This window comes from Triturus cristatus, chromosome 6 (assembly GCF_964204655.1).
Source record: "Triturus cristatus chromosome 6, aTriCri1.1, whole genome shotgun sequence".
In the NCBI taxonomy this organism is placed as follows: domain Eukaryota; kingdom Metazoa; phylum Chordata; class Amphibia; order Caudata; family Salamandridae; genus Triturus; species Triturus cristatus.
Genome location: NC_140589.1, coordinates 1,394,253,441 through 1,394,830,156, shown reverse-complemented (window position 1 = coordinate 1,394,830,156; position 576,716 = coordinate 1,394,253,441). Strand labels below are relative to the sequence as shown.

The 576,716-nt window shown below is 44.3% G+C and overlaps 1 protein-coding gene across 2 annotated transcripts; it reads left to right on the top strand.

Annotated features, from left to right (window-relative positions):
* The first annotated feature begins 140,355 nt into the window (after positions 1 to 140,355).
* On the top strand, positions 140,356 to 455,344 carry LOC146821451 (uncharacterized). Of its 2 annotated transcripts, XM_085612405.1 has the most exons (5): positions 140,356 to 140,601; positions 143,643 to 143,704; positions 423,347 to 423,529; positions 439,916 to 440,097; positions 455,024 to 455,344. In XM_085612405.1, the coding sequence occupies exons 1-4, from the start codon at positions 140,421 to 140,423 to the stop codon at positions 440,060 to 440,062; spliced, it is 573 nt and encodes a 190-aa protein (XP_085468531.1). In that variant the 5' UTR covers positions 140,356 to 140,420; the 3' UTR covers positions 440,063 to 440,097; positions 455,024 to 455,344. The 2 variants fall into 2 exon arrangements, with proteins under 2 accessions (XP_085468531.1, XP_085468530.1); XM_085612404.1 differs by lacking the exon at positions 439,916 to 440,097 and having other exon boundaries at positions 140,368 to 140,601.
* The last annotated feature ends 121,372 nt before the right edge of the window (positions 455,345 to 576,716 follow it).

Here is a 576,716-nt window from a genome sequence, read left to right as displayed (position 1 = left end):
GTTAGTGGCTGTGTGGGTGTTTAACTGGGTATGAGAGTGACTGTGTGGGTGTGTGAGTGCCTGTCTAGTGCCTGTGTGGTTGTGGGAGTGGTTTCTGGATCTGTGAATGGGTGTGTGTAAGTGGTTGTATGGTTGTGTGAGCAGCTGTGTGAGCGGTTGTGTGGGTGTGTAAGTAGTTGTGTGAGTCTGTGAGCAGGTGTGTGACTGGCTGTGTGGGTCTCTAAGTGGCAGTATAAATGGGTGTGTGAGTGGGTATGAGAGTGGTTGTGTAGGTGTGTGAGTGGGTATGAGAGTGGTTGTGTAGGTGTGTGAGTGGGTACGAGAGTGGTTGTGTGGGTGTGTAACTGGATATGTGAGCGGGTGTGTTAGAGCTTGTGGGGGCCTGTAAATGGGTGTGTGAGTGGTTCTCTGGGTCTGTACGTGGGTGTGTGAGTGGCTGTATTGGTGTGTGAATGGGTATGCCAGTGGTTTTCTGGGTCTCTGAATGGGTGTGTAACTGGATGTATGGGTGTGTGAGTGGTTGTGTGAGTGTGTAAGTGTGCGTGTGTGAGTGGGCACATAAGTGGAGTTGTGGGTATATCACTAGCTCTATGTGTGTATGTGGATGTGTGAGTGTGTGGGTGGATGTGTAAGTACCTGTGTGGGTCTGTGAATAGATATATGAGTGGGTCTCTGGGTCTGTAAGTGGGTGTGTGAGTGGCTGTAAGAGTGTGTAAATGGGTGTGTGAATGGTTTCTGGGTATCTGAGTGGGTGTGTGAATGGTTTTCTAAGTGGGTGTATGAGTGGCTGTGTGGGTGTGTAAGTGGCTGTGTGACTGTGTGAGTAGGTGTATGAGTGTTTATATAGGTCTGTGAGTGGGTGTGTGAGTGGTTCTCTGGGTCTCTGAGTAGCTGTATTAGTGAGTGTATGGGTGTGTGAGTGCATGTGTGAGTGTCAGTATGGATGTGTGACTGGATGTGTGACAGGCTGTATAAGTGTGTAAATGGGTATGTGAGTAGTGTTTGGGTCTCTGGGTGTGTGGGTACCTATGTGGATCTGTGATTAGGTGTGTGAGTGGTTCCCTGAGTGGATGTATCAGTGACTGTATGGGTGTATGACAGGGTGTGTGAGTGACTGTATGATTGTGTGACTGGGTGTGTGAGTGGTTCCCTGGGTCTCTGAGTGGGTATGTGAGTGGTTTTCTAAGTAGGCATGTGAGTGTGTGATGGGTGGGTGTATGAGTAGGTGTGTAAGTGGCTGTGTGGGTCTCTGAGTGGTATGTGAGTTGTACGGGTATATGATTGGGTGTATAAGTGGCAGCCGCTGAAGTCACTGGCCCACTAATTTTGAAAATTTCATGAAGATTCATCAAACGATTCCAAAGTTATTAGCAAAACCAAAAATGTTTTTCTCATGAAAACTAGGTCCTAACTATAACTACCTACTGGTGACCTCCAGTGGGATATATACACATTTTATACATATATATATATATATTCACTGAAGAAACCATAGGTTTCAGGCACGTTATAGTTATAAATGAGCATTTAAAAAACCTTAGAAATTCACTGAAAAAACCATAGGTTTTAGGGAAAGTTATAGTTAGTTGGACATTTCACTCGTACAAAACCATAGAAATTCCCCGTTATAGTTAGTACAGCTAACTATAACTCGCGCCCCTGCAATGCACTGCTGATGACGTCACATATTACACCACTCATGACATGCTCAGTGACCACTCATGACATCACTGATGACATCTCAAATGACATCACTCATGACATCATCCTGTGACTGTGTGTTTCTGTAAAGTTTAAATATGTTTAATATATATAGGGAAAGGCGTATTGAAGAATGAGCGGGTGTATGGATGATTTAGTAGGTGTGTGAATGACTCTATAAGTGAGTGGTTAAACATAGCTTACTGAATGCATGGGTTAGTGACTAAACTGTGTGAATGTCTGTATCCGTCTATCTGTTGGTGTGTAAGCGGCTGCATGGGTTTGCGAATAGCTACATGAGTGTCTATATGGGTTATTGATTGGTTGTCTGAGTATCTCTATGGGTGCCTGAGTGTTTGTGTGGGTGGGGTGTGTGTGACTCTGTGCATAGTTGTGTGAGTGGGTGATTCACTGGGTGCATTGTTTCAAGAGTGCATCTGTGATGGACTGTATGGGTGGGTGAGTGTGTGTATAGGTGTGTTGGTAAGTGAATGTATATCTCAGTGGTACATGCATGAGTAACTACATATGTGAAAGGCAATATATATGTGTGTTGGAGTATATAAATGGCTATAAGTGAGAGTGTGTGATTGTGTGAGTGGCTGTATGGATGAGTGTGTGCTTGTATCAGAAATTGTATAAGAGCGTAAGAATGTGCTAGTATTTGTATGAGTAATTGAGCTGGTGTGTGTATAACTGTATAGGTGAGTAAATGGCAGTGTGATTAATTATTTGCATGACTGACTAGGTGTTTGAGTACCTCTATGGATGAGTGGTCATAACAAATGCACTCTTTAGGGAATTCAAGATAGTGAGGAGAATTGATTGGGTAGGCAACAGCAGCAAACTCTACGAAGGAGACTGTATAGTCCTCTCGTTAGGATTACCGGCTTTGGTTAGGGAAATTACATCGAGAATACAACACTCAAACCTAACCAATACTAGTATCCAAGTTCGCCCACTGGGCTTTTTTCATCAACCATTAACCACAAATACCCCTGAAAATCATGGCCCTCTTAGACGGAATAGGGATGGCCCCTGCTATAATTTAGCAGTGTCAAACAGATTTGGGCCCCTAACTACTTTGGATGAGAACGACTGACAACCAACTAGCAGGTATCTGCCTAGGAATAAGAATGTTTTTACCGCTGAAAACCCAGGTGTATTAACCCCGCAGGACTCGATCCTAGATGAGCGAGTGGATGGAGGGGAAAGTAACCCAAATGGGGACGATGCTACTGAGGGGGACCTTACGGAAACAATTGACCATCGGGCAGGGGTATGTAGAATCCTTTTTTGGAATATTGCAGGTCTAAAGAACAAAGCGAATGACCTGGTTTGGTTGAACTTCATCAGTAATTTTGACGCTTTGTGCCTGCAAGAGACCTGGCTCATTGATAATGTACATATTATTGGGTTTAAAACATATCATACACCCGCAATTCAATCACCTAGCGGAAGGCCAAAAGGGGGGCTATGCATTTATGTTTCAAACTTGCTGGGGGCACATACCGTTGAGATGGTCAATTCAGAAATTTACTATCAAATCTTCCTAATACATACGGATTCTAATAGTACATTGGCTTTGATAAACTTTCATAATAATGTGGAAAGAGGTCAGCTGGGAGCGATACTAGAAAAGCTTAGCGAGGATATCAGCAGTTTAAGACTAAAAGGTGACATTGATTTCATTCCTATTTGGTGTGGGGATTTTAATACTAGCTTGTGTCCATTTGCTGAAATAGGGAAGTGTGGTTTAACTCTGGATAAGGATGACCCCCCGATTCACTTCCAACACACAGACAAAGGAGAGCTGTTCAATGATATTATGTTTAAACACGACCTTGGATTTTCAAACCGTTTATGTATGCCTAAAGCAGATTTTGGTCACACGTTTATTGGTAGAGGTGCTAAATCAACTATTGATTTTATTATTATGCCAAATCGCCATGCAAGTTATGTGAAAGGGTATATCCTCCATAAAAATGTTATGAGCGATCATTTTGCAATTAGTGTGAACATAGTTATCTCAAAAAGTGTATTAAGGAAAACTTGTAATAAAGCAGCATGGGTGAAGAATATAGAATTGGGAAGAAAAAATGGTAATGCAATCAATCCGCTGGGCTAACCGGGACTCAGCGGAGTTGAGTAAAGAAATAGTCATAAAGGCATTAGACCCAATTCTAATATGCTTAAGTGATAGTCCAAAACATGAAGATGTTTTAAAAGCTTTTAATTGTATTACTGAGATGGTCAAAAGCACGCTGTCAGTGGAACGTAAAGGCACACGTAACTCCAGGAAGGGATGATTCAACAAAAACTGTAGTAAAAGCTATTCAAATCTAAAGAACGCCCAACACAGAGTGGTAAGAGACAATAGTGAGAGCAGGGCCTGTAGAAAGTCGTATAATGCAGCCAGGAAAAATAGGATGGATGAGTTGAAAGATAAGGCGTGGAAGAACCTGAGTGATGCTACTGAGAGTAAAGACAGTCTGAAATTTTGGTCGGCAGTCAATGCCCCATTCCTTAATAATAATTTAGATGCACCATCAATTGAGGTGGCTATAGAGGAAAGAACCTGGATAGACTTTTTTTTAAATGTCTACTCGAAACAGAGTGTTATAGAGGAAGTAGACCAGAGTCAAGATATAGAGAGGGCACAACAGAATTTCACGCCTATCAATTTTTACATTTCACTCCTAGACGTTAATGCGGCAGTAATGGCAAGTAAGGGTGGCAAGGCTACCGGCCCTAATGGGATACCAATCGATCTCTACAAGTCAAACCTGGAGGTATGGGGCCCCATTTTAACCAGAGTTTTACAAGCGTGCTGTGAGAAGGGAGTTATAGGTACATGGTCTGAATCAATCATAGTCCCCATTTTCAAAGAGGATGAGCGGGAGAACCCTGCTTGCTGCCGCCCAAGATCTCTGTTGGACTCCCTAATGAAGGTAGCGGGCAGGATTGTTTTAGATCGATTACAGGCATGGACTTAATAAAATGGTATTTTAAGTGACGTCCAATATGCTTTTAGAGCCGGTTTAGGAACTAACTGCAGGATTTGAACCTCAGCATCTTAATTGGTAAATATACGCAGGCTAAAACAGGGAAATTTTATTTGGCTTTCGTTGACCTCACAGCTGTTTTTGATTGCGTAATTCATAATAAGCTGTGGGGAGTCCTTAACGAACTAAAAGTTGACCCAGCTTTAATTCAGTTTTTAAGGCAGTTATATTCTGGAAACCACCGCAAAAGTCTGCTACGGAATAAAGGGTGAGTGCACTGCGCCATTTAAAGTGGAGGGGGGCGTAAGGCAAGGTTGCGTTTTGGCACCACCCCTGTTCTCATTATACACTAACGCTCTGGAACAGGAGTTGGTGTCACACACTAGGGATCCGCCATCTGTAAATACTCGCCCGATAGCCTCTCTCCTCTATGCTGATGACGCGGTACTTATGGCTCGCACCCAGATTGGCCTACAGAGGGCTCTTTCTTTTTATACCAGTTTTATGGATAGGCTCGGTTTAAAACTGAATGCTAAGAAAAGCTTTGTTATGGCATGTGGGAGAGGAAAAAACAAGCATAGAAGTTACCAGGCGGGGGGAAGTAGGGTGGAAACCATCAACTTGTTTAGTTATCTGGGAGTCCTCTTTAATAGAACCGGTTCTTGGGCTCGAGCTGTTAAGGCCAGGAGCTTACTTTTTATGAAGTCCATCTCTGCCCTATTACATTTTACAAAAAAATTGGGGAAAAGGCCGACTGAAATTTTACTAAATATTTACCAAGCAAAATGCGTGAGCATAGCAGTTTATGGGGCAGGCATTTGGGGTTTCCAAGAATGCACATCAATTCAACGTATTGAAGATGCCTTCTTAAGGTTAATTTTAGCCGTCCCAGCTAGCGCCCCAGTTTTTAATTGTCACAGTGAATTAGGAGTTGTAGAAGTTGGACTTCGGCTAGTACTGGCCTTAACAGGGAAATAATAATGGATGCAACAAGATTAGATAATGCCTGCAAAATTTTATGGCTTAAATATGTAAAAAAAAATATGCAGGACATTGGACACCCACAGTTCTTCACCTCACCTGATAACATGAACTCTATCAACCGGAAGGATTTTAAAAAGTTTGTATGTCCCACCTAGTAGAAAACAGGTTAACTCTTGAGATGAATAAACCTATGGTGGTTAAACACCAAATAATTACTATAGCATCCGATATCCAACCATATTTGTTGTGTGTAATGGGCAGATACAATAGATATCTATTAACTAGATTTAGATTTGGGACTTTCCACCGCCTGATCACCCAACCAGCAATTAACGATTGGTCAAGGGAACTTTAGCGATGCCCTTGTGACAATATTTCATTACAATCTACATTACACGTAATCCTATTCTGTAAATTTTATAGCAACGAAAGGCGCAGATGGATAACACCCCTATTAAAACAGGGAGGATGGAGGCAATGTCGCCCTGCCTTCGTGCATTTACAGATGTTGGGTAATTGTTATTGCATTGGTTCCATGGTGGGTTTTCTAAAGAGTGTGATGAGGACTAGGAAATGCCTAAATAACTAAACTGCAAGATACAAAACAGGTTGGAACTATTTAGTGTGAGAAGGTTTGTTTTAGGAATTACAGATTGTCTATATGTACCTTATGAATTTTTAGGAACTTATACTTATGAGATGTGTATTGGTGAATTTTATATGTAATTTACGATGATATATTCTTTTATATGCCTGCTTTTATCATTTTAATGTTTAAAATGGGGTCCAACTAGCCCACCACGTACCTCCAGTAAGCGTCACAGAGCTGCATTGCAGAGTGGTGTAAAAAGGGGCGTGGCCTGGGCCACCTCTCTGCAACGCAGCGCAGTGGCGCTTACTGGAGGTACATGGTGGGCTAGTTGGCCCCCAGGGGCCCTCAGGATTGAAGAGGAATTAATTCCCCAACTTACAATGCAACAGGGGGCGCATATGCGCAGTGGTGAAGGGAGGGGGTGGGGCCTGTGGTGACATGTGTGCAAACATGCCCTGTGGCACGTTTTAAGTTGGGGAATTAATTCCTCTTCAATCCTGAGGGTCCCTGGGGTCCAACTAGCCCACCAGGTACCTCCAGTAAGTGCCACTGCACTGCATTGCAGAGAGGTGGCCCAGGCCACCCCCCTTTTTACACCACTCTGCAATAGCCAATCAGAATGCAGCGCGTGATCTGGTGGGTGCGCGGATCCACCGCGGCCATAGATATTGAAACTTTTTTTTTTATTTTCTCAGCAACTACTGAACGGATTTACACCACTTAAAAAGAAAGGCCGCTTTCTGAACCAAGCACTACCTTTTTGCCAAATTTGGTGTAATTCTGTTCAGCAGTTCGGGCTGTAGCCGTTAACATGGAGAAAACACGTTTTGGGACCACCCTTTTTTCTCGGCCCAAGCTTGCCGAATCACCCCAAAAAATTCAAGGTAGGAGCTGATTGTAACGGGCCATAAGTTTTGAAAAAATCGCGAAAATTCGTCAACAGGCGCCACAGTTATTGCAAAAACAAAAAATGAGTTTCCTATGGAAACTAGGTCCTAACTATAACTACCTACTGGCGACCGCCAGTAGGTAATATATATATATATATATTCACTGAAAAAACCAAAGGTTTCAGGGGCGTTATAGTTAGGAATTGGCATTTAAAAAACCTTAGAAATTCACTGAAAAAACCATAGGTTTCAGGGGCGTTATAGTTAGCTGGACATTTCCCTCGTACCAAACCCTAGAAATTCTCCTGTTATAGTTAGTTCAGCTAACTATAACTCGCGCCCCCGCAATTCACTGCTGATGACGTCACATATTACATCACTCATGACATGGTCAGTGACATCACTGATGAGATCACTGATGACATCTCAAATGACGTCACTGATGACATCACTGATGACATCATCCAGTGAGTATGTGTTTCTATACAGTTTTAATATGTTTAATATATATAGGGAAAGGCCTGTTGAAGAATGAGTGGGTGTACAAGTGTGTGAATGGATGATTTTCTAGGTGCGTAACTGACTCTATAAGTGAGTCATTAAATGTATCTTACTGCAGACTAGTGACTAAACTGTGTGAATGTCTGTATGTGTCTGTGTATTGGTGTATAAGTGGCTGCATGGTTTTGTGAATAGCTATATGAGTGTCTATATGGGTTATTGATTGGTTGTCTGAGTATCTGTATGGGTACCTGAGTGTTTGTGTGGGTAGGGTGTGTGTGACTCTGTGCATAGATGTGTGAGTGGGTGATTCTATGGGTGCATGGTTTTAAGAGTGCAACTGTGATGGACTGTATGGTTGGGTGAGTGTATGTATGGGTGTGTTAGTGATTGAATGTATATCTCAGTTGTACATGTGTCAGTAACTACATCTGTGAAACACAGTGTATATGTGTGTAAGAGTATATAACTATCTATATGTGAGAGTGTGTGATTGCGGGAGTGGCTTTATGGATGAGTGTGTGCTTGTATTAGTAATTGTATAAGAGCGTCAGAATTTGTTAGTATTTTTATGACTAAGTGAACTTGAGTGTGTTTAACTGTATAGGTGAGTAAATTGGACTGTGTTTAATTATTTGCACGACTGACTAGGTGAGTCAGTACCTCAATGGATGATTGGCGGTGTGTGAGTGTCTATATAGGTGTATAAATCCATATGATAGTCTTGTACGGAGTGACTGTAAGTATGAGTGACTGTACAGGTGAGTGAGTGGAGATGTATGTAGACCTAAGAGTCAATGAGTGGGTATGCAGTTATTGGTATTGGAGTATCTATGGTTTTCAAAATGGCCGTCTGAAATTTTGAGTCAGTGTATCAAAGGTTATATTAGGGTGTGAGAAGATGCACTAATTTATCACATGGATGACGTCATCAGTGATGTCATTAGTGATGTCATTTGAGATGTCATCAGTGATGTCATAAGTGATGTCACTGACCATGTCATGAGTGATGTAATATGTGACGTCATCAGCAGTGCATTGCGGGGGCCCGAGTTATAGTTAGCTGAACTAACTATAACAGGGGAATTTCTAGGGTTTTGTACAAGGGAAATGTCCAGCTAACTATAACGCCCCTGAAACCTATGGTTTTTTCAGTGAATTTCAAAGGTTTTTTAAATGCCAATTCCTAACTATAACGCCCCTGAAACCTTTGGTATTTTCAGAGAATTTCAAAGGTTTTTTAAATGCCAATTCCTAACTATAAGGCCCCTGAAACCATTGGTTTTTTCAGTGAATTTCAAAGGTTTTGTAAATGCTAATTCCTATCTATAACTTATCTCTAAAGATATCATGTTTAATGATTTTCGTTGGATTTCTATATTTTTCAATTTCAGTGTGTCAATTTCATTAATTATATTTTTTTGAAATACTATTTTATCACCATTTTTTAAACTTATTTTTTCAATTAATTCTTTTAAAAATTAAAAATATTATTTGTTTTTATTGGGTTTTTCAAACATATTTTTAAAAATATTTCTTTATCTTGACACCCGAGCACGTCGCTTGGGGCCTTGTAGTTGCTGTTACAGTTAGGGCGACAGATGCTTCAGTTCTCGAAGTATAGGGTGGGGGATTGGGGGGGGGTTTGGGTTTGTTGGGGTTTTGTTTTGCTGGTTGCTCCTCTTGGGGAGGGTGTTTCCTCTAGTTTGGGTCTGGTTCCTCTTGCTCGTGTCACACAACAGTTCCTTGCGTGCGCTGCTGCAGAGCTTCGCACTGACATTCATATGCGCTCCACTCGCTCCCGCTCCCCGCCTGGCCTCCCTGGCTCCCTTTCGATTGTCCTCTGCTCTCCCCGTACTGCCTGGGCGACCCTCCTTCACTCCCTGCGCATCGGCGCGGCCTCGGGTCCTCCCGACGCCACCCCGGGCGCTCGATTCCGCGGCGTACCCTGCCCGTGGCTTCCATGGCTGACCTAGCCCCCGGGGCTCGGCTGTGCATCATGTCTTGGAACGTGAACGGCCTGTTGGATAGGCTCAAGCGCACTGCAGTCCTTAAGTATGCTCACCGCATGGGGGCCGACGTGCTCCTTCTTCAGGAGACCCACCTTATCGGGGAAAAATGCCCCTTCCTGGCGCGCTATGGATACGATCGGGTGTGGCATTCAGGGTTTGCCCGTGGCTCCCGCGGGGTGGCGATCCTGCTGCGCCGCTCCTTCCCCTTTGTCCTTACACAGGTGACCCACGACCCTCGGGGCACCGGGATTGCTATCTGCGGCACGCTCGATGGTAGACCGATTAGCTTCCTCTCGCTCTATGCGCCGCCCTCGGGACTGGCGCAGGCTTTGTCCCACGCGGCCTCTCTGCTGGCAATGCTCCCGGGGGGCACTGTAGTGCTTGGGGGGGATTTTAATGCCGTCATGGCCCCTCAGCTGGACTCATCGGGACCGATTTCGGACTCTCGCGCAGCTCGCGTGCGGCAGCTGGCGGGCTGGGCCGAGGCTCAGGGCCTCTGTGACGCCTGGAGGCTCTGGCATCCTCAGGTGCGTCAGTACACTCACACGTCGGCCGCTCACCATTCCCACGCCCGCCTTGACATGATCTTCGTCCCCCCCACCAACTGCGGGGGCGTCCAGGACGTCCGCATTCTTCCCAGGGGGATTTCAGATCACTCGCCGGTCCTCCTGGGCCTAGGTCCTCCGCCGCATACGGCTCGTCCGGTGTGGCGGTTTAGCGCCTGGTTCCTCCAGGATAAGGCGCTGCGCGAGGCGGTGGGCACCGAACTTATTCAATACTACTCCGCCAATGAGGGCTCGGTCTCGTCGGCGGGTACCCTGTGGGAGGCCTGCAAGGTGACCATTAGAGGGGCGGCTAAGGCGCATGTGGTGCGGCACCGCCAGTCGCGGCTGCAGCAGCTCACTACCTGCGAGGCCCAGGCGCTCAGACTGGAACAGTCTCTCGCTGCACACGATGACCCGGCGGCGGCCCGGCAGCTGCGGCTCCTTCGCCAGGAAATTAGCCAGCGGTCCCTTGATGCGGCCAAACTCCTTTGGCAGTCCTCGGTGGCAAGGGTGTATGGATGGGGTGACAAGAACGGCGCGCTGTTACATCGCCTGGCGGCCTACCCCAGGGCGTCGTGTATCATCCCGGCGGTCACGGATTCCGCGGGTGTGCTCCGGTCCTCCTCTGTGGAGATGGCGGCTGCTTTTGCCCAGTTCTATTCTCAGCTCTACCGGGCTCGTGCACCGACTCTTTCCTTGGCCGCTCTACTCGCGTCTGGGGGCGCACACCTCGCTCGGCTTCGGCCGGCCGAGTGGGAGAGCCTGGAGGTCCCCCTCCCTTGAGGAGATTGGAGATGCCATTGGGCGTACATCCGCGGGGAAGACTCCGGGACCTGACGGGTTCCCCCAGGAATTCTACGCCACCTACAGAGACACCCTGGTCCCGCGGTTGCGCGCTCACTATGCGGAGGCGATTGAGAAGGGTTCCTTTCCCCTGGAGGCGGATCTGGCCACGATCGTGGTTTTGCCTAAATCCACGCCACCGTCCACCGACAGGGCGGCCTACCGTCCCATTTCGCTTATTAACACGGACGTGAAGCTCTATGCGGCGATCCTGGCCCAAAGGCTTAGGCCCTTGCTGTCGACCTTGGTCCACCCGGACCAATGTGGCTTCATGCCCGGTCGGGGCACCCGCCACTGTCTTCGCCGTCTCCATGTGGCCCTGGCCCACCGCCATCGGCTGTCCCCGTACCTCGCTCTCCTCCTCGCTGATTTCGAGAAGGCATTTGACTCAGTGGGGTGGGCCTACCTATTTGAGGTCCTGACTTGCATGGGTTTTGGCCCCCGGTTCGTGGGGATGGTGCGAGTCCTCTATGCCCATCCCCGAGCCAGGGTCTTGGTCAATGGAGTGCTATCGAGGCCATTTCGGATCGGCCGGGGGACGCGGCAGGGTTGCCCACTGTCGCCCCTTCTCTTTGCCCTTGTGATGGAACCCCTGGCCGCCCTGATTAGATCCGATCCCGTCCTTCGGGGCTGGGAGTGGCCTGGCCTGGAGGCCGACAAAATCGCACTCTACGCGGACGACGTCCTGCTGTACCTGAGTGACCCGGCGCACTCCGGACCCCGTGCCCTCTCCATCCTGAGCCGTTTCGGCCGGGCGTCTGGTCTATCCCTCAACTCACGGAAATCGGTGCTGGTCCCGCTGCACCCCTCCAGGGAGTGTTTTGACTGGCAGGAGACCATCCCTCTCCGCCGGCTATCGTTTCAGTACCTGGGTATCTGGGTCTCCCTCCTCCCGGAGCTGAGCTGGGCACTCAATGTCACCCCCCTAGTGAAGAAAGCCAAGGCGGACTTGGTGCGTTGGCACCAGTTGCCCCTCAATCCGCTAGGGAGGGTGGCTCTCTATAAAATGATGATTCTTCCCCGGTTTCTCTATGTGCTGCAAAACACCCCCCTCTCCTTTCCGCGTCCTTGGTTCCGCGAGTTGGACGCGATGGTGACGAGATTCCTCTGGGGCAGTGGGAGGCACCGGCTGGCTTTACCGACGTGCCGCATACCCACCTTTGATGGGGGCCTGGGCATGTCTGACCTCTACCTTTATTATCTTGCCACTCGCCTGCTGGTCGTACATGACTGGTTTGGGGGGGGTTGGTCTGACCCAGCCTACAGGGTGGAACTCGGTGATTTGGGCTTCTCCGGTATCCAGGATCGCCTGTATGGCGCGTCCGTCCCCGCCTCTTGCCCGGATATCACCATGGCCGTATTCTTGTCCTGGCGAGCGGCGCTCCGTCATACCCGCTGGACGGGGAGGCTGACCCGGGTCACGCCCCTGTGGCACGGGACATGGCTGCGTGAGGTCGCGGCGCTGGAAGGGTTTCGATCGTGGGACTTAATTGGCATTTCCCAGCTGGGGGACGTCTGGCGGGGCGGGCGAATGTGTTCCTTTTCAGAGCTGCAGGCGCGCTTCTCCCTTCACTCCTCCCAATTCTTTAGATACCTCCAGCTGCGCCACGCTATACGCACCCACACCCCGCTGGACGTCCGGCTGCCGGACCACAGCCCCCCGGAGGCTCACGTCATGCTGGGCAACTTGGGGAGGGGGGGCGTTTCTAGGATTTACCGCTCCCTCGTCAACTGCACACCTACGTCCCTTGAGGGCCTTAAGGAGCGCTGGGAGGGCTGGGTGGGTCCCCTGGACGAGGCCGACTGGCGGGACGCCCTTATGGCCCCCCGCTTGGTGACGGCCTCAGCTAGGCTACGACTTGTCCAAATTTATTACTTGCACACTGCTTATCTCACGCCGGTCCGCCTTCACGGCGCGGGCCTCTCCGGGGATGCGGCTTGCCCCCGCTGTGGCTCCGAGCCGGCTGATTTTCTTCATATGGTGTGGTCCTGCCCGGAGCTGGAGGGGTTCTGGAGGGGCATTGAGTCCGAGCTTACGGAGGTCCTGGGGTGGGAGGTGCCGCATGAACCTAGACATTCCCTATTGGGCATCACGGATGGGTTGGATGGCACGCGCCCAGAACAGCTGTTCCTCATGACGGCCTTGATGGTGGGTAAACGGGACATTGCAGCGGCATGGAAGCAGCCACAGCCGCCAACCATAGCTAAATGGGGCGCCGGGGTGGACTGGTGTGCGGCGCAGGAGCGGACTCTCTATCAGGCACGTGGCTGTCCCAAGAAATACCGGAAGGTGTGGGGGAAATGGCTGGGCAATATACCTTAGCGGGGTGGGTTGGGGGGGGGGAAGGTTTTGGGAGAGGGTGGAAATGTGATGTGTGGTGGGGACTTGGAGGGCCAGACGTTTTTTTTTGTTGTACTGCTAAAAACAATAAAAACTTGTTTATCAAAAAAAAAAAAAATATTTCTTTAATTATATGTTCAAAACTTTATTTTATGTATTTTTTCCATGTTTTTGGATCCGCGCACCCTATGCGCACCTTTCTCGATCCCTACGCGTTAGCATCCGCGCATGGTATGCGTTTAGTGCGCGATCGCAATGCGACCGGTAAGCGACTCCCAGCCTATACGCGACACGTTTGATGTACGTAACGCGACATTTATGCGCTTCCGCGATGCGTCATCTGCGTCTATGACGCAGTAGGTGTGTGGATCCCGTGAAATATTTAACATTTAAAAAAACATATATATGTATTTCATGTGAATATTAATTGAAGACAAACTCTAAACTAGTCTTAAAAGTAATATATTTTTACATGTAATCCTATATTTTTTTTTAAGTCAATTTCGCGGATGCGCGCTGGGTGCGTGATGCGTAAGCGCTGGGTGCGCGGATCCCATGTGACCTGCAAAAAAAGAGATTTGATTGGTTCATTACACTTCCTGTTCTAACTATTGAAAGACCCCACCCAATTCAATCATTCTTCTTTCACCTTCTTTGGAGGAGCATCTCTTTGCAGAGAAGAAGATTTTTTAGACTAAGTTTACACTTAGCTCTAACTTTTTCCAACTAAAAATGGCTTCAGGGCAGCAGGCATCACCTGCATCTCCTCATTCATCTGAGGATGAATTTTTGGAGGAGGCACCACCCACACCACGTTTTTCATCTGTGGTGTGGAAATATTTTACTTTTCCCGAGGGGCAAACTAAAACCAATGCCACCTTGGTCACGTGCAAGATTTGCAAAAGAGTGCTGTCGCGAGGGGATCCTAACAAGAAATACTCCTGCGGCACGGCAAGTATGATGAAGCACCTAAGGACCCTTCATCCGAACAATCGTGCACAAGAAGAGTGCAAACGGATGAGAAACACTCCTGCGCCTTCCACCTCATCGCAGCCGAGCACTTCAAGAGGTCATCCATCAGCCCAAAACTTGGACATCCGTCCTCAATTTCAATTTTTAAAAGTGCTCTGCACTAAGTGCAATGCGACTTTGCGCTACGGTGAGCAGTCGATCGATCTGATCTGCCGCCGGCAAGAAAGTCACAATTGCTAGGTTTTTTTTTTTGTTTTTTTTTGTTCCCTGAAGTTCATTGTTTGGTTCCTCCTGTTTTTTTTTATTTATTTTTTTTCCAGAAAAAACAAAAAAAATCACAAAATTGTTAGAAAACCCCCCAAAAAAATATAAAAGAAGAAAGAAGAAAAAAAAAGTTCTTCTAAGAACTAACTTTCCTGGTTTAAAAAAAGAGCTAAATTTCTTTGTTAGTGTGTGAAAGTTTAGATGAATGTATGTGTAGTACATAATTGACTGAATGAATGCATTAGTAGCGTATGGTAAATGTATAAGTGCAGAACTATGAGAAAGTGCTGCAGCATCACACTGTAACCTCTTTAACTGCAGTGTGCTGTAGTACTTCCTGTAGCACAGGGATGCAACATATGTACATAAATATGTTGCAAATCTATGCTTCTCTCTGCATGACTGCTTAAACTGCAGCCATTTGGTGACACGGGCACCCTTGCACCATAGTGCAAAGATATCTGTGTCATATGCTGTTCGTTTTTCTGCAGGAAGACACACCTTCCTGCACAGAAAAACAATGAGAAAATGCATTTTTCTCCTTCAATGTATGCTGAACATTTCAGCATGCATTGAAGATATAAAAATGTGGAGCAATGAAAACAATTCTCCTTGTTGTGCTTTCCTACACCAATTTTAAAATGATGCAGCATTCACACACATATCGAGATTTATGATTTCTGATAAATCTAGACATGTGTCTTGTTCTATGAGTATTCAGTGCAATCATGCACAACAACACTTATAGAACACCCTTTCAACGCAAAGTGGTGTGCATAATGAGGTTGTATGCACATGGAGTATAAAAAGTGCACAGAGTGCCTTTTCCTCTCTTTGTAAATATGAAAGACTGTCTTGCGCAATAACTATGTTACAAAAAGTGACATATTTCCGGTTTTAAAAGTCCTTGCAAATGATAGAAGGTAAGCACAGAGTTTTGTCTGCAAAGATGTTCAAAGAAGAATGATTGAAATGATTGCGGTCCTTCAATAGGTACAATGGGAAATATTATGAACCCCTCAAATCTCTTTTTTTGCAGGTCACATGATATCTGATTATGCTCAGATTTCAAAACTACATAGGTATAAACAGAGTGTTTTTAGAAACGTGTTTCAACTTTGTAGCTTCTTGCAGACCTCCTCATTCTGCATATTGAGACTTAGTTAAACTTACCTTCACAGTAATAGGAATAAAAAATGGTATACATTTTTTTCAGATTTTCATTGCAATCTAAATTCATATAAAGTGCTTATTTTAAAATTTGGATCTGTCAAAGAAAAGAAAACAACACAGCATAATTTCCACAAAGTAATTTGCCTTTTTTGCTGTTCTCAGAATATATTGAATTTCTCTAGCAATAGTGATTTCAATCGTACTCATCACTTAACAGCGGGCAAAAAAAAAACAATCAGAAAGATTGTTAAAAAAAACCCAACATGCTATTCTCAGTAAAATACCACAAGATACAAATCACACATATATCAAATGCTTATGGCTAACAACATTTTATACGTTTAACTTACAAAAACTGTAAATGTTCCCGCTTTAAAATATTCAGCATATCTAAGGATGAATTTTTGGAGGAGGCACCACGCCCACAATGTTTTTCTTCAGTAGTGTGGAAATTTGTAACTTTTCCCGAGGGGCAAACAAAGACCAATGCCACCTTGGTCACGTGCAAGATTTGCAAAAGAGTGCTGTCGCGAGGGGATCCTAACAAGAAATACTCGTGCGGCACGGCAAGTATGATGAAGCACCTAAGGACCCTTCATCCGAACAATCTTGCACGAGAAGAGTGCAAACGGATGAGAAACACTCCTGCTCCTGCGCCTTTCTGAGTTTCTTTTCTTTTTCTGCTATGATTTCTCTATTTTAACGTTGAAAAACAGTATCTGTAAAAAAGAATCACAAATAAATGTATATTAATAACTTTCAAATTTATACTATTCCATTACTGTACAAACACATTTTATATAAAAACTGACTAAGAAACTATAGCCCTGAACCACAAGCGTGACGATGGTTAAGACACTACATGCATAGTGCATACTACTTTGAAGCAGTTCATGCCCTAAAGCCTACCTCACTAAAAGACTACATGCTAACTGACTGAATGATTACAGTACTATAAGGAGACACACTGGGTGAGTAACAGGGTGTTTGCTAGAAGTGTATGAATACTGACTGGGGAATTGAAGGTGTGAAAGACAACTGTGTAGGTGCTTAAGAGGACTGCATACATACTGGATAGGCGTTTGAAGTAGTCAATGTACTAAGGCCTGGCTCACTGCATGAGTACTTGGGTACTGACTGAATGATTAGAGTACAGCAAGGAGAGTGCCTGGGTGTATTTATAAGTGGTTGGCTTTTGGCACAGTGAATGGATTAGTACTTGGTACTGAATGGGTCACTAGAGGAGTGCAAAGGGAGTGACAGGATGTTTGCTGGACTGTATGGATAATGACTAGGGAATTGAAGGTGTGAAAGACAAGTGTATAGTATGTTAGAAGACTGCATGCATACTGCATAGACATTTGAAGCAGTCTATGCGGTAATGTATGGTTCACAACATGAGTACTTGGAAACTGACTAAATCATCAAACTACTGCTAGGACAGTGCCTGGGTAAAACTTTTACATTTTCAGTTCTGGCGCAGTGAAGAGATTAGTACATGGTACTGCACTTTAGTGTCAAGCCCTGACTCATTTTATCAATGCATAAGCAAAGACTAGCTTCTAATGCTACTAAAACTTGACAACATGACCGGTTTTAAAACAGTTATCTGTCAGCAAATACACGATGTTACCAAATGCTTCTCTCACAATCCTTACCCAAATGCACACAGACTCACAGTGTGATTTTAGACAAGCAACACTATCCTAGGAGTTTACCAAAACTCATTCACTAGTCTAGAAGAGGTAAGGGTACTGCACACAATCTACATATTTAAGTACTGCGCTTTAGTGTCAAAGCCTGACTCATTTTACCAATGCATAAGCAAAGACTGGCTTCTAATGCTACTAAAACTTGACAACATGACAGGTTTTAAAACAGTTATCTGTCAGCAAATCCACGATGTTACCAAATGCTTCTCTCACAGTGGTTCCCAAATGCACACAGACTCACAGTGTGATTCTAGACAACAACCACTATCCCTAGGAGTTTACCAAAACTCATTCACTACTGTGGAAGTGGTAAGGGAACTGTACAAATTCTACATATTCAGGACTGCACGTTTGTGTCAAAGCCTAACTCATTTAATCAACGCATAAGCAAAGACTGGCTTCTAATGCTACTAAAACTTGACAACAAGACAGTTTTAAAACAGTTATCTCTCAGCAAATACACGATGTTACCAAATGTTTCTCTCACAGTGGTTCCCAAATGCACACAGACTCACAGTGTGATTCTAGACAAGCACCACTATTCCTAGGAGTTTACCAAAACTCATTCTCTACAGTGGAAGTGGTAAGGGAACTGCACACAATCTACATATTTCAGGACTGCACTTTTGTGTCAAAGCCTGACTCATTTAATCAAACCATAAGCAAAAACTGCCTTCTAATGCTACTAAAACTTGACAACAAGACAGTTTTAAAACAGTTATCTCTCAGCAAATACACGATGTTACCAAATGCTTCTCTCACAGTGGTTCCCAAATGCACACAGACTCACAGTGTGATTCTAGACAAGCAACACTATCCCTAGCAGCTTACCACAACTCATTCACTACTGTGCAAGGGGTAAGGAGACTACACACAATCTACATATTAAAGTACAGCACATTAGTGTCAAAGCATGACTCATTTTATCAATGCATAAGCAAAGACTGGCTTCTAATGCTACTAAAACTTGACAACATGACAGGTTTTAAAACAGTTATCTGTCAGCAAATACACGATGTTACCAAATGCTTCTCTCACATGGTTCCCAAATGCACACAGACTCACAGTGTGATTCTAGACAACAACCACTATCCCTAGGAGTTTACCAAAACTCATTCACTACTGTGGAAGTGGTAAGGGAACTGCACACAATCTACATATTTCAGGACTGCACTTTTGTGTCAAAGTCTAACTCATTTAATCAACGCATAAGCAAAGACTGGCTTCTAATGCTACTAAAACTTGACAACATGACAGGTTTTAAAAGAGTTAGCTGTCAGCAAATGCACAATGTTACCAAATGCTTCTCTCACAGTGGTTCCCAAATGCACACAGACTCACAGTGTGATTCTAGACAAGCAACACTATCCCTAGCAGCTTACCATAACTCATTCACTACTGTGCAAGGGGCAAGGGAACTGCACACAATCTACATATTTCAGGACTGCACTTTTGTGTCAAAGCCTGACTCATTTAATCAAAGCATAAGCAAAAACTGCCTTCTAATGCTACTAAAACTTGACAACAAGACAGGTTTTAAAACAGTTATCTGTCAGCAAATACACAATGTTACCAAATGCTTCTCTCACAGTGGTTCCCAAATGCACACAGATTTGCAGTGTGATTCTAGACAAGCAACACTATCCCTAGCAGCTTACCAAAACTCATTCACTACTGTGCAAGGGGTAAGGAGACTACACACAATCTACATATTAAAGTACAGCACATTAGTGTCAAAGCATGACTCATTTTATCACTGCATAAGCAAAGACTGGCTTCTAATGCTACTAAAACTTGACAACATGACAGGTTTTAAAACAGTTATCTGTCAGCAAATACACGATGTTACCAAATGCTTCTCGCACAGTGGTTCCCAAGTGCACACAGACTCACTGTGTGATTCTAGACAAACAACACTATCCCTTGCACTATACCAAAACACATTTCTTCATCTAGAAGGAGTACTACATTTTAGTGTAGAAACATAACTCATTTCACAAATTCATAAACAATGACTGGTTTCTAATTCTACCAAAATATAAAAACAGCACAGTTATCTGTCTGCAAACACATGAAAAACACAAATGCTTATCACAGAATGGTTTCTACATGCACACACACTGTCAACAAGATTGTAGAGAAAAAAGTACTACATACATCCCCTCACAATTAAATAACTCACCTTTCAAGTTGTTTTGTAGATTAAGAAGTATATCAGTCACACACCAGATTTTCTTATACAGAATCTCTGCACTGTGCACCTGTCAGCAGAACCAAAGAATGGCAAAGTTTCCCTCTCATTTCCCACACATATACATGTAAACATCAAATCAAATTCCTTCCCACATAAATTCAAAAGCAAACACACATTTCTATTGGTTAAACATTTCAACCCTTTACAAATGACATAAATTGGAACCCTTCCCCCAATCTGCCTTCTGCCCGTTAACATAGAAACAGGTCATGGAACACTGTACTGAGCACACAGGTCACAAGTTCAGCACACAATGTTGCTAATCAAGACAGCAAGTGTGCTTGACTTTTCAACATATTAGCTTATCATATATAATGTTCCTTACAATCAGTTTTTGTTAACCAATAAGAATCATGCGTTTAAAAAACAGAAATATGCACCCTACCTTTCAGTGTAGAAGGTTGTCAAACAACCAATGATTTCTTGTCTTTTTTCAAAACTGCATCTTAGCCACCATTTTAGAAACATTTTACTTTCCAAACTGCCATTTCATTTACAGAGACCATCTGAGTGCATCCAGACCTCCTTTCAAGATGCTTAGAGTGTGGATTGTGGGACACAGCTATATTTTCTGGAGCCAAAGGTATGCAGAAAACAAAGGCATTCACAAAGACCTAGGTTTGCCAAATGTAGACATTAAATGGATTGGACAGAGAGGGTTAAAGTGGCACCAATTGATGCCATTGGTGAAATCCTTCATGCATATCCAACACCCTGACCTCATAATAGTGCACTGTGGTGGCAATGACCTAGGCACTTTGACTGGGGTAGGTCTGGAAATCCTTATGAAGGACACCTTTTCAGAACTGATTTCACTTTTCCCCAAAACTGCCTTTGTGTATTCTAACATATGCCAAAGGCAGAAATGGAACTGGTCCGATCATTTTTGTCCACAAATTGAGAAAGCTAGGAAACATGTGAATAATCTGTTTCTGCTTTTCTCCGAGACTATAGAATGGGGTCCATTTACAATAACAATCTGCGCTTTCATATGCAAGAGATGTATAGGAGAGATGAAGTACACTTTACTGATGAAGGAAACAGAGTCTTCCTCAACAACTTTAGACTCTGTATAGGCACTTACTTATAAGTACCAAAAACTCTCAATGAACACAACAGCTCTTTTTAGAGCCACTCAAGAACAAAACACTTAAGCTTGATCTTTATCTCCCAAAAATGTCAATTTTTTTTCCTTGGATCCGCGCACCCAACGCGAGAGAATCCGTGCACCCAACGCGTTAGGATGCGCGCACCGTGCGCGCATTTCGCCGTTTTTTTTTTTTTTAAAGGGGGCCCCAGGGGGTCCTTCTGGGACCCCCTAAGCACCTCTAGAGGGTCAGAGTATTTCCACTCTGCCCCCTTTATATGTTTTACACACTTATTCCCCTTGCTTCTTCAGCCTCGCTTCTACCGAGGCAGAAAATGGCCGCCTACAGTTCCTGGTTTCGAATGTAGACAGACACTTGACAGCCAATTAGCATTCAGCGTGCGATCGGGAGGGTGCGCGCTCGGTTCGGGGAGGGTGCGCTTACGGTGCGGGTAGGGTGTGCGGATCCTCCCCGGCCATAGATATCACTAACTTTTTTATCCTAAATTTCTCAGGAACTACTGAACAGATTCACACCATTTATGCAAAAGGCACGAGTCTGAACTGAGGACTACCTCTTTGCCAAATTTGGTATCATTCCGTTCAGCGGTTCAGGCTGTAGCTGCGACAACAGATCCTATAGGAAATTGCATGGGGAAAATGCGTTTTGGGACCCCCCATTTTTCTCGGCCCCCGCTTGACGAATCACCACGAAACTTTCAGGGTAGGCGCGGAGCAGAGCTGGCCAAAAGTTTGGAAGATTTCGCGAAGATTCGTCAACCGGCGCCAGACTTATTGGGAATAGAATGTTGCGGATTTCCTATGGAAAATAGGTCCTAACTATAACTATCTACTGGCGACCGCCAGTAGATAATATATATATGTATATGAATATATATTTACCTACTGGTGGTAGGTCCTAGGAAGCTTGTTTCCGGTCTAGTGAAGGCATGGCTTGGCAGTTCGGGCTGGACTGTTCCCATGAGGCACAGGGTCAGACTGATTTGCATATGGCCATGTCTGAACTGGGGTGGCAGAGTGGGCTAAAGAACGGTGAAGGATCAAACCCAGATCTGTTGACTGGGTGTGAGTGTTTGATTGGTTCTGATGCTCCGTCCATCACCACCCCCTTTTGTACCGCTTTGTTCGCCATAAGTTGGCAGGGTATGCTCAGACGTGAGTCCCTTGCTCACTTTGCCACTGGATTCAAGCAAGCATGGCTGAAGACGGCTGCAATTCCAGAAACCGGTCCTAGGAAGCTTGTTTCCGGTCTAGTGAAGGCATGGCTTGGCAGTTCGGGCTGGACTGTTCCCATGAGGCACAGGGTCAGACTGATTTGCATATGGCCATGTCTGAACTGGGGCGGCAGAGTGGGCTAAAGAACGGTGATGGATCAAACCCAGATCTGTTGACTGGGTGTGAGTGTTTGATTGGTTCTGATGCTCCGTCCATCACCACCCCCTTTTGTACCGCTTTGTTCGCCATAAGTTGGCAGGGTATGCTCAGACATGAGTCCCTTGCTCACTTTGCCACTGGATTCAAGCAAGCCTGGCTGAAGACGGCTGAAATGCCAGAAACCGGTCCTAGGAAGCTTGTTTCCGAATCTAGTGAAGGCATGGCTTAGCAGTTCGGGCCGGACTGTTCCCATGAGGCACAGGGTCAGACTGATTTGCATATGGCCATGTCTGAACTGGGGTGGCAGAGTGGGCTAAAGAACGGTGATGGATCAAACCCAGATCTGTTGACTGGGTGTGAGTGTTTGATTGGTTCTGATGCTCCGTCCATCACCACCCCCTTTTGTACCGCTCGTTTAAGTTAAAGCAATTCTGTTTGTAATTAGGTGGCTTTTCAGCTTTGCTTTTCTTAGTGTTTTTCAAAATTTCATGTACATAACATGCATATATGTATATGTATGCATGCATTTATATTTGTATTTATATAGATATGCAGATTATATATATGTTGATATATGTATGTATATATACACATACATGTATATAAATGCATATGCATATATGTGCATATGTGTGCGTGTAGAGAGAGGTAGAGAGAGGTAGAGAGGTAGAGGTGTAGAGGTAGAGACGTAGAGGTAGAGAGGTAGAGGTAGAGAGGTAGAGAGTAGTAGAGAGAGAGGTAGAGAGTAGAGGATGTGTAATAGAGAGTAGAGAGTAGAGAGAGAGAGTAGTAGAGAGTAGTAGAGAGAGTAGCAGAGAGTGAGTAGGAGAGAGTAGTAGAGTGAGTAGAAGAGAGTGAGTAGTAGAGAGTAGTAGAGAGTGAGAAGTAGAGAGTAGCAGAGAGCAGTAAAGAGTGAGTAGTAGAGTGAGTAGTAGAGAGTGAGTAGTAGAGAGTAGTAGCGACTGAGTATTAGAGAGTGAGTAGTAGAGAGTAGTAGAAAGTGAGTAGTGGAGACTGAGTAGCAGAGAGAGTAGTAGATAATGAGTAGTAGAGAGAGTAGTAGAGAGTAGTAGAGAGAGAGGAGCAGAGAGTGAGTAGTAGAGAGTAGTAGAGTAGCAGAGAGTGAGTAGTAGAGAGTAGTACAGAGTGAGTAGTAGAGAGAGATTAGTAGAGAGTAGTGGAGTAGTAGAGAGTGAGTAGTAGAGAGTAGTAGAGAGTGAGTAGTAGAGTGAGTATTAGGGAGTAGTAGAGAGTGAGTAGTAGAGTGAGTAGTAGAGTGAGTAGTAGAGAGCAAGTAGTAGAGAGTGTGTAGTAGAGAGAGAGTAGCAGAGAGTAGTAGAGAGTGAGTAGTAGAGAGTGAGTAGTAGAGAGTAGTAGAGTAGTAGAGAGTGAGTAGTAGAGAGTAGTAGAGAGTAGTAGAGAGTGAGTAGCCGAGAGAGTCGTAGAGTAGTAGAGAGTGAGTAGTAGAGTGAGTAGTAGAGAGTAGTAGAGAGCAAGTAGTATAGAGTGAGTAGTGGAGAGTGAGTAGTAGAGTAGTAGAGAGTAAGCAGTAGAGAGTGAGTAGTAGAGAGAGAGTAGTAGAGAGTAGAATAGTGAGTAGTAGAGAGTAAGTAGTAGAGAGAGAGTAGTAGAGAGTAGTAGAGAGTGAGTAGTAGAGTAGTAGAGAGTGAGAGGTAGAGAGTAGTAGAGAGTAGTAGAGTGAGTAGTAGAGAGTAGTAAAGAGTGAGTAGTAGAGAGAGTAGTAGAGAGTGAGTAGTTGAGAGTGAGTAGTAGAGAGTGAGTAGTAGAGAGTAGTAGTGAGTAGTAGAGTAGTAGAGAGTGAGTAGTAGAGAGTAGTAGAGTGAGTAGTAGAGAGGGAGTAGTAGAGAGAGAGTAGTAGAGAGTGAGTAGTAGAGTAGTAGAGAGTGAGTGGTAGAGAGTAGTAGAGAGCAGTAGAGTGAGTAGTAGAGAGTGAGTAGTAGAGAGTGAGTAGTAGAGAGTAGTAGTAGAGAGTAGTAGAGTGAGTAGTAGAGAGGGAGTAGTAGAGAGAGAGTAGTAGAGAGTGAGTGGTAGAGAGTAGTAGAGAGCAATAGAGTGAGTAGTAGAGAGTAGTAGAGAGTGAGTAGTAGAGAGTGAGTAGTAGAGAGTAGTAGTAGAGAGTAGTAGAGAGAGTAGTAGAGAGAGTAGTAGAGAGTGAGTAGTAGAAAGTAGTAGCGAGTGAGGAGTAGAGAGTGAGCAGTTTAATTTAAAAGGAACACAATGAGGAGGTTCATTTTGCCATAGAAATTATGATTAGTGTGGAAAAAAGAAAATTAGGGCACATTTTGAGTGACTTCTCCAATCCTCTTCTATTTCATAAAAAAATTCTGACATGCAGACTGAAACATGCACTTTCAATAGCAGCAGACTTCCCTGGTGAGCAGTAGCTTTACTACAGTGATCTAATAAGCAACTAGAGTGCTAACATTCCGAATTTATGGCAAATGTGTGACACATCTGAATGCCTTCTTGATGGAATGAAAGTAAAAAACCTGAAAGTATTTCCTACTGAGGAGACTGTTGTAAATGAGGAAATTAGGAAACTTCATAACAAGTCTCCCAAGATGGCCACCAGAGACCAAAGAGCCCAAATGTAGCACAAATATCACCGAGATGTAGCCCAATTATAGCCCAATGACAGAATGTCCCAGAGTGTTTTAAAGAACAACTAGAGCGCTAACAGTCTTACTTATGACAAAAGTATGGCACACCTGATGCCATCTTGATTGGAATAAAGTGGTAACACTTAAAACATTTCATTTGCAAAGGAACAAAATGAGGGGGTTCATTTTGCCATAGAAATTATGATTAGTGCTGCAGAAAGAAAGATTAGGGCACATTTTGACTTCTCAAATCCTCTTCCATTTCATTAAAAAATTCTGACATGCAGACTGAAACATGCACTTTGAATACCAGCAGCAGACTTCCCTGGTGAGCAGTAGCTTTACTACAGTAATCTAATGAGCAACTAGAGTGCTATCATTCAGAATTTATGGAAAATGTGTGGCACATCTGAATGCCTTCTTGATGGAATCAAAGTAAACAAGCAGTGAAAATGCAATAGGTCTCGCCCTCGTTAAAGTTAAAGCAATTCTGTTGGTAATTAGGTGGCTTTTTAGCTTTGCTTGTATTAGAGTTTTTCAAACTTTCATGTATATACCATGCATATGTATGCATATATGTATATGTATATGTTTGCATGCATTTATATTTATATAGATATGCAGATTATATTTATATGTTTATATATGTACATATATATATATACACACACATATATATAAATGCATATGCATATATATGCATATATATGTGCATATGTGTGCATGTACAGAGAGGTAGAGAGGTAGAGGTGTATAGGTAGAGGTGTAGAGGTAGAGGTAGAGAGGTAGAGAGTAGTAGAGAGAGAGGTAGAGAGAGGTAGAGAGAGGTAGAGAGTAGAAAGCTAGTAATAGAGAGTAGAGAGTGAGTAGTAGAGAGTAGTAGAGAGTAGTAGAGAAAGTATCAGATAGTGAATAGTAGAGAGTAGTAGAGTGAGTAGTAGAGAGTGAGTATTAGAGAGTGAGTAGTAGAGAGTAGTAGAGAGTGAGTAGTAGAGAGTAGTAGAGAGTAGTAGAGAGTGAGTAGTAGAGAGTGAGTAGTAGAGAGTGAGTAGTAGAGAGTAGTAGAGAGTGAGTAGCAGAGAGAGAGTATTAGAGAGTAGTAGAGAGTGAGTAGCAGAGAGAGAGTATTAGAGAGTAGTAGAGAGTGAGTAGCAGAGTGAGTAGTAGAGAGTAGTAGAGAAGTAGAGAGAGAGTAGTAGAGAGTAGTAGAGAGTGAGTAGTAGAGAGTAGTAGAGAGAGACTAGTAGAGAGTGAGTAGTAGAGAGTAGTAGACAGTAGTAGAGAGTGAGTAGTAGAGAGAGAGTAGTAGAGAGTAGTAGAGTCGTAGAGAGTGAGTAGTAGAGAGTGAGTAGTAGAGAGTAGTAAAGAGTGAGTAGTAGAGTGAGTACTAGAGAGTAGTAGAGAGCGAGTAGCAGAGAGCAAGTAGTAGAGAGTGTGTAGCAGAGAGTGAGTAGTAGAGAGTAGTAGGGAGTGAGTAGTAGAGAGAGAGAGTAGTAGAGAGTGTGAAGTAGAGAGAGTAGTAGAGTAGTAGAGAGTGAGTAGTAGAGTGAGTAGTAGAGAGTAGTTGAGAGCGAGTAGTAGAGAATGAGTAGTGGAGAGTGAGTAGTACAGAGTGAGTAGTAGAGAGTAGTAGGAGTGAGAAGTAGAGAGTAGTAGAGTGAGTAGTAGAGAGTGAGTAGTAGAGAGAGAGTAGTAGAGAGTGAGTAGTAGAGTAGTAGAGAGTGAGTGGTAGAGAGTAGGAGAGAGTAGTAGAGTGAGTAGTAGAGAATAGTAGAGTGAGAAGTAGAGCGAGTAGTAGAGAGTAGTAGAGTAGTAGAGAGTGAGTAGTAGAGAGTAGTAGAGAGCGACTAGTAGAGAGTGAGTAGTGGAGAGTGAGTAGTAGAGAGCGAGTAGTAGAGAGTGAGTAGTAGAGTGAGTAGTAGAGAGTAGTAGAGAGAGAGTAGTAGAGAGTGAGTAGTAGAGAGTAGTAGAGAGTGAGTAATAGAGAGTAGTAGAGAGAGAGTAGTAGAGAGTGAGTAGTAGAGAGTAGTAGACAATAGTAGAGAGTGAGTAGTAGAGAGAGAGTAGTAGAGTAGTAGAGAGTGAGTAGTAGAGAGTAGTAGAGAGTGAGTAGTAGAGTGAGTAGTAGAGAGTAGTTGAGAGTGAGTAGTAGAGGATGAGTCGTGGAGAGTGAGTAGTAGAGAGTGAGTAGTACAGAGTGAGTAGTAGAGAGTGAGTAGTAGAGAGTAGTAGAGTGAGTAGTAGAGAGTGAGTAGTAGAGAGAGAGTAGTAGAGAGTGAGTAGTAGAGTAGTAGAGAATGAGTGGTAGAGAGTAGGAGAGAGTAGTAGAGTGAGTAGTAGAGAATAGTAGAGTGAGTAGTAGAGTGAGTAGTAGAGGGTAGTAGAGTAGTAGAGAGTGAGTAGTAGAGAGTAGTAGAGAGAGAGTATTAGAGAGTGAGTAGTAGAGTAGTAGAGAGTGAGTGGTAGAGAGTAGGAGAGAGTAGTAGAGTGAGTAGTAGAGAATAGTAGAGTGAGTAGTAGAGCGAGTAGTAGAGAGTAGTAGAGAGTGAGTAGTAGAGAGTAGTAGAGAGCGAGTAGTAGAGAGTGAGTAGTGGATAGTGAGTAGTATAGAGCGAGTAGTAGAGAGTGAGTAGTAGAGAGTGAATAGTAGAGAGTGAGTAGTAGAGAGAGAGTAGTAGAGAGTGAGTAGTAGAGAGTAGTAGAGTGAGTAGTAGAGAGGGAATAGTAGAGAGTAGTAGTAGAGAGTAGTAGAGAGAGAGAGTAGTGGAGAGTGAGTAGCAGAGAGAGAGTATTAGAGAGTAGTAGAGAGTGAGTAGCAGAGAGAGAGTATTAGAGAGTAGTAGAGAGTGAGTAGCAGAGTGGGTAGTAGAGAGTAGTAGAGAGAGAGTAGTAGAGAGTGAGTAGTAGAGAGTAGTAGAGAGTAGTAGAGAGTGAGTAGTAGAGAGAGAGTAGTAGAGAGCAGTAGAGTCGTAGAGAGTGAGTAGTAGAGAGTGAGTAGTAGAGAGTAGTAAAGAGTGAGTAGTAGAGTGAGTACTAGAGAGTAGTAGAGAGCGAGTAGCAGAGAGCAAGTAGTAGAGAGTGTGTAGCAGAGAGTGAGTAGTAGAGAGTAGTAGGGAGTGAGTAGTAGAGAGAGAGAGTAGTAGAGAGTGAGAAGTAGAGAGAGTAGTAGAGTAGTAGAGAGTGAGTAGTAGAGTGAGTAGTAGAGAGTAGTTGAGAGCGAGTAGTAGAGAATGAGTAGTGGAGAGTGAGTATTAGAGAGTAGTAGAGAGTGAGTAGCAGAGAGAGAGTATTAGAGAGTAGTAGAGAGTGAGTAGCAGAGTGGGTAGTAGAGAGTAGTAGAGAGAGACTAGTAGAGAGTGAGTAGTAGAGAGTAGTAGACAGTAGTAGAGAGTGAGTAGTAGAGAGAGAGTAGTAGAGAGCAGTAGAGTCGTAGAGAGTGAGTAGTAGAGAGTGAGTAGTAGAGAGTAGTAAAGAGTGAGTAGTAGAGTGAGTACTAGAGAGTAGTAGAGAGCGAGTAGCAGAGAGCAAGTAGTAGAGAGTGTGTAGCAGAGAGTGAGTAGTAGAGAGTAGTAGGGAGTGAGTAGTAGAGAGAGAGAGTAGTAGAGAGTGAGAAGTAGAGAGAGTAGTAGAGTAGTAGAGAGTGAGTAGTAGAGTGAGTAGTAGAGAGTAGTTGAGAGCGAGTAGTAGAGAATGAGTAGTGGAGAGTGAGTAGTAGAGAGTGAGTAGTACAGAATGAGTAGTAGAGAGTAGTAGGAGTGAGTAGTAGAGAGTAGTAGAGTGAGTAGTAGAGAGTGAGTAGTAGAGAGAGAGTAGTAGAGAGTGAGTAGTAGAGTAGTAGAGAGTGAGTGGTAGAGAGTAGGAGAGAGTAGTAGAGTGAGTAGTAGAGAATAGTAGAGTGAGAAGTAGAGCGAGTAGTAGAGTAGTAGAGTAGTAGAGAGTGAGTAGTAGAGAGTAGTAGAGAGCGAGTAGTAGAGAGTGAGTAGTGGAGAGTGAGTAGTAGAGAGCGAGTAGTAGAGAGTGAGTAGTAGAGTGAGTAGTAGAGAGTAGTAGAGAGAGAGTAGTAGAGAGTGAGTAGTAGAGAGTAGTAGAGAGTGAGTAATAGAGAGTAGTAGAGAGAGAGTAGTAGAGAGTGAGTAGTAGAGAGTAGTAGACAATAGTAGAGAGTGAGTAGTAGAGAGAGAGTAGTAGAGTCGTAGAGAGTGAGTAGTAGAGAGTGAGTAGTAGAGAGTAGTAGAGAGTGAGTAGTAGAGTGAGTAGTAGAGAGTAGTTGAGAGTGAGTAGTAGAGAATGAGTCGTGGAGAGTGATAGTAGAGAGTGAGTAGTACAGAGTGAGTAGTAGAGAGTGAGTAGTAGAGAGTAGTAGAGTGAGTAGTAGAGAGTGAGTAGTAGAGAGAGAAGTAGAGAGTGAGTAGTAGAGAGTGAGTGGTAGAGAGTAGGAGAGAGTAGTAGAGTGAGTAGTAGAGAATAGTAGAGTGAGTAGTAGAGTGAGTAGTAGAGGGTAGTAGAGTAGTAGAGAGTGAGTAGTAGAGAGTAGTAGAGAGAGAGTAGTAGAGAGTGAGTAGTAGAGTAGTAGAGAGTGAGTAGTAGAGAGTAGTAGAGAGTGAGTAATAGAGAGTAGTAGAGAGAGAGTAGTAGAGAGTGAGTAGTAGAGAGTAGTAGACAATAGTAGAGAGTGAGTAGTAGAGAGAGAGTAGTAGAGTCATAGAGAGTGAGTAGTAGAGAGTGAGTAGTAGAGAGTAGTAGAGAGTGAGTAGTAGAGTGAGTAGTAGAGAGTAGTTGAGAGTGAGTAGTAGAGAATGAGTCGTGGAGAGTGAGTAGTAGAGAGTGAGTAGTACAGAGTGAGTAGTAGAGAGTGAGTAGTAGAGAGTAGTAGAGTGAGTAGTAGAGAGTGAGTAGTAGAGAGAGAGTAGTAGAGAGTGAGTAGTAGAGTAGTAGAGAGTGAGTGGTAGAGAGTAGGAGAGAGTAGTAGAGTGAGTAGTAGAGAATAGTAGAGTGAGTAGTAGAGTGAGTAGTAGAGGGTAGTAGAGTAGTAGAGAGTGAGTAGTAGAGAGTAGTAGAGAGAGAGTAGTAGAGAGTGAGTAGTAGAGTAGTAGAGAGTGAGTGGTAGAGAGTAGGAGAGAGTAGTAGAGTGAGTAGTAGAGAATAGTAGAGTGAGTAGTAGAGCGAGTAGTAGAGAGTAGTAGAGAGTGAGTAGTAGAGAGTAGTAGAGAGCGAGTAGTAGAGAGTGAGTAGTGGATAGTGAGTAGTATAGAGCGAGTAGTAGAGAGTGAGTAGTAGAGAGTGAATAGTAGAGAGTGAGTAGTAGAGAGAGAGTAGTTGAGAGTGAGTAGTAGAGAGTAGTAGAGTGAGTAGTAGAGAGGGAATAGTAGAGAGTAGTAGTAGAGAGTAGTAGAGAGAGAGAGTAGTAGAGAGTGTAGTAGAGAGTGAGTAGTAGAGAGTAGTAGCGAGTGAGTAGTAGAGAGTAGTAGAGAGTGAGTAGTAGAGTAGTAGAGAGTGAGTGGTAGAGAGTAGTAGAAAATAGTAGAGTGAGTAGTAGAGAGTGAGTAGTAGAGAGTGAGTAGTAGAGAGAGTAGTAGTAGACAGTGAGTAGTAGAGAGTAGTAGAGCGTGAGTAGTAGAGAGTGAGTAGTAGAGAGTGAGTAGTAGAGAGTAGTAGCGAGTGAGTAGTAGAGAGTGAGTAGCAGAGTAGTAGAGAGTGAGTAGTTGAGAGTGAGTAGTTGAGAGTGAGTAGTAGAGAGTAGTAGAGTAGTAGAGAGTGAGTAGTAGAGAGTAGTAGAGAGTGAGTAGTAGAGAGAGAGTAGTAGAGAGTAGTAGAGAGTCAGTAGTAGAGTAGTAGAGAGGAGTCAGTCAGTGTCAGTCAGTGTCAGTCAGTCAGTGTCAGTCAGTCAGTCAGTGTCAGTCAATCAGTGTCAGTCAGTGTCAGTCAATCAGTGTCAGTCAGTCAGTGTCAGTCAATCAGTGTCAGTCAGTCAGTGTCAGTCAATCAGTGTCAGTCAGTGTCAATCAGTGTCAGTCAGTCAGTCAGTGTCAGTCAGTCAGTGTCAGTCAATCAGTGTCAGTCAATCTGTGTCAGTCAATCTGTGTCAGTCAGTGTCAATCAGTCGTGTCAGTCAGTCAGTGTCAGTCAGTCAGTGTCAGCTAGAGCAGCTCTGCTGACCTGGTTCTCTGGCTCTAAAGCAGCTCTGCTGACCTGGTTCTCTCTCTCTAAAGCAGCTCTGCTGACCTGGTTTCTCTGGCTCTACAGCTTGTCTGCTGACCTGGTTCTCTGGCTCTAGAGCAGCTCTGCTGACCTAGTTCTTATGCTACAGAGCAGCTCTGCTGATCTAGTTCTCTGTCTCTACAACAGCTCTGCTGACCTGGTTCTTTGGCTCCAAAGCAGCTCTGCTGACCCAGTTTTATGGCTCTGAAGCAGTTCTGCTGACATGGTTCTCTGGCTCTAGAGCAGCTCTGCTGACCTGGTTCTCTCCCTCTAAAGCAGCTCTACTGACCTGGTTTCTCTGGCTCTGCAGCAGCTCTGCAGACCTGGTTCTCTGTCTCTAGAGCAGCTCTGTTGACCTGGTTCTTAGGCTCTAGAGCAGCTCTACTGGCCTGGTTCTCTGAGTCTAAAGCAGCTTTGCTGACCTGGTTCTATGGCTCTAAAGCAGCTCTGCTAACCTGGTTCTCTGGCTCTAAAGCAGCTCTGCTGGCCTGGTTCTCTGGCTCTAAAGCAGCTCTACAGACCTGGTTCTCCGTCTCTAGAGCAGCTCTGTTGACCTGGTTCTTAGGCTCTACAGCAGCTCTGCTGACCTGGTTCTCTGGCTCTAGAGCAGCTCTGCTGACCTAGTTCTTAGGCTCTAGAGCAGCTCTGCTGACCTGGTTCTCTGGCTCTACAGCAGCTCTGCTGACCTGGTTTTCTGCACTCACGATGCACGCACCGACTTCCCGAAAATATATTTAAAAATAATATAAGTTTATTATAAGTACAAATATATTATTTTGATGAATATCTTACATAATCTCTTGCCTTAATATGTATATTAAAGACACATACATATAATTTTGGAACATCATTTTTTTTTGTCGGAGTCGCGCACCCAGCGCGCCCCAGCACATATATGATGTCACGCGGGACCCGCAACCGCGCAAACATCTCGTACCGTAATGCGCATGTGTCGCAAATGCGCGGGAGCAGGAGTCGCAGACTGGTCGCATACCAATCGCGCATATCACATGATATTAAATGTATATGATGTAACTGAAAGACACGTAGCCGTTGCAATTTTCAGAAAAATATATAATGTTATTTAATCAATAAAATATTTATAAATAAACAGTTAAAAAACTGTAGAAAATCAGTACAAAAAAATAGATATACTTACTATCACACTTAAAAGTTAGCATTTGAAAAACCTTTGAAATTCACTGAAAAAAAACATAGGTTTCAGAGACGTTATAGTTAGAAATTAGCATTTAAAAAACCTTAGAAGTTCACAGAAAAAACCATAGGTTGCAGGGGTGTTATAGTTAGCTGCCCATTTCACTCATACAAAACCATAGAAATTCCTCCGTTATAATTAGTTCTGCTAACTATAACTCACACACCCGCAATGCACTGCTGATGATGTCACATATTGCATCATTCATGACATGGTCAGTGACATCACTGAAGACATCACTGATGACATAACTGATGACATCTCAAATGACATCACTGATTACATCATCCACTTGACAATCTGATACACCTCATCATACACTAGTATAACCTTTCATCACTCACTGTAAAATACAGAGTGCCATATTTGAAACCATTGATACACCAATACCAGTTACTACATACCCACTCACTGATTCCTAAGTCTACACACACAACTACCCATTCAACAACAGATTCATCTATCCATACAGTCATTAATTAATAGAACACTATCAAATGCACTTATACACATATATTAGACATTGACACATCAGCAGTCATCTTAGTCGGTTATGCAGTCATCCTACTCACTCATGAAAAAAATGTATCGCACTTAAATTTACTCACTTACACAATTATCCAACAGCACCTCATTTATTCAAACACATAGTAACTCATCGTTAATATGTTAAAAAAGCACCATTAAAATTATACACTCATTCATATAGTTACTGTCACAATCACTGACTCTTACACATACTTATTTATATACACCAACTCTCAAACACAATGCCTTTTATTTTTTTACTTTGTTGAAGATGAACAACTAAAACATATATTCGCTCACCAACACACAAATAAATACTCAGTCACCCAAACAACTGTTTCCACATGCACTCTTAAACCCATACACCTAGTCAATCAACCATTCACACATCTATGCATAGAGTTACACACACCCCATCCAACCACACACAAACTCAGTGTCCCATACAAATACTCACCCAACGAATCACTAACTAATATACACACTCATGTAGTTAGTGACCAACTGATGCTGCATGTTATACAACAACAGAGACAGTGCTGCACACATTCACATAGTTTAGTTACTAATCCATGTATTAAGTGAGACACTTTTAATTACTCACTTAAAAAGACAGTCAGACAGCTACTAAATCCTTCATTCAGACAGTTATATATCCACTCAATCTTCAATACAGATTGGTATATATATAATACATATTTAAATTTCAAACTAAACCACATTCAGTGGATGATGTCATCAGTGATGTCATCAGTGATGTCATTTGAGATGTCATCAGTGATGTCACTGACCATGTCATGAATGATGCAATATGTGACATCATCAGCAGTGCATTGCGGGCGCGTGAGCTATAGTTAGCAGAACTAACTATAACGGAGGAATTTCTATGGTTTTGTATGAGTGAAATGGGCAGCTAACTATAACACCCCTGAAACCTATGGTTTTTTCTGTGAATATATATATATTCACTGAAAAAACCATAGGTTTCAGGGGCGTTATAGTTAGCTGGACTTTTCACTCGTACAAAACCATTGATATTCCCCTGTTATAGTTAGTTCAGCTAACTATAACTCGCGCACCCGCATTGCACTGCTGATGACATCACATATTACATCACTCATGACATGGTCAGTGACATCACTGATGACATCTCAAATGACATCACTGATGACATCATCCAGTGAATGTGTGTTTTTCTGAAAATTACATATGTTTTATATATGTATATCTCAAGGTCGATGAAGAATAAATGGGTATATAAGTGTCTAAATGGATGATTTGTTTTTGAAAAAATTTATTGTATAACTGACTGATTAAGGGTATCTTAGTGAATACATGGCTTAGTGAGTAATGTTTAAATATGTAAATATCTGTATCAGTCTCTCACTTTGTATATAAGTGGCTTCATGGGTTGGTGAGTAGCTACATGAGTGTCTATATAGGTTATTAGTTGGTTTTTTGAGTATCAGTATGAGTGTCTGAGTGTCTGTATGGTTCGGTGGGGGGTATTATGTAGTGCATAGGTGCATGAATGAGTGACTCACTATTTGTATGTGTTGAAGACAGCATGTGTGCAGGACTGTATAGGTGGATGAGTGTGTGCATGGGTGTGTTAGTGAGTGAATGACTATCTCAATAGTGTCTTTATAAGTAACTACATTTGTTTTAAATTACTATATGTGACTATTGGTGTATATAGGTGAGTATATGTGAAAGTGAGAGATTGGAAGAGTTCCTGTATAAATAAGTATGTGTTTCTATAGGTGATTGTTTAAAAGACTAAGTATGTGTACGTTTCTGTAGAAGTAAGTGTGGTGGTGTGTGTATAACTGTATATGCAAGTAAATGGATGTTTGATTCTTTATTAGCATGAGTGACTATGTGTGTGAGTAACTCTATGGATGAGTGGCGTTGTGTAACAGGATGTATAGGTGTATGATTACATATGATGAGTGAGTACATGTATGAGTGACTGTATAGGACTGTTGGTGAATGAGTGGATGTGTATGTGGATCTTAGAATTACTGAATAGGTTGTTGTAACTGGTATTGGTATGTCCATTGTTTTGAAAATTTTAGTTTCTATTTTTGAATGTGTGTATCAAAGGTTATATTAGGGGGAGAGGAGGTCTGCCACTCTATCACAAGGATGATGTCATCAGTGATGTCATTTGAGATGTCATCAGTGATGTCATGAGTGATGTCACTGACCATGTCATGAGTGATGTAATATGTGACGTCATCAGCAGTGCATTGCGGGCGCGCGAGTTATAGTTAGCTGAACTAACTATAACGGGGGAATATCAATGGTTTTGTATGAGTGAAAAGTCCAGCGAACTATAACGCCCCTGAAACCTATGGTTTTTTCAGTGAATATATATATATATATATATATACACACATACACACACACACATATCTATATCGGTATATATATATATATATATATTAACTACTGGCGGTCGCCAGTAGGTAGTTATAGTTAGGACCTATTTTCCATAGGAAATCCGCAACATTCGATTCCGATTGACGAATCTTCGCAAAATTTTCAAAACTTTTGGCCAGCTCCGGTCCGCTCCTATCCTGAAAGTCTCGGGATGATTCGTATAGCGGGGGCCGAGAAAAAAGGGGGGTCCCAATACGTGTTTTCCCCATGCAATTTCCATAGGACCTTTAGCAGCAGCTACAGCCCTTACTGCTGAACGGAATTACACCAAATTTGGCAAAGAGGTAGTCCTCAGTTCAGACTCGTGCCTTTTGCTTAAATGGTGTCAATCTGTTCAGTAGATCCTGAGAAAATTACAGTTAAAAGTACATATATATCTATGGGCGCGGTGTATCCGTGCACCCTGAGCGCACCTTGAGCGCACCCTCCTGATCACGCGCTGAATGCTAATTGGCTGTCAAGTGGTTGTCAACATTCAAAACCAGGAACTGTTGGCAGCCATTTTGTGCCTCGGTAGAAGCGAGGCTGAAGAGTCTGTGGAATAAGTGTGCAAAACGTATAAAGGGGGCAGGGTAGAAATACCCTGACCCTCTAGACCTGCTTAGGGGGTCCCAGAAGGACTCCTAGGGCCTCCCAATTTTTTTTTTACACCGCAAAGTGCGCGCAGGTTGCGCGGATCCTGCCATAAAAAATAAATAAAAATAAAACAGAGCTTTTTTTTATAATTAGCCCCGGGGGGCCAAATCCCAGGGGGGCAAAATTATTAAATTTAAAGGGGGCCCAGAGGGGCCCCACAGCCCCGGAGACCGCCACCCCCCTGGGCTACAAAATAAGTTGGGAGGGGCTCAAAAGCCCCTCACAGTATAATTTGTGGGGGGGCTCACCAGCCCCCCAAGCCCTGGGGACCACCACCCCCCGGGGCTTTATGTATTGAGGGAGGGGGGCTGCGTGGCCCCCCTCCTGGAGCCCTCGAGGGCCCTGGGGACTGCCACCCCCCAGGGCCGGCTCCTGCAGTGTCCTGGGGTGCCCACCCCCAGGACACTGTTGTTTGCTATGAGAGGGCGGGAGTCTCCTGCCCTCCCATAGCAAACTTGGTTTGGATTTTGAAAGAGAGAGCAGGGTAACCTGCTCTCGCTTTCAAAATCCAAACCGTATTGCTTTTCCACACAGGGAGCTGCATGTCAGCAGCTCCCCATGTGGAAAAGCAATGCCGGCTCCCGATGGACGTGGGGAGCCGGCTGGGACCGTGGGGGCGTTGGGGCTCCCCCCACGGTCCCCAACGTTTTTTATAAGCCCCGGGGGATGGGGTACCCGGGGAGTCGCGCATCCAACTCGGCTCTCAGTGCGGCCCCCTGGTGTGCACGTGTTGGATGCATGACTACTAACCTGTAGGGTGCGCGACTCCAGCGTGTTTGGTGCACGACTTCTACGTGTCGGATGCACGATTCTAACGCGTTGGGTGCGCGACTCCAAGCAAAAAAATAAATAATATAAGTATATTTGAAAGAATATCAAATAATTAAAAATATACATATATTTATTTTAAAAATATATATTTTTTTTAAATATGTGTAGTGTAATTTTAAAAAAATATTTAAAAGTATGTAGATTCAAAAAATGTAGTTAAAGAATATAAAAAAATTAGAACAAGAAATACATTTTAAAAATATCATTTAAAAAACCTTTGAAATTCACTGAAAAAACCATAAGTTTCAGACATGTTATACTTAAGAATTAGCATTTAAAAAACCTTTGAAATTCACTGAAAAAACCATAGGTTTCAGACATGTTATAGTTAGGAATTAGCATTTTAAAAACCTTTGAAATTCACTAAAAAAACCATAGGTTTCAGACATGTTATAGTTAGGAAAAAACCTTAGAAATTCACTGAAAAAAACATAGGTTTTAGGGGTGTTGTAGTTAGCTGGACATTTCACTTGTACAAAACCATTGAAATTCCTCAGTTATAGTTAGTTCTGCTAACTATAACTTGCGCGCCCCCAATCCACTGCTGATTATGTCACATATTACATCATTCAAGACATGGTCAATGACATCACTGATGACATCACAGATGACATCTCAAATGACGTCACTGATGACATCACTGATGACATCATCTAGTAGATGTAATATGTGATGTCATCAGCAGTGGATTGCGGGTGCGCGAGTTATAGTTAGCTGAACTATCTATAACGGAGGAATTTCAATGGTTTTGTACAAGTGAAATGTCCAGCTAACTATAACACCCCTAAAACCTATGTTTTTTTCAGTGAATTTCTAAGATTTTTTAAATGCTAATCCCTAACTATAACATGTCTGAAACCTATGTTTTTTTCAGTGAATATATATATATATATATATAAATATATTTTGCAGGAAGGATTTCTTCGTCAGAAGAAACCGGAGGAACACAGCGGTGTTTACAGGAAAATTGCTTTATTTTAAACAGTTGGCATAACGCGTTTCGGCGTGTGTTTCCATTTTTCAAATGCCTTTCCATAACAAAGGAGTCACTCCAGAGGGCTTTTGTACTATCCACTCACTCCCGTGTTAATCGCTGTGATCCAGCTGTGCCGAGTTAACTGGAAGAAGCTGACTGCCAACCACAGTTCCCAGGAAGCCGCATTCTTGCTTTCCCAGTGAGTATCTTCCCTCAGATTAACATCTCATGGTGAGGGCTGGAAGATGAAACGAACGGAGGGTTTCAAAAGTTCCCAATGGTACAACCACCAAGCTTCTGCTAAAACAAGAAATCCTCCTTTGTCCCCTACGCCCAGCCGTATTTTCAAAGTCCAGGATGCCCTGAGGCTGCGATGCCGTGATCAAGCCTCCCACGAATCGCGGACTGCGGCTGCAGGAATGCCTTCCTGTCCTGGGTTACAGCAGTCTGGAAACTACTGAATCCTTTGGAACTTTGCAGACGTGTTGCCCATGTTGTTTCCGACTCATAGTGCACGGGTCCCCCAAGCATGCAATGGGACAGCACGCAAAGTATTGCAGGAAGGATTTCCTCGTCAGAAGGAACCGGAGAGACACAGCGGGGTTTACAGGGAATTGTTTTTATTTTAAACAGTTGGCATGACGCGTTTTGGCATGTGTGCCTTTTTCAAATGCCTTTCCACAACATATATACATAAATACACACGGAAAAAACATAGGTTTCAGGGACGTTATAGTTAGAAATGAGCTTTTAAAAAATCTTTGAAATGTACTGAAAAAACCACAGGTTTCACAAATTTTATAGTTAGATGGACATTTCACTCGTACAAAACCAGAGAAATTCGGCCATTATAGTTTGCTGAGCTAACTATAACTCGTGCCCCCGCAATGCACTGCTGATGATGTCATATATTACATCACTCATTGACCTGGTGTGCTCTTGGTTAGGGGATGAAGTCCCATTGTCTCCTGAAGGTCCCTGAGGTTCAACTAGCCCTCCTGTTACCTCCAGTAAGCCCCATACAGCTGGACTGCTGATAGTGGTCAGAGGCCACGCCCCCATTTTACACCACTCTGCAAACGCGCCTACTGGTGCAGTGCTGCTTGGGTGATGAAGTCCACTTTAGTCCTGAGGCCCTCAGGACACAAGGGGACTTCATTACCCCACCACCAGTGCGCCAAGAGGAGCGTTTGCAGAGTCTTGAAAAAAAGGGGCGTGGCATCAGACCACCTCTCAGCAATCCCACTATGTGGGGCTTACTGGAGGTACCTGGAGGGCTAGTTGCACCCTAAGGACCCTCACCAATGAAGGGGACTTCATCCCCCAACTCAGAACGTACCAGGAGGCGCGATTGCAGAGTGGTGCAGGGAGGGGGCTAGGCCTCCAGCGAGTTGTCGGTTTCTTGTTTTTTGGGGGAGAATTGGGGCTGTGCGGCCACCCTTTCCATGTCCCTTTTGGGCCCATGGACTTCTTTCCCCGGGACCTGACCCATTATTCTTTTTTTTAAATAAAAAGGGAGGGGGGTGTGTGGCCCCATCCCCAGGCCGATTTCGGCCACGGGGACCCCAGGGCCTATCCATTTTATTTATTTTATTGTTTTTTTTTTAAGAAAAGGGGCCACGTGGCCCCCCTTCCCTGGGCCAGTGTTGCCCCGGGGACCCCATCCCCCAGGGCCTGCCCTACCTTTAAAAAAAATATTTGGGGGGACACATGGCCCCCCTCCTGAGGTCAATTTTGGCCCCGGGGACCCCATCCCCCGGGGCCCAGCCTTATTTTTTTTATAAAATAAGTAAAGTACGGAGAGGAGTCAAGTGGCCCCCCTTCCCTGGGCCACTTTTGGCCCCGTGGACCCCATCCCCCTGTGCCTGGCCTCACATTGGGGACCTCCGGACAGCCCCAATGCCCCCATGGTCCCTGCCGGGTCCTCGCCTCCTGCAAGCCTTGCTTTTGGGCAAAGGGAATTGCTGACATGCAGTGATGTCATTTGAGATGTCATCAGTGATGTCACTCACCATGTCATGAATGATGTAATATGTGACATCATCAGCAGTGGATTGCGGGCGCGCGAGATGTAGGTAGTACAACTAACTATATCGGAGGAATTTCAATGGTTTTGTTCGAGTGAAATGTCCAGCTAACTATAACACCCCTAAAACCTATGGTTTTTTCAGTGAATTTCTAAGGATTTTTAAATGCTAACTCCTAACTATATCAGGCCTGAAACCTGTGGTTTTTTCAGTGAATTTCAAAGGTTATTTTAATGCTAATTCCTAACTATATCAGGCCTGAAACCTATGTTTTTTTCAGTGAATTTCAAAGGTTTTTTAAATGCTAATTCCTAACTATATCAGGCCTGAAACCTCTGGTTTTTTCAGTGAATTTCAAAGGTTGTGTAAACGACAATTTTTAATGTATTAATTGTTATACTGATTTTTTTAATACTGATTTACTACATTTTTTAAACTATTTATTTTTAGATATTTTATTTTTTTAATTACATTATAATTACATTATACATTACAATACAAAATATACTTTCTCAGAATGAATTACTTTAGTTGGAATACTTTCCAAATAGGCAATAGACTTTTAAGTTCAGTAGTTACAGTTGTTGCAATGGGCAACACAATTTCAAACACAATGCAACATTGAGTTCAATGTGAATTTCTAGTCAAATGCAATTAGTTACTTTATGGATTACTTTTCTAACCACAGGACTGGATCCCAGATTCAGTCCTTGGACATCTCCGGTAAACAGTTGAGTAAAAGCATTTTGGTTACAGTAGTGATTTTGAAGGAATATTATTGTATTTTAAAAGTTGACCCTTAGAAATCTTTTCACATAGAATCACCAATGTTATCCTATGGCAGAAAATTCACTTAGCAGGTAAGTGGTGTTATCGTTACTTTTTCTTACTCAGTGGTGGATCTTGGATCCAGCACTGGTGCATCTCCTGTAAACAGTTGAAAGAATGTGTTTAAGTCATACAGACGATTTTTTAGGAATATTTTTAGTTTGTGAAAATAGACACTTAGAAAATGTTCTGGTGAAAACCACACAATGGATTCCTATGGAAGGAAATACAAATTACTGGTAAGTACGGTTAGAATTACTTTTCAGGATCAGTACTGGGCTCAAAGAAGCAGCACTGAGGTATCTCCTGATAACAGGTGAGTAAATCGGAATTCGTAGTTCAGCTGATTTTAGAGGAATATTTGTACGTTTCAAAAATCGACACTTGGAAACTTTTCTGGTGAAAACCACACAATGGATTCCTATGGAAGGAAATACAAGTTACTGTTATTGATGTTGATCACCAAGTTATCCATAATCACTTGGGTCAGTTCCTCATTTATTGATTCCTCCCTTGATTCCTCCCTTTGCAACATGTTGAGGTCACGGAGCAAATTTACATCTGCGGCTGTGTATATATATACGAAGTTTGCCCCTTCTGGAAAATCTGAGACGGTAATTTAATCTGTCGAAAGTAAGCAGAGTGAAGCGCGCTCTCAGGCAAAAAACGGAGATGTGGAGCAAAGAAGATTTATTATTTCATAAATCTCAACGTGACGCAATTCGACCAAACATCCTGTCTTGAGCACACGGTGAGAGAAAATGCAAAGCGACAATAAATAGGTTCGGCAAGTACAGACATAAACACAGACACAGGACTCCAACTAGGCTATGAAAATCAACATAGGACTGCTTGTATTCGATAATGGTTGCCACCTTGGAGTATCCAAAACTGATAGTAAATGTTTTCTTATGCACTTGTGTTTAGGGTGACTCAAATGATAAGTGTGATGACTGGAGTTACAGTAGTCCAAGACAAGTGCTTCCGGGGTGCAGAAATGTCTGCCCAGGTCCGAAACCAAATATATCAGACAAAACTGTAAAATCATATGCAGATATGTTTATGGTTTGGAAGACTGAGGCATGCATATTTAAAAAGATGAAGGCAAAAAATGAGAAGTTGCTTTCGACATAGTGACATAGTGACATAGTGTCAGATCCTATCTCGTCATCCTTGTTGAGGTACAGTGTTGCCAAAGTAACTAAAAGCCTGTGCAGTCAAAGCAAATGCTCTCCCCCATTAGGTGTATACCAACATATCTAGACACAGTTGAGCAGTCTAATGTTTCACCTTAGTGGGTTATTTGACAGACCTGGGTGAGACGAAATCACCTGCGGAATGCTCGCACAAGAGACAAGTGCTAAACAGGTTGATGTGCTTGGTGAAGAAACAAAAGATAAATCAATCCAGTGCATGAGCATATAAAATAAAATTTGAAAAACCCAAACCCACCTAATCCTTAGCTGTGATGTGGAGAACACCAGATGGATGCTTCCATGAAGAAAAGGGTAGGGAACCTGAAAAAGTAACTGGTCCATATGGTGGGTCCCTTCCTTTCCTCCTGTAAGACAGAAAAATGAAATATTGGCAGTTACTACGATGTTTTCAAAACCTGAGAACGGTTCATCGCACATTAAGACATTAACAACAATGCGCTCATATGTCATAATCAAAATAAAAGCGCTCTTTACGAAAATTCATAGGCATATCAGGAACATGAATATAAATATCAAGTGCACACGATATGGCAAGAAAGTTACATAGCCATGAAACCATAGCAGCAAGACAGAAGATAGGGAAACTTCAATCCTCTTTTAGGTGTATAGCCATTTCCTCATCGATGTTGTGACCCCCAGGATAGAGGGTTCCAAGATCAATGATGTGCCTGGACTCCCTCTTCCTGAGTTGAAGCACTCTGTTACCTCCTCTGAGGTTGACATTTACCTGCTCAATCGCATAGTACTTCAGCTTGGAGCTATCTGAGAAATGGTGTGTCTCAAAATGTCCTGCATTAGGTTAATGTTGATACCTATTGGTAATGTCTCTCATGTGTTCGAGAACCCTTTTCTTTGCCATGAGTGTTGTGCTACCCACATATCAAAGATTGCATGGGCATTCGAGGACATATACTACAAAAGAAATTGCTGAATGGAAATGGTTTTCTTGGTAATGTGGTTCATGTATTCTTTTTTCATGCGGCTATTGCGGCAGGCCTTGAAATGTCCACAAGGAAAAAAGCTCTGTAGATTATGACCTTTGGTCTGATCAGCAATTGTGATGTTGTTATGTACCAATAAATCTCTAAAACTGCGTCCCTTCATGTAGGTAATTCTTGGTCTTTCAGAGATAGAATTGCCAATGATGGAATCATTGGCCAATATATCCCAATTACTGGCCAGGATTTTCTGAACGCCTTTAGAGTTGCCATTGTACGTGAGAATGACCCTGGTGAGCTCGTCCTCCTCCTCGATGGTTGCGTCATCATTACTGTTCAGCAAGGTCGCAGTTCTACTAATGCCTTTGACTTTTTCTAATGCCTTTCTGAGGACGAAACTGGGGAAGCCCCTTTCTATGAACCTGGATAACATGACAGATTGTTCGGACAAGAAAATCTCATCAGTGCTACAGTTTCTTTTTGCCCTCAGGAGTTTTCTGTATGGGATGCTCCATTTGAGATTATCGGGTGGCTGCTCATGGCATGAAGTAAACTGTTACTAGCCGTAGCTTTTCGGAACAGGCTGGTGCGGACCTCATTGTTGACAATTTCAACCCTAACATCTAAGAACTCAACTGAGGCTCTGCTCATGTTACTGGTTAGAGTGAGATTCCGGTTGTTGCTGTTCAGCTTAAGGACAAAATTAGTGGCTTCTTCCTCTGTGTCTTTCCAGATAACAAACAGGTCGTGAACTAACCTGAGCCACAGAACCACCCTATTGAAGTCCTAAATGAAGAGGGTGTCTTTTCTAATTTCATCCTCCTATGCCCCAAGGAACATGTTGGCAAAGCTTGGAGCAAAACATGTTCCCCTGGCTCTCCCCAGGATTTGTTTACAAAGAAAACCATTGAACATGAAAAAGTTATTTTTAAGTCAATACCTAATCATGTCCAAGATCATGTTGGTGTGATCCAGGTATCTGATCGGTCTTCTGGAAAGATACTTGGCGCAAGCTGTTATGCCCGCTTCGTGTTCAATGATTGTATATGATGCGTTGACATCCATGGTCAGTAACAGGTAATCACTGGACCACTGTAAACCCAGGATTTTGGTTAAAAAATCCTTGGTGTCTGGCAGAGTGATGACCTGGTCCCGAAGGAAGTGATTTATCATTATAGACACATGAGAACGAAACCAGCCCTAGTCCTTATGAGGACCCCTGATCACCAGTAGTTCCAAAAGTGTCAACAAGAACCATCAGGGATTTCCTCTTTCTCACCTTCATCAGTATGGACACTGAAAAAGACAGTGTGAAATCATAAACCTATCCATACTAGATGACTTTGAAACCTCAATGAAAGCATCAAGAGGGCCATGATATTTCAGAGTAATAATGATAAATCCCTCTGGTTCAAAAAATATCAGACTGGTCTAAACAATTGACTACAAATTGGTGTCTTTAAATATAGTAGCATTCTTTATCACTTGTTCGTTGAATGTAAAGCACCCCCAGTTATGTTAGTATTGAATGTACAACAATCATTGCACAGTGATTGTCGCACCCTTGTTGTTTTCAAGTCTAATAATGTGTTGTCACTGTCTTTTGTGTGGTACACTTGATTTATGTTAAAGATGAGTGTTTTGCCTTTTGATTACATATTTAAACCCAATGACCATGTTTGAATGAACTGTGAAATGAATACACAGGCTACGTCTATTGATTTACTTGTCCTTGTCCATGAGTAAAGTGACTTCAATTTACGTAGCCATCTCTCTTTCGTCTAGTGTACTTGTAGAAAGTTGGCATTTTCCTGTCTTAGCCATTTGGTGCCTGCAGCTTGGCTAGGTCTAATGATTGGGTGTAGCTGACAGGTGGGCTTTGTGTATTCCTCTTAGACAGCCACACACAATGGAAGCTTAGTTGTGACTGGATGGGCCACTGGTAGGATGGAAGGGTAGAGCTGGGCACAGCCCCACTTACACTTGAGTAGGCTGTGCCCTGTTTCCACACAAAGGGCCTAACATCTATGCATTGTCACTTCAGCCAGCTTGAAACCAGGGCAGGGGAGGTTGGAAATTTCATGCACTACATATGCACCGTCTAGAAGCTTCTTCCACCTTCCAGATCCAGGGCACCAGGGTATAAAATAAGGACCACAGACACCACCACTTCAGAACACTTCTGGACCTTTGGATACTTTGCCAGAGGAAGGACTGCTGCGTTGCTAAAGAACAGCCACTCTCCTGGACTACACTCTTCTGGACTTCTGCTTTGCTGTGCTGACCTACTGCCTGCTGCCCTCTTGCCAGGGTGAGAAGCACTGGACCTGCATCTCTTCAAACCAGAACCTAGAGTGACTTCAAGGGCTAGTTGGCTGGCCTCCTGATCTGAAGCCTCAGTGACATAACAGGCTTCCAACAACGTTGCATCTGCACCTGGACTCTGCCATCTGTGAGACTACCTTGCCAAGTTGTTCCACCCTAGTCCTGGACCTTTGGAAGTGGGGTTAATGTGCTTTGCCAGCCTCTGTGGATTCAGCAGAAGCGATGCATCACCTCTGCTGAAGAGCGCATCCCTGAGCAGAACCAACGCATCTCTGCTGCTGCATGGTTTGGACCTGTTGCAAAGACTCACTTCACCGCTGCAACCTGCATCGCCTTCGGAACCGCCAATGTGCGGCACATCCATGCCCCTGGTCCTTGCATCTCTCATCAAAGGCAGCCTTGACAATGGACTCCGCATTGCAGCCTCGACACTCTTCAGAACCGACACATCGTCCTGACTACGCACTGCACCGCGATTCCAGACTTTGCATCCCAAGCCCCGTCTACGGGATCCTAGACCTCCACAATGCAGCAGGACCACGAATCGCAGCCTCACCACATCTCGGAACCGACTGATCGCCTCGTCTATGGGATGCATCTTTGACGCAGATCCATGCATCGCTCCGCAACCCAGGATTTAAGGTACTCTGTACAGTGGGCCTAAATGGGTCCCTGTAGCTGGCACGCGCTCCTCCATGGTCAGCATGAACTTGTGACTTTGTCCTGGTCCAGCATGACCAGCTATCCAGAGTTGGCGCTTTATGCCTTTTGGCTATATTTTGTCTAAAAACTTTTAAAATTCAATATCTCTGATTCTACTAATTGGATTTTTATTAGTTTGGTCATTAATTAAAATCTACTCTATGTTTCTAACTGTTTTGGGCTTCTTTTGTGGTGTGTTTTCTCTGTGTTACTGTTTGAAGTGTTGCACAAATACTTTTCACATTGCCTCTAAGTTAAGCCTGACTGCTCTGTGCCAAGCTACCAAGAGGATGAGCACAGGGTAATTTGGGGCTTTCTTGGGTCCTACCCTGACAAGGATTGTGGTTGAGGCTTGATCAGGGCTCACACCCTAGTCAACCAGCAACCCGGTTACCTACATCTTGTTCACCCCATGCCACTCCACTCTATGCCACTCTAACCCACGCCACTTCACTGTAGCACAGTGTACAACACACTACTCTGTGACACACCACTCCACTCTACAACACCATACTCTACTCTTTGCCCCACCACATCATGCCAATTTACTCCACTATACGACACTGTATGACACACCACTCTATGATGTGTCACCCCACTCCACTCTATTGTACAACATGCAACACTATGACATGCCACTCCACTCTACTGTACCACACACCACTACACTCTACGCCACTGCAGTACACAACACTACTCCACTGTATGACCCCATATACTATGAAACTCTGCGACAATATATGATATGGCACTCCACTCCATTCTACAACATGACACTCGACTGTATGGTGCACCCTTCCACTGTTTGACACACCACTCCCCTCGACTAATTTCCGGGGGACTCCACTCCACTCTAGTCCACTCTATGTAACTCCACTGTATGACACTAAACTCTATAACACTCTCCTCCACTGTATTCTATGACAATCCACTTAATGACACTCCCCTCAACGGCACCCCACTCTGTGATTTGAAACACTCTTTCTATTAAAAAATAAAAATCATGCTAAGGGGTGTGGCCAAGATGATGTCAATGGATGTGCTTTTCCAGCGCTCCTTCCCCGCCCGATAATCAGCACTTTCAATAGCAACCCCCTCTGCTAAATTTGCACTGTGGGGGAGAATAGTAAGAGTTAAAAGTTATCCCCTTGAATTCAAAAACTTAAAACACACTCTCTTAGCCTCACTCAATATGGCAATTCGCAATGCATAAAAGGTACATATGGAATGAGACACCTGATCACAAGCTGAAATACCACCAAATTCGAAATGTAACATTAGGGGCTTTAATAACACAGAGAAAAATCACATCATAAAAGCCCAATTGTTTGCATCCATAAAAACATTTGAAAATCTAAAATTCATGTACAGTACATATTATACCTTAAAATAAAACAATGTGTACAAGGTTCAACAACCTCCCATCGAGGTTGAAAAACAACATTTGCAACATTAAAAAAAACTCACATCAAAATCCTTCTTCAGGACAAAGAGATAAGGGATTATTGCCTCCCTCCTTGGAGTACTAACAGCGTGAGTGATCACTGTTGGCGATGTGCGTCCCAATGTAATAGAAGAATCAATAAAATATAGTGTGGTTTGGCTTCGTCATACAAGTCCACTGCTTTATAGCCAATCAGGAAAATTCTTTCTGACTGTTCTTTACGAACAGTCCAATCTCGCTCTATGTACAAATGGACTCAGGATTTAATATAGATCAGAAGGTGTCTGCCTACTACTGGCGGAAGTAATGTTCAGATTCTGCTAACCAGGGAATTAGGTAATTCTTGGTCTCTATCCTCTTCCTGTTAAGCTGTAGTTCCACATTGCCTGTAGTTGTATTCCCAAACCTGGAATATGTTTTTTCAGAGTTTGGGAACTAGTTCCTGTGGTCAGGGTGTCAATGGCTACTTCGGCTACTTAGAATTCCATATGTACCTTTTATGCATGGTGAATTGCCAGATTGAGTGAGGCTGAGAGAGTGTGTTTTAAGTTTTAGAATCCAAGGGGATACCTTTTAACTCTTACCATTTGGTAGTGCCCTGTTCTCTTTGGGTGTGGGGCCAACTCTCTTGTATAATTAATAGTGGGGACAGAGAATAGCCAGAGGGTGTGCCCGGAATCGTGACGTGCTTACTAGGCCCCAGTTTGACGGAGCTCAGAGTGGGTGTTCACTGTGGCCTATAGAGGACGAAGCCAGCACAACCAGACAGGGCCTCAGAGGAGTAATGGCGGCAACAGTGGGCCCTCGCCCAATGTCGACCCCAGTCCACAGTGGACGAAACCTGACCTGCAGGTCGTTGCCCGGCTCTCTGTAGCCCCGCCGTAGCAGCAGGAGGAGGAGAGACTGCTGCCCTGACTCAGAGATTTCCATGCTAGTGGCCTAGCGTGCACCCGACGCCTGTGGGGCAGTGGCTTTGAGTGAACCTACGCCATCCTCAGTACCCGGAGACAATCACCGTTATAGCGCCAGCCCCCCCCGTCGCACTACATTTCCTGGCTCTCAGAAATCCTTGGGAGGGCGGTGGGGACTGTGCAGTGGTCGCCCTGTGCCTCAGCATCTTACCAGGCCTACAGTGGGGGTCTGGCCCTGAACGCTGGAGGTGCTGGTCGAGCGAGGGGCCTTATCCCGGGCCTGCTGTTTCCCATGAGGCTTCACTTGTATGAACTTTCCCAAGCCGCCTCACCCTTGATCGAAGACCTCCTGGGCCCAGCTTTCCACAGCCTCCATTGAACAGAGCCCGAGGGCTCATTTCTACTCCTGGAAGCGGGAGGCCCTTTCCATTGGGACCACGGCATACGGGGGCTTATCCCTAGCGTCACCTGACTCCATACCGTGGCCAGCGTCTACAGGCCTACGCCAAAGTATTGCTCAGTATTCTGGCTCTGGGTGGCTCCGTCAGCTCACTGGGCCTTCTGCTGGCTTGGGAGGCCACCTGAAGAAACACGAAGCAGACCTCAGTAACTTACAGGGGATTGGTCCTCCCCGGACCCCCGGACTTGAAGCTTCACAGACCCTGGTGGGATCCATTAGCACTGCTGGATACCTGAGGCTGGGAAGCTGAATGATCTTGGCATTCCAAGTTGGATGCCTGGCACACGAGGGATAGAGCCTGCGGCTCGGTGGGTGGTTCAAGGAGAGCCAAGCGGGACCTAAGAGCAAGGGCTGCCTGTACATAGAAGCTGGAGGGCAACTGATCTCGCTCTGGTGGATGCATTAGGAGGCTCTTTGGGGTTTCCTGCGCGCCATCGTGACTCTGCGCTTTTCTGATGCACAGGTGCGGAACCATGGCCTCCACCAAAGGCAAAAGAAGACAGATCTGTCAAGGACATGCTCATTAAAGGCGCAACAGATTCTCAACTTGAGAAAGCACCCCCAGAGGACACTAAACAGTCAGAAGTTGACTGAGGTATAGAGAGCTCAGTGACACGTGAGTGTCTGGAAGAGCTATTCGCAACGCTACGGATGGACCTTCAGACAGTTAAAAAAGACCTCACGATGGGGGCACGCCGAGACATTGATGAGGTGGGAGAAAGAGTGGCGGCCTTGGAGGAGGGCTCGCTTACTAGAAATGCTGATCTTAAAGCCCTACAACAAGAGATCATTCGCCTACAAGACCAACAGTTAGATCTCCAGGCCCACACTGAAGACCTTGAAAAAAGGTTGCGTAGAAACAACATTTGCATAAGGGGTTTCCCTACGGGCGCAGAGGGATCGGATCTAGAGGGCTATGTCCAAGCCTTATTTCGAAGCATCCTGGGAGATAGCACGTCGGGCAGCATCAAGTTGGACAGATTTCGTAGAGCAGGGCTCCCCAGGTCACCTCCTCATCCACCTGCGGATTTTCTGTTTTGTGTCCACAACTTTACAGAAAAGGAGGCAATCCTCAAAGTGGCCAGATCGAATCAGAAGGTTCAGTTTTGCAGCCATTCCCTCCAATTTTTTCAAGATCTACTGCATCTACCCTTCTGAAATGGAAGGAATTTCAGTGATCACCAGTCACCTCCCCTCGCAGGGTGTCTCCTACTTCTAGGGCCATCCATTTCGCCTTATTTTGCTGCTGAATGGCAAATCCTATCAGTTACGCTCCTTGTCAGAGGCATACAAAACCCTTGGGATCGCTCCTCCCGAAGCTGCCTCCTTGTGCCCCTCACAGGATGGGGGGTCCCGAGGGGAGAGTGAGCGGGAGTCTGAGGCGACTTAGATTTGCACCCTATTGGCTGGACCCGGCGGCTATGTCAAAGGAGAGTTCGGAGGTACTGCTTTCCCTCTCCGGTGGAGACAAGCAAGAGGCTGACCCCCCTTTTAAGGTACTGTGCATGGAATGAGGGGCTAAAGATTCTGGGTGGGGGCGGAGGCGTTGATTCATTTTCTTCTATGACGGTTCGCCCTGCCCTCGTAACCCCCAAGTATCCAGACTTCCAGGTCACAAACAACGTTATGGACTATTTCTTTATCTTTGTTTTTTATTGTTTGTTGAGGGATATGGGTTTTGTTATGGGGCTCTCCTTCCGACTGTCTATTAATTGCCCTAGCGTACTTGCTGTGCATTTCTCAAACTCTCTCCTGGGTATCCGGCCCTAATGCGCAGAGCAGCTAACAGCTTGGGCACCCTACTTTAGCTTACATAGCCTCAGCCACCATTCATATCATGGAGGTGAAATTAGTTCGTCTTAACTTAAAAGGTCTTAATAACCCCATTAAAAGGTCTGCAATACTCTCTCTTTTAGAACACTCACAAGTGGATATTTGTTTGCTTCAGGAAACACACTTACTAGCAAAAGACACCCATAGAATGCAGAGTAGGAAATTCCCACATCAGTTGTGGTCGGCGGGGAGGGGGAAGAGAGGGGGTTGGCAGTGCTATTCTCCAATCGCTTTCAGGTGACACTTATAGACACATGCTTCGAGATCAAGGGGCGCTTATTAGCAATTTGGGTACAATTAGGCACACTTCCCGTCATGATAGCCTCCCTATATGCCCCCAATGAAGGTCAGGAGAAATTTATTATGGAAGCACTTGCAGGGACCCTTCAAACCCCAGATCAGGCTATCTTTGTGGGTGGTGACTTCAATCTGGTCATGGAGGGTGTGACCGCTCAGGGCAACGGATGGGTCAAATGTGGGCCTTCACCCTTGAGGGACTGAAATGGCTAGCTGACTGCGGACTATGTCTTGAACATGCTGAAAATCGGGACTACATGTTTTACTCCGCAGCACATAAAACCTATGCGCCCCTAGATCATTTTCTGGCTGCTCCCTCAGCTTGGGCACAAATTACAGACTCTTCCATTGAACCTCGCTCACTTTCCGACAACGCACCTATCACACTCACCTTCACAACCCATACGCCCCCATCGCAGCGTCCACCCTGGCACCTGCGTGAGACACTACTGTACTCCCTTGAGGTTGTGTCCTCAATTAGACAAACAATCACTGACTACTTAGAAGTTTTTGACTCAGATAGAGCCCCCCCTCTCCGCGGTCTGGGAGGCCCTCAAAATGGTTGTCAGGGGTGCTCTTATAGCGAAGGCTGCTCATGACAATAAAGCTCGAAGGGAGGAGCTGGGAAACTCGCTTTTAGAACTTGAGTTCATCCATAAACGCATGGGAGCCCCTCGAATTTGGCGCAAACTGGAACAGGCGCGGCTTCAACTCAAGTGTCTTGACTTAGATAGAGCGGAATACTTACTGCTTCACCTCAAACACAAATTCCACGTTGGAACTACCAAAGGAGGTCGGATGTTATCTCACTGCCTTCGCAGTAAGCAGCAAGTAAACACAGTCAAAGTTATTCTCACATGATCGGGCCAAACGACTTCAGACGCCCTGGATATAGCAGCAGAATTCCGGGCGTTTTATGCCAATTGTACAAGGGAGTTCCTGGGACGGTGCAGTCCACTCAGCTCTATGTCCAGTGTGCTGCCATCACACCGCTTCCCTCCCTGGAATCTGAGGCAGTTGATCAACCTATAAAATAGAAGAAGTAATCTCTGCGATAGAGAGGCTTACGCCTATGAATTCCCCGGGCCCGGATGGGTTCAGTTCAAGTTTTTACAAGACATTTTGCCCTGAATTAGCACCCATTCTGGCCCGCCTTTTTAACTCCTTCACAGAACCTAGAACACTGACTGAATCTATGCTACAAGCCATTATATCGGAAATCCCGAAGCCCGGGAAAGACCCTCAGCAATGCAGCTCTTACTGGCTGATTTCTTTGCTTAATGTGGATGCCAAACTGTTTGCTGGCATCCTGGCGCACCGCCTTGGTCCTTTGATGCCGGGCTTGGTCAACCCGGACTAGGCCGGGTTTGTCCCCTCGCTACAGTGGGGCAACAACACCAAACGTGTGCCACCTCATTGATAAAGTTCAGTGCTCCTGCGAGGACGCCCTCCTGGCTATTGACACAGAGAAGGCATTTGATAGAGTGCACTGGCCTTATCTATTTGCGACCCTTAGGTGCTTTGGGATGGGCGAGCGTTTCATGAGCTAGATACACAGTATTTACAGCGCACCCAGCACCTCCATCTGAGCTAACGGCGTGAGTTTGGATGGGTTCTGTGTGGAGCGGGGCACAAGACAGGGTTCCCCGCTTTCCCCTCTCCTCTTCGCCTTATAAATGAAACCCCTCGCCCAGCGGCTGAGAGATGACCCCATTGCGGTAGGCATAAAGTTTGAAGCTGACCATCACTTGATTAGCCTCTATGCAGACGATATTATATTTTCAGTCGCCCGGCCCCTCTCCTCCCTCCCTGCCATTATCACAGAGTTGGACGAGCTTGGGTCTGTATCAGGCTTCGAGATAAAACTGGTGAAGTTGCAAATCCTAAACCTTACCATCCAACCAGATATGAAGCAAACCTTACGCTTACGTTACGCCTTCCAGTGGGTAGAAGCTGATCTCCCATACCTGGGAATCGTGCTGGCCCGGAGCCTCCCAAAAACAGCACACGCCAATTATTCAAAACTCATTGCCTCTGTTCGCGAGGACCTGGACCTGTTGCGGTGCCTGCCCCTGTCATAGCGAGGCAGGATAGCCGCACTGAAGATGAACATGCTACCCCGGGCCCTTTTCATTTTCCAGACGCTCCCTCTCTCCCCTCCCCCAGGAAACTGAGCCAACTTCAACGAGATATAGATTGTTTCATATGGGGAGGGATAAAGCCTAGATTGCAGAAACAACTGCTGCAATGTACTAAGCAGGAGGGAGGTCTGGGAGTCCCAAACATCCTGCGATACTTTCAAGCCGCCCAATTGCGATATATGATAGAATGGAACCGCCCCATGATAGAGAAGCACTGGGTCTTTATGGACCAGATGTTGGTGGGCTCACACATTTGGAGGGAGACCTGGCTCCCCCAGCCCCATAGATCCTGGGGACTCTATTCATCGTTGGTTACTAGCTGTACACTAAAAATCTGGGACAAGGTGGGCTCTCCTCGTTCCCCTCTCCGATGACCCCATTATTCGCAAATCCAGATTTACCTCCTGGGTCATCACCAGGTGTTGCTAAACGCTGGCTGGAGGGAGGCAGTAAGAGGATTAGCTGCTTCTTTGAACACACTGGCCTTATTCCTTTTGACCAATTAAACTACAATATTCTCTAGAGGACACCGACAGGTTCGCTCATACTCAACTCTCTCACTGGCTGCTCAGTCCGGACACCCACTCTAAAGCAAGTACATGCATGACTCCCTTTGAAAAATGGCTGTTTCTAAAGACTGACAACAAGAAACTTACCACAGAAATGTATCGCTTTCTCATGAAAGCGCCTCCTTTACACAGGACCCCGGGTCAACTTCGATGGGAAGCAGAGCTTGGGTGCAGTCTCTTTGATAATGACTGGGAGGACATATTCTATAGGGCCCACCACACAATATATAACACAGGCCACACTGAAACAGCCTATAAAATCAGCTCATATTGGTACTACTCCCTGGCATGTGTCCATAAATGAAATACGCTCTGTGATGGACTGTGCTGGAGGGGTTGTGGCAGCCCCGGGACACTAATACATCTCCTATGGAACTGTCCCAAGCTTACAAGATACTGTGAGTGAATCTTGAAACATAGACAGCACATTCAAAACAGAGCTGCCGCGATTTCCTGCCTATATTCTCCTGGGACTCCCCAATGCTCTCACTTACCCGCTCCGGTGCATCAGGGGATGACAGATAGCTATGGCACTCAATGCTGCGCATATGCTACTCCTGGTGAACTGGGGCTCAGACAAACTTCCTGACCATAGGCAATGGCTTCACCAACTATGGACATTGCTGGGTATGGAATGAATCTCGATGGCTGGCAATGTTGACCCCGCGCTCTATGTAAAAATCTGGTCCCCGTTCATTACCATCCAAGGAGTTTAGGGAGCTAACCTGCCCCACATACCTGCGCATTTTAAAACTACTTCCGCCTGAACAGGGAGATAAAGAGGCACTATAATCACAATGCCGCTGACCAATGCCGATCTTTCTTGCGATACTACATATTTTCTATGACCTAGTCAGAAGTGGTGAGGGTGGGGGGAGGGTGAGTGGTAGTTTCTTGTTTATTTACCTGTTATGTTTCATCTGTTTTTCTTTGATTCTAAATGGAAATGCAAAATCCACAATGCAGTCAGCATTGCCATACCATTGTCATGGACTTTCTAGCCACACCTGACAAGTTTAGCACAAATAGGGCACATGGTTAATCTTCACCCTCTGTCCCCCCATACGCAGCCATCACAGTCTGGGTTGTAGGCGACTAGCTGTGTAATCTATCCTTTGCTTGCAATAAATCATCTTTTACCTCTCAACACGTATTTGACTAACACTGCCGGCCAGAAAGAGGGTTGTAGGCGGCTTGCTGTGTATGTGATTTGCTTCACTATGCGTTGATAATAAAAAAGATTTGATACTAAAAATAAAAATGATTGAAATTCAATGAAAAAAACAAAAGTTAAAGCTTATTTATATTTAGGAAAACTTTATTTATTCTTTCTATAAAAACCAAACTTAAACTACATATACATTAGAAATTCTAAAGTAATACTTATACCTTAAAATTTATAATTTACGCACCACCTTCAAATTACTATAACTCGAGCACCTCCGTACATAATGTTCCTAATTCACTAGCCACACTACATTAACTATAACACGCACCTTTACGATGCACTGCTTATACCCTTTCATATTACATCACTTGTACCATATGAAACCATAGCATTCATAACATCACTTATGACAGCTCAAATCACATAATTTGTGAAAACACTGTGCATGGTAAAGTGGTGAATTATAGTTAATGTAGTGTGGCTAGCGAGTTGACAACAATATATTTTTACAGATATCCATATTTTTACACATATACTTATTTGAATATATTCCCTATCAAAATAAAGTTGAAGAGCTGTTTATTATCAGAGCGAAAGTTGCAAAGGGAAAAAAACCTAAAAATATATAAAAAATCAAATGTTAGCAAACACCCTCATTTGCATTTTTCAGCAACATTATCACTTAACAATAACATCCACCCATAATATATAGTGGTTAGATGTTAAATTTAGAGTTTTATAGTTGTTAATTTTTAACATTACTTATCCTATATTCATGAGTTTTGATAATTTCGTTTTGAGTGTTTTAATGATTAGCCTTGAGAAAGGTGTGAGTTGACTTAGAAAAAATATATATATATTCACAAGGGTATTGTGTATGTTTCTGAGATAAATGTGTTGTGTAATTTAAAATGTGTGAACGTTAATATAGTTAATGTGTACAGATACTGATTTCTTTAGGAGCTGTTATGAAACCTTTGGAAAGGTGACTTTACAATGAATTTTCAAAAATGTGAAATAACTTCATTAGGTGATTTTAATTTTCTTTCATAAAACTTCTACTGCTATGAATGTAAAAAGTGCGACGTGGATGGCAGTGTAATTTTTTTGTTCCAAAATGTTTAATTTGAGGTGCATTAAAAAGTGGGACACCTGTCACAGAGAGTAAATCATTGCATGGGATATATTTGTTTTTTTAGAAAAAAAATAAACTTGGCATTTGTATTTGTATATGAATGCTTGATAATTGGTAATGTAATTGTCAGAAGTTTGAAGTATGTGTCGTACAAGTAACTAATTGTAAACAAGCGCTGCACATAAGACTCTGGGGGAAACAGAGAAGACTGGCAGGGAAGGGAGAAACGCTGAAGTGGCCCTACTGACTAAAGAGGATACTACTATTCTCTATGGAATCGTCCACCATCTATGGTGAGACTTGCTGGATATTAGGTACAATGATATTAGGGGTGCCACAACATTTAATATATTGCACTGTGTATTGTAGTCACCACTGTAGGTTGCAGACGAGATGTCACCCACAGTAAAAGTGACACTCAGAGGCAGACTCAGAGGCAATGATGAGGAGAGTATGCCAAATACATGTGAGCAGGATTGCTAGCAGTAGATTGCTGGAGTGTAGTTATAAAGGACAAACATGTAGTCGACTATGGACTAAGAAATTGGAACATTTGTATGTGAAGTGTGGTATTAAATCTATGGAGCAAAATAAATGGCCAGCTTTGATAGTTTTGAGTGGATGGCTAGCAGAGTATTGGATGGCTAGCAGAGTTTTCAGTAGTAGTACTGAAATCTGCTTTGGACAGCTGGTGAAAAACCAGGACTGTCTCAGCAAATCCGGGATGCCTGGACACTCTGCTGCATCTATTCTTGATAACGCTCGAGACAAAGGCTTAATAAAAGAAGGAGTGTTCTGCAATTCCAGCTTCCCCGACACTTCACGAATTATCAACTGATCCACGGATCAAAGTGAAACCTGGGTGGCCCTCCTCCACACAATAGAATAAGTCATCTCGGCTCTCACTTACCACTTCTTGAAACTAGAGCACGAAATTGACCTCTTGAATACTCTAGATGTATTCGTGTCTGGTATCAACAGAAAATTAGAGGCCTTGAACAGCCGAGTTACAAGGTGTAGAGGGCGGCCTCTGAGGCCAGCGAAACCCTCATGCGCAGCGAAAGTTCTATGGGTTGGAGAGAGCAGGCACAAACTCCCAGTCTATGCTGGAGTGCAAATCGAGGGCACTCAGGCCAATCCTGAAGCTGCTCTCATGCATGAGAGCAGCTTCATGATTGGTCGCAGGGCAGGCTGGGACCCTGTGCCTTCGGAAGAGGAGAGTAGCAGAAGAGTGCGAAGTGATGGTGGAGGGCAGCAGGTAAATTCTTTTTTCTTTTTTATATTTAATTCCCTCGTCCCTATTTCCTCCTCCCCACCCTGCCCCCCGCCCACCTCTTTTCCTTGACACGATCCGCGATTCTACAACAAGAATCCAACCTCGCGTCCCTCCCCATCAGCCCTGAAATGGCAATCAAAACTGAAGGGGACGCACTCAGAGCCCCCGAATCCACAACCCCCCCCAATGAGGAAGAAGCCCGCACATCTACCTCCACATCCCTAGAAAAAGAGGACAACACAAAAAAAAAAAACTCTCCTTTCTCTGGAGGCACCATGCCCACCTGCAGGGACATTAGACCCCTTTCCAAAAGACAGTGCTTTAAATGGGAAAAAATAAGTGCAGGTACTCATTAAAATGAGCTAGAGGTGTGGTGAGTGGGCGGGGCTAGGGGCGGGGCTAAGAGCAAGACATGATGATACTTAACGACTTCTATAATAGTTGCAGCACACACCAAAACACATGATAAATGTGTTTATATAAACAAAGCAGGTTAACTCATTACACAAAATGAAAGAGAAATGCGATAATATGTTAACATTTCCTGTTTTTGCAATAGTTGCACCTTGTTAATGCCATACTGTTAATTGCTGTTGTTTGGCACAATACTATATATTTTTGAGCACATGAGTAGGAAGAAACTGAAAAGCAAATGAAGCAAATCATCATGACCCTACCCAGAAGATATCTCTTGTCTCTTCCATCGATCTATCCATTCATCCTTTCATCCTACCATTTACCTGCTGATGTCCCCCATTTAACCTTTACATTCTATTGTCTATTCAGTCTTTCATCTATCATTCAGTTTTTCACCATTCTGTCTGTCCACCCTTCATATCCAAACCTATCCCTCCATTCATCCATCTTTAAACCTATCCATTCATCCTTTCACTCATCCATCTCTTTATCCACCCTTTCACTCATCCATAAATCATTTCGCTCATCTATCCATCAACCCTTTCACCCCTTTATACCATCCACCCTTTCATTCCATCCACCCTTTCACTCACTCCCTCCTATCACTCATCCATCATCCACCCTTTCATCCATCCTCCCTCCCTTTCATTCATCCATCCAATCTTTCACTTATCCACCCATCATCCGCCCTTTTATACAATCGTCCACCCTCTTTCACCCATCCATCCATTCACTCATCCATCCATTCATCCATCTATACATCCACCCTTGCTCACTCATCCATCCACTCACTCACTCACTCACCCACCAACCCTCCCTTCTACATTATTTATGAACCTTTGTTGCCAAGCAGTCATGTACACACAAAGTGCCACCCATTTTCTTTAAAATACCTCCTGAGAGTGTCTTGATTCTCTCTCTCGCTCACTTTTTCTTACAAAAGACAGGTATACAAATGCAGGCAAACACACAAACATAAGCAGACACACAAAAGACTCCGGTATGTTAAAAGCCATGTTATAGTCTTCACCATGGCTTTTTTAATTTCCACTGCCTGGGGACTGCCATGATTCCTGTGTTTGCACAAATGCAGAGGATAGTGTGAATGTGGTTGACAGCACAGGGCCTGAATGGACCCCATGGCTGCCAAGTTTTCAGATTGCTATGTGTGACATTTTCATATTTTCATTGCAATTATGAGTGACATTTCAACGACTATGAGTGACACTTTCTCGCTAGCAAAATTAAGCAATGAAGACGAGGGATTCATATAAATATCAGAAATGACACCCATTTGAGTATAGCTGCTAATGTTTCAGATTGCTTATGTGTGACATTTTCATAGCTTCAGTGGATTTACGAGAGTCAGGCCACAACTAGATGTGTAACACTTAGAGTGGCACTTTCTTGCGACCGAAATCATGAAATGAAGTCAATGAAAATAGACAAATATCAGAAATCACACTTCATTTGAGCAACAAGGAAGTCAAACTCTGCAAAAGGTGCTTTTGAAGCTATTATTTAATTTCTAAAAAAATCAGCACCCTCCACCCCAACCTCAGCTTCAGGTGCGGCCAAACCACATGAAACAAAGAGATCTCTGTGACAAAAATAGCAACTCACTGAGCTATCCACATACAATACAGTACAACACAATATACTTTTTTGAAGGAGGCATATTAACCATCTACGCTACTTAATGGTGAGAGTGAAATCTGTCAGTAGAGAAAACTCTGACCTCTCTGCAGCGGGAACAATAATCACATGACTTATCTCTGACTTAGCAAGTCTAACTGTGCTGGGAAAAGAAAGGCTGCTGCTTCATAGTGTCACTGTCAAGCACGGATGTTAAATACTTTGAACTACTAATAAATCATCAAAACTGCTAGTTTAGACAAAACGTGTTGCATTTTCAGCTCATTGGGTCCCTTGCTCACTTTGCCACTGGATTCAAGCTAGCCTGGCTGATGACGGCTAATTAGCCAGAAACCGGTCCCAGGATGCTTGTTTCCGGTCCAGGGAAGACATGGCTTGGCAGTTCGGGCTGGACTGTTCCCATGAGGCACAGGGTCAGACTGATTTGCATATGTCTGAACTGGGGTGGCAGAGTGAGCTAAAGAATGATGATGGATTAAACCCAGATCAGTTGACTGGGGGTGAGTGCTTTCAATGTTCAACACTCCGTCCATCATCCCCTTTGGTTTTGCTTTGTTCGCCCTAAGTTGGCAGGGTATGCCCAGACGTGGGTCCCTTGCTCACTTTGCCACTGGATTCAAGCTAGCCTGGCTGATGACGGCTAATTAGCCAGAAACCGGTCCCAGGATGCTTGTTTCCGGTCCAGGGAAGACATGGCTTGGCAGTTAGGGCTGGACTGTTCCCATGAGGCACAGGGTCAGACTGATTTGCATATGTCTGAACTGGGGTGGCAGAGTGAGCTAAAGAATGATGATGGATTAAACCCAGATCAGTTGACTGGGGGTGAGTGCTTTCAATGTTCAACACTCCGTCCATCATCCCCTTTGGTTTTGCTTTCAGCTCAGACAGACAACTCTAGTGTGCCCATTTGCAAGGCCCTATACCGTGCTGGAGCCCCCTAATCATTTTCGTAACAAACATTTTAAATGTCAGCAGCAGGAGATTATTAAATTAATATCTGATTTACCTGAATCTCTTTATAGCTGTCAGAACGATCCACCGAGAAGAACTGGTGGCACGGCACCGCCAAGATCGCTAGCCTGTCTCTTCTTCTTCAGAGAGTCAGGAAGGTAGGTGCCTCAGTGCAGAAAGCAGTCTGATAAGCGCTCCAGGGGCCTCTTTGATGGCATTGTCTGGGCATTAACCCTCTCGAGAGAAAGTATGGGAAGTGTGAGAATCCGCCACCCTTGCCCCTGATAACATTTCTCTGTTTAAAGTATTACCCTGCACTGACTTTTCACTACCTGAAGTGCTGTGCTTTGAAAATCACATGCGCCCACTAGCAGGTAAAATGAATCTCGACCATGCTCTGTCAAGCACAGCGTGATAGTTAGCACCGAACACTATTCAAACGAGCCCTGCTGAATAGCTCAGCTGGGGCTCAGATCAGGGCTACAGAAGCGGCGCCTTGGCTGCCGGAGACACGTCCCACTCCTGCTCACCAGCACAGCTAATGAGCCTACCTTTTAATGAGTACCGGTACTCTCTAAGGCAGTAGAGAAGTGCCGGTACTCAGAACGATAAATATAAGAAGTGCCGGTACTCAGTACCGGCCCATTTAAAGCACTGCCAAAAGGGAAAAGAAACGGCAATGTAAAAGCTGAAACAATCACCTAACACTCAACTAATGGCCCAAGGGACAAGAGCCTAAATCTTTTCCTATGTTTACCCCCCCCCCCCTCCAAAAAAACAGCAACCCTGCACCAATGCTAAATTATAAGTAATTTCACATGGAAATTTGGAGGCATCCTCAAAACCCTCAAACTTCCACACAGGAACCCCGGGCACCACAGGAACAAATAGCGCTCACTGCCATTGGATGCACGATAAAGCACAAAAGCAGCCTGCAGCTTCCCAGCAAGGAACGTCAGAGTCACTGAGTGACGAGGCCCAACTGTTTCAGCCTACCTCCCGCCCAGACACACGACAAGTGGCACTACAGACAGACTCATCCGCATGGCCTCCCCTTCTACAGTGGGTGTCACAGGAGAAGAGCAACATCAAACACAACTATCCTGTCAGCCAGTGACCCAGCTAAGCATTCTCTAAATGTCACCAGCACCGGCTACTCAAATTCTGCAAGCCCAATGGGCCAAAGAATCTGCAGCGATTATGAAGAAAGAATTGCAACTAGTCCTCAAACAGCCCAAAAGCCAAAGAATCAGGGCACACACCTCGTGTTTTACCCAGAATATGAATCTAAATGCCCCCCAAGACATTTCAAGCCAAGGCAATATCCTAACATTGCTCCATGTGATCCCAGACCTGGAACACAAAAGATCCCATGACATTGAGTCCGCACAATTCGTGTTAAGACGTGTTAAGCAGGATAAAGAACCAACACTGATAACATGGGCCTCACCCACAACCACTACCCTTTTCCTGCTGAAAAAGGCCTATCTCAGAGACTGTGGAATCAAGGTAACGGATTACAGAAACAACATCTACTCCGCCCCCTTAAATCAGAGTACGGCTGAGAAACACAGAAACTGCAAAGATTGCCCTCTCCCCAAGAAACAAAAAGTACATTTTCAATTTCACAAGACGGGCAATTTCATACCCTGCCTCAATCACAACTACACTGCCCCTGAAAATCATCGTAACTAAAGAGGAAAATCATTACAACTCTCTGTTATCATACTCTAAGGGGTTACAGCTTGGTCAACATCCACAAACAGATGCCCCCCTTTTGTTGAGAAAGCGGCTAGTGAAACTCAATCAAGATCGCCCAAATGCCGGTTCCATCGCCTCCTCCTGGTCCTGGCTGCCATTGGTCCTGGACCCAAGGAACACTGAAGCCCAAACTGCAGGAGGCCCAGAAGCTGACAATCTGCTCTTGGAATTTCAGCAGCCTGAAACAATAGTGATGTCATACAATATCTCCAAAAATACGACATACCTACCTTTCAGGAGAAGTGGGCACTCGAGTCAAGGCTGCTAATTAGATTCATTGAACTGCTCAACCCAGCAAAAAAGACCAAGCTCAAAGGCAGACCGAATGGAGGAACCTCGAACTAAGGGCCTTATTACGATGTCAGGTAGACTTTCGTCCCCCTGACACTGTTGCAGAAAGGAACCAACCAACCTCAGGTCAGCCGTTCCGACTGCAGTATTTTGATTTGACCGCCAGGTCTCAGTGGAAGCTTGTGCGGCCGGATGAAAAGGCCCGCAGCACAAGCTTCCATTGAGAAATGGAGGTTTTCAAACATCCCTGCACTGTGTGGTAGGCACCACGCGGTGCCTGTCACACGCTGTGGGGATGTTGAGGGGGGCACGATAGGTGCCGTCAGGCCCCATGGCGGAGGGCCAGGGGGGAAGGGGGGCCCTACTAGTCGGTTTCTGAAAGCCAAGCCATGTCGGAAAGGCCCACATGGATTGGCTGTCAGAAACTAACATTGTAATCCCGACGGCGGAGCCGAGCCTGGCTCCTCTGTCATTATAGGGATTACTAACCCATTCCTGTTGCGAAGGGCTTACAGAGCCCGTCAGAAGAGGAGCAGAATCTGCCCACTGGTTTCCTTCCGACCGCCGTCATCAAAATACGGCAGTTGGAGGGAAAGCTAGGATGTCGGGCGGTGATCGTCCGACCACTAGTCCTAGGCTTTCCGGCCGACACCTGGATCGGGCCCTAAGTCTCGTCCAAGTTAGCCTTAAAAATCACCAAACTAGAACCAGCACTTTTCCTGCCTGCAATAGGTACTGCTCGAAATTGGACCCAAGCGGCCATCTTTTAAACTTTTAATCATGAGTTTCTATATAAACCCATTGAAAAAGCAAAAAAACGATTTCATCTGCAACTTACAATCAGTCATCATGGTGACCTCAGCAGAATATACGGATCCCCACCTACTGATTATAGGTGATTTAAACATGAATCTCTCTGCTAGACCTACGATTTACAAGATAATTACCTTGCACGACTCTAACTGAGGCATACCCTTCTAAGTAATATCAAAACACTTAAAAATAGACCACCTGGGCAAATCATTCATAAATCATTGTGCAATTCACAACCTAAGAGCCCTGAATGGCCGATTGAAGGAAGATCAGCCACCCCGCCCAACACACAGTTCTTCAAGCTCAAAGTCGATATTAGATTACACACTTGTGAATGATTCATTGTTCTCTCAAATCGAATAATTTAGAATCGAGCAGCGTATAGAAAGAGATCATTTCCCACAATGCATCAAAATTAACCTTGAATTTCCAAGGTAGTTCACCTTCTGGGAATCACACAACACACAATGAACATGAAGAGGTTATTCTGGAAGGACTCCATGGCAAACTCAAATGAGTTGGTGCTTGATGTCTTTCTAGCTATTCCATAAAAAAAAATCCAATCAATGCATGGAAGGACTTAGTAACAAACATATTCGCCTGTAAAAAACCATCAACCTGCAAAGCCCACCATTTGACTCTTAGTCCGGCAAGGCCACGCAGTCTCTCCCCAGCATTAAGATCCCTAAAAGAGGCTCTAAACAGGAAACTAAGACTATTGGCCTGCAACCGTTCAAACCAAGTCACCATGGCAAAAGTCAGGAGTCTATGCAGACAATACAAAGCGGCAAGCTCAGGGAGCACAAGCACGCCAACATATGTTGGGACAAACGGCTTGCAGTTAGCAACAGCACCAACTCCCCAAAAAATTGGAGAATAATAAATAACCTAAAAAATGGGCAGGTAGCCGCCAACAACGCCAACATCTCTGAAGATGCCTGGGTCGAAAAAGCCAGTGGGACCCCGGGATCACAGACTGCAGACTACCAGCATCCTTGCACCATCCTGACCACTTTCTGTACCGATTTAAGAATATAGTGCATCACCAGCAAAAGCAGGGCAGACAATGCCCCCAGCCCCATCCACGTCCCCAGGCACTACTCAAAGCCACCCCACCTATATGAGACAACATTTTAACACTGATCTGCAACCAGGCGTTCATGAACGGGCAGATCCCAGACTCATGGCAAGGGTCCATCATACACCCGATTTTCAATGGTGGAGACCCTTCAATTTCAGGAAACTACTGGCAAAATTCATTGTTGGACAATGAAGCAAAATATTACGGGGGCCTCCTCCTAGAGGATCGTGAGACCTGGGTATCTAAGAACAACACCATGCCAATAAACCAAACTGGATTCAGAAAAGGAATGGGCACCACCACCAACCTAATGGCCATTTCTCTAATGATTGATAACATTAATTCATACTGCACCCTCCTCTATTTCTGTTTTGTAGACTTCAAGGCGGCCTTTGACTTAGTCCCAATAACACTCTTATGGGCAAAACTGGACGCCCTTGGGATTCCACAACATTTTCTCAAGGCAAATATGGAGCTACACACAAACACTTGGTGGCACATAAAGGTAGGGGACAGGAGCACCGTCACTAGAACAATTCTAACTATCACTGACCTAAAGCAAGGATGAGTACTCACACCCTTTCTCTTCAACTTGTTCCTGGTTGATCTGGCAACTTCTTTGAACAACCTTCAGCCCACCCTCCCAAAATAGGCTGAAAGCATTTTGGCAGCTTGTTCTATGCAGATGGCGCACTCCTTATGAGTGGGAAAAAAATAGGCCTCCGGGGAATGTTAAACACCCTTCAAACATACTCTGTCAAGAACCATCTTGTGGCAAATTCACAAAAGACCAAATCAATGATCATAGGGAACAAAATCAAAAAGGGGGGTGCATGGTTCCTAAATGACAGCAAGATCCCCAAAGATAACACCTACATGCAGGATCCTTTCTGCCCCACAAGAAATACATCTGGACAGGGCAGGATCCCTTCAATATGCTTTTCGAAAACTGGCAAAGCGCTTGTCTTGGTCATCTGTGATTCCAGGGTCCCTTGGCTCAACAGCCTGATCTTAAGCACATACAGGTCTTCTCATTGCCCCCCGGGGCATCCGCGTCCCAAATACGGCTGGAGTTCGGACTCATCAGCCAAAAAGTAACACACCAGAGGTCATTAGTAAAATTCTGTCATAGACTTCGTAGCTCAAAACCCAACACATTAAATCAGCTCTTATGGACAGAACAGCAGGTCCAAGGACCCCCACTTATGGCCAGGGTATGCCTTGATCAGGCAATTTCAAACCTCCGACTAGGTGGTCATTGGACCTCAGCAATCTCATTCTCAGCCTTTAAAGCTGTAGTCAACAACGCCATGCGACATCTCTCCCTTATTACCGACGAGAGCACGCTGGCGAGGCGATCCCAGGACTACCCGGTCATAAACAGCTAGAAGACCCTGTCCCACAATCCTACTTGGCTACTGGCCTCTCTTCCACAGTTAAAAGGCAGCTCATCATTTATTGACTTGGTGAGCAACTGACTTTAGACCTGGGCCCGAGTTGGGGCAACCCGGACGGTAGAAAGAGATGCAGGTTATGTAGCCATCCCTGGGAAACCATTAAACAATCAATCAATCAAACATTTGTAAAGCACACTACCCACCTGTGAGGGTCTCAAGGTGCAGGGGGGGGGGGCGGCTGCTGCTACTGCTCGAACAGCCAGGTCTTGAGAAGTCTCCTGAAGGTCAGCAGGTCCTGGGTCTGCCGCAGGTGGATGGGCAGGGTGTTCCATGTCTTGGTGACGAGGTGGGAGAATGATCTGCCGCTGGCGGTCGTTCTGCGGATGCAGGGAATGGTGGCGAGGGCGAGGTCAGCGGAGTGAAGCTGGCGGTTCGTGGTGTATTAGGTGAGTGGTTCGTTGAGGTATGCTGGTCCGGTGTTGTGGAGTGCCTTGTGAGCGTGGGTGAGGAGCTTGAAAGTCATCCTCTTGTTGACGGGGAGCCAGTGCAGGTTTCTCAGGTTAGCTGTGATGTGGCTGTGGCAGGGGAGGTCGAGGATGGGGCGTGCAGAGGCGTTCTGTGTGCGTTGTGGTCGTTTCTGGAGTTTGGCCTTGGTTCCCGCGTAGAGGGCGTTGCCGTAGTCCAGTCTGCTGCTGTCGAGGGCCTGGGTGACCGTCCTTCTGGTTCTGGTGGGGATCCATCTGTAGATCTTGCGGAGCATGCGGAGGGTGTTGACCCAGGAGGAGGAGACGGCGTTGACTTGCTGGGTCATTGATAGCGATGAGTCTAGGATGAACCCCAGGTTGCGTGCGTGGTCGGTGGGTGTTGGGGCAGCTCCCAGTGTGGCCGGCCATCAGGAGTCATCCCAGGCAGAGGGGTTGGAGCCGAGGATGAGGACCTCGGTCTTGTCGGAAATCAGTTTCAGGCGGCTGTTCTTCATCCAGACGGGGACGGCCTTCATTCCTTCGTGGAGGTTGGTTTTGGCGATGGTGGGGGCCTTGGTGAGGGAGAGGATCAGCTGGGTGTCGTCGGCGTATGAGATGATGTTGAGGTCATGCGATGGGCTATGACTTAGTCCCAATAACACTCTATTGAGCTATGTTGGCGAGCGCTGCCATGTAGACGTTGACGTTGAAACACATAACATGCACCTGTCCTGCCCTACTGATGGAACATAGATATTGGCTCCAACCAATTTTTCTAACAAGAGGGATCCGACCTTGCAGAAGAGCTGTGATTGAGTCCCGGCTAGCCATAGACTTCAGACTAACTGCTCGCTTTGTTAAATTCTTGACTTGTGCAGCATAGAAATGTAATACTCTGCCAGCAGTGTCTCCTTACAAACCATTGTGTAAAGATGACAGCCATACTAATCTGGCCACCGGCACCCCGATTTACAGTGTGCTCCTCTTCAGCCCTTAGTTTGCACTTTTACTTAAAATATTTTAATCCCAGTGATTTGATTTTATGAATTATTGGTAAATATGCAGCTTTATCAGAGTAGCACTTATGCAATTTACTGCACTATTTTTAACGTTTTTTGTATGCAATGGTTTTTTTATAATTGTGCATGTGATAATAATGATAATAATAACTCTGCTGCACGTTTGCCCTGCGTCAGCCTTTCAACTTGATAGGGATAACTTTGGCTGCATAGTAGGACTCTCTGTTGACAGCTCGACACAACTTCAGCATGGTTTTAACTTGGATCAGTCCTCAGCCTCTTTTTGCATGTCATTCCTTACAATGGTGTGGGAAATGGACAGTTTATGAAAGAAGTTTAGGTAGGAACCATACAGATTTACAGCCAGCGATGACCAATGACTAGAATGATTTTTCATTAAAGTACTTGTCAAACATATTGGACCTGATTCACAAAGGGCCTCAGCACTCGTAGCGGAGGCCCCACAGTCATGGGGGAGTCTCCGCACTCGGGGCAGAATCTCTGCAATGAGAATTCTCATTGCGGGAATTCCACCCCAAGAGCATTCTAGTCATTGGTCATTGCTGGTTGTGAACCTTCTTGGTCTATACCTAAACTCCTTCATAAGCTGTTGCATATTTAAGACCTGATTCACATACGGCCTCCGCACACGAGGCGGAGCCCCCACAGTCATGAGGGAGTCTCTGCACCAGGGCGGAATCACGGCAATGAGAATTCTCATTGTGGAGATTGACCCTGAGTGCGGAGACTCCCTCACGACGGCGGGACCTCTGCCACGAGTGCGGAGGCCCTTTGTGATTCAGACCCACTGTCTTCCATACAAGCCTCTAGCATGGTTACAAGGTTATCCATGGATGTGTGTTCATTTGCATGGTATAATGGGAGATAAATTGTTCAAATCTGAAAATCTTCTGCAACAAATTATGTGTTCAAGCTGACTTTTAGTTTGTTGTATTTGACTTTCTCGGACTCTACAGTTCAGAAGCCCTATCTTTCAAAAGCCCAGATCCATCAAAGCCACTCATGACTCAGGATTCCAAGTGTGGAAGTGAATGGGACAGCTACAGCTAGCAGGTCTTAGCAATGGCTGCTTATGACTCCAGGAGGCGATGTAATTTTTTTGCTTCCCAGAATACGGAAAATGGTGCATCCTCCTCTGACGATGCTGCTGTATGTGGATAGCTTTTTTATGCCTGAAGATGATCTATGTTGTGGGTACAAAGATGCTGGAATGTCACCCAGTGCGCTCACTCCGCAATTATAGGGAGCTTCTCTCTGAGAATCAGGATTATTAACATGATAGACTGTTTCTATGGCAGTGAATAGTTATTTAAAATATAATCGTTCTGTGAGGAGCTAGGTGACCTGGCTACCACGATTGGATGTCACTTAAATAAAGGATTATGTATGAAACATCTCTTGTTACCCCCAACTAAAATGACTGCTTGTCTAGCTCCTTCAGTACTTGCATAGGTGTCGTAAGTTTAGCACGGATGTTGGCAACCAGGATGCATGGCCTGGTCTTGCAGCTCACTTAGGTCAACTAATTGCAACGTTTAAGGTTCATATATCTCCCATTTTCTCTTCCCCTGGGGAGGTGTTGCATTGGTTCTGGTTCCCTGACTGTCCTTAGGTGCCTAAGGATTGAAGCACTACATAAATGAATAAATGATTAATAATAAATGAATAGCAGCGCCACATCCTATGTAGCTAGCGTGAGACAGTAAATCAACATGCAAACCCCAGTTTGCTCTGTGAAATATATGGGTACGGCGGACAGTAACTTTTGGACTAGGCTTTGAGGGCCTAGAAGACTGTGATGTATGCAGCCTTAAGAACTTGCAATGGTCTGTCAGTTTCCAATGATTCTACGTATTACAACTACACCCGCTTACATTTGCCTCGTCGCCACTGTAGGGTCACTTGGTGGCAGACGTAAACACGGGTAACCAGACACAGGTTTCTTCCAATGGTGTTTTTGTTTTTTACTTAACAGTAGTGTGAATAGTTTAAACTCAGGACTAGTTTCCGAAATATTGTTACCATCTCTGGACGACTGGATGTGTCCCTTCTAACTTTCCCCACCCTGTAAGGTCAGCAGGGCAGAACATGAAGAAATTAAAGCCATTGTTCCCCTTTCCTATAGTGTTGAGGTTCCAGGGCAATAGTTTACCGTTCCCAGCACTGCCAATGCAGGTTCACCACCAGACAAGACGCTTTGACCCTTATGTCTGACGGTACTTTCACTTTGTGGTGAGTGAAGTACTTTTCTTTATTACCTCGCCTTAAACCTGTAGGCACCACCGTGCCTCCTCAAGAGGATTAGAGACGTCTACTACAACTGTACGTTCAGCTACTTGACGCTCACAGCTATCTGTGTTCACTTTTGTCGTCGCTTTTATGAATACTTCAAAGTTCATCTTCCTGAAGTGACTGCTGCATTGAAATATTAATTGCCTAGAACATGCCTGCAACATTGTTCCACGTCCCTTCAAACGATAATTACAATACCTGCCACAATACATCTTCCTGTTAAAATATCCTCCCGAGTCCCAGATCTGCCATGCCATGTAAGTGGGCAATTAGCAGCGTTCGAGCCAGATGTTGTGTTGAGTATACGCACTTCATACACGGTCGAGGATGTTTGAAACAACACATTGGTTGTAATTGATTTTCTGTCGCCTCCATTTCGCTTTTGCCTGGCTGCTTTCATTCCACGCCTTTTAAAATCCGGGGAGACGTTCTGTTATTTTATGAGTGAAAAACGCATTCCGACTCCCAGTGTCTCCCCTCTGTAGGTGCCCAAATACGGGGTCCTTTAAGGGGCATTTCGGGATATGCGGCTGTTCTTTTGAAGCGCTTAGAGCTCTCAACGCTTTGGGGTGTCATATGGTGGATAGCAGCGCTCTACAAAAACCCACATACATTTTTTTAAAATGAAATAATCCGATAGAATTATTACGTTGCATTATATTAAAATTGCCACTCTCACTTTTGAGCATAATTTCTCGAAATCAACTATGACATTAAAATATAAGGCGTTAATGCTCGGTCCAGTCTTTTGACATTCAACTGAGGTTCAGCTTGGCCTACTTCGTAGTAAAATCCAAGCAGGTGTTCCGAATATCAGCAATGAAAATACATGATGTATATTTATATATAAGGATTTTTCATTGAAATGTTTTGCGTATTTGTGGGCATTTTGAAAACCTGGCTGGATTTCAATATTCAGTGGATCGACTAGTCCAGCCCCATATATAACAGGAGTAGTGGGGTTAAATATAGCAATTTCTTTGTGCTATAGGGGAAAAACCTCCAATGCATCATTTATTTCCTAACAGAATACTGTGTCTGAAAATAAGTGTCTCGACTGAGAGAGTTTTAAGGCTGACCTTGCACTGCAACTCGCTGTGATGTGACAGGTCCACTGGACTTGCACATTATGTGCTCCTAAAACATATAGAGAGTTGGTCGCGAAGAATATTAGCAAAGTACAGAAAAAAGTAAAATACAATTTTAATAAAGCGAACTAGAGAAAGGGTAATGACCTTCAGAGATACAGGCTGAAAAGAAACACGAGTTATGTCACTGCCATTAAATAAAAGGCATTCATTCATTTCAATGTTCTGTAGCACATGAAGAATTATTATTCACAATCTTCCATTTAACTCCTGTACAAGACATACAAGGTTAAGGTGAGAGACAGAGTGCAAGGCAAAGTACACCTGGAACCTTGAACCTTCAATGCCAATGATGGCAAACAGAAGAAAGGAATATAATAACCTTTATTGAGACAATGTCTTCTTGAGCGGCAGCCGCATAAATAATACATTTAATCTAAATACGTGCGCGCAAACACACATACGCTCTATTCTTCGCAGCGAATAATTGATTTCACTTGATAAATGAATTCCAGAGAAAGATGTATAGAAATATGAAAGAAGTAAGATGCAACAATTTACGCAGTACATTTCTTTACTCTAAAGTCTAACACAATGGTGTCCAACATTGGCCCATTGAGGGCTGGATCCTTGCCCTATTTTCAGGATAGCCTTCTGGTCTGTGATCATGCGATGAATATAAAATTGATTTGATTTATTGTATTCTTGTTGAGTGCCCTCAGCACTAATAAACATTCAGGCCAAGGTATGTTTTACACCCTGACATGAAAGTAATGACAGCAGATTAGGTTTTGTCTGTCTTTTTAAAAGAGATGAGTGAGCAAATTGATCTGAGATGTGGAGAGAGATTGTGTCATAGTTGTGGACATAGAAAAAAGACTGTCCTTTTCCCAAGGTTGCTCCGGGTCAGAGATGCACTCAATAACTATAGAGTTAAGGGCCAGTCGGTGCCATGAAGCTTGTTAGAGAATACACGATGTCCCAGTCCCAAAGAACACTTTACATCAGGCCTTCAAAGTTAATCTTGCTTGAATAGCAGCTAATGGAGGCTGTTTCTTGCCTGTGAAACAGGATTGAATTTTCTGAGGCGGGCTACTCTACAACGTGTATATGCTTTATATCTATCAATAGGGGTTTCAGGTTGTCTAAGGTTAAATATACTGCAATTGTAAGTTCTCAAAATAACATAAGTGAAGACTACTTTGGCATGAAGCTCTATTGGCAGAAAGGCTAAAAAAAAATCTAAGGCCCTTGAGACACAAAACCAGAATGAAGAAGCAGTATTCACCTGCTTTTGTAAGACAGGATCCCTAAGAAGGATAATCCCCAGTCTTCTGACCTTAGCAACTAGCAGTGGGGTGCCACCCAAGGGGGAGGGCCAAATGCAGTGTTGCAGGTCTTTATCATTGCCTACCAGTAAAGTCTTTTCTATATTTGTGTTCAACTTGAGAAATATTTCAGATGTCCATGTCTGAACCCATAGCAAACATGTAGTCAGGTTAGTGGAAGACTCGAACGCATGATGGTCGAGGTACCCAATGGTAATCAATTAGATATTCAAGTTTTTTTCTTAGAAACTCAGGCATGGAACCCAGATTCATGGACAGCCCTGGACCAACACCAGTCTCAGATGTGACCTCCAAAAAAATGCAGTCTCTTCGGTTATCATCAGGGCCACTGAAATTATCAGATTGTGGAGCCCCAGCGATTTTTGCATAGTTAAAGATTTGCTGCGTTTGCCACATATTTCATCATCTGTTGAATAATCTGCAGATTTTAACAACAAAAAAATGTTGTTTCTAGCTTAAATGATTCAAAGGTTAATAACATTGCCGCATAGTGGAAGGCCCTATGCAAAGGTTGACTGGTCACATTTCTGTTGCTAATTGCTGTATTTGGGTGTTAACCTGGTACAAATGAGGTGTAGCCAATTCCCAGTCTTAACAGGTGTATAAAAGCCAAAATATTGAAGTAATATTATTACAAAATCTGCTGCTATAAATTGCATAATTTAGCTTTTCTTGTCGGTTAATTTACTCAACACTGCTGCATAATTTGTCCCTCCTCTGCCACATAATTCCAGTGGCCCTGTTTATCATAGGTCAGCATTACATGAGGGTAGCTACTAACCAGGTGAATGAACGACTGGATCGTAGTCCCAGGGTTAAACAAGCAGTTTTGCTATACAGATTTACCACAAGGTGACGAGTTGCCAATACAAAAGTGCACAGAGCGAGGGATCAGCATATCAATTTTATAACTCTAAAGGAATCAATGCACAATTATTTGAAGCATTGTTCTTGCTTGGCAGTTCGGGCTGGACTGTTCCCATGAGGCACAGGGTCAAGACTGATTTGCACATGGCCATGTCTGAACTGGGATGGCGTGGTGAGCAAAATAACGATGGATTAAACCCAGATCTGTGACTGGGGGTGAATGTTTTGCCAATGTGCAACATTCCGTCCATCATCTTGTGTGTTTTGCTGCTTCATGTAACAGATCCAGAAAGATCCGTTTCTGAAAAGAGGCATAGCTTTGTGGAGACACAAGGGGGCCACTCCCCACCCCCAATAAATGCATCGGTCAGTTGATAGTTTGGTCTAGGGACTGAGTGTTGGGTTTGGTAGCTTGGCGCTGGGTTTCCCTGACGCTCACCACAGAAGAATCCCATGCTACTTTACACCTAAGAAGCACTAATTTAAAGCAGTCCTCCTGCCTCTGTCCCGCACAGTACAAGGCAAAGATACACATAAGCAATTATTCAGCTGTGCAAACACTTGATGGATCTAACATGATCTGATCCAGAGCATCCTTTCAAGCTATAAAACTGTGCCTGGGCCCTAGAAGTAGAACATTTCACTATATTTTTTGATTGGGTACTTGGGGGCTCATAGACAATTTCAAAACAGATTTGCCTTGATGGAAAAGCAGAGAGCAGGGTGGGTAACAATGGTCTTCTGTTTAAGTAGTTCTTTCGTGTTAAGAGGAGGAGAGGGATGTTGAGTAAACAAGTAGAACACGACATTCCCCCTGTCATGCTGATGCTGCTGACCGCTTCGGTGCTCCTCTCCTACCCAACAGTTACTGGGGCAAAAAGCACAGGCTCCCCACCCAATCCAGACGCTGCTCTCATGCTATATCAAGCATGAGAGAAGCGCCGGGATTGGCCTGAGAGGGTTGGTCTGGCAATCGCTCAGGCATAGGGAGGCTGTGCCGTTTCCCCACCTGCTGTGCACCACAGCTGGGTTGGAGAAATGTAAGTGCACGTCAGTTTGACCCTCCTAAGACAGCCGGCCAAACCGAAATGCGCACTTACAGTGCCTATTACTCCTCCTCCCTGCCATGGCCAGACACCCCCACCCCCGTCCTAAATTCCGTGGCTCAGTAAGTCAGTGGGAAAAAAAAATGATAGTGGGGAAACGTTCTTTCGCAATTATGGAGGAGCCTCCCCTGCTCTCTGGATAGCATGGCAATTCCGACTTTCAGGTCTCTAACTGCAAATATGCATTTCTACATTTACATTTTTCATAAAAATCCAGTTGTCAAATATTGAAATCAGGGCCAGATTATGACCTTTAGAGACCCTAAACTCTTAAAAGATTTTGGTGCTCCCATATATATCCACAAAAAATATAAAAAAGAATAAACCGTAAAATAACATTTTATTTTTCAAAATGAAACAAAACTTACAGAGCCAAAATCTCTTTTGCTGTCATTGCTTTGTCAAAAGCACTCCATTACCACCATGAATGCACTTCCAGTTCTAGTACCAGGCTCTAAGGAATTACATTTTGTATAAAGAGCTTTAGATGTGTGCCCTCTTCCACCACTGTGAAACATACATCTCAGAAGTGCTTTCAATCAAGTGGTTGTGTTGTAGAAGGGCTTTATACCAATTCTTTTATGATCTCATGAACCATTCCAAATAACATTATTTGAAACATGTTTATGCAGCTCCTTATTTGATAAAATATCTTTTGCGTGGAGATGACCAATGAGGGTGGAGTTCGGCAGAGATTGGGCCCCATTCTTAGTTTACCTTTTGACAGACTTTTTCGACCTTACTTTTCCCAAGAACCAGTAAGTACTCCGCAACCTGACATTTCACAGCTGGGTAGCTTAACGAGGAATGAGGACTCAGCCGGTGTACCAAGTGTCAGGGGGGAATGGGCTGGTCTCCTAGATTCACACAGTGGGCAGTTCTGGATGCAGGTGGGTCGGGGGAATTAGTTTGTTCTTCATTTTTACTGTGTTCAGCTTTATATTGATGTTCTGTAATGGACTACAAAGTTCCTCTTGCCGTCCAATGGTTTCTTGTACAATTAAAATTCCAATACAAAAAGAGTTGATGCTACAACATCTCTTTGCATAATAATGCATCATTTTATGACGACCGATTAGCAAGGTTTGAGCATCAAAAATGTGAAAAGTTCCCACTGCCAAAAGCTTGCCACCAGTCTGCCTGCTCTATGGTTTTGCTTTCAGTGTCCTGCCACAGTTCTATAATCTGATGCCCAGAAATCCTGAAGATGGCAGCTTTGCTTGAAACATAATGGTCCTTTGACCACCTAGGCACTGAGCACGCCACCTCTGATACTTATAATACATTGCAATGGTATAGAATGATTACCTATTAAGTATTTTACGATTTGTATAACCTTTTATAAAAATTCAGATTACTAAATTATTTATGTTATAAGCTCTGGGGATAAATCTAGTGCTTTCTATTTTGAAATGTTTTGATGAAGGAATTATTAATAACAAGCTAATGATTCAAATAAATAGTCCTGTACATTTCAGAGATTTGCTGAGATAGGATGCGTGAGGTGGTAGCCCAGTAAATACTGCAGCTTCCAAAGAGTTAACAGTGCCCAAAAGTTACTCGTAAAGAATCCGGGTCTAAAAGAATGCAGAATAAGCACTATGTTGAATGCACGATTCGTGCTTTTGGGAAGTATGGATTCAGTCCCTGTGTTAGGGTAACCCTTTACATTTTGATTGATAAATGCTCCAAGGCAAGACCGACATCATGGATGAAAAGGGCTAGCTGTGGCAGGTCCTCCTCCCACCCCATCAGAAAGGAGGACTTTGTACAGCTGCTCATGGTAACCACAGCAATGGAGGATAACAAAAGCGAAAAACTAAGTTTCGAGAGCAAATCCTCTAGATGTGTCCACTAAACATAACCACATGCTTCCTGTACTGTGAGAAAAAACAGTCCAGTAGAGTCTCATCAGACCAGACAGCATCCACCAATCGGAGGGCACCTTCTGACCCCATGTATACCAGGCTAAAATATCTCTTTGTCATCAAGAATTGATGAAGCACTACTTTTAGCCAGTGCAGCCATATAAAATATAGTCAGGATCAAATAGGTGTGGTAAATAAAGATAAGGTCTATAAGTCTTGCATATTTTTGGATGCCTACTACTTTTCATAACCACAACTCTCTGCTCCTGAGAAAGAGATTCCTTGAGGGAACCCCACCACGAAGCCTAATTAAAAACCTGTGCCAAGTAGGGAAGTTCTTAATCTTGAAGAAAAGGTGGAAATGTAGTCAACCTCATCCTAAAGTTTCAGCTAGCAGTAAAAGTATACAATATTAACAATATTTTCAGTTTCTATGGAAATATAGAAATACCATGTTGTTTTGGCTGAAATGTTTCTGTTGGCTTTTTGCCAAACTGATTTGCATGCAGTTGGCAGTCTCGTTTTGTGCATATCTGAACACACAGAAGGAATGGAAGACAGTCCTGACGCTATTTCCCCAGTAATACCAAACACAATTGTGCACATTCTCACCACAACCTCTGGATTTTATTGCATATAGACAAGGCATGCATCAGTTTCAATAAAGGCATAGGTGTTTCAGGTATGAACGTAAAGAATTTAGAAATTATGATGTGCCGCTTCTTTGAGTTGTTGACACTCTTACACTGCCCAGGAACCTGTTTCTGTCTGAAAAATATTTTGGTTTTTTTAGTATCAAAGCTTGACCAATTCAAGCAGCAGTGAATTTAAGACTTCAGTTCGACTCTTTTTGAAGTTCATAAATCCAGAAAAAGACATAACCTCCCCAAAGGTAGGAGCCAAAAAGTAAAAATTTGCAGTGTTTAAAAATATGGCCTTTGGCTACGAAGCCTAAAAACACTCATCACGTGTCTTGGGGTGTACAGTCCACCACGAATCAACCCACCCCAAACCCTGAACTAGGGGCAATAATTTGGAGTCTGGAGTCTCGGTAACTCGGACCACAGCACGCCACCTATCTAGTGACGAGGACATAACATCATTCCAATCCTCCCAAACTAGAGTCAATACTGATGGAAGGTGAGTCCAGAGCATTGTCAATTTTTCCACTAGAGACCACGAGAGAGGGGGGGGGGGTTGTATACACTACCTAGAACAATGGGTTCCCCATAGAGTGTGCCATATATCACGAGAAACCTGCCTTGTGGGTCTGACCACGTTCGGCTAGGTACAAAGGGTACACTGCGATGTATGAGGATTGCAACCCCCCGGAAGCCTCTAGTGAAGCCAGCAGGATATGTGTGAGCAAAACCAAAGCGTCCTAAACAGGGCGTCTTAGTGCCTGCTAAGTGGGTCTCCTGTAGAGGGAGGACATCCGTCTTGTGTCGCTCTGCCTGGCGCAGCATGGCTTCAGGTTTAATCTTGTCGAGTAGACCATTGACATTCCAACTAAGGGCTTGGAGCTCTCTACTCCCGCCTCCCGCTAATTTCTGTGACATAGACGGTAGTGGCACAGATACAGGAAACTAACAAAGTGAGTGACATTGGCACTCTCAGGAGCACATATGGCGGAAGACCTAGTGGTAGTGACAAAAAACATTAAATAATTCAAAAAACCAAACCCCTCCCCCACCCACCCCACCCTTTACCTTAAAACCTCAGAAGTATCTGTTGCGGTGGGCAACGCACCACTGCCCCAATGGGGGCAAGGCACAACCCCACACCAACGGTTCCCCATAGAACTGTCCCAAACAAACAATATATCCTCAGATACTGAGAAAGATGGATGGGGGATGGCCTCACGTAGGCCCATGAAAAGTGACATCAGCAAAAAGATCGTATAGGTCCCAGTTTTTAGGCCTCAATACGAGTATAACACAGTCTAAATAGGAATATAACATAAAAAATGAAGAAGAGTTCACCAGCCAGTCTGGTCTGCAGAAGGACATTGTTTGTTAGGTTTCAGTCTCCAGAATGTCACGGCAATGAATCTTGTGGATCTCCATCCATCCAGGAGCTGGAAGCACCCTGAGAGTATGAGCGACACCGCGAACGTGATCTTTGGTTCACTTTTACTTTGGGCTTGACAGGTTGCCGCGTGGCCTCCCCAGAGGACGACTCTGAGTCAAAGCGCGGTGGGTGTGTGGTTTGAGTTTCTGCCTTTCATCCATCCATGCGAAAACCTCTTCAGGAGTATCAAAGAAAAGTGAACGTGAGTCGTAAATGACTCGCAGTCGGGCTGGAAAGAGCAGTGCATATTGGAGCTTGAGATCTTGCAGTCAGGCTTTAGCAGCTTCAAACGAATGCCGGCGTTGCAGAAACCTCGTTACACCAAAGTCTTGTGTAGTCAGGAAAGATGAGGATGTGATGGGAGTTATACTGGAGTTTGCCTGCCAACCTGGCCTGTGTGACGATCGCATCTCAGTCGTGAAAATTGAGGAACCTGGCTATAATAGGTCGAGGCCTGGCCCCCGGCAGAGGTTTTTGAAGCATAGCATGATGCACGCGTTCAATGATGAAACAGTTAGATAGAGACGTCTGGGGGATTCAGCTCATAATCCACGTAGGCGAGGAATTGTTCCACATTGTTATCTTCACAACCCTTGGGAAAGCCCACAAAGCGAAGATTGTTCCTCCGGGCCCTGCCTTCGGCATCCTCCGCTCGGAGTGCGAGGCCCTTAGTGATAGATTCCAAAGAGGACACCTTCTTATGGAGGGATGCAACCGTGTCCTCTGTAGTTGATATTCGAGCTTCGGCTTCTGTTATCCTATCCACTGCTTTGCGGAGGTCTTGGCAGATCAGCATCACATCCGACCCAACCGCCCCGATTTTGGCCTCCAGCATGTCATGTGACTGCGTTATGGCCACCATCAACACAGCGTTGTCTGGACCAGCAGAGCTCTGACTCGTCGGATCCGCTGAGTGTACCCCAGCACCGGCGTAGCGATTAAGGGTGCTCTGTTTGGCACGCGTCATGGTTAGTGGTGGTGGGTAGGTCCCAACAGCACCAGCAGAGTCCTGTAGAGGCTGGCAAGCAGCACGCCGCACCCAAATCAGCAGTTATGATGGTAATAGGACCAGAGGGGTGGAAGAAGGGAAGGACCCTCCACAGCGGGCAATGAATCCAAACAATGTTCCTCTATATGGTAGGCAGGGAAGCAGGTGGGGAGCCAACCCACACAAGCCACACCGGGGCCTAGCCCGGACGCCTCCGCATGCAGGCGACTCCTCACCCCCCTAATGTGTGCCGCTGCGCCATGTAGTTCAGATGTAGGAGCGCTCTGCAGGAATCGTGGTGGGGTCAGAATGGGCCACAGTCTACTTCAGCGGCAGCCCTCTCTTCCACGCCGTCCGGTGGGTGGGGGGCAGGTTCCTTCACAAGAACGTCGTGAAAAATGGCTGCGTGCTGAGTGCGGCATGGGCCAATGATCCAACCCCCACCACCTCCTCCTCACAGGGCCACAGGAGGGTCCAAATCTTGTAAGGCAAACAAAAGGGCTCCAAGGGGTGGAGCAGGTCGTGCGAGCAGCCCTGAGCCCGGCCCAACGCGACACCAGAGGAGGCACAACGTCTCTCAGCCAGCAATCAGGGGCCTGAAAGGAAAAGGAGGAAGAGACGAAAAGGCCTCCCAAGGACCCCAGTGAGTCAGGCAGCATGGGCAGTCTGAAGGCCCAGGCGGAAGGATGGTGCAGCAGGGAGGCATCAAGGGGCTCCTGGGACAAATCCAGCACAAGGGGGCCACACACTAACCTCAGGTGAGCCTGTCGGCTGCTTTGAGGAGCTGGTAGCACAACGAAGAGCACCTCACGTCCAGGCAGCCTGGTTTGGTCCCAGCGGCCACCAGGCCCGCCCGCAAGTGCGTCTCCCAGCAGAGGCCCAGCCCTGGAGCGGCCGAGCTCAAAACAGCACGTCTTCCCCAGGGGCCGCCCACAGCCAGGGGGGAAGCAAACAACAGGCGTCGCTGCCACCGGAGCTCCCCAGTCAGCAGGCGACACAGCAGGCCAGCAGCAGGGAATTTTAGGTGGAAGTCTCCGGCCTTAGTTCTCACACCACACGGGGCTGATAGCGCTACACCGCAGCTCTGGTGTATGCACCCAGCGGTCATCTGGGCAGAGATCTTGCAGGCACAATTCAGTACGGCCCTGGGGATCCCTCACACGGTTGTCGGCAGGTCGCAGGTGCACTCCGGTCTCAATATAGTGGAGAAGCCAGAATGTAACGCAGCAAAGGCCCGGATGGCAGGCTCGGGACTGGCAGGTGAGTTCGCCGGGTGGTCGCTCCATTGCCAATCAGCTGTGAAACGCCACCTCGGTAGAACGGGCGTAGGCAGGCACGGTATAGAGCAACTAGGGAGAAGAAAATTAGCTGATGGCACAGGATAATACAAGAATTGAAAATCGGGCCTTAGGAGCTCGTCTAAAGCGCACTCGCCATGTTGGACCACATGGCCACGCCCCCTATTTGTTAGGAAATTTGGGTATTAATTACACACATCTATTTGTTTATTTAAAATCTTGTTTACATTGTAAACAGTGAGCATTTACATTTGTATATAGTGTAACATGCATCACAACATAGTACCTACACAATCCTTCTTGACAATCCCTGGTCATTCCAGTGTAGATTGGGAACATTGGAAAAAAGGTTTTGAGGCGTATCTGGATGCAATAGATGGTGAAGCTTTCAATCATAAGAAAAAGTGTGTTTTGATAAGACACCGATTAGGTTCTGAAAGGAGAAACTATTTAAAACATCCACCGCAACAGTCTATCTTAGGTGACGGTGATGTAGTGAATGAGTATGCATCTGCATTAAAGATGTTGTGTAAGAGGTTTAACCCACACAAAAATGTCAGATTGGAAATCCATAAATTTTATAGACAACAGCAACTCCCTGGCCAACTTATAGAAAGTTTAGTCAGTGCAATAAATACATTAGCTTCCACATGTGAATATAAAGAGTTTGAGGATGAGGTGATTAGAGACCAGATTGTGGAACATACCAACAATAAGAAAATCCAAGAGGAATTACTGACTACATGCAATCTTACATTGAACAAAGCTGTGGAGTTAATTGCGGGTATTGAAAGTACTGCATCCTTCATAGCATAAATGCCCAATGTTCGAGAGTCCACGTTAGCTAAATAGTTGATAGCTGATATACGCACCTGTGATAAAAAGAAAAGAGTTGCAGATAGTGTTAAAACAAAAATGTTACTATGTTATTGGTGTGGGAGTTCTAATCATTTGGGAAATTCATCATCGTTCCCTGCATTTGATAAAGTATGGGTGGGTTGTAGGAAGAAGGGTCACTTTGTAAAGGTATAAAAGTCTAAAAAGAAAAATGGCAAATCAAAAGTGGTAACCAGTGTCAGTAAGCAAGAAGTTGAACATAAGTCTTCAGAGTCTAATCATGAAAGTGTTGTTTTGTGTATTGAGGTTCCAGAGGATTCACAGATTGATCAAAAATAAAGTAATGCAAATGGACATTACAACTATCAAAAGACCATTACTCCGATTGGAGTCGATGATTGGAAACGTTTTTGCAATATCGAGTTGAAGAAATCAGTAATTAGACCCCTAGTGTCTGGAGGGAAACCTATTGAGGTGCTTGGGGATTGTAATACCATTGCATCTTTTAAGGGTGATTCTATTCCTGCAGTTGTGTATGTGGCTAAGATTGCTTCATTAGTATTGGGATGATTGGAACAACGGAATAGGGATATTATTTTGGATCGGAACAATCCTGAGCATGTTTTATTCAAGAAAGAATGCTTGGGTGTATGGGCGATGCAACTTGCAGAGTGGGAGGGGAAATTTCCAAGAGGTTTTACAAATGAGCTTGAGAAACAGAAAGGATGTAAACACAAAATTCAACTCAATTCATGGGCAGCATCTGTGGTTCATAAAGAGAGAAGAGTACTCTTTAAAGTGAGAGCTGAATTACAGAAGGATTTAGACAAATTACAATAACCAGACATTATTGAACCCATAGAGGGCTCTGAATGGTTGTCTCCAATTGTTTTGGCACTCAAACATAATGGTAGTATTAGGATGTGCGTTGTTTGACCGTGGGGATCTAAATTCTAGAATTTGGGTGGGCCATCAGCCACTTCCTAATATAACAGAAGTGTAGTCTTTAATTAAGGGTGCCAAGTTGTTTTCCATACTCAAAATGGCTTCTGAATATTATCAAATAGTTCTGAATGAGGATCCCCGCCATGTGACTTCTTTTTTCACCCTGGAAGGTGCTTTTAATTTTAAAAGGATGCTCTTTGGATTAGGTTATGCATCTGCTGTGTTCCAATGGCTCAAGGATTGTTCAAGGATGCGGAGTGTGTCATTTGTTTCCAGAATGATGTGTTAGTGCATGGAGGTGACAATACTAGCCATGTTAGGAGATTAGCACATGTATTAACTGTTCTAGAAAAAAAAGGAGTTGCCCCCAAGGCGGATACATGCAAATTTGTAGTGACTCTAGTGGATTATTCGGGTCATAGACTGTCGGTGTGTGGTGTAGAACCAAGCAAAGTTTGGTCAAGGCCATTGTTGAAGGTACTGTTCCACAAGGGAAAGATCAATTCTGGTCTTTCATGGGACTAATGGAGTTTTACTCCCATTATATACAAAGGTGTGCTGAAAGAACTCATGCTATGAGCCAACGAGAAGTTTTTGTGGAGTGATGTATTAGAGAAAGAGTTTGATTACATTAAAAAAGGGTATAGCCAACGTGCTTCATCTCACACCTTTTGATACTAGGGATCCGAGTATTGTGATTACAGATGCTAGTCAGTACGGCTTAGGTGCTGTGTTGTTGCAGAGAGGAAATGGGAGCGAAGTGCTGGTGGCATTTGCCAGTCATAATCTTAAAGGGGCAGAGGCATCATATTCGGTTGTAGAACATGAAACTTTGGCTTGCTGGTGGGGAGCCAATCATTATTGTCATTATTTGTGGGCACAAAGTTTGCAGTGAGAGTGGATCAAAAGTCTCTGATTGACATGTTTACCACCAAAGGTGCTGGAAACGCTACCCATAGAATAGCCAAGTGGCAATATAGGCTGCAGGAGTTCTGTATCATATTGAGTATATTTCTCAGATAAAGAACATCGTTGCTGATTGCTTATCGAGCTTGCCTTTGGTTCCCAGTGAAGAGAATCATGAAGTGGGAATTAAGGAAGAGGAAGATATTGTAGTCAGCGAGTTGTCATGTGAGATGCCATTTCAGAGTCAGAATGGTTAGCGACTCTGGATCAAAATCTTATTTTGGCAGAGAAAATGGAGTAAGTTAATAAAGGATGACTGAAAGGCAAGCTTAATGATTCTTTGGTGGATGGTTTTTGACATATTGAATCTAAATTGTTTGTTGCTGATGGTATGCTTCAGAGGTCTGATCTTTTGGTGGTTCCTGTCTCTTTGAGATCAAAAGTACTGGTGTTTGCTAGAATGGCATATTGGCATGTGAGCCAAGAAGAAGAGTAAGAAAGTTGTTTTGGTTGCCAGGGATGGAAAAGGGTGTTGAACAGTTTGTGCATCAGTGTAGATTTTGTTTTGCAAGTGACAAAACTCAGGTCACGGTGCCTAGTCCGGTGATAGCTGTTCCTGTTCCAGAGAAGGCGTGGTCCAAGTTGGCCCTGGGCATTATTAGTCCTGTTCACTGACAGAATATCGATGTACAAAATATCATTGTTAAAAATATTGAGGACAAAATATAGAAGGTAAAAATATTGACTCCCTATACTTAAACAGGTAAGCACAAAAATATTGAGGAAAAAATATCGATGTAAAAAATATAGATGTACAAAATATTGATTTTTAAATATATTGGGGGAAAAAGAATACATATCAAATATGTTAAATAATAAAATTAATACAAAAAATAAAGTAGATCTAGTATACATTTTTACAAACATAACAAATAAACTTAGCTGAAAAAATATAAACACACATACATGATATTTAACCCCTTCAGTGCCACGCCCTTTCCCCCTCCTGTGCCGGGCGTTGCATTAGTGGGTGGGGTTCATGACAAGATAGTCTCGTCATGGGCACAGCGCAACCGTGCTCCATGACGAGACTATCTCGTCATGCGCACTGAAGAGGTTAATAGAAATATTTACTTTAAAACTGTTAATAAACTATTAATTTACATTTATTTTATCATTTTAAAATGATATAAAAATTTACAAATATATATATTTGTATATATATATATTTTATTATCTACTGGCGGTCGCCAGTAGATAGTTATAGTTAGGACCGTGTTTCCATAGGAAATCTGAAAATTCTATTTGGAATAACTTTGGCGCCGATTGACGAATCCTCGCGAAATTTTCAAAATAGGTGGGGCGCTCCGCTCCGCTCCTACCCTTAAAGTCTTGGGGGGATTCGTCAAGTGGGGGCTGAGAAAAAAGGGGGGTCCCAAAACGCGTTTTCCCCATGCATTTTTCCATAGGGACCTTTAGTCCAAGGTACAGCCCGAACGGCTGAACAGAATTACTTGAAATTTGGCAGAGAGGTAGTCCTCAGGTCAGGGATGTGCCTTTTGCATATCTGGAGTCAATCTGTTCAGTAGTTCCTGAGAAAATTGCAGTTAAAAGTACATATATATCTATAGGCGCGCACGGTGCCGTGCGCGAGCGCGATTCTGATTGGTTGTTAGACGTCAGTAAACATTCGAATCGGTCGAAATCAGGAAGTGTCGACCGCCATTTTGTCTCTCGCAGTCTGAGGCAGTGAAAAACAAAGATGGAGAATGTGAAAAGGGGGCAGGGTGGACAGTTCCTGACCCCCTAGCCTTTGTCAGGGGGTCACTGAAGGACGCCCAAGGGTGAAAAAAACCTATTTTTTTTTTCGAAAAAGCGAAAAAGCGAGGGGTGCGCGCACGGCACGAACAACGCATCGTGGGCGCTCGGTGCGCGAAGCGCACCGCGTGCCCACAGCGCGCGCACGGTGCGTGAAGCGCACCGTGCGCGCACGGTATGCGAAGCGCACCGTGCGCGCACGGTGAAAAACCAAAAAAAATATATATTAATAAATACATAACTTAGCATTTAAAAAACCGTACAAATTCACTTAAAAAACCATAGGTTTCACACACGTTATAGTTAGGAATTAGCATTTAAAAAACCTTGCAAACTCACTTAAAAAACCATAGGTTTCACACATGTTATAGTTAGCTGGACATTTCCCTCATAAAAAATCTATGAAATTCCCCCGTTATAGTTAGTGCAGGCAACTATAACTCACACGACTGCAATCCTCTGCTGATGACGTCAGATATTACATCACTGATTACATATGTGTCTTTCTGAAAAATAAATATTTGTACTATATGTATAGCTAAAGATTAATGGAAGAAGACATGGGTAAATAGGTGTCTAAATACAGTGATGTAATATCTGACGTCATCACCAGAGGATTGCGGTCGCGTGAGTTATAGTTGCCTGCACTAACTATAACGGGGGAATTTCATTGGTTTTTTACGAGGGAAATGTCCAGCTAACTATAACATGTGTGAAACCTATGGTTTTTTAAGTGAATATATATATATATACATACATATATATACACACACACATATATATATATGTTTTTATATACCAAATCTAATTAAAAAAACATTTTGTTATAAATTAAAACATTAAACTATTTAAAAATCTTTCAACTTACATTTCCCACTCCAGTAAGTGCAACAGTAGTGAAAGTGTTGAAGAGCAAAAGGGGTAAAAATGTCTATTCCCACTCTAGTGAGTCCAACAGTAGGGAAAGTATTGGATAGCAGAGAGGTAAAAATAACTATTCCCACTCCAGTGAGTGTAACAGTAGGGAAAGTGTTGGATAGCGGAGGGGTAAAAATTACGATTCCTACTCCAGTGAGTGCAACAGTAGGGAAAGTGTTGGATAGTGGAGGGTAAAAAATACTATTCCCACTCCAGTGAGTGTAACAGTAGGGAAAGTGTTGGATAGCAGAGGGGTAAAAATTAATAGTCCCATTCCAGTGAGTGCAACAGTAGGGAAAGTGTTGGATAGCGGAGAGGTAAAAATAACTATTCCCACTCCAGTGAGATTAACAGTAGGGAAAGTGTTGAATAGCGGAGGGGTAAAAATTATTATTTCCACTCCAGTGAGTGCATCAGTAGGGAAAGTGTTGGATATTGGCGGGATAAAGTGTACTATTCCCACTCCAATCAGTGCATCACTACAGTCAGTTAAACATTAAAAACAAACAAAATAATAACAACAAACATATTTTTTACAAAATATATATATATATATATATATATATATATATAAATATGTTAAAAATTAAAATACAAATACATTTAATATTAAACATTAAAAAAAATGTATAAGGTTAAATACATATGACAAATAACTACAAATATCATATTAAATAAACTAAAAAATATTTTTCAAATATATAAATATTTTTAATTACAAATTATTTAGAAACAAAAAAAGTAATTATTACATAAATTTACTGTTTTCATTTTCTACCCTATAACACCCCACAATTCATAAACCACATCTGAATTTAAAACAAAATGTACTTCCATAATTACCGTAATTAATTACCAATCAAATAAATATTATTAATTAAAAAACTAATTAAAACTCATAACAATTCATTAACTTCCCACACTTTACCCCTATAATACTGACAAGGCACAGCTAAAATTAAACTTTTATCAAATTAATTTCAAAATTAAAACTTATTTTCAATTAAAAAACTGATAGTATTTAACAACTAATTATAAAGTAAGTAAAATTAACTTACACACCTCCCTTAACCCCTAGAAAAGTAAAACCTACACACAATAAAATATAAACTAATACACTGATTAAATATCAATTAATTAATTAATAATAATGATCAACAAATTATTAGTTGATTAAACATAAATTACTTCCCACCCTTTACCCCTCTAAACTCCACAGCCCACACCTAAAATTAATTATGCACTTTCCATATTTAATATTCAATGAATTAAGTAATATTAATTAACAACTAATTAATAATTAATTACAAATAAATTACTTCCCTCCTTTTACTCCTATAATCCCCCAACACCCACCTAAAATTAATTACACAATTTCCATAATTAATTTGCAATCAATTAATCAATATAAATGATCAAACAATTATTAATTCATTAAACATGAATTACTTCCAACAATAAACACTATAAAATCTCAATTAAATAAATATTAATAAATAAAAAATATTCATTAATTTATCATAATTAAATTACTTCCCACCCTATTCCCCTATAAACCCACAACCCGCTACAGAACTAAAAAACGCAAATTTAAATTAAATAAAATTGATAACTATTAAAAAGTTAACACGGATATTAAAAAACATAAACAATAATTGTACAAAACACATATATCACATACATTTAAAATATAAACCAAAATACATAACACAAATTAAAAAATCGATATTTTAAACAACTATCTTTTTGCAAACTATGTTAATACCTTCGATATTTTTTAAAACAATATGTTTTACCCTGAATTCGATATTCTTGACCATGATATTCTTGCTGTCGATATTTCTGTGTCAGAGTATTTCTAACTCGGTATTTGTTTTGGTCGACATTTCCAACTCGATATTCTGTCTGCATACCTATTGGTCCTATGGGTGTAACCAATGGTCAAATCAAGTATGGTGTTCTAGTTGTTGATTATTTTTCTAGCTGGTTGGAAGTGGCATTTGTGAATAATATCACCGCTACCATGGTCAAAGGATGTTTTTGATAAATTGTTTTCAAGAGAAGGGATTCTGAATGAGTTTTACTGATAATGGTTCTCAGTTTGTTTCCCAAGAGTTCAAAGTTTTTCTGGCTGATTTTGGTATTAAGCATATCACCACTTCCCAGTATCATCCCAGGACCAATGGTTTGGAACACTATAACATAGGGGCTCATTATGATGTCCGCCCGCCATCATAGCGGTCCTGGGACCGCCCACCAGATGTGCAGCGGTCCCACCAGCCCAATTAAGATGTGCCCGCCAGTATGTCGGGCGCATCCTTGCCTTTTAACACGGAAAGGCCTCTTCCAGGGCATCTCATAATATGGCGGACGGTGTCTGCTAGGCACCGCCACCATATTAGTGGCCCATTTCCATCCGCCAGGCAATCGGTTAGATTGCCTCCGGCGGAAATGCGGCGGACGGACTTTGCATCTGCCGCGATACCCACCGCCATCCTAATTTGGTGGTGGATAAAATGCTCAGTGATGACGGAAGGACCGCCACCGCCGGCCCAGCAGTGGTGATCCTTTCGCCAACATACTGAGCACTATAGTTAGCAAAAAAAACTCTATTCCAAGCACTCAAAGAGTAATATGATAACGAGTTTGTTCCTGTCCACTTTTAATTCACAGTGCCAGTGCAGGATCATGTTCCTTTTCAATGCTAAATATCCATATGAGACAATCCATAAGATAGATGTTGATATCTTCAAAAATACATCTTCATACAGCCAAACAGCCAACACGTGTTTCGTAGTTAGGCAATATATACCTCAAACTCTTCAGGGCGCTGACAGTAATAGCATGAGTCAATGAATGTAGCAGTGGTTCTCCAATGTAATTTAGGACTGGTTCATCAAATAAAGACACAACATGGATACTCTCCGTGTTATACGCGGTATTTGCAGCATGATACCATGCGCTGCCGCCTTTTACTCTAGATCACTACTATAGCTGGAATCAAGCCGTGGGACACTATTAATCGTTTGCAGGTTGTTACTATAGTTTGTGTCTTTATTTGATGAACCAGTTCTAAATTGCATTGGAGAACCACTGCTACATTCATTGACCAATGCTATTACTGTCAGAGCCCTGAAGAAGTCGAGGTATATATTGCCTTACGACGATACACGTGTTGGCAGTATGAAGATGTATTATTGAAGATATCAACATCTGTCTCATGGATTGTCTAACATGGATATTTGGCTGAGAAAAGGAACATTGATCCTGCACTGGTACTTTTAATTAAAAGTGGACTGGAACGAACTTGTTAACATATTACTCTTTGAGTGCTCGGAATAGGGATTTGTTTGCTGTCTTGTGCTCTCTTCTTTGAAGAGACTTTTTGGGGTTGAATTGGTAACCGACCTCCCCTTCCTAGTAGCACCAACATCAATATTGTCAAATTGAATATCCCAAGACTTACTGCAGAGCGCCCTGTATGTTCGTTTAGTACCTGGTTACCATATTCTATAAATTTTGACTATAACATAGTTATTAAGGAAAACATTCAGTTGTATCTGATGAATGGATTGGTTTGGAAGCAAATAGTAAAAAACTTAGGGCCAAATTATCAAGACCGGCGATAACATAATCGCTGCTTTAGCGGCAGGAAACTGCCGCTAAAGCGGCGATAAGGGGCTTGATAATATACCCTTGTGAATTCCCATAGAACCCCAGGTTTGATGTCCTTCACACCAGAACCTGGGCTTCTCTGGGAATTCACAATGGCATATTATCAAGCCCCTTATCGCCGCTTTAGCAGCAGTTTCCTGCCGCTAATGCAGCGATAATATTATCGCCGGTCTTGTGTGTGTGATTGTGTGAGAGTCAAAGTACCTCTGAGGGGAGGGAAGAGTTCTTCTCTAGTTTTTCTGAGACAAAATAAGTTGTTCGCGTAAAGAAACATGCTGTGATTTTGGATGATGGGAAGTGCTGGAACAAAGATAAATTGTCAATTGTTTGAGGGCAACATGGTCCTGTGAAATTAAAGTGGAAGGCTAGCACAGAGCTTAGTGCTGGCTTAAGAAGGTCATGCAGAACATCAAGGGCATCATTACGATGGTGGGCGGACAAAGTCCGCCCGCCACCGCAACGGCAAAAGGGACCGCCCGCCATAGGTGCGGTGGTCCCGCCATGCCAATCAGGATACCTCCGCCACCATGGTGATCACATCCCGCATTTTTTACATTGCGGCGGGTGGTGCTGTAAGCAGCACCCGCCGCAATGTAAAAAATGCATGTTGTGCATTTGCATACATAATGTGACAAGCACCGCGCGGTGCCTGCCACCTTGTGCATGCAAATGTAGGGGGTACCATGGGTACCCCCCAAGTGCACCCCTCACCCCCCAACACCCCGTAAGAACGCATGCTTTTCCATGGCGGCAACGCTGCCATGGAAAGCCATATCTCCGCCTGCATCGTAATATGGATGGCGGTGTCTTGCAGACACTGCCACCATATTATGCCCCTTTTCCGCCCGGTCAACGAGTCGACCGGCAGAAAAGCGGCGGACGGTCTTTCCTTCCGCCGTGGACCCCTCAGCCATACTAATATGGCGGGGGTCATTCAGGCATGGAGGGCGGGCGGATCGCCCACGCCGGGCCATCGGTGGCTACCGCCGGCCCGGCGGGGGCGGTCCGCCTGCCATCCTAATGGGCCCCCTAGTTTTCACCTTAAGCTACTTTGTGATAAATTGATAATGGATGCTTCACCTCCATGTCAGAAATGGCAATTTTTATTACTGATTCATGGTTTTGTATTTTTGTTTTTTTTAAATATTAGGCTAAATTTGTTATTGGTTATTGCTATTGGTTATATGTGTCATAAATTTTATTAATTTGTGTGTTTTAGATGGATTGTTTTTACAATTGAATTTTGTACAGGGGAAAGATGTGTTGGGTTTTCTTTATGGAAACTTCTATCATCATTGTAGAATTGGAATGTGGGAGTGGGGAGAATATTTCTGCTTGACTGTAGGCAGATGCAGAGTTCCTGCTTTTGCTACCAGTCATGTACTTAGATGCTTCAATAAACTTGGTCTGATTTCACCATACCTGACTTGTGGATTTTTTCAATATATGTACACTTTGAGAACTATTGTTCATTGTTTTTTACTAAGTTTTAGAAATTGGGTTTTTGGTTTACAGAGGTATGCACCCTGTCCAAGCAGAAACAACAATCCTAGTCAGAGTAGAGTAAGTCAAATACACACCATAAAATAACCTGTGCTCACCCTCTGGTAGCTTGTCACAGAGCAGGTAGGCTTAACTTAAGGGGCAATGTGTAAAGTATTTGTGTAACACTTCAAACAGTAATACAGTGAAAATACCACAAAAACAAACATCCAATAATTATACCCAGAGTTAATAATTTTTAAAGAATAAATATATTATTTCAACGCTTAAAGCCCCAATCGGGGACATCAGTTCGCACTTGACCAGGGTAAATCCAAAAGTTCAGGCCAACCGCAATTAGCGAGGGCGGATACAGGGACCAACCTTAGCCTGCTGAAAAGTACCTGGGATGTGTCGAAGGCAAAGTCAAGATTCAAGAAGCAAAGAGACGATGCGTTGGCACCGAACTGCTAGATGAAAGGCGATGTGCCGTCATTGAGGCACGCAAATCGGAGATTCATATCATTGAGCCGCAGAAGGTATGTGATGTGTCGGGAACTGGAGGCAATGCGCTGTGCAGTTGACGATGCGCAGTCCACAGTCTATGCAGCGGTGGCGATGCGCCGGCATCGAGGGAGATGCGCTTGTTCCAATCAGCAAAATATTGTTGATGCATGGATTTTTAGCAGTTGCTGCACTTTATACCTACTTACAAGATTCCAGGACTGGATTGGAACCACTTGGCAAGGCAAGACTTGCAGCAAGCAAAGCCCAAGTGCAGTTGCAGTTGGATGAGAAGTGTTTGATGTCCCTGAGACTTAGAACAGTGGGCAAGCCAGCATGCCCTTGGAGTCACTCTGGGTTAAAGTGAGATAGGTCCACTCCTTCCTCAGCAGGGAAAAGGATAGCAGTCTGCAGGGAAGTACAGCAGAAAAACAGTTCTTCCAGAGCAGTAGTCCAGCAGAGTGGCCGTACTTGTTGCAGCACAGCAGTCCTTCCTCCGGCAGAGTTCTTCACAGGTCTGGCAGTGTCTGATTTGGTGAGGTCAGAGACCCAGTACCTATACCCAGTTGTGGCTTTGAAGTGGAGGTGACTTTAAAGAGGGGCTTTGAAGTGCACAGAGGTCCTCCCTCCCAGCTTTGGCTCCAGACTCACTACAAGCGAGTATGCAGCCCTTTGTGTGAATCCATGACATAGCCTATTCAGGTGTGAGTCAGCTCCTCCCTCCCATCCTGCCCAGCATGATCCATCAGGATGTGGATGGCCACTCAGTCACAGCTAAGTGTGTGATTGTCTAGAGGGAATGCACAAAGTCCAGCTGTCACCCACCTCATACGTGTATTGAAGGCTGGCTACAGGTACACAGGGCTAAGATCAGAAAAATGCCATTTCCTAAAATTACATTTTTAAAAGGGTAGTGATAAATTTATCTTTACCAGTAAAGAGAATTTATCATTAGCATTTCAATAACATTAAACATGACAGAGCAACTTTATCTCACTGAGGAATTACAACTTATAAGTGTATCAAATTCCGAATGTTAACGTATGAGAGGGTAGGTCTCATGGTAATGAAAAACAAATGTGGGTGTTTTTCACTACCAGGGCATGCAAAACTTAAAAGTACATGTCCTACCTTTTGATTTCACTGCACCCTGCCATATGGGCTACCTTAGGCCTACCTAGGGTGACTTATATGTAATAAAAGGGAAGTTTAAGGTTTGGAATGGGGTTTTAAATGCCAAGTCGACATAGCAGTATGAACAGCACACACAGGCTCTACAGTGACATGCCTGAGACATGTTTAAAGTACTACTTGTGTGGGTGATGCAATCAGTGCTTAAGGCCAACTAGTAGCATTTAATTTACAGGCCCTGGGCACACGTAGGGCACTCTCCTGGGAACTTACAGGTAAGTTAAATATGCCAATAGTGGAGAAGTCAATCAAACCATGTTTTAGTGGTGAAGCACATGCACTTTAGTACTGGTTGACAGTGGTAAAGTGCTTAGAATGCCAAGGCCAACAAAAACAATTCAGAAAATTGGAGGCAAGCAGATTAAAAAAGTTGGGGGAAGACCACTCAAAGGCTGTCAGGTCTAATGCTAAGGTAAATCGTTATGCAGAATTTAGACTTTCTACCTAGTACGTATTTAATTTTAAAAAAGGTATACTAAAGGTCATCTCTACACACTTGAGGCCACCTGGTCAAGACTTTTCGAGCCTAAGTCTATTGTTTTTATGCTTGCTTATATTAACATATTGAGCATAACCACAAGGGAAAGTGACCATCTGCTCTCGGGGCATCCCATAAGGGGCAAAGCGGAGGCAGTTGGGGGGTGAAGGGTGGGGGGCGGGAAGGTATCCTGTGCATGTTCCCGGTGGTCTTGAGTGTACTAATTTGTCACAGGCTGAGGTTCTACTTCTACATAAAGGCAAATGGACGGAGGGGATGCCGGGATAATGTAGTTGAAATTGATGCATTTTATATTTTAGAATTTGTGCTGGTTGCTTTTTTGGGGTATTTAGCCGTAGGTATGTATGTAGTTACACATTTGATTCTTTTCTGGGTTTCTTTCTCATCAGTTTCAAGTAGTGTGTGCCTCTTGTTGTTACTGGCTATTTTCCTAGCTTTTTGTAGTGCTTTCTTAGCTCGGAATTATAGGCGTGGGGGCTTGTTTATCATACGTGGTCAGTTCAGATCAGTTGGGCCGAATTTTCAGACATTGTTTGAAAAGAAGGTTATTTCTTTAATTTGACTGGAACTTAAAAACGGAATTCATGAACTTACTCAATGTATAATAAATACTTTGACGCAGTGCTTTAAATGGGCCGGTACTCACCGGTACTAAGTACCGGCACTTCTTAATTTTCTGTCCTTGAGTACCAGAACTTCTCCTTGGCCAAACAGAGTACCGGAACTCACGTGGCAGCAACACAGAAAGGAAATGGGTATGTGCTGAAAGAAGAGCAACACAGCTGACAATGAGTCGGCCTATTTTCGTGCAGCACTCTGATAATTGAGTGATAACTTGCACTGTCCTAATTCGGCACCAGACCCAGGCGCGCAACGCCTATTGGCACAATGGGCTTCAGCCTCCCCCCCCCTTGGTCGTGTGTGTCAGCCCGGGCTGAGACCGCTTCCTGGGCTCACACACAGCCGCACCCGAGTACTTCACAGGTCTTTAAAAGACCATTTACTTGTTAATGAGGCTTTGTTGTTCTTTCACCCCTTCTTCGAGCCCCTGCATCTTTACTCTGCTGACTTCTGGAAGAATTAGCCCCACCCCCCGAAATTTCACTCTAGTTGCACCTCTGCAGACCTATGCAATAATTCGGAGCTGCAAGGAGTTTCGAAGGGGCCGGAATCACACTGTGAATATTGACACAGTGTCCAATCAAGCTCAGTGGAGTCAATAGCACTGTAGGTGTGTGAGAAGGGCCTGCTAACAGCTATATCTTGTGACTTGAGGGGAATCAAAGTGACCTGCTAGTACATCAGAGTATGCCAACACTTGCCTGGAACAAGGTTGTAGAGAAGAGGCAGTGACAGAGACCCTGAGGCAGAGAGGGTGGGAATCAAGGTTTTGTAATGCGAGGCCAGCGAAAATAAAATTTTCTAAAAACAAAAGTATTGAATGCAGTTGACTGTTGAAATGGGTCGTAGCCAGTAGAAGACTGGATTCAGAGAGTAAAGGCAAATAAGCAATCAATGAAGCCCATTCCTTCATTATCAAATGTTGACAATGATAATCAGTTTCACTATTTTAAAGCAAGAATATTTTCTCAAGCTCCATTGTGCATGAGTGCTCGTGTGTCACTGTTTGTGATTTTGCATGCATGCAGTGTTGTCTGCAGTGTTTACCACAGCAAATGTATAGCTTCCATCCCGAAAAGCCTTGTATTACCACAGTCCAGTGTGAAGCGCATGTAAAAGGGTTCGCTTATAGCAAGTACTAGGCCACTCTCTCCCCAATGTAGATATGCTTTTCTGCAGTGTCTCAACACAACTGTATTTTGTTTTTCTCTGGGGTTAATGGAGTGGCTCTGGGGGAGGCAGAGGTGGGAAAACCAACAAATAAACAAGGATAGCAAGTCAGAGCCGAATCAAGGGTCCGGCTTGGCTTGAAGAGCCCTTACATAAATCAAGCCTTGAAATTATTAAAATTGAAATAAAAAGTGTATTCTTTAACATGTGGAAGCATTTTACCTTGGTACATAAGCTTACATCATATCATTGAGAGGAGTTTATTAAAAGTGATAGTGAAGTTAGAAACTTTTGAGCTCCCACCAAGACCACAATGCCACTAGTGAACTAAGAAGTAAGTCAGTTCTCATGTGTACATTATATATAGCCTATTTTGTTTTATGAATGAAGCAACATTATAGTGCATTAAATCTAACACAAGATTTGACTGTACAGCATACATCCTGAACTTGTGTATTTGAATTTACGATCATATGTGATAATGAAGAAAAAAGGAAGGCTTCTGTATCATTATGCACATTTGACACCAAGAAAATCTCAATAAAATTAAATATGTGCCCCAGGACATGCCCCTTAGTACCGCCCATAGCCCCGCCCACAAACCCACGCCTAGTCCACAAATCAATTTGGGGAGTACCTGCACTTATTTTTTTCCATTTAAAGCACTGCTTCGACGAACAAAAATGTTTATTAGAAACTCTTTGCAAGGCTGGCAGCAAAAATGACAATATCAGGAGAGATGTTTATGTGCTCAGGACTGCGAGCAATCTGCATTTCATTATAAATGGACTATTTTCTATCTAGATCTATAAATAACACAGACTATCACTGTTGTTAGCATTATTCTCGACTCACTAAAGCGCAGACACCTATTTAAGAAGACTTAATCCTACCACGTTTCTTCTTTAAAACTAAGAATAAGGATCTTGACAAACCGTGAATCCTGCAGTACATGCTTTTTCTACATTGGCCACAAGATGGCACTGTGGCACCGCGATTGTCCAACTTTTAGTCCTTTGCATCGTGCTTTGACGTGAGGAGCTCGCGAAGTAGGGTCAATTTGAACTCCTAATTCAAACTATTTTTAGCTTAAATGCGGTTCTCTCGTTGCAATGGAAAACTCCTCTTCCCAGCAAATGATTCTGGGACTGATTCTTAGAATAGGCTGGATACAGCGTAATTTTTGCATTGCACCGTGGCGGTGGTGGAGGGCGGCAGGAGTCACAATGCCACGTAAAGTGCCTCACTGTGATTCACACATCTAGCATGCAGCTGCTCCTTGTGATGTCCCCACCCTGCACAGACAGTGTAAGCTTATGCACGGCAATTCATCAAAATGCCTGGGGTAGCGGAAGTAACATCGCACGCCATTGGACCTTTACTTTGCCTTACACACACATGCTTACACATACTAACACTACTATAGTTACGCGACCCCCAGAGACAGTTATACTGGAGGAGTCTTTCTCAATTTAATGTAAGCAGAATAAGGACTTTTGGCGCACAAATCTCTGAACAGGGAGGAGAATATATTTTTCTTCATAGTTGCGCTATCTATAGACTATCTCCACTAGTGGGTTGTGTGAGAATTGTATGACACAGCCACTTTTGATTCACTAATAGGAAGACTTAGAGTAGTGAAATAATAATTGTATGGTACATGTTTTATGTATGTTCAAAGTTTAAGTATATGTTTATAAATGTTATGTTTGACACTAAGTAGAATTTACATTATCTTATGTGCAAGGAGTTAATTGTAACCCTGATTGTAATATTCTAAATAAATGCGCTGTAATTATGTTAAAGCACAAATGATTAATTAAAGTAATCTATGTGGAAAATTATTTATACAAATCTGTTCCCTCATCACTATTTTTTCTGTTCAAGTACACGTACTAACACATCCACACACTCTCGGGCACGTAAACACTTTCACCCGCAGGCATGCATACAACATACGTTTAACAGCAATTTTTACTTACTTTAGCTTCCAGATAGGGTCATATTCAAGCTAATGTACTCCATTTTGTATTACACTATTAGTGAATAATATTATTCACTATTATAATTAACAAATTGACAGAAACCAGGCAAGTGGAGCTCCAACCAGTGTCCATTAGGAATAACTGCCCCTGTGTTCCAGGCACTGATTTTGCCACCTCTGAGGCCAGGGGTCGCAAAAGCAGTGCCAGGGGTAGGAAGGGGCAAGCCAGGGGTCGCAGCTAGGACTCCTAAATGACGTCCATGTGTAAGCTATCAAATTTGGACTGCTTGCACTTTGAGGATGTTGATCACTGTCCTTGCTAGGTGTTACCCATTCAAGAACTTGCGATTTGAAAATGATAAAAGAACATTTGTGCATGACTTCGGGAATCACAAGAAATGAGGGACACCCCTTTTCCATTTGCTTTGCTAGGGCTTGAAATGTACACTTCACAAGGTCAGTTGCAGTTTATTGAGAACCAGGTACCTGGTCTGGTTGCACTTGTAAGTCTGTTCTTCACCATATGGGCTTTGACAGCAAGAGGCAAGAGACTGCCAAACTGTATCTGATATCTTTATTTCACCACTGCTTCCAGTTGTAGACAAATCTGCATTATTATCTGACAAAGGCTGTGTGATTGTGTGAAAACTGTGAGCCATTAAACGCGCTTCTCCATCAGAATAACAGATGTTTGAGCTTCCCGTCAGACTCCAACCTGGTTCCCCAGCTGCAAGGTCAGCTGCTCTAACCCTTTAGCCACATCTTCTCCTTCCATAGACTTTTAGCGAAGTTCATGTGCCTACACTAATGTATTTTGTCTGAATGAATGTGGATTATATCATCATTCGTTTATTTTCTGCATGTTTAGAGAAAACCTCCAAATGTGATATTGTATGGATGCTTTAGAAAGGTACAGCTTTTTCTGTGAATAAGCTCTCAGTGGTCCCAATGCACATTCCAGACGCAACAATATATGTGGAGGATCAAATGTATTGTCGTGGGTGTATTAGTCTCAGGCGCTGTACATGGAATACACCACTTCGTATCAACTGACTAAATTAGTGCGGTGCTCTCGATAAGGGGAGACACACCCTGCTCCCCCCAATTATCAATCAAAGGATTGAAACAACAATTCGCCAAATTCAAGGGACATGCTAATACAATCAAAACTATAATTCGTAGTTATTTTTTAGAAAAAAGATGCCGAAATTCTTGTTCTTATTTGTGTTCTTTATTTATTTTTTATCCATACGCCAACGTGTTTCCTCGCAGCGGGAGTATTCCCCTTACGACTTCCTCAGGGCTGCTAGACTTTAAGTGATTTCACAAGTGATCCTGCTAAGATCGAGTACGATTTTGGAGGATCAATCCAATCCGCTGATTCAGGTATTCAATCAATTAAAAGTATAAGATCAGGACTTCAAAATGAATTACCCAGTAGTAAAATCCACCACATAAGGTACTCCTGCACGTTCTTCCCTCGACGTTTTAGCGAGATCATAGAGGGAAAACTATAATTTCCTCCAGGTACTGATTACAAATGCCTCCAGTGTGTCCGACCTCCAGTGTACGTGTATCTCTGGCCTGATTGCAGTCGGACCGGAGATATGCGTATACAGGAGTGCCTTATATGGTGGATTTTACCACTGGGTAATTCATTTTACCCATTTTACCCAGGATCCCTGAGCAGGAATCCTTTCAGAGGAGGCACCATCAGAATGGGGGAATCTCTCCTGGGAGGCCTGGGGAGGGAACTCACACCCTCCACCCCCTGGGACCTGTGACTGTACTGACTGTTTTTTGCAGTCAGTAGCAACAATGCTTCATTTCCCTAAAAGCGCGGGGTGCATTCACAACACTAGTGTGCCACGGTACACCTTTGGATAGGTAGTATATGTGATTTTGCTACAGACTAGGGTAGAGGTACGGTGCTGGCCGGGAAACCACTGCAGTGAGCAAAATATGTCTTCCTATGTCATGATGGCAGGTTGTGTAGGTCATATATTCAGCACTACAAGAAGTTGTGCTATAAACGTGAACTCCACGGGCCAGATGCATCAAGCATTTTTCTCCTCGCAAACAGGCCGATTCACAGAATCGGCCCGTTTGCGATCGCAAAAAATGCTTTTGCGATGCATCAAACCCAATTTTGAGATTCGGTAACCTGTTCCCGAATCGCAAAATGGGTTTGCGATTCGCTATTTGGAAGGGGCGTGTTTAGGGCGTCCCTTCCAAATAGCGAATCTCAACAGTATGCATGAATGTTTTGTGACCATGAATGTGGTAGCAAAACATGTGCATATTACCACCTACTTCAAGTAGGTGGTAAGACACTTTGTGAATGTTTGTAAAAGCATTTTTAGGAGCAGGTAGTGGTCCCACGGACCACTGCCTGCTCTTAAAAAATTAAAAGAAAGCTTTTCGTTTTTCTTTTTGTAAAGCATCTTGTTTTCCTTTAAGTAAAACGGGTTGCTTTACAAAACCCAACTGTCCAGCTATGCACATATTTTTCAACCTTCATTTCTTAAAAACTACTGAATGGATATATATCGAATCCCCAAAGGCATGCTTTCTGAACCAAGGTCTTGCTTCCTGTCAAATTTGGTGTATTTCCATTCAGCCATTTTGACTGTAGCACTGTTCTAAAATCCCTATGGAAATTGCATGGGGATTTGGCGTTTAGGGATCCCCACTTTTTTATCTCGGCCCCTGCTTGTCAAAGCACTCTGATACATTCCATGAAGAAACTAATTATAAAAAAGAGCAATTAATAAAATGTTTTGTGAAGATTCATTAAATGGTGCCAAAATTCTTAGCAAAACAAAAAAGGCAGTTCCTATGGAAATGTAGACCTAACCAAAATAACTAGTGGCTATATATCTAAAAAAAACAAAGGTTACAGGGTCTGTAAAGTTAGGAAATAGAATTTTAAAAAACCTCAGAAATTCACTGAAAAAAACCAAAAGTTACAGGGACGTTGCAGTTAAGCTCAGAATTCACTCATACAAAACCATAGAAATTCAGCAGCTATAGTTACCCGAGCTAAATATAACTTACGACTCCGCAATGCACTGCTTATGATCTCACATATTACATCACTCATGACAAGGTCAGTGATATCACTGATGAAATCACTGATGATATCTCAAATGACATCACTGATGACATCATCCAGTGATTGTGAGAGACTAAATTATTGTTAGGGCTCCCGGTTTTATGGCATTTATTTTTTGGTCATTTCAGTCTGTATTTATCCATATTTATTTTTAGCTCAGGTAACTCTAACTGCTGAGGTCCTCTGGTTTCGTGCGAGTAAAATGTGAGCCTAACTATAACGTCCCTTTCAGTGAATATATATATTACCTACTAGCGGTTGCCAGGAGGTAGTTATAGTTAGGACCTAGTTTCCATATGAAAATTCATTTTTTGACTTGCCTATAAAATTTAGCGTCATTCGACCAATCTTCATGACATTTTGTCCCCACAAGTGTCAAGGTAGGTTGGGGGTGATATGTGCAGTGGGGAACGAAAATTTGGGGCACGAAATAAGGTTGCGTTTGTGATGTTAATTCCTACAAGAACATTTAGCCACATCTACAGCCTGAACCGCTGAACGAACTTACACTACATTTGGCAGGGAGGTAGATGTTGGTTAAAGGAAGTGCCTTTTGCTTATTTGGTGTAAATCCGTTCAGTAATTGTTGAGAAATGTAAGTGTAAAATTATAGTCATATCTCTGGCCACGGATATTTGGTAGATGTTTTGCGATGAATCATAAATGCACGTGCTAACGGGAATTGCCTGATTGGCTGGATGCAACAGAAAGTTGCGGCTGCCATTTTATCTATTGGGAGCTGTTCCTGATGCTGAAAATGTGTGTGAAAGCCCACAGAAGGGGTCAGGGTGGAGATACTCTGACCCCAAGGTTGGGAAATGGGGGTGTTAGTGACATAAGTTATGTGTCCAAATTTGATTTTTTTAATCGCGCATGATATTTGCGGCGATGACGCGCCCCCAGCGCAGCCCCCGTGTACCATTACGGGGACATCGCGACTATCAATGTGGTCACGAATATTGGTGGGAATATAAAAAAATATCAGTGAATCATTACTACGCATTGTTTTAGATAGTGAGTTATCTACTGTGATGGTTAGAATTAATTATATAGTTATCATTTTTAATGTGATGGTGGCCATTGAATTCCTGCTTTTGTTTTCCATTTGCACGACGTGTCCGGGGGGATCATGTTTACTGATGCCATTGCGATCTCCGGAGTCACAGCGAAAATATAAAATAGGTTTTAGAGATAGTTTTTATAGAAACTCTCGAGAAAAACATGAGTTTTGAGGATACTTTAAGAAACCCCTAGTGCGTAAAATACTGTAGTATGTGTGGATACATGTGTTTTAGACTTTATGAAAAAGGCGCGATTGTCGCGGTTAACGGCGTCATCACAATGCCCCAAATAACAGCAAAAAAGGAAAATAGGTCTGAAAGATGGCTTTTAAAGAAACTTAGTACAAAAATATGAGTTTAAACATGCTTTGAAAGAAGTATGTATATAGTAAGATGTGTAGTGCAATGTTCAGAATGGATTTTTTTACATATTTTTTTGGGAAGTGTTGGTGGCCATTGAATATCTGCTTTTGTTTTCTGTTTTCGCCAACATGCCCTCGGCGATCGCGAGGTTGTCATGAGGATCCACAAAAACTAAAGAAGAAAAAAGCTTTAGAAAAAAACTTCACAATATTTCAAGTACTAGGGTGGCTCTGACAAGAGCCGTTGTGTCATTTGTGGGTATATGGCTGCTATACATATGACCGGATGCAGAGTTTCAGGTTACTTAGAAACTCCCTGTTGCCTTCATCTGTAAAGTACACTCCATCATTTTTATAATTCCATGCATGTCAAAATGCAGATTGTTATTATAGATACAGTCCATGTGATGGCCTCGGAGGAATGCAGTAGCCGGTTTTATTATATGCTTCTCGGCTTTGTCAATCTGTGGACAGAATTTATTTTACCATTTCCATTTTTGTCTTTGCCATATGTTAGAGAACACCAAGACAGTGTGAAGGAAAAGCAACATCTGTTCTACAAAGGTTTCTTTCATTAGAATTTCCAGCCCTACTCCAGTCAATGCGCCTAGGTCATTGTCACCACAGTGCGCAGTCTAGAGGAAGGTTACAGGGACGTTATAGTTAGGAATTAGCATTTAAAAAACCTTAAAAATTCACTCGAAAAAAAAAGGTTACAGGGACGTTTTAGGAAATATCATTTAAAAAAAACCTTAGAAATTCACTGAAAAAACAGAGGTTACAGAGAAGTTATAGTTAGGCTGACATTTCACTCGTACGAGACCAGAGAAATTCAGGTCAGGGGTTGACTGCCCATGCGGATTGGGTGCAGTGCCAGGCCACAGACCAGGCCATGCTGCCAACCCCTGCATGCATGGTTAAGTGTATAATAATAAGATATTTCTTAACGTAAACAAAAAATAGAAATTGACAAAAAAAAGGTTAAAGTGGAGTTATACATAAGTAAGGTAGTAATATTTTATCTTACATCCACACAAAACTTTGAAATTCACTGAAAAAAACAAAACAACAGTTACAGTGAAGTTATGCATAGGTGACTGAAATTCACCAGTTATACTGACATAAATAGAACTTGCACTGCTTATGACTGCTCACATTATATTTCTGACAGTGGCGTAACGAAAGTTGAAGGTGGCCACTGCCACGTACATGTAGAGAGCTCCCCATGCCCTGGACCTGGTCCGGAGCTCTCAGGCTAGGGACCTACCAGTGCTGGAGGGGGTCTCCAAGCTCAGGGCCCCTCATGCATCGCGTGGCTTTTTGTTACGACACTGATCTCTGATGACATCTGAAATCTGTGCTGGTGCAGGTTATAGTTATGCAGTGGCGGCCTGTGCGTTTTGGAGGTAGGGGGGCAGGAGGGACACGCACACACTCACACACACACATAACACTCACAACCAGGCATTCACACATGCACACACACACACACACAAACACATCCATTCATAACACTTTTTACCAAACATTCCTACATCCATGCACGCCTGCACCATACATTAATTTAAAATAAAACAAAAGACACTTACCTGCAGCCTGCTCTGCCTCTGAGGTTCCAGGAGGCTTGGGAGTGCTGCCTGGCCTCATTGGCTAAGGTCAGCCAATGAGTGAAGGCAGCAGTCCCTACGTCATCACAGAGTGGGATGGGGCCAGTGTGGCTGCTGACCCCACCCCACAAACAGTGGAAGTTCGCCTCAATTCTCCCCTACTGAAAAAACCTAACCTGGATCCTAAAGATCCTAATAATTTCCGCCCAATATCTCGCCTTCCATTACCAGCTAAATTGGTCGAAAAAGCTATGAATGGACAACTCATGTCTTTTTTAGGCAAGACAAAAGGCTTAGATCCAACTTAATATGGATTTCGAGAGGGCCACAGTACAGAGTCCGCTCTTATCAAATCCACCGAAGAGATTAGAGAAGTTTTGGATGAGGAGGTAAGGCCGCTTTGATTATGTTAGATCTGTCAGCGGCCTTTGACACGGTCCATCATGTTTTACTGATGTTGTCAACATGCGGGGTCCAGGGTATGGCCTGGAAGTTGATAAAATCCTTCCTAACGGATAGGTCTCAATTTGTGGCATTAGATGAATTTTGTTCCAGACCCTTTTCCTTTCCCTGCGGAGTGCCACAAGGGTCCTCCCTCAGCCCAACACTTTTTAATATTTATGTCTCCTCTTTGGCATCTCTAATTGGTTCCTACGGTTTTAACCTTACCTCCTACACAGACGATACTCAAATTGTGGTCGCTCTGCATCCTGGTCAGAGTGCAAGCATAGACAGTTGATTTCACGACTGTATGGAGGCAGTAGGGAGGTGGATAGCACAAAACTGTTTAAAACTTAACTCAAGTAAAACAGAGGTCATTTTATTTGGAAATGACCCTAATTTCCGGGCCCCAAGTTGGTTGGCCAGATACTTTGGGCACCCTCCCCACACCTACTAGGAAGGTAAAGAATCTGGGAGTAATTATTGATGATAAGCTTAATTTCGCTGTGGTCTCAATCACTTTTTACACTCTGAGAATGATTAAGAAAATTCTACATTTCCTGCCGGCAGACAATAGGCGGACAGGAGTCACAGCACTTATCATGTCTAGGTTAGACTACTGTAATAGGCTCTACCTAAACTTGCAAGAACGATCCATGAATAAGCTGCAACTGCTGCCAAAGCTTGCCGCTAGATTGCTTACTAATACTCCTAAATCTATGCCTATTTCTAATAAAATAAAAAAACTCCACTGGCTGCTTGTGAGGAAAAGGGTGTGTTTTAAGGCCCTGTGTACAGTGTACAAAGCTCTGCAGGATACTGGCCCAGAATATCTTAAGCAGCGGCTGCAATGGTACCAACCTATAAGAACACTGCGCTCCCTGGGGGCAAAGTTGGTATCAGTACCAGCCACAAAAAAAGCTTCTTGGGGTGGAAGAAGCTTTATAGCTTGTGCAGCAAGAGCCTGGAACGATCTCCCCTTTTACTTGAGAAATTCCACGGATCCGTTAACTTTTAGGAAGCAATTGAAAACGTGGCTTTTTAACCTTTAATCCGTGTCTCTATATTAACGCCCAGAGGAATGCAGTTAGCGCCAGGACACCCTTGGGTAATCGTTCGCACTCTAGAAATACCAATAACATAACATAACATGACACTCTGTGATGAAGTGTCACAGATTGACACTCGACCCTGGGCGCTTTAGGGCTTAAACCTGAAGCGCCCAGGTGAAAGGCAATAAGTGATGCTACCCCTCATCACTGAGGTGAGGGCCTTTGGGACCTTTGCTAAGCTGAGGACGTCACGCCTACAGGAGCTGTGACTTCCTCAGCCCAGCAAAGTTCAGCTCAGCCAGCCAGGCACCTACGCATTTTGCGCATGTCTGGCTTCTGGCTGCTTGAACTGAAAGTGAACAGTGTCTGTCAGGCTGACCTTTGTGCAGCCTGACAGACACTGTTCCTGAGGGGCATGGCCCATCAGCCCCAATGAACCAGTCGGGCCTGTACTTATGTAATGTATGCATAACTGGTGAATTTAAGTGTTATTTGTTTTTTTAAATGTTAGGACAGAGCTTGTCATTGGATAATTAACAGTTTTCTTGGGTCAACGGGAGCTGAGAATATGTCTTAGATTCGATAGTTTGCATTTTGCCTTATTGGGGTAGAAATCATTTTCGTGTACTGTTAGCTTACGAACATCACTCAGTAACGGCCTTATTCACTTTTTCACTTCCCAATCACTCCAAGAAGTTTGCCCAGGTCTAAATTGGCTGGCGCACCTCTGTCTCCTGACAGTGTCCTCCTTTTATGAAGGTTACACAAGTGTTGGAGGTTTAATGAAGCGTTGTTGTCAAACACATGTAGAAATTAAGCACGTGGTCTTCAAGATACACCAGTCATCATAAAATCCCCAAATGCCAATTAAAAGTCCTGCAACAACTCTGACCTCCCATGGCAGGGCATTTAGAAGATGTAGTTTGTCCTTGATACTGTTTTATACCACTGGTGAGTTAGCTCTCCTTGGCATGCTGCTGTGTGCACTGATCTTGCACATGAGGAAAGAGGGGTCTCCCAGCCGCCAGTATGAAAGAATTAAAGGACATTTTGTCTTTGTGATTAAACTACAAGGCAGAATGGGTATGACATTAAAACAACTTTCTTGTGCAAAGCATTTGGCCGTCAAATGTGTGGTAAATAGTTTGGACCCACTTTTGAACCCCCCCCCCCCACCACCACTCCACTTGCCTTTCCAACTCAAAATGGGAAGAGTCGCTAAAAACAGGGGTCCCTTTAATCTGAATCAAAGCACCTCGTATGCTCCTTCCACATGTTCCTGCCATTTATTTTACAGTCCGCTTGCATCCCTCGTTTCATCTGACAAACATAAACACATCATTACCACCAGATGCCTAGAGCCAAAGGAATGGCAGCCATGAGCTCATCGCTATCTAAGTGGTTAACCCCAATTTCAAGCCACAAAATTGCATACAATATTTATTCTGGATTGCAGCACTTACTGCTTTGGAAAGTGTACAGTAGCTAACTGATTAATGCCCTCTAATAATGGTAATAACACATGTGCTGATAGAGCGCCATTATCCGTTGCGCGCTCGCGGGCAGGTTGCGCGGTCCTATTAACCAATTGTAATTGACGCTCCATTTGCCATTGATACCTCAAACTGCAATCCGAGTGGCATCCGAAACCGACTGTAAAAGGCATTGGATGATGGAAACTGAATCATCAGGCTGTCCAACTAGCCTTATGACTTAATTAATGGAATTAAGGTAGTATGACTAGGTCATAGAGAGGAACACTTTGTTTGCTGATGGCGAGCTAGTGAGTTGTCAACCCTCGTGGGTTATTAGCAGAGCTGAAACAATAAATCCTTGATAGCACGGTGTGCATTAAATGCAAACATGTAAATACAATTTAATAATTTGATAATGTACATGGCTCGAGCCTTCTATAACTCTTCAGAGCTCTGCGTGGTATTCGGCCAAATTTGTTAAGTATTCCACTATTACAAGTCTGGTCTCAACCAAAGGCACAAGTGTGTGTTTGCGTTGCCATCCAGCCCTCAACATGATGAATTAAACTCACATAGGCTGTGCTCAATGGCTTCATTTAATCCAAATCCTAAAGGAAGGCAAGTGACATCACATGCCACTTAACACCTCCTACCCCATGCCATCAAAGGAAATGACATCACATGAACGCTGAGCCTGTTGATCAGCCCTTGTTTACATTTTCCTTCAAAACCATATATTACCCTGGCTACTTTCATTGCAGAACCGGCACTTCCGGTGCCGGTGTGACCGAATTCCTAAAAAAAAGCCAGAAGAATTGCCTTTTTCTGTGCAAGGGGGAGCTGACATAGACAAGATGCCATTTTACTGGAGTGCTGAGAATTCCTAGGGCTGCACCTTTCTGCTATAAGAATACAACACATTCCTCAGCCTGAGGCCTTGTCCTTACATCTTTCAACAAAAAACAGAAATCTTTAAATGCCTGGAAATAAATGTCACGGTTGTGGATGTGATTATTTCTTTTATTGGGCCTATGCAACCAGCATGTCGATGCTACAGCTATATGTGTATGAGTCAATGAGGACCAAGAACAAAGTAAAAGTACATTTAGGGGATTAATACGAGGCCCCTGTTGTAAGGTCGTTCACTCCACTCCCACAATTACTACTAACACAGGGGCCACTCACAACAGAGCGCACAGGTAAAGGGGATTAAAAGTGGAACCCTGCGTGTCCCCTTAGAAAATGAAGAATTTCTGGGGAAGCCGTAGTTCCGGGGCCGATGTCTGTGGTAAGTCCTCACTTACCTGCAGAGTTTCTTCTGGCTTGTAACATCCACAGACCATGAATGTAAAACAACAGGTCTGTAGACCTTGCAATCTCAATGATACTGGTAAGAGTTCCACCTGCCCCACTGCAATTACTATGTCCCCTGTAATGAGGCCATTAATGTGATCTTCCCTGATCAAAAATCTGCAACACAAATACTTTCGGACTTATTTTGGAGGACTTGGTGGCTAATCTGGTGATACTTGTCCTCAAAGGGCAACAAATAACATTATGGGTGGTATTAGCCACAAGGTGCCCAGTCTCTGTCTGCGGTGCGGCGCACCTGTAACTTAATGCACTTGGCGCAGCTCAGGACAGTGTATTCTGTCACAGCAAACACTCTGGGAGGAGTGCATTAGTGGAAGGTGAACAGGCTGCCTTTGTTTATTGGCTCTGGGGACCTAGAATATGTTTCAAAGGAGAGTAGAGATAGCCTGCAGGCAGGGGAGGTAAGTGACTGCACCCACCTGCAATGGCATCCCTAATGGGGTCCCTGGGACCCCAGTCAGGGGCGTAGCTTCAGGGGGATGTTTGGGGTGTTGCACCCCCCCTAATAAATGTATTTTCTGAGGAATAGTTAGGTACAGGTACTTTCAGTCAGGTATGGTGAGGTATCTGCCGGGTTTCACCTGGGATGTTTAGATGCACACACTGACAAAAACACACACACTCTCTCATCTGTTTCTAAAGCCCTACAAATGTTGATTATTTAAAAAAAATATTGTGTTTCTCTCAGTTGGTACTCCTACCAATCCGCATTCCTCTCCCTTACCATTGCCTCTTAAGCCCCTCTCATGCACCCTATTTGTCCTATAATATATTTTAACATTATATGCCAGCATGATTGTCGAGAAATCTGAAGCTCACACCCCCCAATCTTACTGACCAATCTACACCTCTCACCCCATTGCCCACTTAACAAAGGATACTCAAACAGGGTGCACTGACTGTGGACCACCTCTAAATGTTGCAGAGTAAGTGCACCTCCTAACAGTCTATATGCCTCTGCAGCTGTGTCTGTAATATGGTTCAGGTGCAAGGACAAAGGACACCCACACGTTACTGTTCACAAACATCTGCCAGGCACTATCCCACCCTGGCTACAATAGGTTTGTGCATAAACTCCAATCAAGAGACAGAGTAAATATGTATCCAGGGTGTGAATGGAGGATAATACCCTAAAATAAGTCAAAGTGTAAGGTAAAGGTAAATATTTTTCTCTGTGGAGAAAGAGTTAGGAACGGTAAGCACATTTTTCTGTAGCATTCACTCATGTATATATGTTTACCATCTACATTTATGCATGTGTAAATGCTGTAGCGTACAAAGCATGCCTAGGGCCCTGGTGCAAAGAAAGTGTCCCCCTTGACTTCAGCTGGAGGTAGTAAAATTCAGCAATTATCAGAGTTCAATGGGCCCAGGTGCCACTGCACTTGCTGCACCAATGGTGGCTACACATACTTGTTAATGCGAGTACTGTATTTTTTGTGAACTCTCACAAATGTATAACTATACACCAAACAAAGGTGTATAACATTTTTCTCTGTGTCACAGAAAACATCCTTTTCTTTTATCTTAGCTTTCTGTCTATGCGAGTGCGTAGCAACATTTTTGCAGGCTTCTGGGAAGTTCCCCATCATAGTGGTGTTTCTGGCCTTTAGTTTCTCTCAGATTTCCGCCTTGCATTTATGTTTACTGTAATCTTATGCCACATGGGCTTAAAGGCATTTCATAGGGTTTCAAGTTTTCCTGCCATTACATAGAATTATTTATCAACTGTCCTACTTGTTTGTTCTCAGTCCAAATCTTGAAATGCAGTGGCGGCTCCTCAGCTATGGCGGTGGAGCATGGCCCCACTGCTTTTAAGCAATGCAAAGCACAAAACATAAAATGATAATAACTTTGCGTTATTATCATTTTATTCTTTGTGCTGCTTTGCGGGCAGGTGGGCGGGGCTGCTCTGCTCTCGGAGCAGGGCAGGGGTGGAGTGGTTTGCCAACTCCTAAGTGTGCATTGACTTTTTGCCCTGCCCTCTCTGGCCACCCAAACCAGTATTGGGTACTTTCCCTGTTATCCATGCAGGCTGCATTACAGCCTGCATGGAGAACATGCCCACCCCTCCAGCCCGTAGCTGAGCGTCGTGTCACAGCGCTCAGACCAATCACAATGCTGCATAGCAGTGTTGTGATTGGTCTGGGGAGCCTGGGTGCTTACCAATCACAACGCTGCTTTGCAGCATTGTTATTGGTTAGTGGGGCCTTGTTGTGCTTCCTGTTCGAAGATGAGGAGAGCAGGAGCAGAGACACAGGACCGGCGTCAAGGTAAGTTTTTTTTTATATTGTGCAATCAACCCCCCTGCAGGATACTCCCCATGCGACTCCCCCCCTACCACACCCCCCCTGCCCCGCCACCAGCAAGCCATGCCGGCCACCCGTGTTGAAATGTACATTCTCATATAAGAACTTTTTCTTTCAGGTCTTTTCATCCACCTTGTGGCTCCCAGGGTCTCTTCTGTCCACCACGATGCATTGCCAACAATAGTTGCAATTGAGAAAACACAGGTAATTAAGTGTGTCTAGTGTTGTTTTCTTCTCCTGGTCTTTTAATTCTTTCCTTCTCTCTGATCATGTTCCCTGTGCCTGCTGCAATTAATCTCGGGGAGCAAGGAAAAATGGCAAATTCACCTGCAGCGGTCCGGGCTTTCAAAACTGGTATTCAGTTGCTCCATCCCTCTGAGGAAATGCCCAATAGAACAAAAGGCAAGTCCGGCCCTATTCCCAACTTGTAACTTGGTTCTAGGGTTGCCAGCTTTTCTGGAGAGAAATATCGGCCATTTGTGCATGTTTTAAAATTCTGCCAAGGCCGGAAATGTTGCCTAAATAGAAATGTAGGAAAAATCATCTCCTGGACATGATACTTAATTAGAACTTCATGAAAAATCGTCTGTATTCATTTTTAACATGGATCTTCTATCTTTGTTTACTTTAATTATCAGTCGGGGATCAATCACCAAGGCAGCCCTAGAACACTTTTTTAATAGATTTTTTCTTATATTTACTTATTACAATTTATACTGATGAAGAGAAAAAATACGGGCATTAGGCAAGTTTTTTTGGGGGGGGGTTTATATAGCGCAAACTTGACCCGAAGGTATCAAGTATCAGAGCGCTATTACAATAGCACAAGTTGCGGTACAGATGGACACATTCATTTTTGTTAGGCACAGGGAGATTAAGTGATTTGCCGAGAATCATAAAATGTTGAGTGTCATTGCTGGGACTCGAACCCGGTTCCCCAGCTTTGACATCGACTGCTCTAGGCCCTAGGCCACATCCTCTCCTCTAATTTTGCAACTGGCAGGGGCTTGAAAATACTGGCCTTGTTCATAAAGGTCAATATTTTAAAGTTCCTGCCAGTTCAAAAATTAGGAAACTCGCCTAATGCCCGAATTTTCTTTTTAACTGTCCATGTTCATAAAGAATGGTGAAAGGCTTACAGATCTTTGTGACCTGAAAAGTCTGGTGATGGTCGGTAGTATATTCCCACACGAAAGAATACACAAGGCAATATGGGTGTCACCAGACCATTCAACAGCGAAGCAGATCGACCATGTCTGCATTGCTAAGACATTGTGGAGGACCCTGCAGGATGTGAGAGTGAGGAGAGAAGCGGACATGGAGTTGGGCCATCACCTTGTCGGGGCCAGGTTAAAACTGAAGAAAACATGGATGGAACCGACAAACCAACACCAGTGACATTACACCACCCTCCTCAGAGATGCACAGAAATTAAATGATTACTCACACACCCTCAAAAATAAGTTTCAAGTCCTGCAAGAACTAGAAGATGACAGAGACCCAGTAGAAAGTCAGTGGAAGAAGATCAAAGAAATTGTGATATTAACCTGTCAGGAGGTACTGGGTCCCAAGAAATAACAGCATAGAGAATGGATCTCCATTGCGACTCTTTGTAAAATCCAAGAGAGAAGGCAAAAGAAAGCTGCAGTCAGCACCTGCCGAACAAGAGCAGAAAAAGCAAAAGCTTAAGGTGAGCACACCAAAACCTGCAAGGAAGCAAAGAGAAGCTTAAGAGCAGACACGTAAAGATTCATCAGTGACCTTGCCACAGAAGCCTAGGAAGCTGCAAGCCATGGAAACTTGAAAGAGCTCTACAACATAACAAGAAAACTCTCTAACAGATAGATGAAGCCAACAAGACCTGTTAAAGACAAAGCCAAGAAGACAATCATGGGTAACGAAGGCCAACAACGAAGATTGGTGGACCACTTTGAAGAACTGCGGAATCATCCACCAGACATACTTCCAACTGACAAGGACTTGCCAATCAACTGCAGCAGACCCACCAAAGAAGAAATACGGCAAGCCATCAAAAATCTGAGCAATGGGAAGGCAGCAGGACCCAACAACATTTCTACAGAGGCATTGAAGGTAGAAATTGAAACATCAGTAGGCATTCCCTAACTCACGTTTGGAAGAATCTGGGAAGAGGAAAAGGTGCCATCAGCCTAGAAGGAGGGATATCTCATCAATATTCTCAGGAAAGGTGACCTGTGTAACTGTACAAACTACAGAGGGATAACACGTCTATCAACCCCAGGCAAAGTGTTCAACACAGTCATCCTGAACAGAATGAAGGAACAAGTCGATGTCCAGTTGTGAGATCAGCCACGCAAATACCCTATACAGAGCAGAATGCAGCACTGTGGTTCATCAATGAGCAGTCGATGGAATGGAACTCATCCTTCATTGTCAACTTTATCTACTATGAGAAGGCATTTGACAGTGTGGACAGAGAGACCCTGTGGAAACTGCTCTTCCGCTATGGTGTGCCAGATAAACTTGTAAGAATCATCAGGAACTCCTAAGAGGGAATAACCTGCAAGATAGTCCCTGGAGGACAACTCACGTAAGCCTTCCAAGTGAGGACCGGAATCTGCCAGGGTTGTTTGCTTTCGCCTTATCTCTTCCTGTTGGTCATAGACTGGATCATGAAGAAAATCCACAGCATGCAGAAGAAATGGGATCCAGTAGACACCTTGGATGCAGCTGGACGACCTTGACCCTGCAGAGTACTCTCTCCTATCCGTCTGCAGATGTAAGAGAAGACCGACAAGGTGGCAGCCACATCAGCACAACTTGGCCTCAACATTCACAGGGGAAAAACCAAGATCCTGAATGCTAACACAGCCAGCACAACTGCAGTCAATCTTACAGGCATTGCACTGGAAGTGGTTAAGGCCTTCACCTACTTGGGTGGTGTCATAGACAAGCAGGACAGCACAGATGCTGACTTCAAGGTAACAGTTGGCAAAGCAAGGCCTGTCTTCATTCGCTAAAGATCTAGAGCTCCAAGGACCTAATGCTGCAAACCATGATCAGGCTTTATAACACAAAGGAAAAATAAGCCCTTCAGTATGGAGCAGAAATTTGGAGGACAACAGTGACCACCACCAACAAAGTCCAAACCTTCTTCAATGCCTGCCTGAGAATTAACCTCCAAATCTGCTGTCCAAACACTATGTTCAACAACGACCTAGGGCAGCAGACTTTCCAACTCTCTACTCAAGAAGAAATCATAAGGGGGGTGGGAAACAACCTTTACAACGCAGCCATTACATCACACTACCTTTACAACGCAGTCATTACAACGCAACATCCTTTACATCGCATGCCATTACAATGCAGCCATTACATCGCATGTCACTACAACGCATGTCATTACAACGCATGTCACTACAACGCATGCCATTACAGCGCAATACAAGATAAGTAATGGGAAATAGTAAGTTTTTACCCCTCCCCTATCCAAAACTTATCCTACTGTTGCACTTACTGGAGTGGGTAAAGTAATTTTTACCCCTACACTATCCAACATTTACCCTACTGTTGCACTCTCTGGAGTGGGAATAGTAATTTTTACCCCTACACTATCCAACACTTACCCTACTATTGCCCTAAAAGTAATATACGTTGTAATGGTATGCGTTGTAATGGAATGCGTTGTAAATGTAGTTTCTAAAAATGCATTGTGATGGCATGCGATGTAAAATCATGCGTTGTAATGGATGTTGTGATGTAAAAACTGCATTGTAAAGGCATGCGTTGTAAATGTTTGCGTTGTATCGTCATACATTCTCAGGGAGCTGGATAGGTCCTATCCTCTGCAAGCCCGCTTCAAATATCGCCAGACAAGCCCTGGCCCGAACCAAAGAATCGCTGGTCATCGGGCCCTTCGAGGGGTTGCCCAAAGTTAGATTGCCCAGTCATTTGTGGGACATGTAGTCCTGACCTTCAGCCAGTTTCTGGTGGCTACCGTTTTCCCCCGGACCTCCAGACATTGAAATATCTTCACACTGACCTTACCGCTGCCAAGGCTTATTGGTGACCAGTCTGGTTACCATCATCTTTGTTCGATGCTGCAACAAAAGAGAAATTTGTAGCACCTACAGCTGACCAAAGCAGTGGCCCTTTTGTTGACCTTTTGCATCCGTTTCCTCACCAGCACCTTCTAAGCGGCAAACCCAGCTCTCCTGCGGCTCCCGTTCCAGCAACAAGGACAACTCTGCACCAGGCCTCTAAGGTCAGGTAAAATTGAACTGACTGTTGTGGCTTGGTCCTGGGACCCACATCACTTTAACCCCCATTGATTCTACGTAGCTCAACCTGCAAGTGACCAATAGTCACAAGTGCTTTTCCCCATTCATCACAATGTTAAAGTTTTGCAGTAGTAAAATGCACTGATTTATTTTTGCTTCTAAAATTCATAACTCTGATTATACTCATCCGAGAGTATTGATTTTGGTGTCTAAATTGATATACAAATCTGCTTTATTTTTATAAATTGGTGTTGGATTTCCTTCGAGTTGTGTCAATTACTTATTGAAGAGCACCAGGTTACCCACCCAGTCATATGTACCCATAGACATTAAAGAGCACCAGGTTACCCACCCAGTCATATGTACCCATAGACATTAAAGAGCACCAGGCTACCCTCCCAGACATATGTACCCATAGACATTAAAGAGCACCAGGTTACCCACCCATTCATATGTACCCATAGACATTAAAGAGCACCAGGTTACCCACCCAGTCATATGTACCCATAGACATTATAGAGCACCAGGCTACCCACCCAGGCATAGGTACCCATAGACATTAAAGAGCACCAGGTTACCCACCCAGTCATATGTACCCATAGACATTAAAGAGCACCAGGCTACCCATCCAGTCATATGTACCCATAGACATTAAAGAGCACCAGGCTACCCACCCAGTCATGTGTACCCATAGACATTCTTACGGAGAGCACCAAAAACAGACACGAGTAGTGAATCAGAGAGAACAAAGTAATAGTGAGACCAGCCCCCATATGGTGCGTAGCGAGCAAGCGCAGAGAGCAACCACTATTAGGGGGAGTTTGGGGGTTGAACTTGTCCCCCCCAAGAACATTTGGGAGTCAGAAAGGCCAAAACAAAGCATTTTTCAACACATTTTTCACTGGTTAGTGGTTGTAAAGGGCACTGAGCCCTAAGAGCCAACAAAAATTGCCTTTTTTGATGTAATAAAGCAGATCAAACCGGATTTTAATTTGGAGGAATCTGAGGCCGACAAGGACTTATCTAATTATGTCTCAGCAGTCATTATGAACAATATGTATCTAAAAAACATTTTACATGTGCTAATGGCGCTGGGACTTTTTCTGAGTTAGCTTCCTTCTATATCTCCTTCTGTACCTGAAGAAAAGGATGCAGTTTAGAATTCAGGCATTTATCATCAGTTAGTGTCCTTTCCAAGTTCAATCATGGCATTAATTACTTACATTGTTTTTCAGTCCACGAAGAAAATATGACAGTGTGTCTTAATTTATGTTTTTTTTACCAGAAAATGGCAGCCCCGAGTCCAACATATATTTTGGTGCACAGAAGAACTCCTCGGGCGCCCTTATAAAGCAGATATTTCTGTATCTATGTGTTAAATCTAATGCACATTACTCATGCCATCCTTGTTAGATCATTATACATCGTTAATACAGTAGTCAGGGTAGAAACAAAGCACCCAACAGTCCTTGAGCATATAATCAGTTCTACCCTCTTACTTGAACCTTATTGAAACCTGACCCACTCCCCTTTGTAATAATAGATTTAGTGTTTTTGATGGTTAATGTAAAGCGTCCTTCTCCATACAACTTTAAATTGGCAGCTGGAAAGAATATGTACAAAATTGGCAACATTCTCAGTTTGAATATTAAGTCTATTAAACCTTATGCCATGTTTTAAAAATCATATCCATGTGCCACTGTACTCCAGAACCACCCATCATTCTTAAGTCATGGTGCCTTATCACTGCAGCACAATTTGTTCCTCGTCTCGCTCCCAGTTGTTTTTCTTCTATGCTCTGGGTGCTGCAATGCCTTAGCACCCAAAGGCTGTGCGAGAAAGGCTCTGACAATGTTAACTTGCAGACTTGAGAGACTTAACTGTTGTTTGTAATACATCTCCTTTCACATCTTCCGTTGCATTTTTGTCAGATGAGCCAACCAAGTAACTTTATGAAATTCGCATGCAGAATATCTGCTTAAGGCTCAAGTCACTTAATTAAGATTTATGCCAATTACCTTTAAAAGCACAGTATTATTAAATCTTAAATTTAGTGCTGGTAATTAAACACTATTCAGAACTCGAGTTCCTTTGCTGCATGGCAGCCACTGGGAGATTTGGTTGGTATTTTAGCACAAAACACAATGATGTGAATGGTGTCATTGCTTGTTATACAGCAAATGCTGATCCCCACCATACGTTTGTAGGTGAATTAATATAAGTACCTTATCTCAGAGACTCTGGCTGGTAAGAATGAAACTCAGTTAGGGGTGGCCAGGAGTAGCAGCTCCCACCCCTGGCTTGCACTTGGATACCCGTGGTGGCACTGCCCTTGTTGGTTTCTACCCCTGCACCAGGGGTAATGAAGAAGGAAGGAGCAGAAATAGAAACTAAAGAAGGGTTTTTAAGGGCCTATTAGTGTGTGAAGAGCCCCATACCTGACGACTTCAAAAACGTTTGACTATAAGAGAGAGGAGGAGGAGGAGGAGGCATAAACAAGGAGAGGTATGGCAAGCGAGTAGCCTGAGAGCCACACCTCTCTCTCCCCTAAAGCTCTAGCAAAAGCTTCAGAGGCTACCACTAATTTCCTAGGGAGGTTGCTTTCAACCCTCTTTTTGGACGTCAGCAATGCAGATCCTCCACACACAAGCTGGAAGGCTGCTCTGTGCAAGGGTTTCCAGCTCACCTTGTCTAGCACTATGATAACAGCTCTTCCTGGGTGACCATGTGAAGGGAGCCAAAAGTGTGACACACGCTCACACCATGTGACGTAGCAGTTCTAGCTTCCACATCTTGCCCTTGCTGTCCCTGGGCTCTTAGGAGCAAGTAGGACTAGGAGGCTGTTGAAGGGGTTGGGCTGGGATCAGAGATCAACTCTATGATGTCATCAGAGGATTCGTGATGTCATTTGCCTAACACTGCGCCTTGTGTAGAGAACTCTGTGCAGCTAATTTGTTACAGATTGGAATCGATGCAAGGCAGACCCAGCCTTTTCAGGATTCTGAGGTCAAAACACACAAATACTATTCAGAGGGATAATCTGTTCCTTAGACATTGAAAACGAAACACAATAGAACACACAGGGATTGGGTATTACGAAACAGCAAGTCTCTTTCGAAAACTTCTGTCACATTGCACACTGGGAACTGCAGCTACCGTACAGTCACTGTGGCCCGATTGCATCTTTTAGAAGTGAACATCCGCTGAACACACAAGTATGTGCATTTTAACAGGGCAAACTCCTTTCTTGTGAAATCCAGACTGAAATCCGGACAATTTAAAAAAATATAGAGGTCACGAACCAACAGAGCCAGCGTCAAGGGTACACACCGAGGGCTCCTAGAAATGTACACGTTAGCCTAAGTGGCAAGTGCCAGTGGCAACAACACCAGTGGCCAGTGGAAAACAAAACAAAAGGACTCACTCGTGTAAAAAAAAAAAAAAAAGACACTAGAAAGCCATGTTGTCTTCTTAAAATATATTTTTCAGCACCAGCCCCAAGTTGGGGCTGGTGCTAAAAAATATATTTTAAGCAGACTTGCTGACCCCAAGCTTTGCCCCAGTTACAGCCCCCAAGAGTCAAGCAGCACAGCGCCACCAAAGGGAGCAGCACATGTATCCTGCCTGCTGGCTCGGAACATTTCAGCTGGCCTGGCCCTGCTCGGAGTCGGACACACACACGAACAACACCTGATGAAAAGAAAACCCATTTATACAGAATCTGACCTGAGATCATGTTTGAGGTCAGTGCTGCATTGCTGGGGCGGTGGCCCATGGGCTGTGGTAGGAGGAACCAAAGGGCTGCCAGTGCCATTGCCAGTCCGGCCCTGATCCACACTTAGGGGGCAAGGGCGCTAGAAGTGCGCTGTGCTGCCTGCGCAAAACCGGGCCGGGGATTAAACAAAAAGGTATAGGCCAAGGCCCTGGGCCTGGGCCGGGAATTAGTATTTTTTTTTTATGTAGTGTAAAATCACTCTTTCTAAAACATGTACTTGATGTTAAAATAGATAACGTCCTATCCCTGTCTTTTCTTACTGGCAGGATGTGCCTGTTATCCCTAGGGCCATTTCCTCAAATCTTCCTCATCACTGTAATAACGAATGTATTTGACGTTGACGTTGTCATACCTTATTAGAAAGTACATGCGATGCAGCGGTCTCGTTTGCTATTTCATCATCTCTGTGCCTCTGCTTGTCAGCTTTACGGGATGCCCAAAAATATCACACAGCAAAGAATGATGGTTCCGTTGATATGCAGTGCTTTCACGTGTAGCTCAGATGCACAGGCCGACTTTGCAAAGGCACAAGAAGCATATTTTAGCTCATTTAGAGGGCCTCGTCTAAGTCATTGGGGACAGCGCTGCGGGGGGGGGCCTATACCTTTTGTTTAATCCCGGCCCACAGTACCATGATGAATCTGATTGCAAATGCAATTTGCAAAAATGCAAACGACATCAGTGACTCACCTGCAGGCGGCGGGCGGCAGACAGTCGGCAGCAGGGACAGGCAGGGGCTAGAATTAAATAATGGGGTGCCTCTCGTCGACTCGTCTCAGACTGTCTCTGGCTTAGTTCTGGAATGCTCCTCTCGACCTGGGCTCATGAGTCACACGCAGGGTTTTATTGCGTGAGCCACAATGCGCATGTCACCACCAGCTGCCCCACCCTAAGGTGGGTGAACTGTAGAGACCGCGCAGACGCGTCACCGGAGACATCTGCGCGCTGCACGCACGCGTCACGACCCACCCCCTATTAAATGGTGCACAGTTCTCCAATGTATTTATGGATGATTACAGTAGAGAATCCACTCCAGAGATTGATGACAGTTGTGCTTTTTTTTGCCCCCGCACGGAGCGAGGAGAGACGCAGAGTAGTGAGTGACTACAGTGAGTGAACTTCTCTGATTTTCAATTCTAACGTAACGCCAGACCAAAAATCAGCCCCCAGAAACAAAACCGGCCCCGGACAAATAAACGGCCCCCACCCCTGGCAGCCTACCGGGGGATTGCCCGGTGCCCGGCATTGCCAGTCCGGCCCTGGTGTCTTCTCATGAAAATGCATGGCAGTAGTGAACAGACATTTTCTTTTTGAAGAAACAGGTTGGTGGAGTGGTGCACCACTTATTAAAACGGCACCCGTTCAGATTTTTCCTGAAGGAACGAGTCCTTCGTATCCCGGCGTACAGCACACAGCGCATTCAGGCCCTTATCAAGGTGGCCCGTGCGCTGTACTGTGCCCACCTAGACCTAGGTGTTTTCGAATCTATTGTGACAAGAGCGCCTTTATTTTGCCCTGAAGAAGTTCATTTTATGAACGAAACGCGTTGGCTGGCTAATCTTCTTTGAAAATAAAAGGGACTTATCACCTACTAAGGCTTATTTGACTCTTTAACCATTATTGACGTTTTAATAAGCGGTGCACCACTCCACCAACCTGTTTCTTCAGTTGTCTGCATAGCAGTTAGCACTCCTCAACGGCAAGTGCTGGAGTTTGTTTTGTGCACGCACTTTCCATTTCTGATGACTAAGTATTAACAAGGGAACTACAGAAGGTAATGCGGTCCCTGTGTCCGCCGTTGCCCGGTACCATAAACAGACATTTTCTTTTTGTATAAAGCTTGTGTTTTAATGCAAAAGGTAGAATGACGTTTTAGTGAATAGAAAGCGATGAAATACACTTTAGTTGTAAATAAATAAACAACAAGAAAATTCAGAGAAAGCTGAATCCCATTTAAAACACAACTATAGCTTAGACTAGTATTCGACATAGACATCTCCTAAACCAGGTCTCTAGTACCTTTTCTTTAGTGAAAGCTACTTCTGATCAGTGAAAATCATCCCAAGTTACCAACAAGTGTTGTCACTATTACACTTATGACCACATCAGCTCACATCTTGATAGGGACCACCCCATGTAGGATTACGAATACTAGCGGTGACCACACAAATGTCTCAGGTGGAGTTACCAACTATATATATAGAGAGTAACTTCAATTATGGGAAAACAAGAGTTGACGTATTCAGTTACATTCGCAAGCTCAAACTAAACAAATTCTTCACCATCAAAGAAGGCATCAAACAACAAAAGCACTCTGAAGGTCAGACAAGTAACATCAATGTATCTAGCAATACTCTCCAGGCCGCTGATGCCAGACTGTTATTGACACTTCATGAACTGAATAATGAGGCAATACATGGGCAAGAAAATCAAGACAACTTAGAGCCAACACAAGAAAGGCTACTTTCATTGAATTGAACACAGCCCAGCGCACGTCCATTTAGGAGAAAATCCACTTTCTACCCTATGATGCCAAAAGATGCAATCAACGTCTTTCACGCTAGAGTCACAGAGGACTTGGAACAACTATATCAAAAAATCAACTATGTGAAAAAAAGAGCCAAGTATCATGATACACATTATGAAAAATTAATACAAAAACTGAAAAATAATCAAAATATAGTTGTGAACAAATCCGACAAGGGTGGCAATGTTGTTATCTGGCCCCACAAAGACTACGTTCAAGTGGCAGAACGTCAGCTTAATGATGTGACATGTTATGTCAAAGTACCTATGAGTGAGTACAATAAAGCTAGAGAATCCCTCAAGTGTGACTTACTGGCATTTAAAAGACAAGGTCTAATATCTAATCAAGAATATCAATTCATGCATAATGACTTTCCAGTGATTCCGACCATGTACCTGATTCCAAAAATCCATAAAGGAATATCACCAGTACCTGGCAGGCCTATCACATCGGCAGTTGGAGTGAAAACATTGGCCAATATATTGACTTTTACCTTCAAAATCATGTTCAAAATCTTCCCACATATATCAAGGACGCTGAGGATTTTTTAAACAAATTGAGTAAAGCACAATGGGAAGATGGGCATTTACTTATAACTATGGACATAGAATCGCCCTACACGAGCATAGACCACCACACAGGATTATCAGCGGTCAAACATTACTTGGACACAAGACCTTTGATCTTCCATAAACGTAACATCATGCTACTAGAATTAATCAAATGGTGCATTTTTAATGATTTCTTCCTATTTGGTAAGGATGTGTACAAACAATAGCAGGGAGTTGCCACGGGAGCCTGTTTCTCCCCCAGCTATGCCTGTTTGCACGTTGGCTGGTGGTAGGAACAGGTTCTCAGAGGCACCCATATTACAACATACAACACACATGTAGCATATTGGTACCGCTACATAGATGATATTTTTCTAGTGTGGAAGGGCGATCAAGCAAGTGCAGAGATTTTTATTTCAGAAATTAATGACAACAGTATAAATTTAAGATTTACTTCACACATAAATCATTTTAGTGTTGACTTACTGGACACTACTGTTTACATTTCTGATGACAAGTTTCAGACAACATTACATAGAAAGCCCACTTCTCGGAACTCGACATTACATGCCACGAGTTCACACCCTAAACATTTAATCACCAGTATTCCCTATGGAGTACTGGTGAGATTGAAAAGAATCTGCAGTACTGAAGATGATTTTAACAAAAGCTCTCAAATATCTTTAGAGAGACTTAGACAGAGAGGATACAGCGAGAAAATACTCAATCTAGCGAGCAACAAAATCAAGCTTAAAACAAGGGAATCACTTTTAATACAGAAAACAAAGGAGACGGCTCAAACAGTCGGTTCAGAAATGACAACCTATGTAAATGACACAAGCACACCAAGATTGATTACTACCTACAGCAGAAAACAAAGGCAAATGAGGGCAATTGTCACTAAAAACTGGCCTATTTTACTAACTGATGGTGTGTTGGCACCAAGTTTACCAGCTAAGCCAACACTTACTTTTAGAAAAGCAAAATCAATGAAAACTGAACTAGTTAAAAATAGTCCAGAGGTAAGCGTCAACACGACATGGCTCACACCAAAACAAGGCTTTTATGAATGTTCTTCATGTCGTGCTTGCAAATTTGGCGTAAACACGACTCATTACACCACACCGTTCCCTTCTAGTGAGAGAACAATAAAGGGCCATTACACCTGCCGCACCGACTTTGCTGTATATGTGCTAACCTGTACATGTGGATTCAAATACATTGGCGGCACCAAGTTACAGGTGCATGTTCGTATCCTGCAGCACCTGCGAGCCATAGTCAATCACTATACCAACTACCCGGTGGCGCGCCATTTCAAAATAGCACACAATAATAACTTAAACTGCCTTAAATATTTTGTGGTTGACGCCATCCCAATTCTAAGACGAGGTGGTAATAGGGAATGGATGCTGAGGCAACTGGAATCACGTATAATTTTGGAATTTGATAGTAAAGCCCCTAATGGTTTGAACACCACAGAGGACCTCCACAATTTACTATGATCTGATTATTAAGCACACCACTTGTTCCTATATTGTTATATTAAGATAACAAAACATACACAATGTACATTCATACTACGAGTTATCTACATGTCTTGAGCAAGTAACAAGTACTATACGAGGCAACTGATTATACATTTTGTGCAGCCTCACACAACATTAGAAATCATACCACATTTTTATTATGTTTTTTAACAATAATATAAATCCCATAAAATTACAAAAAGATTTTTTTTATATGTGTTTTAATATTTTACCATTAACTTGCACATTTAGGTAATTAGTACTGTATAGCACAAGGCACTTTTGACTTGCATTTGCACTTGAATACATTTACTATTTTTAAGAACAAGTGTTTATACTTTCCTACAGCCTTCTGATGTTTTTAAAGAAAATAGCGTAAATAATAGGTTGAAAACTGTATACCAATTGGTATTACAGAAACATATTAGTATGGCATTATGGAATATATCAAATATTGGTGTAACAGTGATCTAATCAGTTATTGAGATAGAACATTCAATGGTGCATTTATGCAGATAGTAAACCAAACGGTTACATTATTTTCATTGTTAATGTTGGCACTAAACTGGTTTTTACAATATTTATTATTTATATTAATATTTATATGAACGTATAATTTTATATAGTTATATATTTAAGTTGTTGTATATCTCTTTATGCAATACCATTTGACATCAACCAAAATTCTTCGCATTACAAATGTCGGATTTCTGTTTACATTAGAATGCTATGCCGGCCGGCATAAATGTGCATGATTAAAATTAAGTAATGTATTTTAAACGTTAAGTCTTGTTTAAACACATAAAGAAAGACTATATACTTTAAGTCTTTCTTCACTGTTGTCTATGGGTCATGTGACACTTTAGGGTGGTATAAACACAAGCAAGGTAAAACAATTCCACATGTGATCAAGGCTGTTGTATCGGCCGAAACGCGTTATGACTCTTACCATTGTGGAATAAAAGAAAACTTGCCCAAACTTCAGAGGAGTTCGTGGTTTTCATTTCCAGCGCAGGATTGCAAGTGGGAGGAAAGTCGAGCCATTGTCGAGTCGTCATGTGATCAAGGTCCTTTACGAGCTGAAACGTGTCATGGCTGTAGAGGTCTAAGGGAAAAAAAGAGTTTATCTTGCTGCACCAAATTGTGGTCCGTGCTATATATTTATTTCAATTTTCACCTTCATGCACACCGCCCTCCAGTATCCAGCGCGTCTTGAGGGCGAGCAGAAGAACAGCGCCACCAACTCCTGTGTAATGAGGTAACTCGTTTTTTATTTTTTAAAGTTTCAAATGGCCTCCGTTACTCACGGGGCCATCACAAGCAAAGTGCAAGAGTGCATACAACGAGAAAAGATGACCTACGCGTTTCAGCTTGAGCCTTCTACTGGGTCTATATATATATATATGAGGAGTTCCCTAAATTTGGATCACGTTATCCACTTGCATTGATGTGATTGGGGTTCTAGAAATGTTAACCCAAAGAATGAGCAGTCATTGTAGAATGTAAAAATTGATCGCTTGAGGAAAGAAGGGCATGTCTTATTTGTGGCAAGATAATCTTATTTCAGGCTACTTTCGGATCATATCTATGTTCGTTTTTTTTTTATTAGAACTACTTTGACTTTTGGAGTTATGCATAAAGAATAAGAATTAGGAAACGGAGATAGATTGTTTTTTATAACCGATTCCGAATTTAGTATTATGACGATTTATTAATTAAGAATCAAGTATAATTGGTTTTTATGATTACAATTGTTTAAATTGCTGAAACACATGCCATTAGAGAAAGAATTTGTTACGTTTAACCCAGAACAGTATGTGCATCAGGTCTGAATTGCTATTATAAGAAGGCCGAATCCTTACTGAATAAGTAGTGCTTCGTATTTGCTTTGTTGTCCGCTTTTTATGTTTTTCACCTTTCACGTTGTACGTGACTTTGAAAGTGTATGTATTCAATGAAAAATGCAATGAACTCACCCGTGATCAAGGCGTTTTATGCCGAAACGCGTTGGGTTTTCCGGCTTGGTACCGTGAATTAAACTGATCCCAAGCACTTTGGAAATATACCTTATTTTGCGGAAGGAGTGTGCGCATGCAAGCTTTTGCGTGGTGAGTTGGAATTCAGTCAGGGCTGCCTCGGATCCTGGCATGGAAGTGGAAAGGTGATATATATATATATATATTACCTACTGGCGGTCGCCAGTAGGTAGTTATAGTTAGGACCACGTTTCCATAGGAAATCCGCAACATTCTATTTTGAATAACTTTGGCGCCGGTGGACGAATCCTCGCGAATTTTTCAAAATAGGTGGGGCGCTACGCTCCGCTCCTTCCTTGAAAGTCTCGGGGGGATTTGTCAAGCGGGGGCTGAGATAAAAGGGGGGTCCCAAAACGCGTTTTTCCCATGCATTTTTCCATAGGACCTTTAGACAGGGCTACAGCCCGAACGGCTGAACAGAATTACTTGAAATTTGGAAGAGAGGTAGTCCCTAGGTCAAGGAAGTGCCTTTTGTAGGTTTGGTGTAAATCTGTTCAGTAGAATCTGAGAAAATAGCCTTTTAATCAATATATATATCTGTGGCAGCTTACCGTGCGCTTACGGTGCGCTTACCGTACGCTTACGGTGGCGTGCGCGAGCACGATTCTGATTGGCTGTTAGATCTTAGTAAACATTCGAATCGGTCGAAACCAGGAAGCGGCGGCCGCCATTTCGTGTTTTTCACTCAGAAAAAAAAGAGTGATATCTTGAAAAGGGGGCAAGGTGGAGAGTTACAGACCCCCTAACATTTGTAAGGGGGTCAAAGAAGGACAGAAAAGTTCAAAGAAAACATTTATTATTTTTTTTTAAAAAATCGCGGGGTACGCGTACGGTAAGCTTACGGTAAGCTTACCGTACGCGTACGGTAGAAAAAAAAAAAAAAAAGAGAAATAAAATTCAGATTTAAGTGTTTAGATATTAGGGGGCTCTAAAAAGAGCCGTTGTGTTTATGAAGTGATTTTTTAGTGGTACCTACAACTAAGTACCGATGCAGAGTCTAAGGTTCAAGAGGAAGACTCTGTTCCCTTCATCATTGAAGTGTACACCATCTCCTCTATAAATGTCTTGCATGTCGTAACGCAAGTTGTTGTGGTAAATGGAACCCATACCATAGTCACGGAGGAAAGCAGAAACAGATTTGTTGACGTGCTTTCTTGCTTTGTCAATCTGCGGACAGAAATGATTGGACCAGTTCCATTTTTGCCTTTGGCATATGTTAGAAAACACAAAGGCAGTTTTAGGGAAAAGTGAAAACAGTTGTGCAAAGGTGTCCTTCATAAGCATTTCCAGACCTACCCCAGTCAAAGTGCCTAGGTCATTGCCACCACAGTGCACTATTATGAGGTCAGGGTGTTGGATTTGCATGAAGGATTTCACCAATGGCATCAATTGGTGCCACTTTAACCCTCTCTGACCAATCCATTTAATGTGTACATTTGGCAAAGCAAGATCTCTCACCATACCTGTTTTCTCTGCATACTTTTCACTCCAGAAGACATAGCTGTGCCCTACAATCCACACTGTGAACATCTTCCAAGGAGATCTGGATGCACTCAGGAGGTGTAATTCAGTAGAATGGGAAAATGAAATGAAAGACAGTTTGGAAATGGAGGCATACATATTTTTTTCAAAAAAAAAAGAACTGATTGGCTGTTTCATACCATTCTAGAATAAAAACTAGGCTGTATGTGTAAATTAATAGAAGCATGTTTTGTATTGGTACAGAAAAATGTGTTACCAAAGAACAGTACTTTGGATTTGCTGTTAGGTTTGAAAAGTCAAGCACTCTTGCTCTGTGGAATTGAAACATTGTTTGGCGAACTTCTGACCTAACTCCACACAGCAGTGTTCCATGAGCTGTTGCTATGGTAGCAGGCAGAAGTCAAGTTGGGGGAAGGGTACTAGGCAGAAGTCAAGTTGGGGGAAGGGTACTTTTGGAAAAGGGTTGGTTTTCAACCAATAGAAAGAGAATAGGAGAGAGGTGTAAAGAAAAGAGATCCTGGCTCTGATAATCTGCTGTTTGAGTGCCACATTTCTTTCACAGCTAACTAATTTTAAAGGTGAGTTTAGAGTTTGAGAGGGGATGTATATGGTAAATTAAGAAATGAATAATAGAAATGGAATTCCTTTTGTTGAAGTTGTGTTTATCATTTTCTGTTTTGGGAGAAATTTAAATGTGAGGAACATGTAAAATAATATGGACTATGTTTTCACGATAAATTAAGGTGTACTGGTATAAAAAAAGAATAGTTTAAGGGTTTGAGGTTGGACTCAGTAATGCAAATACATTCAGCATCACTAAGGCTGGTTGCCCTTGCTGGAATGTAGGCAGTCACCCAGGTTACACATGGTGGTGGTCTGAAAAAGCAGTTTGGACATGTGCAATTAAAAAAATCTGAAAAGTGGATTCATAATGTGTCAGTCTGTAAAAGTGATTATCACTTGTCAAAAAAAAGAGCAGTAATTGTGCTTTCAAATTGGCAAAGAAATTTCGTTTTGTGACTAATGTGAAAATATGACTCTGTGTGCATATAGGAATTACAGGCAGAGATTTATTGTGTACTGCTCTGGTGATTTCATAGTTGCATTAGTAGTAAAAAGGGGGAGTCATTTTTTGGTGCAGAAGCAGACTCTTAGCACACACCCAGCTGCTTTCCATGTGGAATCATGCACAGTATTTACAAGCGAGTGGGGTTTGAGGTTTCAGTCTGTAATGCAAATACATTCAGCATCACTAAGGCTGGTTGCCCTTGCTGGTATGTAGGCAGTCACCCAGGATACACATGGTGGTGGTCTGAAAAAGCAGTTTGGACATGTGCTTTTTTAAGAATCTGAAAAGTGAATTCATAATGTGTCAGTCTGTAAAAGTGATTGTCACTTGACAAAAAAAAGAGCAGTAAGTGTGCTTTCAAATTGGGAAAGAAATTTCGTTTTGTGAGTAATGTGAAAACATGACTCTGTGTGCATATAGGAATTACAGGCAGAGATGTATTGTGTACTACTCTGGTGATTTCATAGTTGCATTAGTAGGAAAAAGGGGGAGCCATTTTTTGGTGCAGAAGCAGACTCTTGGCACACACCCAGCTGCTTACCATGTTGAATCATGCACAGTATTTACAAGCGAGTGGGGTTTGAGGTTTCAGTCAGTAATGCAAATACATTCAGCATCACTAAGGCTGGTTGCCCTTGCTGGAATGTAGGCAGTCACCCAGGTTACACATGGTGGTGGTCTGAAAAAGCAGTTTGGACATGTGCAATTAAAAAAATCTGAAAAGTGGATTCATAATGTGTCAGTCTGTAAAAGTGATTATCACTTGTCAAAAAAAAGAGCAATAAGTGTGCTTTCAAATTGGCAAAGAAATTTCGTTTTGTGACTAATGTGAAAACATGACTCTGTGTGCAAAGAGGAATTATAGGCAGAGATTTATTGCGTGTTGCTCTAGTGATTTCACAGTTGCATTACATGGAAAGGGGGAGCCATTTTTTGGTGCAGAAGCAGACTCTTAGCACACACCCAGCTGCTTACCATGTTGAATCATGCACAGTATTTACAAGCGAGTGGGGTTTGAGGTTTCAGTCAGTAATGCAAATACATTCAGCATCACTAAGGCTGGTTGCCCTTGCTGGAATGTAGGCAGTCACCCAGGTTACACATGGTGGTGGTCTGAAAAAGCAGTTTGGACATGTGCAATTTAAAAAATCTGAAAAGTGGATTCATAATGTGTCAGTCTGTAAAAGTGATTATCACTTGTCAAAAAAAAGAGCAGTAAGTGTGCTTTCAAATTGGCAAAGAAATTTCGTTTTGTGACTAATGTGAAAACATGACTCTGTGTGCAAAGAGGAATTATAGGCAGAGATTTATTGCGTATTGCTCTGGTGATTTCACAGTTGCATTACATGGAAAGGGGGAGCCATTTTTTGGTGCAGAAGCAGACTCTTAGCACACACCCAGCTGCTTACCATGTTGAATCATGCACAGTATTTACAAGCGAGTGGGGTTTGAGGTTTCAGTCAGTAATGCAAATACATTCAGCATCACTAAGGCTGGTTGCCCCTGCTGGAATGTAGGCAGTCACCCAGGTTACACATGGTGGTGGTCTGAAAAAGCAGTTTGGACATGTGCTTTTAAAAAAATCTGAAAAGTGGATTCATAATGTGTCAGTCTGTAAAAGTGATTATCACTTGTCAAAGAAAAGAGCAGTAAGTGTGCTTTCAAATTGGCAAAGAAATTTCGTTTTGTGACTAATGTGAAAATATGACTGTGTGCATATAGGAATTACAGGCAGAGATTTATTGTGTACTGCTCTGGTGATTTCATAGTTGCATTAGTAGTAAAAAGGGGGAGTCATTTTTTGGTGCAGAAGCAGACTCTTAGCACACACCCAGCTGCTTTCCATGTGGAATCATGCACAGTATTTACAAGCGAGTGGGGTTTGAGGTTTCAGACTGTAATGCAAATACATTCAGCATCACTAAGGCTGGTTGCCCTTGCTGGTATGTAGGCAGTCACCCAGGATACACATGGTGGTGGTCTGAAAAAGCAGTTTGGACATGTGCAATTAAAAAAATCTGAAAAGTGGATTCATAATGTGTCAGTCTGTAAAAGTGATTATCACTTGTCAAAAAAAAGAGCAGTAAGTGTGCTTTCAAATTGGCAAAGAAATTTCGTTTTGTGACTAATGTGAAAATATGACTCTGTGTGCATATAGGAATTACAGGCAGAGATTTATTGTGTACTGCTCTGGTGATTTCATAGTTGCATTAGTAGGAAAAAGGGGGAGCCATTTTTGGTGCAGAAGCAGACTCTTAGCACACACCCAGCTGCTTACCATGTAGAATCATGCACAGTATTTACAAGCGAGTGGGGTTTGAGCTTTCAGTCTGTAATGCAAATACATTCAGCATCACTAAGGCTGGTTGCCCTTGCTGGTATGTAGGCAGTCACCCAGGATACACATGGTGGTGGTCTGAAAAAGCAGTTTGGACATGTGCTTTTTTAAGAATCTGAAAAGTGAATTCATAATGTGTCAGTCTGTAAAAGTGATTGTCACTTGACAAAAAAAAGAGCAGTAAGTGTGCTTTCAAATTGGGAAAGAAATTTCGTTTTGTGAGTAATGTGAAAACATGACTCTGTGTGCATATAGGAATTACAGGCAGAGATGTATTGTGTACTACTCTGGTGATTTCATAGTTGCATTAGTAGGAAAAAGGGGGAGCCATTTTTTGGTGCAGAAGCAGACTCTTGGCACACACCCAGCTGCTTACCATGTTGAATCATGCACAGTATTTACAAGCGAGTGGGGTTTGAGGTTTCAGTCAGTAATGCAAATACATTCAGCATCACTAAGGCTGGTTGCCCTTGCTGGAATGTAGGCAGTCACCCAGGTTACACATGGTGGTGGTCTGAAAAAGCAGTTTGGACATGTGGTTTTTTAAGAATCTGAAAAGTGGATTCATAATGTGTCAGTCTGTAAAAGTGATTAACACTTGCCAAAAAAATGAGCAGTAAGTGTGCTTTCAAATTGGCAAAGAAATTTCGTTTTGTGACTAATGTGAAAACATGACTCTGTGTGCAAAGAGGAATTATAGGCAGAGATTTATTGCGTATTGCTCTGGTGATTTCACAGTTGCATTAGATGGAAAGGGGGAGCCGTTTTTTGGTGCAGAAGCAGACTCTTAGCACACACCCAGCTGCTTACCATGTGGAATCATGCACAGTATTTACAAGCGACTGGGGTTTGAGGTTTCAGCCAGTAATGCAAATACATTCAGCATCACTAAGGCTGGTTGCCCTTGCTGGAATGTAGGCAGCCACCCAGGTTACACGTGGTGGTGGTCTGAAAAAGCAGTTTGGACATGTGCTGTTTTCAGAATCTGAAAAGTGGATTCATAATGTATTTTTCTTTTCCAGAGGGGGAGAAAAAGGTGAATGCTCAATTGGTCACTTGCATACTTTGTGGTCTGGTCCACTTTATCTCTAAAAGATTTTAAAAAATTAGTTATTAATTTCTCAAGGATCTTGAGATGTGGTAATTGATTTTTAGTGTTTTTAAAAAAAAAAAAAAATACGCTTACCGTAAAAAAAAAGTTTCAAAGAAAAAATAAAAAAAAGTTGAGAGGTAAGGTTGGCTCTTATAAGAGCCGTTGGGTTCATACAGGGATGGAGGAAAGAAAGAATGGGAGTATTATGAGCGTCTACAAACATGCTGGTCTATCTTATTGTTAATAAGGGTAAGACTGATCTCCCCAAAAACAATAAGACCACCACATTTTGTACACCTCATTTCAACGCTCCCAAATCGAGGGTTGATGTCCACAGGAGAAGAAAAAGGTGATGCTCCCACATCAGAGGAAGGGCTCAGCTGAGCTGCCGATGATGTACTCGGCTGAGCATCTGAGGCTGGGCTCTGGTGACTTACTGAAGGGTTTTCTTCAGCATGTCGAGCAAAGGTCCTTGGGTGTCTGTCCTGGAGGTGTCTCTTCATAGAGTGATTTCCAAAGGAGTATTTCCTCCTTGGATTTCCTCTTGATAAAACACGACCACAAAGTTTGCAAGTGACCAATGGAGCATTCACCTTTTTCTCCCCCTCTGGAAAAGTGAAATACTCCCATACAAAAGAAGTCTTTTGTTTCCTCCTTCTCTGGATCATGGTGGTGCTGCTGGCCTCACTCTCAGAAGAGGTCTGCTGTTCTGCCATTGTATCCCAATGTCAATCCAGCTCCTGCTCCTAGAGAATCACAAGCAGAAATGAGGGGAATGGGTGTGGTGTGGGAAGAATCTGGAACTGAAAGTAGTTTCAACCAATGAAAAGTGTTCTTTCAAGCAGTAATGAGGGGAATGGGTGTGGTGTGGGAAGTTTCTGGAAGTGAAAGTAATTTCAACCAATAAAAAGTGTTCTTTGTAAGTCACATGACCTGCCGTGCGCGCACGTGACGCTTACGGTGCGCTTACGCAGCGCGTATGTCACACTCGCGCATGCGCATTACATGCCCCTGCGTAACCGCGACGTTGCTTCCGGGTGTACGCATACGTCACGCACGTATTGCGTATCGCGCATGCGCATTACACGCCCCTGCGTACCCGCGACGTTGCTTCCGGGTGTACGCGTACGTCACTCATGTACGCGCACCATACTTATGACGTACGAAGCGCGTACCGTCAGCTTACCGTACGCGCACGGAAAAAAATGCATAAAAAAAAAAAAAAAAAAAAAACTTTCCATAATGCAGGATATAGTACATATATTATTTTATACAACGGGTTACAAAAAATGACAAAAAAAAATTTGCATTTAAAAAACCGTACAAATTCACTGAAAAAAACATGGGTATCACACACGTTATAGTTAGAAATTAGCATTTTAAAAACCTTGCAAATTCACTGAAAAAACCATGGGTTTCACACATGTTATAGTTAGGGATTAGCATTTAAAAAACCTTGCAAATTCACTGAAAAAACCATAGGTTTCACACACGTTATAGTTAGGAATTAGCATTTAAAAAACCTTAGAAATTCAATGAAAAAACCAAAGGTTTCACACATGTTATAGTTAGCTGGACATTTCACTCGTAAAAAACCAATGAAATTTCCCCGTTATAGTTAGTTCAGCTAACTATAACTCGCGCGCCCGCAATGCACTACTGATGACGTCACATATTACATCACTCATGACATGGTCACTGACATCACTCATGACATCACTGATGACATCTCAAATGACATCACTGATGACATCACTGATGACATCATCCTTGTGAAATAGTAGCAGACCTCTTCTTCCCCTAATATAACCTTTAATACACACATTTAAAAAAATGAAACTAAAATGTTCGAAAAAATGAACATATCAATATCAGTTACAACAACCTATTCAGTAATTCTAAGAACCACATACACATCCACTCATTCACCAACAGTCCTATACAGTCACTCATACATGTACTCACTCATCATATGTATTCATACACCTATACATCCTGTTACACAACGCCACTCATCCATAGAGTTACTCACACACAAAGTCACTCATGCTAATAAAGAATCAAACATCCATTTACTTGCATATACAGTTATACACACACCACCACACCTACTTCTACAGAAACTTACACATACTTTGTCTTTTAAACAATCACTTATAGAAACACATACTTATTCATACAGGAACTCTTTCAATCTCTTACTCTCACATATACTCAGTTATATACACCAAAAGACACATATAACAGTTAAAAACATATGTAGTTACTCATGGAGACACTATTGAGACAGTCTTTTACTCACTAACACACCTTTACACATACTCATCCACCCATATAGTCATGCACACATGCTGTCTTCAACACATACAGTGAGTCACTCATTCATGCACCTATGCACTACGTAATACCCCCCACCGAACCATGCAGACACTCAGACTGATACTCAAAAAACCAACTAATAACCTATATTGACTCCCATGTAGCTACTCACCAACCCATGCAGCCACTTATACGCAAAGTGAGAGACTGATACAGATATTTACATATTTAAACATTACTCACTAAGCCATGTATTCACTATGATACATTTTAACAATCAGTTACACAATACATTTTTCAAAAAAAATCATCCATTTAGACACTTATATACCCATTTGATCTTCCATCGAGCTTGAGATATACTTATATAAAACCTATTTAATTTTCAGAAAAACACACATTCACTGGATGATGTCATCAGTGATGTCATCAGTGATGTCATTTGAGATGTCATCAGTGATGTCATGAGTGATGTCAGTGACCATGTCATGAGTGATGTAATATGTGACGTCATCAGTAGTGCATTGCGGGCGCGCGAGTTATAGTTAGCTGAACTAACTATAACGGGGAAATTTCATTGTTTTTTTACGAGTGAAATGTCCAGCTAACTATAACATGTGTGAAACCTTTGGTTTTTTTATTGAATATATATATATATATATACACACAGACACACCCCTATATATACACACACACATATATACACACACACACACACGCATGTATATGTATGGAGAAGCCTCTTATCAATTGAAATGGTTTTGAAATGCTTCCACAGCCTCCAACAGAAGTATGTCTCCCCGGTTGTGCCTGGTGACCATAAACACAATAAGGCACTCAATATACCATGTATATTTTAGTATTATGCCAGGGCCACCATTATGCCAATAATGAGCACAGTTATGCCTGAGATGAACACTTATGATGGGCAGCAGCAAATACTTCAGGTGGTCTTTGACACTGGGGATAGCTTCCGGGGGTGGCCAATCTCTATCAGGGAGGAACACAGCTACAGATACACAAGTAAAAGACACATAAATGTGCATACATGCATGTAGACACAAAAATGCACATTTAAACAAATAGATACACACACACAGATAGATAGATACACATGCATGCCACACCCATTTCCTGTGAAACAAGTGAGTGAGTCTGTTTCCTGTCTATGATCTTAATTCAACCTGTCCTCGCCGCCTGGGCCTTTTTTTACACACTAGACTCACACTTTTCCATTTTGGCACCTGTCCTACTGCACTGAAACAACTCCACTCTGGCTACTGATGTCACACGTATTTCCAGCCTAGTGCTCACACGCACATTGTGACTGAGTAGCCGCAAAAATTGAACAATCTCGTTGCAATTTTGCTACATTGAGAGTGGAGACAGGTGGCCATGTTAAAGGCCCTGCAGACCTTCACATGTGTTAGTGTGGACCCTACTAATATGGGCTTGACAGGCTGCCAATCCAATGGTTTGGAGATGAGCAGTGCTACCTTCTTCAGTGTGCCCAAATCCTCTGAATGACAGACTGGGCTTCATTTCCACAGGCCACTGTCAGGGTTTAGGCAAGCCACCAGCAGCTCCTGAGCTATTAATTGGAGACTGCTGCATTAGTCTCACCATTACAAGCGTCAGCACTAGCATCCAAGTTGGCTATGACTGAAGTCAGAATACTAAATTAGCTGGGGCGGAGTAATGGTGAGTCTTTTTATATCTAGGACAGGATTATAATGATGAATCTGTTCATGGAATCTGGTCTTGGACCTTGTAAATCCCTCTTTCAAGGACTATCTGAAGAAGGAAAAGACTACAGCACATTCGGTAGGGTGCCACTGACCTTGCAAATGTGTAATGCTGTGTGTGGCCGTTCGATTAATGTATATTTGCTTCCTATGCAAAAGAAGCTATTTTTAAAGCTAAGGTTATGCCCAGATGTGAGTCCCCTGCTCTCTGCGCCACTGGATTTAAGCTAGCCTGGCTGATGATGGGTGATACCCCGAAACAGGTTCCAGGATCCTGGTCTCCAGCCTAGGGAGGACCTGGCCTGGCAGTCCGGGCTGGACTGTTCCCATGGTAACAGGGTCAAGACTGATTTGCATATGGCAGGGTCCAAACTGGGGTGACGTGGCGAGTAAAATAACAACGGTTTAAACCCAGATCTGTGACTAGGGGTGAGTGTTTGAAAAGTTTCAACACTGGCCATCGTATTATTTTGTGATGTTGCTATTTTTAGAACTGCCTGATGCCAGTCTTCCCTCCCTTGTGGCCAATACATTTAGGAAGTGTTGTCCCAGATCTAATCTTTGATCACCGTCTCATCTTTTTGCTGTTCCTCTTAATAGATGGGAAAAGAGACCGTTCTCCTGTCTGGGAGAACAGCTGAAAACTTTCATGCTGTAGGTTTTTTTCTCTGCCCAGCTCAACTCCATAATTCTGTATTACAAAGGCCGTTCGGGGCCGCCATGAGACCCTCTAGTTAGTGTATACGCCTTAGCTCCATAAAAACAGTTAGATCAGAAGCGTCATGGCAAAATACAGTCGAGTCACGTATACCACTTTAGTCGAAAGGCACGATTTCACAAAGATTTAGGCCAGCTTCGTGGACGCTTTCAAGTGAACATTAAAGAGATCAGGCTTGCCATAACTGGTAGGAGGCTTCTCAGGGGATGGGAAGGTTGTTAGCAGAAACGATAAAAGCAACACCACATAACGCCCTCTAGCCCTTTGAGACTTTGAGGCACACACATGATTTTTCCACGAAGAGCCCCGGGGTGCCTAGAATGTCGGCACGCGGTCCGCAGCGTTAGCAGTCTCCCAGCGGCAGCTCTCATTTGCTCGGAGCAAATTGGAATTGAGCGTTTTTTTCATCGACAAGGATCGTCGCAAAATAATTTTGTCCACACGATGGCAGTACATACTAGGGAATGGATACGCCAGCGCAAAGTAAGCCGCATTCTTTCTACTTTTTTGTTTGCTATGGGTAGGCACTCTTTCAACAAGAATCTAAATTCCGCCTTGTAAGAGAGGACTGGTGAAGCAAAACAGCATCAACCTAATCTGAACAAAACGAGAAGCGTTTTTTTTTTTTTTAACACAGGACAGTTTGTCTTAATGCGTTTACACACAAAACGACTATCAATTGCCATGCAAAGGAGAACACGGTCTCCTCAGCCTCCTTTTGAAGCTCTACAGTTAAATAATTTGCAGAGAGCGTTAGCTGAGTGTGCCATTGACCCTTCAGGATGGGGCACTCTCACGACAGGAGGGCCTCTCGTGCCTGCTGGAGAGGGCTGGCGTCGGTAACCAATATTTCCAGAGTAGCCGAGTGCCCCGGTCCTAATGTGGCATCTTCAGGCAGGGCAGGTTTTAAGCTAACACGATTTGACGTTCTGGGGTTCCTAGCTTGGACGCTTCTTTTATTTCTTCCGAATGTAGATTTGCTTTTCCCTTTTAAAATCGAGATCACGAAAGATAATAGGAACTAAAAGCAATTCATTCTACTTTAAAGCAGGATGGACCCCATTATCTATTATACTATCTTTTAACCTGGTATATTTAATTTAGAATAATATCAGCAATGTCTATCTATTTATGTAGCAGGTGCCAAAAAAGAACAGTAATTCGGAACTTGCATAAAACATTTTTTTTCTTCTTCATTGCTGCCTGGGTGCGCTCTATCCTTCTGACCCTCCATCACCCCGGGAGCCCTCACCTTGCACAGGAGGTGCACCTGTGCCCAATCATGTCCCTTCTCTTTTTGAAAAGTGTGATGTGTTACATGATATTCAGCGGCAGGGTGGACCAGTGTCCAATTTGAACTTCATTTGGCTGATGAAGGGTGCAATATTTAGACCCCTAGCTCTTCCCGGGACTCCCGTCACCCACATCCCAGGTAACAAAAGTGGTCTCCGGCTACTTTAAGTGGGAGACAAGCAATGTCCCCTCTCTTTGAAGAGGGACAATGGTCCAGATTCACAAAGCTAAATTTGGTCGTGAACATAAGTTTACGACTAAAATTATTTACTTACGTCTACCAGGATTTCACAAGGAGATTCCTAGCAGGCGTAAGCCCATTTATGTGTGAGGAGATTTCTGTCACAAATGCAGAGTTCTCTGCCTCCTTAAATCCAACTCATGGCATGAGAAAGTGGGGTATCCAAGGCATGCTTAGTCATGGCAACTTGTGAATGTCCACAAACATAGATGTTCGTCGACATACGCAAACTTCTCTCATCCCCCTTTCCACTCTGAAATGATTCAGACTCTTAACTATTGAGAACAAGATAGCACAAGGACTGCCACATGGCCTTCCCCGGAGAAAGATCGGAAATCTTTGCCTGATTCAACTTCCCAGGAGTATGTCTGTGAATTACAGAAAGTCGAAACATTACATGGAGATCTCCACCTGTAATTATCGTACTTTCTTTGTGAATAAGGCTCCTTATCTGTCCAGAAACTGGTGGTCCCATTTTATCTCTAGAATTTCCTTCCATTCTAATGTTCCCAGATGACTCCATGTTGCAGGGCCCACATGGTCCATAAATACCACTAAACCCAATCTCCATCCAGGCAGGACTGTTCTTACTGTCCATATCCCCATCATCTCTGTACTTTTACTCAGGATTCTCTTTCTATTGTTCCTGGGTTTCTCCTTACCCCTTTCTTCTCCAGAGACCTTTACCTTTCCGACAAGGCTAGTCTCCCTTGCCTCCACCTCCTCTGTAGATAGACTTCATGCTGCAGTGTACGGTCTCATGCAAGCCCTCACTCATAGGATGGCTTCACTTTCTTGACAAGGGTTTTTTTGACTCCTTTTTGGGTTTCCCCTGCCTCTCGGAACCAAAGGTTTCCTCAAGGCCTCTTCATGGGTCTCTCCAGGAAGACCATACCATGCAGTGCAAGCCTATAAACTATATCTTCTGTTAGGAGTCAATTTTTGCTGAAAACCAGATTCCTTCTTTCCTCCCACTTTCCTTTTTCCTCCAAATATTTTTTTTATTACAAACATACATAGCACAGATTTTAACTTTTGTTTCCACTTATACCTCCATTCCAGTTTTCCTTCAAAATGTATGAAGATTGCCACAGCTGTGGAAAATATTTTAAGGATTCTGTCAGCTGTGTTGATCTGTTATAAAACTAAATTTTATGTTATCCTTTCTGGTGGACTACTCTATGTAGTGGACTTCTGCTACTCGAACTGTGGACATTTCTTTGGAAAGGCTATCTCCGATCTCCAGGTACGTCTAGTTAAAAGTTTTTCCTGCATGCTGTATCACTTGTGTGTGTGAGTCATACATTACCCTGAGCACACAATATTGGTAGATTGCTGTTCGTTTCTTGATTTGCGATACTGTTTATTATGTACTGTTTTTTGTGTTTTAGATTTACCGACTGTACAGCTCTCAGACTACTTCTGGGCCTAACAACAAAAAAATGAATACATCAAAAATAGGGCACCCAGTTTTATGGTATTTATTTTTTGGACATTTCCGTCTGTATTTATCCATATTTATTTTTTGTTAATTTTATCTGTATTTATCCATATTTATTTTGGGTTTTGTGAAAACATTATGCTGTAATTAGTACATTTCCATATTTATTTATCCGATAAATATGCACTCATACTTGAATCTCTGCCAAGCTTCAATGCTGTGAACACCCACAGAAGATAAATTAATGCACTTATATGAAAATCTGCACATTTCAGTATTAACCTTGTGCATATCTACTGGTGCTAAAGACTCTTTACTAAAATTCCTTTCTTTTTTAACCCCCTTACCTATCAATCTACACAGCTATTGACCTCACAGTCATGGCAGACAGTATTTAGAATTACTCAAAAAGCAACCCAACTTCCGTTTTTATCCACATTTAAAAATAAATACAGATAAGAAAAGAAATGTTTTCTGTCTGTATTTATCTGTAAAAATCAGTAAAAATGGAAAGCAGGCAGCCTTATTATAAAAGGAATTACCAATGTCAATGTTATTCATTATATAACCCTCGGATGAATGAATAGCTGAACTGACCCTACAAGAATTTGTACCTATAATCTCCAGGTGTTTGTGTTGCACTAAACTCACTGAGCAATCTCAATATTAGAGGTAACAGATGCCTCCATGCCACAATAAACCACAGTGTTCCATTACTGGGTTTTTAGTGAGCAACTTAACAGATGCTGGGTCTTGTACTACTGGTTCACACAAACCGGACTAGGTATCAGACATCAATAGATTGTAAGAATGCTCCAAACTGAACCCTTGTGTTCCTTCTGAGGTAGAGCGATACCAAAGGGGATGATGGACGGAGCGCTTGAGCAAATCAAACACTCTCCCCCAGTCAACTGATCTGGGTTTAATCCATCATCATTCTTTAGCTCACTTCACCACCCCAGTTCAGACATGGCCATATGCAAATCAGTCTGACCCTGTGCCTCATGGGAACAGTCCAGCCCGAACTGCCAAGCCATGTCTTCCCTGGACCGGAAATAAGCATCCTGGGACCGGTTACGGGTTCATAACCCTCGTCATCCAGGCTATCTTGAATCCAGTAGTAAAGTGAGCAAGGGACACATGTCTGGGCATACCTTGCCAACTTAGGGCGAACAAAGCGATACCAAAGGGGATGATGGACGGAGCGCTTGAGCAAATCAAACACTCACCCCCAGTCAACTGATCTGGGTTTAATCCATCATCATTCTTTAGCTCACTCCACCACCCCAGTTCAGACATGGCCATATGCAAATCAGTCTGACCCTGTGCCTTACGGGAACAGTCCAGCCCGAACTGCCAAGCCATGTCTTCCCTGGACCGGAAACAAGCATCCTGGGACCGGTTTCGGGTTCATAACCCTCGTCAGCCAGGCTATCTTGAATCCAGTGGTAAAGTGAGCAAGGTAGAAGCACCTAGTGATATTGGGATTCAGATAAGATGACGACTTTGGGAGCAAACATAGCTGTGCGTTCTGACAACACTGATTCCAGTAAGGGATTTCCTTCTTTAGAATCAAGAGCTTTGGCTTTACCTTGTTTTTTTTATCATTCATTAAATAAAATGTCGGTCATAAAAGGCAATGTGGAATCATAGCAGTGGAGTGCATGACTAGTGAGTTTAACTAGAATACATATACATCGCATATATATTGCTTTACACCATACCCATTTGTTACTCCTAGCAACATCTCTACAAAAATAATACATTAATAGTCCTTCAAAACTACATTATATTTCAATATAAACGTAGTGTTTTGTTTTTTCAGAACTCTCAATATTAGCATGTAGACAGGTTTTAAACACTCCAAATTTGGGCATGTAAGGGCACATCCTCAAAGTAGCCAACATCACTTTGCATACTGGAACTTGTAGTTTCACCGTTCTTATTATATGTGTTGGCTTAAATGGCACTGCATACAACATACCAAAAATCCATGATTATCTGAAAAGGTTGTATGTGACATTACCCAGCCCCATATCTCTTCAGCTGTCCTCATGATACCTCAGATAAGCTATGTGGTGCATAGCTGCCAAGTTTCCCAGGTCCATGCATGATGTAATGGTCCAGTCCAGGGATTTTTTGTTTGAATTTTGGGACTTGTAGTCCTGGTTTGTAATGAAATAAGACTACAAGTCCTAGAATCCAAAGAAAAAACCTGGGTTGGAGCAGCACATCACGCATGGGCCTGGGAAACCTGCCAGGCCAGGGCTGGTGATGAAAAAAAAAAGATACTTGGAGATAAGATGATTGCCTAGTATAACAAAAATAACTACTAGGTCGATGTTATGTGGGACAGCTTTATCAATGTTAGTCCAACAAAACTTAGAACAATGGTATTTTTGAGCCAATACGTACAATGCTAAAAGTAATCACACAAATCCCAGAGTGCAACATGCTGTTGCATAAAAAACACACGACTGTCTTAGGGCATCACAATTTCCTTAGGGGCACTTGGCAGTAATGCCAATGCCTACAATGTTAAGTGAGGAATTTGAGATTAATCAGATTTCCTTGATATGCAGTCACTGACTTAGTCTCTAGCCCACATGTTTTTTTTTTTTAAATTAACACTCCAAGATTTGTCAACGCACACCATGTTTTTATTTAAAAAGACCCGCTCCCCGCGAGTTGAGAAATATTACGAGGTGCGTGGAGAACGGCTCAATGCTAATTGGCCCTATGCCAAGCGAAATTGACCCCCCCCCCCCCCCCCGCTCCTAACTAGCAATATTTAAACGTGAAACTAACTACAAGTCCCAGAACACGATGAGAAAATGGGTGTAAAGCCAAGACTGGCTGAAAGCTTCACACATGACCCGGCGCCACTTCGCAGCTGACAGAACGCAGGATTTCGGGCGCTGCTCGGCTGGTTCCAAAGTCTCTCATTTCCCAGCAGGCCATGCGTCCTGCTTTCCAGCCCTCGCCGCCTCTCCAGACGGGCCACTGACAGACTGTTCCGATATCACTCATTGGCGGCTGCTGTTCTGCCACGGTACTGTATTGATTGTCATGTCTGAGTTGTTTGCACGAGGGCCGTCTCTTTATACTGTTTAATGTGCCGGGCCAATAACCTGCTGATCACTCAGCTCGCGCGGCTGGGCCTATCAATGTCCGCCAGTGTTGCTGTAATTAACCTGATATCGTCGCTGCCTGACCCGCACAGCCCCCCGGCTTCAAAATCAATACCTGGATTGGCGGAGCTAACAGAGAGCCTGATTCAGCTGCCATTTCAGCTTCTCCGCCATTTATTTATTCAATGGAGTGGAATCATTATCAAGTTATTTTGCTCAACCTCCTGCCCCTTCTTAATTCTTCCGATCGATTAGAAAATCAAGCCTCCTTAGAGCAGCGCCTGGCATAGCAAATGTTGGGGGGAAGCAGCCATTTATTCTCCCTAAGTCAATTTGACTTGCTAGTTTCGTTTATTTGTTTTGTGTAAGACCAAACATGTCACCTCACACCGGGCCACGTAAAGGCTCTTTTGCCATAAGATGTAAACAGATAATTCAGCCAAACAAACTGGGTTAGAAATTCAGGGAGTCTAGACTTTTTACCCAACATTTAATGGTTTACAGAACCTTCAGGGTTCTCCAGTCCGTGTGATATGAGCTCTCCAAGATTTTAGTTTTTGTTGCAATATGCATTTTTTAATCCAGTTGATCCACTCTAAAATAAGGACTGCAAGTCACAGAATGATAGAGAAAAACTGGACAGGATGAGCTACTTAAGCACAGACCAGTGAAATATAAGAGCCCTGTAGTAAATATCCTCCCTCACGCTTTATCACACTTAAGTCGACAGACAGTCATCACAAAAAAGGAGTCCAAACAAGGTGAAACACATCTTTGAGAGATGGCTGAAAATGTGATGTTAACGTGAACCTGTAATTAGATTCTGGCATAATTTTTGAGCTTTACATTGGAACTCATGTGGCTAAACAGTAGGTGATCCTAGTTCAATGTCTGCATACTCCCAACTTTTGCGTCTGTGTTTATTTCTGGGTGATGGGTGTGTTTGATGCGCAGATTGCTAATAGCAATGTTTCCGCATGTAATTTATTAAGCACACAAGGTATTATTTGTAAAATATTTACCAGGGAAATCACTGTCCTAAAGTTCTGGGAATCCACCGAATACTAAGCATGGCTTTTAACTTGGCATGAACTCTGTGTTGATGCTATCATACCTGGAAAGAGGCCCAGTCCTCTCTCCCATTTTCAGCTTTTGTTCTGTCTTTATAGCCAACAGCACTTCTTGGATTTGTAGATTTGCTCTCCTCTTTTTGCTATGAGCCTATGGGTGCCAGCATCCCTGTCTCTGCTGGATAGAAAATCAGGACTGGCTGTAACTGACCCACATGACTGGAGCTATTTGGCTGCTTTGGTACCCTAGAGATCTCAAGTTTCCCATTTTCACGTAGGTGTAGCTCATCCAGTTCAGGTCTTTTCTTTGAATTGTGGGTTTTTGTGGTCCTAGTTGTATAAGGGGTTAAACTACAAATCTCAACACACAACAGTAAAATCCTGGACTGGATGCGCTCATTCATGGAATGGGAAATTTGAGAGCTTAATTATCCGTTTATCGTTTTTTTAACTCATAAGCCAATTTGTACAATTCCTTTGCATAACATACTTATTTTGATTTCATGAACATAGGGCTTGTCCTCTAAAGTGTTAGGGAAGTGGAGGCTGATTGACGTACTCTAGATTATATGACTAATATACTGTGACTACCAAACCCTAGTAGTTGGTCTGATCAATTGTTCAAGTCTATAAGTTGAAAGAATATTAATAGCTCTCTCATAGTTTCACATAACGGATATGAGTCGGGCACCCACTGGCGTTTTTATCTTTTTATTTCTGTTAAATACCCACCTTAAAGTAAACACAGATCTATAAGTAAATACCAGACTTCAAAGGAAATAAATAGAGTATCGGAAGATCTCACACAAGAGAGATTGAACACACATTTCTACTGCCTATTGTAGGGAATTTCCAGTCCCAGTTTTTTGTACTGATGTAGCTGTGATTGAATGTCATGAAAGAAAGTTATTGCAATAGTACAAAAGAGGTCCTTAGGGCAGCCCATCCTAGAACTCTTTTTTTTTATTTTTTGTATTCCTCAAAATAATGCTTCAACTGCAGTGCATCATGTGAAAGTTCACCCTGGGTCACATCTAGTGCAATGATCTTGTTGCATACAATTCCTTTGCAAAGAGCACATGTTTGATATTGAGAGAGAAAGAAGCTGCTTGTTCTTAATCACCAGGGCTGACAACGTTTGTCTATTTATTCTCTTTTCAGTTTCCATTTCCTGCTGTAGATTGAGTGGGAAGCAGACCCCATTGCTTCTTCCCACCCATAGGATTCCTTCCCTTTTCTCCACCCTTATTAGTGGCCTCTGATTCTGTAGTCCTTCTGTGGGGCCCCCACCCCTTCCAGGAGCTCTGAATGAGGTTTATCAATCAATCAAGCGGTATTACTAAAGCGCTGCTTCTCACCCGAGAGGGTATCCAGGCGCTTAATGATAAAAAATAAAGGCGCTATGGTGTGGTGTTAGTCAAAGAGCCAGGTTTTGAGTGCCTTCCTGAGGTGGGTCAGCAAGGGTGAAGTACGGAGGGTAAGGGCGTTCCCCTCCACCTTATGCAGGAGATCTGTAAAATCCTGCACGTACTCTAGAGCTCTCTCCGACTGGGATGCAGCTCGGGCATCCTAACTTTTTTGGCCTCGGTACTTTTCCCGGTGATCTATCTATCTGCTCTGTTTGTTAAGGAAACCTGCACTACTGTTTGCCTCTCTCTGTCTAGATTGTGCATTAGTGACACTTGTGAATGACTTTTCACTATAGAAAATTGGGATTATTGGCTTTGCCAGTGTTTGTTTCTCACTTGCCACAACACCAAGATTGCTTCCAATAACAAACGGTAAAAATAGACTCGCTGGAAATCTTCCACTGGCTTTAGAGGTTGTTATCGAATGCGTGTCATGGGCTTCCTGGAACTGCTAATATGTAACCTTTCAACTGTGATTTTCAGCCTCCGGGGAAAGAAAAGATCAGCTACAAGCAGACAGAACAGCAAACTCGACTTCAGGCATGGTGAGTACGTATTTTTTTCTCACAATATTTTGTCGTTTTTTTTCTTCACAGTATTAGGCTATTTTTTTTCTGGTAAAGAACAGGCCCTTGTATTCACTTGAAGGCCAAGACAAAGATGCCAAAAATAATTTATGCAGGTTACATACATGGAAGTCTGATACTTCCTCGTAGCCCTGCTTTTATTAAGAGGAGTGGAGAGAAATGCTTTTATTAAGAGGAGTGTATAGAAATCTAAAAATAGTAGAATGCATAGGAAAAAAACGTAGCGGGTGCACTCCCCATGTAGGGGGAGAACACCCCTTACTTTATCATCCAAAAATGTTGGTATTTCTGTATGCTTATGCATTTTGCCCCTAAACATAACGCTGTCCTAATTTTATGAATCAAAATATCCCTTTTATTCTCTGAAATTTAATTTACGATTACCTCCTGCCTTCCCCACTGACTGTCCTACGAAAAGTATTTTGGGACATGGTTGCTGAGCCTCAGCGGGAGAATTTGGTGACCTCATTGCCCTTTGACTGTGGACAGTGAAATGCTTACTAGTGTCTACTTTGAAAGATTATTTCTCTAGTGCTTTGGCCACCTTAAGACTGTCCCAAAGCACATAACTTGAGTGACCTCTCCCAATTGTTAGGTCTTCTTGGACTTGCACTAGTTGTGACCAAATTCCTCTCTTTAGCTTTGCTGTAGTTCTTCCGTACCGTTGGGGTCGCATGGATTGGCCAGGCTGATTTTAAGGGCAGGAGGATCGCTAGGGGTAGGAATGCTCCCAAACTCACCGCTACTTCCCTCCTACCCAGAGCACCCAGTATCAACTCTCTACCCTTGTGTTTGATAGATGGAAATCGTATTTTTTATTGAGTTGACTTATAAATTAGATAAGAGCTGATGTGCCGTAGCGACATATTCGTTATAACGCAACACAAAATATTTATGATAGTTCCTGTTTTGAGTTAAGTGTGCATTGTCAAGATAAAAGTGGAAACAAAAATGGCTTTTGTATGATGGAGTTAAAAGCTATTAAAAGGCAAACAGTACAGAATGGAACGCAATGGTGCAAGCTTTTGTCATACATAGAACTGAAAGCAACAGCAGTTAAAGCGTACTTCACCTACATAGAACAGGCATATGCAGTGCAAAATACCTTTGTCCTTGAGCATCTTGGAGGTCTCATAGTGAAGAAATCTAACTAGCAGAAAAGGGAAGTTGTGCGACAGTGTACACATGACTGGTATGACCCCATATGCAGTATTCTGTCTAGTTCTAAATGTATTTATATCAGCAGATGGAAATTACGTTTAATGACCAACCATGCCCTGTTCTTATATATGCTTACTGTAACAGAATTATACCAGTGAAATTACAAAGAAAAAATTGTCTGTCATGTTAAAACGCAATAAACCTTCATGTAATCCAGAGCAGAGAACAATGGTAACAGAAGAAATATAATTTAATAATCATTGGAGGGGTGCATTCTATTCCGTAAGAGTTTACACAACTATTAGCAGCACAAACCCTTTTTCTTCTACAAATTCAGCGTTTTGCATGAAGAAGCGAAGAATCCTAAATATGTTTTGCTCAGCAGTATAGAGCCTGGCACATGCTTTCTTTGAACAAGGCCTGTACCCTGGCTCTTTATCGAAACTCTGTAGCTTCAGTAGTTGGAACATCAAGAGAGGGGCCTAACTGCACTCCTCACATTTTAGGGGTGTTTCTTCCCTAGTGCTCGGTATGGGCAGTAGCAGACCTTGACACCAGTTACTGTGTGATGAATTCTGCAACTCACTTTGCCTTGCACTGCTAAATGCACAACGTTTGCGTGTGATGAGCAGAGGCAAGTCCAGCAGCAGACAGAAATAATCTCTTACTGGGCCCCGTGGAGTATTTAAAGAGGTTTCGTTTCACAAGAATCACTCTAGGTGTACCTTGAATACACTGCCTTTACAGAGGTACCCCTGGGGCGGTGCTCATGTGACCCTATCTTGTGCTTAATCTAAGCAGCATTAGATGGGCCATTATTTTCTAGGTGGAGCACAAAAAAAAACTGAAAAATATATTGTTGCAAAACTCACAAAACATCTATCGTTAAGGTTTTGTAATTAGTGACATCATCTTTGCAACAACTTTGGGGAAAGTAGCTTAACTGGGTAAGAGTATTGCAAACGTTTGAATCCAAAATGCAACTGCACTAATCATGCATGACTAACTTATGAGGGCTCCACCCTGAATCGTACTTTGCTGCGCTCTAGAAAATGCTACAAAATAATGTTTGTGCCTTCCAAAACAGAATTCGCTTGACTATTTTGAAAACAAATAAGAAGTTCAAGTAGAGGCATTTTGTGCATGAGCTAGTCCACTTAGACAGCACAAAGGTGGTAGATGGCAATGTTTGAGCCAAATTCATACAGTGGTAACAACACAACTCTGGGTGAACTAATTTCCACCATTTTATGGTTTGTCGCTCAGTTACTGACCGGGAACAACAATTGCGAATCCATCTTGGCCCGCACTGATGAGGGGCAGTTCAGTATGGACCGCTAGGCCACTTCCCCTGGGAAATGACTTTCACTCTTGTTGTCCTGATTTGAGTTCCTATTGCACAAAGAGCTGGGCGCCACATCTAGGCATACCTACACCGATTGTAGTTGTACACAATATACTGTTTTATCCTGTTACCCTTTGCACTGTTTAATTATAGAGGAACCTATTATAATTCCAGCAAGGACCATGGAAAGGACGAAGGGTCGTTCGATAAGGTGTTTTTTAGGAAGTCAGAGCGAAGGTTTGAGGGAGTAGAGCTGAAACTGCGACAGGTGATGTGGAGATGACTGCCCTGGCTGCAGATTCATGCGTGGAAATAGCACACAATGTAGGCACTGTTCCGGAAACCCCAAGTGACACTTGGGATGGCAGCACTGCTACTAAACGAAAACTGACCAATGGTGTATCCTTATGGAGATTGCTTAAATGAGCAGGTGCGAAGCCAAGCACTGCATCAATGACTAGCATTCTTTCACATCATGCTTTCAGTGGACAAGTAACAGATTTCACGTTCACACATTCACAACATTCCGAGTTGGCCCCGAAATTTGAAGACACTGATTTGAGTGGGGGTTAAAATGCACGGAACTAGCAAGGGTTGGGTGGGGTGGGCGTGTGGTACCTGGGTCAGCAGCAGCCTAGCCTCGACTCCTTTTGAAAAAGGATGGCTGAAAGAGGATAACGGGATACTTTACCATTCTTCGTTTTCAGTGATGGGTACTGTAGCCAGCATACTGACAGAAAATTAATTGGGTAGTAGTAATACATTGTACTATTAGCAATACTAAATCACAGTTATATGTGGTACCACGCACTATGTAATACTACTAGTGATTGTTATTGTTTCCAGCCCAGGAGACACAGAAGCAACAGCATATGTATCCGTCTTCATGTGGCTGATGGTGTGGGCATGGAAAATCTACTATGTCCTGTCCAAATTTTGCACACTTTTGGTCTCCGATATGGTAGTCCATGCGTACTTCCTTCGGCTTTCAATTTCCAATCTCTGCCTCCTTTGTCATTCTGCATGACCTATCCGACATCATTGTGGCCAGTGCCTATTGAATAAGATGGTTTGCAACAGCACTATAAGCTGCAGAATTGAGTATACTTAGTTTTTGGGAATTGCGAACTGTATCGACTCACTCTGATTGGTTTAAAAGAATGACTGAACATGAGTGCAGACTTGATGACCAGTCCAGTGCCTTTCCCATTATTTGGCAACACTGTCTAAAGACTTTGCATGATTGAACTGAGTGTGATCCATATGTTGTTACATCTCATTTGACAGTAAACAGTGCCTCCCCCCCCCCCCCCATATCCATCTATCCACCGACAAATGATCCACAGACTGTCTATATCTTCATCCCTTCAATGACAAGCAAAGTTTGGTCAGCTTACGTGTGGTGTGTTCTTATACCTGGATATCAGTGATGCCACTCCTGCAAACATGTGCCTCGTTAAGCCTCGCCACTTTAGCCGTTTCATTACCCGCCACACCGGGCTGTGACTTTGCTTTGTGCAGCCTTGCACCTCTTTGCCTTAGTAGGAATGCTGACCTGTATTGTTCTTTGTCATGTGTGGCTTACATTATGAACTCTGGCAGTGTTGTATGTCACCATAGGCTGCACCCAGCAACACTGTCCCTCCCCATCTACACTCTCACTGGGATAAACTGGGTGCGGCATGCCAGCCATGGATAAGTTATTCCTGCACCACATCACCTTCACTCGCACCCTTGTTGTCCAAGTCTGGAGTACTTCCTCTGTGTGTTATCCCCTTGGCAGACCCAGAGATGGGGAAGGACAGGTCTTCACTTTTCTAATCCCGCAATTTTTTTTACTGCAGTTCCCCTCCACCTATCCCACACTGGTGCCCTGGAGTTGCCATGCTGGCTTTGATCACGCCACTCTGAGTGCATATTGGTGCACACGTACAACTCCCTCAAACTCCCCCACACCTAGTGTCTATCCCATTGTGATTCTCTTGTATTTACTGATTATGATACCCGTGTGCAATACCCTATGGCCTGTGATGGATCCATTTGGTTATTGCAAAATCCAATAAAATAAACATTTCAAAAGCTGTTATGCCCCACTGACAAAAGACACAATTGCAATTTATAAATGTAATGGGAAAGGCATCCCATAGTCGCTGGTAGCGCCAATGGCACAACTCTTCATTAAGACCTCTACTGCACGAGCAATATAGTGAAGAATGATAGATGTATTTGAAAAGGAGGAATTGTATAATGCACTATAACAACCCATTTAAAAATGTTCTTTAGGCGGAAAATAATGAGGAACCCATGACAAAGAATGATAAAACGAAAGAAAAATAAGCTGTCAGCATTAATCCTGTCCCCAGCCTTTGCCCTACATTATCCCTAATCCTTAATTTAATACTAACCCTCATCATAACACTTACCCTAACTTCTGTAAAAGCAGACCTAACCCCAGGTATAACCCCTACCCTCTTATTTAACTATTGTACCATTGCAGTTTTTTACAATTTCGAAAGTGTACATCATTTCATTAATTTTTCTTCACTTTTTAATTTCTCCATTTTGGATTTATCGTTATGTTATAGTGTCCTAGTTTGTTTTCACGAAATTTCAGAGAACTGTAAATTGGTTGATAATCTCTCATTGTTTCAGCATTTAAGAACTTTTTTTTAAAACTTGACTTTATTGGTAACATTACATCGTACCACACAGTAAAAAAAGTTGTCATAAATGTTACATTATGTCAGCCATTTTTGTTTTTTACTCAGAACAATGTTCAACAATCTCCACTTGCCCAGTGGATTACTATATACTGCAATGCACATGATTTTTAAAAAAATCTTTCGCTCTCTTTTTTGTTTTGTTGGAATAGCGTCAAACAAAAAATATTAAGTAAACTGAAAATAATCTTCGAACATATCTAAGAACCTTAAATCTTTTATTTAAATAACATCCATTATGGTCCAGAACTCAAAACTTGTGTTTGGAATTTTATTTGTGCTTTCGGCACCAAAAATTAGCATTAGCTGTTCCACACCTTACTTTGTTCAATTGAAAACTATAATTCCTCTCTCTTCTCAATGGATGCACTCTTCAAATATCAACCTCTTTTCACACAGGAATATTTCATTTTTGTTAATCGATCCTTCAAAATTAGACTGTTGTTGCACAAAAACACTGGTCTGGTATACCTTTTGGTCAAGATCATACAAATCTTTAGCTACCTTGTCTTTCAATATATAAAAAAAAGACAAGGGACGCTCGCTCCTACTCATTTAAGGGGAATCTGCCATCACCACAGCCGCAGCCTTGGCTGATTGAGCCAAGACGGCTTATTGTATTCCCCACTTCCTGGTTGCTCCCAATTTCAGTCTGCCATTTTGGAGGTTGGTGGGCTAGTCTTCAGGTCGGCTTTGCCTATGTTAGATGCATTCCAGTGCAGACGTGCCACCAGACACAGGCATCCAGCATACTGTAAATTGTAATTATCGCCGCATTTTATTTAGTGGGACTATGTTTGGGGGGGTCAGCCATTTGGTCCGCCGCAGGCATGGCTGATTGAGCAGAGAGGGCTTATTGTATTCCCCTCTTCCTGGTTACTCCCAATTTCAGTCGTTTTGGAGGCTGGCAGGCTAGTCTTCAGGTCTGCTGCATCTATTTTAGTTATTTATTTATTTTTAATACATTTTTAGATATGCCAAATACAGAAAAAAAGACATAATATCAAAGTCAAGCACCGACCCGTCCCCCACTCCACTCTAGCCCACCCTATCCAACATGTTCCCACAATCAGTAGATGAATCCATTTGATATTTTAGCCATTTGCATCATTTAGGGCGACCAGAGACATAAAAGACAATAGTCACAAAGGAATCATTTTGGCCCCAATAGAAAAAGTGCATCGAGTACAAAATTACAATTTCTTAATTTTTCAGATATACATTCATTAAGAGAAAGTGACTAGTGCAAAAAAAGTGCAAGGTGCATAGCGCATATAGAACAGTGCAAAAGTTGTCTAAGAATAACCCAGCTGGTTAAAACAATTTTCAAATCTTCAATTAAAATAGATTGACCATCCCTCTAGTAGTTTACCATCCCAGCACAGAAAGCAGGGAGCCTACCCCCCTTCCTTAGGGTTGATGAGGATCTGTCTGTTGAAGCCAGCTGAACAGGGGTTCCCAAACAACCAAGCGTTTTTTTGGTCCAAATACCCTTCTTTGAATAGATAGCTTTTTCAAGGGTGCAGGTAGAATATAATCGAGCCAGTCACTGCGAAAATAGAGGAGGATTGGGATCTATCCAAGCCGATGTTTTGCACAACCTATGGATTGCCATGGCAATAAACTTTAGGGCCCCCCCTCTTTTCCCATCTACTGTTTCTTGTATACCCAATAAAATCGTCGTGGGAGTGAGTCGGATATCTTGAGATAAAACAGACCTGAGGTATCTTTGCATTTTAATTATCAAAGGCCCGAGTTTCTCACAAGTAGCAAACATGTGAACAGAATCTGCGATGTATTCGGAGCAGCAAGGGCAATAAGTACCTCTGCCAGTTCCCCACTTTGCTATTTTACTTGGTGTATAGTACAGGAAGAAACAAGTCTCATAAAATTGTGCCTGTAAATTAGCTGATAATAAATTGCTTTGAGCAAATTGGAGAGCTAGGCAGAGAACCCCATTAGTGATATCCAACTTCTGTTGCCATTTATCGGAAATACTGGTCAGGTCATCAGACATTAGGCTATTAAGCATATCATAAATGGACCAGATTCGGGGGATGGTAGGCTCAAGTAATCTTTCAATAGGTTCACATTTCGTAAACCCCAAGGGCCCTCCTGCCTTGGGTGCTAAATTTTTCTCAACGGCTAGATATTTAAAGCAAAAACAACAGTTGATGGACAGAATGCAGAACAATGTCATACATTCACCCCAGTACAGAGATCGGGGCCTAAATCCATTGTCTTTTTTTGCTCCCCATGCCATTCCAGTTTGAACCCAGCCATATGCAATCAGTCTTGACCCTATGCCTCATTGGAACAGTCCAGCCCGAACTGCCAAGCCAGGTCCTCCCTGGACTGGAAACAAGCATCCTAGGACCGGTTTCGGGGTTTCACCCCTCTTCAGCCAGGATAGCTTGATTCCAGTGACATGGAGAGCATATTTAAAGGCCTTGTTGTGACTTAAATCAAATTTCGTTTTAAGATACTCAAATGACAGGATGCCTTCAGGTGAGTACAGGCCCCCTGGTTTATTAATGCCAGAATTGTACCACTTTTGAAAATAAGATCCCCCAAATATACCTGGCAAATTATCATTGTTTCTTGTAAGGGTGTAGTGATTCAATCTCCTAATACTTAATAACTTACGCACGGCAGTGAAGACCTTGAAGGTTCCCATAAGGGTCTTGAATCTAACCTTCTTATAATATCCGAATTCTAGCTGGCGCCAAAAACACCCCCAAGCATCAGACCTGAGTAAAAGTTCAAATGGCAACAGGAGTTCCGTTATCGATGCTGAAGGTTGTCCTTGTACCAATACTAGGCAATGCAGGACTGTAGCCCAGATATATAGTTTTAGGTTTGGGAGCACCCAGGCTCCTCTTTCCTGAGGAAGGGATAAAAAATTGAAAGATTTCCTTGGCTGCGAGTAAGCCCATATGAATTGGGAGAAAAGATGATCAAATTTCTTTTAAATTGTATTTGTAAATTCGAGAGGGATGGATCTAAAAAAAATATAAAATTTTAGGGAAAAAGCTCATTTTTAGGACATTGCACCGGCCCACCATTGACAAATGTAAGTTATTAAGCCGGTTCAATGCCCTCCTTGTCTCCCAAGCGGTTGGATCCAGATTTTCACCCACAATTAAGGCCATTTCAGCCAGGATATTCACCCCTAGCCACCTTTCCTTGGCGACAACTCTATTGTCCGTCCAGCTGATTTTATTATTTACGATAATCTGGGTTTTTCCCTTATTTAACGCATTCCCAGAAACCTCCCCAAAGATGTGGGCTTCTCGTTCCATAGCTGTTATAGCTTTCTCAGGGTCTGGGGTCACAAAAGCGAAATCGTCTGTCGATATATGGCCGGTATTTCCAAATTGCTTATGAGTCTTTTGATAAAAGGGTCAATGTACATGGCAAAAACCAGCAGGGAGCAGGGACAACCCTGTTGGGTCCCGCGTGTGATTATAAGTTGCCCAGTAAGTTGCCTGTTTATCAAGACCCCAGCCGTAGGATTTAAATATAAGGCCTGAATGGCCCCGAACCCGAAGTCCATTCTCTGCATGACGGCCACAGAAACAGCCAGGAGACCCGATCGAATGCTTATTCGGCATCAAGAAGTATTAGCGCTTATGGGAACACTATACAACAGGGTCAAGAGAAACAACCTCACAGGCCCAACGGCACACACAATCCAAATCTGGTTCGAGGCACAACGAGCGCTGGGCTGGGAGGGAGTAATAACCCAGGCCATACCATTATGGGACACAAACAGATTCGCAACACCAAAGGCTTTCGACAATGGGACCTGATAGGAATCTCAAAGGTGTGGGACTTGTGAAATAAAGGGGCAATGGTCACATTTGCCCAATTACAGGTCACATATGGCCTGGCACAAACGGAAACGTTTCGCTATATGCAGATCAGACACGCACGCACAGCACTGATATCACAGGGTACGCAGCTTGCGGAATCTTCCCCACTAGAAGATAGGCTCTTAACCGACCACCTTACTAAAAAGGCCATCTCACAAATATATAGGAAAGTAATTAACAATCATCCAGACCCCACTGCAGCCCTCAGAACCAAATGGGAATCGGAAGTAGGTGAGTTAGACGATGCAGATTGGCAAGAGGCACTTGCATCCCCTAGGGAGGTGGCGATATCATCCAAATTCCAATTTATACCTTACTAAAAAGGCCATCTCACAAACATATAGGAAAGTAATTAACAATCATCCAGACCCCCTTGAGCCCTCAGAACGAAATAGGAATCGGAAGTAGGTGAGTTAGACGATGCAGATTGGCAAGAGGCACTTGCATCCCCTAAGGAGGTGGCGATATCATCCAAATTCAAATTGATACAACTAAAAATCTTGCACCGCACCTACTACACCCAGACACTCCTTCACAGAATTGACAAGACAGACACACCACTATGCCTTAGACAATGTGGCGCATTAGGCACACTCTTCCACACCCTATGGCTCTGTCCAGAAATTACGAGTTATTGGAGGACGGTAATGCGCACACTCTCACAGGTTACAATGGTCACGATTCTCCCAGAACCGAAAAGATGTCTTCTTAATATATGGGAGCCCACGGATCTCAACAATACAGCTCGGGACTGGGTAGCACTGGGCATGTTACTAGCGAAGCGAAATATTGCGCAGCACTGGGGATCCCGACAGACTCCTACCCTTCACCAGTGGTGCAAAGACATGGACAATACAAAGGTAGTGGAGAAATCAGTTTACATGCACAGAGGGTGTCCCAAAAAATGGATGCAGGTGTGGGGCGGATGGAATACCTACAGAGGCAATATATGTGAACCTCCACATGAGGAATCTGAATCTGATGCAAGTGAATGAATAGAACACAATGTTTAAAAGAAGGACTATGAGATATTAATGCATGTTGATTGCCCACTACCAATCATCCACTCTGAGCATTTCTAACTGTCGAATGTATGCCAGTAATCTATTGTATAATTCCCATATCACGCTACATGTACCGTCAAGTCCTATTGGATTATGTATAATTGTTACATCGCTTAAAATTTCAATAAAATGTTTTTTTTTAAAAGTATTAGCACCTTCGGGTCCCCTGTAGCCCATGTTGCATTAAACAGAGTAATGGTTCTCCGGATGTGGTCCGTGGTACTTTCTTTTAGTGATAATCCCGTGTTGCCACTTAGAGACGAGATTTTCGATTCTGGTAGAGAGCCGGGAGGCGAGGATCTTGGAACAGATCTTAGAATCTCCATTGATAAGTGTAATTGGGTGATAAGAGCCCATTTCCAATAGAGATTTATCTTTTTTAGGAAAGATAATGATCTTAGCTGTCGACCATGATGGAGGAGTAGTCGCGCTGTTAAACATTTGGACCATAAGAGTGTTAAAAATATCCTTAATCTGGGAGTAAAAAAGGTTATAAAATTAGACAGGTATGCAGTCCGTACCGGCCGTATAGCCTTCAGCTAGACTTGATACTGCCATAGCGATTTCGTCCCAGGAGGGAGGATCCTCTAGTTGATCATGATCCTCTGGACTGAGGCGTGTTAACACGACCGAATCCAGAAAGTTATCAATCTCTTTCTGCCTAGCCTCTTGTGAGTGAGTGTCATCTTTGGTATACAAGACTTGATAAAGTTCCCGGGAGGCTGTTTAAATAATATTCGGATCACTAGTGATCCCCCCCCCCCTACTGGGGCTCGAATAGAATGTATACCGTTATTTGTAATGTGCTGCCTAGTTCTCAAGGCCAGCTGATGGCTAATTTGCTTACTGCACTCAGATTTTTTTTTCACGTGCAGCGGCCCATTTCGCTGCAGCTTTTTCGGCCAAGATTGCATCTATTTCTGGTCTGATAGCTGCAATTTCCAGTTGAATTGGTTCAAACTCTTCCCCCAAACTGAACGGCGCCAATACGTTTTTCCTCTCCTTCTCTAATTTTTTCTGAAGCTCTAAAATCTGCAATTTCTCATTTGTTTTTCCTAAGAGAGAACTGTAATGTCTCTCCTCGAATACACGCTTTCAGAGGGTCCCAGACCACCATAATCGGAGCAGAGCCAACATTCCTTTCGAGGAAGTCTTGAATCCAGATGCTAATATAAATCTGATAGCCTGAATCAAACAATAGCGCCCTCTCAAAGCTCTAGGGCTGAGCTTCCCTGCCAAAAGCTGACCCCCGATACTTAAAATTAAGGGGTTATGGTCTGACAAAAGCTGTGGGGTAATCTCAATGCTACAATCCCGAATTAGAGAGGATGAAACAAAAAATAATCAAGTCTTGCAAATGAATGATGCGGTGTGGAATAAAAGGTATATCCAGGTTGATTCGGTGTTAAGCAGGACCAGACATCAACAAGCCCATGTGTATATAATAGGTTCTTCATGGCTTGTAAAACCTTTGGTTTCCTGCCAGTATACCGGAATTGGGTATCTATCCCCCAATTACTGGGTGGGTTAACGTTAAGGTCTCGGGGATCGTCAACTATACTCCCATAAATTGAACAAGGGTAAAAGAAGATTTGGATGGTAAAACCCATCTCCCATAAGGATCAGATTTAAGTCGGTGGATTGGAGCGAGAGATTGCGCTGGGTCAAAATAGCTACGCCTTTCGTACACGCTCCCTGAGATGTCCCTCCAATTAAAGTATATCCCATTGTATTTAAAAGATGTCTGCAATCCTTCAATGTGTGTCTCCGAGAGGCAGACCGCATCAGCCCCCAGTAAGCGTAAATCTTGTGAAACCCTCTGCCTCTTCCGAGCATCATTTAAACCGCACTTCTTGAAAGAAACAATTCTAAAGTGCATTGCATTTGCTATATTCCATCAATCTAAAATTCATATGTGGCATAGCATATATGAGAAACCTATATATCAAAACAAGCCTAATATCACAAAAAGACCCCAACAGGCAAACAAAAGGAAACCACCATCTGTTTTTACCAAGCATAGGCACCCAATTCTAATTCATCAATCCAAGAATGAATACTGGGAGTAGCACCATAGCACCAAACATGAAAAACACCCCCACCCTACCCCCCACCCCCACCACTCCGGCCCCCACCCCCCTCCAAAATAGAGCAATCAGGAATAACCTGAATGATGAACGCCTATGACAAAACCCCGCCACCTGATCCCGCCGTGAGCTCTGTGAAAGTTATTGAGCCTTTTTGGCCAGTAAATAGGAACAGTGTAGAGACTGGAGTGAAAGAGAAAAAAGGGCGACGACTAGGGGAAAGAAAGGTCCCCACCCTTATCTAAACGTATGGTCGCTCCCTTTCCCCATCCCCCTAAAGCCCACTACCCCCTAAAGCCCGCTTACCCCCCCCTTCAACCTGTTCCCAGACAAGAAAAGAGGAGAAAATAAAAGTAGTCTAGGTCTATCTACTCTTGTTCTAGTCCATCATTAACTCTGCCCTTTTCTTGTCTTAATTTCGCATAAGTATTCTTGGGCTTTAATTTCTGACGTAAAAATACGTGAAGAGCCACTCATAATAATTTTCAACTTAGCAGGATTCATGAGAAAAACTTGCGCACCCAGCTGTTGAACGGGGGAGAATAATTGGCGAAGACACCACCTATGCTCCACAGTAGCATGAAAAAAGTCAGGCTTTGAGGAAATAAGATACTCCCTCAAAGCCCTTTTGAGAGTTCGGTCGAGCATGTTCAAATACCATCTGTCTAAGTGAAAAGTTCCCAAAGAAAACCTGGAAAGCTCTAGGTTTCTCTCCGCCATTGGTATGTTGTTTCTTCAGGGTGTAGGGGAAGCCGTGAGCCTGCTGGATCTCATGATCCCAGTTCCACTCCGCATGTTCAGGGAAGGCTCCCTTCAAAAGCTTCACGATGTACTGGCAAGGGTCCTCCCCCCTCCACCCCTTCAGGGATCCCCAACAGGCGGAGATTATTTCGCCGTTGTCTGTTCTCTTGATCCTCCATTTTCCACATGAAGTCTGTCATGCAAGCCCCTTGGGAGAGCACAGGTCTTTTAGGATGGTGACTCCGGCTTCCAAACTCTCAGTACGGCCTTCCATCATAGTTACTCGTTCTCCAATATCTGATCAGGTTTTATTGAGCTTTGTAATTGTAATTTGTAATTTTTTGGCTGCCCCTTTAGCTTGCCTATTGTCTGTCCGCACCGCCTCCGGAAACTGTTTAATTGACAATAGGATAGCTGACAAGGAGGGTTCTTCAGGCCAGTCTGATGTTGCTCTCATATTTTCAGAGCCGGGGATCTTGCTGAGTTCTTCGCCATAGGGGAACATCAATTGTGATCCGGAGTAATCCCATTTTACTTGACTATGCTTTTCAAAGGATTTCTTCTTTTTTTTGTTTATTGGAGACGCTTTTCTGACCTTGGACCGTGCCAGTTTCTTTAGAAAAATGGCAGCAGCTGGTGTCCGATTGATCCCCATCATTTGATGTAAGTGAGCTCCCTTCAGCAGCAGAGTCCGAGCCATCCGAAACTGAGAAAAAATGCCAATTCGGGGGACAAGGTTTCCTGTGCGCCAGCGCCAATAGCATTTTGATTTACAGTAGTGGCAATAATGGCGGCAGTAAAGTCGCTTGTAATCTTACATTCCCATTAGAATGTGGCTCATCCTGTGCGACAGAGTCTCTAACAGTGATGGCTAGTGACGGAGCTACAGACTCCAAGCCCTCCGTGGTGCTCAATATACCAATAGTTGAAATCACTTGGCTACGGGGATCTGTTGTTTGCACTGGCTCAAGGGTTTCTAAAAGGTTGAGGTCCGTCTGCTCCGCCAAACTCGGTAAACTTGTATTGCCTACAACCAAATAAGTCATTTCTGCTCCTCCATCAAGGCTTGCTATTAAAGATTTTGAACCTGAGGCGCTCCCGATAGAATAGTTTGGCAATGGGAGGCTGGGAGCCCACACCATCCTTGAGCCCCCCCCCCCCACCCCCCCGCCCCCCGGTGGATTTCCCGGTGGCCTTTTTACTGCCCCCAGTCTCTTGTTTACCTCTTACCACAGGGTCCAAGTCGGAAATCAGTCCCTCCGTGATGGCAGGTCTGACGTTACCTGGTGCAGTCTTTTTGGTCCCTCTTGCACCACGGGCAGCCATACTCCACTTCAAATAGCGGTTCACTTCCTTGAATGTCCGCAGGAGCCGCGGAGAAAACCAGAAAGGCAGCCCCTGACCAGAGTGCAATGAGGTCCAGAGGCGTAATTGTATATGTAGCGGTTTGCAGAGTATTCGTGGCAGCGGTAAACGCCCGAGACAGGACGCGACGGCCGCGTTGTCAAGGGAGAGACGAAGGTTTGAAAAGCAGCGTCCCTGAGCCAGGCGGTATAGCCGATGGCTGAAAGATGTCTTGTGGTGCGGGAGGCAGTGTAGCAGAGTGTTACACAGGCGCCATCTTGCTCCACACCGGCTGTGTCTATTTTAGATGCATGCCAGTGCAGAAGCGCAGCGGATGCGCTGCTGGCATGTCAAAGGCGCACCAAATGCAAGACTGTCTGTGCCTGGATGTCGCCAGGGGCCGAGAATGCTGCCTGTTTCTGCCCAGATTACCCCAAATTCCACTTTAGTGTGTTACTCTTGGATGCAGCTCCGCCCTCGAGGAAGGATAATGATTGTACTAGGGCTGATTAAACTAATGAGAAACTCTTTAGCTGCCCCTGTTGTAACTTTGTTTAAGCTGTTGGTAGACATATCTACTCGGCCCTGCATTATAGGGAACTTCAAAGGTAGGGAAGTTAAACTTACTATTTGTACTCAAATTACATGTGTGTTACTTAAAGCACACTCTCTTTGTAAACATAACACTGAAATTCATGAGCTCATCACATCTCTCCATCTTGACTGCCTTTTTATCACTGAAACTTAGACTTTGGAGGTCTCTGGCCCTGATTTTGTAGCCGCTATTCCATGGGGCTATCCATATCCCAGCAAGATTGTCTTGGCTGTAGAGGAAGCGGCCTGGCAATCATTTTTAAGGACTTGTTTAATTTTACTTAAGAAGCTGTTACGCTATACGCCTCATATGTCATGGAGGTGATGTCTTTTAGATTGAAAATTGCGCATAAACCCGTATTCACTGCTTTTCTAATTTATCGCCCTCCGAACCAGTGTATTGATTTCCTTGAAGCTTGTTTTCAAGTGCTTAAGCCCTTCCTGGTCCATCTTGGTCCATCAGAATTTTGCATTTGTAGACGAATTACATTTTCATTTAGAACACCTATCTAACAAGGAATCTTTATCCTAAATAAAATCTATGCAGAACTTTGGTTTCTCTCAAGTGGTGAAAGCCCTCACTTACATAGCAGGGCATACTTTGGATGGCATTTTTTCTAATTCTCCCACCCTGACTTTCAATGACTCCACCCCGCTTAGTTGGGCGGATCACTACGTAGTCTCCTTTAAGTGAGCTGCCCAGTACTGATGCCTAAGGGTGCGGGCTTGGGACTATTTAAGCCAAAGAAAGTCTTTAATAGGAACTGGAGTAGAAACACTTCAGAAGGCCTTGAACAGGAGCTTATCTCAGCTCATGGTCCTGCCAGTACGTTTCTTGGCTGTCTTGGCTGCAGGATTTCAAAATTGGATTGGGGCCGCCCTTGATATTGTCGCTCCTTCATCAAGTAGGTGGTTCACCTGAGTCACACCTTCGGCGCCCTGGTTCACAGATGATTTTAAGAAGCTGCGTAGACGAGAACGTAAATGGCAACTGCATTGTGGCCCTATTGATAAAACAAGTCATAAAGTTCTTCTACATCAATATAAATGAATTATTGACAATACTAAATCTACCTTCTATACAGATAAAACTAAAATGGCTGGTAACTCCACTGCAGAATTATTTTATGTTGTCAAAGAACTTTCTTAGCCATCCACTTCTAGCCCTACTTGGCCCTTCACAAGAATTTTGCGATAGATTGACCATCTATTTCAAAGACAAAATTCTTAAGATCTACTCTGAATTTCCCTCGTCTGTTGAACTCAGTTTTTCGAGTTTTTGGCCATCTCTACAGAGTCATCTAAGCCCGCTGTCTTTCCTCCTATTTATGAGCAGAAATTCAAGGAGCTTCTTATGAGCCTTAAATTGGAGTCCCCTGTGGACCTATGTCCACCCAAAATGTTGCAGATGGCTCCTTATTGCATTGCTAAAACTCTACAGGAAGTATTCATTCATACCCTAGATTCAGGGATTTTATTAACCTTGGAAAGAAGCTATGATTATTTCACTTCAGAAAAAGCCCAATGTTGACCCTGATGACATGAAAAACTTTCGCCCTATCTTACTTCTGCCTGCACCTGCCAAAATCTTGGAGAAATACCTTAATCGGGAACAAGTGAAGCTCATTAACGCAAGTGACATCCTTGACCCTTCGCAAAACAACTTCAGAAGTGGCCATTGTACAAAAAACGACATTTGTTACTGCCACTGATTTTATCAGGCACCAGGTGGATCAGGGTGGGGTGGCTGTCCTGGTGCTGCTGGATCTGTCAACAGCCTTTGACACCGTCTCACATGTGCGCCTGGCTCAGCGTCGTTATCAAGCAGGTAGCAGTGGCAAACCCCTTAATCTATGCCATTCCTTCCTCACCAACAGGGTACAAGTTGTCATTGGTGGTGGCTTTAAAGCTAAGGCATTTAGTCTTCCATGCTGGCCCCTCTGGTCCTTGTTGAGTCCTACTCTCTTCAATCTGTATGTTGCTCCTCTCACTATACTGATACGTTCCTGTCATTTCCAAGCACTCTCATATGCTGACGGCACACAGATTATTGTATCCATCTCTGACAACTTGTTCTCAGTAGCTACCAAGTTTAATCTTTGCATGACCAGGATTAACATCTGGATGAAAGAAGATTTTCTTAAACTTAATGTGGAAAAAATGTAGGTGCTGGTGTCTGGTGCACAAGAATCTATTTGGTCTTACAGTTGGTGGCCAGTGGAATGTGGCCCTTTACCTACCTCCTATTAAAGCAGTCAAAACATTTGGTGTCATCTTTGATACCTCTCTGAATTTCGAGTCGCAGGTCAAACACACCACGAGCACCCGCTTCCACATAATTAGGACTCTTAGAAAAATCTTTCCATGTATCCCAGTTGAACTGCGTCACTCGGCGGTCATTGCTATAGTGTCTTCTAGACTCGCTTATTGCAATGCCCATTACCTGAATATAAAGCCTCCTCATTGAATGAATTGTAAGTGGTTCAAAACGCGCCCACACACCTTATTCTTAATACCCCAAAACGAGTGTCTGTCAGAAAGGGCATTAGAGTGCAGCACTGGCTCTCTGTTAGGAAGCATATCGCTTTTAAGGCTATTTGCCTGGTTTTATCACAAAGGGTCTAAACATCTCTCTGCCCTCTTCAACTGGTGTATTCCAGGCAGGTCACACAGATCATCTTCAGGTAAGAAAGTCATCATTCCCAGGTTTCGGAAAGTCAGATGGGGCGGCCTGTCTATTTCCGGGGCTGCTGGCAGGTTATGGAACTCCCTGCCTACTCACATCGCTAGACTCGATTATTTTGTCGTGTTCAAAAAAATCTCAGAAAACCTGGCTTTTCTCATCCTAAGTTACCCGAGCGTTGCTGTGGTTAATGACCTCTGTTTCTCGGTGTAGCGCTTAGATACCCTGGGGTTTAATGCGCTCTACAAATTTAAATTTTCATTTAATTTAATTTCACCTCTTCTGCTTAAATGCTGGTTGTCTAAATCCACAACGATCTGAATTAGCCTGGGGACTCGACTATCAGTGTACATCACAGGTCTTTCACCAGGTTTTCCAAATCAAATATCAAATAAACATCCATATCTGTGGCAGGTTTTTATTATTGTTATTTGAGAGAGAATACAATTATAATTACAAGCCTCCAGTTCCTTGATGCCAAGTCCTGTGGCAACCACCGATTAGAAGACTTGTTTTGATTGAAAACTACAGCTTCAAAATCATCAGACTTACCAGCATTTATATGACCAGAAAAGGCGCTGGGATGACGGACAGAGAGATTCAGAAGAAATGTTGGTTGACATAAAGAACTGATCTACGCACAATAGTAGAGGTCTCATGGCAACAATAAGTCCACATTTGTGGTCAGCAGTTCCACAGAGATCTCTTCTTTCTCCCACAATGTTTAATATTTTCATTAACCCTCTTCATCAGCTGTTTCATCATGACTTGCTATGTTGTGTGTACAGTGATACCATGCAGATTGTTTTGAAGCTCACATGTGGATTCTCCTTGGATAGTGCCAGGTTCCCTAATGTATGAGGATTAGAATTGGGTGGCCTCCAAAAGGCAGTGTTTCGATTATATAAAAATTTAGCTTTTTCCCTGTACTACTTCCTAGAACTCTGTTCTTCCTTTATAGTTAAGCGGACCGAGATCCTGGCATAGGACAGTGCAAAGATTTTTGGATGGCAATTCTATGTTATCCAAGATCTACCCAGGGTAATGCAGTAGTTAGCTCCTTGTGCGCCTATCTATGCCTGTTTCAGAGAATCAGTATGCTCCTTTCACCGATTCAGTTGGCTACAGTTACTTGAGCCATTATTGTAGCAAATTTGGACTATTGAATTTTAATCAATGTTAGATTTTCTGAGGGCTTGTTGCACTTCTTGCAGGTTATACAGAATCCAGCTGTCATTGGCTACTTCTTAAGTCTCAGATTACCTTTAAAGTCCTCTCAGTATTACATAAAGCTATTGATGATCACATTCTTTCCTCCATAAAGAATAAGATTGTGCGCTGTGTGCCCAGGTGAAAGCTGTGTTCAGCTGATAAGCTGCTATTAGTGGTACCAAAGAAGATAAAGCCTAAAGCGGAAGAGAAGTTTTTTTTTCCATCAATCCGCTCTGTTTAGAATACTACACCTGAAGCAGTGAAGTAATATTTATTCCAATGTTTTATGTAGTGATGTGTTCTGGCCAGAGGCCCATTCGAACCAGCAGTTAGTCTACAGAAATTGAGTCCATCCAAACCGTACCTTTCCGGTAAGTTGAAGGCAGTACAAAGGCTAAAGTGAGGGAAAGTGTGTGTCCTTAAAGACCGACTTTAGAGAAGGCTGGGTTGCATTTCAGACGAAGGCTCATGGAAAGGGGGCTGGGATCCGAGTTTTGTCAGTGGGGAGGAGAAGGCCTTTATGAAGGGGCTTTTCTTCAACATTTTGGCAGGCTGTTGTTCGACCACTGCATAATGAATAAGAGAGCAATGGAAAGCTTTTCTGTTCTTACTCTTTTCTGTTGCCTCTTTTTAATTTCTTGTATACCTTTTAAGTCACTGAGGTCCACAATCAAGATGATACTTTCCAAGTCAGATTAGAGGTGCGCAAACCATGAAGTCCACAGAAACTTTAAAGATGAAGCGGGGAACAGCAAGACATGACAGGATCAGGCACTTCAGGTTTTTCCCCCTTTAACCGGAAAGAGTTTTGAGGCATGGACAGCAAGTGAGCTGGTGGCCAGAATTGTGCACCCCATGGAACACCTTGACCTGCTATAACAGATTTCTTCTCTTTGCAGGTCTCCACAAACCACTCCTCTGTGTCCATGGTGAGCCAGAATTACTGAGATTATGTCCATAGTGAAAAGAGTTTTACAAACCAATGCTCTGATTTTATTATTAATGTATTTATATTCATAATTTCTGTTCAGTTTGAGTGCAAACAGATATACTACAACACTGTTCTATTTGTATCATGTGGTTGCACCAGGTAGTTAGCGTAAACAGATATATACACATATACACAGAAACAAAAGAAGGCTACATCCCAAAGACTTTACGTTGGGTAGAACGCGCCCTTTCAGAACCTCCTGTCACCTAGTATAGTTTTATTCCTGTGTGTCTTCTTAGTCCCTTCTGAATAGATTGTGAATGGTCTTACATTAATTCAATCGGAGCTTGAAAGGTGTTGTTGAAAAGGTCAGTTTATTCTCTGTTTCTTGCAACATTATGTTGGGAATAGTAAGGGAGCTTCCGCAAACTATAGAATGTGACTGACTATAGTAGCAACCGAGGAATACTAATAGAATTATAAATAAACACATTAAAAAATGTAACACTTGTGGTTTTGATGTCAGTTTTGTGGCCGCATGTAAAGGTCGATCATTCTTCATGTAATGTAACACCTTGGTCAAATTGGCTTGATTGTCTTTAGACATGAGACTGTTTGAGAGTAAAAGGAAATGGAAAACAAATCACTTTTCCTTTTTCTCTTCATTTTCTAACTTTCAGCTTCCAGGTTTGCCTCAGGAGACTAGTCGAGCAACTGAAAAAAAGAAAACTTTAGTAAAGTTTAGCGCATTGTTTTTTCTCGTATTGCTTTTAAAACATTTGTAGAGAACAATTACTCCTACAAACAGACATTGATATTTTTTCTTCTAAATCATAGGAATTTTGGGTTGACGGAATCCGTTTCAGCTTGACCTCTACTGTAAACAGAAGTGAAGAATTTACAGCAAATCAATTTTCCCAGACCGAAGGGGAAAAGGGATGAACACGCGTTGATTTGTATCGCTTGCTTTGTTGCATTTGAATCAATCGCTAGTTCCCATGGATGGCTGGATAATCGTGTTTTTTGCGGGGGAGGGGGCATTGTGCTGGTGTGCACACAGACTTATCTTCCTCAGACTCTGTCTCTGGACCTGCGGGGGAAAGTGTTTTGATCATTAACAGTTCCATGCTCTCATCCTTGCTAATTCTTTTTCTACATCTGCAAGTCTTGGTCTGAGCCTGGAGCAGAGCAATTATCCCCTGCTGCGGGGCCAGCGCGCTTCATGAAAAATACTTTCTTCAGATGAATTGACATTTTCACAAGAAATCACATGGAATGTGATGCATAATGGCAGTCAAACGCAAAATGAGATGGGGGGGCGGGGGGGGGGATCATCAAAACCCTCCACCCTTTCATATTCTTTGAAGCAAATTTAGGCGAACATATTGGTGACCTCGGCCTGTGTGGTATACGGATTTATGTTAGAGCAAATCCTTCCCCTCAAAGGGAATATTGAAAGAATTTTGGGCTTTTAATCAAAGAGAAAAGGGGATTTTAAAATTTAAAATATATTTTAAACAATCCCAACTTCAAGCACAGTGGTTTTGACAAAAGAATTTACACTGACACTTCTTTAATATAAACCCTTTTTATTTTTCTTAGGGAGCAACTTAATTTCCTAACGTTATCTCCTTATCTTATTTTTGTACCCCAAACAAGTTCAATTTTTCTATATCTTTCTATTTCAAGAAATACACCTTTTTCTTGCCTTCTTACCAATAATGTGCTGTTTTTGATAATGCATCATGTCCTTGGTACCATATGGTTCACTCATCTGCCCAGTGATGCTTTCTTTTGTATTTTTAAAATGGCTGTTCCTTTGCAGTGCAAACCCGAAAAAGGCATGCATGGAGAGTGGATGGTGAAAAGGAGGATGTTCTGATTCTCAGCAAATAAACCTACTATAATACAATGTGTTACTAAAATATGCTGTTTGTCACCAATGTTGGCTGTAAAAAAAGAGTACCTCTTACCTGCTTGGGGTAGATGTAGGAACTCCTTAACTATATTTCATGGGCAGGCCACAGCACCCACCTAGCGCTTTATTTGGTGCATTTTGGGGCAACATGCAAGTATAATAATTCAGCAAATGGCCCACTTCTAAATGCTCAAGAAAGGCCCAGGGAAATTGTGTTGTTTGCCAAAGTTCACGCATTGCATCAAGTGTAGGAACTGGGATAGAGCACCGATAGTGGATAACGTATACTCAGGATGATATAATAATAAAAACTGGAGAATGCAGCAGCATTGTGAGAATTTGAAGTGTGTAACACATTGGGATCATTTGAATGATGTTAAATTTGACACATTCTGTTCGCAGTCATTGCAAAGAATGTCTTTTTTAACCAAGATGCTGTGAAAAACACAAGCCACAAAAACCGAAGCACCCATCTTCCGATTTATAATTAAAAAGGAGCTTTATAATAATCGCAAACGTTAACAGCATGCCCCGAAAGCGAAAAAATACTAAGTAAAATAAGGATACATAAGATTTTACAGTGAGATAAATAGTCCTTCTGTAATTAGACCTGCACCTCTCTCCCTCCCCGACTTTGCGACTAGAGCCAATGCCCCTTTGTATTAAGGGCGATATTGCAGCACGCGCCCAACTCAACGGTTGAAAGTGAAAGGCAGGGGAAATCATATGTACTTCAGCAGTCCATTCTTTCGCGTCCCCTTTGTGTTGCGAGGATCACCTTCCCCACTTGCAAACAGTTATATTATTAGAAAGATGTTTCTGAAAGATACTAACCTTGGCCACCGTTGTCGAAGATAATAGTTTGACATTTCAGATCACCGGCAACTAATGAACTGAACATGGCAGCACATTTAAAAAACCCATTAAGGACGTACGGCCCAGGAGTAATATGTCAGCGCGAGCGCCAACAGCTGTTACGTTAACTGGCTGATTTTCTGTTTTTTCCCCGCTCTTCCCATCCCTCTTCTCCCACTCTGCTCTCCGCAGAATTGTCACTGGGCTACAGAAAACTGCATTTCTGAAGGATTCAAGAGCTTGCAATCAACGCGGTCTTTACTGTAGCCCGCCCTTCGGAATAGCATGTGTTTATCCATGTATTTATGCAAAGTTGCTATCACCGCTGACGAGGCCGCTACTTCTGCTTCCAGTTGGCGTGAGGTTTTTCTTCCGCCCCCCTGACCTCAATCAGAGCTCTTTAGAGGCCTTTTGTGAACAGTGTCACGCGAGCGATTTACGGCATCGCGTCACCGCCCGACATCTTAGGTGCGACGGGATTTGAGAGCCGTAGCGCGTTGCGCGTGCCCAACCGTCGATGGCGGGCTGGCTTTGCTGCAGTTTTACTGTTAACCTCTTGTATATTTTTGTAAAGAGGGATTCAGTGGACGAGTAAGCTGCTGAGGAAATAAGCAGGGAGCAAGCACCGCATGAATTGGCCGACCTAATGAGATACTTCGAATTGTGCGCTTTGAATCAACAAAGTAAATGGCTTGTTACGGAGTAAATAAACTTGCTTCTGATGTGGTAGCCTCTCGAGTATGAGTGGGCCATTTCTAGCTGAACGAAACGCAGTCACAGGTAGAATAGGCCTTGAAGGCTGGGCCTAGTGAACAGCCATTTTTCTGAAGGAGGTGGAACATGGCTTGGATGTTCATGCAAATCCAGGTTCCAGTGCAAAGCAGGGATACTTTAGCTTGCTGTATTGGTCCAAAGTGGGCGTCAACGCAGTTTGAGCGCATATTTGAGTATTCAAGCGAGCACAGACTGCTCTTGCTTTGCACAAGATGTTAAAATAAGCTTTTGGTTAGTGGTAAAAGTAAAAGCAGAAATAAAGCACACAAAATAAGCTCAAATACTGTTTGCATGGCTTCTTTCCAATCTTTCGTGTATTTCTGTAAACTGGACACAAAAATTGGGAGACAGCTAGTGCAAATATAATTTGTGCCAGGAAGATTTTACATATGATTTTTGGACCCTAAAGGGGGGGCAGCACAGACCACAGGCTAGCTTGTTGGTGTGAAAAAGACCGCTTTATTGGAAACAGGTGCACCTTACATAAAACATACCTTGGCCTGTGCCGTACAAAACGAATCCTCACTAAATATATCCTTCCTACCTGGCTCCCCACCCCCTCCCCTAAAATTGTTTTCCCCCCTGCAACCATCATAACACAACTTACAACTCCTAACTTTCCTACCCTATCTAACTAGGTAACTTCTTATGCTCTATCCCACCGTAACCATAACTCATTATATGTCCCCCATGACCTAGGAAAACCGCCCCCCAAATCCTTCCGCACCAGCACCTGTTCCAGCGACAGTCCCCCACAAAGCATTTCCCCCCCGATGCACCTGTCCCCAAGAAAACCACCCCGACTGCCAAGCCAAAACCGACACCCCCACCCCCAAAACAAGGGGTGGGAGCCCACAAGATCTTAGGGAGGGAGGGCGGGACAAAACTCGCGCCACCAGAAAGCCCAGCCGGCCGTTGTGTCACGATCCACTGAAATGGTGGGTCGCCACACAAAATGGCCGGCTAAATAGTTCCCCAGCCCAAAACGAGCCCAACCAGAGCCCAACCAGCCCAAGTAGCCCAAATAGCGCCCAAACCCGCCCCCGTGGTCCGGCTGCCCCCCCGGCCCAAAACCCCCCGGGGGAGCGAGCCTCCCGCTGGTTGGCCGCCCCCCCAAAGCCCTATTGGGCCCTAAAGGGGGGGCAGCACAGACCACAGGCTAGCTTGTTGGTGTGAAAAAGTCAGCTTTATTGGAAACAGGTGCACCTTACATAAAACATACCTTGGCCTGTGCCGTACAAAACTAATCCTCACTAAATATATCCTTCCTACCTGGCCCCCCACCCCCTCCCCTAAAATTGTTTTCCCCCTGCAACCATCATAACACAACTTACAACTCCTAACTTTCCTACCCTACCTAACTAGGTAACTTCTTATGCTCTATCCCACCGTAACCATAACTCATTATATGTCCCCCATGACCTAGGAAAACCGCCACTCGAAAGCCGGAACTGCCGGCTTTCGACCCCCCCTTTAGGCCTTTTGACACCTCGGGTACCTGCACACGCCCATTGCCCTGTCCAACGCCTCCTTCAGCTGAATAATATATAGCTCCAGGCCATTCCGGGACAAATACACCCCGTCATCTCTAAAAAAAAATACACTGCTGCATAGCGCAATTCAGGGTGTTCCATCCTACCTATCCCCTCCCTGTCACAAAAAACCGGCATGTCCCTATTAATCTTCCGGCGCGCCCTATCTATGGCCGCCGGGCGCGCAGCCCCCCTCCAAATTCTCCGCGGAATGAATTCTGACCAAATCACGTAGCAACCTGACCACTGTGCCCTAATCTCCATCAGATCCCTTTTCATCTGCTTCAACAGCGCCAGGCCTTTGCACTGCACCAAATCATTTTCCCCTAAATGGATGACCAAAACATCAGGACACACTCCCCCTCTCACCGCCCTGTTCAGTACCGGAAAAAGCTCATGCCATCTCATACCCCCTTGCCCCTGCCACTGATATCGAAACAACCCAGGATCCAATTCTAAATTTAGGTTCTTGCTCTTGTCCCATTCATATCGTTCCGCTCGCTTGACGAAAGAGTGGCCCAGGATGAGGATGGACAACCTGGCCACGTCCGGCCCCGCCACCGCACCTGGAAAGAGACACAAATGTCAGCACAAAGGAAATACTCCGCCTACTTTCACCCCCCCCCCCCTGAAGCCTGGGCCCAAACGTACGTCTGGTAACAATCCGACTTCCACCTCCCCAAACGCATAATGTCCTCCCTCCCCCACCCCAGGCGAGCCGCATCCGTTGCTGCCCCTATCCGAAAAGAATGCGTCCCGAAAAATTTAGGCTCCTCACCCATGCCAAGCAGGGCGTGCCGCAGGACCCATAGCAACTGGGCCGCCGTCACCCGTTCCCCTGCAACCCGGCGGAATATTCCCCCCTCCACCGACCGCAACCGGGCAGCCAACCTCCCCCCCCCCCCACACCGCCGGGCAGATGTCCTGCTCCGACGCGGGCCCCAGAAACACCCAGGTCCTTTCACCCTGCTGATCTGTCTTCGAGCGCTGCAAGCGCACCGCCACCTCCCCGGCCCGCAACTCCACCGCTTTCCAGCACACACCTGGCTGCCCCTCTGCCCCACCAGCTCGGACACCCTTAAAGCCCCAAAATACATCCACGACATCAGAGTGGAAAACAACAGAATCACTTCCCGATTATGGCAGAAACCCGGTAGGCGCTGTAGCACACCCCTTAGCAAGTGCTCTGTGATAGGACGACGCTGACGAGCTGTGGCCCCTCGTTCCCGCACCCAGCCCTCCAGTAAGCGCGCGCCCAACTCCCCCGCTGACGGCGCATAGCCCCACACCACAACTTCCCCATAAACGCTATGGCCGACAACTTTCCCGCGATCGTCGCCTTCGACATCCCCTTGTCCATCAATGTCGGCATGAACTGCACCACCTGCTCACAGCGAACCCCCCGATCACCCTGCCACCCCGCCCCTCCGTCCACGAACTCTCGCCACGCCTGCTCGTATGTCCTCCACGTTGACCTGGCCACCGACCCTCTTACCAGTTGTACGACCCTTTCTCTCCTACCGACCACATCCCCGCCGGCACCGTCGTCTTGCATTCGTCCGCCTCCGTGGTGAGCCCATGGAACCTCTGCCACTGTGAACGAGACAAAGCATCCGCAATGTCATTGTCCACCCCCGGCACATGCCGTGCTTGAAACAAGATGATATGCTCCAAACGACGCAGCACAAACACCCGCAACAACTTGAGCACCTGCAGATCTCTAGCGGACTGTCGATTGACGACATGTACCACTGACATATTGTCCACCTTGAAAATCACCCTTTTGTGCGCTAGCTCCCTCGCCCACACCGTCACTGCCACCACCAACGGGAACAATTCCAAAAACGCAATGCTCCTCCCTCCGCCCTGCCAATGCGGTGGCCATTCCTCCGCGCACCACCTCCCCAGCCAGAAAAGACCAAAACCACCCACTCCTGCCACATCCGAAGAGATGGTGACGTCCCACTCCCAGTCCTCTGGGGGCGCCATCGGGATCCCGTTAAACTGCGCCAAGAACGCCCGCCACATACGCAGATCCTCTTTTGTGCCCGCTGACAATCGCATATGATGATGCAGCAATGTACCTCCCGCCAGGGCCCGCCCCAACCGTCTACAAAACGTACGCCCTCCCCGCACCACCCGGCACGCGAAATTCAAATGTCCCAAAAGCACCTGCACTTCCCGCACCGTCACCTTCCTCTGCCCCAGCATGTCGTCCACCAAACCCAGCATGCACAACTTCTCCTCCGGTAACCGAGCCTCCATGGCCACCGAGTCTAGCTCAATGCCCAAAAATGACAGCACCGTGCTGGGACCTTGTGTCTTCTCTGGCGCCAGGGGCACACCCAGGTAGCCCATGAGCTCCGTAAAACTGTCCAGCTGTTTCTGGCAGTCCGCCGAACCGGGCAGTCCCACCAGAAAAAAGTCATCCAGGTAGTGCGTCATCGTCGCCTTCCCTGTGTACCATGAAAATGCTCACTGTAAGAAGGTACTGAACCGTTCAAACAACGCACAAGAAATCGAACACCCCATTGGCAGCGCCTTGTCCACAAAAATGGCCCCGTCGAACTGTATACCCAACAGTTGATAATCCTCCGGGTGGACGGGCAACAAACGGAACGCCGACTTGATATCGCACTTCGCCATGAGTGCGCCGGGCCCCACCGCTGTCACCAAACGCCGCGCTACATCCACAGATGCGTACGATACTGACGACAATTCCGCCGCAATGTAATCGTTGATTGACGCCCCCTCCGGCCAGGACAGATGCTGGATCAGGCGAAACTGTCCCGGCTCCTTCTTTGGCACCACTCCGATGGGCGAGATTATCAGATCCCGGATCGGTGCCTCACCAATCGGCCCCACCACCCGCCCCTCCCGTACCTCCCTGTCCAATTTTTCCCGGACCACTGACTTATGCGCCGCGACCGATTTCAAGTTTTCTGCCCACCGGGTGATGCGCGGACCCTCGTAGCCCAGCCGAAAACCCTCCCGGAAACCCCGCCGTATCAACCCCGCGTCCTCGGTTCGTGGATAAGACGCCAGTAGGGGTTCCAGCCGATCCTGTCTAACCGGCGTACGAGCCCTTTCCCACAGTCCCTTGTCCCCCCCGACCTCCCCGACTGCCCGCCTGTTGTCCCCCCGAACCGGGCTGCTGCCCTTGGTTGCCTCCCGTCCCCCAGCATTGTACCACCGGGTGACGTTTCCCGCACTTGGAGCATTCATGCCTGAACTTGCAATATTGCCGCGCACAAAGACCTTTGTTGAAATCCAAGCATGCTCCCACTGTGGTCCCTCCGTTATTGTCGCCTTGCCCCACCCCCCCCCCACGGGTGGGGCGGCTGGGAAAGGGGCGGGGCGCAAGAGGTAGCCCGCTCGCCGTATAGATCGTCTTACCAAACTTCGCCCCCCCATGGTCTGCTGGTACAGATCTGAATCGATCTCACCCCAGTTTGCCTCCGGATCCCAGGCCAAACACGCCCGAAACTCCTCATCGTAATGCGACCACGTGTAACCCCCATAGGTAACCTGTGCCCTTCGGACCACATCCATGTACTTAAAAAGGGTGACGGACCGTTCCGGATATTTTTCGCAGTAAACACTGGCGAAAATCAAAAATCCCGCGGACCAATTCTCTATATTCATGGGCACCCTCGGACGCTTGGCTAACTCCTGTTCTTCCTCTTTGGACCCCTCCTTCGCCGTCAGCTCCCTATGCAGGAGCTTCAGGATGTCTATGTAGTCCCCCTTCCAAATCTTTTCCTTAGTGGCCAGCGACAAATGCGCCCCCAACGGTTTCGTAATGCCCATATACGGCAGCTTATGCACCGGTAGCTCATGGCTCTCCTTCCCCGCCTTATCGCCCTTCCCCTTCTCCCCATCCTTGTCCGGAGCCGCGGAGCCCCCGGCGGAACCTGCGCCGTCCGGGCCCACCCCCGCGTCGCACACGTACGTGCCTTTACTCAGACGCACTCCCCCCCCGCATCCGTGCCAATCGAGACTGTGCGCATGTCCCCACCTGAACCCCTCCCTGCCCCGTTCTCCGCCTTACCTGGCGTCAAGGTCGGAGACCGCACCGGATCCCGCCGCCTCACCAGTGGAACAGGTGGGGCCGTCACTCTCGCCGCTTTGCTCCGACGGGGCGCCTGTAAGGTACTAGACAATGCATTAATCCACTCCCCCCCCCCCCCCGCTCCTCCCCCTGCCCCCGCTCACGGATTTCCCCCTCCTCTTCACTCTCCTCCTCATAATCCAGCGTCACTCCCCCATCCTCGGAATCTACCCCTGGGTCCTGCCATAGGCCGCCCTCCGCGGGCTCCAGCCTGCTCAAACCAGCCCACTCCCTACACGTGTGTAGCAGCTCACTAAGATCCACACTCTCCCTCCGCCGCTTGGTGTGCCGCTCTTCAGGGTCCCGATCTAAGTGGACGGACCGCTGCCCCCGTCCCCCAGTGGTCGCATCTACCCGTTGGGGTGGGGCTGGCGGGGACTTACCGCCCTGTCTTTCTTGTGCCACCGCTGCCAGGTCCCTCGTTGGAGCGCGACCGCCCGCATAAGGCAGAGCCGGCCCATCCCGTCGACAGATTGGAGCTGCATGCAGCTCTCCCGAGCGCCTTGCCAGCTGTTCCTGCGGAAACAAATAAGTGGAGTCCAACATGCCGGGGTTAAAATGGGCCGCCCCCCACCCTCCTGCATCCCCCCACGCTCCCCCGCCCCTCCCAACCCATGATGAATGACCCCCCTGCCGCGCAGGAGACGACCGCCATGCCCCCACGCCCCACCCCCCGCCCCCCACATACCCCCCGCCCCCCAGCCTCCCGCCGCTTCCTCCCCTTCACTCCACTCCAGTGAATCCAACTCCCGCCGAATAGCCCCACCCCCCGTGCCGCCCCCCACCCCCTCCCCCGTTACCACCCCAAGCCCCTCCCCCCTGCGCCCCCCCCCGCTCCCCTCCAAGTCCCGTTCCTCCCCCGTCTCGCCGGGCCGCCCGCGCAACACTTCCGGGACCACCCCCCCTGCCTCTCCCCGCCCCCAACCCTCTGTCACGGCTACCAACCCCCCCCCGGCAACCCCGTCCTGTTCCTCCTCCCCCCCCCCCCCCCGGGCTCCGCAACCTCATCTCCCACGCACCCCCCCTCTGGCCGCCGGGCGCTCCCTCCCCCTCCTCTGAGCTCTCAATTAGTAATGGGGAGGCCCCACCCCCACTCCCATCACTCCCCCTTGTCCCCCCCAGCCTCAAACCAGCATCCAGAGCACCCTTCCCCCCCCCCCCCCCCCGCGGGCACCACCTCCCCAGCCAACTCCTGTCCCTCACGCCCCCGGTGAGCCCCCCCCACCCCCCACGAACTGTAGCACGGGCCGCTGTGCCACGCCCCGCCGCCCCCCCACTTCCTGCGAGCCGGTGCCGCTACCGCTACGCCCCCCCGCCGCCACCCGTTTCCCAGCGCGCGGCGGCTCGCACGCGAGAACCGCCGCGGCGACTCCGCGCGCCGCTGAGGCCTCCCCTTTGTATCGGGCCGCAATAGGTCCGTGCGGCCCGCTTCCGCCAGGAGGCGAAGGGCCTCCACCACCCACGGGTCATCCCTACATGCCATACCGCCAGAAAGCGTCAACGTCCACCGCCCAGGCCCAACCACGACAACGCTTGCGACAAAACTTGCGCACCAGAAAGCCCAGCCGGCAGTTGTGTCACGATCCACCGAAATGGTGGGTCGCCACACAAAATGGCCGGCTAAATAGTCCCCCAGCCCAAAACGAGCCCAACCAGAGCCCAACCAGCCCAAGTAGCCCAAATAGTGCCCAAACCCGCCCCCTGTGCTCCGGCTGCCCCCCCCCCCCGGCCCAAAACCCCCCGGGGGAGCGAGCCTCCCGCTGGTCGGCCGCCCCCCCCCAAAGCCCTATTACACAAGTGTCCGAATAGCTCTTGATTTGAATGCCAGATTAAATAAAAAGGCCATGTGGCAGGTTACTGCCAACGGATGTGACTAGAATCTTCTAAGGGAATCACATACATTGAGGTACCCTGGTGTTAGAAATTGGGTCTCAAGTTGGCAGAGGTTTGCACCCTGTCCAAGTAGGGACCACAATCCTAGTCAGGGTATGCTAGATACACAACTAAAAGATAACTAATGCTCACTCTCTGGTAGCTTGGCACAGAGCAGTCAGGCTTATCTAAAGAGGCAATGTGTACAGTAGTTGTGCAACACACACAGTAACCCAAGGAAAACACCACCAAAAAGACTCCACACAGGTTTAAAAAAAACAGGGGTTTGGACATTGGACTATATGTGTCCAGCAAAAAGAACACAGTGAATTCTACTGGCTAACACAGACCAACTATAAAAAAAAATTGGATACCATCAGACTGAAGGAATTAGATTTAAGATGGCAGTCAGATTACATGGAATGTTCTTTATTTTAGCTCAGTACATACCAAAAAAGAAAGCCTTACGCTGCTCTATGGATCAAATAATAATAATTTGCAACAGATATAACTAAAATTTCCACCACCCAAAGCCCAAACACTCTCAATGTCATAGTGTCCAATTTGCTTAAAATTGAGAAAGCATACCTTTGCATGGATTATCTGATCAAATGTGGAACACGCCTCATGAACCGCAGCAGATTGTGGAGGAAGATGTCTGAATAATCATGTCTTTTAAAAAATATTTATTGAACAGTTAGCAGTGAAAAAATTCTTCTCCGTGCAATTAAATTTAATTTCAAATACTAAACCACCTTTTCGTACTTTGCAACTAACTGCTTAGTGCTGTCAGATAAATGTCTGTTAGCCTCTTACTACTTTCTCAGATCACTGGGAAGTTTCATTGCCTGCATCTACCCATGGGAGCACAGTATCTCAATGAAGCAGGCTGTGTGAGGACCTGCTTCATTGAGGTACTGTGTTTGCATTAGTGAAACGAATATGCTTTCGATTGATACCTCAGATGTGCTGTTATTGGTAGGTTATAACATGTAAACGTTATTATTTGCAGTGTGACAATGGCCAGAACTCACTTTATTTATTGGATGCTTTCGTTTGCATATATATGCGAGTCACTGGCCATTAACTTGCAGAAAACTAAATACATGCCACTTGATGGCAATTAAAAAATAAGCTCTAAGGTGTTTCTTCATGAGGCAAATATTGAAAATGTTGGATTATGACTGCTTGGTTATTTGGTTAATGTAATGGGCAATTGGAAACTATGGCTGCAGAACCTACTTGCTATTAACTATGAATCTACCCTCTTACTCCTATCCAGTGATCTGTATGGGGGATGAGCAGTGTTCGCTGTGAGTGTTGGATAAAATGCCCAAAGTTATCCTCTTGTTATTATGTGGCAGAAAATCTGCTATTAAGTCAATAACTCACATTTACAAGTGTTGCACTTTCTTGGGTAAGGTCTGTTTTATTGGGAGACGCACTTAATAATTGTAATATTTTAATGTTTTGTGATTATGAATGTTGAGCTTGTATTTTTGTTTATTGTATTACAGCATTTGTCTGAATTTTCCTTTTTCTGAAATTGTATTGTGTAAATCATGATACAGGGTTCAAACCTACCCCCTTGTTAATACAGGTGTTCTTCCTCACCAGGAGAAGATGTTTAGTGGTCTATAGTAAGTTCTGTATGCCTCCATACGTCCTCCTTAGTCCTCGCCATCTTTCTTTCAACTAGGATATCAAAATGGTACCCTTTTCATCTGTCTCCACTGTTTCTAATGTTGGTGCCTTAACATCTATGTCCATCTGTCTTATACCCTCACCCAGCATTGCAGGTGTTACAGAAAATGCTTTCCTAGCTTAGAAAAAAGTGGTAACTATCTGTGGAAGAAAAATGGGCTACTGGAATTTTCATAATCTACTGCCTTTTTTTAGAGAAACTACTCCATGTTCCTGGGTGCTACCTACCCACGAGAGAGTGATAGCTGGTGGTAGGCATCCTTGACTACGTTGTTTAGAAGTGGGAGCCACTCGTCAACTTCTATGGGGAAGTACATTTCAGACTTGAGCGAGTTTGCATAAATGCATGCCTCTGCAATGCTGGGTTCTCAATCTTGTCAGGGAGAGAGTAGCAAGCCTACACCTGAGAGATATCATTAAACCACTCACTACATATTTAATAAAGTAATGAAGCCTTGTGGCTGCAGGCACTGATGAACACAAGGGAACGTTCATGAGACTTCGGGGCATATCTAGAATGACGGCGATAAATAAACGCAAAGCGCGCTTAGCGCTTTATTTATCGCCGTCTATCGCTGGAATTTCTCGCCCTGGTAACGAGTTATTAACAACGCGTTACTCCAGGGCGATAAAAATTCCAGAGATAGGGAAATCGCCGTTTTGCAGGGAACATCGCTGGTTTTCCAGCGATGTTCCTTGCAAAACGGCGATAACCTTGCTGATACGACCCACAGGGTCATATCAGCATAATCCACCCCAATGTTAGGGATAGGTAAGTCTGCTTTTTAGCAGACGTTAGTTTTTGGAGCAAACAGCGATTTTCTCCAAAAACTAACGTGTGCTAAAATGCTGGGGCAGCCTTGTAAATATCGTGATGTGAACATCAGCGATATTTACAAGGTTGTCCTGCCCAGTGACGCCCACTTTGCATCTCATTAGAGATACAAAGGGAGGCGTTGGGTAAAAGGGTGCTAACATGCGCCCTCATGTTAGCACCCTCTTGTTGATAGGGCGATAGTTTTATCTCTGCTTCTTTGGATTTAAAAGCCAAAAAAGCGGAGATAAAGACCTTGTAAATATGCCCCTTCGTCTCTAGGATTTTATATTTCTTCCAAATGGCTTGCCAGTGGGGAATAATAACTACAGTAGTTTCACCCCCAACCTTCCTTGAGCTCATGACATTGGCTCAATAAATTTAAAATTCTCTCTGGATTCCCCTATAACCACGTATGCTTTGCAAGATTCCCACAGTCCCCAGGACCTTTATTACAAGAGTGTTGTGGCTCGTCTTTCATTATGATAGCATTTTTAATATTATCAATTGCTGCTGCATGCTCAATTTCGCTTGTCGTTTCTTCCCTCAAATGTGGAAGTCTGTTCTATCCCCACCAGAACATTTCCTTTACATCACAACGGTAATATAACTGAACAAGGCAGTGAGCCAAGAAACACATCTTCTTTTGGGCTTCTGCAATATAAGCTGTACATTTTCTAAACTTCTATGAAGGGTGGTAAACTGCGATTGTTTTGCGACAGCAATTGTGGTTGCAAAACAGTCATACATAGCTTCAGGAGTTGCTATTAGGAAGGGACGTCCTGTGAGTGCCCCTTCCAAATAGCGAGTCGCTAATCCTATTTTGCGAGTCGCAAAACAGGATTAGTACACTGACCACATGTTTTTTGCGGTCGCAAACGTGTCTAAAACCCATTTGCGCCCGTAAAAAATGTTAGTACATCTGGTCCTATGTGAGGTAATGACCAAAGATTTATAAATACAGGAGATACCTCCTTTTTTCTAGGGGCCCCATGGACACCTTGGCTGCTAGGGTTTATACTCTGGAATCTTTCCTAGGGAATCCCCAGAACACCTCAAAATGTGGTGGAACTGCAGAAACCCTAACATTGTGAGCTTTGAAGATTGAACTCACATGAGACCCCTGCCAGACATCCCCCTAGCCTGGAGATGCCGATCAAATCCCATTTGCTAAAGCCTTCTAAACAGGCAATCAATCAATCTCAACCAACACCCCTCCAGAGAGTAGTGGCCAAAATAATCCTTCCATTCCACCAAAAACCGCGCAACGCCGACCTCCAAGCCATACCACTCTAGAGTTACAGAAGAGAGTGAGGGATTGGCGTCCCATAAGCCATATCAACACTGGTATTAAATCCCATAAAAGGCACTTTGGTCTGAAAAGCTGGGTCCACCCGTCTCTCATGGATCCAATCTTTCAGGACCACCAGCTGGGAGGTCCCATAGTACAAACGCACCTACGCAACCACCATGCGCCCCTCATCAGGGGACTGAACACATTTGTCAAAAGCGATACAGGGAACCTTATTAGACCACAAAAAAGACTGCACTTTGGGCTGCACCTCAGCAAACCATTTTTTTGAGGGTCACAAGTGAAAAGTTTTGGAGGACATAGAGAAATCTCGGCAAGAGCATCATTTTAGAGGGTGGGTTATCCTGCAGAAGCTTTGGTAGCGCTCAAGCGGGTAGCCGCCTCCACAATGTCTTTCAATGAACACTTGAAAGTGAAAAAGATACAGGGTTGCCCCGTGAACTCAGCATGCATACCTACAAAACCTTTGCCAACAGAGCCAAATCCACCCCAACTGACACCCCTCTATCTGCCTTCTTTCCCACATTCCCCTGGGTCAAGCCATGGCCAGTTTTTCAGTTCCAGTTGCCAATTACTCCTGTGGTGAAAGAGAGTTCAGGCCGTTGCTGCATTGGCCATTCCCCGGCCACCTCCGGGGTGTCTAAAAAGAAGAATTTGGAGGCATAGAACAACCTGAGTTCAGTGGGGACCACTTTCATTGCCTACAAATTTTGTTTGCTAGTGTCACAGGATTTGTGTTGCTCTTGAAGACTGTAATTCGGAAATATGAGAATCTTGGTTGATTAGTACATCAGTTTGTCTTTCTTTCTGGCCACTCTAAAGATCAAGGCCCTATCCCTATAGTGGAGCACTTTGGTGATCATTTGGCAGTGGGGGGCACACAAGTGGGTGGCCTCCCACCAGCGATCTATGGGCCTGTTTGACCACAAAGCAGGCCAACAGCCACTCCCTTAGCACCCAGGTGGAGATCCACTGCTCCAGAATGACCTCTGGGGTGGCTCCCTCTAACACCACAGGAAAGCCTATGAAGCACAGATTACTCCTCTGTGTGCATATTTACACATCTTCTGTATGCTGTTCTTGGACTCGGTTGCAATGGTTAGGCACACCACCTCTCCCTTGAGCCTAGTGATGGAGTCCTTAAGTTCAGAGATGCGATCCTTGACTCGTGTGACTGTCCACAGCTGGTCCTGCCGTAGTAAGGCCATATCTACCCCAACCTCTCCAATCCTGTTCTCTAGCACCGATCGCGATGCTTGGACACCTTCTAATATCACATTGGTGTCAGCTAAATCTGTATGGTACTGTGCTTTCCCCATTCTCTTCGGTGATCCTGATGGCATTGGGCGCCTAGGTGGTATACCTGATGCTCTTTATTTGGACTTGGTGTTTTAGGGGGGGCCATCTTGCCCATGACAGGGCCACCAACCCTGCATCATGTGCCACCTTTATTGCAGTTGTTCGCCCCAGAGTGTGGGACTGTCTGGGAACTTGTCCATCCTATGTGCGGTCTCAGGCCAAAACCTTTTTTAACTGGGCCCACTCCAGTCAACCATGGGGGGTGCTGACCTACTTGCCAAAAGGCCACCACAGACCTGTGCAGCACGGGTAGTTAGGCCAGACTCCAACATGGGCCCCACGGCTCAATAGCACCCCAGGCCGGCTAGCATCACTGACAAGTCCCTCCTGTGACAAGAGTGGTATCGGCAACCTCAGTCCGGCAGAGATTGCAGAACAGGGGGAGGACCACCCACGACTTCCTACCATCTCAAACTGGGCACACCAGCAGGCCGGGTCATGCCTCTAAGTGTCTGCTGTATCTTCAGGTCAATCTGCCCTGCTGGCCTGGTCATCACACCTCATCCTCAGGAGCCGTCTGCTGCTCCCTGCTCTCAGGTCCGCCCCACCGGGCAGTGTTGAAGAGTGGAGTGGCCACCTCACCTGAGGTCTCCGCTGGGCCTTCGCAAGTCGTACCGTCCTTCACATAGCAACTGTCATTTTGAGAGCAGCTGCTCGCTCTCGGCCGCTCTGAACTGGTGAAGCTGTATATTTCTTGTTGCCAAAAAAGTTGTGCTATTTCCCAGTCCCACACCATATGCATGTTGTCTATTCTATCACAATTGCATTTGGTGCATTCCTCTCGTATTTTCCTGCCTGTGTCGCATACTTCCCATGTATGCAGATGAATTAGTTCAGCTCCTGTTCCTGGACTAGTTTGGTATGCATCCATATCATGCTCTAAACTTCCTCGGTAATGTTGACGTTCAAGTTGCACACCTAGTGGTGTGTTATTGAAGAGGGTCATAACCATAGGTGATGGACTATTGGGGTTCTTGCACAGCCTACTCAGGTGGTATGCTACTGTTCAGGAAATGAAGTTGGCTCAGTTGAACACTGGTATGTGCTAACAAAAAGACAGTGGGCATTAGGAGCAAAAATAGACATAGTGATAAGCTGCAGTTTAACAAATTGCTTCATCTTTTAGAAATAAAACTACATTTACAAAAGTCCAGACATTCCCATAAAAATGTCTGTTTTTTAAATTATTTTTTGCTTGTGAAATAAATATTTCATTATTTGTGTATTTGTTTACTCTATATTTGCTTCTGAAGTTTTGTGAATTGTTTTGAGGTTGAAATCATAGAAATTGCTTAGTCAGGGGCACATGGGTTCCATTGGTGATACACAGAAGTCAAAAGGTAAATAACCACTGTCTTTGTTTATGCAGCCCTATGTTTTTAGAAGCACTCTGTATAGCATGGATCTTTGCTTGCTATCCACCCCAAATTCCATATTGAATCTAAGAGCATTAATTTCCTTAGGGCACTACGAATGTTGGACCCACATTGTCTTTACTGCTCAGTCTAGTTTGCTATAGTGCAGACATTGACCCATTAAAATCTTTTTTTTTTTTTTTTTTTTTACATCAATCAGTCTTCCGCAGCATGGTGTTAATCTTCTTTTCTGCCTTTGCAAAGGGGCCCTGGGTCCCACCCAGGGTTTCAGCTATGTATGGGCATCCTAGATCTTACTTCTTTCATGTCTGACTCCTAGTCCATCTGGCTGCTGACACGGCTTCAAGCAGTTGTGTGTCTCGGGGCAGGTCTGCAGTCCTTCCATCACCTAATCACCGAAGCAATCTTATTTGCCAGTAGGCATTTTTTCTTGGGTGTTCTGTGCCTTACCACACTGCAGCAGAGTTATTTCATTTTTGTCAATTTTACTCTGCGGCCTCGTTACCTCAAGCTAACTTACTGAGCTCTTTAACTTGATCCCTACAGTTCTCTTCCGGAGAAACTGTGATACCCTCAAAGAAATATAACGGGTAAGGTATATATAAAAAACAATTTTATTGCAGATTGTGTTTACAGTGCCAGGACTCATTATTGTGATAAGCGATGACATCTGTTTATGGAGAGAAACACAGATTTCAACTTTGAGTGTTAAATGCCTAACTCCTCTACTACATGAGTATAGCAGGTGTTAGTCATTTTGTCCTGAATAGTCCTTCCTTCCATTAAATAGGCAATTTGTGTATTCTGCTTTTCTATTATTGGCAACAAGAGACAAGAAATGCACTTTTGCTCCATGTACTGCTGTGATGTTTTAAGGATTTTAACGCAAGGGATCAGGTATAAACAAAAAGTCTTTATTGGTCCACAAAGTATAAAAGCACTCTTTTCTTCTGTCCAGAGGTAGGGGAATCTTAAACTCTTCTTGTCCTCCACGAAAGGAAAGAGCGTTCCTCAAAAGAAACAAAACAGAAAAAATGCTATGTAGGACAACCCGTCCTGAGAAGATCTAACTAGGGAATTGGGAGCGAGGCGCAAGCTAAACACCTGGTTTCTCCACCACCAGTGTCGTGGTTTTTAGGTCTCGCCTGAGCCAGCGCTTTAGCGCTGCTCTCGCGAGAGCTTTTGTAAACGGGGGGATTTGAAAGTGCAAACTAGTGCTTTCAGGCCGCCAACTACAGTGCATGTGCGCCGGGCTGGCGCACCATTTGGCAGCCTGCGTGATCATTTCGCAGCTGCTTTGATGTTCTCAGTGAGCCGCGCGGCCACTGAGAACATCAAAGTGGCCGCGAAAGTGCACACCATTTGCCACCCCCTCCCTTATCCCACTTCCTGCTTGTTTCACAATGACGACAGCTTCTTCTGCAAGTGTTCATTTTAAAGAATTTTTCTCCCACAGAGCTTGAAGAAGTTAACATAATTTGCGCTCTTCACGACGTGTGAATGTGAACTTCACAACATTTAGAGAGCAAACTTTGCCCTCCTCTGTTGTGTTTATTGACTATTGCAGCTGGACATCGTTTGAAAACTGGAGATGAGCGAACATGGTTAAGACGCTGGGCGAGGAATCCTGGCTTCCCTGATCCATCAGCCTGTGTGATCTTGTGAAAACGGCCAGGTTCCTTGTCTGCAATGAAACGGCGCGCGAGCCAGGCCCCAGCATTAAGTCCTATGTAGAATAGCATCACATGTGTAATGTGAACGTGTTCCTCCGCGGGACAAGTGGTAAGAAGCCAGCTCTCTGCACACTCCTTCCTCTGGGATTCGTGCCGGAGTCGAGCACTTCAAGAGGCCTGAAGTGTGAAGTTTCTTCTCTATACCCCGCGGAGCTCTGACAGCGAGCTTCAAATAAACACAAGGGGACTTCCTTCCTTTTCGCCAGCCTGCCGCTGTTGATTCAGTTTTAATGAAAATATCTGGACGCCGAGGGCGCGTTTGACAACGTTCAGTTTCATATCTCAGCCCAGGAGCAGATACGACTATCAGCCCAACTGTTTCCTGCACTGCGTGATGCGCACCGCCCCCGTGGACGGGCAGAACGGCTGGAAATGTATTTTAATGCCGGGAGCGTCTATGCGAAGAAGAATGTGTCTTCCAAATAAAAACTCAAAAGAAGGCAAGGCGGAGGTGCTTATAATCAAGTTTAAGTTCGAGCCTTCTTCCTGAAAACAACTGATAGAGATACATTAGGCTGGACAAATGTGTTCGCCGTCATAATTTAGGAAATGTGCCCTTTAATTATAAGAAAGTTTAATTTGAAAAACTGCTACTTCCAAAAATGGCGACTTATTTTCAGAAAAATATTCATGGAGCAGATTTAGAACACAATCTAGTTTCTCCCTCGACTTACAATATTCGTGTCACACAAGCAAGGCATTTAACCCTTCACTATACCCTGTCCATCTTGTCAGAACACGGGCAACTTTGAAAATGCTTTTAAAAGGTTCTCTTTTTAGTTCTTTTATAGGTTTGACACTTATTAACAAGCATTGGCATAGCCAATAGGTCTCACCTTTGGGACCTTATGTGTTTAGCCATGCAACAGTTGCATAACTAAACACTTATAAGGTCCCAAAAGCGAGACCTATTGGCTATGCCAATGCTTGTTCTTTAATGCTGCCAGCTTTACACGCTCCCAGGCCCACAGCTATATTTCCGCCAAGCACGCTCAACCCCCTCCCTTCTCCTTTACTGACATCTCAACGTCTGAGGTTCCCTTAACAAACCACCCCTGAGGCGGCCATGTACCTCAGTGAGCCACGCTCCTCCAGGAACGCGGCTGGCAGTCTCGTGTTGCCGGATGGGTCCAGCTCACTCCTTGCACTTCTCTCCCAGCTCTTTGGTTCCAGGTCTAGTACGGGAGCCTTCCTTGTGAAGCCATCAATACTTCCGTCCCTTTCGTCTGGGGTTTCGGGGTCCCTTGTACGTTGGGTCTTAGTGCTGCCGTCGTCCTTCCTTGACTCCTCCTACTCACTCGGGATGATGCTCTTCTTACTCGGGACACTGGATATGTTGTCATTGTTCCAGACTTCGAGCGTTCCGATTGGATCATGTGACGAAGTCACGTGGGTCGGCTTCCAGGGTGTTGAGCCTTTTAAAGGCATCACCGATTTCACCCTCAGCCAGATCTATGGGAGACTGCAAATAGAGTAGAGGAGAGGCATAAGGGGGGAATACATCTTCTCTCTCTTCCTCACCCCGACCCCAACCAGACAAGTTGCGACAACTGCGTTTTTGCCTTATGTCTTAGTTGAAACTCCTTTTTCACTAAACTGTCTAAAATGTTGCCGGTTGTTCAACTTCTATCCCCCAAACATCTTTCCTTACAGTTATCACCTGATATTTCTATTTACTTATGAATTCTTCAAAAGGTGCTTCAGAATGTGATGGCAGGGCTCGACTTCTCGCAGGGGTGAAGAGCTTAGCTACCTGTGTTCCAGTACTTTAAATGGAAATATAGAAGTGCAGGTGCTCCTTGTCTGAGAGTGCCTGTTTGCTGATGAGAAGTGCTGCTCTCCCATTAAAAGCATTGGGGCAGTACTGAGAAGGGCAGGTAATATCCCTTCCAAATTAAATAAGTGCAGATACTGAGTACCTGATATTACCAAGCCCATTTAAAGCACTGCTGTGCCCTCGGTTAGGAGTTACTGTTAAAGACATTAGTGATGCACAAAAGCGATTGTACCATCATCGCAACACATTGCCACTCTATTTAAAGGTATGCTGGAAACAATAGCGAACTTACTGCTGGTACATTGTAGATGTTTACTGTGTATTTTTATGCACTCCTTTAGCTCCAGTTTCAAGTAGCTCATAATTACTATGGGAATCGATATAGTTACAGCCAATGTTAAATACAGAAGAGCGATGAAAAATGCCTTTTAACCCCTTGCGTGCTCATGAAGGAACCACTCCGTCATGAGCCACGGGCGCTGTGAGCTCATGACTGAGTGGTTCGGTCATGCTGCGGCCGTTGCAGCCGCTCCGCCCACGCGGCGCTGATTCCACGCCTGTGCATGAGCACAGCGCGCCCGTGGCTCATGACGGAGTGGTTCCGTCACGAGCATGGCTGCGCCAGTAGCTTTTATAAGCAGAATGCTGACCCCTAGAGAGAAACCTTGATCAGCTATTGAGAGGGAGGCCTTTGCTGTGGTTTGGGCCCTGAAGAAGCTGAGGCCATACTTGTTTGGCACTCACTTCATAGTTAAGACTGACCATAAGCCCCTCCTATGGCTCAAACAGATGAAAGGTGAAAATCCTAAACTGCTCAGGTGGTCCATTTCCCTACAGGGGATGGACTATACAGTGGAACATAGACCTGGGACCCAACATGCCAATGCAGATGGACTCTAAAGGTATTTCCACTTAGAACATGAAGACTCAACTGGTCAAGGTTAGTTTAATGTCCCTGCGTTTGGGGGGGGGGGGTTGTGTAGGAGAGTAGGATCTGCACTTGTGTTGCCCCCACTTTTTTTCTGATGTATACACTGGTTTCTGGCTATAGTCTGGCTGGGTCCCTGCTAATCAGGGCCCCAGTCTAACTGATCTCTCTAAACAACTTGGTGTGCATATTAGATGCACTAGTGATTGGATACTGTGGTACCTTATGAGCCCCTAGTATATGGTACCGTAGGTACCTAGGGCATTGGTACTTCACAGGCCTACCAGGGGCTGCAGCATGTATTATGCCACCCCTGGGAAGCATTCACAATCTGACACCACAGGCCTGCTACTGCAGCCTGTGTGAGGTAGTGTTAGCACTCCTCACTGAGATGTAGGTTTCTATATCTCACCATACACACACATATAAACCTATCAGTCACCCCTAGGGTAGGCCCTATCAATCCCAAAGGCAGGGTGCTTGGTTTCCTATGTGAGGGGGTGCTTCTGCCTGAGCAGGACCCCTCTGCAGCTGGCAGAGACTATTCTCTGCTGCTGTTTGTGGATGCGGTTAAACCATATACTCTTAAGTGCATTATAACCTCGCGGTAAATGCTAACTTTGGAATGACTGCATCAAAACATGTTGTGTTTGGTGTCAAACAACTTGGAATCCTACCCCCACACCAGTAACTGGTGTGGGAGTAGGATCCCACCCTTCTAGATGGGACGACATGTACACACTGTACTACACGGTAGAAATCATCTAGAGCCCTGGCATCACAAAATGGATGCCACCAGCACAGACACCGGGCTGCCCTCCTGCTGCTGACCGAAACTCGCAGTGGAGGGAGCCCAACAAAGGGTTTCCTGTCACAGGGAGGTGTCACCACCTCCCAGACAGGATTTAGTGTATTGGAGCTGGGTGGGTGCACTCTTAGAGTGCTTTGAAGTCCTGCACTGGGGGAGCAGTAGGCTCCTCTGTGCATATGCCAGCTCAAACCGGTTCAGGGGCTACCTGCCCCTGCTCTGGCGCAAAACTGGACAAAGGGAAGTGGGTGTAACCACCCACTACCCTGACCCTCCTAGATGAGTGGTCATAGAGCTAGTCCCTCCCATCTTTTCACTATAAGATACCACATATTGCCAATGCAATTTAGATTACACCTGGACGACGCTCTATGAAGAAGGATCCTGGCCCTTCAACTTTCTACTATCTCTAGAAGACCGAAGGATCTCCCTTGGAGTCAAGGAGTGACTCCCCTGCTTGGCAGGCACCAAAACTACTGAACTACGGTTGCAAACTTTACCGCTCCCGCCGGAGCCCGAAGTCCCTGCGTCCCCTGAAGCGGATTTCCTGACCTCTCGACGGCCATTTTGAGTCCCCAGCGAAGCTGTGGCATCTGGACCCCACGAGTGACGAGGAACAGCAATACCAGGGAACCGTGCACTGATTTCGAGTGCAAGCCCTAAACTACGTCCAACGAAGTTGTGCTTTGGACCACTTGTTGTTCAAGTCCCGAGCAGGTCTAGTACCGAAGATCAGCGGCCTACCTCGTCCCGAGTGACCGTGGGCTGTTGGTAAACTTTTCCTGCAAAGGTGTCTTCGCGGTTGCTTGCCCGTTGGCTAGTAACTCTCCAGAAGACTTCCACATCACCTTCAAGGGCTCGCCTGGTTGCTCTGGGCCTGCCCTCACTTACCCTCGCTGGGTAAGTCCATCAGACCTTGCTGGTCTGCTCCATCGACAATCTTCCATCCACACGAGACTTGCAGTTGCCAAAGCTTGTTGGCTCCAAACCGAGTGCCGACACCGTCAACAGCTGCAGACGTCGTGGGACCCTCCGAATCCAGCCGCTGGTCTTCATCGATACCTCCTGGATCTCGTGAGCGAAGAGACAAAGCGACATTAGCGACCTGAAGAGACGCAACAGCTGTGGTCATCCATCTTGCTGGCCACCGGTCACTGGCAAGTGACTTTGAACTCTGTCCCCTCAATTTCTAGGTCTTCTGCAACTCCAATCCATCTTCGGATTCCAGCGGACACATCTCTCGACGACACAAGCAGCAAGTCTTCAGTGATCTCCATTGAAAACAGCATCGCGACCCGACACCAAAGGACACGTATGCACCCGGCTTCCCTGGGTGAGGTAACTCTTGCATTACGGTGCCCAAGTGTGCATTGGCTCTCGAAATACTTACCCTGTAAGTTGTTTGCTTGTTGTCCACTCCGAAGTGCCCTAGAACTGTAAAATACAAACCGCGACATTTGCCATTGAAACGTATTGAAAACCTGCGTGTGTGTTTAGACACTGCACACATCTCCTGTGGGCTGATTACTTACCTGCTAACACTGCAGAAGTGAAGCCCCAGCGATTCCCAAGGCCCTAGACCTCTTACTTTTGCAAGTCGAGTTTGTTGAACCACTATTTTAGTATATGGTCTGGTACGCCCCTAGGGCTATAGCCATATTTGTGCTTAATTTATTGAGAACTGTTGATCTTTTGAATGTTTACCTGGCTCTATTTAGAAATAAATACATATATATTTGATATATATACCTGTGTGGTGTCTTTTCATTTGGTAATTCAAGAGATTATAAGGTAAAACAAGCTGCTTTACATTCCTCAGAGACTTAGCCTGAAGGCTGCTCTCCACAGCTACCACTAGGATAGCTTTCTTTAAAAGGTTGTCTGTAAACCTATCTACCAAGAGTCGAATTGGACTGGTGCAAGGTGGCCACTATAACTAGTGTCCAGCATATGCCAGGCCAACTTCTCACAGCTGCATTTTGTTTTTTGCTAGTTATAGGACTATATACACTTTACCACTGCTGACCAGTGCTAAAGTGCAAGTGCTCCCTGTGTAAATGTCATTGGTGATTGGTTTATCCATGATTGGCATATTTGATTTACTAGGAAGTGCCTACTAAAGTGCACCAGGTGTGCCCAGGGTCTGTAAATCAAATTCTACTATTGGACCTGCAGGACTGATTGTGCCACCCACATGCGTAGCTCTTCAAACAGGTCTTAGACCTGCCACTGCAGTGTCTGCATATGCAGATTTCAACTGTCATTTCGACCTGACAAGTGCCCCCACTTGCCAGGCCCAAACCTTCCCTTTTACTACATGTAAGCCACTCCTAAGGTAAGCCTCAGGTAGCGCAATGGGCAGTGTGTAGTGTATTTAAAAGGTAGGACATACGTGTTTTGAATGTCCTGATAGTGAAATACTGCTAATTTCGTTTTTCACTATTGCAAGGACTCTCTCTCCCATAGGGTAATATGGGGATTGCCTTGAAATATTTTTTAAGTGTAATTTCTCATTGGGAGCTGATGGAGATTTGGAGTTTGGGGGCCTCTGAACTCACAATTTAAACGTACATATTTTGATGAAGTTGGTTTTTCAATTGCGTGTTTGAAAATGCTGCTTTTAAAAAGTGGGCATTTTCCTGCTTAACCATTCTGTGCCTCTGCCTGTCTGTAGAATCCATGTCTGGGTTAGGATGACAGTTGGGCTCTTGTGCATTCACTGTATACCATGGGTACTCCCAAACATTTTCTCGGGGGCCAAAAAGCTTAGCCTGTGATGTGACCGAGGCCCGCATTGATGCCAGCAGGGTGGCTGCCGAGGGTGGAGGGGGAGGTAAGGTGGGTGTAGGTGAGGCAGAGGATGTACATCTAGTGGCTAAATTGCACAATGTGAAACCAGAAAATCTGGATTAATCCCGGCTTTCCCTCCCGATCAAATTGTGTGATCCTAGGCAATTGTTTTATTTTATTTTCCCTCTTTTTGCTTCATTATCACATATACGTGGACCTTCAAATACAAGACTTCAGGATTTGCTCTGTACAAAACCTTCTGGTTTAAAAAACAAAAACAAATAAAACCCCAACTTTTATTGAGAGTTCAGTTCCCAGTTGTTCATATACAAAATAAAGTGCTCACGTTGTACAGTTCCAATTTTGGTTGACACATTCATACAAACATGGTCCATCCTTAAAACATATCACTATCGATAATGCCATTAAAAAATACATAAAAGCACATCCAGGTAAGTAAAACCACCTGTTACACAATTTCCCTTTAACATTCCCTTTTCTCCATTTCACTGTCTAACTTCCTATGGGCTACCAATGTTTCTCAAATTTTATAATTGGTACCTGACCTTAGGGCGCAGCGTCTCTCCAGCTCTTTAACTTTGTGCAGTTTAGCCTGCCAGGCATGGAAAGTGGGTACAGTGTTACTTCGCCAATTCTGGAGAAATAATGATGTTGCCACAAGGGCCGATATAAATATACATTCCTCTTGTATTTTATTTGTCATTATGTTTGGTGAACACCCCAGAATTGCAATATGCTTGTCAATGGTTAATGCATGTCCTATGGTCGTTCTAAGGTGTTTCTCAATTGCTTCCCATAGTTGCTTGATCTTTGGACAATTCCAGACAATATGGGCCCAGGTACCTTCTCCCTCTTTAGAACAGCAAAAACACTTAGCTTCAACCTGAGGGTATATATTATGGAGAAAGGATGGAGTCCTTTATATTAACCATTTTGTATGGAAATGCATTCTCCTGAAATTGGCGCCTCTTATTGTTGTGGAATTAAATTTGTTGATTCTATTCCAGACCGCTCTTAAAATCTGGAGGTCTTCTTTCTTCTGCCATTTGTCTCATGCTTTTTCATTGACAGTAGAGGTTTTATTTTCATAATTTTTTTCACCCAGCTACTTAGTGACCGCTTGTTCGTTGTTTCTAGTAGCGCGTCACTTACAGGCACATGCATCAAGCTAGGATTTCGCGAATCCTTAATTGCGAATATTAAGGATTCGCAATTAAGGATTCGTAAAATCCTATGCATGCAGGAATTGCTATAATAATAGCGATTCCTACACATTGCTTATTTGCGAGTTGCAAATTGCGAGTCACAAATAAGGAATAGCTTCCCATTCATTCCTATGGGCCTACAGGCCCATAGGAATGAATGGGAAATTGCAAGCGCAATTTGCGAGTACCAATAGGTCCTCGCAAATTACGCATGCAATTTCAGGGTGCAAGGGTGTCAAAAGGACACCCTGTTGCACCCCTGAAATTGATCTGTGCACATATGTTGCGCACACACATGCCCTGAGGGCATGTGTGTGCAAAAACATGAAACTTTGAATAATGCACATAAGTGCATTTTTCAAAGGTTTTGCAAATTACTATGAAGTTCAACTTCATGGTAATTTACGCCCCCTATTGGCGAAATCGCTAATTCTTTTACTTTAATGCATTGCATTTAAGGAATCTCAATTTGTGATTCCTTAAATGGAATCGCAATTTAAGTAATCGCAATTTAGAGATTACTTAAATTGCGATTTTTGCATTTGGGATGATGCAACCCAAATGCAGAAATACAGTTCGCAAAGGGGCAGATTCTGAGAATCTGCCGTTTGCGACCGGTTTTTCTTTTGATGCATGTACCTGATAGTTCTAATCTTGCTCTTAGTGCTGTTAAATCAATATTTTCTAAAAAGTGCTTGATTTGAATAAACAACCACTTAAGCATATTTTTAGAATGAAGCAGCCTTTCTCTATCTCTGGCCATTTTTCCAGGAATCTGAGTTGAGAAAGTCTCCCACATGTCTGTACCCATTCTCCTCCCATTTCTTTAATAGGCCAGGTTGCAGCAACCTGTCTTCCCCGGCATATAAATCGGCCAAAGCCATTTAACTGAAAAATTCCATAATACTTTGACAATTGGGCCTTTTGTTTTAGAAACCACTGGAGAACCTTGTATCATACTTTTTTAGGGTTCTTCACTATCCTCATAGGATCTACGATTTTATATTTGTTCAATATTTTTATCATAAAAAAATTATCCACGTCTGACAAATTAAAATGGTTATGGAATCTGTGCTTATTATGTGCAAAATTTGCATAGTAATATTCCCTCAGGTTTGGGAGAGCTAACCTTCCCTCCTGGGTAGCTTAAAGTGGCTAGTGCAAGTCTTGGCACCTTATTGGCCCATAGGAAAGATGAGAATAGACCATCTAGTTCTTTAAAAAAGGATGTTTGTAGTGCATATGGGATTGCTGAAAATTAAAAACTAAATAGTGGTAAAATTGTCATTCGTAGCAGTGCCACCCGGCCTATTACTGAAATTGGAAGTTTATTTCATTTCGCTAATAGACACTTAACTTTTTTCACTAAAGGGACATAATTTAATGTATATAGCTTATCCACACTTTCTAACACATAAATCCCTAAATACCTCTTGGGTCCGGAGTTATGTAGTAATTGGAAACTTGGTAGTAGTGACTTATCTGAGCAATTGCATAATAAAATTTCAGTCTAAACTTTATTTATTTTATAGCCACCAAGTGCTTGAATTAAAAAAAAAAAATCCCAATATTTCCTTTTGAATGTTCTCCCCAGGTTTGAGAAACAGAACGATATAATCGGCATAAAGTTTTATATTAGTCATGCCTGGTAAAGGTGCAGTTTGTAACACTTTTTTGCCTGATGGTTATTGCCAGGGGCTCTATGAATAAGGCAAAGAGAATTGGAGGTAGGGGACATCCCTGGCTTGTACCCATGATTATTGTACAGCTGCCTGCTTTTCTAGAATTAATAATTATCTGTGCTATTGAGTCCAGTGACAGACTTTTCAACTATATGTATAAAACTTTCTGGGAAACCAAATCTAGAGAGAATTAAAAAGAAACACTCCCAGGACACCAGATGAAAAGTTTTTTCAGCGTCTAAAACCCACACCTGTGCCTCTGTTTTATTCTTGGTAAAATAGTCCATAGCTTCTATCAAACATTTTGTATTCGAGGAGAGTTGTCTACCTGCTACAAAACCACATTGATTTCCGTGAATTATTGATCCCACAATTTTATTAAGCCTATTAGTGAGAAGCTTTGTAAAAATCTTATAATCAGTGTTGAGAAGGCTTATTGGTCTGTAGGAATTGATGTTTTCCTGTTTTTACCCTTCTTCAAAATGCTAACTACCACTGCCCTATGGAAGGAGGCCCGAGGTTCACCCCCACTTAGTATATAGTTAACAAGAATAAGCAGTTGTGCATTTAGAGTTGGGGCAAACCTTTTATATAATTCTGCTGGCAGTCCATCCCCCCAGCTGATTTACAATTAGCCATTGAGCTCACAACTGTTTCTATTTCTTCACTAGAGAATTATGCCGTTATTATTTCGCTGTGTTCTTTGCTCATGGATTGAATTGGTAGTTTGTCTAGGAAGCTCATAATACAGTAGGCATTATTTGTTGATCTGTCTGATATATTTTCTCATATTGTCTAAAAAAAGGCCTCCCCAATCTCCAGGGGGCTGGTTATTTGTGCTTTAGAATCCTCATCTATCTTCGATTCTATTTTGGACCTGTTTCTACTTGGCCTGCTACGCAAGTAGTCTCCCCATGTATTCGCTCTCCTCATATGTCTCCTGGCGGTAGGCCATGTTAGCCGTGTCACCTTGTAGATTGTAATATTCCTGCATTTCTAGCTTCGCCTGTAGCAGCTCCTGTTTTGTTGCTAAATTTCTATCTTTGGTGTACTTTCTATTTGCTGCTCCAGCCGAGACTCAAGCTCCGCTCTTCTTTCCCCTTTTGCCCTTTGTTGTTTACTCGTTTTAAGACCATGTTAGATCAGATAAAAGTCTATTCTGGAAGCCGTATTTTGCCGAGAAACATGAAAAAGCATGTTTCCCAGGAAGCAAGAGGCGCCATGGATCTACTAGTCTAGGTCCCTTTTTCAGCTAGCCACAGCGATGGCCACCTGTGGCTTGTTTTGTTTTCGGGCTTTAGTGGAAGAATCAACGAGTGGATCCTGGAGGAAGTTGAAATCGCCACCCATTATGATAAAGCCAGTTATGCTGGTTTGGGCCTGTTTAAGCTGAAGCAAGGGGAATGGGTCATCCAAAACTGGTGCATAGATCATTGCTATGGTGAAATGTGATTGGTTCAATCTCCCATGCACAAAGACCCATCTTCCTCCTGGATCAGCCTGCGTGACTTTTGCTTTAAATGGTAAATGTCTACCTATGTAGATTCCCACCCCCTTTTGTGCACAGCCAGCGTTTGACAAGCAGTAGAAGCCGGCCAACTGCTGCAAAATCCTACTCACACTATTTATATTCTTAAAATGAGTTTCCTGGAAGAGTATAGTGTCCAGGTTGTGGCTTCTGAGCCAGCTTTCTATTGTGTGGATTTCACGTTTGTTGTTCAGTCCATTGGAATTGAAAGAGAGTACTGCAAGTTCTTCTTTACCCATTATTTGCTGGTAACTGGATTAAAGTGACTTATGCTGTTATAAACAAATGCTGTAAACACATAAACCCCCAACCTCTCAGAAAGTGCCTCATGCATGCGTAGCTTCATGTTTTGAATAGATACCATCCAGTTAAATACCATAGCAGCTTAGATGCAACCCATATAGGTCTAAAATGCATCTGCATTTCACAAAGTGACTTGTGCTGTTATAAACAAATACTTTAAACATATAGACCCCAACCTCTTAAAGTGCTGTGTGCGTACATAGCTTCATCTTTTGATTATATTCCATCCAGTCACATGGCATAGCAGCTAAGATACAAACAATTTAGGCCTAAAGTGCATCTGAAATTTCAGAAAGTGACACCAACATTTTTTAAATAAAGTGATATGTGCCTTCTTATTACCCCCTCCCTGTGATGCCTATTCCCTGTTCCATATGTCATCTCAAAATTTAACCTATGTGTCCTAATTTGTTTCATCCCGCAGGGTATTTAAGCACTTATGGTTGAACTCTCTTTTTTTTGTTTGCCTCACCCCCACCATCTCTCCCTCTACTTCCTCCCCCTGAAAGACAGAATTACCCACTGTTCCCTCTCCCCCCCCACTTGCTGCTGGATGTCATTGTATTGCATCCTTTTGTGCCCTCCAGCTCTCCCCCCGCTTGCCCAGTTTTGTTAAACGCTCATCCTCCCGCCCATCAAATGATCAAACCTTTCTGTTGAGACTGCCTACTTGGATTGTGCTCCCCTTCGAGGAATGAGCCTCATTTTTCCCCGCCAGCCATTTTTGATAACAATAGTTGAACTTCCTGAGTATCCAGAAGGCCATAAAATGTTCCTTTAGCTAGCACTTTAAGTTTTAATTGAAGGAACTGTCGAGGCCTGAGCCCTCCTTTCCTTAAACGAGTCAATCATCTTGACAAATTATTTTCGTCTCCGTGCTGATGCTGCAGTCCTATCTGAAAATATCTTAAATTGCGGAATTTCTGCAGTGGAGAAGGATCTCTTCGTTATAACAGACTTAATATTCTTTCCTTAACCCTAAAATCTGCAAAAGTGAGTAGTATGGTCTGTGGGAATTTTCCATTTGAGTGTCTTTGCGCTGGGACTCTATGGGCTCTTGTGATCGTAAGGTCCCCTTTTAACTCTGACATTACTTTCTTCAGCAGCGAGTCAGCCCATTTAATCACCTGCTTGCCTTTGCATCCTTCCGGAATTTCCACTAGGCAGAGGTTTGAGCGCCTATTATAGTTCTCTAGGTCCTGGAACTTCAATTCCATCTAGCTTTTGCTTTTACCAAGATCTAGCACATCTTGCTGTACGGCTGACAACTTGTTCTCTAGATTGGAGATGCGGCTCTTTGGCACACTAGACATACTCTCCTCCAGTTTAGCTAGCCTTTCGTGCAGTGAAGCAATCTCTGCGGCCTGGGGCACCTTTAATTCTCTAATTTCGCTCAGTATGGTTTGCAGCATTTTCTGGATTGATGTTTCTCCGCTCACCCCTCCTTCCTGAGTTCTTTCTTTCTATCGACGCCTTAGGGTTAGTCATTACATTTCTTTCTTCATTTTCGCTGGCTGTCTCCCATGCGATACTGGCTGCTGGTTGAGTAGCCTGAGAGGGGAGTATACCATTAAAAGTGCCTTGAGGAGGATCCTAATTTTCTTGCGCGTTTGCTGATCTGGCCTGCTCTTCTTTGGAAATGGCTTCATCCACTGGAGCCGGGGCTGTGGCTGAGATTGTAGTCTGATGCTTCAGGTATTTCTGGAAGAGAGGGTATTGCCTGGGGGGGATAGGGCTATTATTTGGATCCTGCACCTCCATTCTCCTATCTTGTTCCATGCTGCTCATTGTATCCAGCCGTGGTTCGGGTCTATGATTGTGTACGTCATCATCATTTTCCACCTCTTACATCTCTCAGCATTTGAGGGGTCGCCCAGCTCAGTTTGCTTTTCAATTTCGCCTAGCGTACAAAACCTTCTGTGATTGATTTTAATAAACTATAAGGTTGTTTTTGTATAATAGCAACCCAGGCTGGAAAAAAGGTGCACATAACAACTGACTTAACTCTTAGTTCACTACTGGCAGGGCGACTAGGTGTAGCCGACTCACAGCGTTACCATGCTGGGCTGCCAGGATGGGTGCTGGTTTTAGAGCTGTGGGGGCCGTGTTTGTTACTGGGGGCCAGTTTTGCAGCACAGCTGCAATATCGGCCCCCTGCAACAAAATCGCAAAGTGGCACAAAGCTTTCCACTAGCACCAGGACCAGCCGAGCTCTTTGCCAGGGCCGGTTTTGGTTCCCAGTCCGGCCCTGAGGTGAAATGGTTCTGCAGGTTAATGAAATGCACTTTTTGAATTTACTTTATCATATTTTACACATTTGCTGCGAGATTCAAGTAACATTTAAATAAATGCTTGCCCATTTAGGTAACCTCTTTTTTTTTTAGTTTAGTGGAGTTGAGTAAACAGCAGCCCAGTGCTTCTGTGAACGAAGGGGCCACATGTAAAGGTCATGAGGGCCGCATGCAGCCCCCATGGCCGTACTTTGAGTATCACTGCTCTAGACAATCACACAAAGGGAGCTGAGGTGTGCCTTGCATATCCTAATGGGCCATAACCAGGCTGATAGGCCTTCCTGAGCTAGAGTCGTGGGAGGAGTTGTCACTGACACCTGAATAGGAATGTGCCTGTCCTCACACAAAGCTGTCTCTTCCCCCTGTAGTGTGTCTGGAGCCAGGTCAGTGAAAGGCAGGGTCTTGTGCACTACAACGACTTTCCTTTGAAATGTACCTACTTCAAAGGCAGAAAGGGGTATAAGTACTGGACCTCTGACACTCTCAAATCACAATACTTCTGGACTAAAGGACCCTCTGCTAGGAAGAAGAGGTGGACTGACACTCTGCATGGTGCTTTGTTGTGCTGACCTGCTGCTTGCTGCTTCTGCTCTAGGAGTGAAAGGACTGGACTTTTTATTTTTCTGAATCCTGCTTCCAAGGGCTTGTGTGGTCTTGCCTCGGGTTAAGAAGCCTGGTCTTTTTTGTTGAAAGCCCTGGTTTGCCAAGTGGTACCAAACCCTGTTCCTGGGCCCTTGGAAGTAAAAACTTGTGAGAAAATCCATGCATTGACTTTCTGTGCCTGTTTTCGTGATGCCGCACCCCTGTGCGGATGAAAAATCATTGCATCACCGCTGTGTGACCAAAGAAATGATGCAGCGCCTGCTGTGCGGCTGAAAAATCACCAGGGCCGGCGTCCATGGCACCCTCTCTGACTCCGAAGCAGCTCCTGCTTTTGCAGCTGAAGAATCGACATATCGCCTGCTTAGTGGTTGTGAAATTGACGCATTGCCTGCTTTGCCGCCGCATCGACACAACACATCTGGATTTTTGACGCATTGTATGTCGATACTGTCTCTTCATTGACGTGCCCAGCAAGTAAGGAACCGAGGCCACGTGTCGGGAGATTGACGCATCACCTCCCCTTCTAGTAAGTAGCGGATGCATCACCTTCCCCGACAGTAAGGAACAGACGCATCACCTACACTGCATAGCCGTAAGTAACCAACACATCACCTCCCCTGGAGGTAAGGAACCGATGCATCACGTCCCCTGCGTAGCAGTAAGGAACCGGCGCATCACGTCCCCTGGCAGTAACGAACCAACATATCCCCACTTCTGGGAGTAAGGAACCAACTTATTGCTTTGTTTTTCTGGTGCCTCACCTCCCCTGCGCCTGTTTTCGTCTTTGTATTGTTACGCACCCTAGGTACTTCGTGCTAAAAGTGACACATCCATAGATTTCTATGGACTACATTTGTTTAACCTTTGTAAAGTGATATCATTGCTTATGTATGTTGGATTTTTGTTGTTTTGTTTTTGTTTTCATTAAGATATATATTGGCTACTTTTCTAAACTAGTGTGGACTAATTTTGTAGGTGTGTGTGTGTGTGTGTGTGTACACGTGTACACATGTACACAAATGCTTTACATATTGCCTCTGAGATACTCCTGATAGCTTGTGCCAAGCTAGCAAGGGTTATTTTAGCTGTGTGACTCCCTGACTAGAGTGAAGGTCCCTACTTGGGCAGGGTGCAAACCACTGCTAACTAGAGAGCCCATTTCTAACAGGGTGTCACCCACCACCTGTCCTGTGGAAGTGAATTAAAACAGTCTTAACGGTCATCTGCAACAAAGCCACCTACTAGCAACCCGCCATCCCCCTGCCACCCCTTAGTAATCGTTTTGGTTATAAAAGTTGTTGCTAGTAATGTTCAGTTATTAGCTAAATAAAAGACTATTAGCCCAAACTCACTTTTCGGTTTTGACATTTAAAAATGTACCACATACTTATATTTTGTGTTAAACCAGCATAATCCCATCAAATTAAATATTCCTTTCCCTCAGAAAAAGTGATTAATGTGGAAATAGAACTGTATACACACTCGCCATGATGCACAGAAAAATCTGTGTACTGGGCCGACCCCAAAAGGATATCTGAACCTTAGTAGTTAAGCTTGTTTAACACAAATTTGGCATGTGGAGCAGGGTGGGGTGGGGTTTTTTGCCCCCTGATGACTAGTGAGACTAGGCATGATAGTTGACCAAATTGCATCTCTGTTTCTTTCCTGGAGTGCGGCGAGGTGCCGTCAGTCAGCTCCGCTTCGTCGCTGCTGTGGGCTTGGTGCCTACTACTCCCATCAGCCCCAGCGGCAGACCCGGAAGCCGCCGGACCTTCATTCGCGCCTGGAGGCGCTTAAAGCTCACCAGTGCCACCGCATCGCGGGTTGGCGCCGGGAGAAGCCCGGGACAAGGGCGGGACCGTCTGTGGCCGTCCGGGGCCGACAAGGCCGGGCTGGGCATTCCCTTAGATATTAAGCGCAAGAAGTAAGTCATTGTAGTTATTGTTCCATGACCACTGACATTCGTGTAATTCTGATTGTCGTTACATATTGGGTCCTGTCTGGTACTGTGTTAAATGGCCGGAAAGGGGAAGCGTTCCACGGCCCCTCCTACAGTTTCCGGGACTATGGACCAATTCATCACTCGAGCTGTCTCGGTATTGGAACATGAAATAGCCATTACCGAAAGACGCCTTTCGATAGATCCCTTGTTTGTCAGTCGTTCATCTTTGGGCCCGCTAGCTCTTGCAAAATCACCAAACAAACTCAGAGAGCAGACGCGGGAGGAGGCACCGCCACTCATAGCGTCTGAAATACCCCAGCACTTGTTTTCTCCTTCCGGGAGGTTGTCAGAACTCCCAGTCATGACGGACGTTGCACTAGAGGCGGGAGCTGTATCTACATCCAAGTCCAATGTTTCCCGTCCCCAGACTAGAGCTGGGGCCAGATCCACTAGACCAGTTAACCAGAAAAGGAAAAGGGCTGGGGTTATGGATGGCGGTAGGTTGGCGAAAATATCCAATGCATCTAAAAATATGGTACTTCCTGACACCTTAAGCACCAGTGTTCGCCCCTCCATGACCGACGCCAGTATACACATTACCCCCCACCTGATAATAATGACATAGTCTCCCAGCTAGAACGTATTGTTCGCTCCTTAATTTCACCATTACTGGAAAGGATCGAAACAGTTGTAGCAAAAGTTGACAAATTGGAACAATCCATTCTGGACAATTTTTGCTCGCTAAAGAATGTTGTCAAGTTGTCTACTAGGGATATACCTAAATTTAATTGCACTAATGGAACGAATTCTACCCTTGTTGTACCAACCCCATCTGGCACACCCCCCGCCCCTGTCCCAACCAGCACAGGTATCGGTTCAGGCATAGATTCATCTATACCACCTTCAAATACTCATCAGCCACTAGGGCGGGAGGGAGTGCTACACAATAACCAGTCTCTGAGGCGGGAGGGTTGGCTAAGTGAAGCACCCCTGGGCACTAACACCAAGAATCCAGTGGGCCCGAGCACGTCTGCTGATACAGCCCCCCCAGGTAACGCACTCAGGCCATTCTCGACCCAAATACACTTACCACCAGAATCTCTTCCCTACGTTGTGGTTTTAACTGGTGTCCCTGAACTCCCCACTAATAAAAATGAATCCTTTGAGCAACTAAAAAATAAAGTAAGTCATTGGCTTAACATCCATAGACCAATCCCGAATCAATTGAATGGTCGGATTCTTTTCGCCAGAAGAGTACAATGGGTAGGTTCTCAACCCAAAAACATCCAGGGAGATTGCATCATTGTCAACTTCAAAGATCCACGCCTCTCTAGGTTTATTACTGATTACACACCCTATGGGCCTAGAACAGAAATAGAGGCCCATAACTTAAACTATTTTTATACCCCAGGTTTTTGTTATTGACAATCCCATAGCATGATAACTGCTTTATCTCCTAAGACATCGAGGGCAAATGATAGTACACCCACGGATGCCCAGGCTGCCACTTCTTTGGACCCGCTAGGATTGCACACAACACTTAGGGCCTTACTGCCGCCCCCACTTAAGCTGAGAGAGAGGACAAATGTATCTAGCCAGACTACTGCGCACCATACCCCACGGCCTAGTAACTATTCTGGCACTTTTTTGTCTTGGAACCTGGCTGGTATCAAGACTAAATTTGATTCACCCGAATGGGTTAGCTTTGTTAACAACTTCGATGTTTGCCTATTACAGGAAACATGGTCCTCTGAGGCTCGGTTTATGCCGGGATATTTGAATTTCTATGTTCCAGCAACCCAAGGCCCGAAAGGCCGTCCATCGGGCGGACTAATTATTTGGGCTCGCCAGGATTTATTCTCGAGCGCTGTTGTGATCGACACGGGGTCCCTGGATATCCAACTAGTGAGACTAATTTTTGATCACGAGGGCTCTTTGGATATTTACAACATATATCTTCGGGGCACAAAAGGGAAAAAGTCAAGGGAGCTGGACATCTTAACCACCCTTATAAAACTAAATCGTGCAATAGGGACCTGATCGTAGCCGGGGATTTTAATGTTACATTTGAACCCCTTCTAGATTCGGACTCAGAATGGGGCTTTGACCCCGATGAGGACCGACACTGGGGCATCCCAGCACTCTCGCTTCCCCCTATTAAAAGGTGGTCCACGGTAGCAGTGCAGGTAAACGCACTTTGCCTTGAAAGTGGCCTAAGGGCCCTGAATGGAAGAACCCAAGGAGATAAGCTGGGAGCATCCACCTTTGATAATGGCCGCTCAGTAAGTAGGATTGATTAAGTCCTTTGTTGTTTGAGGCTGTGGCGCCAACCTATAGATATGGTGGTTGAGCCAAGATTAGAGAGCGACCACAACCCCATCTGTGTTTCCCACAGCTGGTGGGGGGAAACCGCGCTCGCTGAGCGAGGAACCAACGCTGACTCCTTCGGCGTGCGTTCCAACTAACGACATGCGGAGGTTAAAATGGACCCTAGTAAAGACCAACGCCCCAGTAATGGCTAGCATCAATACCAATCTTTCCGCAATTAATGCGAACCTCGAGGAAACTTTGAAAATTAAAGATCATAATGAGCAAGCGACCAGAATACATGAGACATTTTTTGAGGGTCTACGTGCCTTCTTCTTCAAACAAGCAAGAAAGGGTAGCAAGCCACCGTGTAAGCGACTAAGGTGGTATGACAAACAATGTAAAAGTGCAAGAGGCATATTGGCTCAAGCCCTCTCTAGTGGGAGTAAGCCATCCATTCAATTAGCTAGATCCTCTTATAAGAAATGCCTTACCCAAGCAAAAAGAAAATGGGACGAATTGTTTCGCTTGATTTAAAGGAGGCTTGCCATGCCCGGGACACTAGACTGTTCTGGAATGTGATAAAGTGGAACAGAGGGGGCTTGCCTGAAAATCCCTCAAACCATGTTACCCAAGAAGATTGGCTGGGGTATTTCAAACCCCAATATGCTTGTGACCCTTTCTATAGAAACTTGGGCACAATCCCATATGTCTTTTACTCGTCTGGTCCCTTTAGCCCTAAGGACATCTTAGCTGCCTTGGCCTGTGTAGCCGCAGGGCGGGCTCCAGGCTTGGATGGTGTTCCATCCGATCTTTTCCTTAATAACAAAGCCTCTTGGAGCATGTATATCACCTTGATTGCGAACGCTGTGGCTGAAGGTGCCCCAGTGCCTAAATCCTGGGGGGGCGCCATCATAATCCCAATATATAAAAAGGGTGACAAAACCCTCCCAGGAAATTATAGGCCCATCAGCCTAATTGACACAATTCAAAAAGTCATTGGGAGGATGGTATTGAATGAGGTACTCATTTGGATCGAAGACAACCAGATCCTCTCTAGCCTCCAAGCGGGTTTTCGCAAATTTACCAGCACCGTGGACCAGGTGTTTCGCTTTAAACAATTGCTCTGGAAGGTTGTCGAACTAGGTAAAGGCAGTCTCTACGTCACTTTTGTGGATCTAAGAGCTGCCTTTGACCTCGTCCCCCAAGAGCAACTCTGGAGGGTCCTCGAAAAGCTCGGTCTCCCCTTGGAGCTATTGACTTTAATTAGGAGGCTCCATGAGCCTAACTTCGCAAAAATACAATGGGGAGGCCCGGGGGAAACAACCCCCGAGTTTCCGGTCGAACGAGGTGTGCGCCAAGGTTGCGCCATGGCCCCTACACTTTTCTCCTTGTATATTAATGGAGTAGTCGATTACATGCTTCAAGCTAACACCGACGCTCCCAAGTTGGCACGAGCTCCTATACCAATATTAATGTTTGCCGACGACACTCTCATAGTGTCTAAAACTCCGTGCGGCATGCAAAGGGCTCTGTCAATTTTCGAAGACTTTTGTAAAGATCTTGGCTTGGAGGTCAATGTGACAAAGACCAAACTTATGACATTCAATCCACACCCAAGTTACAGATCCGGCAAGCTTATAATGAACGGCCAAATTCTGGAGGAGGTAAAAAACTTTACCTATTTGGGCATTCACGTGTCCCAAAATAGCAGGTGGAACAGACATTTGGAACTGTCCACACTGAAACTTACCCAGACTACAGGAACGCTGGTTAAAGAGCATAAAAAATCCCTCACCAAACCTGTCAAACCAGTGCTACAAGTTTATGAGGCAAAGGCCCTAAACTCAGTCCTGTATGGGGCAGAGCTCTGGGGTTTTGATGCATTATCATCCCTAACAGCCGTCGAAAATACATTTTTTCGGTGTATTATTGGCTTACCACAAAGCACGCCAATGGTCCCACTACGTTACGACCTAGGTAGAAAGGCCATTAAGGATTTGGCCAATCTCCGTCCGGTCTTATACTGGAGGAGACTATGGACTACACCGGAGCTCCGATCTTACGCAATGGGTATCATGGATGTAATTCAAGTCGACAAGTTCCATAAGATTGGGTGGCTTAGGAACCTTCGCGAATCCTTGAAAGATCTGGGGCTGGAAGGTCTATGGAACGACCCAGTTGTCGCTGAGTTTCCTGCTAAAAAGCTATTGAAAGCGCTATACTGGGAACGGGTAAATCATAGGGTGTGGGGTGATTCTATTTCCCCCACGATGACCAGCCGTTTTTTAGAGGCAAAGGTCACACCTTTCTTTGAACCTTATTGGGATCTGATCACTTCACCAAGAGACAGGAAACTCTATTTTCAACTTAGAGCAGGATCCCTCCCACTCAGGGCCCTAACTAGTGGGTGGTTTGGTGTAACCACATGTACCTGCCCTGTTTGCGGTGCCAAAGAAGAAACCATTGCCCACTTTTTGTTTGTTTGCCCTGTATACGCCACTCCTAGACGTCACTGGCTTTCCCCTTTATGTGAATTACTGGGCACAAGGAGCTCTGCTGTAGCTATCAGAGTCCTACACACAAGGGGCCCGATTCACAGAACAAACTTAAGACAAAATCCTAAACTTAGTACCATTTTGGTATTCACAGAATGCACTTACTACTTCTGGTATTCACAGAATGAACTTACTACTTTTGCGATTCACAGAATAAACTTACTACTTTTGCTATTCACAGAATGGATTTACGACTCCTAACTTTACGTCCGCACTCTGGCCGGAGCTTCCGGCCCGGGGGCGGAGCTTCCGGCCCGGAGGCGGGGCTTCCGGGCCGGAGGCGGAGCTTCCGGGCCGGAGGTGGGGATTCCGGCCAGTGGCGGATCTCCGCCACTGGCCTGAATCCCCACCTCCGGCCCGGAAGCTCCGCCTCCGGCCCGGAAGCCCCGCCTCCGGGCCGGAAGCTCCACCTCTGGGCCGGAATTTCCGGCCCGAGTGCGGACGTAAAGTTAGGAGTCGTAAATCCATTCTGTGAATAGCAAAAGTAGTAAGTTTATTCTGTGAATCGCAAAAGTAGTAAGTTCATTCTGTGAATACCAGAAGTAGTAAGTGCATTCTGTGAATACCAAAATGGTACTAAGTTTAGGATTATGTCTTAAGTTTGTTCTGTGAATCGGGCCCAACCACTTTACCAGTCCATTCAATTGTCTTAGCCAAATACTTGGGGTGGGCGTGGTCTATTAGACGAAAAGCCCTTCGGGGTACTGAGGAGGCACATATGTAGGGCCCCAAAAACCGTTATTACTTGCTAGACATCCTTGTTTTACTTATCGTTTTTATCACTTATATGTATTGCACTTCATCTTAAGTCTGCTCCAATGTTTAATTCTTCTCTTATCTATAAATTTTACTTATTTATTGGAAGATTTTATATTATCTAGTGATTGTGATATTTTATAATTCTGTATTTGTTTGTGTCTTGTATGAATTATTTTTTTAATTCGAATAAAGACTATGATGATAATGCATCTCTATTTGTTTGGTTCATGTTGGGTGCCGAAATGTTGCCAAACACGCTTCTTTATTGGGAAGTGGTCTTGTTCATAAAGGGGTACATTTAATTGTTTCGATGGATAGCAATAATGTCTGTCAGCGAGTGCACCGACGTTATAATTTGCCAATCATCCAAGTTGTAGTCTAACAATCTGTTTATAAATAGCTGTACCGAGTGAGTCATTATTTCCAGGGCTTTATTGCTAAATTATCGGTTAATGAGTGTCACACACCTAATATCTTTTGTTAGTAATATTTATTGGTTGGAGCTCTGTCAGTGTGGACACGCGCAGCAAAAACACTCGGGGTGAACACAAAAAGATGCTCTGCCATGAGCCTGGGGGCTTTCCTCCAGCTGCCTGATGCAGCTGTAGAAGGCTGAGTAAATCATATTGCGCCCCATTCGATTTTGTGTACATTTTTTATTTTTCTGAAAATTTAGTCATTCGCATAAGATTTTCTGTCAAAGACAGTAAAGAACAAATAGAACAAATCTAGAGGAAGAAGAAACTGTAACCAAAAATCATGGTTTACTCGACAATGGCAACAAACCTGTTTGGCAAACTCACCACAAAAGTTCTATTGCAAGTTTTGCATCTCGAACCTGTTCTGTGTTCGATAAAAGTGAAAAGGCCAACACAGTGTCTACATTCAAACAGTAGTGTTTGTGCAAGATTCAAATTCTATGCCTAAACAGAAAAGTTGAATTGCATATCACATCTGCAGTAGTGGCTTCTGGAGGGAGTGCTGCGCGGCGGGGGATGGGCAGGGTGGGGGCTGCAACGCCAAACCGGCAATGCAGCGCGCAATGTAATTAGTTTTATTTATTTAGTTACTGAACTCCGTTCGGCCTTAATCCGGAGTTTACTACCCACTACCCTGCCCCTCCCGCGCCCCGCCTCACCGCCCCGTAGCACTCCCTCCAGGAGCCGCTACTGCACCTCTGTAGGATTGACCTGTCCTAATTTCGGCAAAGAATCTGCTACACCACAAGATGCCAAAAACTCAAAACTCCTGTTTCTAGGTGGTTGAGAACACTGCAGTAAGACAGATGGCTGGTAAAAGGGTCAGTCACCCTGGGACTCTCATCTTCCCAACCATAAAATCACTATTTATGTTTCCCAGCAATACCCAAATCAATGTATAGGAAGGCCCCAGTAATACTTGAGCACCAAACTAGAGCATCTACCCATATTTGTCAAACAAAAAACGTTCTGCAGATCCTCTCGGGAACACCACTTAATCCAGACACCGTGACTGTGGAAAATGGTTGCCACAGTCGAAGCCAAACACGTCACCGTCAAAGATCAAAGAAATAATAAAAACAAATCCTTTTTGAAACCTTTGAATGTTCTCTGCTTCGAATAGGAACTGTGGATTCAGCCTTCAGTTCAGTGCTGTAAATATAAGTTCATTGATTTGCTCATGACAGGTTGGGTATGTGTTTAAAGGGGTGCTTTTGTTGGGTTGCAGACTTCAGAAGCCTGAAACGTTGTTAAGCTGGGAAATGCAACATCACAACAGTGATGCTTGGATAAAGGGGAAGAACCTATAGGAAAATCAAGCAAGGAAGAATACAAATCAACTCAAGTAGCTGGAAAACAGACAAAAGTGAACTTAGAATAGTATTTAAGTCCGTCCGCCATCATCACGGGAATTGGGACCGGCTGCCTATATGACGGCGGTCCCACACATGAAACTACAATGCGATCGCCACGGTGTTGGTCGCATTGGGCATGTTTACCATTGAGGCGGGTGCGCAATGGTAAAAATGCAGGTTTTTTTTCCCCATCTTGCAGGCACCACGCGGTGCCTGCCACATGGTGCAGTAAAATGTTGCCCCAAGGTGCAAAACTGTAGTGCCCCTGCTAAAGGGTGTCCACTACAGGCCCCCAAAGTCCATCTCCTCCAGCCTTTAAATGGCGGTTGAACCGCCACTCAAGGCTGGCGGGGATGAAGCATCCTAATATGGCAGATGATGCCTGCTAGGCACCGTCACCATTCTAGGTATGCTTTCCGGGTCTGACAGGCAATAGTAACGATTGCCTGTGTTGCACCCGTGGCGGACAGACTTCCCGTCCACCAGCAAACCGCCCGCCATTGTAATCTGTCAGGCGGAGAATGGCCACACAATGGCCGGGAATCTGCCACCGGCAGGCTGCCAGTGGCGGATTCACTGCTATCGTAATGACCCCCCTAAGTAACCCCACATGCGAAAATTTATCAAGTTTAATTTCATGTAATTAGATGACATGTGGAAGCCTCATTCCATGTAGAACCAAAAAATTAAGAAAATCATGGTAAGGAGCTCAAAGTGAACACATAAATATAAATATGTCTTTGCTCTGACCTCATGATTCCTGCAGTTGTAGAGACCATGACTGACTGGATGATGGGTTTTCTACAGTCTGGGTGCCATCATAGTTTTTATCTGTGGTGGTGGTGGAGGAAAGGTAGTGCAGCCAGCGTTTTTTCTTACTACTCCGCATCAGAAGGCCGCCAAGTTTCAGCCATCTTAGATTGAGGAACCATACCCCGTTCCTCGGCTGTCTTGGATTGTGATGGCCACAGTGGCCATCACAACCATGCCGCAATAAGGAGTCCTCCAGTAGAAAGGGATAACATCCCCTAACGGCCACAATTTGTTCCAGACTGACAGGCAATCTCCAACAACCTCGGCAATGAGAATGATACAGACATCCGAACATTTCAGATGCAATAAGGGGCAAGGTGGGGTGGGGGTTAGGTTGCATATTTGCTGTTTTTTAAGATTATTTTTCTTTTCCACATTTAGTGATAGGTTAGCAGAGGTGGGCCAGGGAGGAGCCCCAACCAGTGCATCAACCGATATAACTTAGCCAAGATGACAAGATCGACTCAAGTTGAAGGGTGAGAGAACCATAAGTTACAATTCACGTAATATTAGCACAATTAGGATCAACATTTACAATATCTGCAGGCTTAATATTCCCACTAAAACAATAGGCATACCACTTGAACTCTATTCAAAAAATGAAGGGGGGGGGGTGTTGTAAATTGAAACAACGATGTGATTAAGCATTTACTAAAGACATTAATTCCCCTCCTATAGAGCATGTTTTCTCCGTTATGTTGACCGAAGTTCGGACTCCATTTTGTATTGTCATGCTTCCACGTGTTCCCCACGAGAAGAGTCCAACCTCTGTGTTAGTTGCTCTTGTAATCTGCCTAGTAACAGTCTATAAATAGCTTCTTTGTCCATCTGGCACATGCCCAGACTTGACCACATCTGTTATCAGTTAGCCTTGCTTGACCATGTTTTCGCGGGCTCAAGGAGTGTGTCAGCTCCGCCCACATATTGATCTTGTATCGAAAATGTCCATAAAAGGTAACATTCCTTGCCTCATGTTGTATCCGCCCACTTATGAGCCCCTCTGTTGTGTATAAAAGGGGACCGTGTACGCAAGTTCTTTGTGCTACTCTATGCAATACTGAAGAGTGTTGTGTGGATTGTAGGACCACCCTTAAGGGTTAATAAATGCTGTCTTTGTACTTTGCAGTTTCCGTGCCAACTTCCTTATAGATTCCATTACAGGAGAGCGAACCCTTGTGTCCTGCGGGCCTAGCTGGGGCCTGTATTCATCAATTGGCGCCCGTCACGTGGGGCTCATCGGCGACTCGGATGCTCGAAGGACTGGTCGTGACGAAGGTGAGGAACTTGGCCGGGGACGTGATCACTGCCAGCGGCGTCTTAGCCCTGGCATCCCGAGGTTTTTCTTCCTTCCCTTCCGAGCTGACCGTCTGGGTGGCGCCGGTCCCCGACTGAGACCTCTTCTGTCTGTCCTGCCGTGAAAGCCGTTTGGGCGATTGTGGAGCTTGGCAGTTGGAATCTGGGCTCTTGATTGGTAAGAACCGGTGTACGGTACTTGCTCCGAGTTTTTGAAGCCTGGTCCGGCTATTTGAGTTTGATTTGTGATGACTAGTCATATTTTGTATTTGTCTTTGTGAAAATATATGCGTTGCAACACATATAGGCAGGTAATGTGGAGAGATTTCTCCGGAGCTGTGTAACTTTGAACGGCGCAACGATTAAGTGCCATTTTTCTATAATATTGCATATTTTGCATTATTCCTGAGCATGCCTGCTTTTAGCGCACTCCGTAAGTGGTGTTGCTGTTTTAGAAACCGGTTGAACCTCGAGGAATCTGCTCCAGCTCCCCCAGAGGGGACTCCTAATAGGGATATGTACGTGAAGCATGGTCTTTCTTCCATAATGTACAGCACAGTATGGAGGAAATATACAAAAAAAGATCCTGAGTTGCGATGGCCTTTGTATGGATCGTTTGATATACGTAAGATTGAGTATGTGGAACAGTGTATGTGTAAGCGGCGTGCTCGTCAGGATATGTTTGAGTGTGTACGGTTGTGGGTGAAGGAGGTGCGTGAGCGAGAGAAGCGCGAGAAAGCGCTGTTTGATAAGGAACAACGGAAGAATGATCATGTGCGAGCCCAGGAAGCGAAGCGTCGGGAAGACAGAGAACAGACAGAGAGACAAGAGAAAGAGCGTAGGCTGCAAGTTTCGGGTCAATATGCTGTTCGGCAGCCACTCTATCCTGTCCTTAATAATCTTGATGATGATTTTTATTTACTAGATCGCTCTCCGCCCCCTTATGTTGGCGCATCTGCTCCGAGGCCGCAAGATTCTGTCCCGGGTCCGGGTAAGGTAGATACGCGGTCCATGTTATCGGCTGAGCATATGGCTGAGCTTCGGCAAATCTCTTTCCGTGCACTTAAGGGTAAGGTGTCCGTGGATGAATTGTTCCATACTTGGGGGTCGTGGCAGGATAGAGAGAGATTGTATTTTTTGAGTCATTTCGCTGAGGAAGTGATTGCTGCTTTTCGGAAATATTCTAGTGTCTTTGAGCCTGAAGAAGTGACATCGGATGCTAAAGCATTACATGATGGTGTTTTTTCTCCCTCTAAGGCTTCAGATACGGCTCGGCAGCTATTCGCCTTGCGGGACGCGGTGCTGGCCCATAAAGAAAAAGCGCGCCAACGAGCAGGGGAGGAGACGCAGGCGGATTCGTGTACTACAGAAGGCCACTCATCCACCTCTCAATCAGATAAGAGCGATCTAGTGCATGCTAAGCCAATGCGCGAGGCGGCGCCTTTGTATGTCCCTCCTAAAGGAGCGGGGACTAGCTCGGACATTACCTCCGCCGATGCTAAGGGATATTTTGTGTATAATTGGGCTTATACTCCGTGGCATAGAGCTGATGTGATGGCATTAAAGAATGCGCTGCCTGACCCCCGCAAGAATCCAGCGGCCTTCTACGAAGAAGTCGAGGGGGCCTTGAATTCTTGCGTTATGACTTTAGCGGATATAGACCTGTTCTTTGGCCTTATTCTACCACCGGATATGTGGCGATCTGTCCGAAAAGTAGATGATACAGTTGCCTTTAAGGCCCGGTGGTCTGACCTTGAGGATGAGGATAGGGAACGGAAGCCCGCGCAGAAACCGCCCCAGATTATTTTAGATCTTCCTGCTGCTATTGTGGCTAAGCTGAAGACAATTATTCCCCCTAAAAAGATTGACTGGAATATGTTAGCTGCATGTAAACAGAAAGCTGATGAGTCAGTTGCGGACTTCTTTACGCGCTTTGAGGAGACGTTTCATGATTTTAGTGGCCAGTCGCTTACTGACGATACGGGCCGCCACCTTTTTGCGGATAAATATGTGGCTAATCTGCTGCCGGCAGTTGCGGCCCGTCTAAAAGCGAGTGAAAGTTCTTGGTCTACCGCTACACCGACGGCCCTCCTGACTATCGCCCAGTATTATGAGCGTCAGGAGCAAGAAGCAAAGGGCCAGGAGGAAAAGAAATCGAAAGATTTGAAGACAAAGGTGATGTTGGCACAAGTCTATGGCCCGCCCCGGCGGGGTAGTAATAGAGGTAGGGGAGGATCTTATGGTCCTCCCTCGGGCCGATCTGATTTAAATAGGAACCAATGTGCGTATTGTAAGCAATCGGGTCATTGGGCTAGGGACTGCCCGGTGTTGCATGCATCGCGTCAGGGGCATACCTATGGTGGCCCGCGAGGTAGAGGGGGTTTCTCGAACTTTCGAGGGAAGTCTAACGAACAGGCTCGTTTTGACTCTGCTGGGCAGCACCGCGATAGATCAAACGTTTTTGATCGCCAGCATCAGTACCAAGCGTCGGGGATTGACCGGTCAGGGTACTATGACTCTCAGCATGCATAGGAATGCGTTGGATGGGGGTTAGAATCAGTTGAGGTGCCGGTCGATCAGAAGGGCCCTTATGTATCGGCGTCTAAGCAATTGGTTCCGGGGGCTCCCCCATCCGGCTTAATGGTCACATCGGTAGGGTTTGACGGAACACTCTCCCGAAGCCCTCTTTCGCAGCCCCTCATGTTTAAAGTTGACTCTTTTTCTGCACCCTGTCCGTTTCTGCTTGCCCCGTACACACCGGACAACATTATGGGTCTTGATATGTTAAAGCATTTTAGGGCTACGATCCGTTGCTCCCCTGCTGGTGTACGGGTAATATTGAATGACAATTACCCCCGATCAGAACGGATGTGTATGATGTCTGAGGATGCGCTGTTAGCTACCCTCCCTCGTGCTTTGTGGGCAACTTCGGATACTGATGTGGGACAAATGGTGATTCCACCGGTCCACATTAGCGTCAAGGAGGGGGCGGTGTTACCACGCCTCCCACAGTACCGTATTTCCCAGGAGGGCGAGGTGGCTCTCATACAGATAGTGCAGGATTTGATGGCGGTAGGAGTAGTGGAGGAAGTCCCCTACAACATTTGTAACAGTCCGATTCTTCCCATACTGAAAAAGGATACGGATGCCAGAGTTTATCGGTTTATAATTGATTTGAGAGAAGTGAACAAGATCGTGATACCTCAGTACCCAGTGGTTTCCGATATCACGACGTTGCTTACTTTGGTCCCGCCTACGGCGACCATGTTCTCAGTGATTGATTTGAAGAATGCCTTCTTTTCCATTCCTATTCACCCTGATAGCCGATATCTTTTTGGGTTTACATTAAATAATAGATCTTATCGTTTTTGTAGGATTCCCCAGGGCTACACAGAAAGCCCTAGCATTTACAGTCAGGCTTTGAAACGACAATTGGATTCCTTTGCTCTGCTTGAGGGTGTCGCCCTCATTCAATATGTCGATGACATCTTGCTGGCGGCTGACACCCTGGAGTTGTGTGAAAAAAGTACGTTATCCTTACTTTCCTTTTTAGCATCCCACAATCATAAGGTATCTAGGAAGAAATTGCAATTCTGTAGACCAAAGGTGACTTATTTGGGTCACCTTTTGTCTAAGGAGGGACGTGCACTCACACCGGATCGTATCCAAGTAATTCTGGATACACCAAGACCGTCCACACAGAAGGATGTGCGTGCATTTCTGGGTCTTGTTTCTTTTTGTAGACAGTGGATATTGGGGTTTTCGCACATAGCTAAGCCATTGTTAGCCCTCTTGACAAAGGACACGCCTATCCCAATCCCTTGGTCAGATGAGTGTGATACTGCTTTTCAGCAACTACGGCAGGCCCTTTGTTCAGCACCAGTGTTAGGGACCCCTGATTATGCAAAACCCTTTTCGTTGTATGTGCATGAAAAAGATGGATGTGCATTGTCAGTTTTAGTGCAGATGCACGGCGATAAGCAGCGCCCTTGTGCATATTTTTCGGCTGTACTTGATCCTGTCGCCCGAGCATTACCGGGGTGTTTTCGCTCGGTTGCGGCGACAGCTGTGTCAATACGCCAAAGCGAGGGAATTGTGTTATCCCATAAGCTGTTGGTATTAGTCCCCCATGCTGTCGATGCCCTGCTCAATCAAACGAAGACGCAGCATTTGACCAGCGCCCGTTTAACGGGATATGAGTTGACGCTTTTGGCTCCTCATATTACGATAAAAAGGTGCGTAACGTTAAACCCGGCAACATTGTTGCCATACCCCGAAATCCAGCCTGAGGCGCGGAAAGCGCATGATTGTATTCTCGTGACTGAGGAACAAACAAAGGGTCGTATTGATCTCCAGGATACGCCCTTTCCAGATGTAGATGGAGAACTGTGGGTGGATGGATCATGCCTGAAGCTACCAGATGGTACGACTTCAGCAGCGTATGCGATTACCACATTGCAAACGATAGTGGAGACAGCACGCATACCACAGAAATCAGCTCAAGCAGCGGAACTGATAGCATTAACACGAGCATGTGAGCTCAGTATAGGACTATGTGTGAATGTTTATACAGATAGCCGCTATGCCTTCGGAGTAGCGCATGACTTCGGCCTACTCTGGAAGGAGAGAGGGTTTTTAACGTCACATGGAGTACAGATAATGCATGGAGAGTTAGTTCACAATCTTTTAACCGCATTGACATACCCAAAGAAAATTGCCATTGTTAAGTGTAGCGCCCATAGGAAAGTAGTTGATAAAGTTGGAGAAGGGAATGCGTTGGCAGATCGAGTAGCACGGGAGACTGCGATGCAGCCCGGTGCTACTGCCGTGTATGTAGTAAAGTCACAGGTGGAAAGATGGCATGATGCGAAGGAGGAAGTGCGAGAAATGCAAAGAGCCGCTTCTGACAAAGAGCGGGAACAATGGGCTAGTGAAGGAGAACTGGATGACGAGGGCTGCTGGAGAAATAAGCAGATGGATAGATGGAAATTACCCACGGCTTTTGTACAGCCTATGGTTCAGATGGCACATGGGCTAGCACATGTTGGAGCTTCCGCAATTGTGAAATTGCTTACCCAAGTCTGGGAGCATCCAGAGATTGCTAGCACAGCAAAGAGGGTGGTGCAGACTTGTATGATCTGCCTGAGGTACAACCCAGGAAAGGGCACTCGAACTCCAGCAGGAGGGTTTGTGACACCTACTGCACCCTTCGAGGTTCTGCAGATGGATTACATCCAGCTTGAGCGCTGTAACAATCTGAAGTATGTTCTAGTAGTGGTCTGCGCTTTCAGCAAATGGGTTGAAGCGTACCCTACGAAAGACAATACTGCAATGACTACTGCGAAGTTGCTGCTGAAAGAGTTCTTCCCTCGATATGGCGTCTGTAGACTTCTGTGGAGTGATAACGGCCCTCACTTTGTAGCGGATGTTATAAAGTACGTCTTGAAGGGCCTGGGCATCACCCAGAAGTTCCACGCCGTGTTTCACCCTCAGTCTGCAGGCCTAGTTGAGAAGTATAATGGTACACTGAAGCTTAAGATCGCTAAGATTCAAGCTTCGACGTCTTTGACTTGGCCAGACGCTCTGCCACTGGCGTTATTGTCAATTAGATCGGTACCACACTCTCGAACTGGCCTTACACCTTATGAAATTGTTTTTGGACGCCCAATGAATATTTGGGGTCCACCAAGACCTAAGGCTATGTATGATGTACCTTGTGTAATGATGAGCGATTATCTGGCACAGTTAACGGATAACTTGGTTTCTATCCATCAACAGGTCCGAGAAGCGCTCCCTGATCGGTCTACCGGTGAAGGACATGGTCTCCGGCCTGGGGACCACGTGATGGTGAAAGTTTTCGACAGGACGAACAGCTTGGAACCAAGATGGGTGGGTCCTGAGCAGGTTCTCCTCGCAACGAGGACGGCTGTGTGAGTCTCCAACAGAAAGAATTGGATCCATTCCCTGCACTGTAGGAAGGTGCCGCCCGGATTGGTGGAACCTGCCGTGCTGACCGATCAACGAGAAATCTTGGCTGCAGAGACAGGCCGTGCTGCGGAGCCAAACGTCACCGAGGAGCTCTTTCCGGACCACGCGACTCCTGGAGGAAGGCGATATCATCTTCGACCAAGGAAGTGAGTTTTCCAGTACCGGGACATACTGTCAGAACGGCCCTTGGGTTAGTGAAACGGAGAGCCGATGAGGCAAGGGGGGGGGGGATCAGCCCTGCATTAGTGTAGCGACACCCGTCTTGGCCCGCTGGTGAAGAAATCAACCGCTGCCCAAGGGGAAGAGTTCTGACAGACTTTTAGTTTCAGGAAGATATTGGGTTTCATTTTTACCTTGACATGGAGAAAAAGAAAATCCTTTGTGCATTAGGGTTCATGTTGACAGTAGCCATTGTTGGGATAACCACATGGTTCGTGGAGGATGTAACTCCTGCTCGGAAGATTCTTGTGTTGACAACTCCGGTGCCTGAGGAGCACTACTTTTATACATTACCGTATCAAGAGTTGAAGCATCGACAGTCTTACTTGAATAACACTTTCATCCAGATGCTGCATCATACCCACGTTGCTACGAATGCTACGAACTGTTGGATATGTGGGATGATGCCAGCTCATCAGAAGAAAGGAGGAACGCCATTTATACCACTTCCTTTCTCTCATAATGGCTCTTGTAGAGCATGGTATACTTTGCTTTTTGCTACTCGGAAACCGACAGTGGGACGATTGCTCTTCAGACTCAATAAAGAATGCCATCAAGACAAAAATGGGTATCCACAAGCGAATGGGACAATTTGGGAGTGGGAAGAGTACCGACCAGACAATGAATCCATTCCCTACATCTTCACGAACACAAGAGACACTGTGGGAAAGGACAAATTTGGGATTCAAGTAGCACAAGCTCAAGCGGACCTGTGTGTCCAGAGTGTGGGTTTTATCCCTGTTGGTGTTAGTGATTGTATTACTGTTCTGAATATTGATGGGTTGAACAATAGTACCTTTTTAGCCTCCCATAATACGTACTTTGTGTGTGGAAATAAAGGTTATTACCGTCTGCCGGCTGGGTGGTCTGGGGTATGCTATGTATCATTTCTATTACCTCCTGTATTCCTAGCTCCCGCATCTTATCATAAGGATCTGAAATTATTGAATAATGTGACTGTAAATAGGTATAAACGTACTTTATCACTTGACGATGTAGATCAGACTGATACCAGTCTGCAGCAGTATATTGATTTTAACTTAGGATTGTTTTTCTTTGTTGGAGCTGCCCTGAACAGTAGAAAGATCCGAAGATTAACAAGAGTGGTAGAAGCGGTGACAAATCAGACCGCTGCTGCACTTGGGAATCTTACGGAGGAATTGCAAATTACTAGAATTGTTGCGTTGCAGAATCGTATGGTATTAGACGTTATGCTAGCTGACAGAGGAGGAGCATGTAAAATTATTGGAAGTAGCTGTTGTGTGTTTATCCCTGATCATACGCCATCAGTTTATAATGCCATCAATAAACTGCATAAAATTGCAGCTGAGATCCATACAGAAAACGGCACTTGGTCCTTTTCTGGATGGTTTTGGGCGTTAATCACTGCCTGGGGATGGAAGGTTCTAACTGGTCTCTGCATTATTGTAGCGGTTCTGTTTTTGTGCTGTATCTGCGTTCAATGTGGTCCCTCACTCTGCTCATTATGTGTATCATTTTGTATCCCCGATAAGAAAACTATTGCCAATGTTGCTCACCAGAACCGTTTAGCTAAAGAAGTTGAGGAAATGATGACAATTGACATACATGATGATTATCCTAGCAAGCCGGATGTCTTCAGTAAATGCTGAAAGGGTCGTCTGTTGTAAATTGAAACAACGATGTGATTAAGCATTTACTAAAGACATTAATTCCCCTCCTATAGAGCATGTTTTCTCCGTTATGTTGACCGAAGTTCGGACTCCATTTTGTATTGTCATGCTTCCACGTGTTCCCCACGAGAAGAGTCCAACCTCTGTGTTAGTTGCTCTTGTAATCTGCCTAGTAACAGTCTATAAATAGCTTCTTTGTCCATCTGGCACATGCCCAGACTTGACCACATCTGTTATCAGTTAGCCTTGCTTGACCATGTTTTCGCGGGCTCAAGGAGTGTGTCAGCTCCGCCCACATATTGATCTTGTATCGAAAATGTCCATAAAAGGTAACATTCCTTGCCTCATGTTGTATCCGCCCACTTATGAGCCCCTCTGTTGTGTATAAAAGGGGACCGTGTACGCAAGTTCTTTGTGCTACTCTATGCAATACTGAAGAGTGTTGTGTGGATTGTAGGACCACCCTTAAGGGTTAATAAATGCTGTCTTTGAACTTTGCAGTTTCCGTGCCAACTTCCTTATAGATTCCATTACAGGAGAGCGAACCCTTGTGTCCTGCGGGCCTAGCTGGGGCCTGTATTCATCAGGGGGACCGGGAGCCTGTTATTGGTCCAGTGCCCGTGCTTCACAAGGATAATATGTAAATCAAATAAGGGGCACTGTTCCAAGTTATGTGTATACAATTAGTAAACACGTAGTCCTCACACTTTGGGGGGCAAAAAAGAGAGAGACAAGGAAAGGGAGAAAAAGAGGTGTCAGGTCATGGGTGTGGGAGAGACATAACTTGTCTCTTGTAGCCCTCACACATCCCAGGGGATGTCATGCTTCATCATCGGGCAGTTGCTCCTCGTCGGGCCGGCGGTGCAATGCCTAAGTGTGAGGACTACGTGTTTACTAATTGTATACACATAACTTGGAACAGTGCCCCTTATTTGATTTACATACCACTTGAACTCCCATTATTACTCATCGCAACAGATTTTTACACGAAACACATCTGGTAGAAGCAGATTGGGGCAGTTGCAGGTCAAAACATTAACAGCTTCTTTACTTCTCATTTTCAAGGACAGACCTAATTGTGGGAGTGGACATCTTAATTAAAAAACATTTAAATTTCATAGTAAAACAAAAGGGGCACAGAAGTGTGGTGGATAGCAATTCAAGTAACACATAAGGAGGTCTTGATCACACTAGTATCCATCAACTTATCTATTATGGGGCAAAAGTCCTTTTTGGTGCAATACAACACACAATCCTAAACTGGGCACAAGGCTCTCCTATTGTAGGAGGAAACCTAATTATGGTAATGGACAAGGAAACATATTTGGAGGAACAGTGGCTAGAGGTAGTGATTGACAAGAAGGCAAAGGACTTGTCAACATATGGTGACATAGACACCCTCTTCTAGTGTCCTTGTTGCACTTCTCAAAGTTTACAAAAACGTTTCCCTTTTAGCCTACATCCTCATAGACAAATATTTACTTACCCCTTAGCCTCCTCTGATCATCACCCTATAACATGTTCTCTTGCTTGGTGAGGGAAGGGAAGACAAAGGTTTGGTTGTGTTTGGAAACTCATCATAGCGCATCTTCGAGACCCGGTGATTTTGAAACACATAGACCGCAAAATGTTATGTTATGTTTGTTAGAAAACCCCGGGCAACCGGGGTTTGCAGTCACCCGGTGTTTCCCAACACAAGGGGTAGCTTGGCTCGAGCGGTCGGGGGTCAAGCACCGTGTTAAGCGTACGTCACACCCTCACAATAACCATGCGTTCATCCGTTCCAAAAACGACTCTACACCGTAAAAATTTATGAAAATAAATCTGTGTTTATCTTGTTTTCTCTTAGTTGCAGGTTAAATAAACAATAACACTTACAGTACACAAAGCTTCTTCTGTAAAAAGGGTAGGTCAAATAAATAAGCTCAGATCATAAATAATCAATGAATAAATAGATGTGCATAAAATACATAGGCAAATAAATACTGCGAGGGAATAAATACTGTGAGACAATAAATAGGATAAATACAAAGAAAACAATACTCTCAATAAATATAAGCCATCAGTACACTTTCAAATCAGGTCATATTTGCGAGGTACTATGGGTTGATTTGGCCCAATCACAGCTTGTGGTTATGTGGATGGCCTGAGGGTGTCTCACCTAACTTGGATAAGGCTGAGGCTAAAACTGAGGTAGATCAAGGGTAATCTAGGAATCTGGCTCTCCCAAACTACACAACCCCTCACACAGGTCACTGTATCAGTCTCAGTCCACCCCTGGCACTCCCAGGCTGGTCATAACACCTCTCTAGCCCCTAGGATGGTCTCTTAGGGCTCCACAGGGCCTTAGGCGCCCTCTATTCCACTTACTGCCCTCTTTATGAACTTCCGACTCCACCGGAGTCGTGTCGACGCAGTGAGGCGGTTCTGGTTCGATGTCGCTAGCCGGCCTCGGCTCGATGTCAGTTCTTGTCGACGCCGTGAGGCGGTTCCGGATCGATGTCGGCGGACGGCCTCAGCTCGATGTCAGTTCCTGTCGACGCCGTGAGGTGGTTCCGGATCGATGTCGGCGGGCGGCCTCGGTTCGATGTCGCTGGGCAGCCTCGATTCGATGTCGGTCTCCGGCGTCACAGGGACACGATCTCCCTACTTCCGGGTGTCTCCGGAGTGCGACCTCCACTCCCGACCTCCGGTGCTCTTCCCTTCAGGTTTCGGCGACTCCGGAGTGCGATCTCCACTCCCGACCTCCGGTGCTCCTTTCCTCAGGTTCCGGCGACTCCGGAGTGCGATCTCCACTCCCGACCTCCGGTACGATTCACCTCGGTCTCAGGTGACTTTCTCCTCGACCTCTGGTGTCTCCACGACCTCCGTCGGCGCCCTCTCTCGACCTCTGGCGGCTCCGGGTACGACGTCTGCTTTCCAGTCAGCGCCGCTTCTTCACCTCCGGCCCCAGGTCTCTAGGCTTCTCGGCGTCGGACTCCAGGAAGATACCAATAGACAGGTCAGGAACTTGCTGTTCTTTACTTTCAAGGCCTGTTCCGGCTGTTCAGGTCCTTGAGTTGGTTCTTCTTGACTTTATCCCACACAGGGCTCTAGGCTGGGCTCAGTCAGTAGGGACTAGTATCAAGGGTGGGTTTCTGGACCCCACTCCAGGCACAAGTTTCCACCCCTGCTGCCTCACTCCTTCCTCCTTCAGTGTTATGATGCTCTCCCTTCACCAGTCAGGTGCCAACTGCCTACTCCAACTGCCAACTCTGAGCTGGCTTCCCAACATTCTAAACCTGCCTCACACTGTCACAGGGTTCTAGAATGTTCTGGAAGGTACTAGTAGGTTCCAGTGATGTCACAGGTGACAATGGGTGGCCACCATTTTGTGTTTCAGGCCCTCAGACAGAAGTTCCAGGGGTAGGGAAAATGGCTCCCTGACCCTGCATCAACACTAAAAAGTCTGGTGGTTCCCAAAAAGGAAAAATACTAACAGGGTTTGAGGCAAAAGTGGGACAAAATAAATAATGATGAGGAGGGACCACCCAAAGGGCCGACAGGTCTAACACGCGTCCCCCCCCAGCTGAAAGTGGGGAGAGCTACCCAACCCCTTGGGAGTTCTCATCACTAAGGCGGAAATACCTTGAGAGACCGTCTGCATTGGCGTGGTCCACTCCAGGCCGATGTTCCACCTGAAAGTCCATTCCCTGTAGGGAGATAGACCACCTTAGCAACTTGGGATTCTCCCCCTTCATCTGCATCAGCCAACGAAGGGGTCTGTGGTCGGTCTGAACTAGGAAGTGCGTGCCAAACAGGTATGGCCGCAGCTTCTTCAGAGCCCATACCACTGCAAAGGCTTCACGCTCTATTGCACTCCACTTCTGTTCCCTGGGAAGTAGTCTCCGGGATAGGAAGACCACGGGTTGATCCAGACCCTCTTCATTGAGTTGCGATAACACTGCCCCAATGCCATGTTCCGATGCATCCGTCTGGACAATGAACTCCTTGGAAAAGTCTGGGGCCCTTAAGACCGGGGCCTCGCACATGGCTTGCTTCAGTTTCACAAAGGCCTGCTGGCAAGCCTCCGTCCAGACTACCCGTCGAGGTTGTTTCTTGGACGTAAGCTCCGTGAGGGGGGCCACAATGGTACCGTATACCTTCACGAAGCGGCGGTAATATCCGGTGAGGCCCAGAAAAGCTCGGACCTCAGTCTGAGTCTTGGGGGGTTCCCAGGCCATGATGGCCTCGATCTTCGCCTGGAGGGGTTGCACCGCTCCCCTACCCACCAAGTGTCCAAGGTACACTACCGACCCCTGCCCGATCTGGCACTTGCTGGCCTTGATCGTTAAACCAGCTTGTCTCAGGGCCTGGAGAACAGCTTGCAGGTGTCGCAAGTGATCCTCCCAGCTGTTACTGAAGACGGCTATGTCATCCAAATAAGCAGCAGAGAAACTCTCCATTCCAGTGAGGATCTGGTTCACCAGACGCTGAAACGTGGCAGGTGCGTTCTTGAGCCCAAAGGGCATCACACAGAACTGGTAGTGGCCTTTGGGCGTGGAGAAGGCTGACCTTTCCCTAGCTCCGTCAGTCAGAGAGATCTGCCAGTACCCAGAAGTAAGGTCAAAGGTACTTAGATATTGGGCAGCTCCCAGCCGGTCAATCAATTCATCCGCCCTTGGGATCGGATGAGCATCAGTCTTGGTTATTGAGTTCAGTCCCCGGTAGTCCACACAGAACCTCAGTTCCGGGTGCCCAACCGGTGGTGCGGCTTTTGGTACTAGCACCACCGGACTGGACCAGGGGCTGCTGGAAGGTTCGATCACTCCTAGCTCCAGCATCTTAGTGACTTCACTGTGAATGCTGGCCTTCACCTTGTCTGACATCCGGTAGATCTTGGACTTCACAGGTGGGCTGTCTCCTGTGTCCACATCATGGACGCACAGGTGAGTCCTACCCGGAACAAGGGAGAACAACGAAGAGTACTGTCCCAGGACCTGGCGGCAGTCCTCCTGCTGTTCAGGAGTTAGGGATGGGGAGAGAATCACTCCCTCCACCGACCCATCCTTCTCTTGAGACGCAAATAAATCGGGGAGAGGCTCGCTTTCCACGTCCTCTGCTCCGTCAGTCACCATCATCAAAATGACTTCGGGCCTCTCGTGGTGGGGTTTGAGGCGGTTGGCATGCAGCACCCGTAGGGGCTGACGAGGGGTCTTAAGATCCACCAAGTAGGTAGCCATACCCTTCTTCTCCAATACCTCAAAGGGTCCTGACCAGCGATCCTGGAGGGCGCTAAGCTCTCCTGGTTCGATCACCCACACCTTCTGGCCAGGCTCCAATTCCACCGGGTGAGCGTTGTGGTCATACCACGCCTTCATCACTGCTTGGCTGGCTTCCAAGTTGTCAGAAGCTTGCTTCCACAACTTAGCCATTTGGCTCCGGAAGACCAGCATGTAGCTCACCACGTCCTGGGGAAGCTTTCTGGGAGTTCTTTCCCATCCGTCTCTCACCAGGCTGAGAGGTCCACGCACAGGGTGCCCATACAAAAGCTCGAAGGGGCTGAAGCCCACTCCCTTCTGTGGCACTTCCCTGTAGGAAAACAATAGACAGGGTAGGAGGACGTCCCATTTCCTCCGCAGGCTTTCAGGCAGACTTCTGATCATGCCTTTCAAGGTTTTGTTAAACCTCTCCACCAGACCATTGGTCTGGGGGTGGTAAGGAGTTGTGAACCGGTAGGTCACTCCACACTCCTTCCACATGGCCCGCATGTACGCTGACATGAAGTTGGTCCCCCTGTCGGACACAACGTCCTTGGGAAAACCCACTCGGGTAAAGATTCCCATCAGGGCCCTAGCCACAACAGGTGCTGTAATGGTCCTTAGAGGTATAGCCTCTGGATACCGTGTGGCATGATCCACCAGAACCAGGATAAACCTGTGACCAGCTGTAGTAGGCGGATCTAATGGACCCACAATGTCGATGCCCACCCTTTCAAAGGGGGTGCTAACGACAGGAAGTGGTTCCAGGGGAGCTTTCAGCTTCACCCCTGTTTTCCCACTGGCTTGGCAAGACACACATGTCCGGCAGTAGGTGTCGGACGACACTTTCATTTGAGGCCAATAAAAGTGTGGGACAAGACGGGCGAAGGTCTTGTCCAGCCCCAGGTGTCCTGCCAAGGGGATCTCGTGAGCCAATTCCAGTAGGAAGGCTCGGTAACGTTGAGGGACTACTAAGGCTCGTGACGATCCATGTAGGGGTGCCTTGGGTTCACTGTAGAGGAGGCCATCCTCCCAGTAAAGGTTGTAGTTCCCTTCAATGTTCCCTGCTGCCTGGGCTTCGGCCTGTCGCCTCAGTCCCTCAAGGGTAGGGCAGTCCCTCTGGCCCTTGCAGAATTCCTCCCTGGTCGGCCCTCCCTCCACGTGCCACTCGGCCGGGATGGGTAGGTCCTCCAGTTTGGTAACATCCCCCACCGCGGACTCCTGGTCCACCACCTCCGGTGGCCTATCCGTTACACGGGGCGCGGATGCCGAGGCAGGCTCCTCCTGTCCTCGGTTCTTCCCTTGGTCGGCAGCCGGCTGTGCCTTTGTTCCAGGCTCCAGTCGAAACAAACTCCCTCTCCGGGTAGTCGCGGACCCTGTGCTAACACAGGCCCAGTCAGGTGTACCCAGCATCTCAGCATGAGTCCGGTATTCCACCTCCTTCCAAGCATTGTGCTCCATGTCATTCCCCAGTAGACAATCGACCGGCACGGCAGGGCTTACGGCAACTCGAAGTGAACCTGCAACCCCCTCCCATTCAAAGGGAACCTCGGCCACCGGATAGTGGCCGGTTCTGCCGTCAGCCATCGCGGCTGGGTGGAGTACATCGGGAATTACCTGCTCTGGAGACACCAGTTGGCTACGTACCATAGTCATACTGGCTCCTGTGTCTCTCAGAGCCTCCCCTCTTTGGCCGTTGATGGTGACCCACTGCCCATACTTTATGGTATTTGCGGGCACCTGGATCTTAGGAACCATCTCCCGTTCTCCCAGGGACACTAAAGTGACACCCGCCCACTCCCTTCCCTTAGTTAAGGGCATCTCCTCCCCGAGCACTACACTAGCTACTCCGGGGGCCTTTCCTCCAATGGGAGGGGGTGGTCTTTTCGGGCACTTCGCATCTCCCTTATAGTGTCCGACGCCACCGCACTCGAAGCAATGGACAACCCTTGGCTGCTGACTCTGGCCAGGATTAGGGTTTCTGGGTGGGTTGGCCCTAGGGGTGAATCCTGTTCCCTTTCCTTGGAAGTTATTTTGGGGGCCTTTAGAGAACTCCTTTTTCTTTTCCCCTCCCTCTTTCTTCTGGGGGGCGCCCTGTCCGGCCTTTTGAGTATCCCCTCCAGTCCCCCTTGTGGACACCCGGGTACTAGCCCAAATGTCCGCCTCCTCAGCAAGCTTCCGGGGATTGGTCAGCTTGCTATCCACCAGGTGTTGACGCAGTTCAGGGAAACATTTTTCGAGCAGGTGTTCCTTCAACATTAAATCAAACAACCCCTCGTAGTCCCTCACCTCACTGCCCTGAATCCAACCCTCTAATGCCTTCTTTGCATAGTCCAGGAAATCCACCCAATTCTGTGTGCCCAGTTTGTGGCTACCCCGGAACTTCTGTCTGTACTTCTCGGGTGTTAGTCCAAACTTTCTTACGAGCGCCACTTTCATGGTGGGGTAGTGGGTCTGCTCATCCTGCTCTAGGGCCAATAATGCATCCCTACCAGCTGGAGGCATGTATTTGTACAATCCCCCTCCCCAGTACTTCTCTGGCACCCCATGGGCCCTTAAAGAGACCTCATAGGCCGCTAGCCACTTGGCAATATCATCCCCTGCACTATAGCTAGCTACTATGTCTTTTGGCAGATAGGGTTTGGGTTCCCTGGTGATTTCTTTGTCTTTGCTGCCACCATTAGGAACAGTGTGTGCCCCGACTTGTAGGATCTGGAGATCTATTTCCCTCAGCCTCAACTCGTGAGCCATCCTCTGTCCCTCCTTCTCTTTCTCCAGCTCCGCCAACTTCCATGTGAGCTGTCTTTTCTCCCTCCGGTCAGTTAATTCTACTTCTGATAAGCCACCGCTAGAGACAGTGCTGCCCTTCCTGGAAAGTGTTCTGGGCCCCGCTAACAGGTTCCCCACCTCAGGTTGGTACAACCCAGCCCCCTCGCTAACAGGCTCTCCATCCCTGTCCTCCTGCTCAGCCTTACTTTCCCGTCGTGCCTCCCCCCAAGCCCTCAAGCTGGTCTGGAGTTCAGCCTTCTTGGCAACTGGGGGACAATACACCCCCTCTCGCTGACAAAACTCTCTGAGTTGGGCCACAGTGTAAGTTTCCACATCTTCCAACACAAACTCCATTTTGCCCACTCAGAATAGCAGACCGGTGTTTACAGAAGCTATGCAGGGGGGTACCTTTTGTAATACCTCCTCCCACCACCAGAGTAAATTTGGAAAAAACAAAACTCAGAATTAGGAAGTCCGCTTTGAGAAAACTCCCGGTGTAGGCCTATATACTACCCACAGTTATTGTCGAGTGGACGCAAGCACAGCTCTATCCCACCGCTGAACACCAATTATGTTAGAAAACCCCGGGCAACCGGGGTTTGCAGTCACCCGGTGTTTCCCAACACAAGGGGTAGCTTGGCTCGAGCGGTCGGGGGTCAGGCACCGTGTTAAGCGTATGTCACACCCTCACAATAACCATGCGTTCATCCGTTCCAAAAACGACTCTACACCGTAAAAATTTATGAAAATAAATCTGTGTTTATCTTGTTTTCTCTTAGTTGCAGGTTAAATAAACAATAACACTTACAGTACACAAAGCTTCTTCTGTAAAAAGGGTAGGTCAAATAAATACGCTCAGATCATAAATAATCAATGAATAAATAGATGTGCATAAAATACATAGGCAAATAAATACTGCGAGGGAATAAATACTGTGAGACAATAAATAGGATAAATATAAAGAATACAATACTCTCAATAAATATAAGCCATCAGTACACTTTCAAATCAGGTCACATTTGCGAGGTACTATGGGTTGATTTGGCCCAATCACAGCTTGTGGTTATGTGGATGGCCTGAGGGTGTCTCACCTAACTTGGATAAGGCTGAGGCTAAAACTGAGGTAGATCAAGGGTAATCTAGGAATCTGGCTCTCCCAAACTACACAACCCCTCACACAGGTCACTGTATCAGTCTCAGTCCACCCCTGGCACTCCCAGGCTGGTCATAACACCTCTCTAGCCCCTAGGATGGTCTCTTAGGGCTCCACAGGGCCTTAGGCGCCCTCTATTCCACTTACTGCCCTCTTTATGAACTTCCGACTCCGCCGGAGTCGTGTCGACGCCGTGAGGCGGTTCCGGATCGATGTCGGCGGACGGCCTCGGCTCGATGTCAGTTCCTGTCGACGCCGTGAGGCGGTTCCGGATCGATGTCGGCGGACGGCCTCGGCTCGATGTCAGTTCCTGTCGACGCCGTGAGGTGGTTCCGGATCGATGTCGGCGGGCGGCCTCGGCTCGATGTCGCTGGGCAGCCTCGATTCGATGTCGGTCTCCGGCGTCACAGGGACACGATCTCCCTACTTCCGGGTGTCTCCGGAGTGCGACCTCCACTCCCGACCTCCGGTGCTCTTCCCTTCAGGTTTCGGCGACTCCGGAGTGCGATCTCCACTCCCGACCTCCGGTACGATTCACCTCGGTCTCCGGCGACTCCGGCGGGCGGACTTCACTCCCTTGTCGACGCCGCACACTCGACCTCAGGTGACTTTCTCCTCGACCTCTGGTGTCTCCACGACCTCCGTCGGCGCCCTCTCTCGACCTCTGGCGGCTCCGGGTACGACGTCTGCTTTCCAGTCAGCGCCGCTTCTTCACCTCCGGCCCCAGGTCTCTAGGCTTCTCGGCGTCGGACTCCAGGAAGATACCAATAGACAGGTCAGGAACTTGCTGTTCTTTACTTTCAGGGCCTGTTCCGGCTGTTCAGGTCCTTGAGTTGGTTCTTCTTGACTTTATCCCACACAGGGCTCTAGGCTGGGCTCAGTCAGTAGGGACTAGTATCAAGGGTGGGTTTCTGGACCCCACTCCAGGCAAAAGTTTCCACCCCTGCTGCCTCACTCCTTCCTCCTTCAGTGTTATGCTGCTCTCCCTTCACCAGTCAGGTGCCAACTGCCTACTCCAACTGCCAACTCTGAGCTGGCTTCCCAACATTCTAAACCTGCCTCACACTGTCACAGGGTTCTAGAATGTTCTGGAAGGTACTAGTAGGTTCCAGTGATGTCACAGGTGACAATGGGTGGCCACCATTTTGTGTTTCAGGCCCTCAGACAGAAGTTCCAGGGGTAGGGAAAATGGCTCCCTGACCCTGCATCAACACTAAAAAGTCTGGTGGTTCCCAAAAAGGAAAAATACTAACAGGGTTTGAGGCAAAAGTGGGACAAAATAAATAATGATGAGGAGGGACCACCCAAAGGGCCGACAGGTCTAACAATGTTAAACCAACTTATAAAGCGCACGGTTACCCGGAGGTGTCCTGGCGCTAATGGCGAATTCCCCTAAGAGCATAGGTGGGCCAGTAGATAGATAACTGAGGATAGTCTTTATAGATTAAAAAGCCACGTTTTAAGCTGTTTCCTAAAGGCAAGAAGGTTAGTGGAGTTCCTCAGATTCCAGGGGAGGGCATTCCATGCCTTGGCTGCACCTATTATAAAACTTCTACCCCCCCCATGAGAGTTTCCTCATGGGGGGTACATCCACCATTTTAGCTCCTGATGAGCGCAAGGTTCTCTTAGGGGTTCTCTTAGGGGCATACCATTTAAACTGGTTAACCAAGAAGTCAGGCCCCTGACCATGCAGTGCTTTGAAAACCAGGCACAAAGACTTGAATTGTACCCTTTTCCTGATGGGCAGCCAATGTAATCTTCGTAATTCTTTGGCTACAGATACAATTTTAGGAGTGCCTGTCACCAATCTTGCTGCCGCATTTTGCAGAATCTGCAGTCTATTTAAATACTGCTCTAGGATGTTTAAATAGAGCCCATTGCAGTAATCCAGCCGCGATAGCACCATAGAGGAAACAATTATTCGCAGGCTCTCGTCTGGCAAAAACGGTTTAATCTTTTTTATCATCTTAAGAGATAGGAAAGTGGCCGAGGACGTAGCCTTTATCTGATCTTCAAAATTCAATTTATCATCCATCATTATACCCAAATTCTTTGCCTTTCGTTTGGGTATAAGGAGACTGCCCATGTCTTGTGGCCACCAATCAGGGGTCCAGAAGTTGGCTTTATTTCCAAAGATGAGTACCTCTGTCTTTGCTCCGTTCAATTTCAGACAGTTCTGTGACATCCAGGATTTCACTGTTTCCATACATTCTCGGAATTTCCTACTCATGTCTATTTCCTGTCCTGGTAGAAGAGACACCACGATTTGCATGTCGTCTGCGTAAGTTGTTAGACTAAAACCATATGACCTAATCAGAGGGGCCAGGGGTGCCACATAAATATTAAAAAGGGTAGGACTGAGGGCTGATCCCTGTGGAACTCCACAAGGAAGCGTAAGAGCATTGGAATGAAAGCTTCCCAAAGACACTATTTGTTTCCTATTTGTTAGGAATGCTTTTAGCAGCTTCCAAGCCTTTCCTCTTACCCCTGCCTCTGACAAATGGTCCATTAACAGGTTGTGGTGGACCGTGTCAAAGGCCGCAGACAGGTCCAACATTATAAGGGCTGCTTCACCTCCTTGGTCCAGGGATTCCCTAATTTCTTCTGTCTACTTTATTAAGGCGGTCTCCATACTATGCCCTGCTCTGAAACCCTATCTCTAGCTCAACGTCACTGGAGAAGTAGGTAAATCTATTGTATAGCTCTCCCTAAAGGCATAACTGAGAGGTTGATTAATTGCATAAGCTTCATGATTAAGACCGATAAGAGACCCACTATTTAAAAAGCTTAAAGCAGAACTTGAAGAAGCAGAACCGAAGCATAAAACAATGCACTCACATAAAATATGGAAGAAGAATATTTTACTAGGAGGACAGAGTAGAACACCTGAAGAGACAGAAACCCACCACGTTTAAGCAAAGGCAGACGTGAAATACTATGAATACTATTAAAGAGGAAAAAAAGTGGGAAAGATGTTAGGCAATAAACTGTATGCCAGACAGACTAGAAGCTATGTGATAAAGATTCGAGATAGTGCAGGGTGGATAACGTCAACGAGAAAATTGATAGATTTAAAGATTGGGAAGCAGAACTCTCCAAAAGCCACCTACAAACAGAGATGAAAGGGAAGCAGATCTAGATTAAGTAGCTCTTTTAAAACTCATCCCAGAAGCTACAGAGGATATTGAGGCTCTGATAACAAAAGAGCAAGTCCTCCTTGCAATAAAATGCCTTAAACCCACATTAACTTCAGGACCGGATGACTTCCTTTCAAGCTTCCACCAACGTGTGTGACCTTATTGCTAGGAACTCTCACAGCAGTCCTCAATGAAGTGGCAAGCAAGGAGGCATTGCCTATGACAATGACAGAGGCCTTTGTCTCACTAATACGTAAACTAAATTGGTCCCCCCTCGAGTGTGCCGTGAGTCGACCTTGATGGGTGTGGCAGGTAGGTAAAGGGTGGTCTGTCGTGACTGTCTGACAACACAGTCTTCAAAGTAGAGAAATATATTTATTTTACACCTGTGTCACGGTGTACGCATAAGATGGATTTCAGCTGACATGTTGTTGTTCTCCGTATGAACAGTCTCAAGTTTTTTTCAACTAGAATGTCCGTATGCTCGATGCCTTTGTTAAAAAACAAAAAAAGGAGGTATAAGCGTGATTTCACCCAGGTAATGCTTTTATTATCCTCCTTGCAGATGCTCCACCACTCTGTCCCTCAGATTGAGAAAGGTGCCTTCTCTGTCCCCTCACTCCAGGAGAATGACATAGGGTCCTTGTGCTGTCCTCAGATTGTATAAAGAGAGGAGGCCAGTAGGTCTCGAGGAAGAACATGAAAGATACGTCTTTCCTGCTACTTTACTTGCTTTGATAGCTTCAAACTTTACATTGGTGAGATCATAATTTATCACTTCCGGGATGCACACAGCACCATGGAGACTCCAAAATCTCAGGAGACATCTAAAGCTACGCTGCAGAAGGGGGCGGAGCCACAAAATCGCACTATAAAGCACTGCCCCTGGTCCTGCTCTGCGGGACGTACAGGGCATTTTGTGGACTCTGTCTCAGGAGACATCTGAATCTACACAACAGGAGGGGGCAGAGCCACGATATTGTGTTATAAAGTGCTGCCCCTGATCCCGCTGCGTGCAGGCCAAAGGCAGGCCTGTCATCAACCAGAAGAGGCTGGCTGGGTCCACTCTCTTGGCTTGAGGATTTCATGACCGGTCCTGTTTTTTCTAGATATTGTTATTTGGTTTTGCCAATACACTTATTTTATAACCCCCAGAGCCATTGATGATCTACTGTTGGATTTCTGTCCAGTTTACAACATCTTTGCTACTTTTTAATCTAGGTGTGCCTAGCGGAAAACAGGAAAGTGTAACACCAAATCAACGCAGTATATTTAGCCTAAGAACACAACAATTGATGGTTTTCCTTCTGCAAGCCGTGGGGGTTATATCCGAGGAAATCGAACTTGCTGAAGGGTGAGTCTACCTCCCAGCCAACACACCTGGCTTGGCCTTTGCCCCTTTTGTACAGCAATCTATTTTAACTGAGGCATTAGTCCACTTCTCGGGGACTATGCCTGTTTCTCGTGATCCGGGCCCAATTGTGAAGTGTCGAAGACATTTTTCAAAATCCTAGCTGCCAGAGGAAGGGACAAAAACCACGACCCAGCAAACGGATTTTGCAACTGGACTGTTGGTTGATCAATCTAACCTTATAGATGAGTTTAATCGACTCCTGGAAGCAAATCATCGCCCCATTTAAGAACATTTGGCCTCTGTTAAACAATTTGCGAAATTTGGGATGGCACCATGTGATGTCGAGGCTACTTCATTGACCACTTCTGTCCCTAATCTCTGCCTCACACAACTAAGGACTGGCATGGAAGGTATATAGGATATAAAGATTGAAGTCTCGCAACGGGGTGGGGTGGGAGTGCGGGGGCATGGTGGCACAAAGCTGTCGGTCGGGACGATTGCACATACCCAGCTAATGAAGCTTCGAAGCCGAGGGATAAGGGTTGTGAGCAGCAGGGAGAAAAGCCTACAGTAGCACATTTCCCTCCTGCACTTAAGTTGTTGCGCTGGCCAATGTCCCTTGGCTAGCCCACCAGGCAATAGAATCAACTGAGCAATTAAAAAACATAAGGTCACCCATTGGTTGCATGAGAGCATAAAATCTAATATTCGATACTTTAACAACATTCTTTTTGCGCACAGGGTTGAATGGGTTGGTCCTTAACCAAAATGTTTCAGTGGAGATCGTATACTTGTTAATTTTGGACATCCATCTACAGCATGGGGTTTGCATCATTCAAGGCTGAGTTCCATTTGTTCAGGACAGGTGAAGCTTTTGCCAATGGGCTTCTTTTGTAGGCACCTGAAAGCAGCTTCACAAAAACTAGCCTCGGATATACGACTTGCCCTTCCTTTGTATCCAGCTTTTGATTTTTGCGCCCACCAATCGCTTTCCAGCCCTTTCTGATTCTGTTCATAATGATTGACAGAGGGCATGAGCATAATTCCATCGTTTTCAGTACTGTGCTCCAAAAAATAGAAAGTAGCAATCGATACCAATGCTATTCTCCTGTCATGTAATGGGTGAACCGTGCCGCAAGCTCCGTGAAGCCCTTTGTGCAAATCAGAGACCAAGCTGCCTCGTCTACTCTGACTGCTCTTATGAATCTAAACCTAATTAGCTGGAACATAGCAGGCGTAATGGCCAAATGAAGTCTCGATAAATGGATTGCATATATAAGCCTATTTGATATTTTTTTACTTCCGAATACCTAGACTTCCCCAGATGTTCATTATGAAGGCTTTACTTGTTACACACTGCTAGCATTCCCCGCTTGGTGGGTCTAACAACCTGGTTTAAGGTAACGTTACATTAAGCAGATCACAGTTGATTGTGGGAATTTTCCGGCTTTTTATATTGTGTGATCAAATAATTTTAGTTGGTCATAATACATTTTTACAATGATTACTTTCCCGTTTGGGGTAACTAACTCTAACTATCATAATTTATTTGAATGTATTGTTTGGGTGGGAACCAGTTACCCTAAGCTGGCAAAAGATGCCAAATTGTTGTTAGCAGGTGATTTTAACGCAAAGTTGGGAGACACATCACCTTTAATGGCATATAATCCTTTTGACGACCAAAGGGCTACCATATTATATAGCTATCTGTTGTTCAGTGCCCTCTTTGATGTGCTAGAGCCAAAGGACTTGCACATGTCTAGAATGAAAAATTACACAGGAAAAGGATGCTGGTGAATTGTTGACTACATTTTCGTTTCAAGAAATTTGATTAACAACATTTTCGCGATGGGGTACATTGATCATAATCCTTTTACCATCTCGTTCACTACCTGCACAGTGAGCTTTACGAAGTCAGTTGGGGACCGACCAATCTTTTTACACTAAATAATGGGCGTAGTTTAGTCTGTAAATTTGCAAATATGGATAATGTCCTACATCAGCTACTTGTAGGCAACATGGATCTAATGAAGAGTTGTCTTTCCCTTGACTCCAGCCTACTTTTATTGTCGAATATTTCGAAAATCTGAGTACTAATATGAGGGATTTATTCCTGAAGCCAGCTACTGAGGGCCCCTAGGAGGAGAGAAGAATCCTGGTTTGACGGGGTCTGCAAAAAAAGTGAATGCCAGACGGCGAAAAGTGTTGACGTCCATCCCCGGGAATAGGTATGAAATAGCATCTTGTAGAGGGAAATATCAATTGGCCCTGAAAAAAAGGAAGGCTAGCCTGCAGTGTGAAGCATGGTAAAAGTTAATAAACTCCTGTAAACTAAGGGATACCCAGGTATTTTGGCAGGCTGTCAACTCAAACAGATTCTCAATAACATCCAAGAAGTCCCTGGGTCTAAACTTCAGACCTGAATATTGGTTATCCCATTTTAATAGGATCTATTCCCCCTTCCTTCCCCCGCAGCGATATTGACCTCATTGGCTCAGAGATGCCCATTTATCCTATTGATAGTACATTTACATTGGATGAGGTCATGATGCATTAATTAAAGCCCTTCTAAAAAAAGCCCCTGGTCCAGATGAGGTCCCCATGGACCTCTATAAACACAACCTTAATTTCTGGGGGGCCCTCCTGTCATTTATTGCAGCATGTAAGACCGGCCTGCCTCAGTCTTTTTGTTCAGCTTTTGTTTATCAGAAGTACCAATATTTCAAAAGGGGAACTGTCAGGACCCTAAATATAGTTGTCCTATATCCTTATTAGATTATACTGGTAAAATAATTGGCAAGGGTATTCTTGATAGGCTTTTGCTCTGGACTACGGAGTTTAAGATGTTGTCCAAGGTTAAGTATGGCTTGAGGGCAGGCCTAAGAACACTTAGGCAATGTCTCCATCTTTTTTGTTGTTGTTGTTGTTGTATATAGTGCAAACTCAACCCTAAGGTATCAGAGCGCTTTGCATGAGCACCAGTTGCGTTACAGATGAATACATTCATTTTGTCAGGCACAGTGAGATTAAGTGATTTGCCCGGAATCACAGGATGTTGAGCGTCCCTGCCCGAGACTTGAACCCGGTTCCCCAGCTTCAAGGTCGACCACTCTAGCCATTAGGCCACATCCTCTTTGTTGATCAGTAAGTGCAATGTAGCCAAGGACAGTCTACTATATTTAGCCTTTATGAATGATTCCTGTGCTTTTTATAGTGCCAACAGGTCAAAGCTATGCACGCTCTTCACTATGATCTTTATGCCACTGTACGGTATGGGGAGTGCACAGATTTTTTTATGTATTGTTTGCTTGGTCGTGTCGTACACCAGGGCTGCGATTTAGATCCTATTGGGTTTCTGCTTTACATCATTGGCCTTGAGCTGCATTAATCTGAAAAAAGGCAGGATGTGCCAGTAGTTAAAAATAGGCCTGTTCCCGTCCTTTTGCACACTGATGATGCAGTACTTTTAGACAGCACCCCTACTTATCTTAACAACCATATTGGATGCTTTTGTAGACTTCATTGCCAGATTGAACTTGGAGACTAATCGTTCTAAAAAGTGTGTTATGGCCTGTGGTCTAAACAAATTGAAGACATGCCAATTCATTGTCCAGGGAAAACTGTTGGAGAGGGTAATCCTGTTTCCTAATCTGGGAGTTACCTCTGATCTTTCCGGTTCTTGGGCTCCTTAGATTTCAAATGGGAAAACGTGCTTTACTCAACCAGTTGGGTCTGTTTTTGAATTAGCTTCAAATATAAGCAAAAAGATTATTGTTCCCCTGCTATAGACATATAAAAGGAAATGCATCCCAATACTGACCTATGATGTGGGTATAGGGGGCTATAGGGATGTTGGTTCCCTACAATTTGGGAAGAACAGGGTTTGTAGGTGTCTACTTGGGATCCCAATGTCCAGTCCTCACTTTGCAAAACATCAAGAGCTGGGCCTGGTTTATGTTGAGGAAAATATCAAACTTGCACCTTTGATACCCCGGACATCAATTAGGTGTAATGAGCACACCTCGCTTAATAAATATGTAATTGAAGACTATTTATCTTGCGACTTGGGTGATAAAATTCCCAGGCTTAAATACACTAGGAATAACACCCGTAATCTTGGTAGATCGTCGATTTTTCTTTTTCCACATAGATAAGGAGTGGATCACAAAAAACTTTTTGGCTGAAAAGCACTGTGCAAGACACAAAGCGGAGTTAATTAAACCTTCCATGCTAGATTATGTCTTGATTCAAACTTCAACTTGTTTGAAGCCTTATCTGGACTTGGTCCCATACCTGTGGAAGCAGATGCTCCTGACTAGGTTTAGTTTGGGCTCCCTCAGGTGGCAGCTCTGCTTCCATTTGGGACAATATGATAGCTCAAGTATTTGCTGTTGCCCAGACCTTATTACACTTTTTGTTCTTTTGTATATTCTATCAGCCAATGACTAGCAAATTTCTGGTTCCTATTCTTAGAAGACAACATTTTACGAGGTGTAGACTGGCGTTACTCTGCCTACAAATGCTTAATTGTAATGATCTGCTCAAGAGTGAGCTTCTTTTCAATATCTGCTATTAGATATTGCAACACTTTAATATTTTGAACCTGTGCTTCATGCCATGCTTTTGTTACCCTGCTTTTTTACGTCCTATCTCAGAATCATGCTTAGTCAGAGGGATTTTTGCTTTAGAAAGCTTTTAAAACTTTTGTCATATGTGAAATAAATTGTACTTTAATGTAATATGGAATATATGATTGGGTAGGCTGCTTGTTTTTTAATGTTATTTATTGTTCTTTTATGATTGTTTTGAAATGATTGAATAAAGACAATTGATTGATTGAGCGTGCCTCTAATCGGCCTATCTTGATGTGGATGCAAAACTTTATACCAGGATACTGGCGGCCAGGCTTCAGGTATACTTAGCCAAGCTGGTGTAAATCCAGAGCAAGCAGGCTATATATATATATAGGATAGAAATTCTGAGGCAATATGAAAAAAAGATCTGTTATGGACCTAGTAAGAAAGGACGAGAAGGTAGTCCTCCTGTCATTGAACTCGGACAAGACCTCTGACAGAGGTAACTGGGCCTATTTAGGAGACACACTGAGAAAGGTAGGAATAGGCAAAACTACCGGCAATCTATCATACCCCACAGCCCATGTATGTATCAATGGAAAAATTATGAATAATGTTGACATGGTGACAACTCAAGGGTGCCCCATCTTCCCATTGCTTGTTTGCACTATCCTTTGAGAAAGGGGTTGTCTGTATAAAAGTAAAATAAATAGTGACATAAAAATAATCAATTTGTTGAATTCAATATAACCATATTCGCTGGTGATTTCATTGTTTCACTGTCCGTGCCAGTGAGGTCTTACGGGAGTTACCAAAATATGAAAAAATGTCAGTCTTCTGAATTAACATGGTGAAATCTAAGGGCCCTAATCTTTCACTGGACAGAGTGAGCGAGCGCAATGAGCGAGTCTGACCGCTACAATGGGGCTTGGGGGAAGTTCTCCCGTCCAAGAAAATTTTGAGAAAAATTGCAAAAATTGTGCGTTCTACAACAATTTTTTCATGATATATTGAATTGTGCTCATTTTAAAAGCATAGTAAATGACCTTACAGTGCACCAGGATACGACAATGTTTATTGGGGCACTTCATTGATTCCCTCACTATCCCCCTCCAGCAGTCTCTCATATCTCGCCATAGCCCCTCTCTCACATGTATTTCATTTGAATTATGGCGCCTCTTTTACTAGTGTAAGTGTCGGAGCATTTTACATCACACATACAGAGACAACAAATCATATGTGTGTAAATCAGTGTATAAAACTTTTACATAAGACAAAGGGGACTACAAGGTGTAGGATTCACATGTTATCCATACAGGTAGGCATTTTTTAAGAGTGCTTGGTCTAAGGAAGCACAAACTCAGAATTCAGAACATAACACAGTGGTGGGGTTGACTTTACTAATAAGAATATATTTCTACCCAAACAAACCCTTTTTAGCAAAATTAGGATTTTAAAATACGGGGGGGGGGCCTAATTTAACCTAGATTATGATTGTAACCTTTGAACTGTACAGTAACAAAAGGATCTCTGTGCCAAAATTGGTAAACCACTGTGCTATCCATATAAAATACTATTCTGTGATCTGCATAGTACACGCTATTTGCAGCGGGCATATTAACCCTCTGCGCTACCTTAGAGGATTCAAAACTGCCACTAGACAAAACTCCCATTTCTGTTTAGCTGGTACATTAATTACCAGAGTTATCTTAGCACTGTTATTGTTGCCTGAAAACTGTTGCATATACAAGGAACTCTGCAGTGCTTTTAATACTGCTGCAAAACTGGCCACCAGTAATGAAAGCACACCCCACCCTTCCACCCTACTGGGCAAATGGTGATGCCCGGTATGACTAGTTGTCCTTGATTTAAGGTTAGACCAGGGTGGTCCAGTGATGCACCAGCAATGCTGCTCTCTTCCCTTTGGAGAGGTGGAATGGGAACTGGTGGCAGCAAAACTGAAATTTCTGGTGAATCCGAACGATGAGCAATGCAGGGCATCGTGAGAAGGAGAAGGAGGTTGGTTTATAAGGCCTGTGGCTGACATTTGGGCTCTTTGCTCCTGCAGACACCCCCACCTGAACTTGGTAGACCTAGACTTGGCAAGGTCCAGGCTTAGCACTGGCAATCTCTCTCTGGGAATATGTGCAAGGGGCCTAGTGTTGGCCTAGTTTATCGGAGCCTCCATCCAGCCTCCATCCAGTACTGATGTCAGGCCTATTGTGAGGATCACTGGTGTGGTATTAATTGGCCCCCTTTCCTACTATTGGAGAACGGGCCCTTCCATGAAAGACAGGTGCAAATTGCCTAAACTTAAGGAAGATGATTTTTGGTTTCCCTATGATGCTGTTAATGATGTAATACAGTGTGATCGATGCACTATGAAGTGCAGGACATGAGTCTATTGCACAATTCTTATGGAAACCCTTTTTATGGCTATTAGGATCATGATCAATGTATGCCATGTTTGTGGGTTATAATATATATTAGGAGTGGTTGTTTTTATGCACCTGGTTATTTTATAATTCAATTTAGTGCGACCTGAAATATTTGTCTCTCCCCACTAAGAGCTGCCGGTCTCTGGTCGCTCTGTGCTGCCATTGTTACAGCTCATTAACTATAGCTCCTGTGCCCTCCACCACAACAGGATCCCTGGGCAGATCAAAGCAGCATGACTTGGCCCATGCACCATGGCTCTGAGATGGCGAATCACTACACCAAGTCTTTGAGATGCAGTAAATTGTGGTGACCACCTATAAGGCCATTGTAAGGCCTTAGAAACACCTCAGTAATGTGACAACTACTTTCTCAAAATGTTTTGCCTAGTCTGTGGTACATGCACACTGAGCAAGTGTGCTTCTGTGTCCCCAAAATTGATGTAAGAGTCTGAGCATGGACCTTTCAGTGTTAGGTAGAATGTTATGGTGAATAAAAATACATAAAAACTATACACGTCAAGCACCACAAAAAGCCTGTTGTTCTTCGTTGTCTCAATCATCACTTTTGTCTAAAATCGGGTAAGTAAATAAATTGCCTGTTGCTTGACTGGGGGTTTAAAAGATGCAACAAACCCTTTAATTATAACTGTTCAAAGATCATTACTAAAATCGTGCCATCCCTTCCTTTACTCTTTGCAGTGCTGCTCCTACCAAACACCTAAAACATTGTTTCAGTATGACCTCTTTTTCCTTTTTGGTGATGTCTTGTCGGTGCTTTACTTGGGAGTTTTATAGAATTGTGAACAGAGCCTGTGATCGTCACTTTATGAGTAGCTTCCTAGAAATTGAATCTCTGATATGGACTCAGTATGCAGTATTAATGTGTTTAGTAAACGAACGAAGCGAAGAAAATATTCTTGTTTTATTTATCAGAAGATCACGTTTTGTAGTAGCTGTCTTACCTTACTCGGTATATTATGACATTCCTGGCCATCTTGCAACTCATTAGCAATTCTCACAATTTCAAGGGATCAGTGTGATGTGTTTGCCTGTAGCTCCGCCATGCCCATCATCTCATTACACACCTTCCAGTCTGTTTGAGTTCTCTTCCATTGCCTGACACATGGGTCTGAATGGTTTTCAAGTAAAAAAGAAAGGTCTGGGTACATACCAGGTCATACACTGCAGAATAGTATTGCTTTTCACAATTGTTTGACTGTTGACCAGTGGCTGCTGGTAAAGTTTAAAATTAGTGGGGCGAAAATGGAACCATGAATTTGCCTGAACGAGCATGAGCAATTGCCCTTCTTGAGAATGTAATAAATAGGGTACATTTTCCAACAGCATTTCTGTAAAAATGGCCAAAAAACAATCGTTTTCACAGGGATTTTGGCAGGGATTTCTAAAGGCATATTCATAAAATATTTCAGAAAATTCCTGGTTGTCCAAGTAAACCTGTCCCATCCATAGGTGTGGGTAACTAGGTAAGAAGACTTGGGGTTGAAATCTCCCCATTCATTTTTTTTTATTTTTTTTTTAACATTAGTTCTCTTATCTCCATGTGCATGCTCATCAGACTGACACATCCTCTTGCTTAGGCTTAATCAATCGAGGAGAAACCATGATCCAACACTCTTCTTTAGCTAAGACAGGATGCTGAAACTGAACCTGACAATGCAAAAAATACAACGGTCAAAAAAAGTTTTTTAATAGAATCCCCTACTGTAGGAATGCCAATTCCTCTGTGCTTACAGACAGTTTTAGGTAGCCGGCAGTTATCAGTGCAGCAAATGCAGTGATAGTAACTAACTTTTCAGAGTGACCAGACCTTCACTTAGGCACCACAGATATTAATGATTTGCATGTTTAAAAGGTTAATCATGGAAACCCTGAAACAATTACTTCTATAGGGTGAGTTCAAGAGCACATACTCATTTAAGCATATAGTTTAACATAACTTTAACGTAGATATCAGAATAGTCAGATTAAAAGGCGACAAGTTACTGCCCCCTTTAAATGAATAGTTTTGAATAATGCTTAAACTCCTCAGCCCCGCCCCTCCCCCCCACCCCCCCCCCCAAACTCTATTGCAATAGGCAGCGCTTCAGGAACTGCTCCTGCTCCCCTAGGCCACGCTGGCACAGGGGCAGGTTGGCTCACCGTTGGAAGCTCAGCCCAGTCCATCAGTGAAGACTTGGCCACCCAGTTGCAGGGGCATAACACAGGCTCCCGCATCCCCCGCGGGTCGGGCTGTCCCGAGTGCAGGGGGCCCCCTCAGCACAATACTCCGGCCTGAGAGCTCCAGATTAAATCCCGAGTGGGGCCCCTCCGTGTACCTTGCAGGGGGGCCCCCTCAACTTTCGTTACGCCACTGCCCAGTTGTATATCCCTCAGCAGTGCAGCAGATGCCCAAGTGTCTGGATGGCCCACTGCACTCCAATGTTGTCTGTTTATGGCTGCAGAAACATTCCAGCATTTTACTTGCTTGCACTAGAGCCTAAGTTACCCTTGCTAAGTCACTGTGCCCACCTAGTCCACCATAGCTGCTATGGAACAAACGATAACTGCTCTATTCTCAACTATAGGTAGAATGTTGGCACCACCCGGGGTGGCTCTGCCGCATAAAGGCAAATGCTACCCCACTCAAAAGACATACAAACCTCAGTAAGCATCTAGGAGACAGAGACAATCTTCATAGGCAGTCTACATGGAAAGGGGGTGATATGTCTTAGGGCAAGGAGACACATCACTTGGACCCAAGGAATAAAAAAAGGTGATAGCTGAATTGTAAGGGAACAACTAACACAGGCTGCTAAACTTAAACAATACGGATCAAGCCAGACAACCCGCGGGGGTTAGAACAGGATAAGGTGACATGTATGGAAATGGGGCGTTTATTTACGATGCTTGGATTATAGTATGCGCATGTGATGTAACCCAACTGCGCACTTATTATTCTTTGATGCTCCTCATATATGTTCACGAGACTATATAAATTGATATTGCAGTGTTTATACAAATGTTAATAAAGATATATATTTTTTTAAACTAACACAGGCTGCTATAAGGACAGTGCCTTCCTCTCCCAAAGTATAAGGAGAATCTCACTCTGGCAATAAGGAAGCACGTGTGGAGAAATTGGAAGGCACACCTCTCGCAATAATAGAGGTTACGTCCAGGGTTGGATTGGGATCAAAAATCGTGCCGGGCACACCAAAAAAAATGCCCAACATTTGCGTATTGCCTTTCTGCAAGACACTGATTCAGCTAAATTTTATGAAAAGAAAGTGGGTGGGGGCATGTTTTATTAACTTTATTTAGATAAAAACAAAATTGCACAGATTAGTTCACACTGCTGAGCCACACATAAATGCAAGTGAGACAACTTTTGCTCAGGCCCCCTGCCCCCGCTCAATCAGCATACATTAATGGGCCGGCCCAGCAAGAGAAAGGGAGTGATACCTCCGCCCATCTGCCTCTAGAAAGGCCACTCAAGCACCCACTGGGTCGTTGGCGGTGTCCTAACACCACAGACAGCCCCCAGGCTACCCAAAAAAGACCCACAGCTAGAACTCGGCTACTGGCCCTTCGGCCATTTCCCGAGTGCCCGTGTTACCAATTCGACCCTGGTTACGTCTCACAGGAAACAAAAATAGGATAAGTGGGGTAAAAAAACTTACCAGGAGCTTAGGAGGGACCATATCTCCCAGGAAATGTGTGAATGCATAATTGAAGCACATGTCAAGGAGCACAGGGTATATCTGTCAAACTAGGAAAAGGACATCTGTCAGACAGTGGTGGCATTGCAAGCAGTAAGGGACAACTTTGACTAGCAGAGGAACATTTCCTTAAGAGAGCCATATTTAATGAAACGGGTGCAGAGGCCAAGCGAAGAGGGATGAGGACACAATACCATTTGAAGGAAGGGCGGCTCACCTTCAATAGTCGAGCTCATAACTGCACCATGCAGGAGCTCCAGACCCAGCAGCATTAATTAAAGGAAGCCACGTGCACTTATTCAGCAAACATTTTGCATTTTAATCCTACAGGTCTGCTGCACATTTTCAACAGTACTGGAAAGATGAAAGGCTGAGTTCACCTATCTAGGACTCAGACTAAAGTTGGAGCTGCGGGTATTTAACCCACTGAATTATTTTATATTGTATAGGATTAATTTGAAATTATTATTTGAAATAGCAAGATTGAGAACTCTCTGGGTTTGTGCGTATGCAGCAAATAAATTCATAAAAAATGTAGATCTGGGTTTGAGCTGCAGGATATTGGATTTTTATCCACCCATTACTGATAAAATGTGTGTGCCCTTTGTATGAGATGCTTACGGTGTGAAGATTAAATGGCACAATGAAAATATTAAAGTATTTCGTGGTAAACTAATCTGCCAATAATTTCAGGAGGGAAATATAAAAGTCAACTCCTATCGCAATCCCAACCATGAATCCTTTGTAAAGTCAAACAGCCAAGCATTGACAGTCACATAAAGGAAGACTTTAACCCCTTCGCTGCTAGGCCTTCTCCCCCCTGTGCGAAGCCTTTTTTTGGCTATTTGGGGGAGTTTACGCTTAGGCCCCTGTAACTTTATGACCACATAAGGTATACACGCCAAATTTGCGTTCTTTTCTTCCAACATCATGGGGATTCTAAAGGTACCCAGGGTTTGTGGATTCCCCTGGAAAAAAGGGCTACAGATGAAAGCGTCTGGTTTTTTTCCCTGCATATTGTATCAAAAAAGGGGATATGGTGCTGAAATCACCATCTTCCCAGCTTTCAGGGACAAACAGACTTTTGTCAGAAAACCAACGTTGTTTTACACAGTTTTGGCATTTTTCTGGAACTTAGCCTATTTTTGATATGTTTGTGCTTTCAACCTCCTTCCAGTTAATGGTAGAAATGGGTATGAAAGCAATAATGGATCCTGGAAAGCTATACATTTTTAAAAAAGTAGATGCAATTCTGAATTTACCAAGGGGTCATTTGTGTAGATCCTTCAAGGTTTCTTTATAGAAACTAACAGTTACATATAGAAAAAATTGAAAATTAGTTGAAAAAAACAGCCATTTGTGTCAACGTTTTCCCCTGTAACTTCTTCAAATTATGACAGCTGTTTAAAAGCAATATGCCATTACATCTGCTGGACCTTTCTGGTTGTGGGGATATATAGGACTTGTAGGTTCACAAAGAACCCGACAAACCCAGAGCCAATAACTGAGCAGTGACTTGCAATGGTTTTTATTATATACCGGGTATATAGCAATTATACTGGGAAAATGTATACATGGAAAAATCGGTATGAAAGACACCTATGTATTTCTGAAGTGGGAACAAAATATAGAGTTTAGAAACAGTAGATATTTGCACATTTCCGAAATTGGGAATACCCATACTAGCATGAGAATTATAGGTCATTTTTCAAAATGACTTATTTTTTGCACATTGTCTTTCATTTGGAAGGCAGAAATGCATCAAAAGTCAATAAGTAATAACAGTTGCTCTATAATTCTGTGTTACCCTAAGTCTCCCAATAAAAATGGTACCTCACTTGTGTGGGTAGACCTAGTGCCCACGACAGGAAACGGCTCAAAACGCAACGTGGACACACCACATTTTCACAATGAAAAATTACCCTTTTTTTGCAAAGTGCTTAGCTGTAGTTTTTTAACCCTTGCTCTGCCGGCACCTAGGGAAACCTAGCAAACCTATACATTTTTTAAAACTAGACTCCCAGGGGACTCCAGGATGGGGTGACTGGACTGGCTCTCACCAGGTTCTGTTACCAAGAATCCCTTGCAAACCTTAACAATTGTCAAAAAAAACATTTTCCTCTTATTTCTGTGGTGGAAAGTTCTGGAATCTGCGTGGATCCACAGAATTCCACCCACCCCGCGTTTCCCAAAGTCTTCCGAGAGAAATGGTACCTCACTTGTGTGGGTAGGCCTTGTGCCAGTGACAGGAAACGGCCCAAAACGCAACGTGGTCACACCAAATTTTCACAGTGAAAAATGACCCTTTTTTGCAAAGTGCCTAGCTGTAGTTTTTTAACCCTAGCTCTGCCGGCACCTAGGGAAACCTATACATTTTTTTTAAACAAGGCACCAAGGAGAATCCAGGATGGGGTGACTTGACTGGCTCTCCCCCGGTTCTGTTACCCAGAATCCCTTGCAAACCTAAAAAATTGTCCATAAAAACACATTTTTCCTCACATTTCTGTGGTGGAAAGTTCTGGAATCTGCGTGGATCCACAAAATTCCACTCGCCCCACGTTCTCCAAAGTCTTCAGAGAAAAGTGGTACCTTACTTGCATGGGTGGGTCAAGTACCCGCGACAGGTAAGGGTCTAAAACCTATCACAAACAAACATGGTTTTGAAAGGGGGGTCCCATAAGTTTTTGGCCCGGGGCTCGGCGGCCATCTAGGGAAACCTACCAAACCCACACATTTCTGGAAAATAGACACCCGGGGGATTCCAGCGAGGTATGGCTTGCATGGATCCCCAACATTCTCCTACCCAGAATCCCCTGCAAACCTCAAATTTCGCTGAAAAAATCACTTTTTCTCACATTTCTGTGTGGGTAAGTTATGGAATCTGTGTGGATCCCCAAATTTCCTCCCACCCAGCATTCCCCCAGGTCTCCCGATAAAAATGGTACCTAACTTGTGTGGGTAGGCATAGTGGCTGAAACAGGAAATGCCCCAAATCATACTGTGGAGACTTCACAATTACCTATAACAAAACTACCTGGTTTGGGGGGGGGGGGGGGCACCAGGGGTTTTGGCCACAGGCTTGGCGTCCATTTTGAGGAAAGTACCAAACCTAAACTTTCCTGAAAACTGGGGTAACGCTGGGTGGGAGGAAATTTGTGGATCCACGGAGATTCCAGAACTTTCTCACACAGAAATTTGAGAAAAAAAGTGATTTTTTTTTCCAGCGTAATTTGAGGCTTGCAGGGGATTCTGGGTAGGAGAATGTTGGGGGACCCACATAAGCCATACCTCCCTGGACTCCCCCGGGTGTCTAGTTTTCAGAAATGTGTGGGTTTGGTAGGTTTAACTAGATGGCTGCAGACCCCGGGACCAAAAACGCAGATGCCCTCTATGTATCCGAAAACGACATAGTTTTGCAAGGAGGGTCACCTGGGTTTTTGGCCCCAGGCTCGGCGGTCATCTTAGGAAACTACCAAACTCACACATTTCTGAAAACAAGAAAAAAAAGTTGGTGCCTAGTGGGCTTTTTGCCGCCCTGGGGGGGCATATAGGGGGGCTACTACCCCCTTATGCCCCCCAGGGGGGCAGAAAGACTAGAATTTTTGTGGGCGGGGGCATTGGCATGCCCGTTTTGGGCAGCCCCCACCCCTGTGTCAAATTGGCAAAAAAATATCTCTAGCATCTAGTGGGCTTTTTGCCCCCCCCCCCCCCCCCTCCCCGTGGCGCAGATTGGGGGCTACTGCCCCCCGGGGCGGCAGAAAGGCTGTAATTTTGGTGGGGGTGGGGGCATTGGCATGCCCATTTTGGGCAGCCCCCACCCTAATTAAAATTGCCCCCCAAAAATCCCTGGTTTCTAGTGGGCTTTCTGCCCCCCCGGGGGGGGGGGAGATGGGGGCTATTGGCCTCATCTGCTCCCCAGGGGGAACAGAAAGACTGTAATTGCTGGGGGCATTTGCATGCCCGTTTTGGGCATCCCCCACCCTAATTCAAATTGCACCCCCAAAAAAATCCCTGGCTTCTAGTGTGAATTTTGCCCCACGGAGGCTGTAGTTGTGGCGGGGGTGGTGGGGGCATTGGCATGCCTGTTTTGGGCAGCCCCCACCCTAATTAAAATTTTCCCCAAAAAATCCCTGGTGTCTAGTGGGCTTTCTGCCCCCCCCCCACAGGAGGGGCAGATGGGGGCTAATGCCCCCATCTGCTCCCCAAGGGGGGCAGAAAGGCTGTTATTGTGGCAGTGTGGGGGCATTGGAATGCCCGTTTTGGGCAGCACCCACCCTAAAAACAAGTGGCCAAAATAAAATCCCTGGCGTTTAGTGGGCTATCTGCCCCCCCCCCCCCTGGGCTACTGCCCCCATCTGCCCCCTTTGGGGGCAGAAAGACTGAATTTGCCCAAATTATTTTTGGGGGAGCAAAGGCCCTTGCCCAAGGGTCCGCTCCCCCTTTCCTGGTGACTAGTGGGTGGATTCCTGCTTGGGGATCACCCTCCTGGGGCACTTTCGGAGTTGCCTGGGACAATGGCAGCCGCTTCTTTGACTAGGTCCCGCATTTACAAGAGTTTGAGCTATTGATATTGTAAATGACAATGCCTTTTATTTATTTAATTGGAAAAACAGATACATGAAAGGCATTGTCATTTACAATGCCAATAGCTTAAACTCTCGCAATGCCAATAGCTTAAACTCTCGCAAATGCAAGACCTATTGCATTGCAAATGCTTGTTTTACATTAGATGGGGAAGTGTTTGAGCTCTCTGTCGTGGGTGGTTTCTTTGTGACATCATCTTCAGTGATCTATGGATTATTGTCTCTGCTAAAGCTAGTGGCAGCCGCTGAAAGAGTAAATGTTGGGTGTGTCACAGAAGTATCCTTTTAAACATGCACAGCTGAGTTGTCGAAGAAGTTTGCACCGTTTGAGTACAAGTTTTCATGTATTTCCTGTGTGTAATGTGCACCATGCCACAAAGGCACCTCTGAGTATCAGAGCAGCTTTAGTTATGATGTCCTATGTCAAATTGCTGGATGCTGATAAATATGTACGTGTTTATGGATATGATTACTAGATGTAATAAACTTGCAGCCGTTTGTTTAATTGCCCTGCAAAGTTCGCGCTAAATAAACCTTTATAAATAGATAAACAAATGACACTTTGCTTTTCAGCAAGTGTTTTCATCTCGCAGTAAAATCTTTCTCGCTGGTTTTCCACTGCTCTTATTGTAGATTTAGTTTGCAAGTCCAGAGGGCCCTTTAAATGTGTTATTTTAGCAATATAAGTTGTCCCGGCGTAGGCCGATTCTGCAAGCGTGAAGATAGTTTTTTATTGGGTGACTCTTCGAAAACGCAGCATATTTAAATTGTTTTTAATATGTGCAGACTATCTCTACCCCCACGTGGGTCCCTCCCTGTAGGCATCCGCACAGCCCATGCTGTCTACCCATTTTCACCCGAACTGAGTGACGACTTCTATCGCTCTCCTAAGAGTCCACATTTAGGCAGACTGAGTTGTTACAAAGTCGCCTAATTTCCCCTCAAACTGTAGCCAGCTCGTTTTTTTGTGCCCACTGACTGACAGTGTTGGAGGCGGCGCCAGAATGCACAGGGTAAGCAAAGTAATTTCACGGTCCACAGCATCGTGAATTCTCAGCGCGTATTGCTTGGAGAGTGTGACCCTTGTCTAAGTTTGGAATAATGAGATTTAAGTTTTGAGGTATAGTCACTTAGTTAGCCACTGGAGTGGAGAAGGTCATTCCCCGTTGATTGAGTCCTGGCATGAGTTATTCAGGGGACTAAACAAGAGGACATAAAAGGTGGTTCCACTTTTGCACCGATGTACAGGGCGCTGCGTTAACCTCCATCCAAATGCACTGCACTGGCAACCAGGGCACACTAGCTGCCAGCTCGCCGCTGGCTAGGGTCTGGAGACAATCACGCCATAAGGGTCATTTTCTGCATGAGCTAACCTTTTCCTCTCTCAGGGACTCGACGCCTTTGTTGACAATGAGATGCTCAGTGGGAACATTAACACTTCATATTCGTGGCTGTAAATTTGCCGGCGGGCTGAGGAGAGCGAAGTCAAGGAAAACAAACACTCCATCGTTTCTGCTTCATTTAGCCGGTGAATGAGGGACACTCTCACCTGCAGAGAAGAGAGGTCAGGCCAGAGCCGGGATCATTCTAATCAGCCTCTCATTCGGGCCTTGTCTCGCGGCGGACTGCGGCGCGCGCCGCGTCTGAAGTAAAGGTGAGCACGAGGTGAGTGCAAGGAAATGGATAATAAGCACTGTGCGAAATACTTAAAAGAGGCTCGCACGAGGAAGGATGGGGAACATCGGGAGTTTGGTAGCGTTTCCACGGAGACCAACGGGCTAAATATTCGACTTTTCTTTTTAATTCACCTAACGTGAAACCTGCCTAATTTTATCTGGCACAGGGGCTGTGATTACGTTTTTGTTTTTCTCACTGTTCCCAGGGCCGTTCACCAGACGGGGTGCACCTTTTCGAAAAGCGTCTTTTTCATAATGAGGAAGAAAGCGGCTGCTCGCTCTCGAAGGACGGTGATAATGGCCGCCGCCGCGCACGCTGTGTTTGCTGGGCTCTTGCCAGCGGAAGGATACAGTTGTTACTCTGAGTGGCATTAGTCCACAATTGGGCCTATTCACCGCCACTCTCTGATCACTTTGCCACGACAACGCACGCTCCCTTGTTCTGCAGCTCTCTCTCCCCTTTACATATCTTGGTCATGAAGCTAATATATTGTGTGGGGGGAGGGGAGGGCGATGCAGAAGCTGGGCAACGGATAAAACGAATACAAAACGTTCTTGCAGGGTCTAGTTTCTCGCCAGCCATTTTCCCAGCCTTCTCCCGACTGAGTGCCAAGCATGAAAGGAAGCCGCCAACTTTAAGAGCAAGTGCAAATAATTGAGATACTTTTAAAAGTTGATAATGTGCTTGCATCATGGAGTGTTTAATGCTGAGTTAGAAAGCCGCTCAGCGTTTGAAGTGCCGGGTTGCTTTATTTCTGAATTGCAAGGTGGTTAACCTCCTGTTGTATCGTAATTCCCTAATGTCCCATTGTTTGTTGAATCTCTGCGTGGCATTTTATTAATTGCTAACTCCAGTGCCTGGGACGCCAGTTGATTCCTCGCCTCGTAATTTAATTTCAGTGCATCACGTGAAGTGCGGCACCTTATCACATCTGTGGATGAAGACGGCAAAATGTTCGCCACGAGAGATGAGATGGCATCGTGAAAAATACAATTTCCTGTTCTCTTGCTGGTGGATAAAAATGCACATTTTGGATGGGAATATGGAGATGTTTCGTTTCCTTTATCGCTGCTGTCAAGAATTCAGTGAATCCACTTATACAGGCCTCTTGCACAATAATGGTGAAGGCAGGTAGTAAACAGTGGGAAAGTATGCTGTAATTAACATAATTTGTGTGAATACCTGTGCACTCCGAATTTCCCCTGTAGCTAAAGGTGCGTTTGTCATCAAATAATACATGCAGAGATGTTTTCCTGGCCTCTAACTGTAATCCACCTGGTCGTGAATATGGATATATCATATGTGATTGGATAGGGAAACGCCCGGCACACAGCAACATTTTGTCTATCTTACTGCTTTATCAAAGGGCTGCCCAAGTCACACAATTTACTCCTGAAAAATGCCATCACCGCAAGACGGAAGAAATATTACTAGATGCATGGAACTTTAAATTGATTTGCCTTCTGTAGTAGGTTAATCCAAGAACCAGATTCCACCATGAAAGCAGTGACAACAATACTCCTCAAATTGACTTTATGACTTCCATTTACTGATAAAGTAAATGTGGTGGTTTGCTTACTGTTATTCTGTGTTAATTTTATTGTACTGTTATTTGAATATTGTTTTCATGGTATGGGGAAAGACCATTGAAACTGCCACAAATGCACACATTGTTTCTTTCTGTCTCTTTCTGCCCCCTTCTTTCTGTTGCTCTCAGTCACTCCCTTTTCTCCTTGAAGACATCTTCTTGATCCAGTGGCTGCGTGGACTATTAATAGCATATCCATTATTTAATAAACGGGCTGAGCCTGACTAAACAATGTCCTACTTCATTCAGGTATTGTAGATGGTACCCGATGATTACACAACTGTAGTCATCACTGCTCAAACTTCATTAAATGCGTGGGGTTCGACTGTGAGACAGAAACCGCAATCAGCCATTTCAAAATCACTTGGTACAATACATTGATTCATTGACCCAACGCTTGGTGCCCGATCACCCATGCCAGTTTATCGGCAGGCAGTGAAGGGAGGAGAAGACAATAAATAGGTGTATGTGCTCCACCTGTAGGAGAGCATGAGTAAGGAAGGCAGAGACACTACAAGCCTCATCCTACCTGCAGCCACTGCCATGCAGCTACAGAGGACCTGGGAGTAAATGGGAAAACACCGGAGCTTCCAGAATTTGCAATTTGTGCAGAATTCTGTTACCAACGTTCTGAGGAGGGCACATATTACATAACACTGCAAAAATATGCTTTGGCTTCTAACATGTTGGGGTGGAACTTAATGTGTTGACAATCACTCCCAATTCTGTACATAGTCATGCTCTATTCTACTAGAAAACTAGGTTGCAGAACAATTATCCATTGAGATCCTTAATATCTAGAAACAAAGACCTTTCGGTATTGTCCAAGGAAATGAGAGCCTGGGTAGGTGATTACACCTGTGTTGCTCATGCATGTGCTTTGTAGAATGTGATGCTGAAACATCTGAGGCTAAATGAACAGCTGCTACCGATTAGGTAGCTTATGATAAAGTATCTTCACCAAAAAGAAAAAATAGTGTTTGATCTAGAGGTTGGGTGGTCTGCTCAAGCTACTATCTAATTGATGATGGTAACGCTGAAAGTGGGCTGGTGCTTTTGTAACTCAACATCACAGACCATGCAAGTGGACTTTCCACTGCTATAGCAACCCAGAGCTACAGGGGCGTCCACTCACTGGTCTCCCCCATTATGGGCTGCATTGTGAACCAAAAGAAGGGAAAAGAACACACAGCTTATCCCCTGAACTGCATTTTTCTTGTTTTCCTGTGTCTTAATTTGAGCAACACACTGCTTGCATGTGCAGTCACCATCATTTTAATACCACTCTTTTTTCAGTGTAATCGGTGTATATTTTCTTTTACTCCCAATCGTGCGTTTGCATTGACTTTCCTCCTCACGGTGATTGCCTTTCATGCAGATCAAAATCACTGTGACATCACACAGTTGACAATTTCCGTTTATCAGTGGATTACGTTTTTGTGATGCACTTTTCTGCCTGGTTTTGATGCGCCACCATTTTATCTTTTTTCTGCTGTTTTCTAAAGTCAAGCCAATAGGTTGTCTTTCTTCATCGCTTCTGATTTCAAAACATATCCAAAGTCTTTTGCCCTGGTTCTGCACTTCTACGTTTGTTCTCAGTTTTAACATAATCAGGTTTTCAATAAATTTCAAGTCATGTGAAACAGGTTGTTATAAATAAATAATTTTCCCCCTTTTTTCCTCTTTCCCTTTATTTAAATTAGCACTAAATGCCTTTTTCGAATCCATTGGATTTAGTTACTGGAAGTCTTTTTTTTTTTGTTTTGTTCTGCTTACTCCTTATGCAGTTTTGCATCACTGGGTTTTGCCTTGGAAAGTCATGGGAACTCTTGAATATGGTAGAAACGTCGTAGGCACACTATCAGAAATTTACTCCGATTGTGGGTATTTTTTCTGTTAGCAAATTTCAGAAATGTGACTATAATTCTAGGGTTTCAAACGAAAGTTTCAATAGTATGCCCGAGATTTGTGATGATTGTTCTTCCAGCGCATTGTACTTGGGAAAGTGCTAAGAAGCAAAGGGAAAAATTATTATGCAGCAGTAAAAGCTTCCTTTTGGAGCATAAGCTAATGCTCTGTTCATCTCTCTTCAGCAGATACAAACAAAACTACTGGAATTAGGAAATGGAACATCTCAGAGCAAACTTCTTTTTCATGTGGTCCTCCAGTAAAGAGAATCATGAAAAATATCAGGCTGATCAAGTTTGATTGAATGAAATGCAGTGAAAATATCACTGTTGGCTTTGGCGACATGAGCAGGCCTGTGAACGCAATGTCTGCTGAGTCTCAGATAAGAGGAGAGAACTAGGAAGACAGTTGATACATTTGTATACTACAAGTTGTATAATGTACAACTTATATTGTTAGTTAAAACTCTGCAGTATGGAGTAGAAAATGAAGTCCTCCGCTGTAGTGCAAGCTTCAACACACACTCCAAATTTTTACGCCAAACTTGCCCTGTCTAGCAGTTGTTAAAGTGTTGAGCTAAAGCAAAGTATTTGCTTTGCCCTCAGCTGTGTCGTCCAACAAGGAAGCCAATTTTTCTTACATATTTTTGGAGGGACCTGAATGGTGAACACATTTTGAAACGGCCACCACACCACTCATTAAATAGTAAAATATTTAGTTTAATCTCTGCAAGCTTTAGATAGATATTTAAAATGACAACTTGAAAAGCTCTGCTGTCTTGTATACTGTATTTGGGTGACCGCTTTACATTGGTTTGAACAGTAGGTTCCAAAGTTTACTTTTAACGACATTATTTATTCTTTGGATGGGGACATATTGTGGGATTTCATCAGAACTACTGCATTAGTGTTTGCTAACCCCACATTTTACCTAGAAATTACCTATGTTGTAATCTTCTTCAACAATTCATAGATTTTCTGTATCTCGACACCTATATTTAAATTTCAGGTATTTGAAGCATACCATGAAGCCATTTAACTGAACCTGGTTTGATATTATCTTTTATTAGTAGAGTCAATCACATTTCCTGTTTGGATTTCCTTCTGCCACTCTAATTCGCCAAAATGGATGGGATTCATTTGTGATGAAAAGAAGAGAAATATGTTTCTTAAGATTTAACATTGTATATCCCTATCCATTGGCGTGTTTAGTTTAAGTTAACTGTTGGAAGTTTGCCATTTTATTCCTAAGTTCTTTTCATTTATACTCTTATTTAAAATTCATATTTTGGCTAAAACAAATACACCACTCCTTAAATCTCTACTAACCAGGCAAACACATTTTTCATTCTTTCACTAACTCTCTTGCACCCTGGGCAGGCACAGATGCAAAGAAATGTTTTCCATGCGTAAATAGTTTTTATGTATAACCAGAATGCACCTTTGAGGATTAATTTGAAATTACACGAGCGCCTGACATTGACCGTTGGCATAGCGATCCCCAGGAATGAGCATTAGCGGAGGAATTTCACATAAAGCTCAGTAGGTGAGACGATAAGGTGGCTGAGGACCTCGCAGTCTGGCAGAACCTCTGTGATATGCTCCTGGACCTGAGGCCGCCGCCGCGGCCTCTTCTGATGTCAGAAGCATGGGAGATTATGGGCCGCATGCGGCAGGAGGAGCTGGACTCCAATCAGGGGGGTGGCTTGTATTGAAGTGCCTACGTATGGATGGTGAATGTCTTCTGGTTGGGCTCTCAGAAATTGTGTGCTGGATGATTGGTTCTTGATGTACTTTCCCGTAAAATGCCCGCTATGTTGCCTTCTAGTCTATCTACTGCTGTATCTTTGTTTAATATAAAACTGAAAAATAAAGGTTTTAAAATCAAGTTTGAAATGGCACAAGTGGTTTTAGGCCAAAGTCTGAACCGCTGAGAAACCGATATCTCATTTGTCAAGATATTTGACCCACCCAGCCTGCATTGCAAAACATTACATTTATCCACGGTGTCCTGTAGTTGTAAGTTTTGCAAAATGTAAATTTATAAACCATAGGTCTTGTTCATTTGGTTTTGGCTTTCACATTCTGAATGAGTTTGCTAAACTACATTGAATTATGGGGAGGTAAAGAAACTACATAACAATTAATAAAATTAAAAAGTGTTCATATCTTCTATCTTCTTCACAGTTCTCCTGGTACTATGTGCATTCATCGTATGAAAATATGAACCATAGGTCTCATTTATCACATTGCACTTTGATCTACTTTTCAGCATGACTCCTTTAAGTTGAAAGGCATAACCTGAAACATTGCTGTGTCAGCACGCATTGATGCAGTACTATCTACCCTTCGCCGCAGGTTAGGTTTAATTATTGCTTCTGCTGGTGATTGCTCCTATTAACTATGCAAAATATGTTTGGTGTTCTAAGACCCGCTTTTTAAGTGTCCATTTTGTGTGTTTGGGTTTTAGTACGACCCAATCGCAACAGACACCCTGCCACTTCATTGCATTCAAGAAATTAATTGGATCGTGCCTCAGTGGAAAGGGCAAGGAATACTAGGTCTGGTAATCAGTCGCATCACTGCCATTGGGTGTCCCTCTTTATTCTTCGATTTTCAAAGAGAAATGGGGAGGTAAAAGTGGATGCCCATTTACCATTGAGCTGAGCGAAGTTTATTTGTTCCTAATGGAGGAGGTTTATTGTTCCCAGTGCTCACGATGTGTCTCTTTTCTAATACACAAATAAAAAGGTATTTTGTTTTTCTTTAAAAACCGTTGAATGGTTCAGGAAGTGGAAAGGGGGTTTAAAGGTGAACAATAGATAAAACTCCCAAAATCTTTACATTAAAAATAAGTTGGAAGATATATGTCGAAATATAATTCAAATTGCTGCCGAAATTTACTATTAAAAACGATACTAGAAAAAGCAGGTGTAAAAACAGCAGCTGATAGATGTGTTTTTGTCAAAGGCTGGATCCCTGAATCCACTAAACAATCTGCCCCCTATCATAAACTTGTATAGCTCCGAAATAATTTAATTTCTTCTCTTAAATTAGTGGGTGCATGGTAGAGTCAGAAAAGGTGATGTTTGAGTATATATTTCTGAACAATGCTGCTGTAAAATTGTAATTTCAGATTTTGAGTAACAGTGCTTTGGTTCAGAACTTGGGTGGAAGCTTTACGACAGCGGTAGATTGAGATAATTATACTGTGCTAGAAGAAAAAGTCAATGAACATCACACAAAGTGCCATGTAAGTTATACATATGGAGTACTTACTCAATAATTTAGGAAGTATGTTGGGCTTCGTTTAGAATATGAGCCACACTAATACAATACAATATGATTGATGGGTTAGGGTTTTGTACGCTCACATAGGCTTATGTTTGTGAGAATTGGTGATCTCGTAGTTCAGCCCTTGTCGTAAGGCGGTTCAGCAATGCAGCATGGTCAGGGACTACCGAGTCCCCCTTTCTTCTCCAAGTTAACCACCCTTGCCTTCAAACCTAATTTAATTTCTTCTCTTAAAGGAGTGGGTGCATGGAAGAGTCAGAAACGGTGATGTTTGAGTATATATTTCAGAACAGTGCTGCTATAAAATTGTCATCTCAGATTTTGAGTAACATTGTTCGTTGGTTCAGAACCCAGAGTGGAAGCTTTACGACAGTGGTAGATTGAGATAATTGTAATGTGCTAGAAAAAAAAGTCAATGAACATCACACCAAAAGTGCCACACCAGTTATACATAAGGAGTAATTACTCAATAATCTAGGAAGTACTTTGGGCTTCTCTTAGAATATGAGCCACACTAATACAACACAATATGATTGATGGGTTAGGGTTTTGTACGCTCACATAGGCTTATGGTTGTGAGAATTGGTGATCTTGTCGTTCAGTCCTTGTCGTAAGGCGGTTCAGCAATGCAGCACGCCTCCTCTGTCGTTTAAATGTGGATTAGGCAACATTCCAGTTTTTCTTTAGTCTGAGAGTCTGAGGGGGAGACAACAGGACAATTGCCGGAGTGCTTCGCTGAAGCCGCGTAGCTACCCAGGTGGTCTCGGCCATGGAGACCCACGTCCCAGAAGGAATTGTAAAGGGTGCGCGGCCTGGAGGGGGGCTTGGGTCGGGGAGGCAAGGGAGTTAGTGGTGCACTGCAGAGGCCTTCAGGCGCACGGTGCTACCCCTTCCCTACAGCAATACCAGGGAGGATCATAGGTCCACCGATCGCAGGCCCTAAATCTAACCTAGGCAGAGCAGGGCGAGCCGGGGTACATATAAATGTCCTGCAGTGGCCTCTCATAATTTCCCAGAGGGTCGAGGGGTCAGGTTTGTATTTAGTTAGCGGTAATGATCTCGTTAGAGATCTGAATGGACCACCGTCCAAGCCCATTCATGGCAACGAGCGTGCCTACCGTTTCCCCTTCTTTCCATCCCTTGTGTGGGCTTTACACAGGACGTGAACTGTGATTAATGGACTTCCAGTGCTTACTAATTTGCAAAACAGTATCCCACAAGGGAGGCCGCATGGACAATTGGAACTGGACACAGGAGGGGTGGGAGGTTGCAGCAAACAGAACCGGTACAATCCAAGTACAGGGGCTTCAGTGAGATCCAGGCGCACAATGGCACAGCTGGCGGCTGGCAGGGAGCCAAGGCCCAGGCAAAGCTCCATTGCTATGTCCAGGTGGTCAGGCTGGCGAGAAAAGGGGGGGCACGGGGTGGACCACTCTGGCAGTGGGAAAGAAAGTAAGAGGGGAGCCATTGAGCAACATAAATAAAGAGATTAAGAGGCAGAGAGAGCGACAGCTGATAATAGAAAACACTTTCAATAGTAGTAATCCTTGACATACAAGGACAAATATGAATGCTGTTGTTCTCGAATTAAGATCAGCGCTCTCATCAGCATAGGATCGGGAGCCGCTTTATGACCTGTGTGCCTAAGCTTGCAGGCCAGGGAGAAAACTGAAAGTTTGTGGGGCATTGTATGGAAATGGCTATTTAAGAAATCCGTAGTATGCACGCCAGGAGCTGATTCAACTCTGTGCAGCGTGGAACACGGTTTGTAGCTGGGGGAGAAGCAACAGGATTGTTTTTTCAGAACTTGTAAATTCTAATTTTTGTCAGGTTGTCGTCGGAGGAATTATAGGAGTGGCTTTGCCCAGTGGCCTTGGTGAAATTTAGCATAATTTGTTCGCTGTTGGGCAGCACTAAAGTCCCTACTCTCCAGGTCCTTAATTGCGTTTTTTTTTTTGCTCATAAGATTTTAAGAACAGTGATGCTCGACTTTATTCATGTTTTACAGCCCTGTTTATTGCCGCGAACACCCTTCATTTGTGTAAAAAAAAAAGAATTAAAAAAAGTACAAAAAAAAAAAAAAGATGAAAACGCAGAGTAAGTTACAAGCTCATAAACACGTGCCCCCTTTGTCCTACCTGTGTGCAGCCCTTAGTTGGTCTGTATTTGTTTATGTATTTGTTTTGTAACACTCTCCCTTGGGAAAATAACCTCTTTGTATTGCCGGCAAAAAAAGGCTTGTGCTAAATAAATCCCCATAATTGCATTTCTTTTTTTAATAACCATTTTCTACTTTTCCAGAAACTATACTGCAGTTTTACAAAACTTGCCCTAACATATGACGAACTAAGTTACAAACACGATTAGTCCATAATTGCATTCCTATATTCAAAAAGTAATTTGTAAATTGAAAGTGGTTGCTCTGCTGTTTACATACAACTCTGTACGGTTGTCTGTTGCAGACAGGGTCCCGGTTTGTGATTTATAAAAATTGCAAAATTAAATGTATATTTATTTTATTTATTTATATAGCGCAACTAGTACCCTGAGGCGTCTAGGCGCTTATTAGGGTAGTTAGTGAGGCTAGGCTCATGTTGCACGTGAATTGCTCCCCAAAGTGTCCATTTTCTTCCCCAGATTCCCCATCGACCTTTAAAGACCCCGTGCAACTGGGCTTTTCAGCTCAAGAATTAAGCAGTCAGGCCTGTCCAGGCGACTTCATGCGCGCTCTCCTGGCACAATATGATCCGTGGCGATAAAAATCACCCCGCAAACAGATATTTCTTTTGCACCGCCCTCGTTCTTCCAACAGCCCCACCCCATTCGCTCTGCCTGGTAATAAGGTGGCTGTTGAAAAGAAATCAAGACAGACAGGCATTTTAACCGAGCAGATGAGAGCTGTCCTCGTCCCCTCTCCCCTCCCCCTCCCCCTCATAAATTCTTTGTATGTGGTCAAGGAGATGCTGATGAGGTAAGGCCCAGATGATGGCTTGGAAGCAGGAGAGAAAGACAGGCAGAGCCTCGAAGCAGAGGGCTGCTGCTGGCAGTGCAGCCTGCTGGGCCGGGTCACTCCGTGTTATCAGGCTGCATGTACAATGTCATTTTCCTGACGCCCCCACCCTCTGTGTATTTGGCCTCCATTTTCTCCAGTAAGGATGAATGACAGCTTTACTTACTGATTCTCCAGCACAATATGATGCTTTTTTGACAGCCTGTCTTTCAGATGCAGCTGAGTCCGGAAATAGAAAAAAACCTCCAGTTCTGCTTTTTTTTTCTCTCCCATCTGCTGCTGGCATGCACATTGTGCTGAAAATTCATTCTTTTTGTATGTTAAATGCAGAAATCAGTCTTTGGCGTTGAGTTAAATGTTAGTGATCGCGTTTCATTGCATTCATTTTTTTTAATGTCAAATGCAGCCAGAAATCAATCTTTGGCGTTTAGGTAAATGTTAGTGATCGCGTTTCTTCCTATATGACAACTTTTTTGCATCCTGTTCATATGAACAGGCCAGACAGACACGGTTTCTCCTGTGGGCTCCCTCTGTTCTCTCAAAGCAGCCCAGTAACAGCTTCTCAGTTTATGAAAACAGGGCCTTTTTATGCCTCTCCTAATCTACTAGGGATGGGGGAGATAATGCCACCGTGGCCCCTTTCTTTTGGCATTATCCGCTAACATTGTGCATATAATGGTCTCCTGTTTTAAAGCAGAGTTCAGCTGTATCAGAGGAAAATCCAATGTTAACAGCCAGCCACGGAGTCATTTATTTTTAAATGTATTCTTTTTTGTCTTTTCTCCCCCTCAATCCCCTTTGAATATCAATCCTGCCCGTGACGGATAATATATTTGGCTCCCCTGGGTAATAATAACGCTGGCTGCAAGCTCTCCGCGTGCAGGCTCGAGCCTGCTGGCTCCGCGCGCCGCCTGGCCCGCTCCTATCACAGGCGAGCAGCCAATGTTGGCAAGTAATGGGGCGGCCTCGGGGGACGTGTTCGGAGATTTGTTAAGGCCTTTTTCACCTTATCAATTGACAAAGCGGCGTTATCCAGGAAATAAGCGCGCGAGCGCTGTTGCGCGCCCTCACGATTTCTGGGAAGCTTGTTATTCCTTCACACCTGCCATTTTTCCTTCCGATGAAACGCTACATTTACAAGCACGAACTATTGGTCTAATAAATCTGACAAATATTTGTTGTCATGTAAAGTAATTGGACTTCTGAAATGTGCGCACCAGTGGACTGTATAATATCACATTTAGTGACCACCCCTGGGCCTCTTAATGCAGGTATTTTTGACTATACTGAACTTTGTAATGCTTTTGTGACAAATGTGTATTAATTTGGCTTCTCTAAGTTAGAATGACGTAATGTGTATTTGTAATGCGCACCTTCACCGGAAGGGTATCTTGGGGCTGAATAAAATGTTTATTTTTACCCAACATAATGGTACTCATTTTATCGACCTCAGAAGGATGAAAGGCTGAGTGGACCCACCAGGATTTAAACCTGTGACTGTGAGGTCAAACACAGGCCCCTACACAGGATGCCTCAGTCCACTAAGCCATCAGACCCGGATATTAATTGATGTCCCTAGAATTTTTACTTTAAAATCTGCAAGATGGGGTTTCAAGGGGCTAATTCACAAAAGTATGGAGGCATGTTTAGAAGCAACTTGCATCTCATGAACGCATAGTTGTAAATTCCTGATCCAGAACTGAGACTAGTGGAGTCCGGGGGAGGAACTTTCTTTGTGTGCTACTGCTGTATCAGCCATACCCTCATTACTTTAGTAGGCGTTGGTGCCCATGCGACACATGGTCCAGGGGATGGGCCCATGAGGTGGGCATGCCAATAAATTAACAGAGAGAACTGAGCCAAGGGTCTGGCTTGGCTCTTAGAGCCAGTGCCTGAGCCCTGAAAATGTTTGCCTTGCAAATCATACAACAGACCACGTAAAATATGATAAAGTCTCTTACAAAAAAAAAAAGTGTATTTCTATAAAATGTGAAAGCTATGACATTATTTAATGCGTCATGTTATAGCACTATACTGAGCAGTACTTATAAGCAATAGTTTTTAGGCATGAACTTAGAACCATTCCTGCCCCCGCTAGTTTTTAAACCTTGAACCATTCCTGCCCCGCTCTCACCCCGGCGACAGTGCCATTAGTAAACGAAGAGGCAAAACACTTTTCATGTGAATCCTGTATTTGGGAAGATTCTTATAGACCGAGCCACATCATAGACTATTAAATCAAACTCAATTGGTTTTGAACAGCTGGTATCCTGAACTCACGTATTTGAAAATGCTTTTATATGCAGTAATGAAGAGGATCAGTGAATTAAAATATTGGCTTAAGATCACACCGTTTGGTTAAGATGTAAAGCAGAAATTAACTCAGGTTTTCTGGTTTTACTTTGTACCAATCGGTCACTAAATGGGTATCTATCTATTTGTCTCTCCTTTTCACCTCAGCTGCTCATGCTTTATTTTACCCCTTTGTGTTTGAGGGTACAGCGAGAGTGGCAGGCAGAAACCAGATGAAAGCTCGGCTCGTTATGGGCTCCAGGTTCCCAGAGGATCTCGAGCTGAGCCAGAGTTCAGGTTCGAACTGTCAGTGACTCGCCTACTTCTCCTATCACTCCAGCAGACAGTTGGATTGGTATGCCCTTAAACTTTGGTATTCCTTAATATGTTGAATTAAGGGCCACTCATCCTTTGCTACTGAAAGGGGGCCCTTCTCCCTAGAAGTCCCACACCCAGTGACAGAGAAAGCTTGGAGCCTCCATCTCCAGTTACAGGGAGACTGGCAGAATGTAGAGCATTTTTTGTCCCCTAAAACAGGTGCTTTGTCTACGTGCATTTAAAGTATTGTTTATCATACCTTTCGCTGTCCTATTTTGTTGCAACTTTTTTTCTTATATTATACTGTGGTATCTGTATTGCAGTGTGCACGTCTTCCGTTGAAATGTTATGACTGATATAGGTAGTGGTGCCCAAAACATTGATTGCAGGGTTTATTGCTACCTTTATGTTGGCTTTCCTCATGCCCCTGTGCCACCCATGCATCATGGCAGAATTGGCATAAGGGGATTGGGGATGCAGCAAGTAAGCATCCCTCTGCCTTTACTTGTGACTCAGAATGACACTTGATCTTGCTCCACCACTATTGCGCTACCGGGGGAAAACACATTAGTGGACCCACAGCGCAATTGATGCATTCTCACATTTTATCTAACTAAACTTGTTCTCTGACATTTGAAGATATACGTACACACACTGGGCTTTTTTTCGTCATCTTGCGCCAGGGACGCAATTATAAGATTCTTTGAGACTTTCTCCACCAATGTCAGCTCGTCATAGTCTGATATGAACTGTAGCCAACAAAAAGCGCGTGATAAAACGTCAGCATGTAACCTATTGATGTATGGAAAAGCACCAATTTAAAGCTGCCACTACATCTTTCCAATATCTGTACATGTATTAATCAAATCAACATCCTCAAATTGCAGTTCCTGTAGTACTGGTGGTGGGAAGAGAGACCCCCCCCCCCCCCCCCCAGGACATTTCTGCTCAGTCCAAGGTATTTCTAGATATGTGAGACACAGGAATCTTAAAAACCCTGTATTTCCCCGTTGTGTTTTTCAACTGATAACTTTCTATGAGCATTACACTTAGCCTGTCCCAGGAACCAATATTTGTCCAGAGAGAGGTGGGAACAGAATACAGAAATTGACTGATTCTATTGCTTGGAAACAGATCGTTAGTGTTGTTCCCTGGTTCTTTTTGTGTGTGCAGCTTGTACAGCAATCGAACAGCATTATTGCTAGTCAATAAAATGGATAACAAGCCTGCTAGATAGGTGATGGCGTCTTTCTAAAATTAATAGTAAATTAAAACCACAAAGGACAGTATGCACGCCCGAGGATGTGTGTGGAAGTGTAAGGTGACCTGTGTGCACTTTTGTCACAGATGCACACAACAAAAATACTGGGCTGCGTAAACATCAGTATCTTGGTCACAGTTTTGATCTTTGTGTGTGAATCCATAGTTGTGATTGTTGGATGTGCCTCCCTGTGATTGTATCAGAAATAAGACCGAATGTATATCCATCACATACTTGTCATCACAGGATACAGCTCCTGTGTGCCAGAGTGTGAGGATTTGCACCTCCAGTCCCCCCCCCAAGCACAGATCCAGGACAGGTTTCAGTGCACATGCAACCACACACTCCATGTAAATCAACAATGCAAAATGACCAACACAACACAAGTATACACAGACTATTTATGAATGAGATGTTTAAAGCACTGAGCTTGTCGCCTTGAAGCCACTAGAGAAGACTGAAAGATAGAGTGGGTGTCACAAAAGGCGTAGAAACAGGAGCTAGGTGCAGGGTGACACTTCAAGGTGGAACACACCATTGTTCTGTATTACACGATCACATCTCTCGTTGATGCCAGTGTACAGATAAAGGGTTCGGTGTTCAAATGTTTTCTGAACAGGAGTGTTTGAATCTGCTCTCAAGCCGGAGTAAGAGGCATTGTTGTAAAGTTTGGGGCCCTGACACTCAATGGCCTGTCTCAGTGATATTGTTGTTTGAATATTTGTTGCTCTCTAAGGTACAGGGTCATCGATAGATCATTGCCAACTGGAGTGTGACATGGGGCGAGGCTGTGAAGGTAGCTCCTTTGTTCCCGTAGGTCTTGTGGATGGCATAATGGATTTTAATGAACCCACTTGTTCCCATGAGAGCCCAGTGAAGGGCTTTTACTGCATTTTTCGCAGAGTAACAGAGCAAGGTAAGTCAGAGGTTTAGGGGAGGAGAAAGAAATTGAACCATTAATGATGAGAGCATATTCAAAGGTATCATCTTCTACTGCCTAACACAGAGACACGTCATTGTTCAGCACTTTTATTAGCATGCATCGGACCAGAAAGGCATCCGAGACTGTTCTTTGTCATGTTTGGCTGTGAAGGCTTTTGCACCAAATTCTGCAAAGTCCTCTTATAGAAGCCTTTTCTGTAAACCTCATTTCTATTTTCACAGCAACTGGATTCTGCCTTATTGATTCTTGCCAGGTATATTAAGACCCAACATGAAAGCCAAAAATCATCAACCAAGTTATGTGATCATCATTAATTTACTTTGAGTAACCACAGACTCGTCTTAGGGTTATTTCGTCCATTATGACGGCACTCTCTCAAGCACAACCCAGATGTTCCTGAAATTATAATTGGAAGATGGTTTCTCTGATAACTTCTTCAGTAAGGCAGTGTTTTGAAAAATAAGCACCCCAACCCCCTTAAATGGCACCAATTAGTAATTAACTACTGTAATGCAGTGCAAGTTATAGAACATGGGATTCATACAAGGGTCTAGAGCCACTCTGGTAGGAGGTGAGTTATTTTGTCATGTTAGGCCCTTAAGTTACATCAACAGGAGGTCGGTTGTGTCAGGGATCTGTCCTCCCTTCAGCCATCCCTATCTCTCAGGTACCACTCCACTCCAACAGTCTATTACATCATTCACTCTCAGCATATCAGAGAAAAGCTCAGACAAACAAGGACACACAAGATACTTGATTTGGGATGGTTGTCTTCCTAGAATCAGATTAAGCATGCTGAAGCTGCTGCAGGACCAGGGAGGCCTTGTCCAACTGGATTTTGAGTATTATGTAGCATTTCAGCTTAATGTCTTACAAATAGTTGCTAGATGACCACCATAATAAGGAAAACCTAATGTCGGCGGGCTACCATAGGGCTGTAGCCCTGAGGGACACCTTGATTTGGCTTAACCCTCTTGGTCAAGCTAATGTCTTTGGTCTGGGCCTCAGCAATAAAGAGTGACAACAATTGCTCCCCTTTTCAACTTGTGGTGAGTTATAGGGCCTTCAACGCATTTGTAGGTTGAAATTGAGACATTTCTCTACATGGATACAGAAGGCTGTGAAATTATGGACGATCTGTTCTATGGGGACAATTTTTGACATTTGAAGAGGCTAGAAAACACTATGGGTAGAAACGCGGGAACTTTCGGTTTATTGCACAGCTGACTAGAGCTGCTGGTATCACTTAGAAGAGATTACCAGGTGACCATCTAACTAAAAAATGCTAACAGCCATGACCTTGTTGTTTAAGAGATGTAAGAAATTATGATATTAGTCGAGTGGGTAGTTGCCTATACCTCAAGCAATAACCACAGTGCTTGTTAGGGTGAATCATTAAAGTCAATAAATTAACCTGAGCTCAACCCTCTGGTAGCCACAGCACAGAGCAAACAGGCTTAACTTAGATGCAATGTGTAAAATATTTATGCATTACCAAAACTGTAATAAAGTCTAAACACAACACAAGACAAATCCCAAACCAGTAAATTCTAATAAATTACACCAAAAGAAAAAAAATCTAAAAAGGAGAACTGGAGATATGAATTTTTAAGTTCAAGGTTAACAATAGTGCCAAAAAGCATTAAGGGCCAACCACGGTCATCTGGTTGTGCTTGACCAGTACCTAGGCACGAGTTAAGGTCAACCTTGATGTAGTACGAGTCAGATACAGAAACCCAGATCCGATCGGAAGTTTAACCTTCGGACTTAGTATCTGAGATAGAAGTCAGAAATACTCATCGGTGAAGACAACATGCTGTGGCTACAGAGAGGGCTCCATGCTGTCAGGTAGCTACTGGACGAGGCCCTGATGAAGGCATTGACTTTTGGCAGAAAAGTTCAAAGCAAGAGTAATTTGATTTTCACGGCCATGAGAGGTCCCTTGCCGGCCGTATACTTTTGGCACCTTTGCCCAGTGAAAATTTCCGCTTTCGGATCTAGTCACTTTTTTTAAAGCTCATATTCTTCCAGGCGAGGCCGGCGGCTGTAACTGAATAGTGCTCCATCTTCTCCACAAGGTCCAGCTAAATCAGATTTGCTGCTGGTGTGGGAGCAACATAAATCTTCAGCCAGCCAGCAGTGCCCCTTTGTTGGAACAGCTTGGTGGGTTGGTATGGTCCTCCGGAAGTCTTTGGATCCAAAAAGCTTCAAAGTCCCAGATTTCAGAATATATTAATTCAATGTCGACAGGTGTGTCTGCTTCTTTATTCTTCTTGTAATTGTAGGTCCATCTTTCTCAGCCAACACATGTTTTGTCGCTTAACGGGCAAACAACTCCTGCGACTTCTTCAGGGCTCTAAGTGCTAGACATTGTGCTTCGCTTTCAGTGTTAATTCTGAACTGTAAGCTGTAATTTATACTATAGCTTACGGGTCAGAATTAACACTAGAAGCGAATCACAACCGCTAGCAAATGGAGCCCTGAAGAAGTCGCGGGAGTTGTTTGCCTGTTAAGCGACAAAACACGTGTTGGCTGAGAAAGGCTGAGAAAGATGGACCTACAATTAAAGAAGAATAAAGAAGCAGACACACCTGTCCAGACACACCTGTCAACATTGACTGAATACTTTGTCATTTTGTGCGTGTTCAGGGGAATCGATTGTCTAATTTGGTGCCCCAGGCCACACTACAGGGAAAGGGGTGGTTCTCTCTACCTTACTAGCAGCGCGGCAAAGATAGATTGTACTAAGATAGGGTGTATCTCCCCAAGGAGCGCCACTACCCGGACAGCAAACCACCCCTGATTATAAGGAGTATATTTTGATACAGCCAAGGATCCCAGGACGTTTCGGACACCACTTGGAGGTCAAGACTCACTCCATTGGAAGCCACCGGTAGGGTCCAGAGCTGTTTCAGTTGGAAATGGCCAGCTGGTAAGTTGCAGGAAAGGCCTCTTGTAGCTTGTTGTGTCCCTGTGGCTTGAACAGGAGATCACAATATGCATTAATGATGTGGGTTTTGCATTTCTTTTATGTTTATTTCTTGGACCAGCCACTGCAGCCACATGTTTTGTTCAAACTTCATAGCAGTGTAAATTGACTTTACCTGTGGGTCTCGCAATTGATTACTTAAAGACCATCACCTTCCACGCACAAACTGTGTGGGTGCTAGATTCCAATGGTTCTGCTGCCGGCTACAGCAGTGAAATAATAGAGGTTTAAATGGCACATGGGCAGGATGGTGAGTTCATTGTTTGGTTGAGAGTTGATGTCACATAACTGGTTTCTGCACAGGGTAATTTCACATATATTTACTATCTGACTTTTTCGTTGGTGTGCTCTTTTACAACAATCCTTTGGCTCAAATTTAGTCTGAATTTCGTGGTTATATTGGTTGTAGCATGATGTGGTGGGGGTTTCCATGCATTTACTTTATAGATTGTATGTTGAACACTGCTAAATGGTGTATTTAGTTTTATGCTTTGTGATTATGGTGATTGATGGGCTTCGTTTACGTTTCAGACCCCTGACGAAGGGCTTTTCGTCCCGAAATACATTGGGTGAATATATGTACGGCTACCAAGGACCTAATGTGAATTCTGACATGCTGCAGAAAAAAGCCAGCATTTGAAGTTTGGAATTACACAGCCTCTGTGTGAATTTAAAAATTACTGAAGTAAATTGGAGTAAATATGGATTACAATGGAGGATTTGGATGATATTTTGGATTGTTGGTGTTTGATTCCTGCAATTTAACGCTTGCATGACTGTCGCGGCTCGAGTCTTGGGGATAACGATCAACCAGTTAGTTAAGCGAACTTTACTTCCATTCCACTGGGACAGAGCACGTGTGGGGCTAGCATGCCAAAACTTTACCATTGAGTAGTTGCTACAAAAATTGTTGATCATGAGAAAAAATAAGGTGTGCATTCTACCACTTTGTTTTGGCATTGAACAGGGGATCAGCCATATAACCCTCAGGGTCTACTTCATTGACCTGGGTACAAGAGGGAGAGCAGGTCCAGTCTTCTAAGGTCACAGAAAGCAAGCCCATTCCTCTTCTGATTTTCCACAGGTCCAGTAGTGTTCTGAGGTGGGTACTGTGGGTACACATGTCTACCATCAGCTTCTGGGTATGGGTGACTCTGGCGCCCTCCTTGGCCAATAGCGTAAAAGTTCTCGGGGATATCTCTACTACTTTTGCAGCACTTCCTATGTGCTCCACAGCAAACAATCCCAAAATAGCCCTCTCTGCCTGAATCCAAGATGGCAAAATCTTTTTCCACCCATGCAGAGCCTGTATGCCAACCCCAGAGGCGTGGTTAGGGAAATGAGCAACCTCTCCTCTGTGGTCCCTATAAACCAGTTCTGGGGGCAGCCCCTCTCTTACTGGGATTGGTGGCTGCCTGACTGGGGGAACAAAGCGATCGCTTCTCCTGGACGCCGCTGTTGAGACGTCGGTTGATCATTTCTGACGCTCGTTGATCCTTGAAGTTAATTCCGAGCTTATTGCTGCTCCGTCTGGGATACTAATCATTTGGCGATTCTGCCTTTCCAAATTCAAATCATTTGGCGCTTCTGCTCCTTTTTGGGTCGGGCTTCGACAGTAGATTTGAGCCTGCTGGGAGGGTGTGTATTTCTCTCTCCCTCTCCTTAAAGATCGAATCCTGGCGCTTGGACTTCGTTCTGTCCATTAACTTTGAAGATTTTGTGTATTCGTTTTTATTTTAGGATGGCATCCTTCGGTCGCGTTGAAGCTTCGTTTTAGAAACTATTACGCTGAATAATTTCTCTTCTATCGATACAGGTCCCGATTTGATTTGTGCGGTTCTGTTTCGCCCTGAAGAAGGTGGTACTCCGTCATCTGCAGTTGTCTCACCGAAACGCGCGTCGGCGTTTTGCACAGGGCCCCACCCTTCCTTTTCTTTTTACCGGATTTAACATCAAGAAAAACCGGTTTACTCAGAAACCCTTGATTCCATCAAGGCCTATATACTCATTTGTGTTTTTGAGCAATTTTCTGTTGTGAAAATCTTTTTTGATGGGTGGGACCTCTTTAGTGCTTTCTATTTGCACTAGTATGAACAGTACATTTGTGTGACTTTGTATGAATGTTTGTTTTGGTTGTGAATGAATGTATGTGCGATTAGTTTTCTTTCTCTTAGCGGGAACCTGTTTTCTCCGTTCTCTGTTGCACTGAATTTTTCTAATGTGTAAAACATGTATATATGAAACATCAAAATTAGTGAAATAAATTTGTACTAAACACAAAGTGAAGTGGTTGTATATATATGTATGCATACGTTCTCTATGTTCGTTTCTTTCAGAGTGTCTCTAGCTTGTATTTAAATTTTTGATACATTGTACTTCTTTCATATAAAGGGTAGAGTTTATTTCTCTTTGTACTGAACTGGTTTCTTCCCCTGAGTCTCTACCTTTATATTTTAACTTTAGGGGGCCCCCTTTGTTTATTGGCCCCAATCTAGGTGTTAGCTAACATTTGCCTCTGATAGGTTAGGCCTCTCTGAAGTTAATCAAGTTTCTGGACACAGCCTAAATGGCCACCCTGCACAATAACAGGAACACCTCCCAACACCCAAGACCTTTATCTGACTCAGAGCAGTTTTCACACCTCACCAAGGGGGCTATTCAGCTCCCAGTTGACAGTTGGAGCTCATTTAAATTGACCTCAAGAGATTTTAGGCACTGAAAAGTTAACTTTTTAAAAGCACCGTTTCCATTATATTTTCTAAAAATCCAACTTCATCAGTGAATTGGGCTTTTAATAAATATCACAAAATGTCCAAGAATGAAATCTGTAGGTGCTTCTAGCTGGTGAGAACATTATTGAATTTAAAATTGCATCGAAGTGCTTTTCTCCAGAACAGCCAGCCTTGCTCCAGTGAAATTAGCTTTTGGGGCATTTTTACTGTAAGGACATGTGTAAAGTTAAATTTCTACATGTTCTACTTTTAAATACCATGCACCCTACCCTATGGGCATGAAGTCATACGTTGTGGTGACTTATTAATAGTTAAAAGGAAGGTTCAGGCCTTTAAAAAGAGCTCAGGTTGACAGGTCAAATTGGCAGTTTAAAACTGCACAACCAGGCTGCATTTGGTAGACATGCAGTCATGTTTACACTGTTACTGCAGCAGGTACACTAAATTGTTTGTTAAGGTTTTATTATTAGATTAGAAGTACGAAGGTGGGGAGGGCGGGACCTATGTCGATTACTCCGTGGCGATGTACATGTACGATATGTCCACCTGGCCACTCAAGCCTACCGTGAACACTGTTTTTCTTTGCCTTGTTTTGTTACTATAATAATAAAATTGTTAAAAATAATTTGTGGAAGTGTGATGTTTCCCAGATGTGAATTAGAAACTAAGGGCCAGATGTACAAAGCATTTTGGTGATCAGAAACGGGCCGATTTGCAAAATCGGTTCATTTGCCTTTGCAAAAATCCCTTTTCTAATGTACAAAAGCACAATTTGTGATACAGTAAATGCAATTTATGTTAGCGAATCGGCATTTGGAAGGGGTGTTTTCAGGGCTTTTCTTCCAAATTGAGAACCTGAATGGTATATACTCATGTTTTAGGACCAAAATGCAGGCGCAAAGCATTCATACTTTACTTCCAAGTTAAAGTTGGTGGTAACCCATTTGCAAATGGGAAGGGGTCCCCTTTGAGAATGTTTGAAAAAATATTTTTGAGATCACTCTTTGCTGCCTACTCTTAAAAAAGAAAAATGAAAAGTTTCATTAAAAAAAAAAAGCAAAAAAAAAACCCGGATCTCGTTTACCATTAAGGAAAGCGCACTGCATTTAAAAAATAAAAATAAATTGCTTTATTTAAAGCAATTACAGACAAGATGGTTTGCTGACCTCAGCAGGCCACAATCCTTATGATGGTAGCGAATCATAGTGGGTCACAAATTACTACCTACGTCATTAATATTCATGAGGTAGGTCTATTTGCGACTCCCCACCAATCGTTAAATTGGAAATAAGGGCCAGATATAATTTTAGTACATTAGTGAAAACGATTCACAAAAAATTGCTATTTGGTAATCGCTGTTACTAATGTTAGTCCATCTGGCCTTTAAACTTCTATTGATCCGTTATCATAGTATTTCACCAATCACAAAGTTAAATTGCAATAGTGTCTTCACAAATGATTGGTAGTCCTTCATTTACCTACAGTTAATTACTGCTCGGAGTGCCTCCAACTGGTGAGCAAAAAGTTTATTTATAACTCACTGTTGAGTGGTTAAGATAATTCTAAGGTTTTTGGCTGTATCAGGGTAAATCTGTGTGGCGACAGTGTCTTGGTTCATTTATGCTTTTCAACTTTAAAATGTGGGTAAAGAAGGTGAATCATTTTCACAATTATTTGCCAGGCCAGAGGTGGGAGCTGGGGATTGGTTTCTAGAAGGCAAGTCACCCTCCCCACAGCTTCACTGACAGTGATAGCCTAGTAAGTAAGGTTTCAGCTCTGAGTCTAAGGTCTATGGTTGCCCGAGAGCAGACCCCTAACAGGGACGTTAAAGCAGGCTGGGCACTATGCATATGGGTTTCATAACTACAGGATAGTTTTTTGCATCATTATTTGCAATGAGTTTTGTTAAGGTAAAGCTACAAATCTAACTTTAAATATTATTAAAACATTTATTTCAGTTTGTGTGTGTATAAATGTGACCCAAACGTTTCCTCAAAAAATGCAGCGTGAGAGGTCACAGCACAACAGGGGCCGTATTGTGCACAGTGCCCCAGGGGGTGCAATGGACATGTGCACTTGCTTTGTGCATCCCCTGGGCACTATGGTGTTCTAGAAGAGGTCACAGGCACTTCTGCAGCCCCATCATTAATACAGTTAATTATTGAAGTGTTGCACATGTAGTGCCAGCACAAGCTTGAGACAGCGTTCCCTTCTTTGTAGGGGGGTAGAGTCCCATGCCAATGAGGGAATTGCTTTTTCTCTGTGCCCGCATCCTATTACAGATGCAGCACAGTGGCAAACAGGCCTTTTGGAGGTGGCGCATTGTTAGTGGGCTGCCTGAGAGCAGCCCTCTTGAGGGGGTCCCATAGACCCCCTTCCCCGACATCCCTCTGAAGCGAGTGCAATCACTCACTGCACCTGCCTGCAGGGGGATATCTGTTCCCTGAAGGCGCGTGCCGCCTGCACTGCGAAACAGAGTGGATGCGCTCAGGCCTGCCGTGGGGCCTGCCGTGGGTGCACTGTGCCGGACTGCGCAAGGCGACGCTTTTTGAAAGGTGCACCTGGCGCAGACCGGGACAGTGGCTTGTTCTGTAACTGGGGCCCTTGACCACCGTTTAACATTTCTCAGAGGAACCGCTCTCTCCGGTTGGTTTTCTGAATATTGTTCATTTGCTCACTGAGTATCATGTTTGCCATGGCTGACTCTAAAGACGAGTGAGCTGTTGTGCTTTCGGTCCCTTCACCTAGGCTCAGAAGTGCAAATCCATTAAGTAAGCAAACATTTATTCACATAGAAATACAAATCCTGCCTGCATTTTCCTCCCCCATGTATCAAGAATGTGTGCGTGTCTGCGAGGGAATGGCAATATTTTAAACTTCATGCATGCTGCCGCTTGATCAATGTCAGAAGATGCAAACATACCAAAACCAAGACAAGCCCATCAGAAACTGTTGTATTTCTGCACATTACTACATGCTGTGGATGCTAAAACTAACACTCTGCGCATCTTCACAAAGCTCTTTCTATGAGTAGTTGTGCCGTGCTCCTTTTTAGGATGTGACCTCCTCCTGAACATGGAGCCCTAATTCACAAAGCTTGTACCGTGAATAGTTGTATCGTAGTCCAGGCTTGGGGGGGGGGGACTACTCTTGAAATTCTAGGATTAAGCTGTGTTTACTCACCAAAAACATGTTTTCTGATTGACAAAGTTTCTTTTTATTCTAGTGGAAGCACGTCATATTTATGGAAATATATTAGTGAGCCACACGTGAGCGTGGAGTAAGGTACACTTTACTGGAGAAAAACACACTTTTAATCTGCCGCATTGTGTATGTACAGACATAGTGCAATGTATACGAACACAATACATTTCGTAAAACTGTTATTGTCCAAGCACATTCCATCATGGCGTTATGAATTAGTGCATTGGAACAGAGCATTGACACGAGACCAAACAAAATGTAAACAGCTGTCCTTGTTTCCGGGTGCTACATGAAAAGGAAGGCCCCAGTGAATACTTTTGTGCAAGTTGTTGTGTTGTCACTGCATGTTCAGTAGCACGCCCAATTCTGTCTGTTCATTGAAAGAATTAAAGTGTCTGTTATCTGCAACATGTCATAGAAGAAAATCAAATCCAAATACATTGATCAGTTTTAGGGGTTGGCAATGCCAGGTGTTCTCCAATGGTGGCAACAATTTGAGGAGAGGAAGAGGTGATAGTTGATGGCTACTGCAACAATCAAGTATGTCTCTGTACAAAGAGGGAAAGCAAGTTGTGGCAGAAAGCCAATTTTTTGCCAAAGGCATCAAGCATAAAAGACCATCTTTCAAAGTGACCACTATTCTAGGCTTGGGCGGCATGCAAGTCTATCCAGCCAAGCCATCCAAATCTCTCCAGGATTTTCATGCCAGATAGAAGAATAACACATATAGCATATGTACTACTATATCAATGGGCGTCTGATATCAGTTCAAACACACGCTCATGAAACCGAAAACCCGGGATCCCTGTTTTGGGGAAAAGAAAACCAATAAGCCAAGAATCGGTGTATAGGAAAATAATTCTACTATAACCAACATTCAATAATATACACAACTATTTCCCAAGCCCTCTCCCCGGGCCCTTCTCCCTTAGTAAATCGCAGTTGAATCCCATTCTTACAGAGCAGTGTTTGTTGAAATAATCGAATGCCTATTGGCCACAAGTGACACCAACATATTATCTATAGGCTCACTTGAAAGCAGCTTGACTTGGGGACCATGCCATAGTGGCAATGTGGTAATGTAAATTACGTGTTTCATTACACTTTCTGATCTTTCATGATGCTGCCATGCTGTATTTCAACTGTTGCCTTCTCTGTTGCCTCAACAAATTGAAGCTTACAGTACATTTTTCTAGTCGTTTATATACAGAGATTGTAACCACACAAATGTTAACTTCACCTTCATTTATACCCTTTTGCAAACCAAGCCATCAAAAAACTATCAGTTTTGCAAAATCAATAAAGATAACCACGCTGCAATAAAAACGTAAATAAGTGTAAGGATGCAGAAATTTCTGTCCTAGTACATAGTGTGTGTGTGTGTGCACGCATTAGCGTTGTCCTGAAATTTCCAATGTCTGGGGTTCATATACTGTTCTACAGTGTAAGCGCCTCTTACATTTTTGAGTTAGAAACCTTTGCCACTAAATCTCAGCCTCCTTAAAAAGCACCAGGTTTGTGGCCATATCCATGTTTCTAGACTGCCCCTGCATCTCAAAGGAAGTTGGAGAGCAATCAGGTATTCTTTTTTGCATATACGCATGGCCACCTGTGGCGTCTTTGTAGTTTTCAAGCATGCTGACTTCTGATAAATTAAGATTCTTTTTGCTAACTCTTACAGGCAGCAAGGCTAAAATTCCTTACCTGAGGTGCTGGTCCAAATGTGAAACATAACCTCTCTAATGTACATCGCTGGCATTCTAGTCACTAAAACTTCTTAAATGATTTTCTTCCCCTGCCCATTAAGGCGTACTTTCCGTTCAGTGTGTGAAAATGCACGTTCTTCATAACTCTCTGCCTCTTAATCAGTTTTTTCAACTTCAACATTGGAATGAGACCATGGTTTATGCAAACAATTATGCACGGAAATGTTGGATTCTACTATTCAGCTCTGTAGTGGCAGGCAGCATTTTTAGCATGCAGTATCATCACTCTCCTTGTTATTTTGGTATGTGAGTGATGTTACCATGGCTGTGAGGAGCACCCCAAAGCGACTATGGAGACAACAATTATGCCACACATTGGGTAGCTAGAATGGGAGTCTCTTATTTATTTAAAAACCTTCAACAGGGGGTACACATAAACCAAGTCTCTGGCAGCTTCATTTATTTTAGTTACTTTTTTCCAAGAAGTCCAACAATTTAGTTAAAGCCTGACCATCAGCAAGGACAATCTCTCAACTGATCTTGATTACTACTGTACGGTGACAGAGTTTAAACTTCAAATACCAGAACATTCAGAATTTAACAACACGAACCAGAGGCAATACAATCACTCACGGCTCATCTGTTATAGAACAACTTTGCAGGTTAACCTTTGAGGATAGGATTGCTTTCAACTTAAACTAGAAGACCTACACTACAAATGTCTCAATAGGTGAATGCAATTGGCCATGTTCGTCCTACACTCAAATACATAAAAAATGCACAATTGGAAGCTATCCTGGTCTCTAAAACTAGAATTCTTCCTAATCTGACATCAGAACTGCAGAAACCCTGTTTGCCGGTAGAAGCTCGAGGAGGGACATGATATTATGGTATCAATCATGGGTGAATAATTCCCGTTTCCGGACTGATGAATCACGGTATTGGAAATCATATTTGGATCCAATATGACCCATGTATAGAAATAATTGAATCACATACTAACCTTAATTTTAAATTGGGACAACATAGGAGTTACTTCTTTCAATATGAGATGAGAATATCCCAGAACACAACATATATGAGCCCTGGTGAAGTTCAAAAGAGATGTTTTGAACAAAACTTGTTGGCTGGATGTTATATGTACATTAATTGATTTCAAGTGAAGCAAAAAGAAATAAAAAGGACTATTGCTAAAGATTGCCTTGAAACTTTTTGGATGGGAACACTTTCTTTCCCCAGTGCACCTTTCCATTTGGATTATTGTCTTGCTAGCAACTCAAATCTCAACTGTTGTTTTGAAGGGGGTGCCCATTTTGGATTAACGCAGAGCAAGCGGTTTATTTCCATCTGCAAATTAGCAGCTCTTGTTCAGAAAAACCTCAGCTTGTACTGCTACAGAGTCATGGAGATAAGCATAAATTTGGTTTATCTGGAACAAGGTGGAAAGAACAAATGCTTAAGGAAATGGAGGAAGATGAAGCCAAAGAGGCTGGCAGCTTGCAAGAAATTGAGCCATACAAAAAGCAGAAATAAGCAACAAATCAAACCACAGAATTCAGAAGGGAAGGGGAAGAGACTCAGAATATGCGAGATGGAAGAAGTCACATGGAACGATCCACTGAAAACAAGAGCAGCTATCAAAGTGTATTGTGAAGTACTACAGTGATATCCTCGACTTTTTAAATACTGTAGAATAGAGATTTTGTGTGATGATTCCTGTTAAGCAGCGTCTGCGCCTGGTCTTCTCTGTTGTTATTACTAAGGGCCTCCAGAGTGCACATAAGTTCTAGGGTTGATGTGTTTGACTCCAAACCTGGTAAAAACTGTGCTGTTTGTAAGCCAGTAGTGTGGCTTTTAGCATTGTTTTTATGTTTTTTTTCGATATTGAATAATCACTCTAGGTAATTGTTGTGGTATTCTGTACCTGCAAACCGAGTTCAGTTTTCAGTTCTGTTTCTTCCATACGCCCAAAGTCGCTGTGGCCCATTAGCTGTAAGCACTTTCGATGTGAAATGATGTCACCAATGTTTGTCACTCTGTAGCTGTGGAGGAATTTTGTTGGAAGTTCATAAATTATAGCAAAGCTGTGTGGCCAATGTGGTTCAGATACTCCTCTCATTTTAATGAAGTGCCTCAGAAGTGCTTGGTGGGGACTTTCTTCACTCTGTAAGGCAGTGTTCTGTTGAATTTATGTATAGCGTTGGGTTTGTAGAGAAATATTATACAGTTCTGAAAAATAAACAAAATGTATATACGCACACCAAGTTATGTTAAAGGAAGAAGATGAACTTAGAGAAGACTTAGAAGACCTTCAGGACCAATAGGAAATTAAGAATGTAAGTTAGTAAAAAAGCACAAAGACTATAAAATATAGAGCAAAGGAACAAAGATTGATTGTTACAGGTTGTACTTTACAGAGTTTAAGTTGTGTTTTATCTCTTTATATACTTTGTGCAGATTCAGGACTGGTTGATTGATTCTTAACTCTCTCAAACGTACAAGCTTTTTGCTCCATAATATATGATAATTGTACAGTTTGAATCCTATCATTTTGCCCTTCTGTTATTTACTGAAATCAAAGTGCCACTGTTATTCAGAAATCAAAGTGATAATTGGGTACTCATAATATGAGTTATATACCTCTTTGACCAAATTCGATTCAAGTAGAAGCACAATTCATTGCTTTTTCCTGATACTACAGGTTAACAGAGCTGAGTCGAGGCATTATAGTAATTTGAAGTCTGCATCAGATTTCCCAAGCAACACAAGAAACTGTAGGTTTGTTGATATTTTCTAATACCTCTTCCTAACTATAATGACTTTCAGAAGTCTTTCGCATTGGTCACTATACCAATTTTTTATCAACAAAAGAATATATTAAAACAAATTGTACATATGTGAAAGATGACACACGTAGACACCGTTCCCCACCTTTTAGGTCTGCCTATCAGACAGGGCAAACTTTCTAGTTGCAAAAGACCTATTGTAGGCTTACCAAACACTTACTGGGGCTTTACAGCCGGCCCATCGCACACAATTTTGGGTTTTATTCTCGCCATCATTTGCACGCTTCTTATTCAATGGATTTCCTTGTCTCATCTCATCCATCTTGTGTTTATACCTCTTGTGGAGCACAGCATCTTCAACATCTCTCCTATTGGCCTACTTCTAATCTTTCTCACTTCTATCCACTGCTCCCTTTTAAGCAACTACTTTTTTCTTTACGCTTAAACACTCCATGAGAGTGTGTATGTTTTCCAATTTGCTCCCTCGTGTGCTTCTCCCCACCAAATATCTGTCCCCATTCGTCCATGTTGCTGACTCCCCTGTGTTGCAAGCTCTCACATGTGCTTCTCCCATCACCAAATTCTCTACCTCCCTATGTGCCGTGTTGCTTTCTTGCTTGTGTTCATCTCCCTTAAACCTTTGTTGCTCTCCCTCATATGCTGCTTTTTCCCTGCCCACTCCCCATGGCTGCCCTGCACCCTCTCCTATACTGCCCCTTCCCTTAAAAATGTATTTCTTCATTTGTTTTTTGGGGGAGGACCGGGCAGTACATTGCTGCCAGCCTCTCTGCCTTTAAAAACACAAAACAAAACTCTTTCACTATACTTCATTTTCTTTTAATGATCCATCTCCTAAATAAAAAAAATGGCCCTGCATCATGTTGTGCACACACACACACACGTTATCATACATGCGCACAACAACATGACACAGCCAATGCAGCTGTGTCATTGTGCCTTTGTTTGAATTTATTTTGGCCATGCATTGTGATGATGCTTTTAGCATTGCCAAAAGTCATTGGCATAGTCCATTGGTCCCAAATTCGAGACCTATTGCCTTTCCCAATGCTTTTTTTCTCGTTTATGATAGACATGAGATGTGTCGTCCCTCCCCCCCCCCCCCCCCCCCCCCCCTTCAGCTCAAGACAGGGGAGTGCTGTGTTCCTGTTGCCCACGTCCGAGAAAGGAGGGCACTTTATTTACCCTTTAACATGCACTAAGCAGTGGACCATCGCGCCCATGCAACCATTTGTATGGCAGGGCATACGCTGCCAATGTACCTTCACAGGCTGTATTTAAGGCCTCCGAGTGCTTTCACTTTATCACTGACAATGGCACAAAAAGGGGTGGGGGGGCAATTGGGCTTTTGTGCTCCCAACTGGTAGGACCTGCCAAGATTGGACCCTTTGATTTGTGTATTAGGGATTTAAAAAGGTGACAATGTCTCTCCAGTTAACCACAGTACAGTACTGAGTCTGTTTCGCTATTGCTGTTGATGGGTGGCGAGATGTGCTTTATTCTGTAACTCCAGTTAAAGAATACTTGTAGGAAAGAAAATCATTACTTCTCTAATGATGGAAAGCCTGACTTTTTTATGATAAAAGCTTGTTTGTTGTGTATTGTATACAAAACATTTGCCATAAGAGGTATGACACATTTGTGATATAACTCCCTCTTACACCACTTTCTGTGAGACTGTACATTCATTGACCATGCGATCTATTCCCCTGCTAATATTTTTTCAAACTTATGTCCCGACAGCGTGCATCACACAAATTCGGAATGGAAACATTATAGCCCATTTTAATTAAATAGAAAGATTGCAGAGTGAATAAGAAATACTCTAATCAACCGAATAAATTAATTCCTCAACCACATCTATGGTGCAATAGTGGCTCCCCTTTTAATGCACAGATGTAGAGAAAGCCCAAGCTGAACATGTTATAACACGAACCAGCAAGGCTCAACATTTAATCAGTATATGCAAATCAATAAGAGAGAGAGGAAAAAGTCAGAGCTAGTTTGTTTCCCCTGTATTAATCAATGTAATCAAGAAGAACTGGCTCGCAGATTGAAGCCTCAAGTTTGGGTTTGTGAGAGCACAGTAGTTTTCTTAAGAAAACTATCACCCACCAACCTAGATGGTGGCATGGGTGTGCTGCGATGCCTGAACTACAGCGGAGCGGCTTTTTCTGTGCAGTGCGGTGCAGTGAGTGTGATGTTAAAACTATCTATAGAGTTCCTTTTGGGAATTAATTTTAACAGTGGGCCCTATGACAGGGTTAAAAATAAAGAGATGCGGATATGTGTAGAGTTTTAAGTTTGGACTCAGATATCCTAAGGGTAGGTCTACATGTTTCAGCCAGTCTCTTAAGTGTGCTGGCTTTCGTCAGGACCAGTGAGAATATTTTTTATAAACAGTATCTAAAATGGTCAGGTTTAAGTCTTCCTGACCTGATTGCGCAAAAAGTGTAGCACACGCTATGGTGCGATTAAATAAGATGAGGGAAACCAGTTGTTCCCTCCTAATTGTCCTTCGATTATGCCTTAGTGATCTGCAAAGGAAATGCGACAACAAACTAACACAGAAACATAAAACATATAATTGCTTATACATGAGAGGTTTATGCGCTCATGTGTGCCACACGCAGTGTCAGACTCGATCCTTAGTTGAGCTATGTGGTGGTGGCAGTATGTTACACCGATGCGTGCATCGCGTTTTATTATCGCGTTGTATGCGATACAGTGAAAATGTCCGCAGCGGCTAATTTGTGGCAAGATGTATGGCTTCAAAGAATTATTAGGTAATGCTTACTATGGTAGAATCGCTATAGACGACATGAATCCCGCAGGGGGCAGGGCCTGTAGTCACACGCTGGAATTTAGAAATTGAAAGGTTACTAGGCAAAGTCCCGGGTGCCATTAAGGCCCTCCGCGCTATCCAGTATGTCAGCCCGGGTGCTCCACTTACTTCATCAAGGTCCACTGCCCTCTGTTAATACCTGTTGCAGCCTTGGTCCTGGATTCCGTTGGCTGCTTCGGAGACCCGCATTAAATGTGCAGTCTCCCGCGGTCCATTCCCGGTGTTCGTGTGATCGCAGCATCACGTGGGAACGTCATCGCATCATTACGCGGGGCGTGATTGTGTCATCACGCGGGTCGTGGTATCTGAGATTGGAAGATAGACTATGCCTCAGAATGCAAGTACGTGCCCAGAGACGTTTTAATGCATGGGCAAAGTGGGCTCTGGCCCAGGGCCCCAGCCTTTCAGGGGGCCCCCTGACAAAGTCAGCTCCGTTCTCCAGAGTTTTGCCCTAATGACCTTGAATATTTCTTAAACAGATTGTTTTAAATACTGTTTTCCTTTAATCTATTTTTATGTACCTGATGCGTAAGTTCAGTACAGGCATTTTGCAGAGAAATGTTGTTTTTATGTTTCATGCAATATACATAAAAAAAGTTTCTTTTACATCAAAAAAAGGACTAACATATAAGAAATGGAAGGGCATCACAGAGAATATTTGCAGTAATATTGGTGAGCTAATGCTGTGTTACAATGTTGAAAATACACATAACCATCCCTGAATATTAGATGTAAACGCATTTAGGTCCTTATTTATGAGAAGTGATGCATCGCTGTGTGAAAGCAGGGATGCATCACTTCTTAGTGCGCCCACCTTGCGACATGATGGATGCGTAATATTTACTGTATGACGCATCATGTCGCAAGGAGTTACAGATACGTCAGTATTTCTGATGTATTTGTAGGCGCAGAAGAGATGCATTGCTGGGATGTGTCTGAAAATAGACGCAACTCCAGCAATGTGTCCTTTCACATGGGGCAAGCCCCATGTGAAAGGTCCTGCATTAGTCTTACGCCTGCTGTGAGGCAGGTGTAAGATATTGTTGCAATGGCGTCCTAGAATTGGCGCACTGAGTTCTCCTAGATTTCAATGCGCCACTTCTACGAGGCTTTTTGCGGGGAAACACCCACCCTGCATACATTATACCTGGCACAGGTATAATGTGGTGTTGGGGTTTACAAAGTGACGCATCTACCTAGATGCGTCACTTTGTAAATAGGGCGCAACATGGCACATTTTTAGGTCTCGCCTGAGCCAGCGCAAGCGCTGCACTGGCGAGACATTTAGTAGCTGCTTCAAAAGTGCTACCTTGCCGGCCACCAGCTTGCTATTACGCACACAAGCAAGCGCGACGTGCACAGCACTTATTCCCGTCACCACACGCGTCACCACTCGCGTTTTTAAAATTTAATTTTTGCAAGCACAGAGCGCGTCATCGCGATCACTTTCGCTTTCACCGTGATCGCGATGACTTTCACGGCCGCGTGACGTTACTTTTACAGCCGCGCGGCCAATGCTTGTTTAGCTTTGACGCCTTGTGCAGAGAATACATAGACTCTGATTTAACTTTATCCTTGTGATCGTTTCTTAATAGTTAAGTTCATCCTGATTGCTGGCACCTTCCTTTTACTCTTCTCACTGTTTACAGTTTTCAAGCGGTTCCCCAAGCGGCTGTGGAGGAGGAGGTAACATCTCCATTGGCTCAGCTCCAGCCACTCACAAACTCTAGTAATGGCAGTGGACCAGGCAAACTTTTATCTTCAAAACAGTTTTCGCTGACATGACAGGAGCAGTTTCAGCAATAACCGAGTGCCGGCTGGTCCACTATATTATTGCAGCAAGATGGACCCGGCACTGTTTATTAAATTTTCCATTGTCAAACTCTCAAAGCGGAGGATTGTCTTTGGAAAATGAAAAATCATTGTCACTGGTGCTAAGAGATAAAATACAGCGCATAGGGAACATTGCTGTATTTTTTACTGCCCTGTACATTTGCTGTGTTTGGCGCTCCAGACAGGAAGTACAAAGGCAGACATACCACCCCACTTTCAGTATCCACACAGTCTGAGATACACATTTTCATGGATTTACCAATGTTGTAAATATATTTTTTGTGGGTGCTCTATGTTGTTTCTGAAGACGTCACTGAATGGTGGCATACAAATGGTATACAATGAGGAAAATAAATATTTCTTTCATGAACAAAAGAAAAAACAACAAGCATTGGCATAGCCAATAGGTCTCGCCTTTGGGACCTTATAAGTGCTTAGCCGTGCAACAGTTGATGTTGTTGCACCAAGGATATTGTGCTGCATAACTAAATATCCCAAAAGCGAGACCTATAGGCTATGCCAATGCTTGTTTACGCTGCCGGTGCTTCGCAAAAAGTGACACACCGTCGGCATAAAAGTGAAGCAAGGCCTCATAAATAAGGCCCTTAGAATTTGGACGAGTGTTCCTATGCACTGTCAGGGACCTAATGAAATGAAATGAAATAGTGTATTTAATAAAGCACGCAGCTACTCAGACTAGAGTGTCCTGGCGCGTGACCGCGGGTGGAAAACGTTCGTAAAAGACCCATCAGTTATTAAAAAGGCAGATTTAAAGTTCTTCCTGAAAGTGAGTAGGTCTGTGGTTAGTCTCAGAGACTCAGGGAGTCTATTCCACAATTTTGCACCTAGAAAGCTGAGGGATCTGCCTCCAGTGCGGGCACAGCATATTTTAGGCACGATGGCCAGGTTGGCATTGGAAGATCCTAGGGTTTCTATATGTTGTGTAGCGATTAACCCGCTTATTTAGGTAGCCGGCTCCTAAGCCGTGGAAAGCTTCGAAGAAGATGGTCATTGCATTGAAGTTGATCCGTTCTTTTATGCGGAGCCAGTGTAGAGACTTAAGAATAGGGGTCATACTAGATCTGGGTTTAGGTCTCAGGATGGCTCTGGCCGCCACGTTTTGTACCACTTGTAGGTGCTGGATAAGGGATTTGGGAAGACCGAGGTACAAGCTGTTGACATAGTCAAGCTTTGATGTCACCAGAGACTGCATCACGATCTTTCTGCTCTCAAGCAGCAACAGTGGCAGGAATTTGTTTTGCATCCAGAGTATGCCAAAACAAGTGCCAGTTAGATTTTGGATTTGAAAGCGCATGGAGAGTGTCTTGTCTATGACAATTCCTAAGGTTTTGACTTTCTCTTTTTTCCCGGGCGGGGGCGGCAGATCTTTTGGCCACCAAGAGCTCCAGTCACGCGTTTCTGGATTACCAAAGAAAACAACTTCAGTTTTGTCAGGATTTAACTTCAGCTGATTGATCTTAAGCCAGTTAAAAACCTTTGTGAGGCAAGACCTAATCATTGCCCCGTCAAAGTTGGTTTCTTTTTCACATGAAAAAATCAGCTGAGTGTCATCAGCATAGGAAATTATTTTGGCGCCCTCTTCCCCTATCAGAAATGCAAGGGGGGATAGATATATATTAAAAAGAGTAGGACTGAGAATGGAGCCCCGAGGGACACCTACATTCATGGCTGGAACTGGGGATGAGAAAGGGGGGAGCCAGATTTCCTGAGATCTATTTGCCAAGAAGGATGACATCCATGTTAAGGCTGTCCCCCCCAGGCTGATGTTAGCAAGTCTCTCCAGGAGCCTCTCATGTGGGAACGTATCGAAGGCCACTGACAGATCAAGCAGTATCATAACAGCCTTGCCTCCCTGGTCCAGCTTACCCTTGAGAAATTCAGTCTCTTCCAGTAGAGCGGACTCTGTACTGTAGTTAGCCCTAAAAACGGATTGGGACTCATGAAGGAGCTGCCCATCTTCAATGTGTTTTTGAAGGGCCTTGTTTACATGCTTCTCTAATACTTTGGAGAGGGCCGTAAGACGGGAGATTGGCATGTAGTTGGCAGGCTTTGCCAGTTTGGCTTTAGCCTTTTTTATCAGTGGAAGAATCTTGGCATTCTTCCATAATTTCGGCATGCTGCCTGAGGAGAGGGAAGCATTAAAGAGCTGGTTTACTGTGGGTTTATGGTGGGAGCTTATAGGTTCAGGATATTCGCTGGACATGGGTCGGTAGGAGAGCCAAACTTAATGCTTTGGAGAAGGGCCAGTGACTCTTCAAGCCGAAACTCAGGGAAAGTTAGTAAAGATGGAGAATCCAAGAGGTGAAATTTGCTATTAGAACTAAGGTAGAAGATCAGTTCTTCCTCTGAGATGTTAGTAAAGGCTTGTTGGATCACAGAGATCTTTTTGTGGAAGAATTGAGCTATTTGCTTAGACCATTCTTCCGTACATGGCCCTTCCTTTGTGCTGGCTTTCGGGGCGGTAAAGGATTTAACTATGCTAAAGATTTCCTTACTCTTATTTAGGCATTTTCTATCTTGGTTTGAAAGAAGTTTTTCTTTGCTGACTTCACGAGAATGTAATGAGCTTTGAAGGTGTCTTTATACAGCTTCCTATCCTCAGGTAGATAGGATTTACGCCATTTCCGTTCCGTTTTTCTACAATTTCTTTTGCTAGATCTGAGGGAATCGTTAAAGCATGGAGCTGGTGGGGCCAACCTCTTTGAGGAGCGGGAAACAACCGGTACAGCTGCACCAATGTTGGTTCAGAGCCATGAATCTATTGAGAGGGTGTCCAAGTCGGGGCAGCCAGACAGCGCCGGTGAGGAACGACCGAGGGCATCTGCTAACATCAGGATGGATATTTTATGGAACGTTCTGTAATTAGGGACCCTCTGCCCTGCGTTAGCCCGAGGGGCTGTGTCAGAGTTGGGAATGATGAATTTTAATAGGAGGTGGTCAGACCAGGTAATGGGAAGAGGTAGGCTTACTGATATGTCAAAGTTGTGAAAGATTTGGTCTAGGGTATGGTCCTTCTCCTGGGTGGCCGAAAAATAGATGAAAACATGTTGCAGGTCTGCTGCGTCTCCATCAAGGAAATTGTTTGAGGGTATTTTCCATTGTCCATATGTATATTGAAATCTCCCAGAATAAGGCAGTTATTGTACTTTAAGTCCAGGGAGGTGGTGGCTGTATTAAGCGTGGCACTAAAATTTCCATTTGCACCGGGAGGTCTGTAAATCAGAAAACTAGCTATGCTATGATGGGGGAATAAGGTACAGCGGAAGCCTAAGGACTCTGCACCCTCGAAGTTTTCCATCGGGATGGGAGTGCAGTCTAGTTCTTGATTGTAAATTATTATGACACCGCCCCCCCTTCCCACTCGGTCGGTCCCTCCTAAGGATTTTATAATTCATAGTGATTGCCGAGGTGATAGTAGGGTTGGAGGCTTCAGACAGCCATGTCTCAGTAAGAAATGAAACATCAGGCTGTTCGTCTAAAAGTAGGTCATAAATGTGTGGTTCATGCTTTTGCATAGTGACAATTTAAAAGGGTGGCCTTTAAGTCCTCTGTTTTCTTATTATTTTTACACTTAGTGTTGCGTGGGAGGTTTTTGGGTGCGAGTTTCCTGTGCTGGAGGAGAGACCAGTTGCACTTATTGCATCGAAAGTCTTCCTCCAAGCTCGGATCAGCAGCTGTACACTGACATAATGGTAGCCGCATAAGGCTAAGCAGTATTTCCCTATTGTAATATAGTGGAAGAAGCTCACCGTAGGGAAGCTGGGCAGCATGGCTGGCGCCGGATGCTCACGGGACACTGACGGGAGCAGACAGGCTTGCCTTTGGCGCGCCAGAAGCGCAGCCGCTGGTCGCGTCCGTTTGCATCGGGAATATATAGGCTAATGCCTATGATGCAAACTGGATCGCTAACGCAGCTGAGGAAGCGGAAACTGCGTGGCTGATAGTAGCCCCAGCCCTCCACACAATCGGTGTATCAGCCGCGGCGGACCAGGACTGGAGGAAAAGTGAGATGCGAATCGAAGCAGCTAAGGAGGTGTAGGCAAACAGAATAAAGTAAAGTGCAAGTGCGCATAGGTAGGAGAAATTGTTAATTCTCAGACTCCACGAACTGTTGGTGCGGTAGCTACTTGACCCTTTCCCCAAAGTGGCTGGACTCTTGGCAGTTGTTTCTTTTGTGTGACGACTGCTCTTTCCCCCCTCTCTTCTCCCCAGCCCCTGATCTCCCTCTTGCCCCCTCTCCCTTGTCCTCCCTAGCAATATCGGATGCAAATGTCACCTAGCACACTTTACCAAGATATAATAAGGTTTCATCACAACGGCAACTGTTTTGTTGTTTTGAGTTCGGTTTCAAGGGGTGGATTGGAGTGGGTGGGTTAAAATGGGACATAATACCCTTCAGGCATTCACCACATAAGTTCATTACCCAATGGAAATAAACTTGACTCCTTCTGGGGTTTGAATATGGATACTATGTAAAGTTTGAACATACGCAATCATCAACATCAGATTATGCACTGTCACAGCTGTACCTCGGACATCACTTCTTATCTAATTAGTAATTACCACCTGTTTAAATATGCAATTATCCATGTAATGTTTTATCTGAAATGCCTAATAAAATTGGTGTTAAAAAAAATGGTAGGAGAAATTGTTAAAAAGTACAGAGTAATTCAGCCACACGTATACTATTTAAAAAGTATTAAAAACGTAGTAGCAGGGCAGGAAACACTAAATCCTACCGCAGTCAGCTGCGCGCATCCGTTTACATCGGGAATATATAGGTTAATGCCTATGATGTGAACTGGATCGCTAACGCAGCTGAGGAAGCGGAAACGGCGTGGAAAACAGGAGCACAAATTGGACCATAAATTCAAAGCTGTTCTGAACAGGGGCCCCCAAAATATTTTTGGCCCAGGGCCCCCAAAATCCTTAAGATGTCCCTGTACGTGCCCACAGGGCTGTTTAGTATTTGAAAAAAACTATTTGTGTGCAGATTATTAAATAAAATAAAGGTAATTTCCACAATTTATCTAATGGGAGAGCAAGCATTTGTGAACAATAAATGGACTAGTTCAGTTTATTGAAGTCGAGTGGCTGCAATAGAGAGCACATTGTGCCTTCAGGCTAAACGACATTGGGAGCGATTGCGTGCACATGGAAGTGAGTTTATATTGACATAGGCTGATTGTCATATGCCTCTGGGTGTTGTTGGTGGAATTGTGTGCTCCTTTTATGTCAGTACGCTTTGGGTGCATTGGGGTAGTATATTTTTCATGGGGATTATAAAGACCGGTTTGGTGGTGTTATGTACTGCTTGCCCCTTTGACTAGTATGTCTAGGGGTTGATGTACTGAACATCAGATGTACATTGCTAGGGTGACCCCTAACCATATATGGGGTATATTTCAGGTATTGGGTTATTGTCTCTGATATCTATAGTGTCCCCTGTCCGGGTGTGGGCTGCTGCGCCATTTTGAGGATATTGCAGGGAACCATATATTTTCAATTTCAAGAGTTATTTAGGGCATTCCATGGAATGTTGTCGTTCAACCCGGTTTTGTGGGTTGAGAGGCGATAGATCCAGCGTTGTTCTTTTTGCAGGAGTAGATTCTCCCCTGTCCCGGATGTTGCCTTGATCTGTTCTATGACGACCCACTGCATGTCATTTGGGGTATGTCCTGCTCTGATAAAGTGGTGGGTCATTCTTGTGGTATTTCTGTTGCAGCGGATATTGCTTCTGTGCTCTTCGATTCTGATCTTTATTTTTCTTTTGGTCATGCTGATGTATCGGAGACCACAAGGGCACTCAGTCATATATTTACCATGTGTGGAGTTGCAGTTGGTATGTTTCTTTAGGGACCAAGTTTTGCCTTGTTCTAATTCCAATGTTTTCGTGGTTGTAGTTAGATGGCATACGCTACAATTTCCACATGGGAAATGGCCTATCACACTGGGAAGGTCCCATGCGCTGAAGACAGTGGTGTCCCTTGGTTTGTTAGTCTGTCTCGGTTATATCTTCCATGTGCACGCAATCGCTCCCAGTGTCATTTAGCCTGAAGGCACAATGTGCTCTCTATTGCAGCCACTGAACTTCAATAAATTGGACTAGTCCATTTATTGTTCAGAAATGCTTGTTCTCCCATTAGATAAATTGTGGACATTACCTTTAATTTATCTAATTATCTGCATAAAAATTGATTTTGTTCAAATAATAAACAGCCTTTTGGGCACGTATTTGCATTCTGAGGCATAGTCAATCTTCCAATCTCAGAAACCATGCCCCGCGTGATGACGCAATCACGCCCCCTCGTGATGACCCGATCGCACACACACACCGGTAATGGACCGCGGGAGACTTCACATTTAATGTGGGTCTCCAAAGTGGCCAAACACCAACGGAATCCCGGACCAAGTCTGCAACCGGTATTAACAGAGGGCAATGGACCCTTGATGAAGTAAGTGGAGCACCCGGGCTCACATACCGGATAGCGCCGAGGGCCAAAACGGCACACAGGACTTTGCCCAGTAACCTTTCACTTTCTAAATTCCAGCGTGTGACTACAGGCCCTGCCCCCCTGCAGGATTCATAGTGTCTATGGCGATTCTACCATAGTAAGCATTACCTAATAATTCTTTGAAGCCATACATCTTGTTGCAAATTAGCTGCTGCGGACATTTTCCCTGTAGCGCATACAACCCGATAATAAAATGCGATGCACGCATGGGTGTAACATACTGTCACCACCGCATAGATCAACTAAGGATCGAGTCTGACACTGCGTGTGGCACACATGAGTGCATGAAGCTCTCATGTTCAAGCAATTATATATTTTATGTTTTTGTGTTTGTGTTTTGTCTCATTATTTTGCATATCACTACGGCATAATCTAAGGACAATTATGAGGAAACAACTGGTTTCTCTCCTCTTTTTCAATCGCACCTTAGCGCATGCAACACTTTTTACGCAATCAGGTCAAGAAGACTTAAACCTGACCGGTTTATACACTGTTTATACACTTCTTTCACACTGGTCCTGACGAAAGCCAGCACACTTAAGAGACTGGCTGTAACATGTAGACCTACCCTTAGGATATTTGTGTTCAAACTTAAAACTCTACACATATCCGCATCTCTTTAATTTTAACCCTGTGATAAGGCCCACTATTGAAATTAATTCACAAAATGGACCCTATAGATAGTTTTAACATCACATTCACTGCACCACACTGCATAAAAAAACCCAGGCGTCGCAGCACACCCAGGGTGCACTAGACACCTTGGGTGGGACCCGGTGATGAACCAAGCCACCAACTAGGTTGGTGGGTGAGGGTTTTCTTAATAAACCTACTGGTTTTTCACAAATACAAACTTGAGGCTTCAAACTGCCAGCCAGTTTTTTAACATTTCATAATGCTGATATTTTGAATTAACTTATATAAAATTAAGAAAACACATCTTTACAAAAATACATTTTGGTTTTGAAAGGTAAAATAATAATAAAACTTGAAATTTGTGAACAGAAATGTTACCGAGAGGAGAGAAGTTCTGGGTCAGTGGTGTAGCTAACAGGTGTGGTCCGCCCTGGGCGGCATTTTTTGGGGGGGGCAACGAGCGCAAGGTAAGTTTGACTTTTTTTACTTAATTTATTCTCCCTCATATTCTGTAGCTTCAACTCCCCCAGCTTGTCATTGTCGTCTGTCCCCAACCAGCTCTTAACTTCACCGACGATCACCTGGCGGCAAACTCGGGGATCGCCCCGGGCTACAAAAGCTCTAGCTACGCCACTGTTCTGGGTTATCTATTAGGACAGGTTTATGCCTGTAGCAACTATGGAAAAAAAGTGTATATATTCAAAGACATTTTCAGGTTTGTTAGGGGGCTACAGGTAAGTTAGACTACCCATTAAAGAGTTACAATTACAAATGATCAGGCTTAATATTTGCTAGAGTGTATTCATATAATTTATGGAGTATAACATAAGGGCATTGGAAATACTAACCATTGCTGCCTGGGATCTTTTTAACTTACAGTAGGTCATGGCCAGTGACAAGCCTTCCCTCTTCGGTGCATCGCCAGTAAGTGTCTTGAATTGGATTTTATGGTCTGGCCAGACGGCACAGCGTTATGTAAGCATAACTAGTGGGGGGCTTTGGCTCTGCCCACATGTTGGGAACCAGGAGTGATTGGTTTGATTAGGCAGACATGGTGTGCTTCCACAAAAAAAAGTCCTTGCCTGCCACACAGCTGTGGTCATTTTGTTTGTTTATCCAAGTGTCTGAGCTTGAGCTTTCATTGGCACACACATCACATTGTATTGCTATTAAAGTCTTAAATGATCTCTTTTTTCTATTGCAGCAACACAGATGGGAGGACGTCAGTCATTAATCTACATGAATGTTTGTCTTCCTTGATAGTTGCACTGTCACCTGACCTTTTAACCTTCACAGTGGTATTCTACAGTTCTTTGCTTTCACACAAATACTTACCCATTTCTATGCTATTTAGTTTTGATGCTTCATATTTACCATACAACTGTACAACATTCCCTTATAGCCAGACCCGTCGGGAGTGCCAATGCTTGTTATTTGAGCCATCATATTTACTAGTCGAGACATAGTCTGCACGTGTCTTGCAAAATATCTGTGCTGACGTTAGTACTGAATTTTTCACGTCTGCATTTTTAATACCCCGTTCGATAAATTGTATCTGAAAAACATTTATGCTTAAACATTTCATTGATTAAAAAAATAATAATAATAATAATTACAATATAGAAAATGTCAAATATGCAACTCTACTGGAGCATTTTCTGTACTCTGTAGTTTACGACTGTAACTGAATGAGTTAATTTTTTTACATAGTAATTTTGATTCTTACATATGATAATCTCACAAATCTGCATTTATTTACTAATGTTTCAATAACTAAATCTGGTTTAGATTCCCCACCTCAGCTTGTGGCATTCTGTGCACTACTTCTGCCATCAAGTATAAGAAATTTCTGCTAAAAATAGCAGGGCGATATCGGTATATGAAAAACATGACGACTGAATGGCATTTTGAAGGGAGGATGGAGCAACAGTAAAGGTGGAACAGGTGCCTAACTTCTATTAGTTTGCTGCTGTAGTAAATGGTACAATATTTTACTTGAACTGGTGATTTAGAGTGCCTTGCTAGACACCTAGTTGTATCACAATGCTCAGATCGGCTGGTGGGAAACGTCATCTACTGAAAAGTGATTGCTGTGCTATGAAACCCTGAAAGTCTGTAAATCGGGGTTGTCCACAGATATACCAGGAGGGCCAAGCCAAGCCATCTTTTTAAGGTAATCACTGACTGAAAATTATTCACATTTAGGGCCTGATTCCGATGCGGTTAGGAAGGCCTCGTAACTGCATTTGCTCCGTCCAAATCAGATTGGGAATGTGTCTTTCCAACCGACTCGGAAAGGTTTCTGGCCGACTGATGACGATGTGAGTTAGGCGTTAGGAATATCCCAATACGAACCCGACGGCATTCGGAATGACCGAGCCGTATGGAGCAGAATCGTACGTCTCTGCGGCCCGCGTTTCCGAACGACCTAGTACGATGCTGGGTTTGGACAGCCTTTCCAAATCACACCGTCCGACTCAAATCGGCAGTCGGAATCAGACTTTGGGGGCTCATAGTGGGCCCACCTGTACCCGTAGCCTTCCCCTTACTAGCCATGCACAGTGTGGCAGGCACCAGGGGGTGCTCGCCACAGAGTGCCCGATTTTCCCCAGCCACCCCTTTCTTCAATGGGAGCCTATGCATTCGGTCGGAACAAAGGCTCCCATTGAAGTCAATGGGAGTCCAACCAAATCGTATCTGGAAGCATCCGGATGTATCGTACTCGGTCGGTTGGACTCTCCCGATCCGATTTGGTCAAACTATTCCCAAACCCATTCTGTCAGGAAGCTTTCCAAACTGCATCAGAATCGGCCCTTAATTGCATGCACATTTCATGGGACCGCTTGAAAGTCTAGCTGTTGTCCGAACTTTGTGGAGCTTGGATGATCTTGGTGTAAAGTGTTTTCATTTTGTTTGAAGTAGCTTTTGTTACTGGGGCCCGATATTGTAACACTGCTGCAAAAACGGCTCCCAGTAACAAAACCTGCTCCCACCACTACAAAACCGGCCCCACCCTTCCAGCCTCTTATGTAAACACACCCGTGCTGCTGAAAAGATGGTTTTGTGTGCTATCGACGAGCTAAGCTGCATATAACATCTCACTAAAGACTTGTGAACGGAGAGCAACCTATGAGGCAACTCGAGTCCTCTGTGTTTTGCAAATTGATGCGAATGCTGTTCTTTTATTTGTAATTCCCTCTATGCATTTTACGTCTCCTGGCTTCCCTTACACTTGATTTTGTTATGTTTTCAAGAAAGTCATGTTGACATTTTGTAAATATATATCAATGTAGATTGAATTAACATGTGATACTTATTCTGAGAAGCTGCAAAGATGGCTCAGCTCATGCTGCGTCATTTCATATGAAATGTATCGAATTAAACCCAGAATGTTATTCTGCTAATTAAGGATTTTTGCATTTAAATCCTCGCCCAACTGTCTTCATCAGGTATTCATCCAGAGTTCTTTAATAACTTTCTTGATGGGCCCTGACCATGCTACATTCGCCTTTTATTGGATCTCAAATTTGAGGAAAATTAGGCAGGTTTCGGGCTCTCCAGTCGACTGGGATGTGTTCTTCTCCAATTATTTAAACCTTATTCAATATTTAACCTACCTTCACCTTTCCACCTAGGCCCCACTTGCTTGAGGAAGGGACATGCCAGGGCTTATGATCTTCTGTGGACTTTTATGTTTCTCTGCTTTGGATAGAATGAGTTGTTTATGTGGAGAGAAGTTGGAAGATCTTTGGTATTCCCCTTCCTTGTGATTGACTTTATGTAAAGCACAACTGTGCACAGTTGCAAACTGTTCTGGACGGGAAAACATTTGGTGTGACATATCCTAGGCTCTGCCTACTTTAAAGGACCTCTGAGTCTGATCCCTATTCAACTTTATTTGGCCGTAGAAGGAGGCTTGGTCTGCTTTCTATAAGTAGTTTTGTGGTGTAAATAAGATCTATTTTTCTAACATTTATAATCTAATAACATTCTTAGAATGAAGAAAGATCGGCTCCTTATAGCACCCATTAGGCCATCCTCCCTACCTCAGCTCCTTCCTAGAAAGTTTGGAGGTAGTCCGTCTAGCTGGGGCTAAGAAAAAGAGGTTCCAATAACACATTTTACCCATGCAATTTTCCTTAGTGGTAAAAAAAAATTAAAAAAAAATGACTGTGCTCTTGCCTTTTTCATTTTGAAGCCTGCCCACGACCCGGGGTATCGGTGCAATTCTTTTAATGGGAGGGTCTTGCAGCTCCCTCCCCTGAGCCATTTAATCACCGTGGAGACCCCATCCCCTGGGGCCTTGTAATGATTTTGTTTTTTTAGAGGTTTAGAGGGAGGGGTAGTGAAGCCCCCTCCGCAGAGTCATTTCATGGCCCTGGGGACCCTATCCCGAGGGGCCTGCATCAGCACAGTGTCCTGGGGACCACATCCCCCGGTACACTGTTATTTCTTGTCGCGAGAGCCTGGGCATCAAGCCAGGTCCCGCTGCACCCAGGATGGGTTCTGGCATGGGTGCTGGCGGGGCCCATGTGGCTCTCCCTACTACCCCCAGTAAAAGGAAATACTGTGGATGTCCTGGGGTCGACCGGGGCAACCACTCAAAAACAAAAATTAAGAGAAAAGTGTGGCGGCTTCTGTGTCAACCCATACGGTTGGGGCTGCGTGCAAGAAGCCAGCCGGACCGTGGAGGCCCAGGGGGTCCTCATGCAACCCCCAACAAAAAGAACGAGCTATGGGTGTCCCTAGCAGGACAAGGACACTCACACAAAAAACAAAAGAGGGAAAGAGGAATAAATGAGCAGCCGGAGCCACTCATTTATTATTCACTAACCTGGCAAGGAGCACCCCATAATGCCGGTAATGGGCTAAGAAGATTATGGTTATTGGTGGCACCCCCAATCTGAGCAGGGGCACCTCCTGCATGCTATTTAAGTTTTGTGGGGGCTGAAGGGAGTACAGGAACCCCAGAAATAATTTTCAAAAATGAACCCTATGTTTCCTGGAGTTTATATAACATGACCCAAGGAAAAGTTGATCAGATTTTTAAGCATTTCCAGAGTTGGAGCTGGAGCTTTTGCTCTTCAGACCATGAATGCAGGGACCCTTGTGACTGGTTGTCTGGATGCATTAGGTGGTGTGTGGAGTACAAAAGAGAGACTCCAATGCATCTTCAATGTTGTGTTTTATTTACATGTTTATTTACAGACATTGCAATGATGTTCCGTCTCCTTGACAAAGCCAATAGGCTTATCCTGTATACTGATGAAGTCACCCCTTGACTAAGCCAGTGGCCTGCCTTTTATATATTAAGGTTACTTTACATTAAAAACTTAAGTCCACTATAAAAAAAAAGCTAAGGCTTAAAGTGGAGGTTATAGTTGGGTATAGTAAAAAGACTTGAAAAATTAGAGAAAAAACAAAGGTTAAAGTGACATTATTGTTAAATGAAAATCTTCCTACAACATAACATTTCAAACCTAAAAGGAAAATAAAATTAAATTCTACAGTTAACTGACGTAACTATAACTCGCACCATGAAGTAACTATATAACTTGTGTCCTTGCCATGCACTGCTTACACCCACGCATATGACATCACTCATGACCTGTCCAGTGAAAGCATTGACGGCATCACTCATGACATCATTTATGACAGCAATTTGTATGGCGTGAGCGCGAGTTATAGTTACTTTAGGATGCGAATATAGCACCTTAGATAGGATGCGTTTACAACTCATGCAATTACAACGCGATTGTTACAACAACCGCGTTGTTACATCGCAGTAAGTTACAACGCAAGTCGTTACATCGACTTGCTGTGCGGGGCGCGCTGGACTTAGGAATAGTAATGTAATGTAATGTAATGAGGTGCTTATATAGCGCTCTATCACCCGACGGGAATCCTGGCGCTTAAAAAGGAGAGTCCCCACCAGAAGTTAATAGGGGCAGTCGAGGTGTGACACAGGAAGGGAGGAAAAGAGAGATAATATCAGAAGGAAAAATTACTCCAGCCTAGGGAATAAAAACGTTATAGTATAGAATAGTATCATTTACTATTCCAACTCCAGTGTGCACAGCAGTGGGGAAGGTGTTGGAATAGTAAATTATACTATTCCTTACGTTAGCATGCCCCCTACAGCAAGTTGATGTAACGACTTGTGTTGTAATGTACTGCGATGTAACAACGCGGTCGTTGTAACAACCATGTGGGTATCGCATACGTTGTAATGCATGCGATGTTATGGCGGTTTCCCTTAGGATGCAAGTTATAGTTACTTCAGTTAGCTGTATCACTAAAACTTTGCTTTTTTAAGTGAATATAAATATAATATAGTATCTCATGACAAAGAAACGTTGATTATGGTTTCTTAAACCAGTGCTAGTCTTTCCAATGGGTGAGTTATCCCCCAAAGTGTAACCAGTTTAAGGGGTTTGTGTCGCTCACTAAGGGGCCTTTTAGTATTTGGCTCCATGTAAAGTTGGGAGAAGTGCTCCACCACAAGTTGGTCAGATTATAGTGACAGCCACCCCTTATTTAGGGTAGAGCGACTGGCACTAGATTTCCATGCCCTTTCAAGAATGGAAATCACCTGTTACCCCCACGCTCAGGGAGAAAACATCTTGTGCATGAGGTCATTGATTTTCATTGTTTTTCAAAAACAATATCCTCCTTTGAGATTTTAATTTTGAAAAACAAGATTCTTTACCACCTGTCTTCCAACAGGAGCTGGAACCCCCAGTTTACGCCCACCCGTCATGCTGTAAATCACGTCCTAAATGCTTTATCTACATATCTTTCGCTACACCACTGATTATAAATTTAGGTTTGCTTAGCCTGTCTCTGAAATCATTGTGGGCTGACTGTGAGGTACTCATGTTTGTCCGGTATGTGAACATGGGTAGAATCCATTCTTCATTGCAAACTACTGTTACTTGGTAAGTGATGTAGTAATTTTTTCATCCAATAATAATTCCTACAGGGGTTTCAGTTCCCATCCAAGCTGCAGACCCTGTGGAGGTTCTAAAGAAATCTAAACACTTGGCCAAATGTGTTTTTTTTCTTAAGGCTGCTCGATTCCTCCACTGGGACCCTCGGTCTCCCCCCGGCTCGTCTCTCTTCTCAAGCGTTTGTGTCCAAATATCCGGCTTGGCCAAGAGCTGTAAGCCGCTGTTTTGGTTTTGCAGCCCTTGAGCCCTAATGTGGTGCAACATTGGCAGCTCACTCGCACAGCCCAGGCCTGTGAGAGAAAATGAATGGCTGCTCTTTGTCTCTCTCTGCTTTGTTTTTGCCTTGTCACTCTAGTGGCATGCTTCCCTTTCGAACCGGCAGCTGAAAAGGGGGCTATTCAGGCTGCTTGTGTATTTTGTTGGGGTTGTCCAATTAAGCCTTCTTTGGGAGTAGCTGAGTATAGTCGTAAATGTCACAAAAAGCTTCACTGCTAACACTTCCAATTAGAACGAATCCCATTAAAAACCTATTCATTGTGTGTCCTTTCGTGGTGGTTTGGCGAATGCTTAGCAGAAACAGCCCGAGCCGCACTAATAGATTGTGTTTGACATGGAGGAGCCCACAGCTGACGACTTTTTTTTTGTTTATAGAGAAGTCCTGCTTGTTGCAAAAAATGTTTGATTCAGCCCAGTTTACAAAGCATGTTCTGTAAGCAGTCATGTTTCACTCCAGACTCTGTGTGACTTAATCATAAACTTACTAGACTAAGACGTGCTTACCCATGGAAAAAATACTTTGTGAATCAAGTGCTTGAGTAAGTGTTCCCTCCTCCTGGAAATTCACAACTAAATGACACCTAGGTCTCTGAAGTAAGACACAAGTACTGGAGGAAAAGCTTTGTGAACCGGGCCCCTAGAGTGGCTGTGTACAGGGAGAAAAGTGAGGCCTAAGTATTGATGCTTTTTCCCACATTTTGATTGGTGCGGTAACATAACATAACACGTGTATTTGTAAGCGCAATTTCACCCAGAAGGGTATCTTGGCTCTGAATAACATGTTTCTTGTTGCCCAACTCAATGGTACTCATTTTATCGACCACAGAAGGATAAACTGCTGAGTGGGCGGGCCGGCCGGGATTCAAACCTGTGACCATGAGGTTGAACACAGACCCCTACAGAGGACGCATTCGTCAACAAAGCACCAGACCCGGAGTAATATTGCATTACCCAAGTGTAATAATACTGCATAACCCACACCTGCTATCAAGGCACCCAGAGCGGAAGACGTAAGCGATGGGCCACTTTACTGGCTGACATTAGATGTGCGCCACCACAATGTGTTCAGATGTATCACTCGGGCTAGCAATGTTCTGGAACTGGGTATATTTGTAAAATAGAATGAAGAGGTGTCCAACAATCAAAAAGGGATGAGGAGGTGTAAGAAACAGGCAATTTTATTAAAAACAGGAGAATCCACTAGCCTTATATGGGGTCACCTTGATTGCCAATGATTACATATTTCACATGATTGCGTTTTTTGTAGAGGGCGCCATCAAACTGCAGCAAATTGTTTGCCCAAGTCCTTAAGACAAAATTGAGCAGAAATGGAAGGCGAAAGACTGCACTTGACAACTTGCGCTTACGTTTTGTTAAGTGCAGTGGGGCCTATTGGCCCATGCCCCGTCTTCGTTAACATTTGATTTTGCCCCCATAATAATACAGCTGCCATTGAAGAATTTGGAGCTTGGCTTTCAATGAGCCTCAGCCATGACTCTATTTACTGGCCACTTGTATCATAGCGAGTAGAAATGCCTGTTGAGGAAAAACGTATGCCCGCAGCACGCAATCAAAGGGAATTTTATCTTTGGTGACATTCGCAGCAATGAGGTCTCAATCAAAGGCACATCTGAGCGTTCACCGTGTATAGAAGTCAGAAGAAAAAACATTTTGCTGAAGAAATATGACAGCACACAATGAGATTTACCTCAATAGAAATTAATTATTTAAAACACACACCCTTTAATTTTGTGCCGTTTAAAATAGGTTTATGGGTACCATGTGACATTTATTGTCAGAAATTAATATTGCCCAGGTCAGTGGTGTCCAAAGTAGCCTTACGAAGATCAGCTAAGTGCCAGATTTTCAGGGTAACCATCAACTACGTAAATCACTTTAAATTATTTTCACTTTTGTGCAAATTTATCATCTGTTGATATCCAGAAAATCTGTCTCGGATCTGCCATTGTTTACTTTTTTAGTAGTTCTGAAGCAGATCATGGCGAGCTGTAGTGGCTGGGGAAGTAATTAATGCAGTAAGGAATCTGTCACTTTTGAAGAACACCCCGAAATTATAGGCTGAAAATGACATGGTATCAATTGGAAAGGATAGGTTAGCAATGAGATGGTGATCTGTGTAGTATCAAACCAATAAATTCAGCAAAACATTACATAATCTAAGCTTCCTATGTTAGGCATGTAGTCTGTGGACTTAATATATATGTGTGATTTAGGAAGCACAGGTAGATTATCATCATGTTGGATGGGTTAAGATGGGAGTCTATGGAATGAAAAGTGCAGATTGTAAATGATCGTAAAGCAAGGAAAAGATTTCACAAGTATATATGCGGTATTGTACACTGTCTTTATGCACACATGAGGATTGAACCATATGTCAGGAAAGGAATGCATGTCTACTAAGCTTGCGACAGTGCATAATACCAGCGATCCAACCCATCCAAACTTGTCAACTTTCAGAATAGGTATGGCTGTAAAGACATGGTATGGCATCGCACACGTGATCAGATATTTGTAGGTTCCTCTTAAACATCTTTTAACCAGTATTCGTGAAATACCCACGTGGTCCTCAAAATACTGATGTTCACCCAGGGACCTATAACCCCGTTTCAGTTTTCAAGGGAATCCAGGTAAGAGTGAGAGCATTAGAGGGAAAATGGCATCTACTCAGTGTCTTATGATGAGTTTAGTACATGACCACAGACCTGAAGATCCCTATCCTGCTGGTGGGACCCTCCTTAGTCTCCAGAAGTACCCAAATGTATCAGTGTAAAGCTAACCCTACTTATTCGTTTGTCTCTGAAATGTCTCTCTTTGCATGCCTCTCACACTCATTCTAATTTGTTTTTCTCTTATCACCCCTTATTTAGCTGGTTCAGTGTCTCTATTATTTCCCTTTCTCCTCATCTCTTACACCTTTTTTGCTCCATTCATCCTTGAAGTCTGTCTGACTCTTCTCTAGCTCTGCCACTATCTGGCTATCAATCTTCTCCTTTTCCATTACTATGTCACCTTCCTACTCTCATGTTCTATTTCACTCAATCAATTTTAATGTAATCAAAAGAATCCATTAGTTAGACACCGTGGTGGCTTGCTGAGGTAGTGCTGCGGGCGGGGGAGGGCCTGGGTTATGGGATAGTGGGCTCTAACATACGGCGGAACGGAGTTAAGTAAATGAATAAAACAATTTACATTGCGCGCGGTGCATCGCCGAGTTGGCGATGCAGCGCGCGCAATGTAAATTGTTCCCGGGGACCACACCTGTAGTACGATTTTATACAGTGTTCTGAGAAGCCCACCCCGGGACACTGTGATTCCTTGCCCGGGAGATTTAGGACATACCCTGCCTGTAATCTTCTCGGCAAGGAGCTCAACTTCACTCCCGCCTGGCAGGAGCAGTAAAAAAAACACAAATGCTGCTTCCGCCCGGGTGTGAGCAAAGAGAAAATATCGGCGCCCGCCAGAACCACAGAGGTTGCTGGCAGAAGAGTTGGCTGGGGCAGGAGAGGCCTTGGGAGTTCCCCTTGCCGCGCCCACTGATCCCTTGCAGTGTGCATGCCCCAGGTGGGCACCCATCTAACAATAGAAAAATGGCCCTGGAGCTCCCGCTCGCGCAACATGGGGTTGGCTTTACGTATGGCAATAAAATATTACTTTACGTTAAGAACACCTTGGAAATTTACTGAAGAAATAAAGGTTAAAGTAAGATAATAGTTAAGAATTATAATTATATCTCACTTCAAAGTTAAAAAACCTTAGCAATTCACTTTAAAAAACCAAAGGTTAAAGTAACGTTATAGTTAGGTGAAAATTTCAGCGACAACATAACATTTTTAACTCAAAAACAACTGTTACGTTGTCGTTGAAATTTTCACCTAACTATAGAGATACTTTAACCTTGAGCTTTTTTACTTTCAGTGAGATATATATATCACACCAAAGAAAGCTCCTTCTGAACAGCTAACACCCGAGGAGGGTGGCGCACACGCCAGCGGAGCACGCTGGCAATAATCCAAAAAATTAGTTACAAGTCTGTGCGCTCTCAGGTACAGCAACAAACATCATCCAGAGTGAAAACAACCAGGTTTATTTACACAACGCGTTTCAACTGCTTCCGCAGCCTTGGTCACGTGTATTCCAAGTGCGCAATCGTATTCACGTCTCATATAGCAACCGATACTGTTTACACGACATAGAAACAGGAGACAGTAAAGTGCAAATGCTCTGGGCGGCCATATTTGAATGGTGCGGGCAAAAAGTAAAACATAATAAAATAATAATATAATAACAAAGTCAAACAATGTGAAAACGTCATATAAGAAAATCAAATAAGACTTTGAATGAAGCTTGCACTGTAAATTACTTGCAACCCAGGGAAACTTCCTTTTCAAAACAATCATGTCAGCAACATATGTTCAATAAAGCTGAAATCGGCCATGGCTGCCATCGCTGAGTGGTAAAACCAATATGCCCAGACAAACAACCCATCTAAAGTTATAATAAACAATGGGATATCCAATCCTTGACTAGGTTCTGAAAGGTCGCGAACCAAACTATATTTCACCCACCTACAGCCATTTTGCCCAAGTAGAGACATAATTCAAATACTAAAACAAATGTTAAAGTATAAATGACACAGTGCCCAAAACAAAAAGTCTGTCATCCATGTTGATCTCAGGGATATCGGGTATCACAATAATTGCATAGTGCGCTACGTGATAAGCAAGTGATAAATACCTCCAAGTGGTTATTAGCTCAAATGGCAAGTGCTTCCGACCCCAAGATTAAAAGTAACATGAAAATTCATAATAATGATAATAGGATGACAGACCAATAATGAAGAATGTCAAGTCGTGTTACCCCATCAGTTGCTACTGAGTACTTCAAAGTGAGTGATCCCATGAGTGATAATCGAAGAAAAGGTTGGGGACCCGTGTAGGTGAATGAGTCCCTTCCTTCCCTCCTGCAAAGAAACAAAACACATTAAAAATATGTATATGCCTACAGCAGGGAACTCCCTTCTACACTTCTCTAGTTTCCACCGACAGAAACTCAATTACAGAATCTCATATGCGGAGCATTTATGCATGAAAAGAAATTGTAGTGCGGTGTCGTCCTGAACGGATGCTCAGATCAAACTCTCACTTGGATATGCTGAGCGGGATTCTAGTCCCCATGTGCTGCAGCAAGCTCGAAGCAAGGGAGAGGACATTGCAAAGATTCACTACTTTTTCCGGGCATCTAAGAATAAGAAAAATCTAAATGTTGTAAGAATGATCACGGGGTACAATGCTTATCATGCTAAGGTGAGAGCTTGCATGAATAGACATTGGCACCAAGTTAAAAGTGACCCGGTAGTGGGCAGCTTAATTCCACATAAAGCACTAATAACATTAAGAAGGGCGAAGTCAATGAGGTAGCAGCTGGTGGTAATCAGCCCGAAAATTCTTGAAAAAGGAGGGATGACTGAAAGTCAATCCAGGCTTTGTTAAATGCCATAAATGCAAGGCATGTAATCATGGTTTGAATAAGTCTGATATCCAATCACCCTTTCTAAGCAAACCTTGGCCTATCCGTCGCTCTTTTAACTGTAGAAGTGATTTTGTGGTGTACATATTGCAATGCTGGTGTCCAAAACTGTACGTGGAGAGCACTATTCATATGGTGCATGTAAGGATTCTCCAACACTTAAGAGCAGTCAAAAATAATGACATGTTATATCCTGTTGTGAGGCATACGAATGAAGTCCAAGGTGGTGACATTAATGAACTCCTTATTATGTTATCAACTCCGTCCAAAAGAATAGAAGAGGGGGAAATCGAGAGCTGAAACTGTGACAGATGGAGCGGAGATACATCTTAATGTTGAATACCAAGATCCCTTATGGCCTGAATTCTGAAGAAGACATGCATGTTCATATCTATAGTTAAATAGTTGGTATTCCACATTAAAGTGGTAGAATATCTTGAAAAAGGAAAGTAACTGTCCAGGGGGATGAAATTGAAGGAAACGTTTTATGTCTCATTAGCACAGGTCCAGTTAGAGGAATTTAAGTGAAATTTTGGCTCATGTAGAGAAACCTCTCCAATGAGAGAAGAGCATTGATGGGAAATGTGAATACTCTATAAGGAAGTCTAGAGTTGCTATGGATCAGCAGTTTGGATATAAGATTTTGTATTAATGAAGTATGATGATTTACAGTGATAGCAATGTTTGCTGATTCAAGCACTTGAACTTTTTCATACATTTGTGAACCTCTAAATTGTTTATTTAGATACCCCTACTACCTTTTATCTTTGTAGAAACATTTCACTTGCCATTGTCTGGAAGGTCATTGTTGGAGAAAGAGGCTCATAGTTTTGGGAAATGTGACAAAACATAACATATTAGTTGTTGGGAATATATCAGGTTTATTATTTTAATATTATTTCTACATTGTTTCTGGAAATATACACATGCCAACAGTTATTATTTAATGATATGATAACAAACTGCAATCATTCAAATTGTAACCTATGTGGTTTACAACACACTAGTACATTTGTTTGATAGGAGAAAAGAGATTGTGTAACAAGAATCATCACGCTTCTCTTCCTTAGCACTTTCACTTCAATTTTCGTTCAATGAGCAATTGAATTGAATGACAACATTAAGCACTTGCACCCTTACTTTTGCCAGTGTTCAGTAGTGCAATATTGAATGACACATCTTCCTTCTAGGCACTTGCACTTTGAGAGGCCTTAAAGGAATGGAATATGAGCAGTGTATCAAAGATTGCTCAGCACTTGCACTTTGATTATTGTTCAATGAGGATTTGAATTAAATGATAACATGGAGCACTGGCTCTTTAAATCCGGCAGATGTTAAATAGTACAATGTAGAATGACACTTCTCCCTCTTAGACACTTGCACTTTGATTTACCAAAAGGACCGGAATGTGTAATATTGAATGAGCAAAACAACGTAAAGCACAATGCAGAAATTGTATACGATCTGGCAGTGCAATGCACAGATTGACAATGCGACAATAGAAATATGTAAATAATGGAGCGAAAAACAAAAAAACATAAATAAGAAGAGAAAGAATTTAATAAATGATTTTTACTAGATTGTGATACTAAAAATATTTAGAAATATAAAAAAAAATTGAATCGTATAACAAAGTGACAAGAGTAGTTGCATCATGTCGCTATTAACTGTGCGCTCCGTATTCAAGTGAAAGTAGTATGTTTTCCATGTCTAACAGATCATATGATCAGCCAACTTCGATAAAAATACAAGCACTAGTGGAGCTCAGTGTGTGAGCAAGGCAGTAATACTGCCGAAACGTGTTACAACCGTGTTAACAGCATTAATAAACAGTGCGATTATTTTCCAGCCCGCTGTCGGTTTCCAGTGTCATGACAACTGGAAATCGTAGTATGTGTGTGTATATATATATATATGATGCATGTTGCATTCATGCATCATAACACATTATTTGTTTGAATTTTTAGTTGGACTATCGTGGAACAATATGAATTCTTTTTGAAAACATTTTTTTACCCACATGTTGGGTTTCTTTTTTTATTATTTTAACACGGTGAGCACTTTATACAAATATCAATATGACATATTACATCAGGTGTTTTGACACTAAGGAGGGGGAGAAAAAAGATATATGCGAAGTATATTCTACTGATATAAATATATGCATTTAGGCTTTAAGTTTGTCAATTACAATGCAACATAATGTATGGAATTGGGGAAAATTGAATTTTCATTTCAAATGCATTGTCTTTACATCGCAATTCCTGGTGTTTACATGTTTTCTATGTCTATTGAAAAAAGAAAAAAACTGTTTGCACTTGCACTTTAAATAGTGGGCTTGCATTGATGCGTGGTCAGGTGATCAAGGCCGCTGTGACGGCCGAAACGCGTCCTGATATCCTTCGTGGGGATTGCAAATAAATAAACAATTTGTTTGGCACTACAAGAGGTCTGCGCTCGTGATTCCCTTCCAGGGAGCTTCTTTTACGAGTGGTTAAGAAATATTACCGGCAGACGGCTGCTGCCGGTTCGCAGACCCCCTCCTATGCAAGAGGATTTGCTATGAAATCAGCTGATTGCGCTTGAGGGCCTCCCGAGCGGATACAACCACAGGCTTGTGGTGAGTGACGGCGGGGACCCCCGGGGCACTACACAGAGTCCAGGAAAAGGAATCAGGCGAAGCCCCTCGGGACCCGACAAAGCAACCAGTACGACGCTATCCGGATGAATGCGAGGTACGAGAAGGTGCTCTTTCAACTGCTGGTGAGGAACGCTCGGCTGAGCTGTCACCGTGTGAGGGGCATCCAGTGCTGTATTCTGCCTCTGTGTCTCCGGTAAGAAATTGCGTCGAACTTTGGTTTTGAGGTTACCGGGAAGGAGGTGTGCCCGCACTGGGAGGAGAAACGTATTCGGAGAGTGTTCTTTTTTCTCCGTTCGTTGTATTGTTTCCCCAGTGCGTAAAGAACAATTTGTTTCAAGTCAAAACCCCAAGGAAGGATGTCGGTTGACACGCGTGCAGCCCGTGAGCTTGCTGCTAATGAGATATTCTCTGATGCCTTGGAGAATGAGGCGATCGCACAAACAAAGGCATCAAAGGAGATTAATAAAGAGCCTAGTGGCTTAAGAGAACATCTTAAAACATTGGAAAAAATGAAAAAACAAGAAACTGCTAAGTGGTGGGAAGCCCGATCCCTTAAAAGATATCTAGACGTCGGAAGAATTCCAAGGGGGCTCCGTATCATGTTGGCCCCCAGTTATGAGACACCCAATCCTTTGATGATGGCCGAATGGGGAGAATGTAATCTGGACTCTTCTAGACGTTTAGTGCAGATTCTAGTGAAATATGCGGAAATAGATGGGGCGGCTCTGCAAATTAAAATAGACGCTCATGAAGAACTTATTCAACAACAAGGATATGATCCCCAACTACAAACCAAATTAAGGGAAGAGATGAATATTCGACTGGGGAAGGAGGAGGAGAAAATAAAGGCACAGAAAATCTGGAAATTTAAAAGGGACCGTGATGACTACGCGAATGGTCAAATTTTCACTTTCTCACGGCGCTATGATTCCCTCAGAGCAGCCACAGCCAACAAAAGACATGGAAATAAGGGATCTCAAAAAGAACCGGTGGAGCTTTCCTCACCCTATAGTTCAGCAATGGAAAGTGAATCTGAAAATGAAGGGGTCCGCAATGCATCAGGAATCAAGCTGACGGTGGGGGAAGAGTTGGACGTTTTAAAACAGGGAAGAAGGGAGACATTGAGACCAAGACCGCAAGACATGAAGGCACCACAAAATGCCAAAGAAGACGGGCGAGACGTCGGGCAAATAAGCAACGGCGAACCAAGGAAGCGAGGACGAGGTCGCGGACGCTCCCGAAGGTATTAGAAACAGAGACTGGTGATATTCAGGCTCAGGAATGCAAGGCAATCATTAATCTGGGGCAGATTGACCTCACGAAAGCAGAAAATCAATTACTGAGCCTGGGGCTAAGCTATTGCCCGGAAACGAATTTTCACTATACTCGTACCAGGGCAGATGTATACCTATTTATTAGGAAATTAAAACTCAAAAAATTACATCTGCAAAAACCTGCATTGGAAATCGACAAAAGGCCTAATATTAATACCAGCCCCAGCAATCTACAGGTTTCTGATGCAGTATTATACAATGATATGTACCAACTGGCAATGGGCGACCATGTGGAAACAGGTGAACCAATCTCAGTTTTCAATCAAAAGAAGCCTGACACTCCCTTCAAACCCAAATCCAAATGTATCCCTCTATCTTCTCATGACGGGCTGGATACATTCAGTGACCACGTGACAGTTCATTTAAAAAAACGTATGTACATGAGCAATTCAGTAAGGAAAAAGAAATATTGCAATCAAGAAAGAAAATTCAATCAATTGATTTCTAAACTACAGAAGGCAGACCTAATAATTCGCAACTCCGATAAGGGAGGAAATATTGTACTCTGGCCCACAGCAGACTATCTCAAAGAGGCCCATAGGCAACTGGATGAAGTAGGATGTTACAGCAAAAGTACTCCTTTCAAATACAAATATGCACAAGAGACTCTATTCAAAAATTTATTGGCATGGAAAGGTTTGGGTCTCCTCAGCTGGGAAGAATTTAAATTTATCAAAAAAGAACATCCATCAACGCCCTATATGTACTTCATCCCGAAGGTCCATAAAAGTTTGACTTTACCTCCGGGTAGACCTATTATATCTGCCTGTGATGGCCCCTTTGAGAATCTTTCAAAATACATTGACTATTTCCTGCAAGACCATATGAAAAAGTTGGATTCATATATCCAAGATACAGGTGACTTCCTTAAAAAGATCGATAATTTCAATTGGAAAGAGGACTATCTGTTAGTTACCTTGGATGTATGTTCATTATACACTAGCATCAAACATCAAGACGGCCTGAGAGCGGCAGAGTTTTACTTGAGTACTAGGACTATTGAATATGCTGATCATACTAAAATGTTAATGAATATGCTATCTTTTTGCTTGGAGAACAACTTTTTTTTATTTAATGGTTGTTTTTATCAGCAACTACGAGGAGTAGCGATGGGCGCCAGCTTCTCCCCCAGCTATGCCTGTTTATTTATGGGCTGGTGGGAGGAGCTGGTGGTCAGGCGAAAATATCAGCATGTTTTTACTCATAATGTGATGCGGTGGTTTCGTTACATCGATGATCTTTTTATCATATGGCAAGGTTCCAAAGAAAGTGTGCTGAAATTTGTAGAGGATATTAATTGTAATGATTTTAACCTTTCTTTTACATCTAATGTGAACAAAGAGTCAGTGACATTTTTAGATGTACAGGTTTTAGTAAATAACAACATTTTAACTACTACCCTTTTTAGAAAACCTACGGCGGGCAATACACTCCTTCATGCAACTAGTGCACATCCCCCACATCTTATTAGAAGCATACCCTATGGGGAGATGCTCCGTATCCAACGCATATGCAGTGACCCTCAGGATATGGAAACAAAACAAAAAGAATGTATGATGAGGTTTTTAGATAGAGGGTATAGTTTTGAAGTAGTGGAAGCAGCCATGAAAAGATCCCAACTAAAACCAAGAGAGGAGATTTTGGAATATAGAAACAGAGACAAAAAAGAGACATCAAACACTGATAATGAACCGGTACGTCTCATATTAACATATTCCAAACAGGAAAAGGAACTGAGGAATATCAGGAGAAAACATTGGCACTTTATACGTGAAGACCCAGTGATAGGGGGATATATGCCACTTAATCCCTCTATCACCTTTCGTAAAGCTAAGAGTATGGGTAATATGTTGACAGGCAATAGTCAAGATACTTTTAACAAACAAATGTGGTTGCCTACAAGAAAGGGTTTTTTTAAATGCTCTACATGCAAGGCCTGCCAATTTGGTATAAATACCAAAACTTATTGCACGACATTCCCCGATACGCAACGGGAAATTAGACAACATCTCACGTGCAAAACGGACTACTGTGTCTATGTCCTGGAGTGCGACTGCACTTTAAAGTATATTGGCAACACAAAATTGGCAGTGCATAAACGTATCCTGCAGCATATTAGAGCCATTAATAACAAGGATCAGAATTACCCCGTGGCCAGGCACTTTGAAAAGGTACACAACAGCAACCCTAAATGCCTTAAATACTTTGCCATCGAATCTGTACCTTTGAGAAAACGAGGCGGCAATAGGGAGGCAACACTCCGCCGCATGGAAACTCAATACATTCTAGAGTTCGATTCGAAATGGCCAGGCGGCCTCAATGCCACGGAGGATCTTCACACCTTTCTTTGAACCCCAGCTTGGCAACTACACATTTTTAGCTAGTGATATTTCCTCATCTTCCAGGTATATTATGAAATTCACAGGCAGTATGTACTTTGGGATCTTATGTGTTAATTTTAATGATTGGTTTTAGGACATTGTAGGGTAGGCAATAATTATTTTATATACCTATTTCCTTTTATTGATCATTTTAATTATGTCACTGGTCTCTATATCCAACTGTCTTTTTGACTTTGATGAATCTTATTCCAATGCTGAATGGTTTATGAATTTTTTATCCTTTTATATATTTATATAATAGAATTTTTTGTATCTTTCAATCTTAGTCTCCATCAATTGATGGCCTATGTGTAGTCTATTGGCACTAGTAGCACTTGTCACTTTCATAACTTTAAGTACTGTTGCATTATGCACCTTATCTAATGGATTTGGACCAGCACTACTAGCATTTGTCACTTCAGATTATCAAGTACTGTTGCATTATGCACTTTATCGGATCTTATATTGTTGATTGCCTCATTGTGTTCCAAGTAGCACCAGTCACTTTATGTCCTTCTATTATTGTTGCATTCATGCATCATAACACATTATTTGTTTGAATTTTTAGTTGGACTATCGTGGAACAATATGAATTCTTTTTGGAAAAAAATGTTTACCCACATGTTGGGTTTCTTTTTTTATTATTTTAACACGGTGAGCACTTTATACAAATATCAATTTGACATATTACATCAGGTGTTTTGACACTAAGGAGGGGGAGAAAAAAGATATATGCGAAGTATATTCTACTGATATAAATATATGCATTTAGGCTTTAAGTTTGTCAATTACAATGCAACATAATGTATGGAATTGGTAAAATTGAATTTTCATTTCAAATGCATTGTCTTTACATCGCAATTCCTGGTGTTTACATGTTTTCTATGTCTATTGAAAAAAGAAAAAAACTGTTTGCACTTGCACTTTAAATAGTGGGCTTGCATTGATGCGTGGTCAGGTGATCAAGGCCGCTGTGACGGCCGAAACGCGTCCTGATATCCTTCGTGGGGATTGCAAATAAATAAACAATTTGTTTGGCACTACAAGAGGTCTGCGCTCGTGATTCTCTTCCAGGGAGCTTCATTTACGAGTGGTTAAGAAATATATATATATATATATCAGGTTGCGGCTTGTATTGGCGTGCTGCCAGAATGCTGGTGGTGCACATGAAAGCGCTAGCCCTTGCAAAATACCACAAAAGTCTTTCCATATTAATGAAAGAAAACGGCACTCTAAGACGAAGGAAATTCTACATCGTTTTTTTTAAAAACAGGCCACTTTGGACAACAGGAGCGCCATTTTGTGACCAATATATTACACCCATTATAACATAAACATAAAAAAATACTACCATGTTCTTTTATAGGCACTGCAGATAAAACAATTAATGAATAATTATTAAACACTCAGGGTAGTTAGCTATAACCAACAGAATTTGTTCATATAAGATAAATGCCTTAAGCTTAATTCATTACTGGCTATAATTAGCCCCAAATCATGCAATAGCTGTTTTGTGTGTGTTTCTTCTTTGATATGAGGCTCTTGCAGCAGTAGTTGTTTTTACCGTCTTCCTCTCGAGGCTGCATTCTATTATTGCGCACTATATGACTGAAATGGAATCGATTGGAATATTAATTTCAGATTTGCAGCAGTGCACTTTTTGAAACGTTATGTCTTATCATTGTTGTGTGGGGGAGCAGGGCCTGGGTCACGGGGTACTAGGGGCGCAGCCAGCGCGGAGCCGCAGACAGAGAAACACCCCACACCAGTGCTGTGGTCGGAGACCTCGCCCCCGAGCGGGCCGGCTCCATTTATTGGATCCCGCAGGCCACGCCTGGCCTGCGGATGACGTGCGGTCAGAGCAACGTAATCACTGGACAGTCAACCATTACATCCCTATCCAACTTTATCTGAAACCAAAACATTCCCCCCCCTTTTTACAGGACAACACCGTGACAACCAACTTGCACAGTTATACAGGTGGAGTTACTTGCGTGCCCCTCGTCCGCCGCTTCTGGATACCTCTCAGCAGGCAAAGTCTCTCAGTCTCTGGCTGGGCCCCGGGTTGGGCCTCAGGTGGTATCTCCTGGGTGAACTTCGCAGGCACGGACTGGCGACGGGTCCGCCGGCCGGGGTAGGGCCGGCCGTGGAGACCGTGATGATCTCGCCCCCCCCTGGTGTGGCGGGGGGTGGGGTGTCTGCAAGTCCTTCCGTGGCGGACACAGGGTGGTCCTGGGGTATCTCTTTGAACCACGAGACGTTGAGGGACACTTCTTCGCCTCCCCTTTGGGCGTTGACCATGGTCCCATGATTGGCGGTGACTGTCCAGCTCCCTGGTTCGTAGTTAGTCCTGAACTTTCCTCCGGGGCGGCGATCCCGTATGAGTACGGTGGCCCCTGTGCGGATTGTCCTTTCTGTGGCACGCCGCCGGTGACTGGCGCGGTCATTGCGGCGGGTCCTTCGGTCTTGTGTCTCCTCCCTCAGCAGGGGCGGCGCCCGGCCGGGACACGTGGGGAGGAGATCTCTTCGTGGGCCGTGGAGCATCAGTGCCCATGGACTCCTCTGGGTGGTGCAGTGGGGAGAACTTCTATACTCCCGCAGGAACTCGTGGAGACGCCTCTCGGGGTCTGCCTGTTCAACCCCCGCAATCCGGAACACCTTGTTCAATGTGCGCATGAAGCGCTCTACGTCTCCATTGGCCTACGGCCATTGGGGTGTTATGCGTCGATGACGTATCCCTCTCTGTGTGGCGAATTCAGCTCCCTGAAACGGCGGTCCGTTATCGCTGCGGATCTCTTCCGGGAATGCAAACATGGCAAACGTCTTCTCAAGAATTGGTGCCACGTGGGCGAAGGTTGTGGAAGCTACTACCTCCACTATGGGGTATTTTGAGAACCCATCCACTAGGACAAGGGTCTGTCTTCCCCCCGGGAAACCTCCAAAGTCTATGCTGACCCGAGACCACGGGACCGTGCAAGCGTCTTCTGTGATTATTGGCGCGGGCCGTTCCATGCCCCCAGTCAGTTGGCACAGCGGGCACCGTCTCACATACTCCTCTACCATCTTCTCCAGCTCTGGGAACCAGACCTTCTCCCTCATCCTGGACTTCATTCTCGTGACTCCTTGATGCCCTCCATGGGCTAGCTGCGTCGCCTTCTGTCGTAACGCCTGAGGTATCACCAGCTGAGGCCCACGTAGCAGGATCCCATCAGGAGTGGCACTGAGTTCGTGCCTGATCTGCCACATCTTTGCCGTGTTCTCCCGTTCCTCCGGGCTCCATGAGTTGGCTTGCCTCAGGTAGTGCGCCCATGATCCCTCTTGTACCGCCTTCAGTGTTCGGGTGTACACTCCGTCGGTCAGGGCCGCTTCTTTATGTCCTCCAGGGTCATGTTCCGTGGGCAGGCTGCCTCCGACACCAGATGCACATAATGTTCAGTATCGTCCTCGTTCTCAGACGTGGCTGCCTTGTCCGGATGTCGGGATAGGAAATCGGCCGGGTTCTTGGCTCCGGGTCGGTACACCACCTCCATTTCATATGGTTGCAACTGGACTGCCCATCTCTCCATGCGAGGTGGGGGGTTCGGTGATGTTCCTTTAAAGAGCGGTACAAGTGGCTGGTGATCGGTCACCATTGTGAATGGTTGTCCTTTGAGGCATAAGTGGAAGTGGTGACAGGCCCACTTGATGGCGAGCGCTTCTCGCTCTATCTGAGCATACCGTGTTTCGGTGGGCGTGAGGGACTTGCTGGCAAAATACAGGGCGGCCCACCGGCCCAATTCTCATTCCTGGGCCAGCACGGCACCGAGTCCTACAGGGCTGGCGTCGACCAACACTTCCGTCCGCTTCGAGGGTTCGAAGTATGCCAGCGTGGCTTCTCCCAGGAGGGCGTCCTTGATGCCTTGGAACGCCTCTTCCTCTTTCGGGCCCCACTGCCACGGGGCGTCCGACTTGGTGAGGGCTCGGAGGGGTTCTGCCCGCGTAGCCAGTCCAGGAATAAACCTCCCGCAGTATGTCGCCATGCCCAGAAAACTGCGCACCTCCGTTGGCGAGGTGGGCGCGGGGGCGTCTTTGATCGACTGGGACTTCCGAGGGTCTACCTGGATGCCTTCCTGATTGAAAATGTATCCGAAGAACTCCAGGGACGGTTGGAAGAATTGGCACTTGTCTTTATGGAGTGTGGCCCCATGTTCCCGGAGGCGTGCCAGGGTGTTGCGGAGGTGCCTATAGTGGTCGGCCGCTGTTGCCGAATGGATGAGAATGTCGTCGCTCACGTTCAACACCCCTGGGAGCCCCGACAGCATCTCCCTTATGGTGTTCTGGAACACTTCTGCCGCCGAGGATATCCCAAAGTTAAGCCTCTTATACCTCCGGAGCACCAGATGAGTGCTGAAGGTTGTGATGTAGTGGCTCTGTTTGGCCAGCGGGAGCTGGTGGTACCCCGTGTTACGGTCGATCTTTGAGAACCATTTAGACCCATTTACATCTGCTATGATGTCGTCCATTGTCGGCGTGATGTGCTGCTCCCTTTTTATAGCTTTATTGGGGAGTCTCATGTCGATACATAGTCGTATCGCTCCTGGTTGCTTCGGTTTCTCCGCTATGACCATTGGGGACACCCACGGCGTCGGGCCTGATACTTTCTCGATAACGCCAAGTTTTTCCAGGTTGTCCAGTTCTTTCTCCAATAACGGTCGCAAATGGAATGGGACCCTTCTGTGCCTCAATGCGACGGGGGCGACTGTCTTATCGATATGCAGCTTCACCGGGTCGCACTTGATGCGCCCGAGGCCTCGAAACAACTCAGGGAACTGGTTAAGCAGCTCCTCCACTTGGTGTGTCTGCACCCTCCTGGCGAAGGATATTAACCCCAGGTTTTCTGCCGTGTGACTGCTTATGAGGGTGTCCGCCTCCCTGTCGATGACATGGATCGTTGTCATCACTTCATATTCCTCGGCCTTAACAGGGACTGTTATTTTTCCTTTCAGAGGTAGGGGAGTGTCCGCTCCGTATGCGTAGATCTTTGTCTTGGATGGCTGTACCGGCGGGCGGGGTTTTAGGCGTCCCGTACTGTTGAAGGCCCATCACATTCACCGTGGCTCCTGTGTCGATCACGGCTTGCACTTCCGTCCCTGCCACGTGCACCACGCACGTCAGTTGAGGCCAGCGGCGTAGCTTGAGTTCCCTCGCAAACGAGATCAGGTGTACCTCTTCCTCGTCATCGCCCGACGACTCTTCACTCACGTCCTGATACCTCTTCTCTCTCGTCTGCTCGATTGGCGGCCTTCTTTCGGTCACGGACAGTTGTCGTACAGCCTTTGTCGGCGGTTTCCGGCTTCGAGACTCCCGGCCTCTGGTGCGTCTCCGGCACACTGACGCAAAATGGTTTGGGATACCGCAGTTGGTGCGCGTTCTTCCCTGCGCGGGACAGTCCTTTGCCGCGTGCGGCTCATACCCGCAGTATCCACACTTCTGTTTCGATCCTTCTGGGTGTGCAGTCTTTTGTGAGTCTCCTCGCTGTCTGGCGCGAATGGCGTCCGCTCGCTCCGTCTTGATAGGCTCTGTCTTCACTGGGGCCTTGACCAGGGCTTGCTCCATCTCATTGGCCCGGGCTGCCGACAAGTCGTGCGATCTTGCCAGCACCAGCATGTCCTCCAGCGCGATCTTTGGCTGGTGAAGGATAAGGCCCCTGAGTGTCTTGTCTCTGCACCCTTGGATGAGCTTGGCGCGTATTTCTTTCGGCTGGTCGTCTTCCGTGCAGGTGCTCGCCAGCTCGCGCAGCCGGGCATAAAAGACATCCATCGACTCCCCCTCCCGTTGTCGGGCCTGGCGCAACTTGAAGCGCTCGAAGTCTGGGTTGAGCTGTGTGTCGAAATGGGCATCGAGGGCGGCCACCGCTGCGTCATAGTCCGCGGCAGTACCCGTGTTGGGTAGGGGCTTGAACAACTTGAATATCTCATCCCCCGCATAGTGTAACAGCAAAGACCTTTTTATGGCATTGTCTGTCTCTCTTGTGACAATGAAGTAGTTGTTGAGGCGCTCTATCCATATCTTCCACCGAGGCGCCGCAGTGGCCGGGTCTTCTAGCTCGCTGAAAGGGGGTAGGACCCCTGATACCGCATGCTGAAAAGGGACGTGGGCTGGCGCAGCCACTTGGCTGGGTGCTGCTCCGGGGCCTTGTGCGGCCGCCTGACCACCGTTGCTCATCGTGCCTGCTCGCACGAGCCGTATTGAAACCGTTTGGCGGGTGGTACGTCTCTCCCTTGTGTCCCCTTTTGCTTTCCCTCCTTCTCTTCCCTGCTAGGCCGGAGCGCGTGAGGGACTTGGCAGTTAGGCGTCTCTCCCCTGGGCGCTTTCAAGGGTCAGTGAGCAGGATCCCCGTGCGCCCTGTGCGCAAACGAGCCGCACCTCGTGACAGCAGCCAATGTGACAGCAGCGTTCCCCCCACTTGGACCGACCAATGCTTGATGGAAGTATGCTTGCTTACTTGGATTGCCAACTGCTTGATGGAAGGACAGCGTAGTTCATTTCCCCAACCGCTCCGCGGGAACCAGAGACACCCTGCTACAGGCGAGGTGTTCCCGATGCCGGGACTTCGGGCTGCAGGGGTCCGCTGGCGGGAGCACGCGAGGCTGTTCGTCCCCCACCCTCGTCGCCAGTGTTGTGTGGGGGAGCAGGGCCTGGGTCGCGGGGCACTAGGGGCGCAGCCAGCGCGGAGCCGCAAACAGAGAAACACCCGTCACCAGTGCTGTGGTCGGAGACCTCGCCCCCGAGCGGGCCGGCTCCATTTATTGGATCCCGCAGGCCACGCCTGGCCTGCAGATGACGTGCGGTCAGCGCAACGTAATCACTAGACCGTCAACCATTACAATCATGACATTGAGAGATCCCAAGCGCTTTGCAACTTTCTCAATTGATGTTCATATTGGACTACAGTGACTTTGTTTCTGCCACTCAAGGCTGTATTTTAAAGTGCACATTGCAAGACTTTAAGTCGGAATTATGATTTTATTTAAGGGAGCAGTTTCGGATAAACAATACTGCAGTGGCGCCTCGCACAGGAAACGCTGTGGGGCGGTGAGGCGGGGCAGGGCTGGTAGGGTGTTAGGGGAGTTTGACATACGATGGGAAAGTGGAAAATAAATACATAAATAAATAAAACCACTTACCTTGCTCTCGCCGCATTGGCGATGCGGCGAGTGCAAGGTAAGTGGTTTTATTTAATTATTGCTTTACTCTCCACTTTCCCGTCGTATGTCGAACTCCACTATTCCCCCCTCACCCCCCCCACCGGCCTCACCCCAGCCTCACTGCCTCACAGCGTTACCTGTGCGAGCCGCCACTGCAATATTGAGAAAAGATGACATTTAAAATGACGAGTGTGTGGGCATTGCATAATTTTGGGCTAATTAGAGCCTGTAATGAATTAAGCTTAAGGCATTTATCATATATGAGCAACATTTAATATCAAAATATATACCTATGTGTGCGGAGATCTCTGCCATTGTGGCTGAGATCTCTGCAAAAAACCACAGGAGAGACAAAGACAGAGGCCTCCTGCCAGAGGTTTGTTAATTGCATTTTGTAGTAAGTTAATAATACTACTGTTGTACTGCTTTACATACTACAATATGTATTTGGTGCATCTGCCCCATTGTCTACAATACAATAGTACGTAGAGTGGGTTTTAGTCTAGCCATTGCTCAATATTGGAATGCTTTATTGTCGGTGGCTATGAGATGCCCCTCACGCATTGACTTGCCTCACTATTTTTATGTTTGTCCTGCACCTGAAGCATTGAGGCTTTGCCATCCTTTTGTATAGATGAGCTTTATCCTCCCACTGCTAACATCAGGAAACATTTTTTTTATTTGCTCTTAGCAGTCCATGGGAATCTCTCTCTCTCTCTCTCTCTCTCTCTCTTTTCATTATTTAGTGTGTGATGGTTAGCAGTTTCACACTGCTACAGGTCCAGACGGTCTTCCCACTTTTGCTTCCCGCCCCTTTGCTCCCCTCCATACTCGTGTTTTATGTTTAGTATTTACCTTTTTAAATAATTTCAGCAAGGGTCTGGCAGCAACATACTGCAACCGGGTGGCTTGCTTGTTTTTCTGTGGAAGCATCGCACATGGTTTTTGAAAATTGTATTTATTGTCCTAAAATGCCTATTAGCCATCTTGGAATGATAAACTAAAGTTTTAACTAATGCCAAAATGGTCATCAGTGCATTACAAATAAGATGCACCCTTTACTAAAAAATTATTTCAAGGTGACCGCCCACACATACGCATGCATCGTAGGGCACCAGTGACCGTTTTGGGTTTATTCTCTTTCCTAATAACAGTGTAAAGAAGTATTGGCAAAACCAATAGCTCTGCCTTGCTAGACCTATTTGCTTTGCCAGTGCCGTTTTTTTATTCAAGGAACGCATGTCTTTTAACTGCCCATCTAGGGTATTTCTCTAGCCAATGGAAGGATGAAGCATGGTGTGGTTTTTGTGGTTTCCTAGCATGTTGTATTTCTGGATTTTCAGGCATTGATTTGTGGGAAATGTATGTTTTACTCTTCGTGATGACCTGTAAGCATTATGGATACAAAAAACAAGTGGCAACAATGCAAGTGAGCCTATGGATTAGGCAAGACGCTTGTTTTTCTGAAATTCATGGTATTGGTAGGTTCTCTTTAATATCTAGTATCAAGTCAAAAAACCAAACATGTCACTTAAAACATTTCAATTAAATTTTTTGTTAAACATTGCACATGACATAACTGTAGTTTTAGCCTTTTCCTTTCCAATAAGTCAAGTGAACTTGGGTGCCAGGGCATGTGTGGAGATGTGCAGTTGGATAACATTTACTATTGAGAGCAAACTTCAGTAGTGTTTTTGTGCAGTATGCTGCATGTTTGAGGCCACTTTAGGTAAAATAAAATGGTGACATCAAGGCAGGTCTCGCCGCACAAGTTGTACCTAATTTGTGCCCGTGGTGGCAGGTGATAGACTGCACACATTTTTAGAGAACTACATTTATTTGTTATTAATAGACTTGACCGAAAATAAGAGAGAGGGAGGCAAAAAGATAAAAGGGAGGAAGAGAATAAAAGGGAAAACCAAGACAAGGGGAGGGAAGGATGACTGGAAAATAACCCAAAGAGCAAGACAAAGACACAAAGTATAGGATGGTGAATAATGAGGCATGAAGTGGAATCAAGACTTGGTATTTGACGACACCAGCATTCCACAGTAAACTCGCAAGAAAAGGTTTAAGAACCCCACACTTTTTTATTATTTTTTTTCTGCAAATTAAGCACTGTCTACATTTCCGAGTAGTGTTTGCAATGTTTTCCTTGGGTGTGGATGCTAGGCTGCCTGGGGCACAATGCTGCTGAGATGTCACTGGTTAAGTGACTGAATTTATCCCTTAAATGTAGTCAACACATCAGCAGTTGTGGTGATATCCTGCCTAGTGAGTGACATCAACTCATGTCAGGTATTCGTTACTTTAGCAAGAAGTATGTAAACTTAGACAGGTGTAACTCCCTTGGATGAACTTTTTAATTTACTAAGTAGTGGAATACCAGGAGTCAAAACCTTCTAAACTCTTTGAAAAATGTGAAAAGTTAACACACTGAATGTTTGGGTTTACCTGTCCCCTGAGCTACTTTACCTGCACATGTTGGGTACTGTTTGTTTTGTTTGAAGAATGGTAGGCAAATGTAGGATGGAAGGATGCTCAGAGTAAGTGGATGATATCTGTGTCTTTTAGAGGCAATAGTAGGGGAGCATGGTGATGTCATTTACAAAGCTTTCCATTGGGGCAGGAATGGGAAAACATTGCAGAGTCCACACAAGTCTTAATTATCTGGATATCCTTTTTCGCGTAGGTACTCACAAGCATTTTCTCTTAGTTCAAAGAGTCTGAGGTGTGACTGAAGGGCTGCATCGATGCCGGCACAGACTGAAGGGCAGAGTAAATCCTGTGAGTCACGTGGTACACTGTTGGAATTTTATTTCACACCTTCCGTCTCTAAATTAATACTTTTAACACGAATCAAACTGACCAGACATTGAGTTTATGAAGTGTGATGACTGTATTGTACTGAATCGGAGTGGCAATTCCTTTACCACTTCCTCTGGTTAGCCTTGACTGTTCACTATCACTACCCTTGGCGGGTCAAGTACACAACAGGAGTGCCTTCATTATCCAACTGGAATGAAATAGTATTGGGACATCAATGCTAAACAACAAAAGACACTATGAATGCTGGCCAAGAATCGCCCCCTGCTCAAGGACTGAGAAAAACCTCCCTTGTTCATTTTATTATCTATTTTATTCTTAGTCATTGACCGCACCCCTCAATGAGGGCAATTGACGGATGTGGGCAGACATCACCATTTCAAGCCCACTACTCCATGCCGTGCATTGATCGGTTTTAGACATGGCTGTACCACTTTGCCAAAAGATACAGCAGTAAGCATCGAAATCAAAATCTGGACAAGGCCCCCAGCACAGTTATATTCTTGGGACGGGTTGTCCCAAGGCCTCTCTATTGGAACACTAGCTGTTGCATAATAAGCAAGCTTGAAACTAGGTACTCGGCAGATGTGACTTTTTAATCTTGCCCTCCTCATGTGACAAAACTGCTTGCTCTTGTGTAATCCCTGTTTAATGTATTAATCTGCTCCTGTTTTTGCAAAATGTAGAAGTTCTTAAAATTAGGTTTACCACTGATCATGGTGTGTGATCAAAAACTGTACTGAAACCCAATACACATTGGATATTAACCCACAGGGGAGATATCTATCAGTTTCCTTGGCTACTCACTACAATGTGGCCAGGTTACAGAATTTGATACAAGCAGTCCTGCATTGCAATCTTGGTTCTGCTACTTTACCAAGTTGTTTGAACTTTCAATCAATCAGTAGATTTGTAGATCGCTTCTTGTCACCCATGAGGGTATCCAGGCACTGGAAGGGTCCAGTTGATTAGACAAGTCTTCAGAGACTTTTGGTACTTTGAAAGAGATGGCGAGGTTTGTAGATGAAAAGGTAGCCCGCTCCATGTCTTCGCTTGTAGATAGGAGAAAGAGTGACCTCCACATCTGCTACGTTGTTTGCGGGGGGTGAGGGTTAGAGAAAGGTATGCGGAGTGGAGGTATCTGGTGGGCTGATGAAAGTTCAGGTGGTGGTTCAAGTAGGCAGGTCCACAGTTGTGTAGGGCCTTTTATGCATTGGTCAGGAGCTTGAACTGGCATCTTTTCTGTACAGGGAGCCAGGGACTCCCTACTTTCCTGAAGTATGGGGTGATGTGGGTTCATCTAGAAATATCCAGGATGAGTCTGGCTGCATCTTTCTGTATGGGCTGTAGTTGGAGGAGGTGAGCTGCGATCCCTGCATAAAGAGCGTTGCCATAGTACAGTCGGCTGGAGAGGAGTGCGTCTTGAGCTTTGGAGTAGCCATTTGAATGTCTGACCTTTGTTCCCTTTTCTGCCATTATGTGAGATCTTTGAAACTGGTTGTATACAGGAAATTAGTACTTAATTCATTTTCCAAAGACAAACCCTCAGTGTTATTCATTCCAAATAGATTTAATCATAGTTTCATCTGTTAATGTGGTCTGTGGGTAAGGACAAACTGGACTTCCACTGTCTTTGATTAAAGAAATGCAGCGACAAACTAGTTAGCTGGCAATATTGCTCAGTGAGTTGAATGCTCATTATACCTTCTGTTGAGACTTGTGAGGAGACCGGAAAGGCAGAGCCCTGCTCCCACTTGAATCTAGGACAAAGAAATGGACTCCAGGGGTCAGAAGGGTGACCTTCTGGTAAACTACAGGGACAAAAGATGCTACAAGCCCCTTTTCTTGGAGAGCCAAGCTGACCAATTCCAACTGGGCCTGCCCTGGACCCTGCTGGTGGCTTCTGCTGGAGTAAATCCTGACTCCCAAGTGCTGCTCATGGGGTCCTGGATCCTGTGCTGTGTCAAAGTGTACTCCTCCTAACATCCAAAATAACCTGGGACTTATAAACTTTTTGACTCCAAAGACTACCAGAGGCCCGGGACAAACGTGCAGAGTCACTCGAATGGAGGTGTGTTTCCACTGGGCCAAAGATTCAGATTGCTCCCACTAACAGCTTTTCCCCAGCAGCAAATCATCTTCAGCGAGACTTCACAGAGAGGATATCAGGCCTCTTGGAGCCCTGTTCAGCTACAACTTGCCACCTTGCCCAGCTGGTGGAATCCAAGATCTATAAAACAGGACTTGTGACTTAGTGCGAGCATAGAAATCTTCACAGGGTGAAGGCGCCATAACTATCTGGCGGATGTATGATAGTACATCGCACACCGTTTCAACACGTACTTTTACCACGCGGTTCCCACATCGTAAAGACTGTAACATCGCAAGTTTTCCCAACTCACGGCGTTTCAACGCCGCTGCTGTTTACCCAATTGCGAAATCCATTAGATCGCACACTGAAATATCGCTCGCCGTTACAACGCGTTTTTAGAGCCACTGGCTCCAACACCGTCAGATATGCTCTGAGGTGTGTGTGTCCTACAGCGTTTGGGAGCTAACGAGTGATATGACCCTGCAGTGGAAAACAAGTTTGGTTTTCCTCTGTGCTGTGATGTAACTGCAGTAAATAACAGTGATTAGAAAAACCTGTTGATAATAGTGGACGGGAATGGAGCCCTTACATATAGTATTTCTTCTCAGTAGGAGGGGAAGCTCACGGTCAGGCATTTGTTATAAGTGCTCAATTGGTGAGCCAGTGAAACAAAGGTTCTATCTATAGAATTATGACTGAAATCTTTACTGACCCTATGGCATTTGCCGACTCTGGTGCTGGAACAATTTAACGCTAAGTAGACTTCACTGCATTTGGGTCTGGATTGAGCAAAACACATGTCATGGGTCCCCAAGTAATCACTGTATTCCCACAGAGGCTAATTTGCATGTTTGTTTGTAAACAAGTTCTGTCATCTTTATAAAGCGTTTTATTTAGGGTCATTTTTACACTATAAATTGGTACACTGTCCTTAATTTGAGTCTGTGGTTGGCAGTGGTGTCCACCTCTATTTCATTTTTAGAGCATCAGATATTTACGGAGAGCAAGAAAAGGAGGTGTGATCAAACTCCACCCGCCCGAAGCTACACCCCTGTATTTGTCGCGCCGACATTCAGTTGCACCAGCTGCACACTTCTAAGAAGAGCTTTGAGCACCAGCACTCATTGTTTTGCAAGTTAAGGATTGCTGGTAGGGCATCAGCTGTTTAGGTTAAGAAACACAAAGGCCTTGAGGTAAATCCCTCCAGGATACCTGTCTGCTCTGGAGCTGCAGGTGTGTCTTCTGGAACATGAACGTTGTCTACATGGATGTCACAGATTTTTACCAGCTTTAGGAGGATTGGCAGGGCCTCGCTGTCGGGTGGGGGGGGGGGGTGGGGCTGTTGTGGCTATCTTTAGATGAGCTATTTGTTGGTGAAGTTAAACCAGTCCTAAGTACACCTGTTGTCAACACACCGCACACACATGAAATGTAATATAATATAAAGATGAGTTTGAAAGGAAAGGATTACATACATTTTCCAGCTCCCATCATGGTTCGTGCTACTCGACACGTCCACACGTCAGTTCCCGCCCAGGGGCCGACAGTCTGAAGGACCGCAGCAGCGAATACTTACTACTTCGGCAAGCCTTGCTCTAAAATTCACAAAGAGTTTCACAATTTGTGTCTTCTGTGCGTCAACCAGAAGGAGCGGTAGTATTGATGTTTGTGGGTCGTGTGTTTTCGGCGAGTAGCACATGTCACAGTGCTGTTAGTGGCGGCATGGCTCACTCCTGGGTGGGATAGCATGCATGTTTGGGTCTTTGCTGACTATCATCTGGTGTTGAAACTTGGCTATTGAACCTTCTGCCGTCTTTCCTACTTATTTGCCCTTGCCAATCTTGATTCCTGTTTTCTCAGTCATTGAAGAATGAAAGGCAAGGTCAGCCCCTTCATGATTCAAGATTGTGGCATACATCTTACAAACAAATCTATGCAAAAATGCATTAGCCCACTGAGCTGTCTTTACACGGTCCCTACAGCTGTCACTTCGACTTTGCAGTGTTTCTATTTACCGTTTTGAGCCCGTATCCGTGGCACTGCCCTCCACAGCCAAGCCCCTACCATCAAGCGCGCAACCCACACCCATTGTGTGGGTCATGATGATGTGGATGTATGACGATACAAGGTGGGAGTTAAAGCAGAATCACGGATAATGAATAATATGCCATTCACTTGGAGTTCTTACCTCCTTGAATGAAGTGTTGTTTTACTAAAAGTGTGGGACAAGATGAGGGACTATACCAGACAATATCCTCTCAACCCTCAAGAGACATCGAGACGGTCACGTCATGATTTTCATAATCTTTCCAGGTAAGTGTTTATCTCGAATCAGGATGCACCCGTAGGCAACGGGTTTAACATCTGCCTTCCCCAAATATTTGAAAAGTTTCTACCGACTACTCGCCTTGCTTGCGATTTAAATGCTCGCGATGTAAATGTGCATGCGCATTACTAGCATGCGATCTAAAAGCATGCGGTGTCAAGCCTCCTGCGATGTGAAAGCCGCGTTGCGATGGCAACGCGTGAAAGCAGAGTCGTTGTAATGGGTGTTTCCCCTATCTGGCTGGCAAGAGACCTTCTTTGAGAGCAAATTTTGAATTTCTCGCGCTTGGAGCTTTCCTGCCAAAAAACAACGGCTTCACAGAGACTTTGTCCTTATGGCTATTCGGACTCGTGGAGCCCTTTTCAGTAACAGCCTGCTGTCTCGCCCTGCTGAGGATTTTTGACTTCCATTTCATACAGAAAGTGTGACGGTAAAACTTCCTACCTGGTTTCTATATCCGATCAACACTCACTGTCATCCTTAAATCACGCTTACATACTGGTCAAGTGCAACCAGATGACCAGTTCCCCTTATTGGATTTTTGTCATTTTCTTCATCTCTATTTCATATATTGGTGTGGGAATTTTATTGTTTTGTGTTTTTAACTTTTTAACTGTTTTGGTATTTCTAAATGCTTTATACATTTTCTTAAGTTAAGCCTATCTGATCTGTGCCATTGCTACCAGGGGTTGAGCTCAGGTTTTAAATTACTGAAAGCTCTCCTGAACCTAACAAGAATAGTGACCGTATTACTTGTGGTAGACTTCTATCCACACTAACTAATAATCCACTTTCTCACATAAAGATTTTAAGGCAGTCCCCTGCTGGTTTCAAGCTGCTCCTCACCTGGTTTAGGGCTGAGTGCCTGGAGGTGATCCCATTCATCATTATTAGGCGCTACAGTTCATTAATCACATTTGCTGTGTATGAAGCAATGCTCAGACTGAATGGGGGGAGTCAACGTTAAGAGGAGGCCTGTTAGTGGTGTGAGAGGAAGGCTGCTATTATGACCTCACCAGCAGTAGCAATCTTTGATCCCGGGTTGGCCTGCCAAAGTTTAGACTTCTTGCAGTTTGCGGGGGCCTCGTTATTGGGCAGGGATGTGACTGTGGGCTGGCCTAACCACCTTTTAGAAGGTGGGGACTATGAGTGAGAGGTCTTTTGCTCTCAACCCACAGTTGCATTTCTTCTTGACCTTTGCCAGCTGCCTTGCTTTTAGGTCTCACATGAGACACTGATTGTGCTTTCGCTGTGAGATCTTTTGTGGAAAAAACGCCCATTGCTTACCATTGGTTAGCTTCATCAGGACCCTCATTTTCTTACCTTTCAGTGGTCAGTGCATGCTGGTTGGACTTTGTCTTCCTGTGTTTGTCCCTTAGGTGGAGCATGGATTGAGTACAGCTTCCTGTCCATGACCAGTGTCCTTCCACTGGTTGCATGCGTCTGGAGATATTTTTATTAATTTCAGTTGGAGCTCTCCAAAACAGTACGTGTGTTTGCAGTCCATTGCCCCATCACCCTCTGCCCCCTCCCACTGTCTGTCAGCTTGCTGCCTCTCCCGCTGTCTGTCGTTTTACCCCCTCACCCCGCCCTTTGTCTTGCTGCCACCTCCTGCCATCCCCGATGTTGCTTGTTCCGTCCTGCTGTCCGGCATCTTGCTCCCCATTCCCCCCCTCATACCGCCCTCCTCCTGCTATCCTTCGTGTTGATTGCCTCTCCTCCCTATATTATTGTTGGCCCATCCCCACCCGCCGTAACAAAAAAGCCCTATGACACGACCAACATCCTATTGCTTCTTTGAAGCTTTATTCGCTTAGGAACCCTTTATGTTGCATCTCTGACCTTAGCCTTTTTAATTTGTGTTGATCTATGAGGCTCGTTGTGCGTGGTGTTACACTGTACCAGTTGTAGGGGCGGTGGGAAGTCTAGATTGTCCGAGGGGGATGGTGTGGGGGTATGTGCATGTGCGCACGTATACGTGCTCTCGAGAAAGGCCAGTCTGTATTGAGACCCATACTTACAAGGCAGGCGCGGACTCGGGCACGCCGCCAATATGGCGGTCGCGCCGGTCCCCCGCATCTATGAGAGGCTGGGAGCGCCACGCGCAGTGGTGACATGGCGCCCCTGGCCTCCCGTTAGGCCCTCAGTGATTGGTTGCTAACGCACATGAACCGGAAGCGCTTCTAGCGCTTCCGTTTTTTTCGCTTTGAGACAACCTCCGGCAAGCCAGTCCGAATCGGCTTGCCCTGAGTTTAGGTTTAAAAGGCTGGGAGGAAAAGCGGGCAGCCTCTTTTTTTGCCGCTGCCCAGTCTTGACGGTTGGAACAACGGGTCAGGGCCTCAGTCGGAGGCCCCAACGTTTCTTTTTCCCCGCCCACCATCCCCTAAGGCAGACATTTTGGTATTTGGTATAGTATATTTTTTTCCATTTTAGGAGGAGTAATGTAATAAAGTCTATTTTGATTGAGTTGTCGTAATGTTGAAATAAAGTGTTTTTAACTAATTTATTCAATTTTCAGGTAATATAATTTTGTCATATGTTTGTGTTTCCCTTGGTCAGGCGGTAAGGTTATGATTGGTGAGCATAGTTTTCGGTCCTTAGCGGGCATCACCATTGTCAAATGGGGACGACCGAGGGGGAGACATAGGGTCTCTCATGGAACTCCAGGGGCAGTTACAGCCGGTAGGCTGGAAGGGTGCAGGGGGAAGGGAAGTCTCGCTTCCAGTAGGCTGGTTGGCCACTCCCCACATGCAAATGCGCATGCGCTCAAGGGCGCAAGGATGCATAATTGCAGCGGCCCCTTTATGGAGTTAATGTTGAGGGCGTGGGGGGGCCCGAGGGAGGTATCCATCCGGTAAGCTGGACCCCCTACGCAACGTCACTCCGGTAGGAGTTTGGACTTAGCGTGATCTGAGATCTGGGGCTGCCAGTCTTTGACCTTGCTGTAGGGTCTAACAGGGATATGCAGAAAGAAATTATCTTCATCGCTTAGCTTACGATAGGAATGGCTATTGTATTAGAAACATGTCAAGGTTAGCCAATTGACATCTTGTACCTATCAATGTATTGGAGTTTCTGCGTATTGTGTACATAATGTAAATAATAGTAATTTGAATGTTTTATTATTTTATGTAATAAAATACGGCCGGGGTTTATGACCCCTAATCCAAACAGTTGTGCTGTTTGTATTGGTTTAATGGTTGCCTTGGGGGAAGGGGGGGGGGGGCGGCAAGCCCCTCAAGAACCGGGAGGGTCCCCACCCAAGGGTCTTTTATTAATGGGAGGAGGGGGATTTAGGCATTACCAGACCATATACTTATGAGTTCCTTCGGCGTACGCTTCCCTTAATGCATCGATTATGAAAGGATGTAGTGCAGGGCCTGGAAGAAGGAGCAGGAATGCTCTGCCTGACCACATTATCACCCGGTGGTCTAATCTGGTGTTTTATGGAAATGTAGTCTTAAGAAAGGCAAGACGCGATAGAGACACCCATGCACTTCTCTGAGGCATTAAGCACTGAAGCACCCACCAAACACCTGTTAAATTTCCAAAGAGAGACTCCGAAGATGAAAGGGAAAGGGCGTTTGAGTCGCCTTGAGTGAAGTAAAGAATGGTGCAGTTTGCTTTGTGGCTGGTCTGGTTGATGCCTCCGCTGAATATTGTGCATGCATCAAAGAGACTTCCCAGCAAAGCCACGTAGCTGAAACATTTGCAAATGTGCTAGGCCTCTGTCAGCCACGGACTTTAAGGTTGACTTTTTTTGCATTCTGCATCATCTGTTTTTAGATTTATATTGATGTAAGTCAAATCTTGTACCAGAAAGCAAAGAGCAGAAAAAACATGACTGTCTAAATGACTTGCACCTAGTGGGGGCAGGATGGGATCCCTGTTGTACGCCTGCAGTGCAGGCTTCTTAGTAGTACAATCCTCTGCACTATGTCTCATAATTCAGCGGCGGCTCCTCCTTTAAGGCAGAAGAGCACTGCCTCACAGCTTTCTGAGCAGTGAATAAAGGAAAACAAAAATGATAATAAAACATGTTATTATCATTTCATTATTCCTTGCTATGCCCGGTATGCCGATTCAAGGACGGGCGGGCCATCCTGATTGACACTGGGAGGCTGGGAGGAGGAGTGATACGCACTGCTACAAGTGCACGTCTGTTTGGCCGGCCATCCTAGGCCGGCCAAACAGACATGCACACTTGATTTCCTCCAACCCAGCTGTATTCCACAGCCGGGTGGAGAAACAGCACACACTCCCTGTGCCTGAGCAAGCATCAAACCAACCCGCTCAGACCAATTCCCACACTGCTCTCATGCTAGAAATAGCATGAGAGCAGCATCTGAATTGGATGGGGAGTCTGTGATGTGTCCCAGAGACTGCTGAGAGCAGGAGAGCAGGGAAGCACCGAGGCGTGAGGCGGCCGGCAACATCAGGTAAATCTTTATTTATTTTAACCCTTGCGCTCCCCTCGCACACTTCCCCTGTGCACCCTCCACCTGCCCTACCACTTTTTAATTGTATCGGCCACCACTGATATTCTTTCACCTGCGCCACAAGATTCCGAAGACCGACTGAGTGTAGCAAAAACTAGACTTGGTCTGTCTTTGAGGGCTTTGAGGTAACAGGCGGAAGCTTTGAAGCTCTATTTGTGTAACAGAGGCTGGGTCTTTGGACCTTTTATGCGAGTATGGAGTTGTCACAGATGTAGTGCCACTCCTCAGTTTCCTTTAACAGTGCCTCACCTCAAGCACATCCAACCCGGCTCTTTGTAGCATTAGTTAAAATGATAACGGTGAAACAAAGTGTGGCAAATGACTCGATGGTTGCCTTTGAAATGTCGCCTGCCATCTTCCTCTTTGCCCCAGTGGGCCTAGAAAATGATGCAGCCGGCTGTATAAGATGTTTATTCATCTTTCGTATCCATGCTGCACAGCATCTGGTTTGCTGTGCAGCATGGCTAAATCCAGTGGCAAAGCCAATAGGTCCCAAAGTCGAGATCTGTTGGCATTGCTAATGCTTGTTTCCTTGTGTTTATTACTATGTAGCTCCCTTGTGCAGTATTTGCAGCACACTGTTTCGTCCCGGCTCTCCTCTCTCACATAGCGGTGCTCTCTTGCAGTTCTCTGCCCTCTGGCCGACAGCGTCTGGTGCCTGCCACCCAGCCGCAGAGCGCGACTGCTCACAAGGGGTCCGCATTAAATGGTCTTACGAGCTGCAAACGGGCATACCCTGAGTAACCCTGCTCCACTGTGATGCTGCGTTTCCCAGAATGCTGCAGTACTCGGCTGTGGTACTCCTGCCTAACTGACTTTTAATTCTCATTTCAGCCCTGGTCTCCCATTCCACTGTGCTATTTTGTTACTTTATATCTACTATGGTGCTGGCTGTTATTGGTTTGCATTTTGTATGTTTAACTTCTTATATGTATTGTAATTACACCTTTACCTGCTTATCTTGTCTGCTTCTCTGTACAGCGCTCTGATACCCTGAAGGGTCATGTTCTTGCTATATAAAACTTTTCTCATAAATAAATATAGTGCACACATTTAAAAATGTAACTGTGAGTCAAGTTTGTGTGCCACACATTCATTCAGTGAGGCTGAAGGCTGTGAAGTTTGGGGAATTCATGAGTAAGTCATGGTTAACTCGGTAGTAAGCAGTGCTTTAAATGGGCCGGTACTCTTCGGTACGGAGTACCGGTACTGTTATATTTTGATGAGAGTACCAGCACTTCTCAAGAGAAATGCAATACTTTTCTTTTAATTGGAGAGTACCGACACTTCTCGGAAACAAGCAGGTACTCTGCTACAGAATACCTGCCCTTTTATTTTTCCATTTCAAGCACTGGTAGTAAGACACAAATGCTCTCTCGGACTGCTCGCAGAGCAGTTTACAGACCATTCTATCAGGGAAAGCATTGTGAATCCGGGGCTTCACCTTTAGCCTGTAATTCTCAGGGCCTACTACCGCCAAGAAGCGTATTTGACGAACAAGCACTTTAGAGATGTTAACCATAACCTAACGTTTGGAGGGCAAAGGCGTCCGGGTAATCAGTTTTACAAACTTCCAAAAAGAGCCCAGTAGATGGGGTGTTCAAAATCCAAATCAACGAATGCAACTGGAAATGGCGGTTTCGGGAACTCTGACCGAAAAACGTGACTGGTTTTAAAAGGTCACGGTTTCCACAGGGACTCAGTCATCGGAGTGACAGATACAAGCCCGCCCAGAGAATGGTACATTCTCGGCTCTCCAGCTTTCCTGGTAGGTGGCCCGAAGCAGACGTGTGACCTGACCCGCCAGGCTGTTTGTCAGCTTTTCCCATTTGATTTTAGGACCTTTGTTTGTAACTAGGGACTGGATAGTCCTAACCGTGTCGCGCACCCCATTCTTTGTTATCAAGAGGAAGCCGTCTGAAAAAAACTAAGCTGTTCAGTCACATTTAAAGCAGATTGCATGGAAACATCCCGCTGAATAGACAGGGGTTAGGGCTCAAGAAAGGCCCTGTCACGCCGCACAAGGGACCGCGAAAGAAAACTATGCCAGCACTTTATGTCATGACAAACTGTGAGGATGCAGCTGCCGACCTACACGGGAGCATTCTGCAGACTCTGAGGCCGGAGTCGTGTTTATCTATGTAAATTAGGAACTTTACAGCACCCTGGCCCGGTGATGGCTGTGATTAGCCGCAGATTTGCATTACAATGACTGTGCCATCTCTTCTCGGATGTGTCCCCCCCTATATCATTCATGGCAGCATCAGGTGTCAGCCAACCAGCCTTCCAGTGGGTTCACCAGGCTGCGCCCATGGAAGCCCCTCGCCCTGCCTGCAAATGTTGAGAAGGCACCAGAGATAAAATCTACACCTGCCTTAAACAGAGGCCTGAAAGGCGAGCAGAACTGAAAGCAAGCTCCATGTCGGGAAGTGGATGCACTTGTACACTGAGGTCAAAGGCGCTCATTCATTTAGTAAAAGCCTCGTCGCCATAGTACTGTGTTGTTATAATAATAATTCGTTTTTTTGTATAGTGCTTCATACAAAACTTTTGCTTCCAGTCACTGTAAAGAGCAGGTGTTAGTGCTATCAATTGTTTTGGTACTCAGTTTACCGACCATGGGAAAGATTGAAGGCTGAGTTAGACTTACTGGGATTGAGACTTGTGACTTGGCGATCATCACTTGTTTCAGTGGTGAGTATTCAACTCTTACACCCAACGCTTCTTTTTAATTATTAGAGTAGCCCCGCTGTTCATTGTTTCTTGTAAAAGTAAGCATCAGCAAAGCCAACAGGTCTCGCCTCTGAAACTGGGCCATCTTTAAACGATTTTTAGTAAGGCAAAAATATAAAAAAAAACTATCAAAAAGGACTTCCGTGTGTGCACACCATATGAAGTGACCACCTTTATACTTTATTTGTAAATATCGTTCCAGTATGTCAGATGGCCATTTTGGCATGGTAAATTAAAAAATGAAGCATAGCTGGGTTGGCACGTGAATGAGGCTAAGCGAGAGGCCTGGTAGCACAAGGCAGCTCCCAGGCAAAAATAGTTTGAAAGTATCTTTGATAAAAAAACCTGAAGATTAGGGAGTGTGCAAGGGATGTACAACTTTGAGAAAACTGGAGTGATCCAGTAGGCTGGTGCAGCTGCAGGTTTCTTTGAAAAAGCAAATACCGTGAGGCGGGGAAAAGGGGACTGGAAGAGAGCGAGTGAAGCTATGTACACTTATGGAGTGCTGAAAGAAAAAAAAATAGTGCCCTCTTGTAAGCAGGGGAAGGTCCCAGCTCATCCAATCAAAACATGTTGATGCCAAAATGTATTTATTTATGCGTTTTTATATAGCACAAACTTTACATTACATAAGGACTTCAGAGTACATGAATTACATCAAAGATACAAACAGATAAACTCTAAATTCACATAGGAATGATAGTAAGTACATAAGTCCACTAAAGATACTAGTGGTTAGAGTTACATATATTCAAGTTGCAAATTCACTCAAGGTTACATTTTAAGAAAAGTTGAAGCGATTAGGGTTGTCCAAATATATATTACATACTTACACAGCATGATCTCCTCGCCATGCTCAATGAGCAGGACAAACAGGAGAACAGGGAGGAAAGCCATCCAATCAGGAACAGGGAACTGCCATAGACTAGAAAACCATTGAGTCATCAGAAAGGGGTGGACTCAGAGTGCACTCTAAGTCTATATTGGATACAGCAGGTCTCCTTGCCAACCGAGAGCTAAAGCTGTTGGTAGGTGAGACCTAGAAAATGTACTGTATGTATGTAGGGAATTTATAGAGCGCTGGAATCACCCCCGAAGGGGTATCCCCGCGCTAACCTAAAAACAGGTCAGTCATACACAGAATTCAAACTAACATCAGGGGCATATTCATAAGACTTTTCAGCGTGTACAGGCTGCCCTTACAGTGCAGCACCTGCTGCACGTTCAAGGCAGGGAGTACCACAGTGATTTTGCAGGTGCTCTACCTATATCACATCAACATCTAGGCCAATGATACAAAGAGGGGTTCAGCACACTGTTTTTATTTTGTCGTATCTTCAGTGATGTCCAGTTGCTGCTCACGTTGTTCTGGTAAATGTCGTTTTAGCGTGCTGTTTCTTTTTTCCAAGGAGTGTTAATGTTAGCCATTAACACTGAGATATTTGCATTTGCATATGGAGGGGACTTATGGAGCACCACAACTGAGTAGTACTGGAACTCCCCAAGAAAATCCGCGTGAGACTACAACAATTTGTGGTTAGAGAAACACATCTGAGGCAGCACTTATTATCAAAACACTTTCAACAAGAGCAAACACAACAATTTCAGTAAATACAAAAAGCAAACTGTTCAACATTGGTACAAAGAAACACATAAATTGGAGTCTCTTACAGAGTACGATAGGCAAAAAACATACAACCCTGCCTATGTGCAGCTATTGTGAGCTCATGGTGCGACTCGTCTCCAGATTCTTCCTGCATCATATAAACAAACATTGCCCCACACACTAGTGTCAGATTTTCTTGATTCTTGAACACCTTTAGAATTGGGAGAAAGGTCTGCTCTGATGCAAACCTAGATATCTATATCAGACCATCTACCTGAGCATGCAGGGGGTCCCCGACACCTGACAGATGGGCTGGGCACCTGGGCCATAACCTGGTCCACTGGTACAGACTGCATCTTTCACAACCCTAAAGATCAACAAAAAGGGAGCAACCAGGCAATGAAAAGGCCAGAAACAGCAACCACCCCAAACCCCCTATAAAATTCTAAGGCTCCAAACGCTTCCCTTTGAGCTCATCCACCACAGGTCGCATTGTTCACCTGCCAGTCGATCTCCTCTGACTTGTGCCAAGAATTGTGCTGAAAAAAAAAAACCATGAGTGCACAAAAAATAATTGCCGTCAGGTGATAGGTGCACCACTTCAGAAAGAAAGAACCTCTCACTCCTAATACACCCTTATTTGACAGATCACAGACAACTTGTGTTGAGTCATTTTAGCATTTGTTTGTTGAATCACTTGATCGACTCATTAAGTGCCCTAACAATGGGTCTCCCCCTTAAAACGGGCCTGGGAATCCTATGAAAGCTCACCACAACTGCCTACAAACAAATTAATGGCACATGGTAGTGACAGACAAGAAGGGGCAGCTGTGGGTTGGTAGGAGAAGAGTCTGTAAAGCCTCACTCATCTTTCTAATAAAGATGAGCAACCCATGCCCGCCAAGTGAGTCAACCCTAGTGGCAGACAAGCAGGGGGAAGCTGTGGGCTGGCAGCAGATGAGTCTGCAAAGTCTTAGTCCTCTTTCTTTTTTTAAAAAAAAAGTTTTTATTTTTTACCAAAAGGTACAGCACAATAATAAATGTACATTTGTTACTCGAGGATCAAATTTTCAATCAAAATACATTACAAATTCATGAAATCCAATACAATTTTAAAACTGGTAGAGCAGCAATTCATCCTTGTGAATAGAAAATCAGAGGCCCTTTTTGAAGTTTTCCATCAAAATACAATACTAATTCATGAAATCCAATACACTTTAAAAGAACAAAAAAAAAAAAAAAACAATAGAGCAGCGATTCAGCCTTGTGGATAAAAAATAAAGAAAAAGGTCCTTTTTAAAGTTTACACATCAGTAACAAACTGAATTAAGTCACGATCCACTATCATTCACAGCTTCCTTCCATCTGTAAATAGGTTCCCAAATGCGCCTGCCAAGTTTTTTCCCTCTCTTGCCCTTTCTTTCATAAATCCCTGTCTCCAAAATATATATGGCTAACAATTTAGCAAGCCATTGCTGAAAGTTTGGGGCTGATTGTTCCATCCAGGCAGTGGCGATGATAATACATAGGGCAGCCATAGCGAGAAGCAGAAAATAATCGGATGAATTTTGCCTTCCCCTCATTTGGATGCCCAAAGTATTAGAGCTGGGTCTAATAGCGTTTGTATGTTCAATGTTTGATCCATAAATTCTTCTATTGCTTTTATTAAATTTACCAGCCGGGGGCAGGTCGAGAACATGTGGATTAGGTCAGCTTCGGATCCATTGCACCGAGGACACCTGACTCCCTCCTGTCCACCCAACTGCGCTATCCTTGCGGGCGTATAGTACAGAGAAAAGATCGTTTTAAAGTGCTGAGTCTGTAGTCCCGCTGAACACAAGATAGTTTGATCCAGTTCAAGTGACTCTGAAAAGCAATCCTGATCTATAACTAGCTTGTCAGCCCACTTTTTCCCGTATTTTTCCAGGTCATCAGGCTTAATTAATTGCAATTCGACATAAATTTTCTTAATAGTGCAGTTCTCTTCCGCTCTTATAGCATCTATGATTACAGCTTTCTGAAAGCCGCACGCCCCCCCTTTTCCCTTTAGGAAAGCGCCGCAGCTGTAGGTATTTAAACATTTTTTTTTGTATTAACACCATAATCATGCTGGATATCACTAAACATCCGCATCCCTGCAGGACCTATTGAATCCCCTAAAACCCGCAGCCCCTTCCCCTCCAATTCTAACATTATTGCATCAACAAAAATTTCGGGGAGTGTTGGATTTCTGTATAGCTGTGTGTAAAAATGAAATCTGCCAAGACCAATTTTCTTTTTAAATGCAGCCCAAATCTTATACGCGGCCATCAGAGTCTTAAATCTCGTTTTTTTAATAATAACTTGGTTTGCAAAATTTCATAAAACAATTGATCGCTCCCTCTCCTAATAGTAGTTCATAGACATCAGGAGAGCCTGAATTATCCCAAGAGTCGCCAACAGTCCTCCCAAATAAGCCAGACAAATATTGTAAAGCTGAAGCCCAATAATACATCTTAAAATCTGGGACTGCCCACCCTCCTTTCTCCCTAGGTAATGACATAAATCTTATAGGCCGTCTGGTTTTTCCGTGAGTCCATATACACCTATTCATGATATGCTCAAGTATCATAAGCCATTGTTTATCAAACTCTAACGGTATGGCCCTAAAGAGGTAGAGTATCTTGGGGAGAAAAAACATCTTTACCACATTGCTGCGGCCTACCAGTGACATATGGAGATTATTCAATCTATCAAAATCTTTTTTGGCTTTCCCTATAATTGGTTCGATATTTCTTTCTACTAGCTTCCCCAAATCTGGGGTTATAACAATACCTAAATAGACAGCTGAATCCACCACCCGTAGATCGTCTAGTTTGGTCCACTTATTTTTAACTATCAGCGTCTTCTGGCTATTTAATGCGTACCCGGATATCAATCCAAAAGCTTGAGCCTCTTCTGCTATTGCAACCATTGTATCTTGGGGGTTAGGGGTGACCACAGCAACATCGTCCGCGTAGGCCAATATTTTTGTCTCCAACCCATGGTAGCACATAGGTCTTATACTAATGGTGGCATCCAACTTCCTTAGCAGGGGATCAATGTATAAAGCGAAAAGGAGAGGCGAGCAGGGCCACCCCTGCCTTGTGCCTTGTTTAATAATCACCAGCGCCGTGTATCTCCCATTCACGCTGAGCCGAGCCTTCGGTACTTTATATAAAGCCTGAATTGCCTGGCTATAGTTGCTCCCCATCCCAAACCATTTCATACCATCCCAGAGGTAGTCCCAGGAGACCCTATCGAACGCTTTTTCAGCGTCCATGAGTATTAAAGCCATAGGATCCCCTGAGACTTCTGCTACATCAAATAGGGTTATAACTTTTCGGGTATGTTCTATTGTACCCCTCCCAGGGATAAAGCCGTGCTAGCTAGGATGAACTATTTTCCAGATTATTTGATTTAGACGGGTCGCCAAGGCCTTTGAATACATTTTAGCGTCGCTATTCATCATCATTTTTGGCCTATTTGAGCCCGGTTCTGTAGGTGGCTTCCCCTTCTTTAAGAACACAACCATATCCGCCCCAGCCCGTGACTCGGGGATTGAGCAACCTTGCTGAGCATGACCCATTATAGCCGCCAGATCAGGTCCTATGACCTCAAGAAATATTTTTTAAAACTCTTAAGGGGATTAGATCCGGTCCAGCAGCTTTCCCGGACGGAAGACTCCCTAATGCATCATATATCTCATCCTGGGTCAGCGCTATATCAAGTGCCTCCCTATCTTTGGAATCAATACTGCGCATTAAGATTCCCTGTAGATATTCTTGCTTTAGTCTCTGTTCCCCTCGTTGTTCATCACTGTAGAGATCTTCATAAAATTGGTGGAAAACTTCCCGGATCCCTAGTGACCCCTCTATTAAATTCCCTAGTGACCCCTCTATTAAATTTCCACTTCTATCTATAATATCCCTGATCTCCCCGGCCATAATTTTTTGTCTAAGTCGTAATGCCAAGGTATGCCCCACCCTTTCACTAAACTCGTAACAGAGTTCCCTTCTCACCAAGAATTTTTCGGCAGCCTTACTTGCCGCGATATCCCCCATTTCTGCTTTTTGCTATTGCCAACTTAAGCAATATATCCTCCAGTGGTTTAATCATCTGTATCGCGCCAGCAAGCTCCTCTTCCACATCCACCAATGCCTTACATAGTACATTCATCCGTTGACCCTTCCTCTCCTGCCGGGCCAAACTATAACTGAGTGTCTCTCCCCTAACCCCGGCTTTGGACGCATCCCAGAGAATCCCTGGACTGGCACTCTCTCTTAATCTCCCAGAACCCCTTAATCCATTCTTTCATATGAGTCAGATATTCCGGATCCTTTAAAAGACCTCGCTCAAAAGTCCAAACCTTCTCTTGTCTTTCCCCCCTTCCAAAGGTGATTGTTAAAACTAGGGGATTGTGATCTGAAATTATCCGGGGTTGTTTTTCTATCCTTCATCTTGATTTTAATGAGTAAGACACAAAGAAGTAATCAAGTCTAGTAACAATCTTATGGGGTGCGTAGAAAAATGTGCTACCAGGGTCGGTGGGATTTAGCTGAGCCCACATATCTATAAGCGCGTTATTTTGAACCAGATTGGTAAGTGCCCCATAGACTCTTTTCTTTCTACTCGTGTAGCTACTTCCCTTCCCCCCCTCCAAAGGCCCCCCAAACCATTGATATTAAAATCCCCACACATTATAACTGGGGAGGGCCAAGAGGCTAATTCGACGTCCAGGAATTCTAAGACTTTGGGATCATCTCCAGTAGAGCCATAGATGGAGCATAGCATGAATGTTTCCTCGTACCCCTTACATTCTACCAACACCCAGCGGCCCCATTTGTCAGCTATTTTTTTCTTAAAGATAAAATCATTTCGGCGAGAGAGGATGGCAACCCCTCTTGTTTAGTATTGATAATTCGTTTAAAGCCCAACTGTTCCATGAGATTTGCCCTGTCACCTTCCATATGGGTCTCTTGAACACACTCAATATGCATTGTTTTCAAAATCACTGTGGCCCTTTGTCATTTGGCCAAATCATTAAGGCCACATATATTAATTAAGGCAATACGCAGACTCATCACTTAATATTAGCTACCTTGCCCTTCGCTATCCCTAAATTATTAAATCTTTGCTCTTTTGTTTCAGCTCTTTGGTCCCCCAGTTTCAAATGCAACCTGTATTGACTCATTGTATTCACTGTATTCATCCTCAAGTACTGTGCTGTGTTGTGCTGTACCGTAACCTCCCTCCCAAACAGCCCATCCTGGCCCTACACTCTTTAAATCCTCCTAACTGCAATTAACCCCCCCCACACTGCCCCTCTTGTCCCCTTCAGCTCAGACAGCTATTTCTGTGCTTTTACCTTTGAAAAAACACATGCACACCCTCCCCTTTAAAATAACCTTAAGCCGGGCAAGGAATAACAGATAGGCTTCACACCCAATCCCCTGAAAGGGGGTTATCAGCTGTCGGAGTCTCCATCTCCTTTCGACCGTTATATGGCAAAAGTCAGGACGAGCAAAAAAAGTATGGCCCTCATATGTTCGTTTTGCTTCTGGTCGTGCTCTATCCAGAATTGCCTGTCAAAGGAGACAATTACCAACATAAACAAGAATGGCTCTGGGGCGCTCCCCCTGATTGGTAGCATTAGCTTTTCTTTGGCTAAAAGGAAAACGATGCGCTCGCTGGACCTCAATATCCCAGTTCCATTGGGCCAGATCCGGAAATGCCCCTTTTAAGAGATTAACTACAAAGGACATAATGTTCTCCCCTTCCATGTTCTCGGCGATGCCCAACAGTCTCACGTTATTCCTGCACTGTCGGTTCTCGAAATCTTCGAGTTTCCACATCACATCTTCTGATTGTTTCTCTTGTGTCTCCTTAAAGCCTTGCATCTTCCCCATTTCTTCTTCCAGAGCGATGGTTCTTTCTTCGACGTGGGTGACCCTTTCAGCCATATCAGAACACAGTTTATTAACTTTCCGAAGCGATCGTTGCAGTTTCTTGGTAGCTTGATGTGCCCTCCGGCTCACCAATCTTGCTTCCCCCTACATCTGCTTTAGGATGTAGTACACTAGTTCTAGTGTCGGAGAAACAGGCAGGGCAGAGGGATCCTCTAGGCTGCCCGACTTCTCATGCACCGCCGGTTCCTTTTCTTCTGCATACGTTTGATTGGTCGCAGAGTAATCCCATTTAAGTTTCCTTGCTGTAGCTATTGCAGTATCATTCTTAGAAGGACTGGTTCTGGATTTAGACCTCGGACATTGAATCTTCTGTGTAGTAGAGGAGTACCCAAAGGAATCACCTGAATCGGACCGTAGAGATGTATTCCCATCGCTTGTAGATGAGATGTCCGTATCATCATTTAAAGAAAAAAACTTTTCCCCTTCAGGAGAGTGCAAGGCTATTAAATTTAGACCTGCAGCCCCCCTCCCCCTCCAGTCTCCTTGGCTTCATAATCACAAAGTTCCACCAGATCAACTTTTAAGTTATTTTTCGCCCAAGCTTGAGCCGCCAAGCCAGTTCGCTCCCTTAAGAACCACCTTCTTCATTACTAATCATTGGTGTAGCTACTGTTGCTGTTAAGAGGTACCCACACATTTCCCGCAGCACTGCATTTGCTACCTTGCGTGATACTCTGCGGTACTTGTGGTACCTGCGAGATCAGTCCCGATTGCTCACATGGTCCCAAAACAGGCTGAAACAGCTCCTCCTCCTCCCGCTGCTCCGGTCCAGGCCGCAGCGCTACCGCCACCGCCTATTCAGATGGATCTGACCCTGGGGGAGCTGTTTCACTCATACTGGGCTCCTCTGGGCGTGTAGCGTGCATTGAATTACTTCCAATATCCGAAAAAGCCTCCGCGACTGTAGGCTGTCGCATGGAATTCTCACCGCCCATTGCACGCCGCCCAGTCTTTCCATCTGCGCTGCCTTGCCGAGACTTTCCTGTGTTGTCCTCAGCTTTCTTCGGCAGTGCACCTTGACGATTTTGCCCCGGCTCCTTCGCCACAGTGCCGGTCTCCTTTGGCGGGTATTTCGCGTCCCCGTCTTTCACGGTCTTAGTTGTCTTGGGTGCCATCAATCCCCCGCAAGCAGGGCATCCAGTATCAGTGGTGGTTCCGGACTCCTGCAGTGGTTCCAAGATTGCTTCCGAGATTGCCGAAAGCTCCCTCAGCCACCGGCGGGAGCCGCGTCTCAACAGCCAGGTAAGCAGCTGATCTAGCAGGTAAATGCACAGCGGCATATGTTAATCCATCAGGCTTCTCGAGGGAGAGAGCCCAAACAGCGACTCTCACAGAAGTCAGTCAGCGACCATCTTGCCCCCCCTCAGTCCTCTTTCTAATAAAGATGAGCAAGCCATTGCCACACCACGCCACCCTGTGAGTCAACCCTGGTAGTGCCATCCCGCAAGCTGCACCCACGATCAAAAGAGCTGGCCACTCTTTCCCTTTCTTTTAGGTGGCACAGTAGGCCGGTATTCCAGAAGAGACAAGCCGGTCAACTTCATTGGGTCATCCCTATTATAGGGAGACCCGAAGCCCCAGACAGGGGCACACCCCACTCACATCTGGTCCTGACGAAGTGCCGCCTGATTTTGGGGCCTACAAGGCACGAAACATGTTGACCACACCCCATTAGAAGCTATCCTGGTACTTGATGACCGCATGATAGCACCACTGTTTTTAGTTAGACCTGGTATCTACTCCCTATAAAACATTGTTCTTTGGATACCAGAGCCTATTTTAACCATTACTCACACTTTCACTAGTTACACTGTTGGTAGCCCACTCACTTGCATTCATCCTTACGGCATCCTCAAATCAAAAAGATCTCCAACAAAGAGCCCGCAGGCCTGTCAGGCATTGCAGCGCCGGCCTGATTAGGAGTGCACAATGATGAAGTACGACACCCTAACGGGTGTGTGAGGGCTCCAAGATCTGACTTACAGATGTTCCTCTGACAGGACTATTAGCCACAAGGGTCCACCTTTAGGGACCCCCTTTGGCTAAGGAGGAACTAACCCTGTCTTGAGATTCACTGTGAGGGTTGCTTTTATAGGTTCCAGTCATTCCTGGTGCCACTGGGCCCAGTCCTATTGTCAGCAACCACCATTCGTGGAGCGTTTGTATAATTTGTAAGGCTATAACTTCTTACCTACTGGGCTGTTCAAGTCTTATTTGCCTGCAAGCAAAAAGGCAGAAAGTCAGAAACTAAATTCTGTTTTGGATTTCACAAGTCTGCCAAAAGGCGCTGGGATATCAGGTTTCAGAAGTAAAAGACAGGCCGCAGCAGCAGGAGCAACATTACATGATTCTCTCACCTACAGGACAAGTAAAACCCAGGCAGCTCACACACAAAAGAGGGAGAGAGAGGAATTAAAAGACTGTGGTTTGCTGTCAGTAATGCTCTTAACATCCAAGAATTACAAAACTTGTGAAAAAAACATCCATACCTCTTATTAAATTACCATTCATTCTTGTTCTCATATAAGAGGATGAAACTTCACCTACCCAGGTAGGCTTTATCAGTGGGATCCATAGCTAGCATTGTGAGGCTTTATCAGTGGGATCCATAGCTAGCATTGTGAAGCATTCGAGAATACTACTGTTCACTTGTTGTACAGTCTCCAAGTTATGGGTTCCCTAGTTTGGTTTTTGTTGACATGTGTGTTCTTGCTTGGTTAAGTGTCAGACCTATAGTATAATCATGTGTGGGTGAGCTAAAATGGTTTTAATTGGTGTCTTTCTTTCACAATATTTAAAACATGAGGGTTGAGCACTGGGCGTTGCTTTTATTTTCCATCAACATGTTTTGTAGGTCGCATAGTGCCCCTTCAGGGTCAGGCATCTTCCTCCGGACTTCATGTTCCTCACATCAAATACTTAAGTAATATTATCCAAGGGAGAAGGCACTCTAAGGTAGGTATTGACCAGGGAAAGCTGAGGGCTCTACTCCATCCCAGTAAATAACTAACTTGAGGTGCCCTCCCCCTTGGAAGATATTGCTATTGTAAATCTGACCTTTAAAATCTGGGGTGAAATGCACAAAATTGTTTTAGATGGTGTGTTTGTTTTATGGGGCTAGTTAGCTGGAAGGTTACAAGAAGCATACATGTTGGGCTTTTTGGTGATGAGGCTCCTTCAGTTTTGTCCCATTGAATTGCATTTAAGTGAGGGCACAAAAGGAGGGAGCATGCAGAAAAAGGTGATAGCAGATTTTAGTCACAACACAAATTATTTGTTGGTGGCACAATTTTAAGAATTGTTGTGAGTTCTTTAGTGATTTTAATAAATAATTTTGTTTTTTATGTTGCATATAAGAAAGACATTATCAGTACAAATGTAATACGGAGTAATAAGATTCAGGTCTTTGATGTTGGTTCATAAATCCAATACAACATTTTCTGGTGTTTTGAGGACACTCCCCTTCCTCATAGATATCTGTTTTAATTAAATCTCTATTCATCAAGGCTATTCTTCCATTTTGTCAGACTCTGGGCCAACGGGTTTTGTCAGCATAGAGATGGATCTTGTTTGTCAATGATAAGACCTATGCCCAGGAATAATTGTTGATATCTGGTTATGCCTACATTCTCCAAACTATTTAATAAGTCTATCTATGGTGTCAAAGAAATATCTGTATGCATGACGTCTGAAGATATATTTTCAGTAGGTTACCAGAATATTTGTATGACACTGCAACTCAATATCGTGTGCAGTAAGCCTCCCTCTGCTGCTTGGCATCTAAGACATAAAGATGAGGAATCTCTTTTAAAATGCCACAGCATGGCCTTGTGTAGTACACCCAGTGTAAATATTTTATTTGAACGAGACAGTATTTGACTGCTGTTGTGATTGCTTTGGGTGCCGCTAGGGCTTCTTACCAGTCTGAGCCGAAATCTTGCCAGTCTGAGCCTTCGGCTGTGCCTGTGTCTTTTTCCCAGGCCTCTCTGAGCATGTGAAAGATATCAGATGCATTTAGTATTCACTATTTATATGTCATTGAGACCATTTTTCTTGCCCTCTAGCTTCCATTGTGAGTTTAGTTTTGAGAGGCTTGAAGTCTGGCAAATTATCTACATTTTTAATGGAGGGGAGCGTAGGATGTCAGAGTGGTAGGTATTTGTAGAACTGTGTTTTCAAGACCTCTAAATTCTCCTAGAGCTTTTGGAAACATTTAAGGGTGGAGTGTGTGCTTACTGCTCCCAATATAGAGATACCTACCCTACCCTTCAAAGTCTTATAGCATAACCAATTTGGGAGTAAAGTGCCAACCCTGAGTTAGGTCTGTTTAGTCAATCTCTTTTGCCAATGGATCTAAGGTGAATTCACCCTGTGAAAAATGTTGATCCTCTGCTGAGAACTGATGAACCATGTTAAAGAGAAAGCCGTTTTCTCTCCAGATTTTTTTATAGAAGTTATGAAAGGTGCTCCAACAGCTGTAATGAAAACACATTTTACATACATTCACAACTATCTTCTTCAGCCATGTGAGAAAAAAGGTCTGACACACTGAGTAAAATTGCATACTACCAACAGGAGTAGCTGATTCCCCAGTATTCTACTTTAGCTTCATCACAGAGTTCTAATGAACAACTAGAGCGCTAACATTCTACATTCACAGCACGCACAACACTAAAGAGGCACACCGGAACTCCATTTTACAGGAATTAGAGCTTTAGAATTGATAGCATTTCCTACAGCGAAGAATGTAAATAAATAAAAACGAGGAGTTTTATATTGTTCTAAGTATTATGGTTTGTACTCAAGACATCTCAAATGAGAGCAAATATTTTACAAAATCTCAAATATCTTCCTCATTCATGTCAGAAATAAAGTGTGGTATGCTGAGTGATACATGCGCTTCCATCATCAGCAGCACTCTGTCAGTTGACTCCCTAGCGTGCTGCTGTAGTTTCATCACAGAGCTGTGATGGACAGCTAGAGTGCCTACAATCTGTATACAAGACAAAAGAGAGAAACCACTAGGGCCGTATTATGTATCGGGCACACCATTAACTAGTTGTGTCCTGCACAAACAGGGACAATGTACCCTATTACAAATAATGTGTTGTCCACTCGGGCAGCAAAGAACTAGAGCCTTCAATGAGGCAGCATATTGGTGGAAGGTGGACCTGCTCTTCGAAGCAGTTGATCCGTTTTTCACAGTGCAGGCGGCAACCTTCATGCTTTGGAAAGGGAGGCAAAGCTCCCCCTCCGGGTAGGTGTAATGAGTGACTGCACCTCCTTTTAGGGGGTGTGTGTTGGGTCTATGGGATCCCCTCGCAATGGTTGCATAGGGGAGGGGTATATTGCGCCATTTTGTGGCACATTTGTTGCCCCTGCATTTGTGTCCATAATACAGTGTGAACACAGAGGCAAAGTGTCTCCCTCTGTAGCATTTGGTCTCAGTCCATGCTAATGAGGGAGTACCCCCTTAAAATTGCTGGTTTGAACTGTATTACAGAAAGGGCAGCCCCTTCAGTAATACCAAAGTGCCCTGGGATGCAGAAAGCGGACCCTGAGAGTCATTTTTAGGTCTCGGCTAGCGAAGGCTGCGCTTGCGCAGTCTCGCTCGCGAGATTTAACGTTTTAGAAGTGAGGCTTTAACCCACCCCTCTTCTTCCCTCTTCTCCATTGGCTGGCCTCTTAAATGCTGGTCAGCCATTGGAGAAGAGCTTTGTCTCTCCAAACAAGCCCCGTCTTTTGCGGATTCGGGGGCGTGTTTTTTACTTTCTTTCTCTCCTATGGAATGTAAACATTCCAGCCAATGGCAAGAGGAGAGAAAGAAAAACACGCCCCCGAATCTGAAAATGCCGCTGCGTTTCTCCAAGGCATTTCTGCTTGACCTCGGAGAAAGGCGGTGTTGTTCAGGGCGATTCCCTCAATGACTGGCAGCTGGGCTCGCTCGCCGCAGCAGCACGTAAGACTTGTTTAACATTACAATGTCGCCGTAGGACAGTGTTAGTTTCAGAAAGCAGTTACGTTAATATTAGAAATGTCTGACAGGGAGAGTTAGTTTTGCGGTATTATGCCGATTGTTGTGCACATGTTGAAAATATATAACGTTGGTTTTCGAGTGCTGTAAGTGGCCGACCACGATAAATTTTGTGCGCATCTTACCCGAGTCGTTAGCGGCTGTTTTTAAGCTACCGAGATAAAAGGTGCCTAGAAACGCAGTCACTCAACAATATGCATCGCAAGGTTGCATGGCTTTGAAATCCGCACAATGACTACGCTTCAATTGTGAAGCATTATAAAATTGCGTATTACAGTAGCGTCAAGTCTTGAGACCGGCGTGCCTACGCCATACCACTGCGATTTTCAGTCGAGCAGGTGGGACAGTCGAGGAGGTGAGCGCAAAGATGGTATAGACTTGTGTTATCTCTCTCAAACGGGCGGCACGAGCCGCCGTTAAGGTACTTTCTGCCACTTCAGTCTCCCTCTTAGTCTCGTCTCAGCGGCTCTGTGCTGTTCGTGTAATGGCGGCAGGCGGGCGGGGTCGCTGTAATGGCAGATTAAGCAAGTCGTGTAATGGCGGCGTATGTTACTTCGAACCTCTCGGTGGCTTCCCAAGGACTCTTATAGAGCAAATGTGCCGTAATTTTATGCCCCGGTTTCGAACAGGTGCTATCAACTTGCTTTGAAGGCAGTATCTATTTCCTTATGGTAGAAATAAGTGAACCACCTACAAAGGGTGACCCGACCCCGGTGCAAGAGGAGCGTTGCGCAAATCAACTTACTATTGACGACGGACCTCCCCGCCCCCATTAAGATTTAAGTACATTCGTTTAATCTTAAATATCCGAATGCGCGCCGTAAAACCATGGTGCTGTTCTACTTGTATTTATTGCTCGTGTGTGTTCTTACCGAAAATCAACTTCAAGGAGTATTCGTGCAAAACGACACTGTTGGCCAGTAAAAGCCCGCCCAGCCTAAAACTGTTTCCTGGTCGCATTTTCCAACTACCTCCTTATCCTCCAGATTGGGTGTCGGTGATTCTCGGTGGCCCGGCGTAGCCTTGTCAATGAAATATCGTTGCGGCGTGGAACCTGACCAGCATTATACTATTCCAGTATCTTTAGGTGCATTGGTAGGGCCGAGATCAATTTCTCGCCTCCTAGTATTTATTTTCCACACACGAGAAGGGGGGTGGAGTTTAACACCCAGAGACAGCAGTAAGCTGCTGGAAAAAAGCTCCACCTTTGAGAATGGCCTTCGGCTGCCCCAGTACGTTTACGTGTTTTAGACACTTGATCCATTTCGGTTAGTATTTTGTTGTGAATACGCATGTTATGCCGCACATGGGTTGTGTGGTAATTCCACCACAGCGGTAAACAGAGTGGCAACAGAATAGCATTATTCCAGCGGTCCTACCTTTCACCCTTGCACTGCTGTTTAGTACGACAACGGCCTAGGTCATTGTCTGCATTAAGTGGGACAGTAACTGACTTGGCCAGGCACAGCGTCGTTCTCCGAACAGGGACATGCTGCTGCCATAACGTGGCCCGCTTTCTAGCTAGCGGTGAGAGCAACAGAGTATTGAGGTGCGCGCATCAGCAGCCGACAAGAAGATAAATTGTTTCACTGTCACATGCTCCGCAGTTGCGGTCTTTGATGCGTTAAGCAAACGTCAGCTTCGTTCAGGTTTTGTTTTCCTCCCAATAAGCTCATTAGTGGTAGCCTGAGATAGTCTTTGTTACGGGCTAATAAATTGAGTATTATCGTTAAGTGACTTGCTGCACATAAATGCATGTAACTTTGTATTCTTGTCAATGTTATTATTGTTTTTTCCTTTTTCAGCCATTATAATTTTGCTAATCTCGTCACAGGTGCTGGAAGGTTTGTGGAAGCCACTGTGTGTGTATGTGGCTCTGTGTGTGTGTGTGTGTGGCTGTGTGTGTGTGTGTGTGTGGCTCTGTGTGTGTGTGGCTCTGTGTGCGTGTGTGGGAGGCTGTGTGCGTGTGTGGGAGGCTCTGCGTGTGTGGGAGGCTCTGCGTGTGTGGGAGGCTCTCTGTGTGTGTGTGTGTGTGTGTGGGAGGCTCTGTGTGTGTGGGAGGCTCTGTGTGTGTGGGAGGCTCTGTGTGTGTGTGTGGGAGGCTCTGTGTGTGTGGGAGGCTCTGTGTGTGTGGGAGGCACTGTGTGTGTGGGTGGGAGGCTCTGTGTGTGTGTGTGGGTGGCTCTGTGTGGGTGGCTCTGTGTGGGGGTAACTCTGTGTGTAGGTTGCTCTATGTGAGTGGCTCTGTATGTGTTGGTGGCTCTGTGTGTGTGGCTCTGTATGTGTGGGTGGCTCTGTGTGTGTGGCTCTGTGTGTGGGTGCAAATGCAATAGGTCTCGCATTGGAGAGGGATTAAGCTATTGACATTGTAAATAACAATGCTGTTTCTTTAAATGTTTTAAAAACAAAAACATACAAGAATGTCATGAGCAATGCCAACAGCTCTAACTTTAACAATGCCGAGACCATTGCATTGTAAATGCTTGTTTTGGAATGGGAGCTTTTGTATTTAAAGCCTTTCAGGGAAGCCGGCTGAAGTAAATGAGCATTCATGTGTGAAATCTGATATAAAACCAGCTATTAGAAAATAAATGTAAATATAAATGACGGTTATTAGTCATTTTGGTGCATAAAAGCTCTTTAAAGGGGCTAAGTAATTAAAGAGAGAAATTGCTACTTTCATCCAGAACCCACTTTCCACACCTGTTTACTCAGACTATTCATGTTCTCTGTCGCTTAATACGCCCCTAATTTTCAAATACAAACATTTTGGAGACATCAAAAGTTTTTCAATCTGACATTTTATATGTATAGGAGTACATTTTTAGAGTTGCAATAAACTATTTACAGACAGATAACACATTTAAAATGAAGAGATTAGTTCTCCCATAGTTAGTGAGACTCTCTAAAGGCATTACTGTTTGGATATTTATTTTTAGTGTTTCTCACTCCCTCCTGTCAGTAATTGGATCTTTCTGAATGAATGGCACTGTTTTCAATATAAAATGTATTGTGGATTAAATACAAGGAAATGATAAAACGCATTTGCAAATATATATTATCTATTGAAAATGGTGCTCTGTATAACCTGTAAACATATAGATTCAAGGTTGATTAAAGCATTTTAAAATAAGTAACATTGTAAATGTGAAAACTGTTGTGGACTTCGCAATTTTTACAGACTCAGAAAATGTAAGTATGTAATATAAACAAATGGAAGATATGCTCCTGGTGGAGCTTGTAGAGGCAGAGATAAGAAACATTTTCATGTAGATATTTAGCTTCAGAACTGGAAAGTGAATGATTCTTAAGCAGCCTTCTCAGCATGTCTTCCAGTGCAGGCACATTCCATGAGCTAGGTGAGCATTCTAGTTGTTTAGAACTCTACGATGTTCACAGGCAGTTGTTATTGGACCAAGGCGTAGTGATATGTGTGCTGAAACTGTAATAAGGCTTTTTCCGATACTGTGAATTCCCTGATTAGATATTGACTGCCTAGGAGCCAATAAAATGCAACATTTTCGGTAGTGTCAAACTGTCTGATTTACAATGTGCCACATGCCCTGGTTAGTGTCATTTGTTATTCAAACACATTCAAAATATCCTTAGTTTTTTCATAAGAGCAACAGCAGTGAAAAAAAACCTCTTCATAGAACAGTAACAGCTTGGACAGCAACAATGCAAGCCTCGCTCCTTCAGAGGACCGGTACAGTAGAGAAGCAGTGCAAACTTTCCCTATCAGAAGACAAATACAAATCCGGCATTAGCAATGCACGTTTTGTTTCCTCACAGAACAGGTACAGGATGGCAGTAACAAATAAAGATTCCCTCTCGACCAGAAGACGGGAAGTACAGTATTCCATTCCAGCAGGAGAGAACAGTACAAACTTTCATTTTAGACAGAACACATACAATTAAGACATGAGTGACTTGTAGGTTACAGACAGATCTCTGGAGTGGATGCTTAACTCACTGAGAGGAATGTAAAGGTGAATAAGTGAGTTAATATGCAAGTTTAGACACAATTCTCACTTGGATGATATTCTACATCAGTATCTCGAAAGTCCCGCTGCTGTCATTCGGAAGCCTGCTTTTTGTGTTGATTCTTTGCTTTTCCACATATTGAGAAGTAGCCACAACCTAGTAGGTCTGTGTTATTTGGAGCAGCCCATCCACAACCTAAGTAACTATGCTTTGGCCAGGCACTGAAGTGCCAACCTCGTTGAAAATTTTTGGAATGTATGTGCACCAGGCACTGTGCAATTCCAGCCTTGGGGCTGCACCTGTTCAAAATGTTGGGGGATTCCAATCTCTGCAACCGTAACACGTAGAAAAGTGCCAACCGTGCATGTAAAATACAATTCTAGATTTGCAAAGTAGTGATCCTTGAATTTTCCTCTGGGCAGGTGTCACTTATGACAGAGGAACATCTACAAGCTATAAAGGATTAACTGCAGTCTGAAGTGGCACCTGAGAGAGAAAGGGTTACCCAAGTCATGAACTGCATTTGTAAGACATTTGCTGTTATGACTGAGTGTACAGTTGTTCTGTTTTGTTTTTGGACTGTTATTGCGGCTTTCTCCCACACTCTGGTCCTTGAGAGATTTGTGCATCCATAGCACAGGTGTACAGGTTCAGTAACAGCACTTCTGGACCATCTTCTCCCAGTGTACCACCACCGGCTGGTGATGGCACGCTGGGGGAAGATGGTCCCTTACGAAGGTGCTGTTACTGATCATGTACATGAGTGTTATTGATGCGCAAATCTTTCAAGGACCGGAGTGTGGGAGATAGGAGAGGACTGATCAGTGAGCAGTCAACCGCTGTGAGTAGGCGGCTTCTGCCTGACACGCCCCCTCTTTATTTCTCTTCCATGGCAGCATTGCTCCAACAAAGTTCAGGTTTAAAGAATCTGTTCTGATGATCAAGGCCACTTGACAAGCTCCGAGTCAATGTTTTAATTGAAAGTCCATTGATGGCCAACAATTTCAAGGACAAAAGTGTGGGACATGGGTTGGGGTTGATTAGTGTGCGACCAATAGCTCTGAGACGGCCACTTCAGCCAGACATGAACACCCCTTTTTCGATTCCCTCGCTTGACAGCACAGCTACAACAAAGGTCAAGTGCGAAGAGTGTGTTCATCTGATCGAGTCCAGATGGTCACGCTCACAGTCGGTGTTTTAATTAAAGAAGCACACAAAGCTGACTTAAATAGATATCTGCATCTTGCCCATCTTTAGTCATTCCTGTGAGCAGGAATCGAGACTTCTTTTAGCTTTACTACTGACAGAGTAATGCACTTGCCCTGAACCCAGTTCCTTTTTTAAAGATATTTCATTAAGGCGTATAAATTTGCATAGACCTAACTAAACAAAAACCTCAGATCTACAACATTTTTCCATACACCCTGAACCATTAACACTTTCAATCATCTCTATAAGTCCCTTCCTTATCCAAAAAGCCTTCAAGCACTCCTCCCAAGGTGTACCTGTAGCCCTTCCATCCTTGGTGCCTAACTCAATTTTAGATTGGGGATATTGCCATGACACTGACTGTGGATCAGTATTCTTATGATTATTCTTCCCACCACTGACACCGTCTCCCACCGCACCATAATCGCCATAGTCCACGACGCCGTCATCCGCAACTGGGCTCTGGACTGGATCCACTCCTTCCTCACCGGCTGGACACAGCGAGTCAGACTACCACCGTTCTTCTGAGAACCCACAGAGACCAGCTGTGGATTACCCCAGCGATCCTCCCTGAGCCCCACCCTCTTCAACATTTACATGGCTCTCTCGCAGCCATCGTCTGAAGCTATGGACTCAACATTGTCTCCAGCACCATCGACACCAGCTGATTCTCCCCTTCAGCAATGAACCCTCAACCTCTAGAACCAGCTTCCACAGTGGAATGACAGCCATCCCCACATAGATGAAAGACAGCTGCCTCAATCTCAACTTGGACAAGACCGACATTCTCATCCTGGGACCCACCACGTCAGCCTGGGACGACTTCTGGTGGCCAGCCGTTCCCCCCCCCACCCCCGCTCCGATGGACCACGCACGCCGCCTTGGCATCATACTGAACTCTTTGCTCACAATGGACCGCCAAATCAATGCAGTTTCCTCAGCCTGCTTCCACATGCTCTGCCTGCCCTGAAAGACTTTCAGATGGATCCCCATAGAATCTGGAAAGGACGGTCACCCACGCACCTATCCCCAGCAGACTCGACTATGGCAACGCACTCTATGCCGTCATCACCCAGAAACAGCTCAGGAAGCTAAAGTACGTCCAAAGCGGCACCGCCAGACTGGTCCTCGACATCTTCCGCTGCAGCCACATCACGCAACACCTCCGACAACTCCACTGGCTCGCAGTCAACAAGAGAGTCACTTTCAAGCTCCTTACTCACGCCTACAAAGTCCAGCACAATGAAGGGCCAGCGTACCTGAACCACCACCTCACATTCCATGTTTCCACCAGACAACTCTGATCCTCCCAACTCGCCCTCACCTCCATCCCCAGGATCCACAAGACCAGAATCAGATAAAGATCGTTCTCCTACCTCGCCGCCAAGACATTTAACTCGCTACCCCTGCACTTCAAGCAATCAGCATCGCTGACTCAATTCAGGAAGGACCTCAAGACCTGGCTCTTTGAATGATCCTCCACCCAGTTCAAGCAGCAGTCCCCCCTCCCGACCCCAGTGCCTTGAGACCCTCATGGGTGAGTAGCCGTGCTTTACAAGCTCCTGAATGATTGATTGACTCCTGATGGCTTCCCTAGCACTGGCAAAAGAACCGTGTTCGCCATTAGGGCATATGCACTGAATATCCGCAGAAGACTAAATTGGAGTGAAACAGGCAGAGCTTTTTTAAAAACATCATGGAAAACACTTTAACATGGTGGTATGTTACTTATGCAGTTGGGGTAATAGAAGGAGGTGGAAGGTTTAAACACAGATTGATGTTAGAAAGAACATCTACTGCCAAGAAACATGGCAAAATATATTTGAGCTGGATTCTGAGTTCATATAAGTGAACCAACTGTTTAGCTAGCTGATTAGAAATTAGTCTTCATGGCATACCATCTTTGCTGTGCATGTTGAAACAAGCTGCAATGTGCCTAGTTACTCTTCTAGGTGTAAAAGAAGATTATTGTTGTTAATATCTTCTGTACAGAAAACCCAAAGGCTGAGTCTACAACAAAGCATGTCCCATTCAAAACCAAACACTGGCCACCCTTTCCCACTCTCTACTCTTTAACACAATGTGCACAGGAACCACCTCTTTGGCAAGGGAGAGTTAAGGGTAAAAGACACTGGAGTAAATCTCTACGGCAGTGTTTTCCAAACGGTGGGTCATGAGCTGACTGTGCAATACAAAAGATACCTTTAAATTCTGGTATTATCGTTTCACATTTGCTGCACTTCAAATAGATTGGTCAAAAGTCAGGATGTCCTCTGACAAATTGCAGCAAATTTTTAACATGGGGATTGGTGTTTACAAACTCCTCTCAGTTTACAGTCGTAGAAAGAAAGGTAAAGTGAGTTATTTGAGAATCTCGCTGGGGTATGGAGTATGAAAGGGAAGGCTGTAGGATGCCATTTTTTGTAATCCACAACAAAACCTAAATAGCTTTAAGTGAACTTTACACATTCAGCAGTTGGGAAACAACAAATAAACACATTCTATGTAATTCTGATATGTGATGGAATTAAAGATTTTAATAGGATCCAAACAAATTAAGACACTTTACTTGTGGATGCACAAATGTCTCTGAAACCCAATTTCCACACATTATTGTGTGTTGTATAGTTTTATCAGTAAAACTGTTTCAGTGCAGTTAGTGGCCGTTTCAATGGAAAATGTGCAGTCTGTAAATGTCAGTGCGCTTCCGAACCCGCCTCATGTCAATTAAAGCTAGGTGGGTCACGAAATTTGTTTTAAAAAGTGAGTAGTGCTTCTAAAAAGTCTGGAAAGCACTGCTCCAATGACTGCAGGAGGGGGATGTTATACATATTTAAATCAGTTGGAGGAGTTTAGCAAAGGTGTAGCAAAAACTCGATAAAAATAAATGGTTTGATTTTAAATTTATACATCAAATTTATTATACTCCTGTCAAATTGCACAAAATGGGGCTTAGAGATTCAGATCGTTGTAAAAGATGCGGTCAAGGGGCAGCCGATTTTCTTCATTTGGCCTGGGAGTGCAGGGCTGTCTTGAGTTACTAGGTGGAAGTCATACAGAGATTACAGACCATGACAGGCACTGTGTTACAGTGCACACCTCTTGTATGTTTACTGGGTTATGTCCCTCAACTGAAGGGTACTCTGGGCAGGTTCGCCAGAGTGGCCCTCCTGATGGCCAAGCAAAGAGTCATGTTCACATGGGAGAGCAAGCGTAGTCCACAGCCTGAGGGGTGGGTTACTGATCTGGTGTACTGCCGCGACAACTTGGAATTATTTGCAGAGGAATTACCATCAGCGTCGAGACCCAAAGACATTTGGGAACCACTGAGGCATTACTTGTTGACAAAGGCCCACACGGACGACACATCATCTGAGTGATCTCTTATATTGTCATGTTGAAATGTTACGCTAAGTGTACAATAACAAGTGTGTGTTGAGACCTAGATAAGTCTTGCTGCAACATGTCCAATCACTGACGTTACGGTTAATTTTGATTTTCTTTTTGTTTCGTTGTCTTGCTTGCACTGCCCTTCGAGGCAGGTGATACTTTACTGAAAATGGAAATTCAATAAAGAGATTAAAAAAAAAAAAAAAGGTTTTATATGTCTTTAAGACTAGAGGTGAGAAAAGAGGTAGAGCGAAGAAGGAGATGTGTACCGCTGAAAACAGAGGAGGGTACTCACCGCAGAGAAGGTTCAGAGATGCATTTTAAGTTTAAGCACGAAATGAAGATGCCAGGAAAACAGACATCGTTTTGCATAGCATGGAGAAGCAGTCACGTGTGTCACATACTAAGAGTTACAATAATCGACACAGGAAATAAAGCATAGACATAAGGTTGGAGTACAGGCCCATGAAAGTAGTGAGGTTTTAAAGTAGACAATTTTCCAAATGTTCATTTTTTAGGTGAAACGACGAGCAATTTCGGCCGCTTTGAACAATGATGCTCTTAGCAAGTGCACCTGGAGTTGCAGACATATTTTAACAGTAAAGCCTGAACAAAGTATAAAGGGAGATGTGGAATCAGCATGGGGGGGATGCGATTTCCGGCTTAGCCAAGTTTACAGTAAGCCAATAGGATTTCATCCATGCAGAGTTAGAAAATTGAGAGTAGGAAGGCTGCTGGAGTGTCAAAGCTCCACTCTCTGCGGTACATAATCTGCGGAACGTATTCTTGGAGCAGACGGGGAATTCTCGGACATAAGTCAGTATGACAACAGCACACTGAAAGCACTCACACATCAGTGTTTGGATTGTTCTGTTACTGGATGTTCGATGTCTGCAAGGACATACTTGGTAGACTCTACCACACTGATCCTTCTGCTTGGAGTAGGAGCCCTAGAGGGTACCACCTCAGGGAATTGAAGCTGTCTGCTTCCATCTGAGGGCCTACTGGACAGCAAGTGGTGTTGCACATGGGGTGAGCTGGTAAAAACAGGAGGGAGCGCGTGTTCAACTGCAGCCTCTTAAATGTTTCCCCTGTGATGGTCCCTTCCATATGGGTGGTTATTTTTTATAGCTTCGGCTTTTGCTGTTAGTGTGGGACATTAATGAACATTAACAGCAGTACATTGTAAAGGCTATCACTGACCTTTGACAGTGTCAGAGGTTTATTGGTTCATTTTATAATTAAAATCTGGGCACTCTGTTCGATCCAGACCTTACTTAAAACAAATAGACCAAATGGTTTTGGAAACAGCTTCCTACTCGCCATGGCCAGAATCATCATGCTATTCCAATACAGATTGACCTCTCAGTGGAAGTAACATGAGCCCTGATGATTGCTGTGTTAACTTTCAAAAGAGACAATGGCCACCTCCCAAAACGTAGTGACTTGTTACACATGTGCAGCTAGGTAGTCAATAATGTGTTAAATAATAGAAAGACCTGCCACAAAATCTTCTGGCTCCCAGTGAAGAGTAGAATTTAATATAAAACCTGCTAGAGCTGGAAGGTTTACAACAGAGTTTTGTTTTTCTATCTTTGACAAGTCCCCGCAGGTTTATCTTTCTACTCAGGTTGGTGGATCTTTGCCATCGTTTTAGATGAGATCAAGAGCTGTATGTCACATTAAATTATCACAATCTTTATCTGGCTCAGGCAATGGTTTGTTAAGAGTTAAAGGGTTTTATTATTCAGAATTTTAGTAAGTCCTCTTTATTAAAGTCACAAGTTAAATTCATCAATCTGTTATTAGAAGTCCATTCTCAATAAGTAATCAATAATTGACAAAGTGCATTAAGCGTGTTCCATAAAGGAAAGAAAATACATACTCTAAGAATGAGAAGGAAAATGTATCAATCTCAGAGACACACAAAGAGTTTTGATATCAAGAGAAATCATTAAGCATAAAGCTTCAGCATTAAAAGTCAGCTCAATAAATAGATAATCAATCAAAGGAGAACTTCTCATAAAGAGAGGTCCTAGGAACTCAGTACGTCTCAGAGCAGCGTGAAAGGATATGGATGTGATGTGGCGGAATGTAGAATTGGGATAAGTGTCCTACTCTAGGAATACGCCCTATTATAGACTGATAAGAATATTGTTTTAATCCTCATGTTGCTGCTTCTCTCTTCTGTTGACCAATCAACTTACAAAGCGTCCATGGGAACGCCTTCACTCCCCAACTTTTCACAGGAAAACAATGTTCTTACCACAGCAACTTCTAAAACTGCAACTATGTCTTCTCATCTCCAAGTTTCTCATTATTTATTCTCCCATTCAAGCCTACATTCCCATGTGTGAAACTTAATTTCTAACCTTCTAAATAACAAGTTTATTCATTAGCTAACAATGGTCTTTTTGAAAGTTGAAACATCTATATTAGCAAAAAAAAATATTTTTTTTTTTTACAACAACCGTTCGTTGAAAAAACCAAGTCTGTTTAAAAGGTCAAGATAAAGTTTAAACGCTGAATTTACTATTTCTTAGCTCTGTTAACTATAATATGGCAGTATATCAGCGTATTACGCCTAGCATGATTGCCTAGTGCAATTTGGCATTGAATTCATGTTTTAAGTCTCATTATCTTTGCACGTTTAACATTATTTCTCAATATTTTTAAACGCTTCTCCAAACCCCTGTGCACCATGCACAAGGATCATTTCCACAAGATCACAGTCTACATGCTGAGCTGACCACTCACTATGTACCAGTAAGGGTCTTCATATAGGCGTGCACTCACAAAATGTGTCATACAAAAATTAGATGGAAAAATCTTTGTGTCAGCCCCTCGAGATTTAGGCCCAAACCTCTGAAGTGCACTTAAGCCAACCCAGACACTACAGCTGAAACACCTTAACTTCAGAAAACAGCTGGAAAGTGAGCTTTGGAAAATGACACTCACTGTTGTCTCCTCACAACGCACCGTACAATAACTCTAGCTTGCTTATGCACAGTTGTCTGTTTTTGGCACAGTGTTTGAAACACATTTATTGAACCTGGCTGCTTCATGCAGCACCTCTGTATAGGACAAACTACACCTACATACTTCCAGCCCTCTACTCTGTATGAGCGCCAGAAATCCAATCTAATATAGTACTACACTACTATGTGTTTTTAGCTTCAGTTGTAAGGGAAACTAGCTCTGATCATAGCGAGCACAACCCCTGTTTTTACATATACCATGTAGAAATGTATGTTTTAATTGAAAACAGCGGAGGATGCTCTGCATCAAGCAAACCAGGTCCTTTTATGTTGTAATTGGTTGAATTAGGCCCTCTTCAGCCTTTCCATTGCTTGCAAATGTAACAAGCTGAGGTGGGAATTCCCATTGCAGTGTAAAAATTATAGAAGCCTTTGTAAGTAAATTACCAACAAATGCTTTTCATACTGTCAAGACATGTTCTGTCCATCCCAGGCTTGTTAGAGTGGCTACAAGAAAAGAGCCTGGTCAACCAATCACATTAGAAGAGGAGCGGCCATAGCATAGTCTTCGGATCACCTTTCTGCCAAGTTTGTTTTTGGTTGCAAAGACCTTGAAAAGTCAATAAAGATTAGTTTTATTTTGAATAGATAGAATGAGGTCACCATTTCCAAGCTCCCTTCCTAAAAAGTTTCAGAAACAATCCATGCAAGTAGAGGTTTGGGGGCATATGTATCAACATCACCATTTGCGATTCTCAAATAGCGATTTTTAAAGAATCGCTATTTGAGAATTGCAAAACGGGATGTATTTAAAAAATTGCAAACTTTTTGCGATTTCTTAATATTCCTTAATTTGCGATTAGCAAATTGCGAAATCGCAATTAAGGAATACCTGCCCATTCATTTCTATGGGCCAGGAGACCCATAGGAATGAATGGGAAGTAATTCTCAAATAGCGAATCGCAATTTGCTAATCGCTATTTGAGAATAATTTCAAAGGTGCAAGGGTGTCATGATGACACCCTGATGCACCCCTGAAATTAGCATGTGTGTGCATATGGCGCACATACATGCCCTAAGGGCATGTATGAGCGCCATGTGGCAGTTTGTAAAATTAAAAAAAGTGCTTTTTGAAAGGAAATCGCAAATTACCACCAACTGGAAGTTGGTGGTAATTTGCGATTTCTTAAGGATAATTCGCACAACTTGGGTGCTTTTTACATGTCATTTAAGAAATCGCAATTTGCGATTTCTTAAATGCTTGCGAAAAGTTAGGAAATCGCAAAATTAGCGATTCCTTAAATTTGCGCTGAAACATGGCTCATACATACCGTTTAGCGATTTTTTATTCGCAAACGCTGTTTTTTGCGAATCGCAGCGTTTGCGAGTAATAAATCGCTTGATACATATGCCCCTTGGTGGGCGATGGAGTCAATTTGAGATAGTCAGCAACTTCATCACTTCAGTACCATCACTGTAGTGCCACAAATTCTTCACCTCGATGGTTTTGGTTGAATTGGTTTACAACAGCTATAACGGGCAATAGACCTGGGCGTACGCCACCATAAAGCAGATGGAAGGCAGCATGTTGGGGTTTACAAAATACCCAAATCCACATCGTACTACAAAGTTGCAGTGTAAGAAAAAGGCACTTTTCTGGTCTCCCTCAGAGACGCAGATACCTTTGCCCGTTTATGATAAAAGGCTCCTTGGGATCGCTGTTATCTGCAACAGGGGCCTTTTATCAAGTGGAATTGGAGAAGGGGGAATAAGAGGGGTAATTGGGTGTTGGAGGCAGTTGCAATGCCTACTATACCAATAACACATACAACCAATTTTGGCAAGGCTCACTGTATATATGTTCCAGTGAACCACCGGGCTAAGATTGAAATATCGCCTTCTACCACCCAGGCATCTGAGCACAACACTGCTTATCCACTCTTAGAACGCATGTATTTACTTTCCCAGTAACATCAGTCTGTTCGGAAAAAAGGGAAACATCTTTTGAAACACATTTAAAGAACACAACTTGAATATCTGGCTATTTTGATAGCTTTCTCTAGTGCTAGGTAGCTATTACCTCTTTCACAAGTCCTACTGCAAAGCACTTTAATATATATTGAAACCCAACTTCCTGCTTTTAACATGGAACCTTCTGTCTGTTAACACCACCTGCCTTTCAATGAACTTAGTACCTAAGTATTCTAGAAAAGCCACATACACACGAGCATTTGTATATTATTCGTATCTAAGTCTATGAAGTAAAGTTGAGTCTCAAAATAATTGAGTTGTAAAATTTCGACTTATTTGTTCATTTATTTCCATTAATATTTAACTGTGCTTTTTAACACTTCGTTTACCTTATCCTACTTTTCCTAATATATTTACTAATATGTTATTGTATTCAATCGACACCAGCCCACTGCAGAAATAGAAAATGTATTAAGTGCCACTCATTGAGCATTTTATTGGACTAGACCTCCCCATGCAAGAAAAAAGCAGTCCTTCACGAAGTAAAATTTTACCTATGATTTAAAACCAAGCAAATTTGCCACTCAGAAATAACTGGCATAAACTTAACTTGCACTGCCATTGATTTCATATGTCATCAATGAGAGGTTCTAAGCAGTGCATCACAGCAGTACAAGTTCTACTTTATGTCAGTTACATATAATAGGCAAATTCCACTGGTTTCATGTTTTTTAAAAGGCAGCGCTGTTTCAGTAAATTTCTAAGTATTTTTTCAAAAGTAGTTAAAATTGTACTGCCTTCTTCAAGTATAACTCCCCTTTAACATTTGTTTTTTTCCAGTAGTTATGTTTTTTTAACACAAAGTAATCTTTTATTACAGTGTGTTTGTCGATAGCCCTTTGCCTTACCCACTCACAGATGCACTCAGACACTCACACCCACTCACAAACCCACTCTGTCACTCGTGCACCTACTCACATAAACCACTCAGACACTCTCACAGCCACTCTCAGACCCATTCAGACACTCATGCATCCACTCACTGATCCAGTCAGATACGTACACCACACACAGACCCACTCACACTCATGCAGCCACTTACAGAACCACACATACTCTCTCACAACCACTCACAGACCTCCTCAGTGACTCATGCACCAACTCACAGACCCACGCAGATACTCTCACACCCATCACAGACCCATTCAGACACACACACACCCACTGAGACACTCTTGCATTCAGTCACTCATTCACTCTCAAGGATTACAGTTCATAAATTACATTTAGAAAACGTAGAAATTCACTGACGAAACCAAAGGTTACAGGGATCTTATAGTTGGAAAATAGAATTAAAAAAACTTTAGAAATGCACTGAAAAAATCAAAGGTTACAGGGACGTTATAGGCAGGAATTAGAATTTTATAAAAACCTTAGAAATCCTCTGAAAACAGCAAGTACTATTGGGACGTTCTAGTTAGGCTCAGATTTTACTCATACAAAACCATAGAAATTCAGCAGTTATAGTTACCTGACCTAACTATAACTAACATCTGCACAATTCACTACTTATGACCTCATATATTACATCACTCATGACATGGTCAGTGACATCACTGATGACATCATCCTCAGAACCGCTCACACCCCCATACAACCTCTCATATACTCACTCAGACACCCACACGACCATTCACAGTACAATTCAAGTAGTCACACAACCATTCACTCATCCATAGATCCAATCATACAACCATTCTTATTATTATTAACTTTTATTTTGGTTTCATTTAGCAAAATCAGTCCAATTCAAACATATTTGATTGTTTAAAACCATTAATAACATACATGCGATTAAATACTTCATTTGTAAAAATTAATACGATTCATACATGTTTGATCATTTAAAATAATTGAACATGCTATAATTCATAATTCAGAGAAAATCATTAGATAATAGTGTCATGAAATCCTGGCTGTTCCAAAAAACAATTTAAATCATTTTTTCCTTTTTTTCCTTTCATTTTCCCTTCCTCTGGTTCTTCTTGTTTGCTTTTCTGTTTTAGCGCCAGAACACTCTTCTGAGTAGTCGTGCGCTCTATAAATCTACTTTAACATAACATAACATGAAACATTAGGTTCTTAGCCCCATCTTGCAATAAAACCACCAGTCATCAACATCTTTGACTCAACTTAACAAATCCAACTGCGAGTAGATATCTACTCAAACTATAGATTATATAAGGGGAAGTATCATATTTCAGAACTCTTAAGGCTTCTTGATGTCTCCTGCACCCCATTTTCTTGCATAGTGGGGAGATCCATTTCTTCCTGATCTTATCATAGGCCGTACAAAAGAACAGAACATGTGCAATATTTTCAAAGCTACCTTGAGAGCATAAAGAGCAATAGACTCTTCATCAGTTTTATTGTCTGGCTTCCACTTTACAGTGAGGGTTTTAACTTTGAGAGTTTCATAACAGAACTTCAGGTACAATATTTTAGCTACATACAGTTGAACATTATTTAGGTGCTCCTCAAAACTGGGGCTTGGTTTTACGGCAAGAAATTGCAAAGTTCAGCCTACCTAAACTTGGTTTAGATTGTGCATCAGTCGAAAGATAGTGTCCCAATACACTTGCTTCAGGTGATTCTTAGAGCTTGATGTTAATGCGTGTGGCTCACTCCATTGAGAGGCTAATCCTACTTTCATGAGCCAAGTCTCAACATGTTGAAACCAAGGAAGAGTTAAAGTTCTATCTAATTTCAGCAGTTCTCTTAGGCCTTCTCTGTAATGTGCAAGTTCCTGTGTAGTTCATAATTGAATACAGTAGAGTATTGGTCTCAGAAGTGCAATATGCTCTATCTGCCTGATGTTTAGATTATGGTACGTAGGCATTGACAACCATTCACTCACCCATATAGCTACTCATACAACCAGTCACTCACCCATATAGTCACTCTCACAGCCACACACTCACTCATACAGCTACTCACTCACCCAATTGTTCACCTATACAGCCACTCACACACCCACCCACTCACCCATGCAGCCTCTCAACACAGCCACTCATACACCTACACAACCACTTACATACCCATTCACACATCCATACAAGCCCTCCCACATCCACTCACTCACCAATAGCCATTCACACACACTCACTCAACAATACAGCCACTTACACACACTCACTCTCCAATACAGCCACTCACACACCAACTCACTTAACCAAACACCCACTCCATCAGCCACTCGCTCACCCATACAGCCACTAACACATTCAGTAATTCGCTCATACAACCATTCACACACTCTCTCACTCAGCCATTCATACACCCACTCACCCATACAGTCACTAATTTACTAATACAGCCACTCACACAGCCAATCACTCACCCATGCAGTTACTGACACCCTCTCACCCACCCATACATCCACTGACACACCAACTCACTCACCCACACAGCTACACACACACACACATTTATACACCCATACAGCCACTCACACACCCATATAGCCACTCAGACACTATCTCACACACGGATACATACAGTCACACAGCCACTCACATAATATGTTAGAAGAAGTATCACTTGTTAGTATTACACCTAGTATACTAATTTAACTTTTGTAGTAGCTTAGTTATATGTTTAACAACCATACACTCTTAGAAAATACTTATACTTACTTGATGATGTCATCAGTGATGTCATTTGAGATGTCATCAGTGTTGTCATCAATAATGTTACTGACCATGTCATGAGTGATATAATACCTGCGGTCATAAGCAGGTCATTGCAGGGGCGTAAGTTATTATTAGCTCTGGTAACTATAATTGCTGAATTTCACAGGTTATGTAAAAGTGAAACCTGAGCCTAACTATACAGTCGTTGTAACTTTGTTTTCTTTTGTATTGTTATTCATTCCATGCCAATTAAAACAAACAAAATAATTGTGGCTTGTGTTAGAAACCCCACTTCCAAGGTAGATGAAAGACGGCTGTGAGAAATTGGGGTCAGATATCCAGGTCCTGCACCCCATCCTTGCGGTACACAGGCCAAAGGCCTTGTGCAGGAGGGGTTTTATGCCATGAGTGGGTCGAAGGGCCTTGCCAGAGGATCGGCCCTGTACAGTGGCAGAACCTTTTCAACATAGGATTCACCTCACTTGAGCACATCTGCCAAACACTAATTCATGCCTTATTTTTTTTTTGTCACATAATGGGCATGTGACATATTTGGTTGAGGGATTTTCTCGGCGCTGGTCAGTCTGCCCAGAAGCATAGCTAAATATAAAACAGTTCTCTATTCCCCATTAAAGAAAGGATAACAAAATAACCTAGTTAGCCTCATTTGCTGTAGTTCTCTCCTATAGCAAGGAGTGTAGTGGCACATGTTCAAAATGGGCAACAACTACTTGAGTGTGGAATAATACAGTCACAGGAATCAAATAAATGTTTCCATTGATTCAAAGGATTCCAGAATTGCCCAAGAAACCAAAGGAATACCCTGGAGCCACAGACCCAGTTCCAGGTACTGCAGTTTCAAAAAGACTTAAAATGCGGAAAGTGTGAAATGCTCCACTTAAGTACTAAATTTCAAGTTGTTCCTAGTGATAATATCAAACATTACACATGAATGTGTTTCCTTTGTTAAAAGTAATGGGATTCGTAGGACCTATTTTTAAGTTGCTGAACCCGATCTTGTGAGTGTGTGTGTGGTACTGCAGCATAATTTCTGATGGTGCTGCAAGGGATTGGCAAATCTGAAAATCATTAAAAAAATAAAAGAACTATTGGACTTGTTAAAAAAGTCCCAACACAATCTAAGAACAAGCTCTCATCTCGAGAGACCTAGCCCACTCTTTGGAAGATGCCATTTTGCCTTTGTCTCTCGAGAGGGAGAGATAAATTGAATGTCAGCATCATGGCATCTTAACCCACTGGAGAAAGCTAGACAGCAGATAGAACCACAGAAGGAGAATCTTTACAGCCACACCAGTTTGAGGATGGGTTCTACTCAAGGGCTCCTACCGCACCTCAGCCTGGAAGGGAGTATTTGGTGTGGCAATTTGTTCCCACCATGCAGGGCAGAAAAAAGTAAATACCCATAAGGCCACTAAAGAGTACAGAAAATATCTCCTGGTTATGCACCCAAATGAGTACACCAGAGCAGAGATGCAGAGGCTGTGCTTTTCACCTCACATATTACATCACTTATGACACGTTAAAACAAGCATTGGCATAGCCAATAGGTCTCGCCTTTGGGGTGTTATAAGTGTTTAGACATGCAGCATATTACCCTGTGTATGTGTTTAGCATTCAGCATATTACCCTGGCTGCTGTGCCGTCATATATCTGGATGCAACAACAGAAACAGCAAAATACAAGTCGGGCGGCACACTATGATATGCACAGATTTCTGGTTACGTGTTTTTAAGCCACACCCCTTTGAGAGACCCCCACCCCAGTTTTTGGCCATCCAGAGACTGCCGGCCAAACCGACACGTGCACTGATAGTAGTGCTCACCACTCCCTCTCGCCACGGCCATTGCAATGGCCCTGCCCCTAGACCCTGAAAAATAAAACTCTAATAAACTTGTTTTATTATCGCTTTATATTCCAAGTTTTGAGGCTGGCGGGGGCTGACGCTCCTCCGCCATAGCGGAGGAGCCACCGCTGCTAATAGCTGCAGCACATTTTATAGCAGTAAATTACTAGTGGAATTAATTTAACCTTCTTTGTAAAAGGAATTTGCAACTACTAGTTAATTTTCACAGTCACATTCAACCAACCAGAGTAGCATACTGGATAACCTGCAGAAATATATATTTTTTCCACATCAGAAAGGGTAGCTACTCGTCATCCCTTTTCAATATTCGACCAAGACCCCCATTCTAAGCTGATGGGTAATTCTAATGGTAGAGGCATTGGGGCTAGAGTTACCCATTGTGGTCAGTATCGCCACCGTAATTACCAGTAGTTTTCACTTTCCAGCTCTGGAACGGAGAATAAAATGCTGGACCTGAGATCACCGGGTCCAATCCAGTGCTTGAAATGGAAAAATAGAAGTGCAGGTACTCGGTACCAGAGTGTAACAAATCGAATTGGCCGCACACTGCTCGTCACACCAGCAAGTAGCCCCAAGGAACTCTGGTAGATGTAGTGGCGACGGCGAGTACGCCTATGCCACAGTGTTAGAAAAGAAGTATGTGTCGCATTAGCCATCCCTGGACACGTGTTTCGAGGTAGTTGCCTCTCGTCAGCAGGGAGCAGGTCAGTGTAAAGGGGTGCCGCGCGGACTGCCAAAATGTAATTAAAACAGGTAGAGTACCTCTCATGGCGCGCAGGTGCAGGTCCAGAGCTCGTCAGCCCGAATGGCTCAAGGGAGCCTTTATGTAACAAATCGAATTGGCCGCACACTGCTCGTCACACCAGCAAGTAACCCCAAGGAACTCTGGTAGATGTAGTGGCGACGGCGAGTACGCCTATGCCACAGTGTTAGAAAAGAAGTATGTGTCGCATTAGCCATCCCTGGACACGTGTTTCGAGGTAGTTGCCTCTCGTCAGCAGGGAGCAGGTCAGTGTAAAGGGGTGCCGCGCGGACTGCCAAAATGTAATTAAAACAGGTAGAGTACCTCTCATGGCGCGCAGGTGCAGGTCCAGAGCTCGTCAGCCCGAATGGCTCAAGGGAGCCATTATGTAACAAATCGAATTGGCCGCACACTGCTCGTCACACTAGCAAGTAGCCCCAAGGAACTCTGGTAGATGTAGTGGCGACGGCGAGTACGCCTATGCCACAGTGTTAGAAAAGAAGTATGTGTCGCATTAGCCATCCCTGGACACGTGTTTCGAGGTAGTTGCCTCTCGTCAGCAGGGAGCAGGTCAGTGTAAAGGGGTGCCGCGCGGACTGCCAAAATGTAATTAAAACAGGTAGAGTACCTCTCATGGCGCGCAGGTGCAGGTCCAGAGCTCGTCAGCCCGAATGGCTCAAGGGAGCCTTTATGTAACAAATCGAATTGGCCGCACACTGCTCGTCACACCAGCAAGTAGCCCCAAGGAACTCTGGTAGATGTAGTGGCGACGGCGAGTACGCCTATGCCACAGTGTTAGAAAAGAAGGCTGACGAGCCTTGGACCTGCACCTGCGCGCCATGAGAGGTACTCTACCTGTTTTAATTACATTTTGGCAGTCCACGCGGCACCCCTTTACACTGACCTGCTCCCTGCTGACGAGAGGCAACTACCTCGAAACACGTGTCCAGGGATGGCTAATGCGACACATACTTTTCTACATAGACCGTGGCATAGGCGTACTCGCCGTCGCCACTACATTGACCACAGTTCCTTGGGGCAACTTGCTGGTGTGACGAGCAGAGTGCGACCAACTTTTGATTCACTCGGTACCAGAGTACCTGTTTGTTTCTGAGAAGTGCTCTTACTCTCCAATTAAAAGTATTACGTCACTCTTGAGAAGTGCCGGTATTCTGCTTCTCAAAGTAAAAAAGTGCCGGTACTCAGTACCGGCCCATTTAAAGCACTGGTCCAACCCCTCATGCAGCTCCTAAATCCTAGTTTCCATAAACACATTTGGCATTTCTGGGTGTGCTCCTAAACCCAGTAAAACTCTGAATTCAGTGGGCGGTACCCCACATACGTGCACCGCTCAACTCTGAATTAGGCCCACACTAAAGATGCCTTCATTAAGAGACAGATGGGCCACACCTGATGCAGCTGCACAGCATCCTATCGAGGCTCCAGCCAATCAGAGCTGCATTCCTGACTGTGACACCCACTTTCACATGGATCAGGCGGTGGAGAGGAGTGTTGAGCACATCCTGGCCCTTTATTTTGTTTTGGCTAGGTCTATCAATTAGTGCTGGGAGCCGTCCTGCAGATAAACTGGCCCAGGTGCACAACAAGTGGATATATGCCTGCAAGCCTTGCTGTTTTCAAAATAATTATGCAGCTAATTTACAGCGCCAATTAGCCTCATAAATGCACATATGGTACTGAAGTGAGCGGAAACTCGCAGTGTTGCTCTAGTAGTAAATTATTGCTCCGTGGAAGAAACTCAGCCCAGAAAATTCCGTTTTTTCACTCTGAGATTATCTGGTTTTAAAGGGCTTCTCCCGCAAAAGGAAGTGCTGTTTTAAAATGGCTGAAAAACATAAGAACGGTAAATAGAGAGATTTCGATTTCTTTAGTATTTTTTTTTTTTTTTGCTTTTAGGATGTTTATATATCTAGCCCAACTTTAATTTCGCAATAGTTGAGAAAATTAGGTAAACATGCCTGTGTTTCGAACAGCTGGTTAATCTACTGGAAAATGAAGTTGAACTTCGCAGTTTTTTTGCACTGCGCCGTTTGTAGGTAACAAATTGAGGTCACCTGCCCATTGCAAACAAACTATTGTGATCTGAGACTTTAGTGCCATTGCTTCAGTTGTAGTGAACCATGAATGCAATTATCAGGTGGCAGGATGTGAAATAACAACATCATCAGGGCCCCTTTGTTTTGAGAAGAACCGTTCCATTTGAGGAGAGTAGCACTGTGGAAATAAGGATGGTGCTGTATCGGATGCAAGCGAAGAGTAGGCCCGGCAGATCTGATTTCTCATTAGGCACAAAAAAGACACTTGAGTGGGGTGCCAGGCACCTTCAGTTTAAAACACTGTGATTTATTTGCCAGTGTGCCATTTGTCAGAGTGATGTTTGCTTTTTAGTAAAAGTTGATAGAGTAGAGTGACTGTGTACCTTTGTGGGTTTCAGGTGAAAAAGAGTCTCAGAAAGCTGGATTGTTCCTGCAAAGCCTGAAGAATTCATCAATCATTTCTAAAGTGCAGTACTATCACCCCCAGGAGTATCTGGGCACTGAGGTTGCTGCGTCTGCATGGAAAAGCCAGGTCTTGAGTTGCTTTCTGAAAACTGCCAGGGACAATTGGAGAGGCAAAGACCTTTCATAGATGAAAAGGCTCAGCTCGCTCTCCTGGATCCCTCTGAATATATGTGTTTGACGATATTTATTTAGCAAAAAGTTTCACCATACGTTTAAAAAATGATCCAAAGGCAATTAAAAGCATGGTGATGATATAAACAATGATGATGGGCAGTCGCGGCTCACAATACTTGCGGGTGGGGAGGCATGGGGGTCACGTGGGGCTTACCGCGGGGGTTACCGCGCAGAGGGTTAAAATAAAACTTACCTGACTGGGTCCCTCGTCGCCTCTGCTCCTGGGCCGGGTTCCGCATTATCCTGCTCCTGAACAGGAACAGGCATGCTCCCTACCCTCCTGTAAGCCAATCACAACGCTGCAATGGCAGTGTTGTGATTGGTGCGGACAGCCGGGCACCTGTAGGGAGGCCATTTTCTCTATGTAGGCTGAAGGCATCCTACACAGAGAAAATGTAGAGTGCGCATAACTGCTTTGGTCGGCCCCAGAGGGCCGACCAAACAGTCAGGGTATTCAGAGTGGTGCAAGCCACTCCTCCCCGACCCGCCTGCCCCCAACCAGGAATACCCTCCCACCCGCCCCCAACCAGGCATACCCTCCCACCCGCCCCCAACCAGGCATACCCCTGCCTTCTGCTTTCTCGCAGCGCGAGAAGCAGAAACATAAAATGTTTTTTAAAATACCATACATAATACATTCTGCTTCTCGCTCTGTAAGAAAGCAATGGGGCGGCGCTCCTCCGCCCTAATGAAGGAGCCGCCCCTGATGATGGGCATACAGATGGAGAGGAGTCTAGTTGAACAGCTGATGATTTAGCAATGGCAATGAGAAAGGAACTAGTCGTTCATTTTGTTGCTTAGAGGTCGATCGGGATCTTGATCAAAAAGGTTGTTAGGTGGTGATGGATAGTACATATCTTCTGGTTGTGCTAGTGGACAGATATACCATTTGAGCCCGCAGAGGTGGCAATGTACACGTCTATCACATTGGACCAAAAATCTGACGTCAATAATCAACAAAGCAAATCTATCAGAATCACATATATTTCTAATAATTAGCAAACCTATATTAATCTATCCTAACCCTAGAAATAAAATTAGAAATCAATCAGGCATTCACAATCAAGCATTCTATTTTAAAAACAAATTATTTACTAAACAAAGTTTCTTCAGGTCATTGTCATTCTAAATAATCAATTTCATACATAACAATACTTAATACATTCTGCATACCTATCCCAAAGCTCTACGTTACTACATATAAATAACTGTAAATAGAAAGCTACTGTTTGTTTCCCCTATTCAGTATATTTCTTTTCAGGCTTTTCTTTGAGTCCATTATGCATTGTAATTTGCTCACAAACCTGTAACCTTGTGTAGTTGCATATTAATTTCAGGTGCACTTAACTGTGTTTATTGTTTTCAGGACATAGCATAACCTGCACCATTTTTTTATAATGATATGCTGCCTCGTGATATCATACCTGCCAACTTGAAGAACAATCTCACAATGTGAGGAGGGGTGGGTCGTTGAAGGGGGCGGTGCCTCATGCGAGAAGTACCTATGAAGCACTTTTGAATCCCACCCAGCACTCAAGCTCCCTCCTCTCCCCCCCCAAAAAAAGCTTGCAGAGGCTGGTGCCAATGTCCTGGGGTGTTTTCACACCCTTTAATGAACGCCGGTAGTTCAAAGCCTCGAAAAACAAGCTGGAAAATCACTATTTACAGTGGGTTTCAGCTCGTTGTCCCTGCCACCCTGTGATATCGGCTCCTCACTGGGAGACCCTGTGATAGGAGCCGATATCATGTGTCATACAGTGGCACAGTGTGAGTTGGCAGGAATGTGATATAGTAAATTATACAGTTCAGCTTATCAATTCCTGAAAGGTGAAAGCAAGAAAAAAAGGTAAAACCAAAACTAACTCATCGTCTCTCTCAGATGTGCCTTTGTGGTAGTTTTTAGTCTGTTGTGTCTATCTAAATGGCTTGTTTCAGCTCTGGTGGCTTCCCACCGGTGGTTTCACACACAGTGCTGTTGCTCATTAAGTTGTCTCAAGGTCCAAGTTGACCAGAGTCGCTGCAAGCGCCATGAGACTTTTTCGGAGTGATATGTTTGCGCTATAGAAGTGCCTTTGACTTGACTTGAAGGTGCTTTGCTTGCACTCCGGGTGGTTTGGTGTTCACGTGGCTCTAAGTCAAGGCTATGAAACTTCCTCGTCCCTGGAGGACACTGGCCTGTTATGCCTTCCGTTCACAGTGGTCTATCATGATGTTTGTGTTTTTAGCCTAATTCAGTATCTCGTCCCACATAGTGGCATTCCTGAGGCCTGTCGCTTGTCTCAGGAGTTTTGTTAATAAGCGATTCTCGTCTTCTGTTACGTTTGCAATGCCTGTGGCGCTTCCCATACATATCATTGCAATTTATTTATTTTCAACATTAAAACGAGTTTTAAAATTGAAACTTGACTTTCATCCCTTAAATAACTTAAAGCGCTTTGTGCAGTATATAGGATCTTTCAAGCAGTGTCTGTGCTCCTGGAAACACTCAGTTGAGCCTTCGAGTTTAACGATTTGATCTTCCTTGGCTGTGCAAGCACAAAAGCAAATATTTAATTATTCTTTTCTGGGCTCAAGTGTGCTGTAAATTCTACAAATCAAGGACCGCAATAGAAAAATAAATAGGTATTTTTGCAAAAATCTTTTTTCATTTAATTGATTTGTACTCTCCTTTGTAGTGTTTCCGTGTACAGATTACAATCTCTGTGTTTAACAGAGTCTGGCATTTTAGGATTACCTCAACTGAACCTGGCTGAAAATAATTTGTGAGGCTCTGAGCCTGATGCTGGGACACTGTCTGACCAGGAAAACGGAAGCTGTCTGAGTTACTGAAAGAGACAACCTCTGTGACAGATGACACTCTCTTCCTCCCATCCCTTACTCATCTGCTCTCCGTCGACTGCCATTCTAAACTAGCATTGGCGTGACACTATCCCACACAATATTAATGTTATGCATTACCAGCTGCGCGAAATGCAACCTAGCGTGATTTCAGTCAAGCTCCATAGGAAATGAGTTACAGGCAAGAGGCCTGCTAAAGCCAATGGTAAAAGGCCGTTCAAGAGCATAGTTCTCAACAATATCTTGATTTCTTGTCATAACACAACTTACCAAGCAACAGCTCAGCTAAAGAAATATATACTATAGCATAGAGAAAAATAAAGTTTGTCATATGAATCATATTTTTAAGCTTTAGAGATTACTGTTATGACACAGTGGCATAAAGTATGCATTTGGAAATACAGAGACGATTGTATCTTTTTAAAAAAAAAAATGTAAAAATTATTTTAATAAAAAATACGATCATAACGGCTGATACAGGGTTAGCCAAGGATGAGTAGTATCCGTTTTTACAGTGGATAATATTTAGCTAGCCCCTTCTTTCTGTATTGTGAGAGAAGCGCAAGAAGGAAAGGACAGAAACATTAGTGGCGAAGACAAAAGAGGTATGGCACAGAAAGAGGAACAAATATTGTACATTACATTCAGTGCTTAATTTGTAAAATATGAAGAGCAGGTGCTTAAATATTGGTCGGAGGCCACACCTACTTTTCCCTGGCTCCACCCAATTTCTCCACTGGCTCCACCCACTTACTCTATTGGCTTCACCCACATCCTCAACTGGCACTGCTAAAAGTCAGACGTAATACCGGATCTGAATTTCAGCAAGGGAGCCTTGCTCATAGTAAGGTTTTGATAGGAGGTTCCCCTGCCCTGTGAACATTTTGAAAAAGATTACATCAAAAGTGCATTTAGAGCACAAATTTAGAATATATTCGCTAAAATGAGTACACTGAAGGACCAGTGCAAAAAACAACTTGTGCACTGACAGCCCAGAACAAAAACAACTTGTACAATGGCAGTCCAGTGCAAAAACAACTTCTTTATGGCATCCAGTGATAAAACAACCTTTACACAGAAATATGCATAAAACAAAATTTTTACAACTTGTGTCTGACAGTCTAGTACTGAAACAACATTTACACAGAAAGAAACGTGCATAAAACAATATTTTTACTGACAGTCCAGTGCAAAAACAACTTGTGGACTGACAGTCCACTACAAAAACAATGTTTGAGGACCAGTGTAAAAAAACCTGCATTTGCAGTTCATTGCAAAAACAACTTTAGTACTGACAGCCCAGTGCTAAAGCAACATTTGAACTGACAGTTCAGTACTAAAACGACATTTACACTGAAACACCAGTGTAAAAACATTTTTTTTCACTGAAGATCCAGTCCAAAAACAATGTTTACACAGAAAGAGCAGTGTAAAAACATCGTCACTGACAGTCTAGTGCAAAAGCAACATTTGCATTGACTGTACATTCCAGAAACAAACACCTGCAGTGGTCCGAGCGTGGGCAGCATTTACTCTGACCGAATGGCACAAACAACAGCTCCTCTTACCAACTTCTATAAAAACAACAACATTGAGCCAGCATTTGTTTTACAATGTTTTAGCAGCAGTTGGCTTGCGCAAAAGTGCCCTGAATCAGTGAAAAATGTATTTTATCTGACCCCCGTGTTCAGTCTTTTCAGGAACAGCCTCAGGAACTACATTTCGTTTGGGGCAGAGTCAAAGCCTGCAATGTGTGTGCCCAGGAGGCCCAGTGATGCATTGACAAGGGTGATGTGTGAACTCACCCCACATGGAGCAGCTAATGGCTCCTGCAAGCGAAAAATAGGTCGTGCTGAGTGATTGTAAAAGAAGTGGCATGTGGCAGGGGAATGTGTACTCTGTGGGCGCCATTTATCCGAAGAGGTGCCAGTGTCACAGAATAAGGGAAGCTGGCCTTAGCAAGCACAATGGGGGTAAGCACACACCACAGTCACTGGATATCCTTGGTAACTCCCCGGGATATCGAGAGTCACTGCGGGCCGTGTCCCAGTGCTTTGGCCTCTGCTGGCGCTATTTTCCTCTCTCAGCTACAGCTAAACCTCACTGACTGACAGGAGAGTGGTAGACAATGGTCACAACTGAGCATATCGTTCCTCAAACGCAGTGGATTATGGGTCAGGCTAGCAGATGACTTTACGTCACCCAGGACACAGAGCCTTAGTTTTCACTTAACAATCTAGTGCATTCTGGGAGTTGTGGTTTACGTTAGTTGATCTACTCTAACTTCACAGCTGGAAACAGTGGATCGTCAAAGAAACATCCCAGTGTGCAGAACTGGGTCCTTGGCAATATGAACTTATGATTTTTTAAAGACACATACACAGAGATGCCAACCTTCAGTTCTCTCGAAACAATGTGAAAAATGCACCTTAAACCGCCTCTCGGTATCTGGGACTGATTACCGTTTCAAATATTAAAACCTGAGGAAGTAATAACAGATGAAGTACATGTCAGTTTGGCAAGATAAATGAGAACCAGGCCGTTCTCTTCTGCACCCACACAAGTTCATCAAATTCAAAGGCCTCCTAATATTCTGTAAACTGTTTCCTACTGGAAATTAATGGGGAGCTGCTCGGGGTATCTCAAGGTTATGGTGCATGTGAGGCAGCCCCTAATTTGTTGCAGAGTAGGCCGCGCAGCTAAAATCCGGGATTAAGTAAAGTTAAAGGCAGGCCCTGCACAGCCCCTGACCTTCTTCCAGCCTTCTCCTCCTGGCCCCGGGCCAGGTAGTGGCATTGAACTTGCACACAGTACACGGCGCCGGAGGCATGATTGCTCAGCGAAGGCCTTGGACTCGTCACTCGGTGGTTCACTCACTTCACAGTTCACTTTATGTGTATGAAGTGAAATGCGAAGTGAACGACCTAGTGACGAGTCCAAGGCCTGCCCTGAGCAAGCATGCCTCCGGCGCCAGGCACGTGGCACTGCACCAGACTAGTACAATGCCACTGCCCCGCCCAGGACAGGAGAAGGCTGGAAGAAGGAGGGCAGGGCCGGTGCTCTGCAGGGCCGACCGGCCACGTGGCCCGTTTACTTAAGCTTAAACAGGGCCAGACTTCATGTGGAGCTGGAGCTACCACGCCAACGCCGGTGACTGTCACGGTTTGCCACCCAGAAGCCTATACTACGGCCCACTAAAAAAACAGCTTTGGTAATTTAATGGCTTATGGCTGATACTTACAGTTACTGCCATGGTGGTGGTGGGCAATGGCCTGCCTGCCTTCAGTTATATTCGATAAGCAGCCTAGGCCAAGCTGCAGTGCCTGCTGTATGACGTCGTCTGGCTAACTACCTCAACTCAGTACTGCCTCAACTGCTGATGACTCGTGCTCGTGGTGGGGACGGGTGCGTGCGCGCCAATGTGCTGGGCGTGACATTTAAAAAAGAATCTACGCACGTTGCCTGCCGCACAGCCCTACCCGTCCCCCGCAGAATCAAATCCAGCCCCCTACCCAATCAGGGCTTAAAGCAATTTCAAAATGCGCATTGCATCCGCATCGTGACCGTCATTCACACTCTCATCTGCATATTGGATTCACATTCATTCATGCAGTAAATAAATTGAGTTGGACGGTCTGGACACTGGACCAGTATGCGATGCGCTGAGTCAGAAGTGAGGTAATTTTATTTTACTTACTGTCTAGTCTGAGGCTATGCGCGCGGCACGCGTATGCCATATTCACATTGCTATATGACATGCAGAGTTGCACACTCCTGGTGTTACAGTAGACCCAGCCCTCATAAATAAGTGCTGGTGCTAAGCACCGGAAAGCACCGACACAAATTAAGCTACACTCCATATTACATCTTACACAATACAGGGTGTTTGGGTCCGCATGCTGACCCAACTGGGCTGTATTTAATTCCCCACCTTAAAACGAGCCACAGGGCGTGTTTGCACACGTCACCTCAGGCCCCGCTCCCTCCCTTCACCACTGTGCAAACGCACCCCGTGGTGCTTTTTAAGTTGGGGATTAAGTCCCCTTGATTCCTGAGGGTCCCTGGGGTCCAACTAGCCCACCAGGTACCTCCAGTAAGCACCACAGAGCTGCGTTGCAGAGAGGTGTAAAAAGGGGCATGGCCTGGACCGCTTACTGGAGGTACCTGGTGAGCTAGTTGGCCCCCAGGGACCCTCAGGATTGAAGAGGAATTAATTCCCCAACTTAAAACGTGCCACAGGGCGTGTTTGCACACATGTAACCTCAGGCCCTGCCCCCTCCCTTCACTACTGTGCAAACGCACCCCGTGGCGCGTTTTAAGTTGGGGGATAAAGTCCCCTTGAATCCTGAGGGTCCCTGGGGTCCAACTAGCTCACAAGGTACCTCCAGTAAGCGCCACAGAGCTGCGTTGCAGAGAGGTGTAAAAAGGGGCGTGGCTGGACCACCACTCTGCAACGCAGCTCTGTGGCGCTTACTGGAGGTACCTGGTGGGCTAGTTTGCCCCCCAGTATTGAAGGGGAATATATTCCCCAACTTAAAATGCACCACAGGGCGCGTTTGCAGAGTGTTGCTGGGAGGGGGCGGGACCTCGGCGATGCCTTTTTTTTTGTTGTTGTTTTTTTAATTGGAGCTGTGTGGTCCCCCTTCCTTTCCTATTTTATGGGCCCTGGGGACCCCATCCCCCAGGGCCTGACCCCTATTTTTTTGAAAAATGAAAGGGGGCTGCGTGGCCCCCCTTCCGAGGCCATATTCAGCCCCGGGGCATGGCCAGTGTATGTTTTTTAAAAAACATATTTGGAGGGGGGTTGCGTGGCCCCCCACCTCAGGCCATTTATGGCCCCGGGGACCCAATCACATGGGGCCGACCGATGCGTGTTTTTTTTTTTTGTTTCATTAAAATTTTTATTATGGGGGAGGGGGGCCACGTGGCCCCCCTCCCGGGCCAAATCCTTGCCCCCGGGGACCCCATCCCAGGGGGCCTGGCTCTCGTTGGGAACTGTGGGGGGAGCCCCAATGCCCCCACGGTCCCAGCCGGCTCCCCGCCTCCTGCGGGAGCCGGCATTGCTTTTCCACACGGGGAGCTGCTGACATGCAGTCCCCCATGTGGAAAAGCAATCTGGTTTGGATTTTGGAAGAGAGAGCAGGTTTCCGTGTGCCCCCCGCAAATTTTTAAGAAAAGCCCCGGGAGGTGGTGGACCCCAGGGCTGCGGGGGTCCCTCTGGGCCCCCGCAATTACATATCTCCATGCCCCCGGGACTTGGCCCACCCGAGGGCTAAATAATAACGCAGCGGGATTTGCGACGATTGTAAACCATTTTGTTCTGATGGTACAACTGCAGTTTTAAGGTGTGCGATACGATACTGGAGGTTATTGTCCATGGCCTGTGGCAATGGTAATTGGACTAGTTTCTTGTAATTCTTGTTAAGGATTTAGGGTGAGTTTTTTCCACTGAAGGCTGTTTGGTTTTCTGAGAGGATTTGTTGATGTGTGGCTTAAAATGGATGCCTGGATGACCCTGTATGTACTCTGTCAACTTGATGTACTTATCTGGTACTAGACTAGCTAGATTTATATTTTGGGGTGAGACGAGCCTGTGATAAGATTTACAAGATTGCTGTTCCAGGTAAGGTTGTAGGCTTCGCGTTTGTTTCATCATTCTGAAATTGTATTCCGAAGGCCACATTAAATTATTTTCCCTGTATTGGGTAAGCAGTAGATGGAGTTAAGAGGGTTTACATCTCCAGGGCTATTTTAGATGACTGCTGTTAGGTAGATGTGGGTGTTTTTGAGACCCAGTTGAATCACTGTAATAAGGAGTGAGTTGGACGCTTTCCGCACGTTTTATTCTTGATGGCATTCCCATACTTTTAGTACCATGACTATAAAAGGAGCATTCCCCATACATCACCAGTTTTCATTTGAGAACGTTTTTTCACTGTAAATTTGGAAAACAAAATTGACTAGAGTGGTTCTTACAGCTGGGAACGTGATTGAATGTACCAGAGATCTACAGAATAGGGGCCATGCCCACCTGGGGGAAAGTGACTCAGTAAGTACTTGTAAATGAAGATGGGCTGGAAGCAAGACTTTGTTTATTTTTCCTGTTGGCAGGCTGCCTTCATTTACACAAAGCACCTTCATTTGCAGGAAGCAGTGGAAGTGTGTAAAAAAAAGTACGCCAAATGTAGTCCTGAGCCTTGGGTGGAACTTTTTTTTTTTTTTAAATCAAAAATACGTGAGCACCTTTGTTCCCATGCACCAGGCCAACTTCAAACTCTGTTTACATGCAGATGCAGTTTCAGGTGAGGCGATGGAGTGGCGGGTAAGAGGTCATATTAAGACCCCTTATCACCTGGACCTCTGTGACCTCAGAGTAATAGCAGAGGAAAACGCAGAAAGGAGCCAAATGCATGCATTGCGTCAAAGAGATGGGCCAGAGAAGTGGACCCTATGTGGGGTCAATTTTTTTATTTTACAAATGGACAGCGACCGCTTCCTCAGAGAGATGTCCTGAAGAAAGTGTTGAGAAATGCAGGCTCATTTTATTCTTTAAAGGGTCATCACTCTGATTAGTGCAGCAGGTGTATTGGCAGTGGGACAATAGAGTGAGGGGCCACTGCACCCCAATTACGAATGTGTTACTAGCAGAAAGAGGGTGGGGAGCCATTTTCCTTGTTCGCATTGGGGCCCAGATCTCCCTTGCTGCACAGGGCACAGGTCCCAAGTAACAAGGGGGTCAGATGTGGGAATTTTCCCCTTTGTTGATGCAAAGGATTATATATTCTGCACTGGGCCTCAGGCCTAGGAGTGATGGCTCAGAGAAGAGGGCAGAGGAGTAAATATCATTGGTGCTTCAGGCGCAGTGGCACATGCAGGGCCGGACTGGGAACAGCAACCAGCCCTGGCTGTTGAGGGGTGGGGTGCTGGTAAAAAGCACCACTCCCACTTTTGTTTTTTAGGGGGCCGATATTGCAGCACTGCTGCAAAACCGGCCCCCAGTGACAAAACCGGGTCCCACCCTTCCGGCCCACTGGGGAAATGACCGGTGCCCCCTATGGCCAGTCTGGAGCTGGACACATAGCCTAGAGGTGTGAGGGCCCAACTAATCTCCCATTATAGCTGTTTTACTATCCTTCATTCCTTTTATTAGCGCTCAGTGCACCATTGCTGTGTTGGTGTTGCTTTGAGTATCGGACCAATGGCCCAAGAGAGGGAAAACTTAAAGCAGATGAGACACCTTAGCTTAAGCTTTAGAGACATGGCAGAAAGGCCGATGGGGACTTTAAGAAGAGGCATTGAAGAATTCCACTTTGCAAGCAAGTACCACCCATTAGCGAGGCAGGTGCAGTGGCACTGGGGTCCAGGATAGTGAAGGGCCCACTGCATCGTAATCATGACTGTCATAATTTCCAATAGAGCCACGGGGAGAGTATTTGGGCTGGGGGCACTCTTGTTGCAAAGAGGTGAGCAACACCTGGGAGGTATTTCTTTCTGAACGTGACAGAGAATCTGTTTCAAGATTGGAGTGACAGCCAGGCTTGGTGGGGAAGGGATGAAATAGGCAGAGGGGTGGCGTACTAATCAAGAGCACTGCTATCGTCAGTATACAAGGGGCAGTTGCATTGGGACCAGTAGTGTAAGAGTCTCACAAACCACGACAAATGGGAATAGTGTTTGTTTCTATTTTTTAACCCCTTGCGTGCTCATGACGGAACCACGCCGTCATGAGCCACGGGCGGCGTGTGCTCATGACGGCGTGGTTCCGTCATGCTGCGGCCGCTCCTCCCACGCGGCACTGATTCCCTGCCTGTGCGGGCGAAATAGAGAGTGGGCGGAGTCGTGACGGAATCACGCCGTCATGAGCACAGCTCGCCCGTGACTCATGACGGCGTGGTTCCGTCACGAGCATGGCGGCGCCGCGCTCACCCCGCACCCCCCCAGCGCCGCGGCGGAATTCGCGCCGCAAAGAAGGGGTTAAATAGATTTGCTCTTATATAAGTCTCACATTTAGTTACAGATAAATACAGACAGAAAACATTTATTTTCTTGTCTTTATTTATTTTTAAATGTGGATAAAATTGGAAATTGGGTTGCTTTTTGAGTAATTCTAAATACTGTCTGCCATGACTGCCAGGCCAAAAGCTGTGTGGATTTATAGGTAAGGTAGGGGGCTAAAAAAGAAAGGAATTTTAATAGAGGCTTTAACAGCAGTAGATATGCACAAGGTTGATACTGAAATGTGCATATTTTCTTATGAGTGCATTGATTTATCTTCTGCTGGTATTTACAGCATTTTAACCTAGTAGGCATTCAAGCATGAGTGCATATTTACCGGTTAAATAAATATGGAAATATACTAATTTCAGCTTCATTTTCCCAGAAAATCAAAATAAATATAGATAAATAAAGATAAAACTAGCAAAAAATAAATCAGGTTAAATACAGACCAAAATGTCAAAAAGATAAATACCATAAAACCGGAAGCCCTAATTATGAGGTACTGAAAAAGAACCCCAGAAATGATCTCATAAGCCCCAACCTTTGCACACAGACCTGCCCTTCGCGCTCCCTCACGTCTTTCCACAAAGTTATGGAGGGTGGCCTAACTTCAAAACATTTTGAGAAGGGAGGCTAGGAGCAAAACCATTTGAAGGCCTCTGGAATATACTGTTCTTCACTGTCATCAGTAAAAACTTAGTGGCATGAGCTCTAAAACTTCAGTTCTTATTACTAAAATATCCTTCGAATTAGTGTAATTGCAAATTTATTCTTTACTGGTTGCTTAACCTAAAATATAAAAAACAATTTTGCAAATTCACACAGACTCCTCTGTCCTCCAAAATACTTATCTGATATCTGTTTTCTTGGTTCTTTCAGATTATTTCGTTCAGTTTATTTTTGGTGATGTTTCGATTTTGCATGAAACCAAATTCATTTTTATTTAATTTTTCATCACTTGTTTGTTAATGCGTTTTTTTCCTAATGTTCAGTGATGTTTTTTTGCAAGGAATTTCCAAGTAACCACGGTTCCATGCAGTTTTCATGTGGACATCCAGTCTTTCTTTTTGGTGTGCTTGATGTGCAGTTTCTCTCTGCATATGTTAGCGGATCCTGAAAGAGCTATTTGGCTTGCATAATAAATTCTGCTCATGGCAGTTGCAGACATTTCCTTATTCTTGGCATAGTTATGAGCATGCATTATCTTGGAGCAGCTTATATTTATGCCAGAGAGGGCAAGTTTGAGAGCCTGACTTAGGCTGTACTCTCTGGGTCTTACAGGAGTACACTTCCTGGAGGATGTTTGCTGTGCTAAAAGTTGTGTTTTTGCAGTTTTCTTCTCTGCCTTGTCTAAGTAAACCATGGCAAAACCAGTGTACATAGGCTGAGCGCCACAAAAATGAAAAACAACATCACAAGTGCGCGAGAGGCAATGAGCAGCGTGAACACTTCAATTGAAAGTAATCACAACAACAAACTACCCAGTATTGTTGAAAGGCACCATGATATCCTGATCGGCAGTGTAAGTCCATATTGAACTAGAAAACATGTGTGGCAAGAATGCCCCTAGTTCCTGAATAAAACGCTCCACACAGTGGGACAAAGAAAATATCAAAATTATTTTGTGGAATTTGGCGGGCCTGACGGGGAGCTGAGAGAGGCTGGGCTACTGAAATTTCTAATATTGGCAGATCTAATATTAATGCAGGAGACATGGCTTGACGATGTAGCTTGGTATGCATGTGGCTACTATTCTATCATCATCCCATCCATGAGCATGAAGAAAGGACCACAAAATATAGAGACTCTACTAGGTTCAACACCCATTGTACTGGCAGCTTAGTCAACTAATTGTGGGAGACTAACATCAGAATAGGATCATGGTTGTCATGGACCGTGATAGTATTGGATTTCAAGTGGCTAGGCCGATGCCTCCTCGATGCACAGGATTCTTGGTACTTATTTAGTTAACACAACTACTCTGAATAAGAAGTTGAAATAGGGGAGAAGCAAAAAAGATGGGAAAAACATTGAAATACGTAATGCTCTGAGTCCTGTTTTCCACCTGTAATGAAAGGTTTTAGATAATCATATTTCAATAAAGTCTACAAGGACTAGCAATATAGATATGCTTTCAATATCGGACATTCAGTATTAGTATTGCAATTCACCACCTGGAAGCTATGGTCAGCTTCACCAATAAGATGAATCTAAGTATTCCAGGATGAATGTAGCTAAGTGAGAGGCAATGTTGGACTTTTGCTGAATTTGTTTTTGTTGGCCCCAGGACTATGTGCACTTTACCACTGCTAACCAGCGCTAAAGGGCTTTTGCTCACTTCCTAAAACATGGTCAAATGAACTTACACCCAATTGGCACATTTAACGTACTTTAAGTCCCTAGTAAAGTGGTGCTACATGTACCCAGGGCCTGTAAATTAAATGCTACTAGTCGGCCTGCAGCATCGATTGTGCCACCCACTTCCGTAGCCCTTTAAAACCTGTTTTAAACCTTTTGCCATGCCCAAACCTTCCTTTTTAATACATATGTCACCCCTAGAGTAGGCCCTGCACACCCCTTAGGGCAGAACACATTGTATTTAAAACGTTTGTCATGTACTTTAAAGTTTTAAATGTCCTGGTAGTGGAAAACTCACACACTAGTTTTTTACAATTGTGAGGGCTACCATTTTCATACAATATCATGGGTTATCTTTGGGTGCACCTCGTAGAGCTTTTTAAAACGTCTCGGATGAGGCCTCGGAGGGCTCTCAGAGTATACAAGCTGGGGCTATCGTAGCTATCTGATTATTCCCCGCACAGTGGCTAGGCTTCTGGTGGATGCCTTTCAAGAGGTTTGCTTTCACCCCCGTTCTTTTTCACTTCTCCCTTGCCCTCTGTCACCCTGTGGCCTCCTCTCCCTTGTCCTCCCTAGCAATATCAGATGTAGTTCTCACCTGGCACTTTAAACCAGGCTTAGATGTGGTCTTATTGTGGCAGCAATTGTTCTCATTGTTGTGAGTTTGGTTGGGGGGTGGGTATGGGTAAGGGTAGTATTCTGGGTATTAACCATTCTACACCTCGGACATATGACATGGGTTGTTCTTGTACAATGGAAATACACGTACATTCTAGATGTGTCGAGGTTAAAAACTGTATAAGGTGTGCACTCTAATCAGATATGAACATTTGGCAATGTAGGGCATCACCTTAGCCCCACCTACTATATATTATTAACAAAAATGTATGACAGACTGCTCAATTGTATTATACGTGCTGAATAACCCAATAAAGTTTGTGTTAAAAAAAAAGGGTTATCTTATTACATTAATCAGTGATTGTTTGGGAGCATGTAGAAATGTCATGTTTGGTGTCTGAATAATTGTAAATTAAAACCCTCTTAGTGGTAAAGTTGGATTTTAATCACAATTCTGAAAATGCGACTTTTTAGAAAACTCGCATTTTCTTGTCCTAACCATTTGGTGTTTACAGCCTGTTCCTGGGTCACATGACTAGGTGTATTGGCAGTTGGCCTTTGTGTATTCCTCCCAGACAGTATCACAATAGAGGACCTGGGTGTTGACAGGACGGTCCAACCTGGCTTAATGGGGAGATGGAGCGGTCACCTACCTCACTTGCACTTCAAAGGTACTGGCTCAGCTCACACACAAAGGAATTCACACTAGCCTATTGTGCCCCTAGACAAACTAGGACCAGGGCGGGGAGGCAGGAAATTCCGGACACTGAAGGGGAAAAACGCCAGCAACGTCTCCCACTTTAAAGGGGCACCAGATATAAAAATAGGGCCGTCAGACACTCTCTTCAATGCACTCCTGGATGTGTGAATACTTTAAAAGGAGGACTGCTCTGCTGCTTGAGGCCTGCACTGCTGTCTGAGAAGGAAGACTAGACCTGCAGCCTTCATCCCAGGCTCCAAGGGTCAGCTGACTAACCTCCTATACTGAGCTACAGGGAGACAGGGAGACAACAGGCCTCCCTGCACCTGCCCAGTTGGCCTGCCTAGATCTGCAACTGAACCTGCCTGAACCCTGCTGTCCTCTGCTTGAGTGAGTTCCTGATCCCCAGGAAGTGCCACTCAGGTCCTGGACCCTTGGTGTAGCATATGGGGGGGCTTCTCTTAAAAGAAAAGGAGGAATCCTGAAGTTTTATACTCTTTGTGACTAAAAAATGACTCATTTGCACCAAGATCTTGCCGTCTGCTCTGAGCGCCAACAAGAAGCTCTGGTGAACCAGAATCTTCGCACTACCACAATGACCAGCAATGCAAGATCTGCAATTCCCGCTACAGCATCGACCGCCCACTGTGACTGCAAATGCGAAGCTCCAGTAGCAAACATCTAGGACGCCCGACAGGATCTTTGCACTAGATCGAAGACCATCTGTGATGCTCTCCCTGCTCCTCGTGGCCTCCCCCACCACAAAGGTAACTTTTTCAGTGGGACTAACCTGGTCCCTGTATTTGTCCCGCACTCCATCAAGGTCAGCCTGAACTTATGACTTTCACCCGGTCTTGCATGACCAGATAACAGCGAGTGGTACTTTGTGCTTTTAAATGCTATACTTAGCTTAAATCTTTGAAATTACCTGTCTGGGTCTATGAATACTTTTTTTTTTATTATTTTCATGTCAAATAATTGATTGAATGTTACTCTTATTTCTCCAAATTGGTGTGGGATTTTTCTTGTGTTGTGTTTTCACTTTATTACTGGTTGTGTGCTGTAAAAATAATTTACACATTGCTTCTAGGTTAAGCTTGACTGTTTTTGTGCCAAGCTACCAGAGGATGAAGCACAGGTTCATTTAGTGACTATTTGTGGTTCACCCTGACAAGGATTGTGGCTGTTGCATGAGTAGGGTTTCACCTTCCTCAACCAACAACCCAGTTTCTCTCAGATAGATAGCAAAACAGACAGCAGTTCCTGCAGAAGGAAACTACCCAAAGGAACACCAGTAAACAACATAGGTAAGGAAGTTGGGAAGCTTGGTGCATACTCTAAAGGAGAGTGAGGAAGCTCACCAACCCACGCACCTGGAAAAGTCAGAACTGCTATACGGGTCCAACAGGATCAATATGTGCTTCACACTTCTTTGGACCTATTGCCAACTATTCATGTGTCCTTTTGTAGATTTCAGGGCCGCCTCAAATCTCATTCCACGAAACAATCTGTGGCGGGTTTTGTCATCCATGGGGGTCCCCACTAACCTTATACAGCTTATAACCAGACTCCATACTAAGAGCTTTTCTCAAGTTCGATATGGCAGTCAGGGCCAACTAACCGAACGCATCCCTGTTGAGCGTGGTGTTCGCCAGGGGTGCGTTCTAGCTCCTACATTATTCACTCTATATATGAATGATGTAGTGGATGTATTGTTAAATTGTAAAAACGATTTCCCTGATCTGAGTAAGAGGAAGATTCCTATTCTTTTTGTCGCGGATGACTCTTTACTTATTTCTAAAACCCAGATGGGGCTTTAAATCCTAATTGACTAGTTCCAATGGTTTTGCAGGTCAAGGGGCCTAGAGGTCAATGTAAAAAAAACAAAATATATGGTGTTTGGAATGGGCCTGGTCAAAAACTGTCATTCATGTGGGTGGGGAAATACTAGAGAGGGTGTATCGTTTTGATTGGCTTGGGGTCAAGCTAATGGAGAGCTTTAAATGGTCAGGATAAATCACTAGGAGTGCCATGTTAATAGAACATATGTCAAATGTTATTAACAGGTTACAAAAGCAAACAAGTTCACGCCTTGTTTCACCAGCCCTAGAGGTCTATCATACAAAAGCATAGGGCGCGGTACTATTCGGTGCAGAGATCTGGGGCTATACAGATGTCCATCCGCTATCTATTGCTGAAAACAAATTTGCAAGAAAGCTAGTCTCTGTCCCCAACAGCACCCTTTTAATTCCTCTATATTTTGAATTGGGACTGAAAAGAATTAATGACCAGGCAGTGCTTAAAACCCTTATGTATTTGGTTCATCTCTGGTCTACACCAGAGTTAAGTGATTACAGTGATGTGCTCAAATATCTCCTAAATTTAATGGGTGTAAAGGCAGTTCCCTGGCTTAAACTTGTTTGACATTGGTTTAAGGGGCTGGATCTTAATAGGTTATGGGATGCGCCAAATGCTATATCTCAAGTCAACACTGTCAATCTAAAAATGTGCTACTGGGCACACATATATGAATGTTACATGAGATATGGATCGTTGACTAACATGTACCTTGATTTTAAACTGGTTCCGTGTTTTGAAACATTTTTAGATTTTATATCACCTCCCTAGCAAAAAACCTGTATGTCCGTTTACGTTTAAGAATCCTTTACTGATAAATGGAATAAGGATCTGGACACCAGCCTTTGTCCTGCCTGTGCCCCGGACAATGATAACGAAACACGCATATTGTTTTTTTGTCCTGCATACCCTGGGTCTCGCCGCAAATGGATCTGTCCAATATTTCACTATCTAGTGGCCCATAGAATTTAAAAAATTGACCCATCCCTGGCTAATATTTTTGCTGTCAGCAAATTTTTACAAGCTGTTTTGTACAGGCCCAGTAACATTTTAAAGGAAATAGTATGTTGAAACATGCTGTGCACTAATAAATTATAAATACAAACCTTGAACTGTATTAATGTACAATTATAATGTTTTTAAAATCCTCAAGGTATTAATCTCCTGATAATTATTTGTATTCAGTTTTAAGTCTTTTCTGTATTAATTGATTATGTTGGAGGAATTATATGTGTATCTACTTAAATTTTACAGTTGTATAGATAGGGGAAAAACAATTAAACCAACTTGGGCACATGCAATCTTATTTATTAATTTACTTATTTTTTTAGACATATTTTATTGTATTACTGTATCACACTTTGATGGTTCATGGTAACTGCAATAATGTATTCTACTACTACTACTACTACTACTACTACTGCCAACTATTCACTGATACCATATGGTTAGAAGTAGGCCCAGGGAAAGGGAAAATAGATAAGAGAGAGGACAAAGACATTGAATGTTTTCACTCTGCCAGGTAACGCATCTAGACATGGGTTGTACTTCAGGGGCATTCATATTTTAAGAAAAGGGGACATTTTAGTAATGTTATCATTCCTACTACCATATCTAATTTTTAGGTCTCGCCTAGCGATGCAGCACAAATGTGCTGCCTTCGCTTTGCGAGGCATGCAGTATACACTATAGTGTGGAAGCTTCGTTGAAGCTCCGCCCACTATCCAGCCCATCTCCTTCATTGGCTTAGGTTATAAATTCTGCCTTCCGATTGGTTTTAAACTTGTTAGTCCCGCCCCATGACAGCCATGTCAGTCATTTGTATCCTTCCATGGCTACTGGCCCCTTCACTGCACAGACTTTCTTTCCGTCCCTTCGTGACTTCTTGGGTGCCCCGCCCCCTTCCCCATGCACTCCCGGTCATGCTCCTGCTTGCTTGCGCCCGCCCGCACTCCCGTTTTAAATGCAATGTCTCTGGTAAATGCTATACGCCCGCCCTCCCGTTTTAAATGCAATGTCTCTGGTAAATGCGATTGCTATTGTATTGCCAATGCTTGTTTGCAGGGCTCGAGTCGGGGTACCACGCGGGTGGACGGCGTCCCCCCACTTACTTTACCGGGTGGACGCCGTCCCCCCTGCGCAAAAGCTGGCCGCATTGAGGGCTTCACGAGGAAAACATAATCCCAGCACACCACCAAATAAAGCAAGAGAGGAAACGGCGCGCGCTCACAAGGGGGCCGGGTTTGGAATAGGAAGGAAGTGTGATGACAACGCCGAGGTTTGCTGGTGGCAGCTTGCCCCCTTCACCTTTCGTGACGACACTTCCTATTGTGACGTCACTTCCGGTGACACAACCTAACTTGGAGCGTCCACCCACTTCTTTTTTTAGGACTTGTGCCCTGCTTGTTTGTGTCTGACATTTCTCGTCGCCACTCACATGGCGGCTGTGGCCCGTGAGCGGCTGGACCATTACTTCCGGGGCCTTGGATTAGTAATACCGTGCTCTGCTGCGCTCACTGCCTATAAACCGTACTTCAAGGGGACACTGCGAAGCGCGCGGTTGCAGGCTCGAGACCCCGTGCGTGTAGGGCGTCAGGATGTGGGGGCTGAAGAATCAAACTGACATCTCTAAAATGTGCTTCTTGACTCTAGTTTAAGTTAAGTTCGCGCACGACCAAATACGCAATCTGTACATACAAGTAAACATATACATACGAAGATTTCAAAAGTACTTGTTGCACAGGAAATGTGGTTTCCCTTCACGCTAGCATCACGGCTCCGTTTTTGCGTGTGTATCCTCGCTTACAGCCCAGGGGTCCCTCCCTTCTCTCTACCTGTCAGAGGCGTGATGGGCAGGAGCACGAGCACCCCTCCCTCTGTGTTTAACTTTGAAAGGAGGCGGGAGAGGTGAGGATGCTGGTGCCGAACCTGGACCCAGATCCCCGGGCAGCAGCCCTGCCTTTTGCACGTGTTGGGACTCGATGTTGGATCTGCTGCAGCTCTTTGCAGCCCTAAACTAGGAGCGGGAACCTCCTTCTTTCCCTTCAGCTACATCGAAGACCCCCGAAAGACACCAGAAGGGAGGAGCCCCAGCCCGGTGTAACCTTACCTTCCTTCCTGCACAGACCTCGCTGTAAGTCCGCCTCCCTGCCCTGTGCTCGTGTGTTGTGGTTTGCTGGCTGCAGCGGCTGTTGCAGCTCAGATGTCACTCGGCGCATTTCTGTATGTGTCAGAAACTTGAAGGTGTATATTTGCTCTCTGGTTTACATTTCGGCGCATTCTATGTTGCTTTTTTTTCTCATGGCTGGGATCAGAAAGGGTGCGCCTCGCCTTCTTATACCGTGTTATGATTTTGATGACAGCTAAAATGTCACCAGTAACATTTTGTAAGAAACCGGGGGAGTGTGTTTGGGTTCATTAGCACACATTTTTGGGGATATTAATCATGTCTTCCAAACTCATATTGTCTAGGAGGCACCCCGATGTGGAGGGACCTTTTTACATGCATCTAAACTATTGAGTCTACACATGTAATTGCCCCAATGTTGTTCAATGCATAGGAACTGCCTGTCCAATAAAAAGAAAGCACCCAGCTTCGTGGGACCTGCAAGCATATGTGGCCAACTCATTGTCTCTGGGAACTTTCACATGTGATCCAGTAATGACAAAGGTGAGCGGCAGGGAGCCATGCTTGCCCGAATGTGTAATACCAGATGCAGAACACAAACACGTTCGAATACTGCAACAATCACAATAACCTCTCGCCCCAAGGTGAATAATCAACGGGCATTTGGGTCGAAAAAGTATCTGTGCCGTAAAAGTAATAGAAACGTGTCAAAAATCAGCATTTCCCGTGTTTTTATTTTGTGAAGCACCCACATACTAACTTCAGACCTGTTGGGTTTGTAATAGGTTAAGTTGGAAGGTGGTAGATGGCGCTGTCAACCTAGCTGTCCTGCCACTTAAGAAGGGACTCAGCTTCCAAGGGGTCCCATGCCATGTGTGACATCTCTCATTAGTGATGCAGATTTTAAGCCCATACTACTAATGTTAAAAGGGAAAATATAAGCCCCACGACACATCTTGTTGCAGGGGTCTAAATCCAGGACTGATTTGAGATTCCACACATTAAATGGACGCAAGTTCCAACTGCTTGAAAGAGGTGACTCTGCAGGCCTTTCCTATGGTTACCAGGTTAGATGTGTCCAGGAGACAGGGGTGTCTTGTTAGTGGCAGTCCCATGTCTTAATTTGTGAAACCACTGCATTCTGGGAAGGCGAGTCTTCTTTGTGTTGTTAAAGCCAGCTGCGGAAACACATTGAACAGTGATTTGTAAGTTTAAGTCCAGGACCAAAAATAGACAATAATTCACTATAATAGCTAGGAGTAGAGAAAGTGCCATCAGCGCCCTTTGAACTGATGAAATAACGGGGTTGATCCGTATTTCCCCAACCTCAGCCACTCACCTGCCTCATACATGCTGCTGAGGGGTAGGTGGAAAGAATTATAAGGAAAGTCCTCAAGACTCCTAGAAGTCGTGCTTACTTTCTCTTCCTTCTGCTGCCTACAGCAGGAAGGACCGTGACACTGGCACTAAATGATAAGCCGCAGGTAGTAGCTCCTACCCATTAGTGCTCCTAAAAGACGGCCATGGTTGCGCCCAAGTGACACGTTCATCTCTTGCCAATGTACACTTATAAAGTTTCTTCAGTAAATCGCTTCAGACCTAGACTTGCACTGCACCTGCCTCACCCTGCTGTGCAGAGTTTAGCTGCTATGCAGAGGATAGGTGCTGTGCAGGTTTTAGCCACTGTGCTAAAGGGACCAGGGCGCCAGTCGTGCTCTGCAGACTTTGTGGAAGCAAAGGTGGTGAAAACTAGGGCTCCGCTCTTGCGTTGCACCTGCCTCGCTTAAGTGTGCGTGGGTTAGCTGCTGTGCCTGATAGAGCTGATATAAGCAACATTTTTATGAAAAGGAAACTTGGCAAATACGATAATTGTAAGGAGAATCAGGTAACTATAAACAATACTATTTGGGTGCGTCCATAATTAATCCAAGTGGGAAGAAATGCAGTTAAAAGAGTTTGAGCTATTGGCATTAAAAATAACAATATCTTTTATATATGTGTTGGGTTTAAAACACATAAATAAAAGCCATTGTCATATACAATGCCAAGCGCTTAAACGCTTAAATGTTGCTGTACCCACAATAATATGCAGCATAGGTAAATTCATATAAGGCCGCAAACGCGAGACCGATTGCATTGCAAATGCTTGTTAGAATTCTGTGTGCTATACCTTTCAACAGTCTCTGGATTTCCAACTCTCTATGGTGTAGTGAAAATCGGTGTCTTTCTGGAGCTGAAATACAATTTAAAGTGTAACAAATGCCTGGAATATTATGCATTTCTGGCTATAGACAACTGCCTTTCAATATTAAAGAATGTGTTCTGAGGTATGAATTACTTTCAGCGTGACACGTTTGTAAACCTAAGAACACGCACAATCGTTTTATAGAGCTCACATCACAACCTACAATCACATCAGCACTTAAGGTCATTCATGTCTTAATACTAATGTATCTCTTCATGAAAGCTTAGCAACGTCTGGGGAAGGATGAGGATCCTTTTAACTCATAAAAACATAAGGTTTCATACTCTACAATGGATGACTTCTGAAAAAAGGGTTCAAATTTAGGTTTCGATTCTTAAGCGTAAGTGTGGTCCAAGAATGCTCCTCTGTATCCAGTTCGGTCTGTCCTCGGCATTGAAGGTAAGATTAACTTATACAGGGATTGTTCAATCTGTATATGTCACAAACCAGTTCCTTGTGCTTATTGATCCACAGCAGAAGACGCTCATTGATAATAGAAGTTATCTTTAAGGGCTATGGTGATTGGGCAGTGACAGAGCTATAGGACATTTCACAGGGTAATCGACAGATTGGCTGTGCCCCATTTCGCAATTTGTAAGTAGATGTTTGCCACTAATTCACAAATGTGTCTCCAAAGTCCAGTATCACTTTGTTGTGAATGCACGGACGGCCCCATAGCAGCACCTAACACTCAGCAGGCCAGTGATGCTCCACTACTTAAAACATCCGAAGTGTACCTGCAAGATATTGCAATCTCACATCGACCTGAGAAGACCATCTCTACTCATGAACTTGCCCTTAGTGAATACGACACTGCTAGGATGGGTCGTAATCGGAGTAGAAGGCCTGTTAAGTCATATTATAATTTAGTCGATTATTTGGTTACTTCACTAATTGTAAACATTGCTGATTTTTTTCTCATATTTTTAAAGTGTAGACTGCAACATGCATTTGTTACTGTTTGAAAACATTACTTGTATCAGCACGTTATATTCACATTAAAGAAACTGCATTAACAATTTTAACTCTTGAAAAAGTGTGATTGTAGTAAAACGTTTGTAACAATAGTGACGACTGGGATGTCATTTTAAAGATACACAAGCATGCCTTTTTTGCATAATTTCATTCCTTTATGTACAATAATAGACATTTAAAACAATCTCTTAATTTGACACTCATCCTTCGCCATCTTTGGATTGATTGGTGTAGGGCATTAAGTGTGCCGGGTCCTGCCGGTGTTCTAAAAAGCAGGTGCTGAGAACAGTCCCTATCGGGCTCTCCATTTCTGCCCTCTGCAGCATTACCACCCTTCACTGCCTGTGATGTAACTACAAAGAGACTCCTAGTTCTTTCACTGTCTCATCATTTCCGAACTGAAGATTTTTCAATATTCTATACAACAAAGCCATAGTGGTTACTTATTTATCTTCTGCAACCATTGACAAAGCCAATAGTCCTCGCTTGCTGTAGGTGTAATGTTACATGTTGTATTGTATATCTGGATGCATCAAGAAGCAGCAAAACACCAGTCAGGTGGCACACTATGCTAAGGACAGATTTTTAGCTTATGTGTTTTTAAGCTGCACCCGTAATTACATCAGCCACTCGCCCTTTGAAAGGCCCCCCCCAGTCTTTTCGTCCCACTTAAAGCCCTGGATTGGTGTAATTTGAATACTGATGGACCTCATAGTATTCGGGGACTTCGTCTGCTGCTGCTTCTATAGCAGTTCGTTTTCTGATGACAATGATGGCTACAATAAGCATGATTTTGCGCGCTTTGTCAGTGGCACACATCAGAGCTCCACCTCTAATGTACAGGCACCTGAACCTTGATTTCAACCGGACAAATGGCGATTCTGTTCTATTTCTATTCATTCACTCTAGTTTTATGGCTAACGGAAAGGTACCAGGGGCCAGGATGTCAATGGGTATCTTGTGCCACCTGTATGGAACACAAAATTAACATTCAGCTTTTTCATTCATTCAGCAGCGTACATATGATGGCCACCTCAAGTATTGTTTAAATTGAAAGCCTAATGCAGATAACAAAAAAGGACCTCCATCTTATATTGGGTGAATCCACAGCATGATTGATGGAAGTCTGAAATTCCACAAAATCATTTAGCTGTGTGTAGATCCTGGAAAGTTTGCACACACATATTCTAATAATAGGTCTGCAATACATGCAGGTTGGAAAGTTAAAAAGAACATACTGAAACACTTTTTCTGCTGGCCTGGGTACAGTAAGCAATTTCTGGGTACACTACAAAGCACCAGTCACATTAGAGGACTATAACAATTAGTAAAACTCAGGTTTCTATGAATGTAGGGTCTCTGTAGCATATAGGACGAAAAATATGATATCCAACATGTCTGAAGTACATTCTTGACTTGTTCTGAAATCTGTGAAAATGCCGGCATTAGATTCTTATCCCCAATGCCACAATGTTTTTGATAGCACCAGTGACAGAAAACTGAAGAACATCAACAAACATTTTCAACATTGGAATAGCAGTGTCATTTGAACTTCTGGTTTCAAGTTTTCTGTTCTTGTGCCAATATATTCAATGGTATCAATGTTAAACAAAAATGTAATGTGGACCCCTATTAAGGGCTTTAACTCTTAGCCTCAGCAGCTGGTGAGTTCTTGTTATCTCATTATCATTATGGTAAAAGGGTCTTCACTACAGTCACTTCCTCTTCTGCCTCCCCTGTTGCTGATTAGCAGTGGAATTGTATGCAATAGTGAAAGGGCCGGGCCCATGAGTTCTGGACCTATTCTAGAATCACAATCTGATGGTTCTTTTTAGCAGCATGTAAGCGTAGAACAGAGAAAGTCGTTATTATGGCCAATCAATTTTACAGGAAATTCTCTTGACACATAGTAACCACAGACAACTACGTTAGTTAATTTATTACAAAGCCAGAAATAACTGAACATAACGACTCCTCAAAATGAGAGTGCAGAAATACATCGGAATCAGCATAAAGCCAAACCTGCGCATCCAGTTTAAATGATGCAACATATTCAAAACAATGAATTCAAGAAGTATAGAGGACCAGAAAGCATGAGTCCAAGTTTCCCTGCATCGAGGGTTGATGAATATAAAGCATTAATCCACCCCATAACTAACACTAAAATGACATCCTTAAGCATCTTCTACTTAAGCATCTTCAGACAGTAAAGTTAAAAGGTGTCAGTCTGTGGAGTCTCCCTAAGAAGTCTCTCCACAATAATGGGTCATGTTGCATAAAGCTACTGAGACCGAGCTTGCGCTAAGATGCTCTCTCTCCGAAGGCAGAGAAGAAGTGGGGCACTTACCCTACTCTCAACATCGCATTATTACTGATCTTTCCCAAGAGTCTTTGCGGGTCACGCCATCTGCTCTGAACACTATCTCAAAGGTAGTTTTCCACGGGTTAACAGTGTTCTTGATTTGCAACAAGCTGACCTTGATTCTCAGGCCTTCTCCAGTGTGAAACACAACAACTTTTCTTTATCGACTCGAGTTTACGATGTAACTCCTTCTCTCCTTGCCTGACTTGTAAAACAAAGACATTATTCTAGCTAACAATGGCACTTCTTCCACCTGCAACACAAAACGTGAGAAAGAACAAATCCCACAGCATACATGAAATTCAGCTATTCTAAAGCGAGAGTTTCCAGGGAAATGCATTTCTGGCCTACAAGATTCAGCTAACTTAAGAAAATGACATGCGAGCTTTACGAAATTGCATAGGAAATAAGGCACATTCAATTAAATGCATTTACCTACATTAAAAATGACACGATTAATAAACACATCTAATAAATGTATAATAGTTAGTTTCACAATACGAACCCTTCATGATAATGTTTTCTGCTGGTTACATGCATTTTCTACGTTAATTCTCCAGATTACTAAGCAATTGCCTAAACACATCACTTTTCTAACACTTCACTTTAATACAACAAAGGATTATATGTGGGTGCGCTCTACACGTATGATTATAAAGTACCCCTACAAATAAAATGTGGTTTCCGCTACATCAGTTGCGTAGGAAGAACTCCATTCAACCTGTAAAGATCCCAAAATAAACGTAACTGAAGCATCCACCTTTCTCACACACAGGACAAATAACACTGGCCTATAGGAAACACCGGTTGCCCCGCCAGCTGTGAGCGCAGCAGGCAAACACTAATAAATAAAATGGTATAATAATGCCATTTTCTTTTTGCCACCAGCTCATGCTGCACAGCGTTAGTGTGGGGTGGGGCTGAATCCTTGTACTGCAGGATTACTGCTGCCGCTTTCAGTGTGCATGTCAGGCTGGCCGACTGGCTACCTATGGCCAGCCGACATGCACACTGCAGAATCCGGCAATCCCTGGGCTTTGAAACAGCCAGGGTATTGCTAGCACAGGCTCCCTACCTCAAAATGAGCGCTGGGTTAGCCTGCTCCTACCAATCCTGGAGCTGCTCTCATGCAGCTCCGGGATTGGTCAGGATTCGCGTTCCACTCTGCAGGAAGGGAAGTCCTTCCCTTTCCTGCTCATGGATACCACCATCGCTGGACAGCAGTGCCGCACTGGGCAAGAGCATCGTTTGTGGTGAGTTGGGGGCATCGCGCCTCTCCATATTTATGTATTGCCAGCTGCTACTACATAGTATCAGAAAATAATTGAAAGTACTGCAATACAGCACAACCGAATGACAATTTATCAGTCATTGATAAACAATTGCAAAGGACAACAAAAATAAAACCAAAATGATGTTTTCTACAAAACCGCTAGCTGAAGGCAGGAGTGAGTATTTCTAACTAGTGGCAGTGATTCTTCTTTGAGGCTCATATCTCTCAGACCTATTTATACTCTCACATAAACATGCATAAATAGGAAAATGGAATGAGGAAGGTGGACCACAGAGATTTTATGAAAAGGGCATGCATAGTAATCATGCACCGAGCTCTTTCTGTCAGTGTGCACTCTCTCAGGTACTGTGTCAAAATGGAATCAATTCGCATTGTTTATTATGTACCTAGGGCTGCCCCAGAGGCTTGCAAATGGTTTGATCACTGTTCCAATTACAGAATCCACGATGTCCCCGAACGGCGCCAGCTTCCACCGATACCCATGTACTCGTCACAAATATAATTTCTTTTGCCCATGGAGAATACAGACTATGAGAATAGGTTGCTATTCATCCTTTTCACATTATCATATTGCATTTGCTGACATTTACTACTTGGCTAAAACAAGCTGCAATCTACTTGTGATAGAACTGGAGAGAAATGTGATGCTAAGTTTATAACACAGACCTTAAAATGGATGCTGCCAGCCACAGACATGAGTCTGCCCTCCTGCTGCTGGACGAAACTCCGGCAGGGGAGGCCTGGACAATAGGTTTCCTGTCACAGGGAGGTGTGACCACCTCCCAGACAGGCTTTAGTGTATTGGGGCTGGGTGGGTGCACTCCAAGAGTGCTTTGAAGTCTGCACTGGGGGCACATTTGGTGTCCCTGTGCATAGCATAGTCCAGCTCAAACTGGTTGCAGGGGCTACCAGCCCCTGCTTGGATGCGAAACTGGACAAAGGAAATGGGTGTAGCCACCCCTCTCACCTGACCCTCCCATAGGTGGGTCCCTAGAGTGTGTCCCACCCTTTCCTTGGGTATAAGATAGGAACCCCTGGCTACAGGACTTTAGATTTACCTGGACGAAACTCTGACACATAATCATGGGACTTCGACTTTCTACCAGGCGCTAGATGACTGAAGAATCTCCCTTGGAGTAAAGGGAGTTACTTCCCTGCAAGGCAGGCACCTAAGACACATCTGACCGGTTTGCATCTCCGAAGCTCCCGCCAAACTCCGAAGAATTTGCAACACAGGAGGTGGGTTCCCAGACTTCCCAGAAGCAAACCTGAGATCCCAGCAAAGCTGAGAATCTTAGCCCTCGTGGGGACCGTGGAACTGGAACCCCTGGACACCGTGCACATTTGCAAGTGCATATGCTTCTCGTCGATCTTTGAGGCTGTGCTTTGGGCTACTTGTAGTCCACACCCCGAGCAGTGTCTTCACAGAAGATTACTGGCCTACACTCACCGAGTGTCCCGTGGGCTGGTATTGTGTGATTCCTCTTAATGTCCCTTCGCGATCCCTCGTCCGTCGACTGGTGGGTCTCTGTGAAGGCAACTCTAACTTTAATTGGGCTTACCTGGTTGCTCCAGACGTGCCCTGGCTCTCCATCGCTTGGGGAGTCCCCAGGACCTTGGTGGTCCGCACCGAAGCATCTTTTCTCTGCGTGGGTTGCTGTTGCCAAGGCTTGTTGGGTTAATTCCGAGCACTGATACCGCAGCACTCAACATCCTTCGTGGGACAGCTCGAATCCAGCTCCTGGTTGTCGTCGACGCCGCCTGGTCCTCGTGGCTGCAGAGTCAAGCTTCACCTCTCCGCACCTGAAACACCCGACATCGTGGGCATTTGTCTATCGTGTCACTGGCAAGTGACCCAGACTCTGTCCCTTCTGCTTTCAGGTTCTTCTAATCTTCGATCCAGGCTTGGATCATGCTGGACACTTTTCTTCTTCCCGGCAGCAGCACTTTGCAGCAGATCGCCATTGTCATCAACGACGATTACCAACACCATTTGACATCTATGCACCCGGCTTCCCTGGGTGAGGTAACTCGAGTACTCTGGTGCTCCCGTGGGTGTAGGCCCTAGAAACCCCTAAGTCTAAAGGGGTTTGCTCAAAGTACTCTCCTAAGTGTCCATAACTTCTAAAATTCCAACCGCTACTTTCCCATAGAATAGTACGAGGCTCGCGCCTGTGTTCTCACACTTCACACATCCCCCGTGTGTCTCCTGTGTCACTACCTTTGGTGGTTCCTTGGGGTCCCAGCGATTCTACGTGATCTAGGCACTGTGTCTAGTCAAGTCGTGGTTCTTATACCACTTTCTTAGTATATGGTTTGGTCCCCCCCTAGGGCCTTTTGAATATTGTGCTATTTACTGTCGTTTTAGAACTGTATTATTGTGTATCTTGGACTCTAATCTCATAAAGAGATTAGTAGTGGGTGTTTAGAAATTAATACATTTATTTTATATATACCTTGTGTGGTTCTCCTTTCATTTAGTAATTCAGGAGGTTATAATCTGGTAAACCAAGCTGCTTTACACTCCTTCTGGACTTAGCCTGAAGGCTGCTCTGCATAGCTACCACTAGGATAGCTTTCAATAAAGGTTGCCTTTAAACCTATTCATCAATAGAGGTTGTTTGGACTGGTACAAGGTGCCCACTATTACTAGTGGACAGCATATACCAGGCCAACTTCTCACAGTTGTAACAATAGTTCTGATGCACGTCTGTCTCCTAGAGTGATCCTTTAGTACTCAAGTGCTTTACACACTTTAACTAAGTGAACTGCAGCCCTATTGGCTTCTGGTTCAAGGTCTGTTTATAGTCCTTGTGTTCGTTCCTGTTTGGCCTCCTTGTTTTATTTGTAAAGAATAAAGATCTGTTCCTCTACAGTGAAAGTATCTGCACAGTAACTGTGCCTCATTCCTCGCTACTGCTAACGCATTTTCTATGGTTGTTTTCATTCTCACTTTGCTGCCAAGGCCATTGATTCTCTCTAGTATCCAGGTAAGCTCTGAAGGCAAACATGTTTGAAGAAAAAGTGGGTTTCTTTGTTCGTCTCTTTGACATGAGTAGATGTCAGGGATGGGCATGGGGCCAAATGGAGCCGTAGCCAGGGAAAATATTTAGTAGAAAACGGTACATCTTTTTTTTCCCCAATATATTAGTTAAAAAGCCATCATTTTACAAGCAATTCTGAAGGGGATTTAACAAGCAACTCTGAAGGGGGGATGAATAGAATATTCCATTACTGAAAAGTTGGCAAGTGAATCCAGGAGCAGCGTTTCTCTGCAGCAACAATTCCTGTAGGTCCCTGTAAGAAATGAGACATTATTATGCCATGCACTACCTGTCTGCTTTGGTGCGACCCAGTGGGAATTTAGAAGGTTTAAAAAGCCTAGGCCAAGAGAAATAACTCTTTTTTTTAGATACTATTCCTGGACAATACATAGCCGAGTACAGTTTCTGTCTAAAAAAAGTAGCTGCCATCACAGTTGATTATAAGAATATCCCAGGATGCACTGATATGCCAGGGTACATTCAATATACTTTAAAGCCTTGCTCACATATTCATGGTGGTGCCCAGTTATATTTACGCTCTGTTTAAACTATTCAAGAGCCCAGGTACTAATATGATGCACACAGTACCTTCTAAAAAGGGGTGCTGCTCAAATATTACCGATTGGTTGTCAAAATAATTGGACTGCCAGGGGTTTTCACTGATGCTGAAATATGGCTGGATTCCAGGGGCTCTTCATTGTGGCAGAAATGTTGCTAAGGCAGTCGGGTTGTTGCTCAAGGTGTCAAGACTGTTTTTGCTTTGAACTTTAAGGGTATTGCAAATTAAAGAGTTCCATTTGCTTACAAAGAAGCCAAGCCTTCAGTCACTTTCCTCTATATGGTATGGAACTCCTCGGTGACTTGCAATATCCTTAAAATGTATGGCAGGGGGTACTTTATTCTATATGTAATACAGGGGAGCCTGCAATCGCTGTACAAAAGCCTTTCACTAATTTTCCTCATATAGTCTAGATGTGACATATCTAGTTATTTGTTATAGCAAAATGATAATGCTCTTAACTGTAATAAGTTAAAACATCTGAGTGGTGACGTGATAGTGTCTGCTGCCAGAGCCAGCATCCAAGGTAAAATTCAGGTCACAGAGCATCATTAAAGCTGCATTTTGCAACAAAGAAAGAGATCCCGCCTTCATTTATCTGATCTGCTTTTTCTAAACTGAGCAATGATCAGGAGAAAAGAGATATTCATGGCAACATGTTTATTTTCTCCACCAGCTGTGCAGTTACAAGAACATTAGAATCTCAACACATTCTGAACTATGGCATTTAAAAAAGTTGTTAACATTAAACTGATTCGGATATATTTTTGAGACAATGTAGCAACTTATTTTTGGTATATTTAATTTTGCCCTACAGATTCCACTATTATTGTTCATGTCTGCAACACTACTGTCTCTCCCATATGACAGAACAAGACCCCAAGGATTTAAGTGGTTTTTGGTAAAGATAATGGTGTGACAGTATTATAGTAATAAAATACTTTCTTCCATGTTATAAAGATATTGGAAGTCACTCCTGAGTACCATGGCCTTATGAAGAACTCAACCTCGTTCCTCAATATGGTCACAGAACTTCTCGATGACTTGCAATGTTCTTATAATGTACAGCATGTGATATTTTAGCCCATATATCATGATGATCATGACACTTTTGTGAATAAATGATACTTCATTTATTTAGCATTGGGTTTATATATGACTCACGGTGCAACTGAACCAGCCTCAAGGCTCTTCTTCTCAATGGGTAAAATGCATTTTTCACAGTGTACGCTTTCAACATAACCAGACGCAGACAATTCGGTAACCATGTCTAACAAGCTGGATATTAAAACACTTCAAGCTGAAAAAGTGTTTTGACAGGACTGAAGGGACCAGGGTTATAAATTCCAGAGTTGTGACAGAAGAGTTGCTAATCTTTATGCGCCTCGTTGACGCTTCTTAACTCTAGGAAGAACTGGAAGATAGGCATGGAACCTGTGCAAGATCCAGGTGTGCTAACCCCATAGAATTCACCACAGGAGCTCTTCCATGTCCTTCTTCAAAGTACATAGCAGAAGGAATCAAGATCTCAACACCTTCTGAATCAGAGTTTCAACAGTCAGATGTTGTCAAACCAAGCTCAAGTTCCTGACTTTTATTGCCAGGGGAAACGTTTCCAACCAGACCAAAAGATCTCGTCCACACACCATCATTTCTGTATTGCTACCATCACAGTTTAAGGAAATTATTTGCCATCGACAACTGGACAGCTAAAAGACAGCCACAGAACTGGTTGACCATGTGCAAAAAGGAATGATTACATTTCAGAATCTGCTGCTTGTCATCCACGTAGGAGAACGTGAATATTGAACAAAGTGCTAAAGGGGGAGAGTGCCAATCCTTTGGGCACCCCTCAAAAGGCTAGAGTTTGTGAACAACAGAACGGTGAAAACGAAATCACCTAGATTTGTCTGCTAAAAAAGAAATAAACCAATTCAAGACAGAGCCTGCCGGACCTACCCGTTTCTGAAAGAATACTTGGGTCGACTGTTCCAAAGGCAGCGGACAGGTCCGACAGTATCTGTCCTGCTCTCATGTCCTGTTGCAGGGTCGAATACAGGAAATCAAGAGTGGACACACAATTGTTTCTGTGCTATGCTTTAACATGAAGCCTGCCCGTGACCAGTCTCAGATCCTCGAAGTAGCTGCAAAACGTTGCTCCATGATTTTGGAAGAAGTGGGCAGCAGAGTGATGGATCCGAATATGTATTCTGGATCAAAATCAGGTTCTTTTTGCAAGCAGTGTGACTACCCCTTTCTTACAGGTCTAAGGCACTCTCTTTTAGGTAATAGAGGTAGCAGAATCCAATTGGCTAGGTTTTATATTATGGCAGTTGGGCAAGAGACTTACAGATAACCAGCTTTATGGTTTATCAATACATTGTGTACCTCAGTCATAGATTCTTGAAACAGTTTGCAGATTGACAGGAAGTATTTGAGCCATTTGTTGTTAGATATGTTTACCCTTCCTACCTCACTGATCCTTGAAGAGATATTCTGTACTTTGCCTTGGTGACTACGTAGCCCTTTGCAGAGCATCTGACACTTTTCTCTGCCTGAAATTCCAAGTGAACCCTGTATTCATAAAACACATATTTGGCGCAGTTTTCATGAAGTGATTGCTATAGGATTACCTGATTAATAGGTTTTATTAATCACATTGTTTTAAACAGTGTTGTAAAATTAGACTTCATAAGGTGCACCCTTGAGGGCAATAGTGATCCTGTCATTTACATGTAATGCAATGTTTTGCTTATAAAAAGTGTTATATTCCATGTGGGTGGTGTCCTACCACTTAGCACGTTTGAAGGACAGCAAAGGAGGGCAGGTTTTACACTGGTGCGGTCGCTGGTGTTCTCCCGTTGCAGAGGAATGTCCATTCGGACAGCAGTGAAGGAGCCCATTACAGTGCAGAAGCATCTCCTTGGAAACTGTCAGGGATGCTACAAATGAAGAGAGGTGGCATGGAGGGTCATGCTTGGGGCATGAGGGAAAGGGACAAGGCCATGGGAAGAGCAGTGTGATTTACAGAGCCGTCATAGCAATCTATTTGTCACATATACAGTGATCTCATACTGTGATGGTAAAATGTACCCTCTCTTAAGATTCTATGGTTTTTCAATTTAATATTTATCTGGTCATCTGCATTCCAACATATCTTACAATTAGATATAGCTAACATCATGTAACACAAAACACACAAACTGTGCTTTATTTACTAAATAACGAAAATCTATCAATATTCAGAAGCCTTGTGTGTAAATGTAAATGCACCCTGACTGCGTCCATAGCTATATGATAATCCGCTAAGTGCTGCTAAAGAAGCGCATATGATTACTTGATCATTATGGATTGCTAACACATGTCTATAAAATCAGATGCTTTGTCAGGATGATCTGGAGCATTAGGGTTTGTGATGACATATGCCTAGGCCAAAAGATATCTGTGATGGTCTCTGAAAACGTATTGTTTTGCCAGTTCACAGCTCTTTTATTGGTATCAGCGGGGTACTGTGATCCCTCTATTGGCTCTGGCCTGAAACTGTCTATTCTTGACCCTCTGTACCTGTGTGTGAGCCAGCCCCCAAGTGCCAGCCCTCCACAACCTCCAATTCTTCCCGGTCTTTCATGTGTTTCTCACAATCTTGCACTTGGGTCTCTTTCCCCGTATGTCCCTCGATTAAATCCTGACCACAGTCTAGCAAATTTACCTCAAGACTATAAACAACCGCAATGGAGCGCACACCGCTAGCCCCTCCTCCGGGTCGCCCCAAGGGAAGCTGGTACATGAAGTTACCTCAAGACTAGACTGTATGATGCTCTAAGACATTGCAAAGAATGCCAAAGCTCCATCTATTGACCTATAAGATTCTAGCAATACAGTAAACATTAGAGTAGGGCTTTCATCGGAGATTAGTCAGGGGAAAAAGCCATTCTCTCCATAAAGAACATTTCTCCATGGCTTTGGTTTGCAAAGCAGTACCTAAAAGAACCGCAAGACTTCTAAAACAATGTCCTCTACACAGATAAGGTGAAAGTGGAGTTGTCTGGGTGTAATGTAGGAATGACCTGTTTAGTGAAAATCAAAGGGTGCTGCCCATCACAAGAACCTCATGTCAACCATCAAGCCTTGTGGTGGGAAAGTGATGCACCCAAAGCACCTGGATGCCACACAATCGTTTGAGCCCAACGTGAATTTCTCTGTGTCAGTGGGTTCCGGAGGAAAATATGAAAACTTCACTGACCCTAAGCAGTTTTGTAAGAAGTTATCAGAATTCTTCCCCGCGATCTAAGACTCAGATAAATTCTTACAGAAAATGTTTACTTCAAATTAATGCTGGTGAAGGGGGTTCCATGCAATACAGAGTGAAGAGGGGCACTTCTGCCTCAAAGCTACTAAAGGTTGGCTGATTTTGTTTTGTGAAATAGAAACATGACAAAGTGAAATCTGTGTGTATTTAGCACACAAGGTTATATTTATCTAGCTTTGAAACATGGTGAGGACTAGAAAAGGGTCAGATACGTCCTTAACATGTAAAACCATAGAATCTTAAGAGGTGCACTTTCTTTTTCACATGCCTGTATGAGATGAAGTAGCCTTTGTTATACCTTACCAGGATATTTCAACTGGTCGAGCTGTTCATTTGTTGAAACAAGACAGAACGCCAAAATCCTTTTCCAAGTCTTTGAACTCTATTATGTGACTTGCAATATCACACTAACATACAATAGAGAGTTTTTTAATTTCTTAAAGTACATGGTAACACTGTTGTCTTTCACCCAAAAAGCTTGCTGCTCGTTGCAAAAAGATATAATTAATGCAGAATTGGTGGGGCAAAATTAAACACCGCTAAGTAAAACTAGTAATTTGTTCCGAAATTATAACATGCAATGTAAGTCACTTAAAAAAAATAACAATAGTTCATAATACTAGAGATTTCCGATTTTGTTGAATGTACAATAGTTATGTGAAAAATAAACATGTTGCCATAAATAGCTCCTCTCTGCCAATGACTGTTCATTTCATTAAAATAGCTCAGAAGAGTTGAATAACTAGTTGTTTTTTTATTCAGCATTTAAACAACAATTGAAATTCTGCTTCGTGATCTGCTGCTCACGCGGTCTACTGTCTCTGATAGCAGTATTGTAATGTCAAAACTCAACTATAATAGGTTTTTTAAGGTTATTTAAGGTGAGCGGCTACATCATTTTCTTATTACAGATAAAAAATATGTTTTCATACAGGGATTGCACTCTCTCCTGTGTAATAAATATTTGATAGCAAATAGTTCTGTTTTTCTGTCTTTTTTACTTTTTCTCCCCACTGCTACCTTGCTTCTGGCCAGCAGATCTGTTTAAGTGGCCTTTCCTTGAAATATTTTACTTAAATATAGTTTAAAGTGATCAGTTGTCATAGAAGACACATGCAGTCCTTCAAAAGATTTAGGCATCCTGTTAAAGCAATGACTCCACAACTGTAGATTGGGTTGTGATTATCTTCTCCATGAAGGTTTTTGACTATAATTTCCTCAGCAGGAAAAACGAGGAGGATTTGCATCTATTGTATTACAGGATTTGAATAACCTTGAGCAGCAAAGCTGAGCATCTCACCTATGCAGAGGGATTGAGCAATATTAAATCACTCCAAATTCTCTTTTCTGTTGGGTAACCTTAATACAGCAAAGCCTTGATAGTCAGTCATTCAATGCATTTGTTTATTCTTAAGGTCAAGAATCACATATTCAGTATTCATGTCTCGCACAATTCTCCAGACTGCCCCAGAATTACTCTGGTGCAAAGGTGTCCACATTTTCTTGCACATAAATGTACCTTAGCTGGACATCCTAAAAATCAAGCTTTGATGTGGCCCTTCAAGATCTACGCTGCACATTGTTACAGAAGTTTAAAGCAAAGGTATACTCTTGATAGACCAAATCTCCATACAGCCCAGCGGGGCAAGGGAATCTTAGATATCCCTAAACATGGAAGAACATTGTCACACCTGAAGAAGTTGTGTGACATTTTCTACATAAACCGTGAACATTATTGCTTAAAAAAATAGGATGAAATGGAGATTTGGTCCCAAAAGGAAACATATTGAGATACTAAACTTTTGCGAAGTATTTTATGTCACCACAGTGATATGTCTTTGCTACTCAACAAGTCTACTCTGGACCACCCAAGTATCGGTCAATGTCGAAACACTTGCTTTCACCTCACTTCATCCATAAGCACAGCTGCATGATGGCAGCAACACAATCACAGTGACAGGAGTAGAGCAAGCCATTGCTCATCAGATACTTTTCACGTGGTCACACTTACAACCATACAAATCAATGCTATTGCCAAAAGCATTCTATCACTCACTTCCCTTTGCTCCATTGCATGCTCAAGCACAGTGACATACGATATAATGAGAGGCCCTCTCTGGTTGTCGCAAGCAACACCAAAACACTTACCACACAGGATGTGCTACAACCCAACTCCATTGTGATCAAACATGTCCCATGGAGTAGGGTGCTACTCATCTGCCAACAAGTGTTGCCTCAACAGTGTTATGTATGCAAAAACAACAATTGATGGACAGAATGCAGAACAATGTCATACATTCACCCCAGTACAGAGATCTGGGCCTAAATCCATCGTTTTTTTGCTCACCATGCCATTCCAGTTTGAACCCAGCCATATGCAAATCAGTCTTGACCCTGTGCCCCATGGGAACAGTCCAGCCCGAACTGCCAAGCCAGGTCCTCCCTGGACTGGAAACAAGCATCCTAGGACCGGTTTCGGGCTTTCAGCCCTCGTCAGCCAGGATAGCTTGATTCCAGTGGCATGGAGAGCAAGGGACTCACGTCTGAGCATACCCTTTCCACTCGAGGTGACAAATGCAAAAACAACAATTGATGGACAGAATGCAGAACAATGTCATACATTCACCCCAGTACAGAGATCTGGGCCTAAATCCATCGTTTTTTTGCTCACCATGCCATTCCAGTTTGAACCCAGCCATATGCAAATCAGTCTTGACCCTGTGCCCCATGGGAACAGTCCAGCCCGAACTGCCAAGCCAGGTCCTCCCTGGACTGGAAACAAGCATCCTAGGACCGGTTTCGGGCTTTCAGCCCTCGTCAGCCAGGATAGCTTGATTCCAGTGGCATGGAGAGCAAGGGACTCACGTCTGAGCATACCCTTTCCACTCGAGGTGACAAATGCAAAAACAACAATTGATGGACAGAATGCAGAACAATGTCATACATTCACCCCAGTACAGAGATCTGGGCCTAAATCCATCGTTTTTTTGCTCACCATGCCATTCCAGTTTGAACCCAGCCATATGCAAATCAGTCTTGACCCTGTGCCCCATGGGAACAGTCCAGCCCGAACTGCCAAGCCAGGTCCTCCCTGGACTGGAAACAAGCATCCTAGGACCGGTTTCGGGCTTTCAGCCCTCGTCAGCCAGGATAGCTTGATTCCAGTGGCATGGAGAGCAAGGGACTCACGTCTGAGCATACCCTTTCCACTCGAGGTGACAAATGCAAAAACAACAATTGATGGACAGAATGCAGAACAATGTCATACATTCACCCCAGTACAGAGATCTGGGCCTAAATCCATCGTTTTTTTGCTCACCATGCCATTCCAGTTTGAACCCAGCCATATGCAAATCAGTCTTGACCCTGTGCCCCATGGGAACAGTCCAGCCCGAACTGCCAAGCCAGGTCCTCCCTGGACTGGAAACAAGCATCCTAGGACCGGTTTCGGGCTTTCAGCCCTCGTCAGCCAGGATAGCTTGATTCCAGTGGCATGGAGAGCAAGGGACTCACGTCTGAGCATACCCTTTCCACTCGAGGTGACAAATGCAAAAACAACAATTGATGGACAGAATGCAGAACAATGTCATACATTCACCCCAGTACAGAGATCTGGGCCTAAATCCATCGTTTTTTTGCTCACCATGCCATTCCAGTTTGAACCCAGCCATATGCAAATCAGTCTTGACCCTGTGCCCCATGGGAACAGTCCAGCCCGAACTGCCAAGCCAGGTCCTCCCTGGACTGGAAACAAGCATCCTAGGACCGGTTTCGGGCTTTCAGCCCTCGTCAGCCAGGATAGCTTGATTCCAGTGGCATGGAGAGCAAGGGACTCACGTCTGAGCATACCCTTTCCACTCGAGGTGACAATTGCAAAAACAACAATTGATGGACAGAATGCAGAACAATGTCATACATTCACCCCAGTACAGAGATCTGGGCCTAAATCCATCGTTTTTTTGCTCACCATGCCATTCCAGTTTGAACCCAGCCATATGCAAATCAGTCTTGACCCTGTGCCCCATGGGAACAGTCTAGCCCGAACTGCCAAGCCAGGTCCTCCCTGGACTGGAAACAAGCATCCTAGGACCGGTTTCGGGCTTTCAGCCCTCGTCAGCCAGGATAGCTTGATTCCAGTGGCATGGAGAGCAAGGGACTCACGTCTGAGCATACCCTTTCCACTCGAGGTGACAAATGCAAAAACAACAATTGATGGACAGAATGCAGAACAATGTCATACATTCACCCCAGTACAGAGATCTGGGCCTAAATCCATCGTTTTTTTGCTCACCATGCCATTCCAGTTTGAACCCAGCCATATGCAAATCAGTCTTGACCCTGTGCCCCATGGGAACAGTCCAGCCCGAACTGCCAAGCCAGGTCCTCCCTGGACTGGAAACAAGCATCCTAGGACCGGTTTCGGGCTTTCAGCCCTCGTCAGCCAGGATAGCTTGATTCCAGTGGCATGGAGAGCAAGGGACTCACGTCTGAGCATACCCTTTCCACTCGAGGTGACAAATGCAAAAACAACAATTGATGGACAGAATGCAGAACAATGTCATACATTCACCCCAGTACAGAGATCTGGGCCTAAATCCATCGTTTTTTTGCTCACCATGCCATTCCAGTTTGAACCCAGCCATATGCAAATCAGTCTTGACCCTGTGCCCCATGGGAACAGTCCAGCCCGAACTGCCAAGCCAGGTCCTCCCTGGACTGGAAACAAGCATCCTAGGACCGGTTTCGGGCTTTCAGCCCTCGTCAGCCAGGATAGCTTGATTCCAGTGGCATGGAGAGCAAGGGACTCACGTCTGAGCATACCCTTTCCACTCGAGGTGACAAATGCAAAAACAACAATTGATGGACAGAATGCAGAACAATGTCATACATTCACCCCAGTACAGAGATCTGGGCCTAAATCCATCGTTTTTTTGCTCACCATGCCATTCCAGTTTGAACCCAGCCATATGCAAATCAGTCTTGACCCTGTGCCCCATGGGAACAGTCCAGCCCGAACTGCCAAGCCAGGTCCTCCCTGGACTGGAAACAAGCATCCTAGGACCGGTTTCGGGCTTTCAGCCCTCGTCAGCCAGGATAGCTTGATTCCAGTGGCATGGAGAGCAAGGGACTCACGTCTGAGCATACCCTTTCCACTCGAGGTGACAAATGCAAAAACAACAATTGATGGACAGAATGCAGAACAATGTCATACATTCACCCCAGTACAGAGATCTGGGCCTAAATCCATCGTTTTTTTGCTCACCATGCCATTCCAGTTTGAACCCAGCCATATGCAAATCAGTCTTGACCCTGTGCCCCATGGGAACAGTCCAGCCCGAACTGCCAAGCCAGGTCCTCCCTGGACTGGAAACAAGCATCCTAGGACCGGTTTCGGGCTTTCAGCCCTCGTCAGCCAGGATAGCTTGATTCCAGTGGCATGGAGAGCAAGGGACTCACGTCTGAGCATACCCTTTCCACTCGAGGTGACAAATGCAAAAACAACAATTGATGGACAGAATGCAGAACAATGTCATACATTCACCCCAGTACAGAGATCTGGGCCTAAATCCATCGTTTTTTTGCTCACCATGCCATTCCAGTTTGAACCCAGCCATATGCAAATCAGTCTTGACCCTGTGCCCCATGGGAACAGTCCAGCCCGAACTGCCAAGCCAGGTCCTCCCTGGACTGGAAACAAGCATCCTAGGACCGGTTTCGGGCTTTCAGCCCTCGTCAGCCAGGATAGCTTGATTCCAGTGGCATGGAGAGCAAGGGACTCACGTCTGAGCATACCCTTTCCACTCGAGGTGACAAATGCAAAAACAACAATTGATGGACAGAATGCAGAACAATGTCATACATTCACCCCAGTACAGAGATCTGGGCCTAAATCCATCGTTTTTTTGCTCACCATGCCATTCCAGTTTGAACCCAGCCATATGCAAATCAGTCTTGACCCTGTGCCCCATGGGAACAGTCCAGCCCGAACTGCCAAGCCAGGTCCTCCCTGGACTGGAAACAAGCATCCTAGGACCGGTTTCGGGCTTTCAGCCCTCGTCAGCCAGGATAGCTTGATTCCAGTGGCATGGAGAGCAAGGGACTCACGTCTGAGCATACCCTTTCCACTCGAGGTGACAAATGCAAAAACAACAATTGATGGACAGAATGCAGAACAATGTCATACATTCACCCCAGTACAGAGATCTGGGCCTAAATCCATCGTTTTTTTGCTCACCATGCCATTCCAGTTTGAACCCAGCCATATGCAAATCAGTCTTGACCCTGTGCCCCATGGGAACAGTCCAGCCCGAACTGCCAAGCCAGGTCCTCCCTGGACTGGAAACAAGCATCCTAGGACCGGTTTCGGGCTTTCAGCCCTCGTCAGCCAGGATAGCTTGATTCCAGTGGCATGGAGAGCAAGGGACTCACGTCTGAGCATACCCTTTCCACTCGAGGTGACAAATGCAAAAACAACAATTGATGGACAGAATGCAGAACAATGTCATACATTCACCCCAGTACAGAGATCTGGGCCTAAATCCATCGTTTTTTTGCTCACCATGCCATTCCAGTTTGAACCCAGCCATATGCAAATCAGTCTTGACCCTGTGCCCCATGGGAACAGTCCAGCCCGAACTGCCAAGCCAGGTCCTCCCTGGACTGGAAACAAGCATCCTAGGACCGGTTTCGGGCTTTCAGCCCTCGTCAGCCAGGATAGCTTGATTCCAGTGGCATGGAGAGCAAGGGACTCACGTCTGAGCATACCCTTTCCACTCGAGGTGACAAATGCAAAAACAACAATTGATGGACAGAATGCAGAACAATGTCATACATTCACCCCAGTACAGAGATCTGGGCCTAAATCCATCGTTTTTTTGCTCACCATGCCATTCCAGTTTGAACCCAGCCATATGCAAATCAGTCTTGACCCTGTGCCCCATGGGAACAGTCCAGCCCGAACTGCCAAGCCAGGTCCTCCCTGGACTGGAAACAAGCATCCTAGGACCGGTTTCGGGCTTTCAGCCCTCGTCAGCCAGGATAGCTTGATTCCAGTGGCATGGAGAGCAAGGGACTCACGTCTGAGCATACCCTTTCCACTCGAGGTGACAAATGCAAAAACAACAATTGATGGACAGAATGCAGAACAATGTCATACATTCACCCCAGTACAGAGATCTGGGCCTAAATCCATCGTTTTTTTGCTCACCATGCCATTCCAGTTTGAACCCAGCCATATGCAAATCAGTCTTGACCCTGTGCCCCATGGGAACAGTCCAGCCCGAACTGCCAAGCCAGGTCCTCCCTGGACTGGAAACAAGCATCCTAGGACCGGTTTCGGGCTTTCAGCCCTCGTCAGCCAGGATAGCTTGATTCCAGTGGCATGGAGAGCAAGGGACTCACGTCTGAGCATACCCTTTCCACTCGAGGTGACAATTGCAAAAACAACAATTGATGGACAGAATGCAGAACAATGTCATACATTCACCCCAGTACAGAGATCTGGGCCTAAATCCATCGTTTTTTTGCTCACCATGCCATTCCAGTTTGAACCCAGCCATATGCAAATCAGTCTTGACCCTGTGCCCCATGGGAACAGTCCAGCCCGAACTGCCAAGCCAGGTCCTCCCTGAACGATGGATTTAACCCAGATCTCTTGACTGGGGGAGAATGTATGCATTGTCAGCATTCCGTCCATCATTTGTTTGTTGTAACGCTTTTCGCCCTAAGTGGGAAGGGTATTCCCAGACGTGGGACCCGTGCTCACTACGCCACTGGAGTCAAGCTATCCTGGCTGATGACGGCTGATAGCCAGAAACCGGTCCTAGGATGCTTGATTCCGGTCCAGGGAAGACATGGCTTGGCAGTTCGGGCTGGACTGTTCCCATGAGGCACAGGGTCAAGACTGATTTGCATATGGCCATGTCTAAACTGGGGTGGTGTAGTGGGCAAAAGAACGATGGATTTAACCCAGATCTCTTGACTGGGGGAGAATGTATGCATTGTCAGCATTCCGTCCATCATTTGTTTGTTGTAACGCTTTTCGCCCTAAGTGGGAAGGGTATTCCCAGACGTGGGACCCGTGCTCACTACGCCACTGGAGTCAAGCTATCCTGGCTGATGACGGCTGATAGCCAGAAACCGGTCCTAGGATGCTTGATTCCGGTCCAGGGAAGACATGGCTTGGCAGTTCGGGCTGGACTGTTCCCATGAGGCACAGGGTCAAGACTGATTTGCATATGGCCATGTCTAAACTGGGGTGGTGTAGTGGGCAAAAGAACGATGGATTTAACCCAGATCTCTTGACTGGGGGAGAATGTATGCATTGTCAGCATTCCGTCCATCATTTGTTTGTTGTAACGCTTTTCGCCCTAAGTGGGAAGGGTATTCCCAGACGTGGGACCCGTGCTCACTACGCCACTGGAGTCAAGCTATCCTGGCTGATGACGGCTGATAGCCAGAAACCGGTCCTAGGATGCTTGATTCCGGTCCAGGGAAGACATGGCTTGGCAGTTCGGGCTGGACTGTTCCCATGAGGCACAGGGTCAAGACTGATTTGCATATGGCCATGTCTAAACTGGGGTGGTGTAGTGGGCAAAAGAACGATGGATTTAACCCAGATCTCTTGACTGGGGGAGAATGTATGCATTGTCAGCATTCCGTCCATCATTTGTTTGTTGTAACGCTTTTCGCCCTAAGTGGGAAGGGTATTCCCAGACGTGGGACCCGTGCTCACTACGCCACTGGAGTCAAGCTATCCTGGCTGATGACGGCTGATAGCCAGAAACCGGTCCTAGGATGCTTGATTCCGGTCCAGGGAAGACATGGCTTGGCAGTTCGGGCTGGACTGTTCCCATGAGGCACAGGGTCAAGACTGATTTGCATATGGCCATGTCTAAACTGGGGTGGTGTAGTGGGCAAAAGAACGATGGATTTAACCCAGATCTCTTGACTGGGGGAGAATGTATGCATTGTCAGCATTCCGTCCATCATTTGTTTGTTGTAACGCTTTTCGCCCTAAGTGGGAAGGGTATTCCCAGACGTGGGACCCGTGCTCACTACGCCACTGGAGTCAAGCTATCCTGGCTGATGACGGCTGATAGCCAGAAACCGGTCCTAGGATGCTTGATTCCGGTCCAGGGAAGACATGGCTTGGCAGTTCGGGCTGGACTGTTCCCATGAGGCACAGGGTCAAGACTGATTTGCATATGGCCATGTCTAAACTGGGGTGGTGTAGTGGGCAAAAGAACGATGGATTTAACCCAGATCTCTTGACTGGGGGAGAATGTATGCATTGTCAGCATTCCGTCCATCATTTGTTTGTTGTAACGCTTTTCGCCCTAAGTGGGAAGGGTATTCCCAGACGTGGGACCCGTGCTCACTACGCCACTGGAGTCAAGCTATCCTGGCTGATGACGGCTGATAGCCAGAAACCGGTCCTAGGATGCTTGATTCCGGTCCAGGGAAGACATGGCTTGGCAGTTCGGGCTGGACTGTTCCCATGAGGCACAGGGTCAAGACTGATTTGCATATGGCCATGTCTAAACTGGGGTGGTGTAGTGGGCAAAAGAACGATGGATTTAACCCAGATCTCTTGACTGGGGGAGAATGTATGCATTGTCAGCATTCCGTCCATCATTTGTTTGTTGTAACGCTTTTCGCCCTAAGTGGGAAGGGTATTCCCAGACGTGGGACCCGTGCTCACTACGCCACTGGAGTCAAGCTATCCTGGCTGATGACGGCTGATAGCCAGAAACCGGTCCTAGGATGCTTGATTCCGGTCCAGGGAAGACATGGCTTGGCAGTTCGGGCTGGACTGTTCCCATGAGGCACAGGGTCAAGACTGATTTGCATATGGCCATGTCTAAACTGGGGTGGTGTAGTGGGCAAAAGAACGATGGATTTAACCCAGATCTCTTGACTGGGGGAGAATGTATGCATTGTCAGCATTCCGTCCATCATTTGTTTGTTGTAACGCTTTTCGCCCTAAGTGGGAAGGGTATTCCCAGACGTGGGACCCGTGCTCACTACGCCACTGGAGTCAAGCTATCCTGGCTGATGACGGCTGATAGCCAGAAACCGGTCCTAGGATGCTTGATTCCGGTCCAGGGAAGACATGGCTTGGCAGTTCGGGCTGGACTGTTCCCATGAGGCACAGGGTCAAGACTGATTTGCATATGGCCATGTCTAAACTGGGGTGGTGTAGTGGGCAAAAGAACGATGGATTTAACCCAGATCTCTTGACTGGGGGAGAATGTATGCATTGTCAGCATTCCGTCCATCATTTGTTTGTTGTAACGCTTTTCGCCCTAAGTGGGAAGGGTATTCCCAGACGTGGGACCCGTGCTCACTACGCCACTGGAGTCAAGCTATCCTGGCTGATGACGGCTGATAGCCAGAAACCGGTCCTAGGATGCTTGATTCCGGTCCAGGGAAGACATGGCTTGGCAGTTCGGGCTGGACTGTTCCCATGAGGCACAGGGTCAAGACTGATTTGCATATGGCCATGTCTAAACTGGGGTGGTGTAGTGGGCAAAAGAACGATGGATTTAACCCAGATCTCTTGACTGGGGGAGAATGTATGCATTGTCAGCATTCCGTCCATCATTTGTTTGTTGTAACGCTTTTCGCCCTAAGTGGGAAGGGTATTCCCAGACGTGGGACCCGTGCTCACTACGCCACTGGAGTCAAGCTATCCTGGCTGATGACGGCTGATAGCCAGAAACCGGTCCTAGGATGCTTGATTCCGGTCCAGGGAAGACATGGCTTGGCAGTTCGGGCTGGACTGTTCCCATGAGGCACAGGGTCAAGACTGATTTGCATATGGCCATGTCTAAACTGGGGTGGTGTAGTGGGCAAAAGAACGATGGATTTAACCCAGATCTCTTGACTGGGGGAGAATGTATGCATTGTCAGCATTCCGTCCATCATTTGTTTGTTGTAACGCTTTTCGCCCTAAGTGGGAAGGGTATTCCCAGACGTGGGACCCGTGCTCACTACGCCACTGGAGTCAAGCTATCCTGGCTGATGACGGCTGATAGCCAGAAACCGGTCCTAGGATGCTTGATTCCGGTCCAGGGAAGACATGGCTTGGCAGTTCGGGCTGGACTGTTCCCATGAGGCACAGGGTCAAGACTGATTTGCATATGGCCATGTCTAAACTGGGGTGGTGTAGTGGGCAAAAGAACGATGGATTTAACCCAGATCTCTTGACTGGGGGAGAATGTATGCATTGTCAGCATTCCGTCCATCATTTGTTTGTTGTAACGCTTTTCGCCCTAAGTGGGAAGGGTATTCCCAGACGTGGGACCCGTGCTCACTACGCCACTGGAGTCAAGCTATCCTGGCTGATGACGGCTGATAGCCAGAAACCGGTCCTAGGATGCTTGATTCCGGTCCAGGGAAGACATGGCTTGGCAGTTCGGGCTGGACTGTTCCCATGAGGCACAGGGTCAAGACTGATTTGCATATGGCCATGTCTAAACTGGGGTGGTGTAGTGGGCAAAAGAACGATGGATTTAACCCAGATCTCTTGACTGGGGGAGAATGTATGCATTGTCAGCATTCCGTCCATCATTTGTTTGTTGTAACGCTTTTCGCCCTAAGTGGGAAGGGTATTCCCAGACGTGGGACCCGTGCTCACTACGCCACTGGAGTCAAGCTATCCTGGCTGATGACGGCTGATAGCCAGAAACCGGTCCTAGGATGCTTGATTCCGGTCCAGGGAAGACATGGCTTGGCAGTTCGGGCTGGACTGTTCCCATGAGGCACAGGGTCAAGACTGATTTGCATATGGCCATGTCTAAACTGGGGTGGTGTAGTGGGCAAAAGAACGATGGATTTAACCCAGATCTCTTGACTGGGGGAGAATGTATGCATTGTCAGCATTCCGTCCATCATTTGTTTGTTGTAACGCTTTTCGCCCTAAGTGGGAAGGGTATTCCCAGACGTGGGACCCGTGCTCACTACGCCACTGGAGTCAAGCTATCCTGGCTGATGACGGCTGATAGCCAGAAACCGGTCCTAGGATGCTTGATTCCGGTCCAGGGAAGACATGGCTTGGCAGTTCGGGCTGGACTGTTCCCATGAGGCACAGGGTCAAGACTGATTTGCATATGGCCATGTCTAAACTGGGGTGGTGTAGTGGGCAAAAGAACGATGGATTTAACCCAGATCTCTTGACTGGGGGAGAATGTATGCATTGTCAGCATTCCGTCCATCATTTGTTTGTTGTAACGCTTTTCGCCCTAAGTGGGAAGGGTATTCCCAGACGTGGGACCCGTGCTCACTACGCCACTGGAGTCAAGCTATCCTGGCTGATGACGGCTGATAGCCAGAAACCGGTCCTAGGATGCTTGATTCCGGTCCAGGGAAGACATGGCTTGGCAGTTCGGGCTGGACTGTTCCCATGAGGCACAGGGTCAAGACTGATTTGCATATGGCCATGTCTAAACTGGGGTGGTGTAGTGGGCAAAAGAACGATGGATTTAACCCAGATCTCTTGACTGGGGGAGAATGTATGCATTGTCAGCATTCCGTCCATCATTTGTTTGTTGTAACGCTTTTCGCCCTAAGTGGGAAGGGTATTCCCAGACGTGGGACCCGTGCTCACTACGCCACTGGAGTCAAGCTATCCTGGCTGATGACGGCTGATAGCCAGAAACCGGTCCTAGGATGCTTGATTCCGGTCCAGGGAAGACATGGCTTGGCAGTTCGGGCTGGACTGTTCCCATGAGGCACAGGGTCAAGACTGATTTGCATATGGCCATGTCTAAACTGGGGTGGTGTAGTGGGCAAAAGAACGATGGATTTAACCCAGATCTCTTGACTGGGGGAGAATGTATGCATTGTCAGCATTCCGTCCATCATTTGTTTGTTGTAACGCTTTTCGCCCTAAGTGGGAAGGGTATTCCCAGACGTGGGACCCGTGCTCACTACGCCACTGGAGTCAAGCTATCCTGGCTGATGACGGCTGATAGCCAGAAACCGGTCCTAGGATGCTTGATTCCGGTCCAGGGAAGACATGGCTTGGCAGTTCGGGCTGGACTGTTCCCATGAGGCACAGGGTCAAGACTGATTTGCATATGGCCATGTCTAAACTGGGGTGGTGTAGTGGGCAAAAGAACGATGGATTTAACCCAGATCTCTTGACTGGGGGAGAATGTATGCATTGTCAGCATTCCGTCCATCATTTGTTTGTTGTAACGCTTTTCGCCCTAAGTGGGAAGGGTATTCCCAGACGTGGGACCCGTGCTCACTACGCCACTGGAGTCAAGCTATCCTGGCTGATGACGGCTGATAGCCAGAAACCGGTCCTAGGATGCTTGATTCCGGTCCAGGGAAGACATGGCTTGGCAGTTCGGGCTGGACTGTTCCCATGAGGCACAGGGTCAAGACTGATTTGCATATGGCCATGTCTAAACTGGGGTGGTGTAGTGGGCAAAAGAACGATGGATTTAACCCAGATCTCTTGACTGGGGGAGAATGTATGCATTGTCAGCATTCCGTCCATCATTTGTTTGTTGTAACGCTTTTCGCCCTAAGTGGGAAGGGTATTCCCAGACGTGGGACCCGTGCTCACTACGCCACTGGAGTCAAGCTATCCTGGCTGATGACGGCTGATAGCCAGAAACCGGTCCTAGGATGCTTGATTCCGGTCCAGGGAAGACATGGCTTGGCAGTTCGGGCTGGACTGTTCCCATGAGGCACAGGGTCAAGACTGATTTGCATATGGCCATGTCTAAACTGGGGTGGTGTAGTGGGCAAAAGAACGATGGATTTAACCCAGATCTCTTGACTGGGGGAGAATGTATGCATTGTCAGCATTCCGTCCATCATTTGTTTGTTGTAACGCTTTTCGCCCTAAGTGGGAAGGGTATTCCCAGACGTGGGACCCGTGCTCACTACGCCACTGGAGTCAAGCTATCCTGGCTGATGACGGCTGATAGCCAGAAACCGGTCCTAGGATGCTTGATTCCGGTCCAGGGAAGACATGGCTTGGCAGTTCGGGCTGGACTGTTCCCATGAGGCACAGGGTCAAGACTGATTTGCATATGGCCATGTCTAAACTGGGGTGGTGTAGTGGGCAAAAGAACGATGGATTTAACCCAGATCTCTTGACTGGGGGAGAATGTATGCATTGTCAGCATTCCGTCCATCATTTGTTTGTTGTAACGCTTTTCGCCCTAAGTGGGAAGGGTATTCCCAGACGTGGGACCCGTGCTCACTACGCCACTGGAGTCAAGCTATCCTGGCTGATGACGGCTGATAGCCAGAAACCGGTCCTAGGATGCTTGATTCCGGTCCAGGGAAGACATGGCTTGGCAGTTCGGGCTGGACTGTTCCCATGAGGCACAGGGTCAAGACTGATTTGCATATGGCCATGTCTAAACTGGGGTGGTGTAGTGGGCAAAAGAACGATGGATTTAACCCAGATCTCTTGACTGGGGGAGAATGTATGCATTGTCAGCATTCCGTCCATCATTTGTTTGTTGTAACGCTTTTCGCCCTAAGTGGGAAGGGTATTCCCAGACGTGGGACCCGTGCTCACTACGCCACTGGAGTCAAGCTATCCTGGCTGATGACGGCTGATAGCCAGAAACCGGTCCTAGGATGCTTGATTCCGGTCCAGGGAAGACATGGCTTGGCAGTTCGGGCTGGACTGTTCCCATGAGGCACAGGGTCAAGACTGATTTGCATATGGCCATGTCTAAACTGGGGTGGTGTAGTGGGCAAAAGAACGATGGATTTAACCCAGATCTCTTGACTGGGGGAGAATGTATGCATTGTCAGCATTCCGTCCATCATTTGTTTGTTGTAACGCTCAACAGTGTTATGTAACACCATATAAATGCAACTACAATACAGTTTTCTACACCTCTGTTATTACTTTTCACGAGAAGCCGGCATTTTTCCTCCCGCTCCTGGCCTCGAAATAAGGCGATTTATGTGGCGTTATTTGGTGAGTCCACAAGTAGATATTAACTGGAAAAAGGGCAAGAGGATATGTTCGCTGCATGCGAGTAGTCTTAGATTGTGTAGATAGACTCCGCTCATAGTCAGAGAGCGGGCAGCTACGAATGAAAAATGTAGACTGCCTACACGAGCGAGCGTGTGATATAATGGACAAGATGGGTGAAGTTAGGGGTTCATTGTAAATTCTTCTCCCCCTTTTTTCTAAGTGTGGCCATATCGGAATAATAATGATGTTTAATTGTTATTTTTGTGGCCACTTTTTAATGAGAGCGAGCTAAATAGATGGGCTATAAGTTGAGAATAAGTTTTCTTAGCGACATCATGAGAACAACTAATTTTCTTTGGGATACTTTATCTGCCAAACGTTTTTTAGGAAGTCGGTTCCCTCACGACTGATGTGTGTTATTTGACCCTACCTTTTAGGTACCCACATATTGAAAAGGACCTGAATTAGGTAGAGGAGGATATTCTTATCTAAAATTGGTGAGATTATAGACTCATGTGGTTTTTCACAGTGGTGATTTTGTTGTCACATTTTTTCACATCACTTGGGTATGAGTTGTTTGGTTATTACAATGTGTTTGATTCATTTTATGATATTTTCTGTATTCCAGATAGAAGACCAGACTGCAGTTGGTCTCTCTGATACGTATACATGATATAAGTATGGTTTTTGTTTTCTTCACTTTATAGCAGAGTGACAAGACAGTGGTCCTGACGAATGCTATGAACTTTTTGTCACCCAGCAGAAACATGTTGACCTAGTCAGATAGGAAATATCTTTATACCTATCGTCACACTACTTTTTAATTACATCCATTAGGAAAGTTATTAAAGTTTTGTTTCCTTCTGAGATGTTTTTAAGTCACTTTTGATTTGCACTCTGCCCCTCAGTCACTGTTTTCCATTGGAGTTGCAAAACACCTCACGCTCCTCTCCATTGGGAGAGTTGTAGCCCACATAGTGCACCTTGCGGGCACTATGTGCAAGAGGGAACCCAATGATGAAGCATGTCACCCCAGTGGTGAGTGAGGGTTCTCGTCTTTAAAAAGCAGATGCCCAACTTTGAGAATCCAGGCACATTGTTTATCTGAACATCAAAGAATTTTCCATTAGGTACCTGTTGTGAATAGGATTACTTTTCTTAAGTAAATGTCAAATGTAAAAAGAACTATTGATGGACAGAATGCAGAACAATGTCATACATTCACCACAGTACAGAGATCTGGGCCTAAATCCATCGTTTTTTTTGCTCACCATGCCATTTAATTTTGAACCAGCCATATGCAAATCAGTCTTGACCCTGTGCCCAATGGGAACAGTCCAGCCTGAACTGCCAGGCCAGGTCCTCCCTGCACTGGAAACAAGCATCCTAGGACCGGTTTCAGGGTTTCACCCCTCTTCAGCCAGGATAGCTTGATTCCAGTGGCATGGAGAGCACGGGACTCACGTCTGAGCATACCCGTCCCACTCGGGGTGACAAATGCAAAAAGAACTATTGATGGACAGAATGCAGAACACTGTCGTACATTCACCCTAGTACAGAGATCTGGGCCTAAATCCATATTTTAAGTAAACGTCAGACTTCCTTTTATCTTTGGTATCACTCACAATATAGGTAGTAATTAAATATCCTTTAGTTGTCTAAAAATGTTGATTTACATTTAGAATGTTTTACTTGCGCCTTGCTTCTTTTTCTTCTTCGAGTGCAGTTCAATGTATGCCTTACAAATAATAATAGTTCATATCTATATAGTAGTGCTTCAGAGTACTATAAGTGTTATTAGTATTGCAAGTGTTAGTGGAATTCAATATACTGGCCTAAAAATGATTCAAGGCAGATCTTCCGCTGTCAAGATCTGATCGTGTGGCCTGCAGGTCATGCACAACTGTTAGGAAAGAGTTCTTAACTAGACTTATCCTTCCTGCAGCTGCGAATTTTTTTTTTACCTAACATTTGGATGCTCGGTAATTTAAACTATTCTTGAGTTACATAAACATTATTTTTCGCTTATCTTTTACTGTCTGGTAATTTGATAGGCCTTCATGCAGTTTCACCACGGTCATTTTATGTACATAGCTGGTTTTCTGATTTTCTTCAAACTCTTCACCCCAATCGCAAGGCAAGCTAAAGCAAATTCACTATTGGTTCCCATGATTTGCAATTTACCATGTTACTCAAACTCAAGCCAGGTCTCTAACATATTGATCTCATACATGTGGGACCACCACAATAAGCTGCTGCAGTAAGCAAGTTTCTCAACTTGTAATCAGTCCAGGGTATCCTTCCAGAGCCATCAAAATGGTGAATACCTCAAACCAATCACTTCAAAACTTTCAAATTACCAACGACCACACTGTACCTCATGGCCAGGATTTTCAGCGAATATATAGTCGTTCAATGGCTTTGATTAACAGTACAATAAAAAAACCTGGGCAGGAAGCCCACCTTTATCCCCCAGACCTGATGCATGCATCTGTGTAGCACCCACTGTCCCCTTTGTGATCCCACAAGGCCCACCATTGTCCCTGTTCTGCTTTCACATTTGCTACAGAACACTCCCGTTTATGAAAACAACCTACCACCATGACGTACACAGTATCACCGCTAAACGCAATGAGCATACACTAAATTCTAAAAAAGACAGAACTCGTGGTGAATAGCCCAAAACCCTTGTCTAACGTTCTTTATTGACAACAATAAGACCATCTGCCAACAGTGTCACTATAAAACCAACATCCATTACCATGAACCCTTCTTAGTGAAAAATATCAATAGTGTAGTGAAAACTGATTTGACTATTGGTGTGCAAATTACCTTCCTCTGTGCCCAAAACAATGTTAACCTGTCTAGAGAGCGACTAATAGATTGGTATTGTATTTGGTGTGCGAGTTATGGAGTGCGATACTAACTGTAATCTGCAAATTTCTTTGATATTTAAGCTTTATTAACTGTACTTCACCTGTGTATTAGGTGAATTTATATGCATGTATAATATTCAATTCTTTTAACTGGATCCAAATCGCCTTATCCCAAAGCCTATAGAAATTATAGGCCAGTGCACGTCTGGCTCGCAAGCAAAAGCCTCAACGCATGTAATATCTTGTTTCCCCGCTACTCTTGGGAGATCCCTGGTAGCTCATGAATACTAAATAGAAGCAAATTAAATCTTCATATTTAGATCACTGATACAATTATTAAGTTCATTGGGAGAGGAGGGTTCATTTGAAGGTCAGATGTATGCCTCTGTAGAGTACGTTTATCTGGGGGTAGGTTGCATCCACACTATGCAGTAAAGCAAACTGACAGAGGAATGTGGAAACCTTGAAAACAAAATTTTGCTCTCAGACTTTAATTCCCATGAATCTGTTTGTTTCTCGGCAGTATTCAGACCACTTGAATAGAGAGCTTCTGGATACTTGTTCAGCAGCCTTGCAATTTTCAGTCATTTTTATGCGTTGATTCCCAGCTCATCTATTCTATAATATAATTAAATGTAGTTGATTGGCTAAGAAGTCAAAATCTCAACCTGTACTCCAGAATCATCTGGCAGGAGGGTGGAATCTGGTCAGATGAAGTAAACTTGATGCTTTGCCTGAGATAATAGACAAACGTACCATGAATTAAGAATGCAATGCCTTATTGGAATAAACAATTCATTTCATTACCAGAAAACAAAATGGCAGATGAGTTGGTTAATCGAATTTCGATGTTGAATTTAAAAAAATGACTGATGACTTTTTATGGTTAATCTTGCTTAAGCATTTTTAAAGAGTACATGTTTATGGGGTGTTAAAATTAATAGTCTGGAATGGATTGGGAAGAGGGTTGATGTTTATGAATGAATTTGACTGTGTTTCGGGATTTCTACATTTATACTAATCTACAACCTTGTTTAGCACCCCATGAGTGCATTCATCGGTGACACATGCCACCGCCAAATATACATAGTTGCACGGCTGACACTTGTGGGAGAGGATGTAAAACAGAGCATTACATCATCACAGAAATCAATTTGTGTGAGGCTATCTCAGGTAAACGTTTTATGCCTGCCGTATTTGCATTTATAAGTGGTAAAAACTGTTGGTGATCTTTGAGTCTGGCAATGAAATATTGTACAGTGCTAGATAATACACAAAAATGCACAGTATCATATATTTCTTATTGGTGGCATGGTTTAGTCTGTTGTGGTGAGGGGCTTAGCCCTGGGTACCTTCACGCCTCAGGGCTCCTGCTGTTACTTCTAGTGAGTGTGTGGTGGGCAGGGGAGTTACCAGAAAAGTAAAATGCCCACCTCCCCAGTTCGAACCATATCCAAAATGGAACTGTGCGAGTGAGTGAGGCTGACACTCACTCAGGGCGGTTGCTCTCCACCAAGGGAATTTAGAAACCATTTTTATCAAATAGTGCACTTTTTACATTCATTCTTAAATAATTTTGCCGACAAATTGGATGTTTCCCAGTATTCTGTATGGACAGTCAAGAAGTAATCACATTTATCAAGAGCTTCTTACTGTGGATTCTGTCTCCAGAAATGTTCAAGGAGTCACTCCTAAAGAACGTTTTGGAAAAATAGGGACAGACTATTAATTTTTCAAGAAAAAAAAATCAAACAAATCAGCTAAAACGAAAAGGTGTATATTTTACAGGCATTTATGAAGGGGCATTGACGCACACCCTATGGCTCATCCTTTTTTCAAATATCCACCCATCCATTTTTCCATCTTTCTTTTTTCCATCTATCCATCCATGGATCATTCCTTCTTTCTCTCATCCTTTCTTCTTCCAATTATCCATACATTTCTTTCTTTCTTCCTTCCTTTTTTCTGTCTTTCTTGTGTTTCCTTTCCTCCCTTCCTTTATTCCTTCCTTCCTCATCCATCCATGCATCCTCCCTTCCCGTCATCCTTTTTCATCTATCCATCCATACACCCATCCTTTCTTTTTTTCCACTTCTCTTTGCCTTTTCCACTTTTCCAACCATCCATCCTTTACTCCTTCCTTCTCTCCATCCAAGTTTCAAGTTTTTTTTTCTCCATGCCTCTTTCCTCCCTTCCTTCAGACACCCTTCCATCCATTACTCAATCCACCTTTGCCCCACTTTTCTCTCCATTCACCTATCCTTCTCTATGTCCTTCTCTTCATTTATCTGTTTTTGTCTCCAACCATGCATCCATACTTCTCTCCATCCATCCATCCACACATCCTTGTTTCAATCCAGTAACATCTCCTTTGTTCTCTCTACCTCCCCTTCTCTTTATTGTTTCTGCTCTTGTGCTCTTCAGTACTGTTTGTTCCACTTTGCCTCACAGCTCAATTATTGGTATTTGTGAGCGTCTGTTTGGAGACCAAGGTCTTCAATTACAGTCAAAGGAGAAATAAAAGACTATTTGGTGACCATTTATGTTAAACACAACTGCCTTGTGTAGCCCACCCTCGCTTAAACTGCTAAAGTAGGGGTTCATGACTCTTGGTGATTGGCAAGAAAGTTTGGATGACGTAATAAACTCATTTCTTTCATATTTTTGCTGTTTTTTAGACAAAACTTTTTGCCACTTCAAAGTGCTTTAATTGCTCAGGATTGTTTTACCCTGGGCAAGAAGGCTCACGGACATGGGCTGGTCGCGGATTCCTAAGATAGAAATAGGGTTTGCTGATTCAGGCTGTGGTATGGAGTTGGTGTGACTTTCATAATGCCAATGGTAAAACCCTTTGCCTGTGGTAAAGGAGGCACCCTCGTCTTATACAGTTGATTCCAGCACAAGTAATTTGACTAGTTGTAGGCATTTGATCCATGGCGTACAGAAGATTATTTGTAGGTGATGCTGTAAGGATTACTTTGCAATCTTTGGTGTCTTTAGTCCTCTTCTGAAGCACAGGTTTACCTCGGGTCTCAAGGTCACCAGAGGAAGTTCCAGAGTAGGGAACCTTGTGCATGCATTGACCAGCCTAATCGAAAAGCCAATGGGCACACCGAGCAAATTTTCAATGTTTGTGCCATCAAGAGCACAGTGGCAACTAAATGCCTTGTTGGATAGTAATAGAACATCAAGGAAGAAGAGACCTGTATGGGGAAATTAGATTTCTGACATTCACTTAGACCAAGAACATGCAGAGTAATGTGGATACTAAATTGCTAACATATGCCAGATTAGCCAGAGGCTGAATGATACTAATGGGTGATTTTCTAACAACCCGCACATCTCAAATACACCAGAGATGTTGCAGATATAACATTTGTGTACACTGAACTTGGACGTGCAGGAACAATGCAAATTGGACCCGACATTCGAGATGATTGACTCGGAGTGGGATTTAGTTGTACATCAAAGTGTCATGGAATGCTACATTTCAATAGAAACAATTCAACATATTGCAAACACATATTTAACCCAAGATAGACTAGGCAGAATGCATGTTACTACAACAGCGGGCATGCTGTTTCATATGATCTGGGAATGTCCATTGATTGCAAAATTACTGGACCCGAATTGCCAAAATATTGGCGAAGGCAACTTGAGGAAATGATCCAAGGAACCTGAAAGAATACTCTCCAGGGTTGATCCCAGAGAAGGGGACCGGCAAGAAAAGGTTCACGTTTTTGAGTTGATGGTCACCCTAGTCAAGTAGTAAAACAGCCATACATTGAAAAGGTAACAAAGACAATACCTGCTGGATTAAAGATATGGATGGATGGATGGCTACTATTTAACTGGTTACTTTGCTAATTATTAAGCATATCAAAATGCTTTAAAGCTGGGATGATCACCAGTGGTCCAGGAGGGCTTAATCCATGCCAGATGTTTAGGATAACAACTTATTTTAGATGGATATCCTGAAAACGTGGTTCGGACATAGCCCTCCTGAACCTTCTTTGGCTATCGTTGTTTTAAAATAATGCTAATGAACATGAGTGAAAATGAGAATTGTTTTACAATAAAATGTTTATAAAGGGAATAGCCAAATGTAAAAAAACAAACACTCTAATGAGCGTTCCAAAACAGTGGAGATACCAGGGATTGATTATGTTCTATAAAACGGTTTAACATATTTTCTCATGACAAGCATAAATTGGTAGCACATTATCAATTAATAATATTCCTGCTTCCACTGCGTCCTAAAACAAAATTAATTCAAACTGAATTGACACACACGGTTTCTTGTTTTTTTCTCACATGCTGTGCAGTCCTACCCACAACTGGATATTAAGTGAGGTCCCTTTTAGATGAAAATTGGTATATCTAAGCAGCTTGACCATGTGTCAACCTATAATATTTTTGCGTTTTCTATCAACACTTCATGGTTATTTTTGGCAGATTAGAACACTTCAAGAAAGTGGCATCGCAATGGGAAGCTGATGATGTTCCCGCTCAGCAACGTAAATTTTTCTCTTCTTCGTAAGTGGCAAGAAATTGGGAATCTTCGCTGGTGAACAATGCACTACATGGCCTCAGTCCTCCCCATACAGAATTAAATATTACATATATCTGCTGTCCTCTCATGCACCCACACCTACCACACCTCTGGTGACCTCTTCCTTCCCCTATCCGAATATATAACATAGCTGGGATCCTGCAGGAGTGAGGAGGACTCATTGCAACTGGGACACCTAATTTCCTGTCTTAGGATTTAATGTGCAATAGATCCTATTGAACCTAAACGCCTGAAAGCAATGATATAAAAGGGGAAACGCCTAGAGTGCAAAGGCTGTTTTCCATTGACATGGAGTTGTCTAATAACCCTGAGCACAGATTCCAATTCCCTGTCAGCAGAGGGACTAAATAGAACCAAGGTTGACCGTCTGGTAGTGGTTCAAGAACAGCAATTCTGTCAGGTCTACAGAGATCCAAAGGAATGCAGGAGAGATGGTAAACTAACACCATCCATCCCACCCCTTTGTTCTCGTCTCAGGAAAGACAGATGAAGACCAGAGATGTGAGTGCTTCCGCGAGTGATGACACAGCAGTGAAAAGCAACATTTATTTGTAAACATTGTGACAGAGCCAAGAATAAATGGATATCAAGTACAGTATCTATGATACCGGCTAACAACGGATGTCATAGACAACATCGTTCTGGTGTGGAAATTGGTGAGCCTTAAAATGTTCAAGTAGTCATTTAGCAACCCTAAGCACAGATTCCAATTCCCTGTCAGCTGTGAGTCTAAGTAGAGCCATGGCTGACAGCATCTGTATTCTTCACTACTCCTGTGTCTACAGAGACCCAAAAGAAGCAGTAGAGATGCTACACCAACATCTTACATCCCACCCCTTTTCTTTGGTGTTCAAAAAGCAAGATGAGGCAGGTGAAGATCAAGGAATTGAGGGCTTCCCGGAGTGATGTCACAGCAGTGAAAAAACAACTTTTGTTTTTCAGTGCTATGACAGTGCAGATAATAACTTGATTTGAAATGTAGTATTCAGGATAATGGCCTCCAACAGACGCCATACACAAGTATTTTGTATACAAGCAAAAGAAAATCCTCAGCCCACGAAAATAATGTTACAATAATTATCACAGTGCGAAGTGTGAGCATAAAATTCAACACGGTAAGGTATATATATATTCTTGTTCTTTTCTTTATTCCTTAGATCTTCAAACAGCCGACACGTGTTTCGACGCTTACATGGGAAATCGTCCCACGACTTTATCATGGCAATGTTCTTTGTATGATTTTCCTTTTATTGTGGTGATAATTCCAACCCACAATGGGGTTCTGTTTCTTGCGACGTCCACTATATTCGTGTTTATATCCAACTGGTCCAAGTGTGACACACAGTCTCTGATTCGTGATGAGTGGTGATTAGTCCTGGGGCGTCGCTCCTCGTGTCTATCCGAGTACAGAACCCCATTGTGGGTTGGAATTATCACCACAATATGATACCCTTGTCAGCACACATTCACTAGAGAATGCAGTGGTGCCATTGAGCTAAAGGCGTGAATGACAGTTTCTCTATTGTTATGAAGGGTTGATGTGCTTTGGGACACAGTTTGGTTAAATCATGTGCTGTTGTGTGTGTATAGTACGAAATTGATAAAATACAATTTAAACCAGGGTTTTCACACCACCATTTCTCTTGTGTTGTTAAGAAATGATCTTCAACTACTTCTTTCTCAAAGACACTTCCAGTCTGGCTCTATGTAACTGTTTCCATGTTTTCTGCCTTTTTCTGGAAACTCCTTTTAGTTCGAGCCTGCCAGACAGTCTTACAAAAGACATATTGTGAGCATACCAAGAAATTACAATGGTTTTACAGTGGGCTTAAAGCCACCCACTGCTTATTATTGGCTGGCTTTATTGTCACTCATTTGCTTTCTTGTTATTTGATGGCTTGCATTATGCATTTTCCATCCCATAGAGCATAGCTTCTTTACTTGCGTCCTTCAACTGCTCACTATTGGGCAACAACGTTTTCTTTTTTTTACTCACACTCCACATAAATGCTTGTGTTTTCTAGCTGTCTCCTCTGTGTGCTTCGCTTCCCCCTCATGAACTGTTTTCTCTCTGATCCGTGTTCTCCCCCCCCCGCACTATCCTACCTAATTTCATTTTACTTAAGTACTCTAGGAGTGTGTGTGCTTTCTAAGTGTCTCCCTTGTCTACTTCTCTCTGCTTCCCGACCCTTGTAACTTTCTCCTGCCTGTGTTTTTTCCCTGCTGCACTACTCTTATTCACCTGTGCGCTTCTTCCCCCACCCTGCGCTCCTTTCTCTTGCTCATATGCTTCTGTGGTATTCTCTCCCTCTTGTGCTTCTCCCCCTACCCTCCACGTTCTGCTTTTCACCTTCCTCTCCCAACACATGTGGCCCTTTTATTTTGTAATTGACGCCTTTGAACTAGAAACATTTATTATCCTCTTATTTACCGACCCGTCTTGTATCTGTTAATAGACAAATAAAAAAAATAATGGTGCATGTGTCATTCTGCATGCTTTCTGTCTCTTGGGCGTCTCTGGAATGACGTGACCGCCTTTGCGCCTTTTTTTTTTTATTTCCCCAATAGTATACAGCACCGCCAAAAACAATTGAGAAAACTAATAGGTCCCAAAGGCGAGATCTATTGGTTTTGCCAGTGCTTGTTTTAATAGTTTCTGCGATTGTTCTTCCTGTGTTAAACCTTTATTCAGTACTAGTACCGGCCACTACCGGCTCAATTAAAGCACTGGTTTCTACAAATAATTGTGTATATTTGTATGGTTGTCTTAATATTCTACGCTGGTCACAGGAAACCAAGGTATGGTTAAAAACTCAGTTTTGCAAGTACAAGTATCATTTATTCTCAAGCACGTGAGCTCTTTGTTTTTATTCAACGTTATACATTGTTGGTGCTAAATTAACGCCCCAAGCTTAAAAGCAGTTGGTGTAAACGAAGCTAAAAATACAAGCTTCAAGTGTTTTGTGTTGTGTCTTCACGCAGGACGGACCCAGCGCCCTCGCTGTTTACGCCCTCCGCCTGGGACCCGGGGAAGAGATTGTCACCGCTTTGTTGAAATTTGTTAAGGATAAGAAGCTGCAAGCTCCGTTTGTCATCACTTGTGTGGGCAGCGTCACCAAAGCAACCCTCAGACTGGCGAACTTCACTGCTACGAATACTAATGAGGTACCTGACGGGGCCGCTCGAGCCCTGGCGGCGTCGTAGATGAGCGCGCGCGCGCGCGAGAGAGAGAGCAGGTCGTACGTAGAGTGCTTCTATAGGAATGCTCTCTGCCTAATTATCTAATTAAAATGCATCAGTGCCACTCTATAAGATGTTCCAAAATCAGTTCCCTCTTCCTTTCTCTGCAATCACGGCAGGAAAAACACACTTCCGCAGTGCGCATCTGTCATCTGTTGTGCAAAATCATGTTCAGCTCAATGCATTGCTATACGTGGACTGACACTTTGAAATATCAACTTCCTAGAAAATGAGAAATGAACAAGATTGTCAATTGAACACTTGAAGGAGCACATTCAGTGTCCATACAGGTATGAAATCCAGTTAGGAAAGCAAAAAATATGGATTTTCAGAGCTGGCATGACGCGATTATGCCGGCTACCTTAAAGTAAAGCCTGTAGGGCCGGAAAATTACTGTACCACCTCAGTCATAGTTTGAGAGGTTTGAGGGGGAGAGGTGATGGATGGATGAAAGAATGGCTTAGATAGCAGTCATGTATTTATTCATTCTGTACGGCTTTGTTTGCTACAGAAGCTTGTTTCCACAGAAAAGCCTACAGCATTGGTGACGTGGACAGATGGTCTGAGCACCGCTAGATAAGGACTGCCTTGTATCTATATGCCCTGCCATAGTTTGTCAACACAGCAACCTCAGCAAGGCTAAAGGGAGGCCTTGTAGCTTTATTTACAGTTTAATATTCAAATTTGGAGGATGTTATAATCCAGCTAGTAGGTGCCATGTGTAAATCTGTTGGTCTGAAATGGGTCAGAAGGCTGTGAAGTTGTGTTCCTGCAGTTTGCTGAAAGCCAAAGCACCGTTCCAGCTCGGAGGACTGCATGCATATGAACTGGTAAATTTAATCTTAGGTTTATCTACCGACAGTCGCCCAGGAAAACCTCACTTCTGGCCTCCTCCAAACCATGCCCTGGACAGGTCACGTTCATCTCCACAGCACAAGGCTGCAGAGCCACATAGTATGCTAATAATCAACAGCGGCTCCTCTGCAATGGCGGACAAGTGTCGCCCTACTGACTCAGAGCCAGCAGCTGAAAAATAAAACAATATTTTATAATCGTTTTATTTTTCAGGTGCTGCCTGAGCCAGCATGTGTAGGGAAGGGCGGGGCTGGAACAATGGAGGCTGGAAAAATGAAGTGACGTGCAATTCTTAGTGCGCATGTCTGTTTGGCCGGCTCTCAATATTCTGGATGTGGGCCGCATAATAGTACAGTTCAAGGTTTGGTAGCCCCAGGCCTCCCAGCTCCTGGTCCATTTGAAGGAGCCGACATCCGTGATACCAGGATCGTGTTGAACTGCTTAAAGAGTTCCGGTTTTAGGGGACATAGGGTGTTTAGTAGATGATATGAGCAGCATGGAAACGGCATCATCTTGGCAACTGCCACCCGTTCCATGATAGAGAGTGGAAGTGTGCACCATAAGCACACCTAGGCGTAGAGCCCCTCTGTAACCCTCCCCATGTTATAAGCATATTGTCTGTCAGCTTTGGATGCAGCTTGTGCTCCCAGGTATCGAAACTCATCCACCTCCTACCTCCCACCGTAGTTCCTGTTCTGGGAGTCTCTCCCTTTCCAGCTCAGCCAATCCCCCCAGGGAAAACAGAAGCCCTTGTGTCTATTGACCCGGAGATCAGATATCCCCCTCAAAATTGCTCCAGCAGCCTCATCAAGTATAATAGTGAAGTTCAAGGCCCCCTTAAGATAGAAAAGTGGATCGTCAGTGTACAAGGACACCAGGTGTGTTGACTATCCAATCGCTATCCCCCAGTCATATAGGTCCCTTTTAATCCTGAGTACCAGTGGTTCCAGTGCTAGGGCAAACAGGCAAGGAGACAGCGGCTATCACTGTCTTGTGCCTGGTCCTGTGTAGTGCACAAAGAACTATTGATGGTCAGAATGCATAGCAATGTCATACATTCACCCCAGTACAGAGATCTGGGCCTAAAGCCATCGTTTTTTTGCTCACTATGCCATTCCAGTTTGGACCCAGCCATATGCAAATCAGTCTTGACCCTGTGCCCAATGGGAACAGTCCAGCCCGAACTGCCAGGCCAGATCCTCCCTGGACTGGAAACAAGCATTCTAGGACCGGTTTTGGGGTTTCACCCCTCTTCAGCCAGGATAGCTTGATTCCAGTGGTATGGAGAGCACGGTACTCACGTCTGAGCATACCTGTCCCACTCCGGGTGACAAATGCAAAAAGAACTATTGATGGTCAGAATGCAGAACAGTGTCATACATTCACCCCAGTACAGAGATCTGGGCCTAAATCCATCCTTTTTTTTGCTCACCATGCCATTCCAGTTTGAACCCAGCCAATGAAAGGGTTGGCCTTTAGCAGATCATCTTGTGTATTGTTGTGACTCTTTCTGATCAAGCTATCCTGGCTGAAGAGGGGTGAAACCCCAAAACCGGTCCTAGGATGCTTGTTTCTGGTCCAGGGAGGACCTGGCTTGGCAGTTCGGGCTGGACTATTCCCATGAGGCACAGGGTCAAGACTGATTTGCATATGGCCAGGTCTAAACTGGGGTGGCATGATGAGCAAAAGAATGATGGATTTAACCTAGATCTCTTGACTGGGGGTGAATGTTTTGATTTGTTCTGCATTCCATCCATCAATTGTGTGTCTTTTGCTTACTTGCCCTAAGTGCGCCAGGTATGCCCAGCCGTGGGTCCTAGGCTCACTGTGCCACTGGAATCAAGCTATCCTGGCTGAAGATGGGTGAAACCCCGAAACCGGTCCTAGGATGCTTGTTTCCGGTCCAGGGAGGATCTGGCTTGGCAGTTTGGGCTGGACTGTTCCCATGAGGCACAGGGTCGTCTGATTTGCATATGGCTAGGTCTAAACTGGGGTGGCATGGTGAGCAAAAGAATGATGGATTTAACCCAGATCTCTTGACTGGGGGTGAATGTTATGATTAGTTCTGCATTCCGTCCATCAATTGTGTGTCTTTTCTTCCTGTGTAGAGCAGCTGCACCCAATCCCCATCTGCCGAAGTACTTTCATTAGGTAAGCCCAACCCAGGCTATTAAATGCCTTCTGTAAATAAATCGCAGCTCTTCCTCACAGTTCATAACCAAGTGCAGCACATGAGTGAGTCTCCTGAAGTTCATGGGCATACCACGGCCCCTTATGAACCCATACTGGTCCTCATGCACTTGGTGTTCTATCACCTGTTGGAATCGATTACCTAACACCTTGCGGATGACTTTAATTGTCCATATATATCATAGTCAAGGGTCTGTAGGAAACCGGATTTTTTGATTCTCCACCCGGCTTGGGAACCATACAGATGACGCCCTCTCGCATAGTCAGTGGGAGGGGACCCATTCACGCTGAGATACACACTACATACAAATCTCTTAATGCCAACGCTGTAACACTGATGTTGCACTTCATGGCGCTCTCATCAGTCCACAACACTCTTGTTGCACTCTACAACCCTCACACTTCATCTGACAGCCCATACACAGAGTTGTATATCGATGCACCTCCGCTATATAGATAATCTGCTTCAGTTTAGGAACATCTCAATACACTTATTTATTTGTTATCCATGAAAGCATGCTTATTTCTTCCATCTGGCTTCTCCAGAGACATTTATCCCTCACTAATAGCTACACTTGAAGATGCTGAAATTCACCTGAGCAAACTACTATTATATCAAGTTTTCTTTCCATGTTGCTCCCCTAACATCTTTATTACCCTGTAACTCTTAACCTTGTTGTCTCTCCTAATAGACTCCCCAGCCCTTCACCATCACTGGGTAGTCACTACTTAGTTCAATTGTTGTTCTACAATTTATATGTAAAGAGCACGAACACTCATCTCGGGGTGCGTAACACTATAGAAAAATGGTCAATAAATACACACCTCCATTCCTCAGTTTTCTTCCATTCGACACCACAATATATCACCTAAGCATGGTACCTCTTCCTCTAGAAATAGGTGCAGGAAGCTTCACTGTTTCAGTTAATTTTTGGTGATTTGCATGGTCAGTGTGAGACACTGGCTGTCTATACCATACTATACTAATGTTAGATTGTGGCAGATTGTGTCCTGTACAAGCACTACCACATTAACAATTACAGTAGCTAGAACAGTACTTAGCGATTTTCTCGGTTCTCAGGTATTTATATTTTACTCTAATTCTGTATTACTTTTCCACCAGAGTAAAATATTTATAAGCGTGAATTGCCTACTTTTTTTTTTTTTTTACTATACTTCAACATATCATTGAAGACCAAAATAGCGAAGCATGAATTTGTACTTCAAAATGTTGTTCTGTTCCATTATCTTTCTCCAAATAGTCAAGAACCGATTACTAGAAATAATTGATGCTTTTTAGGTCTCGCCTGGCTATCGCGTAAGCGATCACTCAGCGAGACTTATGTAGGGGCTTCAGAAAATGCTCCCAAAGGCTTCCTAGGCGGATCGGGTGGCGGTTACGCGCACAACCACACGCATTTCATTTGCCACCAGCTACTTCCTGCGCGTGCGCCGCCTCACGCATTCAGAGAGATTTAGTAAGGGGCACAAGACCTTAGGAATGCGGTTTATGGCCAGTGCATGTGAGGCATTCAAGCGCGAAGCTGGCATCTGGCATCGGACTTGAAAGCAGCAGACTGCTTTCGCCAGCGCGCGCTCGGCCTCACTTCCTGCATCCCCTCTTACAACAATTAACTTTTGTTATAACTCACACCCCATATGCTCATTCCCTCCCACCCTTCCTTTGATGTCCGCTTTTCTTGTTGTTTACAAACCACGCCACACACTGCTGCACGCCACACACTGCTGCGCACACTGCTGCATTACACACTGCTGCATTACACAAGCTGCATTACACACTGCTCCACGCCGCACATTGCTGCACGCCGCACACTGCTGCACGCCACACACTGCTGCACGCCACACACTGCTGCACGCCACACACTGCTGCACGCCGCACACTGCTGCATGCCGCACACTGCTGCATGCTGCTGCACGCCACACACTGCTGCATGCCACACACTGCTGCACGCCACACACTGCTGCACGCCGCACACTGCTGCACACCGCACACAGCTACACGAAACACTGCTGCACGCCACACACTGCTGCGCGCCACACACTGCTGCGCGCCACACACTGCTGCGCGCCACACACTGCTGCACGCCACACACTGCTGCACGCCGCACACTGCTGCACACCACACACTGCTGCACACTGCTGCATTACTCACTGCTGCAAGTTGCACAACACTGCTGCACGCCGCACACTGCTGCACGCCGCACACTGCTGCACGCCGCACACTGCTGCACACCGCTGCACGCCACACAGTGCTGCATGCCTCACACTGCTACACGAAACACTGCTGCACGCCACACACTGCGCCGTACACTGCTGCACGCCACACACTGCTGCACGCCGCACACTGCTGCACGCCGCACACTGCTGCACACCGCACACTGCTGCATGCCACACACTGCTGCACGCCGCACACTGCTGCACGCCGCACACTGCTGCGCACCACACACTGCTGCATGCTGCTGCACGCCACACACTGTTGCACGCCACACACTGCTGCACGCCGCACACTGCTGTACGCCGCACACTGCTACACGAAACACTGCTGCATGCCACACACTGCTGCGCGCCACACACTGCTGCGCGCCACACACTGCTGCGCGCCACACACTGCTGCACGCCACACACTGCTGCACGCCACACACTGCTGCACGCCACACACTGCTGCACGCCACCAACTGCTGCATTACTCACTGCTGCATGCTGCACGACACTGCTGCGCGCCGCACACTGCTGCACGCCGCTGCACACCGCTGCACGCCACACAGTGCTGCATGCCTCACACTGCTACACGAAACACTGCTGCACGCCACACACTGCTGCACGCCGCGCACTGCTGCACGCCACACACTGCTGCACGCCACACACTGCTGCACGCCGCACACTGCTGCACACTACCGCACGCCACACACTGCTGCGCACACTGCTGCATTACACACTGCTGCATTACACACTGCTGCACGCCTCACACTGCTGCACGCCTCACACTGCTGCACGCCTCACACTGCTGCACGCCACACACTGCTGCACGCCTCAAACTGCTGCACGCCACACACTGCTGCACGCCACACACTGCTGCACACTGCTGCATTACTCACTGCTGCATGCTGCACGACACTGCTGCACGCCGCACACTGCTGCACGCCGCACACTGCTGCGCGCCGCACACTGCTGCACACCGCTGCACGCCACACAGTGCTGCATGCCTCACACTGCTACACGAAACACTGCTGCACGCCACACACTGCTGCACGCCACGCACTGCTGCACGCCACGCACTGCTGCACGCCACACACTGCTGCACGCCGCACACTGCTGCACGCCGCACACTGCTGCACGCCGCACACTGCTGCATGCCACACACTGCTGCACGCCACACACTGCTGCATGCTGCTGCACGCCACACACTGCTGCACGCCACACACTGCTGCACGCCGCACACTGCTACACGAAACACTGCTGCACGCCGCACACTGCTGCACGCCACACACTGCTGCACGCCACACACTGCTGCGCGCCACACACTGCTGCGCGCCACACACTGCTGCACGCCGCACACTGCTGCACGCCGCACACTGCTGCACGCCACACACTGCTGCACGCCGCGCACTGCTGCACGCCCCGCACTGCTGCATGCCACACACTGCTGCACGCCACACACTGCTGCACGCCGCACACTGCTGCACACTACCGCACGCCACACACTGCTGCGCACACTGCTGCATTACACACTGCTGCATTACACACTGCTGCACGCCTCACACTGCTGCACGCCTCACACTGCTGCACGCCACACACTGCTGCACGCCTCAAACTGCTGCACGCCACACACTGCTGCACGCCACACACTGCTGCACACTGCTGCATTACTCACTGCTGCATGCTGCACGACACTGCTGCACGCCGCACACTGCTGCACGCCACACACTGCTGCGCGCCGCACACTGCTGCACACCGCTGCACGCCACACAGTGCTGCATGCCTCACACTGCTACACGAAACACTGCTGCACGCCACACACTGCTGCACGCCACGCACTGCTGCACGCCACACACTGCTGCACGCCGCACACTGCTGCACGCCGCACACTGCTGCACGCCACACACTGCTGCACGCCGCACACTGCTGCATGCCACACACTGCTGCACGCCACACACTGCTGCATGCTGCTGCACGCCACACACTGCTGCACGCCACACACTGCTGCACGCCGCACACTGCTACACGAAACACTGCTGCACGCCGCACACTGCTACACGAAACACTGCTGCACGCCACACACTGCTGCACGCCACACACTGCTGCGCGCCACACACTGCTGCGCGCCACACACTGCTGCATGCCGCACACTGCTGCACGCCACACACTGCTGCATGCTGCACGACACTGCTGCACGCCGCACACTGCTGCACGCCGCTGCACGCCACACAGTGCTGCATGCCTCACACTGCTACACGAAACACTGCTGCACGCCACACACTGCTGCACTCCACACACTGCTTTTATGCTAGTTTATACTACTGACATTGTAAATGACAATGCCTTTTATTTGTTTTAAAACCAAAACATAAATAAAAGGCATTGTAATTTTACAATGCCAATAGCTCGAACTCTTATAAATGCGAGACCTATTGCATTGCAAATGATTGTTAGACTTGCAGTGATTATTTTCTCTATCACATTATGTCCCATGTTTTATAAGTCCACATATAATGGTTTGGACTAGACATCTGCAGCAAAGCTGATTTGCTGAATGAGCAAGGGTGCAAGTTAGTTTCAATCTAGTTTCACCATTGCCCTTAAAGAGATATCTTGCACGATTGGTATTGGGTGAACAGGATCTGCAGAGGTCTGTAAACCAATATATCCTTTATGGCACCAAGGATCTTGCTTTTTTGATGAAGGTGTAAAGCCCATAAGAGACAAATTATTTGCTTTAAGTATTAAATATATGCTAGTTTAATGTTATTTTACAGAAGAATTGATTACTGATTATAACAGACTTGATATAATATTTGTAAATATCTTGCAATAATAGTTCCTCATTGGCATATTACTTTTCCTGGGAGCATTCTCCTGTCATCACTGTGGTCATTCGAATCCATGGGTTTAGCTTGGTTGCATCAGTAATGGTTGCACTAGTAGCTTACCCTTAATGCAGAAATGAGGAAGGATATCTACTTCGATTGCATTAGCCTAATTCAGAGCTTTCCAACCTTGTTAGAAGCACGGCCCAATTTTTAGAACAGCAATTTTTTGCAACCCACCTATCTTTAAAGGGCATGAGGCTGGCGATTTCTTAATGTAACTAAAGCATCATGTGGTAGCGCACTGTCATTTACAAACAGCACATTTTTTATTGAAATAGCCACCAAATTTGCACAGACCTACAGTTTTACTGATACAACTATACTGCACACAAATGATAATGTGTGGAAACTGGGTCTCAGTGAATTTATCATTTGTGCATCACCAAATAATGTGTCTTGATTTGTTTTGATCCTATTAAAATCTTTGTTTTCATCACACCACAGAATAGCAAAAACGGTGCTGCATTTTTGCTTTCCTAACTGCCAATAGCTCTAACTTTACCAATGCCGAGACCATTGCATTGTAAATGCTTGTTATTAAGCCCTGACAGCGAACACCGACGGATGCAAAGTGGAGCCCACATAAGATCTATGCAGGCGGGCAACTAGAGCCAAATTTCGGGGGGGGGGGGGGGTGGGCTGAAAATGATTTCGGGGGGGGGGGGGCTACGTCTTCCAGCCATAGGCAGAGTGGCTGTAAGAAGGGGTGGAAATACAACAAAAGCCTCATTAACGAGCAAACGGTCTTTTAAAGACCTGTGAAGTACTCTGGTCCGGCTGCAATTAGAGGGACGCCAGCCCGCGAGGCTGTGTCAGCCGGGCTGACACACATGGGGGGGGTGGGGGGTCTGAAGCCCGGTGAGCCCAATGGGTGTTGCGCGCCTGGATCTGTGTTATGTTATATGCATCTGTACAGCGCTTTGCTCGTATGTGTATCGTAATATAGCGCTTTGGACACCAGGAGCCGTGTTAGATCGCCAAGAATTTGGATTAAGACCCTATGGATGGTACACCTAGTGTTCCCTTGTATACTAAAACCATTACCTGTCGCAGTGCGCTTTTGGAAGGGGTTGCACAACCATGCACCTCCGGAGGGGGTGAGCACGGGGGGCACTGGCGCAAGTACTCACCCAGGGGTGTTGACCCAGATGATGTCCAGGTGGCAGAAGTAGATGCATTCCTTGTTCAGCCAGTTGTTGCAGGAACACCTCTTGGTGCGCAGGTGTCTCGCGCCGCCGCCGCCGGGGTTCGGATCTGCTTCCGGGAAGGGGCTTCCTTTACCTGTGCAAGGGAAGAAGGGGGGACGGGTCACGTGATGTGGTCTAGTCCTCTGCAGCCGCGCTGCCCCGAGGGGCCCTCGTGTGACCGTCAGTGCAATGGATGTGAAGCGAGCGGGGAGGCCGAGGCATCTTACGCACGGATATCCACGCAGCACACAAAAAACAGTGATAACAGCACAGAAAGACGCGGGAATGTAAATACACGACATGATTGTTCCCCGCGTCCATTCAACATGGAGTCCGTCGCGATGCCTCTGTTAAGGCGCAAAGATATCGCTTCCAAGATGGCTACAAGAGGAGATGCTTGTCCTCCTGCCGGTTGTCGACGTCACACGTCAATCTCGGAAAGGCCGCCTACTCCCGAACCTTCCAACGGACTTGCCACCTTCCAGCAGGACATCTGAAACCAAAAGTATTTGGCACACACCGAGGGGCAACCACACTTTTTGTGTTTCAAAAACTCTTAAACGTCTCTTTTACATTTTGGTAGGCTCGCAACTGATGTGGGTCTCCTAATTAAAACGGAAATAGTGCAAGCGTCATATTCTTGACCACAAGCGTGCAGCAGAACAGGGTTGTAAAATTACAAGGGTCAATCTGGCAGTACCCTAAGAGACAAACACACCACCGCCTTTCTCCGAGGCAAAGCAGAAATGCCTCGGAGAAAGGCAGCGGCGTTTCCGGATTCGGGGGCGTGTTTTGCTTTTCTATCCTCTTGCCATTGGCTGGAGGAGATAATTAGAAAAGTTGAAAAAAACACGCCCCCAAATCCGAAAAGGACGGGGCCTGTTCGGAGTGACGGACCTCTTCTCCAATGGCTGGCCAGCATTCAAGAGGCCAGCCAATGGAGAACAGGGGAGAAGAGGGGCGGGTTCAAGCCCCTCTTCTCCAAGTCATTATCTCTCGCGAGCGAGACTGCGCAAGCGCAGCCTTCGCTAGCCGAGACCTAAAAAGTTTGTAAACATCAATCCCCATGTAAAAAAAAAAACAGCACCTTGTTAGAAGACATAATCTCGCATTCGACCTCTGTCTTTGAAGAAAAGCAAATGTGACAAGGTAAGTAAAGAATTTAAAAGCAACCCAGCAAAAATTGGATCACAACGCACAGTTTGGGAAACAATGTCCTAAATGATTATCTCGCTTGTACATGACATCTTTCTTGTTGAGTAATTTTGTTACTTGTCACAGGGCATTTCTTATTAACTGTATACCGTGGACAATATCATAGAAGTGCATGACTTCATATTCAATGAAGTGCAGTGTACTTTTTTGTAGAGGTGCAGCAGGCCTGATACCAACCTTTTTGTTATTAGGACGGTTGATGCTTCTCCTCATCGGCTCATTTATTGTTCCGTTGTATAGATGCATCATTTGGATTGGTGAGCTCGATATCCTAGAAGATTGGTACCTGTGAAAACAACACTACTTTCTATTAGCGGAAAGAAAACCTACACACAATTCTGGTCTACTTAAAGGTTGTGACCATGTGTCTGTCGGTACATACCTTGGCTTGGCAGTTTCTATTCTCCATCTTCAGGGAACAATACTACTATCAGAAAATAGGATTAGATTCCTTGTCGAGACTGTGCTGTTCTCATATTCCTGCCCCCTCTTATTTGCTGAAAGGGTTCTACTGCTGACAAAGGAGGCAATGCCCAGTGGATGTAGACTTCTGTCCCATGTCAAAGGAGATTGAACTCTGTAGACCAACACTGTACAATTGAGATGGGATGGGAGTGCTGTCCCGATACATTTTCAATTGTTTTCTGGTCCTGGACTTATCTCCTTAGAGATGCTGTGATTTTGCTTGCATTATCAGTACAGTTACAAAGCTAGCATCTTGGGTCTAACTGCATATGAGAGTTTGCTGGCTGCAAATACTATCCTATCAATGGTCAAGGGGCTCAATATCTCCCTGATGTACAATTGGAATCATTGATTGGCCCCTAAATATTTTGCCACCTTGATGGAACCTGTGAACTAGATGGAACCTCTGTGTACTCATCAGAAGCTGAAACCATGAATAACATGGGTGAGAAAGGGTAGCGCTTTACCAGGATACGCTGGAGCTGAGATGGATGCCACAGAGCAGAATTGCAGATGATAAAACTAGTAATTGAAATGTGAACTGGCAGCCTTTAGACCAGAAAACATCCAATTGTAAGCCAGAACCACAGTGCTAAAGGCTAAAAACGTACCCTCAAAGAATGTCTACTAGAACATGGGAGATGCATCTCCATTACCACACAGTAATTTCACAGTAATATTTTTATTTATTTGGTTCAGACCTCAACTGAGATCAACAACTACAGATAAAAAATTATTATTATTGAGTTTAAAATAATGAAAATGGGAAAACATTTTTAAAACACACTATAAATATCGAAAAGTAATAATGTTTTATCGCCTACTTATACATCATTCAATAAAGTAAAATAAGATCTTAAGATTGTGCTTTTTACCTTTAGAACAGCTTCAAAAAAAAACTTTTTAAAACTTAGACAAGTTATGGCAAACAAATTCATTGACTGGATAGTTACACAACATAATTAAATCTTGTGCCAAGTTAGCATTATACTTTAGTTGAATTGGAGTTATATAACGTCGACGAGCCTCTACTATACTCACATTAGGACAGATTAATAAAACGTGTAACAAATCTTGTTGGCCACCTTTGCACAATTCACAAATGCCTTTGGAGTTATTTGTGCCATCCCAGCTAGCTAAGAATGTTGCTAATGGGAGTATACCCAAATGTAGGAGCAGAATACAGCGTCTTACCCCGTGCTCGAGTTGGAATCGTAAATAGGGAGCATAGGTTTTAAATTCTATGTTTTCTGCAAACGCTTTATAATGCTTCAATTGAATGCAATGCCCTTTATCCATTTCATAGCTAATTCTAGGGGCCAAATGTTTTAAAAACAGTTTCAAGAGTGCTGGAGACCACTCCTGTAAAAGTGCAACAGTACATTAAAAGTATACCCAAACACTTCTACTCTAAAGGTCTCCAGTTTTAACAGATGCCTTAATGTGTCTGGCGCTGCATGTAATAGGTTGTACGCCCACCTAATGATAATGGAAATTACTCGAGCAAAAATTCCCGTTATAGATAGCTTGAGACGAAAAGCTTGGACTGGTACCGACTGCGACACTTTTACCAATTTTCGGAGTATGGTTCCCTCCTTTACTTTTATGGATTGCCATGTTTTAATTTGTGTGTATTCCATGGCTTATGATAGAATCGGAGGAATTTTCATGCCATAAACCTCCAGCATTGGTGTAAACTGTCTATTTCCCGTAGATTGATACAGTCTCTGTAGAGCCCCGACGTGGGATTCTGCCTTCCGGCTTAAGTGTTGGAAGTGGGCTGTATCTTGTAAATTGTAAGTGAAAATACGCCCCAAATAGACATACTCTTTTACTGTCTCAATTGGTTCACCTCCTAATGACCATATATAAGGTAAAGGTTTCCTTCTGCCACTGAAGGAGAGTGCTTTAGTTTTAGTGATATTTGGCACCAGAAAATTTTCAGTTGCATATTGATTTAGTTCATTTAGGTTTCTTTGCAGGCCTATCGGGGTACGATCGATTATAACAATATCATCGGCATACATTAAACAGTGTATGTCAACTTGTGCTAATTTCGGAGGGTAATTTTTGATTTGGGAGAGACGCCCCGGAAAATCGTTAATATATATAGAGAATAATAGGGGAGCTAATAAGCATCCCTGTTTCAGTCTATTCTTCGCGGGGAAAGGTTTGGTTAGGCCCTTTTACCCTCCATTTGGACTCTACACTATGTAGATGTATGAAGGGAAATTATTATTGTTAAAAGATCTTTAGGTATCCCCAGATTTGCCATTTTTCTCCATAGGATCAATCTATCTACACGGTCCATTACCACACATTTAATTATATAGAGCACTTAATTAGCAATTACAAAGAGTCTGAAGAGGAGTTCCTGAGAACCATCCAAGATCAATTGTCCTTTCAGTCAGTAAAAAACTGTACCTACCCCAAACCAAGATCTCGAGACCATGTTTCCTTCATCACAGGATCACATTAACAACTTGGAAGGACAGCCACAAGCACAAATAGTTCCACTCAATGTTTCGAGCAGCACACTCCTACAGCAAACCAGCACAGCCTCTTATTAGGCGCAACTGCCAGACTCCATGGGTATTATAGTACCTGAGTGCATGCAGTGGGCCTCGTTCTCAGTGGAGTACTTTTGAAGCAACTATGGGAGGGGGGGGTTGTGCCACACTTATCAATCGTTTTTGCAGTCCATACATTTCTCAGTCAGGCCCTCTTCACACAGAAATAGTCCAAATATTTTCATGGTGAAGGTGCTATGGTGCTGTTTCGTAAGTCGATGTTTGTGAAAAAAGTTGTAGACCCAATGGCGTAACGAAACTTGAGGTGACCCGCCTACAAGGTAGATTTGGGCCCCTGCTCCAGATTTAATCAGGAGCTCTCAGGCCAGAGTACTGTGCTGAGGGGGGCACCCTGCAGCGCCGACCCCCCCCCCCGCACCACGGGGGCCTGTGGTTCGCCACTGTGAAGACATAGAAGCTCATACAACTCAGTACAATGATTCTTTGCAGTTTCCAATGGCAGACTCATTCAGCAAACCAGCACAGCTTCTTCATTTAGCAGAGTCCTAGGCCTTAGGATATTACTGTCACTGAAATACTTTTCGAGCATCTGGTCGTGTATATTCAATTTACACCAATATTTTTTCAATCATATCCTGTGCTGCCTTGCTGAATGAGTAACCTGCTGCAAACAGAATCAGTTATAGCTGATGTATTTTGGAAGGGATCCTCATTTCCTGGATGGTATTCCTTAACAAGCATTTGCAACGCAATAGGTCTTGAATTTTAGAAACTTTAACCTATTGGTATTGTAAATGACCATGCCTTTTTTATTGCAGGTTTTTTAAACACATAAATAAATGGCATTGTCATTTACAATGCCAATAGTTCAAAATCTCGCAATTTTGAGACCTATGGCATTGCAAATTTGCATTGCATTTCACTGCCATGAAGCTGCTGGGAACTTCAAAACGCCTGCCGTTTGTTACCCAAATTATCCAAATTCAGCAAATCATGTGAAAGCGGGCGCCCAGGTTACAGTGAATGCAGGAGCCTGGGTTACAGTGAAAGTGGGTGCCCGTGTTATTGAAAGCAGGCGCCCGTGTTAAAATGAAAGCAGGCACCCATGTGATTGAAAGCGGTTTCCCGGGTTATTGAAAGCGGGAGCCCATGTTCAGGCCAAAGCAGGTGCCCATGTTGGTAATTTAAAAACACATAAGATAAAATACAGCGCGGCCCTGCTGCTTAAAAAAATACAAACGGTTCCAGCTGAAGCAGAGCATGTCCTGTATGCAGTAAGAGAAACTCAATAAAGAAAATAGTGCTTACAGACTAAATAACACGTACCGTATAACAACCGAAGTAAAAAGGGCCATTCGCCATGGGAGGTTACAAATGAAGACAAGGTGGTACTAAGGAGGGACTAACAAGGCTATTTACCAATTAGAAGCCAGCATTTATAAATGACAATGACACAAGTCAATGACAAATATGGGCAGAGAGTAGGCGGGGCTTCAAGTGCATACTCCAATCCAGCATGCCTCGCAGAGCAGTGCATGCACTGCCCAGGCTCGACCTAAAAATTGAATGGTACCATTTTCTGTTAGGTAAGGTGGAGAGCACTGTTCGTCACTTTTCATCATACTTTCCACCCCTGTATAACAACCTAAGGCCATTGCTGCCGTGCAACATGTAAAGAAACAGCTCAGGGATTGGGGGAAACCAAGCAAAACAAGGGAGCGGTGGCGGGTTATATAATGGCAGGCAGGGTGGTTAGAACAGCAAGCAGGAGGAATGAGTAACAACGGCAAGCAGGATAAGGAGGTGGGTAGAAAAATGACAACGATAAGGAGGAAGGCGGCGGGGTTGGTCAGGGTGAAAATGGCTGGAGGAGGCTAGGGCAGAAACGGACAGTGGAGGGGAACTGTGACTGGGGAGGAGAGTGCTTGGCCAAAACAAAACAAAAAAGAAAATAAAGTACCTGGAGCAGAACGCGGCCAATGGAAGAACACTGGACACAAACTGGAAACTGTGCTAGATCCATTCTCCACGGCATGGACAGAAGCCCATAGAACTCAGCAGGAGGTGTTGAGCAGCAGGCAGAAAGCAGGAGATATGACCAGTAAGAAGCAATGAACTGGGAGTGTAGTGGACGCCAACCAATGGTAAGTATTGGTAAATAATCGGCAGGCTTTATGCCCATTTAAAAACTTTTTTTTGTAACAGTAGCTTTTGCTGACCGCGCGTGCGCACTGTAGGCAAAACTTTTAAAAAGGCATGTGCTCTGCCGCCCGGTCACCCCCTTTCTGCCCAACCAGCCATTGGGCTCTACCCAACAATTCGGCAGCGATATTATCTTGAAATATTGAGGCTAACCTTAGTCGGTGTTGTCTGCTGACATGGCTATGTCACATTGCTGGATCCTGCTCAAATCTAAACTCCAAGTTTGTTACCTTATAGAAAAAGAACATTAGAGTTGATTGTGATTGAGTCATCTTGACACCTTTAATGTTTTGTCACTGTGGGACTGAATTTTCCTAAATGCGAAGGACCACGCCACCCATTAATGTTTCTGACCATCCCTATGCGCTGTCACGATGCATTTTAATTCTGTCTGCACGCTAATTTTACTGCGGTAGATGCAGCAAACCGATTAAACTGCTCCTGCATAACTTAGCCCTCTATTTGGCACATAAATTACTAGGTTAGGTAAATGCACTATTGCTCATTGTATCAGAAAGCGAGGCAGTAGTAATTTCTCTCGGTTCTCTTCTCCTTCAGCCTTTTGGAAACTCATTTACAGAACTCTTCCCCATCATTGCCATTACATTGTTCAATCACCACTTGACCAGAAAGAGCGAATCAGTGGAGAAAAAGAGCGTTGGCGGAGGGGGTTGGGGTAGGAACGAAGAAATTGTGAAGCATTAATGGAAGGAAAGTCATGCGAGGGCTGAAAGGAAAAGGTACATAAAACAAAGTAACCTTTTCATGAAATAACTGCATTTGTTTTCTGTGTCTTGATGGCTGCTTGAATTGTTCACGTAAGTTAGTTACTTGCCTGCTTAATGTTGCTTGTCCTCGCATTATCTCTAGGTTAGTGGTCTGCTTCCCTTAAGCACAGGGACCGCGGGAGATCTTAAGTTCGCCATGTTGGACTATGGTGTACATGCTATGACTGATAGCGAGGTTATTAACCCTCTCAGATCCAGGGTCTTTTTGCAGTCCTTTCCCCCAAAAATGTTGCTTTATTAATGAAGCTCATTCACATCTCTTTACTTCGAGTGTATCCAGGCAAATTGCATGTTCGTTTTCGAAAGCACGAGAACTGGTTATTGCCGCAACCTTTGTATTTATATGCCGAATGCAGAAAATATAACCAGAATGGCAAGAGTCTTCCATTTTTTATAACCACGTAGTTCAGTCTTTTGTTGTGTTTTACACAGTCAAACCAAATCCCAGAATCGTAACCGCTGTAATTTCTTTCTTGAATTACTTTGACATGGAAATGCCAAATATGATTAGGTTATCTAATTTGTGATTTGCACAAAAAGTAATGAAATCTATGTATCCAAATATTCCATCAGAAGCACTGACTATAGCCCACGTTTCATTTAGTAACTTATATAAACACCAGGACATGAAAACTGGGAGTGCTTGAATGTAAAAAATGTTATTATACTCCACTTGTACTTGCACGCAGTCAGGCATGAACACACACACAGATATGTATTAGTTTTTGTAACACTGTACGTACTTGGGTGTGTACCCACTGGTATACAATCTTTGCATCTGCCATTTACACAAAGATTCGCACCCTCATCATACATGCACCTTCAATATTGTTCATGTGTGTTTGGGCATGCTTACCTTTGTTTGTAAGAGGTGCATGTCAGGCAAATGTACTTGCATGTATGGGTGTACAAAGTGGGCTAACCTGTGTGTCACAAAATACCGTTAGACTTTTCGCCCACAAGGCCACACAGACCTAGATTTACGTTGTGTGTGTCTGTTTGTGAAACGTGGGCATTTAAAAAACATTTCAGGGGCGATCCTTTTTTGTCTGTATGTCTGTCTCGCTCTGTGACTCATCTCTCATCTATACTTCATCTGCTGTTTATCTTACTCTTCTACATATAAGAGCACCCCTTAGTCTAGCTTTGTGCTGTAGCCCCCCATTTCTTTGTGCTGGACAGATGTTATTTTGGCCTCTACACAGGACGCAGCCTTCTGAACAGACTCAAGCTACTTGTGCTCGCTTTATTTATTTAGAATTTGCCATCGATGCCAGTCTGGTAAGGCAACTTTGTGTGCGCAGATATCCGGGGCAGCTACAAACAGTGGGATTCAGAAAGCAGGAAAGAAGCATATCAATTTTCGACCTGTTTCTAAAATATAATGTGGATTTAGCTTGCATGTTTTTGTGGCAGCTTAACCTGTACATCATGTCTACTGCTGTATAAAAATGTGATGTGACATTTAGTTTGTAATATTTGATTTGAAAATGCTACTTGGTAACTTATTGGCATCCTGGGCTCAAGTAACATGTAGTGAAATTAGATTTCGTTTGCCTAACACGAAATATATCGTGCCTGAGCTGAGCTGCAGCTCATTTGAATGACTTGTGCTTTTCTGACAGGTAACACACTCCCTTCACAGTCTGAAATGACCCATTGCTCCACCTGGCACTTCAAAGGACTGGCTAACCCATGCCCAATAATGAATGAAGGGGAGAGTCCCCTGAGCCTGTTAAGCGCGGCCTTTGTGCTTCAAAATAATCTGAGAAAAGAACAAATAAGTGGTTATCTCCAGGGAGGGCCTTCCCTTACCTCAATTTTTCCTTCTCTTCCCTTGCCTTGCCCAGCATACTCCGTTTTGCCTACCTATGTTTTTCCTTGCCTTCCTTTCCCACAAAAATGAAACCTAAGAAGCCAGGTAGAGAATATAAAAATCTATTTGAACATAGCACTGTAATAAATAAGCATTCTAGCCTTGGAGACCTATTGGTTATGTCAGTGTATTTTTTTATGTGTTAATGCGTTAAACATGCATGCACTGACCAACAAAATGAATTAGCTCAGTGGCCACATCATCCTACTTTTTTGTTTAATATGGTAATGGGGTGGGCGTACTGGTTTGGGGAGACCGAGACGCACAAGGGTGAGAGACAGAAACATGGTGTGGAGGGGAAGACCATTACATGTATGAGCCGAGAGCAACATGTAGAAGAGTGGAGGGGTACAGAAGCACCTGGATGAACGAGAGTAACATGGGGGTGTGAGTGACACAGGAGCATGCAAATGAACAAGGGGGCACAGAAACACACGGGTGAGAAAGGGCAACATAAGTGCAGGTGGGGAAGTGAAGCACATGGGTGTGAGAAAGCAACAAGGGGGCACAGAATCTCACAGGAGGAAGAGGGCAACGTGCGCTGGTGTGAGACAGACGCACATGGGTGAGAGAGAGCGATATAGAGCTTGGGGGAGCAGAGAAGCACATAAGGGAAACACCTAGAAAAAACAGGCACTTTTATGAGTAAGTAAACAAAAAGATAAATGTAGCTCCCAAAACACGAGAAGTGGAAGGACACAAGTACTTCGGCTATGCTCCAGGGGAGGTTCATACACAAAAGGAAGTAAAACCCACAGAAGCTAACACATAAGAAGCAAAAACTTGTGTGACAATACAGCCAGCCAATAGTAAGCAATGGGCAGGCTGTAAGCCAACTGTATGCTAACAAAATGTCTTGCAACAAACAGTGCATGCACCGTTTTAGGGAAGGCCTAAAAAGAGAGATCAGATTGAGGGCAATCTAGTCTTTTACAGAAGTATGTATTCTGCTGATCAAATAGATTCTACTGTTAGAGATAGATACGTTCAATAAGCATTTAACTGCAATTTCCCACACGTAAATGGAAATACTGCAAGTGCCGATAAGCTCAGGGGGCTCAGATAGCCCCCTGAGCACGTAGAAAGTGAAATTGAAATGAGCCTAAAGGCTCATTTCAGTTTCGGTTTCTATGAAATGACATCAGCGCGACGTGCGCGCTGATCGTCATTTCACAGAAACGGGGTGGGGGGCCTCGGGAGCTGGGAAAGCTCTTCCCCAGCTCCCGAGGCTTTGGGGAAGCAAAAGAAATCCCTCTGGTGCCTGCACCAGAGGTATTTCTTCTGCAATGGCGTAGGACGCACAGGAGAACTTATGCATCGGACGTGACTCCTGGGGATGTGGTGGAGCTGAGCAGATCTGTGGACACTCATTCATGGTTACCTTCATGGTCACATGCCTGGGTAAAAGTTACTCATTTGCGGCTAGACTGAAAATGTGTACACGATCACACAGTGTTAAAACTCATTTGGCAAAATCTGTCTGAAATGCACTGTCAGGTCATCATTTACTGTGCTTTACCAAATAAATATTCAAATCTTTAATGAAAATGTGCTCTAGAATGAATCATTTTCGCCATATTTTTCCATTTTTTTGGGGAGGGTGACCCCCCCCCCCCCCCCCCGCCTCTCGCCACCCCCCCAAATCTCCCTTAAAGTGGTCAAGCTCACTCGCTACGCATCCTATGGAGGCTGATCTGACAATATTTATCAGGGCTGCTTTGGGTTCCCTGTTAGGCCCTGCTTTTGGCTAGCAACCCAAAACTTAAAAAAAAACAAAAAAATAGATTCCATTCTCCAGAATTGTTTTACTCTAAAAGTGTAAGAAATTGGGTTATTATTTGTGCAGGATGTGAGGTATATGCAACTGATAGTTCCACAATTGTCTTCTTATTGGGAAGGAAGTACCCGATCATAGCACTTGACTCTCTCAGGGTAGCGAAGCAGAGCAGTCCATGGCCCACTCAGGGATGGTGATGTGGGCTAGCAATTTCCACCCGCTGGCACGCAACAACAGCACTCAATAAATCATTGTCCGGCCAGAGCTTTTTCTTTGAAAAAGAAAATAATACATTTATTACACACACTACTACTAAATACTACACATTAATTTACAAATATATACTTTGGGTAAATGAAAATGTTGTGATGGGGATGGGGTGCCCATGGCCGAATGCATGTTGGAAACATGGATGTTAGTTCAGATCCAGGGCACCTAAATTGAGGCTTGGTGCCTTGTTTTTACTTTTTTGCACTCCATCTCAAGTCTGATGGTGTCATGGCTGTGGGGGTGCTTAAAGTTACCGGAGGTGGTAAGCTTGTCAGCTAGATTGGCGGGGTGCTGGTTGAAATGGCTTTGATGATGATCCAGGTTTTGACAATGAGTGGTCTGGCAAAGGAGTCAGTAGAGCACCATCTAGGCAGAAGGAAATGTGGTCATATTTCTTTGGACCCTTGATGTCGGCCTGAATCACTAATTACATTAAAGTACAATCTCTTCAACATTAAAATTGTCTTTGACTAGCATTTGAAGAAATGTTATTGGTAAATAAGTAAGTATGTATTAGTATTTATATAGCTCAAACCTAGCTAAGCAGCAAAGAGCTTTACATTAGATAGGGGGTTGGGAGACGATCTTGTACATCTAGTAGGGGATTACACAAATGCATTTCATAAATCACTTTATTAATATTTAGCAGATGGAGATAAAGCAATCTGCCCAGAATCACACAATGTTGAGACAATCCCAAAGGCAAGAATTCGAACCTGGGTTCCCGGGTTCCAAGGTTGGGAGCTCTAGCCACTAGGCCACATCTTCCCCCAATGTTGTGCTTGTTACGGAAATGTCCTATAATCGACATAGATGTCAACAACAATATTACTGTGCAATCCATGGGTCATCACTCAGCGCTGAGAATTAATGTGCTCAACTAAATGTATGTTTCAGTATCTCTAAGTAAAGTGTATGGAGTTTAAAATTAAGCTGAGGGGAGGAACTGGTAAACATTAAAAGAGGACGGTGGAACTCAGTTGGGTAGTTTAGAATTAGGAACCCTAAGGTTGAGAGAGATGGTGTGCATAAAATAGTACTATTCTGAGAAACTCAAAGTTCCCACAACAAAGGTTGTTCGATAGTGCTAAGTGGTAATGTTAGGAGTCAAGTTGCCTAAGAACCGTGTATTTGCTTGTTTAGACGTAGATGGTTATAATAATGAAGTTCCTGTACTGCAACAAATGTAGGTGGACATATTAGGATTATTGGGGGAACTCTGTGGTGCATGCATCCAATGATGCAAAGCCCTTACAGTCATTCCTAGAGAATCTGAGAAATATGCCCCATCTTCAGCCATCATTCAACCCATGGGACCAAGGGCTCATAGGGGCTAGATTAGGATGGTGCTAAATTAAAGGTGCCTTTAAAGAACAGAATAAATAGAGCTGATTTACACTGACGAGGTTTCAGTGGAGTAGCAATTGGCAAACATTAGTCACTCCCTCCCTGAATCAATTAAAGGATCTTGAGTCAGAAGGATTTACACTCAGGATCTGGAACACCGTCTTGCCCCAAATCAGGCATGTCCTATCGCTCATACACTTAAGCAAGATCTGAAAATTAACCTCGTAAAGGTTGCACCCAGCCACCCTTAAAAATCAAACACCACAACCGGAAGAAATCCATACTTTAACCCTCGCCTTACGACATTTTAAATCATTCCCCGTTTTCTTGTTTAGTGGCTTTCGCTTCCCAGCTAGCTTTGCACTCTATAAATACCAATACGCACATACATCGCTCTTATAGCAATCCTCTGAAATTATATCTATCATTAGCTGCTTTTCGACTCATCTATTCGTATGCAATTGCAAGATTCATCACTACTGTAAAAGTTCCAGATCGGCCAACACACTGTAATCAAGATGTTCTGCCTGACTTTCTATCCATCACCTTAAATTGCAAAGAGCGGTCAAATCTGTCATCATCCTTGATTGCCAGCATCCCACTGAGATGTTCAAGTTGCTGTGCAATCTTTCTGCAGTTACTGAGACTACGGCTTGGTGATCATTTGTAATAAGAAGAAAAAGGGAGGATGCTTATTTATCTTATTCAAAGGAATGTGCACAAATGGGGACTTTAAACTGATGTGGGTACATACGGTAGGTGTCTGAATTTAAACGTGTTGCTCAATAGAAAAATCACCTATTAAAATTTGTGAGGCTGTTTTCTAATGATTCATTGGGCCAGTGTTACTTTATGAGTTGCAACAAATGCGGCTAAAACAAATTAAAACAAGTAAACTATTCACCCTGGACTGTGTGGTGTGACGCTATCCTGCGCAATGAGTAGTCTGGACATGGTCGGATAATATGTTCATATTCTTTGGTCAACATCCTTTTACTTACAAGCAAGAATAGGCCTACTAGGAGCATGGCGACATCCCAGTAGATGAGTTCTTGTAGTCCGCAAGGGGATGGAAGGGGCGGATGCTCCACCTCTGAAGTAACCCCAGCCACTGCCCAGACAGTACCCCAAGGACAATTGGATAGAAGGAGGCATTGTGTGCATTGCACCAGTGTGTAAAATATAGGGGGAGGTTTGGGAACATCAGATAAACTGATAAAGAGGTGAAATAGTATGTTGTAAATGGCTTCCATAGGAAGCCTTTAAGCCTTTATTGTGAATAACTGGATCTGAATCTGGTTATTGCAGTGATGTCACAGTAGTGGTTTACCAAAGTGGTTAACCAATGTTGCACTGATGGAAGTGCTTGTTTCTACTTTGTCCCACTACTTCACCCGGAAGGCCCGAGGTTGGCAGTAGAATGATGGTTGGTATCACCAACCTTCTCCCGCATCTCCAGGGTCTCCACAGACACAAAGGAGATGGGCAAATGTGGGTGGTGCTGTTCCCACTGCCTTTTCCCCTGTCAGTACATTTCTCTACAGACCTGCGCTGAGACTAGAAATCAAACCGTGCTGACAAGTGACTCTGAGTCGCCGTCCACGCTGTATCAACTGTCTGCTCTCAGTGTGATAGCTGAAAGCACTGCTTTGGGCTGGAATGCGATAGCGCATAGGGTGCTGAGGTTATTGGCAGTAGGCCAGGTTCCAATTTTTCAGTTGGGTCGGGTGAGAGGCAGGGGGTCAAGTCTTTTTTTTTTTTTATATTTGGAGATGGGCGGCAGAAGGCTTTTTCAAAGGGTAGTGGGGCTGAGTGGCAGATGGCCAGCTAATTATTTTTACTTTGGTGATGTGGTGGAGGTGAGTGGCAGGAGGCCAGGTATTTATTTTTAGTTTTGGGGAGGGTGAATGCTGAGGGTGGTGAGTGGCAGGAGACCAGGATATTTATTTATATAACTTTTTTTTAATATATATGTTCTATAATGACCCCCCTATTTCGCATCTGCTCCTGCATACAAGTTGGAACCAGGTAAAGATAATTTGAGGGGCCGTATACAACATAGAATTAGAAATGGTTAACACGAATAATGGGGAACTTTTTCATCTCAGGGTTCTCAGTGACATCATGGACATTTTGAGCTTTGCACTCGTTATCTATTTGAAGTAATTCAGAACTACTTGATTGAAAACATCCCAGTTATTCAGTTACACATCTATAATTCTGTGTATGTAGATGGCCAGGGGCATCTGACCCTGAAGTCAACACACTGGGCCTGACTGCAAGGAAAAGCACTCTGCTGTGTTTCTTGTCGGGTTGCCGGCTGCCGTACAATGTAACGCCACACGCAATACGCCCATTTCCGGGTTGTAGAGGTTCGGCGTGTCGTGCTGGAGCAGGGAGAACGGAGCGCGAAGGAGATTAGCCGGGAGGCTGCAACGAAGCACTTGTCCCGCCCCATATCGAGGGAGACCGCGAATACACGCATATTGGGGGCCCGGAAATTGGTGCCAGGGATAAAAGGTTGTGAGTGTGTCCCCGAGGGAACCCCTGGTGGGGGGTTGAAGACCCACGAATTAGCAGAAAAAGAAAGCCTTGAGCAGGGGCTAATTGAGCCAGTAGAAACACGGCAAGCCGAATATACCACACCACAGCAGAGGTAAGTGCTTTTGGGGGTTCATGTGAAAGTCCCCTTTTTAAATTAAGGTCCCATTTAATCAGTAAACTGAGAACTGTCTTGGACTGTGCAAGTGGAGTGCAAGTGGAGGCAGTAACTGGTACTGCTAATCACTAGAGGATAAAAAAAAACCGAGTGTGGCAAGGAGACGGAGTATTATAAGGCTGGACATACCTTGATTTTGTATCTGCCCCTCTTACTACCATCTTACTACCATCTTCTCAGTGTCCATTCATAACCTTTTAGTTGTTAAGAGATTAAACACGTGTTGTAGTAGGAGCTCCTCTAAGATGGCACCTAAAAAGCTAAAAATAAGTAAAGTAAGAAAAGTCCCCCCGACTTCGAATATTGTTTTAAGAAAATCTATCAGATCTACAGTGGAGAGTATGGAAGGCCTGGAGGAGAACATTAAAAACGTGTACAAAAAAGAAAACCAAAGAAGAAATTGACACTTGATATATCGCAAGTAAGTATGAAAGGGGGGTGGGGCATGGTGTCCAAATCAATAAAAGACTTTGTGGGGAAACATTTTAATAGGAAACCAACACCCCTAAAAAGTCAAGACTTTGAAAAGGAACCAATATTGAGTCACAAAGTTAATGAACGCAGTGCCCGAAGTATAGAAGATTCACTAATTAATCAAAGTATCCTAAGCCAATTAAACATCAATTTGGAACCAAGACATTCCTCGTTGCCAAGGATATTTTCTGTGACTGGCACTGTTGATGGAGATTACGAGGAGAATATCTTAAAAGAGTTGGAAGGCCAAAATGAGGCTACGGATTTGGATATAAGATCAAATGCAGATAAAAGCTTGGGTCAAGGGGCGAATCAGGGCTCCAAGTTGTTAGAAGAACAGGTCCACAGAAGCTCGTTGGGCTTGAATATATCGGCAACACCCTTGGCCTCAATGCTGGATGTAATGTTAATGCTGCAAAAAACTCAGCAAGACCTGCTAGATGTTACATTATCAAATAATAAAATACTTAAGGCCCATGAAATCTGCTTAAAACAAACTTTGTGTGAATTACAGGGCATCAGGAGTCTAATGCCGTCTGTGGTTAGACCAGTGCCTGATACCTCTTCTCAAGGTGATGGGGGGGGGAATGAGAGTCAATGAATAATTGCCAGGATGTGTATATTTCTAGATGCCCAATGTTAATTAGGAGAAGGAGCAATCATCCCTGGTATAGGCTGCCAAAGTCTAGATATACTTCAAGAAAACTAATGCAGCAAAAAGGAAAACAAAAGGGTTATAAAAAAGGAAGGGGTAATGGAGTTAAGCCCCACGTAACATTACAATAAAGAGTAATTTCTCCAGATAATATAAGTGTAACGAGGAATCCGGAGAATCACTTAACTATGAGACAGGAGAAAACAGGGGGGAAAAGAAGTCAATAAAAAAATACCCAGGTAGTAGAAAGAGAGGAGAAAAGGTTGGGAAAATAGTTAAACTTGCAGGAGGAGAAGGATCACCCTATGAATTCAGGGAGGGGGGAATGCCCAAAAACTCCAAATATATGAGTGAAAAGAAAAATGGGGGTCTAAAGGTAATAGACTCGAGTGATAAAAAGTGGATATACTTCGAACACTTGGAAGTTGAGAAGGGGAGGAAAAAGCTGAGAAAAATTGTACCCCTGAACCGCTCCCAACTTTTGATTTATTTCTCAAGATGTCCAAGCCGGAGAAATCGAATCAAAAGATCTGAGGCAGGTAGGATTCACACCTAATAACAAAGGCAACAAAGTGACAAAAATTGAAGTCTACTCAGGGATAGTAAAAACCGCAATCTTAAATGCTGAAAAAGATATGCTAAAGGAAGGAATAAGGCTACTACCCAAAGCTGAATTAGAAAGGGAAAACCAGCCCTACAGTGCCTTCCTCAAATGTCACGCAGGCCTGGGGAAAAGGCAAGCAAGACTGATAACAGGGGCATGTGTTTGCCTGCAGGAAACTTGGCTGTGCAACAACACCCCAGTGGTTGAAGGATGTGTTCAGACTCATAAACCCGCCAGTAAATTAAGATTTGGACGTCCATCTGGGGGGGATTATGACACTCATTTCCACAAGAACTGCAAAAAATGTAAATACGATAACCACTTCTTGCAAATGGGTGTTGGTTATTGAGGTAGCCTTACAGGGTTCTGAAAGGTTAAATGACCGTGCGATTGTGGTGAACACCTACATACAATGGGGTTCTCAAGAGGAGTATGAAAGAGAAATGGGTCTATTTAAAGATGATATGAACTACTTGAGTGATAAGTATGGAAATGATCTGTTGATTATTATGGGTGATTTTAACCATAAACTAAACCCTAAAAAATTAGACCCTTGGTTTAAGGAAATTAAAAGCTTATGAGATAATGCCGGCACTCTTCCCCATTTGCGACATGAGTAGACAAGATGAAGCCTTTGGGAAATTCCTAGGTTCAAGGGGGCTAATTAGCTTAAACGGTAGGACAGGTACTGACCGTCCTACTAACCAGACGTTCAGAAGAGGTAATCAACACTGTCCCATAGATTACGTGTTTGTACATGCCTGGAACTTCGCTAGGGTAAAAAAGTTTAAGGTAATCCAGCATAAAGAAAGTGACCATCACCAACTGTTTTGTGAATTAGTGAGAGGGCCCCCCAAGATTCTGTGAAAGAGTCCTCCCCAATCGATGGCATACCCAAAACCCCGGACTACAAATTTAACAGACGAATATCTAGTAAAATTAGCTCGCTTTTAACAAAATTTAACCTTGGATGGAACGAATGATCAGACGATTTCATTCTTTGAGGAAAAAATCTGTCAGGTCTTACAATGCCTCAGAGCTGACCTAAAGAGGAATAGAAAGGGTATTAAAGATTCACAAGCCCGATGTAGAAAGCAAATAAGCTGGTTTGACTCAGTGTGTAGGGGAAAAAAAAGGTTAATAAGAAGAGAAGAAAGACATCTGAGGCTAAGGTATGATCAGGAGGGCTTTACCAACTTAACTAAATTAAGGAAAGAATATAAAATGTTAGTGAGGTCTATGAAGAGGAGATTTAAAGAAAAATGCTGGTATAACCTATTGGAAACAATAGAAACAAAAAATATCAAAAGTTTCTGGAAGTTGATTCAAGACGCCTCAGGCGGTCACCGGAAATCCTGAGTTGTGTAGTTGATGTGGCAACTTGGGAGGAGTATTAAGGCCAATTATATATGGCTAGCAATGCGCCAGTAATAACCGAGGGAAGAGCCCCTAAGGGATGGGAGGCAAAAGAGTTAATACCTTCATTTTCGATAGAAAAAGTGAAGGATACTATAAGGAAGCTAAACCTAACTCGAGCCGCTAGGCCAGATAATTTACCCACTGTTATAATTAAAACAGAGTTAAACTGGTGGGCACAATTTTTCTCGCAGATGTTTTCTGTGGTGCTAGATTTAGGTATTATCCCAAAATCATGGAGGGGTGTGGTGATTAGGCCTCTGCACAAAAAAGGGGACAGGAAAGACCCAAAAAACAGCAGATTGATTAATCTGTTAGACATTGGGGTCAAAGTATTCTCTAAAATAATCCTAGGTAGATTGAAGGATTGGGTAGAGATACACTTGATTGTACCAGTGGAACAAGGAGGGTTTAAGGAGGGGCATTCAACCATTGATGATTGCTTTGCCTTATGGGCATTAGCTCGGAAGCCGTTAGAACAGCAAGGTAGATTTTACTGCTGTTTTGTTGACTTTCGGGCGGCATTTGATCTAGTAGACAGGGAGTGTCTCTGAGAGTAGCTAAAAAGTTATAACATTCCTGAAGAACTCCTAGTAATACTTCAGGAGTTACATAGCCAGACTGAGCTCAGGTCATCAAAGATACTATGGGGGGCTTGACATTGGAGATTGCGATCAATATTGGCTTAAGACAGGGCTGCGTATTAGCCCCACTTCTTTTCACAATCTTTCTCGCTGATCTACCTTTCTTTTTAATGACGGAGAGAAGTGCAAGCCCAAAGGTAAATGGGAAGCATGTGTCCTGTCTACTGTACTCAGACGACTTAGTAATTCTCGACCAAACAGAATTGGGTCTGCAAAGGAAGCTAAATGCGTTTGATGCCTATTGTGCATCAAAACGCCTCACAGTGAATATGGATAAAACAATAACACTGTGCTTTGGGAAGAGAGATCACAAATGGAATTGGTTTTTGGGGCAAACAAAACTAGAAGTTGTCAAAGAATATAAATACTTGGGAATATGGTTTGACAAGTGACTAAAATGGAGCACGCACTTAGAGGCCCAGAAAGCCAAAGCCTTAACATCGGTCTGCGGGCTGAAAAAATTCAACCGTAATTATAATGCCATGTCCCATAGACCTTTGCTGAAGACCTACAAAGCAATGATCCCTCCACAATTGCAGTATGGGGCAGAAATGTTATGTCTAGGAGGGAAAAGTACCTGGGACAGTGAGGAAGGGAAATGCTTAAAAGCATTGATGTCATTGTCTAGCTCATCAATGATTCAGGCCATTAGGCTGGAGCTACACTTGATATCATGGAATGTCCAGGACCAAGTGAGTCTCCTTAGATTTTGGAAACGACTGAGGGCAGGGGAAGATGGTAAAGAGTCACGTTGGTGTATGAAGGAGATTCAGCTGAGTGAACTAAAGTGAGCGAAAGTAATAAGAAAGAAACTCTACTCCATCTGTGACAATCTGAAGGTGAAAATCGACCCCCAGTCCTTGTCTATTGAAGAACCAAAAAGTGTACTCAAAGCCCCAGGGAAGGATAAGTCTAGACTAATTGATATGGAGAATCTGAGAGAAAAAGAGTCTGTGCAATTTGATAAATAGCTGGAGGAAAGAAAATTGGTATCCTTACCTAGACACCCTACCAAATCAATGGCTCAGAATGGAATTACTAAGAGTGAGAGTAGGTATTAATCCTGCTCGAGCCAATGCTACAAGTTGTGCAGAACACGGCTGCTCGCCTTGTAACGGGCGCCCCACCTAGAACCCCCTCTATTCCTCTTCTCAAAAAACTCCACTGGCTCCCTGTGAGAAAGCGAGTGAAATTCAAGATAGGCTGCACTATCTTCAAGGCCTTAAACGACCTAGGCCCTTCCTATTTTTCTAATAAGCTAATCAAGTACACCCCCTCACGATCTCTTAGATCAGGTTCTAAACTCCTGAAATGCACCCCCAGAATGAAAAAAAAGCTTGCAGTGGTGGCAAAGCTTTCACTCGTCTTGCCCCTGCTTTTTGTAATGAACTACCTCTTCAGCTTCGCAACTGTTCAAACTTCTCGCAGTTCAGGAAACTTCTTAAAACTCACTTTTTCTATCCCTCTGGTCTGGCTGTTAAGATTACCGTCCTAGCGCAGAGATAACCCCTTGGGGTGATTCAGCGCTATATAAACCAATAAACTTCAAACTTCAATGATAAAATAAAAAGAATACTGATGGACCCTGACGGTAGATGTTCGATGTTCATGCGGGATGGGCATGAAATGCAATTGTTTACACATTTTAATGGATTGCCCAAAATTGCTAGACCAACGAAAATTGTACCTACATCCTGTTTTTTTAAAGTATGTTATTGGGTCACGGACGCAAGTAATTGAGCTCCTTATGGACATGCAGTATCTTGATATTGCAATAGCAGTGGAAAAGTTTATCCAGGCTGTTAAAAGGTTATTTTTTGGAATAGGGAATGGAGGAGTAGACCGTGTATTGATAAAGAGAAATTTTAAACTGGGTAATTTTAAATTTTTAAATAGAAATTTAAAATGTTTGGATCTTATATGTGTTTTAGATTGCATTCATAAATTGTGTATGGAATTGTTTTAACAAAATTAAGGTTGATGTTAGGAAAAATAGGTTATTATGATGTAAGGAGATAATGAATTTGTAATAATTATTTTCTTTTTATTTAATGATGGCTCTTTTACAATGTTAAACAAATGCTGTGTTTTATTGTGTTTTATGTTTAAAGACCTATGGTCTAAATAAACTTGCTTCTTGAACTGAACAGTGTTTGGGGTTCATCTGACATGTGACTTGGGGTGTGAGATGTCCCTGTGGGATTATGAACACAGGTAGAAGGTCTGATGTGCCATAGACAGGTATGGAAGAAATGGTGGAGTTCAGGGTGAGGTTGAGGCACATCTGTGAAGAACCCAGAGTGACAAATCCCATGACAACAATCATACTATCCAATTAAAGTGCTAGATAGAAGCAGACATAATGGAGCTAGGAACACCTGAATCTAGAAGAAAATGCACCTGTAATCAAGTAATGAATGTGTCTACTTTTATTTTGTTGTGACAGTATGACGTCGAAGCGGGCAAGTAGTCTGACTCCGCTGTAGCCTAATTGGTAAGGGTGCTACTTTTTGATTGTCTCTGCCAAATTCTGACCAAGCACCCAAACTTCGTACTAGTATAGTTCTAGGAATGTTAGGTTAAGTTGAAATGATTTATGAAGCGCCTTCTTTTATCAGTATGCGGGCCTACTCGTTGAAAATATAGACACACATTCGGTTCACAGCCTTCTGCTTTATAAGGTGTGCTTAGTACCTCTCACATCTTGCGATAATAGTTCATTTGATTCCCTCCTGAATGTGTTGCGTTTTCCAATTCGATACTTTTTGCTAAATAAAATGTTCAAACAATTTGATATCTGCTTCTCTTCTCCAGACCAATGTAATGTTTTGCTTTGTTTTACAACTGGTGAAAGACTTCATTTGAATATATTTACAATTCATATTGTGGCCAATTGTTGCACCAATTATAAATTACAAGGATAAAATCTGTATAATGAGTATCTTTGAATCAACAACGTGAAAAGAAAGTTGTTAAAAAAAAAAAAGAAATTCAATATGTTCTTGGTAGCTTAGAGAGCTGTGGGAACTGCTATGCATTTGTATATTTATGTGCTGTTTAAGTCTAACCTTCGCTTGTTTTCGTTTGTTTTTTCAGATTGTCCATCTCAATGAGAAATTTGAAATCGTTTCCTTGGTCGGGACGCTGAACGAGACGGCTCATCTACATATATCCCTGTCAGACAAGGACGGCAAGACTGTGGGCGGGCACGTCATTGGCGACCTGGAAGTCTTCACCACGGCCGAGATCGTGATTGGTGAATGCTGCAGCCTGCAATTCACCCGGGAGATGGATGAGCGCACGGGCTTTCCCGAACTTGTCATTAGCGCTCGCCCTGGAAACGTTTAAAAGACACTGCCCTGTAAATTATGTGCCATTTTTTTCTCCGAAAGTGGATTAAATAAATTTGGGCAGTGACATGTCTTTTCTCGCTTTTTTTTTTTTTTTACTTCAGCCTATTGATTCGGCCATTTTGACCACACGGAGCAGAATCAATTTTGTATGAGATGGATGAAGCTAAATAATTTAATTCTGACTCTCGAAATGGCTTTTCATTAATTTGCCTTTTGCCTGCACTTGTTTACCCGGTACGCATTGCATCTTAGCTTCCTGCAAGTATTATACGAGGTGTACTCCAGGGATTTTCTACGACCGACTTACTGGCCGTGAGGAGGACTCGTAGGTGGTTTGGGAGCAAGGGGGAAAGACAGGGGAGGGGGTTTAATGAATTCGCCGTGTTTGCTCATCTTTACACGGTCGCTTATTACTCACTAATTGGGCAGGACTACTCAAACAAGCACAGAGGAGCAGTTGTCACGCGAGCGTGACATGGGTCTCAAGAAGCAGCCAGAGATGGCAGGACTGCCTGGCCTGGCCCTTTGCTACTTATTGGCTGGGAGCCTAGCACACAATCTCCTAAAAGTGCAGTCATTGTTAGCCAACCCATCAGAAGCTAACGATCATGAGAAACCTTGGCAAGGCCTGCCATTTGAGGGAGCCCTAGACAGACATGCAGCTGTGCGGGACACTTGGGAAGTCAACACATCATGGAAAGGCCCAATTCTTTCTTGGCCTGGCTCTAAATAGACTCCAAGATGCGGGCCTAATTAATTTGTGGTGGGATAGTTTGGAGTTGTTGTCTGAAGGGGCTTAATGGACTTGTGAAACATTTTGGGCTGTGACAGCTGCTGTGTACTGCTCCTGCATTAAGAGACGTTTAAGTGCTGGCTTGGTAATTCCAGTTTCTGACTAGGTTGAGATGGACAGGCACATAATTTTGACATTAGCAAGGGACTGACACTTTTAAGTGGCTGTGCTAGTTACTTGATTTCTTTTACCACTTAAGTTTTCCTTTTAGGAAGTGGCTGCCTTTCTGAATGGGCCTTGGACTGAAAGACTTTTTAAAGGATTCAATATGTCCACAGCGGAAAACAGGTTTTTCACAAAAGGATGAACTACTTTCTCCCAGTTTAATTACGAGTTTGCAGTTTTTTAAAATGACTCGCTGGAGTGGCTCAGTGGTGTGCATTACACTGAGCACTGCAGTGTAGTATGTGTTTAAATCTCTTACCTGCTCCAAGAGATGACTCAAAAGCATATCCTGATATAACAATGTTGTAGCCAAAGACTTCACAATTTTAGACTATCAAATAATATTGATGTACTATAACTACACATCTGCATTCATATTTCTCCATTAAATGTACTCACTACTTACACTTCATTTACAAACACAATATGTCTGCAAGTTCGTTTCACACTACAACATGAAAATGCTCCTGATACAATTTTGCTACTGTTCCCAAAGTATTGTGCTATTGCTAGAAAGTCCTGGAAAGGGCTGTGCAGAAACCAATATGTATCAAATGTCAGTATGTGACTTGTAGATAAATGTGAAGGTTTCTACTCTTTGTTGGATAGAAGCCCTCACCGCCCCAAAGGCTGGCAAGCTTCATCACAGTGCTCCTTCTCACATTGGTGTAGATCTATAGCAATGAGGGCTACTACCCTATATAAATACACGGGAGGTCAATAGTCGGTGTGTGATTGTGAAAGTGCTCATGCAGTTCAAATCAATGCCAAGGCACCTGACAAACCGCTTGTGTTTGGATAACTCAAATTGATACGTTTTATTTCATAACCTATTAGTAATCGTTATTCTATTTTGTCATAAGATAAGGTCCTCTGTGACTTAATTTGGGGGTTATCTGCCCTACCTTCGACATAGGGAGACATTCTTCTAAAATCAACATGGACCCATGGCGGCTTTACGTAGTTCTAATAAAAGGGAACAAGCACAAAGAACTCTGGAAGCTCTCTTCAGGATCTGGTAGGAAAAATAGACTCTGAATTCCGTATTTACAACATGTTTTGGTTGCCATAATGCAGCCATTCCAAGATCTGATTGGTATAGTGAGTGTATTAATTTGTGTTCCTAGACTGTCAGATTAGATGTACCCATTGGATACACTGTGTGGTCAGCTGATAAGAGCAATGCAGTTGGGTTGGGAGTAAACTGCTAGATTTTCTAGGGCTTGTGGGAGTATGCGTTGGCTACCTGCTGGCAAGGGAGCAAAGTAGGAGACCCTTCTTTTTTGGCCCTCTGACTAATTTCTTGTTGAGAGTTTGCCGCTGGTTGTGTTTCTGTCCAAAGCCTCTGTTGCAGTTTTACTCCACACTTACGCACTTCTACCGAATGTGGCAGCCCATCTAATATGTCTGAAAAGAGAAAAAGATTACAATTTTTAAGAATTTAAACTAATGCTGTGTTTGTAATGTACGTTAAGAGCAAAGACGTGAATGAAATATGTTGTAAGTAAAACTGGGCTTAAGGTATTGCAAAGATGTTAGCGAATAATTGAAGGCACGAATATTACTCTTGCAGTTATTACATTTTACCGTTTTGTGTAAATAGAAACAAAAAGAATTGAGAAATGTTGCTGTGGGACTTTAAGTGGAAATTATTTAATTGCATATGCCCTTCCACAATCCTTGGCAAATATGGCTTGACTCCTATCCTTCACTGGCCAGAAGAGTCATGCAGTAAAGTACACTGCGTCAATATGCAGTGACAGGACTGACTGATAACACCCGTGCACATGCATACACACGTACATACGTGCACAGGTTCAGAACAAGGTTGGAAGACTCATGAAAGACCCACCTTTAAAACCATTCACACTCATTGATCATACTTACATGGATATATCGGAAGGTTATAAGATGCTGCTTACCACCATCCGGAACACCTTATATTACAACAACCCACTACCAATATAGACAGATTAGCCACACACACATAAGAAAGAATGAACCGCCCTCCAACAGTCTTTCAGGTTAACTCCCATCAACAATGTGGTATACCCCCAACAGTGCCAACATCCAAATGCTGAAATGTACAAAAAACACATTGCACACCATGATGAGAAAGTAGTGTCAAGAACTGAATAGCTCGAGAAGGCTGCTGGACCTAATTTTAAGCAAAAAAAACACTACAGTGTAAGACAAGGACTGGATGAAGTGAGCAAGGTCTCATTCGCGAACATACAGACTCTTACAGGCATGGTGGTCAATACCTTTTGACTCCAATACAGTAGCGGAGTAGAGAGGAGAGAGAACACCACCCCATGGACCACCCTCACAGGAGATTTCTATAATTACCAGAAAGGCCTGGGATAGTCAGTGCAGAAAAAATTATGTATCAAATATCAGAATGTGACAGGTAGATTAATGTGAAGGATCCTGCCCTTTGGGGTTGCGAACAAAACAAGTAAGTATTGCCTTTTGGGTTAGCAAAAGAACCCCTATGCACTTTGCCAGTGTCTTTTTGCCAATGCTGCTCAGCATTGCCAGATAACAAAAAATGGTTGTTGCTGATGCTGAACAACATCTGTAAAACAAAATTGTGATAATGTATACACAGGCACGCACCACCATGCGCACACACGCATATGTCATATCACAGCTCCCTTTTTGTTTTTTTTATTTACTGGACCAAGATGGTGATGAAAATTAAAATTAAGCGTATACAAAATAATTTTCTTTCTGAGAAAGGAACAGCCTGGTACACTGCTGGACCACATAAATCCGGACATTCTATGCAACTGCTGCAGTGACAGTGAGGCCTATGATAATCATCATAAAACTGGGACATAAAAAGGCCACCTGACATCATGATGTCACTTACTAGGGCTACCTCAACCCACCCAGGGTACCTTGTACAAACGGAATCACAAAGGTTCTTTTGTGCAACAGGAACTCTAGCGAGACTTATGGCAGTGCATTGTGGTGCTTACGCCTCCAATGCCGCTGCACGTCAGACAGTTCACATTGCTGCTTTAAAAGAGAAACAGCAGTTGCACAGGACTTCAAAAGAGACTTCCAAGACATTGGCCTCTGGGGGTTGCTCGGTGCACAAAATGTCCAGTCCATGTGAGCAGCCTTGGTCTGCACCTGTGCCACGCTCTACCTTTTACAGGTTTCCTTTGTTGTAGCGCTTTTCTTCATTCAAATTTGGGTCCCATAAAATGTTATCTGATTATTAATCAAAATCGCAATTGAGCCTAGTCACCAAATCAATACGTTTAAATACCATGAATCACATACGGCTCCACATGGAAGCCCGAGATTAGTTAACATTTTCAGCCATAAGGGTTTGCTGAAGGTTAAAAAGGATTACAGGTTTAAAATCATCAAATTAGTATCAATACATGAATGCATTTAGTAATTATGAAGTTCAAATCATAGTCATATTAGTAACAGCACAAATTAGTATGAAGTTGTCTCAATGGAAGAATTTAAGCATACCAGTTCTCCCATTGAGAGAGCACCATACTCTGCTCTAAGCTCTCTTGCAGTGGACAGAAGCATGTCTCTAAGTGTTCTGGAAAAGTTCTGCACTGCACTAGCTTAAATCACACAATTGTAACATTTTGCTACACCTACACATGGTTCCTATATAACGCTTCAATCACATTAAAGTAGAAATATACAGTAGTTCGCTTCTCAGGCTCCTACTCAATGGAGCTTCTATAAATGTCCTTCAAACCTATGGTTATTGCAACAAACAAGATACACTGACCAGCCTGTACTCTTCGGGAGTGTTCTTCAAACCTATGGTCACCTGCAACAAACGAGATACACTGACCAGCCTGTACTCTTCTAGAGTGTTCTTCAAACCTATGGTCACCTGCAACAAACGAGATACACTGACCAGCCTGTACTCTTCGGGAGTGTCCTTCAAACCTATGGTCACCTGCAACAAACGAGATACACTGACCAGCCTGTACTCTTCGGGAGTGTTCTTCAAACCTATGGTCACCTGCAACAAACAAAATACACTGACCAGCCTGTACTCTTCGGGAGTGTCCTTCAAACCTATGGTCATCTGCAACAAACGAGATACACTGACCAGCCTGTACTCTTCGGGAGTGTCCTTCAAACCTATGGTCATCTGCAACAAATGAGATACACTGACCAGCCTTTACTCTTCGGGTCCAACTGTAATATATTACTAAAACATTCTGCTGCTATCACTGAAGGAAAACATTCCACCTGAAAAAGAAAACCAGAGCACATCACATTTGTAAGTTTAGCTCCTTATAGAAATAAGAGTACACTTGTGACATGAAACAATATGGCTCCCAAACATGAGCCATTTTAAAAGCAATCAAATCTAAACGTGAAGAATATACAGTTAATAGCATTTGCATGTTACATGTTAATGTTGATAAAATGCAAAACATGTAATATGAAAAATAACCCCATCGCCTTCATCATCGTAAAATCAAAATACCATTTAGGAACTGTAGTAAAAATTGCACTTTTGTGTTAGAGGTTTAAATTTCTATAAGAAGCAAACGAAGAATGTATATTGGTCGGGCAGTGAAAATTAAAATAGTTTCTCAATATTACATTTAAAGTGAAACCTGTGTTTATGAATAGGAAACCCCTTGCAGGATAGCACCTGTAAGGTTTTACCAAACAGCCATTTTTGTGCAGGGACATATTGTTCCCTTACCAGGTTAGCTTTCCAGATTCTATTTTGCTTCATTTTGTGAAGTGCTTAACTTGTCACCACACACACGCTCCTTCGACGCAGCGTCTCCACGCAGCGTCGTGTACAATAGGTTGCTTTGCTGTGAACAAGAGCTGTTCTCTCTTTCCATTCTAGCCAAGTGCTCTGAGACCATGAGACGCGCGCAGGCCCTGCAGATGTCCCAGTACAAAGTAAATGACTTCCGGATGTTGAGGAAATAACGGAAAGCATTCAGTGAACACTGAAGGGGGCATTGTTTTTCCTGTTCAGCGCCACTCGCGAAGGTACCAGTGGACAAGACAGCCATTCAGTTTCGAAAACAGAAAATCTAACACGCGACACAATGATTAGCAGTCCAATGTCCCGAAGAACAAACTGTGTCTTGTAAAGAGGGCTTGTGAAATGACACTACAGCTAAGCTCCGGAACAACATTGCAGGTTTTTATGTTAAGAGTGTCTTGCGGAGACTCACTTGCATTTTAAACAGCTTCACACTTGGCTAGCTAATTGGGTGATTATGTGAATTGAATATTTAAATCGCTAATATTTCTTGAGCGAGCGGCGTTATCATTGTAGAACACTGATTAGTGGTTGGATTTTCATACCGAGTGACAATCAAAAATTGACGAGGGGGCTGTGGGGCCACCTTCTTGCTTCAGAGCAGAACTCCATATGTAAAAAAAAAAATATATATATATATATATACTTTATTAGCATTTTGGTATCGATCATTATAATTGGAACAACAGCATGAACTAATATGCAATTTCTAAACATACAGGTGGAACAGTGATATCATCTAGTCGGACTTTGTTGCCAGATATACATTGCTTATTATTCAGGTAAATTTTAAACAATAGTGGTAAACTAATTTAACACGAACCACACGGGTATTGAGATTGTGCTGAGGAGGCAGGATGGAGGGACACGGAGGCGTCTCAGGGTGAATTTATTTTTCTTCTAGGTAGGTTTTGCTGTTTGGGGTGGGTTTAATATTTCATTATGAGGGGCGTGAATGCTTGAATATGGAACCTGAAAAGTGTTACAAACTCAAAGCTCAGTGGGTGGAGAGTTTGGGGATTGTCTCTAGGCTGTTGTCTGCTTCAAACAGTGAATCGGTAATCAGTGTCCTCCAGAATAACACCTGGGCTGAGAGAGGCCAGTACTACTCCGGGATTGCCGTCAATAGAGTCCTACTACAAAGTTTGTATACATATATCTCAGTACCTAAAGGGTTGTTCTTCCCATTTAATTAGAACCCTGCTGAGGTTTTTGGCAACTGGGGGTCTCCGTGGGAAAATGCATGTTTTGGTCTAGTTGACATGGAGGCCAGAGGATGGGGCAAATTCCTTGAAGGCATTTGGCAATTTCTGGATGATCTTTTCTTATGTCTGTAAGAGAATGATGTAATTCTTGTTAAGTGATATTGCGTGTGTTGTTCTTAGGATGGTGATGCCCTAGTTCTGTTCCTCTGCGATCATTTAGATTGGGAGCGGTTCCATGGCCAGCACAAACAAGGGGGGGGGGGGGGGGGTGGAGAGTAGGTACCCTTGTCTTGTTCCCCTGGTGAACCTGATAGTCTGTGAAATTGATTTGCCAAGAGCGACCCTTGCTATTGGGTCCATGTAGAGTAGGCGCATCATTTGTATAGTTCGTACCCGCAAGCCAAATCTGGCAAACACCCAAAAGAGGTATTACCAAGATATGGTGTTTCAAGCCTTCTTCAAGACAAGCCCATGGAAGCTTCATATGGCCAAGTTTATTTAGCCACTTCTACGATGCAGTGTACTCTTCCGATATCAGAGTACATGCTGTGTCCTGGGACGAAATAGTTTTGTTCTGGGTGGATTAACTGCAGACAAATGAGACAGATTCTGCTTGCTAGGACTTTACTGAGGATTTTATAACCAAAATTTAGAATAAAAATCAGGCTGTATGAGGTGGGGTCATCCAGTGGACGATAATAATAAGCAGTGGCGGTTGACAGGGCGGATGAGGGGTGGAGGGTGAAAAAACGTACCTCCTTGCCGTGTCTTTTCTCTCCTCCGTCTTATCTCACGTCGTCCCGTTGCTGGGCCGGAACAGAAAGCACCCAGGCTCCCATGACGGAACACTATGCTGCAATGCAGCGTTGTGACTGGTCTGAGCACCGTGCATCAGCGCTCAGCCAGGGAATGGGATCCTAGGCATGTTCTCCACCCAGGCGATAATGCAGCCTGGGTGGAGGACATGCAAAGTGTGAATGACTGTTTCGCCGGACCGAGAGGGCCGGGCAAACAATCATTGCGCACTTACAGAGTGCCCACCACTCCTACCCCCTGCTCTGAGAGCAGAGCAGCCCCACCCTGCAAAGAGGCCGCAGCAGGAACAAATAAAATCAGAACAACATGTTATCATTTTATTTTTCCTTTCTTTACACTGCTGAAAGCAGTGGGGTGATGCTCCTCCGTCTTAGCGGAGAAGCCGTCACTGCTAAGAAAGCTTCACACAGGGAGAAGGGCAGACAACCCTCACCTATTGCTTTTTCATATAATCATCAGTAGGCCGTCCGTATCAGGGTTTTTTCTGGCTGGTAATTCTCGTATAGCTGCCTTGAATTCTTGAAGCATTATGGGGCAGTCTAATTTGACCTGCATCTCAAGTCTGGGATGGGGCAGATTGTCAAGGGCCTCAGTACTTGGGGGTTGCAGCCTGATCGGTGCTTCGCTGTACAATGTGTTGTAGAATTTGTAAGGGACATGGGTATTTTTACCTGCTCTGAGTACTTTAGGTCGCCAGCCTCATACCGAAGTGAGCTGATGGATCAGGGCTTCATGTCTTTTTTAAACATGCCTGATTTATCACCTTCCAAGTGGACGAGAGCGGTGTATGATGCATAATCCAAGCAGCAGTCCTGCTCATATAGTCTAGTCTCCGTTTCACATGCCCCGTGGAGAGACTACTGAATCTATTCATCATTGGGGAACAAACGCTCAAATGAGGCAAGGGAGACTTCTGTCCGTGCTCTCCATGCCACTGGAGTCAAGCTATCCTGGCTGATGAGGGCTGAAAGCCCAAAACCAGTCCTAGGATGCTTGTTTCCAGTCCAGGGATGACCTGGCCTGGCAGTTCGGGCTGGACTGTTACCATTGGGCGCACGGTCAAGACTGATTTGCATATGGCTGGGTCCAAACTGGGATGGCATGGTGAGCACAAAATCGATGGATTTAGGCACAGATCTCTGTACTGGGGTGAATTTATGACATTGTTCTGCATTCTGTCCATCAATTGTTCTTTTTGCTTTTGTCACCCCGAGTGGGATGGGTATGCCCAGGCGTGGGTCCCGTGCTCTCCATGCCACTGGAGTCAAGCTATCCTGGCTGATGAGGGCTGAAAGCCCGAAACCTGTCCTAGGATGCTTGTTTCCAGTCCAGGGAGGACCTGGCCTGGCAGTTCGGGCTGGACTGTTCCCATTGGGCGCAGGGTCAAGACTGTTTTTCATATGGCTGGGTCCAAACTGGAATGGCATGGTGAGCAAAAAAATGATGGATTTAGGCCCAGATCTCTGTACTGGGGTGAATGTATGACATTGTTCTGCATTCTGTCCATCAATTGTTCTTTTAGACTTCTGTCCTAGTCAAGTCCCTCTCTAGTGTGTTCCAGCTGCCCACTACCGCCTGGAAACAATGGTTTTGGACCACCATCTTAAGTGCTCTCCATTCAAGCTCTGTAGAAGAGGCAGAGACTGTGTTATCTATAAAGAAATTGCATGTGTATTTGGCAAGTGTGTCGTGTAAGGTGGAATTTTTCAGCATCGAGCTTTGGAGACACCAGGTTGGTACTGGTAGGATAGTTCTGACCCTGTTCAAGCGAATCAACTGAAGATAGTGATCGGAAATGCTCCAACGTAGATAGTCGGAGGTGGATATGAGGGCGGGGTGAGGTTGGTTAGCAGACTATCCTATCTAGCCTGACAAATAAATTGTAAGTGGGGGGGAAAGGGAGCATAGATGAAGAGCAAGATTATGCAAGTTATGAATGGCAGGATTGCATGGGGGTGGTTGGCAACTATTTAGGGAAGGGATCAACGTTTTCTGTAATAAGAGCTGCTTAAGGTAAATAAAAATAATGCTGAGCTACTAATATATATTTTTTTTAATCATGACCATGTAAAAAAATATTGGTTGAAAATCAACATATCGACGTCAAAACTATTGTGGGACCACACTATTGTGGAAAAAATACTGAGAAACAAAACATCGAGAAGGTAGGTGCATATAGGTTAATACAGATTTACTATTCTTAACTCCACCGGTGCGTACCTTGACAATATATATATTTTTATGGTACGTACATTTAGAGTTAATTCAAGAATAAATATGCTTACTTCTATAAATTTACCTTCACAATATTTTGGTCCTTGTTATATTTGCCACAATATTAAGGAACCATGATATTCTGTAGTTGATGTTCTGTTGGAATACGGACAAGATTACATTAGTGGCCAACATATGCAAGATACGAGCAGTGATCACTTCTGTTCATCAGGAATAGGTGCTAGAAGTAATTTAAAAAGGCTTGGTCAATGTAGAAAGCCTCAAAATGGGTAATACTTATTAGCTGCAATGTCCCACCAGCAAAATAATATTCTTTTGTAATAAGTCTGTCCAACGCCGAATGATTTATCACTCAAAAATCAGCTTTAAATTTATATTGTGGAAATTCAGCCATTGATCTCCAAGCATCAGTTTATGGGTTCTGAAAATAAACACATTTTCGTCTTGAATACACGCTTTACAGTTTTGATGTACATATAATATTTCAACCAAACAAAAGTTTCCAATTTAGTAGGCTGGACTGCACATAGGAGAGTTACTGCGATGTAGCTGGAGAGATACCAGTAGCTCACAAGCTACTTGTCGGAGAAGCCTGCTCCACCCCATGCCACTTTCGTCCAGCCCCCTGGGCTTCCTGTCTCATTATATCACTCCTGCAGGTTCTTTCTCACCCATGCCTTTTCCCTTTGTCACTGTTTTCCTATCTTTATTCTCCTCCAGCTGTCTCCCTTTTCTATCTTTCTCTCTATTACTCTTGGTCAAAATTTGATGGTGAAAAATAAGTGCTGGTTCCCAAAGATGAGTGCTGGTGCCCACCACCTACAGGACAATTCAGAAAATCGATTTGTTTTTACAACAGTATGATGATAAGGGCAGTGCTCCATAAGCCTAAGGTGATGCTTTCTCTGTTGCGAGACATATTGTTATCTTATAGTTGGCCTAGAGCTCGCCCATTGGTTGTCTGTGGTTGGATTCATTCTCACTCTCATTTGCTTGCTTTTTATTAATTGGCTGTGAAGGCTTTCCTTCCTTTTCTTTTGTTAGTCCTGCCCCTGGAGAATGGGCACATTACTATGTCCTTCCAATGCTTGTTTTTTCAGGCGCTGCTTTTTTCTTTCTGTTTAAACACTCAACAAGAGAGCAAGTGTTTTTCCACTATATCCCTCGTGCTACTCTTCCCCCACCACTGTGCTGCATCTTCCTCTCTTCCTCTCGCCATGTGCTTCTCCTTCACTCGCTCCACGTTGAATTCCTGCCCATGTGCTTTCTCTCCTTGGTTGCTTTCTTTCGCCTTTTTGATCTTCCACACCGAGCACTCGGTACCTTCCCTTCACCTGTGTTCTCTGTATTGCTTCCAACCCTTGCCCCCCATTTTGCTTCCACCACCCTGTAGCTACCCCCACCCGCTTTAAAACCCAACACACTTCCGCAACCTTGTGTTGCTCCTGCTCATGTACTACATGTTGCTTCTGCCTCATCACTGCTCTGTTTCCATGTCCCCTCCCACTTCCTAAACGCATCAGCCCGAACTCTTCTCGGCCTGCCATTGAGAACACATTTATCCTCACAGTTAGGAGCATTGTACTGGCATCCTACTTGGAAAAGGATCCTTTTCCAGACCTTGCTGCTGGTACATTGGGCCCTCCATCAGTCTAGTGCTGGGTACCTCAGAGCAAGGATTTGTTTCTATGTTCCATCAAGGCACCTGCATTCAGCCAACCTTTTTCTGGCCAATATCCCAAGAAACTGTTGGTCCAGAACAGGTTGCAGGTTCTTGTCATTCTTAGGACCTTCAGCATGGACCAAACTCCCTATGGAATAACAGAACATTTCAGCCTATTCACAGTTTCGGAAGAAACTGAAAACATGACTTTTTAATCAAAATTAATGGTTAGGCCCTCAGCCAGTCAACACTTATTTGGCAGAGCGCCAGGACACTTCCTGGAGTAACAGAGCACTGTATAAATGCCATTTACATTACATTACTTGCTTTGAAAGAAAAAAAACAAATTCACATAGTTTTTTCTTTTTAGTTACCAATCCAATTCGGATTGCTAACTAAAAAGAAAAAAAATGGCACTGTTATTTTGGAGGCGAACACTTGTAGCCCACACTCCTACAAAATAATGCAGTTTGCTGTGGCACATTTTTTTTCGGGGATGCTGTGCCGCATGACTAAAACAATTAGCAAAGCCAATAGGTCCCGAAGACGAGACCTATTGGCTTTCCCAATGCATGTTTCTTTAAGATCCATGCAGTGCATGGATTTTTCCATGTAGTCCTTCTAGGTTGTATGACTTTACAATGCATGCCTTTACCACGCATTTTAAGTATAATTAATTTAAGTAAAACTCATACAACAGTGTGAACAGAACCTGGAACTGTTCGAATGGGTGAAACTATGGGTACGTTATATTGATGGATTCTTTATAATTTAGGAAGGAAGTAAAAAGGAATTGGAGAATTTCATCAGATTGTTGAATAATAATACTTTGAAATGTACATATGAAATCAGTCCCTATAAGATCAACTTCCTAGATTTCGAAATACAAAATAGAGACCACAAGATATGCTCCGAGAGCCACAGAAAATCCACCAGCTGGAATAGCATACTACATGTGAATAGTGGACCTCCAAAAGATCCGAATCAAAATTAATCACATTAATGGGTGCTGAGATCCCAAGGGGACTATATGCAGATGCAGAGCTTCATGTTCATTTATAAGACATTTTCATCAAAACTGGAGAAAAAAACACTACTGTCTTATTACAATTCCTGTCTCCAACTAATTATTGGTATATTGACGTATTTTTATTCATTTGAATAGCTTATGCATTTTCTATATGTAGGTACTTCACCTTAATGGCTGCTTGCATAGAGTAATTTGCACTTTAGTTACATGAAGTCAGCATAACTGTGAAGCATCACTGTTAGAAATTGGGTTTCAGGTTGCCAGAGGTATGCACCTGGTCCAAGCAGAAACCAAAATCCTAGTCAGGATAAGGTAGATACACACTAAAAGATAACCTGTGCTCACCCTCTGGTATCTTGGCACAGAGCAGTCAGCCTTATCTAAAGAGGTAATGTGTAAAGTATTTGTGACACACACACACTCCACACAACACACACAATAATTTTATAAATAAATAAAGACTCAAATGACAAAAATCCAATGAGTAGAAGTTGAGATATGATTTGTTAAAGAATACAAGTATTTCTAGTGTTTAGAAGCAATAAATGCCTATGGAGGTTATCTGGCCTCCATAGGCACATAGTACATGGACAGAGACAAAGTCATAATTTCAAGCCAACCGCGATGGAGCGCTGGCCGGGGCCAAGAACCACACAGGCCCAGTGAACAGAGTACCTCGATACTAGATTGCAATAGCGAGATGCGGGGTGCAGATAAGCGATTCATCGATGTTAATCGTATTTTTTAAGCAAAAGACACACAATTGGTGGACGGAATGCAGAACAAATCAAAACATTCACCCCCAGTCAAGAGATCCGGGTTAAACCCATCATTCTTTTGCTCACCATGCCACCCCAGTTTGGACCTGGCCATATGCAAATCAGTTTTGACCCTGTGCCTCATGGGAACAGTCCAGCCCGAACTGCCAAGCCAGGTCCTCCCTGGACCGGCAACAAGCATCCTAGGACCGGTTTCGGGGTTTCACCCCTCTTCAGCCAGGCTAGCTTGATTTGTATTTTTTAAAGCGCAGCGGTTACCCGTGGGTGTCCTGTCACTCATCATTTATCCTGAAGGCAAGAACAAGGAGGAGATGAGGTTTATTCAGCAAAAAGCCAGGTCTTTAAGTCATTCTTAAAGGCTAGAAGATCCGTGGCATTCCAAGGGTGGAACGGCAACATTTCGGCCAACCCACAGAACGTTTTTTGTGTGCGGCACGGAGATCAGCTTGGCCCCTAGTGAGTGAAGTGATCTTTTCGGTGTATACCACTGGACCAGCTGTTTTAAAAAGTCTGGGCCTGTACCTTGAAGAGCTGTAAAAACCACACAGAGCGATTTCAAATGCACACAACTCCTTATAGGGAGCCAGTGCAGTTTCTTTATTTCCTTGGAGATGGGAGAGAATTTGGATGTACCAGTGAGGAGTCTAGCAGCAGCATTTTGTAGCAGCTGGAGTTTATTCATAAATTTTTGTTGGATATTCAAATACAAACTATTGCAATAGTCCAGCCTCGACAAAACCAATGCTGTGACCATTGTTTGCCAGCTACCCGAGGGAAGGAATGGCAAAACTTTCCTGACGGTTCTGAGAACATAGGCTGTTTTTGATGTCACTGCATTTACTTGCTCCCCAAAGGTAGGTCTCTCATCGACTATTACTCCCACATTTTTTACCTTCTTAGAAGGTTGCGGGAGAGAACCCATCGAGTCAGGCCACCAACTCGGGTGTCCAAAAGTTGGTATCTTTTCCAAACAATAAAACTTCAGTTTTGCCTGAATTGAGCTTTAGACAATTCTCTGTCATCCATCTACCAATTGATTCCATACAGGCTTGGAAGCGATTATCTGTACCAATCTCCTGCCCAAGTAACAAAGATACCACAATTTGGGTGTCATCAGCATACAAGGTGAGACCAAACCCAAATGCTCTGATAATGGGGGCCAAGGATGAGACGTACACATTAAAAAGGGTCGGACTCAAGGAGGACCCCCGTGGGACCCCACAAGGTAATGACGGAGGTTTGGACTGGTAGTCACCCAGAGCAACAATTTGTCCTCTGTTGGATAGAAAGGATCTTTACAGATCCCAGGCTTTGGAATGAATCCCACATTCCTTTAAACGGTCTATCAAGATGTCATGATAGACCATGTCCAAGGCCACGGACAGCCCTTCCGCCCTGATCCACGGCCTCTCTGATCTCCTTCGTGGCCTTAATGAGAGCGGACTCGGTACTATGTCCCCCTCTTAAGCCGTACTGGGAGGGATCCTAGGCTTGTGTTGCAGCTAAGAAGGCACTGTGTTGTGTGTTCATGATTTTTTCACCCAGTTTAGCTGGAAGTGGAAGACGTGAAATCGAGCGAAAATTATTAGGGTCCTTAGGGTCCAGGCTTGGCTTCTTTAGAAGGGACAATATGGAGGCCAATTTCCAGCATGTCTGGAAGTTCACTGTTTCAAACATGTTGTTAAAAATAGAAGCCAATGATGACGCAATCGGACCCGGGGCCAATTTGGCCACGGTTACTGGGCATGAATCAAAGTGTGATCCTGATTTGGCTGCCCTCAGAAGCCCATGAATAATGTCAGGGGATACTGGCATGAATTTATCAAACATAGCAGTAGAAGTTCTTGTGGGCTTAAATTCTTCCCTTGATGTCGAATCCACAGACGAGGTGATGCTTCAGTTTTCTTCATGCAGTGGCTGTAATGCGTCAGATCCATTGAGCCAAGTGCCGGTTTAAAGTGTGGCAGTTCCGAAGACGTGCGTTGGTTCCGTAGCGTAGATTCCTGATGTGATGTGGCGGCTCCAAGTGTGATGCACCAACTCTACTCCCGCAACAGGGGTCTACTACACACAGATTGGAGATGCTTTGATTTCTCTGGTGCAAGTATCTGGGTACACATCCAGGGAACCAGGCACAGGAGGTGTAGAGACTTTGATAGCTCTGAGTCTCGAGCAGCAGGAGGCAAGCCAACAAGCCCTTGGAGAACACTTTGGGGTGCAGGGCAGAGTCCAGCTCTTCCTCATCAAGCAGCAGGCAGCACAGCAGAAAAGCAAGCCTTCCAGGTCATCAGTCCAACAGAGTGTCAGTCCTTTATGCAATACAGCAGTTCTTCTGACAGAGTACAGTTATAGGTCCAGAAGTGTCTGATTTGATGGGGTCAGAGCCCCAGTACTTATACCAAGTTGTACCCTTGAAGAGGGGTAACTTCAAAGAAGGGTCTTTGAAGTGCACAGAAGCCCTTTCTTCCCAGCCCTGGCTCCAGACTAGCTGTGGAGGGTAATCAGCCCTTTATGTGGGGACAGGACACTGCTTATTCAGGTGTAAGTGTCAGCTCCTTCCTCCCTGCCCAGAAAGTGTCATCAGAATGCAGATGAGTACTCAGACATACCTAACTTTCCTATGTTTGTGGCTGTCCAGAGAGAATGCACAAAGTGTAGCTGTCACCCTCCCCAGATGTGCTTTTGAGACAGGCTGCAGGCACACAGAGCTGTAAGAGCAGAGACATGTCCACTTTCTAAAAGTGTCATTTCTAAAATAGTAATGTCATATTCAACCTTGCCAGTAAAGTGGATTTGTCATTGTCATTCCAAAGATATAAAACATGACACAGCTGCTCGTTTCTAATCAGGATTTACAGCTTAAAAGTGTATTAAGGAATTCCCAGTGTTAACCTATGAGAGGAGTCAGCATCACAGTAGTGAAAAAACGAATTTAGGTGTTCTTCACTACCAGGACATGCAAAACTAAAAGTACGTGCCCTACCTTCAACTTACACAACTCCCTGCCTTATGGGCTACCTAGGGCCTACCCAGGGGTGACTTATGTGTAAGAAAAGGGGAGTTTCAGGATTGGCAAAGGGTTTTAAATGCCAAGTCGAAGTGGCTGTTAAACTGCACACCCAGGGTCTGCAGTGGCAGGCCTCAGACATGTTTAAAGAGCTGCTTGGGTCTGTGGCACAATCAGTGCTGCAGGCCCACTAGTAGCATTTAATTTGCAGGCCCTGGGTATATGGTATACCATTATACAAGGGACTTACAAGTAAATTAAATATGCCAATTTTGTATACACCAATGTTACCGTGTTTAGGGGAGAAGCACATGCACTTTAGCACTGATCAGCAGTGGTAAAGTGTTCAGACCAGGCCAACAAAAACAATCAGCAAAAAGAGGCGATAAGCAGGCAAAAAGTTTGGGGGAAGACCAGCCTAAGGATAACAGGTCTAAGAATCACATAAAAGCACTTTGGTTTAATAATTAATGCAGTCTCATGTTTACATATCAGAGATACATACATCTCTATTACAAGTCCCAAAAAGAAAATGTCTCTCTCTATATTGAAAAGCTTTTTATACATTCACACTTTATAAGGGTGCTTCATATTGATACTGGGAAAAAACATATTTGAAGAAAGATGTTTTAAAATAATATTTAAAATACGTTTTTTAAACAAATATTTTGTTCCAACATAAGCATGAGCCTTTTACATGAAGAACTTTAAAGTAGTGGGTCAATGAAAGTGAAGCACTCTCATAGCAATGGGTGAATGATGTGTGCAATATTAGCTGACACAGGGTACTATGGAAACTTGATCATACAAAGTTGGTGCAATAATGGAATATGCATAAGCATTTTACATCAACCTTAGAAGGGCACTACTAATATGAATATATTGTGAAACCGATATGTCTCATGTTAATATGATAAGAAACATATGCAAAATCCAAAAGAGAATCCAAAACACAATTAAGGATTGTATTGGTTATCCCTAAAAGCTAGCATGGACTTCTGGAGGACCCTCCCCCTGTTGGTTGCAGGTAGGGTAGCGTTTCTAAAAATGGTGGTACTCCCACGGCTACTGTACTTCTTCATGACACTGCCTGCATGGATACCGAGAACACGGTTCACTGATCTGGACTCCTTTATGGTGTCCTTTATCTGGGGGACGGGCTGTAGGCGGGTGATCGCCCAATGAGGGAAGGAGGACTTGCAGTTCCCGACTTTGAATTGTATTACCTAGCTGGACAGGTACAGTGGTTCACACAATGGCTGGCAGGGCGACAGACGCAGGGAAGAGTGATGGGGTTATTTGTGCCTGATCCAGACATACTCTTGCGGGTGCTACTGAAAGTTGGCGGGACACCACAGGAGGGCACAGGTGAGCTCCAGGTAGTGCAACACTACTGGGGGAGATGTCTCTAGAAAACAGAAAGCCATGTCCCTTACTTACCGAAACTCCCTCTGTTTATGGTACATATTCTGCCACACGGTTGACAGCGGAGGGTCATTGAGGACTGGATACCCAGATACCACTCTACTTGTCAGTATATTGGCACCACAGAAAGGAAAATCAAGGCGGTCACATGTCTCAAAAGAGTGATTGGTAACTACACCCTATGACCATTGACTGCATTGAGGGAACGTTGGGCAACAGACCTAGATACCCCTATGGAGGAAAAGGATTGGGAGAACACCCAAGCCAGAAGCCCCAAGGTCTTGAGAAACACCTGATTTAGATTCAACCATTTCAATGCCCTTCACCGGGCATATCTCATCGCAGAGCGTGTTAATAGATACTTCCACAGGGAGGAAGCATGGTGCCTGCATTGTAGGGAACTCAGTGCAGGAATGCTGCACATGATTTGGGCATGCCCAACATTATGTAGTTATTGGCAAGAGGTCACGACAGAAGTGGTGAGTATAATCTGAAAGAGAGGTTCCCGGCACACCGGTTCACTGCCTCCTCAGTTTATTCCCCCACACCTCCAACACGAGGCTCGCTAGTAGGTTCCAGGACTTGGCTTTTATCCTAGCCAAATGGGAAATAACGAGGCGTTGGAAGGCACCCCGGATTGAGATATGGAAAAAAGAACTAGAAAAATAAGTGAGCTATGAGAGTAGAGTCCTGCTTAGGAACGCCCATAGGGGGATAGGATCGGTTGAAAGAGCCAGTGGGCTCACAGTTTTGGGCTCACAGATACCTCATTGTGAAAAACATCTATCAAGAAAAAGCAGAAATTCCTGAACATACTATCCAGAAAATCTGTATCACAGGGTGCGCCAGGGGATTAGACAAAATCTTGATGTTCAAGGAGATTTTGAATGGTGTCGGAAGGCCACCCTTCACACGACCTGAGGGGAATGGGCGTGCTGGCACTAGATAGCTACAATAGCCACCTAAAGGCATCATGGCCAAAGCCCATGCCTCCTGCAACATAATTATTTTGAATTTACTAATAAAATGAAGCCAATCCTGACCACAATATTTGTAGTAATTCTGGAAATATTCCAGCTAATATTATCTAAAGTCTCAGGGTGAGATCTTCCCTTGCCCAGATGACCAATGGGTGAGTAGTTACTAGAAATTTATGATACAACTGGAGTGTCCGCCATCATAGTTAAAACAATTTGGCCTTCAACTTGACCCAGTAAATCCACCCTATTCAGGTCAGCCAAGACCTGGAAATGGTCCTGTACTGAAAAACCACCTGTAAGTGCCTAGGGAGGTTGTGGACATTCTGTGGCATGCTGCCACTGCAGGACTGTCTTCAGATGACTATAAAAGTCCACAAGCTGTAAAAGTCCCAACCATCTGCAACAACAGGCCTGATGGGTGCATCCTGAAGTATTCTTCTAGCAAGGGTGGGCTGCTTACAAGTTATTACTATGCAATCATCCTTATATCGTTTAGCAGAGGGACCAACAAAGGCTATGCTCATCACAAACAATATATTGGCATAGTCTGTCTCCGGTTTTATCCTCTTTCTCATCATGTGACCATCACATGATCGGGAAGTCTGTGAAAGAACTACAAATTTCTTGGGAATTGTAGTTCTAGGTTTTTTCTTCCTCAGTGGGATGGGATTCAGTGTCATGTTGGTCTTTGTCATGTAGATTAAAAGCCAGTATTTGAGGCTTGGATTCATAGTAGTGATTACATTGTAAATTACATGATCTACCATTCATGTGATGGTCACATGACAAGAAAGAGGATAAAACTGGAGACCGCCGGCTTCCGCCCAATGATACAGTTTGCGGGGGGCCGAATGGGTAAAGACGGGGCGCTGTCCTTTGACAAAGTAAGTAATAGAAAAGAAGGCGAGACCCAGATGTACCTTCTGTTTAAAAATCCTTTTTCAGAGTGCCTAATATACATGCTATGTTTCAGTTTATTTTCCCATTTGTTATAACCGAGTGTGACTATAAGGAGCACCCCCTCAAATTAACCCTATGAAGCCTTATTAACTAAATAGGCAAAGTAGGTGTAGATTATGTACACTTCTGAAATCACATTCATGGTGTGCAATATCACTTGATTTTATTAGAAATGCCTAATACTTATTTCAACCTGTAGTATAGACTTTAAGAGGTTTTTAACATGATTGCATAACTGCATTGGAGAAAATACATACAATGCATAAAAAAATAGATATTTCATTACTGCATAATGCTATTGATTCTCTCTCCCCCACCTCAGATGAATCTTGAAGGAAAAAGTCCAAATACTGATCAGTATGATTTGTGTGCATGCCTTTCTTGAAAACGTTTTTAAAAAGACGGATATACACTGTGATAAAGGCCAGTAACACTTTTGGGGATTAGCGCAAAAATAAGGTCCTGAAAAATGCCGACCGATCCACACGGGCGATTCTAACGGCTGTAACATGTCGACCTCAGATGTATAGGATCACTGCTCCCCTATGACATCGCACAGTTTTTAGTATTAAATCGATACAAGGCAAGGGGGCAAGCAGGGAGATCAAAACTCACGCAATCAGTTAGGTACACAGCATGTCGCCTATAACCAGGGCCGGCCGCGTTGGTAAAGGGTTGAGTGGTAGGTCTAGTGTCCACTAGAAGTGGGTAACAGTAGAGTCCAGAGCGCAGCGGGAAATAGGAACAGCAGCCTACCAAAGCCTGAAACAAACCATTAAGTGCTAGTGGGTCTGCATTTAATGGGAGGAACAAAAACATCAAAGCAAGAAAAAAAAAACACCCACCCTCCACCCCTCACCCCTTCTCTCTCCAGTGAGCAAAAATCCAAAGAGAAAAGAAACTAGCCTGTAGCTAATGAGCGTGGTACCCTACATTGCTAGAGAGGGCCTTATGGCCCGCCAAGGGGTGCTGCACTATGCTGCAACGCTATCCTCTGGAATCAATTTCAAAATCCGGAGGTAGTTAGGACAAGACAGTTCACGGAGTTCAGTTAGTAATTTGATTGTTTATTCAAGTTTGAGTCCCTCATAAGCGAACTGCATTATGGGTAGTGTAGTCTGTACACCTAGTCAGCAGTTTAGTAATGGACTTGATGGCGGGAAAAGGTTGATTGATGCACCAATCAGGAGGTACCAGACAAGGAGGATATGGTTTAAGAGGGGAAACACAATGGGGCGAACACACACTAATTGTAATGGAGAAGGACGGAGTAGTTTGAACGTTCGTGGCAGGTACGTGAATGAAAGTGTTGTAAGTTGAGGTGAATGGAGAAGGATGGAGTGGGGGGTTTTGAGGTTGTGGATGAGGGGATGGAAGTTATGATTGAAAGAGAGGGAGTATATGAATACGTTAAAGAAAATAGAGGAAATTGTTTGCAAGCGGCAATACTGAGGGAGAAGTAGAGTGAATGCAAAGGGCGAGAGGTGAAATGCACTCATGAGGGAATGCGCTGAATGGATGGTGGGGGAAGATTTTTGTAAATGAGAAGGGGGAGAAGTGTGCAAGGGGTTTATGCAGAAGTGTGTTAAACCATTGTTGTGGGAGGAGTTGCGTAAATGCAGAGGGGAAAAATAAAGGGATTCATGAAGGTGTGTGTTAACCCAATACAGTTATAAGGAAGGGGTAGGAGTGAGTGGGGGAGTACCGAGGGAATGATGGGCTAAACAAAGGAATTATTTTGAACAGAGAGTAGGGTGTATCATGTGAATAGAGTGTCATTATGCATATTGCGTGTCTAGGAGTACAACATGGGACTTAGGATGGGTTGAAAAGTAATAGGTTTTTCACATACTGTATATTGAGTAGAATCAATGAATGGTTTGGTAACAGTGATATGTTTTATTGTCATTTTATAGTGTCCCCTGACGAAGGGCGCCTGTAGCCCGAAATGCATTGGGTTTTAAATAAACACTGCTTGGGACGAACCTTTGCATCTGTCGTGTTTTAACAAGAGGTCCGGATGGGCACAGTTTTCACACGAGAAGCTTCGAAAATGGCATTATATCCCGCGTGTGGAACAGAGTATAAGTTGAGCAATAACAGAGGTTAAAAATGTTGGAGTACATGATGAAAACGGACTTACAATGGAGTAGAAGTTGAACAGTATACCACGGAAGTGTAATGTAGCTGTGCGATTGGTTTTGGGGCAAAAGGTCGCCCCATCTTACTATGTTGTTATCAAGGGTAGCCATTGACAGCCGCTCCATGCCTAAAAGATACCATAGTTGGTGCAACCATTGCGTATGCGCTGGGATCCTGCCTGTTTTCCACCCGGCTAACAGTACCCGGTGTGCGGCATTCAGCGCTAGCGCCATCTGCGTACCCCTGAGAGAGCGCAAGGGGAAGGTCAGGGCACTGGGCAGTCCCAGAAGGATATATGCGGGAAGCCTAGGAATGGTGTTGTCGAAGGCCCTATCTATATCATCAAGTATGTTCTCCCAGTATCTCGTGAGCTTCGGACAGTTCCACAACAAGTGAAGGAGGGTGCCCGGGCTACCGCAGCCGCGCAAACAGAGGCCATCACATGGGGGTTCCACCTGGTGTGATACCAGTAGGATACAATTATAATGCAGTCTCAGCGTGTCCCATGGAGTGTACCTTGTGGTGGGCTCTGTAGAAAACATCCTCCCACTCCTTGTCTGATAAAGTGCGCCCCTGCACCGCCTCCCAATGCCTCTGACCTGTTGAGCGAGACTTCTCAGAGCCCCGGGAGAGGAACGCGTATATTTCGGAGATGAGTTTGTGATCATCTTTTTTGTAAAGGAGCCACTTCTCAAATGGTCGCATCGGCCTAATGGCCAAGGGGCGCGTTGTGGTGCCAGATACCCAGTGCATCATTTGTGTGTGTAAGAAGAGATCCGACTTAGCAAGGTTATAGTCCACTTGGAGCTGTTTAAAAGGAATGAGGCCCTGTATATCAAACAGTTGTCCCAGGCGCTTACACCCACCCTCCAGCCAGCGCTGACCAACCCCCCCTATCCATCCCAAACAGGAAATCAGGGTTCAAGAAGATCGGGGTCATCGGAGACGGGAAGGTGGTAAGATTAGCCTTCTTGGAAACCCTGTCCCAAGCAAGTAAGGTAGGGCGGGTAACTGGTGAGGAGTACAGTCCCCAAGCACGGGCGGACCGCGAAAGCCAAGCCTCCCTCCAGATATGGTGGCCTGCTACCGTCTGGTCCATGAAGACCCAATACTTCTCCGTCATGGGACGATTCCCTCTACAAGGTATTGCAACAGTGAGGCCTGACAATAGCGAGCGATGTTGGGCATTGCGAGGCCGCCCTCTTTTTTAGGGCGCTGCAGCAGGGACTTCTGTAGGTGGGAAGAAATCGGGCCCCGGACGAAGCGTGCGATATCGGCTTGTATGTGTTGGAGCATATGCTTCGGGGGCTGCAAGGGAAGCGTTTGAAAAAGATATAGGGCCAGAGGAAGAACGTTCATTTTTACGGCAGTCAACCTCCTGAACCACGTCAGAGGTAAGCGTCGTCAAGTCAAGTCAGCGGGTCAAGTCTTTGTGGATGCGCGAGAAGAGGGTCGTGTAGTTCACCTCCGTAGTTTTAGCCAGGCTTTTATAAAGAACCAGCCAGAGATACGTGATGCCCTCCGTCACCCAATCAAAAGCAAAGCGGGCTTGCAAGGTGTCAACTGTCGCCGGAGCAGCGGTAAAATTGAGCACCTGGGACTTCTGCGCGTTTATTTTAAATCCTGAGACCTGGCTGAAGCTTGCAGGTCATCCACTATTGCCGGCAATGAAGCAAGGGGGTGGGCGATCAAAAAAATGACGTCGTCAGCATAAAGGCTGATGAGATGACGGTCTGACCCAAACGGGACACTGTGTGCTAACGGTTTGTCTCTGAGTGTTTGATCGAAAGGCTCCATATATAAGGTGAAAAGTAAGGGGGAGAGAGGGCAGCCCTGCCTGGTCCCTTTCCCCACCAAAAAAGCACTAGAAAGCAGGCCATTGGCCCGGACCGCTACCGAAGGAGCACTATATATGATGCCACCCATCCACGGAACCGAACCCCCAATCCAAAGCGTTTGAGAGTGGCAAAGAGGTACGGCCAGTGCACACGGTTGAAGGCCTTCTCTGCGTCGACTGCCAGAGTAGAGCTTCTTCCTTAGAGCGTTGCACCTTGTCAATCAAGTGACATATCCGGTTAGTATTGTCCCCGCATTGCTGACCCGGGATGAAGCCGGACTGGTCCAGGTCAATCAAACCGGGCATGAGAGGGTTCAGCCGATAGGCCAGGATGTTGGAGAATAGCTTTGCATCAATATTCAACAGGGAAATCGGCCGGTAGGAGCTGCAGAGTTCCGGGTATTTTCCCGGTTTAAGGATGACCGGAATAGTCGCCTGCAGCATAGAGGCCATAAGGGAGCCTGTCTCCGCAAAGGAGTTGAATAAGCGAGTGAGCAGCGGGGCCAGTTCAACACAGAAGGTCTTGTAAAAAAGGGCACTGAAGCCAACAGGGCCCGGGGCCTTCAGAGGCTTCAGACAGGCGATAGCAGAGATCACCTCCTCGATGCGAATGAGAGCCTCCAGCCCCTCCGCCTCACCGGGCGGAAAAGGGGTAATCGCCGCTTCCCGGAGATACTCACCAGGGTCGGCCAAGTTAGGGGAGGCAGCAGAATATAAGGACTCGTAGAACGATCGAAATACCGCCTCGATCCCGCATCCTCTGTAACCGAGGAACCGTTTTCACCTTGGATTGCTTTGATAGTCTGCGTGGCCCGTTGACCGTGGAGGCAGTGGGCCAACATACGACCCCCTTTATTAGAGCCCACATAGTATTTGTGCTTCAGCCGGATCACGGCATGCTCAGCTCTATCAAGATCTAAACGCTTCAGTTGGAGGCGCTCCTTCTCTAACTGGCGCCAAATTCTGGGGGCCCCGGTACGCTTGTGATTGGTTTCCAGCTCCAATACCCTAGCCTCTATCTCCGCACGCTTGGTCCGCCGAATCTTGTTTTCATAAGCCGTTTTAGCGATGAAGGCCCCCTTCACGACAAGTTTAAATGCCTCCCAGACCTAGGACAGTGGTGTGGTGCCAACATCGTTAAGCGTCAAGTAGTCAGTCAGGCATCGTCGGATCTCGTCCACCACCGCCGGTGACCGGGGCAGCGAGTCCCTCAGGCTCCATTGCGAAGTAGGTGTCTGGGTGAGTGGGAGGCGTAAAGTCAAGGTAATGTGTGCATGGTCCGAGAGGGAGCACGCCTTAATGGTAGAGGCCATAGTACAAGCCCAGGCAGCTTGAGTGACGAGGAAATGATCCAGTTGGGCGTAGGTCTTATGGGCCGCTGAATAGTAGGAAAAATCCTGTGTGTCTGGTTGTAAGCCCCGCCAGGCATCCGTGAGCCCATCGCTCAGCCATTCGCCCCCTTGCACTGACCAGGCTCCCGCATCCCTAGACCTCAAGCCTGAACGGTCCCGCCCAGCATCCATGACTAGATTAAGATCTCCACTCACCACCACCATAGAGTCGGGTGTGTGAAAGCCAGCGCTTTAAGCAGGAATTTTTCTTGGCGCTCATTTGGGGAGTAGATAGAAGCAATAGTTATGTGTGTGGACCCAATAAGGAACCGCAGCGCTAGGAGGCGCCCCTTGATTTCTGCAACAGAACCCACCATCGACCCCCCTCTTGACAAAAAAGTAGTAAAGGGAAAATTCACCGGAGAGAGAACCCCTCCAACCCCAAGAAAGGAAAAGCAAACTGTGAAACCACAGAACAATAACCTGACCAAGGGTGTGAAGTCCATCCGAAGATCGGTCAAAAAGAGTTGGAGTCAACCAAGGGAGCAAGCACGCTCCTCTCAGAGCAAGAGAAAAGGGGATTCCCCGCTCCCACCGAGCCAAAGGCGCATAACTGGATCCTTTAAGCTTTAACGGTCAATTATTAGAGTCCAGGCTGTCCCCAGCGGTATCGGCCAAGGTCCTCAGGACAGCAGACCGCTCCTTGTGAATTGTGGCAGGGTCGCGGCGAAGGCAGTCCACATCCCTGTCCTTCCGGGACCCGCGTCCCCGAGATCTCTGTGAGCTCGACCCCCGGGCATCTAATTGAGAGGGAAGGACGTCGATGTCGAGGTTCAATATTTTGCAAGCGTCCGCCAGGGAGGCGACCTGGTGCAGGCTCCCGTCAGTGCGGAAAAGGAGATGGAAAGGGTGGCCCCATGCATAAGAAATATTCTGAGAGCGCAAATGGGTGGTGATGGGGCGAAGTCCCTTCTCTTTTGCAGGGTACTAGCGGCCAAATCCTGGTACAACAGGGAAGAGTGGTTGTTACACTCGAAAGCTGAGAGGCTGGTTAGAACAGGACGCTCTGAGGCTTTCTTCCTTCACTGTGAAGTCATGTACACAGACTAAGATGTCTGCGGAGGGACGGTTCGACCGCCGCAGGTGGCCCACACGGTGACAGCGATCGATCTTGATGACGGAGTCCACTGGCGCATTCCGGATTGTGTGGGTGAGGTCTTGGACATATTCCACGAGGTCCTCCTCCTTTGCCCCGGTGGGGACCGCACGATTGCGGACGTTATTCCTCTGACCTGTTCTCCAGGTCTTCGGCATGCGCCTGAAGGTCTAATTGTTGGTTGCAGAGCCGTAGTACCTCTTGTTGGAGTGCCGCCACCTCCTTGTCCCTGGCGGTGGCGGAATCCTCCAGGGAGGCCACCCGCTACCACACGGCATCGACATCACGGTGAACCTCTCGCAAGTCGGCCTGCAGATCTGTCTTGATAGCCAGGATATCTTCCCTCCGAGAGGCAAACAATGACTCCAGGAATTCCCTGGTGACCGCAGAGTCTGAGTCATCGCCACATGATCCATGCAGATCCTGAGGCATCTCCGGTAGATTTAAAGAGAAGGTCTCGGATGGACCTCTCCTTCTTAGTTTTGGCGGTGGCCATGGCGGGAGTACAGGCTGGGAAGTGGGCTGGAAACTAGCCAAGGGGGGGAGAGGCTGCACGCACTAGTCGGAGGGGGGGGCTGAATGGTGACTAAGGCCGCAGGCTCCCAGTAGACACGTCGCTGAACCCCAGAAGGTCCGCCTGAAGCCACCGGACCCGGTGAGGGTGTGAGATGGGCATGGCATCAGAGACGGGCCTGGGTGCTGGCCATGCAGCGAGTCACGGGGGACCAAGACCCAGCCAGGTTCAGTGTCCTGAGGAAAGCCCCGTTATAGGGATCCGCTGGGCATGCAGGGTAGCTAGTCCAGTAAGCAAGAGTTCCAGGCGTGCCCCTGAGTCTCCTCAAGGCCAGCACGATACCAAGGGAATGGCAGACAAGTCCCCCAGCCTTCACGCGGAAACCACCACTAGCAAGCCTCCCCAGGGTGCGCCTTCGTACCTGCACACTACGCCTTCGTACCTGCACACTACGCCTTCCTTCTTTCCGTGCACCACCAGGCAGGGGGGAAGGGGCAGCACCGAGTCACTCCGGGTGCCGTCCGCCGGATCAGGCCCTCAGTTGGGCGATGGAGGCTGTCCAAGGGGTGCTGCAGAGGGGTTCTTGCCCGCCCCCAACGCGAGGGCCCAGCAGAATCTCCTGGACGCAGGGAGCGCACAACACCCTCGACTCCTCGGTCCGAGATCCACTGCTTCACAGCTCGGGGCAGCAGGTCGCAGCAATCGTAGCAGGCCCCACACTACCGAACCTCCACAGGCCGGGTACAGAAAGCCTCCTCCAGCCCAGGTCAGTCATCAGGTCGCGTTGTAGCGCTGGCGGGGCCTCCGAACTCATCCGTGGTCGCAATCAGGTGTCACCTCTGAGCTCGCGCGGGAGCCCCAGCTGGGAAGGCCTCACCGCCAGCCCAGGGCCTCAACAGAGCACTTCGGCCAGGACTAGGCCATCACCCGTCATCGGGTCCTCAGGCGGCGACCGGGAGCGCAGTATACCGGGACAGTAGTGGCTCGTCCCGTGGGACGGTGCGCCGTTGATCTTATCGCTGCCAGAGGCCCGCCGGCGGGCTGCGTACCAGGCATAGTGCGGCCCCGACCACCACTCCACAGCCCAGCGGCCATTACAGTAAGGTGCCCGGCGGGGCGAAGGGTCTCGGAGTCAACGTTGCACGGTTGCAGACCCGCCGGGGAGTCGTCAGTGGGAGAGCCAGATGCAGAGGGACACTGTACAAACTGCTTATAGGCCCAGCGGTAGCGGAGCTCAAAGACAACACGTCCTCTCACTCCGCCATCTTGGCCCCATCGCACAGTTTTTAACCTTGCCAGTGGACCAAACACTACAAAAAGTAGGAGGATCCGGCAGACAATTTTAATTTCTTCCCACAATCCCTAAAACCACATAGCCAAGGAACTCCACTTACAAACGTGTTGAGCCTGTCCCCCCACACTAGGTGAGCAGGACGAGGGTCCGATGGTGAAGCAAGCCATAGGTGGTACCTGTGGGTGAAGACTCTAAAATATATCCCACAAGGGCACAATGATTTTTACCCATCTACCTAGGTGAATAATCCTACACACGAGTGAGACAGTGGCAACGCAACATTCTGTCTTGTGGATAAAAGTAGGATTAAAAAAAATAAGATAACCCTCCTCAAGTATTGTTGTATATGAAAAGGGAAGCTGAGGGTAAAACCTTACACATACTTCTCTCTCTCCCCCTAATTGTTGTCCCGTTCATCAATGGCCGCCTGGCCGTCTTTGTGCTGCAACATGCCCTTAATCTAAAGTGGTAGTCCAGTGATAGTTTGTTGTTCTAGATTTTTTTGTGTGGCTGGGTTACAACTGCCTTTTTAAATATTATCCCCAAAAAGCAAAGTTGGGGAGGTAGCTAGGTGATCAGGGCCCATAGTAGGTCTCTTCAGTATGGGCATTATTTATCCAGCCTTGAGGGAATTCAGGAGATGCCTTTAGAGAGGCATTAACTATGTTGGGTCAAGGGATCACAGCTTTGCCTTTGATGTCTTTTATTATCAATGCTGAGGCAATGTTGCCTTGGTATGATGTGGTCTTCATATACCAGAGGAGAATGGCTAGGTCATCTGAGGAAAGTGTGTTAAAGAGGATTATTTGGGTGCATTTTCAATAGGGATTTAGTTTACAATGTGCTGAAGGTCGGAGTTGATGAGGTGTTACCTGATTTTGTTGATCTAGATTCTGTTAAACTAATTTATGGCAATACATTTCCTAGTGGAGTGGGCTGAAAGAACAGCTAGATTTGGGTTTAATTGGAGGCTGAATGTTTTGAAGTCTCCTTTATTTTTTTTGTTAGCCTTTTATGACCAAGGTGGTGCAGTAGTCGGTTTTGACTCCAGATATACACTGTCTGTTTGAAGCAGAGTTTTGTAGATACTGCAGCTCCTCTTGTTTAGATGCAATTCCTGAGTTATTGTGGATGTGTGTTCTGCTTGTTTTTTAAGTGTGGTTGTGAGGAGAATGTTGATTAGGTTAATAGGAAAGGGCGTATGTGTGTTGCAAATATTTTTGTTGTTTTGGTGGTCGTCTGGTGGTTGGAATGATGTGTTGGGGTGTGAGTGCACTCGAAGGAAGAAGGAAATGAAAGTGTTGAATAGCCAGAGGATTTCTTTATGATTCTTACTTGGTTGCTTCTAGTGAGTGAGTGGTGTTGGGTGGGCTCTTTTTAGTATTTACAGCCCTCTCTTTGGGCATAACTTCCTGTGAGCAGGACTTCGTGGGTGTGGAGCTTTCTGTGGACAATACTTTCTGTGGGCCGGGATTCCGTTTGTTTCCTGGTTGGTTTTGTCTCGTAAGTGGTGCTGGTCTTCTGGCTCCTTATAGTTGTTCTTGTGGTTAGGACATTCTATAAGCATGATATCCTCAGGATGGAATTTTCTGTGGCTTTAAATTCAAATTGACTCTTACTGTAACATTATGTAAAATTCTCCATTTCTTTTTCAAGAAAACTATGATCCTGATATCTGGAGATGCTGGACGAGCAATGGCATGCATGGAAATGGGGGGCAAGAGTGGGGCTCAGATTGTTTACTCCCAGAATAAAGGAGCAATGGTGACAAACATAATTAGAAAAAGTCGCAATTATATTTTCAAGATAATGGATTTTCGGTTAAAGATTTTCTTTATTCTTACATGGACCTCATATACTGCTCGCTTAGCAATTCTTGTTATAAAATACATTCAATCTACTCAGATTAGCAACTCAGCTTTTCTTTCAGCTATGCAGTTGCAACGTCCGCACATGGTTGACTCATTCAGTCCTGAGCTTGGACTTGTTGACTTGCGATCCGCGCACCAGGTTTTGCAACTCTCCGGCCTCCAGCACGGACATTCAGCCCGCCCAGCAGCAGCAGTAGCAGCAGTGAGAGGAGAGGAGCGGAGCGGGCGGAACGCGCGAATACCGCTGACATTCACTCATTTACTGGTTCTGACCCAGCCATTGCTCCCCGGACCTCAGTCCTCCCCAGGAAACTTAGGAGGAGCTGGTGCTGGCTGGAGACGCCAAAGACGCGACGCACGGCAGGCAGGTGACCCAGGAGAATCGGGGAGAACCACGGAGAGCCGTTAGCTGTGAGCCAGCGAGTTAGCAGGAATAGCCGGGACAGCCGTGAATGGGGCAGCAGGACAGCAGGTGAGCTGCGAGCCGTGAGCCGAGAGCTGTGCGGTGAGGCATCGGGGGAGCGAGGACCAGGACCCGGACCAGAACCCAGGACCCGGGCGGAGGTCGGGTTATTCACAGGCTATTAACAAGACTTACCAGCTTCTCAGCCTCCCAACCTTACAGTAGTCAAAGCCTCCCGAACTGCCTAAGTCACCAGGGAGCCGACTAAGCCCACAAAGGCCCCCACAGCGAACGGAAAGCTTTGAGACGCTAAGTAATAAGAGCGTAGGAAAGCACAAGCGGCGACTGCAGAAGGCAGGTTAGTAGTGCAGTAAAAACGTGGGCAGCGCACCAGCAGCAAATAATAGTAACAGCAAGCCACAGGAAAGTTACGCCCAGAATTGAAAAGTAGCCCAACAAGGCATAAAAGCAAGGGCAAAGGACTACAGAAGCACAGGCGCAGATCATCAGCCGACAGAACAGGACAACGGACAGAAAAGGATAACATGAGGTCAGGAAGAGAAAGAAAACCTCCAACAAAGCAAACGGCGAAGCACAAAAGGAACAACACAACCTCAAGCGCAGGGCCAACAACAAAAACCAAACGATTATCGAATAGCTCCAACGATATAGACTTGCATGGAAGTCTCAACACCGCAATTGACTCCTTCATAGATGAAAAACAGTTAACAGAGACAGACCCAACTACGACCCTAACATCTGATTTATTATCAACCAAAAAAACGAGAAAGAGACAGGACCTAATCAATTTTGCAGGTCAGCAATCAATAACTAAATACGATTTTCAACCAAAAATTTATACGAAATTTACCTTTTTAAAGAACCCGGGAAATGAGATTTATTCATCAAATTATACTGCAACAGGTTTTCAAACCCCATTGCAACCCGCTGACGTAAGCAAACTTTTGCCCCAAGCCTCCAATCATACTGTTGCAGAAATCCATAAGCCTCTAAGTCCAAGGGAGAATAAAGAACAAATCATAGATAAAACCGGGGCTAGAGAAAAACTGGAACCAGGCGATAGTGACCTAACGCCGAAAGAAGGCGTAACCAAACCAGGCGACATTAATCCAGCCCCGCTAACGGAAGGTCAAATCCAGGAATCAATTGTATCCTGCACAATGCCAAAAGATGTCATACCAGGCAAACTCGCCTCAGAGTTGGAAGATTTACCAGGATTTCCCAGCAACCACATTCCAAATAGAGAGATCTCCCCAACTCAACTTCCAACTTTAAGCTCCTCGCCTACACAGAAAACGGCTATGATGTATGCAAAAAAGGAATCAGAAACCAACCCGCTTAGTGGTCACAAAGTTTTTTTCGATTCAGAATTAAATTACCCCTACGACAACAAGGGACATGCCCTAGAGGAAAAAGTAACAGGCCCAAAAAATTCCTCCCCCATCAAAGTAACAAGGGACTCATCTTCCTCGGAAAAAGATATGACTTTCCTGGTAACACAAGAATGGAACGAACTAGTGGCCGCTTCTAACGCTAAACAACCTGCGAACCGACCAAGAAACGAGAGCACACACCAGTCCCCAGAAGGGACAAGAGACCCCATTGATATCTTCTGGACAACTTTACTTAATACAATTCAACTATCATCCACAGCCCTCCAGTATCAATCAGACAAATTAGACTTACAACTGATAGTTCTACAAAAGCTGGCAGAGGCTACAACGGGGATTGATAGAAAACTTGCTGATCTTAACGGCCTCATCAAAAGAGGACAAGAGTCAGTAAAACTGACTCAAATTGAAAGAACTAATTGCGTATGCTCACCGATAATCGACAAACTATCTTCATTACCAACGATGCTAGGAAATCTCTTGGAGGATATAAAATCAACAACAGCAAAGCCACTAATAAATAAGGCAAGGTTGGAAAGTCCATCTCGCGACAAAAGTTTATCTGTACATGAAAACGATTCAGTCGGCGCCACACAGCAATGGTTCCAGCAGTCAAACCTTACAAATACAACAGAAGAGACCTCAGAGAACAACCCAGCAAAAGGTCAAGAAGAGCTAGCGCAGGATTTAAAGAACGCGCGCACTCGACGCAAACAAATAAGGAAGGGCAGGTATAATAAGCCAGCTAGCCAACCGCCCACACAAGAGATCGGACTGGCAACTCCACCAAAGGTGCAGGAACAGTCGGGAGCTATAATCCAACCTATGGAATACAAAAATCCTTCACCTCAACACATAAACCAATCAGTTAAAGAGACACCATTCAAAATAAGAACAGGAACTCTGACAACTACAAACGACGAAACCAGGGAACAACCAGGGCAGAAGTTACTACGTCATCTAAGATCCCCAACCTACAAGACCAATAGGGGCTACAGTGTAAGTCAAGCTGAGGCACCACCAGCGGCCCCAGAAGCCGGCAAATATACCCAAGAGGAATCTGAAATTTCTAGAACACCGACTACAGTATCCGCCCACCTAATAAAAAGCACACACCCCAGAATACAGACAATAACCAATGAACCGAAGGGCAACTTGCAAGTAGACATCACAATAGTAGAAGATAGCAGTAAAATCAAGGAATTAATACATAGTGCAAGAACAATTCATAGTTCAACATCATCCAATACCCAGTGCTTACAAGAGAACAATAACAATTCATAGTTCAACATCATCCAATACCCAGTGCTTACAAGAGAACAATACAACTAATCAACAATCATACCAGGAATTACGGCCCCTAGGGGAATCTGAATCAGATACAATACTTTTCATACCCGAATTTAAATCTAGAGGAAGAGCAGATACCCTAAATCGGGGTAACATACTGATGTTAATTAATTCAATCGACAAATTAGGAAATATATACACCTTCGACTTGCTCGCCATCGAATTCCATCCAGCCCAATCGCCCAATGGCAATGAAATAACGAAGACCTTCTGGTCAACTAACAATGTAGCTAACCAAATCATGCAGGAATCAAGTAGATTCTCCCATTGGGGAATAAAACTTCAAGCAGTAAAAAGGCCAGCGTATCCTACCCCGCTACTTGGAGAAAAACATCAGGACCGCCATCAAAATGTCAAATCGATTTTGAAAGGAGCTCTCAGTCGATCGCCGGGAGTGGGAAATCATCAAACTAATCTTCAACGACTAAGCCCTAATCAACTAGCTCTATGCAGAACAACCATAACACGGACCGTAATTTGACATACAGTACCAGCACCAACTACTAATTCTGGAGATCCTTCAAGACCTAAACTTAAAATTTGTAGTTGGAACATAAATGGTCTCATGGACAAACTAGAGGACCCCGAAATAATAAATTATTTTAAATCCTTCGACTTGATACTCCTTCAGGAAACATGGGAGACAAACGAAATATCACTACAAGGCTACACAAGTCAATCACATCCGGCAACCAGTAGCTCCTTATATGGACACAGGGCAGGTGGATTGGCAATATTCGCTTCAATATCAACAATAGGTGAAACAGAAACAATTACAGTAAACCTGACTCCACCAAACGCGATACAGGTATTATCACTAACACTTACAACCAACTCACCCATCCAACAGCTATACATTGTCAATTTATATATACACCCAAAGCACAGACATTCTGGATCAATGGAACTCGTCAAAGTATTAACAAAACTAATGGAAGACAGGGACATGGAAAAGACGCTTGTAGCAGGCGACTTTAACCTTCACCTCTTTGGTGACAAAACAACTGACGACATGACCAAGGAAATGGACAAAGCTTGGGAAATTCCGAGTCAATCTTTCCCGATCCCAGGCAAATCTACAAAAACCGCTTGCCAACTATTGAAAGAGCTAGAGCAGCTAAATTTGAGAATACTCAACGGTCGCCACGTAGAGGACATCCCACCGGCACCAACATTCTTCTCCTCAAAAACCACCTCTTATTTAGACTGTATGTTGGTGTCACTTCCACTTTACGAGAAAATAAGCGTGTTTAGGATAGGAGAAGGCTCTCAAAGTGACCATTTACCATTGGAAGCCAATCTGAGCTTGACTTGCGAAAACAAAGCGGAGGAGCAAAATAGCCAAACTGGCATAGATTATACAGCAAACTATAGACGAATAAGGTGTATAACGTCAGAGATCGAGAAGCTAGCAGCCAGCGCAAAAGTTATCATACATCAAACACCTAGCCCACATTCTAATTTAACTAATATCTGGGCAAATTTCACACAGACACTGGGAGCTAAACATGGGACTGAACTAAAAACCCACAAAGGACATACCTCATGGTCTATTTTCGGTAAAATAACAACGCCAGAGATAAAAAACATAAAACGAGGTATAACAAAGATCCTCAAGCGGCTCCGGAAAGACCCCAACATCGAAGCCCTACAACAGGAGCTTCGCACTCAAAAAGCTCAACTGAAAAAGAAAATTTGGGCAAGGAAAAGACAACTGAATGAGGATCTCTGGATAAAAATCGCCTATAGTTCTAAACAAAAGAATAGCTCTAGCTTCTGGAAAATAATTCACAATCTCCAGCATCCAGGCCACAAAGGTATAGACTCTAATATATCAGAATCCGACTGGGCCAATTATCTAGTAGCACATTTCAACACAGTCGCTCTGGAAGAGGAGACTCTCATCGGCGATGATCGGCCTGACGATACGCATCTGAGCTTAGAAAAGGTTTGCACATCTAATAAAGAAGAGAATTCACCTTACACGAATAAGTCATCTCACCTCCAAGCCCAAAAGGAGTTCAGAGAACAACTAACATCTCCTGATTTAATAGTGCATAGGGAGGAAATCCATTGCCCAGAAATAGCGGGCAGAATTATAACCCAAATATCTAAAGGTAAAACAGAGGGAGCCCCCGGTCCAAACGGGATACTGCCAATACTGTACAAAAACGACGCAGTATTTTGGAGCAAAATTCTAGCACCAGTCTTCTGTGAAATTAGAACAACAACTACAATTCCACCATCCTGGAAAGGATCAATCATAAGTCCGATCTACAAAAAGGGGGCCAGGACTGACCCTAGAAGCTATCGCCTCATAGCTCTAATTGATACAGAGGCGAAATACTATGCGGGCCTTATTTTGGAGGATTTAACAGCTTGGGCAACTGAAAGAAACATCATTACAGTAACCCAAACCGGGTTCTGAAGCGGCCATGGAACTACAACCAACATCATGGCGCTAACCCTTTTGATAGAAGCGGCGAAAACCACCAAAACCTCCCTATTTCTAAGCTTCATCGATTATTCTGCCGCATTCGACAACGTGGACCGGCACAAGCTTTGGCAGAAACTGGATAAATTGGGAATTCCAGGACCACTTTTACAGCAGCTGGTAATGCTCCATACCAACACTTGGGTCAGGATCAAACTAGGATCTGGGAGGTTTCTTTCCAGAAAAATTCAGACCAACAAGGGACTGAAACAAGGCTGCGTCTTGGCCCCAATGTTATTTAACCTTTTTCTAGCAGACCTTCCAAGAGAGCTTATAACAATTACATCTCATGCACCACGGCTGGGTGACATACTATTGTCTAACCTCCTTTACGCCGATGATCTGGTCCTCATCAGCCGGTCCCCTATCGGCCTCCAACATCTTTTAGACAAAACAAACTAATTCTCCAAAGTTAATTCATTAACAATCAACCTAAACAAAACCAAAATAATGACAATAAATTACCATAAAAAAAGGAAATGTCTATGGCATTTGGATAGTCAGAGGCTAGAGCAGGTACTTACCTACAAATATTTAGGCATTATATTAGACTGCAATGGCTCCTTTAAACAGCAATTAGAAGCCATTCGTCGGAAGGGCACGACTTATTTCATGTTGATAAAGCCACTTCAGAAAGCTCTTCCAGACCGGTCCCTGGGTCCTCTTCTGCAGGTAATAAAAGCTCGCTTACAACCTATGCTTACTTATGGCTTCGAATCTATGCAAGGCAAAGACGCAACAATATTCGATAACACCATTAGTCGTGCATATAGGGCAATATTCCACCTTACCACCTATTCGCCACCAGCCCAAATTTGCCTCGAGTTCGGCTTACAAAAACAAACAGTGGAGAGAAGAGGCGCATACATAAAAAGCTGGTGGAAAATCAGAACAGCTGAACAAGGAACACTAAACGCACATCTCTGGACTGAACTGATAAAACGAGACAAATCCCCAGCAAGGACCTATTTAATGGAATCACTGGTCATCCTGGGTCTAACAGAACTGTGGGAGTCTCCAACTGACGCCGGTACCTTCAAAAGAGTGGTAACAAAAGTCACCAAGGCGATCTCGTTAAAAGAGGATAAGGCAACTTTAGCCAAGAGAGAGCATGGATGGGGAGTTTTGAAAGATTACATAACTCTCAAACCACAACAGTACCTAACAACGGGTCTCACACACAAAACAAAAAACAAGTTCCTTAACCTCCGCTTAGGAAACATACCCATAATGCCACATCTAGCACCCTGGAAGAGGGATAAAACAATAAATCTTTGCAGACTATGCCTTTCCGGCAAGGAGGATCTAATACACATTATCTGTATTTGTAAAAACCTTTTGGACATAAGGCGTTCCCTGTTCCGGACCCTTTGGAATCAGAGGAGGATAACCAGCTGCAGACAGGCCGTGTTGCTCTGTTTTAACCCCACGGAAACTCAACTAAACTGCAGAACAACAAAATATTTTGATATAGTTGCGGGCAGACTCAAAGAAAAAACGGGACACTAATAGACTCAAACTATGACTTATAAAACCTTTTAAAGATTTCAAATAAGTTGATATTTCATTTTATTTTGTTCGTTTTAAATCCAAACTTTTAGCAATGAAATTATGCTATTAAATGTTGTGAGTTTTTATTAACTGTGCAATAAACTAAACCTTAAACGTCCGCACATTAGGACTCTATCTTAGAACTCCAAACCCTAGGCACCCGAATGTCCTCTGTTTTCATTTAACGCTTTTATCTCGGTGATTTACTGCTGAAGGGATCTCACTTTCTTGGATATTGTAAGGTCAAGTCAACCTGAATCCTTACGTAAATTATCCGGACTAGGGGCCATGTCTAGTAGGTTCATGTGCTGTATAATAACTGAAAGACTCATTACTTTTATAACCATATTGGTGTCTCCACTCTGTTTTGATTCTCTTCTGTTATGCAGGGTCTTTATCTTTCTCCCTCATATTGTTAGGACTAAACAGAATTCTAGTTCCTGTATGAGTTGTCTTCCTAACATGACACATTTACTCAGCCTGTAACATCTGTCCACTCTAGGCATAATTGGGTATAAAATAATTGTATTGATTTAAAACTGAACATTGAGTAAAACACATATGTAAACTGAATTTATTCTCGGCTCATAAATAAAACCCTTCATGATTAAATTCCATGATCCTTATTCCTGTTTTATAGCCTATGGAGATGGAACATGCCAAGGCCTCAGGTGGCTACCTATCAGTGCATAACTGTACATGCTCAAGGAAATAACATGTAATATTTTGAAAAATCGTAAACATCATACACTGGTATATGTGACTTTAAATTATTTTTACCTATTTTCTTTACGCATATAAAGGCGGTCATCACTATGTCAAATAATTTTTGATTGCTTCCCGAGTTAAATCCTAGAGCTTACATGCCTTTTCAGTAGACAGTTTCCTTTCGGCTAATCGAGGAATCTAAAGCATGTTAACATGTGAAGTTACTATCAGGAAATATTCTTACCAATGCATGCAAATAATAAACCTAGTTCATGTGAAATTCACCACAAGTCGTATGTCAGGCCTTCTACCCTTTTGCAGGAATCTAGGAAAACAGGAAAAGGTGGATTTTCTACAGGTTAGCAAACTTCATAGTTCCATCATCACATGAAAATAATAAAATAACAAATCACTGCTAGAACTAGATAGTCCCAATTCAAAATGAGCGGTTAGATATTAAGTTAAATCACATAATTGTACCTGTACTCTTAAGTCATTTCCTAAGTTGTCACCATTATTTTCACAGTGAACGTAAATCACATTTTTTTTTTCCAAATAATATTTCAGCTTATAAACTATACCAAGCTATGCTGAGTAAACCCAGAATAATGATTGCATCTCCAGAACTTCTAAGCTATTTACATGAAACTGTATTCCATGGTGGTGCAGCCTTACATTAGTTATGTCCCTTCTAGACTTTCCTCCAGTGCCACTGCCAACGATTATCCCGTTGGTGCATAATTTGTCCTGTGATAGACATGGCCCACCAAGTAAGAAGCAGCGATCTCAATCTGAGCCTGGTTTTCGGTCGCTTGAGATCTTGCTCATCAAGTAACATTGGAGGTTTGAGTTTAAGAAAACTCTATCTTGGTATTTCATTTATTATGGCTCCTTCAGGAGAAATGGATCGGCCCTTATTTTCGGTGCTCATCACCCTGCGGATAATTCCCTACAGTCACCGCCTCACAGAGCTCACTCAGCTTTTTTTTGTCAGGATCTCAACATCCAAGATCCCATTAAAGACATCTCACAGTGACTCGGCTCTTGATTATCTACAGGTTAGGTTGCAAGTACCCAGACAGCAACTTAGAAAACCTGTTTCCAGAGCTTTCAATGAGATGCAAAAAGTCGGGGGTCTCTAAAAGGGGCGTGGTTTATGGATTTAAGGCCAATGTTTAAACACTAAACTACATTTTTGAGATCCCTATAGTGTGCCACACAACTGGTATTTTGATGCAAGATTTAGTAAACTATCTCGACCAAGGATAACACGATTTGCAGTCGGGCTGTACTCACTCTCACTTGCGCCAAATACTTCATTCATTTGCATGAACAACTAATGGCAGTGACTTAAAGGGTTTTCTCTTCATTATTGTTGTGCCCTATCATTAGTGACTATGTTCGGGAGCAAATTTTATTTTTCTTGTTTGTCTCGTGGGTTAAATACAAATAGTTATCTCAAAAATTGGGATGCGGAGCAAATACTGTCTATGCCCAATCCCCGGTAATAATTTGCACACATCAGAAAGATGAGAAATATGTGATATTCGTTTGTACAAATTCTGATAATGCAGGTGAGGTCTCATTCTGAAACTCTGAAAAGAGGTGGGGTAACCTTAACTGTCAGCAAATCTGGCCAACTCGTAAATAAATTAGCATAAATGTGCCTGGGATGTCACAGATCTAATTTAAGTCTTATAAAGCCACATAGCATATTGTGATTGAATACATTATAAACTGAGGTATTTATATTTTTATTGAAGTGCTTATATACAAAAGTACATAGGATATGCACTGAGATCGATTGTACACCTAGGTACATATATTAAAATGCTTGTCCCTTCCTGCACAAAAACAATCATTCCCTCAGTGCAGGCACACTTGCAAAATGAATCAAGGGTGTCTGCGCTAGCGCATGGTGGCCAAATGTGCGTCAGCGCATTGGAAAGCACAGGGATGCGTCGTATTGTTGTTAATACGACGCATCCCTGTGCTTTGAAAATAATGCAGCACGGTGCAGCTTAATGTCTTGCGGCGCTGCGCTGCGTCATTTTCTTGTAGGTGAGGCCCTTAGTGCGCCTGGGTACCACCACCGTTTCAGAATATTTCAGAATAAAGCAATCAATTTTATATTATCAAAGTTAAATGGAATGTGTATTAGGCAATTGTGTCCACCTGAGTTTAGCTGAAGGATATAATCCTTTTAAAACGTTGTTCTTGTGTAGTGGAGAAAGTAGCAAAAGAAAACGATGTAAACATTTGTTCCACAACTTTTTCCTTTCTTTCCCTCAAAGGATAATATTTTAAAACTGAAGCATATATATATATGCCAGTAGGTAATATATATATATATATATATATATATATATATATATATATATATATATATATATATATATATATATTACCTACTGGCGGTCGCCAGTAGGTAGTTATAGTTAGGACCGTGTTTCCATAGGAAATCTCAAAATTCTATTTTGAATAACTTTGGCGCCGGTTGACGAATCCTCGCGAAATTTTCAAAACTAATGGGGCGCTCCGCTCCGCTCCTACCCTGAAAGTCTCGGGGGGATTCGTCAAGCGGGGGCCGAGAAAAAAGGGGGGTCCCAAAATGCGTTTTCCCCATGCATTTTTCCATAGGACTTTTAGTCCGAGCTACAGCCCGAACGGCTGAACAGAATTACTTGTAATTTGGCAGAGAGGTAGTCCTCAGGTCAAGGATGTGCCTTTTGTAGGTCTGGTGTAAATCTGTTCAGTAGTTCTTGAGAAAATAGCATTTAAATCAATATATATATCTGTAAGCGCGCTCCGTGCGCTTACGGTAAGCTTACCGTACGCGTACGGTGCCGTGCGCGAGCTCAATTCTGATTGGTGGTTACATGACTGTAAAAATTCGAATCGGTCGAAATCAGAAAGTATCGGCCGCCATTTTCTGTCTCTCGCACTGAAAAACAAAGGTTGATAACATGAAAAGGGGGCAACCAAGAGAGTTGCAGACCCCCTAGCGTTCGTCAGGGGGTTCACGAAGGACCAAAAAGTATAAAAAATAAATTTAATAATTTTAAAAAAAAATCGCGAAGTGCGCGTACGGTAAGCTTACCGTACGCGTACGGTAAGCTTACCGTACGCGTACGGTAAAAAAAAATAAAAAAAAATAAAAGAATTAACAATCACATTTAATATATAAATCTAAGGACCCCCAAGGGAGAAAAAAACAATTGATATTTTGTAAAAAATGGCGAGGCGTGCACGGTACGAAATGCGCAACGTGGGCGCTCGGTGCGCGAAGTGGACCGAGTGCCCACAGCGCGCGCACGGTGCGCGCAAAAATTAAAAATAAATACATAACTTAGCATTTAAAAAACCGTACAAATTCACTGAAAAAAACATAGGTTTCACACACGTTATAGTTAGGAATAAGCATTTAATAAACCTTGCAAATTCACTTAAAAAACCATAGGTTTCACACAAGTTATAGTTAGCTGTACATTTCACTCGTAAAAAAACCAATGAAATTCCACGTTATAGTTAGATCAGGTAACTATAACTTGCGCGACCGCAATGCACAATGTGTCATTTCAGATGTCATCATTGATGTCATGAGTGATGTCACTGACCATGTCATAAGTGATGTAATATGTGACGTCATCAGCAGTTTATTGTGGGCGCGCATGTTATAGTTACCTGATCTAACTATAACGTGGAATTTCATTGGTTTTTTACGAGTGAAATGTACAGCTAACTATAACTTGTGTGAAACCTATGGTTTTTTAAGTGAATATATATATATACTACTTCAAAAATTATTGAACCCAAGAAAGCATTTTCAGAACTTTGCGCATTGTGTTTAAATGTGGCCTATATGAAGGGCCTAAGTATATAATTCACTCTGTAATGGTAAATTCCACGTCAGCTGCCTGGACTGCTGTTCCTCAGGATTTGTGTTTTTTCTGTTCATAGACAAAAATAGGAAATGTGCTTTTCTGTTTAATGCGACCATGTTAGGATGTCTGTTCAATGGAGAATGGGTTTGTTGTTCACTGGTACCTTAGAAACGATGCAGCTCAGGGAAGACAAAGCCCCCTTCACTTTTGTCCCTGAATGCATTCTGTTATTTCCTTAACATCCGGAAGTCATTGACTGTTTCCCGAGACAGCTGCAGGACGTGGGCGCTTCACATGGGTGCAGGGTACACCATGGGCCTTGGTTTTTCCAAGCAAAGCTAAGTATTGTTCTCACCCGCAGGGCCTGTGTTTGCACACTGGGGTATGCCAGTGTTTGCTCGTCAATTGCCTTTTCAACTGCCAGATAAATATTTACAAACTCGGAAAAAATAGCAATGAGATTAAATAAAAATAAAGAGTGACATTCTGTGACAACCCCCTGTCCACCATATCAGGACCCTCAAAGGAGTCTGCGCAGTGTTAAGGACGAAATTTATTTTGCTGTGTTTACAATTTCCCAAAACTCAGCAATAAGGCCTGTTATGCCCATACTGTAGGGAATTTATATCTGTCATGGTTATACAAATAATTAATTTTACAAATCTCAAATCCTCAAAAATGCATCATATACTTATCAGGCTTTAATAATTTGACTCTAACAAGGAACACCACCGAAACCTAGACATTTGAAGCAATGGTCAAGTCAGACATAAGAAGATTTTATTGTGAGAGATTAGTGGTCTTGTTGGATACCTTCCATTGTGTTTAGTTTTGTATTGTTAATTTGTATCTGTTGTAATTCTTTGCTCACAGGACATCCCTAAGATATCTGTAACATAACATACTGGTGTGACATCAAATACTGGCACTTAAAGTTGACCCACATCTTTAGGGATTACCTCAGTAATTCAATGCAGATCAAGGTGTGCCCTCTGCTCCCATTTCTCATCACAACTTTGGCTGTTACTTTGAACAAACACATGTTCACCACAGTAGAGACAGCGGCGTGACATCCCATAGCATTATACTCCAGCTAAGCACCTATGTGTCACTAAATGGAGCTCAATTCAATTGGAGACACACTCATCTTAACCTCCCACCAAAGTTAGGTTAGACAGCAGGCAGCCATGACTTGACTTGTTCAATCATGTCTTAAGGTGTTAAAACTAAGATGTGAACACAATGGTTGCGTTAATAACTTCTGCTATTAGAGTACAAATTTGGGCCAAGGAGTAAACTACATATAATCTACATCTATAAATATGAGAACAAGTTGAGACCTGACCTGTTACAGCTGGGTAATTAATGTTTCATGTATTCTAATGCTTCCTACATAAACATTTCATCTGTGAACTGACCAGCAATACTTTAGTTACATAGATGAGCTTTTTGTATAGGGCACAAACATAATAATTAATCTGAACATGGATGGTGTGGGGGTTCTCCTAGTGCTCTGAATACCATTGATCAAAACAACCACTATAAGAGCCAACTTAATAAACTTCATGATTATTGTAGCAGACTAGATGTGAACCAACTGGCTGCCGCTCAACTCCAGCAAGACGGACGTGCTGGTCTTCAGCAGCAAGACCTCCCCATGGGACTCCACCTGGTGGCTGTCAGAGCTAGGACCAACACCCACACCCACAGACCACGCAAGAAATCTAGGGGTCATCTTAGATGACAAGCTCAACATAACTGCTCAAGACAATGCAGTGTGCACCACCTGCTTCCACATCCTATACATGCTGCAAAAAGATCTTCAAATGGTTGCCTCAAAACACCAGATGGACTGTCGCGCAAGCACTTATCACCAGCATGCTGGAGTACTGCAACACTCCCTATGCTGTAATCTCCAAACAACTTCTATGTCGACTCCACACCATCCAAAACACTGCTGCAAGACTCATACTCTACCTCCCACGCTGCACCCACATCACGGGGCACCTCCGAAAGCTTCACTGGCTCCCTATTCACAAGCACAGCCAATTCAAACTTCTCCCACACACACTCAATGCCCTACACAGCACAGGACCAGAACACCTGAACAGCTGCATACACTTTCACCAACACACCAGATACCTACACTCTGCCTCACTCTCGCTCGCACACATTCCCTGCATCCGCAGAAGCAACACTGGAGGTTGCTCATTCTCTTACATCGCCCTCAAGACATGGAACGGCTTCCTCATCAGATCAGAGCCCCCTCCTCACTTATTGAGTTCTGCAAAAAGCTGAAGACCTAGGTCTTCGTATAAGTACCTTGGGGACCACAACCCTACACACCTGCCCAAGTGCCTTGATACCCTCTCAGGAGATTAGTGTGCTATACAAATCAATGTACCATTACATAACATCAACTGTTTCATGCAGATTCTACTATACATATTCTACTATAAAACAACTGTGCATCTCATGACTCTTTATTACATTCTCAGGGTGCAGGGGAATGTTGTGCAGCAAAAGAGATACGGTACAGCTTCACTTAAACACCACATCATCCCCATTACTATGAAATATCACATTCAGAGTCTTAGCAGTGCTCATCAAGTTCTGTTCTTTGCTAAATTACCCTAAATACACCTGGGGTTATTTGTAAATGTTGACCACCTCATAGACGTTTGCTCTTTAGCCCTGAAGGGAAATCATAAATCATAGCTACGGGAATTGAATTTGAACCCTTTTATTCCCTCCTATGAATCCATATGGAGTTCAAGGCCTCCCCGTGGGGGGTCCTTACCTTAACAGACTGCCTCGAGGTGGAAAGGGATCCTCAAATTGTTTGAAATGGATTCTTGCATTTTCCTACTGCTTCTGATTTTTAGATCTATATAAATAATTGTGCTGCGCTTATTTTTATCTATTGTGTTTTAGAGTTTTTTTGACTTTGTGATCCTGTCATTGTCTATGAATTATTTTATCAACTGTATTTTAGACTTTTAACTTTGTAATTCTGTCATTGTTTATTATTTGAAATGTCCGTGTATATCGCTCATCGGCACTTTTATGGTCAAAGACCGAAATAAGGTTTTGATAGAAAAAAATATAGTTAGCATTTTAGTGAAACAAAAGGTTAACTAACCAATACCCTGGGGACCTTGACTTTCACCTGCATTGGCACACATTTGGACAGATGAGACACTCACTTTGTTAACAATTCTCGTAATAACTTGACTGTCCTACTTGGGCTTTATTACAGTCCATTCATGCCTAAGTCTCCTTTGTGCTGTCTGGTGACACTAGAATTCCTAGAGCTAACCTGGGCCTTAAGGACAACAGAGGTTGGCCAAAACGAAAAGCTTGCATTGCCGCTAGCTTTTAGAGGTGTACATGTAGCACATATTTGGCTGATATTTCAAATGCTTGCATGCAAATGCAGAGGAGGTGCTGATATAGTGTCTATTGTGTAATTTAGCCTGCACGTGATTCAATGTCACCATTTAGAAGGCGTTTCACAAGGAGTCATTCATTTTTATTGTTTATTTGTATAACATGTAGATGTTTGTGTTCTGTTGTGTAGAAAGCACCAATGCCAGCCAACACGGAAGTCTCCTGTAATGTCATCACTGGCATGTAGGAACTGGTCCTGCGGTGAATTTTATCCTCGGAGTCATCTCATCTAGCCATGAAACACATTTCTTCAAGTGTGGCTTACACTGTAAAAATCTCTTTGTGTCAGCCTACTTTTCGCTCACATCTCTAAACAGGTTCTAAAAAAAATAAGAAGTGAAATTCTTCATTTATCTTTCTATACTCTTAAGAGGATGCCTGTTCAAACATTGGCCCGCCCTTTCTTTGACTGGGTGACAAAGCCCTTTTGCTAACCTTCCTTAATGCTCTGCTAATGCATTGCAACCATTGTTGACAACTGCTACCTGACTCTGTGCTGGTGGAAATGTACTGATCATATTTTTCCAATATTGTTCTTGTCACACTGGCTTTATCACCATGCAATCATTGGAATTCAAAGTTGGATGAATTATTTCAGAGCGCTACATCTTGGCCAAACAGGATTTTATTTAATAGACACATTTAATGGACAAACTCTGATGTCCATTAAACGTTTTCCCTGTATCCAGAGATTCCTTTAATTTGGTAAACAGTCCCTTTTATCGTATTGTTCTAGATCCCTTGGTTCAAATTGCTTGCTTCAGATCTGCGTCTTTCTCTCTCTCTTCTACTCTTAAAAAATAATTTTCCAAAGTAGCATCTAATGAAACTTCCTACCTCTTTTTCCGACTTAATCAAAGAGAGATGAGCTCCAACTGTGTTTACAATCTTTTTGAATCCATTTAGTCTACTCTGTGCAGTTCTCTTCAGCTAACAGACAAATTACATTCTCAGGGTATTGTAGGGCAAAGAACTAAATGAGCTACAATTAATATACAGCCAGATGTATCCTATTCATCCCAGAAAAATATTTGTATTGAAGTACCTCTGTTCCCAAAACTTAGTAGCAATTACACCAAAAATGTATTTTCTTAGAGCTGCTCCATTAGTATTGGGGACTCTATCATGAATTAAGGCTTTTGGACATGAAGTTTAGTTAGTGCTCTCAATTTCTCCAACTCTTTGTGAGTCGATCATTCTGTTCAGGGCTTTCCTTTGTATTTTGTTACTTGTTCTGAGTTTATAACCGCATGAATAGTATTACAAGTACATCAATGCAAAGGCAAATAAACTGAACTGGGTGAGGTAGTTATGCATTTAAGGGGGAAACTATAACATTAGTGCATAAAAGAGAGGCTATTATTTCCCTTCTGGATTAGGTATGTTCTTTTATTCTTTGAAGAACAAAAGTGCATAACATTAGCACATAAGGCAGTAGATTACATTATGTTCACAGCAGATTTGTACATGTAGATACTGTGAGAGGTGAATGCTTAGTGAGTACTTGGACAGAGACACAAACAGTACGTGTATGCCGCACACATAAAACAAGATATCCAGTGCTGTTGGGAAATGACAGGTAGCATAGAAGCAGAGACCAAAATCGCTTGATTATCCCTCTTGCGCTCTCCTGATAGTCCCAGATTTTTCCATTCCTTTTCAGATCATTTGTTGAGTCTGGATAAGCAAACCCGCAGGTTATATTTTTTATCAGCAAATATTGAATCACATCAATGGATTTCAATCTGTATACTTGCGCTACTACATAATATCTTGTAAATCAGGTTGTTGTGAACATGTGGATATAAAACTACCTTCTTCAGGAACAAGCCCACTAACATTTATGAAATAAGGCATGATGTATATTTGTATAATTGTCAGTCTCCTTAGACAGTAGAATCCTTTATTTTAAATGTAAGCAAAGATAAACACAGCATGTGCACAAGGGCTCAGTGATGAGTGCAATGTAAGGGCCTCATTTAGAGGTTGGCAGATGAGAGGCCATAAGCCACAAAATGGTTGGATTCCACTTTGCCAACCTTGTGCTTACTTACCCCACCCACCATCATTTAGAGTAGTAGCGTATTCAGGGTTTTACCAGCAGAATGAAAACTTTGATCTACTGCCCATTTCCAACAGGCCAGCCATATCTTAGTGACATGTCTCTTTTGCCAGGAAAACAGTCACTTGCTTCATTGAGGGTGGCACCTTCATCGACCCTACCAGACCTTGCGCCCCTCCCCCTCCGAACCTGGCCCATACCTGCAGTGACTCAACATACTACCTGCTCTGTTCAGCAAGAAGGTCTGGGGCAACTGCCCTCTCTCTGGACATGGTGTGGGCCTATGGGGCAGGCGGCCCTTCCATGGCCGCTATACCTAATTCCCTAAGAAACATATTTACCATTCGTGTTACATCACTTCATCGCCTACTGTTATCCCTTCTCATAGGCTGACCAGACATAATTCTAAACACCTACTGGAAGGAGGCAGTGGGCATTCTTGTATGTTGGTCCTGCATATTCAAATAATCGTTACCATGTTGCTCTCCTGGATGAAAGATTCACAGTGCTGCTCTCCTAATTCCTGCATTGCTGGAGTGAGGCATCTTCCAATGATTTAATGTGGACTCATCTCAACTAGCTTCCTTTCACCATGCCACGACAGTTGTGGTGACTTCGTCCACGCAGGCGGAGCCGAGGTTCCCTGCTGCCCATGTGAATTGCCACTCTTGCCTGCACAGGATGGGTCGCACCAGGGCCAGAACAACCAAACTACAAGAGCACTCATACGCTCCCTCTACCGCATCTGAATGTTTGTCCATGGTGACACCAGAAGATTGTGTCCCACCAACATTAACAAACGCCCCTCTGGACAAGTTAGATGTCATATTACAAGAGATTTGCGGCTCAAGAATGGCCATCAAAAAATGACTTGGCGCACTCACTACAGATCTCAGCGACCACAAAACATTGAGTGAGAGGGTCAAAACAACTGTCTCTTCATTGACTTGGCAGAAAGAACAGACAACCACAATGGCCCTCCTTCAGGTGCAGATTGTGATGCCCTAAGAACTCGCCAAAGATGGAGAAAGGCGCGTGCGCCATAATAATGTCAGAATTATTAGCATGCCGGAGGGAGTAGAGGGTACCAATGACACACAATACATTGAAGATTGGCTCCGTCCCAGGGTGGCGCTAGATGGTCTGTCTGAGTTATTCAGGATGGTGAGGGCGTACTGAGTTTCTACGAGCAGACCTGCCCCGGGTGCACCGCCATAACCATTCGTGGCCTGCATACTGAACTCTAAAGATAAGGTTGTGATCCTTCGTAATGCAAGAGAAAAAGCACCCATCTTCATGGATAATGCCCGGACCTCTATCTTCCCTCAATATACGCTTGCAGTTCAGCGCAAATGAGCCTCTTTTTAAGTAGTCAAAAATCAACTTCGTACTGCTGGTTTCACCTACGCCCTTGTTCCCTGCCAGGCTCAAAGTGATTCATAAAAAGAAGACCTATTTCTTTGATGTTCCTGAGGGAGCATGGGGCTGGGTGGAACAGCACCTCCCTGACTCCTGGTGACTGGAGACCTCGCAGTCAACAATGCCAAAAACACAACACTCACCGTGGAGCTGGCGTAGGACACCACTCCAGCAGAAGGGGTGAAACACAGTCCTGTCTCCACAACAGGCCCTGGAAATCAAAAAGCTGCAATCCTATCAGCAACTTCCCTCTGTGCCTACCGACCCATCATCAGTCCCAGTTCATCCCCGGGCAGTGCTTCCAACTCTGATTCAGTTCAGCACTTTTCCCTACGATCACTCCACTCATGAACTGCTGGGCTGAAATCTCTGTAAGTACTGTTCCCCTTGGGAACCCCCTTTGACTGTATACTATGGTTATTGGGTTCTTCATTTCACTTAGCCCGCGACTCTTGCTTCCGGGGGGACTACCCCTCCTCCCTGAGATGTGACACAACCCACCACTACCTATTGTGTTGGGTACCTCTAGCAGCATTCCTTTGCCTCATGATAATTGTTGTATGTGAGGTTTCATCTTCATGGAGCCCTCCCACGCCATAGGAGGCACCAACGAACTTTTACTTCCCATGTCACGAACTGATTGTATGGTTCCATCACCCCCATCTTATTCCAATACTCTGCTGTCAGACTCTCAGCTCAGATTGTGTCCTGTAATGCAGCATCCCTTACCATGATGCTCCTTGATATTACATAGTACCGGAACACTGGCCTGGGAAGATGTCAGATCCAGGCTGCACTACTGTCCCTACTGCACTTTCAAAAGCTGTACACCAAGGGCAAGTGCATGCAATGTTATGCTATTTTCTGTTTTCTTTTACAGTTATGGTCGAAGGAGTATCCTTCCCTGTACCTTGCATTGGGATTGGTTTATGTTTTTGTTATTGTTTATGGGTATGAAACATCATCACATCTACTTCATACTTCATATAACTTCATATGACTGTTGTCAGTTCCAGCTCAGATTTGCTTGTATCTTTTCAATAATAATGACTGTTCCTCATTAATTTAACATGATCACTTGGAATTTCAGGGGAATGTGATCTATACAGAATCGATTAAGGATCCTAGCTCAGTTACATCGTCGCCAAGCACATGTGGTATATCTACATGAGACCCATCTTATCACCAGTGAGGCCCTCAAAATATGCAAACAACGGATGGGTCAATTCGTCCACACTTCCTACTCTGCATTTGCATGAGGTGCAGCAACATGGTTTTGGGCAGGCAACCCCTTCACAGTTGTAGAAACGTAGATTGATATACATGGGAGATATGTTCTGCTACGCGGCACTTTAGACAGTACACCTGTAGTGCTAGGTAGTGTGTATGCCCCTAACCTGGAGCAGGATATTTTCCTAGCTCATCTGTCCACTGTCCTAGCGGATTGGGTTCAGTACTCATGGATCCTGTGAGGGAACTTTAATGCAGCCTTCGATACAGACCTAGATGAATTGCATCCCCCTCTTCCACATGCTGGTTCAGTGTGACAAGCTAGGTCCCTGCGTCAGTGGGTGGAGGGATGGTTCCTTGGTTTGGCATAACCGCAATGCAGGCATGCACGAATATTAATTTTATTCCCCCCACACCTGCAACACACATGACTAGACAGAATCATATGTACAGCCTCACTCCAGCGTACTATTACCCATGCGACAAAACTGGGAAAAATCCTCTCTGATCATAATCCCTTAGAGATTACACTTACATCGGGCCGTGTTCCAGCCCCAATCCCTACATGGTGCTTACAACCTCAACTATTGAAGGATATGGTTTTTGGGACACATTAGCCACCATAATAGAGAATTATTTTACTGAGAATGCCAATACTACCCAATCTATTGTAATAGAGTGAGAAGCATTTGAAGTAGTGATATTGGGATGTCTATAAATATGGTTGTAGAAGCCTGTAAAATGGTTCTTAGGGATCTTATCTGAGTACAGGAGAGCCTGGGTCCCCTAGAGAAGGCAGCACCAGATAATGAGATACACACCAGAACTACAAGCCAGGATCGAATATGCTGAACTGTTAGAATGCGTATGAGTAATCGATTACAGGGCTTATATACAAGAGACCCATGCAGAGGCGGATAAATCAAGTGCATTACTAGCCCATCTGATTAAACCAAATTTCTCGCCCACCCTGATTCCCACAACCATGCAACATTCAAGCCACTACCCAAATAGAAATTATTTTTGGCATTCCATGATTTCTGTTCCACTCTATACATGGCCCCCCAACTCCCGTGGACACTGCTGCAATGCAGTGTTTTTTGGACCGATTGACCCTCCCTGCGGTGACAGCGGTCGAACGAGACATTAAAGAAGTAGCCCAGAACTAAACCGCTGGCTGTGAGGGTCTCCCTACAGAATTTTACGCCACATTTGCCATCCGTCTTGTTCCACAATTGAATGCTTCTTCAGATCATCTCTGGATGAAGGCAGACTCCCCCTCACCACAGTCCAAGCACTGGTCACCTCTTTATTAAAACCTAACAAGCATCCCAATGATATGTCCTCTTATAGATCTTTCTTTACTTAACACAGAATATAAAATTCTCAGTAAGGGCTAGCCCACAGGTTACTTCATATGTTTACCAAACTCCTATATAATATTCAATGCAGCTTCGTCCCTAATCGTAATACCTCACTTAATATATGGCGCTTAAACCAGATCGTAGATACTGTACGTGGGCAGTTTCACTGGGCATGTTGTCTCTCTTTGGAGTTAAGACAAGCCTTTGATACAATAAGCTGGGAGTTCATGATCACTGCCCTCAAACGCTTCGATATTCATCCTACCTATATCAGTTGGGTGCAATTATTAAATACAGCTCTCACACGAACGGGCCAAAATATTTCTGATCCATATTTGGTGCATTGCCGCAGAAGGCAAGGCTGCCCGCTTTTGTTGCTCTTTTTTGTTTTGTCTCTAGAACCCTTAGCAAAACCAATAAAGCAAGACATCTATCACTGGGGGATCCCAATAGGACCCACACAATATCATTATATGCTGATGGTATGATATTATATGTTAAAGATCTTCGCATGAACCTAGCAGAGGTGGCCAGACTGTTTGCTACATTTGCGTCACTATCTGGCCTACAGGTCAATGTTGATAAATCCTACGCATTCTCGTTCGTAGATACCTATAACAGATAGTCTTAGTCTCCTTAAAAGTATAACAACCTATAACAACCTTTAATTCACAAGTGAGTTTCTGGACTGCCTTGCCACTTTCAGTGGTGGGCTGATTGGCCCTCGTTAAAATGGTTATGCTAACACTCTTGCTTTACCACTTTGTAAATATTCCAGTGCTTGTCCCTGCCCGAAGCATTAGACTACTAAACACCCTCCTAATTGATCCAATATGGGCCAGTGGTCACTGCAGGGTTAGCTTTTTCAAGCTCCAACTCCCACCTGATAAGGGAGGGATGGGTGCTCCAGATTTCAAATCTTATTGTACAGTAGGACAACTACAGTGGCTCTCCTACTTGCTAGCAGCACAACAGAAATCAGCTTCACTGGTGCCATGCTTAATCGGGGCAAACTCCACAGTATGGTTTGTCCAGGCTCCATATTTCCTGCTGATAGCCCCCTATTAGCCCCCTATTACTGCGGATTGACCATACATATTGGAAGATGGCCTTATGCTATACCACCCCACAAATGCCCTACGCTCCAAACTTACCTCTGCTGGGCCTTCCCACCACATTGGGGAAACTCAAGGCGAACAGGCTGCTGCCCTGGTTACAAAGAGGGGTCACCACAGTATGCGACCTCTTTACGGAGGGCACCCTACTGAATTATGCAGATTTTATGCACACGCAGGGCCTCCCAGATACAGTATTTTTAACCCATGGGGCACCTGAAGGCACAGAACTTCCCACACACAAATTACTCCAAGCACTCCACACAATGGGATTTTGCCGACACTTGGTACGTTGGTAATACCGTGACCTCCGTGCACATCTACTGGCCTCACTGCCCCCCTTGAGAACCAAATGGGAGGGGGACCTAGCCTGAAGTCTTCAGGACAAAGCATGGGATTTCCTTATAGAATACCCCCGAACAATCTCCCGCAACTCTGCTTCAAATCTATACAATTTTCTGTATTACATAAGACTTACCTTCCACCGCACAGACTCCACACAATGTTCCCCACAGTCCCTTCGACACGTCCTCGGTGTAACACCGGACGCCAAGCTACTGAACATGGGTTGGAATTGCCCCATATTGACCCCTTACTGAGCACAAATCACTGCTGCCCTGTTGGAATTCACTGAACAAAATCATTGGCAGTCAGTGGAGCACTGTAATTTAGGTTTGTTCCCTAGACCCAAAAGCGAAAGGTGGTGTCGCATTTTGTGGATTTGGTGCTTTTACGGTTTGCAGATTTGGTGCTTTTCAGGGTGGAGCTCCTCTTAACCAGACACTGGAACTCCCAAACCACACCAATGGCTTCTCAGTGGCGGGAAGAAGTGGAGAAATGGGGCATAGCAGAGAGTGGTGCACTTCGCCGGGAAGAATACCGGGGTTTATGGAAAAAGCCCATAGCATTGGAATGGGATGCTCTGGTGGAGTCCTTTTAAACCTTCGATTCTGCAGACACTTAAGTTGGCTCATCCGACCCCCCCTGCAGATAAGTTTTATACTGCATAATACACAATCACCACATCCCCACCGTACAGACACGATCTGGCAGTCCATCACCAAGACTATGATGGAATCCGCATTGCACATTGCAACCTATGCCAAATGTGACTCCCTCCATGCTTTCGTTAGCTCCAGTCTTCTAACAAAAATATGTCAAGTATATGGTTTTTGACATGCTTGATCCTAACAGTGATGATGTTCAGTTTGGGGGAGGGTGGGGGGGGGGGGGGTGTTAATTAGCTTAGACAAGATCATAGTTTGCATTTTTCTTTTGATCGCTGACAATAACTCTTTAAGATGATCCACCACATGCTATTATGTCATGTACTCCATTATGTTTAAACCTATACACTACAACCTTCGTCTGATCTGCTGTGTAAACTGCTATGGTTTTTTTAATTGTACCAAATGATGGCAATGTGCATAACTCAAAAATGCAATAAAGTTTGATTTAAAAAAAATTAAGCATATTGACAACAGTCCTGGAAGCGTGAACCACTGGTTTGCAATGAATGATGGAACCCGGTTTATCACTGGCCCAGAGTTCAGGAGAAAACATGGCACCTGAGGCACCTCATTTGTCCACCTGTTTTAAAGGATATTTGCACTCCGGTGCTGGTTTATGTAGCCACGCCCTCCTCATTCAAGGGCTATTTATAACGCAGCCTGGCGCATCCGTACACCTGACACAGGCTGCGAGCGCACCACTGACGCACCAAAGATGCGACTAAGGCAAGCCCATCAGCACCCGTCCATGCCAGGATCGTGCTGAGCAGCAGCAACCCTGCCCATTCCAACCCAGACCAGATAAACAGAATCATCCTTTCAGGTAATGAACTACGCTCACTATAAGCAAGCTATCTAAACTTCCTGAGATTAAAGGAAGTAATAATAGTCAAATCTTTTGTGTTAACATAGCTTATTACGTATGTGATAAAGTAGGTCAAATCCTCAGTTTGTTTACTTCATCCACACTTAGGGGCATATGCATCAACAATGCCATTTGCGATTCCTTATTAGCGAAAAATAAGGAATCGCTAATAAGGAATAGCAAAAGGCTATGCATGTAGGAATCGCTATTCAAATAGCGATTCCTTAATATTCCTTATTACCGAATCGGTAATACCGAATCGGTAATAAGGAATACCTACCCATTCATTCCTATGGGCTTGGAGGCCCATAGGAATGAATGTAAAGCCAGTCTGTATTAGCGATTCGGTATTACCGAATCGCTAATAGCGGGAGCACTTTCAAGGGTGCCAGGGTGTCAAAAGGACACCCTGTTGCACCCCTGAAAATGATATGTGCACATATGTTGTACACACACATGCTCTAAGGGCATGTGTGTGCGCAACATGAAACTTTGAAAAATGCACAAAAGTGCATTTTTCAAAGTTTTTGCAAATTACCATGCAGTTCATCTTCATGGTAATTTGCTCCCCCTATTAGCGAAATCGCTAATTTTTTAACTTTGATGCATTGCATTTAAGGAATCTCAATTTGGGATTCCTTAAATGCAATCGCTATTTAAGGAATCGGTATTTAAGGAATCCCTATTTAAAGAATCGCTATTTAAGGATTCCTTAAATAGCGATTTCTGCTTTTGGGTTGATGCATTGGGATTGGGTATTTTTTCCTTAATACCGGGAGCTATTACCGAATCGGTATTTTACCGACTGGATTTTGGGTTGATGCATAAGGGTGTTAGTGATCTCAGCAACAACTCTCTGATTGTACACTGCCTCAGCAATGAATCGATCATATTGAACAACCCTTCTCAAGTTAGCCATATTGAATTTACTCCCCCTGCCGTCACGGAAGTGCTTAAGCTCATCCAGTTTACTAAATCAGGATCTCCTTATGATCGTTGCCCACCCTTCATTCAAAAGCGGATTCCTGAACCTGTAGCTCTATTTTTGACCAACATCTTTAATGAGATGTTTGCAACTGTAATCTTTCCCACTATGTGGAAGGAGGCCTTCATCCTTCCACTTCTCAAAAAGCCCAACTAGGACCCAGAAAACCCAGCCAACTACTGCCCTATTTCAAGACTGCCTTTTCCTGCGAAGATGGTTGAGAAAATTATGAACACTCAACTGACTCAATTCATCCGAACCAACCACTTATTGGATCCCACTCAATTTGGATTTAGAGCTGGGCACAGCACTTAGACCTCACTGATCAAAGCCACTGATGAGTTAAGGACCGCCCTGGATGAGGAAGGCACGGCAGCCTTCATCCTTCTTGACTTATCAGCGGCCTTCAATACGGTGGATCATTCCACACTGATCCACCGCCTCAAACAGCTGGGATCATTTTTGATGGGCAGAAAACACTCAGTGAGGATGTATAGTTTTACCTCCAAACCGTTCTCCCTTCCTTGTGGGGTTCCGCAGGGGTCCTCACTTAGCCCCTTACTCTTCAACATATATGTCACTGAATTAGCCTCTCTTATTAGGTCCTTTGCATTTTCACCCACTTCTTACGCAGATGCCAAACAAATTGTGTTGTCAGCTTCGAATAGTGGTAACCACACAAACCTCCAATTTCATAACTGTATGAGAGCAATCAGCAGCTGTATGGGCAAACATTGCATTACATTGAACTGGGATAAAACTGAGGCCATCCTCTTTGTAAATAGCCCACAATTCTGGACCCCTACCTGCTGGCCTTCAGAAATAGGAGCACTCCCATCCCCAGCCCTAAAAGCAAAAAATCTGGAAGTCACAATTGATGATAAGCTTAATTTCAGAAAACACATCAACTCAGTCATATCTTCTTGTTTTAATAACCTTCAATTTATCAGGCAAATCCTTCCCTTCATTCCCCCCAACTCGAAGAAAACAGTATTCATTTTGCTAGTCTTAACAAAATTAGATTACTGTAGCGGTCTGTACCTAAACCTTCAAAAACAATATCTGAACAAACTGCAGTCTTAACAGAATGCGGCGGCCAGACTTCTTCTTGACCTTCTAAATTTCACTCTGTCTTCCAAGCCATTAAAGAACTCCACTGATTATCGGTAGGTGACTGAATAAAATCTATAAATCCCTTCACAACTCTGGCCCAGAGAATCCTAAACAAACTTTAGCCTGGTACAAACCCAGAAGAGACCATTGTTTGAGAGGATCATTGAAGGTTATCCACCCCAGATTTAATAGACTGAAATGGGGCAGTAGTTGCTTTGCTTGCTTCTGGAGTTTCTAAACTCTATAATCTCCTACCCTTCAACATCAGAGCTGCTCCCTCTTTATTAGCACTCAAAGCTCCAGAAAACCTGGCTTTTCAACAACTAGCTTCCACTTTAGTCTCTGTGTTTGTTATATTGAGTCAACACCAAGACACCCCTGGATATACATGCACTTTTATAAATGTATTAACATAAAATAAAGAGCCCCAAAGGGAGAGTCATCCACCCTTAGAATTGATACGATCAGTCTACAAAAGTAGTCAAAGTTGATGATGACCCTGGCGCAAGTGGCTTCTTGGATGATAGAATAAGCTGATACCCTTTGATTGACACAATTCTTTAAGACCGCATATCATTTGGAATGATCAGCAAAGCTAACATAGTTATTACTTACTGCTTTAGATTTTACTCTCCTGTATATAGAAGTATAAAGTCAACCAAAGGGAAGACCCATTGAACTGAGTCTACATGTTCTAGCTGCTGCTAGGTTTCAAACCACAGCCCCATGACCATTTTAAATTAGTGCAGGGCTGGCTGACTACACACTCCACCTAGCAGAAGTCTGACTCTTTATAGGAGGCAGTCTTGGAATGCATGACAGTGTATCATCATCCTGTTTCCAATTGCGGCTAACTGAATCCCAGAGTGGTAGCAAAAAAAACCTGGGAGCAAAGTCCTTTCAGCCTCCTCTCCTGCCTTTCTTGCACAAAACATTTAACTGCAGGGGAAGAAAGTTGAACTTCCCCTTAGTGAAGTTAGGCAAAATTGTGAAAAGCTACATTCACGGAGAGGGACCTTTCTTGATTTCAAAGATGAAGGCAATGCATTTTCACACCTCCACTATGGATGTAAGTTGCCACCACTTCCAAAATCCATTAGAATCTTCAGGATGACTTAAAACCTTCCAAATCATTGGTTATGCAAAGGAATGGGATTGTGATCCTCAGCCCAAGGTTTCAAGATATGCGAAGAAAAGGATGGGGGAAATAATTGGGAAATGTAATTATAGTTTAAATAGGGTCAGAAACAAGATCTGGGATAACCAAAAATAGCATGATTAACATCAAAGATTCATTCTGTCTGAGGATCAGTGCTAGAGGCCTGGAGAGCCTCATAAAAGTTGGACACGCTTATTGAACCCCTTTTTGCCAGTTTTGAAGGAAAGCATCTTAGGCAAAAGCTTCAGGAAATGGCTTATATCTAGAGAAGAGAATGAGATGGTTGTTTAGATGGGAAGTACAAAGGTCGATTGAAAAAGATCTCAACATTTTGTCCAGAGACTAAAAGATTAATGAATGAAGCTGACATTGACTGGTGTCCAGGAATGTAGCGAATTGACTACTTCACTTAGAATATTTATAATGTATTGTTCTTCATCCAAAATGTGGTGGTGAAGACAAACTCCCAAAAACTCTTTACTACCCCTAACAGTTTCCAAGAGTAAGTCCATCATAGTGGTCAATGTAACCAACAGCTGATTATTGTGACTTGTGCCAAAGTCCTGATCAGCGAGCTTTGTGTTTTGTGAAATTATTGATAGTGAATGAACCTGTAAGCAATTTCATTCTTATTAATTGATAAACAATTTGGACTCATCTTGGGACACTGTTCCACCGGCCACAAATGACCAACGTCTTGCTTGTTATCTAGCCCTGCTGGCATTAGGCTGTAACATTAGAACTGCGGATGAACCAAAAGTGATTGTCATTCCAAATGTTCAGATGATTAAAAATCCATTGGGTTCAGTGATTCCTGGATCTAAGGAAATATATACGTGAAAAAACCCTTTTCGTAAGTAAAGCTCTTTATATGTTGAAGCAACATATAACAAAGTGGAGATGGAAAAACTGCATGGAAGGAGGATACAAAGAGGCTCACAATTCTTAATAGTTGATGCAGGAAATAAGAGCGAAGGATAGATCATCCTGTAATTTCTTTTTGATGTCGGAGACCTTGGACTTGGAAGCTGGTTATACTATGAAACCAAGAAACTCCATTTATCTGGAAGGCCTCATGAAATATTTCCTACAGCTGACAATGAAATTGAGATGATATAGACGGGAGATTATGGACTTGTGCTGAACTAAGGTCAGGAACAGCATGTTTATTTATTGTAACTATTAAACATATTTGCATAGCGTAGACTTAACCACATGGGGTTGGAAATAAAGTATCAAGGAAATTGCAAATAGCATGGAGCTGTTGAGAAACTTTGAATATGAGATACAGACGTTTTAGATTTTTAGATACTTGTGGATTTTTAGGTCTTTCTTGGAATGCCATCAGATTTGGGCTGTGCCTGCGATTTTTGGTAATTGGTTTCATATTCTTGGTGGTTGACAGAAGAAAGCCCATTTGAGTGTTTTGTACTGTTTGGTTTTGGGGATTTAATTTAGAAGGCAAATTTTACCTCTAGTTTCTTTGTCCTACTAATGTGCTTAGTTTATTTTCCAGCAGCTGGGACGGTCAAGATTCAGTGGTTTATGTATTATGTGTGATGCATACCACTTAGCAGTCAATTAAGTTCTCGCAGAATTGGAGTGATATGATGTGAGTTTTTGTTGAAGAAAGCTGCAGCACGAAGAATGACTTTGAGAGCACATAGGGCAGATTTGGGGAGACCTGATAGTAAGACTTTTTGCCAGGTTCAGTTTTAGGTAAAGATAACTAACCAAGATAATCAGTTTAAGAAGAAGGTTTTCAGGATTAAAATATCTGATGGGTTTTAAACTCACAAGTGAACATGGGTATTGTGAGTATATATTTGTGGAAATAATTCCCTTTTTCAAAAAGCATTAAGCCATGTGGTTCCATTTACAGACTAAAAAGAGAGGGGGGTAGTGGAGGGACCTATGGAAGTCCACATTTTAGAGGAAGGGCTATTTGTTTGATTGTGTTGGTTCTTACAAATAGTGATCTGGACAAGAGAAAAGGTGCGAACCAGTTCTGAACATGGCCTTCTTTCCCCACCCTGCTGGACAAGATGTTGAGAAGTGGCTTGTAGTCAGTTGTTTTCAAAGCAGCAGAAAAAATTAAGTAGCACTAATATACTTGTAACAATCGTCTGTTGTATATAGAATGTCATCACTTATTTGAAGATTTGCTGCTTCCGTACTGTGTTCTTGTCAAAATCCAGGCTTATCGCGGGATAGGTGGGAAAGTAGTTGTATTTAGATTAACTTCTTTACGTTTTTGTCAAGGAAGAGATGTCTGGAGATGCACTTCGAGTTCTGAAAGTCCTTACGTTCTGGGTTCAGTTTGAGATGACCAGAATACAGTTTTCTTTGTATATGCCTGTTTCTCCTTCTCCTAACAAATTTGATTAACCATTTTTGTCTGTCTCTGGATTACATTCCTTTGACAATTAGTTAATTCATGCCCAAATAACTTTATAAATGATCTCCTTGCTAGCAATTTACCCTATTGCAACCTGGGCTCCTAAAGGGTTATTGGGTTGCCCATCCTCTTTGTAGTGGATCATTGAATGAGCATTGCAGAGAGCTTTGAAATATGTTTTTCTTGCAACTAGTAGCCAGTGCAGTGTCTTCAGTGTTGGGGTTATGTTTGAAATTGCTCAGGTTTATAAGTTATCTGGCTATGATGTTCTTTATTCTCAATTGTATAAAGAAAAGTGCATGTTAAGTCCAATTAACAGCCCATTGCATAGTCAAGACACGAAAGTTCTAGAATTATTGCCACTTTGAGATTGGTCACTTTATTATTCTGAGTTTGGAGTGAGGGGTTGGAGTCCATGAAGACAACTAGAATTTAAATGTTTGTTGTTGAGTTGGGGCAGTCCAAATATCCTGAGGCCATGTGATGGTAGGGTTCTATTTTTGCAATAATCCACATGTAGTGATCTCCATCTTGAGAGAGTAATGTCTCAAATGGCTCTGTAAATTTTGTTGCCTACTACCTTAAGGCATTAACATAAGCCTCATGGGTCCATGTCTGAGGGTTAGTGCAGTTTTCAAATGGTTTGGGTATCATTGGCATAGCTGTAACCAGTAAGCTTGAAACATTGAGGAGGTCCAGTAGTGAGAATAGTATATGCTGAAGAGAAAAGTGGCAATTGTGGAGCTTTGTGGGTCTGAAAGGGGTGAACGGAGTTGAGGCAAATGTGGGTAACATAGTAATGCGGGCTTTGTTTTCAATATAGGATTTGCTCCAATTATGGTCTGTACACTGAATATCTGTGTCGATTAGAATAGCAGTCGGTGGTCAACAGTGTTGAAAGCTTGTGACAGGTCAAATATTAGGAGAGCTGTGACTGTTAGAATCAGCAATATCCTTGAGGTTGTCCCTGATAACAAATAATGCAGATTCAGTGCCTCTGTCTAAATTCAAATTGCCTGAAAAAATGCTTTTTCAATAAGCTTACCCAGAAGCAATTCATTTGAAATAGGTCTGTAGTTCTACTTCTCTGACTGTCAGTTCCTGTTTCTTTAAAATAGGTTTGACGCAAGATGTCTCAGTTTATGGGACAAGTCTCCATTGAAAGGATGCAATTAAAAATCACTGTGGGGAGTATGGCACCCCATAAGCTTTGAGAATATTTTGTAATATAGTTTGGAGGACACAGGTCTGTTGGTGTACGGGCAATACTAACTTTAAATTGGAAAAAAATAAAGAGTGGAATGTTAAAATTAATCACATCTACTGTTATTTACTCTGGACCACAATCAAGTCCACTGTTTCTTCTCACTGCTATACAGACAGGGACCAATCTTATACAAATCAGTTTGGTCCTGCTCCAAAAGGATATCCTTGACTAGTTCATTGGTTTCTTTTGTTAATGGCTGTTTGCAGGAGCAGAGTTTTGGCTGTTTGTTGCTGAAACCAGGTTTTATATCATTGGCTAGGGGAGTGGCTTTTGTCAATGGAGTGGTCTGCTACAGGAATGCAGAGTTCATAGTAGTGGCTGCTGCAAGATGAGATACAGTCCGGATTATGGAATTCTGATTTTGAAGTGTTTGTAATAGTCTATGTTGCTTCTGACATGTAATGAGAGTAGTAAGGTTTTGTGGCTTTTGTGATGGCTGCTATGTAGATTCTGTATTTTATTGGAGGAGTGTTTTCTCATTGGTGTTTCACATTTTCTCCCCATATCTTTTGTAAATACTAGTTTCTGGTTTTCATCTGTTAACATCTGGGTTGAACCAGTTTGCCTTCTGGTGGTGTGGCTGGTGCAACGTGGCTTTTATGGTAACCTCTGTGTCAAAGGGTTCCGAGAATGATAAGTTGGATTGATTGATGGCCATTAGCGGATCCAAGGACACAGTTGCCAAGAAGTCTATCTAACATAAAGGGCCTGAGATCAAAATTCTTATTTGTCTGAAAGCACTGTTGTGCCGGAGTTGGCTGAGATGAAAGTTGATGTAGTGATTTACTCCTGTGATAAGTCCTCTAGAGACAAAGATTGCATCTAGAACGTCGCCAGCAGAGTTCATGGTCCTGGTGCCTAGCTGTTGGATATTCAGTGCTTCGCTGTTAGTGAGGAGGGACGAGACCTGGTACAGTTTGGGCTTGTGAAACGCGGAGTGAATAGCTCTCAAGATACATAGAATTGAGGAATCAATAGTAATATCTGAGATTTCCTTCAGAAGATTGTATGGGAAGGCAGGATTACATGAGGATGGTTGATAGATGAGAAGGGCAGAGGATGGGAAGGGTGAGCAAGAGATACACAAGGATTCACACTCAAAAGGAGAGTATTCTTTAATGTCAAAGGTGCATTGTGTGCCACCTCTAGTTCCCCTCCCCTACTTCACTTGTTAAGACAGATTCTTTAGCCCAGTCATGTAGCCCTGAGCTGATCTAGAAAAGATGCAAAGCTTTCTCCTAGCAAAATTTATGTAATACAAAGGGCCTATAATCAAATAATAGGATTCTGTTCTTGCATATTGATCTAGTGTTGATTAAGATACAAGATACATGTTTAAGAAAGTGACCAGGAGGTTGGGAGTTTCTTTACTGGTCCCACAACACTGATAGAGAAAATGGCCGAGGGTGAAAAGATAGGTTTGAGGCGGTACCAGGAGTTAATGTATTCGATGATCAGTGATCAGTTCACAGCTCTTGAGGGTACTCAGCCAGGCTGGCAGCAGAGGGTGTGAGCAAGGCTGAACAGGTGAGATTCATGGTCACTCTGAGCTGCACAGTATTAAAGGTCTTAACAGAACTGGTCTGTCTCAGAAACTGTGATAGAACTTGAATAGTGTTCTGTTTAGTGCTCTGGTATTTGCGCTGGGTGGTATGGCAATAGAGTGAGTAAGCGGTTGTACCGAGAGACTTGTCTAGGAGGTAAAGAAGCGATTACATTGGGTTATTGTCGATGTAAAGAGGGGGAACACCTAGTGGGAAATAGTTAAATGATTTGTCTGTAAAGTTAGAAGACAGAGGTTACAGAAATACATTAGTGACATGAATGAGAATGGAGAGGGCAGCCAAGGTCTGAAGGAGAAGACATGATAGGCTCTGTGAGGAGAAGAAGAACATATTTAAGTGCTGACGATATGCGTCTTTTCCCATGGACATCGTGACAAGGGGCATGGGTTTGTGGAGAGGCAAAGTAAGTAGAATGAGGTTTATGTGATATATAAAAGGATGAAAACGCATACGAGTGAATACAGGAGAGGAAAGGAAAAGAAGGAGATGGAATATTTTTATGATGTTGAGTGGTGAGAATGTGAGGTGGGATCAGCTAAGTTAAAGATAGAAAGGGATAAAGAGAGAGAGAGAAAACAGGAAACAGGTGAGGCAACAGGGCTTATGATAATGGCAGGTGGGGGAAGGAGAAGTCTGGGATGTGATGGAGAGCAAGGCTGGGGAGGGGGGTTGAGCAATGGTGAAGGGGGTAAAGTGGGACAGAGGATGAAGTATGAGAGGGGCAGGCAGGGAAGAACAGTTTGGGGACCATGGGGGAATGTAGGAGGGAGAATATTGAGTAATAGGGGGCGAAGCCTGACAGGAAAATGTCAGCAGAGGTGAGAAGGTTGATTAGCTTTAGATTAATTCTCCTTGGATTAAGAGATGTTGGAGCCACTTGGGAAGGCTCTATGGGATCCAGTCTGCAGCGAAGGGCACCACAGCCTTTCCACCACCCCATCGAGGCCTGATTAGAGAGTTCTCTGAAGCAGTAAAATGTTGCATAAAGGATCTACAGGGGTACCTGTGGCATAGGATATTATACCACAATATAGCATTAAGTTACACATATATGTACAATAATGCAGACCCTGCAGAACGTTTGCGGGCAGGCTGAGCAACACATTTCACATCACGCACAAAGACTACAAACACAGCAAGCCTTAATTGATATTTTAAGCCACACCAGCTAGTATCTACATTAAATAAGAATTAGCAGAACAATTTATTGGTTCAAAGGAATATTTTTCAGATGCTAAAATAAAAAAAAGGATACCTCACCTTTCGGTGCAGCTTTATAAATTCATCTCGAGCCAAAAAAAACCCAGAAGAAAACCTAAAACCGTTTTTGATTTCGATTTAAAATGGAAATGTCTGATGTTCTTAAATTGAACAAATGCTGCGTTTTTTCTAAACTATATATCAGGCTCCCACATCTGCAGATTATGATTTGCATTTTGAAATTGGCTGCTCCAATTGCAAGGATGAGAGCTGCCAGTCTTTCTTTTATTCACTTGGCGCATTTAATGAAAGGCCAGAGGTCACCCCTTTGTCCTTAAATTAGCTAATATATAAAACAAAATCTTTGTGCTCGTCTGTGCTTGTTACTGTGTCTTCTAAGCAGCAGCAAAAGGCTGCTATTAATTATCCCTTTGTCAAATATGGATATATATCCACCACCAGTCAAACAGTTTCAAAGACAGTTTCCAGTGAGCGACTCTCAGGCCAGCTTTATGCTGGTTATCAAGACATTTTTTCTCTTCCTTTGCAAAGAGCGTGCTTTCCCCGCAAGTACACGTTATCTAAAACATTCAGCTTTCAGTTGCTAATTTTTTTTTTAACAGATGAAAATAGGCTTAATTGAGGTTGGGCTTTTAAGTTTGTAGAGCCCTTCAGCATCTCGCACAAAAGCATCTAGAGCCTTCTCATTTGTTTTGAGTATGTTTTAGAAGTACAAATATTATTTACTTTAAACTTTAAATGAAAAGGTGTTGTACTGTAGCAATTCCAATATGCTGCTTGGGAAGGGTGGGATTGCATGTTTGTGTTTTGCACACTTATGAGAGAGTACCTGAGCTGAGGAATGCGCCCAACCTTTTGTATTGTTAAAAGGCTTTATCGTGAGCCAGGTGTCCTATTGACCTGCAAAACGTAAAGGTTAATGGTATATATATGAGACCCCATGCGCAGGTCCTCAATTTATAGTGAGAGAAAAGAAAAACGTGAAACAGCGTTTATAATGCATCATTTACTGCGCAAGGCCTTTATCACGCGAGTCTTTACTATGAAAATGCATATCTCAGGTATGCGAAACCTATATATATATATATATATTCACTGAAAAAACCATAGGTTTCACACATGTTATAGTTAGCGGAAATTTTACTGATAAAAAACCAATGAAATTCCCCCGTTATAGTTAGTGCAGGCAACTATAACTCACGCGACCGCAATCCTCTGCTGATGCTAATACTGTATTTAGACACTTATTTGCCCATGTCTTCTTCCATACATTTTTAGCTATACATATATTACAAATATTTTTTTTTCATAAAGACACATATGTCATCAGCAGAAGATTGCGGTCGCGTGAGTTATAGTTGCCTGCACTAACTATAACGGGGGAATTTCATTGGTTTTTTATCAGTAAAATTTCCGCTAACTATAACATGTGTGAAACCTATGGTTTTTTCAGTGAATTTGCAAGGTTTTTTAAATGCTAATTCCTAACTATAACGTGTGTGAAACCTATGGTTTTTTCAGTGAATTTATACGGTTTTTTAAATGCTAAGTTACTTTACGCCATTCGTGGCGTGCGCGCCCACTTAACGCAGTTCGTAACGTGCGCGCACGGTGCGCTTCGCGCACCGTGCGCGCACAGTGAGCACGCGGTGCGCTTCGCGCACCGCGCACCCACTTTACGCAGTTAGTGCCGTGCACGCACGGTGGGCACGCGGTGCGATGACAAAGCAAGAAAGCACGTCAACAAATCTGTTTCTGCTTTCCTCCGTGACTATGGTATGGGTGCCATTTACCACAACAACTTGCGTTATGACATGCAAGACATTTATAGAGGAGATGGTGTGCACTTCAATGATGAAGGGAACAGAGTCCTTAGACTCTGCATCGGTACTTACTTGTAGGTACCACTAAAAAATCATTTCATAAACACAACGGCTCTTTTTAGAGCCCCTTAATATCTAAACACTTAAATCTGAATTTCATTTTTTTTTTTTTTTTTCTACCGTACGCTTACCGTAAGCTTACCGTACGCGTACCCCGTGATTTTTTTTAAAATCAATAAATGTTTTCTTTGTACTTTACAGTCCTTCTTTGACCCCCTCACAAATGTAAGGGGGTCTGTAACTCTCCTCATTGCCCCCTTTTCTTGTTTTCACTCTTTTTTTTCTGAGTGAAACACACAAAATGGCGGCCGCCGCTTCCTGGTTTCGGCCGATTCGAATGTTTACTAAGATCTAACAGCCAATCAGAATCGCGCTCGCGCACGCCACCGTACGCGTACCGTAAGCTTACCGTAAGCGTACGGTAAGCGTACCGTAAGCGGGCTCAGATATATATATTGATTTAAAGGCTATTTTCTCAGAATCTACTGAACAGATTTACACCAAACCTACAAAAGGCACTTCCTTGACCTAGGGACTACCTCTCTGCCAACTTTCTAGTAATTCTGTTCAGCCGTTCGGGCTGTAGCTCGTTCTAAAGGTCCTATGGAAAAATGCATGGGAAAAACGCGTTTTGGGACCCCCCTTTTATCTCAGCCCCCGCTTGACGTATCCCCCCGAGACTTTCATGGTAGGAGCGGAGCGTAGCGCCCCACCTATTTTGAGAAATTCGCGAGGATTCATCGACCGGCGCCAAAGTTATTCAAAATAGAATGTTGCGGATTTTCTATGGAAAAGGGGTCCTAACTATAACTACCTACTGGCGACCGCCAGTAGGTAATATTCACTGAAAAAAACATAGGTTTCAGGGCTGTTATAGTTAGCTGGACATTTCACTCGTACAAAACCATTGAAATTCCTCCCTTATAGTTAGTTCTGCTAACTATAACTCACGCACCCACAATCCACTGCTGATGATGTCACATATTACATATATATATATATATATATATATATATATATATATATATATATTCAGTGAAAAAACCAAAGGTTTCACACATGTTATAGTTAGCTGGACATTTCACTCGTAAAAAACCAATGAAATTCCCCCGTTATAGTTAGTTCAGCTAACTATAACTCGCGCGCCCGCAATGCACTGCTGATGACGTCACATATTACATCACTCATGACATGGTCACTGACATCACTCATGACATCACTGATGACATCACTGATGACATCACTGATGACATCATCCAGTGAATGTGTGTTTTTCTGAAAATTAAATATGTTTTATATATGTATATCTCAAGGTCAATGGAAGAATAAATGGGTATATAAGTGTCTAAATGGATGCTTTGTTTTTGAAAAATGTATTGTGTTACTGACTGATTAAGTGTATCATAGTGAATACATGGCTTACTGAGTAATGTTTAAATATGAAAATATCTGTATCAGTCTCTCACTTTGTGTATAAGTGGCTGCATGGGTTGGTGAGTAGCTTCATGGGTGTCTATATAGGTTATTAGTTGTTTTTTTTGAGTATCAGTCTGAGTGTCTGTATGGTTCGGTGGGGGGTATTATGTAGTGCATAGGTGCATGAATGAGTGATTCACTCTTTGTATGTGTTGAAGACAGCATGTGTGCAGGACTGTATGGGTGGATGAGTGTGTGAATGGTTGTGTTAGTGAGTGAATGACTGTCTCAATAGTGTCTTTATGAGTAACTACATATGTTTTAAACTAGTATATGTGACTATTGGTGTATATAAGTGAGTATATGTGAGAGTGAGAGATTGAAAGAGTTCCTGTATGAATAAGTATGTGTTTCTATAAGTGATTGTTTATAAGACTAAGTATGTGTAAGTTTCCGTAGAAGTAAGTGTGGTGGTGTGTGTATAACTGTATAAGCTAATAAATGTATGTTTGTTTCTTTATTAGCATGAGTGAGTATGTGTGAGTAACTCTATGGATGAGTGGCATTGTGTAACAGGATGTATAGGTGTATGAGTACATATGATGAGTGAGTGCATGTATGAGTGACTGTATAGGACTGTTGGTGAATGAGTGGATGTGGATGTGGTTCTTAGAATTACTTAAGAGGTTCTTGTAACTGGTATTGGTATGTCCATTGTTTTGAAAATTTCAGTCTCTATTTTTGAATGTGTGTATCAAAGGTTATATTAGGGGAAGAGGAGGTCTGCCACTCTATCACAAGGATGATGTCATCAGTGATGTCATCAGTGATGTCATTTGAGATGTCATCAGTGATGTCATGAGTGATGTCAGTGACCATGTCATGAGTGATGTAATATGTGACGTCATCAGCAGTGCATTGCGGGCGCGCGAGTTATAGTTAGCTGAACTAACTATAACGGGGGAATTTCATTGTTTTTTTACAAGTGAAATGTCCAGCTAACTATAACATGTGTGAAACCTTTGGTTTTTTCACTGAATTTGCAAGGTTTTTTAAATGCTAATTCCTAACTATAACATGTGTGAAACCTATGGTTTTTTCAGTGAATTTGCAAGGTTTTTTAAATGCTAATTTCTAACTATAACGTGTGTGAAACCCATGGTTTTTTCAGTGAATTTGTATGGTTTTTTAAATGCTAATTCTTAGCTATAACATATGTGATTCCCATATTTTTTTTTATTGATTTTTTTTTTTTTTATATAAATTCTCATATTAAATGTGTTTTTTTTAAAAAAAAACAAGTTTTTTTTAAAACTTTTTATTCTCTTAAAACACTGTTTTTTTTCTTTAAAATCTGCAATATTGCAAGATTTTTTTTTTTTTTACCAAACAGGTAAGATATATTAGTATAACTTTGAAAATATTTTTTTTTTTTTTTTTTATTTTGTGCGCGTACGGTAAGCTTACGGTAAGCGTACGGTTTACGCAATGTCCGTAATTTATCTACGCTGTTTGCGTATAGTTACGCAATTTGCGTAGCCGCGCGTACTGCGTGTGGGGCGCGTACGCATGTACGCTACACGCGCACGTTACGCGGAAGTGTTGGGGAGTGACTGTTATGCGCATGCGCGCGAGCGCGTGTCTTTTTTACGCGCATGCGTACTTTTGCCGTAAGCGCACCGTAAGCGCACCGTAAGCGTACGGTTGGTCATGTGATCATGAAACACAACTTTTGATTGGTTGAAACTACTTTCAGTTCTAGAACTCTCCTACACCACACCCATTCCCCTCATTTCTGCTTGTGATCCCTTAGGAGAAGGAGCTGGGTTGTCTTTGTGATACGATGGCAGAACAGCAGAGCCCTTCTGAGAGTGAGGCTAGCAGCACTACCTTGAGGCAGAGAGCGAGGAAATAAAAAGACCTCTTTCATATGGGAGTATTTTTCTTTTCCAGAGTGCCAGCAAAAGGTAAATGCACCCTTAGTGACTTGTAAGCTGTGTGGCCGTGTACTTTCAAGAGGGAATCCCGACAGGAAGTATTCCTTCGGGAATCACACCATGATGAGACACCTTAAGGATGTACACAGAAGGACACATGCTCGACTTACTGAAGGTAACCCTTCAGTAAATCAACCAAGCACATCCACAGCAGCTCAGCCTGGACCATCATCTGCAGTGCCGAGTCCTTCTTCTGCAGGTCAGGTGAGCCCTTCATCTGTGGGGGGAGCATCTCCTTTTTCTTCTCCTCAGGAAATTAACCCTCGGTTTCTGAGGGTTGAAATACGGTGCGCCACTTGTCATGATCTAATTTGTTATAGGGAGACCAGTATTTCCCTAGTGAACAATAAAATAGATCAGCACACTTGTCGTACCGTCTAATATTCCCAATCTTTCTTTCCTCTGTCCCTGCATGAACACCACGGCTCTTTTAAGAGCCAACCTTACCTTTCATCTATTTTTTATATATGTTTTTAAAACTTTTTTTTTTTTTTTTTTTTGGCAAGTGATAAACACTTTTACAGACTGACACATTATGAATCCACTTTTCAGATTCTTAAAAAAGCACATGTCCAAACTGCTTTTTCAGACCAGCAACATGTGTAACCTGGTTGACTGCCTACACTCCAGCAAGGGCAACCAGCCTTAGTGATGCTGAATGTATTTGCATTACTGACTGAAACCTCAAACCCCACTCGCTTGTGAATACTGTGCATGATTCCACAGGGTAAGCAGCTAGGTGTGTGCTAAGAGTCTGCTTCTCCACCAAAAAATGGCTCCCCCTTTCCATCTAATGCAACTGTGAAATCACCAGAGCAATACGCAATAAATCTCTGCCTGTAATTCCTATATGCACACAGAGTCATGTTTTCACATTAGTCACAAAACGAAATTTCTTTGCCATTTTGAAAGCACACTTACTACTCTTTTTTTTGGCAAGTGATAAACACTTTTAGAGACTGACACATTATGAATCCACTTTTCAGATTCTTAAAAAGCACATGTCCAAACTGCTTTTTCAGACCAGCACCATGTGTAACCTGGTTGACTGCCTACACTCCAGCAAGGGCAACCAGCCTTAGTGATGCTGAATGTATTTGCATTACTGACTGAAACCTCAAACCCCACTCGCTTGTGAATACTGTGCATGATTCCACAGGGTAAGCAGCTGGGTGTGTGCTAAGAGTCTGCTTCTGCACCAAAAAATGGCTCCCCCTTTCCATCTAATGCAACTGTGAAATCACCAGAGCAATACGCAATAAATCTCTGCCTGTAATTCCTATATGCACACAGAGTCATGTTTTCACATTAGTCACAAAACGAAATTTCTTTGCCAATTTGAAAGCACACTTACTACTCTTTTTTTTGGCAAGTGATAAACACTTTTACAGACTGACACATTATGAATCCACTTTTCAGATTCTTAAAAAAGCACATGTCCAAACTGCTTTTTCAGACCAGCACCATGTGTAACCTGGTTGACTGCCTCCACTCCAGCAAGGGCAACCAGCCTTAGTGATGCTGAATGTATTTGCATTACTGACTGAAACCTCAAACCCCACTCGCTTGTGAATACTGTGCATGATTCCACAGGGTAAGCAGCTGGGTGTGTGCTAAGAGTCTGCTTCTGCACCAAAAAATGGCTCCCCCTTTCCATCTAATGCAACTGTGAAATCACCAGAGCAATACGCAATAAATCTCTGCCTGTAATTCCTATATGCACACAGAGTCATGTTTTCACATTAGTCACAAAACGAAATTTCTTTGCCAATTTGAAAGCACACTTACTACTCTTTTTTTTGGCAAGTGATAAACACTTTTACAGACTGACACATTATGAATCCACTTTTCAGATTCTTAAAAAAGCACATGTCCAAACTGCTTTTTCAGACCAGCACCATGTGTAACCTGGTTGTCTGCCTACACTCCAGCAAGGGCAACCAGCCTTAGTGATGCTGAATGTATTTGCATTACTGACTGAAACCTCAAACCCTTAAAGTATTCTTTATTTTTACCAGTACACCTTAATTTATGGTGAAAACATAGTCCATATTATTTTACATGTTCTTCACATTTAAATTTCTCCCAAAACAGAAAATAATAAACACAACTTCAACAAAAGGAATCCCATTTCTATTATTCATTTCTTAATTTACCATATACATCCCCTCTCAAACTCTAAACTCACCTTTAAAATTAGTTAGTTGTGAAAGAAATGTGGCACTCAAACAGCAGATTATCAGAGCCAGGATCTCTGTTCTTTACACCTCTCTCCTCTCAGCAGAACCAGATAATGGCAAACTTTCCCTCTCTTTTTCCACACATATACATGTTAGTTTCAAATCTCAGTGCTTCCCCCTTTTTTTCAAATGTAATCACACATTTCTATTGGTTGAAAACCAACCCTTTTCCAAAAGTACCCTTCCCCCAACTTGACTTCTGCCTAGTACCCTTCCCCCAACTTGACTTCTGCCTGCTACCATAGCAACAGCTCATGGAACACTGCTGTGTGGAGTTAGGTCAGAAGTTCACCAAACAATGTTTCAATTCCACAGAGCAAGAGTGCTTGACTTTTCAAACATAACAGCAAATCCATAGTACTGTTCTTTGGTAATACATTTTTCTGTACCAATACAAAACATGCTTCTATTAATTTACACATACAGCCTAGTTTTTATTCTAGAATGGTAAACAGCCAATCAGTTCTTTTTTTATGAAAAAGAAATGTATGCCTCCATTTCCAAACTGTCTTTCTTTTCATATTGCCATTCTACTGAAAGACACCTCCTGAGTGCATCCAGTTCTCCTTTGAAGATGTTCACAGTGTGGATTGTAGGGCACAGCTATGTCTTCTGGAGTGAAAAGTATGCAGAGAAAACAGATATGGTGAGAGACCTTGCTTTGCCAAATGTAGACATTAAATGGATTGGTCAGAGAGGGTTAAAGTGGCACCAATTGATGCCATTGGTGAAATCCTTCATGCACATCCAACACCCTGACCTCATAATAGTGCACTGTGGTGGCAATGACCTAGGCACTTTGACTGGGGTAGGTCTGGAAATGCTTATGAAGGACACCTTTGCACAACTGTTTTCACTTTTCCCTAAAACTGCCTTTGTGTTTTCTAACATATGCCAAAGGCAAAAATGGAACTGGTCCAATCATTTCTGTCCGCAGATTGACAAAGCAAGAAAGCACGTCAACAAATCTGTTTCTGCTTTCCTCCGTGACTATGGTATGGGTTCCATTTACCACAACAACTTGCGTTATGACATGCAAGACATTTATAGAGGAGATGGTGTGCACTTCAATGATGAAGGGAACAGAGTCTTCCTCTTGAACCTTAGACTCTGCATCGGTACTTACTTGTAGGTACCACTAAAAAATCATTTCATAAACACAACGGCTCTTTTTAGAGCCCCCTAATATCTAAACACTTAAATCTGAATTTCTTTTTTTTTTTTTTTCTACCGTACGCTTACGGTAAGCTTACCGTACGCGTACCCCGCGATTTTTTTTTTAAATCAATAAATGTTGTCTTTGTACTTTTCTGTCCTTCTTTGACCCCCTTACAAATGTAAGGGGGTCTGTAACTCTCCTCCTTGCCCCCTTTTCAAGATATCACTCTTTTTTTTTCTGAGTGAAACACACGAAATGGCGGCCGCCGCTTCCTGGTTTCGACCGATTCGAATGTTTACTAAGATCTAAGAGCCAATCAGAATCGCGCTCGCGCACGCCACCGTACGCGTACGGTAAGCGTACCGTAAGCGCACCGTAAGCTGGCTCAGATATATATATTGATTTAAAGGATATTTTCTCAGAATCTACTGAACAGATTTACACCAAACCTACAAAAGGCACTTCCTTGACCTGAGGACTACCTCTCTGCCAAATTTCAAGTAATTCTGTTCAGCCGTTCGGGCTGTAGCTGTGTCTAAAGGTCCTATGGAAAAATTCATGGGAAAAACGCGTTTTGGGACCCCCCTTTTATCTCAGCCCCCGCTTGACAAATCCCCCCGAGACTTTCAGGGTAGGAGCGGAGCGTAGCGCCCCACCTATTTTGAAAAATTCGCGAGGATTCGTCAGCCGGCGCAAAAGTTATTCCAAATAGAATGTTGCGGATTTCCTATGGAAACGTGGTCCTAACTATAACTACCTACTGGCGACCGCCAGTAGGTAATATATATATCCTTTTTACCGCGTCAAGACTATAGGAATCCTCCTTACGATCACGAACACCGGACACGGACCTCAAGTAGGTGCAAATTCAAATTATTTTATTTTAAAGTAAACAGACATAACATTTCGGCTCCTCCGAGCCTTGCTCACATGACAGTGTACTTTTCAGACAGTGCAGAATTTAAAGTGACAGTGCAAATTATTCGAAATCACGCGGGAGACGTAGTCAGTGTATCTGAAGAAATACTGTACATCGTAGTAAAACCAATGACATGTCATAAATTTACACAATGTTAAAATTAAGCATATAACAAATCAAAAGTGCATATAGCAATGTATTTAAAATCGATATCTCCATTAACCAGCTGAAGTCCTAATATATTAGACATAATAGTAATTTAAACATGTGTAAAAAAGCCACTGATGTCAACAATGCAGTGCATAAAGTTGCCAGAGCCACAATCAGTGCATGAATGCATGGCCAAAAATTGGTAAAAAGGTATTCAAAAGTTGATAATTGATATTGATAATACCTAGGCTACAAAAAAGTCAAAAGTCAAATACCATATATAATAAGCCTAATAGCAGCATAGTAGTGGGTATGGATATCAAAGTTAATAAAAAGAATATATTGATTCGTATGAAAGGTCGACATCTCCCAGGTGTGAACAGATATAAAGTGCTAAAGTGGTACTGAATTAAAAGTGACTGTTAAAAACGTTCTTCACTTAAGGTTAGACAGTTACAGTGTCAAAGTATATATTTTTTTGGTCATACTGGAAAAAATACAGCTAAGGTAAACAAGGGGGGAATATGGAAGCTGAAATCATGCCCAAATTGCCCTGACGAGTGTTGGCTTAGAAGAGACATGAGTAGAATGGAAAGGGAACCATGTCCTTATGTGCAAAACAATGCATACAGTACTGGCATAATAAATAAATAAATGCATAAATATATAAATATAATTAAATAGAAGAATAAATAGGTTATATACAAGGCAATCAAATATTGCATGATTCCAATAACCTAGGGGAATATATACATATATAAAAGCCCCAGTGTTTATAACATTCATCCATATACAATACCTTAGTTATTAGAGTCCAATACCATAAAAGACACAATGAAATCCTAATGTCAAATAAATAAATAGCCAAAGACAGGGGAAATGGGTAAAATCAATGCTAAAAGCTTGGGCCAAAATGGTACATGGTACGAGTATAAAGCAAGTAATAATTAACCTAGACAAGTGTGGCGATCCTCAGTAATATTAAGGCCTGCCGGGGACTTAGAATCTAATTGGAGGATATAGCGTGTCTCCAATCTACGTAATCTAGATTCCCTGTCCCCGCCTCTCCTACTGGGTGCAATTGTGTCAATGACATAGTACTTGAGGCCACTGTTGTTACTATTGTGTGCTTCTTTAAAATGTCTAGCCACCGGGTAGGTATTATCTTGATTTGAGATTGCTCAGAAATGCTGCAGAATGCGTTTATGTACGGCCAGTTTTGTACTGCCGACATATCTGAGCCCACAGGGATAAGTGGGGACATAGACTGCATATTCAGTCTTGCAGGTTAAAAGCTTATTGATCTTGTGTTCTCTGCAAAAGGGGTCTGTGAATGACTTAGTATTCGTCCCATGAAGACAGGCCTTACATGTCTTACATTTGTAGAACCCACTGTTGGTTTGTAACCAAGTGGTCTTATCAATCACTTCAGGATTAGTGTTGACCAAGCAGTCCCTCATTGACGGTGCCCTGCTGTGCGTAATGGACACTCTCAAAGGAAGCATGGGGCCTATAACAGGGTCACTAAGTACAGTCGGCCAATTAAGATTGATAATCCTGTGAAGGATAGAATGTTGTCTGCTAAAACCCATGATAATTCTGAAGGGATTGGATGTTTTATCCTTATCCCTTACTGTCATGACATCTTGCTGCGCTTGTGCTTGTACCACTGTTCTATTGCGACCCAATAACTAATCTCTACTAAGTCTCATAGATTTTGTAATGGCACTGTCAATTGTATTTTCAGAATATCCCCTTTCTCTGAATCTCTGTTTGCTCAAATGTTGCGCTATTTTTAGATCAGTGTCAGTGCTACAGATCCTTCTGAGCCGCAGCATCTCACCATAGGGGATGCTGCTGATAAGATGTGGCGGGTGTGCGCTGTTCGCATGAAGTGTAGAATTTCCTGCAGTAGCCTTACGGAACAACCTAGTTTCAATAGTGTCATTGTGAATGTAGGCCTCAGTGTCAAGAAATGTTATACTTGATTGGCTCATAGTGGCCGTAAAATGGAGGTTAAGGTCATTGACATTTATCTCAGCAATACATCTTACAGCTGGTTCACTGGTGCCATTCCATAGTACAAAAAGATCATCAATGTAACGTAACCAGACAATCAGATTTTGGCATGTTGGTTTTTGAGGACTAGTTCCTCCCAACGTTCCATGTGCAAGCAGGCGTAGCTGGGGGAGAAACTGGCCCCCATAGCTACACCCCTCTGTTGTTGGTAAAGGAGGTTGTTGTCCATGAAATTGTTGTTCCTGAGACAGTACTCCAACATCTCCACCAACATGTCATTGTGATCCCTATATTGAGGAGATTTTTGTGATAGGTAGTATCAAATGGCTTGGATGCCGTCTTCATGTCTTATGCTGGTATATAGGGATGTCACATCCAAGGCCAACATCCAGTATTCTTTTTTCCATGTCACATCCATAATTTTGCGCAAAAAATCCCGTGTATCTTGAACATAAGAATTCAAAGATTTAACAAAGTCTTGTAGAAAATAATCAATATATATAGAAGTTTTTTCAAACATCCCATTTCTGGCCGCAATAATTGGTCTACCAGGAGGTTTGTCAGGGTTTTTGGGAATTTTAGGGATAAAGTATATTGTAGGGATGACAGGATTGTCATTCTTCAGGAATTTATATTCAGCTTCCGTTATGAGATTTTTTCTTTTCCAATTTGTCAATTTATTATAAAATTCCTTATTAGATGTGTTTATAGCCGCAGAGGTGGTTCGAATGTAGCACTCTCTATCAGTTAGTTGCGAGTAAGCTTCCCTATCATAGTCATCTCTGGTTAAAAGGACGATATTGCCACCTTTGTCACTTTGACGTACAATGACATTTCTTTCTTGCTTAAGTTTGCGCATGAGAGTCTCATATTGTTGGGTTTGTTTGTTATATCTACGTTGTTTTTTCTGAGTCTCAATATGCAATTTTTTGATTTGAGCTGTCACGTTCTCGTGGAAAATGTCAAGCGAATCCCGTGGCATGATGGGATTAAATGTGGAAGGAAGTCTGTATGGAGTCACAGGAGCAAATTGGCTGGTACCAGATACAACATTAACACTGATAGTATTATCATTGAAGCTATTCAGTATGTTGTACCCCACTCCCTCTGTTTCCCATAGTTCCTGCATTGCCATCAAGAGCGGGACATCCGATTGAGATGCTGTCATTGTAAGTCCTCCAGTATCTTGCGCAATATGTTTGGTATTTTTCAGCATATGGAAATTTTTTAGTTTTAGTTTTCTGACCGCTTTATACATGTCTAATCTAGTGGCGGCATAATCAAAATTGGCTTGAGGTGCAAAAGAAAGACCTAATTTGAGAATAGTTTCTTCATCCTCTGATAGGTTCAATTGAGTCAGGTTTACAATAGTATTATTACTGGTCATTTCAGGACTCATTTTTTCATCCATTGCCCCTTCCCCTCTTCTTGTTTTGATTTTGGGCTCCTTTCGACACATACAAAATGGATTTCCTAGCCAGGAGAGTGTTTGGGTATCTGGCCTGCCGCCAGGCCATTGCGTAAATCTGAGTCAGAATCACTGCCCCCCGTTGAGCTCAACTCAGAGTGCGAGGTATCGACTAGATTGATGCATTTACTGGGGACTTTGGGATTGGGTGCACTTTTAGTTTTGGGTGCCCGTATAGCGTCATATTTCCTGGCAAACGTAAAAATCTGGCCTAGTTCGTAATCGTTGTGATCTCTTTGGAATTTAAAGGCCTTTCTCTCCATGATTTTCGCTTCTTCTTTCTTTAGTCTCATTGTCATGTCATTGAATAATTTTGTTTTTTCCTCAGTAGTCTCAATCTTATCCAGTTCATCTTTAATTTCAGCTATTTCTTTCAAGAGTTGTGCTCTATCAATGTCCGCATATTTGATAAGAATCAACACGAATCTCCGTGATGATTCTAAGTTACTTTCGGCCCATTCGCGCATGAGATCCGGATTGGGGTTCTCATAACTGGGGGCCGTTATTATTCTCAAACCCCGTGGAATTCTATTGACATCAATGTACCGTTGGCGGGACCTTGATTCCCACCACTTGCTCTGCTCACTCCGTAACTTTTTTTCCAATATTTTATATTTTTCTTTGAGGGAACTGTCAACTTTATTGGTATCCACATTGTTGATGTTGCGAATATTAGATGGTATCGGGAGGCTGTCAGAGAACATGGTCATGGCTGCAGCCTCCCGTTCTCATACATTGTCGGCCGACATACTATACAATGAAAAGTACTTTATTTGGCTAGGGGGGCAAATCGGGTATGATGATGTTTCTTCCGTGGCCACCCCCGCACTGCACAAAACTCTCTGCCCCTTGGTACCTGATATTCGTAGCGCGGATTTGTTGCCATATCCACCGCGTCCTTCGACCCGGGTTCAGCATCTCCTTGTCCGTATGCAGCGTGTTGCGAGTAGGTACAGGGGGGTCAGACGCCACTTTTCCTTCCGGAAACGATTCCTTCCGGGTAAAACCTTGGAATCAGTTTCACTGCAGGCGTCGTCCAATTGGTGGAGAGGGTCCTGTGTTGTAGCCGTGTGAAACAAAACAGCCAAATATATCCTTTTTACTGCGACAAGACTGCAGGAATCCTCCTTACGATCACGAACACCGGACACGGACCTCAAGTAGGTGCAAATTCGAATTATTTTATTTTAATGTAAACAGCCATAACATTTCGGCTCCTCCGAGTCTTGCTCACATGACAATGTACTTTTCAGAGAGTGCAGAATTTAAAGTGACAGTGCAAATTATTCGAAATCACGTGGGAGACGTAGTCAGTGTAACTGAAGGAATACTGTACATCGTAGTAAAACCAATGACATATCATAAATTTACACAATGTTAAAATTATGCATATAACAAATCAAAAGTGCATATAGCAATGTATTTAAAATCGATATCGCCATTAACCAGCTGAAGTCCTAATATATTAGACATAATAGTAATTTAAACGTGTAAAAAAGCCACTGATGTCAACAATGCAGAGCATAAAGTTGCCAGAGCCTCAAAAAAAAACCAAATATGTATATATATATATCCCAAAAAGTGACCTTCCCTCGGTGGTCACAGAACAAGGCGCACACTGGCGAAGTCAGTTTCTCAAATTTTATTAGTCACACGTATTTTCCTCGGATGGAAGAGTTTCGGCTGCACGCCTTCCTCAATATATATATATACACAATCCCGATTCACCACCACAGGCAGCTCGGAGAAGACAGGTACGGTCCACCAAATGTCTTTTAACAGATGCAGTGCTTTATTTCAGAATTTAATCCATCAAACAGCAACCAGTCAAATATAACCCTATCCACCCCTAAACTCAATCACCCCAAACCCTAAATATACCCTTAACACCCAATACCTCTACCCACCCCTGAACCCTAAAAACTCCATCACCACCCAATACCCTTTCCCAACCCTAAAAACACCCCTACCACTCAATACTCTTAACCACCCCTAAACCCTAAAAACACCCTTACCACCCAATACCTTTACCCACCCCTAAACCCTAAAAACACCTAGTGGCGGGCGCCACCTAGGTAGTTATAGTTAGGTCTGCTTTTCCATAGACGGAGCATTTTTTTGTTTGCTAATAACATTGGCCTTGTTGACGAATCTAAACAAAACATTGCTCCAAAAAAGTTCATCCACCTCAGTAAAGTTTCGGGATAATCCATCCAGCAGGGGCCAAGAAAAAATGGAGGTCTCAAAATGCAAATTCACCATGCATTTTCTATAGACTTCTTTAGACAAGGCTACAGCAAAAACTGATGAACGGAATTGCACCAAATTCATCAGGACGCTAGATCTTGGTCCGCAGTTGGTTCTTTTTGTGATTTGGTGTAAATCCGTTCAGTAGTTTTTGAGACCGTAAGAGTAAAAAATAATTGTATATTTTGACAGTTAAGCTCGCAAGAGTTTCGAGGGGCATCGGAAAGAGCGCTAAGTAAAAAATGGAGGCCTGTGATTGGTCAGAAGGCCTGTTTTCCTGTGAGCCTTCATGCTCTCATGGAAGGCTCCTGTGAGTCCCGCAAGAGCGAGCACTCTGATTAGCTGGCTGTCGGAATTTTAGAAATGGAATGGCCGCTATTACTATTTACTGTGAAAAATTGGAGGTGTTGTGGAAATGAAGTAAAAAAGCTATATAAGTGGGCAGCAGAAAAGCATGCTGTCTCCCTAGATTTAGGGATTTGTTCCATCAGACTCCCATACCATGTGGTGTCTCATGGATAAATACTGTGAAGAAATTAAATGTATATTGTTTTTAACTAATTTTTACAATCTTGTAGGATCATGACTAGTAAAAAGGAGTAGATGAGTTCTCAATACACTCCACTAGTAGGAATGTATATTGTGGTCCTTGTTTTTGAGAAGATGTGTGTAACAGATAAGTATTGTGATGAGTAGAAGGTTCATTTTATTTTTTAAATAATGTTAATATCTCGCGGGATCATGAAAAGAAGGATGGAGTAGGTGATTTACTACACTCTGGTATGCACACTTGTTACTGGAGGAAAGAGTCTTCCAGGAAATGGTGCTTATCAGAGTTTATTATTTACGCCCATTGGATTGGAACGAGATGTGAATAGAGGTTTTTAAAAAAATGTATTTTATTAAGTTTTTAGGCATGAGATTACAATAGCGTCAACTACAGCTATAATCATAGCAATAGAGCACAAAAAGTTGGTACAGGATATCAGCTTGGTCCGGCAACGCAGCCGTCATCACTCAACATTTTGTGGAATATTGTGAGCAAACACATAAACAATTATTTGAAACTGTTGAAACAGTGGAGTCTGCCTAGAGTGGGGTGCAGTTTGAGTTGGCTGGGGAAGAGCAATCCCCAATGTGAGTAATTCAGCGAGTGTCTTGCAGGAACAGGATTGGTAGTCAGTCGATGGCTGCCCTTATGCAAGAGACCGTAACGTTATGTAGAGCGGTGAGGTACAAGCCCTGTGTCGACTCTGCCAAAGTGCGTGTGATAGCGGTGTGTCGCATACAGGCTTCACGTCATGCCTTCGCTCCCTGAGATAGTAAGTCCACCAGTGGCCATGTGAGTGTGAACCAATTTGCTTAGTTTACTAATGTGACTCGGGGTGAATGCGCTTAATTTGTAGCTCCGACATGAAGTCAAAAAGTTTCCCAGCACTCCCACCAGTTCATGAGTCCTTTCACATGTGAAGTGACTTGAGGGTGTTGGCTTCCGCACGTGTCCATGCTAGTAGTGTGGCCAACCAGTGGTGAGGATCGGGAGGGGCAAGTGCCTTCCACGCCAAAGCTGTTTGCCTTTTAAATAGAACACAAACAAGGTCAATAAACTTGTGAAGGTGTCCATCACTGGAAATGTAGCCCCATCAGACAGGATTCGGGTGTGGGTGCAAGGGTATAATCTGCGAGTTCAGCCACTGTGACAGTGACCACTTGCCAGACCGGGTATAGCGTCGGAAAATTCCAAACCATGTGGTATAATCCAGCGTCTAGTATTTTACCTCAAGGACACTCTGGGGTATGGGCTGAAAAAATGAGCTTAATTTGCTGAGGAGAAAGGTAAGCGTGATGCACATAATTAAATTGTGTGAAACGAAATCTAGGGTTACAAGACACGTCCTTCACCAATTGAAGCACCTGTGACCAGGATTTATCCAACAAGGCTGTGGCAACACACTGTCCCATCTGGCGTTTGGCCCCTCCGTGTACTCTATTGGAGGAGACTTGAGGGTAGTAAGCATATCCAGGAATCCTGATTGATTAGTGTTAGGGGCATAAACTGCCACCAGCGTGAGGTGACCCCCGTCCAAGATCACACAGCCTCTCTGTGTCCACCCTGCGAGTGTCCAGAACAAATGGGACCCCTGGAGCAATCCAGATGAGCACCCCCGAGCGAATGCCCACATGGACCTTTTGCAGCTCTGGTAATGTGAAATTAGTTTTCTAGAGCATGGCATTGTGCGCGTGACACCACTTATGATATGGAGAGATGCAATATCTTTTAAGTGGGAGTAGGCATACTGCACACGTTCCATGTGAGAATGTGATACTGTGGGCTGTGACTGTCAGCTGTGGTCCACGTCGTGTGAGCTGGTAATGGGATTCATTATGAAGGATGTGGTGTCCCTCTGTATCCTACGCTGGTAGCGACCAGTCCAGACAGGATGCCCCCTGAGATCACTTGTGTAAGTAGCAGACCGATTAGCAGACTCCAATACAACAACAATGCATACCCGAACAGCAGCAGGTCAAAAAGGCTGCAACCCCCACAGGACAGTGGACTTGTGCGTCCCTGTCCAAAGGTCCCCAACTGGTAAACAAAAACAGAACAACGAAGAAAAACAAACAAACACGTCCGCATTGCAGCACATGCGGGGACATGGTGCAGTGACTGGAGCTGGTTTCCGTCATTTGGGCCCATCACAAAGGTCCCAGCATCCCACCCACCAATGCCAACAGGATTCCCCACGATGCAGGGAAGCCGGAATGCACCAACTGTACATGGGGGTGAGCCTGAGGGGCCCAGTTGTGAGATGAAGAATATAGTAGGTCATCGGCCGATTGCGGTGCGATTGTAGGATCAGGTGTGCTGCACGAGGTGGAAGTCTCAGAGGCGCCAGTGTCTGAACCAGATTCCTAGACCAGCTCAGAGCCCAGCCGTGCTGTGAAGGGAGGCCCTCTCCTCTGTTCTGACCTGCTCCGCGGCCACCTGGTCCTGGGTAGGCCACGCCCACTCCGCCCTGCGCCTCCTGCGTTCAGGTTGTTGAATCACCCAGCCCCCCTCCATCTGAGCATTCTCGGTTGTACCTGCGAGGCCTTTCGCATTGAGCCAGGTCAAGGCATCCTCAGGTGTAGAGAAAATGTGGGGAAATTCGCCATCCATTACCTTAAGCTTTGCAGGGAACAGAAGTGCGTAGTGAAGTTGCAGGTCACACAGACTTTGTTTCACCTTCATACAGGAGCCCCGGAGGCGCTGCACCTCATTGGTACAATCCGGGTAAGCTGATATTTCAGTGTTCTCATAGCGCCAGTGACCCTTTGTGTGAAAGCTGCAATAGAAGGTCTTGATCACAGTAGTTGCGGATACGAGCAATGAGTGGGCCGGGTGATGCTCCAAGCAGAGATGGACAACCCGAGACGCGATGCACCCTCTCCACTGAGAACAACTTGGGGACTCTGTTCTCCAACACAGTAGCCATCCGCAAAATCTCTAGGAAGAGCTCGGCGCTGGGATGCTCTGCCTACTCTGGAAAGCCAGAAAGCGAATGTTGCTGTATCGTGAGCATTCTTCGGCATCCTCCACCCGGTGATTCAAGGAGGCCACTTCTTCCTTCATGGTGTGCAACATGGCCGGTTGTTCACTCACAGTGGGCCAAAGGTCTGTGCGGATTCCTCGTCATCCACACGGTCCACCAATTTGCGATGATCCGCCCTCAGCAGGTTCACGTCCAGAGATACAGCATCGATTTTCGCTTCTAGCGACGTTTTAATGTCCAGAATAGCATGGAGAACCTTCTCGCATTACGACGAGTGATTGTCAAGGGTGAATTCTAGATGGTGCAGTTTACCCATGTTTTGATCGGCGGAAGCTGAGGGCGGGGCCAGGGTGCTGGGTTCAGAGATCACAGTCCTAGTAGTTCTGGTTTTCCCCATCATGTTACAATGGAGGTGGGTAGCAGCAAGCAGGTCTCCATTGTCGCCTCAGCCCAAAAGACGTGTACAGTTTGCAACAGGTAAGAAGTGTTACTATTTCGGCCCTCCAGGGGAGCCCCAGTGGGGATGTAGGGGCTGGCACACACTTGCCAGCCCAGTCAGGATATCTCGACCCTCCTCAAGAGCAGTGTACTTCAGTCTGAGTGCTCCGGGGGTTGCTCACGTCGTCGGCAGGGATAGAAAGAGGACCCGGTCGAGGCCCTTTGAAGCAGATCAGCTGGGCATCGCCACACAGGAAGGCACAGGGCTCAGGATGGTGGGGGTGCTCACTTAGTTCAGTAATTCTGTCCCAAAGGCAACCCTGCATCGAGACCCTCGCCCATCAAGGGACCACTAGCGTGAGTCAAAGGAGTGAGCTCAAGGTGTGGAATGTAAGCTGAAAGTCAAAGTGTAAAGCCCTCCAGGAGCCACCGGTCTTTATGTGCCACCGGCTCTAGGAACTGGTTGGGAGAACAGGCCACTACTGGCCACGGTGGCACTCAATTTCTAGGTGTATCCAAGCATTTAGATGTCTGCAGGTCACTGAGTCACCAGGGCCCCCTGGAGGATTCACTCCCCTAAACACGCAGCTTCCCACCACGATTACTGGGTGCAGCCTCAGCCCACCAAATCTGAAGTGGGGGCAGAGGCAAAAACATGTGCTAGGCAGCAGGGCCTCAAAGTTACAGAAGTCAATTGCTGCTGATAATAAACAGTTGCATGCAGGATGCAGGTAGCCGCCGCTCCATGGGCGTGTTGCACATTCATGTAAGGGTTCCACCTCACTGTGCGGCCCTTTTCCAGGTGGGTGCAGGACAGCTGGGGGTTCAGGAGTCACAGGCACTCAAGGGGCACTGCAGTTACTTGGCAGGGCTCACCGCAGGCGGGGGAGTCCATTGTTGTGTGTGTATGTGTTGCTTTTCATCGAAGTGACCCTGGTTCACTCATCGGTGCCCACGTGGTTCGGGATCACCACAGGCCCATCTCCCCGGTGGCGCATCCAGTCAGTTTGAGATGGCCCGCAATTGCTTTTTCACCTGCCCCACACTGTGGCACCAGGTACACAGGTCATCACTTGGCAAATGGGCACATCGGCGGGTGGGATGCCACAGAATCAGAAGCATTCAGATCGGGCCCAGCATTAAGCTCATTCAAAAAGCGACCTAAGCGTCCGCCATCTTAGCCAAGCCTCAGAGTTGTGAAAAGAGTTAAGGCTCTTGCCACACCCTACGACTCACACCAATCAATTGAGATAGAGGTCTGAAAGGAGAGGTCAGTCCCTCCCCACACCAAACTACGCACACCTGTCATCTGAGAGAGGGGTCTGAAAGGCAAGCCCAGTTCCTCCCCACAACCTACTACGCACACCCATCATTACAGAGATGTCTCAGCAGAGAGGCCAGTCCCTCCAAACACCCTACTACGCACACCTGACATCTGAGAGAGAGGTCTGACAGGAAAGGGCAGTTCCTCCCCAAACCATACTACGCACACCCATAATCTGAGAGAGAGGTCTGAAAGGAGAGGCCAGTCCCTCTCTACACCCTACTACACACACCCATTATTACAGAAAGAGGTCTCACCAGAGAAGCCAGTCACTCCACACACCCTACTACGCACACCCATCATCTGAGAGAGAGGTCTGAAAGGAGAGGCTAGTCCCTTCCCTCACCCTACTACACCGCCCCATCTGAGAGAGAGAGCTCAGCTGAGAGGCCAGTCAAATCAAATCATAATCTTTATTCGATGAAATTCATCTTAAAAGAACAATTAATAACACAATACAGTATAAAATTTCCAAACAGAAAATTAATAAAACACAATTAACATTAGACCACTTAAGGATAAGCACAATCGCAAATCAACTTGATGAGTATCCTAGCACAATACTCTTAACTAATAAGTGGTTCAAACTGGGTTTTACAACACCTCATGCGGGATCGCCAAGCATTGCCCAGAAATTTTGCGACTCCGCAGACCATGGCAATCGAAGCGGTATCGGTGGTAAGTAACCGCAAAGCCGATACATGGCATCTAACCCCCATGTTCTTACATAGTGGCTTTAGCCAGGTCCTCCTAGCAACCCTATAAGCTGGGCAAGCAAAAAAGAAATGTGCCACTGACTCAGTAGGGGCTGCACAGCCTGGGCATGAGCTCGTTTTGCCGACATTCTTTTTCCACCCCGAGGTATGATCATTTACTGGGAGAATCCCGAACCTAACCTTCAGGTAAAGAGATCTATCTAAAGGCTGCTCAATATAATCCAAGAAGGGTTCAAAGCACCTTGACCACTTAAAGGACAAGAAACGCTCAGTAAGTGAGCCCACAGAACTACTAGAGAGTGTTTCCTGCTGTACTAGATTCCAGTAGAGTTTTTTAATCACCATCTTGGGCGGAGGTGATTGGTTTGTCCATGAGTCGCTCAAACCCAGGAGCACCACCAACCGCTTCAAGTTGCTCAGCCACTTAATCCTATTATTGGTGTTTAGCAGGATTAATTCATCTAGGGCAGCAGCGTAATCCTGGAGCTCCCTTGTCCTACGCAGACGAACCCAGAAAAGTAACGGGCGTAAGCGCACTAAATCCTTAAGGGGGCGCCTGCCCATGTCAGCCCTTAAAGGAAAAAGGGGGGTAGAGACTGGGAGAGCTACTGCATCTCTCAAAAACTTGTTTTCAGCTCTGACCAGCTCTGTAGTGTTTTCAAACCCCCATAGTTCTGAGCCATATAGAGCGGACGGGAGAACTTGGCCTTCGTAAATGGTTAGGAGCGGTGAAAGGGGCTTACTTTTAGATTTACGATATTCACTCATAACCGCTCCTGATGTTCTTTTATAATTTATCATCATTTTAGCCAAGTGGTCCTTCCAGCTCATGCGACTATTAACCCTGATGCCCAAATAGTCATATGAGTCTACCTGCTCCAAGGGCTCTCCATTGAGTAAAAGGTTATTTCTAAATCTGGGTGAAGGTGCTAGGACCATGAGCTTAGTTTTTAGAGTGTTGATAGTAAGACCTCTATCACAGCAAAATGCACTAAATCGGTTCAGAAGCCTTTGTAAGCCAGACGGCGACTTAGAGATTAAAATAGTGTCGTCGGCGAAGAGGAGTGTGGGGATTTTAACACCTGCCAGGGATGGAGCATCAGCCGGTTCTTCTCTTAAATAATCCACCACTCCATTCACAAAAAGAGAGAACAGCGTAGGAGCCATGACACATCCCTGGCGTACACCCCTCTTCACGGGGATCTTTTCAGTTAATTCCCCTTGGGTACCCCACCGGATCCTGGCATAATTCCCCTCGTGGAGGTGCATAATTAAACTCAAGAGGGGACCAGGAAACCCCATATTCTTCAAAACCTCCCACAGCCTCTCACGTGGAACCAGGTCAAAGGCCATCCTAAGATCAATGAAAGCCAGGTATAAACTACCTTTATTGATAGTAACCGACTTCCAATAGATCGCGGAAAAGCGAAAGACCTGGTCCATCGTGCCCACCTTTTGCCTGAACCCTGCTTGGAGGTGTGATAACACATGCATTTCATCCATCCAGGTGCCGACCCTAGATATGATTACCCTGCCAACCACCTTCTGTAGCACATCAATCAAACTGATTGGTCTATAGTTGGCAGGGTCGTCTCTGGCACCCTTCTTAAAGACAGTGATTACCTCCGCCCCCTTCCACGAAACTGGGACAGGGTAACCATGGGAGATGAGGTTCATTATTTTTGCAATGAGTTTAGCCCATAACTCTGGAGCCTCCATGAGGAGATCACCGGGTATCCCATCTGGGCCTGCTGCTTTCTTAGGGGTAAGATGACTAATAGCTAGCAGCACCTCGGATGGCAAAAAGGGTTCCCTAACTGGGAGCATGGGGTGGACACTGGGGGCATAAACAGTAGGGGTAAGCGTAGATTCTGACCCACCGTAAATTGAAGAAAAATGGGAAAGCCATTGTTGACCTGTTATGTGGCTATCTAAAGGGCGGGAGCTATTCAACCTGGCTTTGTTAATCAGATCCCAGAACAGCGAGGAATTCTTTCCTTTAGAAGCTGTCTTGAGGTCTTGCCAGCGTTGTTCTTCCCATACACGTTTTGCTTGCTCCAAGGCCCTAGCGTATTCTTTCCTGGCTATGCTAACCCGGAGTTGGTTCTTATGACGCAGGGCAGTTCTAATCTCATTTCTTGTAGCTTTGCAATGCGCCGTGTACCAGGGACTATTCGATATAGCTTTGTTGTTAACCCTGCCACCATTCTTAACCTTGTTATTACCTTTTAAGAAGAAAAATTCCCCAACTTTCTCCGTTAAGCTATTGTACGCCTGGGCAAACAACGTGCCCTGTGCAGGCGCTAGGTCCGGATCAAACGCCCCCAATTTTATACTCAGGTCTTCAACAAACGTCCTGATTTTTATCAAATTGTGGGCCTGCGACTGAACCTTCTCCCACTTCAGTCTTCGATTTCCCTGGAAGGGTATCACCTCCTTAGTAGACCTCGGGTGCGATATCCTCTCTGTGGTTTTCCGCCTCCCCCATCTTAACGACATGCATAAGGGATTGTGGTCACTATCCTGTGAAGGAGTCACCACCATATCTACTAAATCCCACCATAATTCCACGTCTAATAAGATGTAATCAATTCTTGATGGGCTGCTTAACCTATTAAAGGTCATTGCCCCATCAGGGTCAGAAGGAGTCCTGCCATTGAGAGCCCTGAGATTATGTTCTACGGTAAGGGAGTTAATCTGTATAACCCTAGATGACCATTTCTTAATTGTGGGCAGAGACAGAGTCGGGATGCCCCATCTAGAGTCCACTTCCTCTATACCCAAGGGATCGTCACCATCTAGTGGCTCAAAGGTACAATTAAAATCCCCTCCCACTATAATTTTAGAGGAGGGGGGGCAAGTAACCAATGCCTGGTCTAAGATAGATATGGTGCTTGAGTTTATCTCCCCTGCGGTACCTCTTGCATAGACATTGAATAGGTCAATCCTACTATTTCCCCCCTCAAAGGAGATATGTTGGATGTCGCAACATCCGGAATCGTGAGTAGTTATTTTAAGGTTCAGGGCGATCTTGATCCATACATGCAGACCCCCAGCTGGTCTACCCCTGCCCTTACTCAGGGCTGGAATGAAAAAAGTGGTGTAACCCGATTTATATAATGGAGAAACACTCCATGTTTCCTGGAATATACATACATCGAATTGATCGATGAAGACATTCCATTCAGGCAAGACCAACTTTCTTTGCAGACCCGCCACATTCAAAGAAACTAGGTGTAAAGCTTCATTATCTTTCAATTGCAAATCAGATTGGGTAGCTGCAGGCCTGTCCAAGTCCAACATGAGTTGAATACCTATAGGTTCTGGTTGGACTAGGTGGTCTATTATCGAGGGAATTACAACACTGTTATCCAAAGGGGTAGAGAGAGGGGTGGATGCATTCCCGCCACTAACAGTTCCACTTATAGTTGTAAATCCTGTGATGACTGGAGCATCTCCATGGGCATCCATACTCCTCTCACAAGCGGTGTTCTTGAGGCAAGATAGACCTATTGGACCCCCGCAGCCCCGATGTGGCTTTAACCTTCAATCGCAATCAGCCAGGCTAGAGAGGGCTTCAAACCTGTTTGTCAACACTAAAGGATTAGAAGGCTTCACATTAACACCACCTCTGTTAGAATTCCTATTAAAACTAGGAGGGATATAGTGCCACCTAAAGGGATCAATAACTTGTTGGCTGTGTGAGGGGCCCGAAAAGTAGTTTGGCCTATATGTGCCGGGTGGGATGGGCAATAGGGAGGGTTGCTTAGATGGAACGGAAAGGGAAAACACCGATGATCTAGGATAAAAATAGGTTAGTGCACGGGGAATAATGCCAATACTACCTATTTCTAGAGGCCACTCCAAAATATACTTAACTACACGTGGATCTCTAAAATTTACTACCACGATGTCACCCACAATGGTTTTCGTCGTACCGCCCAACCAAGGGAGTCGTCTCACATGTAAAATCTCTCCATTAAATTTCTCCTCGATAGGTCTATAACTATTGAGCCAAAACATGGTTTTGTTTTTTAACTCGCTAAACCCTTCTCTTTTATCAGCTGGTAAAGGTGGAACCCCCGTTAAGACAACCACCAGGGGTACAGCTTCGGGAGGCAAATCAACTTGTGGCACGTACTTAGGTGCAGACAAACCATTACTAGGGCAGTCCCTATTTTCCCACAAGGTAATTGGGGCAAGATTAATCTCCCGCCCTCTTTAACGTTTCGTATGTGCACACTCAGAGGACCCCCACTTAACGATGGTACAGGCACACACTGAGACACCGACAACAAATTAGACGGCACTCCCGTATCCTGGGGTAGAGTGGAGAGGTGAGGGTGGCAATTAGGCACCACCACTGTAACGTCAGTACCACTATCAACACCCGCCTTCCCCTGCCCTGTTGTTGGATTGTTTTTTTTGCTTATTATAGCTTCCAGGTCCGCAAGTTTTTTCTCCACTCTTAATAAGCCTTCAATTAGTGGCGAGATGAAAGACTTAATCACCTGGGCCAGGACATCCTGGCAAACAACCGAAGGAGAGGGAGATGACAAGGGGACGACAGGGGTGAAGCCTGATGTTATAGAGGGCAAATCAGGTTCCAAAACAACGGGTGACAATGGAGGAGCAGAATTGGGAGTGTTTGTTGGTTCTACTCCTGGCCCATTAGATAAGTTTAGACCTTTCAGTACGTGCTTCCCAAACTCAGAATAATTATACTTAGGTTTAGCTATAACCCCCCCTTTCTTGCATCTTCTTTTAGTGGGGGGTGGCCCAAATGACTTAGCCGCTTTAAATGGCTTAGTGACCTTCTTAACCTGTTTACCAAGTACTTGTACACTTCTACTTGTAACTATAGGGTGGTCGGGATGAACACTAGCAAGTTTCTCTTGGATGGGCAACTCTGAGGGTGATGAAGCTAAGATAAGAGCAGATTCCTTTTGCAAGCAGGGATCACGCGGTGGTGCAAGAGGGTCAAATGCTGCGCCACCACTGTCGACTGACCGGGGAGGAGCCTGTGAAATCAAGTTATCAGAAGACCTGAGCTTCAAGCTTTCTATTGAGCGACGACGCTCTGATCTCCTTTTGTCCAAGCTATTATCCAATTCATCCGCTCCTCGCGCCTTTTTAAAATAAGCGTCCAAAGGGCCAGCTGACATAACTTTCTTCCTCTCCTCTTCGATACTAATGGGGGTATTAGCCATTTTAGTTATTACACATTAAGCGCACACAAGTACACGCGCTACCACAACCTACTGATCAATAACCGAGCCCGGCCCGGCCTCACTCGGCCTCTGAGGGCCTAAGAGGGCCCACCCTTTGCCCAGGCTTAGCCCTGGGCTATGTCCCGCGCGCGTCCCGCTTGCGCGTTGAACGGATTTGCAGCTGTATGGGCGGAGGATGTTGAGGGGGAGGGGCCGGGAAGAGGAGACAGCTGATGAGGCCGCCGAGCAGCCTGGTCCTCGCAGTCCCGGACTGTAGAGTTCGAAGGTTAAAAACACTCCCCACAGCGTCCACAATGTCCGTGATGTCCTAGCAATCCGCAACAGAGCCCAGGAGGAATAATGCTGATGGTCAGCCTACGAGCGGCTCCCGCGAAGCGGGGGCCGCGAGGCGTTATGTACCTGCCGGGGGGGAGGGGCCGGGAAGAGGAGACAGCTGATGAGGCCGCCGAGCAGCCTGGTCCTCGCAGTCCCGGACTGTAGAGTTCGAAGGTTAAAAACACTCCCCACAGCGTCCTCAATGTCCGTGATGTCCTAGCAATCCGCAACAGAGCCCAGGAGGAATAATGCTGATGGTCAGCCTACGAGCGGCACCCGCGAAGCGGGGGCCGCGAGGCGTTATGTACCTGCCGGGGGGGAGGGGCCGGGAAGAGGAGACAGCTGATGAGGCCGCCGAGCAGCCTGGTCCTCGCAGTCCCGGACTGTAGAGTTCGAAGGTTAAAAACACTCCCCACAGCGTCCACAATGTCCGTGATGTCCTAGCAATCCGCAACAGAGCCCAGGAGGAATAATGCTGATGGTCAGCCTACGAGCGGCTCCCGCGAAGCGGGGGCCGCGAGGCGTTATGTACCTGCCGGGGGGGAGGGGCCGGGAAGAGGAGACAGCTGATGAGGCCGCCGAGCAGCCTGGTCCTCGCAGTCCCGGACTGTAGAGTTCGAAGGTTAAAAACACTCCCCACAGCGTCCACAATGTCCGTGATGTCCTAGCAATCCGCAACAGAGCCCAGGAGGAATAATGCTGATGGTCAGCCTACGAGCGGCTCCCGCGAAGCGGGGGCCGCGAGGCGTTATGTGCCTGCCGGGGAGAAGGGGCCGGGAAGAGGAGACAGCTGATGAGGCCGCCGAGCAGCCTGGTCCTCGCAGTCCCGGACTGTAGAGTTCGAAGGTTAAAAACACTCCCCACAGCGTCCACAATGTCCGTGATGTCCTAGCAATCCGCAACAGAGCCCAGGAGGAATAATGCTGATGGTCAGCCTACGAGCGGCACCCGCGAAGCGGGGGCCGCGAGGCGTTATGTACCTGCCGGGGGGGAGGGGCCGGGAAGAGGAGACAGCTGATGAGGCCGCCGAGCAGCCTGGTCCTCGCAGTCCCGGACTGTAGAGTTCGAAGGTTAAAAACACTCCCCACAGCGTCCACAATGTCCGTGATGTCCTAGCAATCCGCAACAGAGCCCAGGAGGAATAATGCTGATGGTCAGCCTACGAGCGGCTCCCGCGAAGCGGGGGCCGCGAGGCGTTATGTACCTGCCGGGGGGGAGGGGCCGGGAAGAGGAGACAGCTGATGAGGCCGCCGAGCAGCCTGGTCCTCGCAGTCCCGGACTGTAGAGTTCGAAGGTTAAAAACACTCCCCACAGCGTCCACAATGTCCGTGATGTCCTAGCAATCCGCAACAGAGCCCAGGAGGAATAATGCTGATGGTCAGCCTACGAGCGGCTCCCGCGAAGCGGGGGCCGCGAGGCGTTATGTACCTGCCGGGGAGGAGGGGCCGGGAAGAGGAGACAGCTGATGAGGCCGCCGAGCAGCCTGGTCCTCGCAGTCCCGGACTGTAGAGTTCGAAGGTTAAAAACACTCCCCACAGCGTCCACAATGTCCGTGATGTCCTAGCAATCCGCAACAGAGCCCAGGAGGAATAATGCTGATGGTCAGCCTACGAGCGGCTCCCGCGAAGCGGGGGCCGCGAGGCGTTATGTACCTGCCGGGGGGGAGGGGCCGGGAAGAGGAGACAGCTGATGAGGCCGCCGAGCAGCCTGGTCCTCGCAGTCCCGGACTGTAGAGTTCGAAGGTTAAAAACACTCCCCACAGCGTCCACAATGTCCGTGATGTCCTAGCAATCCGCAACAGAGCCCAGGAGGAATAATGCTGATGGTCAGCCTACGAGCGGCTCCCGCGAAGCGGGGGCCGCGAGGCGTTATGTACCTGCCGGGGGGGAGGGGCCGGGAAGAGGAGACAGCTGATGAGGCCGCCGAGCAGCCTGGTCCTCGCAGTCCCGGACTGTAGAGTTCGAAGGTTAAAAACACTCCCCACAGCGTCCACAATGTCCGTGATGTCCTAGCAATCCGCAACAGAGCCCAGGAGGAATAATGCTGATGGTCAGCCTACGAGAGGCCAGTCTCTTCATGCACCCTACTACGAACACCTGTCATCTGAGAGAGAGAGGTGGGAAAGGAGAGGGTAACCTCTCCCCAAACCCTACTACGCTCACCCGTCATCTGAGAGAGAGGCCTGAAAGGAAAGGCCATTCCCTCTCCACACCCTACTATGAAAACCCATCATTACAGAAAGAGGTCTCACCAGAGAGGACAGTCCCTCCCCACACCCTACTATGCACACCAATTAATTTAAAAAGTACTAGAAATTCACTAAAAAAAACAAAGGTAAATGTAACGTTATAATTAGGTGAATTTGTCAGTTATAACATTATTGTTATGAACAACAAAAATGCAGAAATTCACAAGTTACAGTTAGCAGTGCTAACCATAACTTGCCCCCACCATGCACAGCTTATGACTTCGCATATGACATCACCCATGACATATTCAATGACATAATTTATGACATCTCAAATTGCATAATTAATTACATTATTAATTACATCATCCAAACTTCTTTTATACACATTGCTCTATTAACAGCTATATCATTAGAGCTATGAAAGTAAATACAAAATAGCTTAGGATAATATGAAGCATTTTTACTGCTATCAGTCATACAAACCCCTTAGGTAGACCCTATTCCATACACTTCATGGGTAGCCGAGTTCATGGTGACTATGAACTATGGATGACAGGGTAACCTATCCTGCACATGGTGTTCAAACTGTATACATCTGTTCAAGGAAAACCAAGTTCCTCCAGATACTCAAGCCCTGTTACATAACTTCAACTGAAGAGGCAACGTAGCACACCACAACAGTCTAATAATGTCCTGAATTCTCCATATCCTTCAAGTATTATCCATACGTTGAAAAGTTCATGTACTCCAGTCTTCATAGAGTTGTCAAGATGGATATATTTTATTTCCAAATATATTTCCAATATTCAAATCGCTGACTTATCGTTTACCAAGTGTAGTTCCAAAATTCAGATCACAGCCGACGCGCGTTTCGCCCACAGGGCTTTCTCAAGGCTGTATATATAAACAAGAAAAGAAGAGAAAGCATATATTCTGCTTGAATTCATGCGTTAAAAAAAAAACCTAAAAGGCATAATACCCTCCACCAAACCTATATGATGAGGGAAACAGTTTAAGATACACCCAAGTGCATAACAGGGACAAGACTGAAGAATATAGATCGAGAGAATACCACCATCGGAAAAATAGTTCTATTCCCGGTGTAATAAAGTTAACCGAAGATTAGGTACAAGATGGCCAGATGAAGCAAAAGATTGTAAAGTAAAGTAAAGTAAACTCGGGTCGAGTGGTAATCATAGAGGCCCCTTTTAAAGTGGGTATTGCGACAAGTGCTAGTCATTGTATCGAAACCCATAGTATACAGAGAGTAGTATTTCTTGATGTAAGGACCGCTGTCTCACCTTACTAATTCCACTTGTAAATAGTACCGTACGTGATTCCTAAAATATTAATTATTGTACCTTGAGTTCTGAAAGTGAATGGAAATGTGCATACATGTATAAATATTGTTGGCCATTAACATAAACTTATACTAGATGCACCAAAAAATAATATATGTGTGTAAAAAAGGTATCTACATTAAGTCAGTGTATCCCCAAATTTTTACGTATTGAAAATCTTACCTAAAATGAACAGTTTCCAAGGGTGATCAAAAATCGATGTAACAAAAACACGAGATTGAGAAGCTCCTAGTTCACAGGTAACCAAACTATGGATCATGTAGGACCAAAATCCGTCCTCACTGTTAAGATAAAAGAAAACATTCTGTTGGAAATTATCGAATAAATAAAGTAGATATATTGATGTGTGGGCCAGGTGCCTTTCCCTTTTTAGCTTGTTTGAAAACCAAATCTAATTCCCCCTGAACAATCTCTTGATCCAGCATATTTTGTAAGTCATCAGACAAGGGTTTTAGAGCAATTAACCAGTCTTCTATCAACTTCATATCAGGGATCAGATCTTCCCTATATACCTCTGTAAAGTAATTGAAAAAGGCATCCACAATATCCTTAGTATCCGTGACTATAAGGCCTGATCGTTCTACTTTGACTTATTGCAATACTTAAATTATTTTGAACTTAAATATCAAAAACGACAGATCGTTTGTTATACTAAATTACATATACAAAAGGTTAACTTATAACATAAACATGTGTTACTTTTATCGTTACAAGATGGCCACTATTTGTTGAATACAAGGAATAACTAGGGCTTTCCTAGTCCATTCTTTATTGCTACCCACTTCGCTTAAATCGGCATGGTGGGAATTCACGTACGTGCAGACGCCGAACTACGAGGAGGGGTGATCGTATGCATGTTAACTAGGTGAGCAGGCAGTTGCCGATTATAACGCTTATAGAGTTATGATAGGGGTTTCTGTTGCCCTCTTCGCTCAAATTCGTGGGGCTGAAACTTGGAGCGTGTAGATGTCCAATTACGAAATTGGATGCATGCAAATAAGGTGCCGATAGTTCCGGACTACAACGTGCATTAAGATGTGGCAAGGGTTTTTTAGACATTTGAAATAGGAATGGCTCAATAGTTATGGTTTTTTCGTTACCATTTGAAAACAATTATATTTTTTGTTTTCATTTCCTTAGCCCATATACATTTGTTTCTGTTACTCTAGCCCATACACACTTGGCGTGGTACATGCATCACTGTGATATATGGGTCAAAATTACAGACCGATGAAACATTTTATTGGACTTTCGTTTTACACGAGTCTATGTATATTTTGAGGCACATTAATAAAGACCATGTGCCTCCATAGATTCACACATCAATATATCTACTTTATTTATTCGATAATTTCCAACAGAATGTTTTCTTTTATCTTAACAGTGAGGACGGATTTTGGTCCTACATGATCCATATTTTGGTTACCTGTGAACTAGGAGCTTCTCAAACTCGCGTACGGTACTATTTACAAGTGGAATTAGTAAGGTGAGACAGCGGTCCTTACATCAAGTAATACTACGCTCTATATACTATGGGTTTCGATACAATGACTAGCCCTTGTCGCAATACCCACTTTAAAAGGGGCCTCTATGATTACCACTCGACCCGAGTTTACTTTACTTTACTTTACAATCTTTTGCTTCATCTGGCCATCTTGTACCTAATCTTCGGTTAACTTTATTACACCAGGAACAGAACTATTTTTCCGGTGGTGGTATTCTCTCGATCTATATTCTTCTGTCTTGTCCCTGTTATGCACTTGGGTGTATCTTAAACTGTTTCCCTCATCATATAGGTTTGGTGGAGGGCATTATGCCTTTTAGGTGTTTTTTTTTTACGCATGAATTCAAGCAGAATATATGCTTTCTCTTCTTTTCTTGTTTATATATACAGCCTTGAGAAAGCCCTGTGGGCGAAACGCGCGTCGGCTGTGATCTGAATTTTGGAAATACACTTGGTAAACGATAAGTCAGCGATTTGAATATTGGAAATATATTTGGAAATAAAATATATCCATCTTGACAACTCTATGAAGACTGGACTATGATGTATTCTTGTACATGAACTTTTCAACGTATGGATAATACTTGAGGGATATGGAGAATTCAGGACATTATTAGATTGTTGTGGTGTGCTACGTTGCCTCTTCAGTTGATGCAAATCTTTGGATCTTTCAGTCGCAAAGAATATTTAATACTCTTAGTGGATGAGTATTTGGCCTCGTTGAGCACCCAAGAATATTTCTTGATTTTTTACTGTTTACTAATATATTCTATGTACATTTAATGAGGTGCAGATCACTATAGCATATCCACTAAGCTCTTTATCGTTTGCCTGTTACATAACTTATTCCCTGCTACGGAGACTCTTTGCCTGTATCAAACCCCTGACAGTCACTGAACTTACATTGAGAAATGAAGTGGATATCAGTAGAAAAGTGGGTACTGTTAATACTGTTTACTGTATGGACAGTGTTTACTCTGGTCTGCACTGTTTGAAGACAGTGAAACTCTCATGAAAAATACACCACAAAGTATTAAAAAGTATCTACTAAGAACTGTGTACACTATATGCTGAACCTATACAAAGAGAGGCTATTCCCTTAATATAACCACGGTCTGAAGATGCTAAAGATCATGCTACCTATAGCCTTCATATCGAGGTGACAACTTTGCAGATCCCCATCTTCTGAAGCAAAACAAGCACATGCACATAGCCTAAGACCTGGTGTGCACAGTCTTCTCTGTTAAGTAGAAACTGTCATGCTGACGCACATCTGTCTCATAACTAAAAGGTGCTTAAAATACTTAAGGCCACAAGTATCTACATTAGGATAAGCGATTACCTAATTGCTATTTTCTGCGAATCACAATTAGGTAATCGCTATTCCTAATGTATGAAACTCCGATAGTTTCATTAAGCGATTCCTAGGGGGTCGCATATCGACCTACCTCATTAATATTAATGAGGTAGATCACAATTTGCGACCCCCTAGGAATCGCGAAAATGGGGATTGTGGCCTGCTTAGTCAGCAGACCACCAAGTCTGTGATTGCTTTTCAATAATTAAATCATTTTTTTTAAATGCACTCCATTTTTCTTAAAGAAAAACGAGTTGCATTTAAAATCAAAAAAATAAAAGTTTTCTTTTTCTTTTTCTTTTTTAAGAGCAGGCAGTGATCCGTGGGACCACTGCCTGTTCTTAAAAAATGTTTTCGCCACCATTCCCAAAGGGGAAGTGGTCCCTTGGGGACCCCTTCCCATTTGCGAATGGGTTACTACCAACTTCAAGTTGGTGGTAAAATGTGAATGCTTTGCGACCGCATTCATGATCACAAAACATTCATACATACCGCTGCAATTCAGTATTTGGAAGGGACGCCCTAACACACCCCTTCCACATACCAAATCGCAAACCCATTTTGCGATTCTGTAACAGGTTACTGAATTGCAAAATAGGATTTGATACATAGGAAAATCCTTTTTTGCGTTTGCAAACGGGCCAATTCTGCAAATCCGCCTCTTTGCAAACGCAAAATAGCTTCATACATGTGGCCCTTAGTATGTTGTATGTTGAATCTTTGCCTTGTTGCAAACTTTTTCTACACAGCTTAAAAACTTGTGTGGAACATTATCAACAAATTTCCGCCCTAGACCTTAAGATTTCCTTTCTCCAAACATTTTTTGACTCGTCATCTACACTCTGGACCACTGCTATTTGGTTATGCTATCTGTCAGCATTGTGGTAACACTGCCCTTTTCTGGGGTGTAGTCTGATCCTGTACTGTTCAAGATTATGACAGTGTGATTATTGCTCACTTGTTATGGTATTGACTTTTCTGATCTATCTGTATTATCATTAAGATGTCACCACCCTCATCTGAGGTGTTGCCTTAGTCTGTACAACTCTAGATTATGTAATTATTATTATTACTCGCTTGTCATGCTATTGTCTTTTTTGATCTATCTGTCTTAACATTGAGGGGTCAAGACCCTCAGCTGAGGTGTTGCCTCATCCTGCACTGTTCTAGTTTATGACACTATGGGTTTTGTACGTCTCTGTTCTCTATCATTTGTAAAGCGCTCTGATACCCGTGAGGGTCATGTGTAGGCTATATAAAACTTTTCAATGCAAACATTTATAATGTAATAACATAACAGGTGTATTTGTAAAGCGCACGATTACCCATAGGTGTCCTGGCAGATGTTTATTGTTACCCAACGGTACTCATTTTATTGACCTTAGATGGATGAAAGGCTAAGTGGACCTGCTGGGATTTGAACCTGTGACCATGAGGTCGAACACAGGCCCCTGCAGTGACAGCTTTAGTCCACTGAGCCACCAGACCCGGCACCTGTGATGCATTAGTAGCACGTGTTTTGTAAATAATTACATCCATTAGCAGAAATAGGTAGAAAAGTATTATGGTAGTTGCTCATCACTATGTAAACTATAAAACAATCTATCACACTCATTGGATGATGTCATCTGTGATGCCATCAATGATGTAATTTGAGATGTCATCATTGATGTCATAAATTATGTCATAGAACATGTCTTGAGTGATGTCATATGTGAGGTCATACGGAGACCTCCTCCATATACTAACAGGGCATAGGGAATGGGTACTGGTTCTGGTACAGTACCCGATGTGGGTTCAGCAGACCAAAAACAGAGTCCATCCACAGCTGTGGTAGTTAGCACAATAGCAAGTGCCCTATTTGAAGTTTTAATTACAGCATTGCCAAGTACTAGTAGAGATACTCCAGTTGTTTCTCAAATTCAAATTGATCCACCAGTTACTTTAGTTATGGTTGAAGAGACTCCAATAGAGAAACGTATTACTGTTGGCCTTTAGAAAATTGAATTTGGAGAAATGTTACAAAGGACAATTGATATAAGCAGATTATTTCCATACAATGCTGATGAAATAAGCTACTTGATCTAAGAACGAGCAAGATGTGCAAATTCGGCACTTGATAAATGAGAAGAATTAGCAGAGGAATGTGAAATTGACATTAGTAAGATGAAGAAGATGAGAAAGAATTACAAATTGGATTTGACTTATGATGAAAACAAGGAATTGGGTTTGATGACTTTAAGAGCTCACACTAAAGATTTCATTGGGTAGGCAAGGAAATAGAGTGATTGAAAGAAATACAGAGAAATATGGAAAAGAGGGACGGTAAACAAAAAGAAAGCTAAAGAATTAGAGAGATTGGCGAGGTGAATAGCTAGTGATTTGGAAGTGGTTTCAGGAACGGTTTTAGAATTTCCATTAAGAAAAGTACATGGGGGAAATTTAGTATATATGCCATGGACGAGAGCTGATCTTTATTACTTTTACTACAGATTTTCTAAAACTACGAGAAGAGCCTGAAAGGGGGTACAAGGAGGTTCATAAATTGTCAAAAATTAAAGTCACAATTTAGCAAATGTCACTTTTAGAAAGCTGGTATTTTCTTGTCCTAATCATTTGTACCTTCTGCTAGTGTCCTGGGTCACATGCCTGTGAATGGCTGTGCTTGTTGGGGTTTGTGTATTGCTTCCAGACAGTAACACAAAAGGGGCTTAGGTGTGGACAGGATGGACCATCCTGGCAGGATGACTAGGAGGGCTGGCACCCAGCCCCACTTATAAGTCAAAAGGCTTTATCTCCTCCATACACAAAAGAATTTGCCACCAGGCCTGCTCTCTGTCTTTTGTCACCTCAGACAGTTTAGAGCCTTGACTGGGGAAGGGGAAAAACTTTCGAAGAACCAGGTGGGTATATATAGGGAATCCTCCTACACAAAGGCTGGCATACGTTATACATATTGGATCTACAGAGTCACTCTTCAGAACACTTCTGGACCTGTGGCATTTACAGAAGAAGAACTGCTCTTCTGCCAGAGGACTGCCTTGCTGCTTGAGGACTGCCTTTCTATCTGAGAAGGAAGACTGGACCTGCCTACATTCATCCTAAGCTAACCGTAGTCACTCCAAGGTTCAGTTGGCTGAGCAACGTGAGATCTGGACTTCGTGTACAGCAATGAAAGCCAGCGGTGACTGCAAATGTGCAGCTCCAGCAACGACCATCTGGGACACACAACCGTTTCTTTTCACAACATCGACAACAGCCTGTGATGCCTGGCATGCTCTTCACGCTACAACGATAACCATCCGCTCGCTCTTGCTACTCCTCGCTGCCTCCTCCACCGCAAACCAAACTCTTCTCACTCAATTTTGAAAAGGTAACTCCTAAAGGGAGGCTAATCTGGTCCCTGTATCTGCCCCACACTCCGTTGTGGTTGGCCTGAACTTGTGAGTTTTCCCCCGTTCTAGTACTATGAGATGACCTCGAGTGGTGCTTTGTGCTTTTAGGTGCTTTCACTATATACTTTAAAATCTCCGCTTCTGATTGGATTTTTTCATTCTGGTACAATTGTATTCACTACAATCTACTTAATTTTTCTAAATTTGTTTGGTATGTTTTGTGTTTTGTATTTTCACTTTATTACTGTTTGTGTGCCGCATAGATGCTTCATACGTTGCCTCTAAGTTAAGCCCGACTGCTTTGTGGCAAGCGAACAGAGGGTTAATCACAGGTTAATTTAGTGACCTTTATGTGGTTCAGCCCGACAAGGATTGTTAATGTTGCCTGAGTGGGGCTTCCACCCCCCCATCCAATAATATAGGAGCTAACTAATAAAATAGGCTAGTTAAAGATCATTTGCAAAAGAGGGTGCCTGAAAAAAATATTGATTGAGCAAAGATTTTGAGAACTTCAAAACGAGTCAGTGCATGCTTGTTATGAGAGGCTCATTAAGATTTTCAAGCGGCACAGTGGAGTTGATGATCCAGAGAAAATTGTGTCAGTGTTTTAATCTCTGCTTTAGTTATGGGATTGCATCCAGAATTAATAGTCATAAACAGCAAAGTAAAATCTGTTGGCAGGCAAAGAGCATAGATGAGATTTTGAAGCTAGCTAAATATAGTAGTGATTGGTTTGATGTTAAACAGAAGAGAATTAAGGAGAAGCTGATGGCTGCCCACACAAAGCAATTTGAGGGGAATGTCTGAAATCAGTTGATGGGTTCAGACATGGGTCATGGGCAGTCTGAAAATGCTGGCGTGAACGGAATGACTCAAATGCATGGAGTAAGAATGAGAAATAAGTTGATGTAAATGCAAGGTGGTGGAAAAGGAATGATGAATCATCCTGGAATTAATTCAAATGTTGAAGAGTAACACTGCTTGTCACTTCTGTGCTAAGACTGTGCATTGGAAACGGGAATGCAGACAAAATCCAGATTAAATCCAGAATGAGTTTGTTCCTCAGATGCAGCAAAAACATTATCCATGGTCCCAACCCAATTGACATATGTGAGGAGTATGCATGATTAGAAACTGTTTTGCATGACAACATCTTCAGCCCCACTAATGACCAAAACGTTTAAAAAACTGCCATCTAGTCCTGGGTACCAACAGAATCCACTGATTCAGAGTAATGATTTTTAGATTTTTAGGTTTTAAAGTTATATTTTTGTGCAACTATAATGTTGTATAATATGCAATTTTACACAAGATCCTACATATATAGACTGAATTATTATGATTACAATTTAAACAAATTTCCCATGATGTATAGAAGTGAAGTTATTAATGTGTTTAAAGTATGCCACATGTCTGTATAAATCTCCATTTTGAATAAGAGGGATACCATCCCTGTCACTCACTCCTGTTACCCCCTGCACACATCCCCCCCACAAGCTTTGCAAAGCATGCAATTAAGGTGAAGACTTAAGGGTTTATTTCCATTGCAGTAGTTGTCTTGCTATGGTGCGATTTAAGATTGCAATAATTACTTAGGGGCTTATTTACAAGCCCCTTGCACCGCCGGTGCGTCACTTTTAACATGGGAAAAAGTGACGTACTGGCAGTGCAAGGGGCTTGTAAATAAGCCCCTGAGGTCATTTGTTTTTTCACAGGGTCTGTTCACTGGGATAAAGTCTTATTGCTTAATGTTTCATATTTGTTCGAACATCTCCGGATGACATGTATAGAGGGTGTTGAATAAATTTTTTAGAATTGGGATGGTGTTTGTGTGTTAAGGTAATGACGATTATTCTTGTGTCCTGAATTGCTACAGAGCTGATACTTTTACCCACACCACAATGATTTTGCAGTGTTCCTAATTGACTATGCAAGAATTCTGTACAAGAACCCCTTGATTTTGGGGGCGAGCCAGAGAGATTTCCTGATCTTTCCTTTGCTGCTAGAGATGTTGCCTGATTTTCCTATGATTTTGATCCTCACTTGGGACTTGGATAATTTTCTAGTTTTTGCACACTTTGTATAATTTGCATCTGAAAGTCTTGGCATCAAACCGCATATTTTTAATTTCTGTAATAAAACCCTTTAATTCAGTTATTGTGTGGACCCCATTACTTATAGTTTATTTTTGTTTTTTTATTTCTATGTATTTGTTGTAGCTGTCGTGATTTCATCTATCCAAGAAACTTAAGTTTAATATTGTCAGTCTATGTTTTGAATTGATGAATTTGTACACAGAACCAGTTTCATCTACTTTTTAACAATATCAACTTTACTTTAATGCCATATTATCCTGTTTTATGTGTCATATGTGGGGTTATCCTTGAAATAAACAATAAATGCTTAAGTAAATATTAGAAATAGTGTTAGAAACAGTGATACGTATGAGTATTATTTAATGCAAATGTAAATAACATTGCTGCATTACACTACTGTTGCCTGTAAATTTATAATCCATATGCTGAGAAATTATGTGTTACATTTAACCCCCAAAGTTTGTCAGTTCCCTTTCTCCTAGGTCTCGCGCCGAGAGATTCGTACTTTCATAGTTTCCATAGAAACATACCCCCTTATTTGTGCTAACAGCTCGTGGCACAATCAATCAATTAACATTATTAATTATGTAATGTAATTATCACATCAGCACAAACCATTCTAAACAAATGAACCTAATTAACAACTTTGTATACAATTACAATCTACTTTAATATTGGCAAAGATGCAGCTAAACAGAGAAAAATAAGACAAGAAACCTGAGATTCGTGATTGTTCCACCCGAGTGTTTTAAAATACATAATTAATTTCCCAATAATGTTTACAATTATGTAGTTAATTAATATTATAAAGTACTGATCAACATCAGTTGTTTCTGAATCCTAACTGCCTCCTTAATGCTTTCATAATTGAAGATCCTTGGCATTATGTACTCAAGGCTAAAGCAAAAAGGGACTTTGAGAAATCCCATCATGCATTTCTTCTTTTGTCCTTACCTTTTCAATAATGCTCATGAGATCATGTTACATACACACTCTAAGTAAGAGGTGTCTTCATAATAATAATATTAACAATAATAATAATAATGCTAATACACTTTCCTAGATAACAAGTGTAAGCACAGTTCAGGATGTATTTGTGGGTGAGTGGAATTAAATGGAAAACGGAAAGAAAATATTTCTGCAGTATTAGTATGAAATAGGGACGCGTGGAAACAAGTGGTTGGATAACAAGTGATGTTGGGTCACACACTGGAGCCACAAATCATCTAATGAAGAGCTCTCCACAATGTGCACACACAAAATTAGAAGAAGAAAAAGATAGACTGTAATGAGCGAGTTTAGGTCTTGCTCTGCTTTCAGAACTAAGTTTCTTTCTTTAGTTTGACATATACTTCTGCTCCGCATCAGTAACAAATGGCCCCATGTCATGTGTAACACTTTCAGCCAGTCTTGGATCTTTAGCCACCAGACGTTGCATTATGGGGCATGTATTTTTGTTTTTAACATTGTAAGGATGCACTCAGAAATTTTAGCATGCTACGTGCTATTATCTAAAAAGGAAGGACTGATGGTGTCACACATGGCATGAGACCACATGGTAATAATGCCACTCTTCTTAGCCAATTTTTTCATTGACATGCACACCAGTCATTCGGTGGCGGCTCCTCCACTAAGGCGGAGGAGCGTGGCCCCACTGCTACTTGGCTGGGAGAGTACGGATGCCTGGGTGCTTCTGGTGCTACCAGCAGATGACAAGGACGGAGGAGGGGCGTACGGCGGTGAAGGTGAGTTTTATTTTTTTACTCTTTTTCATCCATTCACCCTCCCTCCCCCACCTCACCACCCCTGTTCCAAGGCAGCCGCCACTGCATTGTAGGTTAGAATCATTCAATGGCTGATTATGCTTGTGCATAGTCTGACACAGTCTCCATAACATACAGTCAAATTTATGGACAGGCCTGCCTTTAAATGTGCAAGATATTTGAGCTATTCGAAGTGTATACCACATTTTTGCATTGCAAGAAAGGAGGCCTTCAGCTCCATGATCTTTTCACTCTGAGACCATTCCAGCCCCTCTGTCATTAATTTAATATTTTGCAGTGGCAATGTTTGCAATTCTTTAGACCAGGGTTCTCCAAAGTCGGTCCTGGAGGGCCGGATCCATGCCAGATTTTTAAGATAACTACATTTATCTAAATGGAGATATGCTAAAAATCTGGCATGGATCCGGCCCTCCAGGACCGACTTTCGAGAACCCTGCTTATACCACTGATAAAGACCCCCTTACTACCTCTCTGAGTCTTAGAAAGTGAATGGATAAAATGGCCAGGGATGTTCAGGTATTGTAGATCTCAGAATAATATAATACCTTTCCTATGTCAGAGTCACTAGTAAGTGCATTCTGGAACCAGTATTCTAAGCAGTCCATTACAAAATTCAAAGACATTTTGCAGGGCTTTGTGACAACAAATAAGGAAAAGAGATAATTTCAGTATTGGTCCTTGCAATAAGTTACAATTGGCAGTTGACAACTGAGATACCTAACAGCTAACTGCTTAAATTGGGACACAGCCAGGAACACTGCAAGGTAGACTTGCCACATGGCTGCATTGACTGGAAATGCAGATAAAAAAATGAATGAAGCACATTGTTTCTTATTTTCAGGGCTGCTGAATCCACACTTGTGTTTGATACACAATAGTGGGCTTTGGAACAGGCCCCTTCAAACCATTGGCTTGCTTGTGTAAGTTCACATCCTCAGTTGGTTTGTGACTTTGTCAATCATATCTTGCTACAGCCCGTAGGAGAATGTTAGTCTCACTGTCATTCTGCATCCCACAGAGTGTTTCTATTGGAATGCATGAAGAGCTACATTGCATTTGAAAAATAAACTCTGCCATCACATTTTTTAGCACACATTCAATTCTTTAGCCCATCTCCATGGCCTTTCTAAAAACGTAACAGATTATTTTTTCCACTGCAAGTCTCATAGATGATCTTTTTGGCAAAATGAAAGATGTGCTAGGGACACCAAAGGGCAGTGGTGGCTCGCTGAGGGAGTGCTTCAGGGCGGTGCGGCGGGGCAGGGGGTGGGCAGGGTGGGGAATAGTGGATTCGGAAATACGATGGACAGAAGTAAGGTAAGTAATCAAATAAATAAAACTATTTACCTTGAGCTCGCTGCATCGCCAAGTCGGCGATGCATCAAGCGCAAGGTAAATAGTTTTATTTATTTAATTACTTACCTTACTCCTGTCCGTCATATGTCTGAGTCCACTAACCCCCCATCCTGCCGCTTCCCCGCCCGCCGCCCCACAGCACTCCCTCGCCGAGCCGCCACTGCCAATGGGCCACTCTCCCTAATGGTTACCAGTAGGGCAACAACCCATTTGCGTCCTCAGCAACCATGAGCAGCTCCTGGGCTGCTGACAACATTCAGTGCATCTGGCAGCTTCTCTGCCAAACCTATTTACTTTAAAAAACCTTGTTTCATTTTGACTGTAAAGAATTACCATCGCCCATGGACGAAATAGGGACTGGCACCACGTATATCCTCCCTCTTTTCAGACTGTTCTTTCTAAGCCTGACACACAGCTTGAAGCTTGGGATGAAAATGCAAACAAAGCCTGGCCTGCAGCTGAACAACTACACATGACACAGAAACACATTTATCGCATAAGAATGAATGCAAAAACGCATTTACTAAAAACAATTGGAATGTCCCGTAGTAACAAAACACTTTTCTTTATTTTAAAGTCGAAAATAAACCAGTTTCATTTCAGACAGCTTTCTCTTGCTCACATGCTCTCTAGCCAGTCCCCTGAAGGCCTTTTAGACCCACTAAATTCCATTCAACTGCGCCATAGCAGCAACACAAAGAAGACAGCAGTAATGATGGACAGAAGTGGATTAGAACAAAATACTCTTTATTGTACACCTGTTCAGTATGGAACCAGCCACTGCCGAAAGCTCAAAGAAAGACTGCAGTCCAGCTTTATCACTTCGAATGTCCAACTCAACATTCCACTGAGTCATAAACAAAATGCAAATTTGCTAAACTGACAAATCACACACACTACAAAATTCCCTCCTCTTAAGAAAAGAAAAGTTAACTGGTCACGTCAAAGTCATTTAACTGGATGGGCAATCTCCTGAGCCTGACCCTACTGATTTGATATCATCAAAGGGAGGATTGATGTAGCTCAGATTTCATCTGGAGTTAGGCATTGCTTTATTTTTGTGCTTCAGACAGACTGCATTTAAAATGACGCAGATTTTGGTGCAAGTGGAAAACACATGGCACATGAGATTATGAAATGAGGCCTAGTCAAATGCTTTTTAAAAGGTGCACTTTGGTGTATTCAAAATGAAAGACATGAAATGAGGCCTGGTCAATGCTTTCAGTCTGAAATGCCTGTGCTGAATTAACATGAGTTTTTGCAGTGTAGAGAAAACTCGTGATTTTAGTGGCCTCTTTAGCTGTGAAAATAATCATTGAATGTGTTCTCTCTTCCCAGCTCATTTTCCTTGTGATCTACACTCCCTATTCCTGTCTTAAGAGACTTTGTTGCATATTTTAACAATGCATATTCAGTTCATAACACATCTTTTTATAATGTGTATTAAATTAACCATGCACCATCACTACACGTGGGGCTAAAGCTATCCAAAACATTAGAGCATGTTGCTATAAGTATGATTTAACTGCTTGTGCTTTGAAAATTTGCACTGGTGCATGTTTTATGCTATGTTGTACATTGCACATTTTTGCATGTTGTGCACAAACAATAGAAAAGCTGCTTTAAACTAATAGCTTTTGCTATGAAAAATAATACAAGGTATAAGTATAGGGGAGGTAAACACAATGGGTTCTATTTCGTAAATTAATACCATTTTTGTGTTTGTTTTATTTTTTGGGCCTAAGATAAAATGGCTGCCTGTCAATCCAGCAAGGCTGTGAATTATAGAGCATGCGCAGAAAACAGCTGCATACTGCCAAGTGCCTAGACTGAAGACCTGGTCTAGGCCACTGTGAACTGTTAATTCTTGCTATTCTGCCAATGTACCAGTGTTTGTGGAATGTGCTAATCCTGCGTGCGATGTCACAGGATGCAGGAAACTGAACTGAACATTTTTTCCTAGTAAATGTTGCTGAAATATATGATTATATTTATCATTAACGCTTCTTTTGTTAAAACCGGATTTGCAATGAGAACAGGATGGTGAGACCCTCATGTCATCTATGGTAACCAATCAGTGCAAGTTTTACTGAAAACTGCAACAATTATTAGTGTAGTCTGCCAAGAATTAGAGTATAAATAATGACCCCGTAGGGGACGTGTCAGCCTTAAGTCTAAGGGGCTCATTAGGATATCGGGCGGATCGCCACCGATCCGCCCGCAGAAAACCACCGCCCGCATGTGAATTCCCCCCGCCACATTACCATGGCAGGGGGGACCCCGGCGGATGGGAAGACCGTCTGCCGGTTTCCCGCCGGTAGGCAATCCGCCCGATTGCCTACCGAGCGGAAAAGCAGTTAATATGGTGGCAGTGTCTGGTAGACACTGCCATCCATATTAGTATGCAGGCGGGGTGTTGCCTTTCCGTGGCGGCGTTGGGCAGGCGGTTTTCACCATTGGGGGCCCGTAGCGGGCCACTAGGGATTCTGGGGGGTGCACATGGGGGGTACCTATGGTACGCCCCTGCAGTTCCATTCACAACATGGCAGGCACCGCACGGTGCCTGCCACGTTGTGCATGGAAGTGCACGATATGCCTTCTTGGCATTGCAGAAAAAACAAGAAGAAACACCAGTGCTGCAAATCATTTAAGAGCTGTTTTCTAGTGCATAGAACAAAACCAATGCAGCAACAACCACTTTTTCCGTTGGATTTTAATCCACAATTGTTTACAAAAGATCACATAAAATACATATCAAAATCACAATTTGCCTATAACTCAGACATTTTTTCTTTACACCATTACCAAAACCACCCTTTCCTTTTTATTCACACTATTCTCACACTTTTCACACTATTCTTGGCATTGCGGCGAGCACCGCCCGCCGCAATGTCAGGAATGCAGGATGCGCCCGCCAGTGTGGCGGCGCATCCCAATTTCACCAATGGGACCACCGCACCAATGGCGGGCGGTCACATTCCACGACAGGATGGCAGGCGGACAAAGTCCGCCTGCCATCCTAATGACCCTCTTAGCTTTAGGAGAGAGGAGAGGCAGCAGATGAGGCCAGACATCATATGGGTTAGGTACGTGATCGTCGCGGGTGCAGCCTGGGTAGAGATTGCGTCCGAGGAGAAACAGAGGGAGGTGGGGGGCCTTTTGCTCATATTTTTCAGAGAGTCCTTGTATGTCATATTTTTGGCAAGTCAGATCACATTCCTTTGTGGTCTGTAAAGGAGGGGCCTTTTTAGGAGCAGTGTCTCTTTGTGAAGCACAGAGATGCAGACTTGAACAGACCAGGGCAGAGAAATGCAGGCGATAGAAGGTTGGGATTTAGATGCTAAAACATTAATTAGTTTTGAAAAGATTTATTTGTCTTATGCATTTATTTCTCTTTATGGGAGATTTTTCCCATTTATTAATTATTGATTAGCCTTGCAAGACCCACTCTTTTCTTAGAAACTCTTTAAGACTTTTGACTGACATTTTGTGCCACATTTTCTTTTCTACATGTGATGCTTAATTTGCAGACTGTAATATGTTCTGTATTAATTTTATATTTTCCTAATTTTCAAATTCTGTAACCTGATTTGACTAATGAATAAAGGGTCAGAAAAACTTCACTTTTAACCAAGAAAATAAAACCTGTAAAAAATATTCACAACTCTCTTTATTGGCTTAAATATTAAATGCATTTTTGATTTTTCATGTTTAGTAAAGTCTCCTGAAGGTAATATACAGTGGCAAGGGTCCAGTACCTTTACAGCGGTAAATTGGAGGTAATGAGGTTTTGCATTCAGAAATTGCCGTGAAATTACCGCTGCATCACTACTCCACTGCCTTCTGGGGCTTGCAGTTTTGCATTTAACGTTGTAAGTTTGACCACTTGAATCTACACATTGAGTTGATCTACTGTTAGCTGAAATTCAAACCACCTTTCACCAGTGTATTTGCCTTGTCAGTGCTCAATTTGAGCCGGTGTTTGCCAGTGGGGGCACCAGCACTAATGTTTGGGGACTGGCACTTATATTAGGCAGCAGATCTTTTCTGAGTGCAAGGGAGGAAAAACATACAGATTGGAAAGACGGAGCAAGAGAAAAGATGACAAAACCATCATAAAGGGAGAAAGCAAGAACCTGCAAGTGTGAGATAGAGGGACAGAGGGTGTCTGGTAGTGGATTAAAGAGGCATGTGCTGGATTTAAAACTACAAGACTTGCTATCCAGCATGCCAACCTTTAAATGAACTGGCCGCAGGCTTTTGAGCAGAGCTTTGGGCATCGGCACTCTTTCTTTTGTAAATTAAGCACTGCCTTGCATTTCTTCATGCTTCGATTAGCCCATACCAGAAGCAGCAGAACAAAAAGAGTCAATTAACTCATCATAATTTAAAGATCTAACCTTAACTGAGTCTACCATCCTACTGATGTTCCACCACTTACTATCACAGGAACCCACTGCATTTCACCTGAAATCTAGACCTCTGCTTCCACAATCTGCTCCGCTACTTTGAGTCTCCCAGTCAGCTGGCCCATCCCAAAGGTACCTTGTTGAATTTGTTCCATCTTAGTTTGAAGATGAGGGTTACCTCCCTGGTTTTTCACTATGCTACAAGCTGAGAGTGGCTTGGAGTAATGCACAGGTGTGAAGGTTTACTTGTGTTCAGATGTTCCTCTCTGGAGTAGTCAACCCTTTATATAGGTGAACAGGAATCCGCACGAAACTTCCTGGCAGTCTTCCAGTTTTCTGCATGTTATTCCCTATCTTGCCAGATGAGTTCCCCTAAAAGTGAGCTTTGTTTTCACCCATGAACACAGTGCGTGCGCTGCTGTTCACTCCCCGTTACTCATAATTACCAGTTCCATGGGGGAGAAGGGCCACAAACAGTCACCTAGTGACGGCTCTGTGGAAGCCACAATGTGTGCTGTGCCAGTCACGACTGTCAGGGAAACATCAAGGCAACTTCACTGGAGTCACCTTCAATGGCACCTTCATGTGGCTGTACACAGGGAGCCAAATGGAAAGGACTGAGGGTCTTTATTTCAATTGGTCAAGCCAGTTTTGTCTCTCTAGCACAGCCTGCATTACCCTGCCCTGAAGTGGATGGGGCCTTGATACAGCAGTCCGCAGGCTGGAAGGAGGGCCCTAGTCCCACAACTCACCGACTAGTCCCACCTTGGCCTGGCCCCACGGGGAGCCCTTCACTACAACTGCCATCATAGGCAGCCACCGTAGCTACCACTCACCTGGCTCACTGCTCCTACAGGCCACTGTGTCCTCCTTTGGATTGCCTCAGTGTGTCCTGACATCCCTCCTCTGTCAGCACACAGGTACTCCATCAATCCTGCAGGCCATGACCATGCTTTGTTCCCTACTACGCTGCAGTATCCCAGCCATGGCACCCCCTTGCTCTTACCAAACCAGTATGGTTGCCGGTCTCATTTAGGCTTCTGCCAGCTACCTGGCCTGCTCTACAACAGTGGCCTACACCACTTTTCCGGCCCGGTGCAGGAGCATGGCCCAGCGCTGTACCAAATATTTGTGCTTACTTGGCAAAGGGTGGAGAGCATTGGCTGGCAGTTCTGCCCCAGATGTTTCCACTAGGGACAGCATTCTGCAGGATGTGATGAGCTTATGTTCAGAGCACTCCAGGGACTTAAGTGAGTCGGGTCCCTTCAAGTCACAGACACAATAGTAATCCAAAATAGACATTGAAAACGGGTCCCTATTGTGCCCTATATTCATTTCCTTAACATAATAAGCAATAACACTGATCGATTTTTGAACAATGAATGTAAATATCATAAAGGTAATCCATGTCAGCAATTTAGTTCCTGTTTATATTTCGCATATTTTAGTTAATCTTTCAATCCCTAAGAGTGTTTGTTAATTCAATTGTGTTGTGTTTTTTATATTTTTGTTTTCATGTAGCCTTTTACTCTTGTATAGTGCATACTTTGAACTGAGTCGCCTCCAGATATTTATAATGGCCATAAGGGAGAGCTCCTGAGTTAAGGCCAGGGGCAGTGTGAGTTTCTAACAGTGCTTGTCAGTGGTCAGAAAGACTATACTACTGAATATCGACATACAAGAATATCAAGGACAGAATATCAAGGGACAACATATCGAAAAGGTAAATGCATATAGGCAAGGATAGATTTACTATTCCTAACTCCACATCTCCATACCTTGAAGATATATGTACCGCATAGGTGCATATATAGGGAGTTAGGTACAGAAAATATAGCTTACTTACACATGTTGATATTTTTTTTTCAATATTTTGACCTGAATTTTTAGTACCATCCATATTCTGACTTTGACATTTCAGTGCGCACACTGTCAGAAAGGTGTTCAGATTACATGATCATTCAATTCTTGGAATCTCTGCTGAATGCACAGAGCAATGGTCAAGTATTCCAGTTTCAATTGTGAGCCTGTGCAGGATTCTGCGTGCGAACAAGGTGAAAGTAAAAGAAAATGTAGTACTGACAGGTGGGATGGGCGAGTGGTGTGTTTGGGGGTGGTGAAGTGAATGAGATTCAAGAAAGTGCTTTGCTTCAGGAGCAATTGAAAATAGGGTGCTGAAGAGGAAAGCGATAAGGTGTAAGAGATGTAGATAGAGAAGATGTGGAGCGCAAAAATGTCGTACAGTGACCATAACAGGAGTGATTGAGATCTCTGAAGATCACTACCCCTTCCACAGGTCTCAGTAATGTTTAATGAATGGGTTCATAACTTCAGAACGAAAACATGTTCAATATAAATCATTTACAACAAAATCATTGTTGTTACTCATTTGTCTTAAATAGTTAACCACTGACAGAGCCAATAGTGCTGGCTGGTTTTTAGTGTATATCACTTGTTGTGGTATACATCTGTATGCAATAACAGGAAGCACACAGAGGAACCAAATACCAGTCAGGTGGCACACTACGGAAATCACAGAAATGCAGTTTATGTGTTTAAGACGCAGCCTTAATGACATAGTCCACGCCCCTTTTAGAGGACCCTTCCCCCTTTTCCCATCTCACTTAAAGCTCTGGGTCACTCTAAAATGCATCTTGCATGTTTGCTGTCCTGGCCAAATGCGCTTTAAATTAAAATTCATTAAATGAATTTATCAAGGAGGGAAGAACCTCTGGGCCCCAACCCCATCAACTTGTGATTGAAATGTCCATCTTCAGGAATTTGCAGCAAAACGGTCATGTGTGAAATCGGTTTTGAAGTGTGCAGTCTTTCTTGAGGAGTTGGTTCCTTTAATGGTTAAAAGGTCATTTAAAGGGGCCATAGAATGAAGGATGTCAGAATATGCCTCAAAACCCAATCCGGACATCATCAAAAAAGTGTAAAGCAAAATTCTAGGATGCTTGTTGTGATTCTTAGTGATGCAGGACTGCATAAAGAGAACTATTTTTTCTCTTAACTGGATCACCCATTTAAGATTCTTGTATTCTAAAGACTACACAATTGATCAATAAGAAAACAAATTTTTGTTTTCTAGTGTAGCATTTTATTTGCATTTTGTAGTTTTTAGTCTTATTAGTTAATTGTTTTAAGCTGTCTTTTACTGAGCATTATGATCAAATAAACTCATTACATATTCTTTTTTTTTTTTTTGAAACCGTTTATTACAAGTCTCAAGAATATACAAGTATGGGCCTACAACCTTCCGGCCGGCCGCTAGCAATGATAGGAGCATAAGACGTACATTTATAATACACTTGATGTTGCAGAGGAGCATGCTCAGGAGGTAACAACGTCAAAAGCCACAGCAGCCGGACCTCACTATACGGTTTCATTTTAAATTGAAAACAACAAGAAAAACCACACCCACAAGGCAACCCACAATCGGAAATAGCAGCACGTGCTCCCCTAGAGGGGGGATCCCAACTATCCACAGGAGTCTAAAGAGGGGGAAGAGAACAGAGCGAGGACTGAGGGAACCCAATGCCCGGTACCGGGGAAAGGAGTCGACTAAGGGGACGGGGCTGGAGAGGTATCAGGCAGCAAGGGTGGTGCACAGATACCCCCGCGGTAGGCGTTCCAGGGGCCCCATACTTTCACCCATGTCCCAGGCTTACCCCTCGCCACATACACCACCTTTTCTCGAAACATGCACCAGTCCATGTGTTCTTTCCAGGCCGATACCGTCGGGGGCCTCTGGGATCCCCACAGCTGAGCAATGTCACGCTTGGCTATCATATATCCCAGAGTCACCCACCACGTCTGCGGCGCCGAGTAATCAGTTGGTTCCCACACATTCAACAGGCATCTCCTCGCTTCAGGCAGCAGCGCCACATGCGTAACCACTCGCAAGACCTCATGCACACCACGCCAGAATCGCTCCACCTCCGGGCATTCCCACAAGATATGCAGAAAGGTCCCCAAAGCACCACACCCACGCTTACACAACCCATCTTCAGCATAGCCCATACGCAGAAGCTTTGGCCCCGTCATGTAGACCCGGTGGAGTATCTTGAGCTGGACGAAGCGAAGGCGAGCCGGTATGGCCACCTCCTTCGGGGAGGCCACCGCAGAGGTCCAGTCCTCTTCGTCCAACTCCAGCCCGTCGGCAACCCAAGCCGCACGAAGGGCGGTTAACAGGCCCGAGCGGTCGTTAATCAGCTTTTTGTATATCAATGAGATCGTGCTGTCCGGGACGTGCCCATCCAGCATTCTGTCCTCCAGGGGGGAATATTCCGGGATGGAGGCGACGTCCGAAAAGACGGAGCCCAGCGCATGACGGACCTGCAAATACCGAAAGTATTCACTGCCCTGCAACTGAAATTCTGTCTGCAGCATCTCGAACGTTTTAAATCCTCCCCTCGTCCAGAGATCCCCCACTTTACTAATGCCGATTATGTCCCACTTCTCGAAGCCCTTAGAGGTCCACAGGGAGCCCAACCGCTCAGACGCGTATAGTGGTGACGCCCGGGTCAAACGGTCCTTCCACCCCATAGCTGCATTGGCCGTGTGCCACACTTGTACCATGACACGCGTGGGGCCCGTCAGACGAGCGTCGGGCGCGCTAGAATAGAGCGCTCGATTATAGTCGCCACCTGGCAATAGCATCTTGTCCATTTCAAACGCCGGGTTTAAGGCGGGCCCGTATAGGCCATGGTTAATTGCAGCTAGCTGGGAGGCCCAATAGTACCGTTTAATATCAGGGAGGGCAATCCCCCCGTCATACCATGGGAGCGTCAACTTCGCCAGGGCAATACGCGGCCTCCCGTCCCAGAACAGGCGGCGCTGCAGACTCTCCACCTCACGGAAGTAGCGCGCCGGGACTAAGTCCATAGTGTTCTGCAAAGCGTACAGGAAGCGTGGCAACGACATCATCTTGAACAATGCCGCCCGGCCGAGCGGCGAAAGCGGCAGGCGCCGCCAACGCGCGACGTCCTCCTTCAGGCGCTGAAGGGGGGGAAGCAAGTTCCGTTCGTAGCGGGCCTCCGGGTCCAGAGTAATGAAGACACCTAGGTACCTGAACCCCCGCGAGGCGATCTGGATCGGACAGCCCCGCGGGAGGATGGGAGCCTCCCCAGAGAGCACATACACACAGGATTTCGCCCAGTTGATGACAAGGCCGGAGTTGCGACCGAACGAATGCAAAACATCAACCAGTACTATCAGTGATTTACGTGGGGAGGCTAGGTACAAGAGGATGTCATCAGCGTATAGGGACACGCGGTCCTCATACTCAGGGGTCCAGCGGAGACCACGGATAGAGGGATGCCACCGCAGCCACTCCGCCAGGGGCTCCAAGGCAAGCGCAAACAGGAGCGGCAACAAGGGGCAGCCCTGTCGCGTGCCCCGGCCCAGCTCGAACGGGGCCGATACCCTTCCGTTCACCACCACCTGCGCCAATGGGCCCGAATACAACAATTTGACCCAGCTGATGAACCCTGGACCAAATCCAAACTTCGCAAGCATCGCCCAAATATATTGCCACTCAAGCGTATCAAACGCCATGGTGGCGTCTAAGGACGCCAAGATGGCCGGTTCACGTATGAATGGGACACGTGCGAGCACCCCATGCAAACGCCGCAGGTTAAGGGCCGTGTTGCGATGGGGAATAAAGCCAGACTGGTCCTGATGAACCAAATCGCCCACCACGCCGACCAGCCGATTGGCCAGTACCTTGGCGAGAATTTTGGGCTCCGCATTCAGTAGCGAGATAGGCCGATAGGATGTAACCCGGTCCCGAGGTCTCCCCTCCTTGTGGATCACCACGATTGTAGCCAGACGCTGGTCCAGCGGGAGGGAGCCCAGCGAGTGGGCCGCCAGGAACATTGCGCGGAGGTGGGGCGCCAGTGTATCCGGTCGCAACTTGTACAACTCGATAGGGATACCATTCGGGCCCATGGCCTTGCCAGAAGCGACCGAACGTATGGCGAGGGCGATTTCGTCGGAGGTGGGGGCGGCGTCCAGCGACACCCTGTCCTCCTCCGAAAGGGAAGGCAGCGCGATATCCCTAAGCAGGGCACGGGAATCCTCTTCAGAGCAGGAAGAGACCGGGGAATACACCTCGCGGAAATAATCCGCGAAACAGGAGACAATTTCTTCTGGCTCAGTTACACACACACCATCCGTTTTCTCAATCAGCGGGACCACCCGGTTCGCTCTCTCCTTTTTGTCCAACCACGCTATCAGTTTACCAGCCTTATCACCCACATCATACAGTCGCCCCTGTTGCTCTCTACTGAGGCCCCTGGCCGCCTCCGTGACGAGGGCCCTATAGGCCGCCTGCTTGAGTTGGAGGACATGTTGTGCAGCATCCGTCACCCCACCTTCTAGATTACCCTCCAGTTCGGCTATTTCAGCCTCCACCCGGGTCACCTCCTCCCGCTCGCGCCTCCGGGCGTGGGAAATAAGGGATAGGGCCTCCCCTCTAGGAACTGTCTTGAAGGCCTCCCACAGGGAGATAGCCGAAGGCACGGACCCCACATTCTCATCAAAATATCGCTGCAGGGATTTAATCAAGTCAGCGCGAATGGTGGGGTCGCGCAGGTACCAGGAATTGATTGGGACTACCCTACCCTCACCCCTCGGAAAGACATCGAGATGTAACAGGAGCGGGGAGTGATCCGAGATACCCCGTGCCAAATGGCGCACCTCTCCCACCCTCCCGACATAGGCCGCCGGGACAAGGACATAATCAAGCCGTGAGAGACTACCATGGGCCCCCGAGTGGAAAGTGTACTGCAGCTGCGTGGGATGTTTTAAGCGCCAGCAGTCCACCAATCCCAGGGTATCCAAGAGGCCGGATAGCCACGCCTGTGCCCGGGGGAGGTCCCTAGGGGGGTGACGGTCCACAGTCCCAGAAACCACCGCATTGAAATCCCCCCCCACCACCAGAAGCCCCCCCGGAAGGCCAAGGAGGAGGCGCCCCAGGTCTGCAAAGGTGGTCGACTGCAGCCCCGGTGGGACGTATACTGACACCAAGACAATCACTTTGCCTTCCAATCTCCCCACCAGGACAGTGTAACGTCCCCTATCATCGTGGAGCACCTCATCAATTTCCAATGGGAGCGAGTTCTTTACCATGATGCCCACACCCCTTGAGCCTGACGTGAAGCCCGAGTGGGCCACTAGGCGGTAGCCACGCCGATTCATGGCACAGAAGGAATTGCCAATAAGGTGTGTCTCCTGCAGAAAAACTATATCGGGCGAGAGTTACTTCAAAAACTGCAGGACCACACCTCGTTTAATCCTGTCCCCCAGCCCATTAACGTTCCAAGACAACAAAGTTAGTTCCCTACCCCCCATCATACACAGAAGCCATCATTCGTTACCCCGAGAGCACCTTAGAACCAACACAAAAAAAGGTTTGCCTTGTGATAAAAACGAACAACACCCCATCCCTGCCCACCCACCCCAACAAAACTCCCCCCTCCCTGCACCCCTGCATGAGCCCAAACAGCCCCCCCAACGTGCAGTGTGCCTGTCGCCCCATAGATAGTTGCACTAACTAGACCCCCAGAGGAGGAGGGAGAACCCCCAAGAGACCCCACACAACCTCCATAGGAGGGGAACTTACACGAACAGACGCATGGTCAAAAGTGGCATCAAGTGCGTCCCGAGCGAGGCCTAATATTAATCCCTCAGTTCTGATCCGGCGAGTCCTCTCCCCCCACCGCTCCCCCCCCGCCCCCCTCATTACATATTCTTGCACATGTCAGCGCGCAAACTTGTCCTAAATGATCATACCAAAAGGTGTGCCAGGGGCTAGGACTGGGAGCGCTGTAGTCAAGATACAGACTTTAGTCCTCCCCGACTGGACCCATCACTAATACAATTATCATCGACTTTAATAATCAATGCTGAAACATTCTTATAAAAATGATAGACACCGTTTATAGTTTGAAATTGTATGTAAAGAGTTAATAGGCAGGATACACAAAGTTCATCTACGAATGAGACGTACGGGCATGATCGCGGTTGGAAACGATTTGCTCAGCGCGTACGCGATCTTCGCATCGTACTTGGTCGTTCGGACCTGTGTACTATTCGGTCGTAAACAAGGGCTACGAATTACATCCGGTAAAGCCAAATCCGATACGGTGGCCTTCCGAACGATATCGGAATCGGGTCCAAAGAGTACAAACTGTAAGTTTGAAGAACTCAGTAAAGTTCTATATGAAATATGGCATAGATTTGCCTTCTAAAGGTGGGGAGTAGGGTTTCGGGGTACAAAACAAATACACGTCCTTTTATAGGACTTTAGACAAAGACATTCATACATTCTACTCAAGTGCAGGGTTCTCCAGATATGCACCAATGAGAAACAAGCAAGACGAAATATTTACTACAGAATACATTCAGGGATTTTCTCACAGCAACATTACCTTGGGTTTTAGTGGTTCTCACAGTTTATTCAAGCATACTAGTTGATACATTGTACTAGGATATACTGAGACAGTTGGGATATCCTTGGTTTAGGTACGGTGCAGAAAAGGTCTGTGGGCTCTGTTTATCAGAGTAAAACACATAATTCATTATTTAGAACAAGAAACAACAGTAGTAGTCATCCGGGTGTATTATTACATAAACGCAATATGGAGGACAGTGTAAACACAGTTTAATGTTAGCATAAGCTCAGGTTATAACGCATTTAAATGAAAAAAGAGCAACTCTCACACCACACATATCCCAATCTTTACCTCTGTGTTCCCTGACTCAGTAAAAACAAAACCAACACAGGAACCCAGTCTACTCAGATATCATACTTTGAGAGTCTTTACATCAATCTGTATCATTATTAATAGTTTAGCATTGTTTACAAGAATGAGAATGTAAAAAACGTTTTACAGAAGAGCAATGTTTCTCCCCACCCACCTACCTGTTTCCCTTCTTCGTTTCTCTGGTCTCTCACCCACTCGCTCCCCCGACCCCACCTCCAGAAAATTCCTCTCCTTTACCTACCCTTATCTACTCCCCCTTTTCCAACTGATGCTATTAGTGCAATGATCGCTGCTGCTATCTACCTAAGTTCACTCTTTATAGATCAACCACATACACAGATACAGACCAGAAGAGAGATTAAGAGCCTCAGATAACAAAAGCATGGAGACATGAAAGTTAAGGAAAAATTTTGCGAAGGAAGTTGAGAAAATAAAATGAAGCCATTAATAAACCTTGAACAATGTGCTGAAGTTTTCGAACCAACAGAGGCTCAAGTGTCAGCACAGAGAAACAGCAAAAAATTCAATATTTAAAAACAAAAATGTAAGATTAAAGTGGATAAGCATTCAGTCATTACAAGATTGGTCGCATATATGTGCTTGATAAAGTATGCAGATTTTAATTGTATTTATATAGTGCTTACTGACCCTGATGAGGCATTGAAGCATTTTTTGGTAAGTAGCACGCTACTTCGGAACCCAAGAAGCATTAGTGGTGGATTAGTCAAGGGAAGCAGGAGTTAATTTATGTGGTAGACATGCAAGTCTGTTAGTTGGATTGAATAGGATAATAGAGGAATAGACGAGGGAAGAGTCTAGAAAGTGTTATTTGGGAGATCATTGTATTAAGAAGAGGTTTGGGGTGAGTAAAATGAGAGATGAAGGAGGGAAGAGCCTCTAGAAAGGGATTAGGGAGATCATAGTAGTAAAATTAGGTTTCAGATAAGTCAAAGGAGGGATAGAGGAGGTAAGAATTTAGAAAGAGTTGTTTGGGAGATCGCAGTAGTAAAATGAGGTTTGGGGGCTGATCCAAGGACAATAGAGAAGGAGTCTAGAAAAGGTTCTTTTGGAGACCATAGTAGTGGGAAGAGGTTTGGGATGAGTCATAGAGTGGAGGTAGAGAATATATAGAGAGAGGCATAGGGTAAGACAGAGTAGTCCATTGGAGAAAGTCAAAGTTGTTTTTCTTCTACAGTAGGAGTAAAGTAATAAATATGTAGTTACATAACTACATAGAAAAGGTGTATATGTATAAGGAAGATAATATATTGAGATTTAAAGTTTTATTGTATAATCTCAGTGTTAGAAATGGGTTCTCTAGTTGGCAGAGGTAGGTACCTTTGTCCAAATAGGGAGCCTTGCTTCTAGTCGGGGTAAGCGGGGATACACACTTTAGATAACCCCTGCTCACCCCCTTGGTAGCTTGGCACGAGCAGACAGACTTAACCCAAAGGCAATGTGTAAAGACTTTGTATCAACACTCACAGTAACACAGTGTTAACACCACAAATGGACACCACACCGATTTAGAAAAATAAAGTATCTTTATCAAAACTTAACAAGACCAAAACGACAAAAATCCAACATACAAGTATTAAGAAAAATGACTTTCAAAAGGTTTTAGCAACTGACACCCTTATGCATCAAGCCAAAATCCAGTCGGTAAAATACCGATTCCTTATTAGCTCCCGGTATTAAGTAAAAAATACCCAATCCCAATGCATCAACCCAAAAGCAGAAATCGGTATTTAAGGAATCCTTAAATAGCGATTCTTTAAATAGGGATTCCTTAAATACCGATTCCTTAAATAGCGATTGCATTTAAGGAATCCCAAAGTGAGATTCCTTAAATGCAATGCATCAAAGTTAAAAAATTAGCGATTTCGCTAATAAGGGGAGCAAATTACCATGAAGATGAACTGCATGGTAATTTGCAAAAACTTTGAAAAATGCACTTTTGTGCATTTTTCAAAGTTTCATGTTGCGCACACACATGCCCTTAGAGCATGTGTGTGTGCAACATATGTGCACATATCATTTTCAGGGGTGCAACAGGGTGTCCTTTTGACACCCTGGCACCCTTGAAAGTGCTCCCGCTATTAGCGATTCGGTAATACCGAATCGCTAATACAGAATGGCT

Excerpts from the sequence above, each read along its gene's own strand:
- LOC146821451 (XM_085612404.1), top strand. The coding sequence starts at position 140,421 with ATGACCCGGCGCCACTTCGCAGCTGACAGAACGCAGGATTTCGGGCGC. Across the intron at positions 140,602-143,642 it reads GCGGCTGCTGTTCTGCCACG|CCTCCGGGGAAAGAAAAGAT; the intron begins GTACTGTATTGA and ends TGTGATTTTCAG. Across the intron at positions 423,530-455,023 it reads CTGCTACGAATACTAATGAG|ATTGTCCATCTCAATGAGAA; the intron begins GTACCTGACGGG and ends TTGTTTTTTCAG.